This window comes from Leopardus geoffroyi, chromosome C3, assembly GCF_018350155.1.
Source record: "Leopardus geoffroyi isolate Oge1 chromosome C3, O.geoffroyi_Oge1_pat1.0, whole genome shotgun sequence".
In the NCBI taxonomy this organism is placed as follows: Eukaryota; Metazoa; Chordata; class Mammalia; order Carnivora; family Felidae; genus Leopardus; species Leopardus geoffroyi.
Genome location: NC_059338.1, coordinates 108,897,046 through 109,405,069, shown reverse-complemented (window position 1 = coordinate 109,405,069; position 508,024 = coordinate 108,897,046). Strand labels below are relative to the sequence as shown.

The 508,024-nt window shown below is 39.3% G+C and overlaps 2 protein-coding genes, 2 long non-coding RNA genes and 1 pseudogene across 6 annotated transcripts; 4 read left to right on the top strand and 1 right to left on the bottom strand.

The window, feature by feature from the left end:
- The first annotated feature begins 48,327 nt into the window (after nt 1-48,327).
- Nucleotides 48,328-50,486, top strand: LOC123585694. Its single transcript, XR_006706372.1, has 2 exons — nt 48,328-48,834; nt 49,953-50,486. It is a non-coding gene; the product is annotated as an uncharacterized LOC123585694 (long non-coding RNA).
- Nucleotides 50,487-110,615: 60,129 nt separating this feature from the next.
- KCNS2 (potassium voltage-gated channel modifier subfamily S member 2) lies at nt 110,616-116,483 on the top strand. The gene is made up of 2 exons (XM_045454106.1): nt 110,616-111,010; nt 111,657-116,483. Exon 2 carries the CDS (start codon nt 111,700-111,702, stop codon nt 113,131-113,133), a length of 1,434 nt encoding a protein of 477 aa, XP_045310062.1. The 5' UTR covers nt 110,616-111,010; nt 111,657-111,699; the 3' UTR covers nt 113,134-116,483.
- Nucleotides 116,484-135,852: 19,369 nt separating this feature from the next.
- On the top strand, nt 135,853-149,442 carry LOC123585692. Its single transcript, XR_006706371.1, has 3 exons — nt 135,853-136,321; nt 148,058-148,146; nt 149,358-149,442. It is a non-coding gene; the product is annotated as an uncharacterized LOC123585692 (long non-coding RNA).
- On the bottom strand, nt 136,357-422,172 carry STK3 (serine/threonine kinase 3). Of its 3 annotated transcripts, none has more exons than XM_045454103.1 (11): nt 421,908-422,172; nt 387,397-387,477; nt 378,575-378,703; nt 367,155-367,269; nt 339,388-339,552; nt 338,710-338,877; nt 276,078-276,215; nt 264,674-264,799; nt 224,030-224,222; nt 208,849-209,024; nt 136,357-137,731 (listed from the first exon to the last, which is right to left on the bottom strand). In XM_045454103.1, exons 1-11 carry the CDS (start codon nt 421,931-421,933, stop codon nt 137,573-137,575), a joined length of 1,476 nt encoding a protein of 491 aa, XP_045310059.1. In that variant the 5' UTR covers nt 421,934-422,172; the 3' UTR covers nt 136,357-137,572. The 3 variants fall into 3 exon arrangements, with proteins under 3 accessions (XP_045310059.1, XP_045310061.1, XP_045310060.1); XM_045454104.1 differs by lacking the exon at nt 136,357-137,731 and adding an exon at nt 173,474-173,551; XM_045454105.1 differs by lacking the exons at nt 387,397-387,477; nt 421,908-422,172 and adding an exon at nt 378,968-378,985.
- Nucleotides 398,288-399,222, top strand: LOC123585691 (annotated as a pseudogene).
- Nucleotides 422,173-508,024: the final 85,852 nt, after the last annotated feature.

Sequence of the window (508,024 nt, the reverse complement as noted above, 5' to 3'; positions counted from 1 at the left end):
GGAGGAAATGAAGTGTAGGGTTATAGCAGTTGCCAGCGGGAACAGGATTAAGGCAGATCTGAGTTTCAATCTGGGCTTTGTCTCTAACCAGCTGTGTGGCGTGGGCAAGTCATTTTACTTCTTCATGCCTCAGTTTCTTGCTCTTTATGGGAGTAATAATAATTCCTGCTTTGTAGAATTATGAATGAACTTCCAGCGAGACAAGGCATTCACTGAGCCTGAAGAAGACAGAGCAAGCATTCCACAAATTTCATCACAGTTGCAAACAAACAAAAGTAATAACAAGTGCTGTGCTTCCTTCCCCCACTGGCTTTCCTCCAAGGGTGGCAGTAGTGAAAGGAAAATGTCCTGAGGAGAGGGATTGGATCATGCTTCGTAAGGGCAAGTCCATCTCCACCTGGTTTATCCTATAGCTTCAGTATCTAGCAGGGTGCCCAGCACATGCGGACCCCAGAAAGAAAGCCCTTACTGATAGTGGAAACAAGAAAGACGCTCAGAAGTCATTCTTCTTTGACAAGACCTGGCTTAGTTTTCAGGCTTTCAGGCTTATGTCGTCTTCTGCCTAAACAATTCCACCCAGGAGGACATCCAGAGATGTTGAGACCCCCTCTTTACTCCAGACTAGTCCTGTCCAAAAGAAATATGATGTGAGCCACATATGGAATTTTATTTTATTTTTATTTTTAAGTTTATTTATTTATCTCTTTAGGGAGGGGAGAGGAGCAGAGGGGGAAAGAGAGACAGATTCTTAAGCAGGTTCCATGCTCAGCGTGAAGCCCGATGTGGGGCTCAATCTCATGATTGCGAGATCATGACCTGAGCCAAAATCCGGAGTAAGACATTTAGCTAACTGAGCCACCCAGGCACCCCCCACATATGGAATTTCAAAACTCTTAGTGGCTTTGGTAAAGTAAACAAAAATAAGTGAAATTCATTTTAATAATGTACTTTATTTAACTCGCTATATCCAAAATATTATCATTTCAACAAATAATCAAAATTAAAATCAAACTCAAAATTATTTAATATTTTTTGTATTAAGTTTGAAATCTGGTATGTATTGAATTTGCTGCAGATCTCAATTCAGGCAGCATATTTCTTTAAAAAAATTTTTTTAATGTTTACTTTTGAGAGGCAGAGAGACAGAGCAAGAGCAGTGGAGGGACAGAGAGAAAGAGAGAGAGAGAGAGAGAGAGAGGGAGACACAGAATCCAAAGCAGGCCCCGGGCTCTGAGCTGTCAGCACAGAGCCGGATGCGGGGCTCGAACTCACAAGCTGTGAGATTGTGATGTGAGCCGAAGTCAGCCGCTTATCCAACTGAGCCACCCAGGCGCCCCGAGAGAGCATATTTCACGTGCTCAACAGCTTCATGTGTCTAGTGGCCCCTATATTGGAAGGCATAGCTACAGACTAAGAAAGCAAGATCAAGCCTCTTCTTCCATGCACCCTCAAACGCACCCTTCAGTTTCACTTCCTGTCTGAGGACCCACTTATTTCCCAGGTGGCTGCCCTAGAGAAAGTCTTCAGGCTTCTTAGAAGATACACCCACCACCCACATGGCTGTGCTCTGCCCTTACATGTCTCCCTAGAAAAACCATACGAGAACACAACACCATAGCCTCAACGCCCATGCCACAGGATATACACGTACAACAGGGAATTAATTTTTCAAGGCATTTCCAAGCTTGCTACTTGAAATATCAATGATCTAATAGTGTCAACTACCATCCTCTTTTTTCAGTCATGCCTTTGGAGATCTTTTCCCACTGTGATCTGGCCTTTATTCAACCCTCTCTGGTAATTCACTTATTGAGGGCCTGCTATGTGCAGCAGAGTTAGGAGCATGGTAACGAGCAGGAAGAATGCAGTCAGTGCCTGCCCTTGGGAATGTTAAACTTGGGTTGGACAGGAGGATGAGTAAGCAGGATCCTTTTTTTTTTTTTTAATGTTTATTTATTTTTGAGAGGGGGAGGGGAGGGGCAGAGAGAGAGGTGAGACACAGAATCCGGAGCAGACTCCAGGCTCTGAGCTGTCAGCACAGGGCCCCCAACCTGGGGCTTGAACTGACAGGCCATGAAATCATGACCTGAGCCGAAGTCAGATGCTTAACCGACTGAGCCACCCAGGTGCCCCAGCAGCTTATAACATGGTATAATGGGGGGAATAAATACTAAGTACTCTGGAAACTCATAGGAAGGCAACTCACCTAACACAGGAGTCTGTGTGTGTACGTGTGTGTGTGTGTGTGTGTGTGTGTGTGTGTGTGTGTAAGGGGGCAATCAGGGAAGCAACATCTAAAGTAAAACCTGAAGTTTGAGTTAAAATTGGAGTGTGGGGTTGTTGGGTGTGGGGCTGGAGAAAGAAAGAGAACATTCCAGGTGAGAAGAGAACAATCACATGTTCCAGAGGGTTCAAAGTAGGGGGTCTGCAAATCATCCCATCCAGCTGGAGTCTGGGAAGACTAAATTTGTGGCTTGGGTAGGCATAGAGGAGGCAAGGAATAACTGTGGTTAATAGGTAGGGCTTTATTTAAATTCCATTGTAAAGATCCTAGGAACTCCAGCTCTGGTTCTGATTTCTTGCCTGCTGTTTACAGGGTATCTCCATGTTTCACTTACATTCAGCATGTTCCAAATCACTCATCACCTTCACCCCTCTGCTAAATATTCCATACCGGTTCTCTATCCTAATTTCTCTGTCTCTTATAATGAGATCAGCATAATTTCAGTCCCCCCTGCAGCTAAGACATCTTTCATCTCTTTGATATCTTCACCCCTGTACCCAAGCCATCACTAAATCTCACTGATTTTTTGACTGAGTATCTGAAGACTTTGGTTCAAGCACTTTCTGGCTTCCTTGAAGATAATTCATCACTCATTTTTCTATAATAGCTTTAAATTTTCACCAAGGCTATCCAAACTCCGAGTGGTATAACTTGTACTCCTTTGAGATATCATTTTGGAACAAACCAGCAGTTTTAAAAAATCACATCAGATTATAAAGTAGGAAAATAATTCCAGCAGTCCAGAAAAGCCCCAAGTAATTTTTGTTGGAAAAACATTTTATTTATTTTTTTGATTCTAATGTCTTCTTATGTCTTAAAAAAAAATCATCTACCTTCCTCTTGAAATTGTAAGGCCATATTACCAACATAGAGAATCCATAAACAGGGATTTTTATTTGTCTAATTGTGCCCCTCCCTTTCTACACAAGCCCTTTCCTGAATGTATTACCTGCATGTTTACTCACTCTAAAAAAATGTTCAACACTGTTTAAACTTGCCCTTGATTACCAAGTATCTTACTTCACATTGGCTCGGCAATTCATTATAACCACACCCTGTACTGGACATGGAAAATTTAAAACACAAGAACCAGACTGCGTTTTGTGTCTCATGAATAAATGAGAGGAGAAACGATGATCTCCTCTGGTTGCATTTTGTCAAATTGTAAGCAAAATGTCCACGGGCTGAAATTTCCATTTTAATCAGCAAGTATTTAGTGAGATTTAAGGACTGTGTTCAGCATGAAACTACTTGTTAGAGGTATGGTAACCACGTTTTCTACAAATTAAAAATGAGGACACATGGTGTGACAAGTACTGAAATCAGTACTACCCTGGAGAATTTGGGTTAAACTACTTGATTGCTTTAGGAAATGTCCTCAGGTTTATAATTTTATTGGAAACACAAGTCCAACACACATTTATTTACTTGGCCACCGAAGAGTGAACACTTAGTACAGGAGGTACTTTGTTAGCTGGTAAAGTTACAAAGATGGAAAATGTAGACGGTTGCTTTAAATGCTTTCTGAAACAAGGTAGGACCTTGTGAGGCTAATTTCATGTGTCAACCTGGCGAGGCCACGGTGCCCAGTTGTTTGGTCAAAACTAGCCTCCATGTTGCCGTGAAGGTATGCATGTTTTAGTTGCAATTCACATTTACGTCGGTAGACTTTGCACATCTACATCAGTAGACATCCACAATGTGAATGGTCCTCATCCAAACAGTTGAAGACCTTACGAGCAAAGATTGAAGTTCCCTTCAAGATGGGAAAATTCTGCCTTTAGACTCAAGACTGCAATATCGACTCTTGCTAGAATTTTCAGCCTATCCGCCTACCCTGCAGATTTTGAATGTACTGCTTTCCACAGTCGTGTGAGCCAATTCCTTAAATACATCTATCTCTCCTCTCTGTATACATGCACACACATGCACGTGTGCACACACACACATACATCCTGTTGGTTCTGTTTTGCTGGGGAACCCTAATATAGTTCTCATAAGAACTGTTATTTATTTCCCATTCCTGAGATAATCTATGCATTTTTAGGCAGAATTGTATAATACCCTCCCCCCCCCCCACAAATGGTAACATCCCACTTCACAATATGTCTTCTAGCAATGTTTTTAAACATATGGCATTCACTTTCAAGGCCCAACTTGCTGCTAAAGAGAAAATTTAGAAGCCGAAGTGGAATTATCAGAACAAAGTTGCCTAGTTTCAAGTGGGATGAGAAGTGAAAGAATTATGCAGAGAGCTTGAGGAACTCCCAAAAGTGCTCAAGTCAAGGAGGCGACAGAAACGAAAGCACAGAGAAGGCAGCTTTGGCCTTCTGCTGACAAAATTTGGAGGAAAGAAAGTGCACGGCAATTGGGTCTGTGTCTGTGAGTATCTTTACAGTGGAAAAAGATAGTGTGGGAAGAAAGGACAATAGAGCAAAACTGGTCAGAGAAATTGGGATAATGATCAAAATTGCCCTGGGGGAAAGAAAGGAGCAAAGAATTATCATTTAAGATCTAGAACTGTGAGTTCAGCACTAGATTAATGTTTGGGGGTGGGGGGGGCGTTGGGGTCTCTATGAACTGTTCCATTGGAAAATGGTACAGGATGATCTGTTCTAAAAGGAAATGTGGGCACTCTGTAGCAAGAGAATTCTGGATGGAATAAGTGATAGTTGATTTCCACATCTGATTTAAGCACGTAGCAGGCCTGTTTCTCTGAACTGGCAATAGAAAACACTTGGAAGGGAGAAATCTTATGAATAATTAGACATAATTAGGTTGTCAGCTCATATATCATTATGCCTTGCCTCTCAGGGATGTTTTGCAGATTAATTAGTTAATGTTTGTAAAATAAGCTCCAAGTGCCATGTATCATTGGCACAGAATTTGATTTTCAGTATGATGAATGTAATTAAGTCATGTTGATTTCATACAAACTTTCATTGCAGGCTAACGTCTTTTCTGGAGTGTTCTGGAGACATTGGGGCATGGGTTCTTGTACTGACATTTCATCAGGAAAAGCTCTTGATGTGGGGAACACTGTGACAGGCATTTTGCATCGTGTGTGATGCACAGCTAGGGTGAGATGAGGAATTTAAAGTGTCAGATTAGGATTGTGGCTTCTACTGATCAATAGAGGTTATGTTTTACATGGTCCCCAGCTTGACAATATAGTAATTAAAAGCAAACACTTTAAAAATCAAGATCAGCAGGAGAGAGAATAATTAAGGGTTTTATATGGGGCCCTATGTGAACTTTACCTGCTATATGATGTGTACATTAAATATTCTTCAGTTAGGAAATTTATTTAAAAAAATTTTTAATGTTTATTTATTCTTGAGAGAGAAAGACAGAGCACGAGCGGGAGAGGGACAAAGAGAGGGAGACACAGAATCCGAAGCAGGCTCCAGGCTTTGAGCTGTCAGCATGGAGCCTGATTGTGGGGCTGCTCGAACTCACGAACTGCAAGATCATGACCTGAGCCGAAGTCGGACCCTCAACCGACTGAGTCACCCAGGCGCCCCAGGAAATTTATTTTTTACATCTAGAAATGGCCTTAAATATCCCCGATTCATACCTGTTAGCAAGCTTGTCTTAAACAGTACAGTTGATTGGTGGCTCGGAAGCTCAAATATACATTCCTATTTTTGGATTTGGTGATTTTTAAAAGAAGAATCAAATAAGATCCAGGACAGTGGTTTTCAAATATTTTGGTCTCAGGGTCATTTCTACTCTTAAAAATAAATCATTGAGGACTCCAGAGAGCCTTGTTTATGCGTGTTTTATTTACCAGTGCTTATTGTATTAGAAATTAAAGCCGTGAAAAAAATTTAAATTTATTTTATCCATTAAAAATAATAAGCCCATTACATAATAACATAAGTAAGAGGCTTTAAATGAGAAAAAGTGAGAAGAGTGGCATTGTTTTACATTTTTATAAGTCTCTTCAATGTCTAGCTTAATAGAAAACAGCTGTAGTTCCATATCTGCTTCTGCGTCCGATCTCACGCGATGCATCATTTGAGTTGAAGTAGATGAAGAAAAGTTGGCCTTGTGCAAATATGTAGCTGGAAGAGGGAGAAGTATTTTAAGAACCCTTTTAGATAACTGGATGTTCCCTTTTGATGTGACACCAGAACTGAGCAAGTGATAGTGTCTTAAAGGTTGGTTTCTGAAAAGTTCGTGGATTCTAAAACCGTGTCAGTGGCTTTTTGTACCCCATCCCTGTAAAACCCAACGGTCTATCTTGTACTAGTACCGTGCAGTGGTCGTTCAGAAAGTATTGGTTCGCTGCGTTATGCAGATCTTCCAAATGTTCCAAACATTTCATTCCACCGTATCGAACAGTCACTTCTGTCAATATCACCACTGATTTCACCCTACAGTTCTTTAAGTATTGCCACACTGTCAAGTTTTCTAAAATATTCATCTTTCTGTAAAGCTGAAATTTTATTTTTGGCAATAAATACTTTCAGTTGTTCTCCTTGAAGTGCTCTCACTTTGTTCATTTTAGAGACGATGTCTGCCAAATACCAACATCTGAATAAGCATAGCTTCTTCAAGTAAAAATGCTCTTTCACTGAAAAGCAGCTAGCTCGCTCACCACACAAAGGATTCTCCTTAAGACACGACCATCACAACTGGGATGCGTCCAGGTCCTTATGACAACTTCTTACTTCCTGACACGGAATATTAGAACGATATGTGCTCAAGGGTAAACATTTAATAAAACTAATACTTTTTTAAATGTTCTATTTCATTTTTGAGACAGAGAGAGAGACAGAACACGAGTGGGGGAGGTGCAGAGAGAGAGGGAGACACAGAATCCCAAGCAGGCTCCAGGCTCCGAGCTGTCAGCACGGAACCCCACACGGGGCTCCATCACATGAACCGGGAGATCATGACCTGAGCCAAAGTTGGACGCTTAACCGACTGAGCCACCCAGGCGCCCCAATAAAAGTTATACTTCTTACTGCTGCAGCAAGGTCACTGTTAAGCGAAATTGGCATTTTAAGAAAAATCCGCAGATGCACGCGTGGCAATGCCACACACACTGACTGCTACGATTTGGTGCCACTGCCTCGGCTGGTGCTTGGGGCCCCAGAAGTTTTAGCTGTTGTGCCTTTGCTCCACCAATGCAAATAGAAGCACACTGAAAATGCAAATAATGTCCTGGTGTCACAACGAAGTATTTTCGAACTTGCAGACTCTCGGAAAGGGTCTCAGGGACCTGCACGGTTTCGTGGACAGCACTTTGAGAATCACAGGCATAAGAATGCACTGAAGGTACTGCTGAGGACAGAGGAAGGGTGTCTTTTTAATACAGCTTCTCTAGGGGCGCCTGGGTGGCACAGTCGGTTGAGCGTCCGACTTCAGCCAGGTCACGATCTCGCGGTCCGTGAGTTCGAGCCCCGCGTCAGGCTCTGGGCTGATGGCTCAGAGCCTGGAGCCTGTTTCTGATTCTGTGTCTCCCTCTCTCTCTGCCCCTCCCCCGTTCACGCTCTGTCTCTCTCTGTCCCAAAAATAAATAAACGTTGAAAAAAAAATTAAAAAAAAAATACAGCTTCTCTAGAAAGAGCTAGGATAATGGAAGGCAGTATAATCTGATGGAATTTGCTGCTGTTATTTTTTTCGAAGCAGCAGGAAGCATATTATACTGCCCTAAACTTTTCAAACTTTTTTGACCACAACACACAAGAAGATATATCTTTTATGGTGTAGTGCACACATATACACAAATATACTTACTGAAATAAAAAGTTTCCTGACATAATAGTCTTACAATTTTTGATGCATTCTAACAATTTTATTTTATTGTATTTCATGGTTTTAAAAAAATGTTGATCAAGCCCCACTAAATTGTTCTCACAACTCACTAATGGGTTGGAAACCACAGTTGGCAAAAATCTGTTCTAAATAAAGATGCATATGAATTTTATAACTCTATAAACCCTCCTCAGGGCTGATTACCTTTGGTTGGAGCCTGAATGTACCCAGGAGTTTTTAATGGTTGGTTATTCTGTCCTGTCTTGATTCAGTTGCAAATGGTAAAGTGTGGTCAAATGAGAAACACTTCGTTTCAAGGATGCAATGTGTTTGATTCTGTTTTTTTGTTTTTTGTTTTTTCTGTTAAGTCTAAATGTTTACCTGGGGTAAACCTAACACTTTTTCTTCAGCATTGGTGGATACACATATACAATACAACCTTATAAAGGAGATTGTGTTGAGACTGATACAGCAGAAATAATTGCTCCCACAAAAAGAACACTTTGGCACATTCCCAGGATCTAGGTTTATATCTTATTTAATACTGCTCTGACTTCCTACTTGACAAATCTTTTGAGACTCATTAATCTGACAGGTGCAATTAATTGTAAAAACTAAAATGAACTGGCCATCAACTTTTTCTTTTGCTTTAATGTAAATATGATTTCTTGTTGGTGATATGATAAGAAAATAGATGTAAGGAAGTAGAATGCATCAGAGATAAAGAAATATCTTTGACCTCTTTGGTATTTGGCTCTTCCCTACTTGGCTATCACGATACCCCTTCAGGGTGTCTCTCTCTCCCTCTCTCTTTCTCTTTCCACCTATATTTTCCAATAGTTTAAAAATATTGATGTATTGATTTATCCTGCCTTGATCTTTAAATCTTGGTTTTCCATCTATTTAGGGTCAAGGTACTTGCCTAGACTTGCCTCCTCTGCTTTGGCATCATTTATTCCCTGGCTTCAAGTGACGTGTAGGAAGGGCTGGAGCAGGGAGATAGGAAGTGAGAAAAAGAGGTAACTATTGTACTTGTTCATGAAGCAGGATGAGGAGGCCCTGAATTAAGGAGATGCCACTAGGAATGGAAAAGAAGGACAGACTTCTATGATTTGCTTAGCATTTGGAGTGAGGATGCGGGAGAAAGAAATGATAACTTTGCAATTCTCTCTGGGGAGAACTTGGTAGGGTATGAGAAAGAGCTGATACAGGAAAACTGGTGAAATCATTACACACACACACACACACACACACACACACACACTGCAGGTGTTAAACAGATACCAGAAAATATAAGAGTGGAACTTGAGAGACTATAGGGCTAGAGACTTGAGCTAAGTAATCTACACTTGAGCAGTCTCTGAACTCATGGGTATAAATGAAGTCACCGATGTAGAGAACGCGAAAGGAGAAGGTGACTGAAGATAAACTTTGGGGAACTTCCAAACTGCAAAGAGCGATAAGAGGATGAGGAACCCCTGAAGGACCGAGGGAGAAATCCAAGGAGTAGAGAACCGGTTGGAAGAATGTAACTTCGGGAGACAAAGTAGCTGGAAAGCACATGAAATACTAAGTTATAGTCCTTTGGGGAAAGAAAAATCTCTTCCTTCTTCTGAGTAAAGAGTGACAGACAGCAGTGCTCAAGGAGATTCATCAATTCATGATGTGGAGAGGAAGATTCTAGAACTTGGCGTGGCAGCCATGGTGTTTCATTTCTTCATAGGAGCTTACTGGTTATGTGACTTGGGCAAGCCACAAAGCACAGGTATGAAATCATGAAGGCTAGTCTATGGCCACTATACCGTCAGAAACAGATTAAATCAGAATGAGTATAGTTGCCTGGTTGCAGCAGGTTAGAGGACACTACTGAGGGTGTAGAACTTGGGTCAAGTGTCAGAATGAACAGGATTTCAGCCGATACAATAGTGGAGGGGGAATACTTGACTTCAAAAATGGTGGATCATCATCTAGAGAAGAGAGAATTGAAGACACAAATTTCCCCAGAAGAGTGTCTTTGTGTTGGCTTTTTCTTGTTTGGGAACTGTGGAGCCTTATTTATTTGAGATGTTGATATAGTACAGTTGGATACTTGATAGAAGAAGAAAAAGAAGGGAAAAAGTATATATCTATAAGCAAAGTCTTCCTTTAGTATGGATGAGTCATTCTTTATTTTTCTTTATCCACTTTGCTTTTAGAAATATACCCTAAAAGTTTTCAACAAAATGTTCCTTATGTTGTTCTTAAGGAGGCTAGTAGCACGTTATGTAGAAAGTTAAGAAACCACTCAAAGATCTCTCACTTTACAAGTAGGAGGTGTGAGTAAGCAAATCACTGTTTAACTTCAAGATCAAAAGTGGAAGTCATACAGTGGAGGTCTGGGAGATGTATATTAGACGTGATACGAATGTACATCTTCTTGGATCACAATATGAGAGAAGTACAGGGGTTGATTTCAAACTGAAGAGAGAGATGGGAGGAATACAATCCAGAGGAATAAATTAAGAGTATTGTGACTTTAAGATAAAATATCATTTTGGTAGTAAACCAACATTCTTGGGCCATGATGCTGGTTCTTTGGGGGAAAATTAAATCAAGCAAACATAAAGACATTTTATTTCACTATCTCGGGGAAAATACAGTTACACGTTTGACCTCTAAGAATCAGTTCCAGAATACTATGGGTTTTATTGACCATCCACTGGAAAAGGATCAGCATGTGTGGTGTGTGGGCAGACAATCGTTCATTGCTGAGAGCCGTTTGTTAGGCATTACCAGAGGCTTCAGAAAGGGTTTCAGTGTGGTTCACCTTGCTTTGAACGAAACCAATGAGATCACCAGTGTTCGCTTTAGTGAGGACAAGCTGAGGATTAGCAGCTTTTCAAAATAAAAACCAGAGAGTACTAAATGTGTCATCATTGGGAGGGGGTACTTTGGGTTTAAGAGGATTTGGACACATACAGAGATCATTACTATGTTACTAAGCATTTATAAGTTAGTTTATGTTTGCCAAATGCAAATATAAAAATCATTTCTTAATTATACAGACATTAAAGTCTTGCATCATTAACCACATATTTGAAACAGCTTTGTATCACTTAATAAAAACAACTTCAAATATCAGATTATTGAACTTCCTCTGTTCTAATACCCAACTGCCTTACAGCAAGATTAACCTGTTTATTGTCTTAGTAAATACATTAAAAAGTGTAATTTCCTCATTTATCAAAATTGCAGTGCAAGGAAATGAGGCAATTTGTGCATATATGTTCATCGATCTGGTGTTAAAATTCGAGAATTGAACTCTGATTTTTTTTTTTTTAAACCCTGCCAGTATTTGTACAGTATGTCAGGAGGGCAGCATACTGTAAAGAAAAAAAGAAGGAAAATAGTAAGATAATAAAAATTATTCATTTTGGGTTGAATAACAAAAGAGCGCCAAATGGAAACTCATCCACTCGCCAAGAAGGGCTCTCGTTCACTCCCCCATCCATCACCACCAGCTGGCAGATGGGCTCAAGGCAAACTTCCACAGATGCCAAGTTTTCTGCTTACTCAGTAGTCTTTATCGTGGCCATTCTGGGAGGGAGGACAGGGAGTGGCCAGAGCCTACAGTTCCACGTAGCCGTTCATCCCACTGTGAAGGAAACTCTTGGGCTTAGCCAACAAAAATGGAATTCAAATTTGGAACCAGACCTCACCTGATATATTTTAATTGATTGTCATGTGATTGGCCATCTGTTTATAATTTGAGTGTCTTTTCTTTGTATGAGAAATGCTTTTGCACAGGGTGGGACCCATGCTCCTCTCAATTTCTATATGGAAAAAAATATTTTCTATCTTTTCATTGCTTTGCTGAGTAGCTTTCAACAAGCTTTTGGAAAAAGTCTGGATCCAGATTTATAAAGTATCAACTGATGCTATGCTAAAACAATGGGGATATTTTATGGGCTGTAAAGCTCTTATTATTAAATAATTTTTGGGTTGCGATAATTTTAATAATAGTAGTAGTAAACTATTTTAGAGGCTGGAAGGCTGATGAACCTTTTAAAATCAGTTGAAATTCTTTAAATTCAATTTACACCCTGAGGACTACATCCAAAATATTATTTGGCTATGGCTATAGTTCTATAACTTATTTGAATGCCACAATTTAGATGATTTATGAAAACTGATGCTAGCTAGAATTACGGGTCGAAATTATTGGTCCTTAAAACTTCTAGAAATGTAGACGCTGTTCTATTTTTTCAATTTAAAATGTGTTAATTGTCAGAGGGCCAACTTTGATTCTCTTGTCTAAACCTCCCTTCTACGAGTCCCTTATGAGTCTCTTATCAAAATTTTGGTAGTTAACATTTTAGAGCTGCATTTCTTAAGGAAAAAGAGCAGAGGTTCCCAAACTCTGGTATATCAGAATAACCTTGGGACCCCGAGCCTCAGCCTGAATCCATGGAATCAGAATCTGGGGTCTTGGCATCTTTTCTGGTCACAAGTCACTCAGGTCATCCTGGTGCACGTGGAAATTTGAGAACAAATTAATCAGACCATCTCAAAGGCCAAACCTGCCCACTGTCCACTCTTGTAAATAACACATTATTAGAATACAGCCACACCCACCATTTTTGTATTGGCCATGGCTGCTTTCACGCTACAATGGCAGAACTGAGTAGTTGTGACAAAGACCATGAGGCCCACAAACCTGAAAATATTTTTTTTAATATGAAATGTATTGTCAAATTGGCTTCCATACAACACCCAGTGCTCATCCCAACAGGTGCCCTCCTCAGTGCCCATCACCCGCTTTGCCCTCCCTCCCATCCCCCGTCAACCCTCAGTTTATTCGCAGTTTTTAAGAGTCTCTTATGTTTGGTTCCCTCCCTAACTTTTTTGCTTTTTCTTCCCCTCCCCCATGGTCTTCTGTTAAGTTTCTCAGGATCCACATAAGAGTAAACCTGAAAATATTTACTGACTGGCCCGTTATGGGAAACATTTGCTAAAGGAACTGAAGTGATACATAAATAAACATATTTTTCTAGATCTAATTATTTCAACTCATTCATTCATTCATTCATTCATGCATTCATTCACCTAGTCATTTACCTAGACAGGTAAGAACTAAAAATCACAGAAACACACAAAAGGAGTTAGTTAAAAAGGACTTTAGAGATTGTCCTTTAATTTTCTTCAAACCTCTCAGTTGTTTCAAACAAAGAAAGGAAAATCTAAGTTGGATAGTATGCTTTTTAAAATTAGCTGTATTTGATATCTTGGAAACTTAATACTTTTCTAATTTGTTGCTGAAAAATGACTCATCCCTAAGCTAAACTCTGTTATATCATAAATTTTAGTAGTGATTAAAGTGATATTCAAATACAAGAAAGAGTAAACCTATTCCTCCCCAAAGGTGGGTAATATTAAAAAAGATTTAGGAGCTTAGAAGTGTGTTTGGATTTAGCAAGGCAGAGAAATGGGGAAAAGAGCTAATGATCTTTAGAGCTGCCTAGCCAGAGACAGCACATCATAAAACAAGGATGCTTTTTGGTGATACAGTACAAAAATGCTCTGTACACAGTCTGAGGCATCTTGAAATGTGAATAAATTGGATGACGTTCCAAAGACAATAGATATGCTCAAGTGAACAGGAAGGCTCAGGGGCAGCAAGGCCTTTGATTTACATGGCATGATTGTTTCAAGGCGTGCACAGCCCTTCCCAAGAGCTGGGCTGGATTTCCCTCCCAGCACCTGCAGGAGATGTTGAATAGACATCACAGAAAATTGTCAGCAGAGAAGAGAGACTGATTGCCCGGCTGTAGGAGGGACTTGAAGAAGGAATTAGGTTCCTCACATCTTGTTTGTCATGTCACTCACCCCGTTCTTCAAAGATGTCCGATGGCTTCTTATTACTTAAAGGATTAGAGTCAAGCCCCGCTGGCATTTCAGGCATTCTCTAATCTGTCCCTTATGCTGGTATCACCAAGCGTTCTCATGTGTATTACCTCATTTGCTCTTTACAAGTACCCCTCACGTGTGTCAGAGGAGGAAGCAGTATTCCCAGTTTTCAGAGAAATAGGCGCAGGGACAGCTGGCTTCATAGACGGGCTGAAGGTGACCCAGCAGTGAGGGGCTGAGTTAGGGCTGGAACCTGGGGCTCCTGCCCCATGAGGTATATTTTTGATTCCTTTCCTCTAAGTTAGACTTGTTCCCGGAAACATGCCCTGTGCTTGCCTGCCTCATCTTTGCTCCTGGCTCATGGAACTCCTCCCCCTTCTCCACGTGGAATGCTGCCTTTGAGTTCGAGCTCCTTTTCTGTCTCTGCTAGCAAACCTTTCCAGAGCTCTGGGATTTCGTGTTCTGTTTCTCCTCCTTCAAACCCACACACATTTTTGCTGACACCATTCCTTTTCCCCAGAACCCTACCAGGCTTTGTGGCACCTCTCGCCTTATTAGATATTTTCATTGGACAGGGAGATTCTTGAAGAGCTCTTTAACTCTGCACAAGTGAATGCCCCATGTCTCCAGCGGTGCTACACGCTTTTTGAGGGGGCATCTACGCAGCGTGTATTTTTTTTCTCCTCCGCTTACCATAGTGTGTAAGGAAGGCAGGGGCCCAGTAGATATTTGCTGGACAAACAAATGACTTCATTCTCATGCTATCTCTGAATATGATTAAGAGAAAGGAGATGAAACTAAAAAAAGAAGACTGGGTCGAATATCGCAAATATGTTTTTAATAGCAAATTCTTTTCTATCGAATGAAAGTATTCCAAGGACAGCCACCGATGCTCCATGTTTAGCCGAGCCCAGAGTCATCAGGGCTGACTGATCTTAAACTGGGCATAACATAAACCAGCCCATAGGGAATTAAGACTTGGAATATACACGGATAAGACAACCCTTTTGTACCTTTTACTTCCTTAGGCCAGCAACTCACAGGCAGTTGGCGTAATAGGAAGAAAGAGAAAGACGGTATTTTCCTCCCCAGATGCTGACCTTGCCATATCTCTACCTTCCTGAGGCCAAGCTCTCCAGTTTCCTGGCCTGGGCCCCGGGATGCAGCTGCAACAAAGCAAACCTTCCTTGGAGCTTTGCCAGAGTCTTCTCAGGTCTCCGTGGTTGTTGGACTAAGAACTAATCATCGTTGTCTTTTGGTAAGCTGATAAATGGGAAATAAAATTCATGAAAGTATCACCTCGCCAGTTGGTGAGGCTTGACTAAGCCTTCATGATGCCCACTCTCTGCCATCCTCACTCATAGGCGGCGCTCCTTCCTCGTGTGTCTGTGTTGTGTGTTTCCTGCCTAGCTGCACTGGCCGCCCACCTCCCCCTACCCGCCCCCCCCACCCCAGAATCAGTGCACAAAATGATCTCCCGTCCTGTGATCCGCTTTCTCTGGGTTCAGAGCCCCGGCGAGCTAGGTAGGGCTGTGTGGTCTAGGCCACGTCTCCCCTGTTTCTGGATGAGTACACTGACCAAGTAAAACTAAATGTGACGTTATACCTATTTACACTGATGACTTCCTCTCAATTTACCAGGTCCTTCTATCACAGAAAGTGATTAATCTGAGTGCTACCTGGGAAGTTGAAAACTTATGTGGTTTTTATTACTTCTGCAAGAGTCTCTAAATTATATTCTACACACATATTTCTTCACTTAAGAGTAAAACAGAGCTGTGTAAAGTGAGCAGCGTGTTTACAGTAGATCCCTATGGCTTGCTATCAAATTAGTGGCGAATCAGTATTATAGTAAACAGAGGTCAAAGATCAAACCCACGATTTCACATAAAATTCAAAACACGAGACACAAAATACAAAATAGAAGGCTCATGTCATGAGACCATCAACTACTCTTAAAAAATAATCAAAACCAGGAAAAGATGAGAGGAAACACAATTTAAACATGATTTGAGTCCAGAATCTGATGCAAAAGCCAGACCTCACAGAGCTCTTTTAAAAACCATGACAACCGACCATAGGTCACTCATCCTAAACGGAAACACACGTCGAAAGGTGGCAAGAAGCAAGACTTAGCAACTCCCGGATTCTATTCACAGACTTGTCACTGACTTTGGACAAGTCAAAATCTGTCTTCAGTTTTTACTCTGAAAAGCAGGGTGGAAACTATTGTTTTACTTCTTTTGATGGACAACTCGGGAGAGAGTCATGCTAATAAGAAGACAGTGGTAATTCTCTCCTAGATTTGATTAGATGTATTTTTGAAAGGTCAAATGATTTAGGAGCATGAAATTGTACACACCACACCCCAGTTTTACTGTGGGCAGCTCTCCATTCTTGGCTTCTAAGGAGGAAACTAGAGGGATCACATTTATTCCATGTTAAAGTATTCCTTCAAGCCAAATAACCCCATAAAAATTGATTACAGTTTAGATCTCATTATTAAAATTGAAGTCCTAAATTAGTCAACAGTTCACACTTATCATTATTAATCTAGGGTTAATTAACCTTGAGTTAAAACATAACTTTTTACTGAAGGCTTCAATGAATGGACTAGGCCAGATGATAAATGGCATAGGAGGAAAAGAAAAGCCTTTGAAAACAGCGTTTGGAAAAGCTCCGAAGGAGTTCTGAGTATTTAAAAGCAATTTGGTCAATAATTTTAATCACAGCCCTCCTTCTTAATTCATAAGTATTTGCTTAATCGATGCCACCAGATGTCAGTATATCCTGTACGATTACCACTGGGTTCTCAAAACCATCCAGAGTTTTCATTCCAGTTAATGAAAGTGAGGTAGTGGCCAAATAATTAAGGCTCTCTAGAGGATTATAAATCCTACTCCTCAACATTAGTTATGTTATGGTAGAGGCCCTTCAGTTTAGATGCAAATTCCCAAGCTCCCAATAAATCTCAGCACTGCAGATCTTAAAAGTAGAAATGCCCTCCTCTGAAAGTGTTGTGTGGTCAGAGAGTTCTTCATGTTGAAGTACAGCTTCAGACAGTCCAGCCCTGGACCTCTACTGACTGAGGTTTTCCTAGCCTATTTGACCTAACTTTTCCATTAAGGAAATGTCTTATTGACATTTATGTTTACACTAAAGGCGTCATCAGTGAGATAAAAGGAATTTTTATTAATGGAGAAGATAACCAATTTTTACTGTAGATAAGTGCTAGGACTTTTACCTGTATTACCTTATAGAAACATTAGGAAGTTGGAAAGACAGTTAAAAATGGTCTGTAAGTTTCACATGCATGTCTTTTTTTGACACTATGAAGAACCTAAACTGAGTTCTCGAGGCTTTCAGAGATTTTGTTTCAGTTAACAAACGTGATGTCATGGTCAAAAATGTAAAGGTTCAGTAAACTGGCAAAAATTTTAATTTGCTGGTTATTATTCAATATCAACTGGCCTGTTCTTTAACAGGATACATCTGGGAGGATTTTTGATAAGCAGTAAGGATAACATTTGAAATGATATTTAACAGGATATCTTTAATTGTGAAATACATGTGCAGTTTGATAACTGTAAGCTCTAGAAATCTTTGAAGTCCTTGGCACTTTGCTATGTTTTCAGGAAAGACTGAACTTTGTATAAAGGAAATCCTTGTTGAAACTTCACATTATAAAGTGTCACTGTGGGATCATCCAGGGCATAATCCCCGGGGACAGCATTTCAAGACAGCTGCAGGCTTCCTGCTGCATAATGAAGAATGCACGTTTTATCTCAGGAATGAAAGTACCCTCCTTTATCCTAGAAGTTGATATTGCTGTAGGCTTTGCCCTTGGAAAGAAATCCTTTGAAATATGAATGTTCAGTGCGAGAGAAATTATTATAGTCTTGTTTATGACAGGAGGAAGGAAAGTCTGACAAAAATTTTTGGACTCCACTTATAAAAGCATTAATACACCTGTAATTTTGTTTGTGAAAAGATAACTGAATTTTTTCAGAGCTTATCTCCTCTGATGTTAAAATGTTTGTGAAATTCACTACAAACAAAGCTCCCTCCCCCCACCCCATGCACATGCACATGCACATGTATTATTTCCTGGTTCATGGAAATTACTGAAACAAATAGCTAAGGACTCTCTATTGGATAACGTCAAATAGGGAATTTTAACTTGGCAAAATATGTTTCATGGATCAAAGCACCAAATGCATTGCATTTGAATACCTGCATTCATGTACCATCATAAAGCCTGAGAAATCAGAAAATTCTATCTAATCCCAGAAAGAAGATGCCACAAAAGTCACTCTTAGACAAACCCTTACTTGTCCTTGAATGTTTTCCTATGGAAATACATTTTACAAACTGCAAGGTTATTCATTGACTGAATCAAAGATTGTGACACCTGGGGAGGATTTTAGTGTTCATACAAGGACATTACAATCTGCTGTTCCACCCAGAACAACTTTGCTCTGGGGGGGACACTGACAGCTCAGAGGAGTAACTTGCCTAGGGGCTCATTGGCCAGAATTGGCTTGTGAATCCCACCCACTCCTGAGGCCCCTGGGCAATTGCACTACCTAATTCTTAATAATAATGGTTTTATTGTAAACTAATTTATTTTACTCATTAAAATTGTTTTCTAGGCATTCATTAATTTTAACTGATTCTCCAAAAAAAAAAAAAAATCATTAGAGAAATAGGTACAGGTAAAATTCATCTTTTAAAGCTGGAAAAAAAAAAAACAACCCAAGAGGAAGTGAAAGTTATCTTACACACATATTTCATTTATTCTTCATAAAACATAAAATAGTGTGATGTAAGGATCACCCTCTCCACCTGACTGATGAGGAAAGTGGCTCAGAGAACTTAATTAATGTGCCCAAGATCACTAATTATTTAAGTAGCACAGCCAGGATTTAAACCCAGATCTATCTGATTCCAGAAACCATGTCCTGTCCAGTTCAAGACGTTTCTCTTTAAGTTACTTATCCAAAATTACATGATGAGGGCTAATAGAATTGAACACAAATCTTGGTGCCAGTGCCCTGGGTTATGTTTGAAAAGAATCCTCACAATAAAGTCCAACAGTACAACTCCTAGCACTAACCAAGAATGTCCTAAATTTTCTCTCTCTTTTAATCCTGATTGTTTTACATACTCAATATCTTAACTAAGTTACAGGTTTCCTTTCTCTTGAAACCTGTAAACCACTCTGAAAAGGTCGGCCCATAAATTATCAAGGAAATAGGGGAGCCTGTGTGGCTCAGTCGGTTAAACATCTGACTCTTGATTTCAGCTGAGGCCATGATCTCATGGTTTGTGAGATAAAGCCCTGCGTCAGGCTCCAGGCTGACAGCTCTCTCTTTCGCTCTCTCTCTCAAAATAAATAACTAAGTCCTCTCAGCAAGGACTACCACTGAAAGTGGTTTAAGCCCAGTTACCTACCACAGGTATGGTCAGCAGGCTTCTGTGTGCTCCTGAGTTAGTTTGAATCGTGCATGAAGAATCCTCCTACTGGCTGAGTTCTCCAATTGTCCTGTTCTCACTCTGTAGCTCATCTTACCCCCATTTCTCCTCTCTAATTTAAAACAGGATTTCAAAAACAGAAGAGAAAGAGAAGGAAAACAAGAGTGCCTATCTTGATGATTTTACTATCAAGATATATGAGGCTGATATTGCATCGACAAGTTTAGGCTAAAAAAATTTATGTATTTTAAAATTCCAGGGGCGCCTGGGTGGCTCAGTTGGTTGAGCGTCCGACTTCGGCTCAGGCCATGATCTCGCGGTGTGTGAGTTCGAGCCCCGCGTCGGGCTCTGTGCTGACAGCTTGGAGCCTGGAGCCCACTTCAGATTCTGTGTCTCCCTCTCTCTCTGCCCCTCCCCTGCTCATGCTCTATCTCTCTCTGTCTCAAAAATAAATAAAAACATTAAAAAAAATTAAAAATAAATAAATAAAATTCTGTCTTGTTTATTCAACGTGAGCCTTAACAGACTTAGGTGGTACCAAGTTCTTAAACAGACCTCCATACAGAGGGAGCAATGGGAAATAAACCACTTTTCTGACCAGATAGCTCTGTTTTTAAGTAGATGATTCTACTCTGATGTCTAAACGATGATCCCTATCATTACTTTGGAAAACTAATAAGATCCTTTGTGGGGCCAGTTTGGAGCCAGCCCTCAAAAGATCAAATAGAGTATTGGGCCAGAGATGTTCCTGAGGACACCAGCACTTGCTGAGTAAACACGAATGAACTAATGGCCACCATTTTTTCTTGGGTGCCCGGAGAACGTGTGTAAGCAGGAGGAGCTGAAGGAAAATAATTTCACAGGATTGCACAAGTATTACTTATTCCTTCCCACTGGGGAGGTTCATAGAGTTTAGAGTACCATCTTGGGCAGCATTCACTCACCAATTGGTCCTGTGAGGAATATTTAATACTTCATCCAGACATAACCTCACGAGGCATCTCCTAAAAATTCCAGCTGTCCTGACACAATGGAAGAGAAACTCTAATTCTTTCGTGTTTGCATATTCTGTTCAAGAGATGCGACTTTATTCTGGCGCATCCTGCTACAGACCCTTTGGTTATGAATGACCCAAAGCCCAGGTCACACTCCTAATATCACTCTAGAGGTCCTAGACTTCCATTGCAAGGGGGCTGCTCCCAACATTGGCCACAGAGCTGCTGTCAGAGGGCACCCTGAGCAGAGCCGGAAATGTCAAATACTGTATATCTTCTGCTTGGTTTTCTTTTTAGGGTAAACTCACTTCTGTGTACAGGTAAAGGAAAAAATAACCAATTGACATTTCACTGACCCAAAAAGGGCAAACTCTGAAATCTCCATGTAACAGAAATGACTGACTAGAAAGAAATGACTAACTGTTGCAAAGATCTGCACTGACAATATAGCCTACATATGAAAAAAAAAAATTGAGAATACTCAATATAGGAATTTGAAGAGTTTGAAACCTATCAAAGCATTCTCACCATATGCCTGTTTCTTCTTAATAATATAATATTTCAAAGTAAATGGCTGGCTTTCTTACCTCCAACTATTCAGATACAATGAAAAAAGAACACTTCTTTCTCTCTTTTATTTTTGGAAAGTGTTTTTTTTTTTTTTTTTTTTTTTATCAAAGTGTATATTCAGCATGACATTGATGACTTGATTCCCTCCTCTGGCTCTCTGCTGTCACAGCCCTAGTTCACACTTTCCACATTAATAATGAAATAACAAAACTAATAGTAATAGCTATTATTTCTTTATGAATTTGTATGGACCATTGCTTTGCTGAGAATTTTATACACATTATTTAATTTAATCTTTACAACAGTATGTAAGCAAATAGGTTAACACAAGTGCTTACTATGAACGATGGTCAATTTTATGTGTCAACTTGACTGGGCCATGGGAGGTGACTTCTAGGTGTATCTGTAAGAGTTTCTGGAAGAGATTAACATTTGAATTGGTGGACAGAGTAAAGCAGATGGCCCTCCCCGGTGTAGGTGAGCATCTTGCAATTCTTTGAGGGCCTGAATAGAACAAAAAGAGGAAAGTCGAATTTGCCAAAGTCAGTCATTTCTTTTGGGCCTAGATTCTTTTTGTTACATGCAACTTTCGAACTCCTCAAACTCCTAAATTTTGCATCTGGACTATTAACTTCCAAGGTGGTGACAGTTTTTTCTCTTGCCAATCCATCCTTCAGAGATGGTAGAGTTATAATCTTCTTTTCCTTCAATCCTTCAATGGTTTACTGCTGCCTGTAGAGTGAATTCCAAACTTAGCATGGCATTGGAGGTCCCCCAACATTTGTGTGGCCTCAATTCCTGTCAATTTCTACCACTCACTCTACGCTATATCTACTTTATGGGAGTCTCTCAGCTCCACTGTGTTCTCTGGTGCCTACAGGCATGTGCATGTCTATTTGGGTCACTTCTTTTCATCCCTACCTGCCATTAGCACTCATTTCTAGGCTTCTAGCCCTCATTTGAATTACTGCAGCCACCTTCCAACTGTTTTTCTTGCTTCGATCTCTTTCTCCCATCCAATTCATTTTCTACTTGGTACCCAGAGTAATCTTCCTAAAATTCAGAGCTGAGCATGGCATGCCCCTGCTTAAGGCCTCTGAATAATTTCCCATTGCCAAAGGAATCAAGTCCAAATTCCTTCAAAGGGCCCTTCATGACCTTGTCCCAGCTTACCTCTCCAGTCTTTATCTCTCACTAACCTCCTCAACAGGCCACGTCACCCCTAGGCCTTTGCACAGAAAGGCCTCTTTGCCCAGAATATTCTGCCTCAGTCCTCACTTGGCTAATGCCTTCTTAACCTTCAGGTCTCAGCTGGGATGTCATCTCCTCTTGGACGCTATCCTAGACCCTTGTCCCTACCAATATCTTCCAGGCTTGGAAGCATATTGTGCCATCCAATGTGCCCTAGGACAATGTGCTGATTACTCCCTTTGTCTTTATCCCACTGTCAGGTCACAGCCTGGTTCTTGTCAGCTTGTAGCACTGGCCTATGCATACCCTGACTGGCAAGTTTCTCCTCTTATTCACTATTGTTCCCCAATGCGTGTCACATAATAGGGATTCAGTAAATATCCAGCAAAGGAAGTGAAAAAATAAACAAATGAATGAATATCTGGAATGCCTTCCCTGTCTTCACTTCTTGATGAAATCTCTGCTTTGCTTCAAATATTGGCTCTAGCTTCAGCTCTCCTCTAACGCTGAGCTTGCCCTGTCCCCTCTGTGAAATTAGCACACCCTTCTCTGGGCTCTCCTGGAAATGTGCTCTAATACACATAATATATTTAGCAAGACTACAAATATGGCCTTGCTAAATTGTAAGCTCCCTGGGGGTAGGGATGATATTTTTGCCCCCAAAGGGGCCTGATACTTAGTCCATTCACATCAGTTGAGAATTTTCATCAGGAGCGCATCATCACAAATGGGGAAAAAATAGAAAATACAAAAAAAAAAAAAAAATTAAGGAAAGATGTAGCCTTGTGATGAAACAATGTGCCCCCAGCTCCCCAAATAAAACCCCAGTGCTCTGCCCCTGGAGCTTTTTTGCTTCCTCCACCCCGGGCATCTGGGGCAAGAGGGCATCTGGGTCATCTTCCTTCCCTCACTTCTCTTTACTGACCTCTCCACAATAGACCTGCACGCAGCCCAGCACATGGTTAGCCATTTAGAAACCAAATTGTGTTTTTTTTCTACCATGTTAGCATTCATGCGAAGCAGAAACTATACACAAGCAGGTGGCAAGTGCTCAGAGGGCTAGAACTTCGATGTCACGTGACCCATCATTCTGAGGCTCAACCATTCAAGAAGGTGTCTCCTGAAAAGGAGCCGGGTCACCTCTTCACTTTGACTCTGTGTCCAGTCCAGTCTACACCTTCCATACAGCTTGAAATCCTCTTTCCTTGGCCATCCAAAAGCCAGTGTGGATTCTATCCCACCCTAGGGGTCGCCTTCCACTTATTTATCAAACCACTCTGTCTGCTTGGAAAATTCCCCTCAATCAATGCATTTTTTTTTTATTGCTACTTCTGGAAGCTATTAAATCGCCATTAATTCATCTGTTCTTTCCTCACAACTCAGTTTCTTTCAGTCACTTCCTTTTCCACTTCCTTCCTGTACTCACTCATCCAGCCTTCTAGGTCTTCTGCAGGTGGTCCTTCAGGCCTCGTAGACTGTTCATTTCAACAAACATTTACAGGGGGTCCAGCATTTAGTAGGCACTGGGGATAAGATAAATAACAGAGTTCTTGCCCTTGAAGGAATTATGCAAGACATACAGAGAGAAAGAAATATAATACAGACCAGTTACACAACAGAAGTTTGTACGGGACTATCTTAGTTTGCTTCTCCAAGAAGTAGACTTTGTGAGGTGCCTGGGTGGCTCAATCGGTTAAGCATCCAACGTTGGCTTGGGTCATGATCGGGTTTGTGAGTTCGAGCCCTGCTTCAGGCTCTAGACTGACAGTTCAGAGCCTGGAGCCTGCTTCAGATTCTGTGTTTCCCTCTCTCTCTACCCCTCCCCTGCTTATGCTCTCTCTCTCTCTCTCTCTCTCTCAAAAATAAACATTAAAAAAAAAGCAGAGCTTGTGATAAAGATTTGAGTGCCATGCATTACTTTGAGAGGTGATCCAAGGAAGCACAATGAGAGAATAAGAGAGTGAAACAGAGAAGGAGAAAAAAACCAATCAAGAGTATATTAAAAAGTAGGTAAAGACTGGGGGCAATAAGGGCTTGGATCTCCTAGGAACCCTCTGAGACATGGTGGAGAGCACCCTTCAGAATGTGCTGTTGTAAAGTGAGGAAGCTGGGGTGTTTATCAGTGAATTCCTACCTCTCAGTGGTTAAGGGTTGCTTCTGGGACATTAACTTCCTGGCACTTTTGCCTACTCCATGAGGGGATGGTGAGCTCCTGTGGTCAGAGAAAGCCCTCAAGTCAAGAGAAACAGATGCTTGAGAAACAAGACCATAGACACATACAGGAATTATCTGCGGAATCTCCAAGGGCTTCTAGGCTAGTCCCAGGAGATACAAGTGAGGCACCCACAACACCTGCTACCTGGACACAGAAATATGAGTGTGGGGAGAGAATATTGTAGATCAGCAAAATTTCCACAGAGGTGCCGTCTTAGCAAGGTTTGAAGGGGAAAAGTTCTCCAGGTGCACAAGTAGGGAAAGTGTTTCAGACCAAGAAGATATTACGCACCAGGGCTTGTAGATGTGAATTAGCATGTTAATGTGGGACACCTGGGTCCAGAGAGGTAGGAGGTGGTGCTGAGGCAACCAGGGGCAAGGTGAGATTGGAGGGATTTGATAAGCATTTGCATCACATCTTTTCAATGCCAAGAGACAAAAACCTACAACAAAATGGTGAAATTTTTTTGTTAGCGTTGGCCATATGACATTGTTGTATATTGTGGGATAATTGGGTGGACGGGCAAAGAGGTCCAACCATAGATCTAGGCTATCTTCCAGATCTATGGAACATATTTTAAAAACTCTACCCATTTTAGCTTCTGGCATCCTGTTTTCCTTTGGTTTGTTTACTCACTTTGATGGAGGGAGAGATTTCCTTTTCCTGAACTTCTCAATTTTACCCTAGTCATTAGCAAAGTCATGTGGAATAAAGATCTCAAGGAAAATGTGACATTTTCATCTCTTATGAGGAAGTGTAATTTGGGGCTCAAGGAGATCCAAGCTTGTGTTATTGACAGAGGAAATATGACCCTTGCAGGGGAAAACAGAACAATATGGATTGAGATATTCTTACTTCAAACATATACCACAGTGTTTAAATAAATAAATAACCCAGAAATATCTACCATGGGGAAAGCACAATTAACAAATTATGACGATCATATTCCACCTATGCATTTCATCTCCGTTTGAGGTGTTTGCCTCTCTGAGCAGTTCACATAAGCAAGGCTTTTGCTGTGCTCTGTGAGCTACCACTAAGCCCTAGCAGAAGCCTTTGATGATATTCTTTCTCCGTTATATTGTGTTTTACTTCATCAGCAAGGAAAAAAGAGAAAAAGCCAGTGACATAAACAGCGGGTATTTGGGGGGTTGTTCTTGTTTATTTAATTTCCTTTTTTAAAAAAAAGGCAGCTGGGGGCAGGGAAAGGAAAGGAGGACGAGAGTGTTTAAAAACTAATTACGGCATAAAAATAATCCAAGAGCTCTGCTTTGGCCTGTCAAAGTCCCGGCTTTACCCTTATGCATGAGTCAGAGGCACCCAGGGGTCAAGCTTGTGACTACCAAGGGCCATTACTACATTTGGTTGTTTCTGTGGAATTTTGGAATGCAGTTAGTGTTAATCCCACCCTATAACATAGGGCAGGGTTTCTCAATCTCAGTACTATTGACATTTTGGGCCGGATCATTCTTCATTATGGGTTTTGGATTATAGGATGTTTATCAACATCCCTGGCCTTCATCCAACACACAGATGCTAGTACACTACCCCTCCCCGAAGATGTGACAACCAAAAAATGTACGAAGACATTGCCAAATGTCCCCTGGGGGGCAACACTGCCCCTGTTTGAGAACCACTGACCTAGGGCCACAGGATCATTGTTATGGAACAAAATTATTCCAAAAAAATCTCTCTAAGTGGGTCGTTCTGATTTTTTTTTCCCAAAAGAAAAAGAAACAGGTCTTCACCTTTTCTCCTTTTAGTCTTTAGTTGCTTTTCTAACATCCAGAGTCTTTTTATTGCCCGAAAATACACATTCCCCTATAATAGTTTATTTGATTTTCCCAGTCCTCTCGGGCAGACCAGGGCTGCCAAACAAAAGCCCTGTGGCTTGGGAACGTTAGGGGAACTGATAATCAAACATTTTCAGACACTGAAAGGGAGAAGAGAATTTTTAAGTGTCCTTTGCATTAAAAATATTCCGTCATAAACGATGTTATTTTTAATTTCCAGAAAAACCATCTCCTTGAAGGCAGGGACTGTGTTTTGTTCCTTTGAGTATGGTTGTATAATTGTCCACAAAGTCTGGCACACAGCACATACTCAATAAATCTGGAATTAACTGCTTGATTAATTAAGATTGATCATCTACTAGTTAGACTTCTGGCAGCCCTAGTCCTAGTTAGCGCAGAAGCAAGTGAACAGAACTCTAGGTAGGTATCTATATTTGAGTGAGTCACTAGTGCAGAAATAAGTATCACAAAAACCCACATACTCTTCTCAGTTCGGATCTGTTCAGCGAACAATTATTGAGTGCTCAGTGCAGTGGGGCTGGGACACAGAGGTGAAAAAGATGCAGTCCCTACTTTAGAGGTACTTCAAGTCACTTAAAGGCCCAGCAGTGGATCATTTCAATGCAATGTGATACATTCTAAGATAAAGGGAATTTACCAGTCCTGTGGGAGTCCAGCAGAGGGCCACCAACCTGGCCTTTGCTAGGAGATAGAAGCAAGGTTGGAAGGTATGATACCTGGACTGGGTGCAAAGGGACAACCAGATGTGAAGGGGGGTGGGCAGTGAAGGGGTAGGAGGATAGCAGTGGTTGTCCAGACAGAGGAGCGGCATAAACCGAGCTACAGAAGCAAGTTCTGGCAAGATGTAGGAGAGGAATTACATATGATATGATGCTGCTGGGGCTGGGATGGATCAGAGGTGAGTCTGGGGAGATGGAAAGGTCAGGTCATGGAGGGCCTGGTGCCCTGACCAAGGACTGGGAGACCTCTCCTGCATGGAAAGGGCAATGTCTCAAGCACGGGGTAGGACAACCTGATTTTTGTCTTGCTGGAGCATCAAGCATGGATTTAAAGAACAGAGGCCATCTCATAATGGGTAAAAATATTGAATCTCTATGATGCACACCTGAACTAATAGGATACTGTATGTTATACTTCAATTAAAAAAAACAAATAAAATTAGGAATATTTTTTAAAAAAGAACAGAGGCCAGATGAGAGACTAACATGATGCAAGGAAGAGGTGCTCTAGGTGATGAAAGGAGGGAAGTACAGAGTCAAGAAATGGAACAGGATGTCCCAGAAGACACTGAACTACAGGTAGCAACCCTCTGAGCCAGGGAGAGCCCATGGATGTCTGGGTGCCCTTTGAGAGATGTGTCTGATCTGTTGAGATGTGAAAAGTATTTCTCTCTCACCTCTGTGCTGCTCTCTCTCAGAGTTTTGTGGGTTTCTTTTTTTTTTTTTTTTTTTTTTTTTGGTAGAGAAGATAATCTGCCTTGTAAATATTCCTTATAGAGGACTTTGTGTTTTAAAAATTCTCTAGGCTCATCAAAGAAATAAAATTGGATATCAAAGAAGGAACAGCAAAGGGTAGAACTATGGGAATGGTAAGGAAAGGGAATTCAGATTTTGAAAGGAACGGAGGACTGAGTTTTCTAGGTTCAGTGTCTCTAAGGAGGCAGAGGCTAGGACGGGAATAGCCTGAGTCAGCAAATCATATTTGGTGTGCTTTAGTGCCAGCAACTTTGGGAGTACTCATGGAGTTCAGGGCAATGCTAAGATCTGGAGTGCAGATGAAGGTGCTTGGAGTTGAGGGGGCCAAGAACCCAAAAAGCTAGAAATGTCTTAGATGGGCCATCCACAAAGCCATTGGAAAGTCTTAGAATCAAGCAGGGATGGAGTTCACCCCTAAGATTTGTGCAGATTCAGCAGGAGTACAAATGCAGGTGCCACTCTTTTTTCTCAACCCCAGCCCTGTTCCATTCCAAGTTGGGCGGGGGCTTACCCTTCAACCTGTACAACCTCAGCCTGCACATCCAAGTTCACCCCTTCGATCACAAGTGACTTGGCTAACCCTAAGAGTGCACATGTAACACTGTCTACCCTCTAGAGGACAGATAAATGAAAGAGGCCCTAAAAGAGGGCAAAGGGTCATTTGGGCAAGGACACCCAGTGTCCTTGGTACCCAGAACATGGCTCTGAAAGAGGAGGCATATGCTCCCTATGGGACTCTAGCTTTGGCTCCTGGGACTCCTTGTTCCTTGGGAAGAAACATAGCTGTAGGAGAGCCATAGCAGGGTCCTCTAGAAGATGGGCCAGATGAGAGACTGAAAGAGCTAGGCCTAAAGGCAGTAATGGCAGGGATTGGGATGGAGAAAAGTACTGAGTCAGGGCCTTTATGATCAATGATGTATGTGTGTGTGTGTGTGTGTGTTCTGTATGTTTTAGGCAGGTGGGCGGCAGTGATGATATATAGAGGGTGAAGAAGAAGAACTACTCTTAACACAACTCTATTGCCTTAGAATCAAATGAAATTGATGGATATTGCTCTACCATATTGATCTTCTTGTTTTCCCTGGTAACCTTCTGTTTCTGCAGAGTTCAAAGACAAGCAAGTAGAGTGGGACATGTTGGGAGATGACACACTGAGAAGTGGTAGCTGGCAGCAAAAAAGAGACAAGAGACTCCAAATAGAAAAACACATTAGTTGGGGGTCATTTAGTGCCAGGGCAAATAGTCCTACATGCCTCAAAAGCTCCTTGGGACACAACTCCATTACAGCATGGAACAATGATGAATGTGCTTTTAGAAGTTTCCATTTTTGGGAAAAAGTATTTGCTTTCAGTTTGTCTAAAAAAATGCATTAATTTGAGTTCCTTCTTCTCCAGCAATTTGGGATAATTCGGGTATTGCTGCAGTTCCCATTTAATCTGAGACTTTTTGTTGCCTCTCCTCTGGCACAGAACGGCCTGATCAAGTTTTGTTGTTGTTCCTCCTCTTCTTCTCCATCCTGGAGAATTCTGCCTGTCCCTGCACAGAGCTGCATCGCAGGGCTCATTTACTGGTCAGGCAGCATAAAGTCAGCTCGACTAAACTAAGTCCAAAAATGAAATGACAATTCTGCTGCTATGCCCTAATTCACAGCCACATCATTAAATTGTTCATCATGGCCTTATATGGGACTTTTAATTCTTTTACAACAGCTGGCACATGGCAGGAACAGATGTGCCCACTCACTGGAGCTACTTCAGCAGGAGCAGGAGAGATGAATGAGTATAATGAATAATAGCAAAGAAGGTCCATCATCCTCCTTCTCCCTAGCTCTCAACCCTGGAACATCTGGGCTGCCATTCTAGGGGGATTGGGGCAACCCCTGGGTCATAGCACGGCTCTAAGAGGAACATGAATCTCTGGGAGAGGCTTCATGTGGCTCTTATGAGCTCATCTCATCTCAAGTGGATTCCCACTACTTCTCTGCTGTCAAGTCCTCTCCTTTGAAGGTCAGCCCTAAAAGGTGGAGTGAATGTGGTGGCCTCACCTTATTCTGTCTCAATGCTTTGCTTCTGTCTCATGAACAAAAAGGCAGGGTTGGGCTAGCCTGGAAACCCAACCATTGTTTACAGTATAGCTTTTACAGACAGGGGTTCTAAGTGGCAAACAACTGATTTACAAACAAGCTTGAGTAAGTTGGGGCCATCTTATTTGTGTGTGTGCATCTTGTGCCTACATCTTCCCAACACTCATCTGCAGAATCAGCAGCCCAGGCTCTGAGGCCAGTCCAGTTCTGAATGAGTGGGTAAGATACAGTGATGATGGTGATGATGGTGGTGGTAGGAGGAGAAGAGCTAACATGTTTTATAACCCTACTCGGTAGTACCAGTGTTTGACAGTGATTATGCCATACAATGTCTATGACTATTCTGTGAGGTAGGAATTACTACCCCCCTTTTAGAGATAGGAAACTGGGCTGGAATTTAACTTTCCAAGGTCACAAAAATGGGAGGTCACAGAACCAGGATTCTAACCCAGCTCATGCTCTTGATGAATATCGGGCAGCTTGTCTTACATGGCACTTGGTACTTACTTACACTTTGTACTTTGGGGGCTCAGACTCACTAAGTTTCCTAGGGCTCCTCTCTGATATTGTCTCTGAATTCTAAAACCTAGGTTCTGCCTTACTCCCTGTGACCAGTCTCCTTGTTGTAGGCCTATTTCTGGTCACCGCCTCCTTATCGAGTTCTCCTGCATTGAGTGCCTGTCATACCCAGGATCTCTACTTTCCCAGGACAAAAATATTTGCCTTGATCTTTCTAGCACTGCCAATGAGTCTGAGCATTGGGTTCCCCAATACCTTCTAGATTTATAGATAATTGCTACTTTCTTGTTGCTCCTGATGGACCATCCTGTTGCTAACCACCTGCTTAATTGAGCCACATCACCTCTCCCTGACTTCCAAATGCTCCTATATTTTAGGCCCACTTGTAAGCTTTTGATCACCCTTGGTCACTGCATAACACCTCCTCAACTTTTGCCGTCTATTCCCTACGTTTAAACCACCCCCAGGTAACATTGAAGCATTTGTAAGAGGACTATAAGCAAACCTGAATTTTCCCAAAGGGGTGTTAGGGAGCCTGGACCATACACTCAGCTTCTTCAATAACACTCATTCCCCAATCTTTCCTCAGAGGTCTGTCTTTTGGAAGCTCTGCTCACCCACTGGGTTGGCTAGTAATAATTTTGTCCAGCCTCTTAGGCCCCTTCTCGCCACTGACCACAGGGGCTCATATGGAAGCTTTATCAAATATATTTTCCACTATTGATTAAATATATAAGGGGGGTATTTATCCATTAATAATTCTCTCCTGATATTACTTTGCAAAAAAGCAGAGCAAGCAAGGAATATAATTCCCAGTGATCCTGCCAGCTTCCCTCTGTGGGCAACAAAAGAAGACCAAGGAATATGGAGCTGGAGGCTCTCCTGCATTTTCTGGAGCAGCCTGGTGGGTATAATAATCCCTGTGGCAACTTCTGGTGAGGCCTCAGGGCAGAGAATAATGATAGTGAAAAGCATCATGTATGAAGACCCTTTGGATGAATGTCAGGGACAGTTTTGGAGAACATCGCGAGTTAGATGCTGCAGAGTAGCTGTGAAGTGAAAGAACTGGAGGTAAGTGAAAACTTGATCGGACATTGTGTTGTCTCGGATTACAAACTGGATCCCCATCTTAGAGATGTACAGTGAATACTAGTGTGCCTCAAAAATTGCTTTTAGTTTCTGAAGTACATTTTCTTTGAATCTGATTTTGAAAAGATACTGACCTCTGTGGGACGCTAGAACCATGAACAACCTGTTTGGACATTGTTCCAAACCACTGAAGAAAATACAGTCGTTTTACAAATCATCTGACATCTTAGAAAGGCACGGTTTCCATCTGGAGATGAAGTTTACCCTAATTCCACCATGTTCTCCAATGTCATAGTTCTTCATATCTGGGAATCCATCCCATTTTCTTCCTTGGCTTCCTATATCTCTGGTTCAAATGAAACATGGAACAGTTACCTATAGCAAATATTCTGAGCATGTCCACGAAGTCAGATTGCCAGGCAAAGTCCAACAGCTTTTCAAAAGGAGAAAAATAGGGAAATATGCTCAGTATAATTTAGGCATACTGATTGCCGAGTGCCTTTTTGTCCCCTTGACAAATGACCTGAGTTTATTTTCAAGAGTGGGATAGACAAACTCAGTTGGGAATGCAACATGGCTAAAGCAGGAAAGCATGAGTAGGAAGTCTGGGACCCATACCAATTTCTCACCCTGCGATGCTAATTCTATCACCAATATTAGTGAAATATAGGGCAGCTGAAATTGCTCTATCCCTAATTGGAATACTGAATTGCATCTCCAAAGGTCAGTAAAAGAGCCATACATAAAATATCTGTGAAATATTTTGAGATCCTTAGAAGCACAGAATGTTAGAGCTGAAAGCCATAGGTATCAGCAAGAATGTGGAAATAGACCATTTTCATTAAAAAACAAAAGACAAAGTACTACAAGTTACTGACCCTGAAGCAGTTTGAGCTCTATGAATACTAGATCAAACAATGCATACACAAACTATCACAGGTCCTCTTGACTCTCACAGTGAAAAAATGAGCTCATACTTACTCAGTAGAAGTAAACAAAGCAGCTTTCTAAATACCAACACCATCCCTTTACACTCAGCACCTAAACTGAAAAGGCTTTGGATAACCATTTAATGCTTTTCTCTGTTTTCTCTTAGTAGGAAACCTATCTCTCACTTCCCTTCCCTGGTTTTGGTCTGTCTAGGGCTTTGCCAATGAGCAAGAAGCTAGCTATTTCAAAATACTGGACACTAATACAGAATTTTCAAAAATGGGTGATGATGGCAGCAGAGTTTTCAAACTGTCTGAATCCTCTCATGAAAACAGACAATGAAACTGGATAGTGGAACTGAAAAACCCACGGATAACATTTAAACAAAACTAGATAACAAGGTATCCTCACCAACCCCCAAATACAAACAGATGAAGACAAGGCGTTCATAGCCACAAATCTGCATGGTAGCAGTATCAGTATGGGACGAAGGAGAGAGAAGCAAGTGTACAGGGTTTGATAAACCTGAGAACAAACAGACAACAGGTACACACTGGAAAGCAGAGTAGGCCAATTGGAGAAGGGCAGTTGAAACTGGGAGGATGCTGATGTTTCCAAACCCAGGTGAATAACAGGGCCCGTGACAAGAATGACTGAAGAGGCTGGATCCCTCTAGCCCTTTGAATTCTCAACCCCAACCCAGAACTCCCTTGCATGACAGAGTCCCACAGTTAGGAGAAACTTATGGGAATGGAATAAAAATTGATCAGGACATAGCGGATAAAAAGATGGGGAAAAAAGTCCAGTCCAATATCGAGGGACAGAACGGAGTCCCAAAGTGTCAGAAAACAGGCTCATGTATTTATTAACACTGCACGACAACAGACGAGGGAGCTCAGAGTGGTTAGAAAAGCTTTCCTGGAGGGGCGCCTGGGTGGCGCAGTCGGTTAAGCGTCCAACTTCAGCCAGGTCACGATCTCGCGGTCTGTGAGTTCGAGCCCCGCATCAGGCTCTGGGCTGATGGCTCAGAGCCTGGAGCCTGTTTCCGATTCTGTGTCTCCCTCTCTCTCTGCCCCTCCCCCGTTCATGCTCTGTCTCTCTCTGTCCCAAAAAATAAAATAAACGTTGAAAAAAAAAAAATTAGAAAAGCTTTCCTGGACCTCATTTCCTGCCTCAATCTAAATGCTTAGGAAAACTAATGTCACATAAAAATAAGCAACACTCAAAGCCCATACAAAGTTACTATTTAAAAACAAGACAGTGAGAATACTAACCCTACAAATAATAAAAACATTGGAAAGATGCATCTGCAAAACAGATCAAAATTGTAACTTATTACCTCAAATAAAGCAAAAGACATTAAGGAAGTAATTGACAACTTGAAAGAACAACACAGGTCAGAAATAGGAAAAATCCCGGGGCACCTGGCTGACTCAGTCAGGATATGTGACTCATTGGATATGTGACTCTTGATCTTGGGGTTGTGACTTCAAGCCTCATGTTGGTGTAGAGGTTGCTTAAAAACAAAATCTTAAAAAAATAAAGAAATATGAAAAACTCAGAAATGAGCTGACAGAACTCAGGAAAGATGTAAAAATAAAAGAAAAAATATTTCAAAACAAAGACTAAACTATAAGGAACAGTGAGAGCAAAACACACAATAATTAATGCCTTAAAGTAAAAGTTTAAAATAAAAAAATGAAGAATGAGTTAAAAGAAATTGAGAAAAAAAGAATAAATATTGAAGATAGGCAAAGAAAGTCCAATATACAGATAAAGAAATCCCTGAAGGTGAAAATTAAAGAGAATAGAAAAAAAATTACTAACATGTATAATTCAAGAAAACATTCCTGAAAAAAGATTGAAATCATAATATTGAAAAGGCACATTGCTCATCTACTCAGGCCAAAATGGAGTAACAGGGACTGGATTTACTCTCCAATATGAAACAACTCAAAAAAACTGGACAAAATATATGAAACAATTGGTTTCAAGACACTGCTCATCAAGGAATGAAGGACAGTGATTCCCAAGATATGGGAAACAGTTGAGGTGAGCCCCATGATTATCCCAACTTGCTGCCTTGTGAGAGTTTCCAAGGTGTGGTACAGGCAGAGAAATCCAGCAGGAACTTGGCAGATTCTTCCAGTTGAGGAGACGAAGTTATGAGGCCAGTTAAGACCAAAAGGAGAGAGAGTTATCAGGAAAGAATACTGAGAAAGAACTCCAGAGATCTGATTAGAGTCATATAGGGCATTCAGTCAAGTATTGATCAGTACTATCCAAGGCTGGGAAAGAACCATGTGAGAAGATTGGAAGAAACGTACCTGACACTCTATACAGCCCTAAAAATAATGCCTGCAAAGAGGCAGGAAAACATAACCATAAGAGAAGAATGATCAGTCAGTAGAAACCAATCCAGAATTGACACAGATGTTAGAATTAACAGACAAGGACATTAAAACAATTTTTATAACGGTGTTCTATATGTTCAAAAATTTAATAGAAACATGGAAAATCAGAGAGATCCAAGTTGAACTTCTAGAGATTAAAAACTACAATGTCTAAGATTGAGAATACACTGGATGAGATGACTGGAATCGCAGAAAAAAGAATAGTTGAACTTGAAGATGTAACTATAGAAACTATCTAAAATGAAAAAGAGAGAAGAAACCAATTTTTTAAAAGTTGGCAGAGCATCAGCGAGCTCTGGGACAACTTCAATAGCCTAATAGACATGTAATTGGAGTCCCTGAAGGAGAGGAAGGAGACAGGAGCTGAAAAGTTATTGAAGAAATAATGTTCAAAATGTTTCCAAACTTGATGAAAACTAGAATTCAAAGATTCAAGAAGCTTAATGAATCCCAAGTACAAGAAACATGAAGAAAACTATATGAAAGCATATCACAATCAAATTGCTCAATACCACAGATAAAGAGAAAATCAAAATCATCCAGAGATAAAAGACATTTAACGTACAAAGGAACAAGATAAGGATGACAAATTTCTTTTTGGGAGCAATGCAAGTAAGAAGGTCACATCAATCTAGACTTCTATATCCACCAAAAATATCTTTCAAAAAAAGTGTGAAATAAAGACTTTTTCAAATATAAAAAGCTGAGAGAAGTCATCACTAGCAGACCTGCATTGTTAGAAATATTGCACTACATCCTAGGCAGAAGAAAAATGATACTACATAGAAGTATGGTTCTATACAAAGGAACGAAGAACACCAAAAATGGTAAGTACATGTGCATAATATATAATTTTTTTTAGTATTTGAATTTCTTTAAAAAATAATTATCTGTTTAGAAAAAAATAATAGCAGTGTATTTTAGGATTTATAGCATTTGTAAAAGTAAATGTATGTCAACAATAGCAGAAAGTCCAGAAAGGGAGAGATGGAAGTAAAGCTTTTATAATATGCATTAAATGCTATAATGTTATTTGAAGGTAGACTATGATATGTTAAAGATGTAAATTATAAACCCTAAAAGCAATGACTAAATAATAGTCATAGCTAATAAACCAACAAAGGAGATAAAATAAAATCATAGAAAATATTCAATTAATCCAAAAACAAGGCAGACATAGAAAAGAATGCAACAAAATACAGATGAGATGAATAGAAAAAAAATAAAATGACAGATTTAAACCTACTCATATCCATAATCACAATAAATTTAAATGGTCTTAACACCCTCAATTAAAAGGCAGAGGTTATTGGAATGGATTACAAAGGCAAATAGATTAAAGTAAAAGAATGAAAGAAGATAAAACATACTCATAGCAATCGTAAGAAAACTTTACTTTTGTGCATCAAAGAACACAACCAACAGAGTAAAAAGGAAACCTACATAATAGGAGAAAATATTTGCACTCAGATATCTGATAAGGGGTTAGTGTACAGAATACATAAAGACCTCCTATAACTGAACAACAACAAAACATGATTAAAAATGAGGGAAGAACTTGAGTAGACATTTCTCCAGAGAACATATATGAATGGCCAATAAACACATGAAAAGATGTTCAACATCACTAATCATTAGAGAAGTGTAAATCAAAATCACAATGAGATAGTAACTTACACCCATTAGGATGGCTAATATTAAACAAACAAAAACCCAGGGAAATAATAAGTGTTAGTGAAGATGTAGAGAAATTGGAATCCTTCCTCGTACACCACTGGTGCAAATGTAAAATGGGACAGCTACTATGGAAAACAGAATAGTGGTTCCTCAAAAAATTAAACATAAAATAATCATATGACCCAACAGCTCCACTTAATAGCTCTCAAAGAGGTATTTGTACACCCATGTTGAGAGCAGCATTATTGACAATAGCGAAAAGATGGAAGCAACCCACGTGCCCATTGACAGATGATTGTATTAACAAAATATCCTACCTATAAAGATGACTGGGCATACAAATCTATATACATACAATGGAATATTAGCCTTAAAAAGTAAGGGCATTATGACACATGCTATGACATGGATGAACCTTGAAGACATTATGATAGGTGAAATAAGCCAGTCACAAAAAGACAATCACTGTATGATTTCTCTTACATGAGGTATCTAGAGCAATCGAATTAAGAGACAGAGAGTAGAAAGGTAATTGGCCAGGTGCTAGGGGGAAAGGAGAATGGGGAGTTTGTTTAACAGGAATGAAGTTTCAGTTTTGCAAGATGAAGAGTTTCGGAGATTAGTTGCACAACAATGTGCATGTACTTAATAATACTGAACTATATACTTTAAAATAGTATGTTAAATTTCATACTATGTATATTTTATCACAATTAAAAATAATAAAAAGGACAGGAGAGGTGGTATATTAATATTACACAAAATGGATTTCAGAGCAAATAATATTACCAGAAAGAAACAAGGCTATCTTACAACATCAAAGTGATCAATTCATAAGAAGGAAAAAGCACACCATGTTCCTGGAAATACTAGCCTGAATGACCAATTCCATGATATATTGTAATAAAAATCACAGGACTTTAAAGAACAAGAAAAAATATTTGGGGCAATAGAAGTAAAGAATAGAAAAAGAACATGTGGCATAAAATAGAAAAAAATAATCATCAGACGTTGACAGTACTACTTTATGTCAGAAGAAAATGGAGTGACATGTGCAAGACAATGAAGAACAGAAAATGTGAGCCAAGATTTTGCATTCAGCAAACCTGCCTCTCAATTGCAAAGGGTACAGACTATCAACATGTGACAATTTAGGGAAACTGGTCTCATAGACCTCCCTAAAAAAGTCTACTAGAGAACCAACAATGAACAAAGCAACCAGAGAGATATTTGTGGGGAGCGTTAAATATATACATTAAATATATACCCCCCTTATCCATGGGGGATATGTTCCAAAACCCCCAGTGATGCCTGAAACTGGATGGTACCAAACCCTCATATGCTATATATTTTCCCATATATACATACCTATGATAAAATTTTATTTATAAATAAGGCAAAGTAGAAGATTAACAACCACTATAAAATAGAACAATGATAACAATATACTAGAATAAAAGTTATGTGAATATGATCTCTGTCTCAAAATATCTTATTGTACCGTTCTCACCCTTCTTCTTGTGATGTGAGGTGATAAAATGCCTACGTGATGAGATGAAGTGAGGTGAAAGATGTAGGCACTGTGACTATAGTGTTGAGTTACTACTGACTTTCTGACAATATATTCATCAGGAGGAGGATTGTCTGCTTCCAGATGGAGGTTAACCACAGGTAACCGAAACTGTGGAAAGCAAAACTGTGGATAAAAGGGGATTACTGTAGGGGCACCTGCTTGGCTCAGTCAGTTAAGCGTCCAATTCTTGATTTTGGCTTAGGTCATGATCTCTTGGTTCATGGGATCAAGCCTTGCATTGGGCTCCATGCTGACAGCATAGAGCCTGCTTGGGATTCTCTCTCTCCCTCTCTGTATGTCCCTCTCCCTCTTGCTCTGTCTCTAAATAAATAAATAAATAAATAAATAAATAAATAAACAAAAAAACAAAAAATTTTTTTGAAAAGGGGGCTACTGTAATTACTTGTCACACTAAGACTGCATGAAGGCTTAGAGGGAGAGTAAAGTATCTAATAGCTCTATGCTCTGACAATGTAGATACAGTACAACTATTTCTTTTTTTTTTTTTTTTAATATATGAAATTTATTGTCAAATTGGTTTCCATACAACACCCAGTGCTCATCCCAAAAGGTGCCCTCCTCAATACCCATCACCCACCCTCCCCTCCCTCCCACCCCCCATCAACCCTCAGTTTGTTCTCAGTTTTTAACAGTCTCTTATGCTTTGGCTCTCTCCCACTCTAACCTCTTTTTTTTTTTTTTTCCTTCCCCTCCCCCATGGGTTTCTGTTAAGTTTCTCAGGATCCACATAAGAGTGAAACCATATGGTATCTGTCTTTCTCTGTATGGCTTATTTCACTTAGCATCACACTCTCCAGTTCCATCCACGTTGCTACAAAAGGCCATATTTCATTTTTTCTCATTGCCACGTAGTATTCCATTGTGTATATAAACCACAATTTCTTTATCCATTCATCGGTTGATAGACATTTAGGCTCTTTCCATAATTTGGCTATTGTTGAGAGTGTTGCTATAAACATTGGGGTCCAAGTGCCCCTATGCATCAGCACTCCTGTATCCCTTGGGTAAATTCCTAGCAGTGCTATTGCTGGGTCATAGGGTAGGTCTATTTTTAATTTTCTGAGGAACCTCCACACTGCTTTCCAGAGCGGCTGCACCGATTTGCATTCCCACCAACAGTGCAAGAGGGTTCCCGTTTCTCCACATCCTTGCCAGCATCTATAGTCTCCTGATTTGTTCATTGTGGCCACTCTGACTGGCGTGAGGTGATATCTGAGTGTGGTTTTGATTTGTATTTCCCTGATAAGGAGCGACATTGAACATCTTTTCATGTGCCTGCAGTACAACTATTTCTTAATGGTGGGGGGAATGGAGAGATCATATAGAAAACATTTAAAAGTGGTTTTGGTCATCATAATGATGATAGGATTGGTATTGTTATTCTGAGACTGCTGTGTATGAAATATGGGATAAAATAAATAAGTAATTGTGGAATATTCTCATCTATCTCATCTATCATTCCCTGTGTCCTTGAGAACCAGGGCGCTTGGCATGAAAGAAAAGAAATACAGATTTAAGAGGTTAATAAAAGCTCTATAATCCAATGTTCTCTCTCTCTCTTTCCTCTCCTCCCCCATATATTTGATATAATTATATATATATATATATATATATATATATATATGTTTGGATCCTGATATGAATATAATAATCTTTTTGACTAATCCTGGGCTCTTTTCCCTAAGGACATCACCAAATGGCTATCTAACTCACTAGGACATCACCAAATGGCTATCTAACTCACTAAATGTATCCACCATAAAGTAGCTATGACTGGTAATGATGTCAAGTGTTATTTTGTCCAAGACTGTCAGTATTTTATGATTCAGACACTCAGTGCCCTTGATCTAAGTAATCGCCTTCTGTGGTGGGTATTCGTATTGTCCTGTACATCATTCACACTTCCTTGTCAACCAGGTGCTGATTTTATGCTAGACTCAAGTGGCTACATGCCCGGCACACAAGCTATAATTCTCCCTCCCTTACCCTCTATTCTTGCTCTCACACACTCTCTCTCTCTTCATGGGCTTTCTTGTGTTCACTTCTTCCCGTATGTCTGAATTGTTCTTTTTGTCCTGCAGTTTAATTTCGTTAGTTTTTTTCCATGCATATGGCAGAAAATGCCTTGCCAGAGCTCCCAAATTTACATGTGCCATACAGACTAGCTGTTTCTTAAAGCTTTTTTTTTTTTTTTTTTTAATTTGAGAGACACACACAGAGAGAGAATATTAAGTAGGCTCTACACTCAGGCTGGAGCCCAGTGTGGAGCTTGATTCCATGACCCTGGGATCATGATCTGAGTCGAAATCAAATGTCAGACGCCCAACCGACTAAACCACCCAGGGGCCCCAGACTAGCTGTTTCTGAACTATAATTCTAAATTTCTGGGACAGAGAATCCTAGTGGCTCAGTTTTGGTTAGGGGCATTCTTCTGATCTAATCAGCTGTATCTAGGGAGGGCTGTGTAGTACCAACATGACAGCAACTGTAAGAGCCACCCCTCTGAGTAGATAGGCTGGCTGCAGCAGTCAGAGGTGTGCACGGATAAGACAGACACCCCAAGAGGGTATTCACTACAAGCCTGACTATAGTTGACCTATTCTGGATTCCCACAGCTATACTCCCAGGGCTATGATCTTCTTAAAATTTTTTTAATGTTTATTCATTTTTGAGAGATAGAGACAGGGTGTTAGCAAGGGAGGGGTAGACAGAGAGGGTGATACAGAATCTGAAGCAGGCTCCACGCTCTGAGCTATCAACACAGAGCTCGATGTGGAGCTTGAACTCATGAACCGAGAGATCATGAGTCAGATGCTTAACCAGCTGAGCCACCCATGCGCCCCCCTCCCCAGGACTATGATCTTCTTAAGGCCAGGGTCTTAAAGAGTTGCTGACTAATATAGATATCACAGAAGGACCTCCACATTTAGGTGGACGTGTTGGATATAATATCTGTCAGTGCCACATTCCAAGTCTTTCCAGCTGTCTGTCTTCTGGGCAGGTAGGATTTTATATTCTGGCATACCCTGAGGTTGGATCACACCATGTGATCAGTTCTGGCCAATAGGCTGTGAGCATTTAATGACTTATGAAAGGCCTTCCAAGATGGCCTTTTCCCTTTGCCATGAACATTGACAATGTTTCAGACAGTGGATGTTTGGATCCTGACATGAATATTACAATGCAATGGCCCTGCAATGGGCATGTAATATAAGTAGAAATAAGTTACTGAGATTCAGGGCTGTTTGTTAGCCTACCTTATTGACTGATACCATGTAAACAGGGCTGGGATCAGCATCATTTCTGGAAAAAAGTCACTTAAAGTCTAATTCGTAGTACTAAGTCGGTCACACAGACTCCTCTCCCCTCCTCTGTTCTGAGCCTCCCATGAATTTTTTATCCTTACCTCAGAAAGAAAAGTGCTATTTCTTAGAAGTGATACCACCAAGAAATAATGGAGTTGAGAGCTTCTTTCTTGCTTGGATGCGGCTGGTGCCTAGTGGGGTGCATACATGGACCTTTTGGTTAAGGGTGTTTGGTGTTCAATCCAGCTCAAAAAGAGCTGTCCTTTGTTGAGACTCAGCCTGGTTTTTAGAAGGACAGGGCCTCAGGCAGGGAATGCAGCTTAACCAGATAAGGCTCCTGAAGCTGTCCCTCTTCCTGCAAAAGTCATAGAAGAGAGGTTTAGGAGTCTGGAAAGCCAAGCTGAAAGCATGGGTGCTCCAGCCCACATGCAGATCCCAAATGTGGGAATGCGATGTGATGATTTTATGAAATATAAAAGTCAAATGAATTTTTCATGAAGAAGTTATCTTCCCAAGATGCAATAATGGAAAATTCCTTTCAAGAACTGGTGTTTAGACCTCACAAAAATGCGCAGCAAATTGCATTGTGATTTATTTGTCAATGTTTTTATAGGTTAGGCGTTACTTTCTACCCCACAGCTGGAGTCAATTTTTAATATTTAAAAGTGGAAAGAAAGCAAAACCTAAACACGTCCAGAGCTGTCTGTTTTAGATTGAGCTTTTCCCAAACAGTGCTGTTTAGAACTGAACCCTGAGCATGGTCGGTCAGCGGCCAGCTGGCACTTACCTCCCTGCAACATAGAATTAAAATATCTGGGACTGGGCAGATTACATAGAAGACCTCCTAAATTGTAGTTGGTGGGCCTGGTGTTTATAACCACTTTCGAATGCATGTAGCCTGTCTGCCCTCCTGATTGAGGAAGGAAAGAGTCTTTGTGCTTTTTATTCTGGGTTTCCTTCTTGCTCAGAGCTCAAGGTGCTGTGAACGTAATTTTCAAGTTCAGTGGTTTCTGGCCGCCTTTGACGGCTGGGTTAGCAGGGATCCCACAAGACAGTCTCCTTCGTGATTTCCAGGACACCAATCAACTACAGAGAAGCAGCCTGTCCTCTCTAGACTTTTGACTTCCACGGGGTCTACTCTGGGAACTACTCAGGGCCCATCTTCCTGGGCCTGCAGGTGAAACCATGAGGCCAGCCTTGAAGGTGGGTTCTTACAGAAAGGATTCAAATCACAAGAGAACAAGCCATCAGGCTGTAAAGCTTAACCCCATTACACATTCCCTTGGGCCCCGTCTCCAGGCTCAAACAGGGGCCTCATTATAACTGGTGATAAAGAATTCACAAAGAAAAACTGGGTCTGTGCTTTTGGGAACAGCACAGAATGGTGTCCCTAGAGCACAGCATTCGTACCTCAGTGCATGGCACATCACACTTTGTGCTCAATTGCAGCCCCCATTGTTGAGGCCTCCAGGCTGGCACTGGCTGCTGCTAAGGCTGCCATGTGTGTGCCTACCAAAAAAGGATTCTGTAACATACAACATCTGGAAGGAGGAAAAACAGCCCTAATTGTGACAGGCACAATCCCTTTGGGTAGGAGTTGATACCCTTCTGATGGAGGGGGTGTTTCTCTTTGCCCTCTCTCTTTCTGCTCCCTCCTGATCATTCTATAGCCAAGGCCCACAGGAGGAGTTGACCCATTTCCAAATGTGTGCTTTGGTCCAGCTAGATCAGCCAGTGGAGGACTTTTGGGGCTGCTGACAACATCCCCCAGTCAGGCTTTGAGAAGCACCAACAATCCATAGAGACAAGCTTTGGGTTACAAGGAGCCTTAGCAAACCATGAAAATGCAAGATGTGCCAGCATTTTAGGCTCAGCTTCAACTACCATGGACTTTTCCCAGGAACCATGCTCAAGGTCTTCAACAGGAACACCAGCATCAAGAGAACCCCTTCAATAAATCCCCCAATTCATAGCATCAACAAATGAAGGGCTGGGGAAGAGCAATGATTATTCCCCATCACAAAAGGATTTCTTAACTCACAAAAGGATTTACCATGGATTTCCTTTTAAAAGTGCACACTCCAAGAGCACCTATCATATGATTCAATTTAGTGCACAAATCTCCAAGAACACACGCCATGCAGAGTCGAGTATATGGGCAATTGGAGCTAATGTGCAACAGAGCTGCCCGCCAGCAGGGGGAGCTCTTCCCCTGGTTCACAGATTACCCAATAGAAACTCCCTAAGGCTTAAAGAGCAGGGAGTCACTGTCCAAAAGAACACAGATACCCAGTGGATTTGTCATTTTTCCCGAGGGCAATGGGGAGCCACTGAAGGATTCACGGACATCTATGGAATCGTTCTGGGTCATCCTGCCTCTTTCGCTCAATATCTCTGACATCTTTGGGAAACACGTTTGCAAAAATGGTGTTCCCTGCATTTTCAACTTAAATGCATTAAAATGCATTACAGTGATGACCCATGAATCTTTTTTAGGGACCAAGGGCAGGTTCTGGTTTAGGGGTGTTTCTCAGGAAGTGTAAAGCTTTGTTTTATTTTGTTGGGGGCGAGGAGAAAGATAGGCAAGAATGGGAGGGAGATGGAGGCAGAAATGCTATTGTTTTATGCTCCAGTGGTGCTCCAAACCTTGCAGCAGGCAGTTTGGCACTGAAAATGGTGCTGTTTGAAAGTTAATGGGCAAGACATTCTGAGAAATGGGTTGTGGAGATAAGCATCAGGAGGAAACTGCACTGTTTGAAGTTTGCCTGCATCCAGGAAACCAAGAAAAGCAGAGCCACCCGTTAGCTGGATTGCAACTCACACATGCACACACTCATGGAATCCAAACACTGTCCAAAGACAAACATCTCCCAGAAGCAAATGAAGAATGACTTTCCCCCCACCCCTAAAAAGAGCTGGGGAAATGGTATTTCCTTCCTGTGCTGGGGAAAAAAGTCACGATATTCTCGGAGAGAGATGTGAGTGAGCTCTGGAGGGCGAGAACTGGGCACCGTCCCTTTATTCCTGCTGAATGTTGATAATAAAAACAAATGTCTTGACTTCAGAGAGTTCCAAAAAGCATAGGAACCCAAGGGGAAGTGATGAAAATAAGAAATGAGTGTTGTCTTGAATACTTTATACCAGAATTAGGCCACTGTGATCTCCCTCCGGAGTGACTGCAATGGCTTTCCCACCTCTGGTCTTGATTACCTCCCCAATTTACCCTCCGTAGTGCTGCCAGGGGGATCTTTCCCAATCAGAATCTGCTTAGAATCCTTCCGTGGCTCCCCACTGCTTACAGGATAAAGGCCCACCTCAGGCATAAGTGATGAGGCCCTCCATACTCTCCTCTCTGAGGTTACCTCTGAATCTCATGTCTTGCCCTTTCAGGAGGTCTTGTAGCTCCCTGAATGGACCGTGTTTTCAGTGGCATAGGAAAGGTAAACAGTGCTGGGGGCATTGCAATGTACCCTGGGTCCTTTCTCCTTGCACAGGCTAGAATTTGTCCAGACTCCCGTCTCTGAGGGATCCCCACAGACTGGGCACGTGTTCTCTTCTGCTCCCCTTTGCTCTGCCCCCTATAGTTTCCACACTCAGTCTGGATTTTTGCACACACCCAAGGCTCTCTTTTCACATCCCTGCTTCTGTTTTACCCTTCGGACAGTGAATTAGACATTATTTCATCACGGGAGGCTTTTCTGACTACCCAAGACTCATAGGGATACCCCCGATATCGCCTTCCTTTGTCACCCTGTGTGTATCCCTACTGTACCTTTTGCATGCTGTGCATAAATTACCTGATGATCTGTCCCTTGTCCCCTCTAGACTGCCAGCTCCACAGAAATGCAACTTTTCCCCTGCTATGTCCCCATTCCTAGTCTCAATATTTTGAGACTCCTAGGAGCTCTCAATAATTTGAGCTCCTAGGAGCTCAATATTTTCTCAATGAAAATATTCCTTTCCCTCAGACTATCAAAAGACTACCTTGGCTTTTGGGGATAACTTTTTCTGGTCAAATAAAATATATTATTAATGATGCCACAGTTTGGCCTGTGCGTGGTGCATCCGTTGACAGATGGATCTGACTGCTTTATTTTGCTGTAAGGAATATCCCTCCTTCTTCAAGAGCTCTCTCTCACAGGCACTTGCATTACCTTAATATTTTATTATGCAGCCATTTTTCAGGGTATAAGGGCACTGTCCCTGTTAATCAAATGTCAGACTAGAGTAGTCAAGGCTAGTGATTCACCTGGGATTCCAGGAATTAGAAAGCTTTGTTAACAGGTCATTTGAGCTGAGGCTATGTGATTACAGGTATTCAGTTCTACTTTTACACAAAAGACCTGTAAACAAATAGAGATCAGGGATTGCCAAAACATTTTCCAGGGGTGTCAGAGGGTCACAAAATTGAACATTCCGTTCACTTTCTTACATCCTATACATCTATAGGACCTAAGCTCTGCAGAATATTGAATCACCAGGTCAACGTTTGATCTCATCAGTCTGATAATTTACTACTGTCCAACTCCTGTAGATAGAGAAGCCTGCAGGATGCATACAAGCAGAGTATTAGATTATACTAAATACCCCATCCCCAACCACAGTGGACACCAGAGAGATTATATGTTTGGCTCTAATGAATGCTCAGGGATGGACAAGGCCCTTGGAGGCTGAAGAGCTGCTTACTGGGAGTTTAAGGCCCACACGTCCTGCAGCCTGTCTACACATACAATGTGGCTGCCTGCCACTTACTGACTTTGTGGACCTTAGGAAAGTTACTTAAGCTCTCCATGCTCCAGTTTCCTCATTTGTTCAAAGGGGGCAGTGACAATACCTATCTATCTCTCAGAGTTGTTGAGAGGATTAAATTAGCTGATGCATAGAACGGTGCCTAACACTAGGTAAGCATCACAATAGATGTGAGCTACAGTTATGACCATAACAAGAAGGGTGAACAGACTTTATCTCTGTTTGAGTTAACCCTGCTGTGGTGACCACGATAAACAACAGAGCAACATATCTTGTGTAAATGGTGTATATTTTATCAGGACATTGGCTGTTTGACCCCCTGGTTTGCTGCCTTTAGAAAGGATCTAGAGGGGCGCCTGGGTGGTTCAGTCGGTTAAGCGTCCGACTTCAGCCAGGTCACGATCTCGCGGTCCGTGGGTTCGAGCCCCGCGTCAGGCTCTGGGCTGATGGCTCAGAGCCTGAAGCCTGTTTCCGATTCTGTGTCTCTCTCTCTCTCTGCCCCTCCCCGTTCATGCTCTGTCTCTCTCTGTCCCAAAAATAAATAAACGTTGAAAAAAAAAATTAAAAAAAAAAAAAAAAAGGATCTAGAAATGAAGTGGTTTCACCGGTCTGATCAGGCCAGAGTGAGCGGTGGGAACAGGCTTTCAGAATGTGGCCCTGTGGTTTCAGGACAAGGGAGCCACAGGCGAGTTCTTTTGCTTCTCAGATCAAGCAGTAGAGCATTCTGAACTCCAGCCAGTCCCAAGGGCTTCGTGATCTCAGCTCAGTCCTTGCTGCCAGCTTGAGTCCTCTGCAAACTGGAGCTGGCGTTGCAGATGCCACACAAGCTCCTTAGTGGAGCCAGTGAGACTGGATTCTGGGTGGCAAAGATTCCCTCTGGGGAGACTTGTGCAAAAGTATTTCTTCCCACAGGGTGTTTGAAGGCAGGTTGGCCCAGGAAGAGATGTAGTTAGAGAGAGCAAAGGAGGGTGATTGGGGAGGAATTCAAAGCCCCTCTCACACCAAAATGAGCTCGGATGAAGATAGCTCAGTGGGAAGATGGGAGGAGACACACAGGTTTGGGAATTAGCACTGACAGGACTTGTGATGGATTCGATGGGGCAGGGGAGAGAGTGAGAATGGCTCTAAGGCTTTTTCTTGGAGCATCTGGATGGCTGCACACCCCCTTTCCAGTCTGAGTAAGCTAGGGTGTCTGTGACAGCCCCATTGGACCCTCCACTGTCACCCCGCTCATCAAACTCCCCTTCCCTCAGGACTGTCCCACTGTGCTTTAGAGGAACGAGGGTGATGGACACTTTGGGGTACCTTTCCTAGATGAAGTCTACTTCCATCCAGCAAAATCTCTAGCTGACTCCCCAGGGGAAGGTGCTGGAATGACGTCCATCCCTTCCCAGATGTAGGGTAGATGCCTACAGGAGAGGGGGCATCAGCTCCTTCTGCCTCCCACAGAGCGTCCTACAGTGCAGTTTTAGAAACTAGGGTAAAGAAGACAAAGAATGTGTTGCTTCTGCCTGAACAGCTATCACAGAATTGTGGCTTAGCCCAGGCTATGCAAGAGAGGCTGCTCCCTTCACTTAGCCACATCTCTTCCCTGTGTCTGCTCCCTCAGCCAGCACAACATCAGCAAACCAAAAAGGATAGTCTGAAGGTCTAATCTGCAGAAAATCCTTTCAGATCTGGAAGGAGTTAGTTATGTTTCTAGAAAGCTTCTACATAATCATCTTTCTCTTTCTCCCCCCACCCATACACACACACGCACACACACACACACACACACACACATTTTATTTACAGTCCAGGAAAGACCCATACATTCTGAATATATACTCCACCCTCCCCACAAATTACTGTAAAATTCTAAAAAACCTACACATGCTTGTAAATAGATCACCCTTAAATGGAGCAAGGATCTCTGAATATCCCATGAGTCATGCAGCTAAAATGTCCCCTGGGAGCCCGAGTCGGCAGCACACATTTTCCCATAAAAAATTGAGTTCAGAGCTTTCCATGGCACCCAGCTCTATGCCAGGAAGAGCCCATCTGTGCGTAGTGGGGAAGCCATCAGTCAGGAAACTTGTGAGACCAGATGCTACGCCCTTCACCTGGTGGAAAGTCTCCCCCAGGAAGTCACTTAGGACAGCGAGGAGAGTCATGCTGCCAGAGTAGAAAGAGCAAATAGTCAAGGAATGCAGGCTCGGGTTCTAGTATAGGCTTTGTCCTGTGTTCCCCCAGGAAATATGCCTCCCTTCACCAGGCCTTTGTCACCTTATCTCTGAAGGGATGGGGCTAGACCAGATGAAATTCAACAGTGTCTGAGCTGCATATGTGCTGTACAAATGAAAAATATTTTTTAAAGCCCAGATTCAGCTCCATTCCTCAAAGAGCATGCAGTCTTGTGCATGGGTAACTATGGCACTTCATAGTTAGGGCCTGGGGCCCCCATGAAGGCTGAGAGCCACCCTTTCACATTTAAGAGGCTGAGATGCTGTGTCTCCGTGACTAGAGCAGCCTCAGGTTGGGGTGAGTGGAAGTCATAACACCACAGAAATGTCACAGCCAAGGGAGGGACCTGTGGGCTCTTCTCCTTTCACTATTGGCCATTGCTAAACTGTGGAGCTTCTAAATTCACACACGCCACCAGATACTGGGAACGTCCTGATGGGCATAGAAGAGGAGTACAAAAACACTCAGATGTGGCCCTGGCCTGAGCTGTCCCCCGCTGCTCTTCTCTCTGTGTCTCAGTCAAGCCAAGCAGACCTCAGCAGGGGAGCGAGAAGCTGAGAGAAATCTCCTTAATGAGTTGGTGAGTGTCAGTGTGTCTGCTGAAGGGGTACTGGGGGTTCCCGAAGGAATCTCTAGCCCTCCTGCGGCCTGGTTAGTGGGATAAGCACTGTTTTCTATGGGGCCCCGGGCAGCCTCAGGCTGAAGGGTGGTCTGGGTGGTTCCTACCTGCAGGTGCTAGGTCTCACGCAAGGCCCTTTTTCCTCCTACTCACCTGCTTTCCATCAGCTGCCTGCATCTTCCACATCTGTGCATTCAGCAATCATGGCTATCTACTAATTCCCACTTGGAGGAAACAGATGGGGCTTTATAGCCACTGCCTGCCAGCTCCTTCTGGTCCCACCTTAAAGCCTCTGCACCCCTCCTCCCGTCCCTCACTCTGGGCCTCATGAGGTCTGCCAGCCTCTTTTCCCAGAGGTGCAGCAAGAGCCCAAATCCCAAGCCGTATTCCTTTCTCCTCTCTGGTTTCCACTTCCTTGACTGACCTTTCTCCAAAGGCAGCTGGCCCGAGTCTCTTTTTTTCCTGTTCTTCCAAACTAAAATGTGTGACTATCACTCACTAACTCCATGACTGAGGTTTTTCTAGCCCTTTGGCTGATTAGCCATCAGTTGCTTGCACCCCCAAACCAGCTCACCTCTACTCTGAGCCCCCGGGGACTGACCTCTTGTGGACTACATCTCCCAGAATCCCCTGTAACTCGTTCCAATCGGCTTCAGTCAATGGGAGACACCTGGAAGGGGGTGGGGGCTGGGAGGAAAGATAACTCAGGGTACTTCTCACCTATTCCATACCCTCTTTCTGCTTTGGGGGCGTCTGGGGCTTTTGTTGGGGCCCTCCATGACTCTGGCTTCCACTAGTCAGTGTCTCCTCCGTAGTTTCACTTTTCTCTGGACCAAAGTCACACCGTGACTTCTCCTCCTCCCTTTAGCCCTAGGGTGGTAATGACTTCCCACATTGCTGATCTCTGCGTGCTCCACCGTGTGTTCCCATAACCCTGCCCACGCTTCTGTAATAGTCTCAGAGCCCTCTGGGGGCGAATCCTGTTTCCTGTTGTGACCATACGGATGCAATAGTCCTCCACTTTTAATTTCAGAGTTTGACTCACTGCCCTTTTAAAATGATATAATTTTTCCACTAAGATCACAAGAATGGATGCTTTGGTGTCAATATTATGCCCACTAGAAGTTCTAGAGGAACTCAAGAGAAGCTAAATTCCTTGATAAAGCTGGGCATCATGGGAAGAAAAGACACTCTCTGAGAGACAAGATGAGAAGGTCTGCCAAGAAGTTTCTCCCATGATTGGCGGGAGACCCTGACTCCCTGATGAAAAGAAGTGAGGGAGAGCCCAGCCTTGGAAGAAGAGAGTGAGGCACAGTGATCCCAGATCTGTTTATTTTTAAGGAAACAAGACAAAATAAAACAAAACCCCTGAAAGGATCTATGTGCCTGCCACCGGAAATGAACAAATGCTTACATTTTTAAATTTACTTCAGATCTTTTTAAAAAAGAAACAAAACATTACAGAGTTAAAATACCCTATGTCCTCACACCAGAGACTGGCTCCCTTTCCTTCCTTCCCAAAGTCACCACTGTGATGAATTCTACGTGTTCCCAGTCCTTCTGTTTACAACTTCACTGTACATCCATGTATTGATAAACAGTATATAACAATGTTCCATGCTTTGAAACTTGTATGAAACATGGTATCATTTTCTATATATATTCTGCACCTTGCTTTTATTATTCAGCATTGTGTTGTCTACATCAGGCTTCTTTGCTACATAGAGATTGGATCCATGCTTTCTGGTTGCTGTGTAATATTCCATCATATGGACACTCCATAACTTACTCGTTTTACCCAAATTCCCACTGGTGGGCATTTTGTGGTTTCAGGCTTTTTTGGTTTCTGGAAGCAGTGTTTCTAAAACAAATACACAAGTTTCCCTAAGAAGAGAAGTGTTTCCCAGAAATGGAATGTTCAGTTCAGTTGGATATGTGTATTTGCAGTTTTATTAGAGTTTGCCAAAATTATTCTCCAAAATGATTTTACCTACCTGGTGAATTCCCATTCCCCTGCATTTTTATCAACACTTGGTATTGTCATAATTTTTCATTTTTACCAAGCTAAAAACACGAAATTGAATTGTACTGTTTAAATGGAATATTCCCATTTACTGGTGAGGCTCAGACATCTTTTCACAACTTTCACATGTATGTTTGATGCTCAGGGTTCTTCTGTAAATTGTTGGTTTAAAATCTTTACTCATTTTTTTGTTGTTGTTGTTGGGCTTTTTGTCCTTTTTAGAAATTGACTTAAAGAATTCTTTATATATTTCTAATATTAATCCTTTATGACCTGACTTTTACCTTTTTTTCAGAAGTTTTAAAATTTGACATTTTCCTTTTTGATTTCTGATTCTCGTGTCTTATAAAATAAACCCTTCCCTACCTCCCTGTCATAAAAACATTCTCACAAGCGTTTAGGTCTTTAAGCCATCTGGAATTTATTTTTGGGTGTGGTGTGAGGTAGGAATCTAATGTAATTTTTTTCCACATAGGAATCCAGTTGTCTTAACATATTTATTGAATGGCTCATAATTCCCCCACTAATTTATAATGCTTCCTCTATCATACACCGGAGTCCAATTTATGTTGGATCTATTTCTGGGTTTTCTATTCTGTTTTATTGATAGATTTGTCCATCCCTGTTCCATACCCTCCCACTCACTTTGTTAAACACATTAGACAAAACCCATAGCCTTTTATCTCCAATCCCCATTTCCACATTTCCCTCCTTAATTTTGTCCTGCACTCATCTATGAGCCCTATCTTCCCAAGAATAATCATCACCTGATTTATTTTGTGCCTACTGTGTGCTAGACAGTGCTAACTACACACATATTATGTAGTTATTCCTCACAGCCCTGTAAGGTGATCTATGTTTGCCAATCAAGACACTGAGGCTCAGAGGTTGAGAAACTTGCCAATGTCATACAGCCAGTAAAAGACAAAGCTACAACTGGAACCCAGGTTTGTTTGATGGCACCCCATTCCACTTTCTAGCCCTTCAAGACTTCCATAATCTGGTCCTCACCTGATCTCAGAATCTTTCTGTCTTTAAAATGGGTATAATAATCCTTCCTTGCAGAGTTGTTACAAGGATTATGTGAAATTATAATTGTGAAAGCACTTAGCACAGTGCCTACCACATAATAGGTACTCAATAAATGCCAGTTAAAGTTGAATAAAAAGTAGACAATAGTTGCCAAAGTTAAAAAAAGAAAGAAAGAAAGAAAGAAAGAAAGAAAGAAAGAAAGAAAGTTTACCCAGCCCATTATCCCTGCTTTAGAATCCCAGGGAAGGAGGAGGGCTGGGCAAGAGTGGGTGGAGTGCGTAGGGGTAGAAGTCTTTGGATAGTTCCACCTTCCACTCTGCTTCCTCTGGTTAGGGTCTCCCGGGAGCAACTGGAAGACTGGTGAGGGGAAGCTGACAAGGAAGGTAAACCCTTAGAAATCTTATTTCTTCCTGCTGAACCTCAGGCCTGAGGATCAACAGCTGCTCTGTAGCTCTGGACCTACACAGCAAGCTTGGCTATTGAGTGGCTGTCATGAGGTTTCAGCCTTCCAGGCATTCAGAGCTGGAGCAGACATCTTCCCTCTCTGGGCTGCCTGAGGAAGGACTGGGGCCAGTCATCCCTTAGTGATTCCCATGGCAACAAGGCAACTGTAGGCCTCCCTCAGAGGAAGCAGGTGAAACAAGACAGCCCTTCCGGCAGCTCTCTGACTAATGGGAACCACATTGACAAAGGGAGCTGATTGACTTGAGAAATCCAGCACAGCACGCGGGCTCCCTTTAATGCTGGAGGATTATGGTCACTTGCAATTTTCTTGCTAATTGAAGTTTTTGTAGGAAAAGCAAACACACATATACACATGTACGCATGTATTTCCACGCTGATTCTATTTCAGAAGCAGTGAGTTGTACACATCGGTTACAGGCTTTCTTTGACTCCACCCCTCACATCTGCACCGTATCAACGACAGCTCCAGCTATGGCCCCAGGACACTCCACAGGGGTCAGAATAACAGGAAAACAGGAGTGGAGAGGACAGTGCCCTCTCTCCCTTGTTTAACTTGGAAATCCTGCCTGAGTCTTAAGAGAGGCAATATGTTGGGACCTAAAAGAGGTGAAAATTACACCCAGTTACTCAGAGAGAAACCCAAAAGGGCTACGGCCGATTTTCCTTTGCTGGTGGTCTGGCTTGGGGTGTTGGGGCAGCAGCTTAGGGCCATGGATTCCTCTGCATACGACAATTTGGAAAGAGCAGGACTTTTTCCTTAAGCCATCCCACCTTGTTCCCCTAAATTAAGTGAGGACCCTGAGTCCCCATAACCTTTTTTATACGGGAGTAAAGAAGAACACTCAATCTGTGTTTAAAATTAGAGGTTTCAAGGAGAAGCTGTTCCTCAGAGGGGGACAAAGGGCCCCCCTTCCTTGATATGTTGACATGGCGGCATATGCATGGTGGCACTCTCTCTGCTGTCACACACACCCACCCACACTCCCAAACACACGGCAGTGTTTATATGCACACCACACTTCCATGGACATGACCAGGGCTAGGCCAATTCCAGGGCGCGGCCTCCCCATTTCTTCTGCGTTCATGTAAGTGCCATCAGAATACAAGTGAGTGCCAGTTATGTGTTAGGAAAGGAATCCACGCACAAGGACCATTCTTGATTGTTTGTAACAGATTAACTGTGATGCATTTCAATACTGATGGTGCCATCTTAGAGGCAGGAGATCTGATTTCTACTTCTAGTATTCGACCCTCAGTGTCCTTGGATAGAGCACTTCTCTGAATGCTGGTTTCCTCATCTGTGAAAGTGTCAGGTCAGACTGGTGGCCTCTAGGGACACTGGCAGCACTAACACTCTTGAGGCCAAACTTCTTTTGTACTTTGTGTCTCTAGGCACGTCTAAGATCCCTGGAAATCAGGACTTACCAGAATTTCCAGGACTCTGACCATTCTTGCTGGGCCCTGTAACCTTTCCCCCATGGAAGTTTCTGTTTAGTTCCTGCCCCCTTGGATTAACAAGCAAGCTCTTGGTCTCCATCCCTAAAATTCTGCCCTCAGGAAAGGACATGATAATAGTATGTACACTAAGGGGGGGGAGAAAGAGTTGCCTTTGGAAAGAAGTATGATGCTTTGAACCAAAGGAGTGAAACCCTAATTGTGAAATTTTTAGCTGGAGAGCTGAAGGAGAAGATGTTTGAGATTGAGGATCCTAACTATACAGAGGCTTACCCTGTTGTCGATGCCTAAAATTTCATCATCAGCAAGTGAGTCCTTTGCTGAAACTATTGAGGGTTGCCTCCCACAAAAGAAATGTATTTAAGTTCAGAAGTCATTCAGGCCTTGGTGGGAAGGAGTTATTCAGATCCTTTTTTCAGTGCCTTTTTAAATAAAGAAATGGAGGTGAAGCAGAAACCTAAGGGACTTAGCAGCTAGGGATGTGAGAGGAATGTCCTCAAAGGAAAACATGACAGGGCAGGCTTGGGACCCCAGAAAATAAACTGCAAGTCCCACACAGTTTTGGTGAAGGCCTGTCCCATACTGGGAACTCCCTGTAGGGAGGAGGAGGGGCCCAGTGAAGGAATCAGAAGTAATTCCAGACCAGCACAGGCCTTAGAGATAAAACAAAAGAGGCTCCATTGAGTCATGCGATAGAGACGGGATGTACCCTTACCCAAAACTCGGTTCAGATGTTGAGACTGATGACACCATACATGCACCAAGGGGGTTATTAAAAAGATTATTACTCACGTAAAGAAGCTTTCTAGATAGAGCAGGCCAGGCTCCCAAGAAGATTTGAAAAGGCTTGGGATTTCATGGTGGTTAGGGAGTGGGGCTGGAATGAGGGCTCCTGTCCCCAAGGGCTCATGTAGCTTGAACTTCCCACTGGTGCTAAAGGAACAGGCACCTGTGCACCTGGCCATTCTCAAAAACTTGCACCAACACAGAACAGAAAAGAGGGTGATGGGGCTTGAAAGCTGTCAGCAGTCAAAAATCAAAACTTGGATTCTGATTTTTTTACAGGCCAGGGAGAAGCAATAGATTCTGTTTGTTTCCATGGGCTCTCAAGGCGGTCCCTATTACCACTAGCTCCCAGGAACCCCAAGTCTCCCAGGTCTTCAGTGTTGGGCAAGACCAGAGTCACTTCAGCATTTTCATGTTATTAGACTGGGAACTTTTGTTCTTCCAGGAACTAGGGAAGCCTGTTAAAATATATTCTGAGACCACAGACCTCCTGGCCTACAGTGTGTGTGTGTGTGTGTGTGTGTGTGTGTGTGTGTGACTTTAAAGAACACTGGCTTTATCACTGACCCCAAGCTTCAGAGTCTTATACAATGAAATGAAACTCAGAACTAGTTTCTTTTGTGCCTGAGAAATTGAAATATGCTAAAGAGAACAGGACGGCAGCTTACTATATTTGTACTTGGTTGTGTGCTCCTAAGAGTTGATATTATTTGTTGTAGAACATGACCCAGAACAAAGCCAGATATATAGTAGGTGCTCAATAAACATTTATTTAATTGAACTAGTGAAGTGGTAACTGATATATCCATTCTTCTGATCCCATCTACTAAGGACAGGGTTGGGAAGGAAACGAACACTCCCCTAAACACTTACTACAGACACTTCTCATGCATTATGCCATTTCATTGTCACTACAATTCCGAGTAAGCATTGAAGTTCCCATTCTGACAGATGAGGAAAAGAGAGGCTCCAGGAGGTGAAATAAGTCTAAGTAACTAGTGAGTGATGGGACCAGGCTTTCCCTTGAAGGCCAGCAGACCATGGTGCGGTTGGAGGCAGGGTAAGTGCAGTGTCTCAGAAGGGAGCCACCAGGCAGGAATGTCATTCTGTTCTTTTCTTCAGATGTTCAACTCTCCTCAACAAAAAACACTTCCCAGATGTTTCCAGGACCTGGCAAGTCTTCAGTCACAAAGTGAGGGATGATCTCACACCTGCAGGAGAACGGAACTATATAGCCTGACCTCTCTGGATTATGCTTTTCAAGTTGTTCAAGGGCCACCTGGAATAACCCTCGTCTCAGCTGCGCTGAAGGCTCACAGGCAGTACTTATTGTGAGGCAATATGTTTACCCCACCCAAGTCATAGGTCATGGCAAATGTGATGGGTTGGATTGTGTCCGCCCAAAAGACTCGCTGAAGTCCTAATGCCCAGTACCTATGAATGTGACCTTATTTGGAACAAGGGTCTTTGCCAACACAATCGTGTTAAGATGAGGGTGTATTGAGTGAGTGTAGGCCCTTAATCCAATGTGACTGGTGTCCTTATAGGAGGAGGGCAGTTTGGACACAGACACCAACAAAGGGTAGAACACCGTGTGAAGTCAGAGCAGAGCAGACTGGAAAGATACAGCTGCAAGCCAAGGAACAGCAAGGATTGCCAGCTGCCATCAGAAGCTAGGAAGCAGCAAGGAATGATTCTACCCCATCTCAGTGAGAGCATGGCCCTACTGACTCCTTGACTTCAGACTTCTGCCTGGAGGAATCATTAAGAGAATAAATTCCTGATGTTTTAAACCCAGTCTTTACTCCTTTGTTAAGGCAGTCCTAGGAAACTAATGTAGAAAGTTCTTATGGGCAGCCTCCAAGCTCCTGATCCTGGCATCTTGGCCATCAGCTGCATAGGCTCACAGAGTCCATCATCAGGATGCCAGAGCCCCCGAGCCCTTCCCCAATCCTGTGAGACAAGACAGACCTCATCTCATAGGGCCCACATCTCCCAGGTGAGCATTTCATTCAACTCTTAGCTCAGAACATCCTTCACAAATCTGAGAAATACAACTTCCTGTTCATGTAAGCACCAATATCCTTGCTGTATTTATTCACTCCCCCAGTGTAGGTGGAGGGTCTAGGACATTTGCTCTGCTCTAGGTCTGGAGAACATTGGCTCTTGAGACTTTGAATGGTGCATGGGGAAGAGGAAGAGTAGGAAAATGAAAAGAAAGATTTCAGATTCAGAGTCCAAATTCTAGCTCTGCTCCCCACCAGCTACATGACTTTGGGAAAGCCACTTGGTCTTAAAGCCTTGGTGTCCTCATCTACAATATGAGAAAGAGAATATCTGCACCATGAAGTTATTATGAGGACTAAATGAGATAATATACATGAAGTGCCTGGCATAGAAACTAACCAATAAATATTATTACTATTACTTTTATATCATTGTTGTTATTATTTCTCTTTATGTCCCTGAAATGGAACAGCCCACACCATGAATTACAGCATTATATGAGGGGAGAGACAGTTGGAAATGAGTTGTCTGCCAAGCTCATGTTCCAATTTCATGAGCATGGGCCCTCCCACTTGAGTTGGAGCTCCATAAATGGCAGGTGTTATTATTACCTTTTTATTATTGCTGTTTGAAGTCATGTGTCTGAACCAGATCAGGGCCATTAATAGCCAGGGTCAAAGTCCCAGACACCTGTGGTCAATTGCTCCCAATCTTTCCTCCCTGTATTAGGATTATATATCTACACCCTTTTCTATGCAAGGTGCACTTCCTCCCACTGTGAGCAGAGTATGCCTTCTGCATGGCTTGTTTTGGCCAGTGGGTGGTTGGCAGATATGACATCAACAGAGGCTCCTGGTCTGGCTCATTCTCTTGCACTCTTGATAGTATCTATTAAACACTTTGTATGCGTTGGGCACTACTCTTCATTATCTTACTGAATTGTCACACCTCTGGAAGGTGGGTATTATTTTCATGTTGATTTTCACAGATAAGAAAACTGAGACCAAGAAAGATTAAGTGTCTTGCTCAAATGTACACCATTATGGACTCACAGTGAACCCAGGCAGTCTGGCATGCTTGACCATTACACTCCACCATACCATCTCATAGCCTGAAGAACTTGGTAGAAATTCCTCTGTCTAAAGACACAAAAAATGGGGCGGCTGGGTGGCTCAGTCATTTAAGTGTCTGACTTTGATTCAGGTCATGATCTCATGGTTCGTGGGTTTGAGCCCCACACTGGGCTCTGTGCAGATGGTTCAGAGCCTGGAGCCTGCTTCAGATTCTGTCTCTCTCTTTCTCTCTCTGCTCCTCCCCCACTCATGTGTGTGCTCTCTCTCTCTCTCTCTCTCAAAAATAAACTTAAAAAAATTTAAAGACACAAAAAGCTAATATCTACATTTTTTTTTTGGAACACCTGCAATGTGCCAGGCACCATTCCATGTCCCTTGTCCCTCCAGCCCTATAACCACCTCTTGGGTTTTACAGATGAGGAAGGAAACTGAATCTCAGAAAATCTAAGTGGCTTGTCACAGTCACACAGTTAGAAAGTACAAGAGCTAGCATTTGACCTCAGATCTTAACTATCTGACCCTGAAACCTATAGTCTTTCCACCTTCTCACTCTGCTATACTCTGTCCTCTCTAAGCATATACTAAATTATGGGGGCCTCTGTTTTTCCCTGTCTAAAACGAAAAAATCAGTCTAGAATTGATTTAATAATTTAATAAATTTTTAATGTTTATGTTTCAGTGAGAGAGAGAGAGAGTCAGAGCATGAGCAGCGGGGGGGGGGGGGGGGGGGGGCGGGTGGGCAGAGAGAGAGGGAGACACAGAATCTGAAGCAGGCTCCAGGCTCTGAACTGTCAGCACAGAGCCTGACGTGGAGTGGAGTTCAAACTCATGAGCTGTGAGATCATGACCTGAGCTGAAGTAGGATGTTTAACCAACTGAGCCACCCAGGTGCCCTGAGAATCAAGAATTTAGAGCCTTCACCCACATTGGAGGAGTGTGCTAAGAACAGTAGTGATCGGGTCTAGGTTTGATCATGAGTTCATGTTAACCAAAAACCTGTCTTAGTTTTCAAATATCTGGTAACTTTCTGAGAAGTGTGATGAGGGAAATGTATTACAAGCCTTAGCAAGAGAAGGTTGAGAATCAGTGAAGGTCAAACACTGGGATTAAAAAGCATCCTGGGAGAAGTGTGTTGGGGAGATGTGGGTCATCTGGTATGACTGACTGTGGGGCAAATGTTAGGGGGCCCAGGTAGGCTGACCATGGGAATTGTCAATTTGTCTGAGTTGCTGGTCCAGGCACCAGCCTCAGAGTAGAAGATTTCCCTTCCTCAGAGTTTTGAGTCTTTTGGGTTCTGGTAGATTGCTATTGGCCTCAGCCAACAGATTGCAGGGTGTGTGGGGACATAAGAGAAGAGAAATGAGAGAAAATACGTTGGGATATTTCCATCCTCTCTGGAGCATTAGAAGTTCCTTTGCCCAGTTCTTGAGCAGGAGCTACAGGGCTTCTCCTGAGGTGCTCTCTGCTCAGCTTCCGGGTTTCTGGATGCTTTGAGTTCATGTCATAAGCTACCAGTGGGAAAAAATGTGGTAAACTTGGCACTGGTGAGATTCTGTGGTATTCTGAATTCTGGTGTTCTTCCTCCATCTGCCTGCTGCTATTTAATTTTCTCAGGCTTCAAATCATCCTCCATGCAGTCTATTCAGGCTTTATAGCTGCAGTCAGTGGGGGAGAAAGAGTGAAGCATACTTACTCTATCTCACATGGAACCCAACATATATATATACCATATGTTATGGTGTGGTATATACATACCATATGTATTACCTATTCGAAGTTTAAATCTTATGGGGCGCCTGGGTGGCGCAGTCGGTTGGGCGTCCGACTTCAGCCAGGTCATGATCTCGCAGTCCGTGAGTTCGAGCCCCGCGTCGGGCTCTGGGCTGATGGCTCAGAGCCTGGAGCCTGTTTCTGATTCTGTGTCTCCCTCTCTCTCTGCCCCTCCCCCGTTCATGCTCTGTCTCTCTCTGTCCCAAAAATAAATAAACGTTGAAAAAAAAAATTAAAAAAAAATCTTAAAAATTGCTGAAATCATTTTAAAAAGAAAAATTACTTTCTACACAATTTATGTTTGCCAGTATATCAGCAGGCACTGTGAGCCCTGGAAAAAGGTGATTTGTGGCACCTGCCTCACGTGGGCCAAGAGTTTAAAGGCCTACAGTCAACCCTACTGTCCTGAGACAGCTTCGTCTTCCTTTCACAAATGGAAAGAGGTTCCAGGGGCGCCTGGGTGGCTCAGTCGTTTAAGCATCCGACTTCAGCTCAGGTCATGATCTCACAGCTCTTGAGTTTAAGCCCCGTGTCGGGCTCTGGGCTGACCACTCAGAACCTGGAGCCTGCTTTGGATTCTGTGTCTCCCTTTCTCTATGCCCCTCCCCCCCACTCACACTCTGTCTCTGTGTCTCTCTCTCAAAAATAAATAAACATTAATTTTTTTTAAAAAAAAAGAAAGAAGTTCCAGTCTCTTGACTATGAGTAATCAATCAGTAGGGACATTGGTTAGGTTTGGGTCTCAGGATACTCGTAGCCTCTGCCACATCACCCCAGTTGAGTCTTGGCAGAATGTAGACAATGCAGGTCTCAGGGAGGGAAATGTGTTTCTTGAAGCATCTGATAAGATTCAAGTTGCACCGATTCTCTCCTAGCCTCCAGTGGGGACATTGTTCAGGGATATAGGTGTCAAGCCAGTGAACACACCTGCCAGGTGCCCAGCTTACTTCCTAAGGGGAATCTTCCATAGCAGGGCTGCCTAAAGTCACACAGGTCCTTCAGATCCAGAGGGAAGGTGGGGAGAAGAAGTAGGACTGCTCCAGAGAAGCCACAGATTCAAGAATGAGCTGTGCTTCACTGATTGAAGGTAGTCCAGGAAATGAAAGGAATGTGGTAGGACTGATGAGCCAACTTCCCAACCCTTAATCACATCCAGCCATGACATCCTTGGGCCCACCTTTTTCTTCAGTCAGGAGCTAAATGAAGATCTCCATCACTTGGCTTCCTGAAGAGTTACTTGGTCGTGTGTGTGTGTGAAAAAGATAGAGAAAAATGAGAGACAGAGAGGAAGAGCATTTGGCTTGTCCACGTGTAGTGGTGAGTAACACACAGAGAGTCGGTACACTGAGGTTTTTTCTTTCCAGGAAGCAGCTTTTTTCATGTCAGCTTGGGCTCAGGGTGCTAAGACCCAAAAGGCTGAACCCTGACAGCAGCAGGGGGTGGGGGTGACTTTTGTACCATTTTGCTCCTTTGTCTCCCATATATGGTAACATACAATCTGAATGGGTGGTCTATGTTACAGAGTCGTGAGGAAGGTCATATATGTGCACATAGCCAGGTTGCCTTCCCTTGTCTTGAGGTTTTCACCACATTCCCCCCCTTTGATGCTCAAACCCCCTATTTTGGGTCATAGAGCATCATCTTGGTTTAGGGGTTTATATTTCCATAACATCATCACATGCATGGCCATTTTCCTTTCGACCATTACCTCAATGAGGTTGCACGACCAGGGGAGCTAGGCAAGGTAGGATCAAGCCAGCTCCCCAAATCAAGAGGATAATACCTATGAGGGTTTTGAATCCTCCAAGAGTTGAAACCCGTCCTCCAAATAACTCCCCAGGGTTCTAACCTTCTCAGGTCTGGACTGGGACATGAGCAACCTTTTTCATTCGATGATCTCCTCTATGACTTTTCCTTCATCACCGATCTGTAGGCAGCAGCTGCTCAGGTTAAACTTTCCACAAGCTCCTCCTTCAGAAACAAGCAAGTAATCTAAGGCCAAGTGATTTTGATAGATAGCATTGTGTACTTTGGTTTGCTGCTTGACTAGTAAGTTAAGAGCTCTAGCAGTTTGATTATAATTGTAATTGATTATAATTTCTACAACTGCTTGCAGTCTGATTATGCGGTTTAGCATGTAAATGGGAGTGCGGTAGCCCCAGGGCCCATCTTCTGCTCAGGTGGCAGGGCCATAATATTGGACTATATGCTCAGGAGGCCATTCATCATCTTTCCAATTGCCAATTTGTAGAGCATATCATTTCCTTTGAGTCTCCCTGTCCATACACTTGGACTCCCAAAGGTTCCCTTCTGGCAAGTGGGAGCAGGAAGAAAGATGGATGAATAGTCCCTGGCACACGTGACCCTGAGCAGGCTGGGGAAAGTACTGTATAGGCTGTCCTTCGACACATCCAGTATAGTCCACCTGGGCCTGCCATTCAATGGCTGCATCGACATTGTCCCAGGCCTCTCAGAGATGAAAGAAGTTACACAAGGGGTGGGGATTGGCTCAAGGTGATCTGGGGATCTCCACCATTGGGTTTCCCAGGTGGTTGAGTTATAAAATCTTTGGCCTAGGCACGTTAAACTTCCAAAGGCAATGCTGAACTTTCTTCCCCATCGGGCAAGGCAGTTTTTCCCAATACATGAGGTTTTGAAGAGCCACACCCCAGTAGTAGGACTGGGGTATTCTGTTACATTATAAGGTTCTTGGGGATCTAATTCTCTAGCCTCCCATGGCCTTTGATCCCCCCGCGTTGGTTCCCCCGCATACACAGCAGGAAGAGATCTTCAGAGTCTGGCTATAGTCTCTGCTAGAGCTAGAAACAAGTTCCTTGCTGTGACTGAAATAGAGGGGGGGCTACTTCTCATTTCTTCATAGGAGTGGAAGACTTGATGGGATATGGTTGGATGGGCAGTAGTGACTCTTTTGAAATATAGCACAGTCCCTGGGTCTCTGCCTCGCTTATGGACCCGGAGCCAATTCAGGTGCCCCATTGTCATTTAGAATCTCCTGGGTTAATTAACAGGGTTACAGGCCTTTGATGGAAAACTTGATATAGCAGCCCCCTTATGAAGGAGCGCTGCTGTGTTTTCTTTTTCCCAAGTATTCCATGAAACACAGCTCCAACTGGGGCGTAAAACTTAGGTGTATAGGCACATAAACTGTTTTCCTCACACATGTATTTGTCATTGAGTCAGTATTCCTGCTCCCAATCTAAGCCTCCCCATGGCATATCAAGAGTCCTTGGGCCCTCTATGACAAGTACCCACTTTTTTCTTCTGACAGATGCTTCTGGACCAATACTTATAACCTCATATACGTCAAACAGCATTGACACTGGTCGTTTGGGGTTAGTACTTTGTGTCCGGCTGACAAAGCCCCCCCACCCACCTTCTCGGTAGGATTGGACTTCTAACCAATTTTCACTGGGGAGTATTGTGGGTCAGAACAAGTGTATTGACTCTCCCATTGGCAGATAGAGTAGGTGATCTTATTGTCCCCAGGATTGTCCTTGGCACGAGAAGTGGGTATGGTATAGTAAGGTCCAAGTGACTCCCTGGCCTGACCCAGTTATGTGAATACATTGGTCACATGATGAGGAATCTAGGTCTACAAAAAGGTCCAGATTAGAAGCAACCGATACCAACAAAGCATCCTATCCATAAAAGGAAGGTAAGTGCTAACAGAAATCTCTCACCACACTCCCAGCCAGCTGGGGAGTCCTCTGCCAATCCTATGGTGAAAAGTAGAACAAGAAACACAATAACAGCGAGACACAGGGGGTGGCAGTGCATCACAGTAAGGAAACAGGTCTAGAAAATAAGGACAGGTTATTTGTTCCACAGGACCGTCGACTTCTCAAGCTTCTGCCGTGTGTAGATTAGTCAGCTTCTGGAGTGACTAAAGCAGGGCTGTGGTCTCCCACAGCCTCTGGAGTCGCAGATTGCTTCTTTTGTATGGTCACTTGGCAGGGCGTTGATGGATCAGGAATGCACTCCCAGTTTTTTTTGTTTTTGTTTTTGTTTTTTTCAACGTTTATTTATTTCTGGGACAGAGAGAGACAGAGCATGAACGGGGGAGGGGCAGAGAGAGAGGGAGACACAGAATCGGAAACAGGCTCCAGGCTCCGAGCCATCAGCCCAGAGCCCGATGCGGGGCTCGAACTCACGGACCGCGAGATCGTGACCTGGCTGAAGACGGACGCTTAACCGACTGCGCCACCCAGGCGCCCCGCACTCCCAGTTTTAAGATGACTGCTTCACTCTGCTGTGGTGAATCCAGGGACCCACCTCGGCTACGTTTTCTGCAGTAGGGGTGGACAATATGACAGTGAATGGGCCCCTCCGGAGGAGGTATAGGGTTTGGACATTCCATTCCTTCACCCATACAGCATCTCCTGGTCTAAAGGGGTGAGCATCTGTGGTCAGACTCACAGGTAACCAGTCCCTAACCCAGTGGTATAAGGTGGTCAGGGGAGAGCCAAGGGTCGCATCTGTTACCTTAGGGTTAGATTGCCTATCTCATTTAGATCCCGTCTTATGCCCTTGATAATGGGGGGAGGGTGCCCATAAAGGATTTCATAAGGGGAGAACCCCGTCTGCTTAGTGGGGCTACACCTGATTCTTACAAGGTGATTGGCAATACCTGGTCCCAGTGTAGGTGGGTTTCCTGACATAGTTTGCTTAACAGCAGTAACAGGGTTAGTTTTTTCCACCTTCCCGGAACTCTGGGGTCCCTATGCCGTGTGCAACTTCCAGGTGATCTTTAACCCCTTCGCCACCAGCCACACCACCTCAGCCACGAATGCAGGACTGTTATCTGATCCAATAGTGATAAGGATCCCAAATTGAGGAACAATTTATTTTAGAAGAAGTTGGGCCAGTTCATGTGTCTTTTCTGTGAGAGTAGGGAAGGCTTCCACCCAGCCCGAGAAAGTGCACACAAGGACCAACAGACATTTACAGCCTCAGACCCAGGGAAGCTCAGTGAAGTCCACAATCATATTTTCAAACGGGGGTCCCCTGACACTCTGCACCCCAGGGGTGGCCTTGGGTCCCTGACGTGGGTTACTCCCAGCACACGTTTCACATTGCTTGCATATTGCCCGGGCTGTGCTGGAGAGTCGAGGGATGTAGAAATAAATGTTGGCTCAACATAGTCTCAAGAGCTCTCCGGCCAGTATGGGTTTCCTGATGGAACTGTTTGACAAAAGCTGGAGCCAGGGCCTTAGGAATTGCTACTTGCAAATCTCCACCATCCACCTGGGAGGTAGTTTCCATTTTCAGTCTTAAATCAGGTACTCTCATGTTGTGAGTAATTGGGGTGCCATTCTCCAGTGGACTAGGGAACAGTGCGGCCCTTAAAGCTGCTGATTCCACTATTTCTTCAGAAGCCACAAGCTTTGCCTCTCAGTCTGCCTTATGGTTTCCTGTCCAGCCCCGGTGTCTCCCCTTTGATGTCCCCGACATGCATGACTGCCACTCTTTTAGGGGCCGTGCTGAGAATTTCCCAGCTGCAGAGGGCACTCATTTTCCCAGTGGCCCTCCTGACAACAGCGAGAACCCTGGTTCCATCGTAACTTTGGTCCTGGGTGAGATGATCCTCCTCGTTGTTCCCCTTTCTGGCCTCAGCCCTGTCCCTGTGGGACACCTTTCCAGGAGCGTTCCAACCACTCCATCAAGGCCGCAGCTGACAAGTCTGTGCTTTTCTGCATCTTCCGGTGTTCCCTCCATGCTGCCTGGTCACGGTCGACAAACACCTTAGTTGCTACTTCCAGCAACTGACTGGCATTCAGGCCAGCAAAACACTCTAGCCTTTGCAGCTTGTGACAGATGTCCCCTTGGACCTGACCCATGAAAGCTACATTGGCCATCCACTGGTTAACCGGTGGATCAAAAGGGGTGTAGAGATGAAATGTCTCATATAGTCTCTTCTAGAACTGGCTCGGGCTTTCTGGAGCACTTCTGATGTTTTACTCATATTTATGGCTTTTTTCTCCCCTTCCTTCATGCCATTTAGAAGAGCTTCTTGATACCTTTCAGTCCTTGTGAGCCCTCCATCTACACTTGAGTTGTTTGGTTCCTGATTGGGGTCCTCCCCAGGGAAGTGAGCCTGCGCATAAGCCTGGGTGTCTAGCATCCCAGCCGGGGCATTCTCCTCTAACCATTTTAGGGCCACCTGGGTAATTTGGTGATGTTCCTCCGTGTCAAAGAGGGTCAGGAGGAGTTGGCGGCAGTCCATCCAAGTAGGTTAAGGGGTTTGAATTATGGACTGCATTAGTTCAATCATAGCCTGGGTCTTCTCCATATAGAGGGAGTATGGTGCTTCCAATTTAGGAGGTCTGTAGTGCAAAGAGTTGGTACACAAAACATGCTGGCCTCCTCAGATCTGGCCTTCCTGCTCATAATAGATGGGTCTCCTAGTTTCCCCCAGTGGCATCTGTAGGGCTCCCCAGTGTGGGTGCAGAGAGGGACTGTCTCCGCTGGCCTGATCTTCTAGTCACCTTCCAGGAGGGGTGTATGGGGTTTGGACCGGTGGTCCAAGTGAGCTGGTCATGTCCGGAGAGGCCGGTGGTGAGGCCTTCGGACTAGGGGCAGGCTCAGGTGGGGTTTCAGCAGCCGAGGCGGCTGGAGGCACAGGTGGCAGTGAGGGGTACAGTGGGGCATATGGCAGTGGGGTCCCCTCAGTCTCTCCTGACAGTATGGGTTTTTCAATTTTTGGCTGGCATATGGAGGTCGCTGTGACATAAGCCATCATAACTTTACAGCTTTCTTCAATACAGACTATTAGCCAAAGCAGCCAGGATAGGACCAGGTCTTGCCAACAGTCAATGGAAGGAAATTGGTTGGGATGGCCTGGATCCCCCAAGCTGACCCTGAACACTCGGCCAACTAGTTCCTCATCAAGTGAGCCCTCGGAGGGCCAGACCACCCTGAACAATGGCCAATCAATTTCACAGAATATCCAGAGCTTTCCAGGAGTTAATTTCACACCATAATTTTCTGAATATCCCTTCTTGAAATTCCTCAACATACACTATAGGGGAGTCTGTTTACTCTGCTTTCCACCCATTACTGCCCCCTTAATGTATAACTTTTATACACAAGAGAGGAAACAGGGAGAAGGGAGGGACTAATTTGGAGAGGATGCACACTCACTTCTTCCATTTCTGGCCGCTGTCCCTTGGAGATATTTTAGGCACGTCTTAGCATTGGTGGGTTTGGTATCAAGCCTTGACCCAGATCAGACTCCTAAGGAAGTCTAAGGCTGCCCTGAGCCATATGAGGTTGCCACAGAACTGTAGATCGGGACTCAACACTCGTTTCTGCCCATTGGTCAGTTTGGAATCTTTCCACCGTACATCTCATTCACACAAAGTCACACAGGGACCCCAACCCACTGCCCAGTACCCAGTGCCTTCGAGTTGTGGTTTCATCTCTTATGGAACTACTCAGGCAACCTTGGGAGGTGATCAGACTCCCCTTCTGCCTCTTAGAGGCAGGTCTACCAAGACGAACCAAGGTTCTTACCAGTCTGATGGGCAGAGCTCCCTGAGCTAGTTCCTAGGCCATACCAGGTTCCTTTGTGCATCCGGGGCCCTTGCCTCAGTGCACCAGGAGGGGCTAGTCTCCTATAGATCAAGCAGTCTGCTAGCACCAGGTGAGATCGCCCCTCCTGGTGCACTGAGGTTTGAACCCCAGTGACAAGGGAAGTGAAACACCGTCTCCACATCCCGGACAAGCTCCCATGTAATGTAGTGGTGAGTCACACATAGAGAGTCAGGACACTGAGGCTTTTCTTTCCAAGAAGCAGCTTTATTCTTGCGGCACAGGCTCAGTGGGCTAAGACTCAAAAGCACAGTGGGGGGTTGCCTTTTGTACAATTTTTGCTCCTTTGTTTCCCATATATGGTAACATACAGTCTGAATGGGTGGTCTATGTTACGGAGTCGTGAGGAAGGTCACGCAGGTGCACATAGCCAGGTTGCCTTCCCTTGTCTTGAAGTTCTCACCACATTCCTTAAGGAGGGACTCTACCACACCCTCTTCCCTGCTGGTTTTTTCCTGCATGTTTAAGATCAATACCATGGATAGTTAAGAGCTTGGATCCTGAGTTAGACAGATCTGGATTCATATTTTAACTCTACCATTTACTAGCTGTGCCTCAGGCAAGTTTTTTACATGTCTTAAGCTTTGGTTCCCTCATCCCTAAGGTGGACACAAGAATAGTGCTCAGATTGCGAGAATAATATGAGGTAATATGTATAAGGCCCCTAACCTACTGCCTGACACATAGTGTGAGTTTATGCTCAATGAGTGATAGTTATCTTTATCAACATCCTCCTTCTCATCATCATGAATCATCATGATCATGATTATGATAATGATCAGGAAGGCTCTACATCCTTCTCTGGCCTATTTAGTATTGGGAGGGCCAAGGTTGGAAAACACACTAATTGAGCATCACCTGCCAACAGGTAGCCTGCCCTCAAAATCGGGAGGATGGGATATCTCTTAATCAGGTGGGCTTTGGCCTCCTCGACTACATTGGTCTTTTGCAATCCTGTCAGAGCTCAGATATTGGCATGAAAACCCCACTGAGAGCCCTGTGGAGTTTTGGGGTGAGGTAGACATGAAGAAGAAGCTGGGGCATAACCACATCTAGAGAGGCCCCAAGCCCTGGCTGCTGGAGACATCACTGAGCCCAGGTTTGTGGGTTTACTGGGTATTAGTCTCTGCTGGTCTGCTCTTCACCTCGCTCCGGTATGGGTATTATAGGGGAAATCATGGTTTAAGTAAGTCAAAGTAGCTCAGGGGTTAATATCTGAGAGGTCTCCAGAACAATTAGAGTCTGGATTCCCAGCTGCTAAAAAATTCCTACTAGGAAAAATGGCCTTCATAAATATGTTAAACTTTGATATTCCCCCAACAATGGGCTGATCTGTTGGCATAACTTCGCTAAATGCAGCCACTGAGATACATAAGCACTATTTGACCATTAGGGAATAATTAGCTTAGAATGGTTTTTAGCAGGTTTCCTCTCAGGCCCTGGAGTATTAGACAATGCCATTATTCTACTCAAAAACTTTGTTCTTTGCTTGTTTCACTTCAAGTAGAGCAAATGCTGCAGAAACCTGCATCAGGCCTCCTGAATTCCTCCCACATTGTTCTGGCCACCTTGGTTAGCAATGACCTGGGGTTCAGCTGGGAATTTGCCTCCACCCTCATTCCTCCATCAAGTGCCCCAGGACTGGAGAACTGGACACAACAGCTCCAAAAGTCACAGGTGCAGGGTCACCCACACCACACTCTCCTACCCCTCAGGATAATCAGATTTTCAATTTCTTTCATTCTTAAGACAAAATTATTATACAAGGTAACACATGTTTACTGCAGAAACTTTTAAATATACAGAAAAGCAAAAAGCAGAAAATACAACTCGTAATCTTATCTCCCAGTGATAACCACCACTAATATTTTGATATCATCTACCCATCTTTCTATATATTTAAAAAATAATAATAATCCCCTATTGTTAAACACAGGTTATTTTCAGTGTCCTGCTAAGCAATTCCTGCTACCATTTTTGTTTACATCTACTATTATTACCTCAGGATGGACGTTATTTCAAGGAGTGTCATTACTGAGTTTGCACAGTTTTAAAGCTTTTTATTCAAGCTGACCTCCAGAAAAATCATATCTATATACTCTCATTTCAGCAATGTATGAGATTGTTGTTTCCTCCAACTCTTCCAAGTACCAGGAATTGTAAATTTTTTTTCAAAAGTTGTAGTTTGATACATGAAAATGTTGCATTCCTTTGATTATTGGTTAAGTTGAACGTGCTTTCATGGGATTCTTGGTTCCTTGAATTTCTTCATCATGAGTGACCTATCAATATCTGTTATTCATTTTCCCATTGGGTTTTCTTTATCTTTTTCTTGTAAATTTGTAAAAGCACACATATAACAAGGAAATCAATCTTCTGTCTATCATGAGAGTTGGAAATTCTTCCCTCAGATTGTTGTATGTATTTTTAATTTTACTATTTTGGCGGGGGCCCACATTTCTACTCCAGGGGCCCTGAGAAGTGTATTCTGGCCTCTGAACTCCTGACACTTCTCCCCAGTCCCACCTACATTACTGATTACTTCATTAATAGTTTTGAATCTTTTTGCTTTCCATACTCAATCTGGGTATTCAACAAACATATTTGGCTCCTCTGCCTCGTGCAGACACTTGGACTGGGTGCTCAAGTGAATTGTTACCAGTTTATAATGTCTCTGGAAAAACCTGATAGGCAACTATGAGGGTGAGAGCCAGTATTTAGTTATTACCTCCTGTGTGCCAGGTCTGTGCTGGGCATTGTGTACTCCTCCCGATTTAACCCCTAGAACAACTTTTGAGGTAGGTATTTGGGATAGGGAATTTGATACGTCAACTTGACTTGGCTAGGGGATGCCCATATATTTGGTTAAACATTATTTCTCATGTGTTTGTGAGGATGTTTCTGGATAAGAGTAACATTTGAGTCAGTAGACTGAGTGAAGCACATTGCTTTCCCCAATGTGGATGGGCTTTATCGAATGTGTTGAAGGTCTGAATAAAATAAAAGGCTGAGTAAGAAAGAATTATCTCTCTGCTGAACTGTCTTGGAGATGGGACATTGATCTCCTGCCTTCAGACTTGGATTCAGACTGAAACTTATACCATTGTCTTTCCTGGTTCTCAGACCATTGGATTTTGATGGGAACTATATACCATTGGCTCTCCTGGGTCTGGACGGCTCAGCCTCCATAGTCACATAAACCAATTCCTTATCATAAACATCTTTAGTTATATGTACATATATGTATGTTTATACTTGGAAAGTTTTATATATATAAAATTTACATATGTGAAATCTACACTTACATGACATAAATCATATATACATAAACTTCTATAAATTATATTATATATACATGTACAGATATATATTTATATGTGTGAAAATTTGAATATATGAGGACATATCTATAATCATATAGCATATAATATACCCCCACACACATCCTGTTGTTTCTGTTTCTCTGGAGAACACTAATTGCCCCCATTTAAAAAAACTTTTTAAGTTTATTTATTTATTTTGAGAGAGAGAGTGTGTGAGCAAGAGAGGAGTAGAGAGAGAGAGAGAATCCCAAGCAGGCTCCACACTTTCAGCATGGAGTCCAATACGGGGCTTGAACTGATGAACCATGAGATCACGACCTGAGCCGAAACCAAGAGTCGGATGTTTAACCAACTGAGCCACCCAGGCATCCTTAATCGCCCCCATTTTAAAGATGAGGATATGGAGGCCCAAAGAGTTTCAGTCACTTAACCTAAAGTCACCCAGCTGGTAAACAGCAGAATGGAATACTTGTCTGGTGCCGAAGCCCATGCTTCTTGTGTTCCACATGGGTTCTGGGGACGATGTACTTTAGCAGGGCTGGGACCAGAGGAGACAAATGAGGTGGGTTATGCAAGTGCAGAGTCAGATCTTGCCTTTGCTTAGAAATTTGATGATTTTTGCAACATGGATTTTTTTGACATTAATTTTTATTTAATAAATATATTGCATTAGGGGCACCTGGGTGGCTCCGTTGGTTAAGCAGCTCATTCTTGATTTCAGCTCAGGTCATGAGCCCATGAGAGACTCTAAGGTTGTGAGACAGCCCTGTGTCAGGCTCTGTGCTGAATGTGGAGCCTGCTTAAGATTTTCTCCCTCTTCTTCTGCCCCTCCCCTGCTCCGGTGCATTCTCTGTCTCTCTTTCTCTCTCCTTCTCTCTCTCTTTCTCAAAAATACACACACACACACACACACACACACACACATATTGCATTAAAATATAATTTATCATCAGTGTTAAATTTTTTGCCCCTCCCCTTTAAATTTTGTGCTCAAGTGAGTACCTCGCTGACCTCACCCTAAAGGGAAAGAACGTCCATCCTTTTCAAAGAAATTGAAGTGTGTACTGGGGGAGAGGGAGGTTGGTCAGCTGAGTGCAGAACGGGGCAGGAGGCCTGGAATCACACCCAGTTCCCACAGTGACTCTTGTGTATGGCTCTGAGCAGCATGTTGGCCTTCCTGTGCCTCTTGCCCTGTCAGTAGCAGATCTGCTTCCTCCTGCCTCAGAAACAGGCCTGGAAAACGAACACGGTGCTCAGGATGCCCCTTGTACATAAGAAAGATGTTCCACATAAATGCACACGATTTTGACATTTGGTGATGAGCAGCCTTCTGAACGATCACAGTCTGTATGTCATTTTGTTTAAAAGGCACAGCCCCTTCCCAGCCCAGGCCCCCAGAAGGCAGGGGAGGCAGGAGGCAGGGGAGGCAGGGGAGGCAAGAACTTCCCAAGCACAGGATGATGGGAGAAGAAGCCTCAGGATCCAGGCTGCCTCCTCCAGCCCAGAAACAGGCCTTCGCAGGAGGGTCTGTGTTTCTAGGATGGGTGAGAGAGGGGTCCGGCTTGGGGACCCGAGGGGAGGCCACTTTTCAGCTCTCTGACCTGTGAGACCTGCTCAGGCAGCTCACTGAGGTGGGGTCTGCCCAGTTTCTCTCAGGGCTCCCACATTCCCGATCCACATTCTAACCCTGCTCCAATCTGAGCCACATTCCCACTCCCCCTGCCTGGAAGGCAGCCTGATAGCTAATCGCATTCCCTCCCACTTTGTCCACTCCAGCGGCCACATGACTGAGGGGAAATGGCAAGAAACAACTCCTGAAACGGGGCCCAACTGATAGGGCCCAGTTCCTGGAATCACAGCAGAGAGCCGGCCTGCTAGGGTGGGGGCCAGCCTTCCCAGGGTTTGGGCTCTGTCCTGCATGGCGGGGTTTCAAAGTCCATGCAGGCCCCAGCTGGGCTGCCTGCCTCCCACAGAAGACAAAGAAATCCAGGCCCCAAAGCCTCCTCCTCACCCAGGAAGCCTTCCCTATACCACAGACTGAGGCGCTCTGCCGGCTCCTGACCTCCCCAGCACAGACCCTCTCCTCCTTCAGGGCACATTCTGCCTTTTAAAAAAAAAAAATCAGACGATTTATAAAATTTATTCATATTTCACCTTTTAAAAGTGAGAACACAACAAATTTCACTTTCTGGAAAGTCATCTTATTGGAAATAAACGAAGTGCACTTCATACAAGGAAATGGGAGAGGGACACATCCTCACCAGTGCCCTCAGATGAAGCCTTTGTGAAATTTCCCTTCAAACTTAGACCTCTCAATTCAGGGAGGTCTGAGTGAACTTTTGTCTTTCTTTCTTTCTTCCTTTCTTTCTTTCTTTCTTTCTTTCTTTCCTTTCTTTCTTTTTTCTTTCTTTCTTTCTTTCTTTCTTTCTTTCTTTCTTTCTTTCTTTCTTTCTTTCTTTCTTTCTTTCCAGAGAGAAAGAGAGTGTGAGTGGAGGAAGGGCAGAGAGAGAGGGAGACAGAGGATCCGAAGCAGGTTCTGTGCTGACAGCAGTAAGCCCAGAGCTGGGCTTGAACCCACAAACTGTGAGATCATGACCCGAGCTAAAGTCCAGATGCGTCACCGAATGAGCCACCCAGGCTCCCCTGAGTGAACTTTTTCCAGAAATTACAACGAAGACGCTGGCCTTAACATTTGGGCCCTCCTAAGCAACATAACCTTAGAAAAAAATTGTATGGCTGCCAAAGGGCCCTCTCTTTGCTGGTTCCCAGGCATCTGCAGCCCCTACTGGCAGGTAGGGGGAGGCCCACACCTGCCGTGCACACAGGCCCAAAGCTCTCTGTCACTTACAACCTCAGCCACTGGGCAGAAAAACTTTCCACGTTCAGAGAAGAGTGGTCTGACATGAAAAAATGAACCTAAATCCACATGCCTTTCAGTCAATCAGAGGTTCTGTTCCTACAGATTAGACTGACAGCTCTTAGCCTTGTATTTATTAATATTCGCGAAACATGGTGAACGTCAAGATTCTGACCAGGCAGAATATGGTCAGCAGGGAATTTGTCTCAGCCATCTCTCATGGTGATAGCGGCCACTTGCTAAGCAATTTCTGCATATGCATTATTTTATTTGCTCCAGCCCTGGGAGGTAGGCACTATTAACATTACTGTTCTGAAGAAGGGGAGACTGATTCTTCGGGGAGTAAAGTAACTTGCCCAAGGTCACTGGTATGTGGATGAGGTAAGACTAGAGCATACGTCAGTTGATGAGCAAAGCCCATGGGTTGAAGCAACAAGCCAGAAGTGTCAGATGCCAAGGACCACAGGAGTTAGGCCAGAAGTCTAAATGAGAAAGGATGAACAGGTAGGATCTCTGGTGAGTAGGAGAGGTATGTCTGTCTGAGAGAGCTGGCACCCCACCCCTCTCGCTGATTTTGCCGGGTGGGAATGCAAGCCCACAGCTGTCAAATAGATTTTTTAGAAGACCTTGAAACTCACATTTTTAGGTAAAAATGCCTTGGGGCGCCTGGGTGGCTTGGTCGGTTAAGCGTCCGACTTCGGCTCGGGTCATGATCTCACGGTCCGTGAGTTCGAGCCCTGCGTCGGGCTCTGTGCTGACCGCTCAGAGCCTGCAGCCTGTTTCAAATTCTGTGTCTCCCTCTCTCTCTAACCCCCTCCCTGTTCATGCTCTGTCTCTCTCTGTCTCAAAAATAAATAAACATTAAAAAAAATGCCTTGATATCTATATTTTGGCAGCTAGTTAAAAATAAAAGGAAAACAAACAAACAACAGCATTATGCATGCTAAACAACAGAAGTCTTCTCTTTGGGTCAGATATAGCCCGTGAGCTAGCAGTTTGCAACTTCTTTTCCATGCGGTTGCATGACACTGTGCTCTGTGTACGTTAGGTGCACATTGAATGTTTGTTACATTAACTAGAAAGTAAACCCCAGCCCTACTTCTAGGGACAGTTGTATCTGCGGGGGGGAAAAAAGGTACCATTTCATATATTCTTTAGGATGTACAATGGTAAATGACATGGCTCCGGTTGCCCATTGGGACAGCAGATGGACAGTCAGATACTCATATAGACCAGGCTGGTATATTTATTAGATGCTCTGAAATGAATCCTGTCAAGTGTCAGGGTGAGATCATGTGCTGGGATGAAAGGCATGTTTACATGATGCTTGGCCCCACAAAGACTTGGCCTCTCCGAGCTGTACTCATAATGTCCTCACGCCTTACCTGTGGAAAGCAGCCCAAGACTCAGTCCTGGACCTTGGCAACTCTCTCTCTCTCTCTGTCTTGTCCTCCAGAAAGCATGGATCTCAACCCCTCTCTTGGATTTAAATGTCACCTCTACATCTCACCCAAGTCTGAAGGCAAGTTCACTATCCTTCTCCCAGAATCAGCATGCCCACCCTCCAGCTGGCCTCATTTCAGTCACTTGCACTATCACTCTTCTGTGTGGGCAGCTCCAAATCCCAGCCTCATTCTTGAATCTTTCTCCTTCCCTCCTTCATCAATCAGCCCCCAAACTCCAGCCAATATCTCATTCCACCTCTCAACACGTCATACCTGGCCGTTGCTATATGCTCTTCACTGATGTAACTGAGATAATATTTGGAGATATTAACTGAGGCTCCCCCCACCCATTCCTTTCTTTTCCCCCCTGTGGCCCTCTACCATTCAAACAAGACTGTGAGGCATCCACCCATTGTTTCAAGAAAGCATTGTTAGAACTTAATGGAACTGTCAAATTCTTGGCTTTTGAATTGCAAAAGCCAGTCATCAGTCTTGAGGATGGGGTGGGGGTAGGGGGCTTACTCAGAGAAAGTTCCCCATCACACCCTCTTCTCTCCCAGAAGATAGAGTCCTATGCTGGTCCTTGGGGAAGGCTCAGAAGAGGAGAAACTGGAAGGTTTCTGAGAAAATTTGTGCCTTTATCCCACACCCAAGCTGAGCCCTAGAGAGATTTGGGAGGCATTTTAGAGGAGACAAATATATGTCTCATTTTCCAGGAGGGGGCCCAGCATAGCCCAGGTGCTGAGTAGAAATTGCTACATAGGGTCTCTGGAAGATAAGACCTCAGTTGTCCTCCCAGGAGCTTGTGAACCCCAAGATGGAAGAACAGCCAGATTTCCTTAGGTTCCCAAAAGAGGAATGAAAGAGCTAGATGCCAACGAAAAAAGAGCCCTCTGGATGAAAGTGCAGGAGGCTATACACAGTTGCAACCTCCTTGGTTCCTTGACTGGGGACTTGCCAGGAGGAGGGGTGGGGGTGCATTTCAGCCAGTGGTCAGATGGCATATGACCACCAAGAACCTGATTCCCCTTCTCAACTCTCCTTCCCCCTTCCTCCCCCAGTTCCCTATTGTAGCACTGACATAAGACCCTAGAATTCAGACATAATCTTGGGGGTGGGGGAATAGGCAAAATCTGAATTGATAGAGATTATTAGATCACTGCTCTCACCCCCCAAGAAGAGAAAATGTAATATGGGCATTGTAGAAAAGTGAAGTTGTATTTCTTACAACTTGATCTTGTGTCCTGAAATTTATGATTGCTCCTTGCCTCTGTTCTCTCCATATTCTAAACTATTCTGTATTCTGCAGCTAGATCAGTCTTCCTAAAATACCACTTTATACTTTTATGGATTCAGAGAATAATTATTGAACAGCTACTATGAGCCAGGAGTTGTGTTAGGGGATTAAAAACCTTAAATGGAGTGTCATAAGAAAGATGTAAAATACAATTAAATCAAGATGCCATTTTTCAAGCAAAAATCCAAAAATTTGACAACATACCGTTAGGGAGTCTATGAAGATAGAAGCACTCAATACATTGCTATTAGACGTGCAAAATGGTACAACCCTATGGAAGGGAATTTGGCGATATCTAGCAAAATTACATATGCACTTGCCCTTTGAACAACCTATCCCTCTTGTAAGAATCTATACCAAAGAAACTTTGCAAAAGTAGGAAGGGATGTGTACACGAGACTATTAATTGCAACACTATTTATATTAACAAAGAACTGGAAGCCACTCAAATGCCTGTCAATAGGAGACTGGTTAAGTAAATTACGGAGTTTATCATTATTAAAATATACAATAGATGACCATGTAGGTATGAAAAGGAATGAGAAATATTTTCTAAATTCTACTGTGGAGTGATCTGCAAAGCATATTATTGATGGAGAAAAAGGTGCAGAATACTATGTATAGAATGTTACATTTTCTTTGAGAAAGGGGAGTTTATTTGATTATTTATACATATTCCTTACATATTTTTAAATGCAAGATAACAAAAATTAATAATGGTTTCTTATAGATGACAGAGGAAATAAAATGGAGAAGAAAGGACTAAAGCAAGACTTCTCCGAATATATCTTATCTTATAGATTTTTTACCTTGGAACAATGGAAATGCTTTACATAATTATTAAAAAATTAATCAAATAGAAAAATGTAATCCTTAAGAATTGAAAGTAAATACAACAGTTAAGCCTGTGTATAAATTTAGTGGCTTATCACATAGGGAATAATTATTTCTAATGACCTTAAAACATAGTAATTTGATTAATAACTCTAGTGAAATATAGCATTAGCATTTCAAAAACACCAAACTTTAAATAGAAAGGTTAAACTGTTTTTGCAGTAATTACATTGTTAATTCTGAAATATACACATAACAGGATAAAGCAAATAAGTAATTCACTTTAGGATTCAAGATTTTCAGAACAAGAGAAATGAGATTTTTAACTATAAAATTAAAATTAAGTAAACAAACATGTGGTTTTAATTTGAATTGTAAATCTCAGCATGAATACATGATGTATTTTCTCTTCAAAAAAGCAAACAAACAAAAAAACCCACTTCTTTCCCTTCTCTGTCTGTTGAAAAGACCTATATACAATGACCTACCTAGGAATAATGAGCACCCCTAGGGCACAGATTGTTGCCTCTAAATACCATTTGCCATGAAAAGAAATTAGAGCTCTTTGTGGAATGGCTGATTTCAGATCTGGACCAGGAAATGTACAAGATAAGACTGGAAAGTAAGGAAGATATCAAAGATTTTTGAAATCATACATAAAGAACCCAGGAGCCAAGTTGAAGGGGCTCCCATTGACCAAAGATGAGACAATCTGAGCATCAAAATGAATAGTAATTGCAAGGGATTTAACATCAAAAATATTAAAATCCATGAGTTCATAATAATAATAAACTAATCAGTCATCTTTGGAGTATGCTAGGGAACTCATTATTCTGAAAATGTATAAATAAAGAGAAAAAATTAAACATTTATTCTTCCTTTTTAGGTAGTCAGAAAGTTGATGGAGAAAAGGTCTTTATAGAATAATTCTAACCTATAACTGAAGAAAAAATTATAGAATCATACTATCACATTTTGTGGTTCCCAGTATTACCATGGGATAGGCAATACCATTGGCTGCTATACCAACATACTATATCAATGGCTGCTAAAATCATTAGATGAAAAACTGAGGGATGCTTCTTAATGACTCATACTGATAATTCCTAAACCCAATGATCAAACTTAAGATGACAAAAAGAGAAATGATCAAACATTGCATGCCACCTGATATGACACATTTAGAAGCATACACTACTGATGGAACATTCCTCAAAAAACAAACTAGACTCTAATCAAGATTCAAGTTCTAACCAGTTTCCAGGGTAAAAAGGGACAAAGGAACATGCCAACTGACACTGATAGGATGAAGTCTGCCAAATCTAGAATGTTACAAATAAATTGCAAGGAAAACACTGAGAAGGAAACCGATAAATTTTAAGAGACTTACAAGACCTATCACTAAATTCAATTTGGGAACCTTGTTTGGATTTTGATTCAGACACATCAAAAGATTTTGAAAAGACAACTGAGAAAATTTATTACTTAACAATATAGGAAATTGTTAAATATTAGGCGATGTCTTTTGCCATTATGATAAAAATTCACTCTGACCTGGTATTATTAAGTGCCTTACACTTGAATCAAAAGATTTGGCCTAAGTTCTAGATGTGCCACATACTAGGCGATACATCCTTAAGGAAATCATTGAATGGCTCAGAACCACCTTACTGGATTCTTGTGAAATTATGACATAATGAATGTGAGAGCACTTTATAAACCATTTAAGCCATTTTTTCCATAACTAACCTACAGGATTCCTTCAAGCATACCAGAGCCTTTGCCTTTGTTCATGTAATTTGCCCCTATCCAGAGTATTGTCCTCCATCTCGTGTGCTAATGGATGTTTCACCTTCCCTTCTCTGTCCTAGCCCAAGTTTCACCTTTTCCATAAAACCTTGTCTCACCACTTCAGCTCACAGTGGTTTTTCCCTTCTCATGGACCTTAGTCTGTAACGCTCACTTGGCACTTTGAAATGGCATTTTGTGGTATGACTGTCTTCCCATTTAGACTGAAGGACTCTTGACAACACGGACTCTGTCTCATTTACCCATTCTTCCCTCCACCACAGATCCTAGCACATATTTACATACAATAATGTATTTGCTGCTAATGATAGTTGCAGCTTCAAATAAACTGTATTGCTCAGAACTCTTTTTGCAGTGACAGATACCCAACTCAATGTAGCTTGAGCAAAAACAAATTAACTGGCTCACACAGCCAGATTTCAGGAAGGGCATGGGTGGCGTGGGCCTGAAGGATGACTATTACCAGGGACCGGATGGGTAAGACTCACTGTTTCTCATTCTCTACTACTGCACACAGTCTTTTCCACGTGACAGAGACACAGCTTCCTCCCCGACGTCTTCCTGCCTAATTCTGATTCAAGAGTTCTGGGAAAGGACTCTGATTGGTCTGGCTTGGTCTATACCCACACCCACAGCCAGGGAGTGTGATGGAACTCCTGTTGGACCAAATGTTAGTGATGGGGACCGGAAAGTTGTCCCTCAAAATGGGCCAACTACCATCAGAAGGAAAAAGAAGAGCTGAACATATAAACCATGAAACGTCCACTATATGTGTCAATAATACGTTCACTCTGTGAGCCACTTGAAACCATAGATTGTAAGCTTTTGTTAAGTCAAAGGGAACTGACATTGAATTTATCTTCATGTGCTAGGCCCTGTGCCAGGCATAAAGCAGTAAATAAGAAGACAAAAAACCCTGTCTTCATCAAAGTGGGACATGAGAGACAATAAATAAATACATAAATACATAAATACGTAAATAAATAAACAAATAAATAAGAAATTAGATGGTATGATAATGTTGATAGGTGCTATAGAGAAAGACAAAATAGGAAATAAAGAAACAGAATGGCAGGGTAGATAGAGGAGTTTTCAGTTTTTAACAGAATAGTCAGGGAAATTTGAGCAAAGACCTGAAGGAGATGGCAGAGCCAGCCATGCAGACATCTGAGGAAAAAAGATCCAGACAGAGGAAGCAACAAGTGCAAAGGCCCTGAGGTGGAAACAAGAGATCCAGTTTGTCTGCAGAGGAGCACGAGAGTGGGGGAAATAGTAGGAGAAGACATCAAAGAGGTAATGAGGGGCCACATCACACAGGGCCTGTGTGTTAGAGTAAGGACTGGGACATATTCTGAGATGACACACTACTGAACTAAGGAGTGACATGGTTTGACATGATCTGATATTCTGCATGACCTCCACTTCCCCCACAGCATTGATTTTTAGAACTGCAGGTTAATGCATGCCCTTGGAGTACCCTCAGGGTTGATGTCACAAATAGCCAAAATTGGAACACCTCTGCACTTTCAGTAAAACTGTTTTTGGTTACTTACCATTTCTTTTGCTCTCTCTTCACTCTTGATGTTCTGAGTTCCCATCTGGTATCACTTTTCATCTGCTTGGAGAACTTCCTTAGCAATTCTCTTTGAGCAAGTCCATTGGCAACCAATTCTTTTAGTTTTGCTTACTCTGAGAATGTCTTTATTTCACTTTCATTCCTGAAACATATTTTCACTAGATATAGAAATTCTGGGATGACACTTCTTTTCTTTCGGCACTCCAAAAATGTCATGCCACCTCCTTCTGGCCTGCACGATTTCTGATAAGAAGTCTTCAGTCATTTGAACTGTAGTTCTACTGAAAGCATTGTGTTGTCTTCCTCTGAATTTGAGACTTTCTCTCGTCTTCAGTTTTTAGTAGTTTGATCATGGAGTGGCTGAGCATAGATTTCTCTGGGTTTGTCCTGTTTCGGGGTCACTCAGCTTCTTGAATATATAGGTTTACGTCTTTCACCAAATCTTGGAAGTTTTCAGACATTTTTTTTTTTAATGTTCTTATTTCTTTATTTTGAGAGAGGGAGAGTGAGAGTGAGCACAAGCTGGGGATGGGCAGAAAGAGAGGGAGAGAGAATCCCAAGCAGGCTCCACACTGTGGGTGCAGAGCTTAATGTGGGGGCTCCATCTCACAAACTGTGAGCTGAAATCAAGAGTTGGATGCTGAACTGACTGAGCCACCTGGCACCCCTTTTTAGGAATTTTTTCAGCACTGCACTATTTCCCCTCTCCTTCTGGGACTTTCATGACATAAATATTAGACTTTTTGCTATTGTCTGACAGATTCCTGATCTCTGTTCACTTTTCCAACATTTTTTATTTCTGTTGTTCAGATTACATAATTTCTATTAATCTATCTTTTAAGTTCACTCACTCTTTCCTCTATCACCCTCATTCTGCTGTTGAGCTCATCCAGTGAGTTTTTATTTCAGTTAATATTATATTTTTCAGTTTTAAAATTTCCATTTGGTTCTTCTTCATATCTTCTATTTCCCTGCTGAGGCCTTCTACTTTTCCATTCCTGGCAAGAGAAATTGCCCCTCTACTTTAAAAGTTTAACATAATGCCAGCTGACAAAAGAAAAAAATATTTATATCCCATATCCATTATCACAGAGGAGGAAAAAAGAGTGAATCTGGAGCTGAGAGGCAAGAAACTGATAAGCTAGCAAAGGCGTGTTTAGCAGGCATGTTTTCTGGTTTCCTATAGTCCATGAATCATCACAGCCCCTATGTCAACAATAACTTTGTATAAATTACATGTCCACCATCAGCTTTCTTCAGAAATGCAAAGTCAGTGCTTAATTATTCATTTTTGAATGAATATTGAACCTTCATTTGAACCTTCAATGTTTAGGCTGATGCTAATACTTTTTAATTAAAAATTATGACTAAATAATAAAATAAATTAACTATTATTGTAGTAAGAACAAAAGAGTGAGGGAGAGAAAGGGAAAGGGAGAGAGAGAGAATTTGTCCTTACTTTTGGATCAGTTTTATAATAACTGCTCTAAAGCCTTTGTTAGTAATTCCAACATCTGTGCCATCTAAACATTGACCTCTATGGGTTGTCTTTTCCTATGCAAATTGACATTTGTCTGGTTCTTTATGTGCCAAAGAACTCTTAACTGTATCCTGGACATTTTGATAATTATGTTATGAGACTTTGGGTCTTGTTTAAATCCTATGAGGAAGGTTGCTATTTTTGTCATAGGAGGTGATGAACCTGATTAACTCAGGCCTTAAGTTCCAACCTGTCTTCATGTGGGCTGCGACTACAACGTCAGTTCAGTTGTCAAATTCTTTGTAGTGTTGTCAGACCTATCCATATATAGGTACCCTCTACCTGCTAGTCTGGGATGCAGGCAGTGGTCTGGCCTGCAGGTTGGGATCAGATCCACACATGTGAAGCTTAGCATGAGCCCTTCAGGTCACAAACACCTTTATGTGGTCACTTTCTCTACTATCTTTCTGGTACTTTCCACTTCTCTGGGGTTCCCGTTTTCAGTTCCCTGGTCAGAAATCTGGGGCTTTGCTTACCCCACCTTGTTGTGTACCTCCCACATAGACACTCATCTTTAAGTCTAAGCTGTGAGGGGATCGGAGGGGAAAAGTGGTAAAGTCATTGGCAGTTTGATGGTTCATCAAATTCTGGTCTTCTTCCCCAGTTTGCCTACTACCATTTGCTTTTGACTCCTCAAATAGTGTCCCATGAATTCTCTCCAGATTTTATAACCGCATTTCCCTGGGGGAGATAAGGTGGCGTGTGTTTACTCCGTCTTACCTGGAGCCTGAACACAATACACTCATTTAGAAGATGTTCTGCCATATGTTCCTTGATGTGTCTTATACAAAGACTCATCTCAGAGCTCAAGCTCAGAAAAAAGCAAGTGATAAATTTATGTAGATTTCTTTTCTTCCACTGTTAATTCCTTTCTTTTACCCTGGTTACTGAAGAGCTCAGAAAAAAATTATTTGGCTCATGCAATTGAACTGCAATGTCTGGCACACAGGAGGTGCTTAGTAAACATTAGTGATCTCTATATTTATCTGTCTATCCTGTTATCCTTCAAGAGCTAAATTTTATGCTCATTTGAAGAAACCTTTCTTGATGTGGTTTTCGGATATAATTTTCCTTCTTCCCATTCCTTTTATCACTTGGCTTTTCTCGCAGTTCTGTGATGGTGGTTTGGGGACCTATTTTCACCATATTAATCTCGGGAACTGTCTCAATCCCGTTTGAAAAGAGTCAAGCCGTAAATGAACAAATACATGAAAAAAATGTATTGATAGAATGTCTCATATTTCTAAAGCTGCTTTCACACCTGTTTCCATATTTAACCCTAAAAAATATCCCAGATGACTGAAAGAGAAAAGGTAGCATGAGCCTCTTCTACAGAAGATGAAGCTGGCCCCCAGCCAAAACAGGCCATCTTGAAGATTCTTTGGGTACCCCTCCCCCTCAGCAGCGATGAACCATTTTTGTCTTCTGTTGAATGTTGCACCAAGGCTACAAGCCATTTGGAAACCATTCTAGAGAGTTCTGGGTGTCCTCTGGGACCCCACACTCTAAGAACCCCAAGCCTAAGACCACCCCCACCAAGTCTTCTTTTCTCAGACTGCCTTGTGATTGGTTTAATTATCCCCCTGGGATCCAGGGACCCCTAGAGATGCTAAGGTTTGATGTCTCTTGAAGGGGCACAATAAAATTTCTACCCCTTCCAATCTTAGACTAGGAACTCATCCCTGAACAGAGTAGGCCTGTCTACTCAGTGGGTTCTCCACTCCTATTCCTGTCCATGAAACCAAGTATCTCCTCCTGGGTTGGCACTGAGAGGTGAGACAAAGAATTGTCCTGCAGGCATATGCGAAGGATGACTGTCACAACTCTTTCCTATTATTACTCTACATCCTGGAACTTTCCTTTTTAGTTCAAAAGGAGGGGCAGAATGTGGCCTTGATCACAGAAAAGCCAGTCTGAACCCAGCATGTAGATTAGCCTCTCTCATTCCTTCTCTCCCTCCCTTAGTCACACTGAGGGGGCACAGATTGCAGCCACCTTCCTCTGAGGTGTCCACCCAAGAGTTACTTGCTGCCTTTGGCTTTCCTAGGGAAGTGATATCAGCAAGCAGGAGGCCAAAAAAGAGAGAGCTACTCAGGAGACTTCTTGAACAGTCCCTTCCCCCAGTTCTTGGTAAGCTTTAGCAGCCAGAGCCAGACCCCTGTCACACTCCTTGGGCTGAGTTTGAACTTAGGTTGTGCCTACTACCATGGTATCAACATGTGTGAACATGGTCAAAGTCAAAAGATCAACAGTGGGAACAGGGGTTATTCTGAGTGAGTCTGGGCTCACATAATACAGCAGCTGGGCTGAGAGTATATTCATATATTCTCTAGCCCAAACCCCATGGACTCCCACCTTACTTCTAAGGGGAGGATGTTAGGTGTTACCAATATGGCAGCAGCCTTTTATTCCTCCCTGTACCCACAGCCCTTGTGATGTAACCTTGTAGCTCTCCCATCAAGAGGTGCAGTCTATTTCCCATTTCCTTGATTCTGGGCTGATCCTGTAACTTTCTTTGGCCAACAGAATCTACCAGAGGAGACATTTTCCAGTTCTGAGTCTAGGCTTTAAGAGGTCTTCCACGCTTCTTTCCCTTCCCTTGGGACTCCTCCTCATCCATGTGAGCTAGCCCATCGGAGAATAAGAGGCCATGAGTCAGCCCAGTTATTCCAACCGAGACCCCAGACATGTGGAAGAGTCCAGTCAAGATCAGCAAAGTTGATGCACAGACACAAGAGGAAGCCCAGCTCAGACCAGAGGAGCTGTCCATTTAATTCCAGCCTAAACTTTCAACCTATAGAATCAGAAGCTAAAAAAACAAAAACAAAAACAAAAACAAAACAAAAAAAAACAGTTGTTGCTTTATAGGCCACTGTATTTGGAGGTAGTTTATTGTATAGCTCTAGCTAACCAATGCAGAGGCTGAGCACTAAAAGAGCTATTTCTTTACCATTTCTTAAAATATTGGGAGCACAAGGTTTTCATAATACCAGTCAGCCAATAGACCGAGACAGAAAGTATGTGTATAGTGGTTGGTAGCAGTGAGGGTTGTGTCTTTGAGGACGTTGTTACAGTTTTAGCATTTAGCTAAATGCTAATATGGCTAAATGCTAAGCCATATTAGCATTATGGAGTAATGCCAGAGCAGGAAGTAGCCAGAGCAGGAAGTAGCCAGAGTAGCCAGAGCAGGAGTAGCCAGAGCAGGAAGAAAATGAAATGAACAGAAGCCCACAGGATCAGCTGGAGAAGCACCCTTAAAACTATATCCAGGGGTTCCCAGAAATCTTTAGAAGATATATAAAGGGGCTGGAGGACTTACAGAGTGGATGTAGTTAAAGACAGGGAGACCACATAATTTGCATATTATGGATGAGAATACACTTGTTGAACTTTTTTTTTAACCTCAAATAAAAACTTTAACTTCCCAAAAGACATTAGAAATAGGAAGTTTTCATAAACTTCTTAGGCATGAGTTCTTCCAAAAGTCACTAATCATGGCTACTTTATTCTTCCTCAAAGGATTCTATATTTTTCTCTACATTGCTAATTCTTTGGGGATAGTTAAAAACAAAATACGAGGAATGGGTGCAAAGGCTGGCAGCATTTATCACATATTCTTTGCAAAAATGAACGACATAAAGTGTTCATGAACGCATGTTAAGATATTGTGGCACAAAAGTCAGATGCTTACTCCTATTTGGTTCTCTTCTCCTCCCAGGCAAGTGTGAGGATTTCACATCTCTGCTCCCCTGGCAGTCAGGAGAGCCTCCATGACCAGGTCTGGCCAATGGGTAGTGAACAGTCGTGATCTTGTGATTTCCGAACTGAAGCATTTGATTGTTGGTCTCAGATCCTCCATCATCCTCGCCTGCCGTACTGACCGAGGAGGCCACACGTTCCAGTGGAAAGCATAAGGGTGGTGGCATCTCTGTCCACCTGCATCACTGGGTCACCCCACAGGAAGGCACCTGTCCTAGAAGCCACTCAGTCCTGCGGTGGGTATTGCACGAACGTGAATCAACCTTGGTTGTGTCAAGCCGTGAAGTCTTGGTGTTGCCTGCTCCCAAAGCATTCCTTGACCTAGTCCGACGAATAGTATTGGAAAGCTGAAATTTAAAAAATCTGATTAAAAGAAAAAACTATCAATGCTGCAAATAAATTACAAAAGTGAGGAAGAAAAATGTGTGCTGTTGTCAAATGCAGATTATACATGGTTTAATTTTTGGCAGGCAAGGTCTAGTGTGCCGAGGAGCATCCAAGAAACTTTATGAGCATGAACATGATAATGGGAATTTTATCCATTTGGCAGAAGTCAGAGCAAAAATTTGATAATATTATGGCAGAGCATTTATGCATAATATAAATATTTACACCAAATAATATTGCACCTATTTAGGGGATGAAATACAAAACTAAATAATTAAAATTGTAGCAGATGCGATGAATAAAACCAGTCTGAATAAGGTAAGAAGAGCTAAATATTATTCATTATTTTGGCTACAAACTTTGATGTTGTATTTGAGACATAACCCCTGATGAATATACTATAGATTGCAATTTTTGTTAGACTGTGGATTCCCAAAATGCAAATATTTCTATATGTAAACACGGTTTGGGATTTTTTTTTTCCAGTAGATGACATAGCTGGAAAAGGATTATAAGCAGTGTTGGTAGAGGAACTACAAAAACAATCAAGAATAAGATAATTTGAGGCGCCATGGCTATCACAATACTGCAGATACTCATGGAAAACATGACAGATTGAAATAGATGATTCAAAAAAAAAATGATTCTATGGAATTTTCTGTTCCTTGACTGGATATTTTCATCTCGGTAGTGAATGGTGCAGCAAAAATCTCTCCTGACACCCCTGAATTTTATTTATACCATCCATGATCTATACAACTGCCTTTTGGCTTCAATACACAATGTTTCCTTGAAGCCGAAAGGCAGTTAGTTGTATAGGTTTGTGTATTAAAAACACATTTACCAAACTTAAATTTGAAACATTGTCAAATGCATGATGGGAAAGTTGAGTTTATGCCATTATGGCACTAAAAACTCAATTAGATACTCTAGGCTATTCTTTTTTAGAAAATGGTGTATTAATGAAGACAAAGATTGTAGAATTCAAGCCAAAGGTAGGCTTTCAAAAACATCCACTACTAAATTTGTTTGCTCAGGGATAATTTGGCAAGATGTTTTAAGTAAAATTAGTGCTATATCCAAAATAATACAGGAGCTGAAATTCAACATATTGCCCTAAGAAGCGTCCAGAGAGGGTTGTGTGTCTGCAGAGGCTTGTTGCATGGACTGGGGGTTGGGGTGAAAGCACACGAGCTTCCTCCTGCTGGAGTCTGGACTCTGTGAGAAGGTGTTGTCAAATCATCCTCTGAGAGGAGGCAAGCCTGCCTTGCAGGGTGGGAGGCCAGAGATCGACCAGGAGGGATTCCTGGGGAAGGGCCTTTGCCATTGACATCGCGGAATTTTTATGTCTGCCAGCCTGTGGTCAATGATCTTTTCTGCAGTTGAGGTCCCTGTTCAAAGCAAGAAGCTCAGCCTGTCCACCCCAGCCTGGGAGGCAGTGACCAGGCAGCAAGAGAGAATGGGGGATGCGGTGAGAACAGCCAGCAGAGGTGAAAAGCCACCATGGGTCCTAAGTACAGAGCTTTCACTGGTGTGCAATTCTGAGGACAGCTGAGACAACTTCGTATACCACCATACAAAGTGGCTGAGTATGTTTGACTCAGCCATCTCATTCCGGGTCCATAGATTTTTTTTTTTTTAAGTAATTACTATGTGCTAGGCCCCATTCTAAATTCTTTGTATGTATTAATTTAATCCTCACAGCCACTGTATCAGTGTGCCCATTTTATAGATTAGAAAACTGAGGTCCAGAGAGGTTATATTACTTGCCCAAGGTCAAATTAAATGGCAGCCAGGACGGGGCGCCTGGGTGGCGCAGTCGGTTAAGCGTCCGACTTCAGCCAGGTCACGATCTCGCGGTCCGGGAGTTCGAGCCCCGCGTCGGGCTCTGGGCTGATGGCTCAGAGCCTGGAGCCTGTTTCCGATTCTGTGTCTCCCTCTCTCTCTGCCCCTCCCCCGTTCATGCTCTGTCTCTCTCTGTCCCAAAAATAAATAAACGTTGAAAAAAAAAAAATTAAAAAAAAAAATGGCAGCCAGGACCTTAAGCCAAGTGGTGTGGCTCCAGTGAGGCTCTACACTGTTAATCAGGGTATTATAGGATTTCAATGTACAATCTCAGTGGTACCCTTATAAAACCAAAAGGCCCACCATAGTGGTCTGAGTTTTCAGCCCTAAACAAGGAAAACAAAAAACAAAAAACAAAAAAAAACCCAAAACAACCATATTTCTTCCCCAAGAGATAAATCCAAACCTGCTGCCAGGTTGAAACTGCTTCAGCCCATCAGGGTTTCAGCAATGTTGACATCCACCCTCAGAATCTGCCACTTCAGCAGGGTCACACCCTCTTCCTAATGACAGCTGCTTCTGCTCATCTGCCTCCCCACACAGACTGTGGACTTTTCCGTCTTTTAAGGTAGGTTCAGAGATTGTCAATGCCCCACCATGGGCAGGAAAGCCTGCCGCAGCCTCCCAGCAGAGGGAAAAGGGAACCGAATACCTGGAAACCAGGCAGGACTCAGCTTTACATTTTCATCCTTTAAAGCCACGGGGGATCTGTCTTTCTAGAGCCTGAGGCCCTATAGCAGCTGCTTGGGAAGGAAAATTACCCTTCTATCCCAACCGAAGCCTGGCTTCATCTTAAGGCCTGACTTCCAAAGTCAAAAGACATCAAAGTTAGGGTGACCAACTTGTCCCAGTTTGCCCAGAACTTTCCTTGTACTGAAAGTCCCACATCCTGGAAATCCCCTCGGTCCCCAGCAAACCCAACAGTTGGTACCCTGATCAAAGTAGCAATTAAGGAAACTCTTACCATTGTAGCCTCAAGCCTAGAAGGCCCAGACCCCACATTTCTCCTGATCCATGGAAGGCAGGATCTCCCCAAACTGTCACAATCAGGCTATAGATCAGTCCTCACTGCTCTCCATACAAAGGGATATGACATCCCCTTGGAGCATGGAGAAAAAAGCATTCAGGACACAGGCCCCAAATTCCGTCCACATGTTCCCATCTCCCCGGAGGCTTAAAAAAATTGGACACCAGGAGATGGAGATGCTTGATGGCTGGAGTCACTCCCAGCCTCGGGCAAATTTTCCAGACTTTTACATCTTTGGATGCGATGGCAATATTCCCCCTTCTTTCCAGATCCACATGGCTCAGGGTCAGAGGCATGGGGAATTGGTCAACATGGCTTTCTCTATGATAAAGAGAGCACAGAGTTAAATCCTGTGAGTTAACGTACAGGTGACAAAACATCTGGCATGACTGGGCCAGGACTGACAAGAAGCCATGACCACTTCCAAGGCGCTTGCCGTCCCTAGTGGATTCCCCAGAGAGGTCTTAGTCCTCAGCCCGGCTACAGATATTCACTGTATATAATCCAGACCCCATCTAATGATATAAGTAAATAAACTCTGGACATTCAGAGAAAACAAATCACCAGTCCATCAAAATCCTTGGGGTAAATTAGTTCAGCAGACTGGACAAGAGACTTACTCTGTGACTCACCCTCACCCAGAGTAAATAAGGGAAGATTAAGCACAACTTGATTGAATCATGCTGAAGCTTGGCATCGCTCAACAAACAGATCAGCCTGAAATCTCACATTAGGAACACATAATCTCATAAAATTTATGACTGTTATTGCTCACCACATATGTTTCTGGGTTACTATGTGCTGGGCCGAGCAAGTTGCATTGCTGGGGTCTTGAGGGGCCTGCCTGCTGATCCACGATGTATTTCAAGAAAGAAGACACGTTCCTGGTTGACACTCTTTGGCACGGTCTTCGGCATTGCCTGGCCACCGCAAGGAAGGAAATGGAGAGGGATATTGGCAGTGGGGAAGGAGGCTTGCACCATGCCTTAAGAGGGCCCTTTGCAAGCTCTTGTTGGGATGTTGGTGGGGAGGTGGGCAAGAAAATCTACTAGAAAATCCTCTCTAGGCTCAGTTTCCTCACTTGTAAAAGAAGGCCATAGAACTAGATGATCTCCAGGGTCTTTTCAACACTTACTAAGGTCTATGAAGAAGATCAAAAAGACAGCTTATTTGAAGAGGAATCAGAACCAGGGTGCCCGGGTGGCTCAGTCAGTTAAGTGTCGGACTTCAGCTCAGGTCATGATCTCACAGTTCGTGAGTTCAAGCCCCGCATGGGGCTCTGTGCTGACAGCGTGGACCCTGCTTCAGATTCTGTGTCTCCATCTCTCTCGGCCCCTCCCCTGTTCACACTCTGTCTCTGTCTCTCTCAAAAAAACATTTAAAATAAACTTAAAAAAAAAAAAGAGGAATCAGAATAAAAATGTCATCGACTGAGGTCAGCAGAGAATAGGGTACGGGAAGTGTGGGTGTGGCCTAGGAAGGTAGGGGTGGGTACAGGAGGCTATGGAAGGCTAGCCCTGAAAATATGGGAGGAACATTTAGACGGCCAGCTGCTTTGAGAAGTATGTTGCTGCCCAACACTGAAACAATCTGGAGCTGTTTTCAGAACACCTTCTGCTGACCATTCATGTAGGCCTTCTCCTCTGAGTGCAAATGCAACCTCAGAAGCCGATGCTCACCCATCAGATCTGAAGGTGAGAGAGAGCTGCTCTCCAACCCAAATGACCTTGAGGCTCCTCCAGGGCCAGGATCAGATATTCCAGGTCTGACTATGGGCACTCAGAACACAGAGTCAGCGGGAAGCAGAGCAGGAGAGAGAGAACGATGTCCCTGCCGTGAAGGGCCCCCACTTACAGGAGATGGTCACTGAGGTGGGAGTCTGGGGACACTAGCAATGAACAGAGACAAACTCCATAAGCCATCGATTCACCTGCGGGAGTCCAAAATGGAACAGGAGATCCCGGGCCTTCGAGGCCATGGCCCCCCACCCCAAGTGTCCCCACCAAGGGGGTGCATGTGTAGAAGCAGGTGCCCGTTGTGCTCACGTTTGTGTCCCTCAACTCCCTCCTCCACGTACCCACCACAGGCTCTGTCCCGAACATTTCATCTCAGTAATCTGTCACTCATCCATGAAATCCTGCTAACAGCCAAGATCTGACCCTCCTGACCCTCAGGCCCTCTCAGGATGTTCCTGTTCCATTTTCCAGCACACTAGCTCCATCCAGAAAGAGTTTTGAACAAGAGAGTAACATTTTTCTTTCTGGCTCGTTCATTTTCATGATGATTTTCACAGCCAATTCCAGCAAATCTGCTACACTCAAAGTCCCTATTCATCATCCATGTTCTTTTAAATAATCTCAGATTGGAGTGGAAGTCTACTTTGTTAATATTTGGTCTTTAAAAAGAAAGAGAGAAAGAAAGAAAGTAGTTTTATTTTTCCCTGATTGTAACTCAGATATCAGCTGGGGACTGCCATGCCCCTTCAAAATCTATCAAATGTCTTGTGGCAGATTGTGTTTTCCAAAAATGGCCACAACAATATTGTCTTTAAAAAAAAAATTTTTTTTAATGTTTATTTATTTTTGAAGAAGAGAGAGACAGAGTGTGGGGGGGGGGTGCGGCAGAGAGAGAGGGAGACACAGAATCCGAAGCAGGCTCTAGGTTCTGAGCTGTCAGCACAGAGCCCGATGCGGGGCTCGAACCCACAAACCGCGAGATGATGACCTGAACTGAAGTCAGACGCTCAACCGACTGAGCCACCCAGGCACCCCTCACAACAATATTTTCAACCCCACATGCTCACTCCAAAACCCTGTGATTCCTCCATCAAGAAATGGGGTCTGTGTCATCTCCCCTTGAGCCTGGGTGGGCCTTTTGAATGCTTTGACCGATAGAATGCAGTACAAGGGACTGTGTGAGTCCCAAAGCTGGATCAGAAAGGCAGTACAGCTTCTACCTCGTTCCCTCTTTCTCAGTACATGTGCCTTTGGAGCCACGAACGGCCACGTAAGAAGTCCAGGCCCGGTGAAGATGCCCAGCTGGAGACACCATGTGGAGACATCACATGGGGACAGAAAGAAATCCTTGAGGAGCTCCAGCTGCGCCGGCCCCAGCGGCGTGAGCCTATGTAGCCCAGGCGCCATACACACGAGTGCGGAAGACTTTGGCACGCCTCCACCTGCAATGCCATCTGAATACAACAACCACAGGGCGGACTCCAAGCAAGAACCACCTTGCTGAGCCCACTCAGTCCCCAGAACTATGTGAGAGAATAATAAATGATTGTCAGTGCTTTAAGCCACCCAGTGTGGGATGGTTTGTTATGCAGCAACAGAGAACCAGGACAACTGGGTTCAAGCTTGAGCAAGTCTATGCTCCAGGGAGCTCAAGAGGCCTCCCAAGATTACTGCTGATTCTGGAGGAATCAAATGGGTTGTTCACTGTGAGTCATGTGTCCTCGGATGCTGCCTCTGTCCTACTCCATGTTAACTCGTATGTGAAGTTGGGCCCCAATTTTAATGCCCCCCGGTGAAAATTACTCACGCCAACCATCTGAGTGTGTGGAAAATTTAGATACATGCTGCGGACCACATGGGCTTCTGTTAACTAGCTGCCTCTTTCCCCCCCATCCTCTTACGTTCTCCCTTGGGCTTCAGGTTGTTCTGGGAGCCCAAATCCTTCTCCTGCTATGAAGAGTAATACAGCTTCCCCCACGCTCCTAATCCAGAACTTTCACGTTCAATGCATCAAGAATCCAACCTTTACTGGAACCCATTGAGGTTATAGATGGGCAATTTTTCTTATGTGGACATGCATTATAAAGATATTCACGGGACACACAGATAAATAAAAGAAAGTAAAAATGGCCCCTAAATCCCGTTGCCCAGAGATAATTACTATTCATGTCTTGATAAACCTCCTGTCAGTATAACACAACTTCACACAAAGAGAATCACACTCTCCTTCCTGTCCTGTTTTCCCCTAGGCATCATTAACGATATTAACAGTATTAACGATAGCTTTACCATTTATTCAGCACCTGGTATGTATTTAGCAGCTGCATAAATGTGACATCCACAACCCTGAGGTACAGGCTCATTACCGTCATCTTCTTTTTCCTAAGGGATCTTGGTGAGAGGCAGAGCTGGGATGTGAGCCCAGGCCCACCTAACCCTAAAGCCTGTGTTCTTTCCGCTGAATCATAGGCTCCTGACTCCTTTTCCCAAGCCTGTAAAGGGACTATCGTGGCTCTGCATAACTCAAGCCAGACCTAGTGCCCCGACCAACTCCTGTCCCCTCTTTCAGAAAGCCAAAGGATTCAGAGCTCCGTGGGGTCTGAGAGGAGGAGAAGGTCTGTGCCCAGTGGGAGGGGCAGGGCAGAGCCTCTGTGCCCAGTGGGAGGGGCAGGAGACCCTCTACCTCTGTGTCTGCTGGATCAAGAGGGCCCTGCTATCCTAAGTCTGGGGGTGGCCTCTACTGAGTTCAGCATGTGTCATCTGCTTCCCCCGGTCCAGAGTCGTGATGGCTGTATCTGTGCAGGGCCAGCTGGGTGAGGAGGACATGCCCGGGAGGCAGTTTGTGACTGTTCCTTCAGCCCTAGAAGAGACACTGCCAGGAGGGATTTGCTCTTCCCAGGGAAGGAACATGCAGCTCGTTCTCTGTAAACCTTCCCTGATGAGCACATTTTCCAAGCAGAGCCCCAGGAGGCCAGCATCTGCTGTCTCCCCTCCAGAGGGACCCTGGGTGGGAGGCTGAAGGAGGAGACCTCACGCATGCATTGTAGCCCCAGAAAAGGAGGAAAGCCTCCAGGGAGGTCCTGACCTTTCTTTGACAGCTTTCATGGCCTTGAGCTAATTGCGAAGGAGAATTCAAAACTGAGTGATCAGCCTGTCCCCCAGCTGTTGCCACAGCTGCTGACACTTGGGGGAAGCCCAGGGCAGCCAAATGCTTCCCCAGCTCCACCCACACTCACAGTCCCCCCCCCCCCCCCCCCCCCCCCCCCCCCGCCTTCAAGGTAGGCCCTGTCTGGCTGCAGTTCCCCCTTGACGCCAGGGGCCTTCAGACACTCACAGTTCAGGATAGGAGTTAAGAAGTCAGCCTTTGAATCTGTACATTCTGGATCTGAATCCTGGATACCTACTTATTGGCAACCCTGGACAATCTGCTTAAGTTTTCTGATCGTGGGGTTCCCCATCACCTTAGTTTGGTTTCCCCTGCAAAAGCAGACCCTGAGAGGATGATTCTAGTGCAAGTAGTTTAATTGGGAGACAGGAGAAAGCACCAGGAGGCCAGTGCCAGGAAGGAAAGGGAGGCAAGGAGAGATGTAATATTAAGCAAAACTGAAGCTTAATCCCCCTCTGGGCACTCTTGGAGACAGTGCAGAAAGAAGACATTTTAGGATCACCACCCCCATGGGGGCAAAGGAGCTGGGGTATTGATCTGCCAGTACCTACCAGTTATCGATTGGCTGACAGCTGCCCCTGGGGAGAGGGTCAGGGCTGGTCAGGTGTACCCCTGACCTGTTCCGTGCTCAGGCGAGCAGGCTCCGACAGACAGAGAAGCCTTCTGGCAGACTCACAGCATAGGCCAATGAGATTAAGGAGAAGTTTGTTACTAATGTCCCGTCCTCTTTCCTTCTTCCTGGCTGATATGCGGACACATGCTGGGAGGTACAACCATCTTCTTTTTTTTAAAAAAAAAATTTTTTTTCAACGTTTTTATTTATTTTTGGGACAGAGAGAGACAGAGCATGAACAGGGGAGGGGCAGAGAGAGAGGGAGACACAGAATCGGAAACAGGCTCCAGGCTCTGAGCCATCAGCCCAGAGCCCGACGCGGGGCTCGAACTCACAGACCGCGAGATCATGACCTGGCTGAAGTCAGACGCTTAACCGACTGCGCCACCCAGGCGCCCCTGGTACAACCATCTTCTTGAGGCCCTCAGGTAACAGCATGAGGAAGAGATAGAAACAATCACTCAGAAGCCAGCGCCGGTGAACAGTGAACTGGGGTCTCCAGACAGCTTCCTGCAGGTTGTTTGTGAAAATGGCTCCAGCTGAGTCTTCTGTTACTTGCAGCTGAATGTGGTTCCTCACTGAAACCAGGTGGGGGACCTCTGACCCCCGATGAGGTAAATAAGGCATGGTGTATATAGTTGTCCTGCCACAAATGAATGCAAACGCCTCCCGCGTAGCTGAAGTCCAGAATTCAGTGTAGAACTCCCCTTCCGTAAAAGAAGGGGTTGGACCACTGATAGCAAAGTTTGGTTCCAGCCCTGGAGTCCAGCATGGAAGAGGAGGCCACACATGTGCACGTGTATGTGTGTGTGCATGCAGTGTGGTATGATTGCTGGCCCCTTAGCCTCCAGGCTGGTGGAAAGGTAAATTTTATGCCCTCACATCTCAGCCCTGGTGGATGCAGGACCTCCAGACGGCAATCCCCGCAATCCCTTGGAGGTGGAAGGAGAACGGGGGCAACCAACTACTCACCTATGTCAGGCCCCACACACCCATCACCCACAGTGAGCCTGCAAGGCAAAGATGATCAAACCCCTTAACGGACTTTGAAGACAGGACTCGAAGAGACCCGAGCTCAGGACTGGCCGAGCCACTCACCCTGGGTTCTCTTCCTGCTTCCACAGTTTCTATCCTTGTGGCCGTGGGCAAGTCACCTAACCATTAAGAACTTCACTGTACCATCTGGAAAAGAGGAGCAGTTTGGAGCTGGAGGTACATTTGATAAGTCCTACTCTGCTTACTCCTCCATGTTAGAGTGAGGATGGAATTAAGTAACATTTGTGAATATTTTTTTAAATTGTCAAGTGCCTTGACAATTAAAGGATTATAATTATTTTCCACAACAGTAATAATGAGCTAGGTTTGATTCTGGCATAAAAATGCAAATAGCTGAAATTCAGTGATGTAGAACAGATCAATTTAGGGAAAACGATACTCCATCTGCATTTCACAGAGGTAGAAGAAATGCACATCGCCGCAGCCATGAAAAGGACCAGAAGAAGAGAAGGGTCCATTAATTCAGTAAGTCTGCCCAATTCCTGTTGACTCAAAGGCACAACAATTTATTCATGAATAACTCTGCTGGGCTTAGGGGCAGATTCAATGATTAAAATATATTCTTAAAGCCTTTAAGAGAGTTTGAGCAATCATTTGTATTCTAAATAGGTCTCACTGACACAACCCTTTTCAAAAGTTAGATCACACACACACACACACACACACACACACACACACACACACATCTAGAGCCAGAGGCTGGCTGGCAATGCTTCTTCTGGTTTTATAAAGTTGACCGTGGGTTCCCTTTCTGCTGAAACAATGTCTGGATAAATAAGCGCATGTAACCAGAGTTCAGGGATGTAATCAAATGAAACCCTCAATCAAGTTAATCTGATACTGCTTTGGCAATTTTTCCAGACCAGTCCCAAATTCAGATTCTTTATCTTATTATCCAACTATGTCTCCCACTATATGACCCAATATTGAGTTTGAAAGAAAATGTCCCCTGGTCTGTGGTCTTCAACTTTTTTCTATAATGTTACCAGCTTTCTTTAAGCCTCATAATCAGTGACCTAGAATCCCTCCACTCGCCTTATCTTCTCTCTCAGGACCTCTCATCCCTAAATTGTCTATGAAGCCTCATGTTTTCATTCACTCACCTGAAGCTTTCTGGGAATCCACTGCTAATGGTGCCCCTGGGAAAATCCTATTTTGGGTGAGAGGGAGGCACCATCTCTTGGGGCATCTAGAATCACCATCCCTCAAGATGCAAGGGCAGTGCTGGGCTCCATGCACGTGAGAAAAACAGCGTCTCTCATGTTTTGTGAGTGAGCCCCAAAGCAGTTTGGTTTGTACCCAGACTGTCCTCAACTTCCTCATGAAAACAGCCCCTCTGGCTTACTTTCTAAGCCCCCTGTCTGCATGTTCTATGACACTCTGCCATTCCTTCCATCCAGTCTCTCCCTCTCCCTTCTGAAGGCAATGGCCACCCTTCCCGCCATGCTCTCCAGCCAACAAAGGCCCTGTGCATGTCACTTCATGTAAGCAGATGCTGGGAGTTTGACATATGGATCATCAGGTCAACCTACGGCAAACCTCCCAATCCCACTTTGGACTCAGTAATACCACCCTGCAATGTGAATTTTCTAATTCCAGATTTTCTGTCCTATTGTAACTCATGTGTCAAACCATGTGTTTCAATTTTAAGGCTTGAAAAATATGGTCAACATGGCTCTGGGGCCTTGTACTGACCTGAAGTCCCTTCTGACTCATTCACAGCTGTCTTCAAGCTCAGGACAATCCCCTACACCTTCTCTGCCAAATGCCTTCTAGGCTGGGCTGGGTGATGGAGGGAAAGCCTGTGTCTCTCAAACACCCTCAGTGGTCCCTTCCTTGGCCAAAGAGTGCCACACATCCAGAAGGAAAGAACTGACCCAAGTCAGAGGCCCAAGAATCAGATTTTGTTGGGATAGAAGGCCACTGAATCAGCCTCATTATCTTTGCACTTGTGTTTCCTAAGTTTTTCCACATTATTTCTGATCTGGGCTGTTAGAAAAGGGGGGAAATTAAAAACCACTGATTTAGAGAATAATGGAATATCTCAGTGGTTATTGCATTAAAACCCGGCTGGCAAAAATGGCTTTGGAAGATCTTAGAAGGCCATCTCTGACTCAAGCTCTGTATAAGTCAGAGCTGGGAGTCAGCACAGGCCAAGGAGTGGCTGAAATCCCAAGGATCTGCCTCCCTTCCCTGTGAAAACACATGTGGAGACATGTGAGCTGTGTCCTCTCACTTCTCCCTCCTTCTAGAAATAATGGGACAGAGGGATAGGGATTGCCTTTTGGATCGGGAATCCCCCAGGTGTCCCTAACATGTGGACCTCATCTACAATGTGGTCTTATGCCCTTGACTCCTTTACTCATCTGTCTTGCTCAGGAGTCTTAATGAGTATTTGTTGAATAAATGAAGGAAAGAGAACTGGGATAGGACATATTTTGGCTACTCTGAATGCCTTTCTTTCTTTCTTTCTTTCTTTCTTTCTTTCTTTCTTTCTCTCTCTCTTTTGAGAATTAGGTATGCAGGTGTGACCGAGTGGATAGATAAATAATGAAATTGTTGCTCATTGAATGATATGGTTGATGGAAACACCTGCACCATTTATATTTCTCTCTCTGCCAACAGTGTATAACTTAATTAGTAATCTTAAATGTGTCCATATGATCCCACTGTGTTCTTTTCTACCAGCCCTCTGATAAGTTCCTTCTCCATATACACAACAGATTCACATGTTTACTAAGACAAAGCCATTCATAAATGGTACAGGCACTAGGAGGAAGTAAAAAGGTGGGGAGCAGATTCTAAGTGCTTCTTCTCATGTAATCATTTACCCTTAGATCAATAAGAGCTTTGGTACATCTGAAGGTACTATGACAGAAAACATAATGTCCAGGAGCGCCTGGGTGGCTCAGTTGGTTAAGCATCTGACTTTGGCTCAGGTCATGATCTCATGGCTTGTGAGATGGAACCCCACATCGGGCTCTGCGCTGATAGCTCAGAGCCTGGAGCCTGCTTCAGATTCTGTTCTCCCTCTCTCTCTGCCCCTCCCCCACTTGTTCTCTCTCTCTCTCTCTCTCTCTCTCAAAAATAAATAAACATTAAAAAAATTTAAAAAAAAAGAAAACCTAATATCCAGTGGTATACTCTTTACAACGGCAATTCATTATTACAACGAATTATGTACCAACAAATATCCACCACCGCCCTCCCCAAAAGTTTGGCCAATTGGTGTTAATACTTAGATGAGGCTTATTTTCAATCAGTCACATTCACTTTTATGTGCCTTTTTAAGTATTACCCACATAAATTTAAGGGTCCTCATGGCCTTTTCAGGTCTTTCACGGTCAAAAGAAATAGACATTCAACTCTTAAATCTTTGAAGAATAATGGAGATTTGGGGACGGGTTTTCTAAATAAGGGGGCACAAGGATTTTGCATTATTCTAGCTGCTCTTTGTATGAGAAGCCACCAACCTTTGCTCCACTCCCTCTCAAGGCCATGCGATAAAATCCTCCAACTTTTCCAGAACCAACAAACCAATTGCATAACTCCCTTCCAGAAGTACACCGTCACAGTCAAAATGTCATATTAACTTGTGACCAGTGAGTGCTCTCTCCATGTTCAACATATCCCCTCATTCGATCTAGATTCTCTTTTCTTCTCTTTCCGGAGGCAGTTTGGAGACACAGAGACGCAAGGTGGTGGGCTTGTCACCCCTGCAGCATGCCTCCACTGCTTCCTGTTGCACCATTAACATCTGAGCCCACCCACCCAGCCTTTTCCACCAGAGTCCCTGCCCCTTGGCAATCCCCACCAACCATGTTTCCTCAGAGTTACAAGCTGCGATGTTGTTCCTTGCTGCAAATAAAATGCACATGTCACTTATTCCGATGTTCAGGGCAGCCTAAGGGTGACACTGTCTCACTCATTCTGGGGCCTGAGAAATGGCTTCTATGTGACCAACGTTACCCCTCTGGGAGCACAGTCAGGGATACTGTCTTCAACTTAAGTCCTGGGCTGGATCTGGGTGTCTCTTGAGTGGGACTAGGGAAGCTGCTCTCCCGTCCATCTGGCTTCTCAAATTGAGGCACACTGGTCCCCCAAATTATCCCGAACGCCCCAGTTAGAATTCCATTATTTCATCTTGCTCCCAGAGAGCGCCATATTGCCTTTCTTTGTTCCTCAGGCTCAATTAGGCATCTCAAACAGAGGGAATTCAGGAAGTCTCTCCAAGTTTAAGGCCAGATCTCAAATTGCTCAGCCACTTTTTACTAAAAGTTGCTGATCGTTCTCCCACAAGGATTGATCCAAGTGCTTCTCATTATCCAAGCCAGCTTCCACAGCTCCCCTGGGGATGCAGCATAGGAAACATTTGCACTGCTGGTAGGTTCCTAATTATGAACTCAACATATAAATCCTAGCTTCCCTCCACTCTACCCTTGACTTGCATTGGGGCAGTGAGGTGGTCGGCCACTAAATCAGACGCCTGGTGGCTGGAGAGCTGCCAACAATCTCTGCTGTTTCGTACTTCATCTAACAGTGTCTTCTCTCTGCCTTCAGTGCTTGCCGTCCTTGAAACCTTCCGAGAAGCACTAACACAACTCAAGGCCCTTTTCTCTGGTTCCTTGCACAGAACATTTTGCGAACTTCTTATGTTGCTAGTAGCAGTCAGCTTGTATAAACAGTTCAAAGCCAACTTGACTGCAAGCCTCGCGGTAGCAGTCGTGCTCCAGGGGAGCTGACCCCAGCTAGGGCAGGGCAACAACTTTGAACTAGTCTGTGTTTAGCATTAACTTCTCCACTCCTTATGCAAGAGTCTCTTATGTCTTAAGACACTTGGAGGTCTATGAGGGTTGGATTAAATGCTGATGTCCAACTTGCAATCAGCAGAGAGACCTCTTGTAGGCATCTTCCATTTAACCAATTGCCAGGGCCCTGCATTCATTTAATTCTTGAAAATGGCAATTTTAATGTCAGAGTACGTGCCACCATTTCTCTCAGGCTTTCCTACGCTGTCACTGCTTGTATCTGACTCACCTACACTTGTGTATTAAAATTTCAACAATTTGGGAATCCCAGAAGGTATATCTGTGGCTCAGGTCTATGACTATTTTAATCTAAGAAGCAGAATATTGTCCTTTAGGGCCTGCTTAGGGCCCCCAAGTGGAACCTGCACACAGTTTGGTCCATTTACGGTTCTTTATACATAGAATTGCATTCTCGAAGCATACTCAGATCCAACTTTGAAAGAATTAAGACCTTTTGTGACATAAACCAGTCAAGTCTTCATAAGCCTGATTCCTCTTCCTCCAGGCCGCACAGCTAGAGAATATTTCCCAGCCTCCTTTGCGATGAGGAGGGGTCACGTGACTGGGTTCTGACCAACGAAACACCAGTGGCTATGATGTGCACCACCTCTAGGTATAGGCTGTAAAAACATCCCACATTCATCCTCACCCTCCTCCTTTGCCTTGTGGCTGAATGCAGATGAGCTCTGCACCACTGGAAGGTGGTGTTGACTATGGGAAGGAGCCCAGTTCCCCGACTCACCACTTGGAGGGCAACGATCCACCAATTAGAACAAGTGTTTTGGGCTTTATGTAAGAAGTAAACTTCTATCACACTTGAGACATAATACATGTATTTATTATACTTGTTGGCATTACCTTCACTAATATAGCTTAACAGGGGTTTTCTTGGTCGGGCAGCACATCATGGAAAAACTTCTTAAAATTCTTCTTCAGACATCTTCTCAGGACTTCTCAACCACTCAGTTACTGTTCCCTTCTATAAGTCAATGTTTTCACTCATGGACCTGCCCACACGCATAATTCTCTGAGAAATGAATATGCCTCCCATTCTGACTACTTTTATTCTGAGGGACTGCTTTTAACCTTACCCTGGACTTTTGGTAAATTTAAAAGCCTCCTGTTGACACATACGTTTTATTTAAATAAATTAAATATGTTCTCCAGCAATCTTATTCAGATCTGGCAAAAGTAAACTTCAGCCCAGACTATGGGCTATTCCAGACTATGTAGGACCAACGATTTTTTGAAGTTCCAAAATAGTCTCATATAAAATAATTAAAATAATGGGGTGCTATTGTACAATGATTATTAGAAAAAAAATGTTGTATTAATCAGGATGGAAGAGATTCTGCTGTGGGAAACAGCCAACTCTCCTCAAAGCTCAGGAATATAGCCCAACTAAAATGTATCCTTCAAACACACAAGAGTCTGCTTCAAATCCAGGAGCATCCAGGGCGGCTGTGCTCTATGTAGGTGCTCAAGGATCCAGGCTGCTTTGATCTTGAGGCATCGTCATCGCAATATGTACTTTCACAGCAAGGGAAGAAATAGCTGCAGCCTCTCACACCGGCAGTCAAGTGCTCTGGCCCACATAGGACACAATACCTACAGACACAGCTCATTGGCCAGAACAAGTCACGTGGTGACTCTCAAACTTGGAGAGGATGGGGAAATGCCATCCTTCTATATGCCCAAGAGAGAGGAACACTGGATGTGGGTGAGCAGTATGTACTAGAAGACTCTACCTTAGAAACTTTTGGTTTCTTCATACTTATGCCATGAACTTCAGAAAAGTCCAAACGTTTTCTCAAAAATAACTCTGTAATTTATAAACTTTTTTTCCCCCAATCATTTGGATTTTTCTACTCCAGTTAGTTAGAAAGAGGTGGTGTAAGGAAACTAGTTTCTGTTAAAAAAAAAAAAAAAAGAGCAAAGGAAACCAGAATTTCAAGAAGACTGCACCTTTTCTCAGGAGCTGTGCTTAATGGGGTGGGCCTGGAAGGTCAGTCCGGGATGGGAGATGGGCAAGGGAGGTGTTTCCAGCATCATGTTCCCCACCTCTTCCCAATCACATTGCTTCCTACCATGATAAAAATATCCAGACCCTCTGTCATCTTAGCAAGATTTAATTAAAACTGCCCTAAATTAAGAAAATCTAGTCATTGTTTGCATTCTTTGATGCCTAAGTTTAGTTGAGTTGCACGTAAGCAGAGAAGTGAAAAATTAGCTTAATTTTTTGGCTGCAGGAAAGAGTGTGAATTGGTTTTTTGTCACTCGTGGGGAACATCTTGTGTCTTCCCTCAGCTGGGTTTCTCTGATGGGATTGCATCTTCCCATCCTCCTGAAGGCCTCTGAGGACAAGCTGCCACTTGGCTATGACCTGAGGAAACCTCTAGAGCCCACAGACAGACCAGCTGAGGGTGGGGAGGGTCAGAGAGCTCCTCATGAGAACAGCTGTGGCCCACCCAGTCTTCTGAGCAACGGAAAGCTGCTGTCGAGTGGGTCTAGGGTGGAAAGTGGGGGTGGGGAGTTCTCGCATATGGGCATTCTTTGCCCTCAGAGCAGAGCTGAGTAGTGGGGAGGTGTTCGAAACCTACTTCCTATCTTGAAAAAAATGAATCAGAGAAGCTTCCAGAATCCAGGAGTAGGAAGGAAAGGCTGTAGAGAGGTCATGAATGCAGTGTGTAAGAAGAAATCTCTAGAGTCAGACTGTCTTGCTCCAAATCGCAGCTCTGTTGCTGGTTAGCTCTATAACCTTGAACATGCTACTCAATATTTCTGTGCCTGTTTCCTCTCAGATAATCCTAATACGTGCCCCCACAGAGTCGTTGTGAGAATTGACCTAGTTCATGGACGTGAAATCCTTAGAACAGTGCCTGGCTTATAGTAAGTGCCCAGTAAATGTTAGCTTTTGTTACTATCGCAAAGGGGCCCTACCTATCTCTGGGAACTTCCACTTGTTTTCCTGTGGCAGCCTCCCAGACGTTGTATTTCCAGATCACCTCTCTGTTCAAATACTAGAAAGCTGTTATTTTAAATCTAGGAAGCTGATCACCCTGATGGACCGATGTGCAAGCAGTGTGTGATCCGCAGGTAGGCAGAGCTGTGAGAAGCAGGACAACCTACCAGCAATCAAGGGTTTGAGTCCGGCAGTAAGGCTGCTTTGGGAACAGTCTAGAAAGGAGAATCTTTCAGCAAACCCAAAGCAAACTAAGGCCCTGGAGTAACCATAGAAACAGGAGCCCACAGAGGCATCCAGGGTGTGGGATGGGAAGTGGGTGGATGGATGGATCAATCGATGGGTGATAGATGGATAGTTGGGTGGCTGTCACTTTCACGGAAGAGGGAGGGCCTGAGAGCATCAGCTCTGATCACCTCTGAGCTGAGGGAGGTGTGGGGAGCGGGGAACGTGTCCCAGGGTAGATGGGTGGGCATGATAAATGAAATGCAGGCCAGGGCAGAAAGGGACTCTTTCCCTGAGTAATTTCTCCCAAGTTCCCAGCCTAGGGAAGGAGTGAAGATCAAAGCAGGAGGAAGGGGGTGGGGTTTTAGCTTCTGCAGCTTCCAAGTCTCATTTCTCTCCTAGAAGTTTGTGACCTCCTTTATTACACACTTTTTCTGCCTAATTATCTGCTGATTCCAACCAAGAACTGGGACTGACACCTTTCTTCAAATATGTGGTGTGGAAAAGTTCTGAAAAAAGGGGAATAAGGCCTTATCTGAGACAAAACCATTCCTCAGTGCCGGCTCAGGACTCCTAGAGAGACAGGGCACACTGGGCCTGCGTCCTGGAGGAAAGCCCTTCCAGCTGGGACACCTTCAGCCACCTCATGGTAAACAGCCAGGGGGCATCTTCCTGTGTTCTCTCTACCTATCTCCGGAGAATGGATGCAGGATGTCTACCGGCTTCTACACATGCGTTGGCAACAGAGAATGCTAATTTCTCTTCTACAACCTCCTCTCCCCCTCTCTCCAGTTACATGGGGCCATGTGATTAAGTCCTATCAAAGGAATATGGGCAGAAACGCAGTCAGCCACTTCCAGACCTGGCCCTGGAAACATTTCATGCCATCCTCCACGTTCTCTTCGCTCGTGTGCCATCTTGATGCAGAGGATCCCAAGGAAGGGGCCCAAAGTCCTGGAAGCTGCTCTAGGGAGGAGACTGGGATCACTTGAGTCCTGGAAGGCCGCTCCCAAACACCCAGTTGGAGTATAACCGAAGCAAGAAATGGTCCTTTTATCATGTTAAACTATCGGCATCTGGGGGGTATTCATTATAGCAATTAGCCTACCCTGACTAATTCTGCACCTACCCGAGATGGTTAAGAGGGCATATCTGGGACCAGAGAGCCATGTCTGAGTCTAAACCCCCCACTTAACACAAGGCAGATCACATCACAAGCGCTCAGCCATCAGTACTGGTCACGGTTCACATTTGAAGCACTCGCTATGTGCCAGGCCTTGCTATAGCTCTTTAATGCTCCTTTTCTTCTCGAGATAACCTTGTGAGTTTGGGACTGTCACAGGTTTTCAAGATGAAGACCTCAAAGCATGGAGGGGGCAAATGTTTCGCCAGGCATATGGAGAAAGAGCTGGACTGGGACACAAGCAGCCTGCCTCCAGGGCACATCCCCCAGCCCTCAGGCTTCACTGCTGCTGCCCTCATTGTCTTCACCCTCAGCCTCATTTTCTCTGCCATCTTATCTTCATCAGCCACCTGCTGGGCTGAGATGCCACTCCCACAAGTGAGGGCCTTAAGGCAGATTGTCCTGATCTAGTGTCTTGATAGGCCCAGAGATTAGGGCCAGGCTGAGAACTGGAGGCTTCAGTCCAGCTGACAGTCGCCCAGAGAAGGGTCAGTAGAGGAGGGACAACAGAAATGACATGTCTGAGGCAGAGAGAGGGGGATCTCCTGGGTCTCTGTGGCTCAAACTCCACACCGTGTGCTTTCAGGAAGGCCTGGGGTAGGGAGGAGACAGAGCCCGAGAGGCAGGTGAAGGTGAGACTGGGAGGGCTGCTACCTGGGTGACATGTTGACCTCTGAGTTATTTCCCTTGCGGTGACCTTAAGTCTGCATTTAATCAGTTTTATCTTAAGTATTTCAGCCTCTTCCCAGGATATTCTGGGAGATCCATGGAAGGGCCCGCATGGAGCAGTAGCCAGCAGGGCTCCTAGGGAGGGCCTCCCAAGGAGAAGGCTCTCAGAGAGAGACACAAGAGTCAGGACCTTGAGGCCCCAACTCCTATGCCTGCCAGCTGTGGGACCTCTGGACATCTCTTTTTACTAAGGAACTCAAAGAGGAGCCCTTCAGAAACAACCTTCCCTCCCTTGTCGACCTCCAAGGGGTGCCTAGGCATGGAGGGCTGTAGGAGGAGGGGAGGGTGGTCTCTGGGGATAAAAGCAAACAGCCTAGGCAAGGACCCACCTATAATATATTCAGTCCTGCAACCAAAAACAATACAAAAGTGATAGAAATATTTACTGTTGCCTCTTGAGAAAACACTTAATGAGGAATTGCATTCATAATGCAGCAAAACTTAAAACCTTTGTCCCCCATTTTGTCTCTTAATCTCCCACATGTCTCGTTCCTTCCCTCCCCAGTGCCCTCCTTCCCAAGGCTCAGGCCAATTGCCCAGCTCAGGACCTGCCCCCTCCCCCTCCTGCTTCCCTCTTCTCTTTGGTCTGCCTCCACCCCTAGCCACTTGTCTGTGCCCTTTCTACCCTAAATCCACCTAGACAGGCCTGCTGGCTCCCGGGTTCCCAGTCCCCATCACTGCTGTTCACATAATAAAGGCTCACTCACGAATGCATCCTCTTCCGAGGTAGGGAAGAAACCTTGACTATTCCTAATCACAAATTACCATTAAAGTAAGTGGTTCTGAGAGGCACACCTATACCAGCATTTATGGTACCCACTGGGGCAGGCACAACTTAACAGTTGGGGTGGGTGTGAGTGTTTACTAAGCTGAGCAAGATACAGCCCCTGGCTTTGGTGCTGACCATTGAGCTGCACGTAGGCATACAGTTCTGTGTTCACGCTGTGTTCACGTTCACAAAGACACGCGGCTCAAGCTTTCAATCTTGGCTCCACATTGCGATCACTTAGGGGCTTTAAGAAAACACTGATTCCCTGGCCCTACATCAGGGATTCTGATTTAATTGTTCTAGGGTGAGACCCCAGGCATCCAGGGGCATTGACTATTTCAAAAGCTCCTGAGTGATTCTAATGTGCAGCCAGGGATGAGACCCATTAGTCTAACCAATTACTTGGGAGAGCACCCCAGAGTCTGGGGTCCCCACGCCATAGCCCCAGGCACAGCAACTCCTCATTTTCCAACTGCCTTCTTGATCCATCAGAGGAAGAGGAGGTGGGGTCAAGACTCAGGCTAGCACAGAGCGACATTAGCATAGGAGTTGGAGCCCCATTCATTCATCATTCAATCACATGTTCAATAACTATTTACTATAAGTTCTGTGTGAGAAATAATAGAAACTGCGGGATCCAGTTTAAAATTTATTTTGATGTTTATTTTTGAGAAGAGAGAGAGAGACACAGGGGTGGGGGAGGGGCAGAGAGAGAGGGAGATACAGAACCCTAAACGGCTCCAGGCTCTGCGTTGTTAGCACAGAGCTTGACTCAGAGCTCGAACTTTATGTACCGCAAGATCATGACCTGAGCCGAAGTCGGACGCTTAACCAACTGAACGATCCAAGTGCCCCATGCGGGATCCAGTTTAAATTGAGCGGTTGGGCCCCTTTGAGGAGGTGACATTTAACACAAGACCTGAGCTACAGGAAACCTGCCTTGTCGAGCTGCCATGATGAGCAGAGAATAGCAGGTGCAAAGGCCCTGTGGATGGAGCAAAGGGGCATGTAGCTAGAGCATAATTGGTAGAGAAGAGACAGGTGGGATGAAGTCTGTGAGCTGGGCAGGGGTGCATCGTGGAGGGTTTTGGAACTGTGATAAGGAAGTGGCTTTTGTTTTCAGTTTGTTAGGGAGCCTCTGGAAGGTTTTCAGAAAAGAAAGACATGACCTGGTTTGTGTCTTTAAGAGACACTGGGAAAGGTGGCTGGCAGGGGGCAGGATGGACACAGGTGAATAGTCCACTCCAGTGGGATGGCAGGCATGAGCGCTCAGCTCTCTGCCATGGGGAATGTAGGTCAGGCAGCCCAGCCCCCTCAGCCAAGCCGCCAGAGCAGCCCCCTCGCCTGTCAGAGAAAAAAGCCGACTCTGAGATGTGTGGGCTCACTGAGAGATCAGTGCTGCTGGCAGGGGAGGCAGAGATAATAGTCACCCAGGTGCAGGGATCTGGGCCACTGCCTGGGGGTCCCTTTGTCCCCCTTCCCAGGGTGCCTTTCCCACCCTCCCCCACCCCACCCCTTTAGGATCTCCCTGGCAGGGCCAGCCGGGGCGGGGGGCGGGGGTAGGCCTTGATGTGTGCCTGGAGCAGGCGGCTGTATTTTAAGATCAGGGCTCAGACCTCTAAATAAACCATAAACACAGCCAGCTTCCCCGGTACAGAAGGAGCGAGATGGCTCCATTTCTCTTCAGCACAGTGACTGGGAAATAAACAAGTGGCTCTGCCTGTCACATACACTTAACCCTCTGCAAAGGCATCTGTCACACATAGAGCTTCTGCCTCAGCCTTTCCAAGAAATAACTGAGATGCCCCAAACTTGGGCTTCTCTCTGCAGCCCTTAAGTTCATTTTCCCTTCAAGGAAAGGTGGGCGGGGGGGGGGGGGGGCTTGTCCTTGACTCCAGGCAAAGCTTACAAAGGGCAAGTAGGAACAGTGGGCTGCCAAGTAGCTGGGGGCATGTTGGCATCGCTCCGTGGGCTGCGGAAGTGGACAAGGGAGTGGCAGAGAGGGAGGAAGGGAAGGTGAATGGAAAAGAGGAAGGAGGAGGGGGGCTGGCGGGAGCAGGGTGCAGAGCTGAGATGGGTGAGAGCCCAGTGGGCCTGAGCAGAGCACAGGCTGGGTGGTCGCGGGTGTGGGAGAAACAAAGAGAAACAGAAGGCAGAGGGGCTCTGTCTTTATGGGCCCGTGGAGCAAAATCTCCCACGACCATAAAGGAAGAAGGAAAGAGCAAGAACAAAAACAGACAGGAACAGAAGGAGGCAGGCAGATACATAAAGCAGGGGAGGGAGGAGAACCCCAGAGTTATCAAACCCAAGCATTTTTTTTGGTGGGGGGAGGGAGCCCTCCAAAATCTTCAGGAGAAGGTGATTTATACACTGAGCTAAACCAGAAGAGTCAGGAGCGAGGCCAAGGGAATGGGAGTGGCTGGGAATGGTGGCCATGCAGCAGAAGCCATACAGACATGTGCTGGTGAAGCAGAAAGGGGGGCTGAAAGCTTTGGGGCAGCCAGCAGCCAGGCAGCACACGGCGACGATGACAGCGAAGGGCGAGACAGCAAGTCACTGGGCCCACAAAGCCAGCCCCACAGGTGCTGCTGCAAAGGGCACCTGCAGCAGGGAGATCTCACAGCCGCCACCCCCAAGGTGTGGGAGGGGGTTGAAGAAGAGTAAAAGAGGCAGCAACACAGCGATTACGCCTGTACTTACAGACACACACACACCCTCAGCAAGGGCTGGCACACTCTCAGCAGCACTCCCATGGGGATAAAGGACACCCAGGGGCCTCCAGACTGCAAGCCAGCCAGGTGCGGAGGGAGCCACAGACTTCAAATGGTGGGTCCAACAGAACTAGGTAGGAGATGAAGTGCACATACTCCAAATGCAGACCTGACAGAAACAGGGACGGAGACAAAGACGACAAATGCCAGATTCTGCCACCTCTCTCTCTCTCTCTCTCTCTCACACACACACACACACACACACACATGCACACACACACACACACCCCTCTCTAAAAACATCAGACACAAGAGAAGGGATGCTCATGTGGCCCTCGCCACCCTGTTCATCCCCCTCCCACATGTGCCTGCTTCCCTGGAAACCCCTGCACTTGCAGGTGCTTGCAGTGACATGGGGGTGGGGGTGGAGCCCTCTCAGCAGACAACACACCTGCACACACCCACCTCCCCACATATCCTGAGGCAAATGGCTGTCACAGGCATGGTCTCCTCTAAGTGAAGCCAGGCTTGGATCCAAGAACCCCCGCACAGAGCCAGTTCAAGGGTCTTTCCCAGGCCCTCCAGGGAGCCCCAAAGCACTGGAGCTCCACAGAGCACCTGTCTAACTGGGACAGCATTGCCAGACCCACAGAAAGAAGGGATGTGCTTTCCACTGTGGCTGTGCTGGCTGCCCCGTGAGTCCAGAGCCACACCGCAGGGGCTTTCCTCAGGACTTCGGACCAAGACCTGTAGCCCGCTAGCTCCCTGCTAAGCTCACAAGGTGCTCCAGTCTTTGCAAATGGGGACTATGAAAGGGCTGAAAGACCAAGGGGAGGGGGCTCCCCAGAGATTGTGGGTCTATTGCTCAACTCAGGCCCAACAGACAGTGACTTAAGGAACAATCTTGGGAGACCGAGAGCTCAGATTTGGGCCACAAGTCTCCTGGGGAATGGGGACAGAGACACTGAGCACATCTGCACTGGACTCACAGACCTGCACAGTCCCCACGGAGCCCGTAGGCACACAGTTCTTATTTTATTACACACAGACCCTGTCACAGTCGCATTGAATACTACACTGTGTATAGCACACAGTACACAGAGCTAACAGTCACCCGTTGTGACACGCTACACTGACATGCCCTAGGTTCCCTTGTTCTGGCATACTGTGCACATCTCCTCGCCCTTCAGAGGTTCCATTTTTATCAACACTGCGCACACAGATACTGAAAAGTCCTACTGTCCTCAGACCACACACACACACACGCACGCACACAAACACAGAGCTCCTTACTCTCCTATAAAGCCTGCACACCCCACTGGCCTGTACACACACGGCACCCACACAGAATTCCCCCAAAGAACCCCTTGACTCCCTCCCAAGAGGTGGGGCCTGCGCTCCCACCCCTGGCAAGCTAAGATGAGCTGACCTCAGGCTTCCCTGCCCCTTTTCTTCCCTCCTGTTGCCTTTCGCTAACCCCCACCCCCAGCTTCAGGAAACTTTTCATCAGGTCCCTCAAAGGGGAAACCTGGGGTCCCTGGAGCCCTGCCCTTCCCCCAGACTCGCGCAAGCCACCCCTCCTTCCTCGGCCGGGCTCTTGCCCAGCACCCAGTGGGGAAAGGTCACCGTAGGCAGTCCCCTGCCTGCGCCCTGGGAGGAGGGATCGTGGCAGTAATAGCTGTCATCAAGGGATGGGAAAGGTGTCGGCCCTGCGTCGAGCCGCGGGCGCAAAAGGGTCGCGGTGACGCGCCGGAGGAGAGCCGAGAAGCTCAGGCGGCGGCGGCGGCGGCGGCGGCAGCTCCATCTCCGGAGTCTGGGGCGGCGGCCGCGCCCGGGAGTGGGGCGCGTGGAGCTGTCCGTTCAGCACCACCGCTCTGCGCCCCAGCGCAGGGCCAAGGCGAGGCGCACGGGCTCCGCTCCCGCTCCCGCTCCCGCCGGCGCCTGCGGCGCGGGCTGCTGTCTCTCTCGGGCGCTGAGGGGCATGCGGATCGAGAGAGGGGGGCTCTGCAAGCGTCGGGGCCACGCAGCCACCTGTGAGCCTCCCGCAACTGCGGGCGGCGGCAGCATCTCCGGCCGGAGACAGGAGGAGACGCTTGGCGGACCCCGCCCGCCGGCCCGCCGGGCGCACACACAGGCGCACACACACTCGCACCCGCGCGCACACGCACAGCCAGCCGGCAGCGGCGGCCGCAGAGATGCTAACAAGCAGGTCGGGGAAGTTTCCCGCCGGCCTCGGCCGCGGGCCCCGGTGCTTGCAGGTAAGCGCTTCCAGAACGCGCAGGGCGAGCCTGGGCAGCTCCGCTGGGTAAGGCGCGGCGCACGCGGCTCCCGGGCACCGCGCCAGGCGGGCGGGGAGGCCCGGGGCGGGGGGCTAGGGGGCTCCAGTCGTGAGGGCTGGACGCAGGGGACGCCAGGCTGGCCCCCTACCCACAGCCCGGGTTTACAGACTCGAGCGGTGAATTTCTCCGCCCCCCTGCCGAAGCTGCGCGTCCCCCACCCTCGGCCCAGCCCTGCCCGTGCGCATCCCAGGTACAGTCCCGCCTGTCTGCGGCGAGCGGGCGGGGGTGTCTCCTCGGCCTGCCCACGGGCAAGGTCAGCTTTCAGCCCCCCTGGGCTCTCTGAGCCGCGGGGGCGCGACCCCCACAAGCGTAAAGCGACCGACAGGACCCCCGGGGTGGGGATGGAGGCGCAGCCATGCTACTGAAAACATACCTTCTCCTCCCAAACCTTTCCTTGGGAGGGGGCCAAACCCCACGGAACCTTCCCCCTATCCCAGTGCCCTTCAGCCCCCAGAGGCCCGCCTGGGGAGGACTGGGCTCTCCAGAGAGGGGTGGGGAGAAAGGAGAGGGGAGCCGTGGTCTTGGGCACCCCGCGCTCACAGGACGCCGTTTCCTCCGCCTTCAGGTGTAGCGCCCCCGCGTGGCACGGGCGGCCGGGCGTCTCCAGCATGACCCGCCGGAGCCTGTGGGACGTGTCGGAGGCCAACGTCGAAGATGGAGAGATCCGCATCAACGTAGGAGGCTTCAAGAGGCGGCTGCGCTCGCACACCCTGCTGCGCTTTCCTGAGACGCGTCTGGGCCGCCTGCTGCTCTGCCACTCGCGCGAGGCCATTCTGGAGCTCTGTGATGACTACGACGATGTCCAGCGTGAGTTCTACTTTGACCGCAACCCCGAGCTCTTCCCCTACGTGCTGCATTTCTACCACACTGGCAAGCTTCACGTCATGGCCGAGCTGTGCGTCTTCTCCTTCAGCCAGGAGATCGAGTACTGGGGCATAAACGAGTTCTTCATCGACTCCTGCTGCAGCTACAGCTACCATGGCCGCAAAGTGGAGCCCGAACAGGAGAAGTGGGATGAGCAGAGCGACCAGGAGAGCACCACATCCTCCTTCGATGAGATCCTGGCCTTCTACAACGATGCCTCCAAGTTTGATGGGCAGCCGCTGGGCAACTTCCGCAGGCAGCTGTGGCTGGCGCTGGACAACCCTGGCTACTCGGTCTTGAGCAGGGTCTTCAGCATCTTGTCCATCCTGGTGGTGTTGGGGTCCATCATCACCATGTGCCTGAATAGCCTGCCGGACTTCCAAATACCTGACAGCCAGGGCAACCCTGGAGAGGACCCCAGGTTCGAAATTGTGGAGCACTTTGGTATCGCCTGGTTCACGTTTGAGCTGGTGGCCAGGTTTGCTGTGGCCCCTGACTTCCTCAAATTTTTCAAGAATGCCCTAAACCTTATTGACCTCATGTCCATTGTACCCTTTTACATCACTCTGGTGGTGAATCTGGTGGTAGAGAGCACACCTACCCTGGCCAACTTGGGCAGGGTGGCCCAGGTCCTGAGGCTGATGCGGATTTTCCGCATCTTAAAGCTGGCTAGACACTCCACTGGCCTCCGCTCCCTGGGCGCCACCCTGAAATACAGCTACAAAGAAGTAGGGCTGCTTTTGCTCTATCTCTCTGTGGGGATTTCCATCTTCTCTGTAGTGGCCTACACCATTGAAAAGGAGGAGAATGAGGGCCTGACCACCATCCCTGCCTGCTGGTGGTGGGCCACCGTCAGTATGACCACTGTGGGGTACGGGGATGTGGTCCCGGGAACCACCGCAGGGAAGCTGACCGCCTCTGCCTGCATCTTGGCGGGTATCCTGGTGGTGGTACTGCCCATCACCTTGATCTTCAACAAGTTCTCCCACTTTTATCGGCGCCAAAAGCAACTTGAGAGTGCCATGCGCAGCTGTGACTTCGGAGATGGAATGAAGGAGGTTCCCTCTGTCAATTTAAGGGACTACTATGCACATAAAGTTAAATCCCTCATGGCAAGCCTGACGAACATGAGCAGGAGCTCACCAAGTGAACTAAGTTTAAATGATTCCCTACATTAGCCGAGAGGACTTGTCATCCTCAAACCTACGTTGCTGAGCTGCCTCTGGTGCCTCTGGCACAGTCCAGGCACCTTAGAGTTATGGCGTAAGGAGTATGCCCAGCCCCAAAGGGGAGAGATGCATGGGTTGTGCACCCCAGGTTGCTTTTACAGTATTTAGAATCCTTTTTAGAGGGTGTTGTGTCAGACACCATGCCTTTGCACCCTTCAATGAAATGACACTCACTGGTCTTTGCATCGTGGGCGTAAAATGTTCACCTTTCTGCCAGATGAGTACCACCCAGAATGCTAATTTTTTCTGTTTATTGTGTACTCTCTTCTAGTGCTCGTGGCCCAGTACTGTCCGTGAGTTGTTTGTGCTCTTGTTTCTGAGGTTGTCATGTGAGTTCTGTACAAAAAGCCCCCACAACTCTGTCCCGTGGAAACACATTGGTGAGGTCAGCAAGGATGTGATGAGATTTTGCCCAGTCAGCTGAAAACAAAATCTCAGTTCTCTATCCATTGCTTTCATTTAGTTTCGATACCAAAACAAAGAACGTGAAGTTAAGCGCATATGACCGATGCAAGGCTGTGAGTTGTTTTTACAAATCATCTGTAACTCTGTGGCTTGCATGGGTACACTGATGTTCATCTCGTAAATGTCACTTTTAGAGAATGTTACTTAGTTAAACATGTGGTGAAGGTTGAGTATTTTTTTTCCCAAAAGAGAAGCATTAGGGACAGGGCTTCAGCTAAATGGGGGCTAAATTGCGGGATACCTGAAGACCTTCAAAATCAGGCCTTCATTTTCCTACGGTGGCCCTGGAGACATTTATTTCTGGCTGAGGTTCCTGGTCTAGGCCATTGACCAAACTTTGCCGTGTCTTAGATCAAAGCATGTTTTTGAAATATTTATTTTTTAAGATGTTTAGAAATAAGGTCGTGTTGTCTTTCTCAACTAAAAAGAGGTTTACTGTTGTATTATCTCCCTGAGGCAAACATTATTGGGTTGCTAGCAAGGGCAGTAGCTTAGAAACTTTGTTGCCTGCTCTGGTAGCTCATAAAATGAGAGCCCTTTTATTTCCAAGCAGAACTTAGGTAATTTTGCTTCCAGGATACAGTATGTTATATAGGATGCTCTAATTGCCCTGGAGTTCCTAGTTTGACATGGAAACCGGGCGGCGTGCAAGTGTGTACTCAGAATACAGCCATGCATGAATGAAGCCTGTGTGGCTTACCCAGGATGGAAATACTGTAGTGATTATTTCCATTTCAACAGCCTTTCGGTGGGAGAGGGTGGGGAGAGGCCAGGAGCAAGGAAAGAGCTGTAAAACACAACATCGTTACTTCATAAAATGTCGCATATAATGGCAAACTTCTTGCAAAGCTTGCGGCTACTTAAAAGACCTTTAAATTTCTCCGCTTGTGCTGAAGGTTGAGAACGCTTTCCTTCTCCGCAATGCCCTCGCTCCTCCTCTTCAGTCAACTAGCACACAACACGGTGAAGGCAATCTGGGCCTCTTTGTAATTAATGTAGTTCTCTGTTATCTTCCAGGTAGTCAGGTGGTTCGTCGGTTGGTTTTTGTTACTGTTCGGTCTTTGAAAAGGCTGCCGAATCCTGGGGTCTCAGCGAGGAGAAAGGCTGGCTTTTTATGCAAGTTTGGGGCCTTCTGCTGGTTGAAGAAAACACATACCTCAGGATCTTGTCAGAAGGCTTTGCTACTTAGAGTTGCCATGGCTTCTACAGAGTGAGCAATCTGTTGGATGAATGCACCAGTCCCTTACACCCCTGAGTTCCAAGTTCAAATCCTTCCATCGTACTGGAGCCTCATGGGGGAAGGGCGAGGAGGTGGCCACTTCCTAATGCCAGACAATTTACTGTCTTCGTCTCTTGGTCAGAAGTATCAGGAGAGATGCGATGACTTAGGGGCAACTGGCCACCAGGTCAGAAGAGCAGGTTGTTTTTTTAGCATTTGCACTAGGCTCATGTTTCCAGCATTGGATGGCAGAGAATTTATGAAACGATTCCCAGCTGCACTGAGGGCAGGGGAGGGTACAAATCTGTCAGGACCATTCAGTTTGGCAAGGATGATGGTACCAGGTCACTGAGCGTGGTGTCCATGGTCACAGGCCATAAAGGTCATGAAAAAGTTGAAACAAGGAAGGAGGCAGAATAACTCAGTCACTCTCATGAGTATTTTTCTCAAAAGGCAGGTTTTACCACCAAAAAAGAGATATCCCTAGTGGTTGCTCTTCGCAGATGCGAACGCTAGAAAACTTGACTTTTCATTTTAGTAATGACTTGCATTTTTTTGGTGCCTTTCATTGGGGGAATCCCAAAGTGCTTTAGAGACTGTCTTTTTAACATCTCTTGTATATATTTATACACTTGTATAAAATATTGTTGTGCCCATCCTGGAACGGCAGTCACTTCTGAGCATGAGAATGTCCTAATAGCATCGACTTCTCCAAGTGGTGGTTTCAGATAAGAGGGAGAGAGAACAACCCAGCTGGCTTGAACCCTGGAGTTAATTCCCACAAAGGATGGCACCTGACTGTGGCCCAGGAGAAAGAACCTTCCTCTCCTCCAGAGTACCACCGAGGGACAGAGTTCACAAGTGCTCTCAATTGGGCTCTGACTGATACTAGATAACATCTTTATGTAGCAGTTTCTTCTGGCCTCTGAAACTAATCAGGGAGGATCAGGTTAATTTTGTGCTCTGTTTCTGGAGTTAAGACTATAATTATGAGGTGATGTCTTCGGCCACCAAGCTGTCAGACTGACCCATATACCTCCTCTAGGGGGACCCGATAGAAAGCTTCAGGTTGCTTATTTCCGGCTGTGGCTCAAGAGCAGCTCCCTCTCAGCATTTCCAATGCCGTTGGGACACGTATATGGACCAGGCTCTTCTCACTACGTATGTGAAGAGCACTTCAAAAGTGCCAGTTGGGAAGTGACACTGTGTCTTGACCGCATGGATATTGGTTATAGGTTTTTGTTTTCTGCCAAAGGCCCTCATTTCCTGGGTTTGCTCCCGAGGAGGGGCATGTTGCAATGCCGAGCCGATTTGTAGCTCCTAAGGTAGTAATTGGTATTTAATATTCGGATTTGTTATTTCTACTTCTCTTAGTACTCGAATAACTGAACTACCTGCTAATTCTTGCCTCATTTCAAAGGAAATGATTTGTTCTGCACTTTGGGATAGCAGTGATCTGTACAGGCTTCGTGTTGTCTACTTGAAGGCTTAACTGGTATTTCCTGTATGTTTTAACAGCATGACTTGTTACAGAGTTGTAATTTTCAAAATTGAGAACGCTGTATTTGCGATGTCAGTTTTAACACTCATTAACACACTACTGTGCAAGCATTAACACAGGCCCTGCTGAACCATTATGTCTGGTGACTGCACTCGAGTCTCCGTGCCTGGACTCGGGAGTGAGGAGGGACGCTGACGCACTCAGGACTCCAGCCCCGAAGATTAAATAGAAAAAGATTATTTACGCTTCCTTAAGGCACTTCAATTATGTATGGAGTGGCAAACCCCGCAAGGGTGTTCGGCATGGGGGACCGGGTTTCCTAGGAAAGGCTAGGCTTTTTGAGCATTTGTTGGGAAGGAAGAGCTGTTACTTCTTCTTTGTAGGCATATCGAGGTGGTACCCTTTTCACCAGGATCTGGAGCCTCCAGACTGCTTTGTGGAAGGGATGGTCATTTATTCTTGGAGCCCTCGTGAAACAGACAGCTCTCACAGGATGATCCCCTTCTACACTGTCTTGCTCAGCACCACTGTTGGGGGGCATGCCCATGCCAACCCTCTGCCCCCCGGGTGCCATTGTCTCTGCTGCTGCAGTACACCCCCGACAGTAACTTGGGTCCTGGGTAACCTGAGTGCCCTGGCTGGTTTGGTGTGAGTATTGCTGGGCGATACATAGAACCAGCCCTCAGCACCCATCTACCCTGGTAGTGCCTTAGACCACGAGCTATCGCAAAGGCCACGGCGAGTCTGTAGGAAGGTCCCTGAGCTTTACTCCCAGTTTTGCCTTCAATTCTGTGATCTTACACACATCATTTGGCCTGAGCCTTACATCCCACTGCTGCAAAGTGAGAGGGTTGGATTAGATCATCCTTAAAGCTCTGGCCAATTCTCCATCACAATAGAGAAACAGAATTTCTACAGGCCCCTCTACGTCCACATAGTAACAGTGAGCCGGTCCTGATATCCTAAACTTATTCCTAAGCAGAGCAGAGGGACTGCTCATGAACCTGTTTTCTCTCATTTCTCTCTTCAGTAGCCAGCCACGTTAGATGGAAGTTTCAGGGATCATGATACCAGAGGAATGTTGGGACTGGGGTCTCTGCCAGGTGAATAGAGTTTTAACATAACCTACAGGTGTCTCCTTTGGGCTTTATACTATTTACACCTAATCTAATTCCTGCTATTAAATCAAAGGACAGAGAGGAAAATCACATTGATCCCATGTGGCTCTTTGCCATTTATGTTTCTTCCCTTTGTAAAACAGGGTGGATCACCCACCCTGTTTCTAAGAGGTCCCGGGGCCCCTGAGTGGAGCCAGAGCAGACAGATCACCCCCCACTGCACTTAATTCTCAGGAGCCGTAGCCTGCACGTGTCTTCTGCATAATGGGTGCAAGGGAATGCCACAGGCTGTGTCAGCCTGCCTCCGGGCTCACAGCAGTGGCCGAGGAAGGGTGCTGAGGGACCCACGCGCGGCACGGAGAAGGCACTTGCGATCGCCGCAGAGGGGCATAGCGGATGTCCTCCCTCCACCAGGGGTAGAAAATGGATATTCAGGAATATTCTGAGGCCAGGATGCCTTGTGTTTTAAAAGGAAAACGAACACCTCTGTGGGGAAGAACTTACATACTGTGCTCGCATGGTTATTATCTCCTCTTATTTTTAGGAGAACTTTTAACTAGCATCTCTGCCCAAGGACCTTATCTGGGCGTTATACCCAGTTAATACTGTAGGTCTGAAAATCTGCAACATTTTCCTCATTCTGTGACCTCCTTTGTCAATCTTATCATCCTTCTGGCTAAATTGTCCAAAGCAAATGATTGTATCTGCAGGTGACAAGCGGATGCTTTTAGTAGAAGGTAGATACAAATGAGGCCTCAAAGACATGGTGAAGGGGAAAGAGATACAACAGGGAAAAGGGGGCAGGCGTGCCTAGGAGCTGATGCAAACTCCCACAGAAGGAAGAAGGGATAGAAAGAAGCCAGGGAAAAGAGGAAACTCACAAGAGGGGACAGAGGAGAGGGTGAAGGAAAGAAAAGGCTTAGGAGACTGAAGGGAAAGAGCAGACGGGAAATTAGGGAGGATAGGAAAGGCTAAGTTTGATGTGGTCACTGTAGGCCTGAATTCATTTTATTCCCAGTCAGCGTCGCCTGCTCGGAGTCCACCAGTGGCCTCCTGGGAGGTGACCAGTTCTGGACCACCACCATCTACCTGGCGCCTCCATTGCCCGCCTCCACCAAAGGGGTGCGCGGTCCGGCAGAATAGACGTGGAAGCTACAAAACGCGTTTTGGAGGAAGAGGGCAGTGAGGACGCAAGGAGAGGAGCAGCAAATGTTTCCTTCTGAAGATGGGACTTCTGGGGTACAGATAGAAATAGCCAGGTGTTGGCCAGACACAGGTGGCCAAGGGAGTCTGAAATGGGGACACGGGGGGGGGGGGAAGGGAAGGGAAGAAACCTCCGTGAACAGGGACCTACACAAGCACAGACAAGGAGGCGCACACAGGCCAGCGCGTGGGAGTCAGAGCAGCTGAGAAGAAGCACAGTGCAAACCAGTCCAGAGAAAAGGCTGAAGGGGCTCGAGCTTCATTCTTTGGTCACTGGGGTGGGACGTCTGACCAAGTCAGTGCTGTCAGAACTCGACTCTGGCAGCAGCGGGGAGGTGTGCAGGGGCCAGGAGACCTATTGGAGGTCAGATGCGAAGGGAGTGGGCTGGACAGGAAGGGGCAGAGTGGGTTGCCAGGGTGGTTGGCTCTACAGGATTCAGTCAATGACTGGATGTGGAGAGGGAGGCTGGGATGGCTGGAGGTCTGGCTTGGTTGGTGATGGGGTAGATGGTGGTGCCACCAAGAGAGACAGGGAATCCCTGGACCTGTCCCTGAGGTTCGGTGGTGTTGCCTGAGAGCCTGGGAGCGTGCGGATGGAGGTGTGCAGGGGGGAGACTGGGACAGGACCCCTCACCTGCGAGGTGGACATTGAGGCCACGGGTGAGATAGCCCAGGAAGGGTACAGAGAGGAACAGAAGAAAGGAAGGTCTCTGCAGCAGGCCACCACATCTGACAGACAGCCACAGGGATGAGCGAGGCCCAGGGCTTTGTCTTCCTCTGCTGGCTCCTGATAGCTGTCATCTTATCTCTTTCTTTTCCCCTGAGAAACTCCCGGTGGGTGATCTCTGCTGGCAGCCTCAGCTGTCCTCTTCATCCATTTCCTTGTTTTATCTCTGCAATTGGCGTCTGTTCCTCCCACTCTCTTCCAACTGCTCTTTTGAAGATCACCAGTGCTTTTCTGATAGCTAAATTTGGTGCCCCTTCCTCGGTTCTCAGGCTCCCCCAAATTTCACCCACCTAGGCCAACCTCTAAGTTCTTTGCACTCCCTCCTCTCTTACTTTTTGGACACTGCACATTGCTGGTTCTTCCGAGGGCTCTGCTTCTCTCTCTCACGTTCCCATTGGGTCTTTGTCTTCCTTCTGACCCTCTTGATCATGCATTTCCCCCCAACTTTTGTCTGTAGCAGCCTGCAATGCACTTTACCCAAGCAGCAGCCTCAACTAGCGTGCACACGACTTGCATGTCTCCTTGCCTGACCCCAAGTCACTTCTGAGCCCCATGTACGTTGCCCATGCGTTCGAGGGTCACCATATCTACAACTGGACTTTTCACCTTTAGCGCAAGCCTGCTCTTCCTCCTGCCTTCTCCCCCACTTCTGGCAATGGAAACACAGTGCTCTCAGCCACCCAGGAATTTTAGTCATCCTTGAATCCTCTCCATTTAGTTAGACATCTACTCACCACAGCAATCATTTCTTGACAGCTAATTGCCAAGCACCATATTGATGCAAGGGAAGCAAATGTAAAGGGTATTGCTCATAGCCCTTAAGCAGTATAGGCTTTAAGCCATTTTATTGTGCGTTGAAATCATCTGGGGAGCTTTCAACAAAGTAGATTTCTGGGCATCGCTCCATCTACAAAATCAGACCCTTGGGAGTAGGTCTCCGGGAATCTGTATTCTTAAAATGCTGCTGGGTGATTTTGATGCAAGTGGTGTTCAGACCCCTCATGGAGAAATAGTGGCTCAGGGATCCCCCTTACAGAACTCACCCTCTCCTTCAATTCCCCTGCCCAGTGGACACCAGGTTTTATCACTCCTCTCTTGACTGCGTCTTGCACATAAGCACCATGGACATGAAGGGTCACAGCTAAGGAAGTGAAAAATCAGCATCAGACTCAAGGACAGAGAAAAGTTGCCATTACGTGGGGCAATGAGGGGCAGGTGATGGGGACATAGAGATTGGTAACAAGGGACACAAAAGTTGGCAGCATGGAGGGATTGAATGTTGGATGACCAGGCTCACCACCTGTCCGGGATGGCCAATCCTGACTCCTAGGCTCATGGTCTCTCAAAGAGTGTGTGGGTCTGTCCAGCACTGAGTCATTCCTGGACACCCAGGGATGTGGTATGAGGCAGGCAGACTGGGGGATACGGTAGAAACAGAGTTGGGGTTCTCCAGGAGGTGTTTTTCCACTCAAAACTCTTTCCGTCGCCTACATCTCCAGACATTTAAAGAATTCTGAGCTATTTTCAGACCTACTATGAAAAGAACTGAGGTGTTATCAGTCAGACACCCATCTAACCATTTCCTAAGAGGCGAGCTGGCATGACTCACTTTTGATCTGTCAGCTTCGTATTGATTTTTTTGGCAAACTTTGTGGGTCTGCCAGGGCTGACTCTACCGGGAGCAGCTGAATTGTAACCCACCGTGCTCAGGGGCAGTTATTACAAAGGCCACCATCGCAGGGTTGTAGCCTGCGTTTCTTTGGTGGAACACGCAGGAGGAGAGGTGGGAAACCATAGTGCACAAAACCAAGGATGTCCCTGGGCTTTCCCACCGCTCGCTAAAAGAGAAGCCAGACAGCTTTCCTTATGCCTCTCCCAGATTCGAGATTTGAGTGCTGTTTGTGGATGAGGTGCTGGCAGGAACTGATGGGGCCCCCGAAGTAATTCTGGGCTCTTTCTCATGGCAGGTGAAGTCACTAGCTTCCACTGTGCTGTGAAGCTGGGCAGCCAACGACTGGAGGCGTTTAAATATACTACTATGTAATCTGCCAATTTTAAAACATGAGATCACTGATTATTCAGTAGTCTCATTTTTTTAAAAAGCCCTCTCATGTTAAAAAGTAAACGATAAAAATCCCAGTCAAGTCGAAATGTCCTACTGACCTTCACATTTACCTGAACCCTCCCCCACCCACCATGGGAATATGTAAATGGGTGTCAAAGCGTCAGAACTAACAGACGCTCCGAGTCCTGATGTTAAAGGACTCATTTGAGCTGATGTTTCAGGGACGAGCTGATGCCTGGAAACTGGAATGTGCAGATGTCACATATTCAGAGAGACTGGAGTGCTGGCCTCAGCAAATGATGCCAAGAGAGGAACTGAGAAGCAGAGTTAAATCAACCAAGAGCCATCATCTGGCGGAGTGCTAAGCCATTTGCCAAGCGCAGTGCTGAGTGAAATGGAAACAGCTTCTTCACGTGCCCTCAGTCCCGAATACTTTCATATGTGTGACATTGGGTGAAAAGACGCCTCACGTGGCCTTTCAGGAGCAGCTCTGACGTGTCACACAGGGATGTGCACCTGTGTATGCGCCTGCGTATATGTGTGTGCATGTGTCTGTGTGTGTGTGCGGGTCTCTCTGTGAATTTGTGTCTATGTGCCTGTGTGTATGTATGTGGGTGTGTTTGTGCCACTGTGTGTCTGTGAATGTGGGGGTGAAATGAGAGGGGAAAGCGGTGAAGATAGCCGCTCTCCAGGACTCTCATCGACACTATCTTCATAGAGAGGCTTTCCCTGCATTCCCCCCAATTTAAATGAAGTTCTTCTGCCACGGATGCCTCTGTTTTATGTCTCAAAGCAGCCAGTACCTTTTCGTCTTAGCTCCCATTGCAATTTGTCATTTTGTTTATTGGGTGGGGTCTGTCACCTCCGCTAATTGGAAGCTCCATGAGTGCAGAGTTATTTATCTCCAGTGCTCAACACGGTGCCTGGCACAGAGTAAATGCTGACAAGTGATAAATAAGCCAAGGGCAGAGGGGCCGGCGTGAAGTGTAGAGTTCAGGTCTCTTACCGGGGGGGCCGGTAGACAAATCACAGGTTGCCGGGGAGTCCGTCTGACCTGCCGCGTGACTGAAGCAGGGTTGGGAGGCCTCATAAAGGGTTTTCATTGAATGAACATCCCTTAGCAAAGCCTCCCAGGCTGGACACGTGTGACATGTTGGTCAGTGCTACCAGTAAGACTGGAAGGGACAGACTCCCTGTGATGCACGTTTCTGAATGAGCTCCAGGACGGAGGAAGGGCTGCCGGGACATTCCTACTGGCTAATGACTAATGCCTGAGCCAGTGTGCAGGTGAGTAATGTCAAAATGGATCAATGTATAAGCACCCCATCCCTCTGGGGCAGGGTCCAACAGAGATCACCCACACTGTCAGGCTTTGGAGCAGAGGGCGTTAGATGTCCCCTCTATGGAATGACAGGCATCGCTTTGTACTGGTCAGAGGGGGCAGTCTTGACATTAATATTTCATTGCTGATCTTGTAGCGAAAACCCAAACCCAAAAACTCTATCTGAGCCCTTCACTGACATGTGTCTTCATCGTGGCTAGCTAAGCACATCGCAGTCTGCATACTGAGTGGCCTCTGCGGGTCACCGGCTGGCACACTCACGAGGCCGGTGGGGACTGTGCCCCTGTGAACGTGTTGCCTGCCGTGCGCTCGCTGAGGTGTTGGGCACAACGTGGCACCTCTGCTGCCTTCAGCAAACAGGTGAGATCTGCGCTAGGCCTTACTGTGAGGAGGGGCATCGGAGAGAAAAGCAGCTCCCCAGGTTGCTGGAGGCAGGATCTGGGAGGAAGAGCTGCGGCTACCATACAACCTGCTCCTCTGGACCAGGACAGAACCAAGAGGGCTGAGCAGAGGGATGGGAGCTGCTCTGGGGGTCTACACAGACATGGATGCTGGGCGAGGAGTTAGGAGGAATTCAGATCAGGTGTGGGGAAGGCCATGGCCGGAGGCTCTGAGAGCCCCAAGCATATGAAGGGCCTTTATATCTCCTAGGCTGGCAATCTTAAGGCAAATTTATTCCATACTTAGCTTTATTTATTTATTTATTTATTTATTTATTTATTTATTTATTTTCTATCTATCTCTATTATCTCTCTCTGTCTCTATTATCTCTATCTATCTATCTATCTATCTATCCATCTTTCTATATTATCTACCTATCTATGTATCTATCTCTATTACCTCTCTCTGTCTCTCTCTCTATTACTTACCCCTATCTATCTACCTATCATCTATGTATCTATCTCTATTATCTCTCTCTATTATATCTATCTATCTATCCATCTTTCTATCTGTATTATCTCTATCTATCATCTATGTATCTATCTCTATTATCTCTCTCTGTCTCTCTATTATCTCTATCTATCCATCCATCTTTCTATCTCTATTATCTATCATCTATGTATCTATCTCTTTATCTCTCTCTATCTCTCTCTCTATTATCCCTATCTATCCATCCATCTTTCTATTTCCCAACACCCTATAAAACAGGTTCTGTTATTATTCTTATTTTGTAGATGAGGATACTAAAGCAGAGGGGGGTTAAATAACTAAGTAGCCCAAGGCCACACAAAGCATCTACCTTCTAGAATATGTCATGTAAAGAAAGTGCCAGGCAGAGTCAGTGCTCAGAAATATTGTTTCCTGTTGCCTTTTCCAGTACAGTGAATATAGTCTGTGTAACAAGAGCTTCTTTGTGCCAGGAAACAAATTTTATAGTCATTGTCTCGTTGAAGTCTTCACTACAACACTGGAGGGTGAATGATTTTTAAATGTATTTTTAAAGTGAATCAATTTGTAATTATACAGGCAATAGCCAAATACGTCTGTCATACAAAATATTAAACTTTATAGGAAGCACTCAAACCCACATGACCCTCCAACCTCAGTCCCAGTCCCCCCAGAGTCACTGCTATTATAGTATTGGTGTATATCCTCCAGAACTTCCTATTGACGTGTATAGACAGATCGTTATACCTGGCATATTGAAGAGTGGTTTTCTAAACTGCTCATTCTGAAAATGCCTCAGTTTCACTCGGGGAATTTTTTCCATGTCAGTTCATAAAAACCAACTCTATTCTTGTTATCTGCTCCTAGCAGCCGTTGTCCCAGAGTTTATTTAGTCATCCCCCTCTGATACTCAATTAATGAGGTGAGTAGTATTATCTTCATTTGAGGGCTGAGTACCTTGTCCAAGGCCATCCAACTGGAAAGTGGCAGAGCTGGGCTCCAGCCCACTTCCATTTGGTTCTAAAGCCAACAGTCGTAACCACTAGAGTATGAACGAACACAAACATAAATTTTGTTTTAAAGTCAAATGAGGGGCACCTTGTGGCTCAGTTGGTTGAGTGTCTGACTCTTGGTTTTGACTCAGGTCATGATCTTATGGGTTCTTGAGTTCAAGTGCAGTGTCGAACTCTGCTCTGCAAGAGCCTGCTTGGGATTTCTCTCTCTTTCTCTCTCTCTCTCTCTCTCTCTCTCTCTCTCTCTCTCCCCCCCCCTCTCCCCCCACTCATGTGGGTGGACTCTCTTCCTCCCCCCAATACATAAACATTAAAAAAAATAAAGTCAAATGGAAACTCAGTAGTTACCATATTTATTTGTTCAATACACATTTATTGAGTGTCTACTATGTGTCACAACAAGTGGTGAGGAATCTCTTCCCTGAAGTTTCTCCTCTCTTGACTTCCAGCTCTCCCTCATACCTCCTTGCCTACTATAAAAATCCGTTGGCTCTTCTTCTTGTCCTGCCAATCCCGCCAGGGCTTTATCCTTGGTCATTTCCCCTTTACCTTCACTTGGCTCAGTCTCCAATTGTTCTTTCTGTCCACTCTTCTACTTGACAACAAAAGTCTTCATTTCCAGCACTACTCCCTCATCCAGCTCCAGATTCATGCTTCCACCTGCCTCCAGGATGCCTGCTGGGGGGTATCTCATAGGCATGTAAAATCAACATGTGTAAATCTTAACTCATTATCCTACTCCTCAAATCCACTCCTATTCTGATTAACGGTATCATAGTTTAGGGTGGCCCAAGTTGGGGTCCTCAGTGCTATCCTTGACCTCTCACTCTTTTGTATCCCCCAATCCCACTTAGTCGACCGACCCCACTGGTTCAATCTCCCAAATAGTCCTTGGATTTGCCCTCTCCTCCCTGTCACCAGTCCCCTGTCATAATTCAAGCCTTCAGTGACTTCTCCTGGACTAGCTCAAACACCTCTCCTCCCCAGTTCGTCAAGCTCCCAAAAGCACAGGACCTGTTCTTCTGTTAGCCCTCAACTGAGCTCTGAGATTTCGGGTGTGTTTCTAGTTGAGGCATGTTCCAATCATCTGAATGTCTGGTGTCTAAATGCCTAGAGCTCATTTAGTTTCCCAAAGCACTTTTTTGCTAGCTCCTGTGCATGAATGTGTCATTAAGCTGAGAATTTCTTACCATTAAACTAATTTCTCAGCTTTGTGCTTTAGAAGCATTACAAATACTATCTTTTTCACTACCTTTTGTGTGGTGACGATTGCAGGTCTGTCATCAGTGCTTGGATCTTTCATATTAATCACAGAGTTAGCAAATGTATAGACTAAGAACTAGAACTGGTGGTAAAATATATGGCCTTTCTCTAACTGTGCTGCACGCAAGGACATTTTTATTTTCTTACCACATCAACTGAGTGTTTCATTTTATAAAGCACTTTTTAATGCTGTGGTTGGTGCCTCATGATGCAGGAAGCCCTGAGACTGTTCTGAGAAACATGGATACCCTTCACTCTTCGCACAGAATCATAGAAACAAAAATTACACTGTCTCAGAGCTAAATAAAAGAAAGATTCTGCTCCCTTTTTCGTATTTCTGTGACACATCAGTCTGTTTTGTATGAATCAAAAGGTCTAGAACTCCAGAGATGTGACCATTTTCACTACATAATGGCACTAAAGCAGTTCACGTCTTCCCTTTCAGAACCTGGGGTATATTCATTGAGGCCTTACAATATAGCTGGATGCAAAGATACAGCGATATTTGTCACATGAATTTTCACATTCAATCGAATAATTATTTGCTCAGGGGAAAAATAAATGCTTCCCGAGGCTCCAAAGTGTTAGATACTGACTAATCTTGGTTTGGGAGATGACAGAGATATAATTTTGTGAATGTCAGCCCTATTCTCATGAAAGCCATTTGTTTTCAGTTCACCTCTCTGCCTGTACCTTTGTTCATTCGTTGATTTATCTTCCTATCCACCCGTTCAGCAAATACTGAATGACACTGGAGGCACAGTGTGTCCTCATGGAAACAGATAAGGGTAGTTAGTACCTCAAAGTTGGGTTTCTAAGATTTCTTGGCTGTTTGCATAGACCCAAAATTTAAATCATACTTCTTTTATCTGTGATCATCCCTTATTCAACAAGCATTTATCAAACATTGCTATGTCAGGGCCTGTGCTGGTGTTACAGAGATTAGGAAAACATGGGCACACTGCTGGCTCTTGGGCAGCTTAGGTGATAGGAAAGAAAGAAGAATGAGTAGATACTATAATAATGCAATATGGAAAGCTCAGTGATGGTGATCCATGTCTGGGCACACAGAGGAGGCATCCCTAAGTTGAGTTGACAGGATGAATTGCAACTGGCCACTTCAGGTTCAGGAGAGGTGGGCAGCAGAAGACATAGGCCATTTGGAGGAGTGTTCGGAGCTGAGAAGAGAGAGGGGGACAGGGCCCTGGTCTTAGAGAGCCATATTTGCTTTAATGAACTTTATCCTGCAGGTGATAAGAATCCATTGTGTTCTGGATTGATGTGGCAGCAAATGATGGAGGGGATGACTTGAAGGGAACGACTGGAGTGGAGACCAGTTAAGGGGCTGCTGCAGTCTTCCAGGACGCAGATGATGAACGCTTGAGGGGCAGTGGAGAGAGGATGGAGATGAGGACACGGATTCGAGAACTACTGGAAAGCCTGAATTGGCAGAGGGAGGGTGTGGGTGGAAGGACAATGAAAATGCAAGGAATCCCAGGTTTCTGGCATTGGTGAAGGGACGGTAGATGGTAGCACCAACTGGGTAGAAAATACAGGGGGGATGGTGTTTGGTCATGTTGAACATGAAGTATGTGTGTGACATTAAGAATGCCTGGGTATGGAGTTTTAAGGGGAAGACTTGGGCTGAAGGCAGGAATTTGAGTGCCATTAGCATGTAGGTGTTTGCCAGAGTACGATGCCACTGACAAAAATTGAAAACACCATGCAAGACAGATCTGCAAAAGTCATTCCTGTGTTTGCTCTGAGAATATTGGTAATGAATATTGATGTTAAATTAAATAAGGATGGTATGCTTTCCAATGGGTGCCCTTAGAGAGATACTGCTTAACCTGGTGCTAAGAAGAGTCGAGTTTCTTCTGAGCAAGTGAGTATGCTTTTATTCCACACCGTACCCCCACCCCCGACCCGATAAAGTTCAATAACTTCTATTTTATTACTATAACATAGCTAAGTACATTGTATTCATTTTTTAAGGTTTACAGTTCAGTGGTTTGTAATACATTCAGAGTTATGCCGCCTTTACCACAATTTTAAAACATGGCTATCACCCCCAAAAGAAACCCTGTACCCATTATTTCATTCTTTTTGATTGTTGAACCATCTTCCCTGGCATGAATATACCACACTTTATCCATTCATCAGTTGATGAATGCTTTTATCTTATAGACCAGCGCTGTCTAATAGATTCACGATGAGAACCACAAACGTGAGCTGTAATTTTAAATTTTCTAGTAGTTGTATTTTTTTAAAAGAGGAATAGATAAAACTAATTTTATTAAGACATTTTAACCCAATATGTCTAAAATACTATTTCAACATGTAATCAACATTAAAAAATATGAATGATATATTTATTCTACATTTTCTTTTATACTAAGTCTTTGAAATACGATGTGTATCTTTCCACCCAGGATTCATCTCAACTTGGACTAGCTTCTTTTCCAGTGCTAGTGGCTGCCATATTGCACAGCTGAGTTCAATGGTATCTAAACTGTGTCTGGTTTCCTTCTTCACTTGGGCTCCTTAGGAAGCTTTGAACCAAATTCATGGTAAGCAGTTTTTTGTTAATGTGATTCATGGCTCCAGACTGCTGCTCTACTTTTGTCTCCCTTTGTCTTATCTTGTTACATTTGTTTTTAATTTATGCTACTTTGTTAGGCTTTATGTTCCTGCCCTCTCCTTTGGTAATTGCCTTGATGGGAGGTGGAAAACGCTGAAGGTCTTGAGAGGAAAACCACTGACAAAAAGGAGATCAATGTTTCAGTCGAGGCAAACAGCCAGTGAAGCGATTTGAGGAACTGAGCATAAGCCTATTCCTTTAGATGCGGCTGCTGACCCTCTCCCCACCTTTCTCTGGCTCCTTTGCCCCAACAGTCAACCTCAGCGAGCCACCACAGACAACATTTCTTCCATATACTATCAAAGAATGGAAATGAGTGCAGCTGAGTGTGACTGGTAGACATGGGCACCAGGAAATAGGCCAGATATTACTTGCAATTAATTGATCTCGAAAACATTCAGTGACTTGGCAAAACAAAACAAAACAAAACCCCAAACGGGCCACCTCCTAAATTGCAGGGTAGAGAGAACAAGCAAAGCAAATGATCCTTGATGCTTTTCCACTACACACATTATTATGCAATAAACTTTCTTAGACACTGAAAGATATACCGTATATTCTTTCTCATCTCTCTGCCTTCCTATATGTTCTGCCCTCCCCATAGTGCCCTTCTCCCTCTCTTGCCTTCCCAAGCTTCAAAGCCCGGTTCAAATATCGCTTCAGTGAAGACTTCCTCAATTCCTGCGGCCACAGGGATTTGTGGTATCCTTTTTACTACACTCACCACACTCGTGAATCTATGCCCTGCATCCGGCGATATGCACCAGCTCTTGGGCAGACAGGAACCATGTCGCCTTCATTTCTGTGTTCCCACACTTAGCTGGGAAGCTGGCATGTAGTTGGTGCTCAATGGATGTCTGTTGGTGAGTAAAGAGAGCAAGTCACTGGAGCCTTCTGGGTGCTGGGCAGCGTGCTCTCCGTGTGTGTCTCATCCACCTTTCACAACCCCGAAGCTCTTCTCTGATAAAGAAGGTGGGACTTATGCAAGGTCAAACAACTCACCTAAGGTCATGCAGCAAGTTAGTGGCCGAGCTTCAAAGACACCTACTTTTGAGGAGTACCAATCTGTAAGAGACAAGCTTTTTTGTCGTTTCATAATGGCCTCAAGGACTAAAGCACTGAATTTGTTTCAAATTGGACACAGTAGGGCCCTTTTCTACCAGAAGAAACTATTGCTTCCTTTCAGCCAAGCTAGAAATGGTTACTATAGACAAATAGCATATATATCTCTATACACAATACATATAGGGGGTCATTGCTTTGAATACGTGTCAGGGTACTCGGCAAGACAATAGAAGTCATTGACCTAAAAACACTAGCAACTCATTATATTTGTGTGAAATTGAAATAATTTTGCATTAAGAACTTTAAAAACATTGTGTTTGAATTTCTGTGATTGCCTGCCACACTCAGATTCTGGAATCATATCCCGAATTACAACTTGCTTGTTAAAGCAATTAATTTACTTTCAAAATTGAAAATCCTTGCTGAAACTTGTTAAGGCCCAGGTCCATTAGTCTATCGATATCAGAAATAATTTCCAAAGTCCACATTCTAAGCACGTTAACTGATTTATGGTCATCAGTTGGTACACCTTTAAAAAAACTATATACTTTGTGAAAGGTCAACAGAAAATGAATTCATGAATCCACAAAATGATTCCTTAATGATGGAACGGTTCTATGTTTCAGATTTTTCCAAGCATCTTGTTTCTTAACATCAAAGACTTTAGTTTCAAGTGCCATTATGTCTTCTCATTGGAATATTTTTGCTAAGAATTTTCTTTTTAAATAGGAAAGCAAGCTGTCATGGAATAAATGGGGAGGCTGAATAAATGCACAGCTGGAGGCCTGCCCCCATCCCGCATGCTCTGTACACATTGGAACATTAGGAAAAGTATGTACAGGAGCCTGGCTGGCTCAGTGGGTTAGACGTCCTACTCTTGATTTTGGCTCAGGTAAGGATCTCATGGTTCGTGAGATCGAGCCCCATGTCATCCTCAGGCTCTGTGCTGACATTGTGGAGCCTGCTTGGGATTCTCTCTCCCTCTCTCTCTGCCCCTCCCCACTTGCACATACCCTTTCTCTCCCTCTCTCTCAAAATAAATGGAACTTGAAAAAAAATATGCAAAAACTGAGAGCTTTAGTATCAGGTGCTGTTTAACTTCCACTCAACCAATTACCGTTCACCTTGGAAAATTCTCTCTATATATGTAATTTATCATCAGGTTAGCTAACATACGGTGTATACGGTGTGCTCTTGGTTTTGGGGGTAGATCCCCATGATTCATCGCTTACATACAACATCTAGTGCTCATCCCAACAAGTGCCCTCCTCAATGCCCATCACCCATTTCCCCCCTGCCCTACCCCTCTCCCCTTGGAAAATTCTATAACAATGTAAAAGACAAAACTGGTTGTCTGGTTTCAACATGGACAGGCACTGAGTTTTCTCCTAGAAAAATTTTAGAACGTGTTAGCTTTGAGTGCTTTCCATTGAAATGGAATAGACTTGTTTCTCTATCGAAGAAATGTGGGGTATGACACTACTTGTAACTTGGGGCTACAACTGTCATTTTAATATCAGGCAAAATCTATTTCCCTTTGCTTTCCTCTATTTTTTGGTTCATATCCTTCTCTTTTCATTGTGAATATGAAGTGGCATATGAATAGAGGAATAGGAATGGAAAAATCCTGAGAAGTAGATAAGCTTCTTTAGCAATTCTGATCTGTTGGCTGACCCGGGGCTGGAAGCTAGGGTGCTTGCCTGGTCATCCTGAATCCGGTTTTGTGTAAATGTGATTTGAACAGGTTGCCAAGGGCACAGGTGCAGGAGCCAAGGGCATTATGGTGTTCTCTAGCTTGTCTTCTTTCCAAAGAGGAAGGATAGGGGTTATCTCAGTATCTAGGAGTCTCATACCCCTTTGGGCGGTAAGACTCACATGTGGAAGATCTCAGCAGAGTTCTAGGTGCAGGACCTCAAGAACAAACCCCCTTGACACTCATTACCACATCTGACACCCACAAGAACACTGTCAGAAGACATAAAAATTACACATAATAGGGAACCAGATCCTTTTAAGTATAGCAGAAGGACCAAAACCTCCACAGATATTTTCTTTTTCTTTTAAAAAATATTTTCAGGTTTTATAAGTATAGGATCATGAAAATGGAAGTATGCAGATCATAGAATACCATAGGCTTTTACTGTCAGTTTGATTTTGAGCTTCCTGGGATCAAAGCAAGTTGGGAAACCATCAGTTGCATGACTCATATTTTTAAGGACCAAGAATGCTAAAACTTCAGTGAAACAAAACTTTAAGGGCATAAACTTGAAATTTCCAGATGGGTCTTCATAAATGTTGGTCCTAACAATATCCCTAAAATAGAAAGGAGAGTCTTAGGCAGGGGTGAGGGGAATGTTTAGCTTACTATTTACTTTGTTTTAGATAGAAAAGAAAACACTCTTAAAAATTGAATATGCTTTTCCCCAGTGCAAATCACTACCTGAGAGTAGGCCACAGGCCCTTAATGGAACACACATCTGGGTTCTAGGAGACTCTAATGCACTTTAGAAGTTCTAATAAATTTGCTCATCAATGGAGAACAGAGCTATTTTCTTCATTCTTTTTTTTTAGTGCTTATTTATTTTGAGACAGGGGGCAGAGGGGGCAGAAAGAGAGGGAGAAAAGAGGATCCCAAGCAGGCTCCATGCTCAGCATGGAGATTGATTCAGGGCTTGATCCCAAGACCCTGGGATCATGACCTGAGTCGAAATCAAGAGTTGGATGCTTAACCAACTGAGCCACCCAGGCACCCCTAAAAGTTTATTTTTTTAATCTATGTCTATGTGCCATATGCCAAGAACTTTGTTAAATATTTTACATTTGATATAGAACATTTGATCTTCACAATTGCTGCATTATTACAGATGAAGAAATGGAAACACAAATTAGCTGAATGGTTATTCTTGCCCAGGGCAATAAAAGTGTAAAGGAAGAGCTGGGATTTGAACCCAGGTAATTTAGCTTCTGAGGCCATGTATTTTGCATGTATATGTACTAACTTTCCATGTCCATGTCCATGTACTAACCATGCTGGTTAGTGTTTCTCCAAAGTACTCATTAACCAAGGCAGGCTTTTGTAAGGGAGTGAAATGGACACATTTCAGTTTACAAAATACATAGATTTTCAAGGCATAAGAACTCCAAATATACCCTAATAACGAAGTAAAAAAAAATCTTTGTGTAAGTCATCTTGGAAACTTAATGCATTCTGCTTTTTTTCTTTCCCCCACATGTATGAAGGATGCCATTCAGAAAATGTAGGTCCCATTTGAAATGGAGAACAGGAACACATCAGCTAACAATGGTCCTCTTCTAAGTTTTAACTGAAAAGCTTCTCTTTCTAAGATCAGCAAGCAGGCTTAGCAATCCCGTCCAACATTCTAAAGCCAGACCTCCTGTGTTTATTAGGCAATGGGGTCTAGTGGAAAAAGCAAAGATTTTGGAGACAGGCGCTGGCATTGACTAGCTTTGTGACCTCATTTAATCTCTCCAATCCTTTCTTTTCTGAGAAAAAGACTGTATCTTGTTATGAAGGTTTGAGATAATAAATCGAAAGTGCATGGCTTAGGAGATGCTCAAAACCTGGTTGAAGCTACTATTATTGTTGTCAATGTGATTACCTGGGTGTAAGGAGAGAGATTAGCCTTTATGATTAGTGATGACAATTTTGTTGTTTGGGCTAATACTATTCAATGAAACTTTATTTGCTACCGATTTCATTTAACATCCGAGAAAGCATTGTGGGGAAACAAGATGGATAAACACCAAGTCTCTGCTCCCAGGAACCTTATGATCCAATAATAAATCACATCATTATAATAGAGTTTGAAAGCAGTTTGGTTTGGTGGAAGAAAGGGCTCAAATAAAGCAATTATGTAAGATGAGGTCATGTCCATTGGGGCATGATGCAGGTCTTGAGTGCCAGGAGGCAGAGTTCATTCGTAATTTGGTAGGCAAAGTCTTGCGGGCAGAAGAGTAACCCCTAAAATCAGCACTTTAATTTAAAGAGCTTAATCAAGTGAAAAAAATGGTGGCAGGGAGTCTGACTACTGATATGATCCAGTTTGAGAAGAGCACGTCCTTGAAGCTGGTTTTCCAAGATTGGTGGAAGAACGGAACTGGTCACTTGCTTTCTCTTCTGGGGTCTTTTCATGGCTCAGGGAAGTGTTTGGCTGAGGTTCAGGTATTTCGTGTGGACATGGAACAGGGAGAAACTGACTGACTTCCTGGAGGATAAGTCACCATTCAGTGGCACCAAACTACCCAGCTAAGGTATATGAGTCCACATCTCATCAGATTGCTCAAAAAGCAAAGTAGTTCTCTCTTTAGACCCCCAATTCTTGTGCTTTGGGACCAAATGTCTAGGATTCCAAAATAGCATTTTGATGAAACACCTAATTATATGCCTATGCCTGGTAACAGTTTACTAATGCAATGTAACTCCGTTTTTTTTTTTAATGATTTTTTTTTAAACATTTATTTATTTTTGAGACAGAGAGAGAGAGAGAGAGAGCATGAACAGGGGAGGGTCAGAGAAAGGGGGAGACACAGAATCTGAAACAGGTTCCTGGCTCTGAGCTGTCAGCACAGAGCCCGACACGGGGCTCGAACCCACGGACCATGAGATCATGACCTGAGCCGAAGTCGGACGCCCAACCGACTGGGCCACCCAGGTGCCCCTAAAAAATGATGTTCTATTTAGAGTGTTGTATCATTAGTATTTTCAGGATTTATTTTAATCATTAATCTTTGACACAGGATACGAAACAAAAATAGCATTCCTATTGAATGTTAATGTGTCAGTAATTTGAAAAGACTTCCTGTGACTAAGTTAAAAACATTTTATTGATGTATTATAGAATTTTCGCTAGAGAAGCTACATATCCTGCAGTGAGTAGAGAGTGATTTTAAACCTTGGGATGTGATTCAATAAATAAGCAGAGGAAAGAAACACAAAAGCACGTAAGTCATGTATGTAAGGTTGTTTAGCATAGTGTCTGACAAATAGTAAATGTCCCAAATAATAGATGGTATTATTTTGAAATCCATTTAAATAAAAACATTTTCTTCCCCAATTTATATTGACCAAATTAGCTCATATTATGAACATAAAACTATTACTGCTAAAATAAGCTAAGTGTATTGTAAGTCTGTAGAAATGAGTCATCTAGATCAGAAAAAACCTTCTCATCTACAGAACAACATATACAATGATGCTGGATTTTAGGCAAGACAAAATCCTCACTCATTAGCTACAATCACACTTACAATTCTGCGTTTATGAAAGGACGGGGGTGTGCAGAAAGTACACTTACCTATTTTTGGAATGTTCTCAGAAGCCAAGGTTAAGATAATAAGAGGCTTCTTCTTAAACTCATTAAAATAACCAGAAAACTCCTCAGCATCACGATTAATCAAGGCTTACCTAGACTTGAAGCTTTCTTTCATGGCTTTTGGTTCTTCAAAACTTATCATAAGTTCCTTTTTTTGATTGGTGGGGGGCAGAGACTGCGAAGATTGGAAGAATTTTAAAAGATTATCCTAAAATATTCTAGAGCTTCCTAAGTCTCTAAAATAAAAATATGCTCACTGCTCTTAATTCTCTTGTGTGTGTATGTGTGTGTGTGTGTATAAAGAATAAAAATAACAACAGGATATAAAACCTATTTATATACAAATTACAATGTGATTGGAACATTCAATGTTTACTATTAAAAGGAGGATTCTTGTTGAGACTGAATTAGAAAGAGTGGTTAACAGGCCTCATCGAATTAATTTGCATATATTTTCTAATTTAGCAAACTGGAGAGAAATCCTCTTCATAGGTTTCTTGACATTTCATGTGGGCGGTTTTACTTGGATGGTAGCAAGTCAGTCATTTGATTCCACCAAATTAGGCAGGGTATTAGGTTACTGAAAAGAAAAACAATTAAGAAAGGGGTAAAAAAGGTAGGGTGCTTGAGGGGACTGACTCATCTGACTGTCCCAAGTAGACTCCATAAGTATGCAGCTGAAGCATATATTGTAGATTTAGTCTTCATTCTTAATTACCTTTAGAAATTTTTCAATACTTCCCACTATTTTAACAATCTTGTAATTCCTATGTGACTTATAAGGACTCAACAGAGCAGAGATAAATGTTACTTCAAGGCACTACCCGGGACGCATCTGCCATTTTAAAATGGAATAAAAGCTCTCTGGAGATGATATACCTTCTCTGGTGGTCATCAGTGAACCTGCCGGCATCTCCCTTCTCTCCCCTCCAGGCACATGGTAAGGTTGCATCTCCTTGCTCCCTTGAAATGAGGAGTGGCCACGTGACTGGTTCTGAACACAGGGTGTGGCCAACCTGACACGTGTCACAGTGGAGCTTGTGTGACTTGTCAGCGCTCCTTCCCTTGCTAGGGTGACCACTAATGTTACGGAGGGTAAAGGCACCATCGGTGGGGTCCGTGGGTGAGAGCGACAGGAGCAGGGTATCTTGCCAAGTGGGGGTGGGCACGGAGCATCAGAAAGAAATGAGCTGTGTTACTACGCTGAGCCACTGAGGTTTCACGGTTGTTATCCATCATCCAGCCCGTCCTCACTAATATACCTGCCTCGCCAGGAAAAGGTAGAATCCAGGTGGTGAGTTTTTTGTAAAGACAGAGAGACGCAATACGCTGGGTGGCACGGTAAAATTTATTTGTCTTTATGATTTACACACAGTAATTAAACACACAAAAGACCAAACACGGTCAAGATGGCCATATGTAGCTTCGGAAATGACTGGTCCCAGATCAATCACGCAAACCTTCATTCAGCTTAGAAATGAGTTTCTTTTTAATGGTTTTAATCTTTTTATTCAGTCCCCAAGGCTTGTACAGTTCAGTACAAATGTTTCCGCTATTTTGTTATCGTCAGGCACATGATGTTTACCAATTCCCAGGAAATAAGTGAAATCAACAAAAAAGTCCTGTGACAATTGAGCACGTTTTCACAGGAATAAATTTGATGAGCTTATTACAGTTTGATACAGTTTAGCTATCAGACCTACATATGAAACATGAAACAAATTGCATTTGTTTTAAGGATTTATTTCTTTTAAAATATTTACCACACTTTTTTGTGCAAGAGTTCCATTGATTTCTTTGGTTTTAAACATTATAGCTCCGTGTGATCTAAATATAGTTTTATTTGTACCAAACATCAGGAATAAAAACATTAAACAAAATTTCAGAAGGTAAAAATGGAATTATTGCTTCAGTATAAAAAAATGTCTGGCCCATTTGGGTACTATTGCTATTATTGCTTTGCTTCTATTGGAAAACTATCCTGGAAATCAAGGAATGTACCCCCATAGCTCCCTGCTGAAAGTATAATTTGGTTGTACGTTATCATCTATTATTAATGCGCCCTACCTTCACCAAAGCTATCCTGATCTCGTCCTTAAAAACAAAACAAAGTGAAACAGCATAAATAAATAAGCTTACGTAGGGGATACAATAAATAAGCTACCAGAAATAAGAATAAAGAATATTGTAACATAAAGCCCTTCGGTGCTGTACAATTAAACAATGGCTTCAGATTTTCAAGGTCTCTAAACACAGCTTTTGTTTTATAACACAGTTTTAGTGCTGGTATGCAGCTGACAGATCTAGAGAAGAATACCTTTCTGTTGTTTTCATTACCTAAGAATGAAAACATAGTGGCTATAGTTGTAAATTCTGCCCTGTGGAAATTTACTAGATAGGTACCATTGTCAATTTTGGACTGTTGCCTAGTTGTAGAGCACAAATCTTAGGGATTAAAAAAAACCCAATAATAATATTCCTTCAATTCTTAGTGGTTTCTTGGTCTCCAGAATAGTTATAGAAACAAACAGGGAAGAAATCAGACTCAAAAGTTTTGCTGCCTTCTTTTCTTCGCATCCATTGCATCCAGAATGGGTTGTCTTTTCGCCGTGTATCGTTGACGAAGCTCTTCTATTTCTCGTTCCATCATGGGGTCCAGTGCTTTTAACCGCATCTGTAGTTCTTCTAGACTTAGATTTTTTAACTAGAAACAGAAAAAAGTGAAGATATCAATACAGTATAAAATTATCTACAACAGGTTAAAATCTAATGGGGTTTAGCATGGATATTTCAGCAAACTCTCTACAACGTCTTTGAAATATGGTTCAATAAGTAAAACAGGAATTCCTTCACTAAAGAACCAAAAAGCCACGCCTTGTAAGAATCTTAAGTAATTCTGCAACAAAAGCAATAAAAAACCCTCTGCTTTTAGGAAAGAACAAACGAGAAAAATAAGCAGATGAAAAGTATTAGTTTTTTAAAGAAGGGCAGAAAAACAAATCCACCATTGCCAACACACGGACTTTCAGGATATGCTCCGGATATATTCACTCTAACCTCTCACATCCTCGCCAGCTCTGGAGCACTGTCATAATTGTGAACACTTGCAGAGATCACCCAAGAATGTGACAAGATTGAATGCAGGTTAAATTACCCATTCTATCCTGCATTTTATCAATTGCTTAAATTTTAAGTACTTGGTTAATCAAAAACTTAAATTACCTAGAATACTTCTATCCCAAACATTTTGATACAATAAGGTTTTTAATTTATGCCTCAAAATATCCCAAGCCTGATATATTAGTGCCGAGTAAATTCTGACCTGCTGGTCAATTTGAGAATAAACTATCAGCTTTTCACCACATACATCATAGTTTGATGATAATGATGTGATTTGACTAAATGATCTAGTTTGACCATAGTGATTCAGTTCAATTACTCTGGCTTCCAGAGACAACACTAGCAATCCTTTACTGGTTTTCTGTATAACAGGAGGTGAGAGGCCTCAGGTCAGGGGGATGAAATCCATTCTACATAACAGGATCTGTGGCATGCTGAGCTTTACTGTAATTATTTATATGTGAAAAAAGCAGGGCGCCTGGATGGCCCAGTTGGTTAAGGGTCCAACCTTGGCTCTTAGGTCATAATATCGCGGTTTGTGGGTTTGAGCCCTGTGTCAGGCTCTGTCCTGATAGCTCAGAGCTCGGAGCCTGCTTTGGATTCTGTGTCTCCCTCTCTCTCTGCCCCACCCCACTCATGCTCTGTCTCTCTTTAAAAAATAAATATACATTAAAAATTTTTTTATATGTGAAAACAGCAAGATATGGATTATCTCCTGAGAAACATATTTTAAGATGCCCTGAAATATATAACCTAACACTTGGGCTTTATCTTACTAACATTTAAAAAAAGTCTAAAACTTTGTCTCATTCAGAAACTATTAAAGCAATGGTGGCAGGTAAGTGGTTTTAAAAAATCTGTTAAACCACAGTGATTTACAGAATGCTATTACATATTCAGCATCTTGGTAGGTACTGTAAGGAAAGCAAAGAAGCACTGAACTATTTCCTTGCCTTAAGAAACTTGCAAATTGGGGCACCTGGGTGGCTCAGTCTGTTAAGCATCTGACTTTGGCTCAGACCATGATCTCATGGTTCATGGGTTGGGGCCCACATCAGGCTCTGCACTAGTGGTGCAGAGCCTGCTTGGGATTCTCTCTCTCTCTCTCTCTCTCTCTCTCTCTCTCTCTCTCTGTCTGTCTCCCTCCCTCCCTCCCTGCCCCTCCCCTACTTGCACTCTCTCCCTCTCTCTCTCTCTCTCTTAAAAAAAATAAATCAAGGAAAGTTGCATATTAGTCAGAAGGGTGAGATCAGCAACTAGAAACACGTGGGACTGACACAAGACCCTACTGCATATAGTACAGATTGATTGCAGTGAGAGGTTCTTAAGTCCATGAATAAGCTTCTCACGTACCCAATTTCGCAGGTTCAGTGTACATTTTCCTGGGGACAACATCTATTGCTTCTTGCTCTTTTTTTTTTTTTTTTAAACAGATTCCCAACAAAAAGAGAGAAGCGTCACTAAGCTGATCCCTTTTAGGGGAGCAGGGACCATGCTGGTCCTTGAAAAGGGGGGTGTCTCAGAGATCAGCAGGGCCCTGAGGAGGAAGCTCCACCATGTTGAGGAAGGACTATGGTTGCTGCAGAACCAGGGGCTGGTGGGGTCCCAAGCTAGGCAAAGCAGGGTTTGGACTTTAGGGAATCATGATCTGCTCCACAGCAGGAGAATTCCATGAGAGTAATTCAGACTTGGTCTTAATATGATAACACTTGCAGCAATTTTTTGTTTTAATAAGAGAACTGTCTGGTTATTTTATGAGCCAAATCAGAAAGTGCTCTCATTACTTTATAGTCAACATGTCAATTTTAACCAAAAATAGCATTTTTCAGCTTGATCCTCCACTTTCCTCACCTTACCTGGCCCTAAATTACTCTTGGTTCTAAAAAATCCATTCTCACTGAAAAAGGTTTGTCACCACTGAGGATACTGAAGAGAATGAGTCACAGACTCTGAAGTAAATTCAAAAGAGGCGTTCCAAAAATATAGGCATGACAGTGTTATGGGAAAGAGTATGTGGGCTCCCAGGATGATGATTCTGAAGGTGAGTACCACTTGCCTTGGTGTATGAAAAGTTCTGGTGTATACATATATATAATAATATATATATATACAATATGCCCTGTCATAAAAAGAAGCTACCTTATTATATCACACCATTATAGGCATTTATATTATTATGCATTGTATTTTATCATATTCTTCATTAATTTTTAACCCAAGTACTAATCATGCCACTATTAATATGGCTAAATATGTTCAAATCTCTGGGAGGATAAAGAATAAGCCAATAGGGGACTTCAGAACTTTCTGAACTGGACGAACAGGTGATGGGGGGGGGGCGGATGAAGAACCGATTATACACCACACAGGGACTTGTTTCCCTAAGAATGACGGGGCACCTGGGTGGCTCAGTCGGTTAAGCGTCCAACTTCAGCTCAGGTCATGATCTTGCGGTTTGTGAGTTCGAGCCCCGTGTCAGGCCCTGTGCTGACAGCTCAGAGCCTGGAGCCTGCTTCGGATTCTGTGTCTCCCTCTCTCTCTGCCCCTCCCCTGTGCGCGCGCTCTCTGTCTCTGTCTCTCAGAAATAAATAAATGTAAAAAAAAAAATAAAGAAAGAAAGACACGCTCGGGTGCTGTCTACATGAGATCCCATTTCACTTTTGTCTCTTTTTCAGTCCACACTAATCTTCCCATCTCTGAATTTCAATATAACATTCATAATTTACACAACACAATTTAGTATTTGATTCTAAATTTATTTATTATTATTTTGTAATTGACTTTTATGAATGAGTTTCAGGTCTCCCTGTCAGATATTCTAAAAAATATTTAAACTTTAGATACTGTAAACACGGTTAGAAACTATCAAACTGTACTGCTAAATACCATGGCATGAGGGTGGGTAAATAGAAATACAGAAAAAAATGATTCAAAGGAATGGGTTACTCTAAGATTAGGAGAAATAGCATCAAAGCAAAGGAAAACAATTTTTGCATTAAGATATTCCTGTAAATATCTTATACTACCTTACTGGGGCAAATTACCAACAGTTTATAAATATTATATTACAGTAATGGACTAAATTCAGAGAAAGAAGCTACTTAGAAGAAAGTTTTACTCCTCTAATAGACTTGTATATTTTCAATATGTAAAATATGTGACAAACAGGTCTGTGATGTTGGAGAATCATCCAGGACTGTTAGGGAATTAGATGTTCCATATAAGAAAATTTATGAAGTATCTAAATCTTAGTTTTTTAGGTGGTAAAAACTTTGTTTCAACCGTTTTGAAGAGAAAATCTTTATGAAGTACTTCACAGAATATGCCGGCTTCTAAAGGAGAGAACACAGGACCTAAAGCAATCTTTCCTTAATGATGAATCCCCATTATTAATTTCTACTACTAATCTATGCCATGTATTAATTTCCTCTCTCCTTTTTGGCTTTTTATCTTCATTTGAGAGAAAGCTATCAGCTCCTTTTCATGACCCTCATTAGATGGATATCATTCTCTCTTTACATAGTTTGTTCATCTATTGGGAACCAGAAAAGTGATTGAACGGTCCTAGAAAGCATTACACTAAATAAAAATAAATACGTTAATGACGGCTTGAGGCTGTTTTAGGAAAGACAGAGCATGGTTTTAGTGCTGAAGCTTGTACCACCTGTTTCTAGTGTTTTTGTTTTTTAAAAAATTTGATTTCAGATTTGTGGCTCTGTAAGGTTGAAGTTACAGGAAATCTGACATCTATGTAAGAAATAGTTACATTTTCAGATGCGCTGTCAGAGAACTCCAGAGTACTCATTTATTAAAATATTTATTGATAATTTCTATGGACCAAGCATGTGGATACAGAGATGAATAGAACACTCTACCTCCCACAGAGAACTTGCAATCTAGCTGGCAAGACAGGTCCACACACAGCTAATTGACTGAAGGATGGGTAAGCTGAGAAGATGGCAAATAGGACAGGGCAGAAGGGAAGCAGCATGAATAGAAATGTATAAGGTACCCAAATGCTCCATACTTTTGGAGACCTCAGCTGGCTGCTGGGATGTGGGGCGGATCCATGGGGGGAGGGGTCAGGAGAGGAGACAGAAGGAGACAGGAGACCTTTAAGCATGTTGCTACAAACTTTCTGTAGCGAAGAAGGAAATGCTAGATAATTGTGAACATAACTGATGACATGATCATATATGAGATAGAAAAATGTACCTACAAGCAGGTATAGAAAATGGAATACCATGGGTGAAAATGGAGGCAGGAAGGCCTGTCAGCAGGTTACTGCACAGTCTAGTGAGAGGATGAGGCTTGGACTAGGAAAAAGGAAGTGGAGACTCAGAAGAAGGGAGGGATCTGAGAGACTTGGAAGTAGAACTGATAGGGCTTTCTTTGTTGACTGGTTGATTACGAAGGGTCAGGAAGAAGGAAGGGCTAGGATGATTCTGGCTTCAAGCTAGGGTGATGGGGTAGAGTTATTAATAAGGTACAGGGGTAGATCACATGGCATTTTAGTCCTGCTGATTTTGAGATATGAACAAGGCATCAGGGTGGAGACATTAGATATGGATTATAATTTGGAGTTTTGGAGTTCAGCAGAGAAATTAAAGCTACCGAGTTAGGGAATCATCAGCATTTAGGCTATAACCGAAGCAACTGATGAGGATCAGATTATCCAGGACAAGATTTTCTCCTTGATCTTACGACCTGTGGTATCCAACAAAAAATAATCTCCAAAATGTAGCCTTTGTTGCCAGAGGCTCTTCTCGTTTTGTTAATAGAAGAGAAATATCAGTAGATTTCTAAATAACTGGATCATGGTGTCATCTAGACAAAAAAAAATGTGAATCTAACTGGTAGAAGTTTTCACTTTTTATACAGTGGGTATGATTTTAGACATGCACTTCTGGCTGAGTTCTGACTTATGATAAATCCTAATAACATATATTTAGCGTTCTGCATTTCTGTAGCTACCAAGCCTCACAGGCATGAAAATGATTGCGGGGTTGGGAGAAATGGGGCAGGAGCAGCTTTTCCAAGCTCTTGGAAAGCACTACTGCTCGACGGCTTAGTAGTAAATAGGGTCACAAACCAGATAAAATTTTATGGAGACTCATAATGACAAACATGGTCCTGTAATATTAAACAATTCCACTATCATCCTTTTAAAATACTAATCCAAATGAAAACAATTTGGGGGGCTAATAAGGATAATACAAGAAGGAAAAGTTGAGCTTCCTGAATTAGTATCAATATTACTGTGACAGAAGTTTCAGTCACTAAAATTAGCTTTCTTGAAAATCTTCACAAAAAGGAAGGGAAATCACTTCAGAATTTTTATGTTTATGGATCAACAGAGCTTGTGGTAAATTGACTTGAATTTATATATTTTTAAATATAGCAAAGAAATGTTACTTATGAACCATCTTTCTACAATACAAGGAACACAAAGTAGCTATATTACCATAGCCATCTGCCAGATGACTAATTCCAAAATAAATGCAGAGTAAACCATAGTTGTCAGTTTAGAGTTCTGTAAGTGAAGTCAGTGAAGAGAATTTTAGGTTATGCGTACATTGTGGTTACGGCTGTATGTGAACAAATGTATAAAAATGAATAACTCATCTCGAGATGGCTTTTATATGTTGTAGGCTAATTCTACTTAATAACATTTGATTTTGAATTTAATGGTAACACAGAACTTGCACAACGAACGATGATTCTTAGATTTTCAGATCTTAACATTCTGAGAGAAAACTGTAGTTTGACAACTGTGACGAACATCAAGGATATATAACTTCATTAAGTGACTAAATGAGTGGACGTGCGGTAACAGGAAGGCCTTATCAGCAAAGACAGAACTTCTTCAAATTCACGGCCACAGAAAAGGAGATGAGTTTCAGGACAATACTGTTTTATTACCCGAGGCATGTTTTTCTATTCACAAGAATGTTTGCTTCTCTTGAACATTTGAAATGACAAGTATCAGGGGGCAAGACATATTAAGGACACAGAAGAAAATCAATTGCCATAAAAAGAGTTTAAACTGAGGTCAGGTAAATTGAATCATATGAGCCTCAGAGAAACACTTTGTGAATCTGGGATTATTAAACACCACTGCATATGAACAAACCATTGTTTAACAGGAGCATAAACTATAAGGTTGGGTTATGAGTTAAACCTCACACAATCTTACTGCAAATGAAAACCTCAGAAATGATCTATTTTAGCTTTCTTATTTTGGGTGAGAAAATGGGAGCCAGCTTGCTCAAAGTTACAATGTTGGTTGATGGCAGAGATACAATCTGACCTCGAGGCCAATGCATTTTTTCATTATAACAACTTTGATGCATGTGTTTTTTAACGTTTACTTATTTTTGAGAGAGAGAGAGAGAGAGAGAGGTAGGGAGGGAGAGAGCGTATGAGTTGGGGAGGGGCAGAGAGAGAGGGAGACACAGAATCCGAAGCAGGCTCCAGGCTTTGAGCTGTCAGCACGGAGTCCGATGCAGAGTTTGAACTCACGAGCTGTGACACCATGACCTGAGCTGAAATCGGTTGCTTAACCGACTGAGCCACACAGGCGCCCCAAGTTTGATACTTTTAATTAGCACTGCCAGAGTGTTCAAAATGTTACGACACCATGAATGGGAAGGGTGTGGTGCTAAGAAATTTCCAGGGTCTTCAACCTGAGCTGAAAGGGAAAATAGCTGAAAGGGAAAATATTCAACTAGGAAGATCACAGTGAAGAGAAAACCTTGCATACGATATTTTTATAAAGCAGTTTTTTTTTTTTTTTTTACAATGAAATAAACTGCAGAAAGTCAGCAAAAGGTAGAAATACCATTTTCTTTAAGTTTCAGGACACTCGGTAGACTAGGACTTCCCACCTCTTATAGAAAGGCTGTTTAAAACAAGTGAAAGAGTTTAAATAAAAACCCTAACTTTTAAACAATAATTAGAAGAGCAGATGGACTGCTTGTAAGTTAAACAAAAAAGTCAAAACCACTTTTCAATAGAGGTCAGCATTTGTTTGAAAATTGGTATAGTTTGGGACATAAGTGACAGCTTGACCGCGCAGCCCATTTTGTTAATAACTGTCCTGGATTGTCACATTCCATCCAGGAGGTTGGGAGGACTACAGATCACTACCCAGCAAAACCATATCTCTTAGTAGCCCTTAAAAAAGAAAAAGCAAGTCCAAATAAATGATATGCAAATGAACAGCTCCCTTACTTACTAGCTCTTGCCTGACGCAGGGGCACAGACAACACAGTGGTGTGAGAAGATAGAAGGTAAGATTAAATCTTAAAACTGATCGTTTTGATAGCTCACTCTTTTAATCGTTAGAATTACTTCTGAACTCTATGAGAACCAGAAAAGCTTCTAGTTACTGACCAAGAAGAGTTGTCAGTAACGTCAGAACTTTCTGCAAGTTTATGTATCCAACCTACTATAAAAAACTAATGGGGGCGCCGGGGTGGCTCAGTCAGTTGAGCGTCCGACTTCGGCTCAGGTCACGATCTCGCAGTTCGTGGGTTTGAGCCCCGTGTCGGGCTCTGTGCTGACAGCTCAGAGCCTGGAGCCTGCTTCGGATTCTGTGTCTCCTTCTCTCTCTGTTCCTCCCCTGCTCACGCTCTGTCTCTCTCTCAAAAATAAATAAAGATTAAACAAAAAATTTAAAAAAAATGTAAAAACCTAATGTATTGTATTCAAGTGATAAGAGTGAATTACTTCCTAAAATAGTATCTTAAGAGCTCTTTGAGGAAAACACTTAGATTTTTATATTATTTTGTCAAAAACAGTCCCAATTACATGAGAGGTTTTTTTCAAAAGTCTTACTCTCTAAAAACAGCAGAAATAAGATTATGAAGTTTTAAAATGCATAAATGTGATAACATTCAAGACTCAACGGGTCCATGAGTTGCTGGTATAATCAGTCTGTCAAAATAAACACGACACCGTCACAATGAAGCAAATGGTCTTATATGTTAATGTTAACACATTTAGTCAAATAGTCAATCAAGAAAATCCTGTACAAGGTTTGCTGTGTTTACTGGGAAAACAAACTCTTCCTAGCAACTGTTTAAATCTCACAGATGCTACAGACCTTATTAGTGGCTTGTGATTAAAAAAATATGGATTGTTAATACCGTATCCTGACTCATCTATTCTCCCATCTGCTAGCAATTCTAACAATATGAACTATCAACAGAATGGCTAACAACAATAATTTTCTATGGCAATTTTGATGCTGAATTGCCTATAGCATTTTGTAAGATTTACCAGTGCATGCCTCAGACTGTTTTGAGTTGTTTGTGGCCTGGAGCAGTACACTCCTTTTCCCCCTAATATTCCATTGTAGCTCAAATTTTTACTGTGTTGAATGGAATCTGGTTCGGTTTTACAAAACACTGTTCACAGAGGCTGCCACACTCATTTTGCTAACAGTGAGAGTGGGAAATGCACCAAAATACTAGCAAAAATCCAGTCAAATCTGCCGATTAGTTTAGATATATATAAACAGGTAAGGGGCCTTCTTCCCTAAGACTGAACAACAGGGATAATAGGTATGACACTTGTTCAAAAACCATTGAAATACCAACGTATTAAGGCATTTCCTGACTTCATTTCCAGACTGAGAAGAATACACAGACTCTCAAGTCAATCCAAACTAGTATGAAGCCTGTTAAAGAAAGACATACAGATACATTTAAAATATGGAGTAATAGGGAGTTATAAAAATAACGAAGACTGTGATAATTTCACACTTGACACCCTAAAGAATAAAAATGGAATTCTTCACTGTAAAACATGCCCTTAAAAGCTACATTCACATTAATCTACTAGCAGAACCTTCTTCCCAAAACAGACACTATTTGGAGAGAGAATTACATGCAACCTTGTTTGAGCTGAGTGGCCCCTGTCTACAGCTGACTGACTAAATGACTATAAATATTTCAGGACTCTAAAGAGAAACTGCCATGAAGCATTTGTTTAACCTCTGAGCATCTAAAGTAAATTTAAGACACTGAGATTTTATTTTCATTCCCAAAGAAAAGGGAGAAAACCACTTCTTGTGGATATCAGTGGAGGAGAAGAGAAAAGTGCTGACTACTAATCATTTACAATGTGTTAGACACTGTCCTACGCTCTGGGCATGAAGTCATTTAATCCTACCAATTACCTTATGGGGTAGATATTATCAGCCCTATTTTAGAGGTCAGGACACCAGGAGAGCCCAAGTGACCCACCACAGGTGTCTTAGCTAGACGTGTTCATGCAGGCACTCACAGCCCACATCGAACCCACTAATAGAAGTTGGGATTGGAGCCTACTAAGAGCTGTTTCCTAGGTCTCCCAAGATCTACAAGCACTTCAAAATCCAGAAATCACATAAAACAGTTCCTGACAGATTGTTCAGAGATTAAAAGTAGGGAAGCACTGCTTTTAAAAATCCCAGCTTTGGGGCGCCTGGGTGGCGCAGTCGGTTAAGCGTCCGACTTCAGCCAGGTCACGATCTCGCGGTCCGTGAGTTCGAGCCCCGCGTCAGGCTCTGGGCTGATGGCTCAGAGCCTGGAACCTGTTTCCGATTCTGTGTCTCCCTCTCTCTCTGCCCCTCCCCCGTTCATGCTCTGTCTCTCTCTGTCCCAAAAATAAATAAACGTTGAAAAAAAAATTTTTTTAAAAATCCCAGCTTTCCTCTCAATGGAGTATTTTATTTATAAGTTATTGTTGTATTTTAGCTATAATCGGCCTTATGAAATAAGTGATATGTTTAAGCATTTTTAGTTTTATCAGCTCTCTAGCAAAATAAATGCATTCCTACATAGTGATTTGGGATAGACGCCATCATTTTATCAATAAGAGAAATGCCAAGACAAAACCAACAAGACATGTCCCCTTGATACAGAAGCAAGACTTGGCTTGTGCCCATTCGGATTGTCCGCCCGCTGCTTTGGTGTTGTGTTCAGCTGGGATCTCCCCATGAGCTGCAAGCTGGTAAGCATCCCTATCATCACCCTGATCTGGAGAAACTTGAGCCACCCATGTGAAAAAGGAATGATGGCATTTCAGTTGCATTCCTTAATGGCAGCTGAATACCCATTCCTTCTATGCTTTTCAGTTTCTAGTAGTAGTTTTGTCTGCTAAAAATATCAGGGAGGAGTTCATTCCTGCATAGCCCTGTTATACTGTAAGCTGCTCTAAAATTCTAGGCCCAATACAACAAAATCTGAGTAACTTAAAACCAAATTACTAATTAAATCTTTCCAGATCTATTAAGGGCCAGATGAAGAAGTTCTATTAGCTTTGATGCCTTCTCTTAGCGATTCCGATGAATACTTTGAATATCTTAAAACATTGATTAAGCCATAAATGAGATTAACAAATTGAGTGATTAACTTTGCTTATATATTTTATTTCTTTAAAAATTAATTTTATGACTAGTATGGAAGATAATAAACATTTACAAAAACAGTCCTTGGGGAGGCTGGGTGGTGCAGTCAGTTAAGCGGCTGACTCTTCATCTGGGCTTGGGTCATGGTCTCGCGGTTCATGGGGTCGAGCCCCATGTCGGGCTCTGCGCTGATGGCACGGGGCCTGCTTGGGATTCTGTCTCTCTTTCTCTCTGCCCCTCCCCAACTTGTGCTATCTTTCTCTCAAAAATAAATAAACATAAAAATCTTTTTTTTTTTTTAATTTTTTTTTTCAACGTTTATTTTTTATTATTTATTTTTGGGACAGAGAGAGACAGAGCATGAACGGGGGAGGGGCAGAGAGAGAGGGAGACACAGAATCGGAAACAGGCTCCAGGCTCTGAGCCATCAGCCCAGAGCCTGACGCGGGGCTCGAACTCACGGACCACGAGATCGTGACCTGGCTGAAGTCGGACGCTTAACCGACTGCATCACCCAGGCGCCCCTAAAAATTTTTTTAAATTACAATTTTTTTTTTTACAAAGTCCTTAAAATATATCTGTAACTAGTTTATTGGGCAGTCAAATCTTTGTGTAACCATTGTATAAACTTAAAAGAGTTTCATTTTTCTCCACTCATACTTTTTCAGCTGTACTAGGCCAAATTTCCCTGACACATCCCTTAAGGAATCTTGGACAGATCTCACTGATTTCTGGTCACTTTTAGTTATTAAAAGTCCAGGCTAATTATAAACTTCAATGTCATATTAATGATAAACTTTGTTCCTTCCCTCAGTATGGGCTTGCACAGAGCAAGAGGCTTACAGTGGAAAGAGAGGCTGCCTGCATCTAGAACCTTCTTCCCATCTCTTTTCAAGGTCTAGCTCCTCTGGTGCTGGGAGCTGGGGGCTGGGAAGGAAACCGGGATCCTGTGATGGGAATGGTTACTTGTTGGTGGAAGGAGGTTTCAGTCCTGCTCTGGTTTGGTTGATTACTGGTGGTTTGTGACTAAGGAGTGTGTGTGGATTTCCTGACAGGGTGGGCAGTACTATCGTGGTGCTCACCCCTCTTGAGAGCAGCTCTCTGGGTGAGGTATTGTCTCCTCTGGCCTGGAAGCCCCCTTGGCGGCATTATGATGTCTGACCTCCGTGTTTAGAGCCACAGAGATTGCAGAGGCTGTTCTCCATACTTTCCAGGGGCCACCAGGACCCAAGGAAAGGGAGAGGTACCCTAGTCTCTTCTTTCCTAGAATACGCCAACATGACCCCGGTTACCCTGCAGGCCTTGGCTCCACCTACAGAAGTCTGCTACCTACAGAACTCTTTGCGAGAGACACGGACATCGCTCTCTCTCTTATTCCAGGCATCTTTTCCTTATGTCTATGTTAATATGCCCCCCAGACTCCCAGAACTTCCCCACTGAGTTCTGCTCTAGTGGCACGTCAGTGGGTTTGCTGGTTCAACCAGCTTAGCGAGCAGCTGGCTGGGATACTAGATGCCAGTCTCCCTTTCCTGCAGGCACCACCAATTTGTGACTGGCTCTCTGGAAGACATCCCTCCACCCCTGACTTTAATCGAAGCAAGAAGAGAGCTACTTTCTTCTTCTACTAGACCACTGGATTGTGAATTCCATAAGGGTAGAACTTTCTCAATGGCTGCACCCCAGTGCCTAGAACACTACCTGGAACAGGTACCTAATAAATATTTACTGAATGAAAGAAAGATGGTAGGGCTTTTAGTAAACCCTGGAGAGAGATGTCTGGCCTCAATTGTTGGTGGTTCTCCTCAGAATATGGGGTACTGCAGTCTTCAGCTATGGTCTCTAGTGCTAATGTGTGGCAACAGGGAAAGTCCCCTTCAACACTGTGGCACATATCTGTTAACTCCAAAAAAGTAAAATAAAATAAAAAAGTGTGTGTGTGTGTGTGTGTGTGTGTGTGTGTGTGTGTGCACGCGCGCATGCTATCAAGTAGGAGCACTTACAACTTAAGTAAAGGAAAAGGAGTATCTGGGAAAATCAGGGTATTATCCAGCATATTTCGTTTATTCCACTATAGGATGGTCTCATGCTCCATTACATGTTTATTCTGCAAGCCGGATAATACATTTATTTTGATTCCGACTCATTCTTTTCCAGAAAAATGGCTTCTGTAAAAAAAATTCTTCAAAATGATAATAAACACCACAGTTTACTCTTTTGACAAACATGCATTGAATGAAGTGCCCTGGGAGGATAGAGTTCTTACCAATATCACCAAGAACAACCATTTGTAGCTTTCTACTGCAGCAGTTTCACAAAACTTACTCTGACGATTTAAATTCCTATCTTAAATGGGGCGCCTGGGTGGCGCAGTCGGTTAAGCGTCCGACTTCAGCCAGGTCACGATCTCGCGGCCCGTGAGTTCAAGCCCCGCATCAGGCTCTGGGCTGATGGCTCAGAGCCTGGAGCCTGTTTCCGATTCTGTGTCTCCCTCTCTCTCTGCCCCTCCCCCGTTCATGCTCTGTCTCTCTCTGTCCCAAAAATAAATAAACGTTGAAAAAAAAAATTAATAAAAAAAAAAAATAAATTCCTATCTTAAAGATGCAAAATTTACTTCAACAAATCTCTAAAAAGTTTAAAAATAGAGGTCAGCTGAAAACCACAAATCATGAAACTCAGATTGCAATAATTTTTTTTTTAATTTTTTTTTTCAACGTTTATTTATTTTTGGGACAGAGAGAGACAGAGCATGAACGGGGGAGGGGCAGAGAGAGAGGGAGACACAGAATCGGAAACAGGCTCCAGGCTCTGAGCCGTCAGCCCAGAGCCTGACGCGGGGCTCGAACTCACGGACCGCGAGATTGTGACCTGGCTGAAGTCGGACGCTTAACCGACTGCGCCACCCAGGCGCCCTGCAATAATTTTTTTTAAGTAGTGAAACAACACCTACAAATAAGCAGGTACCTCCGACTCTAGTCTTGAGGCATCAATCTACCACAGAAGAGGAATCATGGTCTGACGCAAATATGGCAAAATATTTTTTTAAAACTTAGCAAAGACAAATTTTGACCAAAGTTATTCATCCTTACTTGCCACATGGGCCTCAGAAAATAAAATTTACCAAAAATATAACATTTAACATAAATATGACTTTTAGATTGGCATGATTGGTGGCTGAAACAGTATTTTAAATTTCCCAGATATTAACATACAAATTCACGAATTCAATCAAAACTCCAGGAAGATATTCAGGGATTTAAAAGAATACACATCAGAGAGCTCCTATGAAACGTTAAAAGAAAAAAAAATTCCTGCCTACTTTAATAACAATCAGTCTTATGCAAACTTCAAAGCAAAACCACTAACTGATTAAACTGAAGATGACAGCTTCTGCCCTTGTCCTTTCGTTAATAACTTTTAAGATATGTTCATAAATGTTATTAATCTAAGATAAAAAAAACAGAAAATGAGACTAAGTGAACATAAAACTGGCTAAATTAAATGTGTCTTATGGGGGGCATCAACTTTCAAACGTAATGTTTCAAACTTTTGACTTTCTGGTTTAGGGAGAGGACAGTAGTGTTTATGAGGTATGTCGTCATCTTAGACTCACAACTATTATGCATAAGTCACTGAAAATTAAGATGACAGTAATATGCCAGTGTCATTTGCAAGCAAAATAGCTTAAGGGTAAAAATTTATAGCAAACTAAAATTTTTACACTTAGGGGACTACAGTAAAATGAATTTTTCATGAAGGCTTTTTTTTTTTTTTTTTTTGGTCTGAGAATGGCACCAAATTAGATTTTTTAAAATTGTTTTTGGTACCAACTAATTTCATAGAGAACATGGCATCAAACTTGTATTTGTAATACCACCTTGTAAAATGAGCACATTCCCAATGTTCCCAGAACTTTCCAGCGTGGGCTTGGAACAAGCTATCGCTATCACCTCTCACAGAGGCAAACACTTTAGGTGAGATCTTCCCTTGAACCAAACACCTGCTTGCTGAGTGCGCCACCACTAATGCGGACATGGGAACGGAAGCAAGAACAGGACATTGAGGGATTCACCTTAACTGGCCAATCTCACTTTGCATCTCCTGGGAAGCCAGGAGGTTGTGGTCTCTTGTGGAAACTTGGGGATCAGAATGTGAGCTCTGGCTTGAATCCTATACATTAATATGAAGTAGTTTTGCTAGCAAATCTTAACATTTTATTTTTCAGGATGAAATTTCACCTCAGCCTTAAATGGTCCAATTTTAATAAGGATAAAAGGAAAAATGCATCTTTAATTACTTATCAAATGAAAGACATACTATTGGTTTACCTCCTGTGGCAAAGTAACAAAAAAGCATATGGCTGTTAAATTCAATGTGCTCTTGAGGAACTTTCTGTAAAATGTTTTTAGCAAGTGACTGGCACATGCTGTTATTCAGAGAAGCTAATCCACTGGATGATTATCCTGAAATTATTTTGTATTAGTATACAATATCACGTAACTTCCAATCCTTAAGAAATGACCCAACAGACCTAGTACCAACAAATGTCAGAATTCTCCAAAGCATTCTTAGACAAAAATATTGTGAGAGAAATTTCCTTTGCCTCATTAGATTCAGAGCAGGAGGAAGTCATTTTGAAAGATACTGCATGCAGAGGAATTACCCTCAAACTGACTTAAATATTGCAAATATTGTAATCTGGTCTACACAACACTGTCCGTTTTTGGGTTCCCATGACACCCACCCCATTTTTAGTTAGGAAGATCCAGGTGAATGAACCTCTTCCTGCTCTAAGTTCTTTTAACCAAAATGCATAATCTTCTAACTGTCAGGCAGGCCCACTCCAGTCCTGTGGTCACCAATCCGCACATCTCTCCTGCTCACCCAGAGGGAAGAAACAGGCACTGGCCCCTCCTCAGAGATAAGCTCAAGGCCTCCTCTCAACTCTACTCATTTCAGAGTCTTCTACGTAGACCACCCTCACTCTCTTAGCCCATCTGACAGAAAAGCTGACTGTGCTCGACCATGCTGTCCAAGGAAGGAGAGAGGACTCTAAAATACTGAGGCAGTGGCAGATTTTGTCAGCTATCTCCTAGTTTTCTGTAGTTTTTCAATCACTAGAAATTTTGTTTTTTATTGACCTTTAATGAATGTCATCCTGAATTATACCAACTAAAAATGAAGAGGGCAGATTTCCTACTAGGTAGTTTTGCTAGGTCAACAGCAATGGGAGTTTCCCCATCCCCTGCCAAATCTCTGCTCTGAGTATAAAAATGAAGGCACTGTTTATTGATTTTTAAGTAGTGGGTTTTTAACTTTGCAGAATGATGAAGTACTGAATAATTGGTAACTATTTTGTAAAATCTCTTAAATCTCATCAAGAAATTAACTTATAGGATAACTGAGAGCAGAAAAAGTGGAAGCAGTAGGATAGAATACAATTAAATCCTCCTAAATCAACTGAATTGTGACCACCATGATTTCTGAATGGCTGAGCCTCTTTGAAAAGGGCAGGGGTAACATGAAAAGCTCAATTGGCTCAGCGTTAACAGGTTTACAAAGGAGGGGAATAGGTTTCCAGCTCAATCCTTGGTCCCTGAGAAGGCAGATGGGCCAATATCAGATCAATGGTGATTGGAACCGAGAAAGCATGACACCACTGAGTTCTACAGATAATGATTAGTGGCAGTTCCTGAACCCCTCTCAAAAGGGCAAGCTCTCAGTCGCTAAGGAAGGGCTAGGTCGCTGGCTATCGGCACCCTCTAGTGGCCACATTTGGCACCACAGGTTGTCTGCCTTCTCAGAGCAGAGACCTGCTTCCATTTTTTTTTTTTTTTTTTTTTTTTTTTTTTTTAAGGCATAGTATACAGTATTTCAGAATCGTTTTTGGTTAGAGAAACAATCACCACTACCATTTCTGGGCTACAGGTATGTGGCCAACTACTTACTAGGTGTAAATTTGGAACCCCCAAAAGTAAGCTATTATAATGATTCAAAGAGAGAAAATGTTCTTCCAAAGGTATTTAAAATCTCGTGGGTGAAGCTACTTAAATGAAAAGATCCGGTCAGAACTTGGCTATTTATAATTTAATCTTCTGAGGGTACTTATTTTGTAAGCAATATTATTTTATATATTGATTCATATCACTACAAATTTCATACACATCACAGCTCACATCTATTGAGCACATGGCACTGGCAGACACTATGCTGTTAAATGACTCTGCTGTCATCTGAAGGGCACTGTTCTGTGAAACAGTACTGTTAACACCACCATTTTTCTGAGTTAAAACTGTCAGGGGCACCAAGAATTTAAACTTACCCAAGACACTTAGCTGCTAAAAGGCATGGCTAGGATTCGAATCCAAGGCAGCCTAATTTCAGAGCTGGCACTTTGAAACATTACCCTATACAGAGACACATCGTTTATCAGCTGCAGTAATTTTCCCCCCAAAAGGGATGGTTTCTTAGAGATTTTTAAATTAGATGTAGATTAGCACAGAAACTTACGAGTCAGTGATGCTTAAGTGGTAAGTGAAAGCCCTGTGCTGTGTTCATTTCTTATCACGCTTATTCAAGTGTGCTTTTGAGTCAAAGGGGAGCTTGTAATTGGCCAGGAGAGCCTGGGGTCTAATATTTTTCACATCATAATATATTTTAAAATATTTTACACTTTACATGTTTACAGACATACCAGATGGACCTCATAGTAATTCTGTGAAATGGGACAGATAACCTGGAAATAGGCATTATTCTGACTTTATAGATAAGATTAATGAGGTTTAGGGGCGCCTGGGTGGCTCAGACGGTTGGGCCTCCAACTTCGGCTCAGGTTATGATCTCACGGTCTGTGAGTTCGAGCCCCGCGTTGGGCTCTGTGCCGACAGCTCAGAGCCTGGAGCCTGCTTCGGATTCTCTGTCTCTGTCTCTCTCTGACCCTCCCCCGTTCATGCTCTGTCTCTCTCTGTCTCAAAAATAAACATTAAAAAAAAATTAATGAGGTGTAGAATGATTTAGTGGCTTCCTTAAATAACACAATTTCCTCAAAATCTAAGATCTCAAATGACTGAATGTACAAGGTATTATGCTAAGTCTACAATCTTTATCTTCTGTTACATGGAAAATAAAAATGAGAATTTTCACAGTAAACCAAAAGATGTTTTACTTATGCCAAAAATTTGGTTTCATATTATTTCTGCTTTGTTTACAAGAAATAATTTAATGCTAATTACTATAGCTGAACTAGCAAAAATCCACAGAAGAAGGTAAATGAAAATCAGTAGGTAAAAAGCAATAGAAAAAAAAAAATAACAGCTCTGGATCATAAAATCCATACTAAATTGGGAGCAAAATGGCCCCCGAATTATGAGGTTAAGATGAATGATTATGCAAGCACTTTTAAAATTCTTCAATTTTGTAAAGTACCTTCAAAAATGTGTTACTTTTTGATAACCCCTGAGAGATCATTAGGAGGCATAATAGCCTTTATTTATATGGCAGATAAAGAACAGATCAAAAGTACTATGAAAGGAAGCTATTACTTTTGATTAAAAGAAAGTAGTTTGTGATTCTCATAACAAGACAAAGCTCCAAGTTCTTTCTGAATAGAAAGCAATGCAGTGTAGAAACATTCCTGCCCACCCATCTTCCATACACTCTGCTTTAAGGGAGGATTCATACTTCCCCTCTGATCCAAGGCCAGATTGCCAGGGGTGGTCTTAGAAACCTACCTATATGGTTCTCTTTCTTTGTGCACCATCAAACTCTTTAAGCATCAAAACTGAAATACTTTCCAAATACATCCTGTCTTAAACACAGCAAACCACCCCTCTAGTTGCCATACTTCTCTTCTCTTTTCTCCTCTTGAAAGTCAAACGTCTCAGATGTGTGGAGAAAAAGCGTCTACTTTCTAAAATGGTAACCACACTTCAACTCACCTCACACTGTTTCTGCCCCCTCATGTTCTCCACACCACTCTTCTTAAGTCACTAAAATCAAATGAATTTTTACAGTTTTTATTTGTTTGACCCTCCACCCCCCCCCATCCCCCCGCCAAGCTGCACTTTACACTACTGTTCACTCCCTCCTCCTCCTCCTCCTTCAGGTCCTAACCTAGCAATTAGCAGGTGCCTAATAAATTCTTGTTCAATAAGCTAAAAGAACTAAGCATAAATATATCCCCATAGTCCAAGAGTTTTCCTAGTCTTGTAAATATCTTTTCAGGGTCTGTAGTTTCTCTTGATTCTGTTTAATTTTGAGGTGGAATTTTGCCTTGACCAGACACTGAAAAGCTTAAATTCTTAGTAATCAATGTGTAATTTGTTTAAAGAGCTGCCTATCACAGACAAAAGAGTAGATGCTACTATTTTAGTAATATCTGCTAATAGTAGATAGTAACAAGGGATGATGCATCATCACCCTGGCTGTGACTCATAAATAATACATTAATAATAAGTGCCATTTTACATTTCAAAAACCACTGTGGAAGATTCTATGTATCAATTTATCAGTGTTTATCATCACTATGGCACATTTAAAGGTATGCAGAACAATTCAATATTAATCATTAAAGACGTTACTGTGATGGCGTTTCGTGAAATCAGAATTCATCCGTATACCCACATTCAACAATCTAAAATGTCTTGATCAATATATTACCACAATTTTCATATTAGGAGCCTCAATTCAAATCGTTGACATCTTACTGTTGGGTAGAGGCCAGAGGTTGGTAGACTCTCAGGTTCAAGTGCCTGAAAGGTTTCTGCTTAACATGTGAATATCAACTTGGTCAGAGATACCAAGAACAGTGGCCAGAAGAGGAGGCAGAATGTAGAATACCTATCTACATAAAAAATAATGAGGGAAAAGACCATGATGACAGAGATGGTTTACCTTAGCTTACCTCAAAAGCCTTTCATTTCTCAAGCACAATGAAGCAGTGTTAGAGTTGACTGCAATAGGTTTTTTTTTTTTTTTTTTTTTTTAATTTCTTTTTTCAACATTTTATTTTTTTTATTTTCTTGGGACAGAGAGAGACAGAGCATGAACGGGGGAGGGACAGAGAGAGAGGGAGACACAGAATCGGAAACAGGCTCCAGGCTCTGAGCCATCAGCCCAGAACCTGACGCGGGGCTCGAACTCACAGACCGCGAGATCGTGACCTGGCTGAAGTCGGACGCTCAACCGACTGCGCCACCCAGGCGCCCCTGCAATAGGTTTTTTACTAGATTGTTCTGAAGGCTGCTATGTTTTGGAAAGTAAAAAATCATAGTATCAGAAACATTAATCCATAATAAGATTAAATACTATCTGAAGAAAATACCCTCAGGTCATATAACAAAAATGAGGTCTGAGCAGAAAAAGCATGCATCTGAAATATTTAAAAATAAAGACAAATCTTTTTTTAAGTTTTCTTTTTTTTAATGTTTATTTCTTTTTGAAAGACAGAACGTGAGCAGGGGAGGAGCAGAGAGAGAGGGAGACACAGAATCCAAAGCAGGCTCCATCCAGACTCTGAGCTGTCAGCACAGAGCCTGATGTGGGGCTTGAATTCATGAACCGTGAGATCATGACCTGAGCCAAGTCAGATGCTGCCCAAGACAATTAAATCTTTTAAGGGCTTTTAAAGCAACATCTGACAGCTATACTGTAATAAAACTAAACATCAAGCTTAAAGAAGTGAAACAAAACACTGCCACCATGTCCCTGTGGGCTAAAACTTTGAGAATCTTGTAAACAGCAGGTTTAACAATAATAATTTCCCCCCAATTTTGGAACAACACTCCCCTAGAATTTCTTGTTCTATGTGTCAATGACCTTTTTTTTTTTTTAATTTAAAAAAAAATTTTTGAATACTTATTTTTGAGAGAGAGAGAGAGACAGAGTACGAGCGGGGAAGAGGCAGAGAGAGAGGGAGACACAGAACTGGAGGCAGGCTCCAGGCTCTGAGCCATGAGCACAGAGCCCGACGCGGGGCTCAAACTCATGACCGGTGAGATCATGACCTGAGCCGAAGTCGGACGGACGCTCAACCGACTGGACCACCCAGGTGCCCCTCAATGACCTTTCTTAGCTTACTCTCAAGTGGGACCATTTGAACTGCTGATTAAATTCTTATTTAATTCTAACAGCTAATCATGACATACTGGTCATGACATAATCATGACAGTTGGTCATGACTAAGTATAGGAGACAGAGTAGCATGATGTTCAAATTTATTTTAAAGTTAGGGGCGCCTGGGTGACTTAGTCAGTTAAGTGTCCAACTTCGGCTTAGGTCATGATCTCGTGGTTCATGAGTTTGAACCCTGCCATTGGGCTCTCTGCTGTCATGTCGGAGCCTGGAGCCTGCTTGGGATTCTGTGTCTCCCTCTCTCTCTGCCCCTGCCCTGCTCACGCTGGGTCTCTCTCTCTCTCAAAAATAAATAAAAACATTAAAAAAATTTTTAAAAAGAAAGTGAACTATGTAGCACCATAAGCACTATCTATACCTCAGATACATTTCAAGGCAAAGGTAGACACATTGGGCAGAGAAAACGTCAACATTTGACACTTGACATTTAATCCAATGCACTTAATGTAAGTTACAAGTTTTTATTCAAACTCTTGGGGAAGAAAAGTTTCATGTTCCAAGTGTATACAACGTAATAATGTCCTCTGTTTTCTCCAGATAATTTGTCAAAACCAAAGGTGTAGAGGGAAGGTGAGAGTCATGCAGTGATTTTCTTGCAGATGTGAAGACTTGGGAGCACCTTTGTCTAGTGCTCAGAGCTTTACTGCCCCACAAACTCTAACACGGGGCAGAGACTTGGGAGAGGTGATGAAAGGTCCAAAATAATTACTGGGACTAATCAGAATTGCAAAGGACACTGACATGAGGTCACTGTAACAGAGTTATACTTTATACTTATCGGCAGTCTTAAATGGCTATGGGTAAATGTTCTGGTTGTGTGGGCCCCTTGTAACTAGGATATTCATTCCAACAGAAAAGGGGGAAAAATTGATTCCAGGTGAGAACAATGTCTCTTTCTCTCTCTCTCTCTCTCTCTCTCTCTCTCTTTTTTAAGTTGAGAACTGACAATCTTGTTCAGGCAAATGAAAAAGGCAAATACAGGAACAGATTTTAGAGCTGCAATAAAACACAGCTTACCAAAAAAAAATCAACGTGGTACTTCTAATGACATAAATAATAGATACTGAGCAAGTGACAATTATTCATAATTTATTTCATTTCAAAAATAACCATAGCCAAAACTATTTTTAGCTTCAACCCCCAAATTTTTCAAGTTCTCTAAGATTTATAAATTATATCACTGTTGATGATTTCCTCTACCATCACATACATGTCCATTGAAAGACAAGTCCTAACTCCAGCTCCATAGCAGCCAAGATACATCCACGATGGCCATGGCTGAGGACTGATGGTTCCTGTACTACTCCTATCCACAAATCCCACTCATGGGTTCTTTCCCAAGAGTCCCTTAGCAGTTCATTCCGTAACTTCCCATTCCACCAGATGCCTTCCACCAGAAATGGTCACCCCTGCAGCTCTGACTGCTGGACAGGCATGGGAAAGCTTCAATGATGGGGTATAAAGTTGCAATGCTGGCCTAGCATAATATTAGACCAGGAGGAGTGGCCCTAATGAAGGAAAGGGACAAGGAAAGAAAAGGACACAGAGAAAGGCTCTAGAAGTCTGTTGCAGGGTTTCTCAACCTTGACAATATTGACATTTTGGGTTGCCCAGTTCTTTGTTTTGGAGGGCTGTCCTATGCACCGTAGAGGGTTTAGCAGCAACCCTGGCTTCTACTAACTAGATGCTCCTAGCATTCCCCCCAAATATCTCCAGACTACCAAACGGTCCTGGAGTACAAAATCATCCATAGTTGAGAACCAGTGAACTTCTCTGAGCATCCTAGACACAGAGAGGTGTAGGAAAAAAACTGAAGAGAGAGAGGGACCTGAATTCAGACTCTTGAGCTATGTGTGGAAGAAGGTAATGACTCTTGGAATGTTCTTCTCTCTCTGAACATTACTCAATGGAATGGAAATTTTAGAGTGAGCACAAGGACAAGGGCACTAGAGGCCAGAGAAGTGAGAGAAATCTGTAAATAAGAATTTCAACTTCAAGTAATCTGCCTCTGACAAAGTGATCCCTGTGTATCTTCCTAAGAGTACTGAAACTCTTTTTGTTAAGGATCTGGCTTATTACAAAGCCTATCAAGAAGCACACTGAGACAGATCTGAGGGTGGGGTGGGGAAAGGGAAGGGTTGTTGAGAAGTGGAGAAGGGCTTACCATAGCTAAACTAAACTTAAGGCAGATCAAGTTTGCCTTCTGAGCAGAGAGTAAAGACCTGAAACATAGAAGAGGGTCACAGTGCAGCTTCTTAGCCAACTTTTCGAGGTCAGATGCCTGGGCTTCTCACTGAGGAAGGTGGCAGAACCTAGAAAGACCCTTCCCATTCCCCAGGGTTTCCAGAGGGACTTCATACGAGTAAAACCAACCTTAGGAAAGCAAAATGACATTTTTTCTGCCTCCTCATTTATTAAGTTGTGTGACTTGAAGAAAATCATGTGAGTTCTTTCAGTTTCTGAGCCTCTCAAATAAAATACAAATACTATAACTCATTTCACAGGGTTGTTCTGAAGATTACATGAAACCACATGGTAAAGGCCAAGCACAAGTGTGGGCACAGCTGGCTCCTGGCCCTTCTGTCTCCCCTTCTTTTTAAAATCTCTTTCTCTTTCAGGGACGCCTGGGTGGCTCAGTCGGCTGAGCGACCAACTTCGGCTCAGGTCATGATCTCACGGTTTGTGAGTTCGAGCCCCGCGTCGGGCTCTGTGCTGACAGCTCCGAGCCTGGAGCCTGCTTCCAATTCTGTATCTCCCTCTCTCTCTGCCACTCATGCTCTGTCTCTCTCTGTCTCAGAAATAAACATAAAAAAAATAAAAAATAAACTCTCTTTCCCTTTCAGCTCACGTATACATGCCCACATCCATGCCAGCCTGTACTGACAGAGCTTTCTGCCATCCACTCTTATACACTACATTTCCTGGCTTCTGTCATCACCTTGTTCTGGGATTTTCCTGTCTCCCCACACCCCTGATGGGGCAGTGGTACCTGTTGCTAGGTACATCAAAATTCTTTCACCTCTGGTGACAAAAGTGTGTGTGTCAGGGTGGCAAGGAGGAGGATGCAAGAAACAAGAATGTTAGTTGTGAGAACGATAAACTTTATCTTTATGACTGTATTACCCTTGGCAGTCCTGATCGACTCCACCTGATGGAGACATAAAGAATCTGTCTGTGTGATGGTGTGGGCATGTAGTTTAGCAGGAAGCCTGAGAGGCAGTTAAAGGGTCAGAAAGCACGTAAGGAGTTCAGTTTTTGATATGTTTGGTATGTCAGAGTAAGCTCCTAGTAGACTAACTCTTGCACAGATAACAACTTTCAATTGTGGACAAAATACAAAAAGCAACTACTAATCTGGGGAGTTAACAAAAACACTTTCCCCTTCCACAACAAAACATCTACCATGTTTGGGATATAACCCAAAATTACCTGACATTTCAACGTCAGGAAAATATGATCCACTCTCAAAGGAAAAGATAATCATGACCCTCATAGAGAAACTGACAGGACTTTAAAGCAGCTATAATTAAACTCAGTAAGGGAAAATATGCTCATAATGAATGAAGAAATGGGAAACCTCAGCAGAGAAATAGGAAACATAACAAAGACCCACATGGAAATTTTAGAGAAACGAAACACTGAATATGTATCTGGAATGAAAGTTTACTGGATATGCTTAACAGCAGGATGGAGATGATAAAAGATCTGCTGGAAAAAGATCAATAGAAATTATCCAATTTGAAGAAGAGAGAGAAGAGACTGAAAGAGAAAAAAAGAGTTCAGGGACTTCTGGGATAATGTCAAGAGATTTAACAGATACACTGGAGTCCCATAGGTTAGATAATGAGTGAATGGGGTGGGGGTGGGGGGATATATATACATAAAATAAAATAAAATAATAAAATAAATAAAATAAAATTAAAATAAAATAAAAATAAAATAAATCTGAAGAAATAATAACCAAATACATTCTCTAAAGTTTTAGCAACAGATGCAAATTTACAGATTTAGGAAGCTCATCAACTGTAAAGAGGATTGAAAACAACAGCAATGACAAATATTTATGCCTAAGTTTCCTGAAAAACAAAAAAATCTTAAAAAAAAATTTTTTTAACATTTATTTAGTTTTGACAGAGGGAGACAGAGTGTGAGTGGGGGAGGGGCAGAGAGAGAGGGAGACACAGAATCTGAAGCAGGCTCCAGGCTCTGATCTGTCAGCACAGAGCCCGATGCGGGACTCGAACTCATGAAACGTGAGATCATGACCTGAGCCGAAGTCGGATGCTTAACCGACTGAGCCACCCAGGCACCCAAGAAAAAAATCTTGAAAGTAGACAGAGAAAAGTGACATGTAGAGGTGATGTATTAATCCCTTGTATATAACAATTTAAATCATCATAAACTTCTCTTTGAAAATATGGAGACCAGAAGACAAGTGGAACATTTTAAACATTCTGGGGGAAAAACATACTTCACTTTAAATATAAAGGCACAGATAGGTTAAAGTTAATGGACATAAATGGGGCACCTGGATGGCTCAGTCAGTTGAGCATCTGACTTCAGCTCAGGTCATGATCTTACAGTTTGTAAGGATTCAAGCCCTGCATCGAGCCTTGTGCTGACAGCTCAGAGCCTGGAGCCTGCTTCAGATTCTGTGTCTCCCTCTCTCTCTGCCCCTTCCCTGCTCACTCTCTCTCTCTCTCTCTCTCTAAATAAACATTAAAAAATTAAAAAAAAAAAAGAAAAAAGTTAATGAACATAAAAAGAAATAGCATGCAAACAGGAAACACAACAAGGCTGGAGTGATTGTATTAATATTAGGAAAAAACTGTATCACTTGCCTAGCTGATACAATGTAATTAAAAAAAAAAAAATTCACCAACAGGGAACAAAAAAAACCCTCTCCAAATGTACCATGGCAATGAATTCAGACCGTATCAGACAATTCAGATGACAATATCTCTCTATAACCATCTTGACCGGCATATATCATAATTACTACAGAGGCCGCCCAGGCATATCCAACCTTAGTATGCTTCTCACTACTGTCTCTCCACCTGGACAATGAAATTCAACAGAAATAATTATAACCACTGAGTCAGAGATTTTCCATTTGGGGGAAAGATTCAGGGTATGCTCTTGTGTCACAACTTGCTGGGGAACACAAACACATACACACACATACACTAATAAAGCAAATATGGAGAATATCTGTTGAAATCTAGGTGGCTAATGTGTGTTCACTGTATTAACTTTCAGCTTTAAAAAAAGTTCGACAATAGAAAATATTGAATGAAAATTACCTGCAAGAACTTTACTCAAGATACATTCTCCTGTCTTTCCTTCATATTTTGATATATTGTTTTTGGGGAGAGGGGGAAGTCAGGGTACTGGCTATATATTGTGAAAAAAAAAACCATCACATGAATTTGGTATACTTCAACCATGGCTATAAAATCCACATGGATAAGTACTGTCAGAATTTATGTTAAAAGTTTTCGGGGCGCCTGGGTGGCTCAGTCGGTTAAGCGTCCGACTTCGGCTCAGGTCATGATCTCACGGTCCGTGAGTTTGAGCCCTGCGTCGGGCTCTGTGCTGACAGCTCAGAGCCTAGAGCCTGCTTCAGATTCTGTGTCTCCCTCTCTCTCTGCCCCTCCCCTGCTCATGCTCTCTCTCTGTCTCAAAAATAAATAAAAAACATTAAAATAAATTTAAAAAAAAGTTTTCTGTCTCAAGGTTGTAAAGTCTAAGAGTCTTACACCAAGTTCTTAAACATCCAAGACAGTTATCAGGCATTCATTAAACAAATATTCCTTGAAACCTACTATGTGATAGATCAAGGAAGAGACAATAACCAAACATATGTAAGATGTTGCTGGGTAGTGATAAGTGCCAATTAAGAAAGAAAACAAAGTAGGGTAAGGGAACAGAAAGACTGGAAAAGTGACCTAAATGAAGTGAGAGAATATCTGTGAGAAGAAGAGTACTCCAGGCAGCATCAGCCAAAGCACAGGCCTCAGAGAAGTACACTTGACTTTACTTGAAGTTCAGCAAGAAGACCAGCACAGATGAAGCAAAGTGAGCAAAAAGAGTGGGCAGAAACGAGGCCAGAGAAGTGGCTGGGTGCCAGAACATGAATGGAACCAATAGGCCATAATAAAGACCTCATATTTTACTCTGTGATGGAGAGGTTCTGGTGTGTTTTAAGCGAGAGGGTGACATAATTTGATCTATATTTAAAATGAATCAATCTGGTTCCAGAATGAAGGACAAAATGTGGGGAGTTAGGAATGGAAGCAGAGAGAAAAATCCGGAGATCAATTGGCTGTTGCCAAATATAACCCACAATGAGTGAAAAATGCATAAAGAATTTCTTTTAACTAACCCCTCCTTCAAAGGCAGGAAAATACATAAGGGCAGGGAGTAAACAGTGTACACTTATCAATTACTAACTAAGGCTCAATTACCAGTCTGTATTGGTTTGACTAAGGAAGGGGGAACCATCTGGGAGAATTATTGGCCAGAATACATTTGATATTTTTTAAATAATGGAATGAAGATTTGAAAATCAGGCTTCTCCTGTATTTGTCAGCTAGTCCTTCCATAGTAAAAAATAAAAAAGTCACTGAAGTATAATATTTATTCAACTGAAGCCACACATTTCTCATACCTCCCTTGAGCTAGCATCAAAGATTATCTTAAAAGGTCATGAAGGAATTCGAATTCAAGGTTTTTCCTGCCTGCCCTATCCCAACACTTTAAATAAATGTAAACCTATCCTAATATCCCTTCATCTATAGCATTCATCTTCTCAAGGAGCTCTAAAACAAAACACTCTGCAGGTGGATTTCTGACATGTAAATCTCACAGACAATATATACAGCATTCTTTCAGATCAGTTATGTACTTTTAAAACATTATTTTTCTCCCTGAACAGAAATAAAACAAAGGGTTTTAAATCCTAACAGTAATTAAGGTCAAATCTAAATGTTTTCAAGACAATTTTACATTGCTTTTTAAAAATGTTCTTCATTTAAATTTTATTTTTTTTATTAAAAAAATTTTTTTTAATTTGAGAGAAAGTGACTGTGCACGTACATGGGAGGGGCAGAGGAAGAGAGAGAATTTCAAGCTCCACACTCAGTGCAGAGCCTGACTTGCAGCTCATTCCCACGACTCTGGGATCATGACCTGAGCTGAAATCAAGAGTGGGACGCTCAACCAACTGAGCCACCCAGGGGCCCCTCTTCATTTAAAATTTAAATCAGGGGGATCCCGGGTGGCTCAGTGGGTTAAGCATCCGACTTCGGCTCAGGTCATGATCCCACGGCTCATGAGTTCCAGCCCCGCGTGGGGCTCTGTGCTGACAGCTCAGAGCCTGGAGCCTGCTTCAGATTCTGTGTCTCCCTCTTTCTCTGCCCCTCCCCTGCTTGCACTCTCTATCTCAAAAAATAAATAAAAACATTTAAAAACTTAAAAAAAAAATTTAAATCAGAATGCCAAATAAGAGACAGTTCAGATGTTTTCATAAATGCTGTGAGGAAATTATATAAAGATCAAGGTGAAATATGTAATAAAATGTAACAATCTGTAGTTGAGGGCAGTTGACTGCCAATGCCTAGAATGGGTAGATCACTGCATCCCCTTAGGAGATGGCTCTCAGGAGTTAAGTCTCAACATTTGCTGAGCAGTGATTCAAGAACCAATACTCAAACAGCACCGCCTTAGATTATTCTGTGCGTGACCTCTAACTGCTTAGTGCCTAACTCTCCACACATGCCAAACAGAGAAGAATAATTGTTAGCCACCTCTCAGCAATTCTAAAAGATTTAACGAGACAAGGGAGCCAGACCTCCGTGGTGAGTCAATTATTCCCTGGGTGGAAGTCATGTTATTTGTGAGGTGCTGTAACTCTACGGATAATAGACTGTTGTACAAGCATTACAAATAGCTATTCTTGATTCCCAAGTGTTTACATTAAAGCTTTCAGATTAATGCACTCACCAAGTAACAAATGGTCCAATGTTTTATAAAAAAGTTGAGTTTGATGGAATGAAATCATCAAGAAGATTTTATAATGTTGTTTCTCTTCTGACTCTTAATAAGACAGAGTACACCAATCTTTTAGGACAAATGGGTTTAAAGGAATAGACAGATAAGGAGGAATGGAAGGTTTCTAACTGAATCCAGACCTGTTAAAATAGCCTGGTACCATGAACTACAGTATTTAATTGAGCCAAGTCCGGAGTCCACTAATTTCAGCTTGCCCAAGGCAAGGTTAGGGTACTGCTCTGGAAAGAAAAGATGTGGGTCTGCTAACAACATATGCTTCAACTCTTAAAAAGAAATGTGGCCCAATATTAATTGACAGTGATTAATACAACACATATAAATAAAGGCAATAACAAACACTTAAATTTGGATTAGAGAAGTCACAGGCTCTTTAAATAGTTCACACAGGATGGTCATGCTCTCATAAGTTAAAATGGATAAAATTGATTTTTTACACCAGATTAGCCACACAATATTAATCATATGAAATATTTCCCTGAAAGTCTTGGCACGAAAATGGGCCAATGTGTTCTGTTGTGCATATATTTTCCAAAGTAAATTTAGATGGGGGAAAACTTTAGAAAGTAATCACAAATTTCAAAATCAATAAATTCAAATTGTTTTTAAGGCGGTGAATGCACTGGCCTGCCAAATGCTGCAGGAAATTGATGTACAATCTGTCTGGCAACTGGACCATGTGAAAAAATTTTAGGAACGACCTTAAAATAACCAAGCCTCTGAAGCCTCAACAAAACTTGTTTTAGTAAGACCATTTTCCTGGTTCATAAAAAAGATAAGGAAGCAAGGGGTGGGATAACCAATTTAATTTAGGGTGTGGTGAATTATCTTATCTTTAATTGGTACTTTCAATTTGGGCCTGGGCTCAGAAGAAAGGTTTACCATTGTCATTAAGACCAGCTACTCCGTGGCATGAAAATTAAATTATCCATTAGAATCCAGGAGTGTGTTTGAAAATAAAGGCCAAGGAAGCTCCAAAAAAATGAAGATTGCTATTTCTGTTCAGTGAAAATTAGTTAGTTTCTTACTACCTTTTAAAACTGCCTCTACTGTTCTGGCCTTGAGTGGTTCAGACTGAATGGGAAGAGTTAGTTTCCCAACGCAGGAGCCACTATGCCTTAAATATTTAATGCAGCCCATTTTATCCTAAGTCCTACAAGTTTTCAAAAGCACCAGGAAATACTTATTGAAAGAAAATAATTTCCTTCTACAAAAACTGGGAGGGAATGCCAAATTTTCTCTTTAAAAACAGTTTCAGTTTGATACGAAAGTATCACTTAATACTATGAGCAGAGCCACTAACATTTTACTTTACCGTTCACTCAAAAATTACAAAGACAGTACAAATTTAATGAAAATACTCAAATAATACCAATGCAAAATGCACTGAACAGTGAAAGTCCACTTCTCACGCTCCACTCCCAACCTCTTAACTCATAACGAAAGCTGATGTATTGTATAACTTCCAGACCTTTTCCCAACATACACACACAAATATTTTTACAAAAGCAGAATCATTTTTCTCTCCTACAACTTGTTTTTATTGCACTAGAGAGTGTACCATGAACAGTCTTCTGTATCTGTACACATAAATCTGCCACTTTGCTTTTAGTGGAGGTAGACACATACACACGCGCACACGCATTTAATTGCGAAGTTCTTACAACTGTTCATTTGTTCACTCTACAAACCTTTACTGAATGCCTAACCATGCTTCAGGCACGGTGCTATGCTGGGCATGATAACTATTGGGGGCGGGGGGAAAGCAACTGCAGGTGCTACTAATATAAATTGGGGTGCGGGGGGGCTCTCTTAGAGGAAGTACACCTAAGGTTGGTTTGAAAGAGTAGATAACAGCTAGGTAAAGAAGTGAACAGTCCACGTTAAATTAGAACCAAAAAAATGTAACTTCATGGACTTTTTACACCAATATATGTACTTCCATGTGAATCAACTATTTCACCATACTTTATTGTCTCTTTCAAAGTAAATATAAAGAAAATAACACTGCAACTAGATTTTCAATAGCGCAATTAATGATTTATTTAAATGATTTATTTAAAATATATTATGAAAAATATAAGCTTTAAAAATTTAAGACCCTGTTTTTATATACACGTGTAATATATACATACGTATGCACACACACACATACACAAACTATAATTATAGCATACTAAATACTGAAGAATACAATAAATTTGATTTTTTTTTTCATTCTTAACAAAAGCAAACCTAGTCATTTTATTTACCTGGAAGAATTTTATTTATAAATCCAATACTTTAGTGTTAGGTCAAGAAACAATCCATATTCAATTAGTCAATTTGAATTTTACATAGAACCATTATTGTTGCCCTGGAAGTCAGACTCATTTTAGCCACCCAAGATTTTATGGAGTGTATTTTATGGACAAATTATTGTATGAAACTGTGGAATATAGTCAACTGAAGTTATAGTCCTTACTCTCGAAGGGCTTCTAATGCATTATTGGGGACATACATAGTCACAAATAAGTATAATACAAAGGCAGCACACACTGAGACTAATTCCAACTAGGGGAACTGTATAATGTTTAATGGAAGGCATAGGTTTAAGATGGGTGGAATTTCAACTAGCAAAACAGGGATGAAAAGGGTGTTAATCACACAGACGAGCACAGGTAAAGACAAAGAAGCTGGATGTTGCCACGTGCATGGTCGGGGATAGTGAAGTTGTGGGGGAGGCTGGAATTTAGGAGCATAGAGGAAGCAGGAGTGGGGAATACAGCTGGAGAGGTAATGGGGGCAGATCATGGAGCAGATTCATGACATATCAACAAGCTCGGCCTTTATCTTATAGGAAGTGAGGAGCCATCACAGGTATCTCAAAGGAAATGATATGATCAAAAGAATGCTGCATAAGCAGGAATGGGAAAGAAGACACAAATGGGGAGACAAAATAGGGGACCAGAGCAAAGCTCTAAGGAAGAGGTAATGAAGAGCTAAGGATGGCAGTGGTGGGAAGTGGAAGAAAGGAATACAGTGAAAGACATATTTTGGAAGCAAAGAGAAAAAGGTGAAGAACGGGGGCTCCAGGAAGCCCTAGATTTGAATGTGGGCTCCTCAAGTTACTTGCTTTCTGGCGTTAGGCAAGTTGGATTCTTAAGTCATAGTTTCCTCATCTATAAAATAGGAATAATGTGCCTGCCTGTGTGAAAAAACTCTCAGAAAACCACAGGAAATTGTCTGGATAAATCACGCCCACACACTTATTTTTTCAACACCATATAATAACAAAGAATGAAATGTAGCCCATATCTGGTTGGGGAAACATATGTAAACACAGAGGAGAGAGACTGTGTAAAGGCATTAAAGACTGGGTGAAAAAGGTGAAGGGATTCAAGGAAGTTCTCAGAGAGGGACATCTGAGGCAGGCTAGTCACAACTTTGAGGTGTTTTATTTTTCCTATGAATTACGAGGTTCCCCCACTTTCCCACCTGGTTCTCCACCTCACCGTATATACTATAGTTCAACCCCCTGGGTTTTATTTGAATTTTAAAGAGTGAAAGAAAGGCAAGCCAGGAGAAAGTAGCAGAAAAAAAGGTGGAGCTAGGGGCGGAAGGGGAAAGGGAGAAAGATTAGAGGAATATGAATGAATCTTAGGCAAATATCTTCTCAGGAAACAACACTTGAAAGAAAGCCAAACAGTATTCAGATTCCCAGTGTGATACAATGTCAAGGCAGCAAAACGCAAATGAAAATATCTAACGAGTTCCAGGTGGCAGTTTAGTAGGTTTTTTTTTTTCTTTTCAGTACGTGACACTGGGTTGAGGTGGCTGTCAGTGTCAGTGTCCTATCTCAGCAAGTTTTAAGTTCACTTCAAACAGCAAATATACAGACTTCTCTTCAGACTGCTGGCATGCATTTGTCTACTGCTGATAAAAGCCTAAATGACTTTTTCTCAAGAAAGTAAGAGAAAAACATGGTTGCAAAGCTGCTGTCCTTAATTCTTTCATGTCTCAGGTAAATATTTACCAATGCCTACTCTGTGTAAGGAACAGGGATACAGGAGTGGGTATGATACTGATCTTGCCACTAACAGTCTCATAAAGAAATTCACTACAGAGTAGAAAGTGATAAATTTAATGAGAGGTACAGATAAACAAAATCCCAGCATAAAGGAGGGAGAGAGCACTCTGAGCTGAGAAGATCAAGGATGTGGCATTGGCAGTGGGAGAGGAGACTATGCTGTGACACTCACTTGACAAACATTTAATGAGCACACATAACATGTAAGCCACTCACTTAAAAGGCAATGGGAATGTGAGGTGATTTAGTCTAGCTCCTTCCCTGAATGCACTAGGAAATGAAAGTTCGGAGACCCAAACAGACAATTCAATTCAAACACATCATAAACACGGGTAAAATCAGAATTGATATTTCCAGGCTGCAAGTCCAGTACTTTCTACTACTTTACTCTGTCTCCTTCAAAACCCTGTCTAAATATTTTGTGATGGACAGTGGTTACTTCAAAAAATATCCCCATTCCATTTCTGCATTAAGCCTAATTTGTTGTAAAATGCCTCTTCTAACACATAAAATTTACCTTCATTTCTAACCAGTGGCCCCCTCTGAAACTACATAGAACATACACAATTCCATGGCCATATGACCACCACTCACATATGTGAAGAATTCAGCTGATAATTATCATGGATTCAGTATATCACTACGTCTGAGAAGCAGGCATTGAAATTAGGAAGATCAGGATATGTAATCCAGCTTCAACATTTACTAGATGTATGATCATGAGCAAAGTTACTTAACTTTTATAATCTGTGTCCTCACGTGCAAAATAGGATGTCTACTGTCCTTCATTGTCTCCCACAGAATTTAATAGCTAATAGCTATGATACAGAATTGGTACAACTTTGGGTGTAACTAAGAACACTAGAGTTTCTCTATATACATTAAGCTAGCACAGAATCATCTGAGGTGAAAAGTTACAAAACTAAGAAAAGATGGCAGTGTTCCCCTCTCTCTGTCTCCCCTCCCTGTCTCCCTGTCTCCCCCTCTCCCATTTCTCTCCTCTCTGACACAGGCCAGTTAATGAGTAACAGCTCTGAAATACTAAAGAAAAGCTAGGTAACAGTCATGGCCTCACCATAGGATGTATGCAAACAGAGTTGCTGGCAAAAGAGAAGTTTCGTTGAGATAAAATATTGAAAAATATTTCCCTATCATTTAAGGCACAAATATGCTTCTTTCCTGTTTAAGTCAGAAAGAAAGATCATCAAGGGTTGGGATTCAGATACAAACATACACAGTATCTCCGATGTATGAAAGGACAGAAAACGGTACAAGGATTGCTCCCTCTATATTCATAACTTCCAAACAATGCAGTGCAAAGCTGACCGTTTTTCCTGGTTACTTACGTAGGGTATGGAGGGAGTAGAAAGGAAGAACAGGAGATTTAGAGTTGGTTCTTTTCCTACATCCAAATGTTATAAACCAGCTGGTAATGTTTCATAGCAATAACCTCACGTGCTAGGCACTGCAAGCAATTCCCCATATTTGGGTAGGAAGAATGCATCAAGTCTCAAGGAATAACATACTGCTGGGGAATTTAGTGATAGACCCCAAAGAGAGACATGCAGCTCCCAGATAGGAGAAAGGAGTCAAGGACTCACCTAGATGATCTGCAGACTAGACATATAGTTTGGGCCTTCAAAATAGGGCTAAGCTAAGAAATGGAAGACGAAAATGCAGAGGAGAGGTAGCTGTCCCTCAATATCTGTTCTTTCTTCCGCAGAATAACATTTTTAGCTGAACCCATGGCCATTCCAAATAAAGACAACATTTTTCAGTCTCTCTTGCAGCTATGTACATGTGGCCCTAAGACTTAATACTGGCTAGTATTACAGGGCATCTTCCGGGTACCTTCCTCGAAAGATGGTGGGGCATGCCCTTTTTCATCCTTTTCTCCATTCTGCTGCCTGGAATGGAGATGCCTCGACCTTTGACCATGAAAATGAGAGCAGCACCCTAGAAATAGAGTGGTGACTTTCAAGAAGTGGGTCTCTAGACATATACATTGATTTCAATTTTTATTAAGCAATGTTGTCAAAATCCTCTTAAAACTATCTTTTACACATCTCAATTTCATCAGATTACACTCCTAGAAGTGGGTAAAAGGATATAACAACATTCTAAAGTTTTTGATACATATAGCCATACTGCTTTTCTGAAAGTTTAAGTTTACATGTGCTTCCCTCCTTTCCAGCACAATATGAGTTAATCTTTTTAGGATAATCTTTTCATATTAAGTTATGGGCACCATTTTATAAATGCTTGTTTCTAACTTACTTGACTTTCAGTTAGTTGGTTGTTACTGTACAGAGACTTTAAATCTTCATGTAGTCAAATAAAGCCCTTTTTTAAAAGTGGTTTCTGCCTTTACTATGATACATTTAAAAAGCCTTTCCCACATCAAGATTACATACATATTCACCTACATTTCCCTATTACTTACTTTCACTGAATCTTTAATCCATATGGAATTTACTTTTTCCACAAATTTAGATAATTATACCAACACCAGATTCAACACACTGAATAATAAACATTAGTGTATCTCTCCTCCTAATAATGAAAATTTCCACTTTTATTACATTCTGATTTTTTAAATTAGTACTAGATTATTTTAATTATTCATGTAAGTACTCACTTTTTTTTTTTTTTCTCCAGAAGTCTGTTTGGTTTATTCTTCAGGTAAACATTAGAAATACATTGTCAGGTTTGGCCAAACAAAAACAAACAAACAAAAAACCCTGAAATTTTAATTGGAATTGTACTAAATGACAGAGAAATTTGGAGGGGGTAAGGAGAATATATAAATTTATTTATTTTTAAAAAATATTTATTTTTATTTATTTTTGATAGAGAGCAGGGAGGGGCAGCAAGGGGGGGGATAGTGAGGGTGGGGAGGGAGAGAGAGAGAGAGAGAGGGAGAGAGGGAAAGAGGGAGAGAGCAAGCGAATGAATGAATATATCCCCAGCAGGCTCCACGCTGTCAGTGCAGAACCCAGCATGGGGCTCAAACTCATGAACTGTGAGATCACGATCTGAGCTGAAACCAAGACACTTAACTGAGTCACCCAGGCACCCCGAGAATATATAACTTTAAAACATTAACTCTTCCCATTCACAAATATGAAATATTTCTCCATTTATTAAATTGTTCTCAGGTCCTGTAGGTTCTATAGTTTGGATAGTTCTATATTTACTTAAGTTCTAGAGTTTACTTCATTATACAAATTTCTAAGTATGATTGTAGATTTTTCTGCATATTGTTACAAGTAGGATCTTTGAAAACATGCTTCTTTGTGCTGGTTTGGAAGAAACCATTTTAAAATTTATTTGGTAACTGACCTTCTTACTGATCAGTTCTCAGCTTTTATTTATTTATTTATTTATTTATTTTTAAATTTTTATTTATTTTTGAGACAGAGAAAGACAGCATAAACAGGGGAGGGTCAGAGAGAGGGAGACACAGAATCTGAAGAAGGCTCCAGGCTCCGAGCTGTCAGCACAGAGCCCGATGCGGGGCTCGAACTCACGGAGTGTGAGATCATGACCTGAGCTGAAGTCGGACGCTCAACCGACTGAGCCACCCAGGTGCCCCATCTCAGCTTTTAATAATGCTCATAAATGTTAGTTGATTATCTTGGGTTTTCTAGTTAGGCAAGAATATTTTTCATTTCCTAAAGATGGGATTTCTCACTTCCTTTGCAATATTTATACCTCACTTCATTTTCTGGTCTTACGGTATTAGAACTTTCAAAACAATATTAAGTAATAGAGTTAATAAAGGTAATAGCTGACACTCTTACCTTTTTTCCCCGACTTTACATTTTTTTCAAAAAAATTTTAAATGTTTATTTATAAGAGACAGAGAGAGTGCAAGTGGGGAAGGGGCAGAGAGAGAGAGAGGTAAGAGAATCTGAAGCAAGCTCCACGCTCTGATCTGTCAGCACAGAGCCTGATGCGGGGCTCGAACCCACCAGCCATGATGAGATCATGACCTGAGCCGAAGTTGGACAATTAACTGACTGAGCCACCCAGGTGCCCCCCACCGACTTTACATCATAGGGCACTTTGCTCTTTTGAGAAATACATATAGTTGCTATGTATTAGTTTTTCCCACCCCTTTTTACACTGTTCCCAATGCCGAACTATACTGTAAATTCCTTGAAGACAAAAACTGTTTTAGTAATCTTTACAATAATTGTAGCATCCAGTACAGTGTCTTGCACAGAGAAGATAAATCATTAAATCAGCAGTTCTCAAACCTAATGGATCACTGGAATCACATGGGAGCTTTACAAAAAACTTAAAGTTCCATAAACCATTTATAGACTACAAATTCTTTGTTCTCTGTCAATGGCAGAGGAAATCTAGATGTTTTAAAAGGTGGTTCTGATGATCTACCAGGTTTGAGAACCAATAGTCTAATACTTTTATCACCCGTGGAGATTTCTGTTTCAGAGTCAGGGATCTGATTTTTAACAAATCTTCCTAGATCCATATAGAGGCAGGATTAGAAATTACTTAGACAGTAATTCAGAGAAGGGATCAGAGTTGTTTTTTTTTCTCTTTATGCTTTCTACATTTTAGATATATATTTTTTCAAATTTTTTTAACGTTTATTTTTGAGACAGAGAGAGACAGAGAATGAACGGGGGAGGGGCAGAGAGAGAGGGAGACACAGAATCGGAGGCAGGCTCCAGGCTCCGAGCCATCAGCCCAGAGCCCGACGTGGGGCTCGAACTCACGGACCGCGAGACTGTGACCTGAGTTGAAGTCAGACGCTTAACCAACTGAGCCACCCAGGCACCCCCTGCATTTTATATATATATTTTTTTAAACATTTTTTTTTCAACGTTTATTTATTTTTGGGACAGAGAGAGACAGAGGATGAACAGGGGAGGGGCAGAGAGAGAGGGAGACACAGAATCGGAAACAGGCTCCAGGCTCTGAGCCATCAGCCCAGAGCCCGACGCGGGGCTCGAACTCACGGGCCGCGAGATCGTGACCTGGCTGAAGTCGGACGTTTAACCGACTGCGCCACCCAGGCAGCCCCTGCATTTTATATTTTTAATACACTAAAGTGGAAAAAGGAGAAAGACCTATACAGAAAAAGATAATCTCCCATCTCTACATCCTTGAAACAACCACTTATAAAACTGCTAGTGGTATCCTTCCACATCTATTTCCTCGCATATATAAAATAAACACAAAAATGTTTGTGTGTGTGTATGTGTGTGCCTAGTATTCTTTTTATCTGTTTTTACCCTAACAAAATAATAGTAAGCCCATCACTTTGTAATTTGATATAGTATATTTAAAATATGTTACTGCAAATATATGACAATGAATGGTCTCAAGACCATTTGGCATACTTACATGAAAACAAATATCTGTTTTCTCAACCGACTACAGGCTTAAAAGTAGCAATTAGTACAAAAATATTTTAATCTCATTTTTAACTCTTTTAAAAAATGTTTAATTCTTTAGCAAGTATGGAAAATTTTAGAAAATTCAGCTAGGCAGTTCAAAAATAAAAACTAAAGTTAATATACCAAAAGATACGGGTTCATAAATCAAAATAGCATCTTAAAACCATGAGGATAGTATTGACACAGGAAGGCTAAAAATGGCATATTAAGCTTTCTTTTCTACACAGATAATAAAATAATTAAAAAACACAAAAAAGAAATCCTGTTACAGATGTTATTTATACTTAGTTTCTACTCATCCTTTAGACAAAGGCTATTTTTTAAAATGTTTACTTGTTTATTTTGAGAGAGAGAGAATGTGAGCAGGAGAGGAGCAGAGAGAAAATCCCAAGCAGGTTCTGCAGTGTCAGCTTAGAGCCTGACATGGGGCTTGATCCCATGAACCGTGAAATCATGACCTGAGCCGAAATCAAGAGTTGGATGCTTAACTGACTGAACCACTCAGGTGCCCCAACAAAGGCTATTTTTTAAAAATTTTATTATTTTTTACAATTTACATCCACATTAGTTAGCATATAGTGCAACAATGATTCCAGAAGTAGATTCCTTAATGCCCCTTACCCATTTAGCCCATCCCCCCTCCCACACCCCCTCTAGTAACCCTCTGTTTGTTCTCCATATTTATGAGTCTCTTATGTTTTGATCCCCTCCTTGTTTTTATATTATTTTTGTTTCCCTTCCCTTATGTTTGTCTGCTTTGTCTCTTAAAGTCCTCATATGAGTGAAATCATATGATAAACAAAGGCTATTTTTAATATGCAACCAAAATTCAGCCTCAAACTGACCTCTACTTAATATGCTTTTAACAAAACATAAAAGGTAACATTCAAATGTATGCCTGAAATAAAATTTTCTAAAATAGAACTGCTAATACGAGGAAAGAATATAAATTACTGGCTAAGACAAAAAGATCATATTCTAAAAGACTAAGTCATGACTTTGGTGAAATCACTGCATTATTCATTTGTTATTACTAAACTTTCATAAAGTTTCTTCTCCAAGAAGCTCAATGAAATGCCTTAATGATTATTAAATGGTGCAAATGAGTATCCCTAAATTCTTCAACACTGAAAATTAGAAGACAGGGTGGCAGTGGTAGAGAAGAAGAGAGATAAAAGTAAAATAAAAGCAACAAGCAAAAGACGTTAGATATCTTCCTCTATCAAAAGTGAACTAAACTGCGACTTCTGGTTCATTCCACAAGGATCTTTCTGTAAGAGCAGAATTTAAAGACATGAGGTCTTCCTGACTCTCAGGACTTTGTTAGACGTATATTTGATTGTTAACTTGGAATTTGGAATGGGAGAAAGAAACGGTACCAAATTCATCTAGAAGAGGCATGAAATTGGAGAGAGACCTAAAACTCAAGTGCCAATATGTTGAGAATAAAGACAGTTTACAAAGGAAATAGTTTTGAGAAAGGGAACAACATTCAGTGTGGTGGTTGAAGGAAGTGATCCTAAAAATGGTGTTTTGCTTTTTGGCAGGAATGAAATGGATTTTGTGGGTAGGGAAATCAGAGAAACCCACAATGGTAGTTCAAGTTTGAAATTACAAGATATTTGATAGGAGAATTGATAAAGGAAAGGGGACTAAATGGTTAGGTGGCATCTCCAACTGCTACTCCCGTCCTCGTCCCCAAGCCAGCGCCCACCCTTTCTGCCTGATTGCTCTGACCCAGAGTAACACCTCTCTCTTCCCATCAGATGTGGTTTCTCTACCAATGCTCTGGGCCCCTTCCTCTCTTTCTTTAGGGGCTTCACTCCACTGATTATCTTTAGTCAATCCTCAAACTCTTGCCATTAACTCTTCTCTTTCAGCATATAAAAATCCTCAAGCTTTTCATATCTAAACCCAAACCAAAAGTTTCTTTAAACCTATGTACTCTTTTTTTTTTTTTAAGGTTTATTTATTTATTTTGAGAGAGAGAGAGAGAGAGGGAGAGAGAGAGAGAGAGAGAGATAAAGAGTGAGGGGGGAGGGGTAAGAGAGAGAGGGAGACAGAGAATCCCAAACAGGCTCCGTGCCGTCAGCACAGAGCCCAGTGTGGGGCCGGAACACATGGACCATGAGATCATGACCTGAGCCAAAACCAGGAGTCAGAGGCTTAACCAACTCAGTCACCCAGGCACCCCAACCCTATGTATTCTTTCAAGATCATCTGATCTCTCTTCACAAGCCACTCCTAGAAAGACATATACTTCCTGATTCACTCTTCACCCTGAAGCAATCCGGCTTTAGGTTTTACTATCCCACTGAGGCTGTTCCACATAAAAGCAACACTGACCTTCTAAGTATCAAATCTAATCTCTAGTTTTTGGCCCTCATATAAATGAATCCTACTGAAACTTTTTACACATTCACCTTCTCTTTCTTGAAAAGGTCTCCTCCCTCAGTATCTAAGATATCACATTCCTTCTGTGAATGCTCCACAGGGACTCATCTCATTCTGCCTATTATTACTCTCCCTCCATATTCATGACCTCAATGATGCCAGTTCAAAAATTACGTGGAATTCTGAATCTCTAGCCCAGATAGATATCTCTGTGGAGCTCTGATACTGAAAGTTTGACACTACTATGTCCAAAATGGATTCATCATGTTCCTCCTTTAAAAAGTCACTTGTTACTTCTTAACTTAGTTGAACGGAGCCATCACTCACCCAATTGTTCAAGTAAAACATCTGGGAATCATCTGAGATTCTTCCCCCTTCCTAACTTCCCAGATCAAATCACTATGGACTAGAGATTCTCTCAAACCTGTTCCTTTGCATTTATTCCATTGCCTTTGTTTGTTTCTCATTTGGACCATGTTACATTCCAACAGTCTCCTTAGTGATTTCTCTATCTCTAATTTCAATCCTTGCAACCTAGTTTCTAGAGGAAATGTGTTCTAATTGTTCAGTGGCTCTCTGTTATCTATAAGCTACCTTCTCAACTTTGTATGGCATAAATGTACCTGCCCACTCTACTTCCTCATTCTTACCACTTCCAGCTCAACTTTACGCTCCAGCAACACTGAACATGTTTTCCTGTGCCCAGTTCCTCTGTACGTGCTGTGGCACCATTTCCCCACTTGTCTGCCTGGTACATTTTTACCTATTTTTAGCTACTTGTTTAAATGCTAATTTCTCTGGGCGCCTGGGTGGCTCAGTCGGTTAAGCGTCCGACTTCAGCTCAAGTCACGATCTCACGGTCCGTGAGTTCGAGCCCCGCGTCGGGCTCTGGGCTGATGATGGCCCAGAGCCTGGAGCCTGCTTCCGATTCTGTGTCTCCCTCTCTCTCTGCCCCTCCCCCGTTCATGCTCTGTCTCTCTCTGTCTCAAAAATAAATAAACGTTAAAAAAAAAAATTTAAACGCTAATTTCTCTATCAGGTAGACTTTGGTGTTCTTTATACATTCTCAACTGCAGTTTTGAAGATTCTTCCATTAAACAATGACTTTACTGCATTATAATTGTTTGCATGGGCATCTTAGGTACTTAACTGGCTTACAGTAGGGTATTAAAATAGATCTTGTATCCTAGAACAGTAGTTATCAAACTATTCCCCTAACTTAAAAAGCTTTATAACAAATGCCCAGAAAGGTCTTTTAATTTTAAGCTATTTGAGATTAAGGATTAAGAGACCACTTATTTTTGTTTTACCAGTACAGTATCTACCACAGTGTAGTAAAGATCTGCAGTATTTACCCAATGAGTAGTTCATTGCACAAACATTGTTTGAGCAACTAGTAGTAGTCAGAAACCATTCTTGGTGCTGGGATACGGTGCTGAGCCTAGCAATCATGATCTCTATCCTAGGAGAATTTAAAATGCCAAGGGGAAGACAGGTCTTCAGTAATTCCGGGGCGCCTAGGTGGCCCAGTTGGTTGGGCATTCGACTTCAGCTCAGGTCATGATCTCATGGTTTGTGAGTTCGAGCCCCACATCAGGCTCTGTGCTGACAGCTCGGAACCTGGAGCCTACTTCGGATTCTGTGTCTCCCTCTTTCTCTCTGCCTCTTCCCCACTCGCACTCTGTCTGTGTCTCAAAAATAAGTAAATGTTAAAAAAATTAAAAAGTAATTCCTAAAGTATATAATGAGAGCTTGACAAGAGACTACAGAAACATTTATTGGGAGACCTAACCGATCTTTTCTCCTGAGCAAATCAACTTTAAACAGTGCCTAGAAAGACAGGCAAATGACACGTAGATAAAGTCAGAGGTGATGATGCTCGAGAAGTCTGGGCAAACTGAACCACAAATACTACAGAGGAGAAAACAGCAAGGAAAAGCCGAGAGGCACGGGGAGTCGAATGGTGAAGGCATTTCTAAGAGAAGTTTAAGCTATGTACTTCCAGTAACGAATTCTTATTTCTCCATGAATCAAATCACTAAATTAAACACCGTTTTCTAAAAGCATCACATTCTGGAACCATAAAAAGAAAAAAATATTGCAAATAAAATCCTTTCCGTGGCATCCTGTGTGATGAAGCACTGAGGAAAGAGATTAAACCTGAGGTGTTTTACTTGCGCATCTCCAGGGTCTGCGAACACGAAAGCAACTGAGACTCGGAACTCTCCAAAGTTATCAGAGCTCTAACCATGAGCTCCATGTGCCAACATACTAAATGTTCACTTTTGAAACAGGAAAAGTATGTTTTACCTCTTTAATTTGGGATGGAAAATGAGATTCTAATCTTTTTTGATTTTCCATTCAGTTGAACACAGTAAATGGGATCATCCTTCTATAATACAGGTACATTTTTCTAGGAAAGTCTGTGAATACTTTAATTTAAAAGCCATGGACAGCAACCTAGAGGAGCTCTGACCATGCAAAATGTTTTATAAATAGTTCCATGTGCACTGTTCATCTGGAGTCTCACTAGAGATGGATAATGACCTTGTATTTTGTACTCATTTACTCTGAATTAGCCAAACCTCTGTTTTTAATTACGTACTTAATTCACCTAGCATGGTCTAATTACAGAAAACAAAACATCATTTAAACAAAAGGTGGCCTTGAACTTAATCTATCAAAACACCAGTTAGTTTTAAAAGTTTTCAGTTCTTAATAAACTGCCAAGACATGCAATAGCAATTTTCCAAATGTGATCATACGCTTTTATAGCAACAGATTTGCTACATAATCAAACATCTGTATATACTTTGAAAACTTGATGTGTTGTCTCACTATTAATGCAAATCTGCTTAAATTTTGATAGACCTAAACAATCTTAAAGCTGAAGTACTACAGAATAATTCTTACATACTCAAGGTCATTTTGGCCTTGAAATGACAAGTTATCATAATCATGGCTACTTATTTGTGAAATGGTCCAGAACTCGATATAAACTCATTTGTGGAATTTTCCCTAACTCCCCCAGTGTAATAGACCTTCTCCTCAGTGCTACCACGGCACCTTATGTATCTCTCAACCACAGTGTTTACGATGCTGAATTGCGGTTACTGGTGGGTACTGCTGCCTAAATTAAGATCGCAAACTTCATGAAAGCAGAATTCATGCCTTTTATCTCTATGCTTCCAACACAGAGCACAGTGCCTGACACCAGAGAAAGTCCTCAATACATGTTTGTTGGATTAATGTATTTAAACACAATACTATATAACATCTCAATTTGCGGATGACATGATCTTGTATATAGAAAATCCTAAGGAATCCACCAAAAAACTATTAGAACCCATAAATGAGTTCTGCAAGGTTGCAGGATACAAGATCAATATATAAAAATCAACTGTATTTCTATACAATAGCAATGAGCAAACCCAAAATAAAATTAAGAAAAAACAATTCCGTCGAGAAGCATAAATATTTAGGAATAAATTTAACAAAAGAAGTGCAAAACTTATACTATGAAAAAACATTGCTGAAAGAAATTAATAAAGACAAGTAAATGAAAAGACATCCCATGTTCACCGGCTAGAAGACTTATAGTTGTTTGAGGGAAATACTCCTGAAATCAATCTACAGAACCGAGAGATTCCAAACAGTACTTCTCAAATCTCAGCTGGCTTCTGTGTAGAGACTGACAAGCAAAACCTAAAATTCAGAAATTCAAGGTATTTAAAATAGCCAAAGCATATATGGAATACTATTCAGTCTTAGAAAGAAAGGAAATCCTACCATGCTATAGAACCTTGGGGACCTCATGCTAGTGAAATAAGCCAGTCACTAAAAGGCAAATGCTGTATGAGTCCACTTATACAAGGTATCTAAAATAGTCAAATTCATAAAAACACAGAGTAAAATAGTGGTTACCAGGGGCTAGGGGAGGGGGAAATAGGGAGACAGTTAAATGGGTACTGAGTTTCACTTTTGCAAGATGAAAAGCATTCTGGAGATGGACTGCACAACAATATGTATGAACGTACGTAACGATACTGAACTGTACAATTAAAAATAGTTGATATGATAACTTTTATGTTGCGTTTTTTACCAAAATTTTTTTTTACAACAGCCAAAACAATCTTTGAAAAGAACAACAAAGTTGGAGGAAACACATTTCCTGGTTTCAAAACTGACTACAGAGCTACAATGATCAAGACAGTGTGGAACTGGCAGGACACACATATATAGCAAAGGAATAGAACTCAGAGTCCAAAACTAGATCCTCACATTTATGGCCAATTGATTTCCTATAAGAGTTCCAAGATAATTCAATGGGGGAAAGAACAGTCTTTTCAACAAATGGTGCTGGGACAACTGGAGAGCAACATGTAATAGAATGAAATTGGACTCCTATCTCACACCATATACAAAAACTAACTCAAAATGGATCAGAAACCTAAATGTAAGAGCTGAAACTATAAGACTCTTAGAATAAAACCTAAGTGTAAATCTTTACGACCTTAGATTAGGCAAAAGTTTCTTAGATATGACACCAAAGCACAAGCAAAAACCAACCAACCAACCAACCAACCAACCAACCAAGTGGACTTCACCAAAATTAAAAACTTTTGTGCTTCAGAGGACTCCATCGCGACAGTAAAAAGACAACTCACAGAATGGGAGAAAATGACTGGAAATCATAAATCTAATAAACAACTTGATGTGGAATATATAAAGAACTCTTACAACTCAATAATAAAATACTAACCCAATTAAAAATGGGCAAAGGATTTGAATAGACATTTCTCCAAAGAACATATACAAATGGAAAATAAGCATATGAAAAGATACTAATAACATCATTAGCCATTAGGGAAAAGCAAATCAAAACCACAATAAGATGCCACTTGATAACCACAAGGATGGTCATAAGCAAAATATAGATAATAACAAGTGTTGGCAAGGATGTGAAAAAACTGGAACTTATGTAAACTGCTGGTGGGAATGGAAAATGGTGCAGCCTAGAAAACAGTCTGGCAGTTCCTCAAACGGATAAAACCTGACACTATCATATGATTTGCAATTCCATTTCTAGATATATATGCAAGAGAAATGAAAAATCCACACAAAAGTCCACACAAAAACTTGTGCAATATTGTTCATAACAGCATTATTTGTAATAACTTAAAGGTGGAAACAATCTAAATGCCCATCAATTCTTAAGCGGATAAACAAAATGTGGTATATTCATACAATGAAACAGTATTCAGCCATAAACAGGAATGAAGTGCTGATTTATGGTATAACATGGTTCAACCTTGAAAACATTATGCTAAGGGAAAGAAACCAGACACAGAAGTCTCATATTACATGATTACATCTTGATAAAATGTCTAGAATAGCCAAATGTACAGGCTGAGATGGAAAGTAAATTAGTGACTGCCTAGGGCTGTGGGTGGAGGAGGGTGGGGGTGATGGCTGGGAGTGCTGGTTTCTTTTTGGGATAATGAAAATGTTCTAAAATTGAATGAGGTGACGGATGCCCAACTCTGTGAATATACTGAATATCACTGAGTTGTATACTTTAAATGAGTGAATTGTGAATTATATATCAATAAAGCTGTTATACACACAGTGCTTACAATATTAATGACTGAAGTAGGTTTCTGGAAAAGCAGCAAACGATGATGTGAAAGTACAGGGTTGCAATTGAGTGAAGGAACGTCTTTTACCTAAACTTCTCCTGATTCCTGACAGAAGTATTACTAGAAATACAAGCAATTTATTTACACTTTAGATCTATTACAACATGGACACCTAAATGCTGTCCTTCCCAGAAAAGAATGTAGGGTTAGCACGGTGATAATTAATAACCTAGTTAAGGAAGCAGTGGTTAAAATTCCAGAGTAAATTTTTCTAAGAAAGCAATTAGGCAAAATCAGAAGGTCAAAAAGTCACAACACAGTATTGGAAATTTCATATAGAAAATGGTAGTAGCAACCAAGAAAAACAGTTGTTGAATAAGAGAAGGCCACAAGACTGTCATGAAAGGTGAAGGGGTTTTGAACCAGGTGAAATGAAAAGTTGGATGTGGATCCAGTACAGTGAGGGCTGGGAAACTAAGAGAATCACAAAAGAGTGAGCCTAGAAGTATGCAAAAGACGGGAAGGAACAGTGATTCAAGCTAAGGCTCTAACAGAACAGGCAGGGAGAGCTGTGGCTTAGAATGGAATTTTTAAAATACATGACAAAAAAAAATCTCCCAAACCTTTCTGTTTTTAAATCCACATGTGAAGGTGTTGACTGACTGAAGGGTAGAGAAAATGCCTATTGTCAAGTTCTTCCAGCAGTGCTGGGGCAGGAGGGGAGGGAGCTCTAAGAAAGCTGCTGATGAAAAGAGGTCCCAGGGGTCCCAGAAACTAGTTCCTGTGCTCCATTCTGGAGCAACGTGGGTCTCTCCACTGTGTGTGACAGAACAGGAGAGGCGGAAACTCCCATTGTGGTGGATACTACACAAAGGAGGGCATGGCCCTGCCCTTCAAGACACTTTGTTCATAAAATAAATCATTATTTCACCTTACTGTAATAATTTTTCTTTGTCCTGATCTGGAGCCTTAGGGAGCACCTTTTACACTGAAAGAATTTATGAACCCAAACTGCTCATCAAGATCACCAATGACCTTGTTGCTAACTACCCAAGAGTAAATTATCAGTCCCCATGTTTCTTGAGCTTAAGTAGAATGTGAACTATTTGAGAGCACTCTCCTTTTAGAACACTGTCCTCACATGATTGCCAGGATGCCACACTTTCCTGGCTATCTTTCTACCTCCATGACTGTCCCTTGTTAGTCTTTTTTGCTGTTCCCCCTCCTCTTCATCTTTTCAGAAACAACATAAAGTCACACTTTCATCTACACATTTTTTTTTTATAATACATAGTGTTTATATTTTCTTACCAAAAATTTAACATTTAAAAACTCAATGTAAAAACTACTTTGGAAAATGATTAACTTTTTACTTAAAAGAGAAGCTAGAAAAGGGGACACCTGGGTGGCTCAGTCGGTTAAGCGTCTGACTTCAGCTCAGGTCATGATCTCGTGGCTCCTGGGTTCGAGCCCCACATCGGGCTCTGTGCTGACAGCTCAGAGCCGGGAGCCTGCTTGGGATTCTGTGTCTCCCTCTCTCTTTGCCCCTCCCCCACTCTCACTCTGTCTCTCTCTCAAAAATAAATCAACATTAAAAAAAAATTTTTAAAGAAAAAACTCCAAATAAAGTGATATACTATGTGTATGAAATGGAAGATTCAAAACTCATAAATATGTCAATCCTCCCTAAATTGACCTAAAGGTTTAATAGAGTCCAATCAAAATCTCACAGGAGTTTTTGTGCAACTTGATTTCCTGATTCTAAAATTTACATGGAAGTGCAATGGGTCAAGAATAAGCAAGCACTCCAGAAGTAATTGATCAAGATGGGGGAACTTGCCCTACCACAAAGCAAGACTTCTAATAAAGCTATAAAATTTAACACAGTATGGTATTTGTTTGATTAAACAAATAGACTGAAAATACAACACAGAGCCTCAAACAGAATCTTTCATATATAGACACTTAACCCGTGACAGAGATGGAACCTCATAAAGTGAAGAAAGGATGGATTTTTCAATTCTTTCAGTATATGATACTGGGACTGGTTAGGCAATTGGACCCCTTTCTGACTGAAAAACTGAAATGATTGAAACTTACCTCCACACAAAAATGTGCACATATTTATAGCAGCTTTATTCATATTTCCCCAAACTGGAAACAACCAAGATAACCTCCAAGACGTAAATGAATAAACAAACTGTGGTGCATCCATACAGTGGAATATTATCCAGCAATAAACATAAATGAGCTATCGAGCCATGAAAAGACACTGAGGAACCTACATGCATAATGCTAAGTAAAAGAAGCCATCTGTAAAGGCTATACAGTGCACATGATTCCAATTATGCGATATTTTGGAAAATAAAAACTACAGAGACGGTATAAAAGATCAATGACTGCCAGGGGTTTGAGGGAAGGGCTGGAGGAATGAATAGGTGGAGGGCAGAGGAGTTTTTTAGGGCAGTGAAGCGATTCTGTATGAAACTTAATGGTGGATACATGGAATTATGTATCTGTCAAAATCCATAGAATAGTACAACACAAAGAGTAAACACTAATGTAAACTGTAGACTTTAGTTGATGATGTGCCACTATTGGCTTATCAATTGTAACAAATATAACACACTAACACGACTTATTAATAAGAGAAACGGGGGGGGGTGTGCTCATGGAAGACAGGGAGAGGGAATATTTGGAAACTGTACTTCCTGTTCAGTTTTTCTGTAAACCTAAAACTTCTCTAAAAAATAAAGTCTATTAATTAAAACAAAACAACGTGGAAGGTAAAACTATAACATTTGAGGAGTCAGCAAATAACATATATTTATGGTCTCTTAAATATGATGCAGAAAGTGTATACCTTAACAAAGACTAATGAATTCAATTATATCAAAACTAATAAATTCTGTCATTAAAAAACACTACAGAGAGTGAAAAGACAAGCCATATAATGGGAGACTACATATGTAGCACATATAACTGAAAAAAAAAAATCCAGAATGTATGAATAGCTCCTATAATCAATGAGAAGAGACAACCCTAATGGAAACGAAAAGACTTGAACAGGCATTTCACAGAAGAGGAAATTAGAATGGCCAACCCCATGAGCAACACATAAAATTATATTCAATCCTGTTAGTAATTAAGGGAAACATGAACTGTAATTGTAACAGAAGGCCATTTGATAGCCACTACATTGGTAAAAATTCAAAAATCTGGCAATAGCAAGGGTTAGTACTAAGCAATGGGAAACATACAAAAATTTTCATAGCAGCACTGTTTGTGACGGCAAAAAAAAGTGATACATGCTTCACATATTAGTCAACAGAGAATGGTTACATAAAAATATGGAATAATCGTTTAATGGAATATTATATAACTTAGAAAATGTATGAACTAGAGTTTCATGCATCAACACGGATGATCCTCAAAAATATACTGTTTAAGAATCCATACGTGGTTGGTAAAACTACAAAGAAAAGAACAGAAATAATTACCACAAAGCAAGGACAGTGGATACCTCTATGGGGTAGGGGAGGAGGATACACAAGGGCTTCTAAGGAACTTGAATTTCTATCACTTGACCTATGTGGTGGATATTTGGGCAGATGTATAATTATTGTTTAACCTGTAAATACAATGTTTGGTGCACAAAATTTAAGTAATACAAATTTAAGTATTACAAAAAGGCAAAGGTAGAAACAAATACAAATAAAAGCATCTTTAGAAATATAATTTATGTATGTTGTCTTGGGTCAAATATTTTAAAATGCTATATATCTGGGGCACCTGGGTGGCTCAGTTGGCTAAGTGTCCAACTTTTGGTTTCGGCTCAGGTCACAATCTCACGGTTTGTGGGTTTGAACCCCATGTCAGGCTCCACACTGGCAACCCAGAGCCTGCTTGGGATTCTTTCTCTCTCCCTCTCTCTCTGCCCCTCCCCTGCTCTCTCTCTCTCCGTCTCTCTCATAATAAATAAATAAACTTAAAAAAATGCTATATACCTTGACAAAAGGAGCACACATTTACAGAAAAGGAAAGGGAGTGTATGTATTTTCCCTTAATCCCTTATGGATTTCAAATATCCCCAGAAAAATTAAAATAATAGTACAATGAACACACTCATATACCCTCTGTTTTGCTTCAACAATTGTTAACATTTTACTATATTTGCTTGCTTGCTTTACACACACACACACACACACACACACACACACTTTTATTTTGAACCACTGGAAAGTATATGCAGAACATCCTGGTATTCTGCACCTAAATACTTCAGCACACATCTTCTGAGAATAAGTACATTTTCCTACATTACTACTTATTACAACTGTGTCCAAGAAAATGGTTGTAAGTCTATAAAATCACCTAATCTTCAGGGACTACATATCATTTTGAAGACCAGAAAGCTTGGGAAACATATATAATAAGAAAGCTAATTGAAAGGTTACCCACAAGAAGTTCACTGAATATTCTGAGGGAATATTTATTTTAAAAACCATTGAATTTATTACCTATGAATTAAGTTTAACTAGGCCAAAATGGGCGGAGCTAAATTTCCCAACAATGTATACAGGTATCAAATTTTTGAAAGAAAAAATCACAACATGTGGTTTGACACTGGAATGGAATATGTGAAATTAGAAACTGTCCAGGAAAACCCAAGCTGTGTGGTCACTGCAAACAGGCTACAAAGAGATCAGGGTAGTTCTGTTGCAACATAGGTTACCAGAGACTATATAAGGAAGTTATCAACCTAAGCCAGACCCACAGGAAAAAAAACTGTGTGAAAATCAAAACTCCCATGCAGGACGAGCTAGGCTCTTGGGGCATAACTAGGTATGCATTACAACTGATGCGCAATATAGTATTTAAGGTCCTGAGAGTCCACTTAAAAATATTTTATTTGACTTCAGGTTACATCTATGCTACTTTAAGAAATACTTTATATCATATATTATTATTCTAATAGTTGGCAAATTCCTAAGTAAAAAAGATATTCTAGTTATCCTATTATAATCTCCTATCTAGTAAACAGGAAGAAAAAATAGTCATGGCTCATTCTGTATGATTCCACTTATGTGAAACGTCAAGAAAGGCAAATCCAAAGAGATAGAAAGGAGATTATGGTTGCCTAGGACTAGGGGGAGAAGGATGTTGGCGGGGGGGAATGAGTGGCTGCTAATGGGTAGAGGGTTACTTTGGGGGGCAATGAAAATGTTCTAAAATTGATTGTGGTGATAGCTACACAACTGTGTATATATACTAACCCCCCCCCCCCCATTGAATTGTGTACCTTAAATGAGAATTATATGACATATGAATTATTTTTCAATAAAGTTGTTGTAAAAAAATTTTAAAAATAGTTATGGCTGATGATTAATTCAAAACACGACATAATTTAAGAAAACATTACAGGAAAATCTTAACAACTGAGGACTAAGAATTACTATCACAATCTGACAGATATTAATGTAGACAAAATTATTGGTGCACATATTCTAAAAAGCTTTCCAGTAAATATTTTAAACATATGGTCTTGATCTTTTTTAAGATGCAAAAGAATTAGGAAAGGTCAAGTTAAAAACTAATGATGTATTCTTACATGCCTTATAAAATGAGTAAACAAAAGCTCAGGGAAATTGGTCTAAAAAAAATAAAAAGCTTTCTAAAACTCATCCCAAATTTGCGCAATCAAGTCTTTTCCTAATCATCTACCTTTGAATTTTTTTAATCTAAGAAGTTTGTCTAATGATCTAACCTGATAGAGATTCAGCATATGATGAAAGAGAATTTTCAGAAAGTAAAATAATTATAGGAAAAAAATACCTTTCCTTCTCTTCACTTGGACAAAATATGTTTAGACAGGATTAAATAGCAATTTCTTAGGGTGGTTCTCTAAGGTTCTGCTAAACACGCTTATGGTTGGCCCGTCAATATAAATTTTATTTTACTTTCAAACCTCTTAAAAATTGCACATGTAATTCATGCTCATAACAATTTCAAACAGAGGGCTGCGTGTATACGTATGTGTGTGTAAAATGTATTCGTCGTTTAAAAATCTAGATTCATAGCATTAAAATACTTAGGCCGTTTTATACAAGCTACCCTGTGAACCTTGTGTTCAGTTAGATGACCATTATGCAGATTATTAATAGGTTGGTGAATTTAGTGAAAATATCTTAATAGAATTATTTCATTAAGGAAAAATGACATACTTTAAATTTTGATTTGATTTGATTACCCTTACCTAGTAATCAAACAGCTCTTTTAGCAACAATGGCATAAAATAAACAACCTCATAAACCTAAGCCTAGAGTTTATTATAGATTAAAACTTTCAAACTTTCAACTGACCATAAATCAAAGTATATAGTGGGGAATAAAACAAACATAAAATGAGAACAGTCATACTCAGACTAACAAATGTCTTTTAGAAAGACTGTAAGTAAACCTAAAATGTATCAATATTAAATAATTCACCTATATATTAAAATTTGTATCTCATATTCTATCAAAAATTCTATTTTTCTACTCATAGAAGTTACTTACAGAATAGAATTCAATAAGAAAAATGTATTTGTAAATTAACCTAATATTTTTTAACACTAGCTAAGATTTTACTTGAAATATATCTATTCCTCATTAACATTTATTCAAGTCACTTAATAAAAATAAGTTCTCTACTTTGAAATTTTATAGGGTTCAATATCAAGGTATTTTATTAAATGGTAACCTAGAATAAATTCAAAAGAAGAATTTAAAAGAGAAAAGCACTAGGCTTTAAAATGAATACTATCAATATTGGTGTCCGGATTACACACAAATATAAAAAGAAAAATTAGAGAAAAAACTGGCATAATGAAAGAATAATTTCAAAACTTACCATTTTAATACATAATAAATTTCCATAATGAAGAAAGGATTACTAGTGACACCAGACACGATTTCTTATGCTGCTAGTAAGTATTATTTAACAGTCAAATTCAATTTAATGCCTAATCCAGAGCCACACCACAAATGTGCAAGCCCTATTTTTGTCTGTCAAAAGACAGTTATGGATGCTAGCTTTCTCCTCGCAATTTCTTAGTTTTGCAAACAATTACAAAATTTTTACCAGGCCAAATGGCCCCATGTTCCCTACCCCCACCCACAGATTTTCCTTCTTTTTTAGCCCCTGTAACATCAGAAGAACTTTTTTTTTTAACTGTAAATAAATCCTAGTAACTAGTTATAAGATTTATTCATAGATATCTGCTCTCAATGATACTATGAACTAGTATCTTTGTGAACTGTTAATAATTTATGTAAGACATCTAAATCCAGTTTTTTACAGCCAGAATTCACATTTGAACAAGAAAACACCAAACAGACTGAAGGTGAATCTAAAGATGTACAATTAGTTTTACAAGTAACTAATTCTTTAAGTTTAATAAAGTCTTTGGCAGTTGTTGTTTGCTTCAATTCTGTGAGCATATGATGCAACTGGGGGGTTAGGATCTAAAATTTAACGGCTACACAAAGTAGGATGCCCTCTATTCTGAGTAGGAAGAACAGATCACAATACAGGGATATTTTGCAAGTGGTTCCTTTGACTGAGTTAGTTTCTAAACGGAAATAAAAAGGCACAGAGAGGGTGCTTACAATATTTTTGCTGAATAAACTAAACATTAAAAACTAAAAAGGGGGCTTAATTGTTGGTAGGGTTACTCTAAAAATAATAACTAACCTATGTTACTCTAAAAATGTTAACTAAAAGTAGACCATTATATATTAACTTATATTTAAACCAAGTAATCCCAACCAAGTCCCAAAAAATATTAACAATAACATGTTCTAACAATATGTTAACTTTATTAATATTTTCCCATGGTCTGGAAACACTAATTAAAAAACTGGATCCTATTAAATAAATGAATAAAATCTAGTGAGACAAGTGCTTATTCATATATGTTGAATTTGAATCACTTCAAAAATTTTTTAATGTTTATTTATTTTTGAGAGACAGAGAGAGACAGTGTGAGCAGGGGAGGGGCAGAGAGAGAGGGAGACACAGAATCTGAAGCAGGCTTCAGGCTCTGCGCTGTCAGCACAGAGCCCGACGCGGGGCTCGAACTCACAGACTGCAAGTTCATGACCTGAGCCAAAGTTGGACGCTTAACCGATGAGCCACCCAGGCACCCCTTGAATCACTTCAGATACAATATCTAGTAATTTAATATTTATGTATCTAACAAAATTTAAAATATAACAATGTAAGAAACTTAATTTAAAAATATGAAGTAGCTACCTGTGATATACCTGTATATAATACTTGTGATTATTTTTATTAGAGATACAAAAAGTTAAATGAAATTTCTTTCTGTTAAAAATCAAAGAGAATGTATAGTCACACTTAAGTATTTTAAAACATTTTCCCTAAAAAAAGCTAACTTATGCTACCCTAAATATAAGAAGCCAAATATACTGTTAAGTACATTAATATGAAATTGAGTAAACATATGAACTGTTATGTTTCTCGAATGCCTATTCTTATACTGTTATCATTTCCTTTTAGAATTTATCATGAATTTAAATAATAGCTTTCTAACAGTGATTCAGGGAAGTATATGGGCACATAAATATAATCCATTTTCCCCTGAAAATATATTATGTATTTGAATAGAACACAAAGCCTGCATAGAAAAGTTCCAATGTTTTAGAAGTACTTCCTCTGCCATTAGAAGCTGGTTTTATTTTTTGATATTAATTTTTTTTAATGTTTATTTATTTTTGAGACAGAGAGAGACAGAGCAATAGCATGGGAGGGGCAGAGAGAGAGGGAGACACAGAATCTGAAGCAGGCTCCAGGCTCCGAGCTGTTAGCACAGAGCCCAATGTGGGGCTCGAACTCACCAACCGCGAGATCATGACCTGAGCCGAAGTCGGACGCTTAATCAACTGAGCCACCCAGGTGCCCCTACACGATACTGTTTTTTAATGTTTTAGTTATGAAAAAGAAACTGGGATGAAAAATTTCATATGTATCACATTTAAAAATAGCCTTTGCTTTTAAATGGATGTGATTTTCTTTTAATCTTTCAAAATAATAATGTAAATGAAGATAATGATGTTTGGCCTGAATTTGTCTAAGCTCCTTTGCACAAATTATTTATTTTCAGTTAAACCCTCAGACTCAACTTTTATAGGGTAAACAAATTATAAAATATTGCCTTGGAGATACAAAATGAATACAATTTTTTAAGTCTTATTATAGAATCCTAGATGACACAAATATGTGACACATGTGTGCAAGTACCCACTTAATATTAGCATGAAGCTAAAAATTTCTTAGCAAAAAGCAGGTAAAAAGAGACATAATCTTATTATCTTATTTAAAGAAATGTAAAGCTAAATCTTTTATTTTTTAATGTTTATTTTTGAAAGAAAGAGAGAAAGATGCAGAGTGCAAGCAGGGGAGGAGAAGCAGGCTCCAGGCTCTGAGCTGTCAGCACAGAGCCTGACACGGGGCTTGAACTCACTGGAACCATGAGCTCATGACCTGAGCTGAAGTCGGATGCTTAACCGACTGAGCCACTCAGGGGTCCCAAAGCTAAATCTTTAAATAAATAATCTAGAAGAATTATCAGTCTGGTTCATGTGATTGCATGGTCTTATGTATCCAAGGACACCAGAATTTCTGTAATCTTACACAGCACCAATTCTGAATGTCAAACATTAATGTTCAGTCAAAAATAATTTCAATTAAAATTTTGCACGTCTTCACCTTTTTCAATTTTTGAGCCTATTGATTCCACTACAATCATATTTTTCAGATTAGGGGGTCTGCCCAAATTATCTATGGGTGAAATTAAATGCTTAGATATCTAGTCCCATCAGTGGCCTGGGGGCTTCTCCTGGGCAGCAACGTGTTTGGATTATGAGTCTATAGAGTTTGGCATTGGAGTAAGGACTAAAAAATGTTCACTGGATAATTGATGCATGAAGGGACAAACTAAAATATGTCTATAGAGATAGAAACATGAAATACTCGGAAATGTATTTATCAAGTCAGCAATATTTATTCTTCTAAAAGAATACGGAGTGAGAGTTTCTGGCTCTCCCTGATGACTAAAGCTCAGAGCAAAGAGGAAGATGGGGCACAAGTATTACCGATCTTGAAGAGAGCCACTGAATAAATGTATTTTTTGTATAAATTCTTTATATATTTTGGATATTAAGACCTTATCAAATATATCATTTGCAAATATCTTCTCCTGTTTAGTAGGCTGCCTTGTTGTTTTGCTGAGGGTTTCCTTTGCTGTGAAAACACTTCTTATTTTAATTTTGCTTTTGTTTCCCTTGCCAAAGGAGACATATCTAGAAAAATGTTTCTATAACCAATGTCAGAGAAATTACTGCCTACAATTTCTTCTAGTTTTATAGCTTCAGGTCTCACATTTAGGTCTTTAAACCATTTTGAGTTTATTTTTTCACATGGTGTAAGAAAGTGATCCAATTGCATTCCTGTGCATGTGAGCGTCCAGTCTTCTCAGAACCATTTATTGAAGAGATTGCCTTTTCCCTATTGCATATTCTTGCCTCCTTTGTTGTAGATTAATTGATCACATAAGCGTGGGTTTATTTCTAGGCTTTCTATTCTGTTCCATTGATCTATGTGTCTATACTGTGCCGGTATCACACTGTTTTGATTACTACAACTTTGTAGCATATCTTGAAATCTGGATATGTGATATTTCTAGCTTTGTTCTTTCTCAAGATTGCTTTGGTTATTCAGGGTTTTGGGTGGTTCTATACACATGTGTACGGAACCATAAAAAACAAATTTGATCAGAATTACTTTCCTGACATCAATCTGTACTGGCTCTCCACTGCTCATAGGTTGAAGGTTAAATACATGTTAGAAGCTTCAGCTTGCCATTAAGGTCTTTATAACCTAGGTCACTCCTGCATTGTATCCAAAATTACTCTGTATAGTAGACATTATCTCCACTAAGACCTGTTTTCTGGCCCAGCTGAAGTGTATAGAAATCCTTCTGTTTGGTTAGCAGAGCCAACTCATTCTGGGCCCTGCACCTCTGCCCGCCCGATGTCCGAACACCTACTTTATTGTAATGGTCTTTAGTTGTGCTTCTACCTAGTTTGGGTTTGGTGCCATGATTAACCTATCTTCTCCTTTCCTTGATTAATGACTTTCTCTTATGACTCAAGCTAACCTCTTCATAAAGGCTTAGTAGTACTATAATTGTTAAGTAGTACAGGGAAAACTCTAAAGTCCTATTTCCTGCCTTCAAATTTTGGCTCCGCCATCTAGAAGCTATGTGACTTTGGCCACTGAACATGTAAATATGTCCCTTTGTTTCCTCAATTGTAAAAAAAAAAAAAAAAGGTATGGAGGGGATAACAACAATACCTTCTGCAAAGGATTAGTGTCAGGAAAGTACTTTGAAATATACTCAGCACACAGTTAAACTCTCAACATATACTGGTTATTATTTTTACTAATACCTAGTTTATTACCTAGAAGCAATAGGACAGAAACATTCTAAGCAGTTAAATTATACATGCAAACAAGCTGCACACACTACTCTGAACTTAAATAACTTGTAGTTAGAAAAACAATGTCACATACTGAAGTTTAATGCAGCTTCCTATCATGAGTTACAGCAAAAATGTGGCATAGTACCCAAATGAATGGAAGCTTGATAGTTTTAATGCGGAGTCAAGAGAAAAAAAGCATAAATTATTCTAAACAAGGAAGAAATGCTCACAGATGAGGGCAACTCATAAAATACAGAAGGGAGCTCACAGGTTGACTAAGTTTGGAAAATGTTTTTAAAAAATGACAACAAAAGACAGGGATATCCACTCTCACCACCATTATTTAACATAGTACTGTGGCTCGTAGCCACAGCAATCAGACCACAAAAGAAATAAAATGCATCCAGGGAGGAAGTAAAACTTTCACTATTTGCAGATGCCATGATACCACATACAGAAAACCCGAAAGACTCCACCAGAAGAATTGTTAGAACTGGTAAACAAATTCAGTCAAGCCACAAGATACAAAATCAATCTACAGAAATCCATTGCATTTCCATACACCAATAATGAAGTGCAGAAAGCAAAATTTAAAAACTCAATCCCATTGACGATTGCACCCAAAACAATCAGATACCTAGGAATAAGCTTAATCAAAGAGGTAAAAGACCTGAAAACTATAAAACTCTAATGAAGGAAACTGAAGATGACACAAAGAAATTTAAAGACATTCCATGCTCCCAGACTGGAAGAACAAATATTGTTAAAATGTCTATACTACCCCAAGAATCTGCATGTTTAATGCAATCTCTATCAAAATACCAATAGCATTTTCCACAAAGGTAGAACAAACAATTGTATAATTTGTATGGAACCACAAAAGACCATAAATCACCAGAGCAATCTTGAAAAAAAAAAAAAAAGCAAAGCTGCAGACATCACAATTTTGGACTTCAAGTTACATTACAAAGTTACATCACAAAACAGTATGGTTCTGGCACAAAAACAGACACATAGATCAACAGCACGGAAAACCCAGAATGAACTCACAACTGTATGGTCAATTAATCTTCAACAAAGCAAGAAAGAATATCCAATGGGAAAAAGACAATCTCTTCAACAAATGGTGTTGGGGAAACTGAACAGCAACATGCAAAAGAATGAAACTGGACCACTTTCTTACACCATACATAAAAACAAATTCAAAATGGACGAAACACCATTGGCCAGAAGATGGCCGTAGCAACTTCTCTCTAGATAGGTCTCCAGAGGCCAGGAAAACAAAGCAAAAATAAACTGCTAGGGCTTCAGCAAAATAGAAAACTTCTGCACAGTGAAGGAGACAACCAAAAAAACTAAAAAGCAACCTACAGAATGGGAGAAGATGTTTGCGAATGACATATCTGATAAAGGATTAATATCCAAAATATATAAAGAACTTATAAAACTCAACACCTAGAAAACAAATAATCCAATTTAAAAATGGGCAGAAGAGGGGCGCCTGGGTGGCGCAGTTGGTTAAGCGTCCGACTTCAGCCAGGTCACGATCTCGCGGTCTGTGAGTTCGAGCCCCGCGTCGGGCTCTGGGCTGATGGCTCAGAGCCTGGAGCCTGTTTCCGATTCTGTGTCTCCCTCTCTCTCTGCCCCTCCCCCGTTCATGCTCTGTCTCTCTCTGTCCCAAAAATAAATAAACGTTGAAAAAAAAATTAAAAAAAAAATGGGCAGAAGAGATGAATAGACATTTTTCCAAAGAAAACATACAGATAGCCAACATACACATGAAAAGATGCTCGACATCATTCATCATCAGGGAAACGGAAATCAAAACTACAATGAGGTATCACCTCATACCGGTCAGAATGGCTAAAATCAACACCACAAGAAACAACAGGTGTTGGCAGGGATGTGGAGAAAGGAGAACCCTCTTGCACTGTTGGTGGGAATGCAAACTGGTGCAGCCACTGCAGAAAACAGTATGGAGTTTCCTCAAAAAGTTAAAAAGAGAACTACCCTATGATCCAGCAATTGCTCTACTAAGTATTCACCCAAAGAATATAAAAATACCAATTCAAAGGGATACAGTGCACCCCAATGTTTATAGCAGTGTCATCTACAATTTTCAAGTTATGGAAACACCCCAGTGTCTGTTGACTGATGAATGGATAAAGATGTGGTATACAGACACAACGGAATATTACTCAGACAGAAAAAAAAGAATGAAACCTTGCCATTTGCAACAATATGGTTGGAGCTAGAAGGTTTAATTCTCAGCGAAATAAGTCAGTCACAGAAAGACAAATACCATTATGTGGTTAATAAACAAGACAAGTACCATATGTACTTAATAAACAAAAGAAATGAGCAAAGGGGAAAGAGAGAGGCAAACTAAGACACAGACTCGTAACTATGGAGAACAAACTGACGGTTACCAAAGGGGAGGTGGCAGGGCTGGGGGGGGGGGGACAGGTGAAATAGGTGATGGGGGTTAAGGAGTGCTTCTGTGTTGTATGGAAGTGCTGAATCACTATACTGTACACCTGAAATTAGTATTACACTGTATGTTAACTAATGGGAATTTACATAAAAACTTTTAAAAAACGACAACAAAAAGGTAACCTGGTAGTATATCTAAACAGCCGCTGTTAAATGCTGACTGCTAGACTGCTAAGGGTTGCACAATGACTTAATTTCCTTAACTCAGTTGTTTAAAGAATATTTTTCTATAAGGCTATACCTATAATACTATCATAAAGGAAAATGGCAAAATAGAATTTGCTTGCAGATACTAGCTGTAATTAACTAATTTCTGCAATTCAAGGTGGGGACTTAACTGCATCTTGTTTCTATTGTACTTTATATAGATACACTAAGGGAAAGCTTTCAGTGTTCAGAGTCAGGGCAAGAATCATTAAATGTTTCAGATCAAAAGTAAGGCAATTCCAGGAATTTTGTACCATTACTGAAGTTCTAATGAATTAAAGACAGTACATTTCTTTTCATCAAAGTATACAATCACTAAAATGACTAGCTTTTTTAGGTCTTTCTTCCATTAGCAACAATAATTCACAACTGACTATTCATTTGACTAGTTACTAAAAGAGCATGGTTGATTATTAGCTTTTTATATATTTATAAATTTGTAACTCTATCATATAACTTCACTGAATTCTCAGATTAATATAGAAAGTTAAAAACTGACTACTGAAGGCCTGTAGAATTACAACTGGATATTCTAAGCCAGGTTACTGAGCCTTCTGTAAGATACTTTACTAATTAACACCAGCTTTAATTATACCTTATACTGCATATGAAGCTAAACATACACTACTACTTAATTCATACAGAAAAATCAGTTCCTTTATTAAGAACCATGAAAAATATACCTTCGAAATAAGTTAATGAAATTAAGATATTTGTTTTCTACAATTCTTTTATCTGTTACTATATACTACTTTGATACCCTCTTTCATTTATCTCCTTAAGATCTGTCTATATTTATGGGAAGGAGATTTTTCCACTACTGACAGACAAAATTATGAACCCAAACTAGTTTGGTTTTGAACCAAGACAACTACATTTTGAGTTTACAAAAAAAGGTTATTTACTGGAAAGCCTTCCAATACGATGAATCCAACCTAATGAAACTATTTTATTGAGTGAGAAGTTCTGTGGGACAAAGTTGCCAACCTAATGTCAGGATGGGAGAGAATGTGGAGTCACTATTAGGTTGACCAGGCCAACAAATCTAACAGTCCCAAAAAGAACAATATACTTCTAACTGTAAAAGATGTATATCGGGGAGTATGATGGAAGCTTCTTATGTAAAGGGTTTTGACACTAAACTACCACGTATATCCTGAAAATCTGAATTAAGTATGAAAGTACAAAAATAATTTCAGATTTAAAGAAATTTCATTTATGACAGTTAAAGTAAAACACAACTCTTTTATTGCCAACACAACCTGATATATGTATTACTAGTAACCTCAGTTGATCCTAACAACTTATTTTGAAATCTAATGGATTATTTGAGAAGTAAGCACCGTGGGGCATCAGTCTTATATTAAAAGGTGATAAATTATATTGTCCACTCTTTGATCCTAAATGCCACAATTGGTTCCTAACATCTCTTTTGATGTAATTATCCCAACAGTCCCCACTGCTTATTAGCCAAACATTCAAAATGAGGTTATGAACAGAAAGCCCGCACAGTCAAAATAACTTCCTCAGACATCAACATCAGCCATAACATATGCTTGGAGTATAATACGTTTGTTTTAAAATGTAAAGTAGCCAATTTTTCATCACTATCTTCTAAATAAATGACATTTTAAAAAGAACAAGTTACTATGAGGAAAGTTTATGCTTGTTAGAACTCTTCTTGGTAAGCCATTTTTCTTTTTGCCATGTGCTTTAAACATCTTAATAAATTCCACCATGATGACAAGAAACCACACAGGGCACCTGTGCTCTCTATCTTAATGAATCCAATAAGTACAGGCCTGCTCACTTTAATTTGTAAAGGAAATGATGATACAGTCAGTTTTAACTTAAGGTATTAATTATCCAAATAAGCAGAATTAGCTTAATGTTCCAGTAGACCTTGCCCAGATACAACCACTAAGTAACATTTTCTGAAATTACGGCAGTTTTAAAAACAGCAAGTTTGGGGGAATAAGGAAGCAGAATGCTCCATCCAAATGGATTAAATTATACTGAGGAACCGATGTAGCAGTTCAGAGACACTCAAGTTTTTGTTGACTTTAACTACTACAGAATCAATTAAATGCAGTTTAAATGCCCAGTGGGTAGTTAACTGTCGCGGTTTTATACCTACCTGTATATAAACACATTATCTTTCAAAAAGGCCACTCTCCTTTCAAAACAAAGGTTATAACTGTCTTAAACGCCTCAGCATACCGATGGTCAAAATCTTATAGAAACTCCACACGGACCCAGACAATCACATGATATAACTGTGCACATGCCACACGCCATCTGTTGGATATGACTGCCAGCGCAGATTTCGTGAGCTGGCAAAGGACTGAAATAGTCAAGAATTCTGCAAGTATTTCAAAGTGCAGGCTTCTCATTAATTTTAATTTCCTGTTGGCTCTACAAGGAAGGAGTGCGTAGTGAAAGCACAATGTGCCACATACACTCAAGTTCATGCCACATGTACACCTGTAATCATAAACTCTTATCCAGGGCTATCCACTAAAAACACTTGAGATTCTGTGTTTATTTCTTCTTTACCCCAGAAGAAATAAATCTGCCATATCTACATTGTCTTTTCATACTTTGTTAATACTTTTGCAAACATCTGGAAATACTTGACAATAATCACTTAATTAATGCAAAGCTAATCGATGACAATATGCTTAAATACTTCACTCGACTGAAGTGGTTTCCTCGGTCCACACAACTAGGGAATGACGAGAACAAGAAGCGCTTTGACAAAGGAGTACACTACAAGGGAAACTCTTAGCCAACATCTCTTTAAAAAGATGAAGCAGATGATACCGTACTGCTACTCTGCTAAAAACTGGTAGATGCTGCTGGCTTTGGTTTGCCCCTCCGGGCTCTCCACAGGGCCTGTGTCACGGATGGCTTTCCAAAGGGCTGGCATCGCTACAAGCGTCTGCATGGGCTCTTGTATTCCACCACTGTCTCCACAACATTACCCTCCAGAACTGCTGGCTGCCGTAGGACAGCGAAAAGATCCTGAGAAAGAAATATTTCTCCAGAACGAGGGATGATTCCTAAGATGCGCACGGTGGCTCCAGGAGCACTTTCTCTGGGCTTGCTGCTTGCTGTGTTTTGTGGCAGTGAGGTGTCAGTTTGCTCATCTGTTTGTTTCCCTAGAACCATACAGACTTGCCAATCCAGGAATCAGAAGTAGACGGGAAAACCACTTAGGAAAGTCTGAGGCAAATTTGCACTTGGAGGGGAGGACTTTATATTTCCTCTGCTACCATTATTGAAACTTGTTTCTCCAGTGCTGCTCTGGAGGAGTCTTGTGCCCATTAGCTCAAAAGGCAATGCAAATTGAATAAATATTTTAAAATCATAGCAATCAAGAAAGGTTAACTTACATTTCAGTTTGAGTCAAAGACAAAAACATGGCTGATTTACCTAATCCCTCTCATATTAGTAATTATTGTCAATCCAATTTTTTTTTTTATTTTTTAAAGATTGGAACCAATATAGTAGGTTAACAGATGGCTTTTAAAGTTTTTGTTCTTGTTCCAAAATCTTTACGTTATCCAAAATATATCTATTTAAGTATAATACTGTAATTTCTGCAAAACATGATCTACAAGCTCTCTATTTAACGCTAAACAATCTGGACGCTAGGGCTGTTTGGAAATAATTCTAACAAAAACTGAAACATTAGTCTAGTGCTATAATAAACAGATTTGCCTTTTATATTTGTTTTTAGGAATCTTCATAGGCACACCCTAAACAGAACATGTTTTGTGGAGTTAAAATAACCGTTTCAATTAGCCCAAATATATTTTATGCTATCTTTATTTTACCCCCAAATTGGTGAAATCATAAATTAATACTCCTCTCATCTCATTACAACCAGGAACATTAGCATAAAACAACAGTTCACAGAAAATCCAAAAGACAAATGCTAAAAGAAAATACACAAATTATGTTGCATACAGGCTTTTGGGTAAAGAACGCTTCCTACTCTGCACATCTGTCTAGCAAGTGCCTCTCTGAATGTTTTGTCCTTTAGGAATCTGCTCTGAATACTACAAAAGACAAGTCTTTCACTTTTCTTGAAACCTGTTTTCCTCAATGCAAAAGGATAAGCCTTCTATGCGTTGGAAATATGGGCAAAACAACTTTGGGTTGTTTTAAGGAACTTCTACATAATAGACGTAGGAATCACGTAAAAATCCAGTTCTTTTGGAAGGTAGCCTTAAGACACGTCATAAAGAGAGAAGATAAACACATAAACCTTAGCATACTTTATATTTTGATGAGTCACTTTTTTTTTTTAACATTCTATGTATCTAATGTATGATGGGATGAATAAGACCAGATTTCCCTTATCATTACCAGCTGGTGTTTTATGTGGAAATTTGTCTTTGCTTTTAGTCCATTTCCTTACTTTGTAAGCAAAGTATCCCATCAAACCCCTTCCACTCTGTCGCACCCATACTGCCTCTTTTCCTACTCCTTTAGCCCCTCTCGCACTCTTCTTTTTTTTTTTTTTTTTTTTTTTTTTACCATACTCACCAGACTCTTGGCAATTCTTTATTCATCCCCTGCTAATCCTTCCTTTATCCATCTCCTCTTTATTCTCATTTACATTCCCCTCAGTGGCTATTACAACATTTTCTACTTTCCTCAAAGTGATGAGAGGGCTGAGCAGTAGTTCCAGCTGACAGGTGTGTAAATGTTGGGGTAGAAAGAACTCTGGTAACTCTGTACCACCGCCCCCCGCCCCAATACCTTTTTAAGGCTACATGCCTTGTATACATCAAAAAAGAAATTATTCTGAAAAAACTGGATCCAGTCATGACCTCTTAAGGCCTCTTTCTTAACTGTGAGGACATTTTCCCTTCCTTTTTTTTTTTTTTAATTACTTTCACTTTCTACTACCTAAGGTTCGTCACCTTAACCAAAATTATATTCCTTTAAGTTTATTTATTTATTTAGAGAGAGAGTGAGAGAGAGAGAGAGAGAGAGAGAGAAAGGGAGGGGGAGGGAGAGAGAGGGAGGGAGAGAGGAAGGGAGGGAGGGAGGGAGGGAGAGAGGGAGGGAGAGAGAAAGAGAGAGAGGGAGGGAGGGAGAGGGGCAGAGAGAGAGGGAGAGAGAGAATCCCAAGCAGGCTCCACGCTGTCAGTATAGAGCCCAATGTGGGGCTCAATCCCACAAACTGTGAGATCATGACCTGAGCTGAAACCAAGAGTCGGACGCTCCACCCCCAAAATTGTATTCTTTAATCTAGTAAATCAGCTATTTCAGTGTTTTTAATCTTTTCTAATGTCTTCTATACTTACTTCTGTTTTTGTTGCTTCTTTTCTACTTTATTACTATATTATTTCAAGCCCGTTTCACATAACTGATATCCCTTACCTCTAGTCTTTTCCTTTCAATCAACACTGCATACTACCATCGAGATTAATATTCTAGGGGCGCCTGGGTGGCTCAGTCGGTTAAGATTCTTGATTTCAGCTCAGGTCATGATCTCACAGTTTGTGAGCTCTAGCCCTGCATCGGGCTTTGCACTGACAGTGTGGAGCCTGCTTGGGATTCTGTCCCCTGCCTGTGCTCGCGCTCTCTCTCTCTCAAAAAAAAAAAAAAAAAAAAATTAATATTCTAAAACACTTTCATCATGTCATTCTCCAACTTAAAAACCTTCAATGGTTTTCTACTATCCAGGAAATAAGAATTCAGACTTTGCAATCTCTCATTCAAGTCTTCGACCATCTGAGCCAGACCTGCCTTTCCACTATCATATTGTTCCAAATGAACTTGAAAGTCTCTACTTCATTTTAATCCAATACACCTCGTGGTTTCCTACCTCTAAGCTTTTTACTACACACATCATCCTGTGGTGTGCCTGCCTTCCCTCCTTCTGTTATTCATCTTTCAATGCTAAGATAAAGTCCCCCTCCACAGTATAATTTCACAAACTACTCCAGCCTTTGCTCAGTCCCTGCTTATGCAAAACCACATGACGTTTGTATTATTGCTCTAGCTTAGAATTTAATTAATTTATATCTTGTCTTAATTTTATAAACTTATTTCTCTATAGAGCTGAGCACAATCCAAGCAGAGAGTAGAGCATTTGTTAAATTAGTTTAATGGTTTATAACAAATTTTGTAATTTCCAGATAGAAGGACTCCAAAATATATGATAGGCTGACAATTTTACCAGAGGTTTAGAGGAGCTGGCCACTGGAAATTCAATGCTTTAATTTACAAAACTACAAGGAGCCTAAAAGGGACAGTGGAAAGCTACATGTCAAAAGTTGTGTGTGAAAATGTAAAACGCAGGGTACTGAAACGACCCTTACCAAAATCACAAATGACCTCCAATTTCCTAAATTCAAGATTCTAATTTTAGTTGAATTTTAATTATGACAATTTCTAGTGGAACATCTGCAAAGATGATCACAACAAATCCTTTCATTCTGCAGAGCTCTCTGCAATGGGACTCTGCTCTTTTCCCCATCATGAGGTAAAATCGATTTCTAAATCCCTTGAATCTGGACTGGCCTTGTGACATATTTTAACTTAACAGAATATGGTAGAAATGACACTGTGAGAATTCTCCCCCCTCTTATTTATTTTTATTGTGGTAAAAAATACAGAACGTCAAATTTAGCCTTTTGATGATATTTAAGTGTACAGTTCAGTGTATGAGATACATTCACACCGTTATGCAAACATCACCATCATCCAACCCCAGAACTTTTTTCATCTTGCAAAACTGAAACTCTGTGCCCATTAAACAAGAACTCTCTCCTTTCACCTCTCCCCACAGCCCCTGGCAGCCACCATTCAACTTTCTCCCTCTGTAAATCTGACTACTCTGGGTGCCTCATATAAGTGAAATCACACAGTATTTGTTCTTCCGTGATTGACTATTTCACTTAGCATGATATCTTCAAAGTTTATTCATGTTATAGCGAGGTTACAGCATGTGTCAGAATTTCCTTCCTTTGTAGGCTGAAAAATATTCTCTTGTATGTATATACCACATTTTGTTTATCTATTCATCTATCAATGGACACTTGGCTCGCTTCCACCTTTTGCCTATCATGAAAAATGTCACTTGTATATCTTCTTTGGAAAAATATTTATATGAGTCCCTCACTCATTTTTTAACTGGGTTGTTTGGTTTTTTTTGCTGTTGAGTTGTAGTTCTTTATATATCCTAGATGTTAACCCCTTATCAGATATGTGATTTGCAAATGTTTTCTCCCATTCCATGGGGTGCCTTTTCACTCTATTGACAGTGTCCTTAGATGCACAAAAAAATTGATTTTAATGTACCCTAATTTATCTATTTTTTGTTGTTCCCTGTGTTTTTGGTGTCATATCCAAGAAATCATTGCCAAATCCAATGTTAGGAAGATTCTCTTATGTTTTCTTCTAAGAGTTTTATAGTTTTAGTTCTTATGTTTAGATCTTTCATTCATTTTGAGTTAATTTTTGTACATAGCGTAGGGTAAGGGCCCAACCTCATTCTTTTGCACATGGCTGTCCAATTTCCCCAGTATCATTTGTTGACAAGACTGTTCTTTCCCCCATTGAATGGTCTCAGTATCCCTGCCAAAAATCACCTGATTATATATGGGACGGTTTATTTCTGGTGTCTTTATTCTACTCAACTGGTCTATATGTCTGTCTTGTTTTGATTACTAAAGCTTTGTACGAGTTCTGAAATCGGTTAAGATGAGATCTCCAACTTCATTTCTCTTTTTCAAGACTGTTTTGACTATTTGAGTCCTTTCAAATTCCATATGAATTTTAGGATGGATTTTTGTATTTCTGCAACAAAAATGTCATTGGGATTTTGAAAGAGATCACATTGAATCTATAGATTGCTTTGGCCCATACTGACATCTTAACAATATTAAATCTTATAACCCATGAACAAGAAATATCTTTCTTTATATTGGTATCTTTAATTTCTTTCAGCAACGCTTTATAGTTTTCAGTGCATAAGTCTTTCACCTCCTTTGTTAAGATTATTCCTAAGTATTCATTCTTTTCGATGCTATTATAAATGGACACTGTGCAGATTCTAGGCGTAGGTCTGAAGAGGCCTTACAACTTCTCTGTCACCCTCTTGGTAGGCTGCTACAACCACATAAAAATGCCAGGCTTGCCTGATAGCATCATATGACCTAGGCTACTGTGGGCATCACTGCCACACACACGAGTGAGGTAATTTTAGGGGTGGCTGGGTGGCTTAGTCAGTTAAGTGTCCAACTCAGCTCAGGTCATGATCTCACAGTTCATGAGTTTGAGCCCGGCATCAGGCTCTCTGTTGTCAGCACAGAGCCTGCTTTGGATCCTCTGTCCCCTTTTCTTTCTGCCACTCCCCTGCTTGCCCTCTCTCTCTCTCTCTCTCGCCCTCTCTCAATAATTAACCTTTTTTTTTTTTAAGAGTGAGGTAATTTTAGAGAGATCATTCAGATCCCGTCAAGCTGCCAGATGATTACAGCCACTTGACAGACTCCAGGTAAGACCAGGAGAAGAACCACTCCACCGAACCTAGTCAAAATGCTTACCCACAAAATTGTGAACAAATAAAATAGTTGTTATTTTAAGCCATTAAGTTGAGGGGGGGGGGTAGCAAAGACTAACTGAAACAGAAATAGAATTAAATCATTTTATTTGCTATTTCTTAACCATGATAATTTATTCATTACTTTGTAGCTCATTTCAAACTGTTTCTCAGAGGCTATTAAGATTTATTCCAACTGAGACAAGACAAAGTTCTTTGATGCTAAATACTCTACATAATTCATCATGTTCATGAATGATTTAAAGCTTGAATGTCAGCATTCTAAATAATTTATGATTTTTTAAAAAGTAGACAGCTTAAAATGAAATCTTCCCAGAACTACTACAGAAATACAGATTTTATTTTTGAATATCTAACTTCAAAATTGAAAAGACAAAAATAAGTAGATATTACAATTAATGTTTTCAGGCAAACTTGCGCCCTTGCTGAAATTTGCTAGCTATCTGTACTAACTATATTGGGAATAGATTTTGAAACTTTAGTATCTGATTATTTCAAAACACAATCACAATATTTAGGAGAAAAGTACTAAACATTAAAAATACTTATAATCCCAAAGCATTTAGAGGCATGTTGACTAAGCAAAATGGCTATTATTTAAAAACATTAAAGATATACATATACCTAAAATTCTATTTACTTATAAAGAAATGCATTTATTTATATTTATAGCTGTAACTATAACTATAGGATTATAGTTATTTTATGTGGAAAAAAATCTTACAGAACAATATGCAAAACTAACATATTATTTAAAACATGCTAAAGCAAAAATTTACTCCATAAAAATTTCTACTCCATTAAAGAACTCATTTTGAGAATTTACTTCAAGATGTGGAAATAGTTGCTTTAGAATTGTTCACCTATATTATACGCAGTCTTTAAAAGAAATGAATAACAAGGAGCAGGGCAGAAGACATAAAGAGAAAATATAACAAAGAAGCAATGAGGCACAGTTTTATACTGAAATTTATATGCTAACTAGATATACAACAGGACTATTATTTCTGACAAACCAAGTGGAATTAACACTTACCAAGTAGAAACTAATTCAATTAACTATCAAAGTTGAGGCAAATTTCTCAAAGTCTATGTCATAAATACCTTTGTACCATTTACTTTGGAAAGTAAATTTACTGACAGAAATATCTGGTATTTGCACTATTAAAAAATGTTTTTAAGTTTATTTATTTTGAGAGAGAGAGCACACACAAGCAGGGGTTAGGACGGGGTGGGGGGAGGGAGGGAGAGAGGGGGGGGGGAGAGAGAGAGAGAGAGAGAGAGAGAGAGAGAGAGAGAGAGAATCATAAGCAGATCCCGTGCTGTCAGCACGGAGTCTGACACAGGGCTCGATCCCATGAACTGTGAGACCATGACCTGAGCTGAAATCAAGAGTCAGACGCTTAACCAACTGAGGCACCCAGGCATCCCTAAAAACATTTTTTGACATAGTTGTTATTTTAGTTTTAAAGACTCCTAAACATTTCTCTAAATTTGGTCTCTGATTTATTTAGCTATAAGCAATTATTTACATTTCTCTGCAAATACTTGTCTACAAGCAAACTATAATTTTACCACTATCTTATCTACATATATAGCTATACACTGAATATTAATACACTCATTGTCTAAATTTTATACACACACACACACACACACACACACACACACACACACTGTGCTTCTCAATGTGATGATAAAATGAAGAAGGATAAAACATAAATGGAAGAATTAAAATGTACTTACAAAGTCAAAGTCTCCATCCTGAGGAACTTTCCAGTTGTCAGGAAAAACATTTTTGGACATAGGAAAGGGTTCATGCATGTTCTGATTACAGTTTTCATGACTTTTATTCTTGAAGTCCTGTTTATCAAAGTAGTCCATAAAAGACGGTCTTTGTACTTGTGGTGAAGTTGCGTTTCCTTAGGTAAACAAAGAACACAGAAACGGCATAAGTTCTTACATTTAAAGAAGTGTGGTTTTTATTGAAGTATGATTTTTTTATTGAGCAAATAATAAATTTGCACTGGTCAGATTCAAGGCCAACATCGTCAATTTAATGAAGAACAAAGTAAAATGAAACAATGAAAAAACAAAAATATCCAGGCCACATAAAAATTTGACTAATGATTAGGCAAAGACCCACAATATTCTTAGATTGTAGAAAACATTTGAGAATTTTGGCAAGAATCTTTATTATAGTTTTACTAAAAATCGTTTCAAGTATATTGAAGTCTGTCAAATGAAGTAAAATTTTAAAACACACTTATTTTTTTTTTTAAAATTTTTTTTTAACATTTATTTATTTTTGAGACAGAGAGAGACAGAGCATGAACAGGGGAGGGGCAGAGAGAGAGGGAGACACAGAATCTGAAACAGGCTCCAGGCTCTGAGCTGTCAGCACAGAGCCCGATGCGGGGCTCGAACTCATGGACCGTGAGATCATGACCTGGGCTGAAGTTGGACGCATAACCGACCAAGCCACCCAGGTGCCCCTAAAACACACTTATTTTTAAACATCTAAGCCTCCATTGTTATTGTCATTGCACACCACAAGCTAAAGAAGTTATAAGGACTTACCCAGATTTCTCTTATGTCTTTGTTTCCTTACAGTCTTTCTAGCTGATTCCACCTCATCCTGGACTCCCATGGTTTTGCCTCTCGTATTTATATGTGACTCCTAACTGTCACTTCACCAGCCTAGATCTTGCTTCTGAGTTCTATTTCTAAAACTTTGCCATATTTAAGTCAGAAAACCAATTTTTTATTTCTAAAGCTCACTTCTAAGTTCTATATCTTGACTTTCCTACTGCTTACTTTTGGACTACTCCATCTGAGGTGAGTCAGAGTTACCTCAAACTTACCAGTTCTAAAACTAAAGCTAACTTCTAAAGTTTAATGTCCTTAAGGTTCATCCATGTATTAGCATGTGTCAGAATTCCCTTCCTTTTTAAGCTAAATAATATTCCATTGTATGTATAACTCACATTTTGTTTACCAATTCATCTGTCAATAAACACTTTTGACTATTTTCAATAATGTTGCAATGAACATGGATGTACAAATATTTCGAGACCCTCCCGACTATATGTTTTTAAGTCTTTTTAAGCTAACCAAGTTTTTCTCTATACATCTGCAGATCTTTATTTACAAGTAATTTTATTTTTTAATAGCTACATAGAGGCCTTTTTCATTTTCTTATGGGTGCTTTAATGGTTGTACCTAATCCCTGATCAAGTGAGCCATTATGATACAATGTAAGCAAACATGAATAATTATTAATAAAAGTAATGTTTATTTTTTATTTTCAGTCTATGAATTATGTCTTTTATATGTGTTTCTGAGTTTATCTTTTCATTAAACTATAAGTTCCCTAATGCAGGAACCCAAATAATTTCACAAATAAGAGAACTATGATCATCAATGAGTGTTTTTGATTATCCACCCAGATGTTCAACATCAATGGCATGAGGAAGAGCTAATGAGATGGTATGTGGCATTTCAACATCATTACTTTTGAATTAGTAAGAGGCTGCTAGTATTTCAGTACTAGCAACTGTGAATTGGCAATAATAAATTTGAGAAATTATTGTGACTACTACAGTTTTTAGAATGATCTGTCCCAGTGAAGTCAGAAGGAATCTGATATTCAGAATATGCATGTATTAGTGGAAAAATAGGGGAAAAAACTGTTTATCTAAAGACTCATCATCTAATTAGAACTGCTCAGGCTTTAGAAGGCTTGAAAATAAGGGTGAGAAGACATCTGGGACCCAAATGGTACCCCCTGAAAAGATACTAGACATTCCATCAAAATTAGGATGGTATAAAATATCAATATTCATAGTCAACCTTCAGAACTTACAACACTCTCATACCCCACATACAAAATCCATGAAAAAAGAACTCCTCAGGGACAATGTATCAAGATAACAGCCAAAGCTGTCTTTAGATTCCCTGTCAGAACAGACTTTACTGGTATGTTAAAAATGAACAAAATATAGGAGGAAAGGTACAATATCTCAGTAATCAATAAACGTAATATAAAGATTTTATTACCAATTTTCTTCCCTAAATTATCAATTTATTATCAATTTTCTTCCCTAAAATCTCCTATTGTTAAAAAAAGAAATTGTTTAATCTGATGAGGTTAAATTACTGACATTTGGATGGGACATACATTCCAATAACATTTTCAACAGATTTTAAGAACTCCTGATTCACCTCTGGGCCTCATTATTTTTTTTCCTTTTTCTTTTATTATTATTACTATTATTATTATTATTATTATTATTATTATTATTAATTTACACCCAAGGTTAGTTAGCATACAGTGGAACAATGATTTCAGGAGTAGATTCCTTAATGTCCCTTATCCATTTAGCCCATCTCCCCTCCCACAACCCCTCCAGTAACCCTCTGTTTGTTCTCCATATTTAAGAGTCTCTTATGTTTTTTTCCCCTCCATGTTTTTATATTATTTTTGCTTCCCTTCCCTTACATTCATCTGTTTTGTCTCTTAAAGTCCTCATATGAGTGAAGTCATATGATATTTGTCTTTCTCTAATTTCGCTTAGCATAATACCCTCTAGTTCCATCACGTAGTTGCAAATGGCAAAACTTCATTCTTTTTGACTGCTGAGTATATTGTATACTCCATTGTATATATATACACCACATCTTTATACTCCATTGTATATACTCCATTGTATATATATACACCACATCTTTTTTATTCATTCATCCATCTATGGACATTTGGACTCTTCCCATAATTTGGCTATTGTCGATAGTGCTGCTATAAACATTGGGGTGCATGTGCCCCTCTGAAACAGCATACCTGTATCCCTTGGATAAATACCTAGTTGTTCTGGGCCTCATTATTACAAGACATCTTTATCTCCAGAATTAAAATTTGGCTCCTATGGAAACCTTTTATTACAAAATAAATCTAGGAATTTAACCTCAATTTTTCTCTACCTCTTCCTTTTTTATGAGAATAAATAATAAAATATTACAAGTGTTGCTCAATGAATTTTCTATAAAATGAGTAAGTCAAATGATGGAGGGGAGGAAGATAATCCCTCAAATGAAAACTTTCTCTGCTTGATATTCTTTTCTTGTTTAAGAGTAATTTTGTAATAGGATTAGTTATTTGTGTTGTAAGTTCTTATTTTAACCAGCTAGTCTTAAGATGGGTTACACAAAGATCTCAAAAATCTGGCACTTGGTACAAGAAAGGGTTATCAATATTTATATAGTAAAATCAGAATCAAAAGAGTAACAGTGGCTTCGGTGGCAACTCATTCCTGGAAAAGTAAGACACCATGGAGATCACAATTACTAACTGCATTTGACAAACAGATTTTCACTGCAGCAAATTTCTAAACAGCACTCTTTTAAAAATGAATTTTGTATATTAGGTGCTTTGGAAAAATAAAACAAAACAAAAACATATTATGACATCATTAATCCACTGAAGCCAACAGCACTCCCTGACCAATGCCCCTCCTGCTTCCCACACCAGGCCAGGCTCACATTGCTCTTAGCAGTTGTCCCTCTAGTCAATACTGGCTTCACCACAGAGACTCTAGTTAGTCTTCCTTGTCTGCTTCTCAATTAGGGGACATGAAATTCTTCATCCTAAAATCTTCACCAATGTCCTGGTGTTGTACTGAAACTGTCAGAGTCTTGTGATATACTAGTGACTCTTAATACAGACCTTTGTATCTCAGTAAATACAAGATTAGTATTTTCTTATTGGAAACTAATATTTATAGAGCAGTTATTCTAATATGGCCTACATTTTAACAGCAGCAACGTGCACAGGAAAGGAGAGGAGAAAAATAAAATCTTAAAAGTTGCTTTTCTGGGGTGCCTGGGTGGCTCAGTTGGTTAAAGAGTCCACCTCTTGATCTCAGGTCATGATCTCACAGTTGTGAGACTGAGCTTGGCATAGGGCTCCAAGCAGGGAGCGTGCGCTCGCTCACTCTCTCTCTCTCTCTCTCTCAAAAAAAAAAAAAAAAAAAAAAGATGGAAGATTGAAATAAAAGAATAATTTTTAAACAGTTGCTTTTCCAATACAGAGAATAAAGTAGAGGAAAACTTTTAATCTTTTATAACAACCTTCACAACAAAAAGTAATTTGGGCTGGGGAGGTACTTCCTTTAGAGATGTAGAGAGTAAGGAAGAAGGATAAAGCCAAGCAGTATTCTTGTCTGCCATGACTCAGAAGAGTAAAAGCAGAAATAAGTAGTGGCAATAGAAAGGGAAGAAACAGACCAATCCCTGGAGCTGACTAAAAGAAAAAAGAAAATGACTAAGGAATTTCTTTCTGGGAATCTAGGTTTATATCCCAACAATCCTGTGCTGGTCCTAACCCAACCTTAGTCAGGAGCTCCTATCCCAAGTCACATGTGCTAGCAATAGTGTTCCAGTGTCTTAGAGTGAAAATTTTGCCTACCCTAATATCAATAGATCCTCCCTTCCTTGAGGTGCCAAGGTGTCTCTCTTGTGGAGAGGAATGGTCATGTAACACAATTCTGGCCAACGACGCAAAAGATGAGGGCTTCTAGGAAAGTTCAATTTTCTTGGTGTAGGTAATACCCCTAGTTTCTTCTTGCTCTTTCTTCCTGCCTGGAATGCAGACTTGATGGCCAAAGAGCTAGCAGTTACTCCGTAAGCAGGAGGACAAGAGAAGGTATCTTTGATACCTTAAAGATAGTGTCACAGAAAGGATCACTGAGGACCGCATGAAATCAGTCTACCAATGCAGGATGCTCTGCTTCTCGATCTCTTGTTAAATGAGAAAAGAAATTAATCCTACTTTGTTAAAACCACTATTATTTGGGTTTTCTGGTACACAGAGCCAAATTCAGTCCCCAACTGATACATTCCTGTTCCCAAGTGGAGCATGTAGGAAGAGGTAAGAGCAGCAAACTTCAGTTTTATTGTAGGAATACCCCAATTTGAAACTTGAAATCTGCTATTATTCATAGTTTAATTTTCACTGCATTTTAGATACACCATCATATTAAGTGTCTTTTACAGGCTGGCCTAAATACCTATGGTAAAATGCCTGTTGGGCTCCACACTCAAAAATCTGGAAAAATAACCCATTCCTAAATTAGAAAGAAACATTCTCACAGAGAGTTAACAAAAGTCTAAAAATCAACTTAAATAAAAGACGGAAGTTTATTCCATTAGATTTTTCTTTTCAGATAACTTTATAACAAGATCTGCTGACACATAATTTTTTATTCAAATTATGTGCTTGCAGTTCCAAATATTTTCCATTGTTTAATTTAAAACATTTAACTTTAAATGTATTAACACTTAGAATATATCTTGGTTATACATAAAGAACATGTTAAAAACAACTTTTTAAAATTTCTAAGGACAAAAATAGGTCAGGATTGTTTTAAAAGTTATGAAGGGGGGCAGCTGTAATTGCCTAGGAACGTGTAACCACACAACGTCAAACACATGCCCAGGGCGTGCAGTGGGGCCTCCAAGGAGATGCATGCTCACAGAAATATGGGACAGAGAGGGTGATGTTTCTGACCTACAATTAATTTTTGAAAAGAGGAAAAAAGAAACAGTAGGCCCTTCAACAGAAGAGTGAGGTGGAAAAATCTCACGGTGGTAAGCTCTGTCTTATGTGATTGCGGTTGCTATGGCAAATAGTTTTTTTAAACACAGAAAGAACAATCACATTAAACTGACATCAATTTCTCCAGTTGCAGCTGAATTCTGACCCTAGCTTATATAAAAATATTTTTATTTTATTAATAAATTTAATGTTCCAAATTACCTTGTCCTCAATTTTGGCCCCAATTCCTTCAACTACCTGCTGTGGAACTAAGAATTCTTTAGCAATAAAGACTAAAATAATCACCACTCAATCCCTTTGTGCATTTGAAAGTTTAAAGAAAAAAAAAAAATTGTTTTGCTTCTCCTTCACACATTCCCCAGAACATGTACAAGGAAACTAAACTGTGTGAATATAATACCTTTAGCAAATATGCCAGTCTTAACTTTCTTAATTTGCACATGTCTTCTAAGCAGGTGAAATGTCTTCATGGGAATTTAAATATATAAAGGAATTTCAAAAATACTTTAACAAAATGTAATTTGTTTAATTTTTAATTTCTTAACATGATGATGACAAAGACACTTAAGTGTAGGGAATGAAATAACAATTAATCACAACTTTAGCCTAAGATATTTTCACATCAAAGGAATTTATGAATATTACCTAATTTGATCTTCTAAAAATATTTTAAGATGTGGGTGTTCTACCTGATTAATGATCTTGGAAATCTGTTCTTTAATTTGCTGCCAGGAATACAGTGAATATACATAAAAGCCAGGATGTTAGTACAGAAGCTACTGACATCAGCTTTTTCTTAACTTCATCGGACTATTTTAAAACAAAGGAGGATACAGACAACATGGAGAAGATCCAGAGGCTATTCATAAAAAAGATTAAAAGCTTAGAAAATAATACCTGCACAAAGGTTAAAGGGACTGAAATTGTTCAGCCAGAAAAAGTCTGAGGACACCATTTAATAAGCATCCAAGTATACAAGAAGGGTTCTTCCCCAGAAAATAGTGACCAGCTGTTTTCCATCTCCAATGAGGGCAGAATAAAGGAAAACAGACAAATTGAAGCCCAAGGATTTTAGTTAAATAAAAGGGATGATTTCCTGTCTGAGTAATGAGCATTGTAATGGCCACTGTGTGTCTATGGAAACCTTCCTTCAGAGGCCTTTACAAGAAAGAGATTTTCATTTGTGTAAGGAAGACTCCTATTTCACAGGCTTGTCTGTGCTTTTGCTAGTAAAAGAGGTATCCTATGACCAAAATACCTACACTAACAGACCCAAGCTGGGTCACACATCATTGAACATTCCACAGACCAAGAGCACACAGAAGAGCAGACCATATTCAGTACCGCCAGGTAACTCAAAACCACTGTAGCCACACATTTGCTGGACATTTTGTATTTCTGTGAAGAGAAATCAAGGGCGGCTAACTGCCCATATCGTTACGGGTATGTGCACCCAGCTGCAGGCGGGAGCGGTAGTTTACTGTTGTCACTCTTATTGCTATGTCACGGGCAAGATCAATCTTACCAATTAAAGATGCATACAAAAGTTTTTCATGAAAGAATGGGAAGATCTCTGATCTCCCCTACCCTGGTTAATTGTTTCTTGGCATCTCAAATTCCATCCTTAGTGATTTACTCCTTTGGTTCAAAGCTCTGGAATTTTGGAGGAAAAGACTCATGAACATAAAACATTATTAATCATTTTATACCTACATGTCTGATGCTTTCCTAAAACAGGTTTCGGGAGAAAGTGAGAAGGAATGGAACTGAACCAGAGCTGCGAGAGAAGATGTTATTTAGCAAAGAAGGGGCCAGGGAGGCTGTTGCTCTGAGCAAATGGTCTCTCATTTACAATTTTGTTCAAGGACATCAGATGAATGAGGGAGCAGGAATACACAGGGGTCAGTGTCCCCTTCTTGGTATCTCTCCTAAACCCTTTTAAAATCAATCTAGGATCTATTTCTAGGATACACTCCTAAAAATCTAAAGCAGAACCTAACTGGCTTTCTCTTAGCAATTAAGTGAAATTACATAAATGTGTTGTCCAAAATGAAACAATAAAACTGTGAAATATTTTTAAAATCACTATGTATTATAAATATATGAAAAGAAAACATTTATAAAATACATACTCAATTATAATAACTTAACCCAACATTTCATCATTGACAAACAGGTTATGAAGGTTAATATAAATAATATAAAAGATAAACACGAAAATGGGTAATTTCTCCACCCATTCTTAATACAACATGGCCTCCACTAACTTTACCATCTGGGTCACTCACTCTCTACTGAATATGCTCCACTGTGTCTCCACCCCTCCTATATACTCCAGATAAGTTCTAGGCATTGAGAGCAGAGTGAAGCTGCTTATTTCCTTGCTCTAAAATGTGGTTATTAGTCCTGGCTGCACCTCAGAGGTACCTGTACAGTTTTACTGTTTTGATTTTTTGATTTATTTTTTAAATTGAGATGCCCAGGCCCTACTCTGGCCTGCAGAACCAGTATCTCTGAGGGGCTCCTACTATGATATACACTTCTGAGGTTAGCTACATGGACCCAGGAGCAGGGTTTATCTTGTAAATCAAGCCCACTGCTCCAGTGTGTGGAGATCTCTTAAGATCCTAATCGCGTCTTAGAATGTTATTTATATTTTGCTCCACTTCACGTCATTTGCAATTCCAACAGACTTTCACTGTACAGCTTCATCCAAGTTTCCGTAAAAAATGTTAAGCTCAGCCAGCGCTGAGGCCTATGCCCTATAGCATACAATGAGAAATCTTCTCCTTGACAGTTTAAGACTGAACACTACGGCTGACTGAAATTTAGTAACCACTGCCATTGCCTCTGGTAAGCCTTCTTATTGTACAGGTGGGAAAGCTAAACACTGCATTTCCTAGAACTCCCTGCACCTTATCCCGGATAAGTGCACTTTTTCATGATTGGAAAAGAAGGGAGGCAGAAGCCATGGGCCTCTGACAAGCACAGTACTCAAGAGGTAAGGGTTTCTTAGAGCAGCATGCCAGCGTCCAGTCAACAGCCTCACAGGTTGCAGTAGCCCTGGTAGCATTCTAATCCCTGAAGGGCAACAGGGCTTGAGCTCAGTCTGTATCACTGAACTCCAGAGGCCAATGGCAGCCTCTGGATTCCCTGCCTTCCTGACTGCAGCAGCCATATATTCCATCCAGGGCCACTCCTGTGAGGTAGAGGCATTCCTGGAGGCCTAGTCTACACAGCCCTCTTTTCCAACGTTTCCACCGACTTTGTTAATAGTCACATCTCTGACTTAAATCTCTTTATGTTTAAAATGCCCAGAGCAGTTTCTGTTTCCTCCAATAAACGCTGACTGATACAAGCCCATGTAGCTGTAACCATTCAACCCTCATAACAGAACCATCAGCCAGTTCATACTACATAGTGGCTACCAGGATAGCATCGGAAACCTTGTCAAATACTTTTCCAAAATCCTAAAACACAATATCCAAACCCACAATTTCCTCTGACCTATACAAGCTTAGCCATGCTGTCAAAAAAAGGAAATTCTATTATTTTGGTATAATTCGTTCCCAGCGAACTATGCAAAGTTGTACTAATCTCAGTCTCCTTTCCTAAAGCATTAATAGATATTCTACACTCCTGCCCGAAAGGGATGTCAAGCTCACCAGCCCCTGAGTAGTGATGTTGATCTGGGGGCCAAACCAGGGTCTGTATATTGGTTCCACCGCTTACTTGCTGTAAGACCTTGGACAAGTCACTTCACATTCCCAAGTCTCAGTTTCCTCAGGGGCAAATGGTAGTAATGATGCTACTCTACAGGGTCCTTGTGAGGGGTCAGTAAGATCACGTATGCAAAGTCCTGAGCACAACGATGGCCTATGCCAGACCCTCCACTAATGACAGCTATAATTTGAGAAATCCACCCTTTTTTCTCTTTTCTGAAAATAAAAAATTACAAAATTTAAATTTACTCTTTCATGTCTCTTGTGACGCTTTCATGCATTTTTCATTTTTCTCAAAGAGACATCAAATTTCACGAACAGTGGAACATAGTTCTCTCACTTGAAAGTAATCTCAACACACATTATCGATCACACCTCTACTTGCAGATCCTCGGATCAGCTGAGCGATCCCTTCCCATCTCCTCATCTTGCCATTCAAATTGTTCTTATTTATGTCTGTGCTACCCTGTTCATTTTGGGGGTTATTATTCCCCATAGCACCCCCTCTGGCTATCTTACTGAATAACTAGAAATGGAGTGAGGTCTTAGAGGAAGGAGGGGAGGGTGGGAGCAAGAGTTTGCCCTGGGAAGGAAAAGGACTGGCTCACTGCTCACTGGCTCAACATGTGCAGTCCCGGGAAGCCCAGGCCTCCCTCACCGTGCAGGAAGCAGGGCTCCAGTTTCCCAAGCTGCTGGAAGGCCAAACTGACAGAGGAACAGATGGAGATTATTTCTTATTGGTGACCTACTCTGCTACGTGCTTGATATATCTACCTAAGTTAATCTGCACTCACACACAAACACATACCCACAAAAGACCAGAAAAACAAATATACATCACTGAAGCTCAGAAAAGATGAACACAGTTAAACGTGGTCTGACTTTAAGTCCCATGGTCTTCTCAGTACACCACATCATTTGGTCAGAAAAGATTTGATGAATTTCTACTATTGTGCTGGATACTGCCTTAAGCACTGGGAATACAGTGGAGTAAACAGATAATCACACAGAAACAAGCAATTACAATACGGTGTGACAGATGCTATTCTGAGGAACAGCATGAAGTGAGCTGGCAGCCTACGGGAGGGGCACCATCCCCCAGCTGGGTCAGTGAGGGAAGCAGCCCCTAGACTGAGCCTGAGAGGATGAATATGAAGTAGCCAAGGAATCAGCAGTCCAAACAGAGGGCTGTGCAATGCAAAAGCCCAAAGGTTTGAAAGAGCATTCTAAAAGCTGAGGAGCTGGAAGAAGGCTGGACAGGGAATAATGAGCCATGAAACAGAAAGGTGAGCAGACACCAGAGTGTCTACTGCCCTTTAATCCGTGTTGGGCTTTAAGTGAGAGCAATGGAGAGTTGCTGGAGAGCCATAAGCAGAAGAGAGAGATGCTGGATCTGTGGGAGGGGGGGCTAAGGATGGAGGCAGGGGATCAATTAGGAAGCCTTTCATGTGAGAGACTATGAGGATCTACACTAGGGAAATGCCAGCAGAGATGGTGGAAAGAGGGCAGAGAGATTCAGGAGGCAGAACTCGAGATGATGTTAATTCAGGGAGGGGTGAGAAAGAGAGAGAAGTTAAGGACGACTCTAAATTTTCTACCTTATTCCAAAGTCTATGCTTAAAAACATCCGTATAGTCCTTCTATATTCTCAAATGATAACGTTTAATTTTTCTTTTCTATGAAGCAGAAAGCAAGGTCACCTATTGAAACTGAGAGGAGAGGTGGCAGGAAGAGACTTAGTGAAGGTCTAAAATAGCCACTTTGCAGGAGAAAGAGCTGAGGCAGAGAAACACAGGCTCCAGGAAAGTTCTGAAGGCCCTGAACTGGTGATCCATCTACATAGATCTGAGATTGCTTCCATCAGCACTCAGCAGCCATGGTGAAGATGCCCAGAATACGGACAAAGACACTGATCCACAGTCACATTTTGTCAGAAGGGGCAGAAGAGAAAGAGAATAGGGCAAAAAAGTTAAGGATATGAATAGGCAAGTAGCTAAAGCTATAAAACATAATCTCTAAACTGACTGGAAAATGTGGCTCTTCCTCAGATACCTACAGAGACAGTTTCCTCTCTGGGCAATTAGAGCTACCAATCCAGCCCCAGCTCTGTGAGACCAGAAAGTTCCACCACAGAAACTGAGCTGTATAGATCTAAGCTGAACATGGTAAAAGACCCCAGTCTTTCTCTTTCCTGAAACAATCACTCTCCCAGAATCACTCCCAAAGATATAATCTCTAGTATCTCATAAATTTGATGACAACGGATTCTTGACCTGGTCCTAATCTACTACTTCAGGATGGAAAGTCCCAAATGTTTATTCCCTTAATGACAACCAACCTGCTTTGCACCTACTGTCAAACATTCATAAGTCCAACTGGATAAAGTACAATATATGAAGAAGGAGAGACCCAGGGATAAATACTGGCTGGTGCCAGATTGTGAAAGACCTTGGTTACCAAGCTGAAGCCTGGACATCCTGTGGGTTATGAGGAGGCCCCAGGGAGATGTGAGTGGGAGTGATGGGAGAGGGAGGGTGAGAGGAATGCCATCATCACTGAAAACGGGTTTGGAGAGTTCTTCTGGGAACACGCCCTTATGCCTATTTTATGATTTTTTTAAAGTTTATGTATTTATTTTGAGACAGACAGAGAGTCAGCAGGGGGAGGGGCAGAGAGAGGGAGAGGGAGAATCCCAAGCAGACTCTGCACTGTCAACGCAGAGTCCGACGTGGGGCTTGAACCCATGAACCATGAGATCATGACCTGAGCTGAAAGTCTAACACTTAACCAACTGAGCCACCCAGGTGCCCCATGCCCATTTAAAAACAGATCAAATTTTAAATATTTTTTGTCACTATTCTCTACTTACTTTCAGGAGATCTTTTAATAATTTTGCTTCCTACAGTCATACCACCACATCTTTCAGAAGTAAGGAAAACAAATCCGTAAATTCTAGCTTCATGAATAAAGGTATAAAAGAATATGCAAACATAATTTAAGCTGACAAGAATATGGCAACTCATTTGAAACTCCAACAGGAAAGATTATGGAAATCAGGATCTTCAGCACACAATATAACATTCTAGACATCTTAGAAAATTAAAAATAATACATTGCTATAATGTGTTTGGGGAACAAAAATGCTGAAGACACATTAGCAAATGGGGCTTTGACATGACATAACCTGAGAGCTCAAACCAACTAATCTAAGACGTTTTAAAGAAGATTTAGATCATTTAAAAAAAACAACAACAACCCAAAACTAATTATGTGGTTTCAGGAAAAGTAAGTTCTGCCTCAATAACTTCTTTATATTCTTTATTGCTATACTACAGGATGACAAACCCTGCGGGTTACACCAACATCACTTGATTAGACTTCTGGGAACACGTAAGTCCCACATTCTAGAATGATGTCTGAATTGCAGAAACTTAAATTACATGGAAAGTTGGCTCATGGGATTTAAGATTTGCTAAAGCACATAAACAACTGCAAGTATATAAGCTGCTATCTGCTCAACTTAAAAATGAGCTTTCAGTAAAATGTCTATGGCCTAACAAAATCATACTTAGGACATAAAAATACATACTGAGTGGTTTCTGTGGCTGTCAAAGCTAAAACTCGCTACAAAAAGTATGTGGAAATCTGCACTGATAATTTAATGCATGCCGTCTGATAAATCGTCATCACAGAGCCCTTCCTTGAAATATATTCCAACATGAATTAGATGCTATAAAAACTCATTTTTAATAACCACTGCTTATATACTGATGTTCAACTCTGTGACTGCACAGAAAAAGTTGTTTATGTAGTTTTGTAGGGAGCTCAGTAGCTCTCCAGAAGATGCAGCGAAGCGCTCAATGATCACCTAACTGGTCTGCTAAGGATTATACAGTTTTACTAAAAGAAATTTTACCAGCCGTGGAAAAGCGATGCTACATGCTGAGGGGTAATATGTTGTAAACTGTCTTATCATAGGGTCTTTTTAATCTGCAAGGCACTTAACTTGTACCCTACCACTTTGGAGTCTACAAGACCATCCGACACAGTTGGGTAAGCATGGTATGGATGCAGAAGGCCTCCTGCAGTCAGAAGCCTAGCTACGAATACAATTTTTAGGCTGCTTTCCAGGGCAAAGGCTCAGGAGACTCACCAGTTGTGGGAGATTAAAAAAAAATTCATATCCCTTTCCCAATTCCCACCCAGGATTAACTATGTGGCAATCTGCTTGCATTTTGTGCTTCATGACCCTCCCTTTCAAAGAATACAACCATAATGTGCTATACGTACCAGGAAATGTGAAGAAAGCAAGAGCAGTGAACAAATGGCTTGAAGCCATGAGGTAAGACTCACCAAGCAGCCTCACAGGGGGAGTAGCAAAAAGAAAGGGGTATGCAAAAAGAAAACAGACATGTCACAGAGAAAACTGCTGCCTATTTCCACGTTACAATAGTAGCAAATCACTTGAATATTTATAACTTTCTAGGCTCCATAATGCAAGAAATCATGTATTACTGCTTTTGTGCCATTCAGAAGCAGTGCTGTGCAGTGGAAAAGAGCCTAGTGCTTAGATTTTGACATTGACCACACATGACCAGGGTAGGAGGGGGAAGAGGAGGGTCAGTAGGTATCAAGAGATAATTAATCTGCTTTTGCCTACAACTGTGAAATCACAATGTCCTACCCTGTTAACTGCAATCTTAAAAGGTACAAAAAGAAATGCTAGTCTGCAAAAGTATCTTTGTCTTCATCACTCTGTAAGCAATGGAGATCAGAGAGAATGTCTTAATCGTCATTTTAGCCCCTGCAGCATGCCTGGCACTGTGCCTCACACATGACAAGCAGCAGTAAATATGCACTGAACTGAATTTTCGGCATGAGTAAGCCCGTCTCTTGATCCTTCTTTCCAATGTTTCTTCTTTTCCCAACCAAGACCTTGTTTCTTCTCTTACCTTGCATCCTCTGTCATCTGTGGCTTAACTGATAATTTAGACAACATGAAATAATATTATGTTGTATTTATTGGAACAGAATTTTATGTTCACTTTTTTACTGAGGAGGTAAATGTTAGGAACGTTATCCTTTTTTTTTTTTTTAATGTTTATTTAGTTCTGAGAGAGAGAGACACAAACAGAGCATGAGCAGGGAAGGGGCAGAGACAAACGGAGGCACAGAATCCAAAACAGGCTCCAGGCTCTGAGCTGTCAGCACAAAGCCTGATGCGGGGCTTGAACTCACGAGCCACGAGATCATGACCTGAGCTGAAGTCAGAGGCTCAACCGACCGAGCCACTGAGGTGCCCCAGGAACGCTATATTTTTATCTCTAAAATACTTTACAAATTAAATTAAGCTATGGGTTAGTATCTTTTAACAGAAAAAGTTCCATAACCCTAAGTTAAAGATGTGCTGCTTTCTGCCATATTAAATTTTTTAAAATTTACTTATGCCATACTCTCCTTACTGCTAAATAATGCCCGGAAACAAAACTTTCCACAACTGGCTATAAAAAGACAAAATGTATCCTAGTTTCAATAGGAAGTGTACTTCTATAGAAGACAGAAAATTAATATTCATTGGGAAAAAGCCACATACTTTTCATAGTCCCATCTTCTTCTTCTTCGTCTTCACTGTTTATAACCATGGTCCCCAGGTCAGATTCTAACATGGTGCTGTTATGTTCAATCATGGTCTGGGCCCCTTCACTCATCGTGCTCGTGGCCTTCATCGTGCCCACACTTTCTGAACTAGTCTTCACCATGGTGTGGGAGTCCAGCTCATCTTCATCCTGCAAGCAAAATACTGCAGTGAAGGAAGACTTTTCTAAAACGGCCAGATTTCTTAATTCTTCACAATATGACAAGCATATGATACTTTTTTAATTGAAGTATAGTTGATACACAATGTTACATTAGTTTCAAGTGCACAACATAGCGATCTAACATCTCTATTATGCTATGCTCACCACAAGTGTAGCTGCTGTCTGTCACCACACAGCACTATCACCCTACCGTTGGCTATATTCTCTATGCCACACCTTTCATCTCCATGACTTATTTACTCCATAACTGAAAACCTGTAGCTCCCACTCCCTTTCACCCATTTTGCCCATCTCCCTCTTAATGTTATTACTATATTTCAAAATAATTTAATATAACGTTAATTTAATGTAATATTAATATATCTGATATATTTAATAATATTAATTTATAATACATTATAGTAATATAATTAACTTGATATATTTAATATATCAATATCGCTTTCAATAATGAAAATACTAATATAGCTAATTTTAATATACAGACATACATACAAATGTTATCAGAAGAGCCCAAGTTATCCAAAATAATCTAAAGTTTTAGGTAATTAAAGCTCAAGCAACAGAATTTCTATTGGATGAAATAGAAGGCTGCTAGCTATTTTTTAAAAATTAAAAAAAAAATGTTTACTTATTTTTGACAGAGAGACAGAGCATGAGTAGGGGAGGGGCACAGAGAGAGGGAGACACAGAATCTGAAGCAGGCTCCAGGCCCTGAGCTGTCAGCACAGAGCCCGATGCAGGGCTGAACTCACAGACCGCGAGATCAAGACCTGAGCCGAAGTCAGACGCTCAACCGACTGACTCACCCAGGCGCCCCTAGCTATTTTAAAAATAAGGATTAAGATAGGTAAATTACCAACACATGCAAAACAAAGAATACAGTGACCAAAAAAATATGAGACAGCACATTAAAGACAGAACATGTTGGCACTATTCTAACAGTCATGTTTACAAAACTTCGTACAAAGGCCATTAGCTTTTTTCTTGTTAAAATTGTGATAAATACACATAAAATTTAACATGTTAATAACTTTCAGTGCATATTTCTGAGGCATTAAGTACATTCACAGTATTATGCAATCATCACTAATATCCATTTGCAGAACTTTTTCATTATCCCAAACAGAAAAAAATAACTCCTCATTCTCCCCTTTTCCCAATCTCCAGTAACCTCTCTTCTCCTCTCTGTTACTATGAATTTGTCTATTCTAGGTACCTCATATAATAGAATCAAACAATATATGGCCTTTTGTGTCTGGCTTATTTCACTTGGCATGTTTTCAAGGTTCATCCATGTCGTAGCATGTGTCAGAATTTCATTCCTTTTCAAGACTGAATGATATATAATTTATATATATACACACGCACCACATTTGTTTATCCATTCATTTGTTGATGAACATTAGGCTATTTACACCTTTTGGTTATTATAAATAATGCTGCAATGAACACTGGTGTACAAGTATCTATTTGAGTCCTTGCTCTCAATTATTTTGGGTATAAACCTAGAAGTGCAATTCTATATCATATGGTAATTCTTTTTTAATTTTTGAGAAACCACCAAATTGTTGCTCCCAGTTGCTACACCATTTTACATTCTCACCAACAGTGCACAAAGTTCCATTTTCTCCACATTCTCACCAAGACTTGTTATTTTCTAGTTTTTTTGGTAACAGCCATCCTAGTGGATATGTGGTATCTCATTGTAGTTTGATTTGCATTTCCCTAATGATGCTGAGCATCTTTTCATGTGCTTACTGACCATTCATGTATCTTCTCTAGAGAAATGTCTATTTAAGTCCTTTGCCCATTTTTGATATAGGTTGTTTTTTGTTGTTGAGTTGCAGGAGATCATTGTATACTCTAGATATTAACCCCTTAGCAGATACATGATTTCCAAGTATTTCTCCCCATTTTGTAGGTTGCCTTTTCACTTTCTCGATGGTTCCTTTGATGCACACGTTTTTAATCTTGATAAAGTCAAAGTTACCTGTTTTCTTTTGTTGCCTGTGTTTTCATTGTCCTATCGTAGCCATTAGTTTTTAAATGTAAATTCACAGAAAGATCAAATCAGTAATATAAATATGAACCAAAAACTGCTCTTTAGAATGTTCGTCAAAAGATAAACTGAAATTGGGCCATAAAAATAAACTAACAAATTCTGTTTGAGAAACCAGACAAAATGCCACTTGGAAAAACTTGATACATACTGTGAAATTCATTTACATACATTCCACTTTAGGTAGAAACAAGCAAAACCTAATTCTGACAGAGGTCAAATGCGAATACAGAGAATAGGAACATCTGTATAGTTCTCAGCTGTTTGATGGCCCTTCCTCTTCCTGAACCTGCATGATAAATCCATCATATCTCTCAAAGTCTTTTGTGCTTCTTTCACAAGGTTCTCTTTTATTTATTTATTTATTTATTTATTTATTTATTTATTTATATATTTATTTATTTATTTATTATTTAATATGAAATTTATTGTCAAATTGGTTTCCATACAACACCCAGTGCTCATCCCAACAGGTGCCCTCCTCAGTGCCCATCACCCACTTTCCCCTCCCTACCACCCCCCATCAACCCTCAGTTTATTCTCAGCTTCTCTTTTAGATGACTTCGTCATTCCTATGCTTCGACTATCTAACATGTTGAAGACTCCCAAATCCCGAAATCTTCCTGAACTTATTACTTAAATGCTTAATGACATTTAAAACTCGACAATCCCAAATCAGATATCATCTCATCCACCTCTTTAGTCTCTCCTGTCTGCCTCCATCCCTGACAACAACCACTACAAAGCACAGTAATCTGCATTAGCTACCCAAGAGTAAAAAATCAACAGGTCTTCTTAGGTTCATTCTGTCCTTGATTCTCTATATCAACAGAGTTCTGTATATCAACTGTTACTGAGTAAATTCCTGATTGCCTCATACTTGGGTGAATGCAAGAAAAGCTCCCTGACTAAAGAGTCTCTCCCACCCTGACCTTCTAGAATCAGACAGATTCCTGGTTTGAATCACTTAAGAGACATAAGACCTCTAGGTAAACAATTTAAACTCTCTAAACTTTAGTTTCTTTCATTGGAGTTATGATGATTAAATGAGAAAAAACATGCAAAATGCCTACATATTACTAGAACAAAGTAGTTTCACACTTTCTTCAAAGCCCATATACCATACGAATCTTTCTTAAAAACGATTGTACCATAATATCCTACTGAAATCTCTAATGGCCATAGTTCTTGCCTGCCTTAAAAGCTAAACACTTCTGCCTCATTTTAATGTCTTCTATGTTATCCTATTTTATCTGGCCAATCCTATTTTCCCATTGTCCAAATATCCTCCATTTTACTCAGGCCAACCTTAACTGAGTCTTCAGCTGCTATAAACCCATGTCACGCTATGCTCATTAAGACCTGTTCTTTCTTTGTTCACGTCTTCTTCTCCACTCAGAATGCTCTTTCCTCTCTATCCATTCTAACTAAATCCTATAGTCCCAGATCAAGTATCTACTACCTTCATCGCTAATTTAGTCCTTATTAATTATCCTCTTTTCTAAACTTCTATAGAATTTATAAGCTGCATCACACACTTTTGCATTTAAATTTATGATCTCATATTGTGAATAACTGCTTTGTAAAATCTTTTAGAAATATAAGTATCTTGGGGCGCCTGGGTGGCGCAGTCGGTTAAGCGTCCGACTTCAGCCAGGTCACGATCTCGCGGTCCGTGAGTTCGAGCCCCGCGTCAGGCTCTGGGCTGGTGGCTCAGAGCCTGGAGCCTGTTTCCGATTCTGTGTCTCCCTCTCTCTCTGCCCCTCCCCCGTTCATGCTCTGTCTCTCTCTGTCCCAAAAATAAATAAACGTTGAAAAAAAAAATTAAGAAATATAAGTATCTTATAGATAAGAATACCTTATAGTACCTCCGAATCTACTCCAGTGTTTCATTTGGTATTCCATATACAGTAAGCATTCATTACATATTTACTTTACACAGAACTATAAAATCATGAGCCTTTAACAATTCAACCCCTCATTTTATTTATGAAAAAAATGAGATTCATAGAAAGCAAGAGACATCCCTACGGACACATATCTATTTAAAAGCAAAGTGGGAGTAAGAAACTAGTTCTTATATTTCTTAGTCTATTACTCCACTAAATGCATGTATCTTACTTACATTTAAATTTTGATCCACTTGAATGCTTAAGTTAGAGGTACAGGCTTACAAATTTAACAGCTTATGTCACCAGCGCCTATTCCCAAAGAGTCCACACTAATTATTTGGTCCATTCTCGTGAAACCCACCATCTTCTCTTATTTGTACTATTAAAAACAGTACAATTATACTGTATGATTTAAAAATTATAAACTATACATGTAAACTGTATATATAAACTGTTAAAAATTATAAGCTGTTAAAACCAATTAAAAAATGGCCTCTGCATAGTTTTCTCTGTTCCCACTCTTGCCCACTTTAGTCTCTCAAAGGCAGATTGATCCGTTCAAAAGACAAATCAATCATTTCATGTTACTCTCCTGCTCAAAACCCTGCTCTTGGCCTCCTATCACACTTAGAATAAAATCCAGAATCTTTATCAGCCAAATGTGATCTGGTTCAGTAATATCTGCCAATCCTATCTCCTATCACATTCCTTCTCACTCACCAAGTTCCATCCTTGGCTGTTTCTTGAGCATTCTAAGCATGTTCCTCCTCGAGCCTTTAAATTGGCTGATCTTTCAACCTGGAATGCTCCTCCACAAGACAGCTTTATTCTTTACTTAACTCAAGTCTCTACTTAGATGTCACCACCTTAGTGAGGCTTTTTCTGACCACCAAGCTGAAAGCAATGTCTCCATCAATCTTTTATCCTTCTGTATTCTTCATAGCCTCTACTTGGCTTCTCTACCACTAGAATGTAGGTTTAATGAAGGCAGAGGCTTCCTTTTCATCGAGGAATCTCCAATGCTTAGAACACCTATCACACAATAGGTACTTAATAAGAACTTATTTAATAAATGGATCAATTTATATTTTCACTTGTTAATTCATTCAGCAAGGATTTACTATAAATTTGTAATATGTCAAGGAGTAGACCAGGCATTGGAGATACAAAGATAAATAAGAAAAATTCTGCTCCATTTTGTTTTTTTAAGGAGTCTGATGTCTAAGAGAAACTGACTGACGTGTGAGGGATAAATTACCAGGCGATTTGTTAAGTACCATGAGAAAAGTGACCTCTACCTCTGCCTCTAACAAATGAAAAAAGCCTCGCAGAGGAGGCTGCCCTTAAATTAGGTCAAAAGGATACACACTATGTATGTAACAAATACACACAAATTTGGGTGACTGCTTTATATTACAGCTTCTTTTTATAGCAAAGCCACACTCAGACATCCCTTCTCAGCTCAGACACCCCAAGACTGAATTAAGTGTCATATTCTGTACTGTCAGAGCACCTTATGCTTATGCCACTCATATGCTTATTACGCAATACTGTAATTATCTATATACTTGACTTGTCCAAATCTCCCATTAGATTCTAAAACCTGTAAGTACAGTAACCAAATCTTGTTAGCAGTTCTATTCCTGGCATCCAGCACAAAGCCTGTTCTTACTATATAATCTATTAAACTAATGTTAAAGCCCTTATTATGAGGTAGTGCCAAAGCACAGAACTGAGGACAATGTTATACAAGGTTCTACGGGAGAATTTTATTTAACTTATTATTTTAAAGTACAGAATGGCTGGGACGCCTGCGTGGCTCAGTCAGTTGAGCATCCGACTTTGGCTCAGGTCATGATCTTGCAGTTCGTGAGTTCGAGCCCCGTGTCAGGCTCTGTGCTGACAGCTCCAAGCCTGGAGCCTGCTTCGGATTCTGTCTCCCTCTCTCTGCCCCTTCCCTGCTCATGCTCTGTCTCTCTCTGTCTCTTAAAAATGAATAAATGTTAAAAAAATATTTTTAAATAAAATATAGAATGGCAACTAAAGAAACTGAGAGGGAAAATAATGCTATTAACTAGAATTATTAGTTGATCATTTTTTTAATAGTCATAAAAATAGTTACCAACGAGTAGAAGAACTTACGCTAAAAACTTTTTGTAGGCTATTCCCATTTAATCCTCTTATTCATCCTGTGAGATATTATTAACCCCACTTTGCAAACAATGAACCTGAAATTCAAGTGAGTTTAATAATTTGTCTAAGGTCATACAACAAATAAGTAGAGGAATAAGGATTCTAATTAGGTCATTCTGATTCTGAAGCCCAAGATCTAACTTTCAATTTTATAAAGCTTTACAATTATTTACAGCATTTCTCAGGTCTAGCTGAATTTAATAGTGGTTAGCGGGAGCATGTCTCATTTTTGCTAAAAGATAAAGAAACTGACATACACATAAATAAACTGATTTGTACTTGGTCCGAAAGCTAATAAAAAAACCTGGAATTACTCTTTCTAGTAGACCCCACTGAGGAAGAAAGGAAACAACTGATTTTCTATCAGTTCTTTTAAAATATCAACTGCTAGTTTAGTACCTTATTTTATCATGTTTGCAACCAGTTTAATTCCCAAAACACTGCATCTATTTTTATATGTGTGAGTCATTTGTCTCTCATCCTTGTAAGATTCAGTGCTGTGACAATTAACATAACATTCGGGTGACGGCAACAATACTCTTAGTCTTCCTATATCCATATTAGATTTGAATCTACAATAATGAGGGCTGCACTTCTGGATTCACACAACTGGCCCAGACAATCTATACAATTATAAAAACAATAAATCAAGTTTGGAAGCGATTGCTCTTATAGCATATTATCTTCACTGACATAGTCACTTTGCTAAAGGATGCTAATCTAATTTACAAATTGACAGTAAATAAAAGAGCAATGCAAAAAAAAAGAATGAGGACCCAATTCACTAATGGGAGGGTGGCACCCAAACAGTAATTAATAAAGTACAGATGGAATGAGAACCAGTTTCTATGAAATTTGAAGACTCGAACACTAATAACGTGGCGATGGTGGTAAAAACTTTTCAGCAATATTTTTTACTTTTAAAAAATCATTAACTCTGAAATTATTCCTGGTATTTTTGATTATTATTAAAATTCCATTTGGTGCTTTTAACATTTTTACAATAAAAGTTAAAATGTTTTTCCAAAGTCACACTTCATTTATATATATTTTGTTATTCCTCACAAAAGAAAAGCAGAAGAAAAACATGTTGATACTTTATAGAAAAAGGTCTGTGGAACAGATGCTTCTCCACTGTAGAAAGCAGCCAATTCCAGTAAGGAATACAATAGCATTTCAATCAGTGGTCATCATGTGCCAGGAATGCAAAACAGAGTACTGATGATAATCCAGGTTATGAATCATAAAATCCACATGGAATACAAATATTTGAAAACATTATTAGGAAATCCTACTCCATTGCTAAGATAGATTTATGCTGTAACAGTCTGAGAAATAATCAGATTTTGCGTTAGGTATCCCGACATATGCAAGATCTACTACTTTAAAGGATTTTCTAAATATTCAGCTACTCTTTGATATTAAAGGTATTCACATCAACAGATTAGAAAGCATTTGCCATTTGTAACATTGATGAGATAGACTATTTCTTAAATACGTGTTTTTCTAATTGGAAATACTCTATTTTATTTCCCTTCTTGAAATATTAAATACATCTTTACTGCTAGTACAATTACATAACAGCACATTATCAGCATACAGCAGTGATCTTAATGGTTTTGATTCAACTAGAGAATTCCATTGAGGATACATTCTGCTACAGCATACAAAATTTACTTTTATTTTTTTTCCAAAACGATTTTTTAGGAGAAAAGTGAACGTGTAAAATATATAAATGAACCAATTATATAAACAGTTGCAATATTATAGTGGTCTGGATATCTTTCAAACCTCTTAGAGGTGCTAATCAGGGATGACACTAAAACAGCAAATAATAAATGTAACAAACATACTATAAATGCATAACTGAACTCTTGAGACACGAAAGGAAATCCCCAAGGGCCCCAAACAGAGCTGGGAAACAGTGAGAATAACCTAAATCTGACCTCAGGGGCTGCCTTAGGGGCATAAGATGATGGGGGTGGGGTGGTAATAGGGTATCCATTTTAGTGGATAAAGGGAACAAGCGACAAGTCTTTGGGTTCTCTCCACAGTAGAACTGAAACCCCTGCATAAAGGTGGGGATCTTGAAAATCTACATCCTCAGTGAAAGGGTGAACGAGAAAAAATGTACTCAAAGGCAGAGAAGACAGGCAAACTTGTTTGTCTCACTTCAGCTTTATGTAAAGATGGGAAGTGGGTGGTGGTGGGGCTTCCTTTTAGAAGGTATAGTTATGGGTTTTGGCTTTCTAACATTACCCACAAGGTGTGGGGAACTTCATGCTGAGAAATTAGCCTAATGCAGTCCCACTATGGAAGTACCTGGGGTGTCTGATGGAAACAAACAAAAATATCCACCCTGGACAGGGACTCAAACTCAATCATCAACCCGGAAATAATCATTCTCAGAAATAAAACCCAGCTAGAGTTGAGCTCACAATCCAAAAGGTAAGTAATGAATGAACAAGCTATCAAGAATGGGTAGAAACAACAAACACCAGAAGTAAGACTCCCTTCTCCCTTAAAATTAAGTTAGTCAACTTAGAAAGCTGCATCTTTCTAAGACAAAAATTTCTAGGATAAAAATTAGTAAAGAGTATACAGTGGCATTTTAGATTGGAAAAAACAAGCACAAAAGTAGAAATAATTCTGTCTAGAAGGGAGGGCATTAAGTCATTCTGACTGCATTAACAAATGACCTACAGTTTACAGAGTGCTCTCAACTCTGAGAAATGGAATAGGTTGGTCGGCAGAGGACTGACCGGAACCTTGGAGACTCAAGAATGAATGGAGGACAAGACTGGAGAAAGAGAACCTGGAGTCAGAAGGTTATTACTGAAATCCAGATTTGAGGTAATCACAGCCTATACTAAAAGGTTTACAGAAACAGGAATCACAAGTCGAATCTGAAAGAAATCCTGAAAGAATCAATAGATTATGTAAACTTTCTGGTCAAATTATCAAAATAACTCCAATACTCTGAACCTAAAGAGATGAAACTGACTCGAGAAAAGTGTGAAAGGTTCTAATTTGAAAAGATGGAGAAGATAAAATAAATAATGCCAATTATTTATAACCAAAAAATGACTTAATGGAATTTGCCACTTTCTCACATGATGAAGGCATTGAAATCTAATAATCAATTTGTGGTGAAAGGGTCAAATAGGAAATCAACAAGGCATGTAAGGTGCGACTTCAAGGGAATGGACATAAAACTGGGGAAAACTATGGCAGGAATCTTTCACTTTTCTCCCTGTGCATAACAAAATCCGAGGTTGTTGGTTACACTGCTAACCTGTGTCAATGATAAATTTGACTTATTACTTGAATTAGTAAAAGCAAAAATGAAAGGGTACTACTGCACATTTGCTTTTATGTCTCACATCCAAAAAGAGGGCTTTGTACCACTTAACTAAAAACACCTCTCTGCTACAGCAAGGTGAACGTACTGACGTGACACGGGAACATTATCTTCAAATTCCACTTCCAAATACAGTAAAGAAGAGCACTTACCCCATTGCCCCTTTACCAACAAACCTTGTTTCTTTGTTACCAGTGAGATGGCTCACAGCAGAAGCAGCTGGTTAACTCTGGTCTCATTAGCTCCACATTCAACCCAACTGAGCTAAGAACTACTGAAAAAACATCAAAAATACTCTCTTTCAAACAGCTGCCCTTAAGCACTGCTTCAATGTCTGACAGGCCGAAAAAGGTAATAAATTGGTATTTACCAACAAAAGCTATTAAGATCTACAGTATCTGAGAATCTGTCCAACGAATGAACTGTCTTCTCATTGCTATAAGTAGGTGGTCCTTCTGTTTCACTGCAAGGCCAGCATACGAGCTTATTCAGCTGCTGTCTTTGACATACCTGTCTTTAACAAACAGAAACTTCTGCCTTCATGGATCCTAACTTTTTGCATGTTCACAGGCATGTTTTAGAGTTACATCAAAGCATTCAAGATCTCCAAAAGTCATAAAAGACTTGTTCATCAGTACAAGCCTAAATGGTGAGAAGGCGTGTGGGCAGGACTTCAGAGGCTCCATGATGCAAGACTGCACAAGTTCTTGGCATTATATTAAGAGTTTCCAAACAAAAGATTATCTTACATCCCCTGTGCATAATACTGATATACAATACAGTAAATTAAAAAGTAAAAGCAACCTTAACCATGGTTTTTCTTTTTTCTATTAGAGCCAAAATGATGTCAAAAGACTAACAAAATATAAAAATTAAAAAATCAACTATTTTAAAATAAAAATAACACCTTTAAAAATTGTTGTTACAAGCAGTTTATAAAAAATCCACAAGAGGGCACCAAAGACAAAACACTAGAACAAATTCCATTAATTGGAGATTTACAGATAATACAGGTTCATAAAACAGGTTATTATGTTTACTAACATACTATCAATACCTTTCAGAAAGAGGCTAGTGGCTCCCTGTCTTAAGCTGATATATTTTAAAATATAAGTATAGCCAAGTTATATTTTTAAATAAGCAATATTTGTTTCTTAAAGGACAGGTTGCCTACACTCAGTAATCTTCCCAGTGACTTCCATACAATAGCAGGAGCTCAATGAATAGTTGCTGATTCCACAAAATTGACAGAAACATACAACAGGAAATATCAAACATTCATATTACTTTATCATTGCATTCTAAATTGTTTTATATTAAAAGATTTACGATTGTAGGGATGCCTGGGTGGCTCAGTCAGTTAAGCATCCGACTTTAGCTCAGGTCATGATCTCATGGCTTATGAGTTTGAGCCCTGCATCAGGCTCTGTGCTGACAGCTCAAAAATAAATAAATGTTAAAAATTTTTAATAAAAAAAAGATTTACAATTGTATATCTTATGTTTGTAGAACAAGGGCTAATTTGTCTTTGAAAAGAATTTTTTCTTTCCTGCATCCTTTCTTTTCTTCCCTTTTCTATTCCATTATGATAGTGTTTAATAGCAAATAAAAACTTTAATACACACTTAACAGAAGAAACATCACTTATGTAAAGTTAGAAATGTAATATAAAATGATTTTGAGAAATCACTCTCCAAAGCATACAATTCAGAAGAAGACTACTAGCAATATTCATTTTAATGTGTGATTTATGTAATACAAATGAAATTCTGGAGCAGAGGAGTTATCAGGGAAGCAAAAAACAAGCAATCTTCCTCTACACCCCCAACCAAATATTTATGACATTTGGCTTAAGAATTGCTGAAGGAAAATACTTCAGTACCAGTATGCACCTTAAATGCAAATACATTCTGTACTGATGATAATTGTGCGGCACTATGCTAAATAATAAGGGGTAAAAGTCAGGTAGAATCTACTATAAAGGTTGTATTATAAAGATAAGTAAATATATATAGCTGATGAATCAAAAATTACATATTTATATAATAAATTCTGTGTGCCATGCAGTGTACTAAAATATAGTCTTTGTCCTTGAGAAATGTACAGTTTAAAAAAAATTTTTTTTAATATTTATTTATTTTTGGCGGAGAGAGAGACAGAGCATGAGTAGGGGAGGGGCAGAGAGAGAGGGAGACACAGAATCCAAAGCAGGCTCCAGGCTCCAGCACAGAGCCTGATGCGGGGCTCGAACTCACAGACCAAGAGATCGTGACCTGAGCCGAAGTCGGACGCTCAACCGGCTGAGCCACCCAGGCGCCCCAGAGAAACATACAGTTTAGTGGACAGAGGTAGAAAATAGACAAAGTGAGATAAATATTCTCATAGAGGTAAACACAGGGTACATTCAGGAACCATATAGAAGCACTGGTTCAGCTGAAGCTTAAAAAAGCATCATGAGGGGCGCCTGGGTGGCGCAGTCGGTTAAGCGTCCGACTTCAGCCAGGTCACGATCTCGCGGTCTGTGAGTTCGAGCCCCGCGTCGGGCTCTGGGCTGATGGCTCAGAGCCTGGAGCCTGTTTCCGATTCTGTGTCTCCCTCTCTCTCTGCCCCTCCCCCGTTCATGCTCTGTCTCTCTCTGTCCCAAAAATAAATAAACGTTGAAAAAAAATTAAAAAAAAAAAAAAAGCATCATGAAAGGTTCCCCCTTTCCAGAGGAATCATGGCCAAGATGACTCCTGAAAGATAAGGAGTTAATCAGGCAAATGAGGGTGAAGAAATGAGTCTAAGGAAAAGCAGCAACTTATAATTTGCTTTAAACACTTTTTGAGCAATCCTATTTTTGCTAATGGTTTTGCTACCAATTGCAAAAAGCCTGCTGATTCCTAATTACTTGCTCTCTCCCTGAGGCTTCAAACCTGCATATCCAACTGCCTGCTACACAAAATGACTTGGATGAGCCAGGGACACCTCAAATTAAAGCAAGTGCTAAAGCTATCTCATCTTACCCAGAAAGTCGCCTTGGAGAGAGTGCTGCTGGGAGAATATTTTGCCACAGTCTAAGGGGTAGAGAGAAAATGTGGGTGAGCGAAGAAACAAAGGCTCTGACTACTCTATCATGAGGTTTGTTAGTGAATCAGTTATTGTTGATTTCTTCCCTGATTTTTTTTTTTTAATGGTGAAAAACAACTACATTTGTAGTTTGAGGAGAAAGGCCCTAGAAAGAAGAGATACTATGACTGACAGAAAAGAAAAGGCAAGTAGAGAAGATACCCTTAAAGGAGGTAGGGGCGCCTGGGTGGCTCAGTCAGTTGTGTCCAACTTCGGTTCAGGACATGATCTCAGTGTTCGTGAGCTCGGGCCCCATATCGGGCTCTGTGCTGACAGCTCAGAGCCTGGAGCCCACTTGGGATTCATGTGTCCCTCTCTCTCTGCCCCTCTCCTGCTTGCGTGCACGTACATGAGTGTGCGTTCTCTCTTGCTCTCTCTCAAAAAAATAAACATTAAAAAAATTTATAAAGGGAGGTAGAAGGAAAATCAAAGGGCAATAAAATAACAATGACTGTTCTTTGTGCAGAGCTCTATCACAGTACTTTCATATTGTATTGTGATGAGTCATCGGTTCACTTGGTGTCTCACCCACCACACTACAATCTTCTTGTAGGCAAAAACCACATTTTAGTTTTATTCTATATGAATTTTTATGAGTGAAAAAAGATATATCATCTGAAACAGGGAGACAGAGAAAACTAATGAGGATGCAGAAACATTAGAGTTAAAAGAAAGCTGAGGTCTAGTTAGTTGTGGTAAGACAAAAAATATATACAAAAGTTATAAAGATTTATTTCTAAGTAAAAGAATTATTTATGCAGAAAATTTCAAAGAATCTACAAAAAACTCCTAGAACTAATAACCAAGTACAACAAGGTCATAGGATATAAGCACAATATAAAAAATCATTTGCTTCCTATATATACCAGCAATAAAAAGGTGGAATTTGGAATCAAAATAATTTTTTTTTAATCTCAAATGCCAACTCAAATTCCTTAGTTTTCTCAATGAAGCAACTCAGAATTTAGGCCAACTGATTGTAAGTCTGTAGTGTCATACTTTTGTTAAGGTGATTTGTATCTTGCTGTGTTCAGATGGAATAATAGTAGACCTTCAGTACTCAGTGGAGTTGAGGGTAGTTGGTTTCCTTCTTTCTTCCTTTTTAAAATTTTTTACTCAATTTATTTATTTAAAAAAGTTTTTTGAACGTTTTTTCATTTTTGAGAGACAGAGAGAGTGCAAGCGGTGTGGGGCAGGGAGAGAGGGAGACACAGAATCCAAAGCAGGCTCCAGGCTCTGTGCTGTTAACACAGAGCCCGACGTGGGACTTGAACTCACAAGCCGTGAGATCATGACCTGAGCCAAGGTCAGAGGCTTAACCAACTGAGCCACCCAGGTACTCTTCAATTTATTTAAACAAAACAAAAAAATTTTAAGAAAGGTTCATCCATTTCTCTCACTCCCTCACCCCCTGCCTCCTGTAGCAACTAATCTGTTCTCTGTATCCATGAATGGGGTTTTTGATTTTTCTGTCCTTGTTTTTGTTTATTAGATTCCACTTGTAAGAGAGATCATATGGTATTTGTCTTTCTCTGACATTTCACTTAGCATAAGTTCTATCCATGCTATCACATATGGCAAGATTCCTCTTTTTTTTTAGAATATTCCATTATATACATAATAACACAATTTATTTATCCATTTACCCACTGACGGACACTTAGGTTGGTTACATATCTTGGCTATTATAAATAATGCTGCAATGAACATGGGGAATGCACATATCTTTTCGAATTGTTTTTGTTTTCTTTGGGTAAATATCAAAGAAGTACAATTTTTGGATCATATGGTAGTTCTATTTTTAATTCTTTGAGGAACCTCCATGCTGCTTTCCAGAGTGGTTGCACCAATTTAATTTCCCACTAACAGTGCACCAGTGTTCCCTTGTCTCTACATCTTTGCCAGCACTTGCTATTTCTTGTCTTCTTGATAATAGGCATTCTAACAGGTGTGAGGTGATACATCATTGTGGTTTTGATTTGCATTCCCCTAATGATTAATGATGTTGAGCATCTTTCATGTACTTGGTGGCCATCTGTATGTCTTCTTTGAAATAAAGTCTATTCAGATCTTCTGCCCATTTTTTAATCGGATTGTTTGTGAGGCTTTTCGCTATTAAGTAGTAGGAGTTCTGTATATATTTTGGTGATTAGCCTCTTATCAGTTATATGATTTTAAATTATTTTCTAACATTCAATAGGTTGTCTTTTCATTTTGTTGATGGTTTCCTTTGCTGTGCAGAAGCTTTTTAGCTTGACATAGGCCCATTCATTTATCTTTTCTTTTGTTGCCTCGGCTTTTTGGTATCAGATCCAAAGGTCATTGCCAAAACCAGTATCAAAGGGTTGTCTATATTTTTTTCTAGGAGTTTTATGGTTTCAGGTCTTTTAATCTGTTTCAAGTTAGTTTTTGTGTATGGCGTAAGATATGGATACTGTTTCATTCTTTTGTGTGTAGCAGTCCAGTTTTCCCAACACTATTTATTGAAGAAACCGTCCTTTCCCCATTGTTGTTAGCAGCTCATTTGTTGTAAATTAATTGACCATATAAGGGTGGGCTTAATTCTGGGATCTCTATTCTGTTCCATTGATGTATGTGTCTGTTTTTAATGACAATATGATATGCTTTTGATTACTATAGCTTTGTAATATAGTTTGAAATCAGAGATTGTGGTGCCTCTGGCTTTGTTCTTTCTCAAGATTGCTTTGGCTATTCAGGGTCTGTTGTGGTTACATACAAATTTTTGGCTGATTTGTTTTCTGTGAAAAATGCCACTGGAATTTTGATAAGGGTTGCACTGAATCTGCAGATTGCTTTGGGTCCTATGGACATTTTATAATATAAAGTCTTCTAATCCATAAACATGGAATATCTTTCCATTTATTTGTGTCTTCTTTAATTTCTTTCATTAATGTCTTGTGGTTTTTAATATACAGGTCTTTCATCTCCTTTGTAAATTCATTCATAGATATTATACTCTTTCTTATGCAATTATAAATTGGATTGTTTCCTTAATTTCTCTCTTTGATAGTTCATTATTAGTGAAAAGAAATGCAACATATTTTTATATACTGATATTGTATACTGCAACTTTCCAGAATTCAGTTTATTAGTTCTAAATAGGTTTCAGATGGAATCTTTAGGGTTTTCTTTATATAAGTATCATGTCATCTACAAATAGTGACAGTTTTACTTCTTCCTCTCTGATCTGGACACCTTTTATTTCTATTTCTTGCCTAAGTGCTCTGGCTAGGATACTCTGTTGAATAAAAGTGGTGAGAATAGACATCCTTGTCTTATTTCTGATCTTAGAAAGCTGAAAGCTTTTCACAGTTAAATATGACATTAGTTGTGGGCTTGTCATATATGGCTTTTATTATGTTGAGGTACACTCCCTCTATACCTGCCTTGTTGAGAGTTTTTGTCATAAACGGATGTTGAATTTTGTCAAATTCTTTTTCTGCAGCGATTGAGATGATCATATAATTTTTACCCTCCACTTGATTAATGTGTTGTATCACATTGACTGATTTGTGGATGTTGAACCACAAATGTAGGAAACTAGAAGTTAATGACAAAAAGAAAACTTGAAAATTTATAAGTATGTGGAGATTAAACAACATACTACTGAACAACCAATGGGTCAAAGAAGAAATCAAGGGAGAAATAAAAAAACACCTTGAGATAAACGAAAATGGAAAAGTAACATACCAAAATTTATGGGATGCAGCAAAAGCAATTCTGAGAGGGAAGTTCGTAGCATTAAATACCTACCTCAAGAAAGAAGAGAAGGCTCAAATAAACAACCTAACTTTATACCTCAAGAAACTAGAAAAATAACAAATGAAGCCCAAAGTTAGCAGAAGGAAATAGTAAAGATTAGAGCAGAAATATATGAAATAGAGACTAAAAATAGAAAAGATCAATGAGATTAAGAGCTGGTTCTCTGAAAAGATAAACAAAATTGACAAGCCTTTAGCTAGACCCCCCAGAAAAAGTGAGAGGACTCAAATAAGATTAGAAATGAAAAAGGAGATGTTACAATTGATGACACAGACATAGGTTATAAGAAACTACTATGAACAATTATACACCAACAAATTGAAAAACCTAGAAAAAAAGGATAAATCCTTAGAAACATACATGATGAAAGAAAAAAAGAAAATCTAAATAGATCAATTACTAGCAAGGAGGCTGATTCAATAATAATCAAAAACCAACAAACAAAATGTCAGGACCAGAGGCTTCACTGGTAAATTCTACAAAACATTCAAAGAAGAACTGAAAACAATTCTTCTCAAACTCTTCCAAAAAAATATTACCTTGATACCAAAAACAAATAAACAAAAGAAAATTATAGGGCAGTATCCCTGATGAACAAAGATGCAAAAATCCTCAACAAATCATTAACACACCAAATTTAGCAATTCATGACAAGGATCATATGCTGCAAGCAAGCAGGATTTATTCCAGGGATAAAAATACCCAAACTTTATTTATTTATTTTTTGAGAGAGAGAGAGACAGAGAGAGAGAGAGACAGAGAGAGAGAGAGAGAGAGAGAGAGAGAGAGAGAGAGAGGCTCTTGAGGCTCCCCCCAAGCAGGGCTCAAGTTCACCCTAGGGGGGGCTCATGCTCATCCAGTGTGGGACTTGAACTCACGAACCATGAGATAATGACCTGAGCCAAAGTCAGGTGTTTTATTTATTTATTTATTTATTTTTATTTATTTGTTTTTTCAATATACGAAATTTATTGTCAAATTGGTTTCCATACAACACCCAGTGCTCATCCCAAAAGGTGCCCTCTTCAATACCCATCACCCACCCTCCCCTCCCTCCCACACCCCATCAACCCTCAGTTTGTTCTCAGTTTTTAAGAGTCACTTAAACTTTGGCTCTCTCCCACTCTAATCTCTTTTTTTTTTTTTTTTTCCTTCCCCTCTCCCATGGGTTTCTGTGAAGTTTCTCAGGATCCACATAAGAGTGAAAACATATGGTATCTGTCTTTCTCTGTATGGCTTATTTCACCTAGCATAACACTCTCCAGTTCCATCCATGTTGCTACAAAGGGCCATATTTCATTCTTTCTCATTGCCATGTAGTACTCCATTGTGTATGTAAACCACAATTTCTTTATCCATTCACCAGTTGATGGACATTTAGGCTCTTTCCATAATTTGGCTATTGTTGAGAGTGCTGCTATAAACATTGGGATACAAGTGCCCCTATGCATCAGAACTCCTGTATCCCTTGGGTAAATTCCTAGCAGTGCTATTGCTGGGTCATAGGGTAGGTCTATTTTTAATTTTTTGAGGAACCTCCACACTGTTTTCCAGAGTGGCTGTACCAGTTTGCATTCCCACCAACAGTGCAAGAGGGTTCCTGTTTCTCCACATCCTCTCCAGCATTTATAGTCTCCTGATTTGTTCATTTTGGCCACTCCGACTATCGTGAGGTGATAGCTGAGTGTGGTTTTGATTTGTATTTCCCTGATGAGGAGCGACGTTGAGCATCTTTTCATGTGCCTGTTGGCCATCTGGATGTCTTCTTTATAGAAGTATCTATTCATGTCTTCTGCCCATTTCTTCACTGGGTTATTTGTTTTTTGGGTGTGCAGTTTGGTGAGCTCTTTATAGATTTTGGATACTAGCCCTTTGTCCGATATGTCATTTGCAAATATCTTTCCCATTCCGTTGGTTGCCTTTTAGTTTTGTTGGTTGTTTCCTTTGCTGTGCAGAAGCTTTTTATCTTCATAAGGCCCCAGTAGTTCATTTTTGCTTTTAATTCCTTTGCCTTTGGGGATGTGTCAAGTAAGAAATTGCTACGGCTGAGGTCAAAGAGGTCTTTCCTGCTTTCTCCTCTAGGGTTTTGATGGTTTCCTGTCTCACATTCAGGTCCTTTATCCATTTTGAGTTTATTTTTGTGAATGGTGTGAGAAAGTGGTCTAGTTTCAACCTTCTGCATGTTGCTGTCCAGTTCTCCCAGCACCATTTGTTAAAGAGGCTGTCTTTTTTCCATTGGATGTTCTTTCCTGCTTTGTCGAAGATGAGTTGGCCATACGTTTGTGGGTCTAGTTCTGGGGTTTCTATTCTATTCCATTGGTCTATGTGTCTGTTTTTGTGCCAATACCATGCTGTCTTGATGATGACAGCTTTGTAGTAGAGGCTAAAGTCTGGGATTGTGATGCCTCCTGCTTTGGTCTTCTTCTTCAAAATTCCTTTGGCTATTCGGGGCCTTTTGTGGTTCCATATGAATTTTAGAATTGCTTGTTCTAGTTTCGAGAAGAATGCTGGTGCAATTTTGATTGGGATTGCATTGAATGTGTAGATAGCTTTGGGTAGTATTGACATTTTGACAATATTTATTTTTCCAATCCATGAGCAGGGAATGTCTTTCCATTTCTTTAAATCTTCTTCAATTTCCTTCGTAAGCTTTCTATAGTTTTCAGCATACAGATCCTTTACATCTTTGGTTAGATTTATTCCTAGGTATTTTATGCTTCTTGGTGCAATTGTGAATGGGATCAGTTTCTTTATTTGTCTTTCTGTTGTTTCATTGTTAGTGTATAAGAATGCAACTGATTTCTGTACATTGATTTTGTATCCTGCGACTTTGCTGAATTCATGTATCAGTTCTAGCAGACTTTTGGTGGAATCTATCAGATTTTCCATGTATAATATGATGTCATCTGCAAAAAGTGAAAGCTTGACTTCATCTTTGCCAATTTTGATGCCTTTGATTTCCTTTTGTTGTCTGATTGCTGATGCTAGAACTTCCAACACTATGTTAAACAACAGCGGTGAGAGTGGGCATCCCTGTCGTGTTCCTGATCTCAGGGAAAAAGCTCTCAGTTTTTCCCCATTGAGGATGATGTTAGCTGTGGGCTTTTCATAAATGGCTTTTATGATGTTTAAGTATGTTCCTTCTATCCCGACTTTCTCGAGGGTTTTTATTAAGAAACGTTGCTGAATTTTGTCAAATGCCTTTTCTGCATCGATTGACAGGATCATATGATTCTTATCTTTTCTTTTATTGATGTGATGTATCACGTTGATTGATTTGCAAATGTTGAACCGGCCCTGCATCCCAGGAATGAATCCCACTTGATCATGGTGAATAATTCTTTTTATATGCTGTTGAATTCGATTTGATAGTATCTTACTGAGAATTTTTGCATCCATATTCATCAGGGATATTGGCCTGTAGTTCTCTTTTTTTTGCTGGGTCTCTGTCTGGTTTAGGAATCAAAATAATACTGGCTTCATAGAATGAGTCTGGAAGTTTTCCTTCCCTTTCTATTTTTTGGAAGAGCTTGAGAAGGATAGGTATTATCTCTGCTTTAAATGTCTGGTAGAACTCCCCTGGGAAGCCATCTGGTCCTGGACTCTTATTTGTTGGGAGATTTTTGATGACTGATTCAATTTCTTCCCTGGTTATGGGTCTGTTCAAGCTTTCTATTTCCTCCTGATTTTTGGAAGCATGTGGGTGTTTAGGAATTTGTCCATTTCTTCCAGGTTGTCCAGTCTGTTGGCATATAATTTTTCATAGTATTCCCTGATAATTGCTTGTATCTCTCAGGGATTGGTTGTAATAATTCCATTTTAATTCATGATTTTATCTATTTGGGTCCTCTCCCTTTTCTTTTTGAGAAGCCTGGCTAGAGGTTTATCAATTTTGTTTGTTTTTTCAAAAAACCAACTCTTGGTTTTGTTGATCTGCTCTACAGTTTTTTTAGATTCTATATTGTTTATTTCTGCTCTGATCTTTATTACTTCCTTCTTCTGCTGGGTTTAGGCTGTCTTTGCTGTTCTGTTTCTATTTCCTTTAGGTATGCTGTTAGATTTTGTATTTGGGATTTTTCTTGTTTCTTGAGATAGGCCTGGATTGCAATGTATTTTCCTCTCAGGACTGCCTTCGCTGCATCCCAAAGCATTTGAATTGTTGTATTTTCATTTTCGTTTGTTTCCATATATTTTTAAATTTCTTCTCTAATTGCCTGGTCGACCCATTCATTCGTTAGTAGGGTGTTCTTTAACCTCCATGCTTTTGGAGGCTTTCCAGACTTTTTCCTGTGGTTGATTTCAAGCTGCATAGCATTGTGGTCTGAAAGTATGCATGGTACGATTTCATTTTTTGTATACTTATGAAGGGCTGTTTTGTGACCCAGTATGTGATCTATCTTGGAGAATGTTCCATGTGCACTCGAGAAGAAAGTATATTCTGTTGCTTTGGGATGCAGAGTTCTAAATATATCTGTCAAGTCCATCTGATCCAATGTATCATTCAGAGCCCTTGTTTCTTTATTGACGGTGTGTCTAGATGATCTATCCATTTCTGCAAGTGGAGTGTTAAAGTCCCCTGCAATTACCACATTCTTATCAATAAGGTTGCTTATGTTTATGAGTAGTTGTTTTATATATTTGGGGGCTCCCGTATTCGGCGCATAGACATTTATAATTGTTAGCTCTTCCTGATGGATAGACCCTGTGATTATTATATAATGCCCTTCTTCATCTCTTGTTACAACCTTTAATTTAAAGTCTAGTTTGTCTGATAGAAGTATGGCTACTCCAGCTTTCTTTTGGCTTCCAGTAGCATGATAAATAGTTCTCCATCCCCTCACTCTCAATCTAAAGGTGTCCTCAGGTCTAAAATGAGTCTCTTGTAGACAGCAAATAGATGGGTCTTGTTTTTTTATCCATTCTGATACCCTATGTCTTTTAGTTGGCGCATTTAGTCCATTTACATTCAGTGTTATTATAGAAAGATATGGGTTTAGAGTCATTGTGATGTCCGTAGGTTTCATGCTTGTGGCGATGTCTCTGGTACTTTGTCTCACAGGATCCCCCTTAGGATCCCTTGTAGGGCTGGTTTAGTGGTGACGAATTCCTTCAGTTTTTGTTTGTTTGGGAAGACCTTTATCTCTCCTTCTATTCTAAATGACAGACTTGCTGCATAAAGGATTCTCGGCTGCATATTTTTTTCTGTTCATCACATTGAAGATCTCCTGCCATTCCTTTCTGGCCTGCCAAATTTCAGAAGAGAGATCGGTCACAAGTCTTATAGGTCTCCCTTTATATGTTAGAGCACGTTTATCCCTAGCTGCTTTCAGAATTTTCTCTTTATCCTTGTATTTTGACAGTTTCACTATGATATGTCATGCAGAAGATCGATTCAAGTTACGTCTGAAGGGAGTTCTCTGTGCCTCTTGGATTTCAATGCCTTTTTCCTTCCCCAGATCAGGGAAGTTCTCAGCTATTATTTCTTCAAGTACACCTTCAGCACCTTTCCCTCTCTCTTCCTCCTCTGGAATACCAATTATGCGTAGATTATTTCTCTTTAGTGCATCACTTAGTTCTCTAATTTTCCCCTCGTACTCCTGGATTTTTTATCTCTTTTTCTCAGCTTCTTCTTTTTCCATAATTTTATCTTCTAGTTCACCTATTCTCTCCTCTGCCTCTTCAATCCGAGCCGTGGTTGTCTCCATTTTATTTTGCACATCATTAATAGCATTTTTTAGCTCCTCCTGGCTGTTCCTTAGTCCCTTGATCTCTGTAGCAATAGATTCTCTGCTGTCCTTTATACTGTTTTCAAGCCCAGCGATTAATTTTATGACTATTATTCTAAATTCACTTTCTGTTATATTGTTTAAATTGTTTTTGATCAGTTCATTAGCTGTTGTTATTTCCTGGAGATTCTTTTGAGGGGAATTCTTCTGTTTCATCATTTTGGATAGTCCCTGGAGTGGTGCAGAACTGCAGGGCACTTCCCCTGTGCTGTCTTGAATAACTTGCGTTGGTGGGCGGGCCGCAGTCAGACCTGATGTCTGCCCCCAGCCCACCACTGGGGCCACAGTCAGACTGGTGTGTGCCTTGTCTTCCCCTCTCCTAGGGGCGGGATTCACTGTGGGGTGGTGTGGCCCGTCTGGGCTACTTGTACACTGCCAGGATTGTGGTGCTGGGATCTGGCGTATTAGCCGGGGTGGATGGGCAAGGTGCACAGGGGCGGGAGGGGGAGACTCAGCTTGCTTTTCCTTCGGAGATCCACTTCGGGAGGGGCCCTGTGGCACCGGGAGGGAGTCAGACCCGCCGGAGGGATGGATCCGCAGAAGCACAGTGTTGGGTGTTTTCACAGTGCAAGCAAGTTCCCTGTCGGGAACTGGTTCCCTTTGGGATTTTGACTGGGGGATGGGCGAGGGAGATGGCGCTGGCAAGTGCCTTTGTTCCCTGCCAAGCTGAGCCGTGTCCTCAGGGGCTCAACAACTCTCTCTCCCACTGTCCTCTAGCCCTCCCGCTCTGGGGGCAGAGCTGTCGACTTATAACATTCCAGATGTTAAGTTCCACTGGCTGTCAGAACTCACTCTGTCCGGTCCCTCCGCTTTTGCAAGCCAGACTCGGGGGCTCTGCTTTGCCGGCGGGCTGCTCCTCTGCCCCGGCTCCCTCCTGCCAGTCCGTGTAGCATGCACCACCTCTCCGCCCTTCCTACCCTCTTCTGTGGGCCTCTCGTCTATGCTTGCCTCCGGAGAACCCATTCTGCTAATCTTCTGGTGATTTTCTGGGTTATTTAGGCAGGTGTGGGTGGAATCTAAGTGATCCGCAGGACGCGGTGAGCTCAGCGTCCTCCTACGCCATCTTCCCAGAAGCCCCCAAAGTCAGGTGATTTAGACTGAGCCATCCAGGCACCCAAAACCCAAACATTTTTAATAGTACCCCCCCCCAAAACAACCCCACTTAGGTCTAACAAAATATGTACAGAATCTTGTGTTCTTGTGTGCAATGATGAAAGAAATCAAAGTTCTAAATAAGCTGAAAGACATTCCATGTTTGTGAATTGAAGACTCAACACTGTTAAGATGTCATTTCTTCCTAACTTAGTGTAGACAGTCAATTAAATCCCAATAAAAATTCCAGCAAGCTAATTTGTAAATGTTGCCAAAATGATTCTAAAGATTATATGGAAAGGCAAAGACCTAAAACAACCAACACACTACTAAATAAGAAAAATAAAGTTGGAAGGTTCACAGTATCCAATTTTAAGACTTCTACAGAACTACTATAATCAAAACAGTATAATGTTTTAAATGTTTATTTGAGAGAGAGTGCAAGTGGGGGTGGGGCAGAGAGAGGAAAAGGGAGAGAGAGAATCCCAAGCAGGCTCGGCTCTGTACGCTCTATCTGCAGAGCCCTAAGTGGGGCTGGATCTCACCAATTGTGAGATCATGACCCGAACCCAAACCAGGAGTCAGACATGTAAACAAATGAGCTACCCAGGTGCCCCAAGACAGTATAATTTTGATAACGAATAGACATATATACCATGGATATATCAGTGCAACAGAATAAAGAGCCCTGAAACAAACCCACAAAAATACTGTCAACTGATGTGTGAAAAGACACAAAGGCAACTCAGTGGAGGAAGGATAATCTTTTAAACAAAAGGTACTAGAACAACTGGACAACCACATGTCAAAAAAAGGACCTAGATACAGACCTTATGGCTTTCACAAAAATTAACTCAAAAAAGATCATAGACCTTAATATAATACGCAAACCTAGAAAACTTCTGGAAGAAAACATAGGAGAAAGTTTATGTGACCTGGAGTTTGGTGGGGAGTTTATAGATAAAACACTAAAAGGAAGATCCATGAAAAAAAACTGATAGGGGATATGAAAACTAAAAAGTTCTCTTCTATGAAAGACACTGTTAAGAGAATACAAAGACAAACTATAGACTGGGAAAAAATATTTTCAAAACACATATTTTTAAGACTTGTGTCTAAAATACACAAAGAACTCTTAAAATTAACAATAAGAGAACAAAAAAAAAAGAGAAGAAAATAATAGCCTATTTTGGGGAGCCTGGGTGGCTCAGTCGGTTGAACATACAACTTGTGCTCAAGTCACGATCTCACAGTTTGTTAGTTCAAGCCCAACATTGGGCTCACTTCTAACAGAGCCCACTTCAGACCTTCTGTCCCCCTCTGTCTACCCCTCTCCCGCTTGTGCTCACTCAAAACTGAATACTTTTTAAAATTTTTTTTAAAAAACAATAAGAGAACAAATGACACAAAACAATTTTAAAAGTGGGGGAAAGTACTGAACAGACACTTTATCAAAGAAGATATATAATTGGCACATAAACATATAAAAAATACCCAACATCTCCATCATTAGGAATTGCAAACTAGCACTGAAACAGCACTAAACACTTATTAGAATGGCTAAAATGCAAAAATACTAACTACTATGAAATGCTGGTGAACATGCATAGCAATGTAAACTCTCATTCATTGTTGGTGAGAATACAAAATGGACAGTTTGGCAACTTCTAGAAAATTAAATGTACCATAAGATTCAGCAATTATGGTCCTAGGTATTTACCCAACTGATTTTGAAAACTTACATCCACATAAAAGCCAGCATGCAAATGTATGTAGCAGCTTTATCCATAATTGCCAAAAACTAGAAGTAATCCAGATGTCCTTGAGGAGGTGAATGGATAAACAAACTGATAAATCTACACAATGGAATACTATTCAGTGAAAACATGAACTAGGTAGCCACAAAGAGACATGGATGAATCTTAAATGCATTTTGTTAAGTGAAAGAAACCCATCTGAAAAGGCTATATGCTGTATGATTCCAACTATATGTCGTTATGGAAAAGGCAAAAAACTATAGATACTTAACTGCAGATGAGTGACTGCAAAGGGTTTGGGGATAGAGGAAGAGTTGAATATGTGAAGCACGGGGATTTTTTAGGGTGGTGAAACTATTCTGTATCCACTGCAATGGTGGATATGTACCACCATGCATCTGTCAAAACCCATAGAAATTTATACCATAAGGAGTTAATGTTAATGTACACAAATTTTAAAAAATCACTTAAGAGGTCAAGAGATCCCAGAATGGAATGCAGAATGTGGCACATACACACAATCTAACTGTATTACAAATGTATAAAAGAACTTCACTGAAGGAGGTAGGTAGAAAAGGTACTAACCTAAGTAAACACAGAAGTGAGTAAAGTCTGTAGGACTAAAAACAAAAAGAATTTTACATAAGCACTGTGCTCTAATTGATAAAGTTGTTTGCCATGAGGCTATGGGTTAACAATTCTGAAACCACTATATATGTTTACAGGAATTGAAACATTTAGCAAAGGAGTGGTAGATGATGTGAGCCAGGTTTCTCACCATGGCAGTAGGTGGTTATAAACAAGCAAGGGGAGGGGTGCCTGGGTGGCTCGGTTGGTTAAGTGTCTGACTTCGGCTCAGGTCATGATCTCACAGTTCATGGGTTTGAGCCCCACATTGGGTGCTGAAAGCTCAGAACCTAGATGGAGCCTGCTTTGGAATCTGTGTCTCCCACTCTCTCTGCCCCTCCCCCATTTTTCTCTCTCTCTCTCTCAAAAAAAAGTTAAAATTAAAAAAAAAGTAATAATAATAAATAAGCAACGAGAGACAAAGAGAATGATCCATGCAGTAATGGACTAGAGTCAGAGATATCAGTATGAATTCATGTTTAGCTTACTATTGATACAGATGGAGATATATACATAGCTACAGATATATACACACATACATATAGAGATGTATAGTTTATAGGTATGTGTGTATAGACAAGTTAGTGAATACATTTGCTTTGTCATCTGAAAGGATCTATAACACCCCACAGTGGCAATAAGCACACCAAGTCCAGGTCTTGGGTTGGAATACCATTCTCTAATTGAAGGAATGAGGATCCTAAGATTCTAGGACTGTGGCAGGAAACATACAAGATGAACCTGGAGTATCTTACAGTATCAGAGAGTAACAAAATACTTAAAGAACAAAAACAGGGGCACCTGGGTAGCTCAGTTGGGTGAGCATCCTGACTCTTGATTTCAGCTCAAGTCATGATCCCAGGGCTGTGGGATCTAGCCCCACCTCAGGCTTTGTGCTGAGCATGGAGCCTGCTTGGGAATCTTTCTCTCTCCCTCTGCCCGTCCTCCCTCCCTCTCTCTCTCTGTCTCTCTCAAAAACAAACAAAAAACCAAAACCAAAAACACCTTAAAAACCCACAATAATGGGGGTATGTCAAAGAGACCAAGGTACCTACTAGAAGAGGCTCTCAATAGCCAAAGCTGGAACACTTTGAGCAACAAAATAAATAAAGTAAAATGAATAAATATTCAAAGGCAAAGTGTAAATTAAATAATCATGAATCAATACTGATGTAAAGTACTGAATAAATGGGAAGAATAGACAAATCTCCTGTGTAGAAGAATTCCATATAATTTATGTAGACATTATGCCCTCAAAAAGGAAGGGCATAACTCTCTACTCCTTAAGTGTGGGCTGTATAGTGTGATTTCGTTCCAAAGTGTGAAATATGGAAAGGGGAAAAGAATAATATTGTGAGGAAACCTGATAAACACTACTTCAGCCAGGTAGTCATGTTGACAGAATGTATTTGTGATATTGCGATATAACAAGAAATATGTATTTAGCAAACTTCAATATGTACATTCTGTTTTAAAAAAAAAAAAAAAGAACGCATACAGGCCTGTCCTATTTTAAAAATGGCATCCTTTACTGGATTTTTCAATTCTTATATGACAGAAATAATCCACATATTTCTGATTATACTCTACCATTCATGTTCTTTGGTGACAACAAAATACTATATTTTTAAAGTCTACTGATTAGAAAGAACAACTCTATTAGCAGACACTCTTTAAAAAGTGGACACTCTATAGGCAATTTCAGTATTTACACTAAATGTGAACAAATATAGTTATGTTATTTAATCAACTCACACTACAGATTTAGAAATATATTCCAATAACATCTAAAAAACAAATTCTTTTTCATTATGTTATACAGTTGACCCATCTCAGCACCAAATTTGTATCACATGCTCATAAATGCCAAAAAAAAAAAAAATCTTTGTCATGTTTAGCAATGCTTAAACTAACACAAAAATCTTGATATTGGGATTAACCTGCTGCAGAAATCTCTGTTTGCAATTTGTTTAATTTTTAAAATCTGTACAATTACCTCAACACCTATCAAAACATGTCAATTTGTCAGGATGTATTCTCATCAGGCTAGCTTTTTCTATAATAGGTATAAAAATCAACTTCATAAGGCACTATTTCCAATCGTGTCCCATACATTTCTTGAATAAAAAAAATGTTTAAAGAGGTTGTTTATAATAGTTACCCAGGACACAGGTGTACAGAACTAAAATTTTTAAAAACAACATATCTTGAAATGGTTATCATAAACTGTTTCCCCTTCAAAAGTCACATTGAGGGTTGATGGAAATATCTATTTAATTTTAGGCCACAAATTTTTCTCCATCTGTAGTAAGCTGAACTGTGTAGGAGAAAATTAAATTTGGAAAAATTATAAGTTGATACTGGTATAACTCATAAGTTCTTGGGAAATTGCACTCACTGAGAATGGAAAAAGCAGGATCCACAATGAGTTCAAGCATTAATACTGAATATCAAATGTAAATGACTCTTATACTGTAGCAACTCAGTATGGTGAATTTCACAGCTCTAGATTTTTAAAATTAGGAAAAGAATTCAATCTACAGTATTTCAAAATTTAGCTTTATAAAATTTTCCAATGGTCTAGGGCCAACATGGCTCTGTGTTATATTAACCCAGTCACTGGATAAGGACCAATCCAGGGTCAGGGCTAAAGATAGCTACTATAAAGGCTGTCACAAAATACAGTCTTCCAAGATAAAAATAAATGCAGAGGGGCGTCTGAGTGGTTCAGTAAGTTAAGCGTCCAGCTCTTGGTTTCAGCTCAGGTCATGATCTCATGGTTCATGAGTTCGGGCTTCACATCGGGCTCTGCTCTGATAGTGCGGAGCCTGCATGGGATACTCTATCTCTCAAAATAAATAAACTTAAAAAAAATTTTTTTTAAGATAAAATAAATAGAGAAATAAAACTTGGCAGTACAGATCTCCCACCATGCTGAAAAGACCATTCATCTTTGAAATAATCACAAAGGAGGAAAAAAGAGTGGGGAAAACTTCAATGAAAATGAAAACAGCTAGGATATCAAAATATCCACCCAAAACCTCCTGGCATACCCTAAAAGGTAACCAGTCCAGAACTATAACTAGCAGGTATTAGCCAAAATGAATCTCCTAAATTGGAGCAAATTAAAAAAAAAAAAAAAAAAAAAAAATGGCCGCAGGTAACTAAGGTAAGTTATAAGTGAAAATTAGAAGAGGTTATAAAGCAACAACCTCAACTTCACAGATATAAATGTTAAGACAAACATAGCAGCAATCACATAATGGTTCATTAGTCTACAATTATTGTCAAACGCTGGGACCTAATGGGTCCAAGACTATACCTTTAGTCTATCATCTAAAGAAAACCGGGTGTAAAAGACATGTGGTTCAAAAAAAGACAAATATCCATTTACTTCTATTCTTATCAACTACTAACTTGCCTTAAATTACCCTGATTTTGTGTAATGTTACCTTTTAGAAGTTTCCCTTCCCTTCTTGGATCACTTTGATTTACAAACTATCCAGAATAAGCCAGAATTGAATAGACCATAATTTTTTTTGAATCATGCTAATTTATGAGTACTCAAGGAATTTATAATCATTATAACATATGAAGTGTTTTATATATTAATATATATTAAATATCATATTAAAAACTCAGTATTTCAAATTAAGAATTCAGAACACCCAAGAAATGACAAGTTGTAAGAGTTTCCATTAAAATGGATGATTGAACACATGGGTTTATGCCTATCCCTCCCAAAACTCTTCCAAAATTACAATAAAGGCACAGAAAAGGATAAACTCATAAAGATCAAGGGAAAGGCGAAAGCAGCAAACAGGACATGTCCCCAAATTTGGAAGCTAGAAAGCAGATAAATATATAAGTAATAGCTAATTCAGCAGACCAAAGAAATCTAAAACTTCATAGAAGTCACAAAAAGCAAGCAAATTCAGGCCCCAGAACAATGGATCCTAACATCTTTTATAGTAAGGTTCATTCTTACACACTAAGTTTCCAGTAGGCAATTTTAGTGCTTATATCAAATATAATCACTAGACCTTTGAAGAAAGTCCATAAAATGAAAAGTCACAGATCAAAACAAAGGAAACATAGACAAGGTAGGAAGCAAAAGAAAATTCAAAGTGATAATATAATAACAACGAAGAAGAGGAGATTATCTTAGAAATTAAATATTTGACATGGGGAAAAAATAAGTTTAGAAGATAAACTTGAGGAGACCTCTAAGAAAAAACAAAAAGAGAAAAAAAAAAAAAACAGAAAAGATCGCTGAATGATAAGTCTAAGAAGTCCAATAAACAAACAAAAGCAGTTCCAGAGTGAGAAAATGCACAAAAACACAGAGAGAAGTAATGAGATAAAAGTATCGTGAAAAAGCAGAAATAAAATTACACAGCACTTAAGAGTATTTCCAAATTAAAAGGGCCAAAAGACACTCCACACAATGAATGAAAAAATATCTACAAGGCACAGCACCATGGAAGTTTTAAAGAAAAGGGAAAAGTGAAGATCTAAAAATCTTCCATAAAACACCTAAAAGATCAGGTATTGGACTGTCATTTGTCTTCCGCTGAGTTAGAAAACAGAACAAAGCCTTCAAAATTTTAAGGGAACGTTATTTCCAATCCAGAATTTTATACTCAATCTCTCATGGGTAAAGGTAGAATAAAGACATGGTCAGATATACAAGGTATGAAAAACAAAACAAAACAACTGCAAATGTCTGGAAGCTCCTGGGAGATAGGGCCCATCAAAATGAGGAAATAAGACAGACAAGATCCAGGGAACAGAGGATCCATTACAGAACAGAGCAAAAGGAAATTCCCAGGATGATGTTGCAGGGAGGTCTTAGTGTGACAGCTGCTCCAGACTCTAGAAAGCAGTCATACAGATTACAGGAGGAGAGAGGGCCAGGAAAGAAGGACTTGAAAAAAGTACAAAATTAATGAATGATCTATGTTTGAACATAGAGTCTATGGCTCCTACACAGAGCATAGGAATGTAACATTTGAAAAAAAATTAGATAGGTACATAGAAAAACAACAACAACTATAAATGACAGTAACAAAAACTGAGACAATTATTAGTTCCAGAAATCACAAAAAGAAAGAGCACGTAACCAAAATATATTATGACGTTTCTCCGCAAACAGTATTTATATAGTCATAACTGTGTAAACACTGTGTAGGGGTTTTTTAGAACTGTGATTTAATTGTATGGGGAAAATGAGAAGTAACAAGTGATTAATTCTTTTAAAGAATTTTAATTTTGATCAATAATTTAATCTCAAGTTATTCCTTACTAAGTCTAATTTACTTTTCGGGAAGCAAAGGAATGACAATAAATAAATTTATTTACTGGTTTTCTTCAAATAGATTTTTTATAAGCTTAAAGTAGTTTTACAAAAATCTCCCCCAATTCTTCCAAACAGATCTGGCCACTTAAAATTCTTCTTACAATACTTAAAAAGAAATTGTGAATATAAATATTGGTTCAAATCTGATCAGTGACATTATCTTGGTGGCCCTTTGAGGAGCAAAACCAGCAGCAGCAACAACTACTACCAAAGAAACCAAAAACTGAACAAACCAAACAATAACAAAAACAACAAAAAAAAAAACATGGCTAAAATAGTATAATTAATAAGCATTATTGCTGGGGCAAGTAGTAGCATTAGTAAAGATGAAAGCTAAACTTTATTGGGCATACTACACATAACACACTGTTCTAAGTGCTTATATGTATTTTTAAAAATCACATCCCCACAGGAACTCTATGAGTTATGTGTGGTCTATCACTAATTCCCCTTACACAGATGGTGAAAGTGGAGAGGTTAGTAACTTGCCCAAAGACACAGAGTTATATGCGAACAGAATCAGGACTTAACTCCAAGCCAAATGTCTTCTTACTCTTAGATAAATTCTATCTCCCACCCCCACCCTGTTTAACCAACTAGGTACATTATAGGCTTCTGGACTGACTGAAGTGGATGCTGCTGTTCTATTCTTTTTTTTTTTTTTAATGTTTATTTATTTTTGAGAGAGACAGATACAGAATGCAAGTGGGTTGGGGCAGAGAGAGAGGGAGGCACAGAATTTGAAGCAGGCACCAGGCTCTGAGCTGCCAGCACAGAGCCTGATGCGGGGTTCAAACTCACAAGCTGTGAGATCATGACCTGAGCCGAAGTCAGACGCTCAACCAACTGAGCCACCCAGGCGCCCCTATTCTTTACCTAGTTCAAAAGATTCTCAAGAAGTAGACTGATTTGAAGTTCCCTTATTAAACAGGGGCAGGGAGAGGGAGGAAGCTTCTGAGAAATGCTCAGGTGGAGGCTGTATCATCATCTGTAGGGGAGTGAATTTTCCAAAGCACCCCTGCATTTCTCCCCACACCCATGCTGAGAATTACTGCTTCAGTGAATTGTTTAAAGGGGATATGCCACTCTAAGACATTAAGGACCACAGCCTGACAAGCTTAGAGTTCGAACCATAAGGAAATCACCAGAAAGTCCCCATTTCTTTTCCAAAAACAGAACCTCTAGGATATAGTCTCAGGCCAATTAATAGGCAAAATCTCTTTCTTTGAGTCATTACCAAACTAACATGAAATACAACAACACCTTTCTTTAGATGGAAGTGAAAATAAAGGACCTGATACGTGCATACAATATATACACACATGTAACATCAAGAAGTATCCCATTTTTTACTCAACATTTCACTTAATGTAACATTCTTCTACATCTGTTCAACTCCTTGTATTTTACTTAACACTGTGATCTACATGAGAAATGCCTAAACTCCAGTGACAAAGCAACTCTTGTAAACTCCTTATCAATCTTGTAATCTACTTTAAAAATAACTGCTTGTCAACGGTGCCTTCTGGACCTTATCTCACAAATTCTATTGTTAACACCATCCATTCCATTTTTAAGTCATCATCCAACATATCATGTGTGGAGTGTTTGCCTTGTTCTCTTACTTAAAAACAGTAAGCACCAACTCTTTTACTGTATAAATATTTAAACATTCATTCAAGTGCCTGTATAATGGTTCAGTAAACCATACCAGCTAACTTAAAACCAGCTTTATAAAAATCATTGGTTAATTAGAGATTAAGAACTACATGGAATGTATAGTGTTTGTTGTATAATTAATAAACTGCCAAAATGCATGCTTACATCTTGAATGCTATAGATAAGTTAGTATAACCTGAATAAGAAAAGTCTTATATGCCTGCAATTTATATAGATAACCTATATCAAACTTTGGGTTGACTTTGTCAGAAATGAATGCAAATTTTGTAAATATATTCCACTTTTATGAAAAATACAGTATTGCTTTAAGGATGTAATTTGGCCTTGAACATCAAGAGACAGTAGTTCTATGAGTATTCAGCTGTCTTATTTTAAAACTGTATATGTAATCCAATTTTAAGCCAATCTGCAAGAGAATCCCAAAAGAATGTACAGTATAAAGACAAACTATGAAAGATTTTGAGCCTTCAATGTGGATGTTTCTGAGAGAAAATGACTACCGATTTAAAAATTTGCTAAAAATGTTGGCAATGTAGAGATACACTTTTACCTGTGTAGGAGGAATTCAGATCCATTATCACTGCTCTTGTGCGCATGTGTGTATACTGTATTAGGGGGAAAACTGACAAATGATCTCAAGATGGAAGCGACTGCCTGAGAACATAATTGAAAGCAAAGCATGTGAATACTGTTCAAACTAGGACTCTGTTAAGACTTTAAATTTTTTCTTATGATTCCAATTAAAAACAACAAAAAAGAACGTAATAGTTTTACTCAGAAATGCTAGGTCGGTTCCAAAGAATTAAGGATTATTTGAAAAAAAAAAAAAAAAACAACAACAACCACCAAAAACCTGATGTGATTTTCAATTTGTCCACAATACTTTGGGAGTACTCCCCTCGAAAGGTGGAACCTAATTCCCCTCACCCTGACTGTGGACAGGACTCAGTAACATATACCTAAATCGATGGGATGGCTTTGGAGCAGTACAGCGAGTAGAAGCTGGAAGCACTTTGAAGAGACTATTAGAACCAGCCCACAGAGCCATGAAAGGCTGTTAGAAGACTGATCATCATTAAGGAGGAAGGGAAGATAAATGTCTGGAATCTTGAAGAAAAGATATTCTTATTACACTGTGGCAGAAAATTTAGGACACTGTCATCTACAGTAACCAGGAAGTAAAAAATGTACCTGTTAAACTGGGTATATCATCTAGCTAAGGAGATTTCTAGGCAGAGTGTTAAGGTGATGCCTGGTTTCTTTTTACTGCTTATAACAAAATGAACAAGGAGAGAGAAAAGCTTAAGAAAGAGTAACTAAAAAAGGAATCAGGACTCGTTGGTTTAGTAAGTCCATAGCCTCTACAGACAGTAAACAATGCTACAATTATGAAAAAGCTTCCAAGCAAACATCAAATCCAAGGCACTTTCAGAAAAAATTGTCTAAAAATCAAGCTGCACTGGTGACCTTAAAATCCTTTACTAAGACTTCAGAAAGAGCTAAATACGTAATAGGGCTTTTATGAGGCTTAAAGGCATTGTCCCGTAGCAGCCTTAGGAGAGACCACGGTAAAGAAGCAATCATTTCAACAAAATGTAGGGGTGTCGCCTGGTCTAATGGAGTGAACCACAATAAGATTTATAGGGTGCCCACACAATTGTTTTTTGGCAGAAACACCACCAGCATGGTCTCACTAGGACAAAGCACAAAATGAAAAGAGGATTCTGGAGTCTCAAACTTCTACAGGCAGGAAGGGGCTGAGAAAATGATTTAGTTCAAAACATAGGCTGTCTTCCTATGAAAAAGGAAGAAAGACACAGAGAACAGAAGCAAGAACTCAGAGGGCACAGCAAAGAGTCATTGAGAAACAGGGCCGGAATAGAACTGAAATAATCAAATAGAACTTCTAACACTTTCTTGGCTGGATTCCAAAATTGCCATGGACTGCTAATTATTGTGCTCCTGTCCTCACTCTTTGAAAACAACCGTCTATAGTGATAGTCTTATGCCTGACCCAGCACTGTATTTTGGGTATGTGGGGGGCAGATAACTAACCTTTAGTTTGCCAGTCTTCAAACTGAGATAAGCTAGACTGAAGGATTCTCATCTCTTTCCAAATGTGATCTAGAAGACAAAATACTGAACTGGGAGCTGATAATGTAAAGGGATAATACTCAGAGTGAAGAAGAGACAGTTATCAAGAAGTAGTAAGTATATTCCACATGGGCAAAGAATGTAAATAATTCGTAGCCAAAGGACACATTGTATTAGTTTTAAAACATGCCCATAAATTCCCTGAAATTCTCCCTGAAAAGGTAGGGTCTAATTCTCTGCTTAAGTGTGGGGCAGACTAAGTGATTTGTTTTTATCTTTTAATTGAGGTGAACTTCAAGTAACATAAAAATATTTTAAAGTGTACAATCAGTGACATTTAGTGCATTCACAAGGTTGTTCAACCATTATCTTGATCAGGTATCAAAATATTTTCATCACCCCCCCCACCCCAAAAAACACTTCACTCATCAAGCAATCATTCCCCATCTGCCCTACTTCCCTGCCCCCTCCCCCACCCCCTGGCCAGTCTCTGGCAAGCACTAATCTGATTTTTGTCTCCAAAGATTTACCTGTTTCAGATCATTCATATGATACAACATGACTTTTTTATGTGTGGCTTCTTTCACTTGGTATAAGGTTTCCATGCTGTAGCATGTATCCCTATTTTATTTCTTTTTATGGCTAAATAATACTTCATTGTGTGTATATACCACAATTAACCTACTTTTGTCTACTGTGAATAGTATTGGGAACATTCATGTACAAGTATTTATTTGAGTACCTGTTTTCAATTCTTCTGGATATATACTTACAAGTGGAATTGCTAGATCATATGGTAATTCTATGTCTAATGTTTTAAGTAACTACCAAACTATTTTCCACAGCAGCTGTACCATTTCACATTTCCATCAGCAATGTATGAGGGTTCCAATTTCTCCATATCCTTATCAACAGTGGTTATTTTCCTGGCTTTTGTTTAATCACAGCACACCTAGTGAGTGTGAAGCAACATCTCGTGGTGAATTTGACTTGCATTTCCCTAATGACTAATGTTGCTGACCTTCATTTCATGTGCTTGTTGGCCATCTATGTATTTTTGGAGAAATGCCTACTTAAATTCTTTCCTTAGTTTTCAATTAGGTCTTTTTGTTGTTGAGGTGCCATGGTTCTTTATATATTTTCAATGCTAGACCCTTACTGGATATATAATTTATGAATATTTTCTCCCATTCCATAGCATGTCTTTTCATATCTTGATGATATCCTTTGATATACAGAGTTTTAAATTTTGATAAATTTCAATTTTTCTATTTTTTTTCTTTATTACTCGTGATTTGGTTTTCTAAGAATCCACTGCCAAATCCAGATTTGGATTACTTGTTTTCTCCTAAGAGTTTTAACATTTTAGCTCTTATATTTGGTTTGCTGATCCATCCAATTAGATCTTATATTAAAAGGCCTTTGTATATGATGAAAGGTAGGGGTCCAAGTTCACTTTTTTACATGGCTATCCCGTTGTCCCACTACCATTTGTTAAAGAGATGGTTCTTTTTCCACCAAAGAGTCTCCACACCTTTGTTGAAAATCAATTGGCCATGGACATACGTGTTTTTCTGGACTCTCAATTCTAATCCATTGGTCTATATGTCTACCCTTATGCCAGTATCACATTTGATTACTACAGCATTATGCTAAGTTTTGAAATTGGGAGGTGAGTACTCCAACTTTGTTCTTCTTTTTCAATACTGTTTTAGCTATTTGGGGTCCCTTTGATCCATCTGCATTTGAGGATAGGTTTTTGCATTTTGCAAAAAGGACCACTGATATCTTGATAGGGACTGGATTAATCTGTGAATCACTTTGGGGAATACTGTTATCTTAACAATAGTAGTCCTCCAACCCATTTATACGGGATATCCTTCCATTGATTTAGGTACTGTTTAATTTCTTTCAGCAATGTTTTGTACTTTTCACTCTACAAGTCTTTTACCTCCTTGCTTAAATTTATTCTCAGGTGGGGCACCTGGGTGTCTCAGTCAGTTAAGGATCTGACTTTGGCTCAAATCATGATCTCGCAGTCTGTGAATTCAAGCCCTACACTGGACTCTGTGCTGACAGCTCAGAGCCTGGAGCCTGCTTCAGATTCTGTGTCTCCCTCTCTTTCTGCCCCTCCCTCGCTCCTGCTCGCTCTCTCTCTCTCTCTCTCTCAAAATAAACATTAAAAAAATTTTTTTTAATTTATTATCAAATATTTCATTCTTTTGGATACTATGGTAAATAGAACTGTTTATTTAATTTCCTTTTTCCGTCACTTATTGCTGGTACATAAAAACATAACTGATTTCTGTATGTTGATTTTATACCCTCCAACTGTGCTGAACTTGTTTATTAGCTCTACTAAATTTAGCTGTTTTTTACAGACACCATCCAGGAAGCTGCTCTAGTTCAACAGAGCCAAAACAAAGGCAAGCCTCTGTGCTGGTCCCTCAGGGAACCACCAGACAGGTCAAAATGCAAAGCCACAAGTTTTTTGAGCACAAGTTTCTTATTGCTCTCCCCTACCATCTCTCTCCACTGCTGTTCCCACGGCTGCTGCTGAGCTACAATATGGAGGCTGCGGGGGGGGGGGGGGGGGCGGTGGTGGTGCTGGGTGGCTCCATTGGTTAAGCGTCGGACTTCGGCTCAGGTCATGATCTCGCGGTCTGCAAGTTCGAGCCCTGTGTCGGGCTCTGTGCTGACAGCTCAGAGCCTGGAGCCTGCTTCAGATTCTGTGTCTCCCTCTCTCTCTGCCCCGCCCCCACTCACACTTTGTCTCTCAACAAAAATTAACATTAAAAAGAAAATTTTTTTAAGAAAAAGAAATAGAAAATGGGGGATGGCAGGCATGTAGACAAAAATGCCACAACACTATCTTACCAAAATTTAGTAGCCTCCTTCTTCAGTAAGCACTGTCCTGGTTGCTGTAAGTTTTTTTATTCGATTTCAGTGTTTTGAAAAAGTTGATTTGTCAGGTTTCTTTCCAACTTAATGGCTGTTTCTGTGGAGGCACAGATTCTTAGAGCTCTCTACTCCACCATTTCTATGACCAGTAACTTCTCTTAACAAACAGAATGTGGCAGAAGTGACAGTATGTAACTCCCAAGAGTAGGTCATAAAAAGCATTGAGATTTCCTCCCTGTTCTTTCTCTTGGATCACTTCCTCTGAGAGAAGCCAGTTTCCATGCTGTGAAGACTCTCAAGTAGCCCTAGAGAGAGTCCACACAGCAAGGAACTGAAGCAGCCCCAGGACAGCCACATGAGTGAGCTACCTTAGAACTCCAGTTCTTGTCAAGCCTTCAGTTGACTGCAGTTCTCACTAACACTTAGACTGCAACCTCATGAGAAACCCTGAAAATCATCTAACTAAGCCACTTCTGAAATAACTGATCTACAGATACCATGAAATAATAAATGTGTATTGTGGTAGGCTGCTAAGTTTTGGGACACACGATATTTAAAGCTGAGCCTCAAAAGGTGAGAAGAACCAAGTGACTTGAGTTCTTGGGAAGAAGAATGTTTCAAGCAGAGGGAGGAAAGGTTTCTGGCACATTAAAAATAAAAAAAATTTGAAAGAAGATCAATGTGGCTGGAGCTCAGTGGAGAAGAAGAAAATGAAGAAAGAGATCACTCAAGTGGCAGAAAGTAACCTAAGTGACTAGCGTAAGGTCTTAAAACCAGTAAAAACTGGTAAGCCCTGGAGTAATCAATGTTTCCCTACCATCAAAAGTGGAAACTGGTCTACAGTTAAGTACAGGAAGACAGAACTAAGCAAAACAATCACTTGTCCATTGACAGATAATTGGAGGCAGTCCACCAGCCCAGCACCCATAAGAAAACTGCACAAGGTGAAAGAAAGGCAGATGGGTACCACCACAGAAGGGCAAAAAACAGACATTTTTGTGAATATAAACTTATCAGAAATTGTACAACTTTGATAATCCAATGTTGCTTATTTTTGAAGTAATAAACATTTGATTAAAAAGTGAGCATAAAGTATTAGTGAATGAACATGGGAGCATACAAGTACAAGACCAAGTTTTATTCTTGGTTCCTCATTAGCTTTATGAACTTTGATAAATCACTTCTCTCCTAACCCAATCTCCCTCATCTGCAAAACGGGATAATAACATATATAGTACATGACCAATCTTCCTTTTTTTAAAGATCAAATGAAATAATATATGACAAAAGTACTTTTAAAATTAAAAAAAAAATCTAGAAAAAAATTAACATTTACAAATGTTAACTGGAGAAAAATCAGTAACTATATCTATTATCACACAGGAACCCAGGGTGGGAGCTATAAAGCCCTTTGAAAGCAAGAACCAAGGTCTTTACCTCATTCCATAGTACTTAACTTTAATAGAATGGATACACAATCCCAAAGGAACAAAACACAAAACAAAACAAAACAAACAAACAAACAAACACTTAGGGCACTGGGTAGCTAAATCAGTTAAGTGTCTGACTCTTGATTTTGGCTCAGGTCATGATCTCATGGTTCTTGAGTTCAAGCCCCGCCCTGGGTTCTGCACAGTGTGGAGCCTGCTTGAGATTGTCCCTCTTCCTCTCTCTCTGTCCTTCCCCTACTCATGCTCGCTCTCTCTCTCTCTCTCTCTCAAAGTAAATAAATTAAAAAAACAAAAACCTTTAAAGAGATGTTATTTACAATTCTGAATGGCAAATTCATTAGTAAAAATCTTACATCTGGAATATAAGCTCAAAACATCTGTCTCACAAGGCAGTCCACAGTCACTACCAAATGAATAACCGATGTAGTTGCAAATCTAAAAAATATGATCGTAAATCAGCTCTGCAAAGATGCATATTTGTCCTTGTCCTCAGCTACCACATGATACAAGTTTTAATAACTGGTGAAACGGGTAAAAGAATTTCAAAAGAAATCCCAATTGGATAACCAGTCTCTGAAACTAAAACTAAATGTAATTAGCAAAATAATACTATTTGTAGACGATTAAAACTATAAGATTAAAAAAGTCTATGGGAAAATACAGATATTATCAATGACATTTCAATCAATAAAAAAATAAAATGATATTTGTGCTTTCAGATTTTACAACTATCTGAATACCATGAGGTATTCATCTCTGGATCCTAAACCAGAAAAAAAATTTATAATTTGAAATAAGAAAAACATCATTAGTGAAGAACATAAGCATTAAACATTATAAAATGTGAGACATAATTATTTTGGTATTAAGATGCACTGATACATGAATATAAAGTAAATGGGATAAACGGGTAGGTTCTTATATGGTCCTCCCGCTTTCTCTAGCAACCCATCTTCTACTGTGGTACCCTTTATTTACAGCATAATTGATAGCCAGTTGAAAGAAAGTTCTAGAAGATATGACACAAAATTGACCAAATATGACACTGAGTGTCATCTAGATACTAGATACTCTACTCTAATTCTTAAGACATTAGGAAAGGATAGCAAACATTTGATGCAAACAAAATATATTTTGAAATTTAATAAACAAACACATCTCCTTGCATAATAAAATAAGTGCTATTGACATATTTAAAGAAAAAAACCCCAAATTTATAGAAAAATGACTTGGAAGGAAAAAAAAATCAACTTTTTGAGGGTAATTACGAACCGAATTTTCTTCTTCCTCTTCCAGTTCTCGCTGTTGCTCTTCATGTCTTTTAGCTTTGATCTCCATAGCTTCTGTGATCAGGTCTCTTAAAATTGATACAGGCTTTGCATTCTTGATAAAAGGGTGCTGGAAAAGTAAAATTCAACGGTATAAATTCCAAAGATTTCTCTGAATTATATCTAAAATATGTTAAAACAACACATAAATGCTAATCAGGATCACAGGCTTCAATTGTTCTTTCAACTAAAATTAAATGTATATATTAAGAAAAGAGAATATTCCAGCTGCTTTAGAAATAAAGATTTTGTTTTTGGGTTTACTTGCTTTTGGAAAACCATTAAGGCACACACAAAACATGCAATCCTGTTAATAAAACTACATTACATTACCCTTAAAAATATAATTGTCCAGGGGCGCCTGGGTGGCGCAGTCGGTTAAGCGTCCGACTTCAGCCAGGTCACGATCTCGCGGTCCGTGAGTTCGAGCCCCGCGTCAGGCTCTGGGCTGATGGCTCGGAGCCTGGAGCCTGTTCCCGATTCTGTGTCTCCCTCTCTCTCTGCCCCTCCCCCGTTCATGCTCTGTCTCTCTCTGTCCCAAAAATAAATAAACGTTGAAAAAAAAAATTAAAAAAAAAAATGGGAAAAAAAAAAATATATAATTGTCCAGGGGCTCCTGCATGGCTCAGTTGGTTAAGCATCTGACTTTGGCTCGGGTCATGATCTCACGGTTCAGAAGTTTGAGCTATGAGTCAGGCTCTGTGCTGACAACTCAGAGCCTGCAGCCTGTTCCAGACTCTTCTCTCTCTGCCTCTCCCCACTCATGCTCTGTCTTTCTGTCTTTCTCTCTCTCTCTCTCTCTCTCTCAAAAATAAATAAACATTAAAAAAAATTTAAAAATATAACTGTCCAGGGGTGCCTGGGTGGCTCAGTCGGTTAAGCAACGGACTTCAGCTCAGGTCATGATCTCACAGTTCGTGGTTTCGAGCCCCGCGTCGGGCTCTGTGATGACAGCTCAGAGCCTGGAGCCTGCTTCCGATTCTGTGTCTTCCTCTCTCTCTGCTCCTCCCCCTGCTTGCAGCCTGCCTCCCTCTCTCTCTCAAAAATAAACATTAAAAAAAATTTTTTTAAAATATGTATGTATAATTGTCCAAAGGAAGTGTAGATTAGATAGCGAAAAAGATAAAGAATTTTTTAACAGGTTGGTGATGATCAGTTACTAGAGGGGAAGTGGGTGGGGGGCAATGGCTTAACAGGTGATGGGGATTAAGGAGTGCACTTGTAATGAGCTCTGGGTGTTATACAAAAATGCTGAATCACTATATTTTACATCCGAAACGAATTATTACACTGTATGTTAACTAACTGTAATTTAAACAAAAACTTTAAAAAATTTTTAATTAAAAATTCTCATAAAAAATAAGAGACTGGTGATTATATTACATATGAAAATAAAATTATTTTGGTAATACATACAAATTTTAATTAATCTTCATAAACTGACAGCCAGAATCAGTGGCTCAAAAGGAGGGCAACTATTCTGTTACTTCTTTTACATATTTTTTACTTTATTATGTTTTGAATAATATAATCATCTCCAATGGAGAAACAGTAATAAAGGAAATATTTTTCAGAAAATAAATACTGTCTCACTTCTATGCTATGTATAAAACACCTTTTAACTTCTTTTTTTATAGCATCTTGATCTAGTGAAGATATCTGAGTTTGCTACATTTCTGGTAAATAGAAGGGAAACCACCAGGATAGACCTGGGTTTTCAATGACTTTTTTATTGGGGAAAGGGAGAAGGAGTGTGAGAGAAAGTAGGGGACAGGTTACAAATACAATTTGAGATAAATAACCTTATTTTGAGGCAGCAATACAGTTTCAAAATGTTAATTTTCATATTACATATCCATAGACAGTTATTTTAATAAAGATCAATAGAACATAAAAATATTCTTAAAGACAAAAAAATAGTGCTAAAGAAGAAATTATACACATTTAGAATAGAATTTAAAAAAATAAAATGGTGAACATATCATTTGGGAAAACTATATGGAAGAATTTTGCCAGATTACAGAAATACTAGAATTGATGGCAAAGAACCAATAAATTCTTCTGTAACAGCTATAAACTAATCGCCAGATAAATTAAGCGCTAGTAACATAACTGCAGTGCAGATTCCCAGTCATCCACTAAAACAGAGTTGGGATTGGATGCATGGCAACCCAGCTAGATCCTACATTTCTCAGTCTCCCCCTTTCAGTTGGTTGTGACTGTGTGACTAAGCTCTCATGAATGGGTTGTGAGTACAAGTGGTGTGTTCCACTCTAAGATCTGATCCTTATGCACTCTTCCGTGAGTTCGTCTCTTTCTACGAAGCTGGAAAACAGACAAATACAGTGTCTCAGAGGATGGTGGAGCTGTGAGCAGGAAGGAACCCCAGTTCGACTCTAAAAATTTTGAGAACACTTGTGGAAAGGTCTCAAAAAGTAATAATTGAAGATATGTTCTTTGCTCTTAAGCAACTTATCATCTAGAATAAGAAATAAAAGATACATATAGAAAATTACAATGTGACATACAAGTTACATTCATGATGGTTTGATGCAGACTATATGATTTACGATTAAGAAATGTAAGAGCAGAAGAAAAGGTAATGTGACGATCTCAGATACCTCACACAGAAGAAACAGACCATTTTTCAACGTTTATTTATTTTTGGGACAGAGAGAGACAGAGCATGAACGGGGGAGGGGCAGAGAGAGAGGGAGACACAGAATCGGAAACAGGCTCCAGGCTCTGAGCCATCAGCCCAGAGCCTGACGCGGGGCTCGAACTCACGGACCGCGAGATCGTGACCTGGCTGAAGTCGGACGCTTAACCGACTGCGCCACCCAGGCGCCCCAAGAAACAGACCATTTTAGGGAGGAGGACAAGTATGAACAATATGAACAAACACACAAAGATAAGAGATGTATGCCAGAACACAGTAGGAAGATCCACCTAGCCAAAACAGAAACACTATTTAGAGAAACGGGGTTCTGGCAATTTAGATCCAGAAAACAGTGGGACAAGAAGGATAAGTGCTAAAAATGAGACACCTGGATTCTGTCTGAGAGCCACTTCAATTACATAAGCAAGAAAATAATGTAAGGAAAAGAATGTCTTTGACAGCATAATCTTGCAGCAGAGTTTAGACATGAAATAGAGTGGGAAGAGACTATAATAACACAAGTGTAAATTATTAAGAACATGGGTGAAAAAAATAGCTCACACAAGTGAGGGGAAATAGTGAATCTCACAGAAGAACTCTTAAAAAGGATTTAGTGACCAATATTAACAGAAGTGGAAGAAGACCAACAGTACAAAAAACTGAGAACTAGTAGAATTATTCTTCTTTATTTTTTTTTAATGTTTATTTATTTAGAGACAGAGAGATGGCGCACAAGTGGGGGAGGGGCAGAGAGAGAGGGAGACACGGAATTCGAAGCGGGTTCCAGGCTCTGAGCTGTCAGCACAGAGCCCAACGAACCCAGGAACCATGAGATCATGACCTGAGCCAAAGTCGCTCACCCAACTGACTGAGCCACCCAGGCACCCCAGAATTGTTCTTCTTTAAAAAGGCACAGATGAGACACCTGAGTGGCTCAGTTGGTTAAGCATTCGACTTCAGCCCAAGCCATGAACTCACGGTTTGTGAGTTCAAGCCCCGTGTCAGGCTCTGTGCTATAGCTCAGAGCCTGGAGCCTCCTTCAGATTCTGTGTCTCCCTCTCTCTGCCCCTATGCCACTCAGGCTCTGTTTCTGTCTCTCAAAAGAAAAAATAAATAAATAAAAATAAATGTTAAAAAAGTTTTTTTAAAGGCACAGAAATTTCAAATTGTATTATACTTTATCTTCTCAGGGAAAATTATTAGCCAATCCTGCAAGCCACAGTTTTATCTTTAAAAAATACCAAAGTACATATATGATTCATCCAATCTACTTCAATTTTATTTTCATGAAGTTTATTCAGTGTTATGTTACTATTAGTCTATAGGGCTCAACATTCTTAATCTCAAAATCTCAGCATATCTGATTTCACTTGCACTCATGTCTTCTCTACATAACTGCTACAGGTATAATTTTGACCAACAAAGAGGAACTGGCTAAAAAAGTTAAAAGGGTACTTGAGGAACAAGGCCATATTATTTGAGGATTCTTGACAGTCGGAAGAGAAATTTTATCAAACACTGGCTGATTTAAGTTTACTTATTTATTCTGAGAGACAGAAAGAGCACAAGCAGGGAAGGGCAGAGAGGGAGAGAAGGAGAGAGGGAGGAAGGGAGAGACAGAGAGAGAGAAAGAGAGAGGGAGAGAGACAGAATAGCAAGCAGACTCAACACTGTCAGTGCAGAGCCCAATGTGGGGCTCGAACTCACAAACCATGAGATCATGACCTGAGCCAAAGTCAGATGCTCAACCAACTAAGCCACATAGGTGCCCCTGGCTGATTTTTAAAGACTGTTTTTCAAGGCTTTTTTAAAGTAGCAGGTAGTGGGGTGCCTGGATGGCTCAGTCTGTTGAGCATCCAACTGTTGATTTTGGCTCAGGTCATGATCCTAGGGAAGTGGGTCAAGCTCCACATCAGGCTCCATGCTGAGTGTGGCCTGCTTAAGATTCTCTCTCTTTGTCCCATGGCCTCCTCCCCCTCTCTAAAAAATAAAATAAAAATAAAGTAGCAGATGGTAAAATTAAAAATGCAAAGCAACATAATAACTACAAATACCAGAGAAAACAAGTTGACAAAAGTAAAATATGACAACTGTGATTTAAATTTTATTAAGATACACCAATGTAAATAAATGGGTTGAATTTCCATTTATTAAATAGTATTGTAGTTAAGCACTAAAAGACACTTAGTTTACAAGATAAATTCAACTACATACTTTCTAAATGAGATATATTTATAATAAGTCTATCTCATGTTTCTATAAGAGGCATACTAAGAAAAACTTGGGTTAAAAGTCAAAGATAGGCAATGAAATAGTAGTCAAACACAAAAATGTATCAAGAATAAAATGGTCCAAATAAAATAGAAGTGAAGGCTCAAACAGTACATGATGAAACAGTCATTTAATGTTTATAAGGGATGTAATATAAAGAAACATAGTTATAAACTTAATACAACATTATGATTCAAAACAATTTTAGAGAATTAAGTTCTAAATAAATAAGACATAGGAAATAGTGGGGCTTTTTTGGTCACTGAGAAAATAGGCAAAAAAAAAAAATTAAAAACTATCTGAATATTATAATCAGATTCAATCAACAGAAAAATTAGTAAAAAGAAGCTACATCTTTTTGTTAAATGCCTAGAGAAGCATGTGGTACTAGTCTAAGAATAGTGAAACAAAATATAATGTCCCCAGAAATAGAATATAATACACAAAATAAACAGTCATACTATGAAGATAGCATTTTCAATCACTGAGGAAAAATAACTTTAAACTGGTGCTGAGATAATGCCTGTCTTTTGTGGGAAAATTTAAACTAGATCTTTATCACAGAAACACGAAAATAAATTCCAGATAGATGAAAAGAGGTGAAAGTTAAAAAAACAGAAACACAGAGAATAAGAGGGTAATATATGAGAATATTTATATGTTCAATCCAATGCCATGAAACAAAAGAAAAAGATGATTTGGATACATATAATTTAAAAATGCATAAATGACAAAAAAATATGAATTAAAAAGTTTATTTGTAACATTTATATCAGACAAGAAGGTGATCACAAGAGTTTTTAAAAGAATCAGTAAGAAAAAGATAAGCACACCAAATTCTAAAAGGCTATTTCTAAATGCATCTAAAGGAAAATCAAAACTAAAAAAGGGTGAGGGGCACCTGGTTGGCTCATTTGGTTAAGCATCCGACTTTGGCTCAGGTCATGACTTCATGGCTCCTGAGTTCGAGTCCCACATCAGGCTCTGTGCTAATAGCTCAGAGCCTGGAGCTTGCTTCAGTTTTTGTGTCTCTGTCTCTCTGCCCCTCCCGTGCTCACACTCTGTCTGTCTCTCTCTCTCTCAAAAATAAATAAACATTAAAAAAAATGTTTTTTAACTAAAAAAGGGTGAGAATCCATAAAACACCTGAACTAATGTTGTAGTGACAGGAAATACCCTAAATCAACCTACCACATTCTTGATCATGTATCTTTAAAATAAGGCTGCCTGAACATTACCTCTTTTAAAATCTGAGATAGTTTTGTTCATGTTCTGAATTACCAATTTCTGAACTGACAGAATTCAAATTAGTGATTTATTCAAAAAAACTTCATAGCAAACAAGAATTTAAAGTGAATTGAAGAAGAAACTTCTGCTTCTGGACAAAATGAATAGACATACTTTTCCCTGTAACTCTCCATTAAAGCATAATTAAAACCCTGGACAAAACATAGGAAGATTCTGAAAGATGGAGAGAAGGTGGCAAAATGGGTAGGGACTCTGGAATTTGGGGTAGAACACAGCTTTGAGTTCCATGCTTTTCTGTTTTACCTCACTTATCCCAGATCAGGTACTAGAGAAGCCAGCACAACTAAGAAATACCAATGGACACAAGTGAAAAAAACAAAAAAACCCTACAAAAGCCTGCTCTCTCAAGCCAAGAGATCAGGAAAGGACAGCTAACAAGACAAAAGTTTTAGGTAACAACCAATCTAGTCCAGCCACACACTACACAGAAAACACTGACCCCTCCCCCACCAGCAAAGGCTGAATGAGGAACCTAGACTTCCAACCTCTGGAGGCTGTCCAATCCTTCTACTGAGGTGGTATCAGAGAAGACCAAGTATCAGGCTAGGGCTTTCACTTCTATCAGGCCGTATAACAAAATGTCAGCCACCCTGCCAGTGTGAAGTGTCTGCGGAGACTGTGTTGCAGGCTGGACTTATACCCCTACCAGGCAATAATGAAACAAACAAACAAACAAACAAACAAACAAAAAAACCCACCCCCTCCCTGCTGGAGTGGAATCAGACGGAGGCCCACTGGAGAGTCAGAACTTTCATCACCAGCAAGCTATAATGAGGCCCTGTAGTTCTAGGAGAGGCCACTAGATGCACCCCAGCCCTCACCCCTGTTCAGTAAGTAATAAGGGACCCCAGCACACACATGTCAAAGGAGACCAAGTGGGGGTACCAGACTTCTACTGCCACCTGGCAGAAATGAGATGGGGCCCCTTTCCCTCACTGAAGCAGCATCAGAGGACACCTGTTAGAAAATTTAAATAAGATCTACACTCTCACCATAATACCCAAAATGTCCCAGTTCCAAATGAAAAACAGTCACCATACCAACAAGCAGGAAAATCTCAACTAAAATGGAAAAAGACAGTCAACAGACAGCAACATCAAGATGACATGGCTGTTAGAATTACGTAACAAGGATTTTAAGGCAGTCATCACAAAAATGCTTCAACGATTACAAACATGCTTGTAAACAAATGAAAAATTGGAAAGTCTCCAGAAAGAAATAGAAGATATAAAAGAGAAACAAATGAAAAAGTTAGAATTGAAAAATACAGTAATGACAATAAACTCAATGAATAGGCTCATCAGCAGATGAGGACAGAGGGATGAATCAGTGAATTGTAATATAAAACAGTAGAAAGTACACAATGTGAACAACAGAAAGAAAATAGATTAGCATAAAAATGAACAGAATCTCAGGGATCTGTAAGACTAAAACAAAATGTCTAACATTTGTATCAATGGAGTCATAATAAAGAGAAGAGAAAAAGGTAGGACTGAAAAAACATTAGAAAAAATAATGACCAAAAACTTTCCTAAACTAGTAAGAGATAAAAACCTACGGATTTAAGAAGGTAAACAAACTCCCAACAGGATAAACCCAAAGAAATTCATACCTAGACACATAATTAGACCTGTGAAAATTAGGACAAAGAAAAAAAATCTTGAAAACAGCAAGGGGTAAAACAATCCAACAAAGAGACAGTAGAGTGCTCATAAGAAACTGTGATATCAGAGGAAGTGGCACAATATTTTTCAAGTGCTGAAAGGAAAAAAAAAAAACCTGTCAACCAAGAATTCTATAGCTAGTGAAAATATCCTGCAGGAAAGAAAAGGAAATCCATATATTCTCATATGAAGGAAAACTAAGAGAATTTCTTACTGCAGACCTACCTTAAAAGAATGGCTTACAGGAAGTCCTCTAGACACAAAGGAACTAATAAAAGAAGGGACTGTGAAACATTAGGAGAAAGAACAATGGAAAGAGCAAAAATAGGGTAAATACAACAGATTACCCTTATTCTCTTGAGTTTTCTCAATTGTTTAAAGATTAAAGCAAATATTTTACCACTGTTTGACACAGATCTCTATGTATGAAGAGAAAATATTTTGACTATTATAAATGGGAGGGACAGCACGGTAGATAAAGTTCTACTCCTCAGCTGAACTGGTGAAATGGAAGAATAAGTCACGTTCCATGGGAGTTCACAGAGTAACCCATGACATCATCTGTTCTAGCCAAGCTCAGGGGTCAATTCAAATAATGGCAGATCTCAGTCAACCTCACAGTCTCACAGAAATACATCCTGGGGCAGGAGCTGACTTCAGGTTCTAGGCTGCCCACCGGCAGATACAAGGACCATCTTGAGATCTGGAACTTTAGTGCCACTAGGCTGAACTTGAACCCTGTCCTTTAATGTCTTCGGGGTTTCAATCTCCTCACCTTTTAAAAACTACTAGGAGTTCACTAATAATTTCAAAGGATCCTTTCAGTCTATGATTCTTTTAAGCTTACACAATTATTTATATTGTGCCCTGGAGAAAAAAACACTATAAAAAATTCAGCATGAATTTCTTAAAAACTGTTTCTCAGGGTCTAGAAATCAACATGGTGTAATCTGTACATGTAGGCTATAGATGTGTCCACTAAAACTTGGTAATAAGACTGTCCTCTGAGAGTTATAATTCAACTCATAATATGTAAGACATATGCAAAACTCCTTTAAGAGACAGAATGGATTCCAGGCATCTAGCAAATAAGACTCAAATGAGACTAATGAGACTCACGATAATTATTCTATCTGATATACATGTATTAAGTACTGGATACCAGTAAATGATATGCACTTTTGGGAACACTGAGGAATGACAACTAGCCTTAACAAGGATGAGAGAGGAAGGCTTCCTGGAGGAGTACCTAATTTGAATTAGAAATAATTAGAGAAGAGTAAGAAGGAAACTGTTGGTGAAGGGGGTTTTTAACTAGGAGGGTTGGGGGAAACAGTGTGAAAAAAGGTACAGAGGATTGAAAGAGCATGGTCTGTATAATAAACTACAAGTCCATTATTTCAAAATTTATAGAGGAGAAAAAGAGAGGTAGCAAAGGGCAGTTACGAGGCTAGACAAGCAAGGGCACATTATAACAAAGGGCCTTGAATGGTTAACAATAGCACAATAGGAAAAAAAATCAAGAAAGCAAATATTGGCTCATATGCACTATACAGTTCTTGTTATAAAGAAGGATGGTTAAGCCAAACCCAACTAGAGGCTAGACGGTAACAGAGCTTGTTAATGTAGCCCATCTAGGCCAACTTTTTGGGCAGAAAAGAGTGGAAAAAGGGTGGAGCTGGGGGACAAATGGAATAAACCCACAACAGTCACTTTCACTGTGTGATCTTCAGTGAGTCATTTAACCTTTTGGGGTTTCAAGACCTTCATCCACAAAATAAGGGAATTATACTAGAGTATTTCTCAACTGCTTTTCTATCCTAAATACTCAAAGTGGAAAAAAAACAAAACAAAAACCAGAATATCTTAAGATTAGAAAAGATTATGGAAGAAAGACTACAAAGAAATACTGGTTACGTTATCCAAAATATCAGTTACCAGATATATTTGGATTTATTATAACCATCATTTTTTGTGCTATCTGTCCCACTTCTTGTTTTGCTTACCCCCTCCTTCTTTCTGGTCTTCCTTGGGGCTGAATAATTTGGATACTCAACATGATAACAATACCAATTGGCCCTTGATTTATGTGCTCAAAAGTCCTCTGTAATGCTGACAATACCTCAAAATAAAAGTTTTAATTAATTCTTGAAAGGCAATATTTGCATATAACACAAAACTCAAAAGGTTCAAAAAGAGCATTCAGCAAAATGTGTGTCTCTATCCCACTCCTGCTTCTTAGCCATACTGTTACCTACTCTGGAGGTCAGTTTCTTGATTATTTTTCCAGATCTACTCCACTGCAAGCAATGGTGCATGCGCGCGCGCACACACACACACACACGATTTATAAATGAAAGACATTATAATTAAACATATGATTATTATATGATATTACTGATTATATATTAATAGGACATATCAGTGGGTATATAGGATTGAATATTATAATGAATATAATAATATATTATAATAAATTACAATACACATATATGTATATATAAAATACATATATATATGTATGATATAAAAATTACATACACATATATGTATGTGTAGGTGTGTATACTCTGCCAATTACTCCTCTCAGTGGACCTTAGATTGCTTCCAACTGTTGGCAGGTATTTATGTTGTTTCTGATCTTCTGTCATTACAATGTACTATGAATACTTCTACACATAAGTTATGTCAGTAATGGTTAACATTTTCTGTAGAACGAATTTCTAGAAGTGTAACTGCTGGGTCAAAAAAGAATTCCTTTCCAAATATCAAGAATTATTTTCCAAATATCAATTGATTATTAGCTTAGAGGTCTAAGCCAATTCTGTTGGGAAAATAAAGACACATGCTTATCAAAAGTATTAAATTATTTCTAATCGCAATAAATGCCAACGTAGATAAAAAAATAAAACCTCCTGACACTCTGGATAAAGAGTCTGCTTGTAGTTGGGGGTGGGTACTGAAAGTATTTAGGTAATCATGTAATCAATATATACACAACATAAGGTCTTTTCAAGGAGCTCAGGGATCTCGTATTTATATACCTTATGGTATATCAAAAAGTGAAGAAAGAAATGCAGGGCCAAGGACTAATACAGCAGGGGAAAAAAGCACAAAAAATACTAACAGTGGAGAAAATAACTCATTTCTGCATTGAGAACCTTTTAGATGTTTTGTTTTAAACAACTTTGGAGGGAAGAATTGACAACAACAAAGATAGAAAAAAGGGAAAAGACAGAAGACTGAATTTGGAAAACAGAAAAGGAAAACCGAGACACAGAGAACAGGTAGGCGAAGAATGGCATGTGTGTCTTTGTCAATCCATATTTCCTCAGAGGTTTACATCTTGAGAAATCGGTTAATAAAAGCCACAGCAATTCTGGTCGATGTGAGAAAGCTACAAGGTATGAAGAAAATATCTTTTCCTTTCAGGCATAAGCACTGACCTGTAACAGTTGTGTGGCAGTAGCTCTCTGCTCAGGATTCTTCACGAGGCACTTTTTAACAAAATCGGTGAAATCATCAGACCAAAGTTCTGGCTTCCTGAATGTTGGTGGTGGATTTGTGGGAATCATAAAAATAGCCTAGCAAAAATGAAATAGCCAAAAGAAATTAAGTAAGAATCACAAGAGCACACCAAAAAAACAAATCTCTCTATCTTTCTATCAGACCCTAAATCTGAAAAACAAATTTAAGCTGTTCTAGGATTTCCAGTAAGACTGCAATTCAGGAAGCAAGTCCATCTGCTACTAATGTAATCATTTCCCATTAAATTTCCTCTATTTGAATTGCAGCTCATTGAGCACATCATTCTTTATTTTATCTATTATTTTTAATCAGTCTCCAAAAAAGACTGCAATTCTAACCCTTTTACCAAATCAGGAACATTCTCTAATTAAACAGATATATTCCCTAATTTTGCTATTGCATGCCAGATTTACTTCCCATTTCAGTTTCATATAAGTATTCCTGCTCAAAATGGATAGCAGCAGTCCAATTTGTTTCTGCAATCCAGAATATATAAGTATAAATAAAATTACTACCATGATTAGAAATAATACTAATAGAGCCAAGGAAACTTTTGTTTCCTTTTCTAACTACATGAATCAGGATTCCAAATGAAAAGTATTAAAGGTAATACACCACTTAAATTTGTTATTAATGATATAATTTAGTATTAATAACTTAGAACTAATTAAATACATTCAGAAAGTTCAAAATTCAAAAGTTTTAAAAAGCCTTCCTGCCATCCTTGTCCTCCTAGCTGTCCAGTCATCCTTTCTCAACCAAGAGAATTAATTCTTAATGTTCTTAGGAAATCACTGTATGTAATGAAATTACTTCTCTCTTGGGGCATCTATAATAGTTCCTGATAAAATACTATCACTAAAACATCATTTTCTTTGAAAAGATATAAAAATGAAAATACAATAAAGTTAAAACGAATGTATCGAGCACTCAATAAACACTATTACCATTTTAATTTTTTTTTACATTATTTATTTTTGAGAGACAGAGAGAGACGGAGCACAAGTTGGGAAGAGGCAGAGAGAGAATGAGACACAAAATCCAAAGCAGGATTCAGGCTCTGAGCTGTCAGCATAGAGTCCAATGTGGGGCTCAAACCCGCAAACCATGAGATCATGACCTGAGCCGAAGTTGGACATTTAGCTGACTGAGCCACCTAAGAGCCCCTGCTATTACCATTTTCATTTTCACATAATGTTATTAATAAACAAGAGGCAAACACAGCCATGACAAAAATTTTACAAAGTAAAATGAATTCAACCATAACTAACTGCAGTTTAACAAGTAAATTTATATAATTATACAGTCAACACAACAGGTGAGATGAGGAAAAAATGGCTTTTGGCAATCTTAATATATGCATATGCAACACATACAAACATGTGCCCCTCAAAGAGGTAGTTAGGGTGAAACATCCAAAAAACTCCCTTCTGGGCTGCAGAATTCTTGGACTTTCTAGAAGGGAGGTGTTTGTCTCTGTTCTATTCTCAGTTTTTTGCCTGGCTTTGGTGGTCTTCTCTCTTCATGTATAAACAAATTTCCTTACTGCATAAAGAAAATAAAAATGGCAATACTACAAACCACAGCAATACTCAGAAACCAGTTTTTTTTTTTACCACTGAAAGTAATCATAATTATGTTTAAAACTTCTGTTCATATATGGAGAAACCACAGCTGTAGAAAAAGTAACAAAGATAATATATTCTTGGGGATACCAGTTTTAATGTATTTTGTTGCTATAATAAAACTGTTCCACTCTCCCCTGGAGTTTATGAACTGTTCAAAGTCATTCACAAGTATCTTAAAATCATAGAATTTCCATAATAAAAGATATATGACAGATCATTTAGCTCAACCATTTAACAGAAAAGGAATCAAAAGGCCAGAGAGGCTAAGTGACTTAAAACCAAAATTTTAGACCCACAAAAGGCCTTTATGTAAAAGATTAGCAAAGTATTCTAATGCTTCTCTATATTTCAAGAAGCAGAAGGTGAAGTACAAAGCAAAGAGGGTTACTGAATCTAAACAAGCAGCTAGTAAGAGAACAGAGAAATGACAATTGATGATGCTTTCAACGTATTTGTCTTCATAGGCCCTCTTCTTCCAAGCGGAGAAGAAAGCATAAGCAAGTTTTAAGCCTTTACGATAAGGCAGTGACAGAAATGACCTTAAAACTTACTACAGTCACAAATGTGACCATCGATAAAGGTGAAGGTCATTCAATGGAAAATGAATGAGGGAAAGACCATTAAGTGGAGAAAATACAGTCTTTTCAATAAATGGTGCAACAAAAATGAATTTGGATTCTTATGTTGTACCATATACAAAAATTAACTGAAAATGACCAGTGACCATAACAATAAGAGTTAAAACTATAAAACTTAGAGGAAAACGTTGGGGGAAAGCTTCAAGACATTGGATTTGGCAATAATGTCTTGGGTGTGACCCCCAAAATCTAGGCAACAAAAGAAAAAAAATAGGTAATTGGACTTCATCAAAATTTAAAACTTGTGCATCAAAGGACACTATCAATAAGATGAAAAGGCAACCAAAATGGGAGAAAATATTTGCAAATCCTATGTGTGGTAGAGGTTTAATATCTAGGATGTATAAAGAACTCCTACAACTCAACAACCAACAACCCAACTCAAAAGACGGAGAAAGAACTCGAATAGGTATTTCTTCAAAGAACATACAAATGGCCAATAAGTACATGAAAAGGTACGCAACATAACTAATCATTACAGAAATGTAAATCAAAACCACAGTGAGGTATGTCTCACATTCATTAGCATGGCTTTTATTAAAGAAAAAAAATCAGAAGATAACAAGTGGTGGCAAGGATGTGGAGCAGTTGGAATCCTCATGCCCTGCTGGTAGAGATGTAAAAATGGTGCAGCTGCTTGAAAAACAGTATGGCAATTCCTTGAAAAATCAAACATAAAGTTACCATATGATCCCCTAATTCTACTTCTGGGTATGTACCCAAAAGAAGTAAAGGCATGGAAGAGATATTTGTATACCCATATTCATAGACTCATTATTCACTGTGGCCAAAAGATGGAAGTGACCCAAGTGTGCACTGACAGATGAACGGATAAAGAAAACATAGTGTTTATACTGTATACACACATACAATGGAATATTATTTAACCTTAAAAAGAAAATTTTGGGGGTGCCTGAGTGGCTCAGTTGGCTGAGTATCTGACTTTGGCTTAGGTCACGATCTCACGACTCATGGTTTCGAGCCCCACGTCAGGCTCTGCGCTGACAGCTCCGAGCCTGGAGCCTGCTTCAGATTCTGTGTTTCCCTCATTCTTTCTGCCCCTCCCCTGCTTGTACTCACTCTCTCTCTCTCAAAAATAAATAAATGTTAAAAAATTTTTTTTCTAAATGGTTAATTTTATGCTGTGTATATCTTAGCACAAAGAAAAAATATGGATGAAGGAAAACATTAAGTAATAATCAAGTTCAGAAATATTTAAGTGCCTACTGCAGATGAAGCATGGTGTTAAGCATTAAATGGAGCTCAAAGAAGCAGCAGGAAATACCCTACTCTTAAGTCACTACCCTTAAGAAGCTTCTAACCTAGTCTGTCAATGAAAGCACAAACAATAAAAGAATTAAATAACAGTATAATAATAAAATAAATGATAACAAGGCATTTGGAACAGAGGTCATTCCCCTTAGTAGAAACAGTGAAAGGATAAGCAGGAGAGTAGAAACAGGCCATCAGGAGGAGCAGAGAACAACTGACTGCTTGGTAAGGTATAGGAAATATGAAGATTAGAAGGGAAATGGAGAATATGGAGTTTGGTCAGCAAGAAAGTACACAACTGAAAAGAAATGTGTGTGTGTGTGTGTGTGTGTGTGTGTGTGTGTGTGTGTGTATTTGTTCTTGATTAGGTTGTTTATGACCCAAGAAGTAGATTAAACAAGAACAAAACCCCTGGAGACACTCTAAATATGGAATAGAAAAGGCAGTTAGGGGCTAGTACAGATGGCCCAACACGAGTAATAAAGAGTTCAAACGAGGGTGGTTTCTACGGAAATGGAAGAAATGAGGTAGAGGAGATACTACAAAAGAGGAACCAAGAATATATCTTGCCAACATTGTGTGGGAGGGGTGGAAGAAAAGGAAGAATGAAAGATTACTCTAGAATTCAAGAAATTAAAAAAAACAATACCTTAATTGCAAGGCACTCAGGTATTCTAACAATTCACTACATCATTTTTTTGAAAGCCCTTAGAATATGCAGCAAGTTGCTACAGTGTGTTATCACCGGCTTCTAACTCGGAAAGTGATCCAAAGGACTTTCCATGGACAAAGCAGTGAAGATTCAATATCCAAGTCTGTTGATTCTAGGGTAAGAGTTAATCTCTTTTATTAGTCTATTCATCTTCTTTCAAAAGGGGAAAATCCTTTCATAGAAGAGAACATTCTTACACATCTTACATCATATCACACATATTTACATCTAACACGGTCCTTTCAAAAGCAGTACAGCCAGTTTTATGACACAATAAGCACATCAAATGACATTTATCAAGTACTTTCTGTGGGTTCAAAACTACGTTCTAAATGAAGTTGCAGACTGATAGGCCAAAGGCCAAATAACATTAGTGGGCATATTTTGTTCAGTCACTATCAAGTTCACACTCCCAAAAGGTAAGAATCTGCTGGAATCAGGCTGATTTCACCCAGGATGTACGTTCTCCCTTGTACATGGGCCCCATTTAGTCTGGCTCAATTATCTACTTTACCTGATGGTTCTTTCAAGTATTCAACTTTGTGAGCCCTGCTATTACAGATTTTAAAATAAAACACATATCTCAAAGCCACAGAGCTCACAGTCAGCTTGTGGGGGGGGGGGGGGAATTAACACATGAAACAACTAGCAAATAACAAAGTGCTGGAAAATAAAGCTCTTCTGTAAATAACCTAATTCATCTCAGCTCCATAGCTGAAACGGAACCTAATCTGGCTTCAAGGATGGGCAAAATGGGGTTAATATCAGCTGCTGGAAAGGGCACACAAAACCACCTGCTACTTCAATTAAAGAATAAAAATAAATTTGAACTCTCATCTCTGCAAAACAGTTCAAAGCACCCACATAAGCCCTTATATACTGACCTCAAACTGCAGGTAAATGATACTAGATTGTCTAGATAAATGTTGTTCATCTGCACTTGTTACAAACTGATGGATAACAACTCAGTGATTTATGTTCTTGTAGCTAATGCTCTCCTTTGAACTTTGAGTCAATAAGTTGCAGTCTTATCTTCTGATAATCTTAACATATAAGGCTCACCTCAGCAGTAGCTATTAGAAACTCAAGGATAAGAAAACTGAACCCTAACTCTTATTTACCCAGTACTATCATAAAGCAATCCTAAAAGGTTCACATTCTAGTCTCAAACAAGCACTGAACTGCATACAGTTCAAACAAGTAAGTCTCATTATATGGTCTACCAAAAGCAGAGACTCTGAAAGGCTCCAGGAAAACCACTATACCTTTTATTTCTATTTTTTTAGGTTAGATAATCAATAACAAATGGGCAGATTTTCTCACAGGCTTAACTTTGTTCAACTAATTTAACCTAATCATGAATCATAAAGGATCTTCTTAAGAATCCCTAGGTTTTGTATGAGCTAATTAGGTAATAGGCCCCTGCTGTAGAAAGTTTTAGCAATCAGTGGCTAGCCTTAGACTAACAATTCACTCCCTCCCTTGCCACCAACCAAATCGCATGGACACACTTTACAGCCATATAATTTATCTTATCTCTAACACCATTTTGATTGAAGAATGTTAGTACAATAAACAATATGATTTTCCTTGTATTTGTTGCTACACAGTGTGTTGCTTAACTACATATTGAACCTCTGGTTGAGTTTTTTTTAATTTATTTTTAACGTTTATTCATTTTTGAGACAGCCAGAAGGCATGAGCATGGGAGGGGCAGACAGAGAGGGAGATACAGAATCCTCAGCAGGCTCCAAGCTGAGTTCTCAGCGCAGAGCCTGATACGGGGCTAGAACCTACGAACTGTGAGATCATGACCTGAGCCAAACTCGGACGCTCAACCAACTGAGCCACCCAGGTGCCCCTGAACCTCTGATTACGTTTTAAAAAGAACTTCCCGGGGCGCCTGGGTGGCGCAGTCGGTTAGGCGTCCGACTTCAGCCAGGTCACGATCTCGCGGTCCGTGAGTTCGAGCCCCGCGTCAGGCTCTGGGCTGATGGCTCAGAGCCTGGAGCCTGTTTCCGATTCTGTGTCTCCCTCTCTCTCTGCCCCTCCCCCGTTCATGCTCTGTCTCTCTCTGTCCCAAAAATAAATAAACGTTGAAAAAAAAAATTTTTTTAAAAAAAAATAAAAAGAACTTCCCTGATCACAAATAGTCTAAAGAAGCCAAAAAATGTAAGTGCCTCAAAACAAATAATTCACTCCATGCTTGGAATTTCATGCCTTAGACTCCAGGAGCACCCACATGTGGAAAGAGCTGGGGCTGAGCAAGCACAATGCCTGCACTCTGCAATCTCAGTGGAGTGAGTCAACACATATGCCTGAAGCTAAGGTAGCTGGGTTTGTGAATATACAGAAGCAAGGACATGCCGGAATAACAAAGGAATCTGTGCCACTATTCAAGAACCTCAGGTATATGAGCAAAAGGTTATCTTCATAACAAATAAATGAGATAAGGAATGAGAAAGCATTTTATAAAACTTCAAAGAACTAAATAAACACAGCTGTTTATTTTTCTTGCTGGCAAACATAATCCATAGGCAGGAAGCTACTAAGTCAAATAAAAATATATAGCTTCTAAAAATGATATATAGGAATAATAATTTTTAAAAGACTACACAAATAAGATGGCAAACAACACAACAAAATGAAGCCAACACTGGATCTGGGTCAGAAAAACAGGCTTGAGCTCTCAATCGTCCTCTGGCTGATCGTGCAGCTTCAGGTTTTTCATTTAAGTGATGACATTGGACTACATGTTTTTCAGGGTCCTTTTTGGGTCTAAAGACTCTAGCACTCTAACTGCCTAGCAATCAAGGAGTTAAATCCTCACTAGCCAAGTAGTGGTAAAGGAGATGCGGGGGGGGGGGGGGGGGGGGGGGAAGGAGAAGGATAACAAAATGCTTATTAGATGTGAACACAAAAGTACAAATCTACATTTTTATTACCACTCCCTCAAATGCAATTTTGAAGCAGACAGAGAATACTAAAACCCAGAGTGAACCTTGCTATCAGGGTGCAGTTTCTACAGTAAGCACAGGGTTAAAGTATTGTGAGCCTGACCTCACAATTCACTCCAACTCCAACTGCAGGAACTTCAATACTCATTAATCTGTCCAATAAGGGCCATTTTGCCTGCCGAGGTACCAAATTAAGGGAAGGGATGCAGCTGATGTCCTGGCGGTACAGAGTGAATAAGAGAACTGGCTCTACAAGTCTGAGCCAGCTCTAGATAGCACTGGGTCCAACAGCACTACCACCATAAGCAGCTACATGACCTATTTTACTTCTCTATGCCTATTTTCACATATTAAAAATGGGATTAATCGTACCTACCTTACAGAGCCGGTCTGAAGCTTGCATGGGTTAATACACGTAAAATACATGCAGCAGCACCGACCACATTGCAAATGCACAAAAATTAACCCCACCTTACCAAGGGGACCCGCAAGAGTAAACTACCTTATTCAAGGTCACACAGCTAGTCAACACTGGAACTCAGGTGTACCTGGCTCCTTGGCTACTTCACACCACCTCTAGATTTCTATTAAATTTCTGCCACAGATAATTCTTTTTTTTTTTCAACGTTTATTTTTGGGACAGAGAGAGACAGAGCATGAACGGGGGAGGGGCAGAGAGAGAGGGAGACACAGAATCGGAAGCAGGCTCCAGGCTCTGAGCCATCAGCCCAGAGCCTGACGCGGGGCTCGAACTCACGGACCGTGAGATCGTGACCTGGCTGAAGTCGGACGCTTAACCGACTGCGCCACCCAGGCACCCCTGCCACAGATAATTCTATCATAAGAGCCCCCTAATGTATATTCAGTCTCCAAAAAAGAAAGTGGAAAGCTATTTGTATAAAGATGGTTAGAATTCACTTTCTGTAACAGTGGAAAACTGCAAACAAAAAATACCAAACAATTAAGAAATGGATAAGTAAACTGCTATGTATCAATAAAATGGAGAAACTTATTGCTATAAAAATAACAAATGGTGAATCACAAAATCACAATGAAATATTTTGTTTTGTTTTTTAAGTGAAAATGAGAAAATAAAACAACAGTCTGTTCTGAATGATTACCTTCAGTAATGACGTGGCAATGTCACTAAAATGTAGCGATAAAGACTGAAAGATGGTACAGAATCTCAAAAATTCAAAATATCAATTCACAACAGCAACTGTCTACAAGAGTGCAAAAGACTCTTTTTACATTTTTTATTCTCAAGGCTACTCACTATATATATTAAACTTTTAAAAACTGTATTTGAGGGGCACCTGGGTGCTCACTCGGTCAAGCATACAACTTAGGCTCAGGTCATGATCTTATGGTCTGTGAGTTCCAGCTCCGTGTTTGGCTCTGTGCTGACAGCACGGAGCCTGCGGCCTGCTTCAGATTCTGTGTCTCCCTCTCTCTGTCCCTCCCCAACTCATGCTCTGTCTCTCTCCCTCTCAAAAAGGAATAAACATGAAAAAAAATAATTTAAAAAAAAACCACTTGTACTTGCAATTGATCCAAGGCTTCATTTAGAACCACTGCTGAATTTATAGCCAACTGCAATCCGCTTCTATAACCACCTGACACAAACATAATTTAAATTCCAACACCTTTCATGGCTTCCATCTCTTGAGGTTGAAATATCATGTCCCTTTAATACAATGCAAAAGTATTCATAAAATATGGCTAAAGAAGAAATCAGAAGTGCATAAGAGCCAAAGTTAAGCAACTTTCTCAGCCTACTCTCTTTCCAATCTCCCAAATTAGAATTCCTATGTGTGACCAGTTCAACCAACTGCTTTGAGCACATAAAATGTATCCATACCTGCAATATAAGAATTTCTTTAAAAAAAAAAAAAGGAATTTCTTCAAGAAGCTTAGAATTTAATGGGATAGAGAATGCACACCAGATCATTTCAATAAAATAGTGTAAGTACAAAAATATATGTGAACACTGGGCATTATGACTTGGTCCAAACTGAGGTTTAAAAAAAAAAAAAATGAGACTTAAGCTGAATGCTAAAGAATGAGTTAATGAGTCATAGAAAAGAGAACAGTATGTTCAGGATGTGGGGTCTGAAGTGTCACCATGGGGTCTGTGAGGGAAAGTAACCTGTTTTGTGCATGGGGCAGGGAAATTACAAGGTGAGCCTGAAACATCTTACTGGCCCTTAGAGAAAGGAACCAACGACCAACTGAGTCATGTCAAAAGAAGTTCAGAACATTGAGAGCTTAGCTCCACCCATAAAAGATTCAAATTTACTTGACCTGAAGTAAGGACCAGTAACAGTTTTTTTTTTTTGTTTGTTTTTTTGGTTTTTTTTTTTTTTGGTCTCCCAAGCAATTCTAATGTGTAGTCAACACTGAGAACACCGTTCTAAGACATATAATATAAGGCAAGTATTATCACTCCATGTGCCTCCATTTCAGTACCTCCCATATTTTAACCAGTACTCTGGTTAGTTATAAACTCATTCTAAATGCCCTGGATAACATGGAAACTACTTAAAAGCATAGATACAGTGCCTCAAGTTTTGTATCCCCACAGTATCAGGCATAGTCACTTCTGCAAAGTAAAACCGAAATTTATATTGGAAGTGTTGATATAAAGACTTCCACCCTCCCCCGTTCATGCTCTGTCTCTCTCTGTCCCAAAAAAAATAAATAAACGTTGAAAAAAAAATTAAAAAAAAAAAAAAGGGGGCGCCTGGGTGGCGCAGTCGGTTAAGTGTCCGACTTCAGCCAGGTCACGATCTCGCAGTCCATGAGTTCGAGCCCCGCATCGGGCTCTGGGCTGATGGCTCAGAGCCTGGAGCCTGTTTTCGATTCTGTGTCTCCCTCTCTCTCTGCCCCTCCCCCGTTCATGCTCTGTCTCTCTCTGTCCCAAAAAAAATAAATAAACGTTGAAAAAAAAAATTTAAAGACTTCCAGTTAAATATGGTTCTTTGAACATACTGATTTACCTCAACTCCATCCCAAAGGAAAGTCCTTACTGAAGGACACTAAGAACTAAAAAAAAAAAAAAAAAAGTTTTGAAAAACAACAGTAGCAGTTCTACCCCTGAATGGCTATATGGCTTAGGCTCAAACCTTAGGTCTTCACCATAAAATAGAAGTAACAGCAGTGCCATTTTATTATTTTTAAAGCCCATCCAACTTAATTCACTAGTTATTATATAACAGCTTAACTGAGACACAATTCACATATGTGATCTATGTGATCTGGTCCTCTGCCACCTCTCTGACCTCATCTCCTACTTCTCTCCCTTTCCTGGCCAATTCCAGACATATAAACCTCCACCTCGTTCCTTAAACACCAAACATACTGCCACATCAATTTCCTCTGGCTAGAACACTCTCACCATAAATCTGCATGTCCCATTTACTATCCTCCTTTAGGTCTCTACTAAAGGTCACCTTATCAGCCCTATCTTGACCATCATATATATAGTATCACAAACACCCCTGTCATTCTGTATCCCTCTTATCTTGTTTTATTCTTCTTGTAGAGCAGCACCTGTATATGACTATATGTTACAGTTTTTGAGAAGAATTTGTCTCTGTCCACTACAACATAAACACTTGAAAAGCTGGAACTTTGTTTCATTCACTGCTATATTCCAATGCCTAAAACAGTGTCAGAGCAGGCAGTCAATAAATGAGATGAATTAATATGTAACAAACTCAGTCTCTCTCAGCTTCACTGAGATTTTTTTATTTCCAAAAAGCAGGATTTAGACGTAATGACCCCTAAGACACCTGCACAGCTTTAAAGTCTACAAATCTAGCAAAGAGACAGAACTAGAGAGCTAATGGTAATGTATAAAAATGTAAGCTGGCCTTCTAAGAAGACTTGACAATAAATGATTAACTACCAAAAGAATAAAGTATATATGAGAGGTACCTCCAAATAAACATGTGAAAGACTTTATAATAAAACTATATAATTAAGCACAGAGAACAAGACTATCTTGCCAAGATTTGCTATCATTGGCAAAAATCCATATTAAACTCAGCTTCCCCAATTCCAGATACAAATGGAATTGTGAATTTGGCAACTCACTGGAGAGAAAGACTGAAGTACAATCTGGGTTCACATTAAAGTTACCTCATTCTTCTCAACTTAGATCTGACCCAGAGGAAAATTTTTAACAGATTGTGTTGGACTAGTGCCATACTATATTCAGTAAAGTTCAAAATTAGCATTTTAGATACTAACCTAAAGGATTTGTATTTTGTTTCCCGAAAACTAAATTCGGCTAAAAATGTAATATGATGAATTATGAATATAAATGGATTATTTAAAGAAACACGTTGTCAAAGAAAAAGCAAATTATAACACCAGTCCCTCCCTCTTTTGATTTCATTCATGCAGTGTCTCACCCAGGTCTGAACACATGGTAGCACTCAAGCTGATAAGAGAGAGATAATTCTCTTCTTTCCTCTCAAAGTTTATTCAGATTTAGTGATATACAATATATACATGTCCACCTCAAACTTCCTAGTTATCAAAAAATGCAAATAAAAATTATGTACTTCCACTTCTTATATATATACATTAAGCATTTATTTTATTACCTCCTATGTCACAAAGCATGTATTCTAGGTAGACAATGAAGTCACAAGATAAAAGTTACCCATGCTGTTCTCAACAAATTTATAATCTGGTGAAAAAGTCAGACAAAATACAATAGAGTGTGATAAATTCTATGATTTGAGGCCATACAGGGTGCAAAGGAAGGAAGCTCAGAGGAAGGGTTCCCAGGTTAGACTGTAGAAGAGAAATGGGAGAAAATACAGGTAAAGAGAGGTAACACTGAGTAGAGAGCAGCAGTAAGAATTTAAAATATCTGAAAATAATAGTATGGCTAAAGGAAAGTAGATATCACGTAAATAAAGATGTAGGCAGAGCCCAAGGCTTTGTATAACACCCTTAGGAGTTCGGCTCCTAACCTAGAGTCAAATGAAAGAAACTGCTTTTTAATGGGAGAATTTTAAGTAAGGGAGTAATATGATCTGTGTTTCATTTGGGAATGATCAATCCAGCAGTATCACGAAGAACACTTTGAAAAGGGGGGTGAAACCAAACACTAGGAGACTATAATAGAAATCCAGAAGAAAAATTATGAGGTCTGAAATGAAAAAAATAGAGATGGAAAGAAGGGGATATATTCAAGACATATTAAGGAAGTAATATGGGCGGAAATTGGTGAATAATGAGAACTTGAATTAGCTTCATGGCTAAATAGGAGGAGCTAAATAGTAAGGAAAGGAATCACAGAAAAATTAGAAGGCAGCATCAGCAGGCCTTGGTGACTGACCAATGGTGGGAGACCGGACAGATGAAGTACACTCTCCAGATTTTCAACATGAAAACTGGTTTGATGGGAGTGCCATTAACCAAGATAGAAAATACAATGCTAAAACCAGGCTGATGAGAAAACAGTAAAAAGAGATTTGGAGATATTGGATTTGAAGCATCTCTTGACAGTATAGACAAGATTATCTAAGTAGGTTTTTAGAAATGAGTCTAGAGCTCGAGACGGGGAAAAAAGAGCCAGGAGATGGAGATACTCTAGAAATCAAAAGAGGAAAGAGATTTAAGGAAGAGAAAATGGCTACCAATGCCAAATAGAAGTAAAAGTTTGTGAACAATTTTAGTAGAATTGTGGGGGGAAAACAGCCAAAGTCTGTTCAGGGGTAAATGGCAGGGAAGTGAGGAAACTGAGGCAGCATGGGTTTTCATATGTGGCTCTGATAGGAAGGAGTGAGACAGAGCAGCAAACTGAGAATAGTATGAGCCCAAAGAAAATTTGTTTCTTCCTTAAAATGAGAAGAACCTGAGCCTGTAAAGTTCTGTAACAGAAAGGAGATAAGTGATGGGTGAAAGAGGGAAGCCAAGAGTGGAAGGAGCATGCCCTTCTACTAAAACTAGGAAAGACAGAAACAAGCCCTTAACAGTTCAGGCACTTAAATGACCACTTAAGCAAATTAATTTCTTTAATAATGAATATCCTGCAAGCTTAGGCTATCTTAGCACTATTTTTTAAACAATTCTGTTGGGTAAATTTTGATACATTTACATATTATATATAGTAATACTTACTGTTGTTAATATTATATCTACTCTATATAGACAGTGTGCATGGCAATGTACTCAGTGGCTTTATAAAAATTATTTCTCTTAGTCCTCACCAAAACTCAATGAAGGATTATTATTCCATTTCATACATCAGAAAACTGAGGCATAGGGAGGTTAAATAACTTGCCCTTGAATACTCAGCAAATAAAGGACAGCACTGGAAAATGAACCCAGACACTGTAGCCCAAAGCCAATGTTCTTAACCAACAAGTTATACTGCCTCTACAAACAAATACTTTTGGTTCATGAAATTAATCTGAAGGCAACATATTTTCCATCAGGAAATATTTCTGATTTTAGAATAGAAGAAAACTGGGTTTACTGATCAAAAACTTGCTACACTGCACTTAATATGTTAAATTTTAAAAACCTAGAGAAATAACAGTATATTATTAAAAACATCACAAAATACAGTTTCTCTTATGTATGTATGTATATATGGATATGTGTGTGTGTGTGTGTGTGTGTGTGTGTGTGTGTGTGTATCAGTGGTTCTTAAATTTGACCATGCATCAGAATTCCTTGGAGGGCTTATTAAAATGCAGACTGCTGAACCCTACCAAAAGAGTTCCAGATTCAATACGCCCGATAAAGGACCCAAGAATCTGTATTTCTAACAAATGTTCAGAAGATATTAATGCTATTGCTCTAGGGACCACACTTTGAGAATTACTACTTTATTATAGTAACTCTATATAAAAGTTAACTAACATGAATGTAAAAACACCTGGCAAATGGCACACAATAAGTAGTATCTGCAATTATTATTAATAATAGCAAATATGATGACCATTACTATTATCTGCATAGTTACTTAGACTTTTAATCAATTTTTATTCAAAGAAATACAAAATTAACATATCCTTTTATGATCACAATACTCTGACTGCCAACTTTATGTACCTCTGGTGTCTTTCCTGCATACTGCTAGCAAAACAGCCTTTCTAAAATGTAAATCTGCACATCAACTCATACTTCAAACCAATCTTTCCCTATTACTTGCAAAACAAACTACAGTCTTCTCGGTATGGCTAAGAGACAGATCTCTTTGCCCATGAGCTATCATGTAATTACTCATCTTTCAATGTGATTATGGAACATTTCCTATTCTTTGAAAGGTTCCCTAATATGACTCTCTCAATGAAGCCATACATTCCTTTCATGATTCCAAAGTACCTCTAAAATAATAAGAGAACAACAATGATACTATCAATCAACATTGTGGGGTATCTCCCAAGGGTTTTACATGAACTATTTTACTTAATCCTCATAACAACTCAGGATAATGATTATAATTATTCTCATTTATAGATGGAAAAAAATGAGATATGGAGAAAACAAATTTGCCCTAGGTGGTAAAACGAGCAAGGAGAAAAGTCAAGATTCTACCACTGCAATTAAGCTATACCAACAACTGTCAGATTTCTTAGTACTTGAGTATTGTTTAGATTATAGATTTTTGTAAATATTAATCTCAGTAATTTCCTTATTCATTTTTACATTATTTAACTAATATTTACTACCTTTTATATGCCAGGCATTGTGTTAGGCAATGAGAAACATGAGATTAAAAAAAGGAAAACCTAGTGCCGGTTCCCTGAGACATGCAATATAGTGGGGAAGCCATACATTAAAGGAAAAAAAAATCACATAAATATTTCCATAAATAAACGTTAAAGACAAAAAGGACAAGGTTCTCTTCGATTAAAATAAGAAGATCTAACCTATAGATAGCCATTGTCCCTTACCTTCACAGTGTCCTAATACAAGGGTATAAGTTATGCAAAATATAACTCTCAGAATGCCAAATAACTACATTTTAAAATGACACTTTCAGAATCAAATTAAGTGATTTAATTATAAGATCAAAGTCATGTAGTTAAAATTTTAAACATATTATTAAAAATGACATTTAAATTCTTCGGCTCTTTGTTCTTTTGGCAAATGTAGCTATTGCCTCTCTGAAACAGAATGTAATAAATATAAAAACCTATAAAAAACTAGTAAACTGGCATTTGAAGGGGCCTTGCAAATATTAGTCATGATAAAGGTAAAATAACATGCCAAGTTCCTGACAATCGTAGTTGTACAAAAAAAGAACTTCCGTTTTGGACAATGCTAACTTTCTTAAGATTAAAGAGGAGTTAGATCCATGACTTAATATACTTCCATTTGTAAGATTTAAAAAAAAATCAAAAAAATTTCCTTCAGAGTAAGTTTCAAAGGGAAAACCAGTATTCTTTTATAGGAGGAAAATGCCTAAAAGTCCAAATACTGATCTTACAAAAAGACATGAAAGGTAAAATCAAGTATGAACCAGGTCTGGATCCCCATATCTTCAGTTTCTATTTATCAAACAGAAAAATCTTTCCAACTTTCTCCTTTCCTGTATAAGACCAAAACTATGCGATATTCTGTTTGTATTACAATTACACTAATTCAATGCAGGTCACTTGCTTTTTACTGAGTCCAGATGACATTCAGTAAACTAAACATGGGCCAATTAGTTTTAAAAAAGAGGAAAAAAAGAAAAGAAGAAAGAAAGAAAGAAAGAAGTGCATTCTGATTGCCTTTGGGTAGGTCATACAGTGGCTACAGAACATCATGGCCTGAACTTCATTTTGGCTAACACCAACCATACGCTAACATTAAGGACTAGCATTTTTCATTCCTTTCAGATTTCTCACATTTGGAAATTCTAATTTAAATGCATACTCCGGTGGAAGTGAGGACAGCAGTGCAGCACAATACCGGTTCTCCCCTCCTGAAACTCAAATGTCTTGTTTTGGAGCTACTAAGGGGGAATGTGCATATTGTCTAAAAACATCTGATTCCTTTATTTCAATTGTTTTTTTTTTTACTTATCACAGTTATAAATGAGTAAATAACACTGCTGAGTTAGCTGACACACACAAAAAAAGACGCTCTATGGCTATGAACTTTCAACATCAGTATTGTAGTCTATAATCAACCTACACCACCATGTAATTAGACACATGACAAACTGGGTAACAGGAACAAATATTCGTAACTAAAGAAACAATAATTTTCTTAATACCTCATCAGGAGCTGGCACTCAACATTTTTTTATAGTCTATTGTGTAAAGAAAGATGGTTTACCATTCCTTGTAAACTCTGCTCACTAATGTATACCTTGCTTAAAAAATAAAAAAAATCTTTCAAAGGTTGTAATATAAGTTAAACTTCACATAAAATCATAATTTGAAATCAGAATGAGCTCCTACAAAAAACTACATTAATTAATTCTTCACTAAATTTACCCTTTATTAATTGCCTGAAATTTAATTTAAAAACCACTCATCATTATCACAAAAATATCAATCTCCAAATGTTTAAATTAGCCTGATTTTTTAAAACTTTGTTATTTATTTTTAGCTGTTTTTTAACTTGTATAAATTTAACTGGAAAATATTATGTTCCTGCAAGTGTTCATGAATAGAAAGATACAGTAATGGAGATGGAAATTATTTACTCTGAAAATCCTGACTGCATGACTGTTAAATCACTTACATACGGCCAAATGATCTACAAGGAAGCAGGGAGGTCCTGAAATTGTGTACTCATATCCATTTTCAACTACTGCACAGGTGACACAATCAATCAAGTCATTACTGAAATAGAATGGGAATAGAAGGCACTTGGTGAGTAAAGGTGACTTCTTTAAACAATAGGTAAAATGAAAAAAAGAGACTATCACTATCTCACATTAAAAAGTAGCCATCAACTATAGATCAAAGAGTATATTCCATCTCTGTGGTGTTCAGTAATGTATGTCCAACTTTGGACACTATATTATATTCAATATCTACACTAGTACAGAAAAAAATATGCATAAAATAATTCAGTAATGACAAATCCCCTGATAATAAAGTTTCTCTTAACAAAGTCGATATTCTCTGCAGAGAATCAGCAGAGGCCATAACCTGCAGAGGTTAGCTGATGATTAAGGAGGAAGGAACAATGGCACCATTTCTAGCACAGAACTCAAAAGGCAACCAAGGGACCAAGCCCACCCCAAGGGAAGAGCTGAGCCAAGTGATGCATGCTTAGTTGGTAGAGAAGAAATGTGTGCCCCATGTATGGGTTAGTGGAGTGGGGCCCATCCAGTCCAACTGAAGAAGATCCAAAAGCCCAATCTAACCTACTTAGAAAAGCATGAGAAAGGAAGGACAATAAAAAAGAAATTTATATCCCACAACCTATCTGTGAAGTTTCTATCTTGTTACCACCCTTGACAACAGAATATACACTATCAGAAATTTCCTCAACATAAGTGCTTCCTATTCTAAAGAAATGCAATTTTAAGTGACCTAAAGCATAAAGATGAAAACAAAATAGGCCAAAATGTTTACTCATTCACTTTGTATCTGTTAAGTCAACTCTGTATTGTTATCCACACACCCCAAAATACAATATATCTATGAGCAACCCTAGATCACATAAACTTTCCTAATGTGGAATTCACCATGAACCAAATTCCTAAATGCTTTTTATATCCACTGTGTTAATCCATGTCTCCAACCAGGGCAGACCTCCCTGCCTATTCTCATTCATTGGTGAGGGTGGGAGAATATTCAAATTTAACATACATTTAATTTCATCTTCTTGGACTCAACCTCCTGCTTGATCATGCAAGATTTTTCTATATCCTGACTGTGCCATTTGATAAAACTATCCCTCTATCCTTCCTTTCTTCTTTACACCTACAAGTATGAAAAATATGCTTTCTTTTTAAAAAAAAAAAAGTTTATTTATTCATTTTGAGAGAGACAGAGAGCAGGGGAAGAGCAGAGAGAGAGGGAGACAGAGAATCCCAAGTAGGATCCAAGCTGTCAGCACAGAGCTGGATGCGAGGCTTAAACCTCATGACCTGAACTGAAATTGAGTCAGACGCTTAACTGACTGACCCACCCAGGTGCCCTTAAGTCACTTACAGAAGAATGCTTAACGTCTCAGAGAAACACTTCATGTATCTGCTTACAACATCTGACAGAAAGATTTCATAAAAAGGGAAATTATAAACTAAACTAGGAAAACCAGGTATATTCTGGCACTGGGGCAAGAGAATAGTGGTTCTCACAGGAGTAGCAGCAGGCATCCATGATGGGTGTTCATACTAAGAAGATAATCAAGAGACAAGGAATGGAGGAGAATAACACCAGCAAAGAGAGAGGCAGTAATGAGTTTAGAATGTGAGAACAGCCCAATTTAAGTATTTCTAAATAGAAAACCAGAATGCATAAGCTGGGCAAGACACACATATTATCGAACTAAGCATTTTAAACTTTATCAAATAGCCAAAAGAGTTGAACACAGAGCACAGAAGACATAGGAGAAACTGTCAGTTTCACTCAAATATTTATAGAACAGTCCTTGCTCATCATTAAATCAATAAGCACTAGTCCCCAAAACTTAAAAATAACATACAATGAAATGCTGGTTATGTAAAAATCTTATTTAAAATGGTAATTATATTTTTAGAAAAGAGCAAATGTTTTAAATATTAAAAAACTAACAATAGATTAAAGATTTATGCTCTAAAATCTATCGCTTATTATGAGAAAGGGTTACTGTATAAAAATCTATGCATAGAGCTATAAAAATGCAATAGTTATACTAGTCTACAGAAACAGTGTTCTAAAAATCCAAATGGAGTTATTAATCCTCCTCAAATCAATTTTTATTTAAATTCTAGTCGGTTAACATTTACTATAATATTAGTTTCAGGAGTAGAATTTAGTGATTCATCACTTACATGTAACACCCAGTACTCAACCCAACAAGTACCCTGCTTAATGCCCATCAGCCATTTAGCCTACCCCCCACCCCACCCACCACCCCTCCAGCAACTCTCAGTTTGTTCTCTATAGTTAAGAGCTTTTATTTGCTTCTCTTTCTTTTCCCTTCCCGTATGTTCACCCGTTTCATTTCTCAAATTCCACATATGAGTGAAATCATATAGTATTTGTCTTTCTCCTTATTTCACTGAGCATAATATACCCTAGCCTCATCCACACCATTGCAAATGGCAAGATTTCATTCTTTTTGATGGCTGAGTAATATTCCATTATATATATAATATTACAAATTATATATTCCATTATACATGCAATATATACATGTATCACAGCTTCTTTATGTGTGTGTGTGTGTGTGTGTGTGTGTGTGTGTGTGTGTGTATATATACACACCTCACATCTTCTTTATCCATTCATTAGTCAATGGACATTTGGGCTCTTTCCATAATTTGGCTATTGTTGATAATGCTGCTATAAACATCAGGTGCATGTGTCCCTTTGAATCAATATATTTGTATCCTTTGGGGAAATACCTAATATTGCAATTCTAGGTCATAGGACAGTTCTATTTTTAAGTTTTTGAGAACCCTCCATACTGTCTTCCACAATGGTTGTACCAGTTTTCATTCCCACCAACAGGGCAAAAGGGTTCCCCTTTCTTTGCATCCTTGCCAATATCTGTTCTTTCCTGTATTGTTAATTTTAGCCATTTTGACAGGTGGTACCTCATTATGGTTTTGATTTGTATTTCCCTAATGATGAGTGATGTTGATCATCTTTTCGTGTCTGTTAGCCATCTGGATGTCTTTGGAAAAATATCTACTCATGTCTTCTACCCAGATCTTAACTGGATTATCTGGTTTTGGGTGTTGAGTTTGGTAAGTTCTTTATAGATTTTAGACACTAACCCTTTATCAGATATGTCATTTGCAAATATCTTCTCCCATTCCATAGGTTGCCTTTTAGTTTGATTGTTTCCTTAACTGTGCAGAAGCTTTTTATCTTGATGAAGTCTTAATAGTTCATTTTTGCTTGTTTCTCTTGCTTCTGGAGACATGTCTAGTAAGAAGCTGCTATGGCAGAGGTCAAAAGATTGTTGCTTGTGTTCTCCTCTAGGATTCTGATGGTTTCCTGTCTCACACTTAAGTCTTTCATCCATTATTTATTTTTGGGTATGGTATAAGAAAGTGGTCCAGTTTTCATTCTTCTACATGTTTCTGTACAGTTAAAAAAATTTTTTTAGTGTTTATTTTTGAGAGAGAGAGAGAGAGAGAGAGAGAGAGAGAGAAAGAAAGCATGAGCAGGGGAGGGCAGAAAGAGAGGGAGATACAGAATCTGAAGTAAGCTCCAGGCTCTGAGCTGTCCACACAGAGCCCGATACAGGGCTCGAACTCACAAACCATGAGATCATGACCTGAGCTGAGGTTGGTCACTCAACCAACTTAGCCACCCAGGGACCCCTGTTGCTGTCCAGTTTTAGATGGGGTTTTAAAATATAACACTTTAATTGCCTCAGTTTCGAAGTTAAAATTTGCTTTTCCTAAATTTAAACAGAAAATCTTAACTCCTACATAATAAACTTCCATGTTTACTACTTTCAATCAGCTGCATGACTGCTGATGTTTGGAGGGGGAAATCCGCTTTTGTGCTCCTTCATTTGCTTTTCAAAACCAAATGGTATATAACGGTTCTTTATGCTTTTATAACTAGGTTTGATCTAAGGTCACTGGTATCTTTGATATTTTTTTAAGCACTTTTCCATGTTAACTAAAGCTTTATCAACTTTCCATAGTAAGAGATAAAGTAAGATTTGTATTTCTTGAATTTCCAAACTTTGATTTCTGATTTTAGAAGAGAAAGAATGCTCCCAGCTGATGGTTTTTAAGCTTCAAAAATTCTTAACAATTTTCCCTCTTTCAAATTTTCCTATGTTTTATATATTCCTTTTATTCAAAACTGCGGCAAGGTTTCAAGGAAGGTATTTATCTATAATCTAGTTCTATAATCTAGTGAAAAAAATGTGTTATAAAAAACGTAATATTTAATGATGTACTAATTGAAGCTCCTAGTATTAATTTCAACAAATTTGGAATTATTCCCAACCTATTTTATAATACTATGTTTTGTATAAAATATTATCTTTGACATTTTTATTATTGCCAATAAAGAACATTGTAATTAACAACTTATTATTAAAGTGTCAAATAAAAAACACGGGGCGCCTGGGTGGCGCAGTCGGTTAAGCGTCCGACTTCAGCCAGGTCACGATCTCGCGGTCCGTGAGTTCGAGCCCCGCGTCGGGCTCTGGGCTGATGGCTCAGAGCCTGGAGCCTGTTTCCGATTCTGTGTCTCCCTCTCTCTCTGCCCCTCCCCCGTTCATGCTCTGTCTCTCTCTGTCCCAAAAATAAATAAACGTTGAAAAAAAAAAAAAAATTAAAAAAAAAAAAAAAAAACCCAAAAGCACCTCCTTGAAAGGAATATTCTGATGTAATTTACTTCAGATAATTATTCTTGGTTAACTGCTCGTGTTTCCCTCAATAAATACAGTATACCTAACAAATTCCTATAATATAGTATTAAATACTATCAAGTTTTTAAATATTTTTATTGTCAGAAAGAAAACACATGTATTCAAGTGAAGTTTATAAAATCTATTTTCGAGCTCATTGTATAAACATGAAACAGAAAGGATAATCAAACTAGTGACCAATCTTAAATATTTAAGAGCAACACGATAAATTCAGTTATATGACTTTCCTAATACATTTCCTAATTTCCTTCACTTACTACTTTAACTTTGTAGTTTACAAGTCATAAATTTCCCAGCACTATACTTTCTCACAGGAGGATTTCCCTTATACAAATTGACACAAAATGTTTAATTATTACTTCACAATAGACTGGTTATTGAATTTATAAAATATTTAGGTCATGTATTTTCATTTTTCTCTCCCACTAATTGACTTTTGACCACTTCACTGTTTATTAAGCTAAAGATCCAAATTTGGCTAAGTTTTTGCCTTTTAAACCAAGAGCTAAGGTGTCAGCTGACTGCAAGTTCTGTTGGAGCTTACTGACGAGTTTAATCATCAGTTCTACACCACTTTGTCAAACTGACCCAGTCTAATACCAGAAGAATATTCTTATATATGAAAAGTTTTACCTTTGGTACAGAAGATTTATTCATTCAACAAGAATCTATTAAGTACCTACTATGTGTCAAGCACTGTTCTGGTGCTTAACATACAGTAATGAATGAAAGAAATAAAAAATTCCTGCTCCCATGGAGCTTTCATTAGGTGGCAACAGACAGTACTGATTTATCGCCTCTGGGCTTCACACCAAGAATACAAAGATGAAAACCCTGCCCCTTCCTTAAAGAACATTTAATCTAATTATGGCAGCAACAACAAATTCTCAATACAACTGATCACATACACAAACTAAAACGGTAAAATACACAAACATAAATGGTAGCAAAAGCATCACCAAGTGCCATAGGAATAGAGAGGAAAGCACCCCTGTGCAGATGTTACTAGGTACATTACCACAAAGACGGCAATTCTCTCTGCTTATGTTAACCAAATATAAGCATTCCATCTTGAGAATAGGAATCCCTAGGACAAAAATAAAATTTTACATCTAACTCTATGATATCTCTTCTAGTGGTTAATCAAGGTGTTACCTTATCTGACCTTCACAATCTGTGGCCCATTAGCATCTTCAATGGTAAATGACAAGGGTGGGAAAATTCAAATATCTCTATTTTGCCAACTGTTAGTAGCCTCTTGTCTCTCAGGAGGACAACTGAAACAATTCTGTAAGATTTCTAGATTACCTGGGCCTCAATAGCCCATACATCATCCTTATCTCTTATTCATATGAAGACATTAGCTATCACTTACTAAGTGCTTCTACTGGGAGAGGAACTGTGTACACCTGTAGATCTTTTACATATATTATTTCTAAGGTCTACCTCTTTGGAGGGTAGGTATTTATATTCCCCTATTTTGTACATAAGATAACTGAGGGTCAGAGAGATTGTGTAATTTTCCCAAGATGGTACAGAATTGGGCTGGAATATAAACCAAATCTACCTGAACACAAGGTTTTGAACAGGATATCAGAGATCTGATATGAAATATATTTCATAGCCTTTCACTATATTTCATAGTCTCTCATTCCCACGGAGAATCATTCTTCTCTTATGGTTATATTAATAATCCTATATATAGATACATATGTGAACTGACCTAAAACAGATCATGTCCTCATTGAAAATAGGACAGAGAGGGGTATGAAGGACAAAATCTCGGGTATAATGTTATCTAAAATTGCTTAAATCTATTCTGCAGTATTCTTATCAGCCTCCAGTGGCAAGTACATGAACTATCTGACAATATTTCAAAAAGCACAATTAAAGAAAAAATAAGCATACCTTGAGATCTTCGTAACAACTTTATTACCTCAATTACTTCATTTCCTATTACTGTCCCCCTGGCTCACTTCAGCCACACTGGCCTCTAAGTTAAGCCTCTAAGAGCCAGGCATATTCCCATCTCCTAGACTTTGTACTCTCTGTTCCTTCTAACCAAAGTGGTCTTACCCCAGATATACAGATGGCTCACTCCTTTGTGTCCTTCAGACCTTTGCTTAAACGTACCCTTCTTACAAGACCTCCCCTATCATATTTAAAAGTACAACCAGACCTTGACATCCCTCATTAGCACTTCCCAAAGTGCTAATCACCATCCAACACTATAGTAAACTGTACTTATTTGTTTCATTTATTATGTGTCTAAGCCAACTGGAATGTAAACACTATGAAGACAGGAATTTTCATTTTATTAAGGGCTATATCTCCTGCCCATAGAACAGTGCCTGGCACTCAATAAATATTTATTGACTGAATAAATAAACTTTATTATTCAGAATGTAAAGAGAATCTGAGTTAGATTTTATCACTGCTGAAGAATTCAATTAATGTTTCTTCAAAAGTATAGTCCCATAGGGGTGCCTGGGAGGCTCCATTGGTTAAGCGTTTGACTTCGGCTCAGGTCATGATCACATGGCTTGTGTGTTCGGGCCCCGCATCAGGCTCTGCGCTGACAGCTCCCTGCCCTCCCCCCGCTTGTGCTCTGTCTCTCTCTCTCTCTCTCAAATATAAACAAACATTAAAAAAAAGCATAGTCCCATATTATTTAATATAAGTTAAACCTCCCCATCATGTAAAATATTTACTTCCTTACTGTGGTCAACAATTGTCTTTTCATTGCTTTTTAGAGATTAATAAAGAGAAGTTAAAAATTGATTTTAAAAGTCAAAGTTTGAATAAAACTAAAAATGTGTATAGACACATCTATTAGCTCTCACTTTCATAAACTCTTACAGTAAACATAATTTTTGAGACAGAAATTCATAGATTAAGAAATAAAGTTAAGATTTTGATGTTTTATGTCATCCTTCAATATTAACTGGGCACCAACATCCATTATAATGAATGTGTTTAATATTTCTAAGTCATTTGAAAATCTGAGAAAACTGACCTCCTTGTGTTGTACAGAAACATGCTGTCACCAAATATTATAAGACATTCATATGGATAAAGCATCCCAAATGCCACAGAAATTACAATACCACAATCATACTTAAGCTTTAAACTATCCATGTCTTTCATTCTTTCATGTTTAGCAAAGAATCTCTTATCCAAAATTATTTAAAAATCTTTTTTTCAACAATAGCCTTTGTCTCCTGAGATAAACAAAGGCCTATGACACCCCTCCATTATATAACTTTTTATTACTTCAATTAAATAATTAGCTGATACCAGCATCTCTTAATACAACCCCTACACATTTGGAAAAAGTAAATAACCCAGAGATCAAAATACACAGTAAAACCATAGGAACAGCAGTTTTTCATTGCCAGCTCTCTCTATGTAAACACAGAATGCAATTCTATGGCAGTATGGCTCCACATATTAAGATGAGGAATATGTCTGTTTACATGTGTCTCTTTCCTGCTCTCTATTATACTGGAACCTGTGTGTGCCTCTGTGGTTAAGATTTACTGCATGTTCACATTAAAGTCCCATTTCCAACATTTAAACACACAGCCACAAAGACCAATTACAACAGTTATTAGTACAACCCTTGGTGTACCAAAGATTTGGGAGTTCATAAAATTGGAATTGATTGTTTATGGACAATTAAAGGTACTGAGATTATTTAAAACATTTCAATTTTTGTTTTGCTCTACTGAACCAGAGAGTCTCATTTAAACACCAGTACCAGATGCAGAGATTTAAATATCAACTTCTAATCAAAAATCACCACTAATGTCTTAGCAGGGTGGCCATCCTTTTGCTCATTAAAGAGTCCTTTTTAAAGGTGCAGGGATTCTGGAAGAATGTGGCATTAGGGTCAAAATATTTTTAGATTAAACAAAAATATTTTGATAAACAAAAAATATTTTCCTTAGCAAAAGTACGTTAAACTTGGACTTTGAGCTTAAAGGAACATGGAAGGTCTGAGAAATAATTGCCTATGTTAGATACTATGGCGGAAATAAGTGCATTTTTCAAGTGTATGAAACTGTGATAGGCTAAATAATATACATACAGTACACTAGAAGCATTTTCTTGCTAAATACTAAATTACATATTAAACTGTAGCAAAGATACAGGAAATCTATTAAAAAACTTCAAATGAATATTTGCAAGTACCCACATAATGTCATACTTACAAATTGTGTACTACTTTAAGCCTGAGAGTGTGTCTGATTCATTCATCTTTGAATTACCAGCACCTGAATAAAGAGCTGATATTCACTAAATACTGACTTAAGGAAGGAAGATGGCACAATAATGTTGAAAAACAAAATGTGTGCCACCACCATCTCTCACCTGGATTATTGCAATAGCCTCCTGACCTTTGCCCCACCTCTCACCATAGTCTATTCTCAACAAAACCAGAGTCATCCTGTCAAAACATTAAGTCAGATCAAGGGCCTAAAAATGTCTACAAACACTACTCCCGATCTGAACTACGATCAGCCATCACCTCCCTCACTTCTCTTCTCAGATCTCATCTCCTGCTTCTCTCTCTTTCCACACTCGGCTCCAGCCTCAGTGACCTCCTTGCTATTCCCCAAACACAACATGTTTTCCACTGGCTATTCCTTCTGCCTGGAAAGGTCTCCCCGGGTATATATATGGTTCACTCCCACACCACCTTCAAAGTGAATATAGGTATATTCTGATATCCTTTCCTAGTGCCTTCGTCCTAATACATTGTTAATAACCCTTAGTAAACTATGAAAAGGTATATTACATACTTTAAAAGGGTATATTGTAATTCCAAACATTTGTGTGTATCTCATAAACTCAGTATGTATCAGGAAGTCTACTTTTTGCCTCAAGCCTTTTTATTACTGCCCTGGTGGTATTCTAATTGAGCCCTTGTTCAAAGATGAGCCCGGAACTACATGAGTCTTCTTTCTCCCCAGCTCCTACTTTTCCATGTTTGAATCTTTCCCCTACCCTGCCCCCCAACTCCAGGTGTACTGCTCCACACCTTGTTCTCCATCCTTGTATAAGCACAACCAAACATACACATTGGGTCGAGGATTTTGTTTTATTTCTTGGGAGATAAGGTTGTCTCCATATGCAATTCTCTACATTGTATTTTCCTCATTTCATAGCAGACAATGGAATGCAACCACATCAGCTAACTCCTTTCTTTAAAAAAAATTTTTCCTAATGTATATTCATTTTTGAGAGACAGAGCATGAGTGTGGGAGAGGGGCAGAGAGAGAAGGAGACACAGAATCTGAAGCAGGCTCCAGGGCAAGATGTCAGCACAGAGCCCGACGTGGGGCTCGAACTCACAAAACACGAGATCATGACCTGAGCCCAGGTCAGACATTTAACCAACAAAGTCACCCAGGCACCCAGAACTCCTTTCTTTTTAATGGCTGCATAATGTTACGTGACTGAAATGTATCAAAAGTATTCAACTTCCCCCCCCCTTGTTTCCAGTTTTTTACCACTACTAACAATACTGCAAAAGACCCTTACATAAAAAAATATATATATCCTTACATATCGGTGCTTTTATTTCTATGATAGAGATTCTCAGGAGTGAAAGTACCAAATTGCTTTTTCTTTTCTTTTCTTTTTACTATTTTTTCTTTGAGAGAGAGAGAGAAAGAGAGAGAACATGCCAGTGGGGGTGAGGCAGAGAGAGAGTGAGAGAGAGAGAGAGAGAGAGAGAGAATCCCAAGTAGGCTCCACCCTTAGCATGGAGCCTGGAGCCTGTCTTGGGGCTTGATCTCACAATCCTGGCTGGGATCATGACCTGAGCCAAAATCAAGAGTCTGACACTCAACAGACCTAACCACCCAGGCACCCTACTTTTTTTTTTTTTTAAGTTGTAAACTTCACATTTTTCTACCAATGCCCATTCTTCTAATTTCCCACCAGCACTGAATGTCATAAGTCTTTTTAACTTTGGATACAACATGCCATCTTGTTGTTACTTTAATCTGCATTTCCCTAACAACTATTGATCATGTGTTTTTTGGCTGTTTGGATTTGCTCTTCTGTGAACTATTCAATCTGTTACCTATTTTTTACACTAGATTATATTTTTGTTATTAGTTTGCAAATTTTACTATATCTGAAATATCAACCATTTATCTGTCATTTGAGGTATAAATATTCTTTCCCAACCTAATATTTGCTTTTTGATTTTGTTTATGGGATTCCACACAAACCTTCTAATTATTGTAACTAGACTTTTCTTTCATACCTCTGGTTTTCCTGTGTTGGTCAAAAATTCTTTCTCCAACTTCTAAATTATACACACAATATAAAATTTTTATTTTTTCATTTAAGTCTTTAGTACATCTAGACATTATTTAGGTATTCTAACAGACCAAAGATTCCATTTTCTCTTGTATACCTATGTCCTGACAGTATGATTATCATTTTCCCAGCGGTTTAAGATTCTTACCTTTACAGTTAAATTCCCATTTATACTACAATCTATTTCAGACCTCTATATTCATAAGATATATTTCAGTGCCATACTATTGTAATTATAGTGACTTTAGAGTATCTTTTCACATTCCGTTTTTTCTTAGTTTTTTTGTTCAATAAACATTAACATCATTTTACTCAATTTCTACATAAACTGACGGAATTTCTATCAGAAGTACAATAAATGTTTTTCTATTAACTTTAGATAAAAAGAATTTATGACACAGTTCTTAGATGGCAACACATTACCATAAGAATTGGGAATGTATTTTATAAAACCAGCAAGCTTTTCTTATTTCAGTTATAAATTAAAACCATACAGAGATATCATTACTCACATGTTAGGGTGGCAAAAATTAAAAAGATAATACATATGACAGCAAAGATAAGATTTTCAATGAGATTTTATAGCTTTCTTCATATACAACTGTACTTCTCTTATTAATAAATTCATTCCTAAGTATTTCCTAGTTTCTAAAACTACTCTAAACTGATTATCTTCTCCAATTTTTCTTTATCATTATCAGTATTGACAAAAACTATTAATTCCTGTGTATTTTATATAGTATTTTAAAACCTCTTAGTTCTGTTAATCTTTTACTGATATCTTTTGGATTCTTCTAGGCATACAATTGTGCCAATACAGCAAAATACACTTTTTCTCTTGTTTTTCTAATTTATACTGATTAGCCAATTATTTTGTCTTACTGACCATGCTAGAACATACAAAACACTGGATGTTAAAATAATAGAGGGCATAACTGTTATCAGAGATAGCTTTAGCATTTCACTAAATGTTAAAATAATGTTTGCTTTTTTCTTTGTTTTTTTATACACTTTATTACATTTATACACTTTGGAAAAGCTGTTGAATCTGTCAAACATTTCTTCAGCATCTACTGATATTAACAAACTTTCTTTTTCAATTTGATGAATCTTCTATGCATTGTTCTTTTCACTCATTCACAGTTAATTATTTAAAAGCTATTAATTAGTATGTCCTTTGCATTCCAAGAATTCTTATTTAGCATACTTCCAGTCACTTTACCTTTAACTTTTGATTAGAGTCATTTGGATTTGGTAATATATATTAAAATTTTTTTTAACATGTATTCATTTTTGAGAGACAAAGAGAGACAGAGCACTAGCAGGGTAGGGCAGAGAGAGAGGGAGACACAATACAAAGCAGGCTCCAGGCTCTGAGCTGTCAGCACAGAGCCTGATGTGGGGCTCACACTCACAAGCTGTGAAATCACGACCTGAGCCAAAGTCAGCTACTTAACCAACCGAGCCACCCAGGTACCCCTGGATTTGATTTTATATTTTATATATATTTAAAGGTTCATTGCATATAACTGTTTCCTCTTCTCTTTATAATATTCTTTTGAGGCCTCAGTTCTGATTCATTTGCTCTTTGGTATAATTTCCTTAAGTATTTTCTTCAAATGGGAGTAGGAGCGATATGTTCTGTGAATCTTTGAAATATCGTTCATTCTGAGAAGTGAATGGGATATTCGTTGAGTCAGTTATTCATTCATTTGTCAAAAACGTATACTATGGAACATGCTTTGTTGTCGGTATCAGAGATAAACCATGCTAAACACAGAGTCTTTGTCTTTAAAGAATGCATATTACCAAAAAAAAGAGGGGAAGGCACTTGAGTGGCTCAGTCAGTTAAGTGTCCCCCTGCTTGGGATTCTCTCTCCCTCTCTCTCTCTGCCCCTCCCCTGCTTACATGTTTGCATGCTCTCTCTAAGTAAATAAACAAAACAAAAAAGAATGCATAATACAATTAAGGGAGACAGAAAATAGGCACATAAGTTAATAAATAAAATAGAAAGTAGTTATTAAGAGCTAACAAAAAACAACAAGGCAGGGAAAGGAAAATGATGGTGGAGTAGAAGAAATGTTATTTCATAAATATACACACAGATACACACATGATAGATAGATAGGCAGGCAGACAGATAATAGTCAGGAAGGACCTCTCCAATGATGATGGTAATAAATGATGATGATGACAGCAGTTAATCCACATATAATACTTCCTAAGTGCCAGGTACTATGCTAACTACTGAACTTAAATCAACTCATCTAATCCTAAACAACTCTTTCAGACGTTATTATTAAAGCCAAAATTATAGGGGCACCTGGTGCCTCAGTCACTTAAGTGTCTGACTCTTGATTTCAGCTCAGGTCATAATCTCATGGTTCATGAGTTTGAGCTCCACATCGGGCTCTGCACCTGCTTGGAATACTCTCTCTGTCCTTCCCCCGCTCCCTCTCTCAAAAATAAATAAATATAAATAAAATAAAATAGAATAGAATAGTTCTAAAGAACAGTGTTTTAATTAAAATGTTAAGAATTGGTCAATTTAAGTGTTCAGAATTAAAATGCTAAAAAAAAGGTATTGAGAATATGTTAATGTGATTTTTAAAAGACTTCCTTTTTTAAAAAACTAAACACCAGAATTATACAAAATGAAGACACATTCTCAATAATAACAGAAAAAAGACTAAAATGTCTGCATACCACCCCATTGTATCAACATCTTACTGGCTCCTTTTACACACAATGTCTCACTGAATTCTTCCAGTAAGCATGTGATTCCAATAAGACTACTACATCCATTTTACATCTGGAGAAAGTGAAGTTTAAGAGAATATCTTACCTAAAGTTATGACAGGAAAAAAGGGAAAGAAAAACATGAAATTTGTATAAATGGCATGGTCATAAACTGGTATAGCCACTAACATCAACTTACTACAGGTAATATGTGAGTTCATCAGAGTTGTAGGATATAAGATAAATCCAGAAAAGTGCTTTCCTATTGAAGTTGGACTGTGCAGTGGAAAGAAAATGCTCTTTGGAGCCAAATACACTTGATTCACATCAAGCAGACTAACCTAAGGAGTTAACTGAAAAGCACGTATTGCCGAGATCAGTGCCCACAGGGTTACATTTACGATAACCCTAGTGGACACAGCAGTGACAAAGTTGCTCAGCAACAATAGCAATCTAAAGCAATCTTAAAATACCTGCTCAAACAGTTATTCCTGGTTCTGAGATCAAAGGCAACCATCTCAAATATGTAAGAAGCTGAGAACCCTAACTCTTTCTAGGCTCCCATTCTCTTCTCCTTTCTCAACAGAAACTACCTTCACGCTCTTAACCATCTCACACTCCTTTCTTCCTCATTTGACTATTTTCCTTTCTGATTATTCTCTAATACTTCTTTTTTCCATCACTTTAATCAAGCATCTCCTTTTGAACTGCCTTCTTTTCCTTCTCCAGAGTTTGGGTTCAAGAATATTCATCTCTATTACCTCCAAATAAATTTTGATCTCAAAGGCCATATTATCTCTTCTGCCAATACCAGTAACTTAAGGAAGATTTAAACAACTCAGCATACATTACAGAGTGAAAATGGATGAAAACACCGACCTATCTATGTTAAAATATTATGTGGTTTTAGAAAAAAGTATGTCCTAAATAAAACACTGTATTAAAAATTCTTTCATACACTTGTTAATTATTTTCAAAATTCAAGGAATAAAATATAGCCTATTTAACAAATTTAACAAGTAATCTAAGACAATTAGTGTCAGAAAGAAACTCAGTTATTGCTTTAGTGTCCCTCAGCACTACAATTCTTTTCCATTTAGACTTAATAACACTTCACGTATGTAAATGATTCACAAAGGAAGGACAAGTCATTGACAGTTTACTATCGTGGGAATCAGACACCAGTTATCACACAATGCTTTTAATTCTTATCATATGACTAAAATTTTATCAGAAACAGATGTCAGCAGCACATTTTGATGGAATTAGTTAACTTTTCTTTCACTTTCATAACAAATTAAGCATTGCTCAGTTGAAAAGTTATAATGTCACAAGCCTTGAGGCAATGTTAGGTACTATAATCTAAACCATTAAGTGCAGTTTATATGCTATTGGAAAATAATGGCCTCATTACTGGTAATTATTTAACTAGTAAGGTGCCAGGTTCTCTTAAAACTTCCAATCAGTTAAATATCCAAAAAAAAAAAAAAAAACTAATAAAATAACTCAAAGGTCTATAAATGTATGATTAATATAGCAATATATTAATTAGTGATATAGGGGCACCTGGGTGGCTCAGTCAGTTGGACATCTGTCTGACTTTGGCTCAGGTCATGAACTCACTTTCATGACTTCGAGCCTTGCATTGAGCTCTGTGCTGACAGCTCAGAGCCTGGAGCCTGCTTTGGATTCTGTGTCTTCCTCTCTCTCTTCCCTCCCCTGCTCGTTCTCTCTCTCTCTCTCTTTCTCTCTCAAAAATATATAAAGATTAGGGGCGCCTGGGTGGTGCAGTCGGTTAAGCGTCCGACTTCAGCCAGGTCACGATCTCGCGGTCCGTGAGTTCGAGCCCCGCGTCGGGCTCTGGGCTGATGGCTCAGAGCCTGGAGCCTGTTTCCCATTCTGTGTGTCTCTCTCTCTCTGCCCCTCCCCCATTCATGCTCTGTCTCTCTCTGTCCCAAAAATAAATAAACGTTGAAAAAAAAATTAAAAATAAATAAATAAATAAAGATTAAAAATAAATAAAAAAAATAAATTAGCAATATAGCAGCCAAACAGATGTAAAATATAACCATTAATTTGACTTCCAAGGAACAAATCAGACAAGTGCTTTATATCCCTAAATAAGCTAAAACCTTAGAGACAAGGAAACTTAGTGGGTGAGAAGGAAAGACATTTATCCAAAGATGACTTACAGAGGGCCAAGAGACACAAGAAAAGATGCTCAACCTCACTAATCATCAGGGAAATGCAAGTCAAAACTACAGAGATATTATGCTTCCACTAGTCAAAACAGCTAGTGTCAAAAAGATAAAAAATAACAAGTGTTGGCAAGGATGTGGAAAAGAACCCTCATGCACTGTTGACGGGAATGTAAATTGGTGCAACCACTATGGAAAACAGTATTTCTAAAAATGATCCAGTGATTCCACTACTGGGTATTTACCCAAAGAAAATGAAAACACTAAAGCAAAAAGATGTATGTACCCCTGTGTTTATTGTGGCATTATTTACAATAGCCAAGATATGGAAGCAACCCAAGTATCTATTAATACACAAATGGATAAAGACAGTGTGTTATATATATTCAATGAAATATTGCTCAGCCAAAAAAAAAAGAAAGAGTTTGCCACTTGAGGCAACATGGATGAACCTAAGAGTATTATGCTAAGTGAAATAATTCAGACAGAGAAAGACAAATAACATATGACTCACTCATATGTGGAAAATAAAAAATAACAAAATAAAATAAGCAGACTCTTAAATACAGAGAACTAGAGGTTGCCAGAAAAGAGGTGGATAGAAGGATGGGTGAAATAGATAAAGGGGATTAAGAGGTACAAACTTGCAGTTATAAAATAAATAAGTCATGGAAATGAATAATACAGCATAGGGAATACACTCAATAATACTGTAATAACGTTGTATGGTGACAGATGATGACTACATTTAACATGGTGAGCACTGGGTAATGTACAGAACTGTCAAATCACCGTGATGTTATACACCTGAAACTAATATAACATTGTTAATTATACTTCTATTGTTTAAAAAGTGGGTTTTCAGTTTCACTTCTAAAATGGAGACAGTGAAGAGATAAAGAAAATATAATAACGGCATCTTTGAAAATGCTTCAAAAATGTGGTGGACGAACTATACTTCTATGTGTCACGTGTCACATGTCACAGACCAGTTATAAGTTATAATTTGGCAGTTTGGCTCAATGTGGTTTTAAAACACTAACCTTATCTTGTTAATTTTACAACTGTTGAATCCCTTCCTCTCTATTATCACAGCTAACACCTTAATCTAGGTTGGTACCACTTCTCACCTTGATTATCAGGAGCTTCCTAATTGGTCTTCCTAAATCTAGTCCTACTTCACCCCAATCCGTTTCCTACACTGCTGCCATTAGCAATGTAACAACAACAACAACAACAACAAAATCAGATTCCATCATTCTGCTTTAAAATTTTCCAATGGCTCCTCATAATATTCAGGAAAAATGAATTAAAATTCCAGAACAAAATGCAATTCCCAGGACAAAATTCATGACATGATCACTATTTTTCTCTCCAGCACTACCACATATATAAAGGTGATCTATACCTACACTCTATGCTATAGCCCTTGGGAGCTATTCAGGACCCCAGAATGTCCTACGTCTCCTTTTATATATGCTACTTTCTCTAATTAGAAAAACTTTATATTATACTACCTCCTCATCTCTACTCTAACAAAGACTTCCTTTTCTCCAGGACTCAACATCTATACCTATAAACGCCCCTGCCTCCAATAATGCTGTGTTTATATTTATGTAGATGTAAGTACCATAGCACTTATCAAAATGTACTATAAACACTTGCTTGCCAGTGTATCTTTCCCATAACCTGTACGCTATTTAAACATAAGGATTTATTTTATTCTTATTTTTTATCCCTCTATTTACACATAGTGCCTGGCACAGAGTAGGTAGGCAGCGGTTAATAAATGTAATAATGAATGAAATAAATGTTCATAAATGAAAAATGCATCAAAGGATGAAACACATTGTATATTACCAGACTATGGAGAATCTGATCAAATTTTATTTTCTATAACCAAATCAAATATCTGAATTAATAATCTAATAAAACTGAAATACCAACATTAATCTTTAGTAAAAATAAGTCAAATAACAATATAATGTAGTTTTTAATTTTTGTAGCTCATTTTTAAAAATATTTTCTTCTATTACAATAGAAGACCCAGTGAAAATATGGAAACTGGTCCCAAATTTTTTACAATCATAAAATGAGTTTCTTTCAAATTCTGACCCAGAATCCCCAAGTGACTTTGCAGTACATTAAACAACAAGACCTATGATTCATCGGTAGAACTCTACTCCATATGTAGAAAAGAGAGATATGCTAAACTTGTACAAATTAACATCATTCAAGGGACTTTTTTAAGCTATGGATTAAAAAGTGAAAACTTGAATTTTTTAAACTGGAAAAGTAAAGCTGAGATAACACTCAATTATCAATAGCCTGCAAATGTGTTAAAAAGGCTTTGAGGGGCACCTGGATAGCTCGGTTGGTTGTGTCCGACTCTTGATTTCAGCTCAGGGCATGATCTCATGGGGTTCGTGAGATCGAGCCCTGTTAGATCGCTGTCAGTGCAGAGCCTACTTGGGATTCTCTCTCTCTGCCCCTCCCCAACTCGCTGTCTCTCAAAATAAATAAATAAACCATTGAAAAAAAAAAGCCTCTGAAACCACAAATTTTCCAACAGACCCAAAAATGTATACTGTGGATGTCCCCAGCTGTATTTCTAAGGTCAGAGAAAGGTCCCACAGACTGTAGTACTTTCTCCTTTATATCCAATTTTCCAGGACACACAAAATAGAGCTAACAATACTACCTCCCCCTCAGAAGATTTTTGGAAGGACTAGAATTCATGTACCACACTAAGAACTCATGTTTCACACTAGTAAAAACTCTGTCTAGTGACTATTATTACTATAATTACTATGAAACTCGATTATTTCCATGGCCATATAGAACCTATTAAAAAAAAAAAAAAAAAAGGCAAAGTTAAATGAAACAAAGATTCCCTGGTCTGTACACCCAATTCTTTCAAAGTGAACCAAAATTTTTCCATATGAATTTTCCTTTGGAAAATATAGAAATAAATCCTACTTGACCAAGGAAACTGCCAAAAGACATTAGATTAACATGTTAACCTAACATAACTGGTTAATTTGCCTATTACTCAGCCACTTATTTCACTGCATGTAAGTCTCCATTATCCACAACTAAAACAGATGTAATAATGGCATTTCATGATGTCCCAAATACATAAATTAATGACACATACAGCAGGAAAAAAAAATGATGCAGACCCCATTAGAAAAGGTAACATTTGTGTCAGCATTAGCTGTCTCCCACAGGAGTCTCAATAATACAAATCTTAATTCACATACCTTAACTCCTCAGAACTTGCCAGAAAAAAAAGATCATGCTGCCTTAAAAAAAAAAAAAAAAAAAAATCTCAACTATCAGTAATAAATGAAAAGAGGAATAGCTTTCCAAGATGATTTTCTAAGTCCAGATACTTCTTTTCTTGTTGCTGTCAGGTACTTCTCTAATTTCTAATTCTAATTCTAATACAAATTTTAGCGTAACTAAGAAAGACAAACGAAAATTACTCAGGGATTTTTATGCAAAACTTCCAATTGTGTGTCCTAAACTCTTTTACTCCAAAGTGAGTTCACAAACTCTGACAGATGTTTTATAACTCTGTTTAAATATTTAGTCAGTAAAAAGATGAAATAAAAAAAAAAAAACTCAGAATGATTTCATTCTTCTCAAAAACCAGGGTGGTCTATAGGCAATTTTGGTACCAGTGGTGTTGCCGGGGGAACAAAATGAAAACAGGTGCCATCAAATTCAAATTAAAGATTTAGTTCTATTTTAAACCACCTTAAACAATGTTTCCATAAACTTTCTAACTGATACTACTATAAATTTGACAATATTTTATAACAAGAAAAGGATTATAAATTGTCTGTAGACCATCAAATTTTAACTGTAACAAATTTGGACTGATTGGCAACACTTCCTTTTAAAAAACTTGCTTTCATTAAATATGCAGCATCATTTAAAAAATGGAATAAATATATAATAAAAGGCAAGTCAAAATAAGGAAACAGAGTAAGTATAAACTTTGATAGTCTTTTTTGAAAGATTTTACCTTGAATCTATTCAGTTTTAAAAACTAAAAATCGAGCACAAAAAAATTCAAATTTATTACATGTAAAAATAGTTTTGTAATTAATAAAATTATGAAAAGCTTACCTTTTCCTGATAAACCTAACTGTGGTATATATAAGCTTTATTGTTAAGAATTGCAGTTTTCTCTGCAAAAAAATCCAGTAACTTTATTTTATTTTAAAGAATGTAAGTACATGGTTTCTGCCACTAAATAATACTTTTTTTCACTCCTAAAAGAGATATGAAATGAAATATATGAAAGTTAATTGATGTTTTAAAAGATACATTACAGTATTAGATGTTTTCTTACTTGTTTCATAGTTATTAGTGACGACATTAGTGACAAGCCATTTTATTTTCTTAAAATGGCTTATAAGAAAGTTTTAGATAGGTGATATTGCACATAGGTTGATGTTCTTGAAAAGACTCTCTAAGGCTTTCAGAAAGAGTTAAATGTCTCGTTCTCAAGGATGATTCTAGATATACAGGTAAGATGAGATACACATTCTGCAGTATTATTAAACAGAAAATAATTTATCTTTATATCAGTCTTGACAACTTGAAAACTTTTTAAACTTGCAGGGGCATTTCATCGTGCATGGATCAGTGTTCTTATATTCTGATTACAAATAAATCAGATTCCGTTGTCATTTCAAATCTTTCAGACAGTAGAAAGTTTAATTTTTAGCAGTGCTGTGCGGAAACACAAGTTGGTTCATTAGTGTTTAAGCACGGCTTACGGTGAGCTCCGTTAGTTGGATGCTTTCCAGAATTTAAACACATTGAGTGTTCTATCAGCTAGTTTTCTGAAAAACTTAGTTTTCAGTATTAATAGTTAAATGTGTTTGAAACTAGTATTTCTAGTTTAAAATTCTCCCCCATGAAATTACATGCAAAAATAACAGAAAGAATTTTTTTCAGATTAGCACTTGTAAGTATTTGAATCATAAAAGAAAAATACACAGTATTATATAAAGTTGACCAATGTAAAACTTCCTTTACAGTTATGTTAGCTAAAGTTTCAAATAATCTCACTTGCGTATAATTATAAAATTACTGTACTGGTCTACTGCTTACTTTGAAAGTGATTAATCAAAGTCAGAGAAAGCCAACCATCAACTGAAGTGTGTTTCAAATTTCCTTCTCATAGAAATGTCAAAAAAAGATGAGCCAATTTTACTTTAATTAAAACCTCATTTAGAAATACGAAATAAATGTTTTCTATTTAACTCCAATTATATTTCAATTGTGTCCAGCTTTCAAACTGCTTCTGCTACTTGATTACACGTGCTAAATTAATTTTTTCTTATGATTCATATAAAAAAGACTTAAAATCAAGACTTGGATTACTTAATTATTTAGTAGGTACACAGTATTTTACATCTTATTCTAAATCAAATAGCTCATTAGCAAAAAAATTAACCATAAACAAATTAGCCTCAATTCATTAATGGCTTATTTATCTCTTAAGCAATGCATTACCTTAGTTAAACTTTACTCTTCAGATTTTAGAAATCTAATTTTTTTAATTCTTTTTTTCTTACATTCTCCACTATCTCATAAAAGCCCAACAAATCTACTGGTCTAGATTTCTAATTTTGAAGTGCTTTCCCAAAAGAGTTAGAAGTAACTTTTCCTGCTAGAACCATGGTATGTTAGAGCAACTCAATCATAAAGTACCCTGAAGTTCTGTGACCCAGGAAAAGACTCCTCTAATACCAAAGGACCATAACATCAAACCCACAAAATACCTTATAGCTAAGTTTCAGATGGTGTATTTGGTTGGGTCAAATGCAGGAAGACTTGTCCTTTGTATAACCTAACATTCCTTGTACATCCTTTCAGAGAGTAAGAAGGTAAAGGAAATAAATTCAACTAAAATATTTGTTCTGCTAAAAAGCAGTCTTCCAAAAACTGAAAGAAATTTTAGAACACATCTAGAACTCTTTATCATGTCTTCTTCGGGTGCTTCACACAGATAAGCAAGTGGAACTACCCTGAAAATCAATGAATAAGGGAACACAGACCCTACAACGAATCAAGCAGCATGCTTGCACAACCGAAAGTTAACTCAGCACCACTTACTCCCTGTAGCACGTGAGGCAAACAAGTCTCCCTCTCCTCTCTTTCCTTCGCTTACCTCCTTTCTCATACACCGTTCTTTTTATGGCTTAGCCCTTCAAAGGCATCTGAAGGCAGGAAAGATTCAGGATGCCTTTCACATAAGAGAAAAAACAACTCTGTGATGAACTAGAGAGATACTCAGAAAAGGCTCTAGCTGCCAGCACCCTTCAACTGTAAGGCCTTCCATCTTTCTCTCTCTACTTACAGAAAACTCTTCAACCCTTTTAAAGGTTCTCATGTTGACAAATATTTGAAAAGTAGTACTTACTGTAATGTATAAAAAAATGAATGGAAAAGGAAAAACAGTACTGATTCATGGTAAGAAGTAACAGTCCAGATGCAAATAGAAATCATTCAATTTAATGTCAAATCCTCAGCCTCAATTAGCTTACTAAATCTAAGCCACTCAACATTGTGTTTAAATGTGAAAAAAAGTCAATATTAAAGAATATGTACAAAATGCTAAAATATATCATTGACAAGGCAAATGAAATTAGGGAATGTATAATAAAGTTCTCTGGAATGAGAACCATTCCTTAAAACATTTTTGTCAACTGTCTGACTTTTAGAAACATTCCCTAAGAAATGAGAGAGCAGTCTGTATGAAGAGAAGGGCTACCTCTTTACATGGAGACTTTGCACCTAGAACTACTGTCTAAATCTACCTGGGGGGAAAAAAGCTAATTAGTTAGACAATGTCACCATCTCTCCCAGAGTCTCTAGCAGATTTAGAAAAGAAAAAGGTCTGAGTTGTGTTTTGTTTTCTTGTACTCAAAGTTCAGCTAAGAGTAAAGGCCTATAAAAGAATTCTTATTTCCCCAAAGGTTTCAAAGAAATTGCTTCAGTAAATCAAAAGAATGCTTTCTCTATTGGCCAAACCCTATAATTCAAGAGTAAAGGGTTATTTAAGATGATTAAACTTTTCTCAAACAAAGAAGTGGAAAGCTAAGTAGTAACAAGGTTAGTGATCAGAATTCCAGGAAACTGCTAAATTCTGGCACATTCTGATCATCCAACTATTACTGTTGCAGGGGGCACAGGGGACGACATTCCTGGAGAACTTTTGATGCAGGCTTAAATTTTACATAGAGAGAAGCCATATAATTGTTGTGAAATGCTTCAAAGCTCCAAGAAGCAGCTACTACACTTTGCCATGTTTCTTTCTTTTTTTTTTTTTTTTTAACGTTTATTTATTTTTGAGACAGAGAGAGACAAGAGCATGAATGGGGGAGGGTCAGAGAGAGAGGGAGACACAGAATCTGAAGCAGGCTCCAGGCTCTGAGCAGTCAGCACAGAGCCTGACGCGGGGCTCGAACTCCTGGACAGCGAGATGGTGACCTGAGCCGAAGTCGGACGCTTAACCGACTGAGCCACCCAGGCGCCCCCACTTTGCCATGTTTCTTAAAAACAAAACCCACATACACAAAAACCACACATTATGGACTTTGGGTGTTATTTAGCTCCAAAAATACCAAAAAATCAAAAAGATAATATCCATAATTAAAGTTCGATCTCACATACATACATACATACATACACACACACACCCCTTTTTTGTGTTTCTTTGTTTGTTTGTTTGTTTGTTTGTTTGTTTGTTTGTTTTAAGCAGGCTTGACACCCAGTGTGGAGCCCAACATGGGGCCTAAACTCACAACCCTGAGATCAAAACCTGAGCCAAGACCAAGAGTTGGTCGCTTAACTGACTGAGCCACCCAGCCACCCAGACCCAAGGTCTTACATATTTTGTGTGGCCTCTAAACTTTCTCATTGCCCACGTATTTAGTTATGCCACTGACATTTTTCCAGTTGTCACAGAATCCCCTTTTCAATTTGGTTCTGTAAATACTTAGGATCTACTTCATACAAGGATGAATACAGCATTATCTTACCTCTAGGTTAAGGACCTGAAGTCCACTGCCTGGATTCTAATCCTAGTTCTTCCAATTACTCGGTATTTAATCTGTGCCTTAAAGTTATCATCTATAAACTAGATAATCTTAGTAACACTTACTTCATAGGGGTGCTGTGAGGATAAATGTTAGCGCATACAGAATACACAGAACACAACCATAAAAAGAAATGTAGCACTGACACCTGTTACAACAGAGATGAACCTTGAAAACATCACACTAAGTGAAAGAAGCCAGGCACAAAAGACCAAATACAGTGCAAAATTCTGTTCACATGCAACGTCCAGAAGAGGTAAGTCCATAGAGACAGAATGTAGACTGCTGGTTGCCAAGGTCTGCAGGAAGGGTTATATGAGGATACAATACTTAAGGAGTACTGAGTGAAGAAAATATTTTAGAAGAACACAGAAGTGGTAGTTGCACAACACTGTGAATGTACTAAACACCACGACTGTTCACTTTAGAATGGTTAATTTTATGGTACATGAATTTCACCTCAATAAATTTATATTTAAAAAAAAAAATTTTTTAACATTTATTTATTTTTGAGACAGAGAGAGACAGAGCATGAACAGGGGAGGGTCAGAGAGAGGGAGACACAGAATCTGAAACAGGCTCCAGGCTCTGAGCTGTCAGCACAGAGCCCGACGCGGGGCTCGAACTCACAGCCCTCACGGACCGCGAGATCATGACCTGAGCTGAAGTCGGCCGCTCAACCGACTGAGCCACCCAGGCGCCCCAATAAATTTATATTTAAAAAAACAAACTATTCGTTGACATCTTTAAGAAATATTTAAAACAATGATAGACATAGAGAAGAAATTCCATAAATGTCAGCTATAACAATTATTATCCATGCCACAAAAACTAGTAAATACATAGGATACAATCCTATATTCTAAAAATTCAAAAATTCAGCATGATATTATGTAATTCATCTACCAGGAACTCATTTCTCCCCAAAAAGATATTCATATAGAAAAAATATATATAAGATGAAAACTAAAAAAATTACCGTGTATGCTATCGCATGTTACCCAAGTACAGTACTTCTGTGTTTAACTACCTGGAAAAAAAGGAGCTAAATAATTGAGAAAATAGAAACAAAATAACAACTAAAAAACTGTTCTGTAAATTTAACCCCACAAATTAAAAATATATTGTTATACTCACGATGTTAAAATGTTAATATGTAAACTACCACTAAAGGACTCATGCATATATTTACAAACTCAATGGAATGATCAATTTGTGATAAATCAGAAAAATTCCTCATAATGGAAGACAAAATGGGAATTAAAAATTTAGATCAGCCCAGGGAAAGCAAATTTAAAAAGGACATTAAATCATAAAGGTTGTATTGTGTAGCTATCAAAGACCACTAACACATTTTCTTGTTTTAAGGCAAAAAAGAAAAAAGAAAAAGAAGATTTGAGTAGAAAAAAAGCTTTCTGTATTCCAAACTTGAACCAATCATCCTATAGTTTAGGGAGAACATGTAAATAAAGGAAGAGATTACAGTCAGCTCCCAAACTATCAATTATGGCAGCAAGAGACCAAGTCTGAAACACCCTTCATCTCAAATAAAAAAGCTACCAGAAAAAACTAAGATGCGCTTTCTACTATTATCTCTAAAGAAAAACCATGAAATATTCCAAAAGCAAGAGAACAGTTCACATTTTCCATTTCTTTGCCTCATATATGTTTTTACTATTAGAAGGATGTCTTTTTGTTTTCTTTGTCATTGCTAATGTTTACCTTATAAATTTCCATTAAATATGTTACAAAGGGTTCCTATTGCGAATAACAGGAATATACATATATTTCAAATATACATTTATAAAAAATGAAAACTGCCATTAATAATTTTAATATCAATTTAAATTACTGGAATAAATTTTCAGATATTGTATGTTGAGATCAGTCAAAGAGTTGGGGCATGACACATGTAATCTTTACGGGTTCAAAAGCAAGATTTTTAGGTCAAGCTCTTTTTTAAATAGCCAAATGATTAACAATTAAAGAAAAATATGTATTATGTGTTTTATGAATAAAAATAGTTCAAATGAACAAGGTTTGTGGGAAATAATGCATTCTACATCACACATCAACATTGTTAACAACATTACACTGCATGTGCTAAGAGAAAGAACTTTACAACTATGAAGATTACCATTTTTGAAATGTTACCTTTTTCTCTTATAATTTTTAAGAAAATAAGTCAGCTAGCATCCTGGAATTATTTAAATGTGAGTTACCCCAAACAAAGAGATGTAATTTTCTTACATTTCATGAGTTCCATAAAATTTGAACAGAAACAATATATGTTCAGGGCACATGGGTGGCTCAGTCAGTTAAGTGTCCAACTCTTGACTTCAGCTCAGGTCATGATCTCACAGTTCATGGAATCAAACCCCACATCAGGCTCTGCACTGACAGCACAGTGCCTGCTTGGGATTCTCTTTCTCCCAGTCTCTTTGCCCCTCCCCTGCTCATGCTCTTATTCCCTCTCCCTCAAAATAAATAAATAAATAAACAAACATTTAAAAAAAAAATTAGACGTTCTGTATGCCTTCCAAACTTTATGTCTAATATCATGTGGAAACAGTATGGTGGCTCCTCAAAAAATTAAATACAGAATTAATTCCCCTATGGTCTAGCCATGACACTTCTAGGTGTATACCTAGAAGAATTAAAAGCAGGAAGTCATATATTTGTATATGAAGCATGTACACAGTTCATAGCACCACTACTTATAACAACCAAATGGTAGAATCACACCAAATGTCCATAAACAGATGAATAAACAAAATGTAGTATATACACACAATGAAATATTATTCAGCCTTAAAAAAAAGAATGAAATGTTGACACATGCTTACAACTTTGATGAACCTTGAAGACATTCTGCTAAGTGAAAGAAGCCATATAGAAAATGGCACTATTGTATCATTCCACTTATATGAGGTATTTAGAATGGTCAAATTCATAGAAACAAAAAGTAGAAGGGTGGTTACTTGGGGCTGGTGAGAGAAAGTAATACAAGGTTATAGTTTCATGGGTACAGAGTTTCAGTTTGGGATGATCAAAAGTTCTAGAGGTAAACAGAGGTGAATTACAGAATAATATGAATGTATTTAATGCCATTTAGAAATGGTTAAAATGGTAAATTTCACCACAATATTAAAAAAGAAACAAACATTATTATTTTTTTAATGTTTATTTATTTTTGAGAGAGACAGAGTGCAAGTTGGGGAGGGGCAGAGAGAGAGGGAGACACAGAATCTGAAGCAGGCTCCAGGCTCCCAGCTGTCAGTGCAGAGCCCGACACGGGGCTCAAACTCACAAACTGCGAGATCATGACCTGAGCTAAAGTTAGACACTTAGCTGACTGAGCCACCCAGGTGTCCCATAAAAGGAAACAAACTTTAAAATAAAGTTCTGGAGGTGCCGGCACCTGGCTGTTTCAGTCAGCTGAGCGTTCAACTCTTGATTTTGACTCAGGTCTTGATTCCATGATCAGGGGATCAAGCACTGCATCGGGCTCTGTGCTGAGCATGGAGCCTGCTTAAGACTCTCGCTCTCCCTCTGCCCCCTACCCTGCTCATGCTCACTTGCTCACTCTCTCTCTGTCTCTAAAAAGTAACTAACTAAATAATTATTAAGTAAAAAGAAAATACTGAAAAATTAAATAAGTTCTGGAAATGGATGGTGGTAATGGTTGTACAACAAGGTGAATATATATGTCATTGAACTGAACACTAATGGATGGTTAAAATGGTAAATTTTGTTATTTACATTGTCTAATAATTGTCTTTTAAAAAGTTGGGAGAAGTCCTTCAATCATTAGTTTCACTCGGAACTACTTCTACAGCGGGTCAGAATATAGTGGCCAAGAGGTTTCTGAATATTCTATAAGCAGCTAACCCACTACCACAGCTAACCAGTACTCCTAAACCAAGCATGCTCAGCAAAATTATTACTGCCCTTCAACCTAACTGGCCTTGCCTCAGTCCGGCAACCTTACAAAATGCTTACATTGCTTCTGCAGCAGTAAGTGATGCACTGTTAAAAATACAGCACCTGATGGTCAAGGCTTGACCGTGTTTCAAAGAATACACTTCAAATCCATTTTTCCCATGGCTAATGGCTGCATTTCACCCTCAGTCACATTCTCTTCTACCTAACTAGGGTCTTGTTTCACTGTTTATCATCCTTGGCCCTGCTCCTTATGTCTTTAACCCTCTCCCTGGATCCTCCATCTCTTCCAGAAGCAGCCTATCAAAACCTTCTCCAACTATGAGACCTTCAAACATTTTCCCTAAACTCCCTCTTCTTCTTTGCTCCCAAATACCTCAGACAGTCTACTGCTGTTGCTTCCATTTCTGTACTTCCCATTCATTCTTTGATCTCTCAGAAACTGGCCTCTGCTCCACCAAACTGAGCTACATTACTGAAAGCTAGCCATGACCTCCAATCTAATAACCTCTGCATGCTACCCAACCTACTGGCAAAAAGAAGACAAAAATTTGTTAAAAGGTCATCAATCACCTCCTTCTTAAAACTCTTCTCTCTTACCTAAAATACCATAAACTCCTAATTCTCTTATCCTCTGGCTTCTCTTTTACCTTCCGCCCCCAAATCCCCCAGTATTGGTACTTGTTATTCCGTCCTTCATCTTTTTTACCCTCTCTCCTAGGAACTTTTCAAAACTTTTCTTCTTGAAACTTTGCAAAATATTTCATAAATTCAGAACACCATCAACACAACAGACACCAGAAAGAGTCAGGTAGTTGGAGAACAATTCCACTTACCCCAAGAACTAATTAGCTGGCAACAGAGTATGCTTCCCTACTGCACATGCATAGACCAGTGCTCAAGGTTAAGAAAACCACATTTGTATGTTTTGGCAGGTAATATACTTTTCAAACAAAAAAGCATTTAAATGTTTTCTTTTTTAAATGATGGTATTGCTACAAGGAAGTATCTAACAATCTGTTCATTATTAATTGCATGTTTTCTGATATGGTTAATTATTTAGGCTTGATGCAATCACTCAGTTGATTAAGACTGCTTACTGATACGAAAGAGAATATTAAAATTATATTTTATTTTAAAAATTATAAATTTATATTTATATAAATTGCAATGTAAATTATAAATTGCAATGTATGTTATAAATTATAAATTGCAATGTAAATATCAGCTTCTAAAACTCAAAAAAATAATTTCCTCTGAAACAGTTTCTAAAATTCTATATAGAAATCTTATAGAAAAGAAACAGGAAAACAAAATTCATGGAGAACTGATAGGTTATACCTTGACTTAAAAGTTGCCATAATACTTACATTCTTTTTTTTTTTTCAATATATGAAATTTATTGTCAAATTGGTTTCGATACAACACCCAGTGCTCATCCCAAAAGGTGCCCTCCTCAATACCCATCACCCACCCTCCCCTCCCTCCCACCCCCCATCAACCCTCAGTTTGTTCTCAGTTTTTAAGAGTCTCTTACATAATACTTACATTCTTTAAAAGTATAATTTATGATACTTAATGGATAATTCATTAGTATGAAAACTTTAAACCAAGGGCATTTTCACCTACTTTAGGATTGTTGACAGGCAATGGCTTCTTTACCTAAGTTATTCCCTCTTGCCTTAAATAAAGAAATCACTCATTTTAAACCTTTATCATAAAAGCAGAATGTATATGAAATCATTTCATTTAAGTAATTTTTAAAACATTTTAAGGTTCAAAAAACTTAAAGATATGGGGAAGTTATCAAGATACAGCACTAAATGGAAAATGAAAATTACAAAACAATATGATCTCATGATTTCAATTTTAGTTAAAAAACAGTATGTTCTCATGGGCGCATATATATGTATATATGCAAATCAAACAGGAATACCATATATCAAAATGTTAACTGTAAACCTCTACGTACAACAAGGGCAAGTGATTTTTACTTTCTTCTTTTTACTTTCCTTCCTACAACAAACATGCATTACATTTGTAGCTGGGGCTCCTGGAAGAAAAATCTCTATATTCCATTCAATTTTCTGCCTTATATTTTGACAGAGTAGAAAAGCAGCATTTTCAAAAGCTGTATAGAGTGGCTTTTTAGCATTGTCAATGTCCTCATGAACCTGATCCATTAACAAATCCTCTTAATCCACTTTCAAAATATACCAGAAACCAACTACTTCTATCTTCACTCTTTCTACCATCTTCATCATAGTCACCATCATTTCTTGGTTGGTTTATACAAGTCTAGTAAACTAGTTTATGTGATTCCACCCTTATAACTCTTCAGGCTATCCTTATGTCCCTCCCCTACACAGAAATCCTTAGTGACCACTCATCTCATTCAGGATAAACCTAAGTATTTACTATAACTTTCAAGTCTCTATGATCTGTACCATGAGTTACCTGGCACACTCCCACTTCAGGACCAGTGACTTTGCAGTTAGTTGCCTCTACCTGGTATATTCTGCACCCAGATATCTTCATTTCCTTCTAGTTTTATTCAAGTGTCATTTTCTCAATGAAGAAACCTAATACATCAACCACTTCACCCCACCCCTGAGATTTCCTATCTCACTTCCTTGCTTTATTTTTTCTCCTGTAGAACTTCTTACTATCTAACATAATAGATGTTCGTATTTATTTCTTTTTTTTTTTAGTTTTATTATTTTTTCGGAGCTCATAATTTATTTGCTTAAATTCTACACTGTAATGCTCTTCTTTATTACCTCTCTTCCTCATTAGAATGTAAGCTCAATAAAGAGACATTTTCACCTTTTTTTTACTGCTACAACCTCGGCACCTAGAACAGTCACTAGTACAGAGTAGGTGCTCAGTAAACATTTGAGGAATGAATGAAATGCACTCCTGTAAAAAGCAAAGCTTCCTAGTCACAGTAATAGTTGGCTTGACAAATGTCATGAATGACAGCAACTCATTTATTCATACTCTGAAAATAAATACCAAGCATGACTTTACAGAGGGCTAGAGAGCTGAAGAAAAGCTACAGTAAATAATAATGTAGTCATATTTTCTCAAGCCTAAAAGGAGACATCTATGATCTTCCCTTCAAAATTTAGGAATAAAGTTATGATCTGATTTAATACATTAAAGAGACTCTAGGAGATTACATTTTTGTTATTGCTGATGCTAAATAAGTAAGCAATATTGTCTAAAATCATACTGTTACTCTTCTAAGTTTTCCACTAGAATATTCAATTCCAGTCTATGAGGGTGGATATAAAACTTTCCTTATGTTTAAACAAAAAACAAGCTGAATACGGTACTACTATGCACCTGAGGATCTATTATCTAAAAGATCTTCGGATATTTTATAAACATCAATCAATGCTGTGCAAAGAAAGCTAAGAGGGAATAGGCAATTAGATACTGTGAAGAAATGGAGGCAATCAGAAGAAATACAGTGGTGGCAGTGACACAAGCTAAGCAGGAGGTATGGATAATCTGGGTAAGTGCCATGGAAAAATAAATATCATGATTGGACTTGAGGCAAATGGAAACAGTTCAAATTGGCTTCGTACAGTACTCTGTGGAACATATGATGTCCATATGTCCATTACCAACAAACTGAAACATGGAAAATAACAAAAGCCAATGCTGTGATGGCTACAAGAACACACCCAGTGCCAGTCTCCACCACACTACAGCAGCATAACTTACTACAGCTGCCAGGTAAGCTGGCTAAGGAGTCAGAAGCAATAAGAAAAAGGGAAAGACCGAACTATAAACTGTTCTTTCCCTACAGAAAAAAAGCTGGGGTCTACACTAAAATGTAGAATGTGGCCACAATAAACGCTGAAAAGTGCCATTTTTAAAATTATTTTTTTTGCTATAGACAGTTTCCAAAAGTATAAAATACTTCAGAATTAAAGAGGTCAGCATTTTATCCAAAACTATAAATGATTTAAAATCCAAGAAACTAAATAAGAGTGAATCAGTACGTTAAAAAAATAATAGGAGAGAATAACAAGTTTAAAGAATTGTAAATGTGACCTTTCAAGTTTGAAATACAGACTAGAAAACTAAAATGGACCAAAAGATGTGCAGGAATCCATTGTTTTATGTGAGTGCTAAGAAGTCTCCCAAATTTTCTTTCTATATTCTCTAATGCCCAAAGTGATTCATCTTCAGGACACAACCAGAGTTGAAATAAAAGAAGTAGTGCTTACGCAAATGTCATGAAGGACCAATTTACACAGCAAAGCCAAACCTATAAAAACCTTAAAAAAGCAATATTAACATGTCAGAGCCTATCTGGTGGTCCTGATCTTTTCAACCAATCAAAGCCAGACATTTCCAGCCAGGTGAACTACATAAAAATAATCTCACCTCTAATTCAGAAATATATTGGTTGCCACTCACTGAAACTACACAGTAATAAAATCCAGCAGTTAAAAATACATAACTATTTTATAGTAAATATCAATGTCATTCCTGTTTCAACCCGACTTCCCATTCTACCCCCAAACCCCCAAACTTGAAACCAAGTACAATTTCTTGAGTAGCTGGAGTGTGGTTAAAGAAAGGAAGCTATGCTTGTTTGCATGGAATCTGCCATTTCCTCCCTGCCAAAACACTTGTTTAAAAAGTCATGTAATATTTCTATTAAATTGTAAATGCAGCCGACAAGGAAATGGCCTACTGGCAGTGTATTACCTTTGTGGCAGTGCCAACGGGCCTACAGCAAAATAGTGCACATGATAATTTCAACATGCATTCCCAAGTAACAAAATTGTGCTTTACATAAATACCACAGAACCTGAGCAAGATCCAGAAAAAGCAATGAAAATTTGCCCAAGCTTTCATGCTTGCCTATATCAATTGTATGTCATAACTAAAGCAAAATAGAAAAGCATCTACATATGTCCAGGAAGCTTGTGAAGTTAGATCATATAACCCTGGGAAAACGATTGCAACTTAAATCTGTGTATTTCTTGTTAACCACTGTAACAACTCACTAATAAAAATTAAGAAAAACTGTGGGTATCAAATGAACCAAAATGTACTAACTACATACAAGTCCTTAAAGACCATAATGCAACTTATTAACAGGAACATATGTTCAGTGTAAGCCGCAATTGTTATGTTAAATTACTTCTTCCTTTGATATCATTCATTTGATTACAGAACTTAAGAGATTCACAAACTTTCCAATTAAAATGGTGACCTTTAGTTTATAAGTCACTTACTGCAATGCTTATAAAGTCACCTCTGATCATTTATCCCTTACCTTTCATTATATAACAAAACTACATGTAATTGTGCTATGTAAATGATCCCAGATGTAATGAAGATGATTCTACTTATGTAAAAGTTATACTGAAAACAAAGTTAGTATAAAAAATAATTAATTTGTAATCAATACAGTCCTCTAGAACAGCTGAAGAATTCTATTCTTCAGGAATTTAACTAAAATACATACATTTTAAGTCAGTTATATCTTACTCATTTTTTAAAATATGCCTGTTCAACCATAATTTCAAAAGTCAAATTTGTTAGATAGCACTTCCTCCAAAAATTTTATAAATTTTTAGTTATTACATACTTGAATTACAGAGTCAACACCTGCCCTCAAATACTTTCCAGCCTCCTAACACACACACACACACACACACACACACACACACACACACACACACCCTTACATATTTATGTCTTCTAAAATTAATGCTAGCTTAGGTCTCTAACCTAAACAGTTTCTCTGACCGGTTCCAAAATAAAACAAAACTTACTGTGACCAGTATAGTAGGCCTATACAATTGCTTTTAAGACATTAAGGCTTGGCAATTATATTCCCATTAGCAAACCAAAGCTACTGTCCAGAGGCCAATGCTAAGGATGCTCACTAAGTCTTTCTGATCTTCAACAAAGGAACAGGATCTAAAGTACAAAAAAATTATATCAATTTAAAATTTAAATGTCAAATAAATAAACTAAGCTTAGTAAAAGTTTAAAAGGCAAGCTATAAGTAACGACAAGCCTTTCAAGTTGTATTTCATTAGCATTTACTTACTTTCATTTTTTAATTTATTTTACTGACTCTTATTCTAAGTTATAAGTACAACATTTATTATTGTAAGAAAGAAGAATCTGAGCCTGCCAGATTTCAGTATTTATACCAAAGAAATATCTTTGAGATAGGAAATGGAATTGAGCACATATTAACAAAAATCTTTAATGGATGCACTTATGTATAAGTCATTCTGCCAGGTTCATTTACACACACAAAGAAGAAACATACCTGCACTTAAAACTGAGATCTGGTAGGGGAAATAAGACAATTACAAAACTATGATAATACACAGTAAGTTAAAAAGTACCATAAGAAAGTCATAAGAAAAGTGATATGAGAATTCAGAGAAATAAAAGATTTTTTTAGTCAGTGATAAGGATATTTGGACAGTAACTAGACATACCTAAAACTAACCTTTCTAGAAATAAAACAGTGTGGTGGGGGAGGAATCATATACAGATGCTGTTTACATATATATTTACTCATTCCAGATTAAAATACAGAACAATGATACACTGTGATAAATAGTAAACAAAATCATATCCTAAATTTACAATATACTAAGAAACTCATTTGTGAAGCATTGGTATTATTATTGAGAGCCACAGTTCTGAACCTTTTTGGGTCACTTGAAAATTATGAACTCATAGCAGAAAAATGCACATCTGCACAAACACCAATATTAAAATACAACTTCAGGGGTCCACTGATGCCATGAATTCTCTGCCCCAGAAAAAAAGCTCATTCTAATCTCTTGTGAATCATGGTTTCCATAACTGAGCCAGTATATAGTGAAAATGAAGTAGAAAACATCAGTCTACCCTGAGGTTAGAAAAGAGAGTCCATGGGACACTTGGGTGGCTCAGTCAATTGACTCAAGACTCTTGATTTGGGCTCAGGTCATGATCTCACGGTTGTGAGATCAAGTCCTGTGTGGGGCTCTATGATGACAGAACAAAGCCTGCTTGAGACTCCCCCACTCCTCAAATAAATAAACATTAAAAAAGAAAATATAAACACTGTAAAGAAAGAAAAGAAAGAAAAGAAAAAGAAAAGGAAAAGAAAAGAAAAGAAAAGAAAAAAAGAAAAGAAAAGAAAAGAAAAGAAAAGAAAAGAAAAGAAAAAGGAAAGGAAAGGAAAGGAAAGGAAAGGAAAGGAAAGGAAAGGAAAGGAAAGTCATGTATCTCTGCCTTAATGGACTCGTTCTATCTTGCTTTATAAATACAAGTTACAATCCAATTCTGGGTCACAAAATCAATTCAGATTACCTTTTTTGTTTAATGAAAGTATGAAGTAGAAGATTCACACACCTGAAACAAATTGTACATAAAACAGTACTTATCTATACATGTGCAAAATGGGTCACAACACAAAACATATTTTATGGTATGGACCACAGTCAAAAAAAAAGTGTCAAATGCCAATGCCACCATTTAATTATTAATAAATCATTGTAAAATGTGTACTGTAAACGTTCCTAAATACAGAGAAATACTGCCTTTGCCGATATCCTACGTTAAAATCCTGAAAAGATGGATTCTAGCATAATTCTTTCAATAATTCTCAAGAATTCTTTAAAGCATGATTCTTTCTTAATGATTCCTTCTCTAAGCAATACTTAATGTAAACATGACTTCAAAACGACAATTCATATTCATGTAATTTGTATGTCAGTAGGAAGATGAGGACTGCTTCCTCAACAGTGACCAAACTATTCATGTTTACAAAGCACATGGCAACACAACACCAACAGCAAGGTTTGAATCTAAGTCGACAGTGGGAATTGGTCTTTCCTGTGAAACCCTCAGGGGTGACCCCCCAGCAGGCCTAAACAAGAAAAGAAGAGATCTATTTATTCTGTTCTCTTTGTTTGTTCGTCTCTTCAAGAATAATAACTCTGACTGGACAGAAATATGTTGAAAGTGTCACTGTAATAAACCTTAATCCCCAATTTAGGGGCTGGAATGTCTGATACTCCCACATGTACAGGACCACAGGGCAGAAGAACTCTAACTTTCAAATAGAGTGAAAAACCATATGCCCTGGAAGTAGTATTGAAATCCTCCAATGATCCAATTTGTCCCACTCCTCCAGATCCTTGGCTATATCTGATCTAAAAGTAATGGTTAACAGAATAAAGTATCACTTACTTAATCAGGCAGAAAAACGTAGGGAACAGACAAGGAGTAAGAAAGCCAATATTAAAAGAAAGAAAAGCACAGGGAAAGCAAAGCAAATGTGGGGAGAGGACCATGTGAGCATTCATGTGCGTGCACTGTCAGGGGACAGGGAACAAAGTAAAGGCAACAGTGAGAGAGAGAAAAAAAAAAAAGGAAGATGAGGATAAGTTCAAAGGAGAAAAATAAGTGAGGTATGTAATGACAAAATAATAAAACTTATATTTATAGTCTTATGATCCTATATAATTTGTAATATACATACATATAATTGAAGTTTTTACAGTGTATGGTCTCATACTCTAGACAACTGAATATATTTATCTACGCCGCTCTCCCCACAACAGAAAGCTAAATAATTTTACCATTAGAACGCCAGTTCCACCGGACTGGAAGTTCCAAGGGAATAGGACACACGCCTGCTCTGCTTACCACTACATCCTCAAAGTCCGATCAGCAAATGATAAATGTGCACTAAGCATGTATAGAAGGAGATAAAGGAAAGAGGAACGTACAGGAAGAAAATTCCAGGGTACTTTCTTCAAAAATCACACACCCATACTTAAATGACATTTAGTTTCGACACAAAATAAGCAATGTAGTAAGTATAACAGATCTATACTCCAAGTAGTCTAAAAGTCAAATTCCCTGTCTCCACATTAGAACATGCATTTCTTATACTTTAACATTAATACCAAATCAAAAATATTTTAATATTATGGATTAAATTTATATTACTACTAAAATGAGTATGTCCCCCCATAAAAATATACACAATTACAAGGTAGATAAGTTTGAAAAGTGTTATTCTCATTACTAAAGGAGTCATTAAACATTTTTTTTCAGTATTTATTTTTTTTCCAATATATGAAATTTATTGTCAAATTGGTTTCCATACAACACCCAGTGCTCATCCCAAAAGGTGCCCTCCTCAATGCCCACCACCCACCCTCCCCTCCCTCCCACCCCCCATCAACCCTCAGTTTGTTCCCAGTTTTTAAGAGTCTCTTATGCTTTAGCTCTCTCCCACTCTAACCTCTTTTTAATTATTTTAAAAATAATAATTTAAAATGATTTGCACCTATTAAATATTTACACACCTTCATCAGAACACACCTACTGCCCAAATACAGTAATATATATAAATACAAATAAGCAACCCTCTATTTGTAGACCAGTAAGTCATTTGCATGTAAACAGGAAGTAAAAACCATTTGACTCAAAGATCTCCCAATAGACTGATTATGAAGGAAGAATTACAAAGGGACTTAGAGTATTAGACTTGGGGTGCAAAGAATAATAGGGGACAGCTGGAAGGATAATAAAAGCAGTAAAAAGTCAAATGATTGAGAGATCTCAGCCAGCAAATAGAAATAAAGCAGATTAATACCATAGAAAAGTCAATAAAAATGAGAACAGAAACTTAACAACAAAAAACAACCAACCCAATTTTCTTCACATAGGATATACCAATGGAAAGATACTCAACATCACTGGTTACTTGGGAAAAACAAATCAAAACCGAGATACCTGTTCACACTCACTAGGATGACTATTACCAAAAAGACAGAAAGTAAATGTCAGAAAGAATGTGGAAAAACTGGAACCACTGGAAATAACTGCTGGTGAGAACGTAAAATGGTACAGCTACTGTGAAAAAACTACAGAAGTTACCCCCAAAATTATACATAATATAATCCAGCAATCCCCATTCCGGGTATACACCCATAAGAATCAAAAGCAGTCTCAAAGAAATAATTGTATACCCGTGTTCACAGTAGCATTATATACAACAGCCAAAATGGGAAAGCAACCCAAGTGTCAGTCAGTGGACGAATAGATAAACAAAGTGTGGTATATACATACAAGAGAATATTATTCAGCTTTAAAAAGGAAGGAAATGCTGACACATGGTACAACATGAATGAACCTTTAAAACATTATGCTGAGTGAAATAATTCAGACACAAAAGGACAGATATTGCATGATTCCACTTCTATTAGGTACTCAGAACAGTCAAACTCATAGAGACCAAAATGCTGTGGGGAAGAGATAATGAAGAGCTACTGTTTAATGGGTACAGAGTTTCAGTTTGGGATGATAAAATTTTCTGGAAATGGATAGTGTGATTGTTACACAACAGCATGAGTGTACTTAATGCTGCTGAATTGTATACTTAAAAGTGATTAAAATGATAAATGTTATGTTCTGTATATTTTACCACAATAAAAAAAAATTGAGAACAGAAAGACTAGGAGATATTAGTCCTAATATTAGTCACTATTAATCTTAAACTGTATATAATTTAAAAGGAGAGAAAAAATTATAGAAGGTGTAGTGGTTGAAAGGTAGCCCCCAAAAGATGTGTCCTTGTCACGATCCCCAGAACCTCTGAATGTGACCTCATTTGGAAAAGAAAGGTAGTTGCAGATGTAATGTCAAGGAACTGAAAGGAGGCTATCACCCTGGATTATCCATGTAGTCCCTAAAAACAATGACAAGTGTCCTTTTAAGAGACAGACAGAGGGAAATTTGAGGAGAAGGTAATGTGAAGATGTAGGCAGAGATGGAACAATGCAGTTACAATTCAAGGAACGCCAAGGATTGCCAGCAGCCACCAAAAGCTAGAAGAGCGAAGAATGGATTCTCTCTTAGAGCCTCTGGAAGCAGAGCAACGCTGTGAACACCCTGATTGTGAAAGAATACATTTCTGTTGTTTAAAGCTACCAGATTTCTGGTAATTTATTGAGACGGCCCTAAGAATCTATTGTGGGGGTAAAAAGATAAAATAAAAAGTAAGAAAGTGAGCCTTGTAAGCATAGAACAAGTCATTCAAGCCAAAATTTAGCTATGAAAGCCAAGAGGAAAAGAGGGTACCTGGGCTTCACCATCAAGCCACGTGACGTCCGTGAACATGAGTGCTGACGGCAAACTGCTGAGGCCAGCCTCCCATCCTGGGCAGGGCAGGAGTGAGGTTTGCCTGCATGCTCCTGGCCAGGCGTATGGGGAATCTGGAGCAGCACATCCACAGGGTCAGACCACAGAGGACGACTGCACCCTGCTATCTCAGGCTTTAAGACAGAGGCTTTCAGCCAGGATGTTTCTGTGAATTAACAGTCCCATATTCCTTCATCTACTCCTAAATAAAATGAAGATACCTGTCTTTTGCTCGTCATGTTAAATGCCTATAGGGAATCTTCCAAGAGGCAGTGCCTGCACCCCACACTAAGACGGGCCAGCTATCTACTGAGCCATATACAGCAGGGACTGGGAGAGGGCAGATGTGTAAATATGCCAGGTGGGGCATTACTCAACTACCACCCCTCCTCAAGCCTAGTCTTCTAGAATTCAGCCAAATTTGATCATTAATTAGACAGGAAGGAGGTTATTGGTTCATTTTTATTTATAAAAAATGGATAACTCAGTTTCACTCCTTTGATGGAGATTTAATATCTCCTTTTTTTTAAAGAAATCTTGTTGGATCAGGAGTATACCTGGAGTATACTTGTAAAAGTAGTAGTGCCATGTGATTTGAGGTAGAGGCAAGCTACTGTGTGTTTTGTTTTTTAATATGCAGTATAGAGGGTGATTTTTTCCTAATGTCTGTGTTTACTTTGCATGTACTGGATCATTTATTTCATGTATTAAAACGCACTATTTCCCCAAAAGGGGTAGGAGTAAAGAGGCAAGTTGTAAAAACCAGCAAGGTTAAGGTAAGAAAGATAACATCGTTTTCAAAAACATTCATCAAAAGTAACTTTTCTGTGTTGAAATTATCTACAGGGTTCTTTCTTCATAAGTAAGTGATGTAAGGATATAGGGAGACAGACGGAGAGACAAAGAGAGATCTTTTTTTAGTCTAAAGTAATTCCTAATTTACTCTTAAACAGATTGTCAAGCTGTATTTAAGTTGAATTTCCTGAAAATTGCCATTTAAATGCCTCCAATTGTCTCCTTAAGTTACATTTGACAAGTCTTCCTAAAATATACAATATATGTCTACATTTTATCTTTAAAAGGTAATAAACATTCATATTGTGTTGTGTAGAAGTACAATTCTTAGTTTGATTTTTATTTTCTTTCCTTCAGTTGATGCCAAGCTATCTTCAGTCATAGTACTTGCTCTCTCAAACAGTTCTTAGTCTGACTCAAACACTTCTGTCCTTACCCCTTTCTCTATGCCAAGCAATGGGTAATCAAACACAAAAGACTGTAAAACAAAAGAAATCAAAACCAAAACTGTATTTAAAAGAATCAACAGGGTCTTAGTGATGTCTATGAAACAAAGTGCCTGGGTTTGGTAGTGGGGTACAGGGACAGACATTTAAAAAATAATACTATTCACTCATTTCCTGATTATTTGCTAATTATATTTCCTATAGAGCTGACAAAGAGGTAGATCTCCAAAGAAGTATGTGGTTAACCAAATTCAAAATTAAAATTTTAAATCCCTTTGTTTATTTAACTGACCAAAATTAATTCAGTTTCTTTATATTTAACTTTTTAAAATAAACTGGATTTTGATAAAACTTGTTTCATTTAACATTTTGAGTTTTACTTCCATCTGTTGTTATTCCTTAATCTGTCATTACTGCTTAATTTTAATCTATTTGCTGGATGTAAATTCATAACCACATTTTCATCCTTTTCCTATTTACAAAGCTTTACATGTTTTAATGTGATTTCATCATTGCCTTTTACTAGACAGATAATTATTACTCTTACCACAGCAAAGATATAATCTGTACACACTACAAGTTTCTCTTTTAAAAAGAGAGAGAAAGCAAGCTGTATAAAAACTAACAAATTAGTATCCCTTGCCATCAAACAAATCCAGTGTTTTTAGTAGCTCTTTTTATTAGGAAATTCCTCCATGAATATCTATATCCCCAATACTTCTTATTCTCCCTGAGGAATGATTAAAGATAAGCATCAATCTTTGACCAATGATAAACCAAAGTGTATAAAACAAATGACCTCAGCCTTCACACCTTCAAAAGACCCATTTCCAATTCACTATCAAGTTCCAATTTGATCGCTTTCACTTTCTAATTTAGTGCCATCTTTAAGTTCTTCATATCCCTCAGGCTATGCCACTCAAAACATATGTCCTACAAAAAGCTTAATCAGTGAAAGCCACGATATTAATTTGTGGCTATTTAGGCAGGAGCAACTCCATTCTAACTTATCAAAAATGGATGCATCTCTTCTTGACCCGAATTTTTGCTGGCCGAAGCAAGCACGACCTGGGTCTCAAGCAGGCCGCCTGGAGCCTGGGCATACTAGAAGGACGGTATGTCTGAGAATAAGACTAGGAAACCAACACCCAGTTCACTCAGTCAGCCTTGTTGTTCCTATGACATACCTCTAGAGGGTAGGCATAGTGGGAAGGGCTATCATCTTGTAACAACAGCCAAAGGGAATTGCAGAAGGACTAGGATGTGGAGGCTAGGGAAGCTGGCCTACCACATCCTAACTAGCGTCCTGTTCCAGATAGCCAACTAAATGCAGTAAATTATATACTATCCTTTACTTATCTTAAAAGAACTAGCATTCTTTGCCTCCATCTGTTGTAGTGGTCTTTCCATCACTCACATCCTCATTCCACTGTGACAACTTTATAAACTATTGGTAATCTCATAAGCCAACATTGCTACAAAAAAAAAAAAAAATGGCAAGGAACATGAAAAATTTGCCCATATTTCTTCCCACTCTGAAAAATTTAGAAGGCTCCTATTTTAACATAATAATTATAATTATGAAATTAAAATGTTTGCTGATTTTTATTTTTGCTAGCCACTCCTTCATCTGCATAGAGTTGATATATAAACACAAAAGATATTTCTTTTTTGTCAAGGCAAGAAATGGACTAGCATGAATTCATCTCTCAGTTCTGCCATTTATAAGCTGTATCATCTTAACAAAAAACGTAATTTTTTAAGTATCCATTTCACCCAATCCACTCATTAAAATGGAGATTAAAATATGTATTTTGGGGCTCCTGGGTGGCTCAGTCAATGGGCATTGACTTTGGCTCAGGTCATGATCTCACATTCCATGGGATTAAGCCCCATGTCAGGCTTTGAGCAGACAGCATGGAACCTGCTTGGAATTCTCTCTCACTCTCTCCCTGCCCTTCCCCCACTTGCACTTTCTCTCTCTCAAAATAAATAAACTTAAAAAACATAATTATTTCACGGAGTGGTTAAAGTGAGAAAATTGTTTAATTAAAAACAGAAAACTTCAGGGATGCCTGGGTGGCTCTGTCAATTGAGCGTCTGACTCTTGATTTCAGCTCAGGTCGTGATCCCAGGGTCATGGTATCAAGCCCCAAGTCAGGCTCTACACTCAGCTTGAGATTTTTTCTCTCTCTCCCTCCCCTTGCCACTCCCCCACTAACAAGCACTCACATGCTCTCTCTCTAAAAAAAAGGAAACTTCACTATTTCACTCACTAATCTGAGTTTCATATACAGCCAACTCTCTTATACCTTAACTACAGCTTTACTGGCTCTCTAATAACACTGAGATTCTGAAATAATCGGTTTGGGTCAGGGCCCAGGCATCAGTATTTTTTCAAAGCTCTCCAGGTAACGGCTACGTAGGAAGTGTGAAAAACACTGTCTAGCTCCCTGATCCGTTCATTTCCTATACCCTCTCCTCTCTTTTCAGGTTATACCCCATTGTCACCACCAGAACAACTCTCTCAACAGCATCCTTCAATGCCCTGGAGCCCCATCGTTTCGAGACACTCATTCATTTCACCTCAAACCTGAGCTCAAGGCCATAATGTGCTGTACTCCACTGCTGAGCACTGCTAGAGCAAGGCTAGAGCAAAGAACTGTATTGGTGACAATACAATTCTCACTTTCCAACTTTGGCTGTGTCCTCAACAATCCTTTTTTCTCTCTTGGACAGCTCTTACTTTTTTCCTCCCACCCAACCTCCCACCAAACTAAACTTTGATGAGCAGTAAATACTATTAATTTTATCAAAATTCTACCCTTGAATACATACCTTTTTAATATTCTTTATGCCAAATGAGAAATGCACACAAAACACTTGCCTCGCATACAGAAGAACGGTGATTATCTTGAGGAAAAGCACTTGTGTGACAGAACTGCAAGGCAAACAAGCTGCAACTTGTTACTAAGGAACAACTGACAGAAAAGCGATGGCAATTCAGACTTGGACATAGGACTGACATCTTTTCAAAAATGAACCGTGTGAATCTGTCATTTCAAGGAAACTGTCGTATTTGCCGCCAATGATAAAATGTGAGCTTTGGAAAACTTGTACCCACCACGTGACCTTAACAGCTTCTCAGTACTTGCAGTTCATACTCTCATTTGTACAAAGCAGTTCACAAACATGAGAAAAGTTAAATGATGATAACACAATTTAAGTAGCAACTTAAAACCATACTGTTTGGAAATGCACAAGGCGACACTTGATAAACTGTCCAAAGAACTTGCAGAGCCCAGAATTGCCTATATACAAATTATGAGGAAAACAAGAAATTTACTTAGGTGGTGGCTACCAAGGAAGGCTCTATATAGAAATAATATCTGAGCTGAGACTTGAATGAGTAGGATTTAGACTGGTAGGAAAAAAGTGAGATAGACCGATGACTGATAGACAGAATTTTAAAGAGAAATACTGTCTTCAAGTATATTTTTGCTATTTCACATGTGTTAATTCAAACTGCCAAATGATACTTTAAGATCCTAGAAGTCGGGAACCACATATTACAACTATTAACTATCAGACAGACTACTTCAGGGTCAAATTTAATACGTTCATCTTTGTGGTTAGAAAAAAAAGATCTACACAAGGAGGAAACAGAACAGTAATAATCTAAGTCCTAGGTTAAATCTCAGCTCTGGCACCTGGCTAGGTTGCCTTGGATAATTCAGGTAACCTCATTAACTCAAATTCAAATACACCTAGTTTGAGGATCACCCTAAAAACATCATAACTAAAAGTACTAAAGATAACTAATAATCAGAAAAGAAATGAGAATCTGTGTTGCTGGTTTCATGCTGATCTTGTCATTTTTTATTATTTTGCAAACGAACAATTCATGTCATTTTTATTTTTCACCTTAAAAGAAATTAATATACACCAGGAAGATGATACATATTATATATAATTTTATTACTGGAAGAATTCTCTTTAAAGTGGGAGACAGACTTTTAAATATTTTCAGCACAGTACACTATTACTTATATTACTGAAATTCAATCCACAATAATACTGTATATCAGAAATTAATTCCAATTTATTCTTCTTCAGATGTTCCAAAATACTACATTCTCTTTCCTCCCATCTATTTACTTCACACATTTCTCCAGTCAACCTGACGCCATCTTTTCTTCTCTATACACACACACTCACTCTCTCTCTCTCTCTCTCTTTCTCTCTCTCTCTTTCTCTCTCTCTTCATTCTTCTATCTTTTCTTCTTGAGGTGATTCCATCCACTAGAGGGCAATAAGTTCACAAACACAGATGTACTTCTCAATAATGAATTGAGATTCACATATGAAAAAACCTAAGAACTGTATCACCACAAACCCTGAAGCACAGGCAATTAGACTTGAATATGTAAGGTACATACTTCAAACTCAAAAAAATCATCCTGGAAAAGGGAGTTCACAGAAGTGTATAATAATGTTCAAAAAAGGAATTCCAGTTTCTCACTAAGACAACTAAAGAAATAAGATTAATATGCTTACAGGTACATAGCAATATTACAAATCATGATTTTTAAATATTAATTTCAGATGAGAGAAGAAAAAAAGGAAAACCAAAAACACAGAAAGGTAGAATCCACAGGGTGGGTAGAAAAGTGAGAAATGATTTTTCCAAGGCCTCTACTGCTGCACTGAGAAAACAATGGATGGATTAAAGAATATAGTGGATTTACCAACCCTTTCTTCTACTGAAAAGCAAGGGAATATTTTACACGTATAGTTTGGGGGAGGAAAATGGTGACTGTAGAGGGACATATAGCCTTCACTTCTTTTCTCACAATTAAGGATGTGGGGGGAGAAAAGTTAATATTGATAACCTTTAACAGATAATTTTACTGTTTTTTGCACAGAATCTAAATTCAAATCAACTTATTTAATCTGTATTTATTTATTTACGCTGACATTACAAAAAATGCAAAATTTATATAACATCAACATTTTTAGCAAACCATCATTTTCTTACCCTCATTGGATGTATATCAGCATAAGGTGGTTTTCCTTCAGCCATTTCTATAGAAGTAATGCCAAGGGACCAGATGTCAGCCACACAGTTATAGCCTATTTCTTGAATAACCTCAGGAGCCATCCAAAACGGAGTTCCTATCACAGTGTTGCGTTTTGCCATTGTATCCTGCAAAAACATCACACAGATATAAATACTACTACAAAAACACAAAGGAAATCTGTCAACATATTCTTTAAACTGTATAGTGAAACTCTCAATTACTACAGATTGTATCTGAAATTGACAATTTTCTTAGAATTTCAACTAGAGCTCTGACAGGACATTTTTAAGAATTTTGAATTCTGTAATAACAAAGAATCCACAAGAAACTTATCTCCACCTTCATTAAAGATAGTCATAAAACAGTACTGTAACAATAAAAGCTATAGAAATGGATCAATATAGCTTTCCTTTTTAAACATTCAAGCATTTCAATTACATTTTTTCATATTCATTCAACATCTCTTAAGTTGTAAATAAAAGTAATAAATAATACTTAAATTATGGATCCTTCTCCCCAAGAACAATGTAGTTACATATTTCTTCCCATTACCCCCTCTAAAAAGTTATCAACATTTAGTCGCAATCAAACCTGGACATATAAGCCAAAAGAGTGTCCAAAATTACTGCACTTACCGTTAACTGACCAGCCACTCCAAAATCAGCCAATTTTGCATGTCCTTCTGTATTGAGGAGAATATTTCCAGCTTTTATATCTCTGTGTATTTTTCTCATGAAGTGCAAATATTCTAGTCCTTTCAAAGTAGATTTAAGAATAGTTGCAATTTCATCTTCTGTTAACTGGAAAGAAATATTTGTAAAACTAGAATGAAAAACCATGCTAGATAAACTCTTACAAAAGAGCACTGGTAACTAATCCTTCTTTCTAATGACCACTAAACCTCTAGGAAAAGGCTAAAAGATAAAGAACTGGGGGAGATTCCTGGGTGGCTCAGTCAGTTGAGTATCCGACTCTTGGTTTCAGCTCAGGTCATGATCTCACGGTTCGTGTGTTCAAGCCCCACATTAGACTCTGCACTGACAGCATAGAGCTTCTTGGGATTTTGTCTCTCCCTTTCTCTTCCCCTCCCCTATTCACGTACTCTTTCTCTTTCTCTCTCTCTCTCTCTCTCTCTCTCAAAATAAATAAATTGAAAAAATTGAAAGAAAAACTGGGAACTTCTTTTTCCTCACAAATATTCTTTGTCACTCTTACTACATGTTTTATTGATGAAAAATTTTTTCAATATTAAATTTGCCCTTTCCTTAAAATTAGTGATGTCATTCCTAAAGCACATAGCCTCTCCCAAAAATCCTTGTGACCCTAAGAAATCACTATTTCCCACATCTTCTGACACTGAGGTAGCAATATCACAGCTACTTGTCCTGAAAGTAAATTCAGACATTCTTCTCTGTGATGTTGCTAATTCTTGATGAAAAAGAAAATCAACAGTTTTACACAAAGGAAAGGAAACAAAGGTGGCTTGCCAAGAGTCTCCTGCATGAAGTGATTATGCCCATACCACTCCTCCTCTTCTAACCGAGTCATGTCTAAACCCACCCAAATCCTGGATTTCTGGCCATAAGAATGAGAACTCAAAAATGAAAATACCAGAGAAAGACTAGGAAAATGGAAACACAAACTAAGGTTATCAGGGAGAGGATAAGAGGGGAGAAGGGAGAAAAGGTGGTCAAGGAAAGAAGTGGGAAAGGAAACATTCTCAGTAGCTATGGCAATAGAGCCAGATCTCTACCAGCCTTTATGCTAATCATTTTCCATGCATTATCTTATTTATCCTTACGACAACTCTCCAAGATATATACTATTTTTACCAGCAACTGACAAATGAGGAAATTATTGCATTGAGGTTCAGTAAATTCCTTCTCCTCATATACAAGATGGAACTAAGATTTGAGCCCTTGTCTGATCATAACCTATGCCTCTCTTGACAAGCCTTGCCCAAGTGCCACTTATGAAAGCCTCTATTTTAAATATACCCACATAATAATAAAAGTTCATGACAATAAAATCTACTTCTCCCTAAAAGTACAACCAGCAAATATAACCCGAACATAAGCTGATGGAAGATGGGAGGAGGGGAGTTCCAATTTATACAAAGATAGAGGACACTACTCTATTTGAGAAAGAAGAAAAGAAGGAAAATTCAAATACCCAACAATGGGATAAAAGGAAGACACAGTACAAATTAAAATTATAAAAATATTATACTACAAAGCTGTAGTAATCAGAACAGTATGGTACTGGCACAAAAAGACATATATATCAATGGAATAGAATAGAAATCCCAGCAATAAAGCTACATGTTTGTGGTCAATTAATCTACATCAAAGGACTCATGAATATACAATGGGAAAGAGACAGTCTTTTCAACAAATGTTACTAGGAAAACTGGACAGATAAATGCAAAAGAATGAAACTGGGCCACTTTCTTACACTATAAACAAAAATAAACTCAAAATGGATTAAAGACCTAAATGTGAGCCCTGAAACCATAAGATTCCTAGAAGAAAACAGTACATAATTTCTTCCACATCACCATAGAAACCTCTTCCTGGATACATCTCCTCTGGCAAAGGAAACAAAAGCAAAATTCAACTATTGGGGCTACATCAAAAGAAAAAGCTTTTGCAGAGAAAAGGAACCATCAACAAAACAAAAAGGCAACCTACTGAATGAAAGAAGATATTTGCAAAAGATATATCCAATAAGGGGTTAATATCCAAGATATATAAAGAACTTATATAACCCAACACATGCGCACATGCACACACACACACACATACACACACACACACACACACACACACACACACACACACAAAACAAAACAAATAATCCAATTAAATATAGGCAGAGGAGCTGAACAGACAGTATTCCGAAGAAGAAATACAGATTGCCAGCAGACACATGAAAAGATACTCAACATCACTAATCATCAGGGAAATGCAAATTAAAACCACAACGAGACATCACTTTATACCCACCAGAATGGCTAAAATAAAAAACACAAGAAATAATACTGGTGATGATGTAGAGTAAAAGGAACCCTCATACACTGTTAGTGGGAATGCAAATAGGTACAGCCACTGTAGAAAACAGTATGGAGTTCCCTTAAAAAAATTAAAAATAGAATTACTATATGATCCAGTAATACCACTAATGGGTACTTACCCAAGGAAAATGAAAACACTAATTCAAAAAAATATATGCAACCCTATGTTTATTGTAGCATTAAGTATCCATTCATATCTCTTTCTCTCTCTTTCACACACACACACACACATACACACACACACACATGAATATTACTCAGCCATAAAAAAGAATGAAATATTGCCAACTGCAACAATAACATACATGGACCTAAAGTACATAATGCTAAATGAAAATAAGTCAGAGAAAGACAAACACCGTATGATTTTACTCATGTGTGGAATTTAAGAAACAAAACAAATGAACAAGCAAAGAAAAAAGAAACCAAAAAAGCCAGACTCTTAAATACAGAGAACAAACTGGTGGTTGTCAGAGGGGAGGTGGCAGTGGGGAATCAGGAAATGTGTAGAATTGTTGAATCATCATATTGTACAACTGAAACTAATATAATACTGTATGTTAGTTATACTTGAATAATTATTCATATATATTTATACACACACACATATATAAAGACTATGTAGAATGTGAAAATAACTATTGGAAGAAGTTTGTTTTAACTGCCACCAATGGCACAGTGGTTCATGTCTCATTAAGAAACAACCTGGGGACAACTGGATATTCACAAGCAAAAAAATGAAGTTGGACCCCTACCTCACACCATATATAAATAGAGTTTACTCAAAATAGATCAACAACTCAACTATGAGTTAAAACCATAAAACATAGGGGTAAATCTGCATGGCTATTGGTTTGGCAATGGATCATTAGGTGTGATATCAAAAGTACAAGCAGCAAGAGGAAAAATGATAAATTAGACTTCATCAGAATCAAAAATTTTGTGCATTAAAGGATATTATTAAGAAAGTGAAATGACAACCTACAAAATGGGAGAAAATATTTGCAAATCATACATCTGATAAGGGTCTAGTATCCAGAATATAAATAACTCTTTCAACTCAACAAATGACTCAATTTAAACATGACAAAGGACTTAGACATTTCCCCCACAAAAGATATACAAATGGCCATATGTGAAAAGACAGATGTTCAACATAATCATCATTAGTCATTAGGAAATGCAAATCAAAGCCACAATGAGGTACCATTTCACACCCACTAGTGTGGCTATAATAAAAAAAATAGAAAACAGTGTTGGCAGGGATATGAAGAAACTGGAGCTCTTGGACACTGGTGGTGAGAATGTAAAATGGTGCAGCTTCCATGTAAAACAATGTACAGTTCCTCAAAAAGTTAAAAATAATTAAACACAGAATTATCATGTGACCCAGCAATTCCATTCCTAGGTATATATTCAAAATAATTGAGAACTAGTACTCAAACAATGTATGTACAGGAATGTTCATAACAGTACTATTCACAATGGCTGAAAGGTTAAAACAATACAAATGTCTATCAACAGATGAATGGATAAACAAATTATGGTATATACATGCAATAGAATATTACTCAGCCATAAAAAAAAGAGTAAAGTCCTGATACATGCTACATTGTGGATGGACTTCAAAAACATTATGCTAAGTAAAAGAAGTCAGAACAAAAGGGCACATATATGACTCCATGTATATGAAATATTCACAACAGGTGAATCCTCAGAGAAAGAAAGCAGATTGGTGGTTGCCAGGGGCTGAGGCAGGATAAGAAAAACAAGGAACAGTGGCTTACTGAGTTTGAGGTGATGAAAATATTTTGAAACTAGACAGAGGTGGTGATTATACAACATTGCAAATACACTCATACCACTCATTAAAATGGCTAATTTTATGCTATGTCAATTTCACCTCCATTAAACAAAACCCTGACGTGAAAATTCCTAAACAAATTGGGAGACAGTTTACATATAACATTAATATATAACATCATAAATGTATTGTACATGTCTATTTGTAGTACTTGAACAATGTGCTGGCTTTGGATAAATTAGTTTTATCAAAACAAACAAACAAACAACTTGGACCTCCTTCCCCTAACCTCTGAGGTCCCAACTTGCCCTAATCCTTTCCAAATTAAAACACTCTAAGACTACCCCAAACCAACTCTCAATCCTACACTCTTCAGTGGTAATGTAAGAATGTGACTTACTTGATAAATCCACTCTAGTACAAGATACCTGATCCAGAATGCCATTTATTCATTCAATAAATACTTACCAAACACCAATAGCATGCCAGGAATTACACTAGTTGCTGGGGATACAACAGTGAATAAACCAAGCAGCATCCTTTCTCTCATGGAACTTATATTCTACGAGGAAGGGATAATTTGATGATAATATGATAGAAAATAGGATAGTGCAAGAAAATATCAGTGATGATTACTATCAGGACAAGAAAATACAAAGCTATTGACAGAGAATGACTGAGAAAGGCTCTTTAGCATAGACATCAAAGAAAGCCTGAGAGACATTTCTGAAGTCTTAAATGACATAAGAGAGCTAAACATGTGATTGGCTATCTGGGAATATGACATTCCACCCAAAGGAAACAAGAAACACCATGATTCAGGAAAAAAGCCTCCTACATTTGAGTTCAAGAAAAAAGGCTGAAGTTTAGTGAGTTAGAAGAACAGTAGTTCTAGATGAGATCTGGGAGACATGTAAAAGCACAAGGCTTCATAAGCCATGGATATGGAGTCTGGGTTATTTGAAAATTCTAGTACTACCAGGAACTTATTCTCTATCTTAGACCAGACAGTCTGACTTGATGGTCAAGCACTATGCTCTAGAAAGCAAGCACTATGCTCTAAAGTTGCACTACCCAATACAGTAGCTCCCAACGTGTGAAACATAGCTACCCTAACTAAGATGTTCTATAAATGTACAATATACACCAAAGGTCAAAGTTTAGTACTAAAAGGACAAGGTAAAGAATCTTATTCATAATTTTTAAATTGATTAGGAGCACCTGGGTGGCTCAGTCAGTTAAGCATCTGACTCTTGATTTCAGCTCAGGTCATGATCTCATGGTTTGTGTGATCAAGCCCCATGTCGGGCTCTGCACTGTCAGTGCAGATTGGGATTCTTTCTCTCTCCTCCTCTTTCTTCCCCTCTCTGGCTTGCACATGCATGCACACACACACACACACACACACACACACACACACACTCTCTCTCTCTCTCTCTTTCAAAATAAATAAGCTTTAAAAGAAAAAATTTTTAGTTGATTACACTTATAAATGATATTTATATATTAATATCATAAACTTATTAATATTTAGCATAAGTCATTAATATTATTAAGATACTGTTATTAATTATATTATTTAATATTATAATATTGGTGCTATATATTAATATATTTGATATATTACTAAAGTTAACCTCACCTATTAATTTTTTTTAATGTGATTACTAGGAAATGTTAAATTACATCTGTGGCTCATTTTATGTTTCTACTGGACAACACCACACTGAGAAAGGGTCCACAAGGGCAGGGATCTTTGTTCTTTTCACTGATGATGTATCCACAATGCATAGAACCATGCCTAGCATATAGTTAGCACTCCATAAATAATAAATGAATGGATACAGACTTGTAGTCACAAAAAGAAAGGAGATACACCACATCTGACATTTCCAATCTTTCTAAGTTAGCAGTTAACAGCCAAGGTGGGAGAGTGGGAGGTAGGAGTGTTCTTTAGGGCCACCACAGTGACCAAGGCGTACAAGGTGGTGGTGCTGTCCTACGTGCCTGGGTTTTCTCCCCTCTCACCACTCCTGGTATAAAAATTAAAGAGCTTGGGGGTACTAGAAAACACAGTCCATAAAACTGTGTCATGTTTAATCATTTCAATGTTGACATTTTCAGCTACCTAGACTTTAATTTTTATCCTCTTAACATTCCATTATTTCCAACCATTCCATTATTTCACTAACCCTTCATTAACTCTGATTTGTTATCTCTGCTTCTGAACCCTATATTTCAGAGCTATATGAGAAAAAAGTTCGGGAGTAAGATCTGCTACATACTTCGAGGTCTCAAGAGCTGCCTGATTTCAGTGCTGTAAAGCATTTGCTACTAGACAAATCCACAGCAAGACTAAAGATTTGCCAAAGATATTATACTGATTCAAGAACTGTCTAACTTTACTAAATGATTTCAAAGGTTCATTCCAAACTCCATGATTCGATAACATATTTACAAAATATCTTCATACTCTTAACAGATGAATAAATTCACACTAATTCAGACATCCATTTTTTAAATTCTTTTGACAAATATCTACTTCACTGGCTCTCTCATACAGACTCTGTTAAAGGTGCTAGGTGTTGAAGGTGAGAACAGGGACAGTCTCAGTCCTTATAAACCTTATACAATTACCTTAGAGCATAGCCTGTATTTGGCCCAGAATTGTCAAAGGTGGAGAGGGCAGACCTCAAGCAATGTATAAATGTTATAAAGTCCTTCTTCCATTATGCTTTTCTCTCTTTGTAATAAACTCCTCCCCCTTACCTCAGGGGGTCACTTCATATGCTGCCCTAATCAAAAAATGACACAGTATTCAATCATTCATACTAGTACATGGATACATCTTAAAGTCATTTGTAGTACAGTATTATTTAAACAATCCATTTGAATATTAAAGCTCAAATGAGGTAACTACACATTAAGCCTTTTAACTTCAATTATGAAAATGAAGGGTTTCTATCCCTCAGTAAAATCATTTAAGCAACAGCGGCGCCTGGATGGCTCAGTAGGTTAGGCGTCCGACATTGGCTCGGGTCATGATCTCACGGTTGGTGAGTTGGAGCCCCATATCGGGCTCTGTGCTGACAGCTCAGAGCCTGGATCCTACTTCGGATTGTGTCTCCCTCTCTCTCTGCCCTTCCCTCATTCATGCTCTGTCTCTCTCTGTGTCTCTCAAAAATGAATAAACATTAAAAAAAATTTTTTTAATCATTTAAACAATAAACAGTAACATTTTCTAGAACACAAAGATATAATGTCTTAATTTTTTACATTACTTTATAGTTATCAGGAGTATTTTATGAGTCTCATGACAACGCAATTAAGTAAAGAGAAACACATCATCCCCTTTTTAGATGAAACAAATTCAGAGAAATAAAGTGGTCAAGTATCATACAACTACAAAGAGGCAAAGTCCACATGTCTTCTGGCTCTATTGCCTATACTCTTTCTATCACACCACAGACAGATGTCACAAACATCATTATGTATGAAAGGGTCACAATATAAGAAAACAGAGAGCTGCACTCAATGGGGAAAAACTGAGAGCTTACCCCCCGAGATCAGGAACACGACAGGGATGTCCACTCTCACCACTGCTGTTTAACATAGTGTTGGAAGTCCTAGCATCAGCAATCAGACAACAAAATGAAATAAAACGAATCCAAATTGGCAAAGAATAAGTCAAACTTTCACTTTTCACAGATGACATGATACTCTACATGGGAAAGCTGAAAGACTCCACCAAAAAGCTGCTAGAACTCATACATGAATTCAGCAAAGTCACTGGATATAAAATCAATGTACAGAAACCGGCTGCATTTCTATACACCAATAATGAAGCAACAGAAAGAGATATCAAGGAATCAATCCTATTTACAATTGCACCAAGAACAATAAAATACCTAGGAATAAGCCAAACCAGAGAGGTAAAAGACAATATATGCTGAAAACTATAGAAAGCTTATGAAATAAATTGGAGAAGACACAAAGAAATGGAAAAACAGTCCATGCTCATGGACTAGAAGAACAAATATTGTTAAAATGTCAATACTACCCCAAGCAATCTACACATTCAATGCAATCCCAATCAAAATTGTTCTCAGAGGGAGAACAATCTTAAAATTTGTATGGAACTACAAAGTCCCCGAACAGCCAAAGTAATGTTGAAAAAGAAAACCAAAGCGGGAGGCATCACAATCCCGGATTTTAACCTATACTACAAAGTTGTAATTATCAAGACAGTATGGTATTGGCACACTAAAAAAAAGACACATAGACTAATGGAATAGAATAGAAAAGTCAGAATCGGACCCACAAATATATGGCCAACTAATCTTCAACAAAACAGGAAAGAATATCCAACAGAAAAAAGACAGTCTCTTTAGCAAATGGTGCTGGGAGAACTGGACAACAACATGCAAAAGAATGAAACTGGACCACTTTCTTATACTATACACAAGAATAAGTTCAAAATGTATGAAAGACCTAAATGTGAGACAGGAAACCATCAAAATCCTAGAAGAGAAAAGAGGCAACAACCTCTTTGACCTTCGCCACACCAACTTACTTGACATGTCTGTGAAGGCAAGGGAAACAAAAGCAAAAATGAACTATTAGGACCTCATCAAGATAAAAAGCTTTGGTAAAGCAAAGGATACAATCAACAAAACTAAAAGGCAACTAATGGAATGGGAGAAGATATTTGCAAATGACACGTCAGGTAAAAGGTTAGTATCCAAAATCTATACACAACTTACCAAACTCAACACCCGAAAAACAAATGATCCAGTGTAGAAATGGGCAGAAGACATGAATAGACATTTTTCCAAAGAAGACATCCAGATGGCCAACAGACACACGAAAAGATGCTCAACATTACTCATCATCAGGGAAATACAAATCAAAACTACATTGAGAGGGGCGCCTGGGTGGCGCAGTCGGTTAAGCGTCCGACTTCAGCCAGGTCACGATCTCGCGATCCGTGAGTTCAAGCCCCGCGTCAGGCTCTGGGCTGATGGCTCAGAGCCTGGAGCCTGTTTCCGATTCTGTGTCTCCCTCTCTCTCTGCCCCTCCCCCATTCATGCTCTGTCCCTCTCTGTCCCAAAAATAAATAAACGTCGAAAAAAAAAAATTAAAAAAAAAAAAAAAAAACTACATTGAGATACCACCTCACACCGTTCGGAGTGGCTAAAATGAACAACTCAGGAAACAACAGATGTTGGCGAGGATGTGGAGAAAGGGGAAATCTCTTGCCCTGTTGGTGGGAATGCAAACTGGTACAGTCGCTCTGGAAAACAGTGTGGAGGTTCCTCAAAAAAGTAAAGATAGATTTACCCTATGACCCAGCAATAGCACTACTAAGAATTTATCCAAAGGATACAGGAGTGCCGATTCATAGGGGCACATGTACTCCAATGTTTATGGCAGCACTCTCAACAATAGCTAAATTATGGAAAGAGCCCAAATGTCCATCAACTGATGAATAGATAAAGAAAATGTGGCATATAGATACAATGAAATACTACTCAGCAATGAAAAAGAATGAAATCTTGCCATTTGCAATAGTGTGGATGGAACTGGAGGGTATTATGCTAAGTGAAATAAGTTGGTCAAAGACAGACACATGTTTTCATTCATATGTGGAATTTGAAAAACCTAACAGAAGAGCATAGGGGAAGGGAAAGAAAGAAAAAAAATAGTTACCAATAGAGAGGGCGACAAGCCATAAGAGACTTAAATACAGAGAACAAACTGAGGTTGGAAGGGGATGGGGGGTGTGGGGAAAATGAGTGATGGGCATTGTGGAGGGTACTTGTTGGGATGAGCACTGGGTTTATGTAAGCAATTAAATATGGGAATCTACTCTCAAAGCCAAGAGCACACTGTATACACTGTATGTTAGATAACTTGACAATAAATTATATATATACCCCAAAAAAGAAAAAAACAGAATTGCAAAACTTGCTCCAAAGATGATATTGAAAATATTTGAAAATCAGCTAAAGCAATGTCTAATTAGAACGGTTGCCAGCCATAGTACAAGTGGTTAACAAATTAAGGGCAGATACCAGCCATACACAAGCAGTAAAACCCAGAGTATCAAGGCAAAATGCAGGCCTCATCCTAGCATTCTAATGTAAATTATTTTAAATGCTGTGTCTGCCAAACAAAACAAGTACACCTGTTTATAAATTCTGCCAGTAAGTGGATCCCGTGGCCTGAAAAGTAACCTTAACTGAGGACATTATAGGTGGCTTAATAAGTACTTTATTGAAAACAGATGCTTAATACCACTAAAACAAACATATAGATCAACGATTGAAACAATTTTAAGCTATTTAAATAAAAATAGAAGACATTCAAAGTATCAAATCAGTAGGCAGAAAGAATGCTTTCTAATCGAAAAAGCAAACAAAAATTATGAGAATTTATTAGCTTTGTTTACATAAATACTATAAGCTTAGAAAGCTTAGAAAAATATTCACAGAAAATATACTAAGATATTTAGTGTACAGAATTATTTAGAATATAAAGAGCTCACATAAATCTTTCAGAAAAATAATAAAACCCAACAAATAAGTAGGTAAATAAATGAATATACACAACTCACAAATATGCAAAAATTAAAAATAGAGCTGGTTAACATACACAGAAAATAACAAACTTCACTAATTATCAAAAAAAAAAGCAAATTAAAACAATGAAGTATCAGTTATAAAATCGATCACAATGTTGCCAAGGATAAGAGCACATGTATGGCAGACAGGAAGAATATAAAGCATGCATAAAAGTGATCTAAGAATGTAGAAGTATTTTCCAAAAACCCTAGATAACATTCATTCACTGAAAAAAAAAAAAAAAAAAAAAAAAAACCAACATTTATTGAGCATCTACTCTGCATGGAATTTAAAAAATCTTTAACCTTGGGGCACTTGGGTGGCTCAGTGGATTGTGGATTAAGTGTTGGACTTTGGCTTGGTCATGATCTTACTGTTTCTGAATTCAACAGCTAGGAGCCTGGAGCCTGCTTTAGATTCTGTCTCCCCCTCTCTCTGCCCCTCCCCAGCTCACTCTCTCTCAAAAATGAATAAACAGAGGCGCCTGGATGGCTCAGTCAGTTAAGTGCCCAACTTTGGCTCAGGTCATGATCTCACGGTTCATGAGTTCGAGCTCCGCATCGGGCTCTGTGCTGACAGCTCAGAGCCTGGAGCCTGCTTCAGATTCTGTGTCTCCTCTCTCGGTCTGCCGCTCCCCCACTCATTCTCTGTCTCTCTTTCTCTCTCTCTCTTAAGAATAAATAAACATGAAAAAAAAATTAATAAAATAAATAAACTTAAAAAATTTTAATATTTAAAAAAATAAATGAAATAAAAAATCTTTAACCTAACCTCATATGGTTCCAATCTAGCATGAAAGACAGAAACTCAGAAACTATTATAAAAAACACTTTCAAAGTGAAATGGGACCAGAGTGGAGAGCAATTAATTAGGGAAGAAAGAGAAGTGGCATTAAAATTAGGCTTTGAATAAAAAAGAAGTTCACCATCGAGGAAAAGGAAAATTTTCAATAGAATAATTGAAATAATTAACTGAAGAATAATATAATAGTTATGAAATGGCACTCAGAAATCAAGTAAGGCCCATTCTTCCCCCTTTCATTAAGATGGGAAAAATGGCAAAAAAGTGATGGGCCAAATTTCAGCCTTCTAAGTGCCAAAATGCAGGTAAATCTTAGCATATTTGAAAGAATAAACGTTTACCTGGTCTCTTTTAAATGTCAATGGTATTAAACGAACTGTGGATAAAAGCAGTATCTGTATCAACATTTTACAACCATTTTCTGGCCCTAATAGAGAAGAATGAGATGGGAACTTGTGTTTATTTAATGGACACTATAGAGTAGACTTTAAACAAGATGTTTATTTCGTATCCTTACAAAAACTATTTTGTTATAAAGACAGGAAAGAAGGCAGGCAGGCAGATAGATGACAGTCATTTTCCTAAAAAGTTTTGTTTTTAAACAACATTTAAATATGTTAAGAAATTTCGTTTTATACAAACTTAACCAGTTACCAAAGTGACTAGACTTCTATTTGGCAACAGAGGTAACTACTTATTCCCATCACTAAATAAAATTTAAAGTGCTATCATTTTCATTTCTGTAATAAAGACTTTTTAACAGTTCAGATAGACCATACCCATCAATTTCAAAATGGTCAGGTTTACACTAAAAACACTCAGAAACACACACATAGACACACACACACACACACACACACGCACACACACACACACACACACACACATGCACACACACACACACACACACACACGCACACACACACACACACAGGAGAGAAGATCTTAACTTATACAAAATGAGCTAACTAATGTAAGATTTCAGTTCTAAGATAGAAAACTCTTAGATCCACTCTCAAACCACGGCTGACACTTCATTTAGTGGTATCTGTCAAAATCCTCTCCAATGAAAAATCTTATCAACAGAGTACTCCATTTATGGATTTAATTATGTTACCTTTAATACAATGCAGGTTTAATTTGATTTTCACCACTATATAAATGGGGCAATGTCATTTTAAAATCACTTGAATATTTTATAGGTCTATTTAAAAAAATAAATAAAAGTGGGAGAGATATAATAAACCATGAATGAAATAAATACTCAGTAATCAGGGATCAAAATAAGACTTTTATAGCTGAGCTAATACATTAAAAGACGGAAGTCCACATCTGGTTTCAATACTGGTATGAACTCACTGGCAAATTTAAAAAGAATCTCATTGTACAAAAACAAAAAGATGGTTTTGATAGGCTTTAGTCCTCTGGTTACTTTTGTATCTAGAGTCATATGATTAGTATAATAATATGATACATTTAATATGTCACTGTGTATATGGTTTTGATAAAAATGCACCCACCAAATTGTCTCAAGGGCACATGCCCAAGCTGTTTTAAAATATACATACTGCCTTAATGTTTTTGTGTCAGTAAAAACAAATTCAAGTGAGCTTTTGTAAGTTCATACAAAATTAAGAATTTTAATTTTCTAAAAATGACTCGACAATCCTACCTAAACCCCACCTTTTTGACATACTTATATAAAATAATACATTAATTCCATATTTAGTACCTATTATCTATTAAGGAAATGAAAAAAAAGTGACATAGTTTCATCTTTCAAGTGCCATAGACAGCTAACTATATATTATTATAAAATTTTAAGTTTCAATTTTCACAGTGACTTTTCACAAAGTCTTGAAAACCATTTGATGAAAACCCACCTATGTAATCTTTACACAGTCTTTTAAGTCCTGGATCAAATCTCACCTCTTTCAAGAAATCACCCTATATTCCCCAAGTCAGGATTTACCTACCCACAGATGAGGGGGTAACATCAAAAACAGCTTACACTTAACTGAGATTTAACTATGCCAGCTACATTAAAGATACTTAAACACAACTGGAGGAGGTAGGCACTAACAAGAACTTACTAAGAGCCTGTTACATAGCCCTTGCCTTCATGGTGCTCATAATTGAGTGGAAATGGAAGGGCACAGGAACAAAGAATTACAATATTAAGGAATACCTGAACAACAGGATTAGCTATAGGAGCACTCCAGGACAGCAGTTCCCAAAGCTGATGATGCATCACAAACAGTACTCTTAAAATCCAAACCATATAATTTAACCCTCAAGGCCTTGAATGATACAGTTCCCACCAGCCTTGATAATCTCACCACACCATTCTCCCTACTCCAGTAAGGCTTCACAGAGGAGGTGACTTCTGAGCTGCCTCTTGAAGAAAGAACAAAGTTTGTCTGGTGACCAAAGAGGGAAAGAAATACTAGGTAGGTGTAAAGGCAATGGGCATAAAAATATATGAAGTTCAATACTAGTGAATGGCTCCTTGTGTTTGAGTAATGTGTATGGGAAAACAGTGCAAAATGCAAGGGTAGATTAGGGCCAAACTCTGCTTTACGTATCGACAAATTTTTAAGTGAAACAATGATATAAACATCTGAACTTTCAGGAAAAAAAACTCTGATAGTAAACTCTCAGCCTACTAGTGTGGAAAGCTAATGTGGGGATAATAATGAAATCATTTATGGTAGTAGCAGCAGCAGCAGCTATAGTAGCTAACAGGTATGCAACTTGCTTAAAATCCCAATGGAGATTTCTGTGGTAGAATTAATAATGGATACCTTATGCAAAATTAGACAAAAGTAGGGAAGATGAAAAAGTATCACAGCATGCAGTGAACCAGGAAGGCACCTAAAGCAAAACCCATACTTCTTCATAATCCAAACTGAAATTGCCTCAGTGCTAAGAAGTTATATATGGCTTAGGCAGCAGTCTCTCAACCAAAAAAAAAAAAATTTGTTATTAAAAATGAACTTAGGGGTGGGGCGCCTGGGTGGCTCAGGCAGTTAAGCATCCCACTTCAGCTCAGGTCATGATCTCACAGCTTATGGGTTCGGGCCCCACATCAGGCTCCACGCTGACAGCATGGAGCCTGCTTGGGATTCTCTCTCACTCTCTCTCTGCCCCTCTGTCACTTGCGCTCTCACTCTCAAAATCATAAATAAATAAACTTAAAAAAAAAATGAACTTGTGGCACCTGGATGGCTCAGTTGGTTAAGTGTCCAACTTCAGTTCAGGTCATGATCTCACAGTTCATGGGTTCGAGCCCTCTGTCGGGCTCCATGCTGACAGCTCAGGGCCTGAAGCCTGCTTCGGATTCTATGTCTCCCTCTCTCTCTGCCGCTCCCCTGCTCACGCTCTCTTTCTCTCTCAAAACTAAATTTAAAAAAAAAATTAAAAAACAAAAAATGAACTTGCTCTCTAACCCAGTAATGCCATGTTTCAGGATGTATCCAATGGACATAACAACATAAGTATGCCAATACACAAATACAAGAGTTCTTGCCACTCTGACTATAACAAAACCTGAAAAGTTGGAACTCATTTTCTCCAAAATAGTGAAAAAAATATTTTTTTAAGATTATTTATTTTGAGAGAAAGAACATGCAGATGCATGAGTGGGGGAGGGGCAGAGACAGAAGAGACAAAGAATCCCAAGCAGGCTCTGCACTGTCAGCCCAAAGCCCGATGCAGGGGCTCAATCCCACAAACCATGAGATCATGACCTGAGCTGAAACCAATAGTCAGACACGTAACCGACAGCCACTCAAGTTGCCTCCCAAAATACATTTCATTACATACACACAGACCTTTGCTGCATACACACATGTACCAGTATGGGAAGATCTGTAAGATATATCAGAAGTTAAAGAAAAAAAACAAGACAAGGTATAGAACACCACATCTATAGTATGAATCCCTCAAGTAAAATAAGGTACGCATACATATGTGCTAGCAAGACCCACAAGAAACTACTAGCTGACATTACCTCAAGGAAGTAAAACTGAGGAATGAGTAAAGAGACACTGAGTTCCTCTTCCATACTATTTAAAATTTTTACAATCTACTCATATTACTTGCATTTTTCCCTTAATTTATATCATTAAAGGGGGGAGGAGCTCACACATTCTCGTTAAAAGTACAAACAACAGTGCTATAAAATTTTAAAGGCTCTTCATCTAAAATCGTTAAAATTAGTGATTTTCTACCTAAGGAGCTAAATTCCAATTTTCTAGAAGATTAACTTATGTACATCTCTTGATATCCTAAAATTAACCAAAACTTTACTGGATAAGACACAATAATTTTTTAGTATATTTTTCTAATGTTAGAGAATATTCACTATTTCAACAAATATCATAAAATTCTTAAATCATTAGTTAATTAAAAAATATATGCCATTTTTAAAGTTTTTGCCTTGATAACAGTCAATTAAGTTTGTATAGAATTTTCCAGGTTACAAAATGCTCTGACACTCATCATCTTTGTTCCTCAAAAAACACTGAGGTAGGTAAGGAAAGTAATATGATATTAGGTCCATTTTTGGCTTAGGCATCTTGGGTTTAGAGTAGTTACACAATGTGCCCAGGGTCACAGAGCTACCAAGTAACAACGTAGGAATGAACCCTTGGTCTTCCGGTTCCACCTCCAGGAATGCTTCCACCAAACCACACCACTTCAAATGACCACTGTCATGGTGTGTTAAGGGCCAGGTTTAAGACAGGGAGTGAGGGCTAACCACAGATCTGGCAGTGACAGGCAGTCCACTCAGGCAAGGAATAAGGAATGTACAATATAAAAATAAAGTGTATGAAGGTGGGCCTGACTGATGAAAAGAAAACAGAACTGGGAGAAATGCCAAGAAGAACAGCAACTAAGGTGACATTTGGGCAGTTTACCAATAAGGGCAGCCAAGGAAATACCTTTGTAAGGTTAATTTACTTAGTTAAGGTAGGAGAGAAAGTCTATTGGAGGAACTATATAGTAATGTGGAAAAATCATAAAGGAAAGTGTTTATAATCCAATCAAAAGATTTAGAAAAAATGTAATGGAGTGTAATGTGTATGATGTGTTTAATCAGAGATTAAGGCCTGGCACATGATTGCTATGAAAAATTCTAAAAGTCTAATCCTACAGTGCATGGTCATCTTAATGCTGTGGCTTGGAACTTTAAGAGGCATGTGTGAAATATACTTAGAACTCAATTTCACTCTATGGTATATACCAAAAAAGGAGCAAGAATCACTTTCCATACAAAAGAACTCATTCTCCTAAAATTCTTGTGCAGCTGTAGACAGTTACTACCTGCTCAGGGTGAGAAAATCCTTGTAAGAAAAGGGGCCATGGACACCAGAACTACTAACAGGGTCAGTCCACCCTGGCCTAATAAGGAACTATGAGTCTTTAATCCTGATAAGTAGAGTTTCCGGGAGAAGTCTTACAGCAAACATTCACAGCTGACAGAGCAGAAACAGGCTTCTGGAAAATATCAATCTTCCCATCCTTTACTGTGACAGAATGAGAAAGGGATGAAGACCCAACAGTTTGACCCAAATGTCACCGAAAACGTCTTCTAACCTTTAATCTACATTTTGGGAGTTATTTAGAGGTGGGTTGTTTCTGTTTCAATATTTTATTGTGTGTGGAGTTGTTTTTTTCTTTTTTCTTTAAAGTACCTTCACACCCAGCACGAAGCCCAATGTGGGGCCTGAACTCACTACCTGAGATCAAGACCTGAGCCGAGATCAAGAATTAGATGCTTAACTGACTAAGCCAACCAGATGCCCCTTTTTTCTTGTGTTTTATTCCTGATATAGTTTGTTTTGTTTTGATTTTAGTTTTAGTAAATATATAAAAATATCTATTACATATTGCCATTCTAATACACATTCACCCTTCTCCTGCTAACAAATTTCAGGGGAAATCACTACTTCCCCATCCTCAGAATATGTATTTCTAATAGTCAGCTCCAACCTAGCTCCAAGTTAGACACAAACCTAGGTCTAAGCCAATTACCACATCACAATGATGTGTGCAGAGAAAGACACATGACCTATTCAGAAGCAGTGAAGCACAAGACTGCTTGCTGGATTTCAGCTAGAAAGTATAACCCAGTAGCTGCTGGCAGCCCTCTTGCGACAATAAGGTAAAAATTTGTGTGAGACTAGACTCCATACAGAGGTATCAGAATAAAAAGATGAATTCAAGTAATTCCTTTAACCCAGAATCTGCCATGCATAAAACTAGCTCTGCAAAGATTTTTGGTAATATGAGCAAATAAATTCCCCTTGTGACGTAAGCCAATTTAGGCTGGGCTTTCTATATAACTTATAACCAAGAGTTGAAAATGATACAATAAACTTGAAGTTGATACCAAAAAGTGGGGAAGTTCCTGGAAAAGAAGGTTTGTATAAAGCACAAACCACTGATCAACTTTAAAAATGCTAAAGGTTATTCCAGATATTTAACAACATGAGATCTCAGAGGCTGGTTTCTATATTCTGCCCCCAAACAAAGGGAATTCGGTAATTGTGGGGGCAGGGAAAGTAGAATCAGCATGTTTTTTAAAGGGAGCATAAAGGCTTTCTCAAGTCTCCTTTTTTGCCTTCATTTTGTAGTACTGCTTCCCTCAGCTAATAAATATTTACTCCAAACTGTATTAACATTACATTCAGACTTCTCATTTTACAGGACTCATTGAATGTTTCAGTGTCCATTAGTTTTTATGGCATACATGATATAATCACATACAATGGTGACCAAACACCTTGCTAAAAATCAGTGGTTTAGAGAAAGTTGAGGAATTAAGTAGCAATCTCTGAAATACCTAAATCTCAAAGGTAATACTCAAGCTTACATGTAAGACTTTATCCAAACATCCATCAAGCCTCAGATTCCAACTTCTTTACAATCAAAATTTCTCCCCCTCTTACTCCTTCTCTCTTGGAAAAAAGAATACATACATTTAATGGGGCTCTTAGGTATCCAACACGAGGAAAACACTGGGGAAAAACAGCAGAACAACTCAGTAACTCACTCCCACCCCTCACCATGCTATCTCATCCCACCCAAAAAAAGGAGGGTTGAGGGTATAAAATAGCCAAAGTCTTAAACAATAAAAAATTTATGGGATTCTTCCAGAAAAACACAAATCTGCTCAACACAAAGTACATACATTAGAAAACATAACTAGAATATTTTAGCCATTATTAAAGGGCAGAGAGAGGCTGTCTTTCATGAAATCTGGATTGCAGATGTTTGGAGAAAAAAAAAAAGATTAATAATCTATCACAAAGTCCCACAACTAGTGATTCAGAATGAAAGCTTTCACTACTTACACCATATGTAAATATACATATATACACGCTGCTTATAATCCCTTGATCTGAAGAGAAAGAGAACTGATACTCTACTGTGAAAATGGTCAGTGGGCAGACATTTTAAAATCCTTTCCCACATGAAAAGATTCCTGAAAAAGAGATCAGAAGACAACAGAAAAGCACTCAATATATATGGAGTTGTAAATCCTGTATGAACTAGTATCTATTACACAAAGGGGGAACATGCAACAAAGTGATTAGGGAAGTCAAACATGAATTAGTCCAATAACAAAGAGCCAAATACACATGCCCAAAAAGCACTTTATGGAACAGAAATCCAAACAAATAAAAAAGATGTCTGTTATTAACAATAAAATAATAATTAAACTTTGAAATTCCAAAGAAATCAATAAGAAACTGGTATGCATTCACCAAGAAAAAACAAAGCTGTCTGAAGTGACACAAAATACACATCAAGGCAGAACATATATTTTTAAAACACATTAAATCAAGCATTTACTAAAAAGACCATTACGTACGAGGCATTAATTCAAAGGGCACTAAGATAACATGTCCTAGTATGTTGTGAATAGCCACTGTCTGATTCTATTAAAGAAACTTTCACTGCACCTAAAAATGTACCTCTCTTATTAAGTGTATACCTCCTTCATTAAAAAAAATAATTCAAAGTACAGTGAATGTTCAGACTCTGTTCTTGGTTCCACAGTCCTCTGCATATTCTGTTCAAACACATCTGATTGCAAAGACATTCCCACCTATACAAGTGAGAATGGCAGGATGATGACAGTACCAACAGCAAATAGATACAGGGTTTTTATGTGCTAAGTGCTATTCCTTGCACTTTATATATTTAATCTTCGGAACAACTCAATGAAGTAGGGTGGTCTTCTTATCCCATTTAGCAGATGAAGAAAATGAGTAACAGAGAAGTTAAGAAACAGCCGAGTTCACACAGCTAGTATGTAGGATTTAAACCCAGATCCTCTGCCTCCAGAGTCTGTGTTCTTAACTATAGCAGTTAGCTGTCATTTCAATCCTTTCTTTCCCTCTAAACTGCTTTACCACTCTGTAATTCAGTTTCCCATCTACAAAATGGGTCAGTAATAGTTCTTATGTCATACAGTTGTTTAATTCTTATATGAGGATTAAATGCAAAAACATATGCAATGTATTTAGAATAATGCCTGACACATACCAATACTAAATAAATAGCTGCTCGTAAAATATCTATTGGGGCACCTGGTTGGCTCAGTCAGAAAAGCATGTGACTCTTGATCTCAGGGTTGTGGGTTTGAGGCCCACATTGGGTGTAGAGATTACTAAAAAATAAACTTAAAAGAGCATATGCTATAAATAAAATAAAAGTAATTAATTAAATACCTATCAAAAGTCTGACACCAGAGTTGAGAATCACTATTATAAAACTAACAATCAGTGAGAATTTACCAAGCAGAATGGTCTTAATGTGTCCTTCACACTTCTAAAGAAGCGATGTCTAAATAAAACTTGGCTTTCTCAATTATTTCCATTATAAAATAATAAGCCCACCACCAGCTCGGAGGAAAACACATATACATAACTTAGAAGCAGCCTTCTTCAGTCTGGAACTTCCTCTCCATTATTTTTTGTTCCCTCAATGCCCAGTTCTCCCCAATATCACAGAAATATATCTCATCCCAGTAAAGGTAAATACTAAAAATTTCTCTTGTATTCCAAGATAAATGTTTATACACATTTTAAGACACAAAATCTATTTGGCATTTTAATGTCATTCTCATCTGTACAGCTGGCTACTGGGTATTCTGAATGGTTTCAGCCAGAATTCTATCCTCAGTTTGCCTTTCCTAAAGAGCTACGGAGTTATGGAGATGGAAAGAACATTAGCAATCCTCTAGTCCAGGGTCTAGAGCTGATCCAGATTTAAATTTGCTTCTAATTTTCTGTTGTGACAACATTCTTATCTATGTGTCACTGTACAACTTGTGCTAGGGTTCCTCTAGGTGCAGATGAAAGAGGAGAATTAATTGCTGGATGGATCTCAGATTGTATATGTATTCAACCTTGAAAGAAATTATCAAACTACTCCTCAAAGTAGTTGTACTACACACCTAAGAATATGAAAGTTTTAAAAATATATACATAAGATGAGGGGGGAATATCACTGATTCAGATTCAAAAGCCAACCTAAATTTGTAATTAATTTGTTTAGTTATTTGCATCTCCTCCTCCTGAAACCTTATTAAGCTGATAGAGACTTTTTTAAATAAACAATCAATAACAAAAGAATTATCACAGGAGAGTATAATAAATTTGGAAGCTTTCTATGGAAAGAGCCACAGCCAAGAGCAGGCAAAGAAAGGGTCTGCAACAAAAGGAGTGATTGCCATGTCAACTCCAGGGGGCTCCAAATTAGCACCACTGGGCAAGGAAGGCAGGAATAAGAAGGGGGACAGAAACAGTGGCTAGCTTCTCCATGGAAGCTGAAAAGAAGAAAATGGAATAAGAAAACAAAATGGAATCCCTACTCTACCCCTACCCCCATCCCTGTATAAGCAGATTACATGCATTCTGGCACTTACCCCCAGATTGGGGGGCAGGGGTGGGAGGAATGACTCCTCTCTCAAGAAACTGAACAAATTGCCTCTGTAGGCCCTTCCCCTAAAAGCCAGCTCCTAGCCCATTCACCCTAACAACACCTGCCAGTCAAAAAGCACTGCCCAATGCTTCCAATGAGAGCTAGTCAGCCTTTCTGCTGGCCAGCCTTACCATAGGCTAGACCAGAACAAAGAAAGCAAGTAAAACAACAATCGCAGAGAAGTAGAGATGATTCAGGAAACAGAAAATAAGTGATTAGAAAAACTTTTGCATCCATGTCTCAACATCAAGATGTTACAAAAAAGAAATAATCAAAAATGAAAGAGTTCTTGTAGATTGAAACCTAACTCCTGAAATAAAAAGTTCAGTTAAAAGAATTGGAAAATAAAGTAGAAGAAACCATCTCCTACCCACTCCCCAGAAAAGACAAAAAAATCTAGGAGGAAAAAAAAAGAATAAAATTCAGGAGATTCACCATCCAATAAAGAAAACAGAAGATTATCAGAGAAATGTTCCAAAGCTGAAGGCACAAAGGTTTATTTGAAAAGCACAGAGTGCTGAGCATAACTAATAAAAAGGACTCATACCTAGACACATCCTTCTGACACATCTTGTTCCTTGTACAGTATCAGAACCATCAGGATAAAAAGGAAAGTCTAGGGCACCTGGGTCGCTCAGTCGGTTAAGCATCCAACCAGCTCAGGTCATGATCTTGCGGTTCCCCGCATTGGGCTCTATCAGAGCCTGGAGCCTGCTCGGGATTCTGTGTCTCCCTCTCTCTCTCTGCCCCTCCCCTGCCTGAGTTCTCTCTCTCTCTCTCTCTCTCTCTCTTTCTCTCTCTCAAAAGTAAGTTAAACATTTAAAACAGGGAAAATTAAAACAAAAAGAAAAAAAAAGTCGAAAAAGCTCCAGATTTGGGAGGGAGTGGTAAAAAACCTACAAATAAATAAGACTCTGAGAGGCATTAGCTATAACATTAGCAACCCTGGATGCTAGAAGGTAATACACAAAAGCTACAAAAACTCTCAAAGTTCTGAGAGAAACTTATTTTCAACATAAATTTCTACATAAGCCAACAATCAACTGTGAAAGCAAAATAAAAACATTTTCAGACATGCAAGAACTCAAATAGTTGACCGCTTATTCTTGTATCATGAAGAAGATCGTTTAAGGAAGAAAACAAAACAAGAGCGAAAACTAACGAAAGAGGAAGTATACAAGAAAATGATGGCACTAACCCAAAAGTCCAGTGAAAAGAAATTCCAAGGACACAGCTGTACAGCAGACCTAAAAAGCAATGAGTCCACATTAGAACAAGAAATCAGGAAGCTCCAAAGAATGTCTTCTCAAAGAAGAATCACATAAATTCCAGGAAACAGATCAAATGAGTAAGAAAGCAGAAGACATTAGCAAAATGATAAAGAAGGCTTATGCTGCTTCTCTAAACATAAGGGGGGGAAAAGGAAACAACTCCAGAAAAAAAAAACAAAAAATTATACAGCAACATCATGATCCTAACATAGATCCATCAAACTACAATGTGGCAATGATTCTGAGCAATTAAGTGTGAGAAAAGTAAATCCATTTAAACCAGATGCTGGGAACTTTCTCCAGGTGACCTAGAAGTATGACCCTGAACTTTTAGAGAGGGAAGTATAAATTCAGCACATCACTGTTTCTTCTTCCAAGATGTCCTTTACCCTCTCTTCTCTGATTCATTCATTCATTCATCCATGCATGCATGCAACAAATATTTCCTGAGCATTCTACATGCCAGGCGCATGCTAGGAACAGAGATAAAGCCATGAACAAAGAAGATAGGAACCAGCATTCTAATGATAAAGACTCCTCCTCTTCCAAGAATCTGCTAAGGGGTTATATCTCCTACCAAGCTTTCTCTGAACTTCCATGTTAGGCCAAATGCTTCTCTTTTACTGCTCTGAAAGAAGTCTAATTCTTCACAGAGTTGAACTAGCTTTTTATATAGGTATTATCTCAACAATGCAACAATGGCAAAATTTATTAGAGTTATTTGGACCTCTACTGCGCAGCACTGCACCTAGATCAATAAATGTTTTGAACCTTTCCATTCAACTGAAATGTAAATAAAATTGCCAAATAAAATGTAAAGCATTGCAGATGTTAATTATTATTTAACAGATGAGGAAGCTAAAGTCCCTGTCAGTTATATGACGTGCTCACATCTTGAAACTAGTTTGTGAAAGAGCCAAAACTAAAATCCATAGTACTAGGTTAAGTTAAAGTAAGTGGTCAAATCAAAAAATGGGTCAAAATGGCAGAGAATAACCTTAGGCATTTTCTTAGAACTTTTCTGAGTACACAACAAATAAATACATTAAAACTTCTATCCCTGAGTGGCTTATAGTAGGAGAAAGCAACTACAACTATTCTTTTCCTAAACACTAAAGGCTGACTAATTAAATGTGATTTCTAAGTATGGGATACCATAGCAGGGCGATCTACATGTAAGTTTCAGCAAACTTAAACCATGGTTCAAAACAATGTAATTACTTTGAAAAATAGTCAATTACTAAAATATATACTAGGACTTGACCTGTGTTTGTGAGTCTGAGCACAAATCAAGAATTTAACTCACACATATTTATAGATCCCCAATACTTAGAAGCTGAAAGATTCAATGAATACTAACTAAATAGTGACTTTTACTCATAATGCAACCAGGAGACTCAGAGAAACTTTTATCACCCATTGGAATATAGAAGCGTTTCACCTTCATCCTATCTCAAGTACTACTACCATTAATTACTACAGTTGTCATTTATTATCAGCTCAAATGCCAACTCTGCGATCTGCCCCATGTTAAGCAGCAACATTTAAATAGATACAATCCCAACCCCTTGCTGCTCAGCCTCAGTCCCAATCATTGGAATATAATTAACTCCTAAACTTAATTCTATGCCTTTATCTTTTCCTAGATATTTCCCAAAGAAAAAGAATAGGTGAAGGTACGAAACCTCTGAAAGAGATATTCTGAAGCTTCTTCTTCTTTAAGATCTATTCTGACAATAAAATAATTGGTTTTCTGACTTTTTAAAATATGTAAAGTGCTGGGGGCACCTGGGTGGCTTAGTCAGTTAAGCATCCAACTTCAGCTCAGGTCATGATCTCGTGGTTCGTGAGTTCGAGCCCTGTGTCAGGCTCTGTGCTGACAACTTGGAGCCTAGAGCCTGCTTCGGATTCTTAGTGTCCCTCTCTCTCTGCCCCTTCCCCACTTGCGCTCTATCTCTCTGTCTCTCAAAACCAAATAAAAATTAAAAAAAATTTTTTTGATATGTAAAGTGCTCATATAACTATTAGCAAACTGCCAGGCAATCCCGAAAACTGGTAAGAAAAATGCCAACCATAATGACAAAATGGCACAAAAAGGAAATGAAAGAGCCAATACACATATAAAAAGGTGCAAAGTCTACCTACCTGTCAAAATATGAAAAAAGTAATAATAATAGTAAAGATTATAATAATAATGGCAACTAGAATTTATCATGCTCTTTATGTGTGAATGTATAGTAAACACCTAATTAATTAATTAGATAAGAAACTACTCAGGAAAACAGGAAAAGTTTCAAAGAGGAGGTGATCTCTGAGCTGGTGCCTCATGGACGCAAATTCAGTAGACAAAGCCTGGGGATAAGGGAAGCACTCAAAGGTGGAGGAGAGGATGAGGTAATAACACTTACAAAAACACCAAATATGAATCCAGTTTTTATTCTTGGAACCATTTATATTCTAAAGTGCATAACAGAAGTGACAAGTTATGAAACTGTACAGAGAAGAGGGAGGTTAAGTAAACAGTGTTTACTTCAAGCTAAACAGATTAAACAAAAATTTTTTATTTTATTATTTTTTAGTGTTCATTTTTGAGAGAGAGAGAGAGAGAGAGAGAGAGACAGAGCACGAGCAGGAGAGGGGCAGAGAAAGAGGGACAGAATCCAAAGCAGGCCCCAGGCTCTGAGCTGTCAGCACAGAGCCCAATGCGGGGCTCGAACTCATGGATGGTGACATCATGACCTGAGCCAAAGCCGAATGCTTAACCAACTGAGCCACCCAGGCATCCCTAAATGTTTTTTAAAGGGCATATAACTTTATCAGATTTGTTTTTCCCTGTGCCTTTAATTTTCAAGGAAACATTTGATCAAAACCAGATAGCAATCCATAACTAAAAATCAGCAATACTTCATCCCTAGTGAGGTATCTTTAACTTAGGTGGTCTTCCTTTTAAATCAAAAGCTAAAAGAAACTTCCAACCTAGAATTCTTTTTAAACTTTTTTTTTTACAGTTATTTATTTTTGAAAGACAGAGAGAGACAGCACAAGTTGGGGAGGGGCAGAGATAGAAGGAGACACAGAATCAGAAGCAGGCTCCAGGCTCCGAGCTGTCAGCACAGAGCCTGATGTAGGGCTCGAACTCATGAACCATGAGATCATGACCTGAGCCGAAGTTGGACGCTTAAAAGACTGAGCCACCCAGGTGCCCCTCAACCTAGAATTCTTTACCCAGCAATTATACCATATAAAAAATGAAGTGAAATAACATTTTCACTTATCGCCATCATACCCACATAAAAGACCATACTAAAGGACAAGTTCTTCAGGCAACTGAGAAATGCAGAAAAGAATAAAGAACAATAAAAACTATAAATATAAATGGGGTAAAGTCTTTCCTTTGATAACTGGTGAAGGAATTCCCGAAGATTATGATTCATCCATACACATACTTTAGGACTATATATGGTATATACCTTCCCAGTTTGTAATTATTGGCAACAAGATATTGGCAACAAGAAAGACTGGCAACTTGAATAAAATATTTCCTATCTATGCACTATGGTAACATTAACATTTAAAATCAAGAAAACAGATTTTCCATTTCACACATTTTTACTTTATATTTCTAATACTTAGTAACTTTACATACCAAAAGTACTGGGTTTAACCCTGAAATGATCTTAAAACACTTCTCTAACTGGCGTATAATTATTTTCCATTAAACCATTGTTCTGTGACTCAAGAGTCATCTGATTTACATAAGTGCTAGTTAAGCACCATAGAAATTCTAAAATATATAATTAGAATGTCACAAAGCACTTAATCCATCCTGTCAAAACAGAGATTATTTTAATTTCTATTTTACTTTTAAAAGAAATCCTATTTACTTTATTTTCTCTAATAGAAAAAAAAATTAGTAGGATAAACTTACAATGTACTTCCCCAATCAAACTTTAAAATGATTCTGGTCAACCACAAACTGACTCAAGTAATTGACTCAAGTAATTAAGTACTTTTCTGAATGTATTTTAGTGAAATATGTCTGACAACATACAATAATGTCATATAATAATTAGGTTACCGTTCTACAGAATTACAAATTATTTCACTGATTATTATTCTTACTCATGCACAGATAAGCAGGTATAAATTCCGTCCTTATAAATTATTCAAGTAAACTAGATGCATTTCTAGCATAAACAATTTTGTTAACAGCTCTTTCACGTAGGGTTAAAACATAACCATAAAAAGCTATTATTAAGTAACATATTCCACTAACCTGAATTCTCTCACACACACACACACACACACACACACACACACACACACATAAAATTATGAGCTAGCTTTATCACTTTCAAACATCCTGACACTATTTCAAAAAATAAAGACAAAAATCGTCTTTCAATTATTTTTTAAAATTTAGAAACATAAAACTTCAATTGTTTGCCAGCCATAGATTATAATACAGAAAACTTAAGATAAATACCATGAATATTATGAAGTTCAAATAAAATTCTAGCCTTAATTTATTGAAACATATTAATAAAGAATATATACACTGATTCCAAATGAAGAAGTGGAATACTATGGTAGATTTTCTCAGTGACCTACCAAAAATTTCCTAACAAATAAATTAAACAATCATATGACTCTTAAATCTGCCATACAGAGATATACAGCTGGTTCTCACAACTCATACTAGATCTTTTTACACTGTAAAGTCTTTCTTTTTTCACACTGATATTTTCTTTGTAACAAAATACTACCTAGTCAGATCCTAAAGTATGAATCTTTAGAAATGAGATTAGCAAAACAGTTTAAAAATACTTACTGTCTTGTTTCGTAATCTAATTATGTCTGAGACAGAGCCAGCGCCACAGTACTCCATAACAATCCAGAGGTCTGTGTTCTTAAAATAACTGCCATAGTACTTTACAACATATGGGCTAAAGAAAAATATATAGACCATTAAACTTAGTTAATTCCCAAAGAAAATTATTTCTTAATCCCAATACAAAGTATTTTCAACATTTCATAATGTTCCAATAAGTAAACTTAATGAGTAAACATCTATAGTACATCAAATTGTCTATATGTAGGGTTTACCAACTGTGCATAATTAGGCTTTAACTCATGGATGAAATTTAACAGGATTACAAATCAGAGGAGGCCCAAATGCTCTGAGCGATTCCCAACAAAACAAGGCTTTGTTTTGGCAAAGGACTTAGTGTATAACATAAGGAACAAATGAAAATATTTAACTAAGGCATTTTAAATATAAATCTTTAAGGGAGTTCACATTCAGTCAAATTTTTTTTAATGAATAAATGGGGTTTTTTTCACTCTAATTATGTGTGTTTTTTATATGAAATTCATTGTCAAATTGGTTTCCATACAACACCCAAGTGCTCATCCCAACAGGTGCCCTCCTCAATGCCCATCACCCACTTTCCACTCCCTCCCACCCACCATCAACCCTCAATTTATTCTCAGTTTTTAAGGGTCTCTTATGGTTTGGCTCCCTCCCTCTCTAACTTCAGTCAAATATTAATACTCAACTTTAAAATACTCTATAATTCAACAAGGCCAAAAAAAATTATTTTTAATTCTCTTTTATTTGGGTCTTTAAAATCCAGAGATAAGTAATCACAACTATTTTTGCTTTAAATGCAGATAATTAAAATTAACAATTTAGAATATTTTTAAACTGAAGTTTTATGCCTTTCAGAGCAGAATAAACTATGTTTATAACCTAACTGTTTTTAGGAAGACTTAGAAAGAGACAAGTAGTCATTTATTTCTTTAATATTTACCTAATATTTATTAAGGGCAAGCTATATACACTGATACGTAAAACATCTTGTCCAAGTCAAAGAGGCAGAGTATCCATATTCACAGAATACATAAAAAGATGAAAAATACAAGGTAGTATAAGCTAAATCATATACAGCTTACATGCTACAAGAGCTAAAATAAGCAAATGATCATGGGAGAGCCAGCAGAAAAAAACTTGTACAAAGGGTGGTATTTGAACTATGAGAGGATAAAACCTCAAATTATGGGTAGAGAAGAGATAAGAACATTCTAGAAAAAAGAAAGGCCATGTGTGAAGACACAAAATAGAAAAATCAAGAATGGCATGTTTAGGGCACAACTTGTTCAATAGATATTTCTATCTAGTAGCAGCTATCATGAAAAGTGGCAGAAATGGAAGATAAGACACATGAATCAAATTAGCAAAAAATAAAAATAAATGGAAAGTACTATAAAAGACGACATAAAGAGACCACCAAAACAAGAGGTCAGGAGAAGACTGTCAGGGAAGACTTCTCAGTAAAGCCTTTACAATTTCAGCTAAGTCTTCAAATCAAGAGTAGAGCAGATTGGTTGGAGCTTAAGGGCTTAAATTAAAAAGGTAGCTACAAAGCTAGAATTCATTCCTGGGGTTTATCCTTCTGCTTGTCATGACCTCTTGCACAGATTTGCTTCCTAACTGGTCTCCTTGTCATAGTTTTCTACCCCATTCTAATCTTTGTTCCATATAGTTAACAAGGTTTTACCTTCCTTTAAAACAAAGGTAAAATAAACTGATCATACTGCTCTCCCATTTAAAAAAAAAAAAAAAAACTTAAAAAAAAAAAAAACAAACTTCCAATCAATAGCTCTCCATTACTGAAAAGGTCTTAACTGCTTCATATCACATGCAAGACATTTCAACATCTACCTTTCTACCCATGTCTCTCATTATTTCCCATCTCACACCTTAAATTTGCAGACATACTCAACTTTGGTAGGCATTGGGAATGGAAAATAAGTATCAGGAGTTCCTAAGTGTTCACTGAACCACTGAAGAAACATGCTTGTTTACAAACAAATGAAACTAATCTATAGACCCAGAACTTCAACTTACGGGAAACATTAAAAAGGCTTCTCTACATACACTTCTTTGGGGTGTGAGTGCCTGTGTAGAAACCTTTACAGGGAGTATTGCTCTTACACCTGGCTGTGCCTCAGAAACACTTGTGGCCCAGGTCCCACACCTTAGGGGTTCTAATTCAGCAGGTCTTTTAAAAGCTCAATAGGTGACTCTGATATAGATTCAGAGTTGAACTTCACTCCAAAAGAACATCCTTCAAAGAACTTCTTTAAATATTAATTTTCTCATTCAGAATTTTGGATGTATTAAGTGGCAACGAATTCAAGACTATGTTCACTGAAAGACACATAGAAAACATATGTTTTATCTTGCAATGCACTAAGTAATTAGCAGTCTTAAGGATAGGACTGACAGCCCTTACAAAAATTAGGGATTCTAACCTGGGCAGCTACCTGAAAAAGCAACTCTGTCTTTAGTGATAAGTCAAGAAAATGGCTTTGGGGAAAGGTAAAATGCTCCTCAAAAAATACTTTGTGGTCCACTCTAATACATAATCAAGTAGGTGGATCAAGGTCCAACAGTTCTATGCCATAAAACACGGCCTCAATAATTTTAACCTAAAAAAGTATTCAAGCAGATAGAGCTAAACAGTCACATTAAGGACACATACCCGAATATAGTTTCTAACATTCATTCAACATTCATTCATTGACCCTCTGCTTAAGCCGGATATTCAAAACACAGTGGTGAACCACACAGACTCAACCCTGACTCTCAGAGAGCACACACCAGCATGAAAATACACTGGTATTAGAGAAGTCAGCCCACAAATAAATGTAATTAGTAACTGTGGTTAAAAAAATAAAATAAAATAAAATAAAATAAAATAAAATAAAATAAAATAAAATAAAATAAGAGGGCTGCCATGAGATAAACTGGCTGAGACTATATTTTGCATTCATCATCTCTCCAAATAAAACTTTCTAGGGGCACCTGGGTGACTCAGTCAGTTAAGCGTCCGACTTCGGCTTAGATCATGATCTCATGGTTTGTGAGTTTGAGCCCCGCGTCGGGCCCTGTGCTGACAGCTCAGAGCCTGGAGCCCGCTTTGGATTCTGTGTCTCCCTCTCTCTCTGCCCCCTCCACCACTCACACTCTGTCTCTGTCTCTCAAAAATGAATAAACGTTAAAAAAAAAATTAAAAAAAAAAAAACTGTTCTAGCTCATATGAAAGAATGGCACAGAACCCATATACCACGGTAGTCCCTTAACTTGGGACTTTTACCTGCCTCCCCCAGAAAAAAAGAAGCTCTATGAGGTTAGGTACCAATCTGGCTTGCTCTCCATTTTATCCTCAATATCTCTCTTCTTACAGGTACAAACATACAAATACAAACAAAAGCACTGAATAAGTGAACAAATGAATAATCACAGAAAAGCTAACAGAAGGGACCTAATGTAGGCCTCCCCGAAAGAATAACATTTAAGGGAAGATTCAAAGGTTGGCTGGAAGTTAACCAGATAAAGAACATCCAGGCACCAAGAACTGTCTGTGCAAAGGCCTCAGGAGAAAAAGAGCAAATCATTCTCAGGGAATCAAAAGATCAGTGTACCTAGAATAGAATGAAGAATAAGATTTAACACAATGTAGTTGCAGATGGATAAAGAAGCCTCATAATGAAGAGCCTCAAAACCAAGATAAGGGCTTTATTAGATATGCAAGAGATCTGAGAAGGAATTTTAAGCACAGCAATAACATGATCTAATTTATATTTTGTAATATATTTTGTAATTTTATATTTCTCCGGCTTCTGCATGAAAGCTAGATTACAGGAAAGCAAAACAGACACAGGTAGACCAATTAGAAGATTATGTTAATCTATGTATGCATGAGATCATAATGAGCATATCTTCTTATTTTCTGTATTTGTGATGCTTTGACAAGGACCTGCTGACAAGGCCTCCACTGTCCCTCTTAGAGTTAGCTAATTCCTAGAAATAGCACCTGTGAGCATACCTTTCCTATGCAATCAAACCAATCTGGAGTCCATACCCTCAACCACCGCCAGGGTCACTATTCCCCTAACTTCATCAACCCAGAGTCATGTACCAAACAAGTAGGGACTGCCCTACACCCAGTGAAATCATTACTCATTGAAATCATTCAAACCAACCAATCCTAGACCTCTTTACCCCACCTCATCCATTCCTTCCCATAGAATCACAACAAAGGCTCTTGCCCATGTTTTCCATGCTCTCCTTCTGCCTCCTATCTGACCCTGGTGCTTCCCTGTATAAGTTTCCTCTCCCCTTCTCACCCACTCTTGCACGGCAGGCTCCCTCCTCTTGGGGTAAAAATTTATCTCCTGATCCATTGGTCTCACCACACCTAAACAATAATAAAACCTACATTTTTAAAAAGAGATGTTGGTGAATTGAAGGGAGAGTAAAAGAAAGAGCAAAGAAAACAAATTCATGAGATATTGTCAAGGTACACTCAACACAATTTGGTAATGACATAGACTGGCAAGCTAAGAGACTGTAAGCCGGTTTTCTTCTATGTTATGCACACTGAACATAAGCTTAAGACTGACAAATTAAGATTAAAATTTAGGTGGCTCAGTGTGGTGAGCATCTGATTTGGCTCAGGTCACGATCTCAGAGTTTGTGAGTTCGAGCCCTGAGATGGGCTTTGCACTGACAGCGCAAGGCCTACTTTGGATTCTCTGTCTCCCTCTCTCTCTGCCCCTTCCCTGCTCACACTCTCTCAAAAATAAACAGTAAAAAAATTTTTTAATAAAATTATTTTTAAAAGATTATAATTTAACGCTGTGATTTTAAAAAAATTATATACACAGGTACTAATATGGTCAAAGAGTTCAAGACCTGTGACTTCTAACTCAGTTTCCACTGACATAGACATCATTCATTTAAATTCATTCATCATTCATTCATGTATCATTTTATTATTTTTTTTAAGTTTATTCATTTATTTTTGAGAGAGAGAGAGAGAGAGAGAGAGAGCAAGGGGGGGGTTGGAGAAGAAAGAGAAGGAGACACAGAATCCGAAGCAGGCTCCAGGCTCTGAGCTGTCAGCACAGAGCCCGATTCAGGGCTTGAACTTACGAACCATAAGATCATGACCTGAGCTGAAGTCCAACACTTAACCAACTGATCCACCCAGGCACCCCTATGTATCATTTTAAAATAATCAATGTTTCCTAAACAATATAGATGGCCTAATGGCAGGAGCTAGGGAGACAAACGAGTAAACTTCAGTGACTAAAAAAGGCAGTCAAGGCAATGGAGAACTCCTGAAGAAGTTTATGCAAGAATTTAAAGAGGATTACATTGTGCAGGACTGTCAGGGGTCAAAGGGGTCACTGTTCATTTCAGCCAGCAAGGTAACAAACTATACAGTTATTTAGATTTCTTAACATGTTTTTTAACCACACATTGATTCTTAAACGCTAGAGGAGGCAGAGTTTCCTTCAAAACACTAGCTCTACACTATTTAATTTTAAGCAACACACAAAATTTTAATTCAGCCATAATTCCTAAGAACCTTGACTAAGGATGCTGCATGGGTTTATAGGACTTATGAGAATCCAGTAACTCTGTGTAGTCTTGCCACTGCTAAATAGTTAAATATGCCTTTAAAAATTCTATTGGGTGGAGGGACAAGGAAGACACAAGTCAAATTACTGCATACACCAGGAAGCAAGGTGAAACACGATGCCTCGATTACTGGGGTGACAATCATAAGCCATATTCTACTCCTCTCTCCCGTGCCACCTCCTCACCGCTTCATTCTCCTGTCCTGTTCATGTATGTCCCTTCCCCTATTTAACACCTTCAGCCCAATGAAACTATGTACCATCTTCCCCAACTTTTTTTTTGGCACATCCCATGCCTAATGACCATATTCTTTCCATTCCTGTCTCCTTTTCACATAGTAGTTTCACTACCCTAAAAATCCTCTGTGTTCCATCTATTCACCCTTCCTACCCTGCTAACCCTTAGCAACCACTGATCTTTTTATTGTCTCCTTAGTTTTGTCTTTTCTAGAATGTCATAAAGTGAGAATCATACAGTATGTAGCCTTTTCAAATTGGCTTCTTTCACTTAGTAATATGCATTTAAGTTTTCTCTATGTCTTTTCGTAGTTTAGTAAATCACTTCCTTTTAGTGCTGAAAAATATTCCATTGCCTGGATGTAACACAGTTTATTTATGCATTCACCTACTGAAGGACATCTTGGTTGCTTCCAAGTGTTTGCTAATTATAAATAAAGCTGCAATAAACATCCGTGTGCAAGTTTTTATGTGAACGTTAAGTTTCCAACTCCTTTGGATAAATATTAAGGAGTATGATTGCTGGATCATATAGCTAAAAGTAGGCTTAGTTTTGTAAGAAAATGGCCAAACTGACTTCTAAACTGGCTATACCATTTTGCATTGCTACCACCAATGAATGGAAGTTCCTTTTGCTCCACATCCTCACCACTATTTGGTGTTGTCAGTGTTCCAGATTTGGGTCATTTTAATAGGTGTGTAGTGGTATCTCATTTTAATTTGCATTTCTCTAATGACACATGATGGGAAACACCTTTCCATATGCTTATTTGCCATCTGCATATCTTTCCTGGTAAGGTATCTATGAAGGCTTTTTGCCCATTTTTTACTTGGGTTGCTCATATTTTTGTTAAGTTTTAGGGATTCTTTGTACCTTTTTGATAACACACCTTAACAGATAACTCTTTTGCAAATATTTTCTAAAGTCCTCCCATTATGAGCATGTGAAAATTAAAATACTAACAAATGGCTATTTTTCATTACAGAAGTTTCACTAACATCCTTCTACCATCTTAACAGTGCTCTAAACTTAATAGGGGTAACACAGTGTTTTTACAAAGGCTATATGAATACTCTCCTATGAAAACTGAGCTGTTTCCAATATAAATCTAAATCACAGCAATTTATTTCTGGGCCCACCCAAAAATGAATATACATATACATGAACTAATACAAATTGCCAAAATTCATCACAAATCCTTCAGTATGGTGATTTTCAAACTTTTTTTTGTGGGGGGGGGGGGGAAGGCCCTCACTAACAGTGTTTTAATGGAATTTTACCCAGAAACATCAGCAAATAGAACAGGCAGGAGAGGGACTACTCTGGTAGAAGCCTCTAAGCAGACCAGCTAAAAATGTGCTATTCCCAACACATGGATTGCCTCTCCTCTTTGCCCCCCAAATCTAAGTAATTCTAAATCACTTAGTTTAGGTATGACCTCCCTGGAGTAGCTTTCCCTGAATCTCCAATGGTGAGGTGTTGGATATGTATTCCGACCTACATAGTTTCCATGATTAGCCCATCCCAGCTCTTATCACACTGTATAAAACAGTCCATCCATTCATCTGCCTCTCCCATCTAACTGAAAGTCCCTCTAAAGTCTAAGACTCCTTCATTGTTGTATCTCCTGTGAGCAATGCATAAAGGCTCCCCTTACCAGTATGTACTCAATATATATTAGTTGAGTGCATAAATAAGTGAATAATTGTGTGCCTTGATGCATGTGGTAACAACACATTTCTCCTGGTTTACACAGGAGAAGTTCCATGAGTAGTGTAAGGACAAGGAATATAGGGGCCATATCAACTGTGGTTCCCTTGTCTCCAAATTACCTAACACACAGTATTCCTAACTATTACTGACCAGCTCCTGCCTCCACCGCTAGCAATGCCTTGAGAGTGCTTCAGTCTGAAGTGCTGGAATCTTTCTGTAGACCCTGCTTTCTTCAGCACAGGCTAGAGTAGCAAATGTGTGTTCTTATGGCATCCCAGTCACTAACTAGCTGTGTGATTTGGGACAATTCATGTAAAATCTCTAGGTCCCATTTTCTGTATATGTAAAATTTTTAAGTTCTAAAATATGCTTTAGCACAAGGAGTCTTTTCCTCAAATAAAATTTTAGAATGAGCCCCAATATAGAAAAAAGATAAAAGCAATGGCTGAAGTTTCTCATTCTGCTCAATCCTTCACTGTTGGAGGAAAATACCCGCACCTCCTTAGAGCAGAATACATTTACAAAACTCTAAATTAATAGACCCTACAGAGATCTAGCCTAACATTAACATTCTATGATTTATATGTTAAACAAATATTTATTAAATGTCTACTCTGTGCCAAGCACTGGACTAGACACAAAAGATTCTGTAATAAACAATGTAGATGGGCTCCCTCAAATATTTATGCCAAAATGCAGTATTAAACACATGTTTAATATTTACTAAAATGAACAAAAAAATTTAAACACCCTCTGGTCTCTTTGTATAGACAATTTGCCAAATGTTCATATAGCTGAATAGACCTTATTTTAATTTCAAAAATGCAAATCTCATTTTCTCTAAGTGGGAATTTTTCAATTTGTACTGTTCTCTTACAAATCATTTGTATGTTAGTTTCCTGATACCACATCTAAATTAACACTAGTAATTAGTAGCTATGCTTGCCCTGTCATTTCCTGGTTTGTTTTTTACTTGTCCTATCTTTTAGTATTTTTAGGATCTTTTAACCTACTAATTTTTCTGATTCTTCACTATTTCATGTGAATAGTGAATCTGAAAGTAAAATCCAAAAGGCATGAACTATTTTTTATCAGTAATTGTTCCACCATATTTCAGTCAACAAATATTTGAGACATCCCTACCATGTACAAGACATTCTGCTATAAAATGATACAAAATTTCTAGAACTTTATTCACATTTCTTTCCCCTTTTATTCTTTACTCTTCTTTCTCCTGAGTAGTTTAAAATATATAATGACAAAGGACCAGATTTCCCTAGGGTTCCCTCAACCTACAACACTCTTCCATATTCCTTATTCATACCATATCCATTCACGTTCACTCAACAAAAAGTACAGTAGTGCTAGGCATTGTAACGTGTGGTAATATGAGTCCCTCTCAGGAAATGAAGAGAAGGATAAAGATAGTGAAGACATCTCAGAAGGAGAATCTATAAGATAGTGCCCTCAGAAGTATCAGAAAAAGAAACAAAGATGACTCTCAATTTTGTCATTGGGAGACTAAGTAGGTGATGATGCCATTAACAGAACAGGAACTGCAGAGGCTTCTCTGCAATAATTAAAAATTTGGTCTAAGAATGTTAAATGCGAAGTTCCTTCTGGGTATTCTCCAGTTGAGTCGCCCGGACTAGAATCAGTAATTCCCGTATTTGAGTAAACACTGTGTGGCAAGATCCAGGGCACTTACTAAGACATACTCCCAAAATCACAGAATTTAAGAGTCAGGTGACAGAGAATGCAAGTAAAAGTGTGCTTAAAAGAGAAACTCGGGTAAGACAGAAGACTGGAAGCACAGGCACAATTATAAAGGACTTTATATGCCATGCTTAGGAGGTTGGATCTATCCAGGCAATGGGAAAGCATTTAAGGTTTTAAACAAGGAATGGCTTAATTAGATTTGCATTTTAGAAAGATCACTCCAGTTTCAGGGTAGAAAATGAGTTGGAAGAGTGAAAACTGAAAGCAAAAGAAACAAACAGGTAGCTGAGAAAGAAATGTGAGCAAGAGCAGATTGGTCCTAAGATGCACAAAGATTAGAGGAAGATGTGTATGATAGGTAATATTTGCAACCCTGCCTTTCCCAGAGCACACTCAAGTTAAAATCTCTAAAGGACAACAGCAGTCCCTAAACTACACTTAATCATAAGAATAAAGTAGTAATAGCAACATGCAAGTATTAAGCCCCTGATGGGCCCAACACTATTCTATGCTCAATCTTTCTTTTCTACAACAAACTGTGGTAACCATATTCTTATCAAATTACCAGATTAATAGTAAGGTGTGGGAAAACTTTGAATTACATATTTTGATCTGGGAGCTGAGGAATGTATTTTTTCTATAACCACTTGAATTTCCAGTTATACAGCCTTTATGGAAAATATATATAATCTAAATATGTAGTACACAATAAAGAAAAGCAAAACTGAACAGACTCAAGCAACAAAGTTCTTCTATGATTATTCAGTCACCTCATTAGCCAAAGGGCTTATAATATATGGACCTTATACACTTTTGGAAGAGAAAGTTTTTCATAGACCTTTTACTAATATATTGGGCCCTGATCGGATTAGAGATGACAACGTGTCCAGATTCTCCTGAGTCATCAGCTGTAATATACCGTGTGGCTCAATCAATTTTGATGATTAAAACATAAGTTGAGGGTTTCTGGGAAAGCTCTTTCCTGCCTTTTCCCTTTTTTCTTCTACTGGAACATAAACATAAGGCTGGAGCAAGAGCAGCCCTCTTCGAACCACAAGATAATAAGCATGAGGACACAAGCCACGTAATAAGGATAGCACAGTATAAGAAAAAAAGTCTGAGTCCGAGACTGTGGTTACTTTATGCTGCTACACCAACCCTACCTGGAGACCACTGTAAAGAGAGAGTAATGAAATCCCTCTTCAACTAAGTAACTATAGGCTAAACATAGTCCTAATTCATAAACTCTGCGTTTCTGACCAAACTACTTAACAGGGCACATAAGACACTTCACGGTCAGCTCCATTTCCCTATCCCATTTCACACCAATCTCTGTCTCATGCCTTCCACTCCGGTAATTCTAAACCTTGTCGGAACAGCACATACCAGTGAGCTGATTTTCACCTGTCTACCTATAATTCTCTTTACTCTCTCTCATCCTTCCATTTCTCCACAATTTTAATTAACTCTTCCTCAGCAAGCCAGACTTCATAACTCCTGGCTGGGAGTTAAGGTACCCTGCCTCCTTGCTCTCACATCACCCCATGCACCAGGGAGTACAGGGACTGTACTGTATTATATAGCTATTTACGTAAGTATCTGTCTTCCCAACTAGATCACTAGCCCCTCAAGAAGAAAAGCAATAGTTTAGCTCTTTTGGTATTCCTGGACTCTGGCATAGTAGCAGCTGGCCCACCAGCAACGCTCAGTAAATGTCTGTTGAATGAATTAGAGTTACATAAAACATGGCTGTTTTTAATTAGTAAAAACAATTATATAATAAAGACTGTTAAATGATCCCCCTTCACATTAAAAAATAATTTTCACCCATAATTTGCCCTGAAGATAAGAAAATGGCTTAAGTATTTTCTGCCACCATATGTTGCTTTATAAGATTATTTCCCCCTTAGAACTGTAAGTCCTAAAGACAACACCACAAAACTATCCTTATCTTCCTTGAAGGATTAGTCTCACTTCAGATGGAAAGTCAGAAAGCTAACCAGATGTCCAAAGAATACATTTTCTTACATATTATTAGCAAAACTCATCAGAATGAAGGTAAATAAAAAAATAAAATCTGTTCATACCTGTCACATTGTTGCATTATGGAAATTTCTTTGATTATTTCCTGAAGATCCGACTCAACAGGTACTTGTTTAATTGCCACAACCTGACCAGATTCCTTATGTATTGCTTTAAATACACTTCCGTAAGACCTAAAAGAAACCAAGACGTTTATTTTTTTCCTTTCAAACATCATAGGTATTAAGAGAAAAAGTCTACTATGAGTGAGTTTTTGCATGTAGTTTTTTTCTGGTTTAAAACACTATTTAATGGTGATAACCCAAAGTAAACAAATAAGAAAAGTGAATTATACCTTAGCTTTAATGTTTCAATTGTATACTTAAAATCTACTAAAATCATCAAGTTCATATATAAAGATTTGCTTTTTTCCTTATGAATGAAAGAAGTAGACTTACGGTTTGTCAACTCAAACAAATGCAGCATTAAGAAGATATAAATGAAAATTAAAAGAATGAAATATAGAACAAAAACAGCCAAAGTCTCAAGTTAGGGGAAAAGGCCTATCTTACCTTAAGCATAATCATCCCCAAAATATCAAAGCCCCATGCCTGTTCAGACCGAATAAAAGCAAAATGAAACCCTCAGCTGAGGACTACATTATTACCAAAGTTAGAGAAGCAAGGAATCTGGTTTTCCCTTTGTCATACACCAAGGTCTCCTCAAATGCTCCTCCTCCTCCTCAAGAGCAAGACCACACACTTACAGGTAAATCAAAGGAGTAATAGGATCTAATGGCCCCCTGCCCAAAAATCATCTCTGCTACAACCCTTGAAACTTTGCCAATTAAATATTTATGTGTTTTAAAGTGCAAAACAACGAGAGAGGGAAGCCATGTGTACTCTGGTATGAATTAGAAGACAAAGTAAACATTGCTACCACTTTCTTTTCTTACAGTAAGCCAGGTACTAGGATTAGTGTTTTACATGCATTATCGAATTCGACCCTCTCAACTGTGAGGTAAAATACTACCACCAACATTTTATAAATGAGGGAACAGAGACTCAGATACTGAATTTAAACATATAATTTAACAAAGAATTTAAACATATAATGATTCCAAAGACCATACTCGTCCCACTGAATCATTTCTGCAGAGGAGAAAGAAGAGCAAGTCATTGGAAGACATGGCACGTTTCCTAGTATTAGAAAGCTATGCAGAATCATTTTCAAATTTATAATCTTTTAAAATAAGTGAAAAATAAGTGATAAACCAGCTACCCTAATAACATGAATTTTATCCTATCCTCTTTTTCTTTAAGCTTTCCGAAGTAATTTATTTAATTTGATACTCAAAGACACCTTTGTGTGTATGAAGTCCTAATTTATGCACATAAACACACACACACACACACACATATATACCTCCCCCCTTAAACATCATATATGTATACATATATATGTATATAAACATGCGTGTGTGCATATATATATATATATATATATATATTCCCTCAAAAGCCAATACAGAATTCAGTGATGGGTTATCTACTGCGAATGAACACCATCACTCTCTTCTAAAGTCTCATTACTGCAAAAGAGAAGCTGGGAACCACATTTCCCAGAATTCCTTTCCTTGAATGGAACCTAGTTAACAGTCTGACAATGAGAAGAATATGCACGAAATCTGAACGGCAAAAAGTTGAGGAGAAACCATCATTCTCCAGATGTAGTTGGAGCAGATGCACTGACAAATATGACATATACGGTGGCTTCCTGCTGAGTTTTTGATGACCAATACATGTTGCTACAGAATAAGAGAGTTGACGGGAAGCTTCTCAAAGATTCTTAAGGATTCCAGTAGATTCCCAGTGAGCTTTTAAGAAACACTCATTTCAGTGTTTCAGGCAGAGATGTTTAGTGTTGGCTTCTCTGACCTTCATTAGCAGATTTGATGACCTCTGTATCTGCGGCCCTTCAACAAGTCATTTGAGCTCCTAATTTTATAATAAACTCTCTATAACCAGAGTACATCAAGGAGCTTTTCTTTTCCTGATCAAACCCTGCTACCAATAGTTTTTGGCATAGGAAGTGGTTCCAAGGGAAAGATCTTAAAGATAAGAAGCTTGAATTAGTTCTTTCTTAGATCTGAAGACAGTAATGACTTCAATGCAAGTACAAATAGAATATTGTCAGTCTATGGCATTCAGTGGCAAAACAATTATTTAAATTATTACCCTTAGTTGCCTAAAGAGTAAGTAAAGCTTTAGAAGACCGAGTACCTGTACCATTAGAACATTACGATGAAAATAAGAGTACAAATACTATAGAACAGGCTATATTGGAAATATACTATAGAACAGGCCTACATTGGAAAAGTTACATAACAAATATGACAAGCTCAGAGCTTAAATTTCCAGCTCAAGACTGAGAACCAGAAAACTTCTGAATGCCCCAAAAGAATTTTTTAATTCTTATAGGCACAGGGCTGAGACTTCTGAAAAAAAACTCAAGGTCCAATCTATGCTAGAAGCTGAATTACATTGCAAACTAAATTCACAACATCACCAGGTCTATCCTGTTAAAGTTAGACTTTTAACTCATTACCAGTGAGTTGGTAATGAGACATTTAAGTAGACATTTATTAATCTGAGTACCTTGAACCCCCCAAACCTACCAAGCCTCCCTTGCCAACAAAAGCAACCCTATTCCCCAGTGGGAGAACGGGAGCCTCACAACGCCTAAAGACTCCATAATGACCTCACCTGAGGCAGTCACTTTTCAGGGGAATGTAGATCCTCCTCCATCACCTCTCATTGCTTCCAGTCCTATAACTACACTCAAATCCCCAGACACCAGAGGGATGAATATAAAATCGGATGCAACAGCACCTTGTTTTTTCATACCAAAAAAGTTGAAGATTATTGTCAGTTTTTATCAGAATTCTAAAGAATATGTGTGGGAATAGATTCCAAGATTTCTAGGGAGAAAGGAATTCACAGATATGGATACAAGACCAGAAATTCCAGACCCAGTGTGTTATCTCAAACAGTTAGGAGTATGCTCCCAACAGTGTGCTCAGCTAGTTAACTGAAACTTGGACTCTAAAGTGGCCTACAGAGAAATGCCAGAGATCCTCAGTATACATTAGAGAAAGGAGACCAAAGGTTCAAGTAGATAAGATACTGGAATGGATATATTATATTTGACTTGTTCACCGAACTCCTACTATGCTCACTGAGAGGGTCCAGGAGATACTCCCCTTACTAGCATCCTTGGAAGCTCTATAGTGCAGGTCAGCGATAACAGAGATGCCAACAATGAAATGGGCTCCCTAATTTTAATGAGAGATAGAATCCATAAAGAAGTGAAAAGAACTAGCAAAATCCTTCTACCAGAGACAAAGCAGGCATGAAAATCATAATGGGTAGCAAAGTAAGGCTGAATTTTCTTTTTTTATATACATTTAAGTTTGGATATTAAAATTATGCTGGCTTCATAAAAATAACTGCAGTTATGTGCCCTTTAAAGACTTAGCTTTTTTTTTTTTTTTTAGTAAAATGCATATAACATAAAATACACCATTTTCAACACTTTTAAGTGTACGATTCAGTGGCATTTAGTGCATTCTCAATGTTGTATCATCATTACTTCTGTCTAGCACCAAATCATTTGGAATCTCCTTTCTGGTCTCTGGACTTATCTATTCTGGATTCTTCATATAAATGGAATCATGTAATATATGGCTTTTGTATCTGGCTTCTTTCACTAAATAGAATATTTTCAAGGTTCATCCTACTGTAGCATGTATCAGTACATCATTCCTTTTAATGGCTAAATAATATTCCATTGTACAGATATATCACATTTTATCCATTTACCAGTTAATAAACATTTCCACATTTGGCTCTTGTGAATACCAGTGCTATGAGCTGGTATCTTTTTTAATTAACAGAGATCTATCTTTCCATCTTTTCTATGGTAAATGATCTATTTAAGTTTTAACTTTTTTGAGGATCAATTTATATTATTATATATTTATATTTTATTATGAAATTTATAGAATTTACATTATGAAAACATCTACTTTTGGATTTTCAAATGAGTTGTCATTAGAGCAACATATAGTGGCCTCTTAATTCTTCAAACTGTTTCTCTATCTTTGGTTGTAACTTCTTTCTTATTCCAAATTTTTTATCATTTTGCTCTTCTTTCTTTAGTCAAAGTCAGAAGAGGTTTAACTATTTTATTGATCTGCTCTAAGAAATAGTTTTTGTATTAATAATTTCTAAATTTTATTTTATATTTCATTAATTTCGGCTTTTTCTTTTATGAATTCTTTCTTCCTAATTTTTTGTGTACATTTTATTATTTTTCTAAGTTCACTGTGTAAGCACTAAGTTCTTTTCTTTTGGTATTTCTTTGTTAGTAATGAAGGAATTTAAAACTAAATGTTTTCCCCTAATTACAGCTTCTCTGGATTCCACAGATATTGGTATGATTTGTTCTCTTTTTCATTTTCTAAATTACCTCAGACGATGTGTACTAAATTCCAACAAGTATGGGTTTTATCATATTGTAATTATTTCTTTCTAATTTTAACAAACTATAATCAACAGTGAGACATACAAAATCTTTAAGAATGCCAAAATATATGTTGTAATACAAGCGCAGATATACACTGTATATTTATAAATATAATCAAATTCGTTGATTACAATATTTAGATCCTCTATGTCTTTTTTTCTATTACTCTTGTCCAATTCTTCAAGAGATTTATGAAAATCTCCCATCTGAATATACTTTTATGAGACTCCCCTGACATTTCTAACAGATTTCCTTCACAAATTTAACTGTCATAGTGACTGACACATATACATTTCATATAAATTGTCTTATATGCCACTACCTTAAGTCCCTCATTATTCTTTATTTGGATATTAACCCCTCTTTATTCACTTGAGATCTTTTAACTTTAACTAATTTACCTGATAAAAATATTGCCACTCCTATTTCTTTTTATTTTTATTTGTAGGATTAGCTCTTTCTTATCGGCATCTCTAATAGGAACTATCCCTATATTTTTACCCTACAGGCCTCTTATAAATAGCATATTCCTAGATTTTTGCATTTTAATTGACCCTACTAGTTTGTCTTTTAATGGGATAACTGACATTTAGTGAAAAATATATTTCATTTTATTCCTTCCAACTTACATTTAGCTTATTATTTTACATTTTTGTTTCCTCTATTTCCTTTTCCTTGCTCTCACTGGTTTACACCATTTTAATTGTTTTATGCCTTTCATCATTTTGAAAGTTCTTTTATACTCTGCCATTTCATTAAATGTCCCTATGTGCTAAAATTGAAACATTTCTCTACTATTATTTTAAATCATATTAACTATTCCTCTGTCTCACTGAGACACTCTATTTACAATCTATTACTCATTTTTCCCCAAGTAAAATGAGTCCCAACATCCTGAAAGATGGTCTTATGTTCACTTGCCTAACAAAGTCAAAATCTTTCAAGCTTATTAATAAGAACACCAGACAGAACAAATTAACAAACCTTGTGAGTCACTTTATGGCACATTTCTTGCCTTTCTTATATATATATATATATGTATGTATGTATGTATGTATATATATATGTATGTATGTATGTATATATATATGTATGTATGTATGTATATATATATATATATATATATGTATGTATGTATGTATGTGTGTGTGTGTATACGTGTGTGTGTGTGTGTATCCTACTTCTCTGAAAAACACAATTACTAGATTTAGCACAATCCAGTATTTTCAAATTCATATTGACTGCTACAAAGTATATTAATTTTAATTACTACTATTTTTTTCCTTTCCACTTTTTTTGAGATATATCTGACATATATAATATTGTAGTAGTTTAAGATGTACAACATAATGATTTAATGTATGTATATACTACAAAATGATTACAAGTTTAGTTGACACCTAACAGCTCACAGAGTCAGAAAAAAGTTTTTTCTTATGACGAGAACTTTTAAGATCTACTCTCTTAGCAACACTGAAATCTTTAATATAGCATTGTTAACTAATCACCATGCTATATATATGTACATCCTTGGAACTTATTTGTCTTATAACTAGAAGTTTGTACCTTTTGACCCCCTTCATCCATTTCTCCCACTCCCCGTTATCCTCTCTCTGGAAACCACCAATTTGTTCTCTGTTTCTATGAGCTTGGCTTTTTAGATTCCACATATAAGTGAGATCATACAGTATTTCTCTCTCTCTGACTTATTTCACTTAGCATAATGTCCTCTTTATGACCGAATAATATTCCATTATATATATGAATCTTCCTTGACTTATACGGCAGCTATGTCCTCATAAATCCATAGTAAGTTCAAAATATCTTAAGACGAAAATGCATTTAATATGTTTAACCTACCAGACATCACAGCTTAGCCTAACCTATCCTAAATGTGCTCAGAACACTTACATTAACCTACAGTTGGGCAAAATCATCTAACACAAAGCTCGTTTTGTAATAAAGTGTTGAATATCTCATGTAATTTGTTGAATACTACGCTGTAAGTAAAAAACAGAATGGTGGTATGAGTACAAAATGGTTATAAGTGTATTAATTGTTTACCTTCATGACTGCATGGCTGAATAAGAATTGTGGCTTACTTCTGCCGCCTACCAACATAAGAAAGGTTATGATACTACATATCATTAGCCCAGGAAAAGATCAAAATTCAAAATTTGATATATGGTTTCTACTGAATGCATATCACTTTTGTACCATCATAAGTCAAACCAGGTAAATTGGGGACCATCCATATGTACCACATTTTCTTTACCCATCTGTATATACCATATTTTCTTTACCCATACAACCATCAATGGGACACTTACATTGTTTCTATGTCTTGGCTGTTGTAAATAATGGTGCATTGAACATGAAGATGCAGGTATCTCTTCAAGATGATGATTTTGCTTCCTTCACATACATATACCCAGAAGAGAGACTGCTGGATCATATGGTAGTTCTATTTTTAATATTTTGAAGAACCTCTATATTGTTTTCTATAGTGGCTGCACCAATGTTCATTCCCACCAACAGGGCACAAACGTTCCCTGTTCTCCACATTCTCACCAATACTTGTTATTTCTTGTCTTTTTGGTAATAGCCATTTTAACAAGTGTGAGGTGATAGCTCATTGTGGTTATGATTTACATTTCCCTGATGATTAATGATGCTGAGCATCTTTTCTTGCACCTGCTGACCATCTGGATGTCTTCTTTGGAAAAACATCTATTCAGATCCTCTATCCATTTTTTAATTAAAATGTTTGGCTTTTTTGCTATTAAGATGTATGAGTTCTTTATATGTTTTGGATATTAACCCCTTCTCAGATATATTACTTGCAAATATATTTCTCCTATTCTACAAGTTGCTTTTTCATTTTATTAATGGTTTCCTTCCACTGCAGACATTTTTTTATTTTGACATAGTCCCACTTACTTGTTTCATTTTTGCCTCTGTTACCTTTTTGGGTGTCAAATCCAAAATGTCATGTCAAGACCAACGTCAAGGAGTTTACTGCCCATGTTTTCTTCTAGGAGTTTAAGTTTCAGGTTTTACATTCAAGTCTTTAATCCATTTTGAGTTGATTTTTGAGTATAAGACAGAAGCCCAGTTTCATTCTTTTGCATGTGGGTGTCCAGTTTTCCAACATCATTTATTAAAGAAATTCTCCTTTCCGCATTGTATATTCTTGGCTCCTTTGTTATAAATTAACTGACTATATATGCATGGGTTTGTTTCTGAGTTCTCTATATTGCTTCATTAAACTATGTAACTTTTTATACCAATACCATAATATTTTTATTACTACAGGTTTTTTTTAATGTTTATTTACTTTTGAGAGAGACAGAGCATGCAAGCAGGGGAGAGGCAGAGAGAGGGGCACAGAGGATCCAAAGCAAGCTCTGTGCTGACAGCAGACAGCCTGATGCAGGGCTCAAACTCACAATCCATGAGATCACGGCCTGAGCCGAAGTTGGACACTTAAACAACAGAGCCACCAAGGCACCCCTGATTACAACAGTTTTGTAATATTGTTTGAAATCAGGGAGCATGATGCCTCCAGATTAATTCTTTATTCTCATAATTGCTTTAGCTATTCAGGGTTTTCTGTAGTTCCAAACAAATTGTACAACAGTTTGTTCTATTTCTGTGAAAAATACCGTTGGTGTTTTGTTAGGGACTGCAATGAATCTGTGGATTGCTTTGGGTAGTATGAACATTTTAACAATATGAATTCTCCCAATCTATGAGCACAAAATTATCTTTTTGTCTTCAATTTCTTTCATCAATGTATTACAGCTTTCAATAAACAGATCTTTCACCTCCTTGGTTAAATTTTTCGTAGGTGTTTCCTTCTTTCTGATATAATTATAATTCATTTATAATTATTTTATTAATTCTAACAAATTTTGGGTGGACTCTGAGTTCTTCTATATAATATCATGTCATGTGCAAATAGAAACAATTTTATCTCTTCCTATTTCATTTGGATATTTTTATTTCTTTTTCTTTCCTAATTGCTCTCGCTAGGACTTCCTGTACTGTGTTAAATAAAAGTGGTGAGAGTGTTCATCCATGTCTTGCACCTGATCTTAGAAGAAAAGCTTTTAGTTTTTCACCACTGAGTATGATGTATGCCATGGGCGTGTCATACATGGCCTTTATTATGTTGAAGTGTGTTCTCTCTATACTACTTCTATTCAATAAAATATACTCTAGTGAAAGATTAATATTATATAGTAATTTATAATTTTCTGTCATTACCTAATGCTACTTTCATATTTTTTGTACTTACCCTTCTCCAAGTTTCTCTAATACATCAAAAACTTCTTCAGGCTGCTTAGTCAGACTGTCTTCACTCAGCTTTTTTAGCTTACTGATGAAAAAAAGAGAGAGAGAAATATTTTAAGACTTTTTATAAAATTTTTAATTTCACTTTTAAGAGGTAATCTATTCAGATAGTTCAAAAATAAAACAATATAAAAAACATGAGGCAAATAGTCTCGTTTCAATCCCTATTCCTAATCTTCCCAGAACACCTCAAATGACTACTTTTATTAGCTTCTTATGAAATCTTTATACAAATATGAATATATATTTTTACTTCTCACCCTTTTGAACACATAAGATAGCATTTTATACACACTCTTTCTACCCACACTGTTATAACTTTGCTGTTTTCATTTAACAACATGTAGCCTATATTGGAGAATCTACAACACAAGTACATAGAAAGCATCCCCATTCATTCTTTTTTACATTTACATCCTACACTATTGCAAAGATGTCGCATCTTACAAATCACTTTTTTATGAATATCTAGGTTTCCTTTTGCTATTATAAACAACACTGCATTGGATAAATGTATACATAAGTCAGTTCACACATGTTCCAGTGTATCTGTAGGATAAATTCCCAGAAGTGAAACTGCAAGATCCAGAGAATACATATACACATACATACACACACAAAAAAAATATAGAAGCATATGTATTGAACAAGTATATGTACTATAAGCATAATCATATTTGATAACAAATAATACAATATAATCACTATAGTAACAACTACATAGCAATTATTAAGGTTATTGATTACATTTTACGTTTTATCTACTATAACTGTATGTTATATAAATATATACGTATAGTGATAGATACTAGCAAACTGCCCTCCAGGGAGCTTGCACCAATTTATTATCCTACCAGTAATACATGAGAGAGACTCTTCCCCCACAATTTCACCAACAAAGTATTTAACTGTATATCTGGGTTTCAGTCAATATGTTAGCTGAAAATGTGTCACTCAGAATAGATTTAATTTGTATTTCTCTTATTCTGAGTGAAACTGAGTATCTTTTAACATCATTATGAAACTAGACCATCTATTCATTTCCTTTGTTCATTTCTCTTCAAGTTTTTTGGTCTTTTTCTTATCTATATACAAGGTAAACTTGCCTTTGTTTAGGTTTCAAATATTTTCAATTGTATTTTGACTTCACTTATGAGGTTTTAGTTTTCTACTCTATCTGACTGCCACATTGCCATAATGAAATGTGTTCTTGTTTTGTTTTGCCTTCTTTAAAAATCATCTATATGTATGGCATATGCAGATATCTGGAAACAAAAGGTGAGAAGGATTATGCATGGCGAATTTGATGGAACAAAGTTAATTCAGTATGAATGAAATGTCATGTATGAAGAACTAAAATAATTCAGTATGAATAAAGAAAAAGTGAACAGGATGTACAGGTAAGCAAAGTCAAATTTTAAAAAAGCTTTGTAAACCATGTTAAGGAACTCTTTTTTAAAAACTATCACTTCCCATATAGAAAATCTGAACAGACCAATTAGTAGTAACAATATTGAAATGGTAATCAAAACATTATCAAAGGATAATCAGAATCAGGCTCAGGTCACAATCTCACAGTTCGAGTCCCACATCAGGCTCTGTGTCTGCTTCAGATCCCTTCCTCCATTTTAGGACACACAAAGGTGCTCACTATGAAAAAGAAAGCAAGTTTTCACCTGAATGTGACCATTCTGGCACCTTGATCTTGGACTTCCAAGCTTCCAGAACTATGAGAAACAAATCTGTTGTGTATAAGCTACCTGGTCTGTGGTATTTGTAGCAGCCTAAACAGACCAAGACAAAAACCCAAAGTTTGTTTTTTGAAAAGACCAACAAAATTAATAAACCCTAGACAAACAAAGCTAGACTTAAAAGAGAGAGAGAGAAAGAGAGAGAGAGAGAGGGATAGGGAGAGAGAGAGAGAAGACTCAAACCACCAAAATTAGAAATGAAATAGGGGACATCAAAACTCATGCTCACAGAAATAAAAACAATTATAGGAAAATACTACGAATAATTATACACCAACAAATCAGATAACGTAGAAGAAATGGTTAAATTCTTAGAAATACACAATCTATCAAGACTGAATCCTGAAAAAATAAATATTCTCAGTAGACGTGTAAATACTAAGGAGATTGAAGGAGTAATAAAAAATCTCTCAACAAAGAAAAGCCCAGGACTAAAGGGCTTCACTGGAGAATTCTATCAAACATCTAAGGAAGAATTAACACCAACACTCCTCAAACTCTTCCAAAAAACTAAAGAGTAAAGAACACTTCCAAATTTATTCTGAAAGGCCAGCATTACTATGAACCAAAACCACATAAAGATACAGCATGAAAACTACAGACCAATATCCTTAAATACTGATACAAAAATCCTCAACAAAATACTAGCAAACCAAATTCACAGCACATTAAAAGAATTATACACCACGAACAAGTGGAATTTACACCTGTAATGTAATAATGGTTCAACAAATGAAATGCAATCATTTGTTTAAAATTAAGTGCAAAAATCACACGATCATCTCCAGTGATGCAGAGGAAGTATTTAGCAAAATTCAATATCCTTTCATTATAAAAACACTCGAACTAAAACCATTAAAAATAGCATAAAATAACAATAATGAGGATGTGAAGAAATTGGAACTCTTGTGCACTGTTGGTGGGAATGTAAAGTGGTGCAGCCATTATGGAAAACAATATGAAGATTCCTCAAAAAATTAAAAATAGAACTACAATATAATCCGTTGATCCCATTTCTGGGTACATATACAAAAGAACTCAAAGCAGCATCTTAAAGAAATATCTGTGTACCCCATGTTTACAGCATTATTCTAAATAGCCAAGAGGTGGAAACAACCAAATGTCCATCAACAGATGAAAAGACAACCAAAATATGGTATAGGCATACAATGGAATAGTATGCAACTTTCAAAGAATGGAAACTGTCCTGGAGCATCTGGATGGCTCAGTCAGTTAAGTGCTGGACTCTTGATTTCAGCTCAGGTCATGATCTCACAGTTCAGTTCATGAGTCTGAGCCCCACGTTGGGCTCCACACTAATAGTGCACAGCCTGCTTGGGATTCTCTCTCTCTCTCTGCCCCTCCCCCACTTGCTCTCTCTTTCTCTCTCTCTCTCTCTCTCTCTCAAAATAAATAAACATTAAGAAAAAAAAAAAAGAATGAAGCCTACAACATGGATGAACCTTGAGGACATCACATTAAGTGAAATAAGCCAGTCACAAAAGGACAAATACTGCATAATTCCACTCACATGACATATCAGTCAAAATTATAAAAACAAAAGTGGAAAGGTGGTTGCCAAGAGCTGGGGGTAAAGAGGAAGTAGAATTCATGTTTAGTGCGTACAGAGTCGCAGTGTTGCAAGGTAGCAAAGTTCCAGATATCTGTTGAACAACATTATGAATATACTTAATACTACCGAACTTAAAAATTTCTTAAGATAATAAATTTAATGTTTTGGGTGTTTGTTTGTTTGTTTGTTTGTTTTACCACAGCTTTAAAAAAGAGGCCTTATGGGGCACTTGAGTGGTTCAATTGGTTGAGCATCACACTCTCAGTTTCAGCTCAGGTCATGATCTCATGGTTCATGAGTGCAAGCCCCACATCAGGCTCTATGCTGACAGAAGGGAGTCTGCTTGGGATTCTGTCTCTTTATGTGTTCCTCCCCTACATGCATGTGCATGCTCTCTCCCTCAAAATAAACATCTAAACTAAACAAACAAAAAATAAACACAAGGTCTTAGTGACTTAGAAAAACAGAAAAAAAGAAAAACTTCTCCATTTTTTCATTTATTTAAAACAAAACTGTTTAAACCAAAAATAATGACTAACATGGGGTTAAGTAACATATGTACAAGTAAAATATAGTACAAAGCAGCACAAAGGAAGAGAGATGAAAAAGATATGTACTCTTACAAGGGCCTCACATGATGTGTGAAGTGGTATAAAAGTATTTGAAGAAAGGAGCGCCTGGGTGGCTCAGTCGGTTAAGCGTCCGACTTCAACTCAGGTCATGATCTTGCTCTTCGTGAGTTCGAGCCCTGCACCGGGCTCTCTGTGCTGACAGCTCAGAGCCTGGAGCCTACTTAGGATTCTGTGTCTCCTTCTCTCTCTGTCCTTCCCCCACTCGTGCTCTGTTTCTGTCTCTTAAATAAACATTAAAAAAAAATTTTTTAAGTATTTGAAGAAAGATTTTTGATAAATTAAAGATTCATATTGTAAACCTTCGAGGAATCACTAAAAATAGAAAGCAACGAGGGGCGCCTGGGTGGCTCAGTCAGTTAGGCGTCAGACTTCAGCTCAGGTCGTGATCTCATGGTTCGTGAGTTTGGGCCCCACATTGGGCTCTGTGCTGACAGCTCAGAGCCTGGAGCCTGTTTCAGATTCTGGGTCTCCCTCTCTCTCTGACCCTCCCCTGTTCATGCTCTGTCTCTCAAAAGTAAACATTAAAAAATTAAAAAAAAAAAAAAAGGAAAGCAATGAGGTACCACTAATTCATCAATAGTGGAGATAAAATGGAATAAAAATTACTCTATCCAAAAATGCATGAGTTGGGGATGGGGCAGGGCAGGGGGGCAGGGTAGGGAAGGAAAAAAGAACAGATAGAGACAAACAGAAAAAAATGGAAAGACTGCAGATTTAAACTAAAATATATCAGGAAATCCCCCTACTTTTGGCTATGATAGTGTGAAGAAGCTGACATATGCTCCTCAAACAAAAACACTGAACAAGTTGTCAAAATCAACCAGTTTATGACTCAAAAAATTGAAACAAAAGCAGCCAACATATTGAAAAGCATTTATTCTTAAAACCTTGCAATGGCTTTGAGTAACAACAGAAAGGCTGTGTGGCCTTCCAGCCTAGGGCTGTTACCATCACCTGTCCACCAATTCCATCAGTACAAGAACTATAGTTTTACTAGGACAAGGTTGACTATGAAAAGTAACAACTTTGCTGCCAGAAAAAAATGGGCTCAATTTGGGACATGAATCAAAAACTGGCAGTTTTGTCAACTAAAGATGGTAAGCCTAATAATAAACAAATTGTCAAACCCACAGCTTTGACATTCAAGCTTGGGTAAACAACAAACTAGTCAGAAATTTAACAGGAAGAATCTGAAAATGAAAGGGTGAGATGAGTTCTCCATATATCATGGCTGACTAGAAAAATATGCACACAAGCATAGGAGACCCAACAAAAACCCATGAAAAGTAAAAGCCAAAAAAGACTTGAAAACTAGCTACAGCTTTGAATGCTCTCCCCCAATATATACACAGCTATATCAGCAGAGAGTAGAAGGCATAAAGGTTCAAGGTGTTTAAGCACAACCTCTGCCCAAATCACTGGCTGATCACTAAGTTATGTAGAAAAGAGGCAATTTCAAATAATCCTGGCTAGAAAATAAAAAATTAAAAAATGAGCAGAGGCATTAATAGCCAAATACTGCAAGAAGATAAATGCCACAGTTTAACTCCAAGGAGGTATAAAAAGAAAAAAAAAACTGGAGGAAAAAGGAGAGAAACTAGAGTGTCTACAGTGTATTATTTTAAAAGTCTAGTTTTAAACAAAACAACAACAACAACAAAAAGATTATAAAACATACAAAGAAACAGGAAAGCATACTCAGGAAGCAGTCAATAGAGCAATCAACAGAAAAGAAAACAGTCATAGAAAATGATTTACAGGGGTGCCTGGGTGGCTCAGTCAGTTAAGCGTCAGACTTCAGATCAAGTAGTGATCAAGCAGTTCATGAGTTCGGGCCCCACTTCGGGCTCTGTGGTGACAGATCAGAGCCTGGAGCCTGCTTCAGATTCCGTGTCTCCCTCTCTCTCTGCCCCTCCTCCACTTACACTCTGTCTCTCTGTCAAAAATAAATAAAATTTTTAAAATTTTTAAAAAAGAAGAAGAAAAATGATTTACAGTCGACCTAGATATTGAATATATACGAAAAAGGTTTCAAATTGGTTATTTTAGATATACTTAAAAAGATGAATCTGTGTTAAGAAATTAAAGAAAAATATCTTGAAAATGACTCAACAGAGAATCTCAATAGACAAATAGAAACTAATACAAATGTAAAATTTAGACTTGAAAAATAAATCTTTCATAAAAAATATACTAGAAGAACTCAACAGCATATCTGAGATAAAAGATGAAAGAATCAAAAAAAAAAGATGAAAGAATCAATAGACTTTCAGATAGCTGAATAAAAGAGAGAGAGAAGATGAAGAAATAGAGTCTCAGAGACTGGTGATACATACAACATAGCAATACACATGTAATGGGAGTCTCAGGAGAAAAGAGAGACTAAGGGGCAGAAACAATTATTTGAAAAAACAGTAGCTGAAAACTTCCCAAATTTGAAAAATTAAGGTTTAAAAAGCATTAATGTACACATCCAAGAGGTAAACAAATCCCAAGTAGGATAAACACAAAAAGATCCACAGCTAGACACACCGTAGTCAAACTGCCAAATCCCAAGTAGGATAAACACAAAAAGATCCACAGCTAGACACACCGTAGTCAAACTGCCAAAAGACAACTGAAAATGACTCATCATGAACAGCAGAACAAGAAGAATATGAGTAACAGCTGACTTCTCATCAGAAACCATGCCAGTCAGAATACAGTGAAAGGAAACACTCAAAGTGCTGAAAGAATTCTAAATCCAACAAATTCCTCTTCCAAAAATGAAGGGGAAATAAGGACATCCCTAGATAAACAAAAATTGAAAGAATCTCTTGCTAGGAGAGCTTCTCTACAAGAAATAATAAAAGAACTTCTGGATTAAAGGAAATGGTAAATATTTGCATAAACATAAAAGATCAATTTATCTTAAAAAACAAAAGACTGTTTGAATCAATAATTATAGTATTGTATTATTGAAGTAACATTCTGAGGTATTATACACACACACACACACACACACACACACACACACACACTACACATAATAAAACAAAGGGGAAAGAAATGGAGCTATATTGAAGCAAACTTGCTATATTTTACCAGAATTAAGTCAACCCAAAATTGATTATAATAAAGATACATACTATAATCCCTTGAGCAACTATTAAGGAAAAAAAAACTGGAGAAAAATGCAGTTAACAAAATTCTATTGGTTAGTTACATTAAATATATATGGAGTCAAATCACTCCAATTAAAAGAGAGATTGTGAGACTGGATTAAAAGGGCAAGATCCAACTACATTCTATCTACAAAAAAACTCACACAAAGACATTAAATAAAAGGATGGAAAATACATACCATGAGAAACTAATCAAAACAAAGCTAAAGTGGCTGTATTAATTATCAGGCAAAGAAGACTGCAGAGAAATTAATGCCACCAGAGATAAAGAAGGATATTTCATAATGACAAAAGGATCAATTTATCAAGAAGACAGAACCCTACACATGTAAACACCCTGAAACATAGCTATAAAACCATGGAACAAAAACTGAAAGAATTGAAAGGAGAAAAGTACAAATCCAAAATAATAATCACTGGAGATTTTGACACTCCTCTCTCAGTAATTTACACAATAAGTTTACCAAAATATCAGTAAGGATATACAAGACAAACAATACTATCAACCAATTTAAGTTCTTTATTTCGTGTCTTTTATTTCTAGTATCTTTATTTACCTTTTTTTCCCCAATAATTTCCATTGCTCTGGTGAATTCTCCTGACTCTTCACTGGTGTTGTCCACCTTTCACCAGATACTTTTAACATAGCAATCACTGTAATTTCAAAGTCCCTGTATGACAGTTCCAACATCTGAATCATCTCTGATTTTGGTTTGGCTGACTATTTCATCTTTTGACAAAGGATCGCTTTCCTTGCTTTTGGGGGTGATGTACTATTTTCACTTGAATCCAAGACACAAACACACACATACAAACACTGATATAAAATTACCTAGAAGTGGCTCTGGGGGAAAAAAAATGTGATACAGGAATTGTACTCTAATATATAAAGAATTTTTATCAATAGTACGACAAAAACCCAAAGATAAAAATGGCAAAAAAATACGTGCAAACATTTCACAAAAAATATACAAATGGCTAATAAGCACATTGAGTCATGAGGGAAATGAAAAATAAAACTACAATAAAATAATACCAACCACAAAAATGGCTAATATTATAAAGACAATAACAAGTATTAATAGGGATATGGAACAAGAGGATCTCTCTCATACATTGATATTGGAAATGAAAAATTAGTCAATTCAAAAAACAGGTTAGCAGTTGTTATAAACTTTTAGGCACACACTTACACAAACCAGCAATTCTACTCCTAGGTATTTAAGAACCTATGTCCACCAAAGACTTGTACACAAAAACTCATAGCGGCCTTATTCAAAATCAAAAACTGGAAGAAAAAAAAAATTCCAGAGGTGCCTGAGTGGCTCAGTTAAGTGTCCTAACTCTTGATCTCAGCTCAGGGCTTGATCTCAGGGTCGTGAGTTCAAGCCCCACACTGGGCTCCAAGCAGGGCATAAAACCTACTTTTAAAAAAATTCCAAATGTCCATCAACTAGCAGATGAATAAACAAACTATGGTAAATCCATACACTGGAATAATACTCATAACAATAATAATAATAATAATAAAACCTAACAAATACTACATTCAAGATCTTGAACAAATCTCAAAATGACTATTGCTGAACCCAAAAAAAGCCAAACTAAAAGAGTGAACCTTATTCTATGCAAATTATATCTCTATAACATTTCCCCAAAAAAGTTGTAAGGAAATTATTGGTGATTACAGCAAGAGCAATTTAGTGGAGTGGTAAAGGCAGAAACCAAACTGCAATGCTTTGAGACAACAGAATAAAGTGAAGAGGTAGAGACAACAATTATGGATCGCAGTCCACTTGGAAGTTTCTGGAAAGGATAAGTGACTGGAGACATGAGTTTGAGAAGGAACATAAAGCCAAACAAACAAACAAAAACCATTAGAAATGCTTGAAAAAGGGTAGATGATATTTTGAATGAATTAGTAAAATAAAGGAAAATTGAAAATACAAGTGAGAACAAGACATAACTACTAAAGCATGTCCCTGAAAAGGGTGGAAGAATGAGATGGAAAGCACATGTGGATGGGACTGCTTTAACCTCAAAGGGTTGCAGACACCTCTCTCATAATAGGAGGATATGATAGGCAGACTTAAACAGTAAATAGTAGAAAGTTAAGGGAGCTCTCGTATACTGACTTCTATTTGCTTTAGGAAGTCAGAGGGATATTCATCTGCTGTGAGTGAGGAAGTTAAAGTCTGAGATTTGAGAATATAAAACTATATTTGAAATAGCCAGAGTGGAGAACCAAAACAAAACAAAAAAATCTCATGAAGTTTAACAGGATTACTAGATAGCACTACAGGCCTTGTTGAGGCCTTGCTGAGGCCTTGTTAGAGACCATCAATTTAAAATGGCAATCTTTGAAGTTTCATATTTTCTTCAGCACTGCTCACAAGTTTTTTTTTTTTTTTTTTTTGAGAGAGAGAGAGAGAGAGAGAGAGAGAGTGCGTGAGCAGGGGAGGGGCAGAGAGAGAGAGAGACAGGATCCGAAGCGAACTCTGTACTGACAGCAGACAGCCTGATGTGGGGTTCGAACTCACGAACTGTGAGATCATGACCTGAGCAAAAGTCGGACACTTAACCAACTGAGCCACCCAGACGCCCCATTGCTCACAGGTCTTAAAGCAGGCAAGGAGGAAGCAAACAGCGAAATCTGACATTCTGCCAGACACATGCCACATAAGAACAATGAGACAAAGGAGTTAAAGATAGGGGCAAAAGAACAGCTGAAGATATGGACCAGGTAAGAAAGAAAGAAAAATAGGAAGGGGCTAATGAGCAGGGGAAAAGAGCAAAGTAGATACCATGAACCAAAGACTATATCCCTACCAGAAAGAGAAGTCAGTCTCTTAAATTTTCAAAAATATTCACTATTATACCTCAGAAAGCAAGGGTGCTTCGTGTCCTTCATGGCTAAGCAAGCATCAGTAGCTCAAGTGAGCCATGCACATGATACAGTGAGGGAGACAGCCTTATACTAACAAATCTCTTTAATACTAAACCAAAAGGTAATCTAACCACAACATACTTCTTCAGAAGTTATGAAAGTTTTCTTCAAAGCAGGCTCATAATCTGGCTCACTTTAAACAAACAAGTCATAGGTCCTCTAAAACGTATCCAGTAATTTAATTAACTCAATGAGAATTTTCTATTAGTCCACGGGTCTCATTTTCTCAACATGTTGAATAAGTGAAATGTCACTAATGTAACTTAAGCAAAAAGGTCTCTAGGGTGTCTGTCAAGTGAAAACACATGATTTATTTTCATAAACAATTCCTGGTTTATGTCGTTTGTCTTTATTTCCTCTTTCCCTTTCTGCTGTTTTAAATGAAAACGAACCATTTCAATTATGGTTTAATTTTAAATAACTTTTATATTGTCTGCTTTGAAAACCCTTACAGCTTAAAAAACTCATACTTAGGGTCGGCTGGGTGGCTCAGTCACCCAGGGTCATGAGTTCAAGCCTCACACCTAGGGTGAAGCCTACTTTAAAAAAAACTCATAATTAAAAGCCAATTTAAAATATATATACACATTGGGGTGCCTGGGTGGCCCAGTTGGTTGAGCATCCAACTTTGGCTCAGGTCATGATCTCGCAGTTTGTGGGTTCGAGCCCCACGTCAGGCTCTGTGCTAACGACACGGAGCCTGGAGCCTGCTTCAGATTCTCTATCTCGCTCTCTCTCTGCCCCTCCTCTGCTCAAGCTCTGTCTCTCTCTGTCTCTCAAAAATAAACATTAAAAAAAAATTAAAATATACACACGCACACACACATAAACACATTTTCCTATTTTATTGCCTCAGTAAACACAACGTCATGAGTGTAATTTCTTCTATACTTGACATATGGTTTTTAACACCTCAGAATTTCATTATAATTACATGTATTTAATCAGATATCCAAAAAAATTCTTAATGAGTGTCTTTAGAACATACGCCCTCCCAGGTGCTGGGGAATTCTGTGAAGAACAAATCACCGACAAGATATTTCTCTCATGGAACGTGATAGATAGGGTTTATTGCATACTTAAGCAGACATATCCCAGAATTGTCTTTTTAAAACAAGTAAGTGGCAGTCCTTTCCAGGTGGTGTGGGACGGAGCGGCCACCAGGCTGCAAAGTAACAGACCTAAGTTTTATTGTGACCGCTGCAACACATACCTCACCCACAAATCTCCATCTGAGAAAAAGACGCACCGCAGCAGTAGGAAACACAAAGAGAATGTGAGAGACTACCATCAGGAATGGATAGAAGAGCAGGTTCAGAACCTGATCGAGAAAACAACCATGTATTTCAACAAGAGAGGATAGCTCCTACTCCATTCTCTGTTCCTCCTCCTGCAGGGGCAATGATCCCACAGTCTCCTGGGCCCTCCTCACCCCACATGGGGGCCCTTCCATGATGCCAATGATGGGCCATCTTACTCCTGGGACAATGCCAGCGGGACCTCCTAGAATGAGGTGGCGCACCAGAGGCCACATGCCAGTGACGCCTGGGCCCCCACTGATGACTTCCCACCGTCCCATCATGGTGCCCACTCAGCCAGGAATGACTCAACCAGACAGGTAAGGAGAGACAGGAACCTCTTTATACCCATCTTATATTACTTGTTCTACTTCACCAAGAGATCATGGTGCTGTGATTCTGGGTGTTTTCCAGCAGCATGACAGGGAAGGCTTGCTCCCCCTTCCTATCAAAGAGAGAATAGTTTTTATAGGGGAGCAGAGGGACCAAAAAAAAAAAAAAAGCAATTTTCATTTGTATTATGAAATGTGAAAATAAAATTGTCAAGTGTTTTAGTTTAAAAAAACAAAAAGCAAGTAAGTGGCTAATATAATCCGGCTTTCCTGCCACTTGACTTTGCATCTCATAAAGCAGGAGAAAACATCATCTATTATACTGACATTGCTAATACCATGAAGAAAAAGAGTCTTCTCTCACAGTGTTTTCAAACATTAGAATTCTTTTTTTTTTTTTTTTTTTCAACGTTTATTTATTTTTGGGACAGAGAGAGACAGAGCATGAACGGGGGAGGGGCAGAGAGAGAGGGAGACACAGAATCGGAAACAGGCTCCAGGCTCTGAGCCATCAGCCCAGAGCCCGACGCGGGGCTCGAACTCACGGACCGCGAGATCGTGACCTGGCTGAAGTCGGACGCTTAACCGACTGCGCCACCCAGGCGCCCCAGACTTTATTTTTTTTTTTTTAGCTATACCAATTTCTCTAGTAACCGAATATTTATACGCCCATTTCAACCTTGCCCCCATCCATAAGCTTATTTATCTCACTTTTGTGTTTCCTGTTCAATGTAAGAATTTCTGTTAATATTTTTTCCAAGATCCCAATACAAAGTTTTCTACACCTTCAATGGGAAGGTGGGGGAATCATTCTAGATAGACTAGTCTCAGTTTTCTACAAATTCCCCTCAATATTTTATCATTTCAAGAATAAGGTACAATTAAAATTATACCTCAGATAATGGTATTATGGTAATATATTGTTTAATATTCTTATCTTTTAGAGATGCATAGTGAAATAGTTAAGAATGCTATGATATGATACCTGAGATTATTTCAAATTATTAAAGGATAGGGTGTGTGTACGGAAATATAAATTATGCAAGATTGGCCAGATGTTAAAAAATGTTCAAACTGAGTGACGGGAACACAGAGGTTTACTCTCTCTTCTGTACAAAACTATGTTTCAAGAGGAAATGGTAAGAAGTAAATCAACTACGACTGATCTTAGATAAATGGAAACAAAAAGTGTGTATTTGTTGTAAATTATGCCAAAATTTAGAAGTAAATTAAATGTCTCAACCTATATTAATTAAGTATGGAATATCTCTTCATGAGATTATCAAGTAGCCACTAAAAATCACACTGTAGAAAACTCACTGACATGAAACAAGTGAGCAATATTGCTAAAAGAAAAAAGGGCAGAACACAACCTAATGCACACATAATTAAATCATTTTCAGGTTTTCTTTTAAATGCAGATGTACCTTGGGGCGCCTGGGTGGCTCAGTCGGTTAAGCGGCCGACTTCGGCTCAGGTCATGATCTCACGGTCCATGAGTTAGAGCCCCGCGTCAGGCTCTGTGCTGACCGCTCAGAGCCTGGAGTTTGTTTTGGATTCTGTGTCTCCCTCTCTCTCTGACCCTCCCCCGTTCATGCTCTCTCTCTCTCTCTGTCTCAAAAATAAATAAACATTAAAAAAATTTAAAAAATAATAATAATAAATGCAGATGTACCTGCATATGTGCAGACACACACACATACTGGCACCAAACTACTAGCAGACTCTGTTCTGTTCACGGCTATGTCCCCAGCACTAAAAACTGCCTAGGACATAATAGGAATTCAAATATTTGCATGTAAATATTTTAGGATTCCAAGCAACAAGGTTTGATTTTGGGAAGTGGCTCTCTCCTCTATGCTTTTGTTTCATAAGGTTTCTAAAATAAACATTCATTTTTTTTTTTTTTACGTAATTGGGAGAAACCTTAAAAAATTGTATCTTGTAAAAAAATTAAAATTTTTCCACATGACTCACTGTTTCATGAAATGCATTTCATAAAGTCATTTTATACACTGAAAAGAAAGGCCTCTTCTATAGGCTGAATTAATAAACTGACCTAAACAATAAAAACTACTAAAAACAATATCTGTTAATCAGTCTTATTCTTGTGAGTGAATTTTGCAACTGCTTAGGAAATACAATCTTTACAAGAACTAAATGTTCTAAAATGAATCTTCAACCTGGGTACAAAAAACAGATAAAACTAGATTTAAAAAATCCATCCATTTATATTCACTTAATATACACTTACTGAATTTGTAGACAATAAACTACATGCTGGGATAATACAAAGAAAATTAAGATAAAGCCTTTGACAACTCAGAGCTCCTAAGATAGTATGAAAGACAGATACATAAGAGCTAAATGAAAGAGAATAATAAAGGTAGTTAACATTTATTAGGGTTTTTATTGGCCCTGTGCTGAGTGCTTAACAAGCATTTTCTCATTTAATCTCTGTAACAATCTCTATGGTAGTTACTAAAATATTCTCAGTTTATAAGTAAGAAAACTAGGTGTTAAGTAACCTCCCCAGTTACTAGGTTAATAAACAGCAAAACATAATCAGACCAATGTCTGTCCAAGATACAGCACAGAGCCTCTCGCCATTAGGAAGCTAGCAAATACCAAAGCATGCTCGTTAATTTCCATCTATTACTACATCAAGTACCATATATCAATCTCATTTTTTAAAGGGGATATTCTTTTGTAAGTGTTCCCAGGAATTTCTCACCTTCAAATCAACTCGTCATTTCTACTCTAAGACGCACTATTACAGCCACTAAACTATGATCTGCTAGAAAGGATTTAGCAGTTTGTTTCTCCCAATGCTATATACTACCCACTCAAGAGATTAAACAGATAAACTTTTAGCTTGTTTTGTGCTTCTTAGATTCCAAATCACCATATCATATTATATGAGATGACAGATGATCTAGGTAAATAGCAATTTAAATTACAGTTTAGGAAATTTGGTACAGAGGAGCCAAAGAGATGAAATTCTGAAGTACATTATGGTGATTATGGCAATGGTGGAATACTGCTAATTGTGTAAGATAAACAACATAGTCTTCTTCCAGAGATTTCTTCCCATTCTTCTAAATGTCTTACAAGCCAAATTCCATAATGGAGAAAAGAACTAAAAAAGCTTTAAAACTAAGGGATGGTTTGTTTCTTGCAATCCAGAAGTGTGGTGACAAGGATTTGGGCTTAAAAGTTAACAGTAGAAATGACAGGAAAGAACAAATTTAAGGGAAATTCTGAAAGGAGAATCATTTCTCACTACAAACAAGGTAAAAAAAGAGGATCTAACTGATCCTCTCAATCACCTAATTTCCATAACCTACACTGAAGCCACAGTGGACTGACTATTCCTTAAGGGTCCTGAATTTGCACATCACACATTTTTTTTTAAATCATATAATCGCTGTACTATAACAAGCAGATACTGTATAGTTATTTGTACATGATGCAAGATATAAAGGTCATACCCTTCCTATGTCCATTCTCTCTTATGTGATCTTCCCCCTTTTCTCTGCCTGTCAGTTAACCACTTTGTTAAAGATATACTCAAAAGTCTTCTCTGGGAAGTTTGCAGAGATAGCAAACTCCTCTACCACCATCCCTACCCACCGAAACACAGAGAACTAATCCCACTGTTAACTATGGTCCCAGAGCACTTAGTACACTGAGTCATTATTCCCTTTACTATTTATTTATTGTATGAGCTTATTACTAAAGAGCTAAAATGGGAATTCCATGAAGATAGGGATCATGTCTCATCTAGCTTCATATCTCCAGTAAGTCCTTAAAACAGAATCTCACATACTACTGTTTAATAAACTTTGGTTCAATAAATAAATGAGTAGGAGTGCCTGAGTGGCTCAGCTGGTGAAGCAACCACTTTGGCTCAGGTCATGATCTCACAGTTTGGGAGTTGGAGCCCTGTGTTGGGCTCTGTGCTGTCAGCTCAGAGCCTGAAGCCTGCTTTGGATTCTGTGTCTCCCTCTCTCTCTGCCCCTCCCCTGCTCACCCTCTGTGTCTCTCTCTCAAAACTCAAGAAGCATTAAAAAAAATTTTTTTTAATAAAAATAAATAAATAAATAAACCCAAAATTTGCTACTATAAACCTTATGGAACTTCAAAACGCCTGTCACTCACACAGCACGCTTATAGAGAAAAACCTATGTTCCTGTATCAATTGTTATGGTTCAACACATGCTACTTCAAATCAAATCAGCTTTACTATGCCAGCAATAAAAAGTGCATACTGAGCCTGGGTGGCTCAGTCAGTTAAGCAACTGACTCTTGATTTCTGCTCACGTCACCATCTCGTGGTTCGGGAGTTCAAGCCTCACGTTGGTGAGCTGTCAGTAAGCACTGTCAGTGTGGAGCCCGCTCGGGATTCTCTCTCATCCTCTCTCTCTCTCTCTGTCTCTCTCTCTCTCTCTCTCTGCCCCTCTGCTGCTTCTGTGCGCTCACTCACTCTCACTCTCTCTCTCAAAATAAATAAATAAACTTAAAAAAAAAAAAAAAAAAGTACATATATCTAGAAGTTGATCCAGAAGCCAAAGCAACCATACAAGGGCTGAAATTCAGGCCATTAGGGACGTTCCAAATTTCATGGTTGCAAGATGGCCCGATTAAACCTTAGATTACAGAAAGTGTAAATGTTACATGAACAAAGATGACAAAGGTCACAGGAACTCATTTCATTCTTCCAAGTGACTCTAAGCTGCTATTCCCTTTATTAATAGAGCCTATTCCACAAGCTGGTATTAGAGATACTGAAGATCACATGGAACAAGCAGCTGACTAGGCAGCTTCCCATGCTACACCGTGCACATTTCCTGAGTATGTTTGCAATAAAATTCTATTACTGAAGATAATCTGTGTATCTCTCTTCCTTGTGGTCTTAAAGGACCTAAGTAACAAAGTAACTAATGTAGGAAACCAAGCAGAAGGAAGACACACACACCAAATGCAAAGTGGCAAAAGAGTCACATCACTAATCAACAGAGGTTAGATAGAAGACAGGACTTTGTTTTATACATACTGCTTTTCAGGAGACAGCAGAGTAGTCCAATGTTACGTAATAGGCTGAAAAGACTGAATAAGACTGAGCACAAAAGTCTGAGTCTCAAAAGTGTGTATTTGTGGATCATTTTGATCAAAGTTGAAGCCACAAGAGTGGATAAACTCACCAAGGAAATAACTACATAAAAAAAAAAAAAGAGGAGGAAGATAGAAAACAGAAAATGCAAGGTCTATGTCAATTATGAACTTGAAAGAACACATAAAACAGAGAAAAAGAAGCACCAGGAAAAGCAGAAAGTTGGAGAAAGAGAAAGCTTTAAGAAACAGAGATATGAGAGGGATAAGAACAGGGGGAAAAAAGTGGTTTCCGATCTAACCAAGCAATGTCTGAAAACCTGTAACCTTAAAGAAGTTTTATTAGATAGACAAGGCCTAAGTATGTTTCAAGTGAATGAAGCCTTACAAATAGAGATTTTAAAGATTCTAGAATTGGGGAACAAAAACATGATTGTAAGAGTAAAGTTATAAAAGTATAAGAAGGGACATGTTTGAAGGTTAGATGAAAGAGGGGAAGAGAAGAAACTGCCCTTCTGTAACAGGAGAAAAAATTATGTAAGAACAATAATCAAATGAAATTAAGATGAAAATATATAAGGTGGTTTTCTTCCTGCCAGTCACAGAATCCCAACCTTATCTACAAAGTAGATGAAATCATCTGCATAAAATTATGTGAAAATATGAGGGTAGGACAGAAAAAGTGTAAATTTAGGACACTGAGGCTCGGAAGCCAGTCAGAAGTTACAGCTTTTTCTGAAAAGTCTTTTAACACTAAACTCACTTCATGCAAGAAACAGGCCCATCATAAAAGGCTCAAAGCAGGGGAAGAAAAAAAAAAAAAAAACGACTATATTTAATCCTCTTCCTTTCTTTTCTCTGCTTCCAGCTTTGCAGCAGGAGTTTACAAGTTTGTACACAGGTGGTAACTTCTGCTAAGGACGTCTCTTTGGCTTTGAAGAGACTTAAACTTCAGAAGAGAGAAGGCACAGCCAGCTGCTTATGATTAGCTAAAGGTTTTTTGTTTTGTCTTGTTTTTTAGTTGTGGTAAAATATACGTAACATAAAATTTACGATTTTAACTATTTTTAAGTGTACAATTAGGTGACAATGAGTACATTCACACTGTTGTGCAACCATCACCACTATCCATCGCCGGGACTTTTCATTATCCCAAACTAAAACTCTTCATCCATTCAACAACTTCCCATATTCCCCTCCTCTAGTCCCTAGCAACCACCATATTACTTCCTGTCTCTATGAATTTGACTACTCTAAGTACCTCATATGTAAGTGGAATCGTATGGCACATGTCCTGTGTCTGGCTTCTCTCACTTGTCATGTTTTTAAGATTCACCCATGTTGTATGCAGCATGTATTATAATTTCATTCCTTTTAAGGTTGAAAAATATAGCAGAATGTATATACCACGTTTTGCTTATCCACTCATCTATTACTGGACATTTGGGCTGCTTCTACCTATTAGCTATCGTGAATAACGCCGAAAATAAACTCTGGTGTACAGGTATCTCTGAGTCCCTGCCTTCAATTCTTTTGGATACCTACCTAGAAGTGGAATTGCTGAATCATATGGTAATTGTATGTTTAATTTTTTAAGAAACCATCATACTGTTTTCCACAGTGACTATACTATTTTACATTCCAATGTACAAGGAGTCCAATTGCTACACATCCTAGACAACATTTATTTTCTGGCTTTAAATGAAAAGAAGCTGAGACAACACTATATTCTGGATATGGATATATATACATATATATGTACATACATGTATGTGTATATATATTGTATGTATAAATCTGGAAATTTATATACATATAAAATAGTCATCCTAAACAGTCTGAAGTTATTTCATTGTAGTTTTGATTTGCATTTCCCTAATTAGTGATGTTGAGGTTTTTTCACAGGTTTATCGTCCATTTGTATATCTTTTTTGGAAAAATGTCCGTTCAAGTCCTTTCTCCACTTTTTACTTGGAATGTTTGTTTTGGCCAAAGACCTTTTTTTTTTTTTTTTTTTTTGTCCTGAGTGGGGGGAGGGGCAGAGAAGAAGGAGACCAACAACCCCAAACAGGCTCCAGGCCCAGCACAGAACCCAATGTGAAGCTCGATCTCACAACCATGAAATCATGACCTGAACTGAAATCAAGAGTCAGATGCTCAACTGACTGAGTCACCCAGGCACTCCTGGCCAAAGACCTTTAAAAAGAGACAAAAAGGAAGACTTTCCACATTGCTAGATCTAGCTCCCTAGTCAAGAATAATTAAAATATGCCTTCTAGATCTCCTGGGAAACTAATCATGGAGAGGAGGATCTGGTCAGAGCGCAAATCCAGCAGAAGAAAAGAACTTTCAACTCTCCAAGAACAGAGATTCCTTCCTCTTAAAGGACCTTCTACCTCATTTCAGCTCTGTAGTTTTCAATGCGTTTTTCTTTTATAGCAAATTTCCCTATATTTTAGTGATCACACTACTGGTAGCTTTATTACTAATGACAGTAGCTATTTAATAAGTCATAACTTTTATTAACAGTCATACTGTTATTATTGCGATATGCTAAGCACCATGCTGCATCTTACATGTGATATCTCATTTAAAATTAAGTTCTCAGGGCGCCTGGATGGCTCAGTCAGTTGGGCATCTGACTTCGGCTCAGGTCACGATCTCATGGATTCGAGCCCTCAGTTGGGCTCTTTGCTGGCAATGTGGAGCGTGCTTGGGATTCTCTCTCTCTGCCCCTTCCCCACTTGTGTTCTCTCTCAAAATAAATAAATAAACTTAAAAAACAAAATTAAGTTCTCTGCTTCAGCCCTAGCAGTTTCATCTTGACTGCTGTTATAAAAGTAAAACCTCTTTAGCACACATGAAAGGTTTTCATCCTTTAGTCCTTCAACATTCCATTATCAAGCAATGTCAGAGTCTCAACATTAGCCTTAAATAATATTTTCTAGGTTACACAACGACTCTGTCTTGAATCTACAAAATCAAAAATCTTTTTTACTTCAAGCCCAGGAAGTACATTTTACCTCAAACTAATAAATTCAAGGATCTTTTTTTTCTGCTCTCTTTTGCTTTTTAAAGGCCAGACATCTTGTAAATACTTAGATAGCTCGAAAGTAACACAACTGATTTTTTTTTAACTCAACTAGAACATATGTATCCAAGTTAAAGTTGTCCTTTTATCCCTTTGGAAAGCTATGTGTTTCTTCAAAAGATGTTGACAGTGATAGATACATTTTTGATACACTTTAGAAAATGGCTTAAGAGACAAATGCTTTACAATTACTAATCATTTACTCTTCACAAAACCCACAGAAAAGGTACTATTACCACCTCCATTTTACAAGTGAGTATACGGAGACCTAGAAAAGTTAACTAACTTGCCCACCACAGCACTGAGTAAGTGGCAGAACTAAGACAAGAACCAAGGTCTATCTGACTCTAAAGCTCTGGCTTTTTATTGTTTTGCCATGAGTACCACTGTTTTAATAGTGAAATAGATGTGATTTGATGATCTCATATAGTATTTGCTTAAAATTTATGAGGGTTTACTTAATTATTGGCACTAGAATGAGATGAAATCCACCTAAGAAAACAGATGCTCTACAATGGATAGAAGACTTTTCAAAATTAAAGTCTTATTTTTCAGCTCTATCATACCATTTCCTCTCAGGTTGGGCTCTTTGCCCAAAAATACTCCAAAATTATAATTTCCTGGCAAAGAGCTTTAAAGGAAAAGAAGCTGAGATTTTTTCCCCCTTCTTTCACCCTTCAGAGTCTTTCATTTTTATTTTCTAAGAACGTTTCACTTACCCTCAACTGGAAAGCGATAGGATTCCTTTTAATTTCTTGTAACAAACCTATTGGAAGAAATGCTGCAATACACTCCCTAGCTTTAAAGACACAGTACTGCATATTACTTTATTAACAATAAGTTTAAAAACAAAAACAAAAACCAAAGCCACAAAAGGCAGACAACACAAAACAGCACATCTGAAAATGTTCTGACATATTCATGTCCTGTTAAAATAAAAATTAAAAATAATCTCATAAGAAATATGCAGAACTGTAAATCTCATAACTTTAACCCAGGTCCTTATAAAGATTTTTAAACACTCAATAACCATACCTAAATTTGAGAAGTAAAAAAGGGAAGAGAATCTTTAATTGATTAAGAATAAAAGAGGAACTTCCATATGAAACTTGCCAAGGGCAATCCATGTACCTGCTATATAGAAAAATCTTCTATGATTTGTGCCAAAGACACTACCTACACTTTAAAACTGGATTTACTCATAGATTTTGTCCCTATTTATTTCCTGCACTTCAAATTCTGAAGGTAATATATAAGGATTTAGTCCTCATACACTGACAACTCCTCACTCCCATCCCTAGAATACTGAAATTAACTAAAATTTTAAAAAATTAACTGAAATTAACATAAATACATTAAAGGTATACCTACATTATTAAAAGTGTAATTTCAAGGAAAGTTTAAACTATGACAGTATTAACGTGTATCATTCAGTGAGTTGTGTACTCTGCTTTCTGTTTAATGTTTACAGACTTTCATAAATAGAGACGAGAACTGTGAAGACAGTGGCTCAGTTCTGCTATTTGTGCAGATGGACACTATCTTGCTTGATTTCTCAGCACAGTTTGATTAACACAGTAACAGTACATATGAAGCCATTTCTCAGTATTTCTCTGTGGTTCTTTGTAAACAAATTAAGAGGATTACGATCCTTTATGAAAACAATTTTTGCTTTTTTTTTTTTAATGTTTATTTATTTTCGAGAGAGAGACAGAGACAGCGCACGAGCAAGGAAGGGGCAGAGAGAGAGAGAGAAACAGAATCTGAAGGAGGCTCCAGGCCTGAGCTGTCAGCACAGGGCCAGACACAGGGCTCAAACTCACAAACAGAGAGATCATGACCTGAGCTGAAGTGGGACACCTAACTGACTGAGCCACCCAGGTGCTTCAGTAATTTTTGCTTTTCTAAATTGGGGTTATTTTTACCTGTTTGGTTTTGTTTTTTTAGAAATAAAAATAAAATTTTAAAATCCCAAGGATATCTAATAGAAAAAAATTTTGATTATAAGAAAGATAAATAGCCTAAATACTTTGCCCATAGAAATTAAAAATAAACAATTCTAAGTGCAATGCTACAGTATTTGCATGAGTATAAATACCCTCTGAAATTCCAACGCACTTTTGTAATAATATCATGAGTTACCAAAATCTAAGTAATGTTCTAAAATAACAGAAATATTTTTTAGCTGAATTCTGTGGGCTTAAGGTAATAACCTGTTCCCTTTTGGATGAAAAATTTGGATATTTTCATATTAAAACTTAAGAACTTAGGGAAGTTTGGAATAATTTTTTCTCCCCTTCACTGCATATAATGTTCCTCCTCTTGGTCAAGAGATAATTTCAAGATGTACTATGAACCCGGAAGAGAAAAAGACCTCTAATAAGCAAAAACGGACACAACATGCATGTATTTTACTTTCGGAAAGGGAGAGCAGCTGTCAGGTCAGGTCATTATTTCTGAGATAAGTAGCAGTTTAAAGAAGGACATAGTGGGGCGCCTGGGTGGCGCAGTCGGTTAAGCGTCCGACTTCAGCCAGGTCACGATCTCGCGGTCCGTGAGTTCGAGCCCCGCGTCAGGCTCTGGGTCAGGCTTTGGGCTGATGGCTCAGAGCCTGGAGCCTGCTTCTGATTCTGTGTCTCCCTCTCTCTCTGCCCCTCCCCCGTTCATGCTCTGTCTCTCTCTGTCCCCAAAAAAATAAAAATAAACGTTGGAAAAAAAAAAAAAAAAAAAAGAAGGACATAGTAATGAGAATGACAGATAACAGTAAAAGACAAGACTAAGTTTAGGGGAAAACCAGTTACATACAGCAACAAAGCTTCAAACACACCAAAAGAGCACACTTGACTGTTTCTATGAACTAAAATTATGAACGGTTCTATGAACTGCCTCTATGACTTTTTATGAACAAGAAAAGCAAGAAGATGATTTGCTTTCTTGAAGTTTCAGAAGACTGAGCCAAGTGCCTTCATTTCGGTATGATTTCAATCAAAACTGGTTATATAAAAGTGTTTGTAAAATACTTAAAATATATTGCTTAAAGTGGTTTACTTCATTTATTTGAAAAACCCATTACATGGTACACCATACTTCACAATGATGCTAACTATAGTTAAAATTATAACCATATCACTATTTTGACAGGCTCTTTGAAATCACAAGGATTTATGAATATTAATTAAAGCTATCTAATCAAGTGCTGAGAGTCTATATAAAAGGCAGAGAGGGGAATCCCACTGTCTTATCATTAGCCTAGTACCTGAATTCTCTTCTATTAGAAAAACAAAAACAAAAAGCCTTGGAAGTATACAATAAGAATCTAGTTCATGGAAGAAAAATTCCTTCTGCAGGGAAAGAAAATCATCAAAACACTTTCTTCTCAAGAGTTAATTAGTACATACATTTTTAATTTCCACTGGAATTTTATGCCGTTCCATCATTTAATTTGACATTTATTTCTTATAATTCTTAGAAATTACATAAACTATAAATTGTTTTCATGGCAATCATTTCTCCATGATCCAAATATCTATGATCCAGATTTCACTGATTACTAAAAATGTTTGAATGGATAATCATTGGAAAATAATTACTGGTTGCTGTTTAACTGCAAGACAATAGATCAACTTATAGGTCCAACATATCAACTTATAGATCCAACCTAATGTCTTTTAATACAGTAAGTGATTACACCAAAACTAACTCTTTCTAAAGTTATGTGAAACAGCATCAAATGTAAATTACCCACCACAACACTGAGACAAATATCCTGTATTATCTAATCAAAAGCACAATAAAACTTAACTAAAGGGGCTGATACCAAAACTAAAAAGGAATAACATATGGCATTTAATATCTGGATATACTTCATTTTGCAATTCATCTTACTGTAGTCAGTTAGAATTGGATTTATACAGCAGCCTCAAAAGGTGCCCTTGAATTTTGTTTGTGCACAGATATACTTTTATGTATGCAAGACAAAGCAAGCTAAAAGGTCTATCTTAAAAAACAAGGCCTGAAATCTAATCTTATCACTAGTGGTGGTTTTTGTCTTGGATTCTTTTATTTTCTTATCTTTTTTGTTTAAGAAAAGAAGAAACTAGGTCACCAAAAACCCTAAGGAGGTGAGGAAGAAGTAAGGCTGGATATTAGGATAATAGTGGGTCAAAGGGTAACCAAAGTAAGAGAAGGGAGAACATGAAGGTAAAAGTCCACTCAAAATAGTCTCTACCATAGAATTTGTCTACACACGCCCAATTTCTGGCTTAAAACTTAGAAAAATAAAGGTATGGTAGAGATTATCCAGAGGAAGAAGCTCAAAACTTCCAGTGCTATCAGATTTTTTGACACAGCATCCCACAGTTGGAAAGAATGAGTCAGTTCTCCTATTTGTGAAAAAAACACTATTTAAAATTAAAGTGGCACTAACCACACTAGTGCCAGGGTTAAGGTCCTGAAATACCATTTCTCACTAAAAGAAAGTAGTGCTTCTTGGACAAATGGTTGATTCCGGATCGAGGACAGGAAATGGACATAATGAGCCCTGAATATCTTATCACTGCAGACAACGAGGAAGCTACAGGTCACGTTGTCCCTGAAGGGACTTCCACTGACGAAAGACGGGGGGACACTTTGAATTTCAGCAACAGTAACTGCAATGGATTAAAATCCATCAAGTATGGGGCGCCTGGTGGCTCAGTTGGTTAAGTGTCCAACTCTTGGTTTCAGTTCAGGTCATGATGTCATGGCTTGTGAGTTCAAGCCCCACATCGGGCTCTGCACTGACGGTGTAGAGCCTGCTTGGGATTCTCTCTCTTCCTGTCTCTCTCTGTCCCTCCCACGTGTGCTCTCTCTAAAAAATAAATAAACTTTAAAAAATAAAATAAAATCCATCAAATATGCTTAAATGCATTAGCTCATAATGGCACTTAAAAAAAAAGAAAGAATTGCTCCCCTTTGGAGAAAAATAGGGAACTAATTCATTCTCTTGAAAATGTGTAAATAAAGGGGAAGAATCCAGCATTTATCCTGTTTTATTTTATAAAGTGTACCACTGGGTAATCGAACAAAAGATGAGGGAGGTGATTCTCTACAAAAACATCCCAACTAATAAATGAAAACAAAATGATGTATTTAGAAATTCACCATTTTGCAACATCCAATGAATTAACAGAAATAAGCACTAACCATCAACAGCTGCTAATATCAGAAAAAAGAGACGCAACTAGACACGAAGTGACTAATACAGTCTTGCCAAACACCACCTATAACAATTCCTATGGGATCAAAACTGAGCCCGTCAGTCTCTGGATCCAGTTACCCATTTGCAGACAATATGGAGGGCAAAAGGAGATCTAGAATTGCACCTTGTGTAAGCTGTCAGCAAAATCCAGGCTGTGAAAAACTATAAACAGCTTGAGTTCTTCAACGGGAAAAAGAAAAGAAAAGGGATAGAGAAACTAATGTAAAGATTAAAAATGACAACTCCTGGGGCACCTGGGTGGCTCAGTCAGTTGAACGTCTGACTTTGGCTCAGGTCATGATCTCACGGTTCATGAGTTCGAGCCCATCAGGCTCACTGCCGTCAGTGCAGAGCCTGCTTTGGATCCTATGTCCTCCTCTCTCTCTACCCTTCTCCCACTTGTGCTCCCTCAAAAAAAAATAAACATTAAAAATAATAATAAAAGTAACAACTCCTATAAAAACTATTTTTTTAATTGGCAAGACTAACCCTAGAGTGTCTAGCAATGCACATTTAAGTTATTACTATAAAAGTCAGGATAAGGGTTACTTATGGGGAAAGGCAGCTATGACTGGGATGGAACACTAGGAAGGGAGTGTGGCACAGTTCTTTTTCTTAAGCTGACTGGTGATTACAAAGGTGTCTGCCTTAAGCCATACACCTGTTTTTCACTGATGCTTTTTTTTTTTTTTTGCAGTAAAAACATTTTTTAAAATTTTTTTGATGTTTTTATTTATTTCTGAGACAGAGAGAGACAGAGCCTGAGCAGGGGAGGGGCAGAGAGAGAGGGAGACACAGAATCTGAAGCAGGCTCCAGGCTCTAAGCTGCCAGCACAGAGCCCGACGCGGGGCTCAAACTCACGGACCGTGAGATCATGACCCGAGCTAAAGTCAGACGCCCAACCGACTGAGCCACCCAGGTGCCCCTAGTAAAAACATTTTTTAATAGCAGGTCACCAGGACACCTGAATGTTGCAAACACCTAACAAAGATTTGGTATGTTCCCCATTCTCTAGACTCATACAGTGAAAAAAGAGGTTAAAAAAAAAGTTAGTGTCCATTATTTCCTCCCAATCCACTTCCTCTCCTAAGGGAACCACCTAATACCACATTTCAAGCCCAACACATTCACTTTTCTGGGAGTTGGAAATTCTAAGAAATAGACTATAAGGTACCCAAACCTGTTCCTCTCCAGGTCTTCTCCACTCCCAAGTTGCTCAAACACAAAACCTAAGGGCCAGAATTGACAATCTCTTCCTCAATCCCCACATCTAGTCTATCAGTAAGTCCTTCATTTCCAACTCCAAAATATAATTTAAATCTATCCACACTTCTCCCCATCTCCACTGACTCCACCACCTAACCATGAACTATTCCAACAGATTCCTAACTTGTTTTCCTGCTTTTATTCTTAACCCTCTACAATCTATTCTACCCAAACCAACCAGAATGATTGCTTTTAAAAGCATAAACTGCTTAAAATTCTGCTTAAAACCCTTTAATGACAGCCCACTGCACTCTTACATCCAAATTCCTTTCCATGGCCTGCATCATTGACTCTCTGCCCATTTCTCTGACCTCATCTCCAACCACTTTCTCCCATTTTACAATCCAGCCACAGTGGCCTCATTTCAATTCCTCCCACACACTAAACTCTTTGCCACCTCCAGGCCTTCTCACAGCTTTCCCTCTGCCTGGAATACTCTTTCCAGCTACTCACGAGGATAACTTCTCACAACCCATGTCACAGCTTTAGTATCACCTTTTCAGAGAAGCCCTGTCCAACCGTCCTATATAAAACAGGTTCCACCATTCTTCTCTATCAATACGAGCTATTTCTCTCCTTCACAGCTCAAGCTCCAACTGGAGTGTATGTTCTATGAGGTCAAAGATTTCAACTGCTACATTTAACAATGCACCCAATATGTAGCATTTGAAAGGCAGTTAATTAATAATTACTAATATATGAATAAATGAGCAATTGAATGAACTCAAGGCTGACAGCCAATTTCTGTCATGAGCAATGATCAATGAGTAAAGAAGGCCAGTTTTTAGAAAGAAATAGGAGAATGGGGGAACTCAGCAGACTCAGGAGAGATCACCTGGCTCCAGAGAGAAAGAGTCAGGGAAATTAAATGCGTATTACCTTTAACTTATGCTTTCCTCAAATATGTAAAAGGTCTACCTAAATTACAAAAATAATTTTAACTTGCATTCTCCAACTACAGGACTCTAGGTCCGATGGTCTCACAAAATCAAAAATCCTGAAAATGAAAAATGATCTGGACAGACAGTAGTAACATTCTGTATTCTGAATATAGAAACTATCTCATCTTTGGAATCACATATGCTCAACAATTTCCCATTTTCTAAGTGTGAGAGTGTGTGTGTGTATACCAAGATACTAATATTTATATCAAGATATCCGCAACTATCTGAAAATGTTACTCTATTTGACCTCTTTACTAAGGTGTCTGGTATTATGTAAAATTTATAAACTAATTCAGAACCCACTATACTATCACATCTCTACCTATATTAATTATCAGCAATATGAACTGTTTTCTGCAATTCTCACTTTGCTATGAAGTCATTTTGTAAGTTATGTCCTTTAAGATACTTTTAAGAAGTTCAAGGTAATCTGTACCTTATTATTCGTGGCATGCAAACAATGAATTTATTTTTAATATTTATATATGTCTATTTACATACTTATTTGTATCTATTCAACTTTAGATTCTGTGGAAAAACCAGTTGTAATGAGACATTTCAAATATAGAATCTGTTCTAAGATTCTAAGAATTGAAGAGCTAAGAATTGAAATTAGAATAATCCTAAAATATGAGGCAATTCAAATAAGATCTCAACAAAAAGGAAACTTGGATCAAACAAAAAAGAAAGTTTCTATGAGATAGTATAAATTTTTCCTTCACAGAAAAACTAAAGACCTTTGTTATTTAGGAAGGGGAGAACTAGTAGGAAGTCAGAAATTGAGGCAATCATAATTATAGCTTTGCACGGGGTCATTCTACACCAGGAGGCAAATGAGCCTTTGCCTGATAGCAACCTTTATGTATTACATATTCTTTTGTGAACTCTGCCAGACATCATAGACCACAGTTTTCCATTTTCCCATACTTCAATTGGGACCTATATAAAATGTTCAAAATACTGTGACTTTTAAATCACAGCTTCCTTTCTCCCTATCACCACTATCCTTTTTAGATTCTTAAAGAATATCTCTATTGTGTATATAGGTAGTTACCCCAGTCTGGATTCCTCTGGCAATGCCATCATAGAGCTTTTAAGTATGAGGATGGAGTCTAAAATGAGATAAGTTTCTTGACTGTCACTACAACATACGCCAGCAATGTTTTTTCAAACTGCAGATCACAACCCATTAGAAGGTCATGAAAATAATTTGGTGGACCATGACTAGCAGTTTTTCAATGAAACAGAACAGAAAGTAGAAAAATACCAAAAACATCCTACATAGTACGTTGTATGAAACTTCTGTTTTAATTTGATATGTATGTGGGCCTGTCCTGGGTTTCCCCATCAATTATTTTTTTTAATTTTTTGAGAGCCACTAATATATGATGGCCTGAAGTGACGGTACCTTTAGTTGAACACAGACTTCTTTGAAACCAGAAAAATAAAATTCAAAGCACTTCCCCCCACCTCTACAATCCAGAATCTAGAAGTACTCAATTTAAACCTTTTATGATTTTTTTAAATTAAAGTATTTATTTTGAGAGAGAAAGAAAGACATAGCATGTGAGCTGGGGAGGGGCAGAGAGAAAGAGAGAATTCCAAGCAGGCTCTGCTGTCAGCACAGAGCAGATATAGGGTTCAAACTCCCAAACCATGAGAACCTGAGCTGAAACCAGGAGTCGGACGCTTAACCGACTGAGCCACCCAGGTACCCCTAAGCCTTTTGTTATTAAACCTCTACTGATACACACTTCTAGAATGAGCATTTAGATGACTTAAGAAAAACAAATTTCAACCCAGCTATGTTTAATATATGTTTACCTTTTTCTTTACATTTCTAATTCTTCTGTTCTAATATATGCTATCTCTCAGCCCCTTAAAGAACAAAGGATAAATTAGCCAAAGACTGAGTTTATCTCCTGTCTTATGGTGCAACTGAAGTTTGCTCACCAGGACCAGCTCCAGATGTTACCGTTCCCTCTTTAGGAAGGAAGAGCCAATTGACTGGTCCCATCTACAGGACTTAAGTCAATTAGAAAGGAGTTGGTGCCATCCCCAATTAACTGAGAAAAGCCAAAGGGAGGACAGATACACTTAGGGACCCTGTCATTAAAGAGATGCTCCTGTTTGTTTCTTTTCTTTCCCTCTGAACTACTCAGAACCTCCTCCCCTAGCTTGCCTCTAAAGTTGGGAGCTCCCCGCAGGGCCTACTTGAGGCTATTGGCCTTTGTTTTTTTTTCATAGAGGTCATCTTCTCAAAGAGAACTCTAGCTCCCCACCTTAGTGAATCTCTACTATAATAAGCACAGAAGAATTTTACTTTGTAACATTCCAAGGGTGCATGAATCAGTAATACAGACATAAAATGAAGCCCATAACTCTTGTCATTGCAATGTCTTCATGATTTTTGTCATACCCTAGTATCTACTTAACTGATTTGTTGATTTGTCCCACACAATTCAATCCCAAGAGTTGATAGTTCCTGCTGTCTGTTTATCTGCATTCCCAATTTCTGGTCTAAGGTCAGGGCTACTGATGCTACAGACTGATTGATATTGGCTTCTCATGCTGAGGAATCTATGAATACCTTATACTTTACCCTCCTGTATCACCATTCTTTTTTTTTTTTTAATGTTCATTTATATTTGAGAAAGCACAAGCAGGGAGGGACAGAGAGAAGGGGACAGAGGATCCGAAGCGGGTTCCATGCTGACAGCAGCTAGCCCACGTGGGGCTTGAACTCACGAACCCACGAGATCATGACCTGAGCTAAAGTCAGACGCTCAACTCACTGAGCCACCCAGGTGCTCCACCATCTTTTACTTTCACTTTTTCATTCCCTACTAATTTATCTTCTGACTGATATTCCATTTATTCATAGCAACACTTTCCCTTATGAAATAATGGTTTCCTTACCTTCACTTTTCATTGAATGCACTGTATAACCCTCATATTTTACCTTGAGTCTTCAACTTTACTTCCCCCAACTACCTTTACACACTATAAAAAAAAAAAAGAAAAAAAACTGCCAAAGAATCCAACCATAGCTTAAATCAAAGAACTCTCCTTATCCGTCTTGAAAGTAAATTTCAGTAGCTTACTCTCTTATTAGCCTTCCAGTGTTTTCACTGTCCCACACCAACTTTTCCTCCAAATATACCTTAACCAATGCATTTTACGTTTTAAATAACTATTAATTCTATCATCTAACTGAGGAACAAGCCCTGTCTGATACAGTATATCTCTCCAGCAATTAATTCTGTCCGCTCTTTAACAACTATATAGGTGGTATATATGACTACCTATCCTCAAGCAACCAGAGTTTTCATGCTACCCACCACCTGTCTTTCATAGAGGCCGACCTCCTCTTTTATGAACGTTCTACTTGGTGAAGAGCCCATGTTCTGATCATTTCCTTTCCTATCTATCAAAACTTATCTACTGTGTGGTCATTTTTCTTTCATCTAGCAGTTCCCCTACAGAGAAATCTGAGAAACTCAACTTACCAAAGAGCTAATAATTAATAACCATTTGATGGACTTCCTTCCCAGAGGAACTTCATTTTAATAAGGACTTATAAAGACCTCTGTGACAGACCTTTTAAGGAAACCTGGGGAATCTAAAAGCTATTCTGATACCTTAAGTCGGGGACCATAGGTGACCACATCTATTGCCTATATTTAACACAGCCTGGTTGGTGAGACCAAATCAATGAAGTGAGGTAAGAGGGGCCTTCCAGATCCTCTAGTCATGATTCTCAGATCTGGCTGCACAGTGGAATCTCCAATTCCCAGAGGAAAAGGATGATACCAAAGAGCAAAGGCAGGCCTAACACCCAGGCCTAACACTAGGTCAGATATATATTAACAACACGCTAAAAATATAAAGACATGTATGGGAATAAGAAATAGCCAATTCAAGACAGTGACTACCCTTTGGGGGAGAGGGAGGGAATGCAACTGAGAAGAGACATACTTAGGGAGCTTCAACTATATTTGTAATATTTTACTTCTAAAGCTGGATAATGTGACACATAAGTACTTATTAAATTAGCTTTTGAATATCTAAAATTTTGTAATTAAAAAAGTACAATATGAAGATAGCACACACTCAAAGGGATATAATATTAGGAATACACAGAAATACTCTAGGCTAGAAAGCACTCAAAAAAGATACTTTATGAAGCAGGCCTTGAAGGAAGAATAAAACATAGATTACTAGCAAAAACTAACATAAACTTCTATAAAGGAAAAGCATGAGCAAAGGCAAAGTTGGGAGTACCCATAGCCTACAACCTAAATAAAAGACAAAAGGGAAACTTTAGAACAGATTCATTTTGGACAAGAGTAACAAAGCCTGGGGATTAAGTCTGAGACCAAGGGATAAGAGTCTTGGGTACTAAGTAGACTAATGTGCCCCAATCCAAAAAAAAAAAGGAAAAGCATGGGGGAAGTGATGTTTTAACAAAACAAATCAGAAGCCGTGTGCAGGATGAACTAAAGTAAACAGACTCCTATGGGTCATTAGGAGGTTCTGTAGGGCAGCAAAAGGGCAGTGGTAAAGCACTGAGAACCAGGTCCTAGTGCCCTATCTCTACTCCCAACAGAGCCTTTCTACTGCTAAAAATTTTTGAAAACTACTGCACTAAAGTACCTAGTTGGAAGGCACTGCTGTAAATCATGTATGACTGTCATAAAACCCAGGAATGGGGTACGAATATCAAAAATGAAAAAGGGAAAAGAAGATGAATCCAGACTTTTTGGTGGAGAATTCAACAGGACCTAGGGACAAACTAGATGGAATAACAAAACAGTGGATCTGCATGAAAAAATCAAAAATACCAACCAAATAGCAGCTGTTGGTCATCCAGACTTGAACACCAGCAATATACATGTGAGCATGTCAAAGTGTTTGAGCCACCCAAGGGAGAAAAGCAAAGTGACATTCCTACAGAGATCAGGAAAAGAACAAGCCAAGGACCCACAAGACTGTACCCAGAAATGACCACCACATCATGGAAGGCTAAGCAAGCAAGCGAGTTTTAAGAAAGAGGTATCACTATACACAGTGAGAGGATGCGCAGCCCCGTACAGCCAATCAGACTCAGCATTCTGGCATTCCTCCCCCTGACCAGATTATTTGACCTGACTTTCGATTAATAAGGAAAAAATAAACTAGCAACATTTAACATCATCAAACACATTGCGAAGCACTGGGCTAAGAAAGTACTTTACACACGCCCTCATTTAATCCTCACAACACACTTTACAGATGAAGAAATTAAACGTAGAACAAGCATAGTAAATTACAGAGCCAAGATCTCTGTTTCTTAGGACAATAAAATAAAGGAATGTGTATATAAAGTTCCTGGCAAATAAAAGGACTTTAATGGCAGCTATATTTTATTATTAGAAGGTAATGATCAACAGGGAGAAAAAACTCACTGTCAGTAATCCCTGTCACGGCCTTCCGTGTGGCAAACTCTTTTGGTGTCCTCAGCTATAAAACAGGATCAATGCCTGTAATCCAAACTATTTAATAGGGTTGCAATGATGATATTGTGAAAATGCAAATGCTACGAAAAAATTTTAAGCCATATTCGAATATATGGGATTAATGTCACATATCTTGCTCTTCAGAAATGCCTTCCTGGATCAACACAAGTCTCTCTGAAGAGAGCTAAAAATAAGCCTGTTAGATGTGCAAGCACCACTTTGCAAAGTATAAATGACCATGGAATGGTTACATACACCACCACCGTCTCCCCCTGACCCCTCTAGGTTTTCTAATGCCCCTACAAGGCCAGGGGTTCCCTTACACCTATAATGAAACTTTGAGCACTCAGAGCTAATGAATAGAGAGAACCTCTACTTCAATTTGGACTTAAGTTGGCCCTCGGGCATTATGTCACAGGTGCCCCCCTTCCCATTTTTTTTCTATGGTATTAAAACTGGGTGTCTAGTCAACACTAGAATTCAATACTTTACAAAATGCCAGATAAGAATCTATCAAGGGCTCTGTGTGATAGCAGGTCTCTTTTGGAAACCCCTCCACAACCCCCCTTTCTTCACCTGAACAGATGGTTTCCAGGCCTTAAGGCTCACATGTCTAGTTACCCAATTCACAACAGCTCACAAAGTTCCTACCTTTTCAATTATTCCATGTTCCTGAATATATCACCTTTCATCTAAAGATCGCTAAGTATCAAAACCCAAGAACTCCTTAATCTTCACAACAGCACTATCTGGGAGAGAGATTAGTACATTTTATAAATTAAAAATGAAAGACCTAGGTTAAATGTTTTAAACAACATCAGTTAATTGACACTGATTCATCCTTGGGGGGAAAAATACCCACTATGAACTTATATCAATGGACAGCCTTGATTTAGCTAGATCATTTCAAATATTAGTTTAAAAGTATCGACTGTGTACTCTTACTCTTCCAATACATTAAACATGAAATATAAACTAACAGTAAATACCAAAGCATCACTATTTTTATATGCTAGAAGAAATACAAAAAAACTATAGGAGGGAGGGGTTCTAATTTAAGATTCCCACTGCCTTGCATCCATAAATACTTTTGAACTTGACGGCGATAGGGAGAAGAACACCTGTCAGGGCAGTATATCCACAAGTTTTACAGACTGTGTAGCTATTAATATTGAATTCCTTAAACTGTAAATAAATAACCCGCCTTCTCAAATAAAAGGCAGTATTATGAAAAACATTTGACAAGAACGCCTACATAGCTGTAAGCTGCCTAATTAATTTCCTAGTTTTACGTCGCGGGGCTTCGTGAACTTGCCGGGAGGGAAAAGTCCTCCCGGCCCAGGAGTCCGGCCACGGGGAGCCCGGCGCTGCCCAGCGACTTTCCACGCCGCCAGGCCCCGTGGCCGCGGGAGAGGCGAGGCTCGGCCTCCCCTCGGGCCCCGTCGGCGTGTGGACAGACGCGGCCCGGCACTCAGACCTGCCTCCGACTCCCGACGGGCCTGGTCTGGGCCCCGCAGTCGCGAAGGGGGTCGCGGTCCGGCCTGGCCTAGCCGCCCCCGCCCGCGGCCGCCGCCTCCCTCCTTCTCCCGGTTCCCCACGTTCGTTACCTCTTGGGCGCTGGCGGCTGCTCCATGGCGGCGGGGGACAGAAGGAGGGATCTGGTGGGCGGTGAAGGACGGAGGGAGGCGAGGAGCCGGGGCACCGGCCGGCCGAGCCCCGGGAAACACAGGGGAAACTCCAGGAACTCGGACCAACTTTCCCGTAACTCCTCGGCGGATCCCCCTCCCGCTCGCGAGTGCGGCTCCTCCCGGCGCGCCCCGCCCCTCGGCCGCCGGCCGCGGTCCTGGGAGAGTGGGTGGAGCCAGACGCGGCCCAGGCATGGTGGGCGGAGCCAGGCCCTGGTCGGCGAGCGGAGTCGGGGGCGGAGGGACGCGCGGGCCACATGGCTGGGAGGAGGGGGAAAAGCGCGGGGACTGGAAGAGCTAGAGGCTAAGGCCTAGTAGCGACTCAGAACCCGTCTTTTCTGGCCATGGGCACGTTCCTTTGAGCCGGCCAAGAGCTGCCGCTGCACACTTGCCTTCATTGCGTTTGCCCCAAACCGATTTGACTCATTTATCTGGATTTCTCAGGGACACATCCCAAGCATCTTGTGCAGCCTTTTGAAGTGTTACTAACTGCCCACGCTTCCTTCTAGTTGTTTATAATTATTGGCTATGTTTTCCCGCAGCCATATGACATTTGTAGCTACAGCAGTAGGGATTCTTTCTGGAAATTCTTGTTTGATGTTGATTGTAGACAAGCTCGTCGCTACATTTCACTATAATTACGTCTAATTACAAAGAAAATAATTACTGTAGTGAGATCTCTCAGTGCACCAATTTCAGTGCGTTGTGGTCTTGCCAGCTATTCACTTGGGTAACCTGGAAAACCTATCACAAATTAGGGTGCATAGAAAAGTATTCAAGAAACGTTTGTTTTCTTCCTTGTCATGGGCCCTCTCCCCTACCTGTTCCCAAGGCCCTTACCTCATCATAATTTGATCCCTTCATTCATTGTTTGTATACCATCTAACCTTGAATTCCATATGTAAATATCTTTCTTAGGGCCATATCCAGGTGCTATGTAACGAGTTTCCTTGCTTTCCTTAGAAATTATCAAGATTTAGAGTCATAGAGTCTTTTTGAAGATTAGAATGAAGTCTATGAAGAGAATGTTAAATAAAGGAACTTGATGAACATTAATCCAAATTAAACATGTCTACTTGCAGTTTTCCTCTTTTTTGCATTAACTTTTGATATGTAACAAACTTACATGATTTATGTTCAAACCATTATATTCCCCCTTAAATTTAGTTATGTTCATTGACTATTCATTGTTCACACCTAAAGTCAAATTCTGCAAACAAGAGAGATCACAAAATTTTATACTCATTTGCATTATTAAAGATCTATAGTCTAATACAGAAGTAACAAGACAACAAAATCTAAATTGTTACAATGTAAAATCTAGGAAGAACCTTTGAAATTATTTCATTCTATCCCTCATTCTGATCCTCACTTCCATGCCCTAGTCACATCTTCTTATATTTCATCAGAAATATCTCTTTCAGAGAATGTCATGTCATCCTCTTAAAAAAATTGTCGTATTTTGAAATGGGATCAGTTGTCATACTTTCAAATGGACTCTGAATTGTTACCAATCTTTATCTCCAGAAAGCCTTTCCCAGTCAAATCACCAGCACCACCACTCCTCCCACTCTCTCTGACATTTATGTTGTGAAAGAGATGTCTCTCTTGTATGTACCCATAACACACCACGCTGGCTCTTGTATGATGCTTATTGCACTGAATTGAAGTTGTTTATTTGACTATCATCCCAACCAAGTGAGTCTGCTGAGAATCACACTATGTCTTTACTCTATCTTTTGCATAGCAAGTACCTTGGATATAGTAAGGTTGGATAGCCAGATTCACGCCATTCTTTTCCATTCCTTTCCCTACAGGTTCATCTGTATGGCTGATATCATTGGACTCTAGGCTCTCTGGCTTACAATTGGGTCTGATGATCGGGAGATGCAGCAGGAGATTATCTGAGGGAGAAAGGAGAAAGGCTATTTATGGGAGATGCAGCAGGAGATTATCTGAGGGAGAAAGGAGAAAGGCTATTTATTCTCCTGGTTCCCTTCCTGTAAGGTCACCTGGGGCCCAGCTCTCCTTTGTTCCCTTCATCCCATTTGGGCCTATAAGTAGTGATTGCTCTGCTATTCCCTGGGTTTCTCCTCTATTCCCTATGTTCCCTTAGACCTCAACCCTCCTCAAATGTTCTTAATTTGAGTTCCTGTTAGAACCCTGACTGAGATACCCATAAAAAAGTTTTGTGAAAGGAAGAGGAATAATATCTGAAAATAAATCTCTGAGGCCTTCCCTCGATCTGAAAAGGGCTAAAAGTTGTTGTGTGACTCTAACAAGATCAGACACTTGGCCTACAATATCTCATTACACCCTTAAAACTACCTTGTTAGATAGTTATACCCACGTTAAAAGGGAAGAAACTGAGGCTCAAAGGGGTGAAGGGAGCTACCCCAGGCCAAGTAGAAAGTCTGCATTCTAACCCAAGCCTTCCTAACTCCAAAGCCAAGCTTTAACCCACTTTAAGTCAGTCAACAAATATTTACTGAGCCCTTATGTATATCAGACACTGATCTAGGAGCTGGGGATACCTCAACGACAAAAGTAAACAGACAATAATTCCTGTCCTCATGAGGTTTACATTCTGGTTGGGGAAACATAATAAAATAAATCAATACTATTAGGCGTTGAAAATTGGTAAGGAAGAAAAGTAAAATGGGAAAGAGGGATATAACATGGAGGGGAAGTGACAAAATTTAGATTGATTGGCTGGGGAAGGCCTCAGCAAAAGGATGAGTGAGGAAGTCAGGGGAGCATCGTGCAGACTGCAAAGGGAAGAGAACCAGGAAGCCCAGGAAGCAGTAAGTGGTAAGGCCTGGGAGGCCAGCCTGCCTGGTGTGTTGTGTTACAAAGTAAAAAGAATTGTTTTTCTCCTGAATTACTCAGAAAACAAAACAAAACAAAGCAAGACAAAATGCCTCAAGTTTCCATTTTAATTTGTCTGTGGAAAGCCAATCTGAAGATTACAAGAAGGAAAGCATAAAAATTATCATTCAATCTGCCAATAAAAGGCAGCAGCCTTTATGAACAATGGAAAGCCTTAGAAAAATTTGAGATCTTAGATAAGGGTCAGAAATAGGGTAAAATGTTTCTGCTTCCAACCATTGTAGTTGGAATGGAGATTAAGTGCACACTCTACTTATACCAGCAAATACCTTACCAGAATTTTTAACTGGGTGTCCTAAGAGAAATGTAAGAGAAATCTGCAATTTGAGACCCAGTTCCTTTTAATAACAAAACTGTATTTGTTGTCACTGAACATGTACACCACAATGTTTTGTGGGTAGAAAAATATTAACATAAAGATTCCTTGCTATATTTGCTGCTGTTTTTTATTGCAACTGTGTATATATGGCTGTTTCTATCATTTTTATGTTTCTTTGAAAAATAATACTAATTAACAACTGGTAATCTTTCCTACCATTACGGGGAAGTGTTTGGGCAGAGAGAAAGTTCTGATTCAATATATTACATTATGTAACTTTTTATTTGCAGGGAAACTTGGAAGTATTTCCTTTCAAGAAGCAACTTAAAACATTTTCCTTTGATATGTTTCTCTTTTCTAACTTAATTTTATAGTGAGCTTAGAACTAGCATGTTGCATTTGACTTCAACTACCATCTACTTTTATCAGAGCAATCTTAAACTTTTATTCCACTTATTCGTTTCTCTGGCCAAACTGTAAACCTTTTGGGAATGAGAACAAATCTTATTCACATATGTCATCTCAAAAGTCTGGCATGTCAGTTAACTACAAGAAACATCTTAAGATGATTTTTAAAACCAGGAGCCTAGGGGTAGGTGTTCCTAGGCTTGATCAATTCTTTCATTTACTTCCATTTCCTGCTCTGCAGTGCACAGCAGACTATCACCCTCCCCTCAAATGATGGCTGCCATCGCGTGGAGACATGACAATGCCCAGCAACAGGAGAGGGTTATTTCTTTCTGAATACCACTTTTCAAAATAGTGGAAAAAGCTATTCTAGAAACCTCTTTGTAGATTTCCCTTCATGTCTTAATGGCCAGAATTGTGTCACAGACATGTTGTTGGCAAAGGAAATAGGATCATGAAAACTTGTTTAGAACAATTGTGATTCACCCCATGGAGCTGGTTTTACAGCTGAGACCGGCACTGGCCTTTCCTCAAGCTTATGGCCAAGAGAAACATGAGAGAAGAACAAAATTGGGATCTATTATTAAGAAAAAAAATGGAAGAATTGTTAATAGACAATAGCCTACAATTTCTGCTTATGTTTATAAGTACCTAGAACGTTATGGTCACTAAGTAAATGCTTATTGAAAGAATGAATGGATTTCTACACACCGAAAGCATCAGGAATTTTAACAGACATAGGTAAACTATATATCAAGTGAAAGTAAATATGCCATTTGTCATTTTATTTCCTCTCAGTTCCAAATTCATCTTTTTTCCAATTTTTTATCTAAATTCTAGTTAGTTAACATATAGTATAATATTGGTTTCATGAGTAGAACTCAGTGATTCATGACTTACATATAACATTCAGTGCTCAACACAACAAGTGCCCTCCTTAATGCCCCTCGCACATTTAGCCCATCCCCCACCACCTCCCTGCTATCAATCCTCAGTTTGTTCTCTGTAGTTAACAGTCTCTTACGCTTTGCCTCCCTCTCTGTTTTTATCATTTTATTTTTCCTTTCTTTCCCCCTATGTTCATTTGTTTTGTTTCTTAATTTCCACATATGAGTGAAATCATATAGTATTTGTCTTTCTCGGACTGACTTATTTCACTTAGCCTAATGCACTCTAGTTCTGTGAACACTGTGGCAAATGACAAGATTTCATTCTTTTGACAGCTGAGTAATATCCCATTGTGTATATATACCACTTCTTCTTTATCCATTCATCAGTTGATGGACATTTGGGCACTTTCCATAATTTGGCTACTGTTGATAATGCTGCTATAAACCTTAGAGGGCATGTGCCCCTTCATATCAATAATTTTGTACCCTTTGGGTAAAAACCTAGTAGTGCAATTACTGGGTGGCTGGGTAGTTGTATTTTTAATTTTTTGAGGAACCTCCATACTGTTTTCCATAGCGGCTGCACCAATTTGCATTGCTACCAATAGTGTAAGAGGGTTCCCCTTTCTTCACATCCTGGCCAACAACAAACACATGTTGTTTCCTGTGTTGTTAGTTTTAGCCATTCTGACAGGTGGGAGGTGGTATCTCATCCTGACTTTGATTTGCATTTCCCTGATGATAAATGATGTTGAGCATCTTTTCATATGTCCGTTAGCCATCTGGATATATTCTTTGGAAAAGTGTCTATTCATGTCTTATGCCCATTCTTAACTGGGCTGTTTGGTTTTTGGGTGTTGAGTTTGATAAGTTCTTTATAGGTTTTGGTTACTAACCCTTTATCAAATATGTCATTTGCAAATATCTCCTCCCATTCCATAGGCTGCCTTTTAATTTTTTTGATTGTTTCCTTCACTGTGCAGAAGCTTTTTATCTTGATAAAGTCCCAATATTTTTGTTTTTGGTTTAGGTTTTGGTTTTGGTTTTGGTTTAGGTTTGTTTGTTTTTTGTTTTTTTTTTTTTTGCTTTTATTTCTCTTGCCTCCAGAGATATGTCTAGTAAGGAGTTGCTATGGCCAAGGTCAAAGAGATTGCTGCACATGTTCTCCTCTAGGATTTTGTTAGTTTCCTGTCTCACATTTAGGTCTTTCATCCATTTTGAATATTTTTGTGTATTGTGTAAGAAAGTGGTCCAGTTTCATTCTTTTGCATGTTGCTGTCCAGTTTTCCCAACACCATTTGTCGAAGAGACTGTTTTTTCCCCTCCATTGGATACTCTTTCCTGCTTCGTCCAAGATTAGTTGACCATATAGCTGTGGGCCCATTTCTGGGTGTTCTATTCTCTTCAATTGATCTATGTGTCTGTTTTTGTGCCAGTACCATACTGTCTTACATTACAGCTTTGTAATATAGCTTGAAGTCCAGAATTGTGATGTGTCCAGGTTTGTTTTTCTTTTTCAAGATTGATTTGGCTATTTGGGGTCTTTTAGGATTGTTTGTTCTACCTCTGTGAAAAATGGTGTTTGTTTTTTTTTTTTTTTTAAGTTTATTTATCTTGAGACAGAGCATGTGTAAGCAAGACTGGGGCAGAGAGAGGGGATCTTAAGCAGGCTCCATACTGTCAGCACAGGGCCTGATGTGGGGCTCCAACTCATGAACCGTGAGATCATAACCTGAGCCAAAATCAAGCGTCAGACACCTAACCAACTGAGCCACCCAGATGCCCCACTAGTGGTATTTTTATAGGGATTGCATTAAATGTGTAGATTACTTTGTGTAATGTAGACATTTTACTATAGACATATTTGTTCTTCCAATCCATGAGCATGGAATGTTTTTCCATTTGTTTGTGTCATCTTCTATTTCTTTCATAAATGCTCTATAGTTTTCAGAGTACAGATCTTTTACCACTTTGGTTAGGTTTATTCCTAGGTATCTTATGGGTTTCAGTGCAATTGTAAATGGGATCGATTCCTCGATTTCTTTTTCAGCTGCTTCATTATTGATGTATAGAAATGCAAAAGATTTCTGTTGATTTTATATCGTGCAACTTTGCTTAATTCATGTATCAATTCTAGCAATTTTGGGGTGGAATCTTCTGAGGTTTCTACATAAAGTATCTTGTTTTCTGCAAAGAGTGAAAGTTTGACTTCTTCCTTGCTAATTTGGATGCCTTTTATTTCTTTTTGTTTTCTGATTGCTGAGGCTAGGACTTCCAGTACTATGTTAAATAAGAATGGTAAGAGTGGACATCCCTGTTTTGTTCCTGACCTTAGAGGAAAAGCTCCCCATTTTTCCCCATTGAGGATATTAGCTGTGGGTCTTTTGTAATATGGTTTTATGATGTTGAGGTATGTTCCCTCTATCCCTACTTTTTTTTTAATTTTTTTTTACTGTTTATTTATTATTGAGAGACAGAGAGAGACAGAGCATGAGCATGGGAGGGGCAGAGAGAAGGGGAGACACAGAATCCGAAGCGGGCTCCAGGCTCCAAGACGTCAGCACAGAGCCGGACGCAGGGCTGGAACTCACAAACCATGAGATCATGACCTGAGCCAAAGTTGGACGCTTAACTGACTGAGCCACCCAGGTGCCCCCTTCTATCCCTACTTTGTTGGGGGGCTTTGTAAACAATGGATGCTGTATTTTGTCAAATGCTTTCTCTGCATCTGAGAGGATTGTGTGGTTCTTATTCTTATTTTATTAATTTGATGTAGCACATTGATTGATTTGTGAATACTGAACCACCCCTGCAGCCCAGGAATAAATGTCACTTGATCACGCTGAATAATTATATTAATGTACTGTTGGGTTCAATTTGCTATTATCTTGTTAAGAATTTTTGCACCAGGGATGTCCATCAGGGATATTGGCCTGTAATTCTCCTTTTTAGTGGGGTCTTTGTCTGGTTTTGGAATCAAGGTAATGCTGGCCTTGTAGAACGAGTGTGGAAATTTTCCTTCTATTTGTATTTTTTGGAATAGTTTGAGAAGAATAGGTGTTAACTCTTCTTTAAATGTCTGGTAAAATTCTGCTGAGAACCCATCTTGCCCCAGACTTTTGTTTGTTAGGAGATTTTTTATTACTGATTCAATTTCTTTGCTGGTTATGGGTGTGTTCAAATTTTCTATTTCTTCCTGTTTCAGTTTTGGTAGTTTGTATGTTTCTAGAAATTTGTCCATTTCTTCCAGATCGCCCAATTTATTAGCATATAATTTTTCATAGTATTCTCATAATTTTTTGTATTTCTGTGGTATTGGTTGTGATCTCACCTCTTTCATTTGTGATTATATTTATTTGGGCCCTTTCTCTTTTCTTCTTCGTAAGTCTGGTTAGGAGTTTATCAATTTTATTATTTCAAAAAATCAGCTCTTAGTTTCGATGATCTATTCTACTGGGTTTTTTGTTTTGTTTTGTTTCTATATCATTTATTTCTGTTCTAATATTTATTATTTCCCTTCTTCTGCTGGCCTTAAGCTTTATTTGCTGTTCCTTTTCTAGTTGCTTTAGTTGTAAGGTTAGGTTGTGTATTTGAGACTTTTCTTCCTTCTTAGGTGGGCTGTGTTGCTATATACTTACCTCTGATGACTGCCTTTGCTGCATCCCAAAGTTTCTGGACTGTCATGTTTTCATTTTCATTTACTTTGTTTTTATTTCTTCTTTAATTTCCTGGTTCTTCATTCTTTAGTAGGATATTCTTTAATCTCTACATATTTGTGGTCTTTCCAAATTTTTTCTTGTAGGTGACGTCAAGTTTCATAGCACTGCGGTCTGAAAATATGCATGGTAAGATCTTGATCTTTTTGTACTTGTTGAGGCCTGATTTGTGACCTAGTATGTGATCTATTCTGGGGAATGTTCCCTGGGCACTCAAGAATATGTAGTCTGCTGCTTTAGGATTAAATATTCTGAATATATCTGCTAAGCCCATCTGGTCCAGTGTGTCATTCAAAGCCATTGTTTCCTTGGTGATTTTCTGCTTAGATAATCTGTCCATTGCTGTAAGTGGGGTGTTAAAGTCCCCTACTATTATTGTATTGTTATCAATAATTTCTTTATTTTTTTTATTAATTGATTTATATATTTTGGGTATTTCCAAATTGGGGGCAAATATATTTATAATTGGGGTCTTGTTGGATAGACCCCTTTATGATTATATAGTGCCCTTCATCTCTTGTTACAGTCTTTGGTTTAAAGTCTAGTTAGTCTGATACAAGTATGGCTACTCTGGCTGACATCCATTAGCACAGTAGATGTTCTCCATCCCCTCACTTTCAATCTGGAGGTGTCTTTAGGGCTCAAAGGAGTCTCTTATAGGCAGCATATAGACAGGTCTTGTTTTTTGTTTTTGTTTTTGTTTTTGTTTTTGTTTTTTATCAATTCTGATACCTATGTCTTTTGACTGCAGCATTTAGTCCATTTACATTCAGGTTGATTATTGATAGATATGAATTTAGTGCCATTGTATTACCTGTAAAGTCATTTTTTCTGGAGATTTTTTTTTTCTCTGTTCCTTTCTAGTCTTTGTCTTTCTCACTTAAGGAGTACCCTTTAGTATTTCTTGCAGGACTGGTTTAGTGGTCACAGACTCCTTTACTTTTGTTTGTCTGGGAAACTGTTTATCTCTCCTTCTATTCTGAATGACAGCCTTGCTGGATAATGTACTCTTGGCTGCATATTTCTCCCATTCAGTATGTTGAATGTATCATGCCACTCCCTTCTGGCCTGCCAGGTTTCTGTGGAAAAATCTGTTGCTAACCTGATTTGTCTTCCTTTGTAGATTAGTGATTTCTTTTCCCTTGCTGCTTTTGGGGCCCTTTCCTTATCTTTGTATTTTGCAAATTTTACGTGATATGTCTTAGTGTTGGAAAGCCTTTATTGATTTTGATGGGAGTTCTGTAACTCCTGGATTTGGATGTTTGTTTCTTTCTCCAGATTAGGTAACTTTTCAGCTATAATTTGCTCAAATAAACCTTCTACCCCTTTTCCCTCTTTTCTTCTGGGAGTCCTATGATATGGAGTTGATGAGTTCCCTAAGTCTACAATTTGTGATCCAATATTTTTCTTTTCCTCTTCTTTTCATCTTCATTATTTTCCATAATTTCATCTTCTATATCATTTTTTCATTCCTTTGATTCTTCCATCCCTGTGCTCATTAAGCTCAGTCATTTTTGCATCTCAATTATAGCATTTTTTTATTTCACCCTGACTAGTTTTTAGGTCTTTTATCTCTGTGGTATGGGTCCCTCTGGTTTCTTCTATACTTTTCTCAAGCCCAGCTAGTATCCATATGATTGTTGTTTTAAACTCTGGTTAGGCATATTACTTATATATATTTTTGTTAGCTCCCTGTCCATGACCTCTTGTTCTTTCTTTTGGAATGAATTCCTCCCTCTTGGCATTTTGTCTAAGTCTGTGTCTTTTGTGTTTTAGGAAAGACTGTGCCTGGTCCTTTCCACTAGAGCTGAAGCTTTGCAACACTCTATGATCAGTAGGCCTGGTATGTGTTGGGAGAGGGGGGAGGGGAAGGAGGGTTGTGCCAGTTTTCTGGGGGAGGGACCTACTGCTTCTCTGGCTCTCAATCACATTTGCGCTATTAAAAAGGCACCTGCAGAGGCACCTGGGTGGCTCAGTCAGTTAGCGTCTGACTTCAGCTCACAGTTCACCAGTTCGAGCCCCACATCGGCCTCTGTGCTGACAGCTCATAATCTGGAGTCTGCTTCAGATTCTGTCTCCCTCTCTCTCTGCTCCTCCCCTGCTCACCTTCTGCGCCTCTCTCTCTCTCTTGAAAATAAATAAAAATTAAAAAGGCACCTGTGGTGGCACCTGGGTGGTTCAGTCAGTTAAGCAGCCAACTCTTGATTTCAGCTGAGGTCATGATCTCATGGTTGTGAGATTGAGCCCCGTGTCATGCCTAGTGTGGAGTGCAGAGCCTGCTTGGGATTCTCTCTCTCTCCCTCTGTCTGCCCCTCCCCTGTTTGTGCTCTCTCTCTCAAAATAAATAAATAAACTTAAAAAAAAAAAAAATAAAGGCACCTGCAGAGTACAGGGGACCAGGCAGCTCAATTCTCTACTGTGTGTGCTGCAACGCTCACTGAAGTCCGTCTATGTTGATAGTAGTGGTAAAAAAAAAAAATGGCATTGGCCTGCTCTCTTCCCTGGAGAGGGGAGTTTGCACCCCCTGCTATTTAGGAAGCCCTCACAGAAGAGCGAACAATTTCCCCTCTTGTGTCCCAGGCTTCTGCCAGATCCCTGCCTTCACACTGTCTGTATTCACACCATCTACCTGCCTGCTGGTGACACAGTCTCCTGTGTTTTATCTCAGGCCTGCTGCTGAATTTCAAACTCCAAATTTTAGGAATCCAGTGTGGCATGGACCACACCGATCCTCTGGGGGAGGGTCTCACAGCACTGTGGCTGTTACTGGTTTGTCCCAAAAAAGCAGTTGCATGACTGCACAGGGGCTTAGATTTTATGGTAAAGCATAGCAAGAATCAGGCATCCAGGTTAACTGCCCTCAGCAGGTGTCTCTGCTTGTATGCTAATGAATGGGACAGCTCAATGGTGCCTGGCAGCTCTTTTGTCCCCTGAGAGGCAGTGCCACCTCTCTCAAATGCTCTCCAAGAAGGGGAACTATCTCTCCCAGAACAACCCAGGGGATCCTCAGACCACACTGTCCACTCCTGGGCCTCTGCTCTCCTCCACACAGAAGCACCACTATACCCACCAGGTTCAACGTGGCAATGGTGTGGATTTCTAAAATTTCAGACTTTCAGCTCTGCTGACTGTAAAATCTTTCACTAATCAGTCCCTTTTGTTTTCCTAGTCAATAGTTTTGGGGAAGTATTTTTCTTGTGCAATCCACTTTGTGATGCTTTATCTCTTTCTCTCTCTTTCTCTCTCTCTCTCTTCTCTCTGTGATCAGGGATCTTCTCCCTTTGCAGCATCTGAGACTCATTTCTTCCCTAAATCACAACTCCACACTTCCTTCCTTCCACAATTCGGCCTCTTTTCTCCCTCTGTTTGTGCCGTTTATTCTCTCAGTACTCAGATTGATTTCCTGGGTGTTCAGAATGATTTGATCATTTTCTAGCTGTGTTTGAGGGACAAGACAAGCGTAAGGTCCTCCTACTAATCCTCCATCTTAACTCCTCCCCACCCACCCCCAGAGTCATCCTTCACTGCCTGCCCTGTTAAAATGGAGCCAGGTTCTTTCAATTTTTTTCTTTATCAGATAGACTGATGTTACGCTTTGTCAATAGAGAGCCATGAAGAGACATTGCAAAAGAGCTTTCTTCCCCGGTTTGTACGTTTTCCATTGGTAGGCTTCACCACTGGAGACTGCTTCTCTGGATCCTGCAAGATGCGCTTCTTTGCCAATACTTGGCTCCTGCAGTGCAAGGCAGCAACAACACTCAGTGGTCAACAGTCTCTCTCCCCACCACAACTTTCTTCTGCCTTGAGCAGTTTCGAGGCAGAGTGTCTCCACTAAGAAAGCTCACCATGAACAGTCTTCCCCAGCAAACTAAAAGAAAGATTTCCAGAAAGTTCCAGAGGGAAGATTTCCAGCAAGTTCCATCACCGTGGCACCACAGCAACTTTTCTGCCATTCGGTAAGATGTAATTGTGCCCTCTCTAATGAAGTCTATGTCTCAACCCTGGGAGACCTCTGAGGGAGTACTCCTGATTTGTGCTATTCTATATTCTTTAGAGTTCTTTTTGCCTCTTACTAGCCTATCTCTTGTTATTCCAACCCCCTGTTATAGTTAATAACTCTTTCTATTAAACTTTCTCCATTCTCTGTCTCTTGTGGTTTCTGTATCAGATTGGACCTTGACCCAAACAGAGAATAATAGCAAAGAATTTCAGGCCCAACCGTAAATTCAGGGGAAGGAATGATAAAATCAGATTGATTCCATTTTTAGTTCAATACATAATTATCTACACCAGCAGTTCTCAAACTTTTTGGTCTCAGGACCTCTTTACATTCAGAAACTATAGATAACCTTAAAGAGCTTTTGTTCATGTGGGTTGAACATCTATCTATATTAAGAAATTAAAACATCAATTTTTAAAACACAAGAGTACACAAGTACACGTTCCAATAGCCATCAGAGGAATGACATCATCACATGTCATGTAGCATCTGTAAAATTCTACCACAAACTTATGAAAGAACAAAAATGAAAGGGCAAATAAAATTTTAATATTGTTTTTTAAATAGTTTGATTTTGTGAACCCCCTGAGGTAAACTTGGGTACCCCCAGAAGTACCTAGATCACTCTTTGAGAGCCACTGAATTTATGGTAACTTTATGTAAACACACATGGTGGAAAAGATATAGAAGATATGGTCCTTGCTATCTAAAACTATAGTTTACTTGAAAATATAAAATTTATATTCATGTAAGGGTAAAATGATGATTTAAGCCTTATGTAGTAAACTATCAATAAATTTTGTCATTCAGAAAAGTGCTATGGTTCAAATTGATATGGTCTAGAACTCAGCCAAACAAAAATGCCTTCCATTTTACAAAATCCACTCTGCTTATTATATCACTTTTAAGGGGGAAAAAAAGAAGAAGTTTCCATTATATACAAAGATAAGTTCCAGAACGAGCTGAAGATATCTCAAATACTCACAACAATGAATTAAGTTAAGACACTGAACATGGGGACAGAACTAAGGAAAAAAAAAGAACCAATGCTAAGAAGCTGGCAAACTCCATCAGTCAAAGCCCTTCCATGGCTGGCCTTTGTTGCATTAATATAAGTAACTAGAAATAAATCTGTTCCATGTGTTCATTATTTCTCTTTTTATATTTTTGTTTTTTAAGTTTCTTTTTATACCTGCCTATGGTCTCTGAATAATCTCTAAGTTGGCTTTTTTTTTAATGTTTATTTATTTTTGAGAGAGACAGAGTATGAGCAGGGGAGGGGCAGAGAGAGAGGGAGACACAGAATCTGAAGCAGGCTCCAGGCTCTGAGCTGTCAGCACAGAGCCCGACGCGGGGCTTGAACTCACAAACCAAGAGACCATGACCTGAGCCCAAGTTGGCCAATTAACTGACTGAGCCACCCAGGCGCCCCATGTAAGTTGGTTTTGACTGACCTAAGCAGAAAGAAGATGTGTTTACTTCCAGGCCAGGAAAGCTAAGGAAATAAGAATATCCCTGGACATGTAGTAGTGACAGCAGTTAACATTGCTGGAAAACTGGACAATGAGACCTAGGGCAATAGGATAAAAAGGGGAGACAGACATTTAATAGATAGAAGCTGAAATAAAGTGGAGCCATCCTTAAGCCAGCCTTAGCACGTGATGCAATCAAATCAAGCATAAATCCAACTTCAAGAAGTTTGGAGAGATGTAGATTTTTACTAACATTCTCATGAAAATGCTGAGGAAGGGAATACATGGCATATTAACACAGCACAACTTACTAAAAATCTTTACCCATCTTTCTCCCTTAAGTTTTCATGACAGCCATCCATATGCTTCTCCCTTGCTCACCAAACTCCTACAGCGCTTTTTTCCTGCTGTTTACCTCCCTTTGCTGTTACTTCAGGCCTTTTCCTACTGAGAATAATCTGACCTCCTTCTCTTCAATTCTGTGGCTCTTCTAGCTCTACTTATCTTTGTCAGCACAACATAGTTCTTCTAGGAGACAAGAAATGAAGGATTCCTCCTTAAAAGGGCAGGGGAAACAAGAGAGAAAAAGACTGTGAATACTCAGATGTTAATATTTTTGTCCCTGTCAAACATTCTTTCAATCAGCATTTTTTAATTGGGTTGCCAGACACAGGCAATGAGGTATGACTTCTACCCTGAACTTATGGGGTTTTCCTATTACAAGATTTCCCATGCTCCTTCTTTTCGATGCTTTTCCAAAGCGAGTGATTACTTTACAAAAGGTAATTTTTTGCTTAATGAAGTGATTACTTTACAAAAATTACCCATGGAAAACCTTTACATGGTTAATTTCCCTCAAGCATTTAAACTATGATTTCAATTTCAGTGTTCACTGAGAAAGAGGGTTAAGATGATTGTGGTTTCTATAATTTCTTTTGAAAGAAATAGTCAAAAGCATTAGACAAAGTTGTCTTAAGGCCACCTTCTTAATAAATCACCATTGACAAAGGACTGTTAGATCACCACTTTATATTTAGCCACAAATGAAGGGGAGGGAGAGTAACAGAGAAGCTTCTAGACACCACGGGTTTATGCCAACTAAACTAAATTTTTAAAAATTGTAAATCAAGAGTGAGAGCATTGAAAACATAGATAAACATAACATTAATTTTTATCCATATTAGTTATCTATTGCTGCATAACAAATTGCCCCCAAAATTGCCAACTTAAAACAACACACATTTATTATCCCCTAGTTTCTGTAAGTCAGCAATTTGGGTGCAGCTTAGTAGGGCCCGCCTGCTCAGGGTCTCTCATAAGCCTGTAGTCAAGGTGTTGGCCAGGGCTACAGTCATTTACGGGTTTAATCTGTCAATTTAATATAATCCCAACTTTTTAAAAATTAAAAAAAAAACACTTTTAACGGGATTTAAAAGGCAAACTGTCAATTTCAAATAAAAGAGAAATTACACGAAAAATGCCAATAAGTGTTTGAAAGGAAGAATAATGATGGGAGATTTGCCCTGTCAAAATGGCAAAACGTACAATAGAATTATGGTAATTAGGTACATGAAAAGATATTCAACATCGCTTATCAATCATTAGTAAAATTCAAGTCAAAAACCACAATGAGATATCACCTCACACCAGTTAGAATGGCTGTTATCAAAAAGACAAGAAATAGCAAGTGTTGGTGAAAATGTGGAGAAAAAGGAACGTCCTTGCACTGTTGGTGAGAAGGTAAACTGGTGCAGCCACTATGGAAAATAATATGGAGGTTCCTCAAAATATTAAAAATAGAACTATCATATGATCCAGCAATGCTACTTCTGAATATTTAACTAAAGAAAATGAAAACAGTAACTAGAAAAGATATATATGCACCCTCCTGTTCATTGCAACATTATTTATCATAGCCCAGATATAAGTGTCCACATGGATGAATGGATAAAGAAAAATACAGTATAACTACAATAGAATATTATTCAGCCAAAAAAAAGAATGAAATCTTGCCATTTTCAACAATATGAATGGACCTTGAGGGTGTTATGCTAAGTGAAATAAGTCAGACAGAGAAAGACAAATATCATATCATATGACTTCACTTACATGTGGAGTCCAAAACAAAATAAAACAAATAAAAACCAAGCTCACAGATGCAGAGAACAGACTGGCAGTTGCCAGAGGTGGGGGGAGGGGGGAGGGGATCAAAATATACAAACTTTCAGTTATAAAATAAATAAGACTCCAGGACATAATATACAGCATGGTGACTGTAGTTAATAATACTGAATTGCATATTCAAAAGGTGCTAAGAAAAATCTTCAAAGTTTTCATCACAAGAAAAAACATTTTGTAATTATGTGTGTGCCAGATAAACTAGACTTACTGTGGTAATCATTTCACAATACATACAAATGTTGAATCATTATGCCATACACCTGAAACTAATATAATATGTCAATTATACCTCAATAAAAATTTTTGGTAATTAAAACAATGTGGTATTAATTCTAAATTAGATAAATTAATGTATGTAATGAATAATGAGCCTACAACAGAACCGTTTTCATGTGGAAATGTTGTTTATGATAAAATGACATTTTCTATCATGGGGGAAAGAATGAGCCACTCAATAAAACTGTACTGAGACAACTGACTATTTGAAAGGAAAAAAAAAGGAAATAAACACAATACATATAACACATACATACATATCATTAGATCTCTGTTTATATACCTCTCTATCAGGGTTTTTATTTGCAAGCAATTGCAGACCCAGCCCAAACTGCTTTATACAACAAAGGACTCCTTTCACTAGAAGACCCAGAGATGGAACAGACTGTAGGGTTGCTTGATTTAGTGGCTTGATACTGACATGAAAGACACTGAGGGTTTTTGTTTATTTGTTTTTCTTTTCTTTTCTTTTCTTTTCTTTCCTTTTTTTTTTTTTTTTTTTTTTTCCCGTTTCTGGGTTCTGACTTCTGTAATGTTAGCTTCATCCTAACTCTAAATAGCTGCCGAAGTTCCCAGCTTCAAATCTGCACACCAGGCTGCCCAAGAGGACGAAAAGCACTATTCTGGTAGCTCCCATAAAAGAAGAAATCTCCTCTCCCAGAATGCTTCCACAGCTTCCCCTCTTGTCACATTGTCTCAACCTGTCAGCTTGACCGTTCCCTAACAAGCAATGGTTTGGCTTCTGCTTAAACAAATGATTGGTCTATCTTACTACATCAGTGTGGAAAATTGGATGGAAATACAATTTTGTTTGGTCTAAAAGAGTAGGGCCCTCTCTCAGAGCTAGAAGTGGTGTCAATTTCCACTATAACTGCCCCGAACAGAAGAAATGCCAATTGCACAAAAGAGGGAAGAAAGAAATAGCCTCAATGTCCACTATGATGATATATCAGAATAAATTGCAGATACATTAGAGATCCAAATGGTTAAAAATAGACAAACACCCTCAAGGAAGTAGAGCAGAACTCCTTATACCTTAAGTGTGGTCTGTACATAGTGGCTTCCTTCCAAAGAGTACTGTATGAAAAGGTGGGTAAAACAAGTTACTTTTCAGGTAGAGAAACAGAACCTCAGCTGAGTGATCAAAGTCAACATCAAGAGCGATAAGTCATATTGGTTATACATACCCTCGATCTGATGTGATGTGAAGGACAGTTTACCTCTGTGGTCTTTCTTCCCAAGTCACAAAACTCAGTCTCACTATGAGACAAACATCAGACAAATCCCAACTACGGGATATTCTACAAAATATCTGGCCAGTACTTCTCAAAACTGTTCACATAATCATCAAAAACAATTAAAGTCTGAGAAAACATCACAGACCAGATGAGACTAAGGAGACATAAAGGCTAAATGTAATGAGGTACCCTAAATATGTATTTCCTAGAACAGAAAAAGGACATTAAATAAAAACTTAAGGGTATCTGAAAAAGGGATAAACTACAATTAACAATAACATCAATATTGGCTCATTAATTGTGACAAATGTACCATGCTAATGTAAGATGTTAATAATAGAAGAGATTGGGTTTGGGGTATATGGGAATTGTGTTACTTTCACAACTTTTTTGTAAATCTAAAATTACTCTAAAATCTAAAGTTTATTTCAAAAACCTTTTAAAACACATTAAAGACCTCCAAGACATGTTTTAGAAGAGCACATAAGAGAATATTTTTATAATCATGAGATAGAAAATCTAATAAGAGGGGCGCCTGGGTGGCGCAGTCGGTTAAGCGTCCGACTTCAGCCAGGTCACGATCTCGCGGTCCGGGAGTTCGAGCCCCGCGTCAGGCTCTGGGCTGATGGCTCAGAGCCTGGAGCCTGTTTCCGATTCTGTGTCTCCCTCTCTCTCTGCCCCTCCCCCGTTCATGCTCTGTCTCTCTCTGTCCCAAAAATAAATAAACGTTGAAAAAAAAAAAGAAAAAAAAAAAAAAAGAAAATCTAATAAGAAAAATGCAATGCTCAGCAAGCAGAAAGGCAAAGCTGACTAGATTTGACTACATAAGAATTCATGAGAAGAAAGGTAATAACCAAAGTGAGCAGATGCCTAACAGAATGAAACAAAAGTATCTGCACACATGTTAGATGAAGAGTTACTATCTGGAATACAATGAGATATAAAGAAACTTACTAGGGTAGGACAGTCAAAGCAGACAAATGGGCAAAACATCTAAACTGACAAATTCACAGAAGAAATTCAAATGGTTAGTAACCATGAAAAGATGCTTAACCCTAAAAGATGCTTAATAATCAGGAAAATGAAAATAAAGCAACAGCAGTGTTTGTAAGTCATCAGTTTGGGAAAGGAAGGGGAGGGGAAGGGGAAGGAAAAGGTGGAAAGGTGGAAAGGAGGACGGCAGCAGAGAGAGTATATGATTGACATTGAGAGCAACTTCATTTTATCAAAAGTGTAAGATTAAAACATGCATAGCTGCTTCAAGGCTTTAGGAAGCCTATGAAAGACCAACTGTAAACGGTATTGCAAAGCTTAATATAGAATTCAGTGAGGTAGAATGAAAACAATCACTCCCTTTGTTTAGGGAAATATCTTGATAAGCTTCTTTGGGTTGGAAAGGGAACACTGAAAGGCTTGCTCTATATAAGAGGCAATATGTAAACAAAGAGAGCTGGAATCGGATTTGGAAATGTATATAAGTTCCGAATGTCTCTGGACTCCAGGAAAAGACTTAGTGAAGCGCTAAAATAGAAACAGAATTAGGTTTGACTGCCACACTATTAAAGTGTATTCAGGGAGACATTGGCCTTAAGGTTAGACACATTTTAAAGGCTTGTGTTAAATTTCATCTTCCCTTAAAATTTAAGTGCCAGTAATTAGTAGCTAGTTAATATCTATTCTAAGTTAGGGAAGTGACTATTTTTGCAGTAAAAATATAGTTGTGGAAAAGTTTCAGCTGTAAGCCTTAGACGTTCTCAGCTGGAGGAAGCCTAGCTTTTTGGAACGCAGCCATGTCCAAGCTCAACCACTTACCTGGGGCACCAAATTCTAGGCATGGTGCCTAGAAGGAAATAAATAACTTCATATGTTTTAATTTATAAAGCCATGGCAAGCATCAAATATACGGATAAGGTTAATTTAAATTTATTCCACAAATATAAGAATATTAGCAAGAGAGGAAGCCCCTTCAAGCTTCAAGAGGCAGTATTAATATTACTAAAAGAAAGTGCTAATGTTTTAGAATAGGAATTCACTAATTCATGCAATCATATAGGTTGAGAATATAAATAGATTTAAAAAGATTTGAGTATTTATGATTATAGTTATCTCTGGTAGTATCACAGACTATGGATACATCATAAACTTTTTTCTTTAAAGAGAAAGAAATTTCAGGCATACTCCAAATATTTTGAAAGTGTCATAATGGAAAATAATCACTTTTTCCCACAAAGTCCCGTTTTATTCTTGAAGACTTCTCCATGGTCAGTCGGTACCATCACCATTATCTCTACCACCACCATCAACAACACAGACTGAACACTTTGTTTACGCTAAAAGGTCTACATGAATTTTCTTATTTTTAAGTGTCAGATCTTATAAAAATGCAAATACCTCTGGATGCTATTACTAGTTAGCACAGTAGCAGTGATCAGAAAGCAAGATTCTTTGGGAATAGAATACAGAATATAAACTCTGGGACTTAACAGGAATGTGGCACGAAAGGTGGAAAACAAACACGAATTTTCCTTCCTTCTTAATTTTGCTTAGGATGAGAAGTATATGCACACATAAAGCCAGGACAAGTCCAAGATGCTTGTTATGTTGTGTTTTCAACTGGCTCCTTTTTATAAAATGCTTCAGGGATAGTCATCAGAGAACCTATAGAAAACCAACAGGTGCAGAGCACTTTCCTAAGTGTTATGATTAAATATTTTTTACTTAGAAAAATAAAGTCTCTAATCAAGAAAGCCTGGGAATAAATGGTAGTAAGGTAGGTTTAAAAAAAAAAAAAGCAGTATTGATAGGTACACATCTGGGGTGCCTGAGTGGCTCAGTTGGTTAAGCATCTGAATTCGGCTCAGGTCATGATCTCACAGTTGGTGGGTTCAAGCCCCATGCCGGGCTCTGTGCTGACAGCTCAGAGCCTGGAACCTGCTTCAGATTCTGTATCTCCCTCTCTCTGCCCCTCCCCCATTGTGTTCCCTCTCTCTCTCTCTCCTCTCAAAAATAAACACTTTAAAAAATAGGTATACATCCAAAACACAACTGTTTCAAATATTTTAATTACATTTTTAATTAAATGTGGCAATTTTCGAATAACATTGTACCATGAGCATTTTCTGTTAACTAAACAGTCTTTGTAATTATCATGTAATTGCTGTATAGAATTTTATAATAATTTACATGGTCTATTTTTAAAATTTAGATTGTATCCACATTTTCACTATTATATACAATGGTACAATGCACATATTTGTATGGAATTTATTCTGTGTTTTAGTACTATCTTCTGAGATAATGTCCACAAACAAAGTTAATGGGACAAGAAACACGAGCAATTTAAGGCTTTTGGCATATTGCTATCAAAAAAATTGCTTTCCAAAAGACATTTTCATATGCTCATTTGGAAATATAAATTATTAAAGACTTTTTGGAGTGTAATTTTATAGTATCTTTCAAAATAAAAATGCATGTAGCCTTTGAAGCATCAATCCCACTTCTAGGAATCTTTCCAACAAAAATAGTTACACATATATTCAAATACAGATGTACAAGGGTTTCATTTTAGCATTGTTTAAATTAGGAGGAAAATGGGAAATAACCTAAAACAAAAGGCCAAATAAATTGTGTTATGGCTATATTATGGTGAATATAAAGCTGTTAAGAATTAAGTGATTTGGCATGCCTGGGTGGCTCAGTAGGTTGAGCATCTAACTCTTGATTTCGGCCCAGGTCTTGGGATTGGGTCCCTCATCTGGCTCTGCACTGAGTGTAGAGCCTGCTTGATATTCTCTCTGCCTCTCTGTCTCTCTGTCTCTCTCTCTCCCTCTGCCCCCTCCCCCTCTTGCACTCTATCTCCTTAAGATAAAAAATAAAAATAATAATAATTTTTTAAAAATAAATTTTAAAGAAGGAATTAAGTGATTCTACAATTCTTGACATGGAAAGCTCTCTTAGAGAGTTAAGTAGAGAACAAAAGCTGATAGATAAATAATCAGGTAGAATGATTTCATTTATAAAAAATAAGTAATTAAATGTTGGAAGATTCATTCAAAAATCAATAGGGATTGATTGTGGTATGACATTATGAATGTATATAAATAATACCACTCAATTATACATTTAAAATGGTTAAGATGGTAAATTTTGTTATGTATATTTTGCCACAATTTAAAAAAAAATCAGGAGGGATCATACATCTGTGGCTGAGACTGTTAGCTGTCCCACCAAATCCATTCTCCTCTTCTTATACAGTAATAGATTATCAAATTTAGCTAGATACATTTTGCAGCCTCCCTTGCAGTTAGAATTGGCCACGTGGCTAACTTCTGGCCAATAAGGGATAAGTAGAAGTGTTTATGACACTTTCTGAGAATCTTCCTTAAGAAACCACTAATATATTTTGTTGGCTAATTCTCAATAGCTTAAAACAGCAATTATCTATTTTCATGGATCTGGTGGGGCAGCGGGGCAGCTGTGCCCTACATTCATTTAACCTGGGCCTGGGATGAAGGGACAGTCGGTCACTGGGGGAAGACCTTCCCCTATGGGCAGCAGGGGTACAGTAGGGCCAGCAGAGCAGTGAAGGTGTAAGAAGCCTGGGCTTGAAGCTAAAACACTGTGACTTCCATCTGCAGCCATTGACCAAGTCTTATGGCCAAGCCAAAAGCCAAGAGGAAAGGAAGTATACCCTGTCTATGACGAGGGCAAGAGAGGATGTAAATGAGGGGGTGGGGTGGAGGAGTAGGACAGTTAGGGTCTATACCACATATTTTGCTTGAAGATATTAAGTTAATTGCCTAGGATTACATATCTAGAATGTGTCGTAGCCAGGCATTCAAACCTAAGTTTACTGGATCCAAAGCCTATCTTTTCATCTCACCACTGTGCATTTTTGTATATTTTTACTCTATTTTAATTCTGATAGGATAAATTATCCCTCATTACTCAACTTTTTCATTTTGTCTTTGCTATTGCAATGTGTTCATCATTCCAAATGAATTTTAAAATCACTTTGTCAAATCCCAGAAATCAAACAAATAAGAAAACAGACTGGAAATGAACCTATATGGTAACTTTGGGAAATGCTGACATTGCTAACTTTCCTAAAAGGGATTTTGGTGTCTTCATTGTTGTCAATTTTATTCATGTGGGTCTATCTATCTTATTAACATTACCCACAATCCTTTTGGGTTTCCTAGGTACCCAATGATTTTTATCTACAAATATTAATAATGTTGTCACTTTCTAACATTTACAGTTCTTATTTCTTTTCTGCCTTTTTATGTCAGACAAAATTTCCAGAAGGTTATTGGGCTTTATTGACCAAAAAATATATGATGATAGTTTAAAAGATTGTTTTTAAATCACAGTAAAGAAGTGTCCTTCTATATGGGGCGCCTGGGTGGCTCAGTCGGTTGGGCCTCCGACTTCGGCTCAGGACATGATCTCACAGTCCGTGAGTTTGGGCTCTGCGTCGGGCTCTGTGCTGACAGCTTGGAGCCTGGAGCCTGCTTCGGATTCTGTGTCTCCCTCTCCCTCTGACCCTCCCCTGTTCATGCTCTGTCTCTCTGTCTCAAAAATAAATAAAAAACATTAAAGAAAATTTAAAAAAAGGAAGTGTCCTTCTATACTTTTTAAAGAGGTTTTTTTACTTAAAGAAATTAGTATTTAAATTGGCAGAAGACATGAGTAGACATTTCCCCAAAGACAGATATCTGGCCAACAGACACATGAAAAGATGCTCATCATCACTTATTATCAGGGAAATGCAAATCAAAACTATAATGAGATATCACTTCACACCTGTCAGACTGGCTAAAATCAACAACACAGGAAACAACAGGTATTGGCAAGGATGGGAAGAAAGGGGAACCTTCTTACACTGTTGGTGGGAATGCAAACTCATGCAGCCACTCTGGAAAACAGTATGGCATTTCCTCAAAAAGTTAAAAATAGAACTACCCTATGATCCAACAATTACACTACTAGATATTTATCCAAAGGACATAAAAATACTGATTTGAAGGGGCACATGCACCCCAATGTTTATAGCAGCGTTATATACAATAGCCCAGATATTTAAACAGCCCAAATGTTCGTCAGTTGATGAATGGATAAAGAATGGAGTAATGGAATTAATTAATTCTATCAATGAACAATGGAATATTACTCAGCCGTAAAAAAGAATGTCTTACCATTTGCGACAACATGGATGGAGTTAAAAAGAATATTATGCTAAGTGAGATAAGTCAGTCAGAGAAAGACAAATACCGTATGATTTCACTCATATGTGGAATTTAAGAAACAAAACAAATTATCAGGGGCACCTGGGGTGACTTAGCCCGTTAAGCAAACGACTCTTGATTTCAACTCAGGTCATGATCTCACAGTTCATGAGTTTGAGACCCACATCAGGGACACACTGACAGTGTGGAGCCTGCTTGGGATCCTCTCTATCTCTCTGTCTCTGCCCCTCTCCCACTCTTGGGAGCACATTCTCTCTCACTCAAAACAAAACAAGACACCTGGCCTTCCAAAGTATACTGAATGAAAAAGTAAAACAAAATAAAAATAAACAAATGAGGGGTGCCTGGGTGGCTCAGTCAGTTAAGCGGCCAACTTTGGCTCAGGTCATGATCTCGCGGTCTGTGAGTTCGAGCCCCGCGTCGGGCTCTGTGCTGACAGCTCGGAGCCTGGAGCCTGTTTCGGATTCTGTGTCTCCCTCTCTCTCTGCCCCTCCCCCGTTCATGCTCTGTCTCTCTCTGTCTCAAAAATGAATAAACGTTAAAAAAATAAAAAAAATAAATAAACAAATGATCACAGGAGGGAGAAAAGAGAGAGGCAAACCAAGAAACATACCCTTAACTATAGAGAACAAACTGATGGTTACCAGAGGGGAGGAGGGTGGGAGATGAGTGAAATAGGTGATGGGAATTAACGAGGGCACTTGTCGTGATGGGCACTGGGTATTGCATGTAACTGTTGAATTACTAAATTCTACACCTGAAACTAATATTATACTGTATATTAACTAACTGGAATTTTTTTTTCAACGTTTATTTATTTTTGGGGGGACAGAGAGAGACAGAGCATGAACGGGGGAGGGGCAGAGAGAGAGGGAGACACAGAATCGGAAACAGGCTCCAGGCTCTGAGCCATCAGCCCAGAGCCCGACGCGGGGCTCGAACTCACGGACCGCGAGATCGTGACCTGGCTGAAGTCGGACACTTAACTGACTGCGCCACCCAGGTGCCCCTAACTAACTGGAATTTAAATGAAAACTTATTTTACAAAGAAGAAATTTGTATTTAATTTATCAGATGCTATTCAACTATCACTACGTGATCATTAAATGATCTTATTTCCTTATTATCTTTAACATATCTTAATGATTTTCCTAATATTGAAACAGTTTCCTGGGTGGATTATTATTTTAGTATGCAGTTAGAACTGATCTACTAACATTTATTTAGGATTTTCAGATCTAGGCTTTAAAATCCAGAAAATATTGTTTCAAATGCACACTACATGGTTTTGTGGGAGTAAAATCTGCTTATAATTTTGACAAGTTCCCAAGAAGGTTTACATTCCCATGGTCCCCTCAAACTTCAAGTTCCTGCTTTTGTTCAATTGGATCAGCTGATGGATGGGCCTGGCATGTTGTTTCTTACTCCTTCTGTTTCAGAGAGTTAACCCAAATGTGGAATTCAACCTATTTCTTAGATTTCCATCAAAAACACACTCATACATAGCATGTATATATAATATACTTAGGTAAAATGAAAACAATATAAAATCCCAAGCTAGACATGTCTGGCGTAAAATCCCTTTAACTATTTTTTGATCTCTTGTCTCCTGCTTCATTGCTTAGACCTCTGCTTTCTCCACTTTATTTCCCTGGCCAATTCCCCCTCTACCAGATAGAACAAAACTTTTCTACTTTCTTATACAAAGAAATTTAGTTCTCTCTAGTTTATACCCCTAAACTCAAGCTTTGGTGTCACTTTAAATATCTAATCAAACCCATCAAGGTGCTCGCCACCCGCTCCAAAAAAAGAAAGAAAAACTCATTTCATGTATGTTAGTCAGATTTACTGCAGTAACAAACAACTCAAAATCTCTATAGCTTCCAAGAACAAGCATTTATATACTGCTCATGGTTTCTGCCAGTGGCTGCAACTCTGTTTTGTGTGTCTTCTTATTCTACAAACCAGCCTAAAGGAGCAACCTCTATTAAGAACATGTCATTCTTGGGGCACCTAGGTGGCTCAGTTGGTTGAGCGTCCAATTTCGGCTCAGGTCATGATCTCACGGCTCATGGGTTTGAGCCCCACATCAGGCTTTGCACTGACAGCTCAGAACCTGGGGCCTGCTTCCAATTCTGTGTCTCCCTCTCTGCCCCTCCACCACTCAGGCTCTGTCTCTCTCTGTCTCTCAAAAATAAATAAACATTAAAAAATAAAGAGAGAAGAACATGCCATTCTTAAGGTATGAAGAAAGGCAAATGAGTTGGCAGAAACACAAATTGCCTTTTAAAGTTTCTGCTTAGAGCTAAAACATTATCACTTCCTCTCATCTTCCATTGACCCAAGTCACATGGCTAACTTAGAAAATGTGGTGAGAAAGTACACTTCATCTATTCTCTTACAGAGAAGAGAATAGCTAGAAACATTAACATAATTTATCACAATCTAAGAAGAGTCACCCTCCTTATAATTAATTGTAAACAGCAACTTTCTCCTTTTCCTTATACTATATTCATGATTAAGATGGGTGTAGTAGTCGTTCTGGGAATCATGAGTTGTGAGCATCGGAGGGTGCCTATCAGAAAATCTAGAGAGCTTTTCTAATATGCGTGACCTCCCTACCCCGACCTTCACCACCATTCTGATTCATCCTTGGAGGTAGAAGCAGATATGGGCATTTCAAAGGATCCTCAAGTGATTTTAACACTTCTTATTCTCAAGTCTTTTGAGCACCACTGGAAATGGGTTTTGGGGGAATGCTCTTATATCGTGTCCACACCATTCCTGACACTTTAAATACAACGAGTCCTCCACTTTCTAACACTGTGACACAAAAATAAACTCAAAATTGATTAAAGACTAGAATATGAGACCTGAAACCATATAAAATCCTAGAAGAGAGCATAGGCAGTAATTTATTTGACATTGGCCATAGCAACATTTTTCTAAATATGTCTTCTCCGGCAAGGAAACAAAATTTTAAAATAGTATTGGGACTACATCAAAATAAAAGGCTTTTATATAGCAAAGGAAACCATCAACAAAACAAAAAGGTCAACCTACTAAATGGGAAGAGATATTTGCAAATGATGTACCTGATAAGGAAATAATACTCAAAATATATAAAGAACTTATACAACAAACTCAACTCAACTCAACACCAAAACAAACAAAAAAGAAACAAATAGTCCAATTTTAAAAATGGGCAGAGGACCTCAATAGACATTTCCAAAGGAAACATACAGATGGTCAACAGACATATGAAAAGATGTTCAACATCACTAATTATCATGGAAATGAGAATCAAAACCACAGTGAGATATCACTTTACACCTGTCAGAATGGCTAAAATCAAAAAGATAAGAAATAAGCGTTGGTGAGGATGTGGAGAAAAAGGAAATTTCACGCACTGTTGACAGGAATGTAAATTTGAACAGCCACTGTGGAAGACAGTATGGAGGTTCCTTAAAAAATTAAAAATAGAGATACCATATGATCCAGTAATTCCACTATCCACTACTGGGTATTTACCAAAGAAAACAAAAACATTAATTCAAAAAGATATATGCAGCCTATGCTTATTGCAGCATTGTTTAGAATAGCCAATACATGGAAACAACCAACATATCCATCAATAAATGAATGAATAAGGAATATATGGTATATATATTTGTGATACATATAATATACACACACACATGATATATATATGAGATATGTATATAATGGAATATTAATAAAAATGGAAGCATAATAAAGGGATGGAATATTTATATTGATATAAATGGCATATTAATAAAAAGGGATGAGATTATGCCATTTGAGATTATGCCATGAGATTATGCCATTAGACAACATGGATAGTCCTAGAAGGTATAATGCCAAGTGAAATAAGTCAGACTAATAAAGACAAATAGCATATGATTTCACTCATGTATGGAATCCAAAAAATCCAACTAACTAACTAAATAAATAAAAAAACAAAAAGCAGAATCAGACCTGCAAATACAGAGAACAGACTGATGGTTGCCAGAGGAAAGGGGAGTTGGGAGATGAGCAAAGTAGGTGAAGAAGAGTGGGAGATATAAGCTTCTAGGTATGGAATGAGTAAGTCATGGGAATAAAAGGCACAGTCTAGGGAAAACAGTCAATGATATTATATTATATGGTGCCAGGTGGTGACTACACTAGTGGTGAACGTAGCATAACACACAGAGATGTTGGATCACTATGTTGTATATGTGAAATTGATGTAATATTATGTGTCAACTATACTCAAATGTTTAAAAATTTTAAATAATAAATACAATAAGTCCTTCAATGAACATCGCAGTAAGCACATAGAAGACATGAATAGGCAATAATATCTGCCTCATGTATTTGTCCAGGACTCTCCTTTTGCCAAGAGAAGGTTTTTACCTAGCAAGGACTGCAGACATTTGCTACTTTTTTTTTAAATGTATATTTATTTTTGAGAGAGTGTGAGCTGGGGAGGGGCAATGAGAAGGGGGCAGAGGATCTGAAGCAGGCTCTGCACTGTCAGCGTGCCTGATGTGGGGCTTGAACTAACGAACCCAGGTGGGGCTTGAACTCACAAACCTCAAGACCATGACCTGAGCCAAAGTCGGATGCTCAACCAACTGAGCCACCCAGGTGCCCTGAGATTTGCTACTTTAAAAAAAGAAACTACTGTTGAAATTTTTGCAGGAATATATTTTTAAAGCACTCAACCAAGAAGAATGAAATATAATTTTAGATTGGACTGAATTTGTCAATGTGGGTGCACTTATCAGAAGTGCTGCTTCCAGAGTGCTGGCTCAAGGAGTTGGGTGTCTAACTGGGTTGGATAAAGCAAATCAGGCTCCACAACGCGCCTCATTAAAAAAAGTGGAGATGCCAAAAATCCCTTGGCATAGGTACAGGAAGGAAATTAACGACTCCTTGAGATAGGAATGCTGGAATAGATCCTACTTATATACCCACAACTATTGCCCCAAGAAGGACTGGAATGACTATCCCTTCCCCAAGACCTTAAGACCTGCACTGCTGAAGGAAATTCCAGTATCTTTTTCTTATGCTTCACTATTTTCTGAATGTTGGAAATTGCTAGTGAGAAATGTTGCAATTGAAATGTGTTGCCTAGTTTCATTTGGGAAAGGAGAATCTTGAAATTGCAGAAGTGAGATAGCCTCCATCAACAATCAGAGGCAATTTGTGCATGATTACAATAGGCAGAAAGATCAGCTTCGTAATCCGAATGATTTCACTTTCATAGATCTCTGGCTATGCCTATTTGAGCAAAGAGTTGTCACTAAAGTCTTGATTTGTATGACCAAAATACCCTAGGTAAGTTAAATAAGGCCTGATTTGAGCCAAGACAATAGTCATGACTCCTCATCCAATTTCCAGAGCTGAATCCACAGATCCACAGGCATCTTGCTTGAAGGGGAGACTAGGTAACATAGTAGCAAAAGTAGATTCTTTGGCTATTACCCCTAGGTATTCCTAACGGCCACTTAAAAGTATAACTATGTCCTTGGATGAGAGAAATAATTAAGATTTCTCAGGAACTTTTAGATACTTGCTCTAAGCTGATAGTAATTTCTGGCACAGAGAAATTCACTGAGACCCACCTATCAGAATAAGGACATACCTGGGTCAGGTAAAATAAATGAAGTTTGACACAGTCAGACTCTAAACACATTCATTCTGTCATTTTGTTCCAGTTCCTGTGTTGAATAAAATATTCTCAACAACTGGCAAAAAGTCCCAGATATTTTCCCTACGATGGTAGGAAGAACAAAATGGAAGATACCAGAGTTCCCTCTCCCTATTAAAATAGCAAATCAAAGGCAATGCTATATCCCTGAGGGAATTTCAGATATTAATGCCACTGTTTGTGGCTAACCCAACAGCTGTTTTTACTTGCTCAACACAATGCCTTTTTTATTTTAAAGTTATAAGACAACCATGTGCCTCCAGGAGACTGAACTCCTCTCTAGGACCAGGGGGTGAATTTTAATTAGACTAAACCCAAACCTAAATAATTCCATTCTCCTTGCATTCATTGGTTTAGGAATGAGAATATGATGCCATTCTGGCCAATGAGATGTGAGGGAAAGCCCGCTAGGAGGCCGAAAGTATCCCCACAGTCTTGAAGAATGACAATGGCTGGCATGATCAGACAGTTGGGACAAAATAGTACAGTCTCAGGCCCTAGAACACAGTGACAGAACTAGGAAATGCTCTTTTCTACATTCTAAGTAATCAGAGCATCTCAGTTGCAATAATTTGAGATTGTCTATTAGTTTCTTCTGGATCCCTGGACTTGCTCTGTTTCCTATCCTTTCTGAGACCTGATGATTCAGTATTTTGTTTTGATTCTGTGGCTACCCCACAGCCCTCTGATAAATTCCTGTATTTGCTCAGAGTTCATTTCTACTGCTTATAAAGAGCTCTAATAGATGTACCTTCCTATGTATTTTTTTTAAAAAACTCACATATTTTCTCTATAATTGTTTTTGTTTTGCACTCACTTTTATATTTATGAATGTTATTTTTATATGTTTCCTTGGTTTTGTTGTGTGTCAGCATCTTTTTTTCTGCCACAAATTCTCAATTTTTTTATTCTTTAGTTTTGACAAATTTCTCAGTGCAAGAGCGTCCATCATGAGAAATTTTTGAGATAGGACATACAAATGGTCTGACTCTGAGATCTTTTATATCTGAGAATGCCACTTATTTGAGATTATACATAAATGACAGCATTCCCTCCCTCAAGTTTCTATGGATATTGTTTTATTGTTTTGTGGTATTTGGTATGGCACAGAGGTCTGAAGCTAGTCTGATATGTTTTCCATTGAAAATATCATTTCCCTTGTTTCTATACTTGAAAGTTTCCTCATAGTTTAATTATTTCTGCTCCTTTGTTGGTTTTGCCTTCAGAATTTCTACAAAGTTTTTCTGGATTCTTGCAGTTGCTACTGACAGAAAATCAAATTTATGTATAGTGGTCTGAATTTCCTTGCAGAAAAGAGTTCACACTAGCCAGTTTAAGGAGGGAGATACCTACTAAAGTCTATTCGCTTACTAAGGAATGACGAAAAGGCTTGTAGTAGCAGGCTGGACTTCCAGAACAACCCCGCAAGCCACATCTAACATCTACCTCAGTGAAGTTGCTGGTCTGGCTGCTATATCCCTGCTAATTTAAATGAAAACTATGCTACCTCTGTCATGGTCATGAAAGCTGCCAGACCAGGAAATTGCTGCCACCCTTGCCGATCACACAGAGCTAGGGACGGACTAGACATCGGGGCTTCTGTCATAGCTGCTGCAAAAGTACCCAAATGCCTCTGGTGACAGAGTGCTGCCAGTATAGCCACTCCATGATACTCATAACCCCCTTTCAGATCTCATTCAGATGTATCTACTTAGTGGATACACATCACATGCAGAAATCCTCAGTGCAAAGGCATCTGAGTAATGTAGACTTTAGTTTTCCAGCTTGTGGTGTCCACAAAGTCATGCTAGTATGGGCTTGGAGTCTTGTTGAGTGAGCCAGTTTTCAATATCTGCCATATTAACTTAAAAAATAAAGGGAATTTTTATTGGCCGATGTACTTGGGAAGTCCAAGGGGTACAGTTGGCTCTAAACAACTGGAACCAGAAGTTCAAACCATGTTACCAGCATTCTCTCTCTCTCTTCCTATTTTTCAGTTCTGATTTTATTCATTCAACAAACATTTACTGAGTGCTATGTGCCAGACATTGTTATTAGTGCTGGGGATGCCATAAAAAACAAAACACATATTGATCTCTGCCTTCTTGCCTTTCTTCTCTAGTAGTTCTGTTCTGTGGCTGATTTTCTGAAAATGGCAGCAAAATTAGCTCCCAGTAGCTTTAAGCTTTTGAGTTACTTCAGATATCACAAGGAGAAAGGACTTTTCTCCCACAGAAAGCATATAAATTCTACCCTCCCCAAAGAAGATTCTAATTGGTTTCCTCCTCTCTCTCTCTCTCTGCACCTCTCCCGCTCACAAGTGCACGCTCTCTCTCCCTCTCAAAAATAAACATTAAAAAAAACCCTTATAAAAAATATGTGATGCACCTATGACCAATCAGAGTATGGAGGGGCACACATCATATGCCCACCAGATGTTGGTCAGGCTGTTCCAAATTAGAAAGAGCATGCTCCATCCCTAAACTACTCAGCATACTACACACACACACACACACACAGAGAGAGCACACAACCTTATTTCTGTACATTCATTTTAAAAAGTGTTCCTCCCTATGACAACACAAGTTCCTCTTCCACAAAAGAATACACACTCTCTTCCTCCCCAAAAGAAGAAATTTCAAAATTCACCCAGTTACCATATAATGTTCTAAAGTCCAGGATTTCAGTCCCAGATGACTCATCATTTAGCAACCTATGGATAAATGAGAAATATAACTACCCCCGACATATTCAGTATTTCAATTCATGAGGTACAACAGAAAGCTACAACAAAAACCCTTATTTGAAAATGGGAAACCAGCTTCTGGCCACCACTCTATGGCATATACCTATACTTCTGGCCGAAAGACCAAAGCCCCTGCTCTGGCAGCAGACTAGTTTAAAAAACAAAAATTTTTTTTAACATTTATTCACTTTTTTTGAGAGACAGGGTGTGAGTGGGGGAGGGGCAGAGAGAGAGGGACACACAGAATTGGAAGCAGGCTCCAGGCTCTGAGCTGTCAGCACAGAGCTGGATGTGGGGCTCGAACTCACAGACCGTGAGATCATGACCTGAGCCAAAGTCAGATGCCTAACCAACTGAGCCACCTAGGCGCCCCTGGCAGCAGACTAGTTTTGCATCATCAACCCAATGGACTAGTAACCAAAACCAGAGATTGGGCAGGATTGTGATTCTTGAACCTAAACCCCTAGCCCAGTGGCTTTTTCTCTTTGCCACAGACTGTGAATGTCTGCCATCCCCCTATCCTTGTTTTAACTGTACTCCTCCCGGCCTCTGTCCCTCAGTGTGACCCAGCACTCCAAAACCCATAATCTTTCTCTGGATTACATCCAGTGGTTGTATCTTAGCAGTGGAATTACTCTTGCTTTTGTGGGGCAGAGAAGTAACAGCAGGAAGCGTCTGGGTAAGGCCCAGGGGCCAGCCTTCTACCCTTGCCAGTCTTCTCGTCCACCACACTCCTCACCTTCCTGTTTTTACTCTCACTATCTTTAGCTTCAGGCTCAAGTCAAGAATACTGCTGTTAGACTCCTTCAAATATATATGAGTTGCTGACTCTTAAGGATCCAAGATTGCTGGTTACAGGCAGAAAGAGACTCTCAGCAAAGTCATATGGATGGTATTGCTTTTCTGCTTGCTGTTGAGACCAGAGTGAGATTTTTCAAAAGAACTTCACTGAGATAAAATTTCCATGCCATGTAATTCACCCATTTCAAGTGTACACATTAACAGCTTTTAGTATATTGACAGAGTTGTACATCCATTACCATAATCAATTTTAGAACACTTTCTTCTTTTTAATGTTTATTTACTTGTTTTGAGAGAGAAAGTGTGTGCTCAGGAGCACATGAGCAGGGGAGGGGGGGAGAGAGAGAGAGAGAGAGAGAGAGAGAGAGAGAATCCCAAGCAAACTCCTCACTGTTGGCACAGAGACTAACCTGGGGCTCAATCTCATGAAACTTGAAATTAGCTTTAGCTGAAATCAGGAGTCAGAAGCTCAACCAACTGAACCATCCAGGCATCCAATTTTAGAACACTTTCATTACCCCAGAGAGAAACCCCACTTCCTCACCCCTTTTTTTTTTAATAGTTTATTTATTTTTCAATTTACACCCAAGTTAGTTAGCATATAGTGCAACAATGATTTCAGGAGTAGATTCCTTAGTGCCCCTTACCCATTTAGCCCATCCCCCCTCCCACAACCCCTCCAGCAACCCTCTGTTTGTACTTCATATTTGAGCCTCTTATGTTTTGTCCACCTCCCCATTTTTATATTATTTTTGCTCCCCTTTCCTATGTTCATCTGTTTTGTATCTTAAAGTCTTCATATGAGTGAAGTCATGTATTTGTCTTTCTCTGACAAATTTCACTTAGCACAATACCCTCTAGTTCCACCCACATATTTGCAAATGGCACGATTTCATGCTTTTTGATTGCCGAGTAATACTCCATTATATATATATACACCACATCTTTTTTATCCGTTCATCCATCGATAGACATTTGGGCTCTTTTTTTTTAATGTTTATTTATTTTTGAGAGAGAGGCAGAGACAGAGCACAAGGAGGGAGAGGCAGAGAGACCCAGAACCTGAAGCAGGTTCCAGGGTCTGAGCTGTCAGCACAGAGCCTGACATGGGGCTAGAACTCACAAACCTCAAGATCATGACCTGAGCTAAAGTCAGACGATTAACTGACTGAGCCACCCAGGTGCCCCTTTGAATATGCCCCTTTGAAACAGCACACTGTGCTGTTTCGAAACGACACATGCACCCCCATGTTTATAGCAGCACTATCAACAATAGCCAAAGGATGGAAAGAACCCAAATGTCCTCTTTCTCTGCATCCTCGCCAACATCTGTTGTTGTTGCCTGAGTTGTTAATGTTAGCCATTCTGACAGGTGTAAGGTGGTATCTCATTGTGGTTTTGATTTGTTTTTCCCTGATGATGAGCGATGTTGAGCATTTTTTCATGTATCGGTTGGCCACCTGGTTGTCTTCTTTGGAGAAGTGTCTGTTCATGTCTTTTGTCCATTTCTTCACTGGATTATTTGTTTTTCAGGTGCTGAGTTTGTTAAGTTCTGTATAGATTTTGGATACTAACCCTTTATCTGATAAGTCATTTGCAAATATCTTCTCCCATTCTGTCAGTTGCCTTTTAGTCTTGCTGATTGTTTCCTTCGCCGTGAAGAGGCTTTTTATTTCGATGAGGTCCCAATAGTTCATTTTTGCTTATGTTTCCCTTGCCTCCAGAGACGTGTTGAGCCAGAAGTTGCTGCGGCTGAGGTCAAAGAGGTTTTAGCCTGCTTTCTCCTAGGGGATTTTGATGGCTTCCTGTCTTACGTTGAGGTCTTTCATCCATTTTGAGTTTATTTTTGTGTATGGTGTAAGAAAGTGGTCCAGGTTCATTTTCTGCATGTCTCTGTGCAGTTTTCCCAGCACCACTTGCTGAAGAGACTGTCTTTATTCCATTGGATATTCTTTCCTGCTTTGTCAAAGATTAGTAGGCCATACATTTGTGGGTCCATTTCTGGGTTCTCTCTTCTGTACTATTGATCTGGGTGTCTGTTTTTGTGCCACCACTTCCTCACCTCAATCCTCCCATCCTCCCAGCCCTTAAAACTGCTAATCTGCTTTCTGCGTCTACAGATTACCTTGTTGTAGACATTTCATATAAATGGAATCATACACTCTGTGGTCCTCTGGGATGGACTTCTTTCACTTAGCATAATATTCTCAACGTTCATCCATGTTGTAGCGTGCATTAGCACTTCACTTCTTTTATTGCTGAATAATATTCGCTGTATGCATATACATTTTGATTATCCACTCATCAGTCAATGAACGTTTGGGTTGTTCCGTCTACCCTTTGGCTATTATGAATAATGTTGTTATAAATGTTCATGTACAGGTTTTATGTGAACGTATTTTCATTTCTTTTGGAGTATCTATGAATGGGATTGCTGGAGCATATCCTAACTCTGTTTAACTGTTTGATGAAAACTATTTTTTTTTATGTTATTAAGAGTATCAAAAAGTCACTAACTTACTCCAATATCTTGACATTTTCTGCAAGCCACTAAAACGCTAGCCACAGGGGGCATGTGATCAGATTTCCAAATACAACAGGTGACAGTCTAATTTGTGTCTACCCTATAACCCAGATGTTCAGTACTCAGGTGGGAACAGAAGAATTCTCATTACCGCTTATACCTCAGCTCAGAAATTCTATATTTTAGAGCCTGACACTTGGACTATATTCCACTTCCAGTTACCAATCTTTGTCTTATGATTACAAATGAATAAAAAGTTAGGTCTTACAGGGATGCCTTGATGGCTCAGTCAGTTAAGTGTCTAACTTTTGATTTTGGCTCAGGTCATGATCTCACAGTTCATGAGTTCAAGCCCCTCTTTGGGCTCTAGGCTGATAGCATGGAGCCTGCTTGGGTTTCTCTCTCTCTCCCTCTTCTTTCTGCTCTTCCTCCACTTGTGCTCTCTCTCTCTATCTCTATCTCAAAATAAATAAATAATCTTTTTCAAAAAAAGTTAGGTCTCACATTATTGGGAGTTTGATTGTGAAATCTGATTTCAGATACATCTGGATACAGCAGTTCAAAACTGTAAAGCAAATGCCATCTCTCTACTTTTCAACAATCTTTTTTCTATTTTGGCTTAATTTTCAGGTGGGCTTGCTTTACTTGACTGCAAAAGTGCCCCCTTGCAGCTCATGATTCGAGATTCCAAAAGGGACCCGTATTGGTCCCTTCATAAAAATGCTAATTGACCCTAGTGAGGGCAAGAGATCTGGGGGGCACAGGGGAAGCCGTTCTTATTCTGGGTCACCTTCCATTTCCAGATCCAAGGGAATAGGATGGTCAGCCCGAGTTCCATGCTCAATCTCACGGCAGAGATGGTGGGGTCAAATGATTGACAGCCAGGTATGGCATGAGAGATTTCCAAAAGGAAAAATATACCTGGAAGTCAAGAAACAACTGTCCCATATACTTTCTATATCTATTATACTCAATTTCATCATTTTCATTTTTATGTCTTTATCAATTTTCTGTGTCCTATGAAATATTTTTCAAATTTGCCCCATATATTATTCATTCAGTTTTCTGAAAGATTGAGTCTGTAATTACCCTCCTGTGCTTTGGGTTTCTGTGTAGTTTTTAGAATATCATTGATGTTTTAAAATATTTATTATGGGGGCTCCTGGGTGGCTCAGTCAGTTAAGCACCGGATTTCAACTCAAGTCATCATCTCACAGTTCCTGAGTTCAAGCCCCACATCGGGCTCTCTGCTGTCAGCACAGAGCCCACTTCAGATCCTGTCTCCCTCCCTCTCTGCCCCTCCCCCACTTGTGCTCTGTCTCTCTCAAAATAAATAAACTTTAAAAAATAAAATAAAAGAAAATATTTATTATGGATCCATTCTTCCAGGATATTATGCTAGGACAAGGACCCTGTCTTCAGAGAGATTACTGTTTGCTGGAGGAGGACACCAATGAACAGATAATTACAGTAAAGTGGTGTACCTAAAGTAAGCTCAGGGCTTGGATGTGCCTAGCACAGGCACCCAACCCAGCCTGGGAGGATTCATAAGTTTTCCAAAGGAGACAGTCTTTAAAGAATGAGTGTTCACTGCATAGGGAGTGGGGACCAAAAATGAAGGGAATTTCAGGTCAAGGCACGGTGTGTGCAAAGGCATGAAGATGTAAAAGCGCATGTCAAGAGAGAGGAACACTGATTACCTCAGTGAGATCAGTACATGCAGTGCAAGGGGAGCAACAAGAACAAGGCCAGTGAGGTGCCTAGGGACCACGTCATAAATAACCCTGCAGCTGTGTTCCTGGGGGGCTGGGTTTTTGTCCTGCGAGTAATGGAAGGGTTCAAACAGGGATGTGTCATGATCAGAATTGCATTCTAGAAAGGCAATTCTAATGACAAGGTGGAGGATGCCCTGCAGATACAAACTGTTCAAGAGGTTACTGCAGCCACACTAGTGAGAGATGGTAAGGATCTCAATTATGAGTGTGTGGCAGGTATGTGACCTTCACAAAAGAAAAGGAAGTCAGAGCCAAGAAATGGAAGGAGCAATAAAATGGTGGGTAGCCTCCAGTTCCATATCATCCCTTAGACTTTGCAACTAAATGAACCAACAAGCTACCTTTGGAGCTAAGCTCATTTGTGTTGGTTTTCCAGACTTTAAACTAAGAGAGTCCTGACTAACTCAATAACAAATCAAATAATCAATCCATCCCTACCTCTATCAATTAATATGGTGCTTTCTTCAAGGAGATGGTTTACAAATTCACTTGTCTGATTCTTCTCTTTATCTCTTTCTACTCTCCTCAGAGTTCTCGTCTTTTCCTTCAGATGTGAGAAGAGCTGGAGGGTGGAAAAAACTTCGTAGGGGTGATTCTCACAGTTTATTTTTGTTGTGTTTCTCTCAAATCTCCTTACATGTTTATGTTAGATACTACTGTGGGTCTCATGTTATCCACAGAATCTTAAAAGGGATTATTAGCATAGCTGTGGCTTTCTTTCTTTAAAATAGACCCCATCTTACTTGGAATTTGTATTCCTCAAGGGATAGTCTTTTTCCAGATACACAATACTAAATATTTTAATCAAATATGTGATCAGAAATATTTTCCATTTTACTTCTTTTATTTATTTAATGGACTCATGTTACCCATGCTTTTTGGAAGAGAATTATTTGGGATAAAGGCTCAGATTTTATATTCCAAAATATGAGAAAATGATTTCTTGTTTCTGGGACATATAAAATGTCAGTCTAATTGTGCATTGTTTGGTATAGCCATGTATGGTTTGAGAATGGATTTTAAATTACATATACTAATATTAAATTAAATTAATTTTTTTTTTTGGTAGTTCTCCGTCATAGTTAAGGGGTTGGGTTCTAGAACATGTCTTGAACAGGTTATGTAGATCATTTCAGAATTCTCCCATTATTTCAGTTCTCCTCTTCCCTCATTCCCCAATGTGGTTAGATAGTCCCACACATCTGCATCCTTGAATCCCAAGACACCAAGCTTAGGGAGTAGTTTCTGCCTTCACCACATGCTCAGAAAAACTCCTGGATTAGTTTCTATTCTTACTGCTGGGCTCTGATCTTTCTGCCTAAACCTTAGTCTGCCTTTTATTTTATTGCTTTTTTTTCCCTTCCCAGATTTGCATACTTCATGGTTCTTATCCTTCCCCTGGGGTCTGGTGTCCTACTGGCTCTGATTCATGGCTGGTCTTGACTTCCCTACTAATGCACATTCTGGCTTCTATTGATTCACAGGTTGCTGATCCCTGACTGATTTTTTTCCCCTTCCAAGTCTTGCAGCCAGCCACACTCATTGTGGTTCATAATCCTGGTGTAGATTTATCACATCTGCCTCCAATGCTTACAGGCAATCAAGTGGAAAAGCTCAGAGAATCAGGAACCAAGAAAGACACATACTACTGAAATTGACTCAAAAAGAAATAGAAAATTGGAATAGAACTATGGCAACTGAAGGGACAAATAAGTAACCGCCCCCTCCCCAAAATGCCCACAAAGTAGAACATAGGCCCTGATGTCTTCACCATTGAATTCTACCAAACATTCAATGAAGAATAAATCCAAATTCTTCACCAACTCTTCCAAAAAATAGAAGAGGAGGGAACACTTTCCAAATCATTCCATGAGGTCAATGTTACCCTGAAATCAAAAGCAGCAAACACATGGAAAGAAAACTATAGAACAATATCTCTTGTGAATATGGAGGAAACTAGGCAAGAAAAAGAAATATAAGGCATCCAGATTGGAGAAGAAGAAATAAAACAGAATTCACAGGTGACATACTCTTCATACACTAAAAAATTATTAGAACTAATGAATAAGTTCCTGAAGGTTGCAAGATACAAGATCAACATGTAAAAATCAATTGGGGTGCCTGGGTGACTCAGTTGGTTAAGCGTCCGACTTCAGCTCAGGTCATGATCTCACGGCTTTGAATTCAAGGACTGCATTAGGCTCTGTGCTGACAGCTCAGAGTCTGGAGCCTGCTTCAGATACTGTGTCTCCCTCTCTCTCTCTGCCCCTCTCTCACTTGCTCTGTTTCTTTCTCAAAAATAAATAAAGACATTAAAAATTTTTAATAAAACATGTAAAAATCAATTGTATTTCTACACTTGTAATGATCAACCTAAAAATGAAAATAAGAAAACAACCCTTTTATGAGAACATCTAAAAGAATAACATGATTAGGAATACATTTAACAAAGAAGTGTAAAACTAATACTCTGAAAACTAAAAATAGTCTTGAAAGAAATTAAATAAAAGCTAAATAAATGAGAAAACATTCCCATGTTCACAGATTAGAAAATTTAACATTGTTAAAATGTAAATAATCCCCAAACTGATCTATAGATTCAATACAATTCCTAACAGAATTACAGATGACTTCTTTTTGCAAACTGACAAGCTGATTATAAAATTTGAATGGAATTGCAAGGGACCCAGAATAGCCAAAACAATTCTGAAAAGGAAAAATAAAGTAGAATTTACATTTCAATTTCAAGACTTAATACAAAGCAACAGTAATCAGGATAACGTGGTGTGGTCAAAGGTAGACATATATCAATGGAACAGAATTAAGAGTCCAGAAATAAATTCATACATCTATTTTCAGCAAGGTTGCCAAGGCCATTCAATGGAGAAAGAATAGTCTTTTAAACAAATGGTGTTGGGGACAACTGGATAGCCACATGCAAAAGAATGAAGTTGGACCCTTACTTTATGTCATATACAAAAATGATCTCAAGATGCATCAAAGATAAATGAAAGAGCAAAAACTACTCATACTATAAAAAAAACTGCCACATACTATATGACTCTACTTATATGAAAGCCTAGAGTAGAGAAACCTATAAAAACAAAAAGTAGATTAGTGGTTGCTTATGGCAGGATATGGCATAAAAAGTGAATTATAGGGTATATGAATTATATCTCAATATAACTGTTAAAGAAAAACAAACAGACAATAACCAAATCCACTCAAAGACTTATTAAATGACTTTTCAAAACATTAAAAAGCTTTGAAAATCTACTACAGATTCCTGAAGGTTTAGCTTCACAGATTTGTTTATTTTGCAATTAATGAAGGTTAAGAGAGCATTCTCTAAAATTGTCACTTGGAAGCTTAGAGTTTCTAGTTGTGACTCTAAGCACAAGTACACAACCATCATGTCTTTTAAAAGAGAATTTATTTGCCTTATTAACAAATCAAGAGTACTGAGTTTCTATCAAAGAGAGCAGAATAAAGGGAAAAGATTAAATGTTTTATTTGCTTAGATTGTTTAAAGAAGTATGCTAGAGAATAATAGATGGGTTTAAACTTCTTTTAGAGTTACTAGCATTTCAAGTTCTTAAAAAACGAATAATGCACTAAAGTCCACTTAAAACTTGTAAGAGTGACATCAATGACCATAAAGTAGAGGCTAAATAAGTATTTTAAGGTAAAATTCATCACTACCAACTACTGGCTATAAGTAGTGAAACTAAATACAGAGTTAGTGAGCTAGGGATGAAAGGGGAAAATACACATAAAGCCTAGGGAAGGAGCCATAACAATATTTGGATGAAAGGATAATGACAGAATTATTTAGGAGGCAAAACTAGAGAAAAGAGAAAAGGAAAAGGAAAAGAAACCCTGTGGGAAATATTTCAATAAGTTCTGGAAAACATAGTGATTTTGATCAGATCGTTTTTTACTCATTTTGCCACGTTTGCCAATAGCTTGAATGTGCAAGTGGACAGCAGTTTTTGTGATACAGTAAAATAATTTTCTAAAATAATAAGGTAGGCCTGGTGATTTTTTTAATGTTCTCTTGTACCTGCTCCCTATGTTAGCAAGAAAGGCTGAAAATTGAGGTATAGACTTAATCATTATTTTCCCAGTCTAAAGGAATATGGGAGGGAATTCAGGCCTCTAAAAGGGAGATAGCCACACATTAATGGAAACATGAATTAAAAATAGGATTACCAAATATTTGTCAATTAGAGGAAAAAATCAGTTCAGTTTCTGTAAGAATAAATCATGCCTGACTAACCTGCAAAATTCTTTCAGAAGGAAAATAAATGTGTAGAGAAAGGGGAAAACATGAATGTATTTTATTCTTGGGAAAATCTTTGAAATTTTTTCACACCAATACTTGTTTCTTAATTGAGTTACCTAGGATTCAGCAGAAGGTTTTATGGTGGTAAAGAATAAAATCAAGTTAACAGGGAAGGAACATTATTGAATGGAGTAATGCACACTGTGTATTTCCCACGGAATCAATCCTAGGCCAATCTGATTTAAAGATTTATTATGTTTTGGAAAAGACAGTGCACGGTAAAATCTCTAAATTTGAAAATGATACTGAATTTTTATAGGGAGTGATATGCCAAAATGAGAGGGATGAAGTCTGCAAAGTAAAAATGGCAGATGAATTTTGGCTTAAGTGCAACTTCACAAACACATTAGTGGGAAAATTACCCAAGCTCTAGTTATAGATGGATTTGATTGCTAAGTTACAGCGAGCACAGGGTTCAAGGCATCACTGGGGCTATTCTTTAAAGATATCCTGATGTGTTATTGAGGTTCAAAATGTCAATACAAGATTATTGGAGACAAGATAATTAACATTGTCGATTATTGTATCTATGAGAAAATTACTGTCATGGCTGATCTCGGCATGTTTCTAAGACCCAGAAGGGTGACTAGAAGGAGGTGGCTATGCAGGGCACCTTTTCTTCTACCTTGTGCAATGATTATCACATGGCATGAACATACTTATCCATAAGGACAGAATACCAGCTTGGCTGCAAATGTCCTGAGACATTTTCTGAGAAACTACAGTGTGAAAGGCACTCTACTAGGTGCTAGGGAAGATACACAGATACATTTATATCTTTCAGCTCCTAGACTACCCAGAGAAAAAAGACAACTGCAATACAGTGGGGACAATAATTTTGCTCTATGAAAGGTGTGGATGTGCATGTCCAGAGGAAAGAGAAATCAAACTCCATCTTACTTTTTATTCATTCATTCAGCTCACATTTATTGAATATGACTCTTCATTCATGCATTACATCAGAACTTAGTTACTGCTTACTAAGTGCTAGCCACTGTTCTAGGTGGTAGGGAATAACAGTGAACAAGACAAGGTCCCTGATCTCTACAATTATGATAGATTTTTTTAAGATACCCAAATAAACCTGATAACATCAGATAGATAAGTAGTATGAAGAAAAAAAAGCAAATGAGTTTGATGGAGAGGCTGGAGGTTGGTGGCTTCTTACATGGGATGACAGAAAAATTCTTTCAGAGAGGTGACATCTGACTTGGGACATATTGATGAGAAGGAGCCTATCATGTGTAGAGCTTTCTAGGCAGAGGGAGCAGCAGGTGCAAAGATTCTGATGTGGGAAGAAGCATGGTGTGTTTGAGAAACAGAAAAAATAGCAGCAATAGCTCAGTGCGCCTGGAGAAGTTAGACAAGGCTGGAGGAAGATCTGGTTCTCCCCTTGGAAGATTCCCTCAAGCCCACTGGAATAAAGAGAACATGTCAGCAACTAAGTGATAATATAAAGAGTATGCAGATATACAGTTTTATTTTAAATGTGAAGCAGGAATTAAAGATGATTGGTTATGAATTCTATTTTCAGAAAGAGCCAGGAACATAAAGCTGAGGAAGAGGAACTATGGATAAGGATACTACAAACACACAAAAGTCCAGACCTTGAGCTAAGATTGAGCTACACTGTAGGGGTAGAAGCAGCAGCAAGGGTGGGCGATGGAGGTACTGTCCAGGGCTGGGAGGCTAAGCTTCTTACATAGTTGGATTTGAGTGACCCCTGAAAGGTTAATCAAGCCCACCCACCCCCTTTTCCCCTGAAAAACTCTCAGGACTCACTGAGGTCTCCGGAGCTTCATTCACTTGACTTAAACTTTGGTCCAAATAAGATACAAAGAGCCCCAGGAGGAGAAATGCATTATACTTAATTACCCTGCAGTGTATTATTAGTGCTTCATTTCTTTGGGTACTTAATCTTCAAGAGATCTCTGTTAAGAGGGGATGACAGCACCTCGGTATGAATTTGTGTGGATAATTATAGCTCTTCCATCTGTATAATGAGGTGGGAGATAGTAATAAGGCACTTGCCTCTTTTGGATCAGAACAAATTGGGAGTTTGGGGGAGGCACAGAGAAGGCCATATGAAACCAGGTTCAAAGTCCAGGGTCTGGCTTCACCTGTGGGACCTGGGAAAAATTATTTAGTTATTTGGAGTCCTAGTTGCCTTATCTGAAGGAATGCCAGACGAAGAGATTTGTTGTGGAGATTTAATTGGATAATTTAAATGAAAGTGCCTGCCAGACTCGTAAATGTTTAATGGTCTTTCTTTCCCACTCAAACCTGTGGCCCAAATTCAGGGGCATAGCTGGGTGTTCAGGGAGGCCAGTCCGAGTGGGGCTGCCCCGAGGAGCAAGGGAGAACAAGTCAGGGTCATGAGGAGAATTTGGTACTTCTTTCTAGGCCACACAGAGAAGATACGTGAAAAATGAAATTTTGCTTAATGCCCAAAAGAATCCTGAGTGGAAAAACTACAGAACCTCTGGAGTAATGAATTTTCTTCCTTCTTAATTCTTCCTTCTTAATGTGTTCTTCTAACACAGACATTGGTTTCAAAGGTGTTAAAATATAATAGGACTAAAATAATTTACTGCCAGGATTTTGATAACAAAATCCAAACATAAGAACCACCAACTCTACTTGCCAGAATTTAAACCAAGTTAACCTCAAATCAATACACAGTACATCCGAAGAGGGAAAACATTTACATTGCCTGACCTGGGATTCTAGCAAACAAACTCCAGCTATGTCAATTCTTAGGCCTCTTTAATATCTCGTTAGTCTAGGTTCACATCAATCGTTTCTTGCCAGGAAAATGGGTTTTTAAATGGGTTTCCATTTGGAGATGGCTCAATGCCAGCCTGAACAGGACTTTTTAGAGGCATTGGAACACTCAAATGTCACCAGTTAAAGTCAGTACAATTTCTACTCGTACAATTTTATTTAATGCAATTACTTAAAGAAACAAAAAGGCAGACATAAGGATACTGGTATCAGAGGGAATGCAAAATCCATTGAAATGGCATCTACTGAAGGAGTCAGGTGACCTGTGTTAGGCTCTTAGTTCTATTAATAAGCTAAATATAGGACTTAATTGGATAAAGTGACAGATGTCTAATATTTTTCATTCTTATGTACACGGAACAGGTTCAAACCAGCCTCGCATAGATTCAGGCACTCACCCTGTGGATTGGCCAATTTAGTTTGAGGCAAAGAGGCACTCCCAAACATACCAGACTCCTTGGAAATATGTTAAGTGGTATTGATGATGGCCAGAGCTGCCAAGGGTGTCAAATGCATTTAAAAGTAAGCAGAGCTTAGGCCCGCTGCTCCCTGGGCAGGGACACAATTGATTTCAGGAGGGCATGGTTCCTTTTCAGTGGCGTGGGCAGGAGGCTCCCAGCCAAGGATCTCACCCGATGCAGAGCACATCAAGATATTATGAAAGATGCTAGAGTTGTAGCTCTTGTATTTGTGGCAATAGTAAGAATGGTAGCATCATCTTTAGCAACATTTGTCTTCTGTTTTTATTCTTTGTTTGATCTCCTTTTAGGAGGGGCAATACAACATTAAGGTGAAGGACAGACTCGGGTGGATTCCCTAGGTTTGAACACCAGTGCTAACACTTGCTAAATGGATGGTGCTGAGCAAGTCACTTAACCTCCGTGTGCCTCAGTTTCCTGATATATATTGTGAGAACAGTAATATGTACCTCAAAGAATCACTTTGAGGAATTCATAAAATACAGACTGTTCAGGCAGACCCGGCATGTGGTAGATAAGCAATAAAGTTAGCTATTGTCATATTTCTGTGGGGGGGATTAGAATAACACATATTTAATATTTATCCATAAATTATGGATAATATGTATGGATAAATATTAAATACTTAATTTAATAAAACAATTAGTACACAAAAAAATTTTTTGTGGATTTAAATTAATAAATTTAATATTTATCCATAAATTATGGATAATATTTATGGATAAATATTAAATACTTAATTTAATAAAACAATTAGTACACAAAAAATTTTTTTAAAGAAAAAACACCCATTTCCATCCACATCCCCACTATCCACAGACTATCTAAACATTTTAGGAAGGAAGTTACCAGTAATTATAATTATTTGCCTATACAATATATATTCTTCCCTTCTTCCTTAGTAATTGTACCCTGATTTTGTTGTGGCTAGCAAACTGTTTTTCCTACCTTCTTTGCAAATAAGATTCACCATGTGACTAATTTACAGCCATTGGGATGAAAATGCTCCTTAACAGTAGAATGGATAAATAAGATGTGGAATGGAAAACTACACAGTGATGAGAATGGACAAAATGTAACTAACTCAACAACATGAAAATCTCACAAACACACTGTTGAGTAAAAGAAAATAGGCACTACTGAGTACACTCTGGATTATCCCATTTATATAAAGAACAAAACCCTGGCAAAATAATCCCTGCTTTTAGAAATCAGGATAATGGTTACTTTTGGATGGGTAATAATATGGGGTGAGAGACACGGGAGGGGCTTCTAGGATGCTGGTAATTTTCTGTTTCTTAATTTGAGTGATGGCTACATGAGCATGTTCAGTTTGAGGAAACTCACTGAACAAATATACTTATATATACATATCTGCATTTATATTATATTTCAATAAATCTAAAAACCATGCAAAGCTCCGATGATAAAATTCCACACATCAGCCACCAGATGAAGATGGACTGGTGAAACACAAGTTACACAAGTGTTTGGAAGTTGCTGCTTCACCCAGGGGTGAGGTTGGGTCTGTACATCACACAGCTGAAGCTAGTTCATTCAGTCAGCAGTCCTGAGGAAAAGCTTTGCTAAGCAAATGTGCTTCAGAAGGTAAGCAGGAGGGGTGGCTGGATGACTCAGTGGGTTAAGCATCTGGCTCTTGATTTCAGCTCAGGTTGTGATCTCACAGTTTGTGGGATCAATCCTTGCATCAGGCTCTGTGCTGACAGTGTGGAGCCTGCTTAGGATTCTCTCTCTCCCTCTCTTTCTCTGCCCCTCCCCCCCCACACACACATACTTTCTCTCTCTCTCTCTCAAAATAAGTAAACTTAAAAGAAAAGAAGATAACCAAGAATTCAAGATGATAGTGATATCTTCCTCAAAGTGAGAAAAATCTATATTGATGTCAAGAAGCCACATAAATCCAATAGGGTGTCACTGCATCCAATGTAGTGTAGTGAGCACTTTATGAACTCTGAAGAGGGAATTTTATGCATGCTATCTCCTTGAATCCTCACAAAATCTTTCAGAAGTAGATATTATTCCTTTCATTTTAGAGGTGAGGAAACAAGACTCCAACACATAAAAGCCTCCTTGAGAAATGAAAAATATTATTAGTGGCAGTCCCCTAACTTATTATCAACTCCTGTATTATTCAGGACTCTGTTAGTTGCAAGTAATGATAACCCAATTCAAACTAACTTAAGAAAAATTGGAAATGTTTTTGGTTCCCATGCCTGGGAAGTGTAGGGATATAGCTAATTTCTAGCATAGCTGGGTACAGGGTATCAGGTTCTTTTAAGTTTAGGTCTTACCACTTCTTCAATAGGCCTATCCATGTGTGTGATGTCCTCCCACATCCCCAGCTTTACATCCTACCAATTCGTCTAGCAAAAAGCAACAGCCTTCCCAATAACTCTGGAAGAAGAGTCTGGAGAAGGCTCTGATTGACCCAGGCAGGGTCATGTGTTCATCCCGGGACCACTTGATGTGGTCAGGGAGAAGGACGATTACGTGGCTAGAGGAGATAATGGCATTGCCACGCAAATCACATGAAATGACTTTGCTGCGGGGAAGATGGGTTCTGTCACCCAAAGAACAGACAAAAACAACAGGCTTCCACTACAATGCCCAAGGAAGATTTCCCAGGCATCCAATCATTGCTGAACTGTGACTATTTAAATATCACTATTTCCATGCAGTATATGAACACCTTTTATTTGGGTAGTGTTTCACATCAAAGAGCTTTGAAATGAATATTCTCATTTAAGTCTTACAGTAAATACTGGGAAGAAAAATTGTTCTCATTTCACAGATGAAGGAACAGGCTCATGAGGTAAAGAACAAATGAGGTTATACAGCTGGTAAGTGGACCCCAGTTTGAAACCATACCTCTCAGCCTCCCAACATAAGCAGTACTAAGTGGACTTCCTATACCACATTAGTTTAAGTTATTTTTCTTAGTTATTTTGAAAGCATAAGAAGAGGCCACTGCTCAGGGATACTCCCCAACAAAAGAACATCACAATGCCTTTAAAACAGTAGTAGGCTAGTGCTATTGGCTTTAGAGCATCTTTCCAGAAACCAAAGGTCATCTTCATATCACCTGGCAATACAGTGGAGAATCCAGACTTACTGCAGCCTTGTCACAGCCCCTCAGTGACCATTAGATGGAACAGCCCGCTCACTTCTGTGTGAAGCCCAGAGCCTTCCCCAGGACAATGTACAGGGCTGCCTCAAGCTGATTCTGCCTCTGGCCACACGGTCCCCAGCCTGGGGTGGTCAGAGGCCCCGCAAGCAGTGTTCCCAGGGTGCAGGACCATGTGCCTGCTAGCCATGTGTTGCTGCTGTTCCCTGCTCTGTCTGGGCCCTGTAGCTTTTAGGCCATGGGGCTTAGATTTCTCAGGCATGCTGCTGATGGTGCAGAAATTCCAAATGCTGTGAAGTTCTCAAAGCACTTACTGTTGAGAGAGTGTCTGCGTCTAGTTTGTGAATTCCATCTATTCGGAATTCTGGAAACTGAAGGTCCATTCTTCAGGGTCAGTAGAGGCCTTACATCATCAACAACAAACATTCACTGTAAGCCTTTTTATGTCTGGGGCTGTGGGCAGCTACCGACATGGTATAACTGGGTCTCCTCTAGAATCAGGCTCACCCTCTGACCACTTAAGGCGCCTAGGAGTTTACACGCACCCTCCATCCAAGTGAAAAGAGACACCGATCCACGACTAACCAGCTTTTACAAGATGCTCCCCCGTGGCATTGAGACATGGGATTGCTAAATTTTCATGAGACAGAGGTAGTCAGAGGCACAATAAATTCTCAGGTGGTGAGGCACTGCTGTACGACTCACGTGAGGTGAGTAGGAACCCAGGAAATAATTTACTGACTGTGCACCGTGTGTCAGACATTGTACAAACATTAGCTGTTGTAGGGCAGGTTCCCCAGGAAAGAGACTCTGAGGTGAAGGTTCACTAGGAAGTGATCTTAGCACCAACACCTGAGAGGGATGAGCATGCAAGATTGGGCAGAAGAAGAAGTAGGGTGGTGATGGGGGTGCAGCAGAGGTCTCAGCCAGCCCCACCACTGGAGCCTCAGGAGGAGGGATGGACCCTCAGAGTGGTCCTAAATAGAGACGGAGTGGTGGCGAGCCTTTGTGCCCTTCCCACACACACAACTGAGAAGTCATGGGATGCCAGATGGCCCTGGAGAGGGAGCATAATCTGATCTGAGTAAGACAGGCTCTGGAAGAGCCTCAGCTGTGAACAGTCAGCAGCAAGGGAGGGAGTGTCCTGAAAGGGTGGCCTGGGCAGAATAGCGAAGTTGCCCCTGCAATGTATTTTTTAAATCCATTCAACTGTCCTAGAAAGTAGTTCTTATTACCACCATTTTCAAATGAGGAAACTGCACCCTGGAGAAGTTAGCCTGTCTAGGTTCACATACCCGGGATTTGAACACAGGTCAGACTGCATACAAAACCTGTAATCTATCTACCACACTATCCTGCCTCGGACAGGAAGTGAAAGGAAAGGCACAGAGAGGGTGGAGGAACACTGGAGGCAACCACCTAACTCACAGTTTTGTGAGAAACAGATCAGGAGATGCAAACACAGTGACTAAGAACACAGTCTCCAGAACTATCCTGGCTGGCTTTGAATACGAGCTGCACTGCTTACCATTTAACTTCTTATAAAATGGAGATAATATTAGTACATGCCTCAAGGGTTTTAATAAAGTTTAAATAAAATAATAAATTCAGTCCATGCCAAGGGCCTAGCACTGTGGCAGGCCTATAGTAAGCACCTAGTAAACATTAACTACTCTTATAATTTTCCCACTTATGGTAACTTTTGATAGTGCAGGAAATGTTCTCTTTAGGATTCTGCCGAGTCCTTGCCTACTATTTCCAAAGAATGATCCATCTCTCTGGGTACCATATACATGGCCTCATTACCAGTCAAGGCTCTAGATTGTTCCATGGACCTGGGTATTTTAAGAATCTAGTTTTTAGACGGTCAGGGTAATTCCAGAAATCTATAAAGGAGCCAAGTGCCAACCATACCTACCCCTTAAATACATAATTCTGGAGGCAGAATAAATAAAAGAGAACTGTGAAAATAGCTCTTTCTTGTCTGCCAAACAAAATACCTTTCATTGAAGTCAGCTTTTTAGAAACCTTGGACAGTGAAGGAGTGGAGGGTGTTCTACTCGCAAAGAAGCCTCAGCTGAGTTTTGTAATCCAAATCCCACAGCCTGGGAGAGAGAGATCGTTAACCTTGTTGCTGTGATTTCACCACTACTTCCTCTGGAGAGCAGAGCACAGGGAGCTAAACCCTCAGTGCATGTTTCCTAGGTGTGTGGCCAGTATTTTATTACCGCATACTCCCCAGGAACCACTCAATGACTCAGTGAGTTCTGCCTTCAGCTCAGTCTGCCCACCATGTAGCCAAATAAAAAAGGACCCAGAAAGTTAAGTCAACGACTCCTTTTTAAAAGTAATTTTTAAGGAGAAAATCATTCATCCAAGTGTAGTGAGTTAAATGGTCCCCCTTCAACACCCCCCTCCCCCCCCCCCCCCCCCCCCGCCCATGCTACGTTCACCTGGAACCTGTAAATGGGACTTTATGTGGAAAAGGGGTCTTTGCAGCTATAATTAAGTTAAAGATATCAAGATGAGATCATTCTGAATTATCTGTGTGGACCTTATAAAGGCAGGCATCCTTATAAAGAATGACAGAGAAGAGCACCTGGCTGGCTCAGTCGATTGAGCATCCAACTCTGGATTTCAGCTCAGGTCATGATCCCAGGGTCGTGGGATCAAGCCCCACATTAGGTTCCACACTGAGTGTGGAGCCTGCTTAAGATTCTCTCTCTCTCCCTCTGCCTCTCTCCCCCATTCACGCACACTCTCTCTCAAGAAAAAAACAGAAGAAAAAAGAAAGAAAGAAAGAAAGAAAGAAAGAAAGAAAGAAAGAAAGAAAGAGAGGTTGAGGGAGATTTGGGGCACAGAGAAGGCCAGAGAAGACAGAAGTAGAGGTTGGAGTGATGCCCCAACAGCTAAGGAATCCTATAGCCAGCAGAAGCTGGAAGAGGCAAGGGAGGATTCTCCCCCTGAGCCTTCAGAGTGAGTGTAGCCCTGCCAATACCTTGATTTTGGACTTCTAGCCTCCAGAACCATAAAAGAATAAACTTCTGTTGTTTTAAGCCACCTAGTTTAAGCCACCTAGGTGTTGTTTTAAGCTACACCTAGAGTGTAGCCCTGCCAATACCTTGATTTTGGACTTCTAGCCTCCAGAACCATAAAAGAATAAACTTCTGTTGTTTTAAGCCACCTAGTTGGTACTAATTTGTTACAGCAGCCAGAGGAAACTAATACACCAATTGTTTCCTATATAACCTAGGAGTATATCTGTGCTACCGATCAATATGTTTATGATTCTTTTATACATTCAATAAATAGAAAATGCCAATTTAAACAATATGACCAAATTTTTGTTATAAAACAACACATGAAACTATTCATTGCCCAATGAATACACTACATAGTTTTCAGAATAAAGACTTTAGAAGGCTAGATAGATAGATAGATAGATAGATAGATAGACAGACCCCATATCCTGTTCTCTTGTCCAGATTTGAGGAAGTCACTTCTGGGATTGGACCAGTCTCCCTCAAGGATCTAGAAATATCCAGTTCTTTTCCCTTCAATAGGCCCAGACTAGAGATCAAAAATTCAAATGTCCATAGGAGCCAGGCAGGTATATTTTTCAATGAGTTGGGCCTCATAAACACTATTTAGGCATATGGGGGACTGTGACACACTGGGAAGAGCATACTTGTCACAAACAGGAACTCCAACTCAGCTCAATGATTCTTGTCACAAAGGAGACAGGCTGGCTGTTACCAAATCTTATTTCTCAAGAGATACTGGATTCAAATGTTTCTGTATGAAACCTGTTTTTTAAATGTGGACATCTAATTCAAATTCTCTTAAAACGTTTTTCACAGGGCACCTGGATGGCTCAGTCGGTTAAGTGACCAGTTCTTGGTTTCTGCCCAGGTCATGCTCTCACAGTTTGTGAGTTCAAGCCCCCCATCGGGCTCTGTGCTGACAGCATGGAGCCTGCTTGGGTTTCTTTCTCTGTGTCTCTCTCTCCCCTGTTCGATTTCTCTCTGTCTCTCAAAATAAATAAATAAACTAAAAAAAAAAGTATGAACAATTACATTAAAAATGTGTTAAAAAAAAAAACATTTTTCAGGCCATACAGAAGCTCAGACCTTCAGGTTTCCGCTTGTGATTTAGACCTTTATAAATAAGGTCATTTGACTCTTCCCAGAGGGTAAAAGAAATGTAGGCTTTAGAACACAATGCCTGGGCTCCTTTGTTGGGAGAGATATGGAAAAATTCCTCTCATTCTTTGCTGATAAGCTTACAGCCTTGAACACAAGACATAGTTAATTTTGTAATCAAGTTATTCTGCCCCATGAAAATTTTCATAAATTGCCCTGCGAAGTAAGCATTGTGTCAAGGCACACAGTACATGCTCAGTGAATGGTAGCTATCACCTCTGCTCTGATGGGTATGAATTTTGTCCTCCTTCGGATAGTCCGACAATAGGGATGGAGTAGAATAAGTGATGCCCAGAAACTGATGAAAGAGCCCCTATTACTCATTAACCAAGCCCGCAGGGCCTGTTCAAAGGCAAGTGGCCTTATTCCCTCCATCCCCTTCAGTGTCAAGCAGAGCCATAGAAAGCTTCTACTGTGGCACCAAAGTCAATGGCTCTTGGTGTTCTCTCTGGTCCCGGCACTGCGTCTCCCTATTCCTATCAAAAGTACAGTCCTCTGTGGGACACAACATGGGAGCAGCTGGTACACTTAGCCTTCTTCAACCCTTAGAGTCCCTCCGTCTCTTGGATAACTCAGCCCCAACACCACTAGGAGCCTGGGGTTTGGGGGGTTGGGTGAAGAAAAGGCTTTCAATTCCCCTAGGGAACGAAAGCACCACCAGCACCCAGGCTGCTTGGAAGAGTAGATTAAGGACCAAGAGAAAAATTTATTTCTTTTTCCTTACTGCAGAAACATAAACTAATCTCAGTGGAGATTATCACATTATCATATTAGGGAGAAATACTCCTAAAATCCAGACTTGGGAGTCTGTGCAGGAATGCCATTAGCAAAGTAGTGCCCAAGAATGTCAACAATAGACCAAAAGCATAGGCAAGAGAGACAAGGAGGCATTTTTATTGGGAAGAACTATGGGAACACTCTCGCCGCACTGAGCTCCTTAAAGTTTTTGTTTCCCGCGTGTAGGGAAAAGTCTCTTGGGCCAGGATATATAGCTTCTGGGCCTGGGACAATGACTACTCCCAGGAGGACTCAGTCAAGGTCATGGCTAGATGGTCTCTAAGAAGCTGTGTGAATGAGGGAAGGCCTTGATCTATCTGTTTCAGCTTCTTCTCTAAAATGTGACTAAAATTAGCACATCTATTGTGTGGACCAAGAGAAAAATACGTATACTATTTTTTTTTTTTTTAATTCAAGTTAGTTATCATACAGTGTAGTATTGGTTTCCAGAGTAGAACCCAGTGATTCATCACTTACATATGACATCCAGTGTTCATCCCAACAAGTGCCCTCCTAAATGCCCATCCCCCATTTAGCCCATCCCCACCCCCCTCCCCGCTAGCAACGCTGTTTGTTCTCTGCATTTAAGAGTCTCTTAGTTTGCCCCTCTCTCTGCTTTTATCTTATTTTCCCTTCCCTTCCTCTGTGTTCCTCTGCATGTACTTTTAAATGTAGGCAACATGCTTGAAAATTTGCATTTTGAAAAGTAAGAAATGCCCTTGAGTAAACTGCCAACTCCTCACAGAACAGATAGAGGAACTTTTATTCTGCCTAGAACAAAAAGTTCCTGGCTACTCTGTTAAAACTCTAACATAGCCTTGTAGTGTTATCTAAGAATTTGTTACATATTTCATAAACTTGGTTAGCGAGGATGACTCTGATTAGAGACACAACTGATTTAGGATTATGACATTTATTCTAAACAGTTTTTGAAACAACATGCATTACCATATAACTAGAGGTTCAAAATAAATAGTTCTTTTAAAGTTTATATAGGCTCTGTAATGACCATGCTGCCCATAGCTAAATACAAAAGGGCATTTTGATAACAAAGCAGTATCAGGTCAGCACTTAGAGTGCAATTATAATTCTATCAACTGTGGGTCTGGAACTTAAAATAACACCCCAACTGAAACCATCCGTACTGCCTCTATTATACTTCAGGAGACTGACTGTACAGTCTACTTTTCAAATTTCAGAGTTTAAGATGTTAGAAAAATGCTTTCAACTGACCTTTTAGGCTTTCTATTCTAGGTTCATTTTTTAAAATTTAGCAATAATCCTAGGTTAAATTCAGTCATTCCATGTTTTATGGAAAAAATAACTTGAAAAGACATTGGAATAATTACTACGTACTATTATTTGTTTTCCAGAACTTTTAAAGACACAGTAATAAAACAAAATAATTATAGAATTTGAAGGAATCTAAAAGAACTAGTAGATTCTTTGATTTTACAGATGAAGAAACTGGGACCAGAGATCTCGGTGACCTGACCTGCCTAAATTGGTGTAACTAAATCATAGCTAAAGGTATTGCAAAAAAAGTCTATTGATAGAGAATTCTTTCAGAAAGATGGGTATTATAAATTAGTGTATTTGTGCAACCATGCCTGTCCTCTTACTGTAGATGGGTTGTCATGAGATCAATATAATATCATTATGGAATTGATACATTTTGAAGTTATAAAGGAAAATTTGAAGATCTGCTCCCTGAGGGTATAAAGTGAAACAAAGAGAACCTAATTAGAATGGGTCATCATGGAATATCCCAGAAATGGCCAGTCTATGGTCATCCATATAGGAATTACCTACAACAGCGGCACTTGGGTGGCTCAGCCAGTTGAGCAACTGACTCTTGGTTTCCCCTCAGGTCAGGATTTCACAGTTCATGAGATCAAGCCCTGTGTCAGGCCCTGTGCTGTCACTGTGGAGCCTGGTTGGAATTCTCACTCTCTCTCTCTTTCTCTGCTCACTGGCCCTCCTCAAAATAAATAAACTTAAAAAAAAAAATAGAACCAACTGCAACAGCGGTGTTCAAGATTTGCCAGTCTGTCTGTCATTCAGAAGACCTTAAAAGAATTTTTTATAAGTTTATGTAGTTGAATAGTTGAAACATGTAATTTCCGACATATTTTAAATATAGACATTCTAAAATAAAATGGTTATATCAAATTTAAATGTATCTAAAATAATATAAATAGGAACACCTGACTGGCTCAGTCAGTAGAGCATGTGACTCTTAATTTCAGAGTTGTGAGTTCAAGCCCCACATTGGGTGTAGAGAGTACTTAAATAAATAAATAAATCTTAAAAATAAATAAACAAACAAACAAACAAATAAATAAATAAAATACCATAATGGTTGGTTGCCATCACACATCATGCATTAAAAAAAAAACAAAAGCCTTAACAATCCCTTCTTTAACTGTTGAAAATTCTACATCTTTCATTTCCTCCTAATTCTTACACAGAATTTCATCCTATTGTGATTTTTTTAATTTCCTGTTTAAAATCTTTTATCAATTTCCCTATCATGTATCTCTGTAACAAAAATATTAATACAAATTGAATTTGTAAATTTTTATCTTGTTTTCTGTGACAATTCTCTAAGTGTTAAAATCATTCTTCTGATTTGATTCATTGTTATAATTCCTAATAATATACAATAATATAATGCAACATTTGATTAAAAATCACTAAAACATAAAAATTAATTTATAATAGAACTGTGACTGTCTTAATGAGATTAATAGGACTTTCTTTTTTCAATTAGTTCATGATCCCATGATCCATCGATTAATGTGACTTATTGCTAGAATAAAGTAAGGTTTTCTATCACTTAACATTTCTTTCTCTTTTTTTAAGTTTCTATTTATTTATTTTGAGAGAGAGAGAGAGAGACAGAGAGAGCAAGTGGGGGAGGAGCAGAAAGAGAGGGGGAGAGAAAGAATCCCAAGCAGGCTCCGTGCTGTCAGTGCAGAACTCCATGTGGGGCTCACACCCACAAACCCATGAGAAACCAAGAGTCCCACACTTAACCAACTGAGCCACCCAGGTGCCCCATGTTCCTTGTGTTGTTGTGTTTTTTTTTTAAATAAATGTAAATGCTATTGTTGAAAGTGCTCCTATAAACATTGGGGTACATGTGCTGCTATGAAACAGCACTCCTGTATCCTTTAGAAAAATTCCTAATAGTGCTATTTCTGGGTTGTAGGGTAATTCTATTTTTGAGGAACCTCCACACTGTTTTCCAGAGTGGCAACACCAGTTTGCATTCCTACCAAGAGTGCAAGAGGGTTCCCCTTTTTCCACATCCTTGACAACATTTGTTGTTTCTTGAGTTGTTAATTTTAGCCACTTTGACCAGTGTGAGGTGGTATCTCAGTGTAGTTTTAATTTGTATTTCCCTGATGATGAGTGATGTTGAGCATCTTTTCATGTCTCTGTTAGCCATCTGGATGTCTTCTTTGGAAAAGTGTCTATTCATGTCTTCTGCCCATTTCTTCACTGGATTATTTGTTTTTCAGGTGCTGAGTTTCGTACGTTCTTTATGGATTTTGGATACTAACTCTTTATCCGATATGTCATTTACAAGTATCTTCCCATTCCATTGGTTACCTTTTAGTTTTGTTGATTATTTCTTTTGCAGTGCAGAAGCTTTTTATCTTGATGAGGTCCCAATAGCTCATTTTTGCCTTTAATTCCCTTGCCTTTGGAGATGTGTCGAACAAGAAATTGCTGCAGCCAAGGTCAAAGAGGTTGCTGCCTGTTTTCTCCTCTAGGGTTTTGATGGTTTCCTGTCTCACACTTAGGTCTTTTATCCACTTTGAGTTTATTTTTGTGTATAGTGTAAGAAAGTGGTCTAATTTTATTATTTTGCATGTTGCTTTCCAGTTCTCCCAGCACCATTTGCTAAAGAGACTCTTTTTTTCCATTGGATACTCTTTCCTGCTTTGTCAAAGATTAGTAGGCCATACGTTTGTGGGTCCATTTCTGGGTTCTCTCTTCTGTTCCATTGATCTGGGTGTCTGTTTTTGTGCCAATACCATACTGTCTTAATGATTACAGCTTTGTAGTAGAGTTTAAAGTCTGAGATTGTGATGCCTCCTGCTTTGGTTTTCTTTTTCAACATTAATGTGGCTATTCGGGGTCTTTTGTGGTTCCATACAAATTTTAGGATTGCTTGTTCTCTCTTTGAGAAGAATGCTGGTTCAATTTTGATTGGGATTGCACTGAATGTGTAGATTGCTTTGGGTAGAATTGACATTTTAACAATATTTATTCTTCTAATCCATGAGCATGGGATATTTTTTCATTTCTTTGTGTCTTCTTCAATTTCTTCCATAAGTTTTCTATACTTTTCAGTATACAGATCTTTTACATCTTTGGTTAGGTTTATCCCTAGGTATTTAATGGTTGTTGGTGCAGTTGTAAATGGGATCAATTTCTTGATTTCTCTTTCTGTTGCTTCATTATTGACGTATAGAAATGCAACCGATTTCTGAACATTGATTTTGTATCCTGCGACTTTGATGAAAGAGCCTAAATGTCCATCGGCTGATGAATGAATAAAGAAGATGTGGTTTATATATACAATGGAATACTACTTAGCAATGAGAAAGAATGAAATCCTGCCATTTGCAGCAATGTGAATGGAACTGGAGGGTATTATGCTAAGTGAAATAAGTCAGTCAGAGAAAGATATCATGTTTTTACTCATATGTGGAACCTGATAAAGTTAAAACAGAAGACCATGGGGAAGGGAAGGGGGAAAAATAGTTACAAACAGAGAGGGAGGGAGGCAAACCATAATAGACTTTTAAATACAGAGAACAAACTGAGGGTTGATGGGCAGGGGCAGGGGAGAGGGGAAAATGGATGATGGGAATTGAGGAGCACACTTGTTGGGATGGGCACTGGGTGCTGTATGTAAGTGATGAATCATGGGAATCTGCCCCAAAACCAAGAGCACACTGTATACACTGTATGTTAGACAACTTGACACTAAATTATATTCAATAAATAAATAAATAAATAAATAAATAAATAAATAAATAAAAGTAAATGCTGAGAAATCTTGTCACATTTTAAAAGTTGGCAATAACGGAAGGAATTTTGTTATTGCAATGCTGATGAGGTTCTGGTTTCCTTCTAAGTTAAATTGCAAAAATCATAAAACGATACATCATCAGAACTGTTGTGTAATGACCTATCAGCTGGACTAGATTCTCCTTTAAACTGGTGTAAGCATTGAATTGGAAACCTCCTACTTTACAAAGGAGTTTGTCACTCAATCACTAGAGTCACTAGCTTTCTCTGTTTCTGGAAAATCTAACAAAAAGACTTTACCCAGACTCATTAAATAACCATTCATTATACTTGCTACTCTTTCACTTAGAGGCATCATGTTTAATCCTTTAGAATTGCAGTTAGGAAAACCCGTATCAATCTTAATTTCGTTGTACTTTAGCCAACTCAACTTTTTTTAGTAGTGTTCTTAATCAACACATGCTTTACATATATTTTTTCAAGACTTGGAGCTGCCGATATGTCATGTTTGAGTTATGGAAAATATCTACCCAATAACCTACAGAGCTAGTCCTCTTTGTCAACTCAGTCAGTCTTTTTTATTTTCAGAAAAATCCTGCCTTCATGTTTTAATCCAAATGAATATGTTAATTCATGTTTCAAAAACATTGTAAAAACCACTGAGAAATATCTTCAGGAGAGTACCATCTATGAATACTTAGAAAGATTAAATTGATATAATTATAATTCAACTAATGTATTCATTTTTTTAAGTTTATCTTTTATTTATTTTGAGAGAGAGAGAGAGCATACAGGAGGGACAGAGAGAGAAGGAGAGAGAGAGAACCCCAAGCAGGCTCCACACTGTCAGCACAGAGCCTAATGCGGGGCTCAAACTCACAAACTGTGAGATCATGCCCTGGGTCAAAATCAAGAGTTGGATGCTTAACCAACTGAGCCTCCCAGGGGCCCCTAATGTACCCATTTAATAACATGTTATTAAATCATGATAAGCAAGATAAGTGAAGTTGCTGCTTCTCATCACTTGATTTGTAAAAATGTAACATTACATGTGACTACATTTTTAAGTTACTTGTGAGGTGAGTGGTATCATAAAAGGCATAGTATTCCTCTGGAAAATCTATCTGTATTAAACTCTCATGAAAACAGTCAAAACAAGGATTGACCATTACTAGAATGGAGCCAGCCTTTCACAGAAGGCTAACTTCTTCTGCTCCTAAAAAATTTCAGGGCAACCCTAGTGGAATTGGTGAAATAGTCATTTTTAAAGTTGAATGGTTTGATACTCCAATAGTTCAGAGAGTAATCAAAGTTCAAGAAAAAGATAATGAAGACATCAGGTTTCTAACTGAAGGAGATAATAATGAAGTTGATGATAGAGGGGCTTACACAAACAAGGCCACAACTAGCTTGAAAAGAAAGATGGGGTGGGGGAGGAGTTACAGGGTTTTTACCTTATGTTAGCATGGCCACCGTAATAATGAATGACTATCCAAACTTCAGGTATGTTCCTTTGGCTCTAATGAGTACCTATGTGTTACTAAAACATGAATCCTAAAATGAGAAGCAGCTCCTGGGACCAGATTGAATTGAATTCTGTTGAAAAAGACAAAAGCTAATATACTTAAAATATTCCACTTCTGTATAAAAGGAAACAATGCAGAGATACATGTTTGTCTTGTTCAAATAAATGATTTATCAGTAAAAAAAAAACAAAAGATGCTTTTCCCCTTCTATCATTCCTTCTGTAGTTATTAATTGTAATTCTCCTACATAAAAGAGCTTTCTCGTCTCCCTATTAATTAATTAATTTATTTATGTCAGTACAGAATAATGAATTCTTATCCTATTCTATGAATGATAATCCATGTTCATCTTTATTTTAGTGCTCAAATTGTCCCAGATTTGGCCATTGGGTATCCCTTCAGTTTCCTTTGGACACACCCCTACCATTTATAAGGGCTTGCTTGCTTTCTGCCATTACAGATGTTCTAGACTCAGGTGTACAACATACTGATTTGACAATTCTAGGCTTACTCAGTGCTCACTATGACAAGTGTAGCCACCATCTGTCACCATGCAACATTATTACAGTATTATTGACTATATTCCTTACGCTTTACTGTTCATCCCTGTGACTTATTTTATAACTGGAAATTTGTACCTCTTAATCCCTTTTCTATATTTCACCCATCCCCCCGCCCACCTCACCTCTGGCAACCACAAATTTATTCTTGTATTTAAGAGTCTGTTTTTCTGTTTGTTCATTTGTTTTGTTTTTTTGGATTTCATGTATAAGTGAAATCACATGGTACTTGTCTTCCTCTGTCTGACTTATTTCACTTAGAATCATACCCTCTAGGTCCATCTAACTTGGCCTGGTCTTGGTTCAGTTAATTAGCCAGTGATTTTATACTCTTGGCAAGAACAGGCTCTGGTATATTAAAAAAAGTTTGTGAAAGTTCCTAAGGCCATTCCCCATAATGATGTGGCCAGTTACAACTGTGTTATAGGTGATTTGTTCAACACATTTCTCATCGTTAATGGGGTAGTTCAATTGTTTGAGATTTATTTAATCTCCTTTACAAGGCCATGCACACAGGGAACTTGGTAGATGGTATTGCAGTATTCTCTGTGGTTTTCAGCAAAAACAATTCTTTTAACAATGGTTCCCAGCACCACAGAACTTTTTGAAAGGATTCAGTCATTCTTGAGGTCATAGTACATGCAGACAGTATTTTAGGTCCTAAGAAAATAATAGTGACCCCCTCAGAGAAAGACATGGTTACAACCATGAAGCTTATGTCCTACAATGTCAGAGACAAGTTAATCATGCAGTCACAGATAAATATGAAGTTAAAACTGGACAAGTTATAACTTGGGGGAGGTACACGGTGCTACGAAACTGTATAAAGAGAGATCTGATCTAGTTGCTATTTTTTGTGGAAAGAGAATGAGAGGTCAGGGAAGGCTTCCCCGTGAAAGTAAAAGTTGAGCTGAGGTTCAAACAACAAATGGGTATTTTATCAGTCAGGGTTCAGATAAGAAAACAAAGCCCATATGAGGCAGTTCACTAAGGAAGTTTAATTTAGGAGATGTGTTATGAATTGCTAGGGTATGAAGAACAAACAGGAGAGTGAGGTAACAGCTGGAAGCTGTAGCTACCTCAGGGCTTGGAGTGACATAGTAAAGTGCCCAGGAACCAGGGCTAGTGGTGACAGATGGCAACACAGAGGAAGGGACTGTCTGCAGATTCTGGAACCATAGAGGTGATTATAGTCACTGCTGAGAGATGCTTCACAAGTTGGGGATGTTGGGGTTACCTGGCTTTCCACCTTCCTTCTGCCCTCTAATTTTCGGCCAATGATTTCCATTGACCAAATACAGCTAGAAACCAATTGGAAAGGAAGCATAGAAAATGGAGTTTGCAAGGGTCAGCCCTCTACTATATAGAGCAGAAGCGAGGGAGGAAATAGATCTGAACAAATATCTGGGACAAAGCCAGTGGGGGAAAACACTGGAGGAAACAGGCAGGAGATAGCATGCTAGGCAGAGAGGTGACACATGACAGAGGCAGAGAGCAAGATGAAACTGAGAGGAAGTAGGGCCAGACCGGGCAGGTTCAGCAGGCCATCTTAAATTGTGGACTTTAATGGAAAAGCAATGAAATGCCAATAGTGTTTTTTTTAATTAGAAATTTTTAATGTCTTATTTTTCAGAGAGAGAGAGAGAGAGAGAGCACGCAAGTGGGAGAGGGGCAGAGAGAGAGGGAGACACAGAATCTGAAGCAGGCTCCAGGTTCAGAGCTGTCAGAACAGAGCCCAATGTAGGGTTCGAACTCACAACCCACAAGATCCTGACCTGAGCTGAAGTCAAACACTCAACCAACTGAGCCACCCAGGCACCCCATGCCAGTAGTGTTTTAAGCTAGGGGTCATTGTAACTGACTAATGTACTTGAAATGAAAAAAATAATTATCAGTTATTCTGCAGAGCTGAGTCTCTATATCATCAGCAGGGAAATGTTTTGAATACTAAGGACTGGTAAGATAAAACAAAACTCCAGTGAGCCCACTGATCACCATAGTGGGAAACCAGATCTATCTGGCATATAGACAGAGTTGGGACCACAAACCACGATTCTCCATGTCTAACTGAAGGCCTCTGCAACAGTAGCTATAGCACTTTTGAGCACCTAGTATGTGCTGTGAAAGGGGCCCAAGGAAGAGAGAAGAAAATAAATATTTTTTTAATGCTCCCATATGCTAAGTGATAGTGGGATACACACACACACACACACACATACACACACACACACACACACACACACACACACACACATACATTCTTATTTAATTTTTATAACAATCCTATGAGATGGGTATCATCATCCCTAAGTTACAGATGAGCAATCAGAGGCTCAGGAATATTCTAGGTCACCAGCTAGGAAGTGATGGAATCAGGATAAGAACTCAAGTCTTCTTGATTTAAAAGTCTAACTTTTGGCTGTGAATGGTAAACTCAGACCCTCCTCAGACTCAGTTTCTCAGGCACTCCACTGGCGGCTGAGGAAACATCTTTAATGCCATCCAGGTTGAAGCAATAAAATATGGCTTCCTGCACTGAAGCAATGCTTTCTGCTGTGCTATTTCCCTGGGCCAGGCATGGTGAGCAATAACAAACAAAAGCAGGACACCCAAGCGGTTACCATTTCCTTATTTAAAGTGGGACAAGTACAAAACTGATGGGAGTGAAGCATTCTAAGGACCCAATGAATCAATTCTGGTGGAAGGCTGGCAAGTGGCTTCTCTAAAGATGTACTAGAAGAGATGAATCCAGGGCGAGGAGCAGCCAGCAGGGGTGACTCCATTCTGGACGAGGGCACTAAGAAGAACACCGTATTATTTAGGCCTGGACAAATTACCACAAAGCCAATGCTAGGAAGAATCTATGGCTCAAGAGGCCTCCATGTCTTTGAGGCAGGTGCTTGACAAGCTGACTGCATGTCAGATGGTTGGAGACCAGAGTGAGATGGGGCAGGGGAAGCCTTTCACAGGGTGAGAGAATCAAGTATTCATATGGGGGGAAGGACCAGAGAGAGTGATGGCTGAATCTGGAGGTATAGGTGAGTTTGAGGTCTGAGCTGGTAGGCAAAAGCAAGTGGAGATGACAAAAGATGGTCCCCCAGTGCTCCAGTGTTAAGCCTTGTTTTGTGGGACAGCAGGTGGACTGACTTGATTTATAGGGCAAGGGTTGGGCTGGACATTTCTAGTCTAAAACAGTGGTTTTGAAATTTTTCAAAGCAGGGAAACATTTTCTCCAAAGGAAATCTTAAGTGGAAGTGTAAATAACCAAGACAAATAAAATGGAATTGCTCTGGTGGAAGCCAGTGGTGGGGACCCCAGGTCCTGCCACGTTAGACCTGCTTCTCCCTTCCCAGGCCCCCTGATGGTCCCACACCCAGATGTTGAAGCCAAGAGGATTCATAAATGCAGTCATAATCTTCTCGACTAAGAAGTTAAATGAATCCAATTCTTAAGTATGTAAATTAACTAGAATGTCTTAGGCCTCTGTTGGATGGAATCCAAAAAGGAAAACTGAATTAGCACACCAATAATCATTTTCAGCCTGCTCTCTCGCCAGGCCCCATGGCCCCTATAATTTAGCTGGTTAAACCTTTTCCTTGGGGCCAAACAGCTAACCTTGAGCCAGGTGGGCTTACGTGCATGAACCAATTCAGAGTTTACTGTCCAAAGATGAAAGAGAAAAGCCGGCCAGCACCTTCTGCTCATCCACCTAAGGTTCCCAAGAGCAGAACTCAGCCCTCCTCCCTTCCCACTACAAATACACAGAGTAGAGGCCAGCCCAACAGAACTTCAAACAGTGTGACCTTGCAGCCCTCTCAGACAGATTACATGAAAACAAGCCAAAGCGAACACAACTGTCTTTACCAGTTTCATAAAGGAACCGCCTGGGAACCATTCCTTTTCAGACCTAATTATAAAGTCAGTTTTAAATTACAGCGCAAGATGGTATGAAAGCCAGTGTTCAACAAGCAGAACAAACAAACACGCAAAGATAAAATGCAGCGGGCTTTCACCCGAGGGCTGCTGCCAGTGACAGCAGGAATGGCTCTCTTTCACCAAGTCTGGGGTGCCCTGGAAAACTTCATACCCTGCCAGGAGACAGTTCTCAAAGCCCCCCTTTACAAAGCACTCTTGTAATAAATAAATAAACTACATTTCCCAGAAATCTCTTTGCTCTGGCCCGGGGCTATATTTTCAACCACTCTGTAATTGTCCAAGAAAAATAAGTAGAAACGTTTCATGACAACCTTTTGACATAGAGTTGACTCAGCTCATTTCAGATCTCGTTTTATCACCAGTTCCCTTGGGCAAGTTTTTAAAGATAAAAATACCAAACTATTAGACTATGCCAGGATCAGCAGCAGCAGCAGCACTTAACAGAGCAACAGTCCAGTGCTTTTTACACTCAATGTATACATCACGCTTCATTCAAACATTAGCATTCATCGGAATCTCCTGAAGGGCTTGCTAAAACGCAGGTTGTTGGACCCCAAACCCGCAACCTCTGATTCAGTGGGTCTGCAGGGGGGTCCCAAGAATGGGCATCTCTATCAGATTCCCAAGTGATGCCAATGCTGACGGTTCCCAGTCACATTTTAAGAACCACTGATTTAGATGATCTATGTGGCCTATGCCAAAACTGTGCGGGAAGCAGATACCGTTACTGATTTCTACTTATTCTGATTTCTACCCTTTTCGAACTAGCAGTACCTGTGGAAATAAAGACCCTAGGCTTCCCTAGCAGTGATAGAAAGGGTAAAAAGCAAAGCAACTAGTTCGGGAAGATCCAGAAACTGACACTGTCTGGCCCAACGCTTTTCATTTTCCCATTAAGGAAATTCAGTCTCAGAGAGAATCCATTTGTGTAAAGTCTCCTGGTGAGTCTGTGGTTATGCTGGGACAAAGAGCCCCATGTCTTGTGGGGCTTCCTCTCCAGTGCTTTTGCCAGCTCTGGAGTAAAAAGAGACGAGAGGACCAGGCAAAGAACAGGGAAGCCATTGTGATTCTGATTCATACCAACTTCTCCACTGGCCCCTACCTGGTCATTGTCTTTGCCCTGGCAGAGGTATGGTTCCTCTGCTCAGATCCCCAACCCAAGAATTCCTACCCTCCCTTCCTTCTTCATTTAGCTCCTTTATAGCCTAAGATGGGCAATCAAAGTTGGGCAGCCAAATAACCACAACAGCCTTTAGTTACACTACTGAGGGTGGGGGTGGGGAGGAGGGTGAATTAATGAATGTAGAGCCATTTATTTACTTTACTATCTACCTTGTCTATGTGACAGCAAGCAAGGCTAGAATCTTTGGAAACACCGACCATACTCGATGCATCAATCCGCTACTCTTGCTATTATAAAGAAACTAACTTTTAAGAAAAATTGTTCAAGTGGGGCACCTGGGTGGCTCAGTTTGTTGAACGTCCGACTTCAGCTCAGATCATGATCTCGTGGCTCATGAGCTCGAGCCCCACATCTGACTCACTGCTATCAGCACAAAGGCCACTTCGGATCATCTGTCCCCGTCTCTCTCTGCCCCTCCTCTGCTCATGCTCTAAATAAATAAATAAGAACAAAACAACTCCTCCCAGCTTCCTCCTTCTTCTCCATAAAATGAAGTTCCTTCCTTTTGTTTGTAAGACTTGCCTATGATTTAAAAGAAGAAGGAGGACGAGGAGGTGGAGGAGGAGGAGAAGAAGGAGAATTGCTCAGACGCACCAATCACTCCCATCAGCCACCAGGGGTCACATAAATAGAAGTTTTCACTAGACCTTTCTAATTCACAAACCTACCCTCTTCCTCCACGGTCCTTGGTTACAACACATAATTCAGCAACTAGAATCCCTTGAAGAAGAAAAGAAAACATCTATAAAACTAGTCTTTTTCTAATTCCAGAGACATGAAACCATTTAGGAGTTTAGGCCAGGGTTCACAACAATCCATTATCTGAAACACAGATATTCAGATAAACCATTACTTTGGTAAAGATAAACACCAGTCAGCTAGGCGTTGTTTGTCCTTGAATTGAAGTACGATCTCATTTTATTGTCTTAGCCTTGAGTGTGGTTATCAATGCCAGTAACTGAGAGCCTTCATTGAAAGATGACCATGCTGTCCAGCTTGCAAATACCTTTGTCAGTTAACAGGGTCTGCTGAAAGCACATGGGCTTATACACTGTTGCACAAGCGAAAAACTTCTCAACGCTTCTTAAAGGTACCAGCTAAGAGACTCTGGTCAGTCTGCCCAGGCCAGGGTTGCAAAGACAGCGGCTCGGCACTGTGTGGTGCAGCTGTTGTATTGGCCAGAAAAAGTGCTGGCAGCCCCAGGAAAAACAGACTAATTCACTTACAGGAACTTTCCTGAAAGAGTCTTTTAAAAAGGATTTAAGGCAGACCAGGTGAACTTTTTTCTTAAATCTCATTTCTGTGTCAGGTATTCTCATTTATGGTGGTAATACTGTTTATATGCCACATTAAATATTCTTTGTTTGCATCATAAATTATAATAAAAACTTATAAAACATATTTAATGCTAATTAATGGTTCCTAGGTAGATTCCTTTAGAAGTGTAACATCTAAATACCTGTGCCACGGTACTCTGTTGGTACACACACACACACACACCATGGATTGCTATTTAGGTTGCCTGGAATTTTGTTAAAGATTTTGTAAGCCACGTATACTTTTTAAAAAAAATTTTTTAACATTTATTTATTTTTTGAGAGACATAGAGAGACAGAGCACAACTGGTGAGGGGCAGAGAGAGAGGGAGACACAGAATCGGAAGCAGGCTCCAGGCTCCGAGCTGTCAGCACAGAGCCCGACGCAGGGCTCGAACTCACAAACCGTGAGATCATGACTTGAGCTGGAGTTGGATGCTTAACCGACTGAGCCACCCAGGTGCCCCCATACTTTTTTTTTAATAAAGCCATTTCTGTATGTGTGCGTGAGATATAAACAGTAGTAATTGATTCGTAATTGAACAGTAGTAACTGCTTCAATTCAGCAATGTCATTGCTGTTAAAAGAGTTCCAGCTGTCAACTGCTCCCATTATAAAGAGGAGGTGGGAAGATTGTGATCCAGAGGGAAAAGAAATTGCATAAATGTGGAACTTCATAACGTGAGAGGCAGGAGTTGGGACTCACGTCATCATTTAGGTGAAAATTGCCAATAATCTGAATAATTCTAGGAAATACTCTGGCCCTTCACCAGACTTTGAAAGCATTCAGGTCACAAACACCACAGTCCTCGCATGACAGAAGACCTCCTTGTGTCAGTAAATAAAAATGAATGCCAGAGCCATCCTTAAAGGTGAATATATTGGGAGTAGGCAGCTGTTTGCATAATGTGATTTTAAGTGTGACAAGCACGCACCCCACCCAAAAAATAGCTATGCTACAGACCAACCCAGGTCATGGATGCCTGCAATTCTGCCACTAAGAGTATTTCCACCCCAGTCAAAACTTAGGAATCAACCTTGACTCCTCTCTCTCGTTCTCTGACCCCATTCAATCAATCACAAATTCCTCCTACACAGCTCTTGACTCTGCCCCTTTATCTTCATTCTCTCCGACAGTGTGATAGCTCAGGTCAACTCCTGCCAGTGTGACTGCATTGCCTCCTGACTTGTCTCTTCCTTCATTCTGGTCTCCACACTGCAACTAATGTGATCTTTTTTTTTTTTTTAATTTTTTTTTTTCAACGTTTATTTATTTTTGGGACAGAGAGAGACAGAGCATGAACGGGGGAGGGGCAGAGAGAGAGGGAGACACAGAATCGGAAACAGGCTCCAGGCTCTGAGCCATCAGCCCAGAGCCCGACGCGGGGCTCGAACTCACTGACCGCGAGATCGTGACCTGGCTGAAGTCGGACGCTTAACCGACTGCGCCACCCAGGCGCCCCTAATGTGATCTTTTAAGATGCAAATCTGATTTTGACAATCCCCAGCTTAAAAGCATTAGCTGGCTCCCCATAGTCCTAAAGATGAAGTCCAGGTCCCTTCACAGGGTTTACAAGGCCCATGTGGTCTGGTGCTTGCTCCTGCTCCAGCCTCAACTCCTGCCCATCAGCACATTCACACCTTTCTGGTGCCTCCTTCTTGTCTCCAGGGCTTTGTAAACATCATCCTTTTTGCTTAGAACACTCCCTCCCACTTTCTAGTCTTCTTCCCAAAGACTACATAACCCTAAATTTATCCCTATTTTAGCATTTCCTTCCTATGTAAGCTTTACCCATTTGACTGATTTTTTTCACAGTTAGAGTGTGTATTTCATGAACGCCAGAACTGTTACTTACTACTGTATTTCCAGGAGTTGGCACAATGTTTGTCACATAATAGTCACTCAATAAGTATTTGTTGAATAGATGAACAAGTGAATTCTATTAAAGGTCTTATGTTCTATTAACATACTGATTGGGGGAATTTACATTCGTATGGTTTTCCTTATGATAGCTCTCTGAAGATATGTTTGAGATATGTAATGAAATAAAGGCAGAACCGGCTCTGAAAAATCAGAGGACAGTCAAAAGACAATACTAACCGGGGCGCCTGGGTGGCTCAGTCAGTTGAGTGTCCGACTTCGGCTCAGGTCATGATCTTGCGGTCTGTGAGTTCGAGCCCTGCATCAGGCTCTGTGCTGACAGCTCAGAGCTTGGAGCCTGCTTTGGATTCTGTGTCTCCCTCTCTCTTTGCCCCTCCCCCACTCATGCTCTATCTCTCTCTCAGTTGAAACTAAATAAAACATTAAAAAAATTTTTAAAGAAAAAAAAGACAATACTAACCAAAAGAAAAAGGCACCGGCAAGGAAAAAAAGGACAGGTACTATTGGAGAGATTAGAGTGGCCCTTCGTGGGTATAAAGAAAATAGCAACCAAAACCTGAGTTTCGCCCTTGATTTCATCCCTAAGGCCCCCACTAATGAAAGGTTGGTTCCACGGGGTGGGCTCAACATCAAGATACCTTACCTGCATTTGGCCCAGTGACTTTACCTGGGGCTAACCCCATAGCTATGCCCTATTACCAGGCCTATACCATGGAGAAGCTATGAGGGCAAGGCATCGAGGACTGGACAGACTTATTTCACCTTGACCAGTTTGACTGAACTCATCTAGGTAGACTTGGCTACTTTTTGCTTATCACAGCTTTTCAAAGAAGTATACAAATTTCACCAGCCCATACTTTATATATTTCCATACCCAACTACACTCTTTTATCTATGATCAGTGTAGAAGAGGATAATATATAAAATTAATAAGTTTATTTTCCTATTGACCTGCATCAATCACTCAGTATGTTTCTGAGCAAAAGGGAAAGAATATCTTCTTCCCTCCACCCATTATTAGGAGCATTCCTGAGCCCTCAGCCATGAGTTCCTGATTTTTTCTCTCTGGATTCTTTCCTTGGTAGATTAGTTCCATATCATGGCTCTCACTTTTGGATTTAGGTACCATTCTAATGATTCCTCCATTTAAAACATCCACCCTGACCTTATAAGCAGACTTCAGGCCCACATTTGTCATCGTCTACAGGACTCTTTTTTTTTTTTTTTTTACTATCTCAACCCAAGCGACAAGTTAACATGTCCATAATCTTGCCCTCTCAAAAAAAATTGACCCACAGCTGCAGTGTTCTTATTTTCACCAGTGGTATCACCATTCTCCCAGTGACATGTCAGAATGCTCTACTCCTCCCACTAGAATATAAACTGCCTCCTAAAGAAGTCCCACCTTGACTACTCCATTTAAAATTGCAACTCTACAGCCCCAGCATTCTTGACTTGCCCCCTCACCTGTTCCATTTTTTTATAGCACTTATCATTGTCCACCACACTACATAATTTATTTACTTACAATTTATCAGTCTTTCCCCAATATTAAGTAGAATGTAAGCACCACTGAAGATAGGGATCATGTCTGTTTTTATTCACTGATGTCATCCCAGTACCTAGAATAGTACCTAACATCTAGTAGTGCTCAATAAATGTTTGTTGAATTAATTCACAAGTGTATAGAACAAAGTATATATTATAAAACATCTCTCCTATAACTAGAACTTAAGTTCCATGAAGTAGGGACTTTGTTTTGTTCATTGTTGTGTCTTCAAAATCTAGATAGTGCCAGGTATCACAGGTATTCAATAAAAGTCTGTTGAATAAATGAATGAATGAGTAGGAACTCATTGAGTTCTGAGTATGAAGTTAGGTGCTTAGAGATTCAAAGATAATTTAAAGAACTATGATAATTTAAACATCATACCCTGGGAGGAAGATATGTGATAGAAGTAGAAACAAAATGCCATGGAAGCTGAGGAGTAACAGCACTGAAGTTAATTCTTCACTCCTGGGTCTTGAAGACTTAGCTATTCACCTGCTCAAATGCCAGGGAAAGCTCTAGAAGGGATTAAAGCATTTGGTATGGGGTAATGCTTCTCAAATGTTACTTGCATATGAATCACCTGGGGAATTTTGCTTAAATGTAGATTCCAGTTCAGTGGACTTGAGGTGAGCCCTAAGATTTTACATTTCTTTTTTTTTTTTTAAGTTTATTTATTTATTTTGAGAGAGAGAAAGAGAAAGCATGAGTAGGGGAGGGGCAGAGAGAGGGAGAGAGAAAGAATCCCAAGCATGCTTTGCACGATCAGCATAGAGCCCGATGTGGGGCTTGAACCCATGAATCACAAGACCATGCCTTGAGCCGAACTCAGGTGCTTAACTGACTGAGCCACTCAGGTGCCCCAGATTGTATAGTTCTGACAAGGTCCCAGGTGATGCTGGGGCTGCTGGTTCTCAACTTCATGTTGAATAACAGGTGTACTCAACTCAGGACCCATTCTCCTTTATTTCTTTTTAGTGGACTCCAGTTTTGTTCATGTATCTGACCATCTCTCCCCCAGAACTCAGAGGAAGTGATCCTCATGCTACTCCAGGGTTAGACTAGGATTGAGCTCAAAGCTTCTTTAGGCTGATAAGTGGGTGAGTGAGAATAAGGATAGGAACTAAGGATTTACAGTCTATGTTTGGGGGAAAGGTTTCTCTTTCCCTTCTGCTGTCCTTAAATAAGGAAACATGTGGCTTGACCACTATAGGCAACTATGCTACATGAACAACATCACCTTACAATAAGCCAATGTCAAGAGCGCTGAGTGGAGAGAAGGAGAGAAGTAGGGTCCTTAAGGATATCACTTAGCTGGTGACTGCATGAGTCTGGAAGTTACTCTACCTGTGATCTGATCTAATAAATTTCCTTATAGTTTAAGTCAATTTGAGGTCAAGACTTCTCTTATTTCCAGCAGAAATCATCCTAATGGTTACATATGACCTTTTTTTTTAAGGGAATAAATATTTATTGAACACCTACTATGTCCCAGGCACCAACCTAAGGAAACAAGACAGATATCTGTATCTTCATAAAGTTTATAGTCTAGAATTTAAGTTAATTTGATAGAGTCCAAGTTGATGAGATTAGCAAAATTTCATTTTATATAGTATTTATTTCCTTGGCTGCAGACTATTTCTTCTTCGCTGGCTCTGCCTCTGAAATTGTTCTTATTAATCATTTTTTGCCCTGAAAAACCGACCTAATCCTAAGTCAGAGCTTTGTCTCCTCACACTTGAAAATTGCAACAATACCCTAATACCTCCTCAGATCTAACACACAAACTAGTACCCCATCAATCTTCCTACATCATCAAACTCACAGGACAAAAATCTCCAGAGACACATGTTGCTTATAGCAGAGATTTTCAAACTCATTTTTATTAAAGCTAAAAATGATTTCTTCAAAGGCAAAGAAAGTTTCTTCCATAAAGTCTCAATGCATAAAATGAAAAAAACCAGTGTTGTGCTGTGGAAGCAGGGAAGGGTGAGGGGCAGCCACAGTCTCCCCACTCCAACCACCCCTCCATGCACCACCCAACATACCCAGTCCCCTGAAGAGTCATGGAGTTCAACTGGAGCCTTCATTTCACATGGTTTCACAAACACTGGTCTGGTGGTAGGGTGAAATCAAACGCTTCCACTTGTCATCCTATTATCTGCTTCTATTATCTGCCCCCATTCTTGATTCACTTAGGTCAGTCTTCCCACAACATTTCAAGCACACACACTCATTCTCAATCTTTCCTCAGGTTATTTCTTGCATCGGGAACAGTGTATGTCCACCTCGATGTAAAACTGATCCACCTTCACAAGAAACCTGACGCCACAGAACATGCACTCCCAGGGTCCATACAGCAGGCATTACCAATCAATCCCTATCCATCAGGCATTCTTCCCTTAAAGTCTGGTAGCATGGCAGTCCTTTTCCTTGCATCGTAATTGTCAACCACTATAAACCCAAAAACAGCAAAAAAGCCAAAAAAAAAATTTTTTTTAATTAAAAAGAAGAATTTTTTTAATTAAAAATATTCTTAAAAAAGAAATGTCCCTCCCCGTTGTAAATGCAGCTCTCATTCTATCATTTTATAGATTCAGATTATCACTTAACTATAAAATCACTTAACCATGTAGTTCCTCAGCTAGGTTATAAATGGCTGGAGGGTAAGGACTATTTTTTCTTTCTTTCCCTTGAATTCCTAGCCCTGTTCTAGCCTCCTAGTAGATATTAAATGAATACACACTTAGTAAATGAATATTAAAGTAAATATTTGTTTCTTCTAAAGCATCCTTACATGATCACCACGGAGTGTCAAAACATGAGGCAGCACTAGACCTTGAAAAACTACATTAAGAATCAGGAAACATGAGCTCTTCTCCCATGAGCACAACAAGGTAACTGTGTGCCATACTGTGTTCCGGGCCTCAGTTTCCCTCATCTACAGGAATGGGTCTGATTCAATTATTCTGAGGAATGATGTTAGGGATGGTGTTCAAGTTTGCTGGGAGAAGAAGCACTCAGGTTACCAGGTTGCCATTTGGAAGTGGGGTCCACAATAGGCAAAGAAGATTGTACAATCCACAAAGAAGGATATATACAGGGCATTCTCCATTTCCCTGGCTGTATTCTGGGTCCCTAGACTTCCAAGCCATGGCCATACACCAGGCCTCATGGAGAACTGGAACAACAGCTCCTGACAGGGAGTGTGACTGACTACCCTTCTTTGTGTCAACTCATCATCAGTTTATCCTGACCCAACAGACTGTGCCACATCTCACAGCAAACGCTGTCAAAGGCAGTTAACCTCCCACATATCCAGCTTACACATGATTGTCTTTGGATTGGACACCAGTCCCTGGTGTAATCAGTTGGGGCCAAGGTCTCAGGGTTGGTTTCACTCAGAGAATACTCTGGCAACATTATGTAGGAAAAAACTGGTTGGGGCCACTGTTTTCAGAAAAGGGGGCTGCAGGTATGGCACAAACCTTGTGCTCTTTTCTCTCCTTTTTCAAGATGTTTTATGTTATTTAACCAAATACTGCCAGCCCTCATAAAAAGCATTAAGAAATATGCACTATGGGGTGCCTGGGTGGCTCAGTCAGTTAAGCGTCCAACTTCGGCTCAGTTCATGATCTCAGGGTTTGTGAGTTGGAGCCCCGTGTTGAGCTCAGTCTGTACTGATAGCTCAGAGCCTGGAGCCTGCTTCGGATTCTGTGTCTCCCTCTCTCTGCCCTCCCCCACTCATGCTTTCTCTCTCTCTCTCAAAAATAAATAAACATTAAAAAAATTTTTTTAAAGAAATATGCATTATAAATAAAAGATCAGGACGAAATGTAGCAGTAACTTAATCTTTCTGCTCAGTAGGAAAGTATATGGAATGGAAGTAGAACTAGAGAAGAGGGAAACTATACAAATGCATAAAATCAACTCCCTTAAAGACCTTCTGGGATCCAAGGACCTTAAACATAACACAATATTGCTTCAGTATTCAAAAAATTACATTTTATGTCCATCAACTGATGAATGGATAAAGAAGATGTGGTTTATATATACAATGGAATACTACTTGGCAATGAGAAAGAATGAAATCTGGCCATTTGTAGCAACGTGGATGGAACTGGAGAGTGTTATGCTAAGTGAAATAACTCAGGCAGAGAAAGACAGATACCATATGTTTTCACTCATAGGTGGATCCTGAGAAACTTAACAGAAGACCAGCGGGGGAGGGGAAGGGGGAAAAAAGTTACAGAGAGGGAAGGAGGAAAACCATAAGAGACTCTTAAAAACTGAGAACAAACTGAGGCTTGATGGGGGGTGGGGGAGAGGGGAAAGTGGGTGATGCGTATTGAGGAGGGCACTTGTTGGCATGAGCACTGGGTGTTGTCTGGAAACCAATTTGACAATAAATTATATATGTTAAAAAATTACATTTTAAAGAGGACACAGAGTATGAAAGTGTTTTATAACTTTCTAATGCGTAGCTGATTCAAACACAGCCCGAAATGCATGCTAATTACAAATAGATGGGACATTTTTCTCCCCACCTCCTTGTCATCAAGGGGGTATAGCATGGTGATGAAAAGTTTGGACTCTTGTCAGAGAGAAACCTAGAATAGAACCCTCAGCGCCACCATTTTATCACCATGGGACGTTAGGAAACTTTCATAACTCTCTAAGCTTCTGTTTATTTATTTGTAAAATGGGGCTAACGATTCCTGCATCATAGGATTATTGCAAGGATTAAGTGAGATAAAAAATAAATGAAGCCCCTATGCTTTTATTATTCACTATAAGCTTTTATTACCAACTATAACTGTTCTTAACTCTCAGCTTCCTCTCCCTCCCCATTCACATTTTCAGTTAATCAATGGCTTTACAGAAATATGCTTAGGGATTACATAGGTTTAAGAGAGAGCAGAGAGAAAGGGGAGAGGAGAGAGGAGAGACCGTGGTCGCAGGGAGGCCCTGCACATGGGGCCTGCCTCAGCCTCTCCGGCCCGCTCAGCAGGAGCAGCAGGGGCTCCCAGGCTGAAATTCCATTCCCAGGTAGCTCACAGGGCAGATCTGGTCACTGCTGGGACGTGTGGGCTGTGCCCACCTGCTGCCTCACGGCAACCTCATTCCACGCTGGTTCCCTCGGGATGACCAAAGCCGCTGTGGCCTGGGATGGAGGCAGCTGGGGAGGGCAGGGAAGCTTTATACGTTCTGTGAGAGCTTCTCAGTTGTCTGAAATCCTCCGCTTTTCAAAGTAGGGCTGATCCCGCACAGAAATGTGAAACTGCTGTGCGTCAAATAAATCATTAATAGGCAAGCTGGGAAAGAATGGGCAGTAAAGAGGACAAAGGGTCAGCCCTAGGCCTTCTCAGAAGGATTGACTTCACATGTGCTCTCCGCCTCCTCATGCCATTCACCAGTCAACTCGAAAGATGATTTTCGCTCTTCCGAGGAGGCGCCTGGGGCTCTGCCAGGAAAACTCCAGGAGCATTCCACCCAGTTGAGCACTCCCTGCTTCTTGAAACTCTATTCTCTCGGCTTCCACGACGTCATCGTCTCCTGGGCTTTCTCCTCCTTCTCCAGCTCACCCTCCTTTGTCAGCCACTTCTCCTCTACTTGACCTCTAAACATCACAGTTCCTTAGGACCTGGCGGTAAGCCCTGTCCTCTTTCTGAGCCTTCCTTCTCTCTGGGTGACCTCACCCATTTTCGATCCTGGTGACTCCCAAATCTTTATCTCCAGCTCCGACCTCTCTTGTGACCTGTACATCTGTAGATCCAGTACATACAAATCTCCACTTGTCTTCCATGACTTAACGGGTCCAAACGTAACTCCTCCAAATGGCCCCCTCATCCAGTGTTCCTCTCTCAGTAAGTCTCAGTCACACCCATATCTGCCCGGTCATACATGTGTACCCACACCTAGGAGTCATCCTTGATACCCTCCTCCCACACCACCCCCATCCAATTCATCACAGATCCCTCTCAATTCCTCCTCGAAAATATTTCCTGCACCCTCGCACTGTCACCATCCTGGACCAAGCCTTCTCTTCTAATAACCTGCCAGCTAATCTCCCTGAGCCCTCCATGTGGCAACCAAGCATCACCTAGAAACATAACAGATGGGATTGTGTCACCATCCTCACAAAACACTTCAACAACTTCCCATTGCACTTAGTGGTAAGCAGTGTGTCAGACGCTGTGCAAAGAACCCTGCGTGCATCACCTCAGTTACTCCTCACAACCCGCACTTACCATCCTATTTTACAGATAAGGAAACTGAGGCCTTGAGAGATGAAGTAGTTTTCCCAAATAGGCAATTGGAACGAGTTAGGATTTGAATTCAGTTGATCTGACCACAGAACCTAGGCTCTTTGATTACTGCTATCCTGCCTTTCACTTAATCCAACCCTCTAACAGCCTAAAAGGTGCCATACGATCAGGTTTCTACCCACCTCTCCATCGCTCTTTGTGTTATGTTACAGTCATATCATTCTTCCTTCAGTGACTCTAATACCCTAAGCTCTTTCCTGCCTCAGGGCCTTTGCACATGTAGTACCCTCCGTAACATTTCTCCCCATATGACCTAACTCCTCCTCATCCTTCAGGACTCAGCTTTACAGTCACTTTCTCACCAAGAGAACTTTTCCTAATTCCTTATTAAGTTATTTTCTTATGTTATGCTTTCTTATTGCATTCTGCATTTTTATTTCAGAGTACTTACCAAAGTATGTACATAATATGTAACTGTACAATATATAATATATGCACATTATATGGTTATTTAATGTTTATCTCTCCCATAAACATTAGCTCCATGAGAGCAGAGACTACGATCACTTTTTCATCCTGTATCCCCTTAGCTTAGCATAGTAGTAGATGCTTCATTAATATTAGTTAAATAATTAAACTTATTTATCTTTAAGGGATAAATAATTTATGTCCATCAGTAAGAAAAACACTACATTCCCCAGAAGATAAATAGGTAAATGATGCAATTGACAATTAACAACTTTGGAATAAGACAAATAAACAGGGTGATGTTCTACCTAATTGAGTAATTAGATAACCTGAAACAGAAATGAGATCTAATTTTTTTCATCTATTTCAATAGCTAAAATGAAAAAAATAAATATAACTTCTTAATACTGATGGTGAAATTGGCCCATTAATGTTTTTTAAAAATGTTTATTTATTTAGAGAGAGAGAGAGAGAAAGAAAGAGAGTGGGGGAGGGGCAGAGAGAGAGGTAGAGAGAGAATCCCAAGCAGACTCCATGCTGTCAGCACAGAGGCTGATGTGGGGCTCGATCCCATGAACCATGAGCTCATGACCTAGTTCAAATCAAGAGTCGGGTGCTTAACCAACTGAGCCACCCAGGCACCCAGGCCCATTAACGTTTTGATGGTGAAAGTGTTAATTGATTTCAAAAAAGAAAAAGAAAGAAAAGAGAATTTGACAAATTTGACAAAAAGCAATTTGACAAGCATTAAGAATCTTAAAATATTTATATCCTTTATCCCATCATTCTACTTAGAAGCTTCTATTGTAAGAAAATAATATTAAGACAGAAATTGTTTCATACAAAGATATTTTACCTCAGCATTATTTATAATAGTGAAAAACAAGGTAAATCAAACGTCTAACAATAAAGTCTAGCATACCACTGTATTATGCAGTCATTAAATTTACATTTATCACAACTTCATAAAGCCATGGGGAAATGGCAAAGCTTCAACAATGAATGTATCAAGTGAAAAATCACAATTGCTTATATTAAGACTGAATATAAGGCAACTATGAACACTACGTTATCCTAATGAAAATTTAAAAGATTTTTTTAATGTTTATTTTTTAGAGAGAGGGAGAGAGAGAGAGAGACAGGTGTGAGTGGGGGAGGGGCTTATATTAAGACTGAATATAAGGCAACTATGAATACTACATTATCCTAATGAAAATTTAAAAATTTTTTTAATGTTTATTTTTTAGAGAGAGGGAGAGAGAGAGAGAGAGAGAGAGGTGTGAGCAGGGGAGGGGCAGACAGAGAGGGAGACAGAATTTGAAGCAGGCTCCAGGCTTTGAGCTGTCAGCGCAGAGCCCAACACAGGGCTTGAACTCACAGACCACCAGATCATGACCTAAGCCTAAGTCGGATGCTTAACTGACTGAGCCACCCAGGTGACCCAGAAAAGTTTAAAACAATTGAGTTTTAGGGGCAGAAAACTGGAATATGTAAATTTTTAGCAATGAAAATGAAATAGATATCTCCTTATAATATTTATTAATTTAATTTGAAATATATAGCCCAAATCACATGTATAGAAAATAAACTGATAAAAAAAATTTTCCACCCTCATATTTGATGAAAACATTTTATTCTAACTCTTCAGAGTTATATTTGATAGCAGTGTCTTCATCATCTGTAAAGAGATTATCTATCAATTTTTTAAAGATTTGCTTATAAATATAACCAACACTTACAATTGTGTAGTCATGACCTCAGTGTATTAGTCAGGCTTCTCCAGAGAAACAGAACCAATAGGATATAAGAGGAGATTTATCTTAAGGAATTGGCTCACCTGATTATGGAGGCTGAAAAATCTTCCTATCTGCCATCGTGCTGCAAGCCGGAGACCCAGAAAAACCAGTGATGTAATATGGAATACAAAGGCCTGAGACCCTGGGGAGCTAGTGGTGTAAATCCCAATCCGGGGGCAGGAGAAGATGAGATGAGATGGCCCAGCTCAAGGAGAAAGGCAGGAAAAAAAGTGACAAATTCTTCCTCCACCTTTTGTCTTATTCAGGCCCTCAGTGGATTGGATGATGCCCATCTACACCAGGGAGGGCAATCTACTTTACTGAGTCTACATTTCAAATGCTAATCTTATCCAGAAGCACCCTCACGGACACACCTGGAAACAATGCTTAATCTGGGCACCCCATGGCCAGTCAAGTCAACACATAGAATTAACCATCACACTAAGGAATGAATTATTAACTTTGTATTAAATTCTTTATTAACTTAAAGATTTCAGCAGATAGCTTCAATAAATGCAGAAAACTATCATTGACTGACTTTTTTTTTAGTTGTTTTCTAAAGTTTATTTATTTATTTTGAGAGAGAGAGAGCAGGGAGGGGCAGAGAGAGGAGAGAGAAAATCCCAAGCAGGCCCCACACTGTCAGCACAGAGCCTGACGCTGAACTCCAACTCACCAACTGTGAGATCATGACCTGAGCCAAAATCAAGAGTTGAACGCTTAACCAACTGAGCCAGCCAGGTGCCCTTGAAGTTGTGTTTTTTTTTTTTTTTAAGTTAACATGTCTTCCCCCAAATAGTATGTTGTATTTAAAACAAAATAATTGAGAGAGCTACCTGTGATAGATTTTGTAGACTTGAACATAGAATGACTCTCTTTTCTGAGGAATACTTTTCAGGAAACCCTGTCTGTTATTGGATATACATAGTGCATAATTTACAATTGAGTTTTTAAATAAAGCCTTATCCCTATACAACCTGCATTACTGGATGATTAATCATTAGTCCCTCTCAGTTGTTGCTGGGTAGTAAGAGACTGCAATGTTAAATGATACTGCACAGGAAGTGTTCCTGAAGTCTATGTCCTGCCTGGGAGGGTATCCTTCTTCAGCTCAAACTCTAGAGGAAATTAGTCTTTCCACCAAAAGGCATTTAAGGTGTCCTTCCCATTGTTATGGCGCTCAAGAGAAATCCAACTGGACAGAGAGAATGCAGCCGCAAGGACAGCCTGAGTGCATAGCCCACCAGAAAGAGCTTAGTGGTCAACCAGCACACTTAGCAAGGGAAACAGCAGACGCATCACAGGGATCCTGGTGATGCCCATATCCAGCAAGGCAACTGGCAGCCAGCAATTTTTGCAGACTGCTGGAAGGAGCACTCTGGAAAAGATGGTCACTTATTCTTCGAAAGAAGAAACTAGGGACCAGAGTTAGAGGATGCTGTTCATCTTTTTATAGATTGTTGCATATAATCCAGTAGGCAAACTCTAGTTCCCTCTCTTTCTTAAGCTTTTCATTTTCATTCTAGTGTAGTTGATGTACAGTGCTATATTAGTTTCAGGTGTACAATATAGTGATTCAACAATTCTATACATTGTTCAGTGCTCATCATTGAGTGTACTCTTTAATTGTTTTTAATGTTTTATTTATTTTTGAGACAGAGAGAGACAGAGCATGAGCAGGGGAGGGGCAGAGAGAGAGAGAGCGAGACACAGAATCCGAAGCAGGCTCCAGGCTCTGAGCTGTCAGCACAGAGCCTGACGCAGAGCTTGAACTCACGAACCTCGAGATCATGACCTGAGCCGAAGTCGGATGCTTAACCGACTGAGCCACCCAGGCGCCCCATAAGTGTACTCTTTAATCTTTATTTCTCTTTACAAAGAGTGAGTTTGGTTATTCTCAGTAACTTATTTTGTTGATTCCCTGAAGCTCTAAGTTAAAGGAGCTCTCTTGGTATAGACAAATTAGGTGGACCACAACTAATTGTTAAGTCAAGATTCTGCCCTTGGAGTGATCAGTAATATACCAGCAGCCTCCTTTACAAAGTGACAAAGACAGCTACAAGGGTGTGTGTTACTCATACAAAATATTCTTAGAGCACCTGGGTAGCTCAGCCAGTTAAGAGGCTGACTTCAGCTCAGGTTATGACCTCATAGTTTAGGAGTTCAAGTCCTGCATCGGGCTCTGTATTGACAGCTCAGCGTCTGGAGCCTGCTTCAGATTCTGTATCTCCCTCTCTCTCTGCCCCTCCCCAGCTTGCTCTCTCTCTCAAAAATAAATAAACATTAAAAAAACTTTAAAACCTTTATAAAAATATATATATTCTTAAGGAAATATTCCAAAACATTGGTTTCAGTATATTTTGAGTGGCAGTCTTATAGGAGTAATTATCCTCTTTTTTTTTTTTCCAAATTATATTACTAGGAGTGTACTTTTTAATGAAAACTAATGAAATAAAAAATTTTAAAAAGAACAAAGTTTAATCCTAGATTATTCATATTTGTTACAACGGATACCAGTGTTATCTAGCCTTGAAATATTGATAAAAAATTCTTCTTAGTTATAGAAAAAAATTAAGAGTTTGCCTACATACAATCAAAAAGAATGAAATCTTACTATCTGCAACAACGTGAATGGAACTAGAGTGTACTAGGCTAAGCTAAATAAGTCAGTCAGAGAAAGACAAATATCATATGATTTCTCTCATTTGAGAAACAAACCAGATGAACATAGAGGAAGGGAAGGAAAAATAATATGAAAACATGGAGGGAGGCAAACCATAAGAAACTTGTAATTTTAGAGAACAAACTGAGGGATGCTGGAGGGGAGACGGGAGGCGGGATGGGTTAAATGGGGGATGGGCATTAAGGAGGACACTTGTTGGGATGAGCACTGGGCGTCATGTGTAAGTGATGAATCACTGGGCTCTACTCCTGAAATCAATACTGCACTGTGTGATAACTAACTTAAATTTAAATGAATAAATAAATAAAGAGTTTGCTGATACGACACCATATCTGTCAAGGTTTTAGAGAGCTAAGCCCCTTTTTTCACCTCCTGAGTTTAAAACCAACCGAGAGATAAAAACAAGAATAAGATAGTTAAAGATCAAAACTTTTATCTCCAAGAGTGGATTGGAGGACGTGACTTTAGGTCTATCGCCAGATTGGCCTTACTCACACTGCGCTTGCAAATTATTCTCTGCCTGGTCACAAGGAAGAGCTGGAGAACCGAAGGCTTTCCTGATGAGGAGGGAACATGCCTTGCTAACAGTCCTACATGGAGAGCGGACCAGAGAACGTTTTTTCTGTAGGCAGCTGAGCCACAAGGAAAGTGAAGTCCAAAAGGCTGAGCCATACCTCCCCGGTTCTAAGGTCCAAACATAAACCAGAGATAGAGGAGAAGAGGGAGCTTGGGAATATTACTTTAAGGAAAGTCTTCTATGTGGAACTATGAGACCAGAGGAAGAGAAGAATCCTAACCCACCTGCAGCATACTGAATGGGAAAAATTTCATTCAGATAACTAAGACTATGTGATCCTAAGGAACAGTTCTGACTATGCTTAAAACTAAATGAAGAAAGGATGCCTGGGTGGCTCAGTCGGTTAACCATCTGACTTCAGATCAGGTCATGATCTCACAATTTGGGAGTTCAAGCCCCACAGCGGGCTCTCTGCTGTCACTGCAGAGCCTGCTTTGGATCCTTTGTCTGCCTCTCTCTCTCTCTCAAAAGTAAACAACAACAAAAAAAACTAAATTAAGAAAAACTTTGGTGTTAGGTAAATGCAAAAAGAAAAAAGTGATTAAACAGAAGGATCTCTTGTATTTTGAAAAACAAATATGAGTTTTCCTTAAAATGCGCAACGATATACTTATTTGATTTATGCTTCATTCATATTCCACAAATTGAAAGTATCTTGACAATTAAATCTAAAATTAGAAAAACATTGTTGTGCCCAATAGAATTCTCTCTCTCTTCTCTAAACACTACCTAGCCAGAAACAAAGGAATGAGAACCTCTGGAAAAGAGAGTAGAGAAACTGTTATTTGTTTTTAAAAAGTCAATCCAGAGTATAAAGCTGGAAAGGAGAGCCCATCCTCTTAGCCTGAGTTGCATAATCTTCAAAGAAGAGTCCCTGGAGAGTCATAACCAGGTATGTTGTTTCAGCACCCACACTTGCTGGGCAAGACTCTGGCCTTCATCCAGGCTCCTTGGGACAAGATGTCCACATGTGTCTCCATGCCTCCAAGGAGATTCCAGGTAAGATTTTCACATAGATATTGCAGTGTTCAAGCCTCTTGCACCATATTTACCCACTCAGGCATTAGACTAACTCCCTTTCTGCAACACAATGTGACTGAACCAGAGGAAAAGAATCTTCCACATCAGGTACAAATGAATATCTCTGCTTAGAAGGAAACAGGAGTCCAGGAAGGGGAACAGAGTCTCCATGGCAATTGCCGTTGGCAGCCAGGGCCTGTTATCTGGGGCATCTCTTGACTGAGAGACCTTGAGACTCTTAGCTTCTATTCCCTTAACTCAAAAGTACCAAGGCTGAATTTATCAGGCTGGAACTGCATTAAAATTCTGATTTTTCAGCTTCTTTCTACCCAGATATTCTTATGGTTAATACAATAAACTAAGGTAAAAGTTATTTTGGTGATTGTTCTCAGTTAATGCCAAATTTTTTTAAAAAGTCTGTAAGGTAGACTTGTGAGCACACACACACACACACACACACACACACACACGCCACTCACAAAGTAAGAAGCTCGAACTATTTCAATTGTTTGTTCACACAGGCCCAAATTACTCAACCTTGCACTTCATGTTGCTGCTATTGACATGTTAATTGTGCCAGGTTGTTTTTAGTACTTTCAAACTGTCCTCATCTCTCTTTAAGTGGAATAGATTTCTAAACATGGGTCCTCAAAACAGGATGGTTGAGCCAGCACCATATGCTCGGGGACATGTAAGAGGTAAATGTACTGATACACTGAACACGTTCTTGAAAGATGGATCTATCACACAAGGACGGTAAAAGTGGTTGATTGAAGGAAAACGTCATGAAAAATGGAAGATGAGCACATCTTTCATTATATGGAATCACATTTTATGTGTTGTAGGACAATTCCCTATTTAGGACTACATTTTTAAAAGAACACTGAATTTAGGTCCAAATTTGTTTATTTCTGCCACTTACCGTGTAACTTTAGGCAAGGTCCTCAAACCCTCTCTCTGAGCTTTAGTTTCCCCTCGAATAGTTTCCCCTCGAATGGTTCCCCTGGAATGGTTCCCCTTGAACCATCTCAAATGATGGTTGTGAAAATTGAGTAAGAGACTGTAAAAATGCCTGACAAAGCACCTGATAGATTCAAAAGTTATTTGGATATTAAAATACTTATTTTACCATTTGAGAAATCCTTTTGAAATGCAAATAATAATCAGCAATGATTCTGTGTGTGTGTATGATTTTTAAAACAGAGTCTTATTTACAAGTGTGCTCAGGTAAGAAGTATTTGTTATTTTGTAAAAGCCACACCATAAGGAATATGGTCAATGATATTGTAATAGCCATATATGGGGGTCAGATGGTAGCTACGCTTGCGGTGAACATAGAATAATAACTTGTCAAATCACTAAGTTGTATGTCTGCAGCTAAGGTAACGTTGTGTCAACTCTACTCAAATTTTTAAAAAGTATTTGTTATTTGGGGCTTCTGGGTAGCTCAGTCGGTACGTGTCTGACTTTGGCTCAGGTCATGATCTCACGGTTCGTGAGTTTGAGCCCTGCATCAGCGCAGAGCCCACTTTGGATCCTCTGTCTCCCTCTCTCTGCCTTTCCCCGACCCTCTCTCTCAAAAATAAACAATTAAAAAGTATTTGTCATTCTGTCACAGGGAGTACCCACCACTCAGACAACATCCACCATCCTCCTGAGCACATCCAATCCTTCTGCAAGGAGCGATTCCCTCCCTCCCTCCACTGCCTCTGCTTCCATTCCTTTACCCTTCAGCACCCCTCACGGATGCCAACATGGTATCTCATACCTCTTTACTAGTGACAGAAACTGAGCATTAAAGCATCGTTTTACCCTCCTTCTACTTTAGGATAGCTTTTCCAGAAACCATTAAAGGCAAAAGAAAATTCTTCCTGTTTCAGAGACTTACAAAAAGAAGCAGCAGACTCAACACCTCCTGCTGGAAGCTCTGAAAAGAGTCTTCCTTTTACTGTTTCAAATGTACTTCTTTTTCCCTGCTGTGGCATGAGCCTGTACAAGCTCCAGAGGACAAGTTTCCTCGAGATAAAGGGTGTGTTAAACCCCCAGCTTCCAGCCTAGTGCTGAACACACAGGGAAGGACGCAAAAATTTTTTTACAGGCAAATAGGGAATAAGCATCAGGACTAGAGTCAGTCTTCACAACTTACACCCAAGTTTCATTTTCTCTGACATAGTATAATTACCCTCCCTATCTCCCCTGGTTATTGGGAGGACCACATGACTATGTGTGGCTGCAAAGCATTATCCAAATAGAATGCATTATTATTAACCATAACACATGCAACAAATATTAACTGATGTCACTGTTCTAGGCTCCAAGGATACGGCATTAAATTAGCAGATCATGGTCTCTGTTCCTTGTACAGCTTAGTAATTGTAAGATAATTTCTGTCAGGGATTAGTACTAAGTGGGGAATAAACAGAACTATGTCATTTTTAAAAATCAGAGGAGAGATGAGAGTGGTTCTAGGTTAGTTAGCCCTCTTTGAGGTCAGGGACTTTGCTGATGAGACCTGAGCAGTGGGGAAGAGCCAGCCATGAGCAGATCTGGAGGAGGAGCATTCCAGACTGAGAGAGCATCTGCACAGGTCCTGAAATGGACATAAGCTTGATGTGTCAATGGAATAGGAAGATAGCCAGTGTAGCTGGAGCATGGTGAGCAAATACGAGACAGACAGAAGGTGAAATCAGAAAATAAATGGTAACCAGGGCATCTAGGTCATGGTGAGGATTATTTCAGAGACCTGCTGAAATGCACACATTTCTGAGAACCTGTTTAACTGCCACAACACATAGTAGGCAATTAATAAGTATTTAGATTAATTGATTTCCTATGGATAAGCTTTGGATAAATCTGTGATTAATAGCCGTCCAATTGACCAGGACTCTTGAACAACTGGGAGATGTACCAGCATAGCTTTTTCAAAGAGGACAGCAATGCAGATTGCATTCCAGGAAGCAGAATCCAGAGACGGGCTTTTCATCCATCTTGGCAGAAACCGTTCCTATCCTGATGTAGATTCCAGATCCCAGCAACCCCTTGCCAAATACTAGGAACTGAACCCAAGTTTAGGGCCATGTCTTTTGGGTCTGAAGACTGTTCCTGTCAGTATGGTAGGGGAAAGACCATGAGCTCAAGACCCTTCCTTTGCTTCTTTTAGCTATGCAACCTTGAGTAAGTTACCTAATAATAACAGAAGTAAATGTTTATGTAGTGCTTTCTGTGGGCCAGGCACTGTTCTGGGGACCTTACTTGTATTAATTCATTTAACCTTCAGTTGCACCATCTGTA

Coding starts and splice junctions, on each gene's coding strand:
- KCNS2 (XM_045454106.1), top strand. CDS start 111,700: ATGACCCGCCGGAGCCTGTGGGACGTGTCGGAGGCCAACGTCGAAGAT.
- STK3 (XM_045454103.1), bottom strand. CDS start 421,933: ATGGAGCAGCCGCCAGCGCCCAAGAG. Junction 224,223..264,673: donor AAGAGGAAGAAGAAAATTCG/GTTCGTAATTAC, acceptor TTTTGCTTGCAG/GATGAAGATGAGCTGGACTC. Junction 209,025..224,029: donor AGAAGATGGGACTATGAAAA/GTATGTGGCTTT, acceptor TGTTTACCTAAG/GAAACGCAACTTCACCACAA.